This window comes from Canis lupus, chromosome 36, assembly GCF_011100685.1.
Source record: "Canis lupus familiaris isolate Mischka breed German Shepherd chromosome 36, alternate assembly UU_Cfam_GSD_1.0, whole genome shotgun sequence".
NCBI lineage: Eukaryota > Metazoa > Chordata > Mammalia > Carnivora > Canidae > Canis > Canis lupus.
Window position 1 is genome coordinate 22364145 of NC_049257.1, and position 406019 is coordinate 22770163.

Below are 406019 nucleotides of genomic sequence, written 5' to 3' on the forward strand. Positions count from 1 at the left end.
TTCCATACTGAAGAAAAGCTCAGGTATGCCTAGATGGAAAGGCGTTGGCCTGGGGAAGATGGAGGTAGGCTCACTAGAAGCAAGATAGCGTGCGTGCTTAGCTTGGGAAGTAGATTTGGCTTTCTCTGGTCCTGAGTTGGAAACTGAGACAAATATGGGGAAGCTGGAGCCATTGACTAAGTCCTGATGGTTCTGGGCCAATTGGGCCAATGGCTGCAGAGGTTCTAGGTGAGAGTTCTATTTTCATATGCAGTCTGGCTAATGTCTGTTTGTACATTCAGTCTTTCAATAGAGAAAGCCAGAATATTAAAAATAAAAATGACAAAACAAAACAAAACCCCAGAAGGTTCAAATCTGCTGAAGAGCCGTCAGCATATACTTGAAAAGTTAGTTGTTATTTTAAGAACATTCATTGTGCCTGAAGATCACGACTTAACACACAGCTGAGCAGAAAGTGCATTTTCATATTACTCTGCGAAACATAACTTTTCATTCAGGTCACACGTCTCTGCTTCTAAATTACTTTTACTCATTGTGAGTCCAAGTTTCTGTGTGCATGCTCACGTGAAGCAATAGCTGTTAGTGTGTGCGTTGGCCTCGTTTAGCAATGACAATTTTATACCAGGGTCATAAGAGGCTGCAAGTAGAAAATCAATCGAAATAATTCCAAAAGCAGTTCAATGTTTTCATACAATTCATGTGATTGAAGTTAAGCCTTTAGGAGTTAATTATGTCAAAAGTGAAATACCTGACCCCCATTTTTTGTGAATGTCACTATAAATTCAGTTTTAAAACTCCATTTTCCTTTGAAAATGAAAATATTGGGCATTACAGTATTGTGATGACAAAATTGTTCTTAATAAGCTAAGAAATCTCCAGAGTACAGATAAGCCAAGAATTGGCTATCGTACAAATAGTTCATAATTGTGTTCAAACACATTGAGAAATTTTACCAATAAAAGAGTTGTCAAGTGGGGCACCTGGGTGGTTCAGTGGTTGAGTGTCTGCCTTCGGCCCAGGTCATGATCCCAGAGTCCTGGGATTGAGTCCCATATTGGGCTCCCTGCAGGGAACCTGCTTCTCCCTCTGCCTGTGTCTCTGCCTCTCTCTGTGTGTCTCTCATGAATAAATAAATAAAATCTTTTAAAAAAAAGAGCTGTTAAGTTTAACAAATATATATATATATATATATATATATATATATATATATATATATATGTAGAGAGAGAGAGAGAGAGAGGGAGAGAGAGAGTGTGTTAAGGTAACTGAATTACAAAATTAATGTGACAAAACTGATGTTGAATTTTTTTAAAAATCCAGTTTTCAGCATGGTTATATGCCATTTACTATCTGTCATCAGTGGAATTTTAAAATGTCTGAGTGGTACTTTGAAGCACTACTTTGCAACTCATTGTAAGTATCCTACAATGTATTGAACATTTTTGTAACGAGTTCTTTAAATTTTGGTTGCACTATGCTCAAAATAAGTTGGAAATTGTTCCTATAAATAGTCAATGAGTAGAGTACCAAAAACTTCAGCTTTTGAAGTTTTTAGTGAATTGCAATTATTAAAAACAAAATTTCCAAACAGAAGACACTGGATTTCATCCCTTCAAGCACAAGGTAGGAACTTAACAAATTTAATGATGAGAACTCAAACAATGTAGGTGGAATTCTTAAATTCTCTGAGCATTTGAATACCTAGACTTGAGTCTTTTGTCGGAATTCCTATTTTTAATTGGATAAATGTATATTCTTTACCCGAATGGAAGGAACAAAAATACCCAATGGTTTTGCAGCATCTAAATTTGGCAAAACTTTCCACATAATCATAAATAGAGATGGTTTATTTGAGACATTTTGTCTTGTAAAACTTTTTCATAGGGGGGCCTGGGTGGCTGGCTCGGTCAGTTGGGCATTCGACTCCTGATTTTGGCTCAGGTCATGAGCTCAGGGATGTGAGATAGAGTCCTGGGCTCTACGCTGGGCATGGAGCCTGCTTAGGATTCTCTCATTCCTCTGCCAACATCCCCTCCCACAACCACTCTCACACACGTGTTCTCCCTTTCTAAAAAATAAACCAAACAAAAACAAACAAACAAAAAAATCCACCACCTTTTTGTTGCTTGTGGCACTCAGATATCTGGTGCCAAATGGACAATAGCAGCCAAAATATTTGGGCCGAAATTTTAAACATTTCACAACAAAGAAGTATTCAATCTTAGAATATCCTTCACATAACAAAATCTACTCCAAATCTACCAAGTTCCTCAGCACTTAGAAAAAAGTTTCTCAGTTAAAAATATGGTCTATCAAGAAGAAGCAATTGAAGATTTCTATATAATCGTAAATAACCTACGACTTCAAAGAATACTGCAGGCAATTTTAAGAAAAAAAGAAAAAGAATTAGACCATACTAAAAAATACACACTTCAGAAAATGCCAGTGACTCAGTATTAGAACGAGAGATCTTTAAGAAACTGATTACTGTACACAAGTATATGCCAAAAATCATGGGTTTTATATGTGTACATAACCAATTTGAAGACATTTTAAAATATTTTTATTTAAAAGTACTTAGATACATATTTTGTAGGAAGAATGTGTAAAATTTTCTAGATTCTTATATTTTTAAAAAGAATCTTATTTTGAATTAAAATTTTAAAATTTTTTACAAGTTTTAATATCATAGAAAATACCATTTATGGTAAGGTAAAAAAGCTGAATATAATTATATACATAGAATCAAATCACAAATATGATTTAAAAATTGAAAAGAGACATCCTGGAAGTAAGTGAAGAAAAATATCAATTATGATTTTCTTGAGGTGGAAGATTATTTGTTTTTAAACTGTTTTTGAGTTGGGGCACCTGGTGGCTCAGTTAAGCATCAGACTCTTGATTTCAGCTCAGGTCACGATCTCAGGGTCTTGAGATCAAACCCCATGACAGGCTCTGCTCTCAGTGTAGAGTCTGCTGGGGATTCTCTCTCTCTGCTCCTCCTCCAGCACTCACACGTGGACATGCGCTCTCTCCCTCTCTAAAAATAATCTTTTAAAAAATTGTTTTTGAGCAGAAGTATTTTATAGGTCCACCAATACAATAAAATAAATTTGTTGGTCAATAAACATTTCAAAAAACATATAATTGTAATTACTTTTAGCACTCCCTTCTCAAATATACCCTGGTTTGGACAATAAATTATACAGTTATCCTATACAACTGTATCCCCCACTCTTTCCAAAATTAGGATCCTTGAAGCCCTTTCTTTCTGCTGGCCTTTGGTTTTTTTGAGGGTGTAGGCCTAAAATAGAGGACTTTTACAAGATAAGAAGAAAACTTACAACTCAATAACAAAAACACAAACAACCTGATTAAAAAATGAGCAAAGGAAAAAATAAAAATAAAAAATAAATAAATAAATAAATTTTAAAAAATGAGCAAAGGACTTGAATTGACATTTCTCCCAAAAAACTATACAAATGGCCAACAAGCATATTAAAACATGCTTAGCATCACTAACTAGGGAAATGCAAATCGAAACCACAACAAGATGCCATACATACTTACTAGGATGGCTATTCTTAAAACAAAAAATAAAAACAAAATAGCAAGTGTTGACAAGGATATAGAGAAATTAGAACCCTCGTACACTGCTGGTAGGAATGTAAAATGATGTAGCTTATATGGAAAGTAGTATGGCAACTCCTAAAAAAAATTAAAATTGAATTACCACATGATCCAGCAAATTCTACTTCTGAGTATACACCTTTAAAAGTTTGCTATGGCTGCCATAATGAAATGCCACAGACTGGGTGTTTTAAACAACAGAAACTTATTTTCTTATAGCTCTTGAAGCTAGAGGTCGAAGATCAAGGCATAGGTGAGTTTGGCTTCTTCTGAAGCCTCTCTTCTTGGCTACAGATGGTCACCCTCTTGCTTCCTCTGCACATGTTTATCTTTCTGTTGTATAGGCATGCCCCTGTGGTGTTTCTCAGTGTGTCCAAATTTCCTTTTTAAAAGGAAGCCAGTCAGATTGGCTCAGGGCTCATCCTAATGGCTTCATTCTGAGTTAGTCACCTGTTAAAAGGCTTTCTCTTCAAACACAGTCACACTCTGAGATACTGGGGATTAGAATTTCAATATATGAATTTGAGGGGGACAAAATTAAGCCCCTAACAATACCCCAAATAATCGAAATCAGGGTCTCAAAGAGATATTTATGCATCCATGTTCATAGCATTATTCACAATAGTTGAAAGGTAGAAGCAATACAAACGTTCATCAATAAATTAATTGATCAACAAAATGTGGTATACACATACAGTGGAATATTATTCAGCCTTAAAAAAGAAAGAAATTCTGATAAATGCTACAACATGGATAAAACTTGGGGATATCATGCTAAGTGAATTAAAGCAATCACAAAAAAAGACAAATACTGTATTCTACTTCTATGTGGCACCTGTAAAATTCATAGACATAGAAAGTACTAGGGTGATTGCCGGACATTGAGAAGAAGGAAGAATAAAGAGTTGATGTTTATCGGAATAGAGTTTCAGTTTTGCAGGATGAAATAGTTCCAGAGATTGGTTGCACAACAACATGAATGTACTAAACACTACTGAATTGTACACCTAAAAATGATGAAGATGATACATTTTATGTTATGTACCTCTTACCACAAATAAAATTTTTAAAAAAAAATAAAATGTCAGAGATGTATACACACATTGTGCCATTGTTAAATTTCCTTGATTTGATATGGTGCAATCATTACGTAAGATGTAACCTTCTAGGGACATGGGGTGAAAGCTACTGGGAACCGCTCTGTACCACTTACTGTCTTTGCAACTTCCCATAAATCCCCAATCAACTCCAAAGAAAAGGTTTGTTTTTTTTTTTTTTTTTTATTGCACTCTTGTGTTTACAAAGAGGGAAGTTAGAGATTGCCAGTTCAATCTCTTGGACCAGCATAACAGAACTTCACAGAGACAGAGATTAAAGAGCCTATTTAACCACAGCTTGCCTCTGAGGATAACTTTGATCGGAAAGAAGCTCACAAGCTGGGACTCAGCAGGACCAAGTAACCCATGTAATGATTATTACAAGTTATTAGCTGTCAAGGAAAGGCGAATTAACACACTGTCTCTTTGGCATTGGGACCTTGGTAATGGCTTCCTACTGAGAAGATTCCCCAACAATAATTCTGCATGTCGAATGCCTTGTTTACCCAACAGTAAACCATGAACTATAGCCCAGATTCTCTTCATGCACATCACTCAATATCACACTGTGAGGGCACGATCGGTACGTTGTTTCTAGCCGAGGCCGAAATGCAGTGGCAGGTTTTCCCCTCCAAACTCAGACACTAGATTTACTTCTTCCCTTGGAAAAAAAAAAAAAAGTTAGTCTCCCTTCCCCTAAACTGGAGTCCAGAAATGTCTTAAACTTATGGGGGCAATCTGTCTCAACACTTTCTTAATTGGAGCAGTCCCAACTTATTAATGACAGGATTGGAGGTGTTATCTAGGACTTGATCTCGTTCTCTCACCTATGATTCAATTCTCAAATTCTGCAGTGTAATGACTGCCTCTAGAAGAAGTATTCCTGATTGCCTGGCTCTGAAAAGAACTCTCTCATAAGGCTAGTTATAAAGAAAACTAAAAAGTTATAAAGAAAACCTTCTTTCAAGGCCAAGAAACCAGGTTTGTTTCAAAGGCATAGGAAAGAGAAACATACCTACCTCCCCATCCACCACAAAAAACATCCCCATAAAGGGCTCAATGCCAGGGCTTAACAAAGAAAAATAGATGACCCATCATTTTTTTTTTTTAGGTTTTTTTTTTTTGTTTTTTTGTTTTTTGAGAGAGAGGCAGAGACACAGGCAGAGGCAGAAGCAGGCTCCCATACAGGGAGCACAATGTGGGACCCGATCCCGAGGCTCCAGGATCACGCCCTGAGCCAAAGACAGACACTCAACTGCTGAGCCACCCAGGCGTCCCGAGATGACCCATCTTGGGTGATCTTACAGTGCCATAGACTGAATGTTTGTGCCTTCCCCCACCCAAAATTCACGTTTGTTACGGTTGAGAGAGTCTGCATTGTGTGAATGGAGGTCTCAGTCCTTGGATTCCCCATGAGATTTTATGGGGATCCGTGCTCAGAATAAGTGGACCATGGGACGCCTGTGTGGCTCAAAAGCAGGGAGCCTGCTTCTCCCTCTGCCTGTGTCTCTGTATCTCTCTGTGTCTCTCATGAATAAATAAATAAAATATTTAAAAAAAAAGGAATAGTGAACCAGGTGGAACCAGCCCCTAGGTTGTTTGGAGATCTGATATCTCTGGAAGGAGCTGTGACCTACAGTGGGGTGGTCTCTAATGGAGGCTGTTTCCAATCATTTGGTAAACTCCTCCCACAGGTTGGGTGGAGGGGGTTTGACCCTACAAGATTTGCACCAAAGCATTATGGCAGCCTTTCTCCATAGGAGGGGAGGGTTGCAAAAGCATTATAAAGAGTCTAGGTGTTACCGTGGGGCAGAAGTGAATGAGAAGAAGGCTTGTTAGGCATCTGTGGCTCTTGATCTGTCAGGCTCAGGTCTTGGAAGGCACAAGGTCAGGAGGTTGTGTCCTGGGGCTTTTAGTGTATAGTGTATTTATCACGGCTCCTGCCTCCAGCTCCTGTCTCTATCATTCCCCTTCAATGACTTGGGACTCCGCCTCGGGGTATTCCTTCCTGCTTGTTCCTAGCTCCTACCTAACCCGTTGAAACCGAATCTCCAAAGTGCTGGGATGTAGGGGTGGGAGGTGATTAGGTCACGAGAGTGGAGCCCTCACTGATGCCCTTAAAATGAAGCGGGCTCTCTCACCAGCACCTGGATCTTGGACTTTCCAAACCTCTTGGACTTGAAAATTAAATGTCTATTGTTTATAGGCCACTCAGCCTAGAGTACTTTGTTACAGAGTGGCCCAAACTGGCTTAGACATGTAGCACACCCGCCCCCCGAAAATTAAGCAATAATACCTGGACTCTAATCACAAAGTTAAAACTAATCTTTGTGTAAGTGTTCAAAATAAACACTGAAAATTCTTCTTCTTTTTTTTTTTTCTGAAAATTCTTCTAAAGCCACTTTAGGGCCTGCCACAATAATGTGAATTAGGCTTCCTTATCTTTCCGTCTTCCAAACTATGGCCCCCCCACTCCTGGCGTTCAATATTTATAAAATAATAATAACGATTATTAAAAACCTCTGCACCAGGTACTTCAAAGCATTATCTCTAATGCTCCCACAATCCCACAACAGACATGGGAGGGATCATTAAAGTTATGGAAACTGAGGCTCAAAGAATTAAGTCATTTGCCCAAGTTCAAAAGTAGAAGAAAATTCAACAAGCAAACAAGTATGGGCAGTAGCAAAGGAAAATAGATTTTTTTTAAAGATTTTATTTATTTACTTGAGAGAGCAAGCGAGAGCTGTGTTGAAGGGCACGGGGGAGGGAGAGGCTGACTTCCTGCCGAGCAGGGAGCCCCATTCAGGGCTCCATCCCAAGACTCTGAGATCATGATGTGAGCTGAAAGCAGACACTTCACCGACTGAGCCACCCAGGTGCCCAGGGAAAAAAAAAAGATTTTTTAAAATGATGTGTATGAATGTGGTTGCAACAAAAAGAAGGAAAACTGTAGATATAAAAGGAGACTAAAATTTTAAGTGCAAACAGCGGCAATTAGGAAAGGGTTTTTTGTTTTCCATTGCTGCTATATTAAAAAAAAAATGCCACAAAAGTAGTGGCTTAAAACAACACGCCTGTGTTATCTCACAGCTTCGCAGATGCGAGTCCCAGGTGTTCTCACTGTGCTACATCCACTTCTCAGCAGGGCCCATCCCTTCCAGGAGCCCCTGGGCGGGATCCATTTCCAGGTGCTGGAGGCCCCTTTCCTTGGCTCGGGGCCCTCTTCCACCGTCAGCCTGTGACGTTAAACCAAATCCTTTCCTTTTAAAAGTCAGTTGACTGGCAGCCTGCATCCCATCTGTGAGCTTGCGTCCCCTCGGGCTGCCAGCATTCTGCCCAGACAGGGAGGCCTGGAGCCCCCCGATGGGCCTGGATGGGCCTGGATGGGGCTGGATGGGCCTAGGGATTTCGTCTCCAGCCGCCACTATTGAGGGTGCCTTCCAAGACATCGGGAGCCATTCTAGGCGTGAAACCACTCACCAAACTGAAGGGTCAGCAGGACTAATATGTGCAGCTGCAACGTTTTACTCAGGCCCTTCCTCTTCTGCCCTTGGAACACCTGGCTGCATGGCTATGGGTGCCTTTCACGCAGGGCTCCCCCGGGGGTCGTGTCCTATCAGAGCTGCCTGAGGGAGTCATGGCAAGGTAAGATCCAGGGCGCCTGGGGGGCTCCGTGGTGGAGCGTCTGCCTTTGGCTCTGGGTGGGATCCTGGGGTCCCGGGATCCAGTCCCACCATCGGGCTCGGGAGGGAGGTGGTGGGATTAGTGCATGGAGCCTGCTTCTCCCTCTGCCTGGGTCTCTGCCTCTCTATGTGTGTGTCTCCTGAATAAATAAATAAAATATTAAAAAAAAAAAAAAAAGGAAAGGAAAGGTAAGATCGGAGCTTTGGAAAGAGAGGAAGTAGGATGAGCAAAATCAGCACATCCCTGACTCTCCCCCTGCGGGGAGGCTGGCGCTCCTTCTCCTTGTCAGGCAGCCTCTCAAATAAACACGTCCCTTGCTGCAAACTCTGTGTCTCTGGACTTGGCTTTGCTCAATGGGGAGTCAACAAACTTGGGTCAGTTACTGGTGCTGCAGACAAAATAGACCGGGGGGGGGGGGGGGGGGGGGGGGGCAGGTTGTTCTGTTTTCACTGGGTCTGCAGTAGAGTGCCCGAGCACTTGCAGTACAGCTTTAAAAACCTCTCTGTGAAAAGGAAACAGCATAGCCGCATAAATGACTTTTACTGAAAAACTTTAGCTCCCTGGGTTCAGAAGAAAAACTGCCTACAACTACCCTGACCTGATCTGACTTGGTTTCAAGGTTACTTAATAGTAGTTGCCCCAGGATGGTAGTTGAATAGTTTTCATTCCCTCTATTTTCTGGAATGATTCTTATAAAATAGCAATGATTTGTTCTTTGAAAATTTGATTGAGCTCATCTCTGAAATTGTTCAGCCCTAGGTTTTTGTTTTGTTGAGGTTTTCATTCCCAATTCAATTTCTCCAGTGGTTATTAGTCTGTTCAGGTTTCTGAGATTTTGTTCTGGATATTTGTCAATTTCATCTAGGTTTTGAAAGTTATTGCTGCACCATTGCTCGTAATACTGGTTTATTCTTAAAATTTGCTGTGTCTGTAATTACTTCCCCCTTTTTATTATTCATTTTGTTTCTGTGCATTTTTCGCTTTCCTGGTTGGCTTTTTTTCTTTTTTTTCTTACATTCTGCCAGAGGTCTATTAGGGTTGTCTTTGGTTTCATAAATAATCCCCAATGTTCTGGTTTGACTAATGAATTGCCTCGGCCTTATGTTTATTATTTCCCTCCTTGTTTTCGTTGCTCTATTGTTTGGTCTTTTGTAATCTCTTATTCCCTAAGCTTATTTCTCGTGTTTTCAATCAAATATACTTAGAGCTGTACATTGCTCTTTAGGTACTGTTTATTGTGTTACACAGATTTTCACACACACTACTTTCATGTCATCTGCTCTAAATATTTTGGGATTATTCTCCTAATTATGTTTTTAAACCAAATACTATATTTTTAAACTTCTGGATTTGTGAGATTTAGCTCTCAACCTACTGTTGATTTCTAATTCTTCTTCATTATGGTCACAAAGAACAGTTTGTGTGATGCTGATTCTTTGGAATTTACTGAGGTGGTGTGTGTGTGTGTGTGTGTGTGTGTGTGTGTGTGTGTGTGTAATCATAGAAGTTTTCTGTGAATGTCCCGCATGTAATAAAAGAGTGTGTATTCCCTAAAGGAGCTGGAGAAAGAACAGCAAATAAAGCCTAAACCTAGCAGGAGAAGAGAAATAATAAAGATTAGAGCAAGATCAATGAAATAGAAACCAAAAGAACAGTAGATCAATGAAACTAAGAGCTGATTCTTAGAAAGAATTAATAAAATTGATATACCCCTGGCCAGACTTATCAAAAAGAAAAGAGAAAGGACCAAAATAAATAAAACCACGAATGAAAGAGGAAGGATTACAACCAAAACCAAAGGAATACAAACAAAAGAACATATTATGAGTAACTATATCCCAACAAATTAAGCAATCTGGAAGAAATAGATGCCTTCCTAAAGATGTGTAAACTACCAAAACTGAAACAGGAAGAAATAGAACACCTGAACAGACCCATAACCAGCAAGGAAATTGAAGCAGTAATTGAAAATCTCCCAACAAACAAGAGTCCAGAGCCAGATGGCTTCCCAGGGGAATTCTCACCAAACGTTTAAAGAATTAATACCTATTCTTCTGAAGCTGTTTCAAAAAATAGAAATGGGAGGAAAACTTCCAAATACTATGAGGCCAGTATTACCTTGATCCCCAAACCAGACAAAGATCCCACTGAAAAGGAAAATTACAGACCAATATCTCTGATGAACATGGATGCCACAATTTTCACCGAAATACTAGCCAATAGAATCCAGCAGTACATTAAAAGGATTATTCATCACAACCAAGTGGGATTTATTCCTGGACTTGCAAGAATGGTTCTACATCTGCAAATCAATCAGTGTGATATATACTACATTAATAAAAGAAAGGACAAGAACCATATGATCCTCTCAGTACATGCAGAATAAGCATTTGACAGAGTACAGCATCCTTTCTTGATTAAAACTTTCACAGTGTAAAAAAAAAAAAAAAAAAAAAAAAAACAACTTTCACAGTGTAGGAATAGAGGGAATATACCTCAATATCATGAAAGCCATATATGAAAAGCCCACAGCGAATATTATTCTCAATGGGGAAAACCTGAGAGCTTTTCCCCGAAGGTCAGGAACATGGAGGGATGTCCACTCTCACCACAGCTGTTCAACAAAGCACTAGAAGCCCTAGCCTCAGCAATCAGACAACATAAAGAAATAGAAGGCATCTGAATCAGCAAAGAAGTCAAACTCACTCTTTGCAAATCTCATGATACTCTATATGGAAAACTCAAAAGACTCCACCTCAAAATTGCTAGAACTCCTACAGGAACTCACCAAAGTGACAGGATATATAATCAATGCACAGAAAACAGCTGCGTTTCTATACACTAACAATGAGACAGAAAGAGAAATTAAGGAGTCAATCCTACTTACAACTGCACCCAAAACCATAAGATACCTAGAAATAAACCTAACCAAAGAGGCAAAGGATCTGTACTTAAAACTATAGAACACTCATGAAAGAAATTGAAGAAGACACAAATAGAAAAATGTTCCATGCTCATGGATTGGAAGAACAAAAATCTTTAAAATGTCTATGCTAAAAAAAAATGTCCATGCTACCTAGAGCAATCTATACATCCAATGCAAACCCTATCAAAATACCATCAACTTATTTCACAGAGCTGGAACAAATAATCCCCAAATTTGTATGGAACCAGAAAAGACCCTGAATAGCCAGCCAAAGGAATGTTGATAAAGAAAACCCAAACCGGTGTCATCACAATTCCAGACTTCAAGCTGTATTACAAAGCTGTGATCATCAAGACAGTGTGGTACCAGCACAAAGTCACACACATAGATTAATGGAACAGAATAGAGAACCCAGAAATGGACCCTCAACTCTATGGTCAATTCATCTTCGACAAAGCAGGAAAGAATATCCAATGGAAAAATGAGTCTCTTTAACAAACGGTATTGGGAAAATTGGACAGCCACATACAGAAGAAGGAAACCAGACCATTTCCTTACACCATACACAGTTTTCTTATGAGGAATTTTCCAGAAAGAATTACCTTCGCTGTGAAATAAGTACAGTAAATATCAATATTGTCCTGATAATCGCAGATAACTATAAAGTCTAGTATCCATAGTGGTTTTCCTGCAGCTTATAGGACACTATATAAAGGGCCAACACCAATCCTTCGATGGGAAATTGCTTCACAAAGGTACTTGTGTGTGGTTGTTGATTGATATAGTAAAGTATATTACGTTGCCTCACCTAACTTGGCTGGTGTTGACCCTCTCTGGCAGGGCTTGCCTCGGCTTGCCTTAGGGTCAAAGACTCATAATAACTATCCTTAAAAGATGAAGGTCTGACATAAAGAAAGATGAGACTTGTTCTTGGATTCATAGAGCATACAGGAATGATCAGTGAGAAGATATACAGATTTTTTACTCAACTATAAGAAAGGATTTACCATTTTAAAAATTCATTCAATTACACTGAAGGAAAGACTGACTTCTCTTTCTATTCTGTTTACAGAAAATATTACAAAACTGTGGTCATTCAATGGGTTGTTTCTGTGAAGGTTCAAAGTGAGTTTGAGAGATTATTAGATGGGGTGTGGTAAAGTGGAACCCAAACATTAGAGGGGAATTGCACCTGATAACCTCTAAGTTAATAATTTAAGAGTGCTGGCTCAGAAATAAAACATACTTGGTCCAAATACCAGCTCTGCCATTTTCTGTCATGTGTAGTTTTAAGTAGTCTTCACTCTGAAAGTTAGAGACTGCACATGTGTTGCCACTCTCATTTTAATTATGGTGTTTAATCATTTATATTTAATACAAGTATCGATATGGTTGGATTTAGTTCTACACTTTTATTCTGTTTTTTGTTCCATCTGTTTTTTTTTTGTTTGTTTTTGTTTTGTTTTGTTTTTTGTTTTGTTTTGTTTTTTTGTCCTCTGTTCTTTTTTGCCTTATTTTGGGTTAATTAAACATTTGGCTAAATACTAAGCTTCATATGTGCGAAGTGAAACTCTGCTAGGTCTAGCAGGGAACAAACAGCTGCTGGGGAGCAGTAGCTGAACAGAGATTCCAGAGGTCCCCCAGTGCTAGGAGACCTAGGCATTTGGACCAGCCAGGATGGAGAGAACTCACAAAACACCAGGCATTTACTTGCCATCTTGGAGGAACTATACTTTAGGAGTAGAGCTACTCTAGGATTTAGAAAAGAGCTATTTTAGGCCCATGTTAACAAATCTTTATAACAGCCTCAAAAGAATCAAGATGATCCATTAGTAAACTAACTGCATTCCAGAAAAATAAAAAGCATTACTCTCAAAATGAAGACAATAAAATCCAGATTCAATGCAGAATCATCCAAGTCCAGTGAGAACTGCAAAATCTTGACATGGACAATTTCATCCAAACACTCGTCCCCCTTTACTGAGAGACCTGATCAATGTACAATTGTCCATCCTTTCCCTGTCCCATTGAGATGTATATGAATCTGCCAAACCCCAGAGTTGTCCTTTTCAAGGCCCTGAGAGCCTTCCTTGGAAATGTAGTCATCCACTGAGGGGGCCACTTGACAGGATGAGCACTGGGTGTTATTCTGTTTGTTGGCAAATTGAACACCAATAAAAAAATAAATTTATTATTTAAAAAAAAAAAAAAAGGAAATGTAGTCATCAAGAGGGATAGGGCCCCTGTCTCCCAGGCCTTGTGCCAGGGTAGGGGCATATGTCAATAGACACAGATGGCCTAATCACATCCTTTAACCCCCTTCATGCTTTTCCTTTCAGCTTACTCCAGTGTTTAAAAGCCTTTTGCTTTTTGTTTCAGATGAGTAGAGCTCAGGTCATAGTGGGGTCTCCCTGCTATTACAGTAGTACTAAATAAAATCTGTCTAACAGCCTTTAACTAGTGTTTGAGACACTAGTTTAGCAGCTAGCTTTGTTTCTCCTTGACAGCAGCATACTCTAGATTAAAAAAATTATGAGAGGTTAAAAAAAAAAAAAAGAAAGCAGGAAATTGTGATACCTTCTGAATATGTGTCACATATGCAAGACAATATTGATCACCGATGGCTATGCTTCCCAGCACATGAAGGCATTTGAAATCACTGTTCTCTGCTGGGCCTCATAGCATCTTACCCTGCACATGGATGCGTTGGTGTTTGGGTCCCCGTGCGAGATTTAGAGGCTTCTTTCTACAGCTTCCTTCCCTGATACCTGGCCCTACAAACTCTCACCAACTCAGCCTCTCTTAAGTCTCCCAGACTCGACTTTTCCACACTGCTGTCTGGAATGTGCTCTCGGGCAAAGAGCTAGAGCAGCTGGGGCTTACCTCATGCATTTACCCTCTCTCTGGTTAACAATCTGTGCTGTTATCTATCCAATGTCTGAAAGCAGCCTTGGGTTTCCGTGCAGTTTTATAGTTGCTTCAGTGGGAAGGCCAGCCCAGAATCTGTTGTCACCATGTTGGAAGCAAAAATCGATTACTCTTAGAGTAGAGATGAGAAAACCGGGGAATGGTAAGGTTAAGCACCTTATTCAAAATCACACAGCAGTTTAAGTCCTGGAGCTGGAATTCAAACCTGGGCAATCTAACCTCAGGGCTGTTCACATAATTGCTGAATGAAAAATGGCCTTATATATACATGTAAGATGTTCGCTTCAGTATCAGGAAGCACAGCATGTCCTTAGTAAACTCTAGCTGTATTATTCTTAAAAACCCTAAATCTCAATATGAACTTACATCAAGCCCAGAGCTTCAAAGCGGAAGTTGGTCAATAGGACATTAGTACCACCACATGAGTTGTATTCTTGATTAACACTAATCTTTATTGCTATCCTACCATTAGTAAATGAAAAGAGGGCATTTGCTTAAATCCTTTATTGCTTAAGTCCTGTTTATTTGCATGAACAAAATACTAAATCCTTAGTCTGCTTTCTTTTGCCATTAAATTCTACCTTTGTTCATTAGAAATATAAGGCAAAACAAATAAAGCAATCCAAGCAATCAGGCATGGATGGGAACTCCTTTCAATTTCTGAATTTCAAGTCACTAAATACTGTGCAGTACCACCCCCATCTGGCCATAAAGGAGATTGCAGCAGAAGGAAGGTACAAGCCCCTGAATAGGAATACGGATACTGGTAATAAAACCTGCTCTTAATCTACCATCTAATTCTTAATCTACCACCGAAATGAATTCTAATTTTCCATTTTATACAAAAGTTATAATTCTTTAAGCCCATGCCTTTCCTTGGTTTTAGCCCATATACTTGAAAGCGGTTTGCAGAAGACACGAACAGACATTTCTCCAAAGAAGACGTACACATGGCCAACAGACACATGAAAAGATGCTCAACCTCCCTCAGCTTCAGGGAGATACAAATAAAAACCATAATGAAATATCATCCCATGCCAGTCAGAGTGCCTAAAATTAACAAGTCAGGAAATAACAGATGTTGGTGAGGATGCAGAGAAAGGGGAACCCTCTTACACTGTTGGTGGGAATGCCAGCTGGGACAGGTACTCTGGAAAACAGTGTGGAGGCTCCTCGAAAAGTTGAAAATAGAGCTACCCTATGACCCAGCAACTGCACTACTAGGTGTTCACCCAAAGGAAACAAACGTGGTGATCTGAAGTGACACCTGAGCCCCAATGTCTATAGCAGCAATGTCCACAATAGCCAAACTATGTTAAGAGCCCAGCTGTCCATCGACAGATGAATGGATAAAGAAGATGTGGGGGAGATATGTAATGGCATATTACTCAGCCATCAAAAAAAAAAAAAGGAATTTTACCATCTGCAACGATGTGGATGGAACTAGAGGGTATTATGCTAAGCAAAATAAGTCAATCAGGGAAAGACAATTACCATATGGTATCAGTCATATGTGGAATTTAAGAAACGAAACAGAGGTTCATAGGGGAAGAGGGGAAAATAAGATGAAATCAAAGAGGGACACAAACCATAAAAGATTCTTAACTACAGGAAACAAACTAAGGATTGCTGGAGGGGGAGGTGGTGGGTAGGGGGATGGGGTAACCGGGTGATAGGCATTAATGATGGCACTTGATGTAATGAGCACTGGGTGTTGTATGCAACTGATGAATCACTAAATTCTGCCTCTGAAACTAATAACATACTCTGTTAATTAATTGAATTTAAATTAAAAACAGCTTGCCTCTGTCTTCTGCCTCTTTTTTCTAAATGTCAGTTATATCTACTAGCACAAAATGCAATAGACGTGTTGCAGTTGTGTACTCAGTCTGATTAACCTAGGAAGGAGAACTACCCTGTTCAGGTCATCTTTCTACCCATTCTTGCCCCAGACCAAAAACAAAACAAAACAAAACAACTCAGACAAGCAAAACAAAACAAAACAACTCAGACAAGCAAAACAAAACAACTCAGACAAGCAAATGAGGTCCATTCTATTGACCCTGGCCTCTCTGATGTTCAGATTTACTAAGTAGCAGCGGTCCAACCACTGCACATGTTCTCTGCAAATGTCCCTTTTGATAAATCTTAACCTTAAAACAATGGAAAGGGAAATGAAGAAATCAGGAAACGGTAAATTTAATATATTAAATCAAGACTTGCTTTATTGTTATCTTCCAACGAGCCCAAACTTCCTTTTCTTTCGTTCCTTTGCTCATTTAAAAAATTGGGGTATAATCAACATATATTGTTATATGCATTTCAAAGTATAGCATAAAAATGTGGTATTTGTATATGTTGCAAAATTATCACAATACATCTAATTAATAATATTCACCATTACAATTACACATTTTTTCCTGTGATAACTCTTGTCTTAAAAAAAAAAATCTCTCTTAGCAACTTTCAAATATAGGCAACAGTATTCCTAACTATAGCCAGCATGTTTTATATTACATTCCCATGACTTATTTATTTTCTAACTGAAAGTTTATAACTTTTGACTCCTTCATGAACTTCACCCACACCCACCCCCCACCTCTGACAACCACCAATCTGCTCTATGTATCCATGGGTTCAACCGAACTTCCCTTTTTTGAAATCAACTTTACCTGGGGGCACAAAGCCACCATGATTGCCTACCTGTGAATAATTCTGAATATGCGGTCAAGCTAATAAAATGTTCAGAGTGGACCACATCTTCAATAATTTCCACAAGTTTGCAATTTTTCAGGTAAAGCTATACTTTAATGCATCTGGATAGATTCATTTTTCTCTCAATCTATAAGAGCTACTTCTTTGTTCTACTAATACTCAGATGCGTTCAGGCTGGGAATCTATACTTTTTAGAACTCCTATTACAGCATGGGTGCTTTCATGATTTTTTAAAACTCTTCTCTGGCCGTTGAAGTACATTATTCTCAATTTAGGCTTACGTGGTGGGCTTTGTCCTCAAATTAGGATCATTTCTATTTCATTTCCTACATATCCTTTTAGATGGCAAGAGGAATCTTTTCCAAATGCATATATGCCTCGCCATGGGAGCATATCCACAGACCACCCACAGAAACCCACAAAAGAAAAAAACTGCCTCCAAATTCATAATCAGCCCTTTTGTAGAAATTTTAATCAAAGGCAAAAAATATATCTAAAGAGAAACTAGAGTAGTTCAGAATTGTAATTTTGTGTGATTTGTAAATTACATGATTGATCTGACTTTTTTCTATTTGTATCTTTTCTCACTAAGCTATACTCTCTTTAGTGGGGCTCCTGAGTGGGTGGACTCTGAGAAGGAGACAGTAGGGCTGGAGCAGGAGGAGGTTTATTTAGGAAATGTTTTGGGGATCACCATCCCTGGAAAGAACGGGAGGAAACGGAGGTGGGGCAGAGGAGTTGGCTTGTGATACCGTCTCCACCAAATTCTCAGCTGATCCCATGAAAAACTCCGAAGCTAAACGGCCCCTCAGAATTGTCCCAAATTAGAGCAGGAGGGTCAGATCTTTGCCCATCATTGGATTCAGCCTCCCAAAAGAAGGTGATGGGACTAACCTTGAATGAAGTGACTCTTGACAACTTCTGAATTACTGCCAGGGCTGACAGCCAGGGCCCGCGCCTTCGTGGATGTGTGACTTGTGTAGTTAGAAAGGAATCTGTGCTTACCAAGGCCTCACACTCTGTTTAATACTCTGCTGCTTCTGTCTTAAAATTTTTAATATTTTTCTATCCAGTAGGCCCCATATTTTCATTTTGCACTGGGCCCTACGAATTATGTCATTGGTCCTATGCAGACCTCTTCTTCTTGGTGACCCAGACTCTCCTTTTAGTCAATGGGTCTGGGCCCAACAAGTGGCTTAGGTCTGGAAACTGGGCAAGAGATGATGTACAATGACCATCATTCTTGTACTATTTTTATAACATTGCCTTCATCTATCTACTATCTGTTCTATCCATGTCTTTATTGACATAGACTCTTAAGTACTTTTATTTAGAAAGGAATATTCTAATCATTATCATAAAATGGAAAACACAAATCACTTGTCATAAATAGAAAATGATCTTAAAAATAAATACGATGAGGGGCACCTGGGTGGCTCAGCCATTGAGCGTCTACCTTCAGCTCAGGGTGTGATCCTGGAGACCTGGGATCGAGTCCCACGTGGGGCTCCCCGCAGGAAGCCTGCTTCTCCCTCTGCCCGTGTCTCTGCCTCTCTCTCTATGTCTCTCATGTATGTATGTATGTATGTATGTATGTACGTATTTATTTATCTGTATATATATATTTATTTATGTATATATTTATGTATAAATATGTATATATTTAAATACATAAATAATATATTTGTATTAATATATTGTATAAACAATATATTTATGTATTTAAATATAAATACATAGATGTAAAATACATTTTATACATAAATATTTATTACTTAAATATGTGTATACATTATGTATATACACAAATAAATACATACATACACAAGTACATAAATAATGAAAACAAAGTGATGTTATCAAATCCTAATTAGATTTCCCTCCCTTGCCCAAGGCTCAGAACCTGAGGTTCCCTTCCCCTCTGTTACAAAAAAGATTAACAACTGTATGGAGGCACTAAAAACTAGGATCAAAAATGAAAGCATTCTCTTCAATGCAATCAGAATTGAAAGGGAGTCAAAAGGGGAATAATTTTCTCATTTCTTTTTTTTTTTTTTTTTGCCTGTGATTTTAGTAGTTTTCTTTTTCTTTTTTTTTTAATTTATTTTTTATTGGTGTTCAATTTACTAACATACAGAATAACCCCCAGTGCCCGTCACCCATTCACTCCCACCCCCCGCCCTCCTCTCCTTCTACCACCCCTAGTTCGTTTCCCAGAGTTAGCAGTCTTTACGTTCTGTCTCCCTTTCTGATATTTCCCACACATTTCTTCTCCCTTCCCTTATATTCCCTTTCACTATTATTTATATTCCCCAAATGAATGAGAACATATAATGTTTGTCCTTCTCCGACTGACTTACTTCACTCAGCATAATACCCTCCAGTTCCATCCACATTGAAGCAAATGGTGGGTATTTGTCATTTCTAATAGCTGAGTAATATTCCATTGTGTACATAAACCACATCTTCTTTATCCATCATCTTTCATTGGACACCGAGGCTCCTTCCACAGTTTGGCTATTGGGGACATTGCTGCTATAAACATCGGGGTGCAAGTGTCCCTGCGTTTCATTGCATTTGTATCTTTGGGGTAAATCCCCAACAGTGCAATTGCTGGGTCGTAGGGCAGGTCTATTTTTAACTCTGAGGAACCTCCACACAGTTTTCCAGAGTGGCTGCACCAGTTCACATTCCCACCAACAGTGTAAGAGGGTTCCCTTTTCTCCACATCCTCTCCAACATTTGTTGTTTCCTGCCTTGTTAATTTGCCCCATTCTCACTGGTGTGAGGTGGTATCTCATTGTGGTTTTGATTTGTATTTCCCTGATGGCAAGTGATGCAGAGCATTTTCTCATATGCATGTTGGCCATGTCTATGTCTTCCTCTGTGAGATTTCTGTTCATGTCTTTTGCCCATTTCATGATTGGATTGTTTGTTTCTTTGGTGTTGAGTTTAATAAGTCCTTTATAAATCTTGGAAACTAGCCCTTTATCTGATATGTCATTTGCAAATATCTTCTCCCATTCTGTAGGTTGTCTTTGAGTTTTGTTGACTGTATCCTTTGCTGTGCAAAAGCTTCTTATCTTGATGAAGTCCCAATAGTTCATTTTTGCTTTTGTTTCTTTTGCCTTCGTGGATGTATCTTGCAAGAAGTTACTGTGGCTGAGTTCAAAAAGGGTGTTGCCTTTGTTCTCTTCTAGGATTTTGATGGAGTCTTGTCTCACATTTAGATCCTTCATCCATTTTGAGTTTATCTTTGTGTCTGGTGAAAGAGAGTGGTCTAGTTTCATTCTTCTGCATGTGGATGTCCAATTTTCCCAGCACCATTTATTGAAGAGACTGTCTTTCTTCCAATGGATAGTCTTTCCTCCTTTATCGAATATTAGTTGACCATAAAGTTCAGGGTCCACTTCTGGGTTCTCTATTCTGTTCCATTGATCTATGTGTCTGTTTTTGTGCCAGTACCACACTGTCTTGATGACCACAGCTTTGTAGTACAACCTGAAATCTGGCATTGTGATGCCCCCAGATATGGTTTTCTTTTTTAAAATTCCCCTGGCTATTCGGGGTCTTTTCTGATTCCACACAAATCTTAAAATAATTTGTTCTAACTCTCTGAAGAAAGTCCATGGTATTTTGATAGGGATTGCATTAAACGTGTATATTGCCCTGGGTAACATTGACATTTTCACAATATTAATTCTGCCAATCCATGAGCATGGAATATTTTTCCATCTCTTTGTGTCTTCCTCAATTTCTTTCAGAAGTGTTCTATAGTTTTGAGGGTATAGATCCTTTACATCTTTGGTTAGGTTTATTCCTAGGTATCTTATGCTTTTGGGTGCAATTGTAAATGGGATTGACTCCTTAATTTCTCTTTCTTCAGTCTCATTGTTAGTGTATAGAAATGCCACTGATTTCTGGGCATTGATTTTGTATCCTGCCACGCTACCGAATTGCTGTATGAGTTCTAGCAATCTTGGGGTGGAGACTTTTGGGTTTTCTATGTAGAGTATCATGTCATCGGCGAAGAGGGAGAGTTTGACTTCTTCTTTGCCAATTTGAATGCCTTTAATGTCTTTTTGTTGTCTGATTGCTGAGGCTAGGACTTCCAGTACTATGTTGAATAGCAGTGGTGAGAGTGGACATCCCTGTCTTGTTCCTGATCTTAGGGGAAAGGCTCCCAGTGCTTCCCCATTGAGAATGATATTTGCTGTGGGCTTTTCGTAGATGGCTTTTAAGATGTTGAGGAATGTTCCCTCTATCCCTACACTCTGAAGAGTTTTGATCAGGAATGGATGCTGTATTTTGTCAAATGCTTTCTCTGCATCCAATGAGAGGATCATATGGTTCTTGGTTTTTCTCTTGCTGATATGATGAATCACATTGATTGTTTTACGGGTGTTGAACCAGCCTTGTGTCCCAGGGATAAATCCTACTTGGTCATGGTGAATAATTTTCTTAATGTACTGTTGGATCCTATTGGCCAGTATCTTGTTGAGAATTTTTGCATCCATGTTCATCAGGGATATTGGTCTGAAATTCTCCTTTTTGGTGGGGTCTCTGTCTGGTTTTGGAATTAAGGTGATGCTGGCCTCATAGAACGAATTTGGAAGTACTCCATCTCTTTCTATCTTTCCAAACAGCTTTAGGAGAATAGGTATGGTTTCTTCTTTAAACGTTTGATAAAATTCCCCTGGGAAGCCATCTGGCCCTGGACTCTTGTGTCTTGGGAGGTTTTTGATGACTGCTTCAATTTCCTCCCTGGTTATTGGCCTGTTAAGGTTTTCTATTTCTTCCTGTTCCAGTTTTGGTAGTTTGTGGCTTTCCAGGAATGCGTCCATTTCTCCTAGATTGCCTAATTTATTGGCGTATAGCTGTTCATAATATGTTTTTAAAATCGTTTGTATTTCCTTGGTGTTGGTAGTGATCTCTCCTTTCTCATTCATGATTTTATTAATTTGAGTCTTCTCTCTCTTCTATTTATTTATTTTTTTAATTTTTATTTATTTATGATAGTCACAGAGAGAGAAAGAGAGAGAGGCAGAGACATAGGCAGAGGGAGAAGCAGGCTCCATGCACCGGGAGCCTGATGTGGGATTCGATCCCGGGTCTCCAGGATCGCGCCCTGGGCCAAAGGCAGGCGCCAAACCGCTGCGCCACCCAGGGATCCCTCTTCTCTCTCTTCTTTTTAATAAGGCTGGCTAATGGTTTATCTATCTTATTAATTCTTTCAATGAACCAACTCCTGGTTCTGTTGATCTGTTCCACAGTTCTTCTGGTCTCGATTTCGTTGAGTTCTGCTCGAATCTTTATTAACTCCCTTCTTCTCCTGGATGTAGGATCTATTTGCTGTTTTTTCTCTAGCTCCTTTATGTGTAAGGTTAGCTTTTGTATTTGAGTTCTTTCCAGTTTTTGAATGGATGCTTGTATTGCGATGTATTTCCCCCTTAGGACTGCTTTTGCTGCATCCCAAAGATTTTGAACGGTTGTATCTTCATTCTCATTAGTTTCCATGAATCTTTTTAATTCTTCCTTAATTTCCTGGCTGACCCTTTCATCTTTTAGCAGGATGGTCCTTAACCTCCACGTGTTTGAGGTCCTTCCAAACTTCTTGTTGTGATTTAGTTCTAATTTCAAGGCATTATGGTCTGAGAATATGCAGGGGACGATCCCAATCTTTTGGTATTGGTTCAGACCCAATTTGTGACCCAATATGTGGTCTATTCTGGAGAAAGTTCCATGTGCACTTGAGAAGAATGTGTATTCAGTTGAGTTTGGATGTAAAGTTCTGTAGATATCTGTGAAATCCATCTGGTCCAGTGTATCATTTAAAGCTCTCGTTTCTTTGGAGATGTTGTGCTTAGAAGACCTATCGAGTATAGAAAGAGCTAGATTGAAGTCACCAAGTATAAGAGTATTATTATCTAAGTATTTCTTCACTTTGGTTAATAATTGATTTATATATTTGGCAGCTCCCACATTCGGGGCATATATATTGAGGATTGTTAAGTCCTCTTGTTGGATAGATCCTTTAAGAATGATATAGTGTCCCTCTTCATCTCTCACTACAGTCTTCGGGGTAAATTTTAGTTTATCTGATATAAGGATGGCTACTCCTGCTTTCGTTTGAGGACCATTCGAATGGTAAATGGTTCTCCAACCTTTTATTTTCAGGCTGCAGGTGTCCTTCTGTCTAAAATGAGTCTCTTGTAGACAGCAAATAGATGGGTCCTGCTTTTTTATCCAGTCTGAAACCCTGCGCCTTTTGATGGGGTCATTAAGCCCGTTCACGTTCAGAGTTACTATTGAGAGATATGAGTTTAGTGTCATCATGATATCTATTCAGTCCTTGTTTTTGTGGACTGTTCCACTGAACTTCTTCTTAAAGGGGAATTTTAAGAGTCCCCCTTAAAATTTCTTGCAGAGCTGGTTTGGAGGTCACATATTCTTTTAGTTGCTGCCTGTCTTGGAAGCTCTTTATCTCTCCTTCCATTTTGAATGAGAGCCTTGCTGGATAAAGCATTCTTGGTTGCATGTTCTTCTCCTTTAGGACCCTGAATATATCCTGCCAGCCCTTTCTGGCCTGCCAGGTCTCTGTGGAGAGGTCTGCTGTTACCCTAATACTCCTCCCCATAAAAGTCAGGGATTTCTTGTCTCTTGCTGCTTTAAGGATCTTCTCTTTATCTTTGGAATTTGCAAGCTTCACTATTAAATGTCGAGGTGTTGAACGGTTTTTATTGATTTTAGGGGGGGATCTCTCTATTTCCTGGATCTGAATGCCTGTTTCCCTTCCCAGATTAGGAAAGTTTTCAGCTAGAATTTGTTCAAATACATATTCTGGCCCTCTGTCCCTTTCGGCACCCTCGGGAACCCCAATTAAACGTAAGTTTTTCTTCCTCAGGCTGTCGTTTATTTCCCTTAATATGTCTTCATGGTCTTTTAATTGTCTCTTTTTTCCTCAGTTTCCCTCTTTGCTATCAACTTGTCTTCTATGTCACTCACTCGTTCTTCCACCTCGTTAACCCTCGTCGTTAGGACTTCTAGTTTGGATTGCATCTCATTCAATTGATTTTTAATTTCTGCCTGATTAGCTCTAAATTCTGCAGTCATGAAGTCTCTTGAGTCCTTTATGCTTTTTTCTAGAGCCACCAGTAGCTGTATAATAGTGCTTCTGAATTGGCTTTCTGACATTGAATTGTAATCCAGATTTTGTAACTCTGTGGGAGAGAGGACTGTTTCTGATTCTTTCTTTTGAGGTGAGGTTTTCCTTCTAGTCATTTTGCTCAGTGCAGAGTGGCAAAAAACAAGTTGTATTGGGAAAAGGAGAAAAAGAGAGAGAGAGAAGGAAAGAAAAGAGAAAAAGGAAAAAGGAAGAAAAAAGAAAAAAAGAAGAAAAAGAGAAAGAAAAAGAAAGGAAAGGCTGGGGGAAGGAAACAACAAAAAAAAAAAACACGGGAGTATATTCTGATTATACTTGATTCTGGAACTTGTCCGTCTAGTTGGTCTTCTGGGGGAGGGGCCTGCTGTGCTGATTTTCAGGTATTAGCACTTGGGGGAGCTGCTCTGCCCCCTGCCTGGTGCAGGGCTCAGTGGGGGTTGTTTACCCCGTGAGGCCCCAGGAGGAACAACCGCAGTGGTGGGGCCAGCTCCAGAGCCCTAGAGTCAGCTCCCGCAGTAACTTCGGAGCTCTCCGTCTGCAGGGCCTGGAGGCTCCGGGCGGGGCCGCTGATCTGCTCAGCTCTGGGCCCTCCCGGCCTCTGCCTGTCCCGGGGGAGGCCGGATCCTGGGCTGTGTCCCGGCGCCCTGTGCTCCTGGGCCTGCGCTGGTGGATTTGCGCTCCCGCCCCGCAGCCCCCTCCGCGGAGCCGCCGCCCGAGCCCCTTCAGCTGCTCCGGGTCCCGCCGTGCGCGCTGCAGCCCTTAGGGAGCTCGGCGCACTCTCCTGGGCGCGCAGTTGCTGTTACTGTCCCCGGGAGCCCGAGGGCATCCCCGCCCTCCTGGGTCCTGCTCCACCTCCCTGGAGCCCCTTTCCGCCCGGGAAGGTCGGTGCAGCTCCTGCTCCTCCGGGACGGGGCTCTCCTGTCCTGGGGACACTCGCCCCGGCCTCAGCCCGGCTCCTCGCGGGGCCCCTCCCCCTTGGAGGCCTTTGTTTCTTTATTTCTTTTTCCCCGTCTTCCTACCTGGATAGATGCGCGAACTCTTCTCACTGTAGCATTCCAGCTGGTCTCTCTTTAATTCTCAGGCCGAATTCATAGATTTTCAGGATGATTGGAAGGTTTTCTAGGTAATTTGGTGGAGGACAGGTGATTTGGGGACCCTACTCTTCCGCCGTCTTGCCCCTCCTCCTTCTCATTTCTGACTAAATATTATGTAAAGCAAAAAAAAAAAAAAGAATTTTTTCTTGAGGTGAGTGCCTTCGGCCTCCTGCCCGGTCATCCTGATTTGCCTTGATTGTACCGACTGAGCAGTCCCTTGCTCACTGAGCGCGTGTCACCACGTCCTGTCACCACGTTCTGTCTCGTCTCCGTCTCTTCAGGCTGGCGGGCCGGGCGGGCCTCTGGCTACTGCTGTGCGCCCTCCACTACGTGGGCTTCCATCATGTCTGTTGCTCTCGGGGGGCCCAAGTCTCTGATGAGTCTCTCCTCCTCGTTCCTGACCTACCACTTCCTGGGGCCCCTCTTGCTTGGGGGGGTGGAGTATCTCCGGGCTCCCCAGTGGTTTGCAGCCATGGGGGGGTTCCCAGCCCTACAGTGTACTCACTCCCCCTGGTTCTGGCATTTCCGCGTCGCCTCGTGTGGGACTGTTTCTTCTAGAAGCCAACCTAAGTGCAGGCTTGCACCACCACCCTGATTCTTGCCAGAAGATTAAATCCAAATAGTTAAAGGTCTCCCTTTCTCCAACCTGATATTTTGACTTTACCACCAACTTTAGCAATCTTACCTGATGTTTAGATATTACCACCACTCGGGCCTGCCACCCCGTCGTCCCTACCCTCACCCCCTCCCCTGGCCCCCGCTGGTACGTGTCAGCGACGTCCTACAGCTCTTTTGGGGGGTATATTACTTTTTTCCTCCCTTACCAGGTCTACATGTCTCTGGTTGGGTTGACTGAATCCTTTTTATTGGCTTAGTTGTCAAGAGAGAAGGTGGAGGTACATCCTAAGGCGTGCATTCGTTGTCCCGGGGGAGAGAGCTGTTTACTTTCAAAGAAGCGACATATTAGCCCTTATTAGGGAAGAAGGCACTTTTGTAGCCTTAGAAGGTTCAGGAGAACTGAGGAGAACTGACGATTCAAGGTTTTCCAGTGCATTGACCCAGACAGTCCCATCCCATGGGAACTCTTTCCTTTGGGCACCGTAGAGCTGCTCACGTCGAATTTTAACTTCTTTGGAGTTCTGCTGTGAATAGCAGGCCTGAGCTTGGTCCCCAGCTTTCTCTGCTCCCTGGCTTCGGAGGGGAGCCTCATACATGCTACCTCGCGGGCCTTACACTTAGTTTTTAAATGCCAATTAATCACTTTCTTCTGTTATCTTTTTCCAAGACTTCAGTGGAGCTTAGCAGGAACAATCAATGCTACTGTCCTCAGTTACTGTTTCACTTCGTATTTCCCAACTATCTGATACATTGTGCCCACCAGTGCTTTCTGGTCCGCTGGCATCTTGTCCCAGTTCACTGCTGGTGATGCTGTTGTTAACTGCACTGTCATGTGTGCAAGGGGATATCTGTGTCCGGGGGAGTGGGGTGGTTGTCTCACCCTGTAAGCCAAGTGGCAGAAGATCCAGCTCCAAAATCCGGCTCTAATATCTGCTTTCCTGTATCACTTCTGGTACAAACGTCACAGGTTGGGTTCCCTGGAAAGCAGACTCTGGGATGGAGAGTTTATTGGGGGAGTACTCTTGGGATTGTCACATGTGAAAGGAGAGGAACTCCACTGGGCAGGGGAAGAACATGGGTTAGGATGTAATCTCAGGAAGGCCTCAGCTGACCCTGTGGGATGGGTCTCTGAAGCTGGACAACCTTTTAGATCATCCCCAAAGGGGCGAGGGGACCATTCTTGAATGCAGGCTGCTGGAAAGGGAGTGTGACACCGGGAAGGTTTGCCAGCAGCCCTCCCAGAGCCGGGAAACAAGCCCAGTACTACATGGGAACCTGTGTGGCAGCTCACAGCACTCCCAGAGAGCAGGGCAGTGGGTCCTTTTTACATAACGTGGGTCAACACTGAATCTCAGAGGCCTGGTGTAGTGCCGGGCACATTACTGTTCATAATTTATTGAATTCGTATTATCATCATATTGGGCTATTGCGATCGTTATCATGTTTTCATCGCTTGGTGCCTATCACAGGTTAGAACTGATGCCACAAGGATGGTTGTGGCAGGGTTGCCCGTTCAAAGCCTATTTCGAAAATTTTTTTTAAAAGATTTTATTTATTTATTCATGAGACACACACACACACACACACATACAGAGAGAGAGAGAGAGAGAGAGGCAGAGGGAGAAGCAGGCTCCATGCAAGGAGCCTGATGTGGGACTTGATCCCGGGTCCCCAGGATCACACCTGGGCTGCAGGAGGCACTAAACCGCTGCACCACTGGGACTGCCCCTATTTCGAAAATTGACCTAATGGGGTGAGCAGGTTAAGACCGACTCAATGGGCTAAGAGTCTTACCAACGGGGTAACCAAAGTGCTATCAAGGATCACCTGATGGTGCAGCCAATGCCCTAGAAAGTTCCAACAGAGGTGATATTTGAACAGTATCTTTAAAAATGTATGTTTCCTCCAGAGCCAGAAGCAGGGAAAACCTAGGCAGCTGGAAAGTAGGACTTCTGGGCGCCTTATACTCAGATCCCATTGCATCAGTACTGTTTAGAACTGAATTATAGTCTCCTTTCCCCCACTTGGCTCTCTCCTTCTTCTAATGCTTTATGAACTCTTTCCTCAATGTACTCTCTCCAAAGTCAGCATTGGGCTGCAGAAGACGTTCATCTCTAGCTCACTGTGCCCTTCCTACATTCCAGAGCGGTCATAAAACTCTAGTCCAATCTCAGTGACCCACAAGCTCCTGTTCATGCCTATCTTTGTTTCCAGTCTGTGTAGTCCTTAACCACATCAAAAATAGTACCTAAAATTTCATGACTTAATTGACATAGGTAGCTGATAATGTGAAACTAAGCACTCTTTAGAGTGTTAAGTAAGTTACAGTGCATTGGTTTTATCATGTTATGCTTCTCAAAGGATTCCACTCAGGTAGGATTCTTTTTTCCAGGCAGAAAAATACCTGTCACATACTTCCTGCTGGATTAACACTTGAGATTGTCAAGACCTACCTTTACTATTCAGAGCTCTCTCGCTCTCTGAAGCTTTCCCCGAGTTCTGAAAACAGGCCTGAAACTTCCATCTAATCTACAAAGTAGTGTCCCCGGACACTGGCAGATAGAGGTCTGGAAGCGTTACAAGATGAAATATGGCAACATAAAAGGCAAACCTAAAATTTGCTCATGAGGCTGCTCTCCTTTCACTCACTCATTGCTTTGCTTGAAACATTCCTGTAACTGAACTGAATGCCCTGGAAGTTTTGTTTTTGTAATTTTTTAAAAAATATTTTATTTATTCATGAGAGAGAGAGAGAGACAGAAACACAGGCGGAGAAACAGGCTCCATGCAGGAAGCCTGATGTGGGACTCGATCCTGGGTCTCCAGGATCACACCCTGGACTGAAGGCGGAGCTAAACCACTGAGCCACCCAGGCTACCCTGTTTTTGTAATTTTTCTAATGCTTTTTCAACTGCTAACTCATTTAGGAGCGATGAAAGAAAAAGAAAAAGACAACACTGCATTTGCTTAGAGAAAATATGGAAGTGATTCATCCCATGTATTGGTAGATTTTTGTGTAGGCCGTGGTTTTTTTTTTTTCCCCAACTCTGACTTTCAGAAGTACACTAGAGATAGGGAAGTCACAGAGCACCCGTATCACATCATGTCACTCCCAGAATGGCTAAAAAGAAGGGGCGAGTCAGGTCAGTACACTTCAATTAAACGAGCAGAACCCGTTACAACAGCAGCTCTTTATTACATGGATTCAAAAGCACAGCAGACTAATCATGTTCCCTGAAATTCAACAATCACATTCAATGAACGCCTGTTCGTGCGTTCCTCAAAACTCTAATTCTAAAGGGCTCCCTTCGAATTCCCTTTACAAAGATTTGCGCAAAGAAGAGGTTAAGCACCAGTAAGAACAACTGTTGCTAGCAGTAGTTCTGTTTCTTCGCCATCTTCCTCCTCCTCCTCAACATACATGCAATTTCTTCCCTCTGTGTACACGGCATTGTAACATGGGGGCTACACTCTGCCTATGGTACAAAGTTTATAAATACAATATACCAGTACAAAGTTGAAGCCATTAAAAAGAGCTTAGTAACTATTAGGAGATCCTTAAATCTGGAGTGTTGATGGAATCTAGGAAGAGATTTAGAAACAACACACAAACTCGAACAGTAAACATTTTACTTGGGAAGAGGTGAAAGGGGAACTTCTTATGTGCTACCAAGGGCTTTCGGAGTTGCTTCAGGCTCACTTTCTTTCTGCTATTATCTTCAAATACTGCAGGGCGTTGTGAGCGGCATCACTCTGTGCATTGCCACAGGAGATCCCGGAGCCATGGCAGACGGTGATGGGGCTGGTGGAGAGTTCAGCGAGACACTGATACTGTCCATTGGCGCTCAGCTCTTCTGTAATGATATATTCAAACATGAGAGTTAATGCCAAGTGTGTAGAAAGCGGATCCTTCACGAAAACAAGTCTTTACTGCAGTCTTCCTCTATAAATCTCAGGTCTACTACTCCACTTCCTCATCACCTTTATCATTCTACAAACAAAAACCCAAACTGAAAAAAAAAAAAAAAAAAAAAAAAAAAAAACCCAAACTGCTCAACTATGGTAGTTCTCAAACCCAGCCCTGCTCCCTAATCATTTGAGGGAATTTAAGAGAAATGCAGGTGCCTCGGCCTCACTCCAGCTTGCTCAATTAGAAACCCAACTCCCACAATCTGGGAATAGCCAGATTCTTGCATTTTCTTCTTAAAGCTCCCACGGTGATTCTAATGTGGCCAGTTGAGCGGTGTTTGCAAACTGAACCACAACCAACTTTGCTGGAGAGGAAAAGACCATTTGCTAGAGAACCAGAGAGATTGTGTTTTTCACAACAAAGCCCAGGGGTTTTTTGTTTGTTTGTTTTTCAGGAGACCTCTGAACCAGGAAATACATGGCTCAGGGGCAAGACCTCTCTGCCTTCATGTTCTTTCATTCTACATCTATGCATACGGTGTACGGGTTAGGGTGTTTCAAAAGCAATACCTAAACCCAGGAAACAAATGTTCTTCTCATTAACTGATGAACCACTGTCACTTAAGATGGTTAGAGGACACAGGGGAAAGAGGTAGAAACAGGTGAGTTACAATTTGTTAAAAGTGATCACGATTCAATGTTATTTCAGCTAGAGTCAATGTAATAGGAAACATCCAGATACAGTGCAAGTGTTTTAATGTGTGAAGAGGCTTTCTAGTTCTAGCCTTGAGGCTTTTTTCTCTTTTAAATTGAGTCAAAGTTCACATGACATAATATTAACCATGTTATACCATGTAGCATTTAGTACAGTCACAATGTTGTGCAACCGCCACCTCTACCTAGTTACAAAACATTCTCATCCTTTCATTTTCCCAAGAAGAAATACCATACAAGTCAAGAAGTTGATCCCTATCTCCTCTTCTCCAAAGCCTCTGGCAACCATCAATCTACGGATTAAACTATTTTGGTTATTTCATTTAAACGGTATCATAGAGCACTGAGGAAGGCACTTGATGGGATGAGCACTGGGTGTTATACTCTATGTTGGCAAACTGAATTTAAATAAAATATTAAAATATTAAAAAAATAAATGGTATCATACGATATGCCCTTTTTGTGTCTTTTCACCTAGTATGTTTTTGAGGTAAATCCATGTTGTAGCATTATCAGAACTTCACTTCTTTTCACAGCTAAATATTTAAATTGCACACATATACCACAACTGACTTATTCATCCATCTGCTGATGCACATTTGGCCTGTTTCCACGTCTTGCCTATTGTGAATAGTACTACTGTGACTATGTACGTACAGGACTTGTTTGAATAGCAGTTCACAGTTCTTTTGGGTACATACCTAGCAGTACAGTTGCTAGGTCATGTGGTAACTCATCTGAAGAGCTATAAAACTCCTGTTTTCCACAGTAGCTGAGCCATTTTGCATTCCCACCAGCAGTATAGAGAGGCTACAATTTCTCTACGTCTTTGCCAAGACTTGTTATCTTCTATTTTCTTCATCATAGTCATCCCAGTGGGTATGAGCTGGTACCTCACTGTGGTTTTGATCTGCATTTCCCTGATGACTAATAATACTGAGCGTCTATTTATGTGCTTGTTGGCCATTTGTCTTTCTTTTCTGGAGAATGTCTGGGTTCTTTTGAAGGTAATTGCATAGAATTTAGCCAAACTGGCTGATTGTGGTTTTTAGACTGCTGTTCTATATTTACAAGAACTACTTAGTTCTTAAAATTGGTGAGATGCATTTCAAAGGTGTCATTAATTCCATAATCTCAAAAGCCATCTCAAGTTCCCTTCTTTTCCTAGATTCAACCATCCATAGCCCTATTCATGACATGGCTTATTCATCTGTGCATTTTAAACACCCAACAAAGTATAGATACTTAATATTTATTGAATGAATGGTCTCCCATCAGCCACCTCCTGTGACCATGTGTCTGTGCTAAATTCCCACATTCTGCATCATTCTCAGTAGGTTAAGACATTGCACCTGACCCATCATTCAATCCTAAAGCAGCAGAGAAAATCAGAAGTTCTCTAAGCACCTAAAGGCCAATGCTGGCAGCTCCTTCAAGCTGGGTCCCCACAGCCCACTGAGGATGGAACAAGGGATATCAAATTCTTCACAAATTACACTGATGTTAAATCAAGGCACCAACCATGCACGCACACACACACACACACACACACACACACACACACACCAGCTTTATAAAGCAAATTAAAATCCAAAGTGACTTGCTTTCTAATCTAGCCACATTGGTCTATCTACATGATTAAGGGTTAGAGGAAATATAGAAGAGGATAGCTGGGACGGAATAAAGCTATAAGTACTTGTCCCCACTGACATCCTTGAATTGGCCAACGGTGACAAAGTGGAGAGAAGGGGTCTGACTCCCACAAACTTAGTGCTTGTTCTAGAAATGTGGGTGCCTTTTTATTTGTCAAGCTCTCCATCAGGGCTAGTCTAATAGACACTGTATCTGCAGGGACTCTTCCCCCGACCTGACTCTACCTGACTCTGTTTCTAAACCTCTCTGTGCTTTACTTTCTTTCCTTACATGTAAGGATAACAGACCTACTTCACAGGCTTAGTTTGAGAATTCAGTAAGTTGAAATATGTAATATCCTTAAAACAGGGCCTATAGTAAAAACTATAAATATTAGCTACTGTTTTTATTATTATAACTGCATAGATGTCAGCTATTATTATCTATAAGAATGGGATATATCAGTGCTAAATATTACCACTCTGCTAATTTTATATAAATATATAAATATTCTATATAGACATTATATATACATATATGTCTGAGGTGTATTATTTATATACATCATACATATACATATATGACATATATATACACACATGCCATTTCAGTATCCCTGGTCAACTAAATCAACTGTAATACAGGCTTTGTTTCTGAAATACATTTTAAAAAGAAACTAGTTTTGAGGTAAGTCAGAGGAAAAAAAATCATACCTATATCCAAATATGTTATATTAAAACCTTGTTCCTTGGCGATTTCACTAAGCAGCTGGATGTAATCTGTATTTGGAATACTGAGGAGGCTCCTTTTCAGTAAGTTGATCTTTTCACCAGGAGAATTCCGCAAGGAATGCCAAGTACATCCTAAAGAATGTCCTACTACATTTGTCTGAAAAACAGAGATAAAGATTAAGACTCTTAACTCAGATTGAGTTCTAATGCTATAATTCAAAGTATTTATTAGGCACTCACATTTAATACTCCATAAAGCATGGTTATTTTTTAAAAAGATTTTATTTATTTGGCAGAGAGCAAGAGAGCAGAAGCAGGGAAAGGGAGAAGCAGGCTCCCCACTGAAAAGGGAGCGCGATGCAGGGCTCCATCCCAGGACCTTGGGATCATGACCTGAGCTGAAGGCACACGCTTAACCAACTGAGCCACCCAGGTGCCCCTAAAGAGCATGTTAAAACGGATACCATTTGGTTAACTTTCCCATTTTAAATGAGATAACACTAATAAGCACACATTTAACAAACATCACGACGTCAGAGAATAAAGAAGCACATGTGATAATACACCGGAACTATTTAAAAATACTTTTGAATGGGACAAAGGTCTCTCAGCCAAATTTTCTGATGGCCACAGTAAGATGTAGAAGATATTTAAGAGCAGTAGAAACCAACCTGCAAATAACTGAATCTGCCTAATGGAGTAATTTACAAATTAAAATACAAAACGATTTTGTCTTTATGATTTCTTTTTTTTTTTTTTTAATTTTTATTTATTTATGATAGTCACACAGAGAGAGAGGCAGAGACATAGGCAGAGGGAGAAGCAGGCTCTATGCACCGGGAGCCGGATGTGGGATTCGATCCCGGGTCTCCAGGATCACGCCCTGGGCCAAAGGCAGGCGCTAAACCACTGCGCCAATATCAACCAATCACTCTGACAGCTGTGAAGCAGAAACAAACTGCAGAAAAGGTGCAACGTACAAGTTAGGCTTGAGAAGAACAAGTCATTCAAATGAATGGTGGGAGGTCATAAAGTTCTCATCAGACTTTGCCCACAACCCAATTGAGCTTACTGTTTTCATTTTCTTTCTCCTTTTCCTCTTTTCTTTATTCTCCCTTATATCCTTCCCTTCCCACCTCTGTTCTTAGAATACTTTACATTTCCACATTATTTTTCTCAAATTGCCTTCATATGTTATGCCAAAACCCCACAAAAACAAACAAACCCCACTCCTGTCCTCTGAAGTAGAGCAACCCATTCGTAGTTTTATTTATTAATGAGCCTGGCAGCGGTTAAGGGATTTTCAAAAAAGATCACAAGGATGGCCGGTATATAGAATTAATAACCTGCAAAATTTGCTAAATAGAATTTTGTATTCCTTGGTTGGAACTTTAAAAATTTTTGGTTTTTAAAAACTGTAATGCATTGATAGAGTAACTGCAATAAGAACAAATATATAATGAATAGTCTCTTTTCCTTACCACTCCTTCCCAGAAGACTTGTTTTACCCCCCAAAAATACCATTAAAACATTTCTTCAATATCCTTCTATAAGTCTAAATTCAAGCACACACACATAATCTTTTTATTTTTTTACTTTTCCTTCCTTCCTTCTTTCTTCCTACCCGCCCTCTTTCTTTTAGCTGCACACAGAAACCTGGGGCTTGAACTCAGAACTCTGAGATCAAGTCACACTCTCTACTGATGGAGTCAGCCAGGCGCCACCATAATCTTCTTAAACAAAAATGATAGCTTACTCTTCTAGATCTTGCTTCTTTTTCTCGTATCAATGCACATATAGGCACTATATTTATCTTACCAGTTTTCATTTATGGCTTTTGGGTTATTTCTGATTTCTTGCTTTTACTAATAATGTTACAAAAAACTCTTGCACTCAGATGACTTTATTTGTAGAATAATTTCTGGATGAACTGAGTCAAATAACATGTATACTTTTAATTTTGATAAATACTTCCAGACTGATTTTTAAACCAATTTAAACAACCATCAACAGTCTTGGAGGGTGCTTGTTTTCTGATATTCTCACCAACAGCAGGTACTATCAAGCTTTGTAGGTTTCATCAGTCTAAAAGGTGAAACTAGGGATCCCTGGGTGGCGCAGCGGTTTGGCGCCTGCCTTTGGCCCAGGGCGCGATCCTGGAGACCCGGGATCGAATCCCACATCGGGCTCCCGGTGCATGGAGCCTGCTTCTCCCTCTGCCTGTGTCTCTGCCTCTCTCTCTCTCTGTGTGACTATCATAAATAAATAAGGATTTAAAAAAAAAATAAAAATAAAAAAATAAAAAAATAAAAAATAAAAGGTGAAACTAGTCTCATTTCCATGAATGAAGCTGATCATTTTTTTTAACCCTCTGTACCACTTCTACAAGGCTATCTGTTTATTGGTGTGTAAGAACGTTTTATGTGATACTGTGAACAGTATCTGTTACAGACTGTTAAAAAATAGTCCATTTGCAGACCTTCTTGTTTTTATTCTTTGTCTTATTTATAGATTTTTCTTTTTTTTACTGTGTAATAGGTTTTATATAGTCAAATTTAACTGTCTTTTATTAGTTTACATCTTCTAGGTTTTAAACTATGCCAAAAAGATTTTCCCTGTTTAAAAAGGAAAGCTCTTCCATGGTTTCTCATATTTGGTTTCAATTCTTATGTTCAAATTTGTGACCCTATCTGAAACTTATTTTGCTTTTTAATTTTTTTAAAGATTTTATTAATTTATTCATCAGAGACACAGAGAAAATGCAGAGACATAGGCAAAGGGAGAAGCAGGCTCCTCGCAGAGAGCCTGATGTGGGACTTGATCCTGGAACTCCGGATCATGCCCTGAACCTAAGGCAGATGCTCAACCACTGAGCTACCCAGGCGTCCCTGAAATTTATTTTGATATAAGGAATAAGGGAGTAATCTAAATACGTCACACATTTCACTCCCCCAGAAATGTGGCTGTAAGTTGTTTCTACATCATTTACTGAATAATCCATCCTTCTGCCCTTTGAAGTCTCACTATTGTTATATACTATGCTCCTATGTGGATTATTGTCTATACCGATCCTCTGTCTATACCTGTACCAGTACATGTGTTAATACTGTCAATTTATAGTATGTTTCATTCTCTGGTAGCTATAATCCTGCCTCCTGCCCTCTTTTCAGTTTTCTTGGCTCTTCTTGAGAATTTATTTTTCTGGATAAACTTAGTAAAGCTGTATTGAGGATCCAAAATGAATTCTGGTAGATTTTGAGTGAAACTACATTACCTTTTTATATTTCACAATATTGAGTCTTCCTATTGAAAATAGATAGCTTTACATTTATTCAATTTCTGTTAAATCCCTCAGTAGAGTTTTAAAGTTTTTTTCACATGGGTCTTGCACATTTTAAGTTTATTCCCCAACATATTATCTCTTTTCTATTATTGAAAATGAAGTCTTTTTCATCCCACCTCTTAATATTTGTAAACAGAAAAATTGATTTTTTTCTAGTATACTTTTTTAGAGCAGATTTCTATTTTGCTATGAAATGATCAATGTTACCAAGCTTCATAAGTTTTGTTAATACAACACATACCACAAAAAGTCAGAGGACAGAATATAAAACAACAATCCTGAGCCTCATTCCATCCCTACCTTCAGTCCTCTTTCCAGAAAGCAATTTTTAACTTTCTTCAATTTTTCTAGTGGTTACCTTCATAATTCTAAATATGAAAAGCTATTGATTTTATATATTAATTTTATGATCAGTTACCTTGATGAATTCTCTTCTAGTAGTTTTTCTTTTACAGGGCTTTACAGGGATACAATCTTAGTTATTTGTAGTTAATGATCATTTATATCTCTTCTGTTTAAATTTTCAACCTGTTATTGTTTTTTTCCTAATTATATTAGTTGGTACTTCTAAAACAAGATTTTAAAAATGGCATCAGTGGATATCCTTGTCTTTTCCCTGAAATTAATGGGAAGGGATGTAGTATGTAAACATGTAACTATGATTCTGATCTTTTTTGCAGTGTAGGTCTTGAGTCACAATAAGGATATTTTATTTTTTTAATTCTTTACTGAAACTCAATTTAGTTAACATATACTGTACTATCAGTTTTAGGGACAGAATTGAATGATTCATCAATTGCATATAACACCCAGCGCTCATCTCCTTAATGCCCGTCACCCAGTTACCCCATCCCTTCACCTATCTCCCCTCCAGCAACCCACAGCTTCCTAGAATTAAGCATCTCTTACGGCTTGCTTCCCTATTTTCATCTGATTTTACTTTTCCTTCCCTTCCCCTATGTTCACCTGTTCTGTTTCTCAAAACAACAGTTATTTTAAAAATGTTTACCAATGATTGCCAAATATCTTTTTGGTATCCATTGGCTATTTTCTCCTTTCACCCATTAATGTGATTAATTATGGTTACAGATTTACAGAACCTATCCTTGTATTCCCAATTTGTTATTCAAATAAGCCCAATTTGTCTGTGCCATACTATTCTTTTACTGTTCTACTGGATATTTTATTAAGGTGTTTCACTATAAGGGAGATTAATCCATAATTTTTTCCATTGGGATTTGCTATTGTTTGGTTTTAGGGTTAGTGTTATATTGGTTTTGAAAAATAAATTTAGAAGCTTCCCTTATGTTTGATACTGCCTGGAAGAGTTTAAATAGCATTGGAAATTATCTCTCCCTTGAAGATTTAAAGGAATTCACCTATAAAACCACTTATAAATCTATCTGTGCTTTGTGATTTTGGTGTCATCTCTGATCCAATTTTGTAAGAAGTGAATGCACTGTTTTCTTTTTCTATTAAGGTAAAACCAAAATTGTATTACTTTGTGTACAGTCTTTGATTTTTTTTTCCTACAGAATGAGCCCTTATTAAAAGGCTCATTAAAATAAACTAGGTCACTGCTATAGTCATTTTTCATTCACCACCTAGTAAATGCTCAGATAACATACCATGAGACATACCTAACTATGAATATCATAATCTCAAATAATAATGTCAGGTGTAGCTCGGTCTCATAAGCTCTGTTTGCCTAGCTGCCTACTCAGTACCTTTAGTTAACATATTCTATATCAGATCCAATATATCCTACATTTAACTCCTTATCTTTTTTCCCTCAATCCCACTCATCTTCTGTGTTTCCCATATTAGCTTAGTACAGGCCACCATCATTTCTCATCCATCTTCTGTAACAACATTCTACAGGTGTCTGACTCTAAGACTCATTTACTCACTACAGTGCAGCCAATGATTCCCTTCTAATCCTGTCCTTCGTTGACTAAAATCCTTCTTTGTTTGTATTAACAACCAAAGGACTCTGCTCTACCCTCAGGATAAAGTTGAATCTCTTGACTACAGAAGTCCTTTCCAGATTGAATCCCTTTGTCCTTCTGGCCTCATTATTTGAGAAACCCTTCTCCAACCGTATGCTCTAGCCACACCAAACTATTTCGGGTTCCCAGATGGCATATACTATTTTACTCCTGGTCTTTGTAGGTGCTCTTTTTTCTTTGAAATTCTTGTCCTCTGCTCTCATCCTGCAGGTCTTGGCTTAGATATTGCCCCCTCCAAGAAGTCTTCCTTAAACTGCCAGTCTTGGTTGGACCTTCTTCTATGTTCCCAAGCCCTCTCTGTTAGGACCAGCCTATTGGGTTCTTTTCTCTTTCAGGAGGCTACAGACTCCCTCATGGCAGACACTGTCTTATTCAGTGTGCACAGAACCTGGCACAAAGTTTGGCAGACAGTATGAGCTCACTAAATGTTTAATGAGTGGATAAATGAATGAAGGCATTGTCAATTTGAAGGCAAAAATGGCACTACTGGCCTGTCATCTTTAGATCACATGATGTGATTCTGAATTTGACTGTGTCTCCCAAGCCCTCTTACCTGGTCACCCTTGTGACAGCTAAAATTAGGTCATGTACATCTGGACAGTGAAGGGACATTTTAAAAATTGCAACTCTACAGTGTCTGTACAACAAGGAATCCAGGGACGTTTCCTACAGCATGAGATGCTTAATCATATTGACATCATAGGTGTTTTGATCATTACTCACTAAAGAAATGTGGTTCTCTGGAGAAATATTACTGAATTTGGCAAGAAATTTCTCAGCAGCGTTCCTCTTGGCCTGTTTTTTTGATGCCCCCTTTCCTAAATTAAAAAAAAAAGAAAAAGAAATGGTAGGTTTAGAAAAGTAATTAGTATCCACAGAGAGTAATCAGATATATAAGGTATTATTTCTGCTCAGAGAATAACTTCATGATCTTTATATGCTCATCTTTGCTTATTGTGCTTCAAACAATGATTTTTTAAAATATTTATGTATTTTAGACAGAATACATACATGAGTGTGGGGGGAGAAGGGCAGAGAGAGAGAGAGTCCCAAGGAGACTCTAGGCTGAGTGCAGAGCCCAATGTAGGGCTCACAACCCTGAAACCACGAACTGAGCTGACACCAAGAGTCAGGTGCTTAACCTATTGTGCCACTCAGGTGCCCCAATACAACTATTAATTCTATTAATTCTTACATTTATGAAGGCACTTTTGACAGTTTATCTTTAATAGTTATACTTTTTGTTTTTTAACAGGCATATTTCCTTATGCCTAGCTATAATGAATCATATTTGGTTTAATTCTAAGTATTCAAATCTATTAAGGTACTTTTGAATCAATCACAACTCTTTCCTTCTTGATGTCTATTTCTTGCTTAAAATCTTCTATAAACTGACAACTATGTGGAATTCTTCTTTAACATGAGTAAGAAGGCATAGGAGATCTGCAATTAAAAGACAAAGTATTATCTACTTCCATGCTTTTTGTTTTACAGATTTAAAAACTGAGGCCTAGAGAGATGAAGTAATTTGCCTACCTTTGCAAACCAAGGGCTGCATCAAGAATGGAAGCTAGGTGGGGTGCCTGGGTGTCTCAGTCGGTTAAGCATCTGCCTTCAGTTCAGGTCAAGATCCCAGCATGCTGGGATGGAGCCCTGCATCAGGCTCCCTGCTCAGAGGGGGGTCTGCTTCTCCCTCTCCTTCTGCCCCTCCCCCCATTCATACTCTTCTCTCTCAAATAAATAAATAAAATCTTAAAAAAAATAGAAGTTGGGGTTCAGTGCTTTCTATATTGACCTGCACTGCCTCTCAAGGGGCTTGCTGATTACTTGCTTGATTACCTGAAACAGATAGCCAATTCCATTTGGTGCCATTTTAAGAATGCTAGAAACACGCTAGAGAAGCTACAATAGGAACCCTCACTAGTACTCTATTAAGTGACTTTTTTCTCAGTTTCTAGTCCTTACAACATGGAAGTTGCTATCATTATAAAGGATAATTTCTACTTTATTTTTATCTAACACTATTTTTTGCCATCTAGCCTCTTATTAATCATCTTGTTTTCAAATGTGATCTTCTAGTCTTCCAATCTTCTAGAACAGCTGTTGAAACTTCCAAGATATTTGCTATTGCTTTTTTCTAAAATAATTTTTAAGCCACTAACACATCAATGCAGACTATGTAAAGTCAATTATTTACTTTGTTGTTACCAAGCTTTTCCATGATTTTTAAAACTATCAAATTAAGCCTAAGTATTCTTAAGCCAAATATATTTTTAAGCCAAATATTTATACTTAAATTCTACTGCAGAAAGAGATAGTAGAATAAGAGTGCATCAAATTTTTCCCCACAGAAATATTTGAAAGGAAACCATAACAGAAATTTCTAGGGTCATTCATCATCTGAAAATATTTCAAACGCCTTCAGTTGTATGAGTAAAAAGAGTAACTACCAGTTTCCATAAATGACTCTAGCCTGCAAATTGTGGTATATTCTCTCTTATGAGCAGGTCCTCCCTCTTGGGAAAGGGTATATTCAGGAAGTCTCCAGCCATGATGAATAGCCAACTCCTAGAAAATGGAGATGAGGCTTCAGTAGTAATTTTTACTATGCAACAGCTTCATCACATAAATGATAGTCTTTCATGATTTCTATCCTATTTCTATTTCTATGTTTGAAAAGAATAATGATATTCTGCAATAGAAAAATGGGAGAAGACCCTGTATTTCCCACAAATATTCCTGCATTTTGTATCTTGCAAGCCCACAATACCGAAACTGAAGCAGTTTACTGCTAGGATGGGAATGGTGTTCTTTCATTAAGCCACAGCGAGCAAATATCAAAGAGCTCAAAGAGAAAGACGAGCTACTATCGCCCTTTTGGGGAACATCGACAGGTCTCACTGTCATCAGTTCCTAATGCCTCTCCCTCCTAGCTACAGACTTCCTGCCCTCAGCTGGCTAACTACTGCACTAGAACACGAGCAGATGAGCAAAGGCAGCAAATATACAGACTTGGACAATCAGGAAAGATCAGGGGAAGAAAACTATAGAAAAGACAGCAAGAAAGGGACCAAAGGCCTGGCTGGGTAACAGGGAGGAGAGTTGTCCAACAGAGCACATAGATAATCTGCAAGAAAGATATTCTGCATGCAGAACTTCAAAGCTGATTTTTTTTTTTTTTGGTAGAATAAGCAAATAGATGACTTCCCCTTTTTTTGAGGTAGGTTACCCAATTTGGGTTTTTATTTATTTGTATTTTTATTTTTTTATAATAAATTTATTTTTTATTGGTGTTCAATTTGCCAACTTACAGAGTAACACCCAGTGCTCATCCCGTCAAGTGCCGGCACTGAGGGGGGCCAATTTGGGTTTTTAATAAAATCTTCTGTCTTAACAGAAGTGGAAAGAAGTTTGTCACAAGAGTGGCAAGAAATATTCTTAAAGTATAAAACACTCTACCCATGTGCACTGGGGTCCTGCTGATCTCAAATGAGAATTCCACAAACCAAAGGCAGATACTGTATATGGAAGAAAATCCAAAACATAAATAAACAGGAGAATAATTTCAAGTTAGTGCTGTAATATCCAATGATCATAACTGGGAAAACAGAATATTATACATCTTATCTTTAAACTATCTATTCCTTGTTTCAGCCCTTGTGATATTATTACTTTATGACATCTTTCTTCAATAGACAAAATGTTACAGAAGGAAAAACCATGTGACTTACCTGTAATGAACCAATAGGATTAAGCTGGTTCTTTGGTTGCTTAGAAGGGTCAGGCATTAAGGGGTCAGGAACTGCAAAGCTGAACATTTTTTTAAAATGTTATAAAACAAAATAATTTTCTCCAAACTATTAAATAAATGAATGCATTTCTTATCTAATCTTCTATGCCTTTGCTCTTCTCCACAGAATGCCTTTCTCTCCCACCTCTCCTATGGAAATATGATCTGTCCATTATCCAAGATGTGTCTCAAATGCCACTTCCTCTAAGAAACCTATCCTGTTACTTGGAACATAATTTCCCACTCCTCTGAACCATTATTTACATTTAGGTTGACCCTTTCCTAGGCAAATTATTTTACCATTAAGTTATATGCTCTTACAAATACAGTAATTTGTCCATCCCTCACATCCGTCCTGTGTTCAGACTGTAAAATCCTTGACGGCAAAGCCTATGTATTACTTACCTTCATAAGCTTTATAGTACTGTGCATATAATAGGTGCTCAATAAAAATGTATTTAAATAAAGCATACTACTGTTACAACTACACAAAAAGGGAAGACTAACAATTAGTCAGGAAATTTAGTCTGGTAATGTGAATGATACAGGCCACAAAGTTGTTTTTTCACTTAGACAATTATGGAAGAAAAATCTGTTTGACCTATCATCCGTTCCATGCTGGAAAAATCCTCCTAAGATTTATATGTATCCTGCATAAAATAGATGGCCTGCATGAGCCTGGTTCCAGGATGTGGGGATTATGATCAGGGAGAAAGAGAACAAGCTCTTTGAACTAGTTTGAAATTACTAATTAGTTGGGCGATGAGTGTCTCACCCTGAGTAAAGCTATGTTCAAGGTCTTGAACCTAGGCGACAGAAGGGTCATTTCTTCCATGACAAAATAGGTTCAGTTATTGCCACTTCTTCAGGTTGCTTTTCCACCTGCTAGAATTTCAAGCTTTACATAGGCTGATGAGATATGAATATTCACTTACAATGTTGCACGCCGAAGCTACCCAAATAATTGTGATGGAGAAGTGAGAAAGTCTCTGTATTAAATCAGGCCACTTTAGGCCTGATTACAGCTTAGTAATTCCCATCTTATCTGTCAAGAAGCACAAATATATAGTAAAGTTTGTTAGCCTTTTTTGCTGACAAAGCGAAGTGCCCGTGTGCAGAAAGGACACTCCGTACACTCATTTCTACAAATCTACTCAACACTTTGGGTTGAACTTTGGGCTGCACAGAAATAGCATGGTCATCACCAGCGAGGGGAGGAGCCACTACCTGCCATGCCATTTGGCGCGTCTACAAAGCCAGCATAAATCAACTATTAATGTATGACCTCAAAGAATCAAGCATCACTTTGTGAGATCCAAAGCTTGTCAACGCTTCGTTCTAAACTACTGAAACGGTTTGGAAGGGCTTAGAGAGGGAAGAAGCAATGCAGGAGAACCTAAGCATACGCCAGATGAAAAGTTTTGAAGCTGGAGAAAAACCTGTCCTAAGTTGCCATGGGGCTCTGCTGTCAGCTATGAGCAGATAAACCAGACTGTACTCCAGAATAACTGAGTGCATGGAAAGAGAAGAATTTAAACGCTCAGCATGATCCAGAGTGTGTCCATTAGAAAGCAAAGGACATCACTCCAGATACATGAGCTGCTCCAGGACCAATACTCTCCAAAAGCACCTAAAGTGACAACAAATTTAATTTGGAAAAATTCCACCAGGATTTTTAACACTCCACGTAACATCTTCTTGTAGTTGGTGTACATTCTATAACAAAAGGAAATCTCTCTGTCTCCTTCCAAATTAGAATTTTCCAAAGGGTATTTTCCATTTATCTTTTTCCACTTCATAACTTATTTTATGTGGTGTAGAAGTTATTACAATCTTCACACAGTAGAATATTTGCCGGAAAAACTGGGATTTTCTATTGGTGCATCCCACTGAGGCGGGGGAAATGCCTAGTTTGTGAGAGCTTTCATTTAACAGTTAATTGCTGGACTGAATTTCTTAAGGATAAAGCGGTCTTTAATGGAGGACAGTTTTTTCACAAGGAAACAAGAATTTTGGAGCTAGATACTAGCAACTGTTCACTTTGTTGCTTTTGTGAGCACGTTCAAACTTTTAATCTTACCTCAGCCATGATATTTTTGAGCTGCAGAATACAAAGAAATTTAGCTCACCAAATACTTGCATTGGCTTTCAAAATGTTTATGGCAGCCTCTGCAGCTCTATGTTTCGCCAGCTTCTTACTTGTACCTTCACCTGAATTAAGGTTAAGAAAAAATGTCTTTACATGCTGTGAAAATGTGAGGCTTGCATAGATGTTTGCATAATACAAAACAAAAGCACTACAGTTTATATATATATACACACACACTCACACAAAGGTAATACAAATATATACTACGTTCTGTAACAAAATATTCACCACATAAAATTCATAGTTTTATGTATAACTCCATGCATACCTACATTAAAAATCCTTGCTTACGTTATATACGTTTATTATATAAAATGGTAATAAAGTAGACCATGTCACACTTTCTGAAAAAAAATGCAACTTAGTATTTTACTCTTCCTTATTCCTAGAGGAAGAGGAAATTCCTCTGTAGCAAGAAGTTCCTTTAAGGGAGCCACTTATACCAACACTGACAGCAAACTGCACAGTTTTATTCTAATAGTTCATCCTATGCTGCACTAAACCCCTATTTGGCTAAGCACTCATGGCTACACGTTGGCTACAGTGGGAGAAGGTTTATATGGGGAACTTGAGAGATTGTTACGTGTCTTCCATACAATCTGTATCCCTTACCTAAGTAGCTAACAGGGTGGTAGGGGATAGGCCCGACTAACCACTGAGACTGAAGCCTAATTTCAGTAAGCCATCACACCTGTTAAATGGTAACTCCAATCTTTTTCCTTTTGAGTTCAAGCTAGGTGTTGAGAACCCTTCAAAAGTGGAACCAGTGGGTAGCCCTGGTGGCGCGGCGGTTTAGCGCCGCCTGCAGCCCAGGGTGTGATCCTGGAGACCCGGGATCGAGTCCCACATCGGGCTTCCTGCATGGAGCCTGCTTTTCCCTCTGCCTGTGTCTCTGCCTCTCTCTCGCTCTCTCTGAATGAATAAATAAATAAATCTTTAAAAAAAAAAAAAAAAGTGGAACCAGAGTGCTGATGTCCATTTCTCTGGTGTGGAGGATAGAAAGAGGATACGGAATAAATTTCAACTGTGACCCCCACCCTCAAATGTCAGAGGACATACAAATCATCCGCCTTTATCCACTAACCTAGGTATTAGGGATACAGGAGAGTATGAAACAGAATCCCTGCCCTTAAAGAGCACACAGCCTAGTGCGGGATTTTGTCTGGAAAGGTCCATCTGAAATATAGTTATGTGTTACAACAAGCCTAAGTGCAGGCTGTAGGGGAGGCACACAAAAGGGGTCGCTCCCCTCCTCTTGGTAAGGATTGGGAAAGGTTTCACGAGGGAAGAGATAACTGAAGGAAGACATAAAAGATTAGTAAAAGCTAGTAAGGCGGGTTAGGAAGAACATTCCAGGCAGAGAAAATCAGCACCTGTTAGGGCTTAGAGGCAACACAGAGCCCCAAGAGCCCCAAGCAGCTGGGTAGGTAGGAGTTTAAGGATACGAGCTCTGAGATAAAAGGCTACAGGGTTGGGAGGGTAGGAAGAGAGGTCAAAGAACCGCCTTCTAAACCTGTGCTTCTCAAATTTTAATGTGCATAGGAATTGCCTGGGAATTTTGTTAAAATGCATACTCTGATCCCACAGGTCTGGCATGGGGCCGGATATTCTAGAGCAGTTGCATCAAGTGCCCAGGTGATATTAATGCTGCTGATCACATTTTGAGAGGCAAGCCTGTCAAGTCATATTAAGACGCCTGTATTTATGCAGAGGATGATGGGCAAACCACCGGATGCATTTAAAGAGCAAGAAACACATGAGCAGATTTGACTGCCAGCATCGAAAGGGGAATGGCCAGCCCAAGCCTAGAAGCTGAGAGAGCAGCAGCAAGGTGGCAGCTATGGTTTCAGTGTGAGATACCAATGGCCCAGACAACAGCAAGGGGAAGACAAGGGAAGCTGCTTAAGAAGTAAGACTTGGTGGGAGAGTGGGCAAGGGGCAGAGGGAGAGGAAGGGGTCACCGAAATGACAGCCAGCATTCTACTGTGGGCAAATGGGTGACGGTGGTACCTTTAGGGAGCTAGGAAATGCAGGGGCAACAGACTTGAGGGAAGAGAGATGGAGTCAGTCTGGGACAATGAGAGACCGAGGTGGCTTTGGATCATCCAAGTGAAGATGCCCGGCAAGCACAGGTTGACAGACTGTTCTAGAACCGGGCCTGGGTGGAAGACAGATTTCAGGATTAGCAGCCTTTAGATGGCATTTGAAGCTGTGGAGGTACATAAACTTGCTAGGAAGACAGGACAGCGTGAGGGGAGAAGGGGATCCAAGCAGAATAGGTGGCTGCCACGGGCTGTTAATTCCTAGTCTAAAACACCTTGAAGGAAAAAAGACTATATTTCTTTTCTTAAATTTTCACTGAATATTTAAAAATAGACCTGTTCAATGAGTAATGCAATGATTCTATGGTTCATTATGAGGAAACTTCCAGCTAGCACCTACAATCCACCTGCTTCATATAGATTGAAAAAGCCTCAAAATGTCCTTAAAGAGATTTCAAAGAACATAGTGGACTCCCGATTTTCAGGGACCTAAACAAATGTTGCCTTTAGATTACCAGATGGTGCAACTCTAGCCTTCTTGTCGAATTGTTTTCTTGGCATTCTTCCAAATTAAATTTAGTTATTCATTATTTTCTGTTTGCAATTAAATAGATACATAAGGCATAAAATGCCTACATGTGCAAATAGCCAACTTCAGTTATCATTTGTTCAAGCTCACAGACCACAATATGGGGAGTCTGAACTCTGAAACTTCATTGTTATGTGACTTTGGGTATGTTAACTGATAATCTCTCTGACCCTGTTTCCTCATGTGTAAAAAAGGGAGATGACATCTTAAAACCAGTACAGTCAGGAACTAGAAGGTGCTATGAATTATGACATTTGAGCCATCTTTCTCATTTTGTTTGGGTATAAAATCAAGTGTGGTACGATGGGCCCCAAGTGCCAGATGAGCCCATACAAAAAGCATAGAGGCTCAGAAAATTTTGGGGTTATGTCTCCCAGCATCTTCTAAAATCTATGAAACTTGTCAGCACCTACTGATCCCGCTATGGTTCCTCCAAGAACCTTCCCTGCTTCTCCTTCATTCTTGGAAGAACCCTAGGAGGATCCTAGGGCATGTTTCTGAGCTTCTCTTGGTATCTGGAGAAGAGAAAATTAGGGAGAGAATCAGATGAAGTTGGAAAGTCCCCATGACCTGAGATGGGAGGTCTCAGTTTCAAGAGCCTGCTCCTCATGGCTGTCCCTGGGTGGGAAGAAAAGAAAAAAAAAAAAAAAAAAAAAGGGCACTTTTCCGGACTGAAAAGCAATACCACAAGTCTTGCCGGCCCACCCACATGACCACGGGGCGAACCGTGCATACAGACCTGTGCAGGTTATGTCCCCAACGGTTACTCTGAAGGTGAAAGTGGGTACGTGTATTTGCACATCCGATCTTTCACATTCATAAACCGGGATGTTCTTGGTCTTCATGCCGTATTCGTGTAATACCTGAATTGGTGTTTTCCCTGGCTTAGCTGTAATCATCTTCCCCAAACTGCAAAAACCAGAAAAGGGTGTGCTTTGCATGCCGAGGCGGGGAGGGAAGCAGGAGCAAACAGAGGCGAGCGGGGACTGACCCCGACGCCGGTGCGGGGGGCGCCGAGATGGCGAAGCGCCCCAGGGCCCCGGCCCCGCTGCGAGGGCTCCGCGGAGGGGACGTGGGCGCGCGCCGGGGGGGGGGGCTGCCGGGGGGCTCCCTGGGGTCCCGGCGCCGCGGCCGCTCAGGACCCCGCCCGCAGGACCCGGTCCCCCCGAGAGGGGCGGCCGCGCGCCCCCCCCGCGCCCCCCGCCCGCCCCCCCCCCGCGCAGCCCGCGGCCCGGGAGGGGCGGGGCCAGGCTTGCAGCCCGGGGCCCGCGCGCCGCCGAGACGGCGAGAGCCGCGGAGGGGGCTTTACCCAGAATGCCGCCGCACGGCGCTCCCCCGCCCCGCCCCGCCCGGCCCGCCCCGCCCGGCCCCGCCGCTCCCGCCGCTCCCGGCCCTGCCCGCCTCGGCCGCGGCGGTCCGGGCGCTGACCTGAAGGTCCCGCTGTCCTCGCGCTCCAGCGGCGGGGCCGCGGCGCGATGCCTGCTCTGGGACATGGCGAGAGGGGCGGCTTGGCGGAAGAGCGCTGCGGAGCGACGTCCTCGCCCCCCGGGCCGGCCGGTCCCCGACAGGAGCGCCCCAGCGCCGCCGCCGCCTCCCTCTCCTCCCGGCGTGCGTCCCTCGGGCGGCGGGGCCGGGCGGGGGCGGAGCCTCGGGGCGGCGGCGGCGCCGGCCCCGCCCCCTTCAGGCCCCGCCCCCTCCGAGGCCACGCCCCCTTCCCATTCCCGCTTCCCCGCGTATCCCCCCGCGCTCCAACCCCGGGCCTCGGCGTGGCCGCAGTTCTCGGTCCTAAAAAGGAGGCGGCTTCCGGCCGCGGGGGGCAGCCCGTTGGGCTCCCAGCCTCCCGCTGTGTGAGGCCTGCCGCTCTGCTTCTGTTTCGGTGGCTGGGGTCGGGGAGCTGAAGGGGGTTAGGGATCCGGGCTGCATCCCTTTAAGAAAAAGACTTCAGAATCCTAAATGCAGGATCGCTGCGGAAGGTCCCGGGGCTCGGCCCCGGAGCTTGCGAGTCGCGGTGCGTCGGCCCCCGGGGCTGGCGCGGGCTCCCCTGGGCTGGGCCCTGCGTGGGGGGGTGCGCTCGCGGGGATGCCCGGGGATGCCCGGGGGCTGCACCCCCGCCCCTCCCCCAGCTTCTCCCGCCCCGCGGCCCCCATTGTCTCCATCTAGGCGTTCGCCGCGACAGGAACGCTGGGCCGGCGCATCCGAGCATCCCTTAGGGGAGGGAAAACGACTGCTTTTCCGTGGGCTCCCATTAAATGCTGTCTCTGCACACCTGTGTTGTTAGTCGCTGTTGCCTTCGCCTGGGATGCACCCACCCCCTTCGGGGGGAGCCGACTGCGACGGTAGATGTGTCGCCCAGGGGTTTGCTAGCCACTTGCAGAAACGATGCCCCGTGCTTTCTCTGCGTCGTGGAAGGTGGCACAGTGCTGTCCACACAAAGGGACGTTATTAAAAACTTTTTTTGGGGGGGGGGTTGGGGTTTGCTTTTGGGGGGGTTACATGAGAGCTTGGTTGTATGACACCTTGGATCCTTGCAAGCAAATGAAAACAGCATCCAGAATCTAATCAAGGTGATTTATATTATTTGGGACTTGGGCCTATTCTATCTTCCACCCACTGTCCCCTCTGTGTATGTATCGAGTTTACTACCTGCTGTTAAGCTCTAAGGAGTATCCAACTATAAGTGCACATAGCTATTAAAAGATATATATATATATATAAACCTCTACATAACTATGGTAATGCAATATTTCAGCTCTCAGCTTGGTCTCTAAAATTTATTTTTTTGCCACGATATCTTAAAGACAAGCCCAAACTTCATATAGCTCCCTTTATTTTTTTAAATTTTTTAAAAAAATTTTGAGTATATAGCTCTCTTTAAAGGTTGAGCAACGGAGATAATGATGAAACAAGACAAGCCCAAACTTCATATAGCTCTCTTTATTTTTTTTAATTAAAAAAATTTTTTTGAGTATATAGCCCTCTTTAAAGGTTGAGCAATGGAGATAATGATGAAACAAAATAAATACAGCGCTATTTCAAAGAGTTGTCTGTGTGCCAGCTTTAGAATAAGAAAACCCCAAAGTCATAGTTATTTATGTATGTTATTAGTCTTATACAGTTATCTGTCTACGTGTTTATATGTGTAATATGGCTTTTATTTGTTATTTCATAAAAATCTGCATACAATTGTTTCTCTATATTCTGTGAATTTATATTTTGTATTAATCATGAATAATTAATGTTTTACATTAATACAAGAAGGAAAGCATACAAGAAGGAAAATGAATGAACTGTATAGTATAAGGATTCAAAATAGCACTTGACTGTTGCCACAATTGGCATGATGAAGTTGTGAAGGAATTCTCTTTGGACCATGTCCACTGTAGATGATATCCAGGGCCAATGTTAGTGTCTAAATTGCATTATTGCCATAGGGCTACAGGTGTCCTTAAAGCTGGCAAACTACTTTCAACAGTAACCCTCATCAAGGACGTTGGTCATGTTTTAAAATTAATAGTTTTCTGTATATGTTTTAGTGCTTATGGATGGCAAATCCAAATTGACTTGCTTTCAGTATATCATTTTACACTGTTGATCTATAATTCATTACCTGAGCACACCAGGGGAGGCAGTGCTGTGAATTGTACACTGGCAAGCTACTTGGTGAAACCATGCTTTGTATTTTTAATGTGTTTAATTATATTTAAAATCAAGCAGGGCTGAGGGTTGTGTCTGGTTTTCTGTGAAAGTATGGATTGTTTTCTGAGGGTTGCAGTTGATGACGTTTTGATACCATATTAATATGTTTGCTGCTGCTACCAAGAGTTTTGTCAAGCAAGTTGGAGATGGAGGGAGATTAGTTCCTGTTCCAAGCCTCAGTGAGGCTGACAAATACCAACCTCTAAGTCTGGTGGTAAAAAAGAAGCGATGCTTTCTCTTTCCTAGATATAAATTTACCTCAACACCTTTTACGCTGAAAGATATCCTTCTAGGAGACAGAGAAATTTCAGCTGGTAAGTTTAAATATCTGTTTGGGAGTGACTACTCATTCAGCTATAGTATTGACAGTCTAAACATAGGTTGTATATGCTAATATGTGTAATATTTACACATTGATAAAAGCAAACTTTTATGATAGTAGAAATAATATTAGGATTAATATATAACATTTGCATAGTATCAAATCTCTTATTGGTTGAATAATTTTCCAACCTATTTGGTGAAATTATTGTATAATTTTATTGCAATTGCTTTATAGATTGTTTTAACTGAAACAACTTAGAATAGGACAAAATAATATATTTCTTCATCTATAAGATGGGATATTACCCTTTCCTATCTTACAGGGTCAAATGAAAGTAATTGACATTTATTTCTTATGACTCAGTTATTGCAACTGGTAAACTGAAATGTATTTTACAGGCTAGATTAGAAAACATTGATATTTTGACAAATTATTTGTTATAAACACTTGTTTTTCTTTCAACCACTCAGTGGATCTTATAGCTTTGAGAATTCTTTTGGTGGAACAAAAGAACTTGAATTCTCTTTTTAAGTACTCTATTTTTTGTTGTTATTTGAGTTGCTATTTTAAGTCTTGGCATGAAGTGTCACCTTTCTCAACATCTGTGTAACGGAATCCTCAATAGTAAATTAATACATTATTATATGTAATCTATATTAGATGAATTTGAGACATTTAAAAAAATATTGATTTCAGGGCACCTTGTGTGGTTCAATGGTTGAGCGTCTGTCTGCCTTTGGCCCAGGTTGTAATTCTGGCATTCTGGGATCGAGTCCCACATCAGGCTCCCCTCCTTCTGCCTATGTCTCTGTGTCTCTGTGTTTCTCATGAATAAATTAATAAAATATTTTTAAAAATAAGTAAAAAATATTGATTTCCTTCATAAAGGTATTTCATCTTATCAGTTACTGAATTATGAAGATGAATCAGATGTTTCCCTTTATGGAAGGCGAGGCAACCATATTGTGAATGACGTTGGGATTAACGTCACTGGATCAGATTCTGTTGCAGTAAAAGCTTCATTTGGTGTAGTGACCAAACACGAAGTGGAAGTATCAACATTGCTCAAGGAAATTACTACACGGTCAGTAGAATAATACTTAATGTACTTAAATGTGTTCATTAAATATTTTGATTGTATGGACTTTGTTACAAGGAATTATGAAAACATTCAGGTGATGTATATCGTCTAATGTAATTTATTTGTTTTATTTGTTTGGAATACTTCAAATTAGCAATATATCCAGACTTTAGATAAGGGTAGATATCCAAAATCATTTGGCTTAAACAGAATTTTTAGGTGTTCCACAAAATTGCTTTGATCAGGTACACATTTGCTAAATTATTAGATTAAAAGAATACACTGGGGTGCCTGCGTGGCTCAGTTGGTTAAGCGGCCAACTCTTGATTTCAGCTCAGGTCGTGATCTCAGAGTCCTGAGATTGAGCCCTGTGTTAGGCTCTGTGCTTGGCAAGGAGTCTGCTTGAGGATTCTCTCTCTCCCTCTCCCTCTGCCCCTCCCTCTGCTTGCACATGTGCTTCTCTCTCTCCAAAATAAAAATAAATAAATCCGTAAAAAAAAAAAGAATATGCTAATCTGCTTGTAATAAATATCCTAAGGGAGTCTCTTCCAACAGACTCCTATAATAAGCATGTTTTAAGAGAAAGAAGAGCCAGATTATTAATGGCTTTTGAACAGACTTTCTGATTTGTAGTAGACCTGCTTTGATTTACTTTTAGTTACAGTGCACTGTGAGTTACACAGGACAGCAAAAAAATGTACTCGATTGTATGTAACTGGGTGTGACAGATTCTTGTGAATATCTCTATTCTTTATTTTAGAAAAATTAATTTTGACCACAGCTTGATACGTCAGACAAGGAGCAACAGAAAGGCAGTATTGTGTGTGGTCATGGAAAGCATTCGGACCACGAGGCAGTGCTCGCTGTCTGTGCATGCTGGAATTCGCGGGGAAGCCATGCGGGTAAACCACACTCATTAGGTTTCTCTTACTAAAAAGGTGCATTGGGAATTTTTTAAAAGTTCTCAATTTCTAATGAGATGTGTGCATTTTGTCAGATGTTGAGATTAAAGAACTACCAGTGCATATAGGATTTTGCACAGTAATGGTTTTGTTTTAGAATTAAAAAAAAAAAACTGAGAAAACTTTGATCCTAAGTGTATAATATAATGCAAACAAAACATGAATCCTAATGAAGTAATGCATACTGGAGTCCTTCTATTACTATTTAAATGAAATGATGTTGGAAGAATAAAAGTTGAATGCTTATGTTGAATTCTTGATTGTAAGTAATGTGCTTTATACTTGAATTTTTAGAAGTTGACTTTATATTATTTTAATTTTCCTAAAGTAAGACCATAATGGCCAAATGTGCTTCATCCAATGTTAAATACTTTTAGAAAACTCTTGGAAATTATTCGTGTTTAGTTCTCTGGCTCAGTATTATTTGTCTTTGTTAATCACATAGTAATGACACATAATCGTCATGGTTTTATTAAAATCAGTTGTTAAAAAAATAAAATAAAATCAGTTGTTAGAGTTCAATGAAAAACTTTTTGAATCTTTGCAAATAAAAGTTCTGTTCAGTGGCTACATTTAGCTGTCCAGTGAGTTGTTTAATGGATTATTTTGGGGGCACAAACAAACATTTATTTAATGGTTGGAGATTATTTTGGTAAATAAGTTGATGATTGCTTTGGAAAACTACTGAAAACTCTGGGGGCTTTGGAATAATAGACATAGTAGGCTAAAAACAACTGTAGCACTTAAACAGATGGTTTGTGGTTGAAAAAAAAAAAGGTGTCTGTGTCGGAGAGCATTACTGTTGTGGTAGCACTAATCATTGGCCCTAGTGCCAGTGTTCTGAGAAAGTGGTGACCCGTTCCTAGATTGTGAGACCTCCTTGACCTGTTTAGACTTCTGGTCTAAACAGTTAAATTCAATGGGATAATTTGTTTTTGTTTTAATAGTAAGATTGTATGAAATGTTTTGTTTCTCTAAAAAGCTATCCTTACATGTTATGGTCCTTAATAATATCATTTACTTATTTACTATAGTTTCATTTTATGGATGAACAGAATCCCAAGGGAAGGGACAAAGCTATTGTTTTTCCGGCACACACAACCATAGCTTTCAGTATTTTTGAACTCTTCATTTACTTGGATGGTGCCTTTGGTAAGTGAATGATTTGCATGAAACACTGAGATTATATTTTTAAGAAGAATTTCATGGGAAACAAACACACTATGTAATTGTAGGAGAATGATACTGTCAGCACTGTCAATCTTATGCTTGGGTAAAGTAGCTGAGAAAGACCATCTGGTCCCTACTACTTACCCACTACCTCTTTTCTCCTTTTTTTTTTTTTAAATATATATTTTTTAAATTTATTCATGAGCGACACAAAGAAAGAGGCAGAGACATAGGCAGAGGGAGAAGCAGGGAGGTGGATGTGGGACTGGATCCCAGGACCCCAGGATCACGACCTGAGCAAGAGGCACATGCTCGACCACTGAGCCACCCAGGTGCCCCAGGAAGTCTATTCAAGAAACATAACAGTGGTGATCTCTGGAATGGAAAACTGAGGCTGGGGTCCAGGATAGACAGGAGACTTGTTACTGTATCCCCTGCTTGTAGTCTGGATTTTGTACCTTGTGACTATTAGCTTCTCCAAAGATACATAAAATTTAACTTAATGCAGCGAATGACATAGACCAGAATTTTCCAACCATAACTAAAACTCCCAATAAAATATGAGTTGTTCATGTTATAACATCTTCTAAAAATTTTTTTTATAGACCTTTGTGTCACTTCAGTGTCAAAAGGAGGATTTGAGAGGGAAGAAACCGCAACGTTTGCACTGCTCTACAGATTGAGGAATATACTATTTGAGAGAAGTATGTCCATTGAAGAGTATTTCAAATGTGTGTGTGTGTGTGTGTGTTTTCTCCTTGGATTAACATTTGAGTTTATCTAGTCGGTACTCCTTCTGTTAAGGAGGAATTTAAATCTAAAAGCCAAATGATTTCATGACCAATGGTTTAGATTCATGTACTTACAATGCGGTTTGGTTCTATGTTACTTATTTGACTTCTAACACACTTCTCTGTTTGTGCTTTTAGATAGAAGAGTGATGGATGCCATTTCTCGTTCACAGCTTTACTTAGATGATCTTTTTTCTGACTATTATGACAAACCTCTCAGCATGACGGATATTTCTCTCAAAGAAGGGACTCATATCCGAGTTAACCTGCTTAATCACAACATTCCAAAAGGACCTTGCATACTCTGCGGAATGGGGAACTTTAAAAGGGAGACGGTTTATGGATGCTTTCAGTGCTCTGTCGATGGGCAGAAGTATGTGAGACTTCATGCAGTTCCATGTTTTGATGTTTGGCACAAGAGGATGAAATAAAATGGAAAATGAATGTAGTGTGTTTAGGTGCAACTGTGCCACACACCTTTCCAAAATCACCTAGATATGCTTTGGTGAATTGTGGCAAATTAAAGAGGGAAAGAGAAATTCATCTGCCTGGGCATCATTTTCTTCATCCATAAGCATGGAGATGATAATGGTGGCTGCCCTATAAATTGTCATAAAGATTATATTGTTTATGTGAGGGATGCCTGGGTGGCTCAGTGGTTGAACATCTGCCTTCGACTCAGGGTCCTGGGATTGAGTCCCACATCGGGCTCCCTGCGTGGAGTCTGTGTCTCCCTCTGCCTGTGTCTCTGCCTCTTTCTTTCCCTCTCATGAATAAATAAAATCTTAAAAAAAAAAATATATATATATATAGTTTATGTGAAAACAGGTTTATATATAAATTTTAAAATATAAATGCTCCTCCATGAAATCTACCAGTTACTTTAGAATTATATTTGGGATTAGGCTATCATTTTAGATAATTTTACATGCTGATTTTTCCAGGTATCAATTGTATTTTTAATTGACTTTTAATTCAACATTAAGAATGACAAGAGGTTAAAAGTGGTGACTTTATGGTACTTTAACCATTGCCTTAGATCTGGTAAAATGAGAAAAATGTGTTAATAATTTAATGTAATCCTAAATGTTTAATTGTGGTATCAAATGAAAAGCACATTGAGCACAGCGTGGGGTTTTGTGTACAGTTAACAGGGTGATTCATAGTATGCCATCCTGTAATATACACATGCTCACTGGTTTTGTCTTTATAAAAACCTACTACTGTCATTTTAAAGGTAAGGCAGCTAGGACACCTTTATCTTTCTCCTTTGAAAATGCTTAAAATTGGGGGATGCCTGGGTGGCTCAGGGGTTTAGCGCCTGCCTTTGGCCCAGGAAGTGATCCTGGAGTCCCGGGATCAAGTCCCGCTTTGGGCTCCCTGCATGGAGCCTGCCTCTCTCTCTCTCTCTCTGTGTGTCTCTCATGAATAAATAAAATCTTAAAAAAAAAGAAAATGCTTAAAATACTTAACATATTTAGTTCTGAGAGTCCTTTTTCATCTACTCTGTAAGACATCTGTCATTTTTCATACACAACCTCAATTATTAATTCATTATACACCCTTATTAAAATAATTGCAAAAGTAATGAAAATTCTAGAACTCAAAATGCAGTGACAGCACTCACTACTAGGTATATATGCCTGTGAAAGCATAAAGCAAAAAAAAAAAAGCATAAAGCAATTGTGTAAATACAAAATACCTGATTATGAATGTAGAATGATTAAAATTTTATTTAAATGTGATTTGAGTTTTAGAATCAGTCTCCATTTAACATCATCCATGATTTTTAAAAACATAACTTTAAAAGCACTTTGAAAACAATGGGACAGAAAGGATAGAATTATGAACAGTTTGTATTATGGCATGATTTCCATGTATACCTTCTTCCACCGTACTTTTGAGCAGAATATGTAAGTCAAATGCAAGTCTGAGTATACTGATTGCAAAATGCTCTAGTGACTTTTTTTTTTAATGTAGAGGGTGGGGGCAGTTTCCAAACCAAAACATATTATTGAGTCACCAACTTAGTTCAATTCAGTGGAGGTTTTCCTGAGCGAAGTCAAGGAACAAGAACTGAGCAAGTGAGGAGGAGTTACAAAAGTGGGTACAGGCATGAAGCACTATTGGGAGGAAAGAAGAGAGTGAAGGGTTTGGTTTTATGAAGTGTCAAACTCTGTGCTATGCATACGTGATATCCGTTAATCTGGTGGTTTTTGCATTACCCACCCCTGCACTTTTTAGATAATAGAATTTCTGGCAGGTTCACTAAACAGGTTAAAAGATGAACACTGAACAATGATTTGGAAAGAGCAAGTTTCAGAAAATGGAAAAGCTTTGCTTTGAACTCATTTTGAGCAGAGCTATTTAGTGCCTGACCATACCTTCCTACATCCGCAGGGGGTAAAACTGTACATGTTCCAGTAAATAACATGCACTATCTATGGCACAGTAGGATCTTCTACAGCATCTCTTACCTCCTGTTCTCAACAGGTTGGATGTCATGATTTGCTCATGACACAAAATTGCCATGGGGGCGTAGATCCCCGTTTGTATCCTCATCTGATATCCTCACGTGTAAATTCTGCACGTTTCCAAAAATGTGATGGTGTACCAGTGTAATGCTCATTCGTGATCAATAACAAGAACATCATGAAATGTAGTGACTTCAGATAGAGGTACGTAGGGAAAGGGAACTAGAAACTAAGAAATACCATGGCATGAATTTAAGACGATGAAGACAAAAAGTTAGGGATGGTGGATCTACAGGCCTACAAGAAGGAAGAGGAGATAGCACATGTATAATGATGTCTGAAGGAGTACAGACTCCAAGTAGTATAGATTTTATGTCTTGCTTTACATGAGGAACAAAGTCTTTGGTCTGAGCAAAGTATCTTTAAACATTCCCCACTGGAATAATGACCAGAGGCCAGAGCTTGCACCAAAAATTACAGAGACTGTGTTAAGACTCACTGTGGGACACAGCTATGCAATATTTTCCTATATGTATGCAAAAGAAAGATTTGTTTAGTTCTCTGTGATTTTTATATCCTATTTGTAATGCTATGAAATATATAAACAAATGAAATGCTAATTCCTGGGTCCTCTTGAATAATTTTAAGATACGGGGCATTTAACAATTAAGATGTTAAAAATTGGTTATTTACATACTTATACATGTTGTTAAGGTTAGAGGTGGGAAGAACTTGTAGATTTTGACATAGGTGTCCTATCTCTGGAAGGGGGAGAACTGCCCACTGAGACACAGAGATCTATTTTCGTGGTGCTGCAATTCGTGTTCACAGAATAAAGCAATAGGGAAACACAATGATACTTTTCCTGAAGGTTAAATTTGCAAAATAACACACATTTATTATGCCAAATTACATGTATTGAGGATATTAAAATATGTTCTCGTGGGAGGAAAACAGAAAATACAAGTTCTAGAGAAGGGACTTTGTTTTATATATAAAGTACAGTAAGTAGCTAAGAAAACTTAGAAATAAAAATATACTATAGTTCATCATGTTGATATACATTGTATTCCTTGGAAGAGATGAAGCCATCACCATCATGGTCATTCTTCTTGAAAATATCTTCTAAAACTGCATTCTGATATGACTTGTCACGTGGCTTCTCATCTTTTTCAAATTCCCTTTTCAGGTAGTGATTTATCTAGAGGGCCAAAATAATGTCTTTAATACAGAGGGACCACAGTAAATTTTCAGTAACTTTAAGGAAATGTTTACATGAGGAAACTCTAAGCCTGCTTATAATAAGTGGTATAAAATCTTTAAAAACCATTTGAGGTTTTATTCTTTTAACCTTTGAAGCAATTTTCTGAAAAGAAACATCTTCAAATTAGCTTCCCCTGAGGTTATAGATGGTTACTGGTACATACTCAAAGATTAACATAGGAATTGAATTTTGTTGAAACTAATTGTCTTTCAATAATCTATACTGTCTACATTATGAAAGGAAAATCATTCTTAAGGATTTCTACTAGTAAATAAACTCCAAATTGGCATTTTTTTGGTAATCTCTAAAATTAATGCATATTAATGTATTATCAACAAAACTCAACCATAGGCTAGGTTTCAAAAAAAAATTCAATTAATCTTTCTACATTTCTATAACTCTCCTTCAAATCTACATAACTATGACAACCTCTATAATAATAATGTCAAATAAAGCACAGGTATTAAGTATTCTTTCTCTGTGTAATATGACATTTCTACTAGCCACATGGGGACTCTCAGCACTTGAAACTGGCTCGATCAGATAGAGACATGCTACTCTAAGGGTTAAATATACAACAAATTTTGAAGACAATAAAAAATATTGATAATTTTTACATTGATTTCATGTTGAAAGGGAGGTATTATAGATATACTGAGTTAGGCAAAACATAGTACTAAAATTCATTTCACCAGTTTCTTTTCGCTTTTTAAGATGTGGCTACTAAAGTTTGTAAGTTACGTATGTGACTCAACTATATTTCCATTGGAAAGTGCTAATATATGATAACTAAAAAAAGCAACATACAATAATCTGGAGATAATATTCCGCCAGGCTGGGCACCTTAAAGGCATGAGTATTTTTGAAAGTTAAAGTTGAATTCTGAGAGGTTTTTAGCAGTATGTATCCCAACTCAGTCCAACACGACTAGACTTTATTTTAGAAAGATCAACTGTTCGCAAGTGGGACTTCAGTCCTATCAAGGAAGATACATTTTTCTTCCAGTTGAGCTTTAGCAATCCTATGTAGGTGAAAAGAGTTTTAAAGAACCTCAAATATTCCTCAGTTGCTAAGTAAATATATTTTCATAACCACTATTACCGACTCTCAAGATGTACTTTTCTAGTACACTGTGATGGAGAGGTACAAAGAGACAGTGGGTAAGAACATAACCTTAATTTTGCTGGTGCTAAGTTTCATACTGTCTCTACTTCCTAATTTAATAAAAATACTGTGTTCCTCTCCTCTCCCATCTTACACTAAAGAAATAATTGACTCAATCTTTCTGACAATGAAGGGAAGTAGTTTCTTTTAGTTCATGTTTCAAATCTAGGCTTTGTCTTGCACTCGTTGTGTGGTCTTGGACAAATAATTTAGCCTCTCTGGATCTCAATTTTGTCCTGTTTAATAGGGGGGAAACAGTATCTAGATCGTAGTAATGATGTGAAGATTACTGTAACATTTATAGATGTCAATAAAAGATAGCTATTATTATTCACACATGTGGAAGTCACTCTTACCATCTGGTGATTATGCAGCTGATACCCAAGAGACATTTGGGCAGACTGCTGCTAAGCAGGTCACTGTTTTTGGACTTTCTCTACTTTTATTTTCCAGAAAGAACTACAGAGCCCATAAGGTTGGTCTACTGAAGAGTATTCATGCTGCAGAACATGCCTCTTTGCATTTGATAAGGGATGGTCTGTGTGCACAGGCTGAGCTCTTGGGTGCTACGTATTCATCTGCTGCTGGTCACTCTAAATAAAACTCATAAGGAGTCAACATAAAGTAAGTCCTGGGATGAATATGCCAACCCTCTAATTGTCCTTCTTAAGGAATGGGGGATGTTTTCATTCACATATCCCTCTTCCACTGCTGAGCAACAAAGGAACTGCAGGGGACCATCCTTACTAATATCCTGCAGGAGGAAGTGGAATCAGGGTGGAGGAAGGACTGCAGAGAGAGAGAGGAAAAAGAAACAGAACAAGGGGGCTTATTTGTCTCTTGAAATCAACGACTCAGGTGACTCAGGTACCATCTATATTACTTGGGTGATAGAGTCATGCATATTAAACTGTCTCCAAACAAGAGGGGGGATAGCTGGTCACTCAATGTAAGCAAAAAGGGTATAGTCAGTGGGTTTAAGGAAGGCACCAGTCTTCAACAGTACAAACACTCGCCCTGAAACATATATTCTGGAAATTCCCCAAAAGCAGAAGGGAAGGCCACGGTTAAGAGCACAGTAGTAGGGCAGCCTGGGTGGCTCAGCGGTTTAGCGCCGCCTTTGGCCCAGGGCCTGGTCCTGGAGACCTGGGATCAAATCCCATGTTGGGCTCCCTGCATGGAGTCTGCTTCTCCCTCTGCCTGTGTCTCTGCCTCTCTCTCATGAATAAATAAGTCTTAAAAAAAAAAAAAAAAAGCACAGTAGTAGAGCCAGACTGCCAGGGTGTGGTCTGATTTTGCTACTTAGCGTGGTGTGACTTTAGGCCAGTTACCTAACCTGTCTGGGCATCATTTCTCCCCCTTCTGTAACATAGAGATAATGACAAGTGTCTATCTCATAAACTGTCATAAAGATTAAATGACAGGCTGAGGTGCTTATAGTAGTACCCGGTACTGAGAAAGTATGAAAGAATTTATTATTGCTCTTTGACATCTTTATTAATCCCTCAATTCATACACAAGGCTAACTGGAATGCAGAAGCTGGTTAGTGAACTCCTGGCTCCCACTTACTAAGTTTCTAATGCACACAATTCAAATTCTTGCTAGCTCTTTTCATAATCCCATGTAATCCCCACAATCCTGTGAGGTAGAAATTACTGGCACTGTTATAAATTCCTACTTGAACGAGATCGGTTCTTGTAGTCTAGAAGCTGGAAATGCCCTGTACAGATTAGCTTGGTATTTTAATGACCCTCTGGCAGGGAGGAAGGCAACTGAACAGGATGACTCAGTTACAAAGTTTTATATTAAAAAAGCAATTTTCTTTCTTCCTGAAGCTCAGATTTTTTTTAGCAACCAGCTCTATAAAAGCAAAGTAATCAGCCCATGCTCAGTAGAGCTAAAAAAAATAACAGATGTAACATAGACGTGATGAAAAATTAGGCCTTACGCATTGAATTTGTTTGAATTACCTCAGTTTTAGAGAGTTGCCGGTCATTGTCCGTGTCTATCTGTTTAAATGTTTCAATGCTTCGTGGTCCTTTGGTCACCGCATAAAGTTCAATCTCAAAAATCAATGTTGCATCGGGTGGAATCTTGCCTTCTGCTAAAGGTATAATTTTTAAGTTTAATTTACATGAAGAAAATGTTCAAATATGCATTCATGAATAGCCATTATAGCATTATGATTGTTATTTCCTGTTTATAAAAACCGCTTACTAAACACTTTTAAGGAAAAATTTTCAGTGTTTTTAAACCAAATCAGCTTTAAGAACCTAGTGGGCCATTACTTCCTAATTGAATTAAAATAGACACAACTCGTGTATTTTTTATTAATATACCCTGTCATTATACAGAGCTAGTGCAACGAAGAAATTCATGGGCAGAAAAATTTCAAAGTGTAAATCAGTAATCTTTTAAAAAATGATACTGTAGAGTTACTTGGAAGCATAAAGAAAACATCTATTTCAATACACTTGTTTATCCAATCCTTTACAGACATTAAAAAAAATGAGTGCAATGACAGTAACACTTTTATGAAATCTCTAATCACATAAAAAGTGTTAAGTATTAAGTTGAATAGTCCTCCTGAATAAAGTTAACCTATTCACTGATGTCACAGATGATCTTAGCAAGCTATGGGCTATTTCAGATGACCATTTCATGAAAATAATCTGCAGAAATGACTCGCTAAGAGGCAGGGTTTAGCTTGTGTCCCAATATTGCCTAGAGTTTCATCCATTACAGGCACTCAGATATTTGTTGAATGAATGCCCCTGTGGTTTATTTTTTAAATGGCTGTTTGTTCTTTGAAGGAAATAGGAACTTCTTTAGTGAAACAGTGGAGAATTCTTGCTAAAGTATTCCTATAACCCAAAAAGAAAAGAGCTTGAAAGCTGTAACCGAAAGGAGAAATGATCAGTCATCTCCGAAGCCAGGACATAGAAAAATCTGCCCATGCATCCTCTGACTAATGGAGTTCCAAGCAATGTACCACCTATTACCTAACTTTAGAGTAAAAGAGGCAGAGATTAATTCAATGATCATTTTTACAAAATCCATTCCTATTCTGTCCAATGACAATCTCCTTATGACAGGGAAATAACTAATGACAATAAAGACAACCTAAAAACACAAATTTCTTAAGAAAAAATAGTACAAGTACATACAAGTTTCCCAATAACTCTACTATACACACAGAAAATACTGCCAATCAGCTTTTGTCTTACAGAGAAATTAGAGCACAGGAAAGAGAAAAAAGGTGAATTTGCTATAGAATTACCTGTATTTAGAGAAGCAGATCAAAGGCGTGGGAGTTAATGTAAAGAATCTATACATACCAGGTGTACTGTTAATTAAGCACTAAAAGTCACATGCATTTCAAGACATGCAGGGGTGCTTGTCACGTGAAGCAAGGATATTGCACAGAGGAAAGCCTTCTTCAAGTACCACCTAAAATAAAGTCATGCTTGACGTTAGGTCTCAATAACATCTTATTTAAAAAAGCTTATTCGATCAAGAAGCAGTTTGTTAAGCAGTTACCCAGGGTCTCCCCACTCAACTTTTTCGTAATCTAATCCTACCTATTGTAATGCAGATAAGCCAGCAGTTAAGTATGTTCCAAAGAACAAGCTTTTGTTGGGCCTCAGTTTCCTTATGTGTAAAACAAAAGTGCTGGTGGTGTTACTAATGAGATTCAACTTTTTATGTTTATGAGCAACACCTCAAATTGAATATGAACTAACTTCCTCAGAGTTAAACGAGTACATCTCTGTAGCAAGTAAGTATCTGGTTTATTAATAGCTTAGGCAGTTTATTAATAGCTTAATTAGCTTAGATTACCTTAGCCTGGGCAATCATTCATAGCTAAGCATAAGCTAGTTTACAAAAAGGATAACAAAGTGGTCATTTGCTACAGGGAAGGGGGCCCAAGAGGATGGATGAGCACCTACTGATGACACAGGATGTAGTTAAAATGAGCCTAAAAGGCAAACTTTGCCTGTATCATCTTGCCTAGGATCGGCCTCAACCTATGACAATATTTTTGGGCAAGAATTGCATTCAACTTAATTTATCTTTAATTTTTTTCTCTCCTTCTCCCAGATTCCTCAACAACTAAAAATAGGATAGATAAATTATGGTTCCATGGGAGCTATTTTGATTGGACCAAATGATTGGCTGAAAGCCTTGAGAATGAAGCTGTAGTTACCTGGAGCTGTCTCCCTCCATAGGAGTTTTTGGTCTGATTGGGTCTGTTTTGTGCCACTAGCTTCCCTGCAATCCAATTTGGGGCAGCAATCCCCTCCTCTTACTCGAAAGAACAGGTAAGAGAATCACTACTATTAATAAGTTAACCAAATATTTTCAAAGATGGTGTGACCTTTCTGACGAAATATTTGGGAATAATGACAATATCTCTTCGTAGAAAACTAATCCTTAACGACTTTAATTATATACGAAATATTTCAAATAAGTGGAGATAGCAAGGGTTCTAAATAGGTGAGGAGGGAATAATTCTTTAGTTTTCACAAAGCAATAGAGAGCAAGAACCTAAATGAGAATGCAAAGTAAAAACCAACCCTCTGCCAGGCTGACCATTTCCCCCCCTTTAAACACTTTCCCTCTTTATTCAGCTCCACTTTTAATGTTAGCAATTAAAAAAATTTTTAATTTTGGAAAAAAATTTTTTTAAAGATTTTATTTATTCATTAGGGACACACAGAGAGAAGCAGAGACACAGGCAGAGGGAGAAGCAGTCTCCCTGCGGGGAGCCCGATGTGGGACTCTATCCCAGGGTCACGCCCTGAGCTAAAGGCAGATGCTCAACCGCTGAGCCACCCAGGTGCCCCTAATTTTGGAAGAATTGATACATGTGCATGGCAAAAAAATTTAAACAGTACAAAATATTAGAGAGTAAGACATCTCCTTACCCTCACCCTCAGGCTTCCTTCTCAGGAACACTTAATGTCATCAGATGACTGTGTATCCTTCCACATATAAATATGGAGAGGAGATTCATGATGCATATGTGAAATCCTGCCCCTCCCATGTAAGATCTTTGAGGATAGGAAGTTGTTTCTTCTTTGTACACGGTTTTATGCTCAAGGCCTGGGACAGGGCTTGGCACTGATGCTCAATAAATACTCCTTGCATGAATACACTCTATCCCATTTCATTTTATTATTATATTTAAGATTTTATTTATTAGAGAGAGAGTGTGTGTGTGCATGAGTGGGGGAGGTGGGAAGGAGCAGAGGGGGAGGGAGAAGCAAACTCCCACCTGCTAAGCAGGGAGCCCAATGGGGGGCTTGATCCCAGGACCCTGAGATGATAACTTGAGCCAAAGGCAGAGGCTAAACTGACTGAGCCACCCAGGCACCCTATCCTATTTTTCTTTTAATATATTAATATATATGGCTCTGTGGCATTCTTTTTATTGGCAGCACCATAATCCATTGTACCAATATAGCATAATTTAACTAATTCCCTATTGTTTTTTTTTTTTTCTTGTTGAAGATTTTATTTATTTATTCATGAAACACACACAGAGAGAGGCAGAGACACAGGCAGAGGGAGAAGCAGGCTCCATGCAGGGAGCCCGACATGGGACTCATCCTCCTCCTCTGACCCCAGGATCACGCACTGAGCTGAAGACAGAAGCTCTACTGCAGAGCTACCCAGGGGTCCCTTAACAAATTCCCTATTGATGGATACTCAGGTAGTTTCCGGTTTTTTGCTACCAAATAAAAGCCTGATGAATGTCTTTTATATATACCTTTGTGTAACATTCCTGTAAATGGAACTATTGGGTCAGAGGGTATGTGCTTTTAAATCTTGATAAAAATTGCTAGAAAGATCGAGTGATTTACATTCCCAGCAATAATGCATGAGACTGCTACTTTTCTATACCTGTGCCAACTTTTCTGCCTTTGAGAATCTGATCAGTGAAAATGGTGTCTCATTTTGTTTTCTCTTTCTTTAATTATTAAGGCAACTAAGTATTCCCATAGATTTAAAGGTCATTTGTATTTTTTTGCTAGTGGGCTGCCTGCCTATTTTTAGGACTAGATCATTTTTATTACTGGTAAGTGTCTTCATCGTAGTTGGAAAAAATTTCCCCATTTATCTGCTCTACTTAGGTTCTCAGATCTTATAGTGGGATTTTAAAAATAGGAAAGATATTGAAAGAAGCAGTTCATTTTTTCCACATTTCAAGGCTGCTCCTGAATTTGGGTAATAGTGACTGGCAGCTTTTTTATATTTAGGTGTTTTTTTTTTACTACATTTCTGTGCTGTCCTTTTACTCTAAAATCTTATGTTTCAGTTTCCTGAATTTTATGAATTTGACTTTGGTTCTGCTTAGCTAAGGTATATGCTATAGACATTTATGTAATGATAAAATAACATGGACTAAAACAAGTAAAAATGACTAAGGTAGAGCTTTTAAAATATACAGGATCTTTATGAGTACTGCCACTACGTGAGGGAAAGAACTCTGGCCAGAGATCTGTCTTCCAACAATGCCTTATTTTCTTTATTTGTAAAAAGTGGGGACCATGGTGGACTGGACTAGAAACAGCTTAAGTTTATAGCTCTGTAACTATTTCTCTGTGATTTTAAAAATATTTTTTATTTTTTTTAGTGAGTCAAAAATTTTTTTTAATCGTGGGGAATACATGTAATGTAAAATTTACTACTGGAACCATTTTAACCATACAGTTCAGTACAGTTTCCTACATTCACATTGCTGTGCAACCAATCTTCAGAACTATTTCACCTTGCAAAGCCTCTACTCCACCCTCTCCCAGCGCCTTGGCAACCACTTTTCTTCGAATTTGACTATCCCGCATACGGCGTACAAATGAAACCATACGGTGTTTTTTTTTTGTGATTGACTTATTTCATTTAATATAATGTACTCAAGGTTCATCTGTGTTGTAACACGTAGAATGAATGATATTCTATTTTATGTGTATACATGTTGTTTTTCCATTTATTGGTCAATGGACACTGGGGTGATTTCCACTTTTTGGCTATTGTGAATGGTGCTGCTATGAACAAGAGTTTACAAATATCTCTTTGAGACCCTGCTTTTACTCTTTTGGATATATACCCAAAGCTATGATTTATTTTTAAATATAACTTAGAAATAATAATATTAAAACACCTTACCATAGCCTTCCTTTCCATATGCAAATGAAGGGGGTATAATCACTTTCCGTTTCTCTCCAGGGCACATATCCATCATCGCTATGTCTAGGCCTTTTATGACTTGCCCAACACCAAGAACAAACCATTTGGGGTGGCCTTCGTTTTGTGTCCGGCTATAATAAAAAACAACACTTAGGTAAGCTGATTTTAAGAAAAATAAAAATTAGGGACACCCGGGTGGTTCAGTGGTTAAGTGTCTGCCTTTGGCTCAGGGCGTGATCCTGGGGTCCTGGGATCATCCTGGGTCAGGTTCCCTGCAGGGAGCCCACTTCTCTCTCTGCCTATGTCTCTGCCTCTCTCTCTCTTTCATGAATAAATAATCAAAATCCTTAAAAAAACAGAAAAAGAAAAATTAAACTTTAAAATACACGGGAGGGGCACCTGGGTGGCTCAGTTGGTTAAGCTCTGCCTTCTGCTCAGGTCATGATCTCAGGGAACTTGGCTGGGGCCCTGCATTGGCTCCCAGTTCAGCCAGGAGTCTGCTTCTGCCTCTCCCTCTGCCACTTCCCCTGCTCATGCTTGTTCTCTCCCCCAACCCCATCAAATAAATAACATCTTTAAAAATATATATATATACCTTGGACATTTAGTTACAATTTAAAATTGGGAGTCCTCTCTTTTCCCATATTAACATTCATTCTGAACCCCCTGGCGGGATGTTTGGCTCAAACTTCTTTCATAAAGCCAGAAAGAAGTATGATTTGCCCAAAGCTAGTCATTAGTCATGTCATTATCTTTTTAATTGCCATCTTCACAAATACTATTCAGTAGTTCCCTTTTTTTTAAAGTTTTTTTATTTTTTATTTTTTTTTTTAAATTTATGATAGTCACAGAGAGAGAGAGGCAGAGAGAGAAGCAGGCTCCATGCACCGGGAGCCCGATGTGGGATTTGATCCTGGGTCTCCAGGATCGCGCCCTGGGCCAAAGGCAGGCGCCAAACCGCTGCGCCACCCAGGGATCCCCAGTAGTTCCCTTTTTAATAGATCTCGGGCCTCCAACTAGCTGCATGGCTTTGTACAAAGAACTCCTTTAACCTTTCTGGGTTTGTTCTAAAAAAAATGATGGTGCAGGTTTAGCCTCAAAAAGTCATTTGAACAATTAACATTTGTAAAAATAATAATAATAATAATAATTAAAATTTGTAGCTTTTATTACATATATCTATTTTCTTCCAAATGTGAAAACTAACTCTCCCAATCCTATCTTTATGAGGCAATGGTACAGATGAAGAAAAGCCATTCTTCCTCTGAGTAACAAACGATCAATTAAATCAGAGCAGGCAGTGATTGAGATTGGGGGGGGGGGGGGGCGGAGAGATGGGAAAACACAGGACCCATAAGACACCAGGGGGCAAGTTATTGGTGTTCTGGTTTTTGGATACAGCTGGAAAGTGGCCCTGAGCCTGTAAATACCGTGCTTCTGAAGGCTAAATAAAATCTCTCAAACTTTTTCTACATAAATCTTTATAAAGTGATTCCAACAGGGCAGCCTGGGGGGGCTCAGCGGTTTAGCGCTGCCTTCAGCCCAGGGCGTGATCCTAGAGGCCCAGGATGGAGTCCCACATCCGGCTCCCCGCATGGGGCCTGCTTCTCCCTCTGCCTGTGTCTCTGCCTCTCTCTCTCTGTGTCTCTCATGAATGAATAAATAAAATCTTTAAAATAAATAAAGTGACTCCAACATACGGCAAAAAAAAAAAAAAAAAAAAAAAAAGTTGAGAACAGCCTTGCAGACAATACCTTGACTTCTATAGATCCCAAAGGGGGTGGTGGTGGAGGTGGTCTGGGTGTGTGTGGTTGTACTGATTTCCGATGATCTCTTGGGCCAACATGTTCAATAGTTGAAAAAGTAACCGTTCAGTAGGGGACTGCATATCGTAGGAGTCCACTTCTCCCCCCGGGGTGCGATAACAAGAACAAGCCCCGCACCAACCACTGAGGCTTCTGGTCGGTACAGGGGAGCCTGGGTTCCATGCACCAGCTGCGCGCAGGAGCAGTTCACAGCATTGCCTACCTGCAGTAGAATTTCGAGCCGTCGCTCGCCAGGTAGCCGTCGTAATGCGCATTTAGCAGGTCTCCCTTCTTGCTGCTCTTGGAACAGTTTTCTGGACGATGCAAAACTTCGATTTTCACTGCCTCTGTGCTCCCCTCTTCCTTTTGTCCCTGAGCAGTAATAATGCCCCCTACATAAAAGAAAATGAGGAATCTGAGTGGAAATGGCATGATTCCCGAAGCTGACCCCCCCCCGATGACCACGGCGTCCCCCACGCGTGTCACTCGCGCTCAGCTGCAGCGGCCAGGGAGGGCAGCCGAGTTCCGACGCGTGGCAGGCATTGTTCTACGTCACAGAGGGCTGGGGGCGGGGCCACGAGGGGGCGGGGCCTCAATGGGGGCGGGGCGACCAGGGGCCACGCCCCCTCCGGGCTGCGCGCTCCGCCTCGGAATCCCCGCGCCTCGGATGGTTGTCACCGGTCTTGAAGGCTCTTGCACCACTCCTCGGAAAATCCACGTATTTTACGGACTGTTTCCTCGGGCTTCGGTGGTCACGATCGCGTTTCCTAAAATGAAACCGGCCGGAGACATACACACACAGCCTGGGACTGGGATGTTGTAGTCAGAGAATACGGCTGTCATTTCTGGGCGTAAAAGGTTTGTCTTCAACCCCCCCCCCCCCCCCTATAGGGAACGAGCCGGCCATCGGGGGAGGCTCTCTGCTGCTGGGGGGGAGTGTCCTTGAAAGCACCTCCTCGGGGTGGAGTCACGCATTACGAGGTTCCAGGCTAAGCCACACACTATCTTTTTTTTTTTTTTTTTATGATAGTCAGAGAGAGAGAGAGAGAGAGGGGCAGAGACACAGGCAGAGGGAGAAGCAGGCTCCATGGACCGGGAGCCCGACGTGGGACTCGATCCCGGGTCTCCAGGATCGCGCCCTGGGCCAAAGGCAGGCGCCAAACCGCTGCGCCACCCAGGGATCCCAGCCACACACTATCTGACGCCACCTGGTCGCCAGTAAACAGCAGGTGCTGCAGCTCCTCGCCCCGTCAAAGGCGTTTCCCACCAGCCAGCTCCAGCGATGTGGGACCTGCAGCTGGTTTGCATTTCTTTCCCCTCCTCTCCACTCGGGGCCGCCCTTCATTTGAGGGCTCGTGGGAGATTGGGGGAAAACTTGACGGTGTCCTTTCTCTTACCAGCTCTGCGAGCCTGGTGACCATCCACTGTACACGGATGAGAAAATGAAGTAATTGGAGTCTTCGGCCCTTTTGTTCCAATCTCACAGCTAATATGCAGCCGGGGTTTGGCCGAGTTTGAACACAAAGCCAGTCTTAACCCCGCGCAACATTTTATTTAGTATGAAAAACTTCCAAATATACAGAAAAATTGAATTTTATTACCCCCATCACCGCGGCCTTCTAGCCACCCCACGGATTGTCTGTCTCAGCAACTGTAACTATATTCATGACACAGCCATCCATCCTCTATCGGTCTCCCTGCCCTTTCACCGAGTCACCTGGTTTCCAACTGAACACCCCAACACTTTCTACAGACCAAATCAGAAAAGCTTCAGCGCAGGCCTAGATCAGGCTCTGGAAAGAGAGGTGCCGTTCTAGCTGGCTCGGGGATGCGAGGCAAAACCGCAGCACTGAGCCGGCTTGGCTCAACGCTTGCAGCATTTCATAAGTCTGAATTATTGTCATTATTTTTTTAAAAGATTTTATTTATTTATTTATGAGAGAGAGAGAGAGAGAGAGAGAGAGAGGCAGAGACACAGGCAGAGGGAGAAGCAGGCTCCCTGCAGGAAGCCGGGTGCGGGACTCGATCCCAGGACCCCGGGGTCACGCCCCCAGCCCAAGGAGATGCTCAACCGCTGAGCCCCCCAGGCGCCCCCTGAATTATTGTCATTATGTAAGATGATCATTTCTTAAAATGAAAGCTAGGAGAAAGCCATGTCTAGAATGAAATAAATCCCAAAGTCTGGTTCCCTGTTTCATATTCTTTTTGTTTTTTATTTTAAAATGTCCCCCCTGTTTTATATTCTAAATGAAGCAGAGGCCATCTGAGGTTAGTTGTCGGCGTGGGGACCGTCCCCTGGGGCGGCGCCTTCCCGGGGGACCCTCAGCGCACACTGCCCTCCCAGGAGATCATTTCCTGGGCCCCCCGAGTGTGAGGAGGCAAGGAGCGAACCACAAATGCGTGGTCTTTGACGTTCCTGGAACGACCACCCGCCACCGCCGGCGGGGGGGAGGGGGAAGCCCGAGAGGCCCGCGCCTCCTGCGGGACGTGCGCGCGGGCGGCGGGTGCTCGGGGTTCCCCGGGGCTGAGCGCGCCGCGGGCTGCAGGCCTCCGCCCGCCGGCTCGGGCCTCTCCCGGGGGTGGGGGTGCGGGTGGGTGGGGGTAGGGGGGTGGACGGGGGCTGGGAGACCCGGGGCTGGGGGGGGGGGCGGCGGAGGAGGAGTCCTTGGCCCCGCGGGAGGCCTGGGCTGCACCCCGTCTCCCGGCCCCCTCCCCACGGGGTGCAGGCCTCCGCCCGCCGGCTCCGGGCCTCTCCCGGGCAGGGGCGGGGGACGAGGGCGGGGAGACCCAGGGCGGGGGTGGGGGGGGAGGAGGGGGAGGAGGAGGAGGCCCGGGCTGCACCCCCCGCCCCCCGGCCCCCTCCCCGCGGGGTGCAGGCCTCCGCCCGCCGGCTCCGGGCCTCTGGGGGGGTAAGAGGGGAAGACCTGGGGCGGGAGTGGGGGGGCGGCGGCGGAGGAGGCCCGGGCTGCACCCCCCGACCCCCTCCCCGCGGGCTGCAGGCCTCTGCCCGGCAGCTCCGAGCCTCTCCCGGGCACGGGGGGGGACGAGGGCGGGGAGACCCGGGGCGGGGTGGGGGGGGGAGGAGGAGGAGGAGGAGGAGGCCCGGGCTGCACCCGCCCCCCCCCCGCCCCCTGGCGCCCGGCCCCCTCCCGCGGGGCTGCAGGCCGCGCCCGCTCCTCCGGCCCCGCCGCCGGGGAGGGGTTTCCCGGGACGAGCCGGCCCCTTTCATCCAGGAAGTGAAAGCGACGTCGGGGTCAATGAAAGCAAGCGGGGAGCCCGGGGCGGGGGGGGAGGGCGCAGCCGGGGCGCGGGAGGGCGCAGCCGCGGGCTGGCAGCGCGAGCCGGAGCCGGGGGCGCTGGTGCCTGAGCCTGTGCCGGTGCCGCCGCCGCCGCCGCCCGGGGATGCGAGAGCCCGCGCGGGGCGGCCCCCGAGCTGCACGCGGCGGCCGCCGCCCCGGCCTCTAGGGGCCGCCACGTCCCGGCGGCGCGGGCTGAGCGCCGGGGGAGTCGGGCCGGGAGCGGCTGCCCACGCTCCGCGCCCACCCAGCAGCGCGGCGGGCGCCCGGCCGGAGGATGCGCGGCGCGGGGCCCTGAAGCATGGAGGGGGTTCTGTACAAGTGGACCAACTACCTGACAGGTCGGAGCGCGGGGCCCCGGGGGGCGGCGGGACAGGCCCGGGCCTGGGCGGCGGGGGCGGGGGCGGGGGCGGGGGCGGGGGCGGGGGGTGCACCTGGCCCGCGGCGACCCTCGCCGAGCCCCGCGCCCGGTGCTGCGGGCTGACCCGGCGCCCGGCCCCCGCCCTAGGAGCGGGCTCTGCGGGGCTGGCCTCCAGGCCGCGCGCCCTCCCGGGCCCTCGGGTCCCCGCGTCACCCTCCCGGTTTCCTCCCGTAGCTTCCGGGACAGTTTCCAGCCCCGCCGCCCGGGTGGTCGCCGCCTCCGCCCACCGCACCCTTCCCTCGGCGCCCGTGGCCCACGGAGTCGTCCGCCCTGGGGCCGGGGTGGCTCCTCTCAGATCCAGATTCAGTGTTAAGAAATCTCTCCTCTGTTTCTTTTTCTTTCTTTTTATTTTTTTTTAGCACGGTCATTTAAAAAGTTCCCTGTGGGGAGTTGTTAAACTGTTCCCAGATCACGTTCTCTTTTAGGAGTTGGTTGTCGGATACACCTTTAGGTTTTGGAATCCAGGTAAGTGTGTGAGAAATGGTTGGAGGCCAAGTGCAAATACGCACAAGTGGACCAAGTCAGGTCCGTGTCACCCGGGAAGTGGGTCGGAAGGAAAAATCTCTGGACTTTGGAGTTTTGCAGAAATGAGAGACCAGCAGGGCCGTGACACCAACAGCCTTGCTCATTAAAAGAGCCTTAATTCCGAGTCTTAGGCTCATCTCTGCCGATGAGCCATCAACCGACACTGAAGACCAGACACTTACCGTCTAAAGATCTCAGTCTGTGAAGCACAGGATGAGCAGTTCGTTTATCTTGAAGGTCCAGGATTCTGTGATCTCGCCACATTACGGGAAAGGAAATGGGTTTAAAATAAGGTTACGTAGCAAACAGATTTCTTGTTCCAGTATAACAGGCGTCTTGACTTGATACCCACTTTCTTACTCTGCCTGGAGTGTTGAACCCCTTTGTAACTGCATAGTGCACTCAACTTGTGCAAAATCTGCACATAAATACCCTGACCTTGTGCAAAATCTGCACATAAATACTTTAAAGCATAAGCTTGAGCTACAGTTGCCCTTCCTTCCTCCCTTCCTTCCTTCCTTCCTTCCTTCCTTCCTTCCTTCCTTCCTTCCTTCCTTCCATCACTCTCTCTTTCCAATTAATTGGAATGCTAAAGCCTGATTTGTAGCAGCAAATGCTTTGGCATTTATGATACCTGCATGTTTTGTTTTGCTCAACCATAAAACGTAAAACACTTTGTTTCTAGAAATAACACGTTTTAGTGGGAAATGTTTAGAAAACGAGGTATTTTTTCCTTAAGCATTTTCCTTTGGGCAGTTGTGAGAACAGTTATGCTGTTTAGTTGAGATACAGTATTAAGTTTAAAGATAGTGGTTTCCATGCTTTGAAATGCAAATGATTGTCTCACTGTAAATATTCATAAGCATAGTGTCTACAGTGTCTTGGGAGGAGCCGCTTATGCCTAGCCTAGAGCAATGGGTGATTACTGAGATGAGTCATAATTTATTCCTGGAGCCAAATGTCTTGGTGGCCATCTTTCTCATCTGGGGCACTGAACACCAGCTGGTTGAGCTTTTAACCACATGTGCTTAAGCTTTTAGTCTTTGCAGAGCATTTAAGCAAACTGCTAGTATGCATTGTAGAAGCTTGCTGAAATGAAATCTTTGGTTTGAAAGAATTCCACTTTAAAAATATAAATTTGACTCAGTGGCATGCCGATTATTAATTTTAGTTCATCTTAGGTCAGAAGAATGAGCAGCTCTTCATAATGAATGATCCTGAAGGAACCTTTCAGTTTCATGACACTGTTCTTTGAGAATCCTTTGTAGAGAATAAGGATTTCAGTAACATTGAAGATAAAAAGACAGTGTTCTTTTTTTTTTTTTAAAGAATGCCTATGAATCTTTCTCATATAGCCCTCTATTATCTACCTGTATGAATCATTTAGATTGTTTTAATTAAATATGTCTTTGAAAAGGTGTGCAGAGATAACAGTCTTAATTATTTTAATATGTTTCACCATGGTCACCTTTCAAGTTGCTACAAATTCTAAATGAGTCATTTTGCTCGTTATTTGTTTTAAAGCAATGTTGAATCACAATAATGAAGGTTTACAAAATCATAATTTGTCTTATAGGCACACTACATCTGGGGTGGAGTGTACTTTTACCACTCTGCTTATAATTTGTTTGCCGGTGGTGAATTAGTGTTTGGAAAGATAATGTTTTCATCGTTTCTCTGTGTGCTCCATATTACGATACACTTTCATGGAATATACAGCATATCTTTACTCTCATGAATAACATGCATTATCTCATTTTTCTGGTATTTAATCACTCATTTAATTGAGATATATACATTTTTTTTTTTAGCGCCTGTTATGTACCAGGCACCATTCTAGGTGCTGGGAATGCAACGACAGACCAGATAAAGCTCCTGTACCGAAAGAACTTGCCTTTTAATTTGATAGGCCTCATTAAGGGTTATAGTGTTTCATAGTAAGATTTTTCCAAGTGTTTGAAACGTATTTTAATTATTTTAGATGCCCATCTTTCTGAACTATATTATGACCTTCCCTCTTGTGAAATTTAACCTCTTTATGATGACTCGATGCTGTCATTTCAAGTGTTACAGGAAAAGCCAGTTGGGGAGATAAGTCCTGGGTCTGTATTAGGATGTAAGAATGAATCTCCCATCTGCCACTGTCTTGCTACTATTTGGCCCTGGAGAAACTGAATTAAGCATATCGCAGGCCATGTCTAATGTGAGCAGGCCAAATTGTGATTTAATAGTTACAGAAAGAACAAGGACAGTCACCCTGTGGGAAGAGTCCACTGTGTTATTAATCAATGAAGTGTTGTAAGTTAGTAGCATGCGTGTTAAGATTTTAGGTAACATTTGAGTTTGGCTTGCAAGAGTGGCAGTTGAACTCTGGGGAAAGCCATCAACCTCATCCTCAGGTTTGCTTTAGAGCCAAGTCTATGACAGTTGTGTAATCTAGTCCCTGAATAAACACAACTGAAATGAATGATCGCAGTTTCTAGCATTTGTGCCTGAGCTGTGGAGCAGCAGGGCAAGGAGAGAGGGATTGTGGGGAGTCCATGTTCTCACACAGAGTATGCATCTTCCGTGGAAGAGGCTGGAATTCATTCAGCACTTGCTTGTGCACGGCAGTTTGCTTAGGCAACGTGGAAGAGAGGGGTCACATTGCAGAATTAAAGGTCTGGGTCGCTGGCACCTGAGAGGTCATCTTGTTCAATCTGCTCATTACGGAGACTGAGAATTTTTGCTATTTGTTGAAATAAAAAGATTTGTTTCAGCTTATCTAACTAAAGAGTGAGACTAGAGCTGGGGCTAGAATCTGCGTTTCTGTTGCCTTTTCCATTACATTGAAACACAACTCTGTTCCCTTCAGGAAAAGGGGCTTAGTCATGTTTTACCCTGTGTAGGGTTATTACTGAGGATGGGTCTCATGGGTTGTTAATGAGAAGGTTGTGAGCCAGAATAAAGGTATTACTCCCTATATTTTTGCTGATCTATAGATTTCTGTAGAAGTGGGATTAAGGCAAGAACATTTTGGGTGAGCGTTGGCCATTAAAATTTCATTGTCAGAATGTTACTTTTAGAGCCAAGAAAACATGGGTGGCAAATTTTGAAACCATAGTTTTGTATGTGATTAAAGTCATTTCTTAGTAATCTTTTGTTATTTATAATCTTTGTAGGTTGGCAGCCTCGTTGGTTTGTTTTAGATAATGGAATCCTTTCCTACTATGATTCACAAGATGATGTTTGCAAAGGGAGCAAAGGAAGTATAAAGATGGCAGTTTGTGAAATTAAAGGTAAGCGAATACGTGGAATTAGAGAAATTTGAAGTTAGGTAAGTAAAATGTTCTTCATTGTAATCCAAAAAGAGGGAAAAAAGGATTTCTAGTCCAGTAGGGATCTTCTAATACCATTTATTTCCTTAGTAATTAAGAGTGGCACTTAGCATTGTTAAGCACAGTTTTTTTTTTTTGCATTTCTCCTTTTATACATGTACTTTGAGTTGAAATTGAAAATCTTGGTGTTAGTCTTCCAATTTGGACCTGAAAAACAGTTTCTTGTGGATGCTTCTTCATTGTCCATACTGAGTTCTCAAGTGTAGTCTTACATTCTCATTATAAAGGTGCTGTGAAGATTAGAAAGCTGAACTCTAAAGATGATGAGGCAGGGCGCCTGGCTGGCTCAGTCGGGAGAGCATGCAACTCTTGATCCTGGGGTCAGGAGTTCAGGCCCCATGTTAGGCATAGAGCTTATTTAAAAAAAGAAAAAAGAAAGTGGAAGATAATGAGGCAAGCTCTGTAGGGTTTTGATAAAACATGAAGTCAGAGTCATAAACTCTGGTTCTTTGCTGAATTGGAGATAAGCTTTTCTGGGTGATGTCGATATTTTCCTTTTCTTGCAAAGGAGAAGAGATAAAGCAGTAGGTCATGCTATAATTTTCGTGATGGAAGTTTTCATGGACCATTGATTCTTTTGTATGTGTGGTTGGGTTGTGTGGAGTGGAGGTAGGTAGGAGAGATCAGATAAGATGGTAATGGAAAGTATTGAATTCTTCAGGGCATTGAAGGAAAAAGCACTAGAGGAGTGACTATCAAACACCAACAGGCCTTTTTTTGTTTTTCCTCTGTAGCTTGACTACTTGTCCTTCCTGAAGGGTACTTCCTTTGACGTGGTGAGCTCTTGGTCAGAGCTATCAAATACTTCAGATTAACCTTACCGCTCTGTGCATTTTCTTATTTATGTTAAGCCAAAGCAGCAACTAATGCGTTAATGTACATTTTCTAGGGCCGGATTGCTAAATTTCTATGGTTTTGTGATAGTTCTTAGTATGATTTAGCCATGGAGACAAAATAGAATTTTCTTGCTTGCTACACATCTGGCTCTTCACATTCATGCAAGACTTGTTAACTAGTGGGGCTCTTTCACCAGCAGTGATTCATAGCTCAGGGTAGATCAGTGTCTCCAGGGTGCTTTCTCCAAGATGCACACGTCTGCCAAGTGATTGTAACACGCTCATGTTAGTTGAGAATTACTTCTTTTCTAATAGAAGGAAGTCATGGCTATCTAAGATCTAGAAACACTTCAGCCTAGTGTATTGTTATTGTGTCTTCCCTGAAATATATGCGGTAGAGTTTTGTTGTTTATTTTTATTTTTATTTCCTTATTTATTTTATTTTTTTAAAAGATTTTATTTTTTCATGAGAGACACACAGAGAGAGACAGACAGACAGACAGACAGACACAGGCAGAGGGAGAAGAAGCAGGCTCCACGCAGGGAGCCCGATGCAGGACTTGATTCCAGGTCTCCAGGGTCAGGCCCGGGGCCGAAGGTGGTGCTAAAGGGCACCTGGGCTGTCCTTGTTGTTTATTTTTTAACAAATATACCAAAATGTGTGCCAGTAAGTGATGGCTTTCCAGGTACTCATTTTTGATGTGCTTATTTTTAATTGCACCACCATCACCCGTAACACTTTAGAGGCCCTCTTAGAATTGCCTTATGAACCAGTCGATAAATCCCACAGGAAAAGCACAAAGTATGAGTTTTTATTTATTTTTTAATGGTTTTATCTCGTTTTATACCCCAGGTTTGATTCCAAATGATACTTGATTAGAATCAAAAAATCAAACTACAAAGTTCAAAGATTTGCCACTCTTGCGGATATTTAAAAGATTTAGTGGCAGAAGCCTAAGGCAATTCTAAAATGTTTCAAGCTATGGGAGCATTTTTACTTTTGTTGTTTGTTTCAAATAATCATTCTATTCAAGAATAACATACAGGAAAAAAAAAAGAATAACATACCGAAAGCGGAACATATCTTAATATTCAGCTTGAAAAATGTTTACAAAGCACACACACTTGTGTGACCAGCAATCCGATTAAGAATTAGAATATAATCAGCATCCCAGATGCTGGGATATTATCATGTCTCCTCAGCCACTAATCCCTCTAAAAAGTAACTATTAATCTGACTTGTATCACCATCGATAAATATTGTCTATTTTGAACATTTTATAAATGGTATAAATCAGTATTTTTGGGTGTGTGTTGGCTTCTTTCAGCAACATTGTGATGTTCACCCATGTTTTCTGTGTAATAGAAATTCAGTCATTGTTACTGATTTGTAGTATTTCTGCTATGAATATCCTACAATTTAGCTGTCCATTCTAGTATTGATGTATATATATTTTTTCCCATGTGGGATTATGAGTAAAGCTGCCACTAAGATTTTTTTTCTTTTAAGAGTTTATTTATTCATTCATGATAGACACACAGAGAGAGAGAGAGAGAGAGAGAGAGGCAGAGACACAGGCAGAGGGAGAAGCAGGCTCCACGCAGGGAGCCCGACGTGGGACTTGATCCTGGGACTCCAAGGATCACACCCCCGGCTGAAGGCAGCACTAAACCGCTGGGCCACTGGGGCTGCCCTGCCACTAAAATTCTTATGTATTTCTTTTGTTGAACACGTGTATGCTGTTTCTCTTCAGTATATGTCTGGCAGTGAAGTGGGATTGCTGAGGCCATTGGGTATTCCTACGTTAGGTTTAGCAGAATTAAGGAGAAAATGATTCTTGACGCCTGTTAGTAAGGCTGACTTTATTCAAGTCTCTCACGATAGGTATAGGGACTACTGCAGTGGGGTTTTGTAGTGGGGGAGAGAGATTGGGTTCAACTCCAAATACGATAAGGAAAAGTGGGAATTTGTAACTAAGGAGCCAAGTGGAGGGATCAGTGGATGGAAAATTGCTAAAAGGACACATCAGGGATTGGGGGGCATTCTGGTGTAACTGACCCCCAGGATTCTTGCTGACAGCAGGCAGGGTGATCACACATTACCCGGGGGATGTTGGTGGTAGAGGAGTTTGTTCAGACATGAGGCTAATCAGATACTGACGGTAGAGGATTCTGGCTAGATAGACTTAGGAGAATTCTTGCTAACATTGGGCTTTACAGGGATAGAGATGGAAGTCCAAGGTCGGGCCTAGTCAAGCAGAGGGCTCCAAGGAACCTGACTGAGGTTCGATCAGGAAGAGAATCTTCCTCACAGATGATGTCAAATTGTTTACTAAAGTGGTTGTACCAATTTATTCTTGAACTAGCAGAGTATGAAAGTTCCAGTTGCTTTGCGTCCTTGCCAAAATTTGCATTATCAATTTGAAGATTTTGAATATTTCTAGTGTGTATAGTAGTATCTATCTCATGGTGGTCTTAACTTGTATGTCTTCAATAACTACTGATCGTTTTTTTTTTTTTTTCTGGATATTAATTAGCCATATGAACATTCTTCTCTTTTGGAGTCCCTAGTCAGGTCTTTGACTTAATTTCTAAATTGGGCTTTCATGTTGATTTGTAGGAGTTCTTTATATAGTCCAAATGACTCTCTGTGTTGTATCTTCTTCCAATTTAGTATTTTCTTTCTATTAAAGGTATCTTTTGATAAACAGAAGTTCTTAATTTTAATAAAGTCCAGTTTTTCAGTTTTTTAAATTAGAACTTTTTATGTCCTTCTTAGGAAATCTTTTTTCTTCTTGAAGGCTTATTGTTTTACCTTGTATACTTAAGTCCTTGATACTTAAGACTTTTTTTTTTTAATAGAGACTTAGAGAGAGAGAGAGAGAGAAACAGGCAGAGGGAGAGGCAGGCTCCATGCAGGGAGTCGGACGTGGGACTCGATCCCGGGTCTCCAGGATCACGCCCTGGGTGGAAGGCGGCACTAAACTGCTGAGCCACCGGAGCTGCCCTGTGATTGACTTAAAATTTACTTTTATATACAGTATCAGCACGGGGTTAAGATTAATATATTTTTTAAGATTTTTATTTATTTATTCATGAGAGACAGAAAGAGAGAGAGAAAGAGGCAGAGACACAGGCAGAGGGAGAAGCAGGCTCCATGCAGGGAGCCCAATGCGGGACTTGATCCTGGGGCCTCCAGGATCATGCCCTGGGCCGAAGGCAGATGCTAAACTGCTGAGCTACCCAGGGGTCCCCAAGATTTTTTTTTTTTAGAGGGATATTCAGTTGACTGAGCATCAATTATGGACAACAGCAGCCTTTCACCTAATGCACTGTAGGAACATCTTTGTCACAGAGTGAGCGACTGTGCATTAGGCCATTTTCTGGACTGTTTTTTGTTCCAAGGGCCTACTTTTCCATCCTTTTGCCGATATCACAGTCTTAATTTGTTTAGTTCTATACTTCTTAGTATCTGATAGTCTAAGTCTTCTAACTTTGTTCTTTTTCAGATTGTCTTGGCTATTATTGATCGACTCTTTGCATTTCCTTAACACATATTAGAATCTACTTGTAAATTTCCATAAATGTCTGCTGGACTTCTGACTGGAATTGTATTGAATCTATACATTAATTTGGGAAGAATTATGTTCTTGACAATATTAAGTCTTATAATCTATTAACATGGTATATTCCTGTATTTAATGGGGTTTTAAATTTCAGTATTTTACAGTTTTGCATATAGAGGTCTTGTCCATTTTATGCTAAGAACTTGATGTTTTGGGAGCCTTGTTCTCAAGTTTATTGTCTTCTCAGATGACAACTGTGAATGGGATATCCTTAGATTAGTACACCAATTTTGGTATATTTAAAAAGGAGTCATCTTCAAGTGCCTGGATGGCTAAGTTGGTGGAGCGTGTGACTCTTGATCTCAGGGTTGTGAGTTCAAGCCCCACGCTGGGCATAGAGCCTACTTAAAAAAAAAAAGAGGAGTTATCTTATTTTCATTTGTAGCAATAATCATTAGAAATCAGAGCTTTGTTTTCTTTTGAGGTAACTATTGGTGCTTTCACTGGTATTAACAAGTAGCCAAACGAGGGTTACTCTTGGAGCCTGGGGATTTCAGTAGTTCTGTCCTAGCTTGGAAATCTTTTGCACCCATCACTGATTGTTGCATATTTATAGATTTCATTATCTACATCCAAGGTTGGCCTTTATAAGTAGAATAATAAGCTAGCAAAGCTTTTGTGGCACTATTTGCCATAGGACATCTGGTCAATATTTTCAGTAATTAATCATATAAATTAGGACTTGTACCAGACTTTCAGGGCCCCTGAAGATTTGGCTCAACTCAGCTTGTCCATTGATGAATATCATTACCATGTTGTCTTCTTGGTACATGTTATGTTTATTTCCTCATCTAGGCCTTTTTTAATGCAGTTTTTCTCTTACCTAAATCGTACTATTGTCAAATCCTTCTTCCTGAAGCCTTAGTTCCTACCTCTTCTTACTTTCATTTTACTTACACATGATGTCTCTGTACTAAAGAGTTTATCATTTAGTTATTTTGATTACTTTTGGTGTGTTAGTTTGTTTCCCTGGCTAAATTGTCAGGTCTGTTAGAGCAAAGACTCCTTTCTTTCTTCTCTCCTCTCTTCTCCTTCTACCAGGCACTCCTCTGAGCTGAGTAAATGCTTGTTGATTAAGGACAATGTAACACAAATTTAGTGTTACAACAAAGATTGAGGATGGCTCAGTATAATTCTTGATTAGTTCTCTTTTGTCAGAGTATTGGGGCAGGGGGTAGTCTAGGAGAGGAGGAGGAGGAGAACGCTCCAAAATACTCTCTTATGATGTGCCCCTTAGTTGAGGACTACTGTGCTAATGGTGGCCATAGGTACCATTTATTGTGCTGCTTCTGAATGTCAGGCACTGTCCTAGGCTTGGGGGATACTGAAATGCAGACTTTGCTTTCAAAGAAATCAGTAAGAAATTTGTGATAAGGGGCATCTGGGTGGCTCAGTTGGTTAAGCGTCTGGCTTTGGCTCAGGTCATGATCTCAGGGTCCTGGGATTGAGCCCCATGTCAGGCTCCCTGCTCAGTGGGGAGTCTGCTTCTCCCTCTCCCTCTATCCCTCCCCTCTGCTTGTACTCTCTCTCAAATAAATAAGTAAATTATATATATATATGTGTGTGTGTGTATATATGAAGTGTGATAAGTGTGACGATATCTGTGTATTTAAAGTAGTACAGACAGCCCCAAGAGTGGGAGCGTTTGGTTTTCATTGCTGTTTTCTTTTTCTCTTGCCACCACCGCTTTGGCACCACTGTTATATGTAAGAATGTGGTTTTGAAGGTGCCACTCAATAGCGCCTTAGGGAGAGGCAATGCCTGCATCCTAAAGCTCAACTTCTTGTTTTAGGTGTCTGAAACCTCTAATACTGTAAGAGTGATTGTTTGATTTGCCCCAAATTACTTAAGTTTGTGACTGTATTTCTCCTGTGTTCATCATCATAGTCCATTCAGCAGACAACACCAGAATGGAATTAATCATTCCTGGAGAGCAGCATTTCTACATGAAGGCAGTGAACGCGGCTGAAAGACAGAGGTGGCTGGTTGCTCTGGGGAGCTCCAAGGCCTGTTTGACTGATACTAGGACTAAAAAAGAAAAAGGTAAATGGAATTTTTTCTTTGTGACAAGAATATATATATATTTTAGAATATTTTCTTAGACACATTGTAAATTGTCCTGTCCACTACTTTTAACAATCTATCCTAAAGAGATAATTAGAAATGTGGAAGATAATATACATGCATAGATATTCATCATAGTAAACAAATTTGTAAACATTGCAAAGGTTTCAATTTAGGGGAATGGTTCAATAAACTATAGGTTGAATATAAGCTGATATGTAGCCAGTTAAATGTTTACAAGGAATTTTAATAATGTGAAAAAATGCCCGACATTAAATGATAATTGCAAAAAAGCAGGATTCAAAATTACCTATCCATTCATTTGGCCAGCTCAGGAAAGATACATAAAATTGGTCAAGTTGTTACCTTTGGAAGGGTAATTTGTGGGAAGGAGACTTACTTTTCACTATATATACCCTTTGGTACCTTTGACTTTATCATGTTCATATATATTTGCCAATTCAAATGGATTGAATACAAATCAAAAGCAAAGCAAATAATTTATGGTATTGGTTCAGTCATATGCAGATATAATGTGAAAATATTACAGTATTTATAGGGGTGCCTAAATGGCTCCATTGGTTAAGCGTCTGCCTTCTGCTCAGGTCATGATTCCAGGGTCCTGGGATGAGCCTTGCATTGAGCTCCCTGTTCAGCAGTCTCCTTCTCCCTTTCTCTCTGCCCCTGCTCCCACTCATGTGCTCTCTCCACCCCACCTCTCTTTCTCAGGTAAATAAATGAAATCTTAAAAAAAAAAATTATATTTTGGTAGTGAGTTTACAGTTATTTGATTTTTCTTTTTTATATTTTTTTGATTTTCCAAAAATTTTCATTGAGAATATATTACTTTTATAAATAAAAGCTAGTAGAAGTTAGATTACTGAAAACAACTAAATTATGGATATTGAAAAATGAAGGCCCCGAACTAAATTTAGAATCATTTAAAAATATATGAAAGAACATCATGGGTAGTGTGTGGCTAAGGGTAGGATAAAAAGGAATGGAAATTCACAATAGTCAAAAGGTGGAAATAACCCAAATGTCCATAGACAAAGAGATAAACAAAATGTAGTATTATATATACAATGGAATATTATTCAGCCTTTGAAAGGAAGGAAATTCAGACACATGCTACCAAATGGGTGGATCTTGAAAGCTAAGTGAAATAAGCTGGTCACAAAAGGACAAATATTACATGATTGCGCTTCCTGGGATACCTAGAATAGTCAGATTTATAGAGACAGAAGGTACAGTAATGGTTGACAGGGGCCAGGGGGAAGGGGAGATGGGGCTTTATTGTTGAATGGGTGTCAAGTTTTACTTTGGAAAGATGAAAAGGTTCTGGAGGTGGATGATGGTAATGGTTGTAGGACATTGTGAATGTACTTAATGTCCCTCAACTATCTACTTAAAAATGGTTAAAACAGTAGATTTTATTATGTGTATTGTACTACAATTGAAAAAAAAGAAGGAATGGACTTAAATTTGAGTAGAAGTTAATTTAGGTTAGGTCAAGTAGGCAGATAAAGCTTGTTTGGTCCACTGTGGCTAGAGCGACCTAGTGGCTGGTATCATGAAGCAGTGCCACTGATCCATGGTATATGGAGAAATGCCAGGATCTACTATGTGTATTTTCCCCTGCTTCCTCTGCTGTTTTTACTGCTAGTTTAGAAGGTACTGGTCAGCGAATGGCTGAGATTAGGGCTGGATTTTTTAAAAAATTATTTATTTATTCATGAGAGACACAGAGAGAGAGAGAGGCAGAGACACAGGCAGAGGGAGAAGCAGGCTCCATGCAGGGAGCCCAGTGTGGGACTCGATCCCGGGACTCCAGGATCACGCCCTGGGCTGAAGGGGGCGCTAAACCGCTGAGCCACCCGGGCTGCCCAAGGGCTGGATGTTTAGTGTGCCTGGACATATTAAGGAAAAGAAGGTAAACTCTTAACAAACCAATTCTGAAAATAATAAAATGTGAAAACAAAGTTATGAGAGGAACAGAAGAAAATAGATGTTTATATACAGTGGTTTTATCTACGTAAAAATTGGAAAACTTCTACATGTCAAAATGCACAATAAAGCAAACCGAAAGAGAGCAGATAGATCTGGAAAAGCACTAGCAGTATATAGGACAGGGGAAGGATTGCTCTCTTCAATGTGTAAGAACTTTTCTAAATTATTAATTTGCATATTATTAAAATCGAACATCAGAACTGGAAAAATATGTAAAGGACAGAGAGAAGACAATTTACAATAAAAGAAATATAAGCACTTTTAAAATGAAAGATGAGTGATGGAATGGGAATATCCTATATAAAACATCCAGTTTTGGGGGCACCTGTGTGGCTCAGTTGGTTAAGTGACTGACTCCCAATTTCAGCTCAGGTAATGATCTCAGGGTTGTGAGATGGAGCCCCGTCATGTCAGACTCCATGCTCAGCGTAGAGTCTACTTGGGATTCTCTCTCCCTCTGTCTCTCCCCCCACTTGTGTGTTCACTTGCTCTCTCTCTCTCTCTCAAAATAAATAAAATCTTAAAAAAAAAATCCAGTAGTCATCACCCTGCCTCTGGAAATTAATCTACCTAAACCTCATGCCAGACATATGACTCCTATTTTTTTTCCTCAATTATTTGAAGAGAAGGTATTTCTTCAAGGCCCTTATGACCTACTTCCAAGGGCTCCCACCTCTTAAGCTTTAGGTATTTTTATCCATTGCCTTAGTTTTTAAATGATTCTGTTTTGTTTTATTGCTCAAAAAATATGAAAGCAATCTCTAACTGAATGTTTATATATGTTCCTTTCAGAAATAAGTGAAACCAGTGAATCTCTGAAAACCAAAATGTCTGAACTTCGCCTCTACTGTGATCTCCTAATGCAGCAAGTTCATACTATCCAAGAATTTGTTCACCATGATGAGAATCATTCATCGCCCAGCGTAGAGGTATACAAAGATGATCCCTTCATGTCCGGTTATGCTTTGTAACACACTGGAGGCTGAGGTTCTTCCCATAGGGTGATAGAGAAGTGGTTTCAAAATGAGCTGTTTTTTAGCTCTTCTGGCCTGTCCCTACTACAGATTCTGGATATCTGTAGGATCTTCTAGATGGTATCTGTGCAACCAGTGTAAAGCTGGAAGCAGCACACTTCTCCAGGGAATCAAGGCTTATTTTTGTAGCCACTCTGATGATTTGGAGGTTGGGGTGGGGAAGAAGCGTTCTAGGCTTGCTTTCTGGGCTAGCTGCAGGAATCCTTGGACAACTGCCCCTCTCCTTCTAAGGTCCCAGTTTCAGTACTGAGAGTTGATAATTTAGCTTTTATCAAATAACTTTTAAAAAAAGTACTCAGGACAGTAATACAGGAATCAAGTGTCAGATTTGTGGGCCTGGCTATGATATAGGCTCACACTTTCGGATAAAGGAGGATCAGTGGGCCCTGCTGTTCTCTGGTTGAGAGGTTGGCATGGTTCCCAGTCCCCTTTTACCTAACTTGGGAGAAATGGGACAAGAAATCTTCCTACCTCTCCTGTGGCCTTCTCCTGGTGGGAGCAATCTTCTGTGAGGTCACCTTTAGTTGCAGGCACATTAAACCCTAAGGCCATTTCCTGTTTCATCACAAGCTCTTCAGAGGTAGGTGTCCTCACATTTGCTCCTGCTGCTCAGTGACAGTATCAAGGACCTGGGCTTGTTCTGTCCTTCCACTCTGCCATTCTTGGTGTATTTGATTTTTCCCTTTATGCCCAAGGTGTTGGGGTGAAGACCAAGGTCACACAGATACAGGAGGCAGTTAGAGGTAACCGAGGTGGAAAGAGATCTTCTCAACTTGCTGTCCTGGGTTTTATCCAGTAACAAAAAGTCTCAGCAACTCCTCGGCAGACTTCACATCTCTTTTGTATGGGTCAAAGGAAACTAAGATACCAATATTTGACCAAGGGTCATGGAATAGCCATGACTGGCTTAGACCAGTCTGTATTCATCCCCCAGGGTCAGGAGACATTACTGTCATTAAAAAAAAAAAAAAAGAGTGGGGTTTGTATCTTACCAAGGAAGGGGTAGATATGAATTGTGCCTGCCTCTAAGTAACTCTCAGGGTGTTCCACTGCTGTGACCACCTTCAGAATTTTGATACTTAGAAAATTACTGTTTGGGTTAGGTCATGTACATTGTTATACATAGTTTTTCAATATGATTCATATTTGGTTTAAATGCAAAAACTTCATTTTTCTTGGAAATGAATTTCATACATTGCTTGATAGACATTTCTTCTTCATGTATTGCTTTAATTTTCTGAGGTAGTTTAAGTAGATTTGCACTAACCTAGTAAGGTGTCTGTTGGAGATAATGTTTAGTCACTTGATTGTAACGTGGTGCGTGGCTGCATATAGCTGTGTGTGGGTCTGTTTAACTCACTGTGTAATTTTTCAGAACATGAATGAAGCCTCTTCTCTGCTTAGTGCCACATGTAATACATTCATCACAACCCTTGAGGAATGTGTGAAGATAGCGAATGCCAAGTTTAAACCTGAGATGTTTCAGCTGTCCCATCCGGATCCCTTGGTTTCTCCTGTGTCACCTTCTCCTGTTCAAATGGTTGGAACTTGTTTTTCTTCCAGTAATGTTGCATGTTTGTTTTTGGTTTTGTTTTTGTTTTTAAGGGAGGAAAGTAGCAATGGGAGGGAAATAATCAACAGATGGAACTTTTTTTTTTTTTTTTAAAGATTTTATTTATTTATTCATGAGAGACATAGAGGCATACAGGTAGAGGGAGAAGCAGGCTCCATGCAGGGAGCCCGATGTGGGACTCGATCCCAGGACTCCAGGATCACACCCCGGGCGGAAGGCAGGGGCCAAACCGCTGAGCCACCCAGGGATCCCCCAACAGATGGAACTTTTTGAAGGTTGTACTCATGTTCTTTTTGGAGGCTTTCCACTTTTTGGACTCAGCATGTGCCGCGGTTCTGATCGCCTCCACTTGGAGGACTGTGCCGTTTACCCCAGTGTGCCAGGAAAATATTATGCTCTGTGGGTATTGTGACATGGAAAAAGTTGGGGGCACTGCTCTACTTGGAAAACATCACAGAGGGGTGGTGTTTTACCCACAAAACGATAAAATTAGGCAAGTCATAAAGGAGTTGTAGGGGGTTTGAAGCAACATGTTATAGGGAAAACAGTATTTTGTAGTCTGGATTTGAGCCCTCTGAGTAGGCAAGTTACTGAATCTTTCTGGACCCCATTTTCATCTGTAAAATAAAGTCTTTTCCAATGCAAAAGGGCTGACCAATTTAACACAGGTGCTTTGTGTTAGTTTCTTTCCTTCTGATTGCCCTGAACAACAAGTACCCTTTGCTGGGGGCAGTGGACTAGTTGTCCTTCCCAAGCTAATAAACTTGCTCAAACTGTGCAGAACTGTAGGTGAGACGGAGTTCGATGAGACTTTACATTTTTTTCATCTAAGTGTTTTCAGGAGCCCTTTTATAAAAGGAAGAATGCTACCTGGATACTATTTTTAGCGATTACTTGAAGGCTTATTTGTTAGAAGAAACAATAGGGTACAACTTATTCCTAGGTGCTTGTATCCACCCCAACCGATTTAAGCTATTTGAGATTAAGTAAAAATCATCACCTTAATTAATTAACTGATTTAAAAAAATTTTTTTATTAGAACAGGGAACATGAGTGGGAGGGGGGCCAGAGGGAGAGGCAGACGTGGGGCTCCATCCCAGGAAGGCAGACGCTTAATCAAGTGGTCCATCCAGGTGTCTCTATCCTACAAAGCATTTGTAACAGAAGGCATTTTCCTTAGAAATTCAATACAAAAATGAGGTAGCTTTGAGGTGGTTTTATTGCATTACATTCTATAAAGTCAACTATAGTGTTTGTAGTAAAGTCTGTACTTGACACCTAAAAAACAGTGTAGCCCTTATATATCAACCTCAGGAACATAACACTCCCAACACACATCTAGGGCCATAACATCCTGAATATGCCCAATGTAGGAACATAACACCATATATATACATCCGTCTCAAAAGATCTTTTCTTATTCAACCATATAGGTTATTCCCTAATCCTAACCCTATTTAACAGTATAACATATCTACAATTATTTTATAAATAATTGTCAAATTGTTCTACTGAACACTACGTTCCTGCGAGATGTTATTAAAAATATGCAAGAAGGGTTGTCAAATAAGTTTTAAAAACAATGCACAGCACTTCTCCTTTTCAAAGATTCATGATATATGTTAGTATAAAAGAGGTTGTAAGAAGGCCTATGACAGAGAAACCCAATTCATTTAAGTTAACCTAGCACTTCCCAAACTAATAAAACCCATTTTCATACTGCGCTTGGCCCATCATACATTGGTTAGAAAACAGTGATCTCTGTGCTTGTTCTCTCTCTCTCTCTCTCTCTCTCAAATAAATAAAAAAGTAAAAAATCTTTAACAAACACTCTGTAGTTCAGAGTTCATATATGTATTTTATGTATAAGAAACTGTAATAATTGTCTCTTTTAAACCAAAACCTTTATCACTAGCAACATTACAGGAAAGTCCAATAAGCCAATCTGAAAAAGATCAGTTAGAGGTTGCTTATTTTTACTTATTTTGCCATTTTGCTTCATATATAAAGCTAAAATTGTGGCTTATGATAATTAGTTCTGGAGACACAGTATGGAAAAAAGGTCAGACAGTCTTTTTGGGAAATTTTTTTTAATAATATGAGTATGAGTAAATTTTTTTAATAATATGAATATATGAGTATATGAGAATTCTAAAACTATTTTATTTAAGCTGATTTTTGAACTACTTTATGTAGTTAATCTCACTGTGTACACCTTAAAATAAATTTGCATTTTTTTTTCAAATCATAACGAAAATTCAAACAATTGTCATTTTGTTCCACAGGTTGAGTGATAATTGTAGAGGGGATATAATGTAATTTAGATGGGTGAATAATCCCAAAGGAAGTGACTTCTGTTAAAGGAGATGTTAATGTCCATTTGTATCTTAATGTCAATCATGTAGATGTTCCTGGAATGCAAATTGGCTTGGTTATATCTGTTATCATTTCAGCTGGGATTTCTCAGAGCAACTGGTGGCTCATGTTTGTAAACACAGCAGGCATTTACATAACACAGACGTTAGACTTGGACTTATGAGACCTTTGAGCCCCTGCATATAAAAACAACTATCCTTAGCCCTAGTATAAACTTTGCTTTTCTGCTCCCTTGCTAAACATTGAAATAATCTGTTTTAATTGGGGGCCTCCTTCTATTTTTTTAGTGGAATAGTTGATCTTTTAAATTACATTTAGGGGCAGCCCGGGTGGCTCAGCGGTTTAGCGCCGCCTTCAGCCCAGGGCCTGATCCTGGAGACCCGGGATCGAGTCCCACATCGGGCTCCCTGCGTGGAGCCTGCTTCTCCCTCTGCCTGTGTCTCTCTGCCTCTCCTTCTCTCTGTGTCCCTCATGAATAAATAAATAAAATCTTAAAAAAAAATTATATTTAGTATTTGTCATATTTATTAATGCCTTTTTTTATTAATGCTTTTTTTAAAAAAAGATTTTATTTATTGAGACAGAGAGGAGAGAGAGAGAGGCAGAGACACAGGCAGAGGGAGAAGCAGGCTCCATGCAGGGAACCGGACTGGGACTCAATCCTGGGTTTCCAGGATCACACCCTGGGCGGCAGGAGTCGCTGAGTCGCTAAGCCGCTGAGCCACCCACGCTGCCCCTTTATTAATGCTTTTAATCAGTTTTTAAAACTTTAAAAAAATATGTTTTAGAGACCTATTTGAGACTTGGTTCTTCTTTCTTTAAAGACTCAAATTATTAATGCCATCTTCCATGAAAACCATACGTTAGGACGTCTGTGTAACACCTACTGAATAATGGATTGTAAAGAGAAGCTTTACTACCAAAGACTCTTTTCTTGGTCTTTAAAAAAAAAGACAGGGAGAGATATTTATTAGAATATTTTCTGACTTGCTAGATACTCCTTTAAATAGTTTTTTAGATGGGTTATATACATTTTTTTCATATTTCTATATATGTGCACATACATATATATGATACATGTAAAATATGAAATTTGGTTTTTATTATTGAGAAAAGAACCTAGCATGTTTTTGATATGCATTGAGAAAGATTCCAACGAATGGTTATTAGGGACAAAGCTTGACATTGTGCTGATAGTGTTGCTCGAGTCTGTAAGAAATAAATTTTTTGGCCAGTCATCTTTTCCTCTGAGCAGATTTCTGTTAATTATGATAGTGATAATAAATTAGAGCTGCATTATTCTACTTGACATATGGATCATGCTCATTTTCTTTTTAATTTCTAGATGAAGCGTTCTGTTAGCCATCCTGGTTCCTGCAGTTCAGAGAGGTAAAATAATCTTTCCTTTTAACCAAGTTCTCTCAAAATCATACCTACTTAGGGCGATTTGGGGGCCTTCAACATCAAGTGGTGTGAGATGGAAACTTTCTGAGCAGGGCCTGGTTCTGATTTGCTTAGCATTCTACCGAAGTGTAGGGCCTGGCCCCAGTAGGTCATCAGTGAAGATAAAAAAAGTGAATAAATTAACCAGCAAGGTAAGCGCCTTTCCAACTATTGTACTTTTTATTGGTGTTTGATATTATATCAAATTATGGTTAGTATAATCCATTTTTGAGGTATTAAGGGTCCAAAGTTTAGGCTCACTTTACAACAGGTTTTTTTTTTTTTTTTAAGATATTTTATTTATTTATTAATGACAGACACACAGAGAGAGGCAGAGACATAGGCAGAGGGAGAAGCAGCTCCATACAGGGAGCCCGATCACGCCCTGAGCATGAAGGCAGACGCTCAACTGCTGAGCCACCCAGGTGCCCTACAACAGCTTTTTTATTGTTATATTCATCCTAATCCGTTGTTTTATGAGGAATTAAAGATCTTACTGCAAAGAGAGAAAAACCAATTGATGTTTTAAAGTATATATTCATATCAGCACATTTGAGACATTTACCTTCTAGTAGATCTTGCTAACATCCCAGGCTACTAAAGTGTTCTTTATCTCGGTAGGTAATAGTCTTTTCAGTTGCTCTGATTGTCTTATTTGGTTCTTTGGAAAGTGATGAAATTGTAGTGACATATGCTTTTATTTCTCTACATTAAGAAGAAGTGCTGACTGAGCCTTTACTATTGTCATTCTCCCCTGCACCCCACCATGATTATGTAATCTCTGAATTATCATGTGCTCAGAGGAGCCCAGTGATGTATATATATCCAGTCCTGTCAGGGAATGAAAAGTTTCATTGGTTGAATTTTCTAGAAAAGTAGAAGCTTGATCCCTTTTATGAACTTTTATTTTTATGATAGAAATTTTTCTGAACTGTATTTTATCCTTTCTGCCTTATCAAATAAAATACAATTAGAATTTTTTAAAAAAATTACTTATTTGAGAGAGAGAATGAGAGCCCGAGTGTGCAGGGGGGAAGCACAGAGAGAAAGGGAGAAATAGTTTTATCTTAAGTGGACTCTGTGCTGAGCACAGATCCCGATGGGAGGCTTGATCTTACAACCCTGAGATCAGAACCTGAGCTGAAACCAAGAGTCGGACACTTAACCAACTGTGCCACCCAGGTGCCTCAAATATAATTAGAATTTTAATATTACTTTTTTTCCTTGATGAATCAAGATTGTCATTACGAACAGAAATGTTGGGCTTTCCATACAGTGGTAGCTCTGGTCCTTTGAGTGGTTATGATTTGGTTCTACATTGGATATTTTATTTTTTATTTTATTTTAAAAGATTTTATTTATTCATGAGAGATGGGGAGAGAGAGAGAGAGAGGCAGAGGGAGAAGAAGGCTCTATGCAGGGAGCCTGACGTGGGACTCGATTCTGGGTCTCCAGGATCACACCATGGGCCGAAGGCAGGTGCTCAACCGCTGAGCCACTGGGGCTGCCCTACACTGGATATTTTAGATGGATTTTTTAGTTTTCTGGTTTCTACGACTTCTTATTCATGTTTTTACTGTTTTACTGATTAATTTATTTGAGAGAGGTGAGAAAATGCAAGCAGGGGGAGGAGCAGAGGGAGAGGGACAAGCAGACTCAGTGCGGAGTGCAGAGCCCGACTGGAGCTCAGTTTCACCACCACCCTGAGATCAGGATCTGAGCTGAAATTGAGAGTGGACGCTTACCTGACTGAGCCCCCCAGGTGCCCCACTGCTTTTACACCAGTGTCTGTAGCCTCCATTTAGCCATTTGCTGGTGTCAGTGAGTTGACCTCTAGCATGTTCCTAACCTGCTTGCCCATCCTCTTCTTTCTGTCATTTTTGATAAGATACAGATTGACACTAGATGTACAGATTGACACTAGATGTACACACTTGTGAAGTCATGACTTAGTTTTCAAACATTTGTTAACAATCCCATACATCTACTGTCTTGCTGGACCTTCTCTATAAAAGAAGTTGCTTTATTGTATCCCCTTTCCATGTAGTTTGGCTCAGAGGTCATATTCTTCAGGTTACTGAAGCTGGATTCAAAATGATTTGACTTGCCTGTGGCCTGACGTCTGAAGGAGTAGAATGTTGCTAACATAGAGCTTTGGGAATAAAAATAGTTCCTCTTTCATTTGAAGAAGTCATTTAATACATCAGTTAATGGGCACTTGGGTGGCTCAGTCGGTTACGCGTCGGAGTCTTGATTTCGACTCAGGACGTGTTCTCAGGGTCATGAAGGTTGACGTCACGTTTGTGCTGCGTGTAGAGCCTACTGAAGGTTCTCTCTCCCTCTTGGTCTGCCCCTCCCAGCCTAACCCCAGCCCCGACTCATGTGCAGGCAAGGGCACGCTCTCTTAAAAACAAACAAACAAACCCCACTCCAGTTAAATTAAGGGTATTATTTGCTTAAGGCCTTACAATGTAATGCTTTTTATTTAATTTGTAGGAGTAGCCACTCTGTAAAAGAACCAGTGTCTACACTTCACCGACTCTCCCAGCGACGCCGAAGAACCTACTCAGATACAGACTCTTGTAATGATAATCCTCTTGAAGACCCAGATAGTAAGTTGAATGGGGCTCTGTCTCTTTCTTTGGCTTAATCTCCAGAATTGTTGACATAAATGAAAGAAACTGAGAGCGAACACTGTACTTCGCCCTTGGAATCATTCCTTAATTTAGACCCAGGCAGACAGCACACAATCAACAACAGATCCTATTTCCTTTTACAGACACCTTTGTTATTAAGAAGCGGTGAATACCTCCACGTAAATGCCGTATCTTTCATTTATGTATATAACATCAAAATGTTACATTTTAGTAGCGTCTTAGTAATGTTCTACTCCCACTATATTTACATTTAAAAAACATTTTAGAAGAAAGCATGAGTTGTGGGTAGGATTCTAGGGGAAAATGAAGGCAACTTCTAAGTTCAGAGGAAAAAATAAATCAGCATTGTTAGTTAAATCATTTGAAATGGCCAAGGAAAAGAATTTTTTCTAGTGGTGGTGGTGAATTATAGTAGCATTTATTCATGTACCTTTTTTCTCCCATTTTCTTTAAAGAGGAGGCAGACCATGATTGAATACTTTAGGAAAGGTTTTGTGTTTGATGTTCAAATTTAGTTATTTTTCTCTTCAGAGAAAAGGCTCTGAAAGTATGTCAGACTATCTAGTTAGATGGTAGTGACCGCGATTTCCAGTAAACATAAATAGAGTCTTACTATTACAACTCCATTAGGAGACTTTTGCTTTCAGAGGCTTTACTGTTGCCCACGAAGCGTGTGTGATAGAAATTACTTAAAGTTCCTAGTTAGGGGACAGGTTGCATTCCAAGAATTTGTAAGTCTCTTTGTTTGGAACAAATAAGACTTTTATTTCTCTTCTGGAAATGACATGATAAATGGTGTTTAGATTTCTTTAGGTGGTTTAGAAGAGCTCAGCTAATTCACATTGATTAAGATAGAGTTTTACTGAACCAGAAGGTTAAACAGGTTTAATGAGAGGAGAACATAGAGTTCATGAAAAAGGGGACTGCTGGCCATTTTCAGATTTTTCAAAGGTGAGGGCATCTTTTTGTTGTCCATTTTTCTTACAGAACTATTTATTGATAGAGAGCACTACTTGATGCTCATCCCTATTTTTTAATTTAAGTTGGGACGGTGGGTAAAAAAAGAAAGGAAACGGGATGAGGGTGGGAAGGGGAAGGGAGAAAGAAACTTCCTGGGCCAATTTAGTACAGCTTGGAAGAGATAAGAGGAAGAGGGTTAGAGAGAGGTTAGGGGTGGGAAGGAAAGTTACTAGAGGCAGGTATTGTAATTCTGATTTACCTTCTTCCTTCTGCTTGTTTATATGACCCTTTGAATCTAGAACCCATGAAGGAGTTCCCGATGCCACCTTTATACTTTTCTCTAGATGCTACTTCTTTTTACTTTGAGAGGATCATTTACATTAGTGATGGCGAAAATAATTTTTAAAAAAATCCGGCCATTTTCCTTCACTCTCTTTTAAGCACCGTGGTTTTGAATCTTTTTTTTTTAAGATTTTATTTATTTATTTATTCATGAGAGATACAGAGGGAGAGCAGGCTCCTCACAGGGAGCCCGACGTGGGACTCGATCCCCAGACTCAGGATCACACCCTGAGCCAAAGGCAGACGCTCAACCACTGAGGCACCCAGGCGTCCCTGGTTTTGAATTTTTGAAAACAATTTTCATAGGCTTTCGGTGTACATGCCTTACTCCATTTCGCCTTCCCATGTTTGGCTGTTAAAGAGTGTAACAGAACTAGTCATAAATACCTGCACAAACACATGCATACTAGCATACATATTATATACACACAGTATATCCCAGTTCTCTAGAATGTTCTTTAAGTTGGGAAGTGTAGCTAGGTTAGAATTTTTATCCTTAAGTTTCCTTCTGTTTATCCTAAAGTTTAGTATCTCAGTTGACAAAGCAGAGATTGAATTAGTGCTCTTCAGTGCTCTTCTTTAGAAACTACATGTTTTGTGGGGCACCTGGGTGGTTCAGTAGTTGAGCATCTGCTTTGGCTCAGGTTGTGATCCCAGGGTCCTGGGAATTGAGTCCCACATCGGGGTCTGCACAGGGACCCTGCTTCTCCCTCTGCCTCTATCTCTGCCTCTCTCCTCTGTGTCTCTCATGAGATATTCAACCACTGAGCCACCCAGGTACCCCAAAACTACTTCTGCTTTTTAATAACTAGATTTTAAAAATTATGAAGGTAGTAAGTATAAATTTACTAAATTGATAAATTGAAATAATATGTACACATAAAAGTGTACTTGTTTTGGAAGGGGGCCGTGCCAGCGTGTTTAGCGGTGTTGTTGGAGCTGCAGTGGTAGTTCTGTGAGTTGCATTCCAACTGGAAATAAGAGAACTTTCAGCGTGAGGTATCTTGTCAGCTTTGCTCAGAAAGTCTTCTGATGAAAAGAGCAAGACCTGAGTTAGTCTTAGCTCCATTGCCAATTTGTGTGATCTTGGGTTAGACACATAACCTTTTTGGGGTCTTGTCTTTTTTTTTTTTTTTCCCCCTACAAAAAAAGGAGGATTCTAACAGCATTAAAAGCATCAGGCTGAAAAAGCAGTAGTTAACTAAAATTACATTCAGTTCAGCGTATATTTATTGACTGCCCATTATGTGCCAAACCTGGTTGTAGCAGTGAACAGAACAAGTATCTCTCCTTCTGATAGCTTCATAATTTATTTCATTAATGATGAAGTTTCTCCTTGTGACTGCCAATAGTAGGAAAGTTAGATTTTTCTCTATTTTTTTTTAAAAAATTATTTATTTATTCATGAGAGACACAGAGAGAGAGAGGGGCAGAGACACAGGCAGAGGGAGAAGCAGGCTCCATGCAGGGAGCCCAACATGGGACTCGATCCCGGGACTCCAGGATCATACCCTGGGTCGAAGGCAGGTGCTCAACCGCTGAGCCACTCAAGTGTCCCCTCTTTTTTTTTTTTAATTAGATTTTTCTCTATTAAGCAAACAACCAAAACATTAATAGGAAGCCAAAGGAATTGGATGTCCCTAAATAGGAAATTTAAAATGGTTTTTCATAAAGAACTGGAGTTAATATTGGTAGGATATTAATAAATAATAAATAAATATTAATTTTAATTAATTTCTTAATAGGACCTGTTCACTGTTCAAGAAATACACTTAATGGAGATTTGGCATCAGCAACCATTCCTGAAGAAAGCAGACTTATGGCCAAAAAAAAATCAGACTCTGAAGATCCTCTTCCATCCTTCTCTTCCTGAGGAAACGGAAGTGTCCAACTTCCTCTAAGTATTGCTATGCAAAAGCTGCTGTAATTAAATTAGGTTATAGGGAGTAGTTTTTCCCTTAGGATTTCTCTGCACTTTATAGAATACTGTAAAACAAACAAACAAAAAACAACCCACATACCTTTGAAGTGTATTTTATCTTTATATAGTTTATTTGCAAGAGTATTTTCCTAATAACTTCACAGTATGAATGTGCATTTTTTTTTAAATAAATGATGGTGTAACATTTTGACCTCCATAAGGACAAATGTAGATATTTTTCTAAAAAAACTGTGAGGGACTGACAGGTAGTCAGTGTGTATTGTAGTTTATAAACATGAAATCTTATAAGGTTTCAGTTTGACAGAAGTGTGATATATGTAACTTGTGCCATGGACCAAATGGTCACTTTACCCCAGCTAAAAATGAGTTACGATAGCAGCTTGATGGTGATTCTATTGTATTCCTTTGAGCAAAAAGGAGACATTTAATATTCTAAATATTTTTATCCCAAATACCATGACATGATGAGGATTTTTTAAAAACCAGACTGTGCTGTCCTTCATATGTGAAGTTGACACTACTGATTTGTCAATACCAAATGTTGGATGAAATTATTTAACTTGTATTTATTTATTTTTCTGTCGCAGCAAAAAATGATTACATCCTAACTTTTATGACCTACCAAATTTAAGATATGTATACATTGTTATTTACATTGTTCTAGAAAAGAGGTTAATGTTGTAGTGACATTGCTCACTTACACCAGAGAAATAAACGCCTTTCAATGGAAGAGGATTTTAGTGCTTTTTTCCTGAAATAGACATTAAGCTGCTGTTGTAAGGTATTAATGTTTGCAGCTCTTTAGACTATCTAGAGACATTTTTTATTTATGACTATTTATATACAAAAAAAGAATTCTGTCAAGATGATTGCTCTACATCACTTGAGAATGGCATTATTTAATTAAAGAACAAATAGCATTTTTTGGTAGTGCCTGTCCATACCTATTGTCAGTGTTTGCCTTGTAAACTGTTTTTTTTTTTTTTTTTTTTTTTTTAATTCACTTTGAAGTGATGGTTTTGTCCAAGGTCTTGGATGAGGAGCACTTTAAAACAAACTGGTTTGGTGTTTTTAAGTTAATCACATGTTTAATAAATATATGGTTTTTGCATTCAAACTCATCATATAATACATTGTATTTTTTACATTGTTGATAGTCTGTCAATTTATCAAGTGCTATTAGTGTTCTTTATTGCTTTGATTTTGTTTGTGTATTTGGACCTCCTAGTGAGTACACAAAGGAGGCATATATTTAGTTTTGTGGCCTATGAGCTTAGACCAGTGCAGCCTATTTCACTTTAAATTTCTCTTATAGGTTTATGTGGGAAATTTTTTTAGAGACTTAATATTTGGTATTTACTTCACTAAAATAAATCTGTAATTGTAAGTTTAAAATGGACATAAATAATCTAAATACATTAATATGCATTTAGATTAACTGTATGCTACTTAAAAGTCTTTGTGATTTTAAATAGCACACAGGTCATTAGATTATATGAAGTGGAGTATTTTTTCTACTCCTATGTTGTACTTCATATGTTTAATTTGAGAAAAGTTTAATAATGCAGTAAGTTTCATGTTGAGTGAGTAATCAAAATTTTTTTGCCTTTTTTTTGTGGTAGTAAGAATTTGTGTAATGATTAGATCATGAAAGTCAAGGTGCTACTGATAGGGAGTTTTTCAGCTAGGTTTTTTTTTTTTTTTTTTTTTTTTTTTGAACCAGTAGGTTTATAAAGAACTATAATAGGCTTTTGAACTCATAGGAAATAAATCCATTTTTTATTGCTTTATTCAAAAAGATGAGTTCCTGAACAGTTTTCTGTAAATATTTTTTAAAATAAAATACTGTCATTTCTGGGTTGTATCATTTTTTCCCCCTTGAAACAGGTGCTTTGAACAGGTGTGCCATATTCCTAAGTATGGCTTTTATTGTCACTGGGACCTGCTTTTTTCTCTTTGGGAACCAACACATTTGTGAAATCATTTGAGGGGGGAGCTATAAATGTATCCTGAATTACATCTAGGTTTTGATGAGTGAATTAATTGATAGCATGAAGCAACTAGTAGGCTTCAGTGAACTTTGCACTTTGAGGAGTCCCATGTATGTTCAGGTATGGCCTGACTTTTCTGAATTTTAAGAAAAAGCTAAACCAAGTAATAATAAGCCTGTAAGAATTTGAGCTTGTCAGAATTCTCTGTAATATATAGGTATTTGTTATTCCTTTTTTGCTTTGTCTAGGCCTTGGGCTTATCGAGAAATCTATGTATCATTGATCTAAGCAAAGCCAGTGCTTACTTTTCAAGTGCCTGGTTTCTGTTGTGTGGGAACCCAGGCCTCTGTGGTGAAAGTGACTTTGATGCAAATTCTTTTATAAGTGGACTACATCTGAATTCTGTTATATTACATTGAATTATTGTGTTATTTTCAATCAGGACAAGTTGAATTTAAGTTCTCCTGCTGGGGGTAAAGTATCTTCACCTCCGCAGTCACCATGAAACCTTTGACCCTGAATTACAGTTGTTCACTATACGTTATTACACTTAGTATTTAGCACTCACCTTTAAGAGCTCAGGAAATACATCTTTGCAATATATGCCTGGTATACTGCTGTTAATACTAATTCCACGTACATTATTATATCATTAGTTTGGATTTTATCAGTTCTTTGCTTTTTTTATTAAATGAAGTGCCTCCAAGTCTGTCCTTTGAGCCTTGCTGTTGTCACTTGGAATAGAGGGAGTGTCCTGGCCTGAAAGAAAGCCTGGCTAGGCTGCTGGGGCTCCTTCTAGGAGGTCTCCTGCAGTAGCCCAGGTCGGGTAGAGAGGTTGTAGCTGGTAGATCGGGTTTCCTCTTCATGTCTTTCCAGTTCCCCAGTTCTCCTTTCTTTGAATTCATATTAAATTTGTCAGTGAAAAACATTAAAAAAAATTTTTTTAGCTCTTTTTATTACAGTAATCATGCACAGTTTATCATGAAAAAAAAGTGTACCCCCTCTCTCCAGCATAGCACCCCAGAGATCAGTACTCTCAACGCTTAGTGGTTCCCATTTAAAAATGAATTGTGTTCCTTCTTCTTGATTGATCCATTTCAGAAATGCGTTCTTGAGTTTCTCTCAGGGCAGGCAGTTTACTTTTCTTATATCCCTGCCTCCCCCATATTTCTTCCCCATCTCTTCCAATCTCCTAGTGTAGGTGAAAATCCATAGCTATACAGTAGTTGCCCGTTCTCAGCTGTTTTACTCCGGTGGCTTTGCTTTCTCTGGCTTCAGTTACCCACAGTGAGTCGCGGTCTGGAAGCAGGTGATCATCCTTATGTCATCAGGTCAGTAGTAGCCTCACGTTTCATCACAATGCCTGCATCAGTCACCTCCCTTTCACCTCATCATGTAGGCACTTTATCATCTCCTGTCATCACAAGAAGAAGGGTGAGTACAGTACAATAAGATATTAGTGGGACTACGGTCACGTAACTTATATTGCAGTATATTGTTATGATTGTTCTATTTTATTATTTATTGGTTGTTAATCTGTTACTGTGCCTAATTTATAAGTTGAGCTTTATCATATGTATATATTCATAGGGAGAAACAGTATATATTGGGTTCAGAGCTATCTGCAGTTTCAGGCATCCACTGGGGGTCTTGGAACAGGTCTCCTGGGGATAAAGGGAGGGAGGACTACTATAAATGTTGGTCACTAATGAACCCCATGGTGATCTATCATTATTTCTTCTCTACTAGTACCTTATTTTCCCCAGAATTCATAACTGCTGGATTTTAAAATGTGCTTAGTTTTTTAGGTACCTATCACAAAGATTATCCAAAGATATTTTTGTACAGATTTTATTTATTTATTCATGAGAGACACAGAGAGAGAGGCAGAGACACAGGCAGAGGGAGAAGTAGGCTCCCTGCAGGGAGCCCGACGTGGGACTTGATCCCGGGACTCCAGGATTACGACCTGGGCTGAAGGCAGGTGCTAAACTGCTGAGCCACCCAGGGATCCTTAATCCAAACACTTTGAGTGCTCAAAACATAGAATGTATTAGTTCCTTTTTTATTTTTTTGACCTTTGGAGACCTTTCTTCCACAATCCTTTGTCTTGTGCTATCTGGACTGTTGCTTTCCAGGCCTGTGCATGTCTCGGCAGTCATTCTGGAACTCATTTTGTTTTTCAGTCTTAGGTTGGATTTTCTGCTGTTTATTGGATCTTATGACTTCCTCTTGATTTACTACCCCTTTTTTGCTAAAGTATATTGACCGCTGAAAACTTCCTAGGAAAAGGTACATGAGAGGTAAAGATTTTGAGGCTTTATAGGTCTGAAAATGTCTCTACTCTTGATTGATTGGTAGTTTGGAGTATATGTTGAAAATAATTTTTACTGAGAAATTTATTATTTTTTAAAGATTTTATTTATTTATTCACGAGAGACACACAGAGAGAGAGAGAGAGAGAGAGAGAGAGAGAGAGGCAGAGACACAGGCAGAGGGAGAAGCAGGCTCCATGCAGGGAGCCCGACGTGGGACTCGATCCCAGGACCCCAGGATCACGCCCTGGCCGAAGGCAGGTGCTAAACCGCTGAGCCACCCGGGGATCCCCTTTGAGAAATTTAAAGGCAGTACTGCATTGTCTTTTTACATTCATTATTTTTGTGAGAATTCTGATACAATTTTTTACATAGACCTGCTTTTACACTCTGGAAGCTTTTAGCAGCTCCTCCTTACCCCTGACATTTCATGATGTTTTGCAGGTTTTTATTTTATTTTATTTTATTTTATTTTATTTTATTTTATTTTATTTATTTATTTATTTATTTATTTATTTATTTATTTATTTATTTATTTAATTTACGATAGTCACACAGAGAGAGAGAGGCAAAGACACAGGCAGAGGGAGAAGCAGGCTCCATGCACCGGGAGCCCGACGTGGGACTTGATCCCGGGTCTCCAGGATCGCGCCCTGGGCCAAAGGCAAGCGCCAAACCACTGCGCCACCCAGGGATCCCCTGCGGGTCTTTATTTATTCATGTTGGTGTGTAGTCTACTTGGAGTCTTGTCTACTTTCAATTTGTACACTTGTCTACTTCAGTTCTGGGAATATTTTTGTGTTGTCTTTTTGACAATTTTCTCTCCTCCATTTTCTCCATCTTATTTTTTCTAGAATTTCTGTTATTTGAATGTGGGAGCTCCAGATTGATACTCTAATTTTAAAGAATCTTTCCTCTTCGATTGCTCATTGAGTTGTATTATGTGATATCTTCCAGCTCCCTTGAAATTTTTTTAGCTAATTTATTTATTTTAGAGAAAATGAGAGGGGGGGAGGGGGAGGGCCAGCAGGAGAGGGAGAGAGAGAGAGAATCTCAAGCAGACTCCCTGGTGAATGCAAGCCTGACATGGGGCTTGATCTCACAACCCTGAGACTATGACCTGGGCTGAAATCAAGAGTCAGACGCTTAACTGACTAAGCCACCCGGGCGCCCCTGTATTTTAATTTCTCAGATTTTTTTTTTCTCTCCATTCCTTTGTATAATATCCTGTTACATTTCAGTGGAGATCTTTTCTTTGGAGCGAGTTTCCCTGGATTCTTGGGTCAGTTGGTACTAGGGGAGAAAAAGAGGGCTGAGGACCCCACAGTTTATGTGGTGACTTTTACTTAATATCTTTCTTTCAGCCTCCCCATGCACTGTCCCACCCCACCCCAGTCTTCTTCTGTGGTTGGTGACACTCAAGTTCAGTTTCTCTTGTGGATGGAGGTTGGGGGTGGGTCGGTTGGCTGCCTGGAGACAGGACCTGGGGGTCCTGTTGCTTTTTATAGATACTTCTAGTCCTATATTCAGTCCATACTTCACCCCTTTTTTCTGTAATACCTGGTACTTTACTTTTTTTAAAAATTATTTTTATTTTTATTATTTATTTATTTTTTATTTATGATAGTCCCACATAGAGAGAGAGAGAGAGAGAGAGAGGCAGAGACACAGGCAGAGGGAGAAGCAGGCTCCATGCACCGGGAGCCTGATGTGGGACTCAATCCCGGGTCTCCAGGATCGCGCCCTGGGCCAAAGGCAGGCGCCAAACCGCTGCGCCACCCAGGGATCCCTTACCTGGTACTTTCAAGTCCTGAACTTGTTAGGTGCTTGGTAGGATGTATTTATTGGCTTCTCTCTTCTGGATAGTAAGGCTTTAACTTCCTCCACTCTTCTAGGTTAGTCATTACACCTTCTCCTGGTTTTTATTTGTATAAACTTTGTTAAAATCTCATGGCTGTGTAGTCTGTTTTTTGTTTTTTTTGTTTTTTTTGTCTTTATGGATTAGTACCATTATATTCCTTTCATGTCTTTGGTGGGGTTTGGAGGTAGAGAAAATAAATACAAGTGGTCAGTCTACCATATTTAACTGGAAGCCTAGGTTTGAATTCAAATAGCATGTCAAAAATAAAATTCCTTGAGTATTATTTTATAATTCATTGTTTACACTCTCTAATGATTTTTAGTTACTATGACTGATTTTACTGTACCACCTACCTCATAGGGTGCTGTGAGGATTAGAAGAGTCAATGCATTTAGAACAGTGTCTACCTGGCACACGGTATGTGATAAGTCAGCGTTAGCTATTGTTAATATTGTTGTCATTATTACTTTTACGACTATCATGCTTAATTCAGTAATCCACTTGGACTTGGATTAAGAGGTTTTCATCATAGGAAGAATTATTGATATATGGGAAAATCTAATGTTTGATGATATTGACCCTGCATTCAACTAGACTTCACATGAAATGTTCAGGTATTAAAGGTTATCTTTCGAAGACATATTAAAGCCTTAAAAATCCAATCAGTAATAATTACTGTGTAAGTTTTTAAAAGCAGATAATAACAATTGTGGTATGTTTTAAAGCTTTATTGGTATTACATTTTGGTCATCTAAGTGTGAAGTATAGAAAATAAGCTTATGGAGATGATTGTCTATTATGCCTTACCTACAGCCAGTAGTTGTAATACTCTGAATATATACAGTATAGAAATAGAGAAATGATGGACTCCGGTCCCTGGATCTATGACCTTGTGAGTGGTTGTATAGTTTTCAGAAAATGTGAATTTATACATGAAAATGTCTATATTTGCTCAATCTCCTTTGTATCTAGATTGAGTATATGGTAACACTGAATTCTAATTCTTAGAGGTGAAGTGGGATTAGATGCTCACACTTGTCTGTATGCATAGCGGGCTGCATACTTTGGAGAAGGATTTTTGTTTATAAGGAGATTTGAATTCTCTCTCACTAGAGTCCCATGGTTGTGACAAATGGCCGTAAATATTAATACCACTAGAGATGAGGAATTTTTCTATAAAAGAAATGGCCAGTTTCTTAGTGTGAATAAACTTCTTTGCAGATTATCAGGTTAGCTTTGGTAGTACAGATGAAACAGGGAGACGTGGCCGGGGTTGCAGCAATGCCGGCAATATTAGCTTGCTGCTGGCATTTCTTCCTTCCCTAGATGTGAATATTATTATGCCCCTTTATTATTTGCTTTGATATTTCATCTCTGAAGCTTTGATGTCTGTAGCTTTAGAGCCCTTATGCTGCCTTTTCTCCAAATGCAGTAACTAATCTAGTATATTTTCATAGGATAGAATTCTTCCTTTCTGTCCCATAACATGCTTTCCCCCCAAAAGTCTTTTGTTGGTCTCTTTGATAATAAAACATTTGTAATGCTCACTATGGGCCGGTTCCTTTACCTCGTTATACCCTTGTAACAAAGATATTAAAGTACAGGCATACAAAAACATCCAAAATAGGCAGAACCAGGATTAACTCGTCCATGACTGATCAGCATGACGAATATTTTGTGACGATACCCTGAAATTCTAAGTGTTCACGTTATCTGTTTATTTAGTGTTTTTAGTTCATATGCTTCTGGACTAGTTTTAGTTCCTGAATAACCCACAAAAGCCAGGATTTATAGCAGGACGGATTAGATTTTTATTAATTGTGATGAATAAAACAGATGAATTAATTACAAAGATACTAACAAATTTAGCAGTTCCTCTGACATCATCAAAGGATTAGTTTCATATGGGTCATGTATTCAGAATGTCAACGATGAATAAAACATATCTAATGAATTCCTCCTTAGTTTTATTCCGTCAGCGTGAGAGGAGGATGCTATTGATGTTCACAAAGACGGTTTTACCCACTGAACTCTCAATATAAAGTATATTACCCGGTCTGGTAGCAGGGGCACAGTTAGGAACAGAGGAAAGAGAATAGTGTCACAAAGGGGGCCCTAGCCACCATGAGCTGTACCCACACACTCTTTTCTTTCCCGGCCTCTTTGGCATTAGCAGGCAGAGGTGGTCATTTTGGATGAGATCAGCAATTTGGGCATAAAGACTAACAAGTTCTGTGCAATGAAAAGGAGGCTTTCCAGGGAGACTTGTCAGCCCCACCCAGTGCCAGTGAACTTTCTTCCAGGACTCAGGACTTCAGTTTCTGAGAAAGCTGGATGATTTCCCATCCTTTCTCTTATTTTTTTTTTTAAGTGGCACCTGAATATTTTCTCTTTATTAAATTATCATTTAGACAATATGAATAAAGTGAAATTTTGCCTCGACATCCCTCTTCCCTCTGAGATCACTCTTTTTTGGGTGTGTTCCCTTACGGACCGTTGCCCTACGCATTACCTTGTATTTTGTGTAGGTGTATATGTGGTGGTTCAGATTAGCCATTCATCAGCAAGGTGGCACATCTATATGCTACAGCTGGTAATATAGAAGGAGGTAACTCTGTATATCTTCACAAGTATTTTTTTTGTGTGACAGGAGAATAATTCTAGCCTCTGCCGTTGACCAACTGGCATTTCAGCTCTTTTATTTTCTCTTTAATCTCCCTATGCAAGGGACTATGAATTGACTGCTTTTTTTTCTAGGCAGCTAGAATGAGGCCATTTTCTTTGGAAAGATAATCCTAGAATTCCTAGTGCTTTTCTTTATTTTTAAAAAGATTTTATTTATTCATGAGAGACAAAGAGAGAGAGGCAGAGACACAGGCAGAGGGAGAAGCAGGCTCCATGCAGGGAGCCTGACGTGGGACTTGATCTCTGGACTCCAGGATCATGCCCAGAGCTGAAGGCAGGTGCTCAACCGCTGAGCCACCTGGGAGTCCCTCTAGTGCTTTTCTTTAGTTGTGTGCATCTCTGTCTGGAAGTATGGCTTCTTGGTTGTGAACAATGACACCTTGAATTGTTTTTTTTTATTTTGAGATAAACTTTACGTTTAGTTTCACAATTGATTTTACAAGTTTAGCTACAAAGGATAAAACAAGTTTGCTGGAGAAATCACCACGACTCAGTCAAGACAGAATTGTGTTTTTTATTCGTTTGTCAGTAATCCAAAGTGTGGCCCAGAGACAGTGTTAAGTATCCAGATTTCTGTTTTGGAATGTATATGTGTCCGCGTGATTAAAACCAATTTTATTTGACAAATTTATATGGTAAATGAGCATACAATAAATAACTTTTAAGTCTTATCACTGAATCAGACTGTACTTGAGTTAAATAGGAAATTTCTGTACCATGCCCCTTTCTGTGGTATTGGTGACTGCTAGGAGTTGCTAGGCTCCCCAGGTACTTCAGCAGGCCTTCGGAGGTAGCACGCCCAAAAGACTGTCTAGAGTCCCTTGCTATGATGCCTCATTTTGGGTGAGGCCTTACCGTACAAGTGATATGTATAACTGGTATTTGGCTTATTATTTTTTGTTGGTTTGTTTTCTGGTTTTGCAGTGGTCGGCCAGAGAAAAGTGTGCGGCAATAAATCCCTGTGGTTTAGCATTGTGACCACGGATGACATACTGTCTCCCCCCACCCCACCCCACCTTCTGTGCCAACTCAGATCAGTTAGCTGTAGCTTCCGGGGTTCTGAGTTGGGGGCTGCGATCAACAGAGAGTAACCCACCTCCTTGATTAATGATGGGTGCTGTGGGGTTGGTGGGAGGGTGTGGGGAATGGTGGCAAGTTATCCAGAATATAGGGCTATGATTATGGTTGACTCTGCAGAACTTTGCTAGGTTCCATTTTTTTAAGCGCTCGCAATCAACAAAGGCGAACAACTCGTAATCGATTCCTTGTTTTCAGTTTACACTATCACACCAGGATGAACTTAACCATATGTATATATTTTAAATGGAAACAAAACCAGTCCAGCACCTATTCAGGCCAAGTGTGTATGTGTGCATAAGTAACACACACCATTCACTTACTGGCGGTGCCTTTGCGAATTCGAAGACCTTTGCAACCTTGATGGGGTGCTCAGTCAGGAAAAAGACCCCACACCATGCCATACTTCTAAAAAGCTTTAGAAAGTCTGAGGTTAGCAAGTGAAATTCAGTAGTCTACTAGGGCTTTATATAAGTCACCTTTTGTGTTTTAATTGCCCTCAGTCATCACTTGAGGAAAGGGTTTTAGTTCGTCTGCAGTTTTATGTAAGTAGCAGCCCTCCTTAGGTTGTCCCTTCTCCTTGCTGTGTTTTTATTTTTATTTTTTTTTAAAGATTTTATTTATTCATTCATTCATAGAGACACAGAGAGAGAGGCAGAGACACAGGCAGAGGGAGAAGGCAGGCTCCACGCAAGGAGCCCGACCTGGGACTCGATCCAGGGTCTCCAGGATCACGCCCTGGGCTGCAGGTGGCGCTAAACCGCTGCGCCACCGGGACTGCCCCTTGCTGTGTTTTTAGAATAGAGGCTGTGGTTTTTGATGGTGGGCAGGGAGAGGGGGCATTTGTAGATTGAAACTTCTTTCTTGCTTTTGTGAATTGGGCCACATTGGCCAGTGTCCTTGAATGTGGCTTGGGTCATGAAGCCTAGCAAAATGCACCAGTGACATTTTTTGGCCTCATAACAGTATATTTCGAGGGCACGTAGCTTCCTTTACTATAATTTTTGTCACTTTCCAATTCAACTCCCGTAGAGGTTTTTTCTTTCTTTTGGGAGAATGTGAAGTGACTAAGGGAGTGGATATAGTTTTAGATGAGGTTTTTGATAGCTGAGATTAATTACTACCCTGCTCTAGAGAAAATAAAAGACTCATTATGTGATTTCTCCCCACCCTTTGGTTTTCAAAATTCTCTGTTATCTCAACTTTTCCTTTTTGCCAGCTCTGAAGAAATCATGGTTGTATGCTATGTTATAAAAATCATGGTTGAATGTAAAAAGTAAGTTTCTAAGCTTTCCAATATTATCTAGCCAAAGAGAAAGTCATAGGAATTTTCCCATTCTGCTTTTCCTTTTTAAATATTCTTTTGTTCACCTTATCTGTTTCTCCATTTTTAAATGGCTCAAACAAAATAGAAGTTTTTCGAAAATTGAGATATAATTGACATATAACATTATATTAGTTTCAAGTGTTTAATGTAATGATTCGATATTTGTAACTTTTCTCCATGTTCGATTAATGATATAGAGTCCTCCCAAAAGAGCCTCCTCAGTATCCGCGTTTTTTGGTGGACTGTTTTGAAAAACAAAAGAATCACTTGGGAAGGGTGGTGAATTCAAAGGACACTTAAATTTAGGATAGTTTACATGTGTATTCAACTTAAAATTTGTTCAGTCAATATTCATTGTCTACTGACAATTTTGTTAGCATTCCTCTTTACTTTGTAATTTTGAGTGCACTTAAAACTCACTGCTTTATTTTCAATAGCTTCAATAAATTGACATCTTAACCATAATCAGCTGTCCTAAATTTTCACCTTTTTTAGTTAACTAGATAAATAGTATTTATTATTCACATTTGTACAATTCTTATTTTACCTCAACATAGATAAGCAAGCACTGCAAAATATCATGGTTGTTTTAAAATCGCTTTTTATGTGTATAAATATTATTAAAAACATAAGCACATGATTTTTTTTTGCCTTTGAAATGTTTTTATTTTGGGTTAGTCATAACTAATACACATAATGGTTCTTGCAACGAGAGTTTGTGGGTCTTTAATGAACAGTTTGAAACTCTAAGTTAAATGACTTGGAAATATTGAAATTGATAGAAAGACTAGTCTCTAAATAAAACTTAATAACCTTATAGCAAATTTGGCTTTAGATTGATAGAACTAAGCACTTTAGTCTTGAAACATTCTTAGAATAGGATTTTTGTTCCCAGGAGAAAGATAAACATTTTAAAGTATATGTATACTTACTTTGTGAGTATTCTTTTTTCTCTTCCAAATGCCAAAAGGTGTACTCTATATTTTTGATATGAAAACTCTGCTTGTTTAAAGTATTGTAGCAAATTTTGTAAATCAATAAAACTGAGCCATGTCAACAGTGTGGGGGAAGCTTTAATAAATTTGCTACGTCACTAAGAAAAATTTAAGGACAGCATGTACTGAAAGTTTAAGGAAGGGTAACCCTTTGCTTTTAAAAGAATATGACAGCTGGTTTGCTGCACCGTTAAATGTAAAAACCGGATTGGCTAAATTTAAGAGAGTGCTGTGATGTGAGAAAAGATAGTAGGAGGAGATTTAATAGTTAACCTTTAAGTGAGAACATTTAATAGATCACCTAATTTGGCTAGATCAGGGGTTCTCCACCTCAACTGTACATTAGAAACTCCCAGGAGCATTTAAACTTGCCGATGGTTGGCCCAGACCTAGAACAGCAGGATCCCTAGGCATGGGGCCCAGTTAGTGGTGTTTTTTAAAGCTCCCCTGCAATTCCAATGAGTAGCCAAGGCTGAGAACCACTGAGCTAAGCGGAAGCTCTCAAATGATTGTCACATTTAAGAGATATAGTAGATAATGCTAAAGTTTGGGGCCATCAACTAACACCCAGAAAGGCCAGTTTTCCAGGGCCCTAGTAGCATGGCCTGAAGATTAGCAGCATCAGCTTCACCTGGACGCTCATTGGAATCGTGAAATGTCAGGCCCCCACCTCAGATCAGCTGATCCCCAGGTTATTCTAATGCACTTTAAAGCTTGAGACACACTGTTGGAGGTGGTCTTAGGGTAAGTGTAGCTCTTGATGCATCCCGCCTTCTGCTGCTTTCTCTGGTTTGCTGTCCTAAGTAAGTCGTGATATTTTCATACAGGGTTGGAAAATGAAACTAGTACTGTGTGCTCGCGTCAGCAGGTTATAAGCTAGGGAAGATTTTTCTGATCTGGAACATGTGGGAAGGAAACGACACCCGCGATCACCATCACCACCGAGCCCCAGTCTCCCCAAGAAGTGGAAAGAGGCACTTGAGAGTGGTCCCTGGGCTGAAGGCTGTGCTCTTTCAATCCCCGCACGCAGCTTTCTTACGTATTCAGGAAAAGAAGTTGTCCTTGCAAGGATACGTCCTCATACACATCTTTACTTTGATAGTTCTTCTTGGAAGGAGAAATTTCCCTTTAAGTAACAAATGTGCTCATCTCAGTCTCCAATGGAAATGAAGAAAATCAAATCCTCCAAGTGTTCTGGAATAATGCCTGCCCGGCGCCCAGCTCTCGAAAGCCTCTCTCACCATAGCTGGGGTCCTCTACCTTAAATACTCCGGAGCTCTCTGTTGGCTTCCCTCCTTGAAAGCACCCACTGAGAACCTTGAAGGTTGGAAAGGTTCCTTTCTGTGACTCCTTTAGAGCCCATAACATGGTTTACAGAGAACTTTCTGCTCTCTCACCCGTCTGTTCACATGACGTGTTGTGGGGTCAGATGGGCACCCTATTTCCAGGCTATATTGCAGATGCCAGTGGAGGGTTCTAAGCTTTCTCAGAAGAGGAATTGGCTACACTGGAACCGAGGAGCCTTTTCACGAGGAGTGGCCTGAGGGCATCGTGCTGTCCACCCTGTCCTGGAGCCATAGTGACCCTGAACGTAGAGCAGGCCCCCTTTCTGCCCTCTCACCCGCCAGCAGGTTTGAATTTTGGTGTTGTGAGGGGGTGGTAAGAGCACGTGGGTCAACGGGAACCTGGCTTTTAGTTCTAGCTCTGCTACTCTGCGGCTTTGGGCACGTTATTCTCAGACCCTGGGTCTCAGTTCTCCCCCTTGTGTCTTTCTCGTGGGTATGGCCCCATTTCCTTCCCCGTAGTGGTCCTTCCGTTCATCAGACAGGGCCTCCCGTCTGCTCTCGGCCTGATGGCCCTGGTCGCGCCCCTTCTGTGCACCTTCCTCAGGCGGCCGTAGGCAGGGACGGGGGAGGAGGACAGCCGGCCTCCCTGGAGATGCGGGCGAGGCTGGCAGCAGTGGGGGCGGGGGGTACCTGCGTGCCTCACCTGACCGCTGTTCTCAGACCAAAGTGGCAGCTGTCGACAGAGTTGATTTCACTCCTGTGTTGCAGCTGCAGCGAGGGCTCGTGCCCTCACGTTCCTCTCCGAGGCTGAGAGACGCTGCCGGCCTTCTCTCTACACCCTTAGACGCTTCCCCCGTCACTCAGGAAGTTTTTGTGCCTCTTCCGTCCTTCGCGGGAAGCACCTGTCCTGGAGGCTCTGCTGGTTTGGGGGGGCCCTCACGGAGGTTCTCGTCCTCCCCGGAAGGAAGCAATCCCGAGCGCCCAAGATGCGGGGCATCGCTGCCCCTGCATGGGAGCCAGCTGCGGGGATTTCCCAGATGCCTTCGCATCTATCTGCCTGTTCCCTTTGAAACATGTAGGGCGGTCTTTCTTTTCTTTTCTTTTTTTTTTTATTGCAGTTCGATGTGCCAACATCTAGCATAACACCCAGTGCTCTTCCCGTCAGGTGCCCCCCACAATGCCCGTCACCCAGTCGCCCCATCCCCCCGCCCGCCTCCCCTTCCACTACTCCTTGTTCGTTTCCCAGACTCCTCTCCGGCCCCACGGCCAGGTCCAGGGCAGCGGTCGCGGTCACCGGGAAGGCTGCGCAGGAAGGCGCCCTCTCCTCCACAACTTCTTTCCCACACCTCTTGGGTGCCCACAGAATCTACCAGCCTGACTTTATCGTTGTCTTCCTGAGACCCCCAGACACCCTTAAGAGGGGCCTTTCCACGAAGTTCAGCCCCGGAGGTGCAGCTCCAGGGCCACGGCAGCCTAGAAATTGGGTGGTAGGTGAATAGGGTCCCCGAGGAGGATGAGCTCTTCGATACAGAACGGCAAATAGCATCATAGCTACCTCCGAGTAGCTCAGGACTTTGTAAAGATAAAAAGTTTGATCGAGCAGCTCCTTTGCTTCAATCTCCTTCAAGTTTCTCTTTGCCTCTTAGGGAAAAGCCCAAACTCTGGAATGTGGCTTATGAGGCCTTGTGCGACCCTACCCTGCCTCTTGCCCCCCAGCTCCCCAGAGGCTATTGTATCAGCCTTACTGGTTTTTTTTTTTTTTTTTCTACTTTTTTGAAAGCCGTGTGCTGCCCCCCACCCCAGGCCTCTGCAGGTGCACGGCTCCTCCTCGGCCTGGAAAGCCCTGCCCCTCGTCCCTACTTCAGGTCCAAGCTTTGACCAGGGACCTTCCCCTAACCTGATAGTTCTGCGTTTCTGACCGGGTCAGAGGCCCCAGCACTGGGCTTGCAAGCACTTTGGATTATTATTTTTATCTTTAACCCTAGCACTTACTTTCATTTCTTAGGTGATACTCAGTTCCTCCTGCGAAGGTGTAATTCTGTTCACACCTTCCGTGTTTCCACTTGCCATAGCCCAGCCCGGCACAGCCCTTGAAAACTGGCCCTTCCATCATCCATCAATCCAATTTGGAGAGCACCGTCTCACCTCTCGGGGAATCACAACCCTTCTAGTTCATCAAAGACGGAGAAGTCAGCAACACCGAGGACACAGACCCAAGTCCCGGGTTTATTTGGCCATAGGAACGCTTTTTTCATGACATCTGCCAACATCCCCCAGGAAAAGGATTTGGGAAATACTCATCCAGAGACATCCTAAGGCATGGAGTTCAACACTAAGCCTTCACTTTTTGTAGTCTTAGGCTAAGAATTGACGGGCCAATCTTATTTTTAAAAAATTCTTCTATCTATCTAGCACTCTTTTTGCCTATTACAAGGAAACTGGACTTTGAATTTTTCCAGGTGCTATTTGGGGCAGAGTCAACAAATAACAAATTCCTTTCTCTCTTTGGAGCACAATCCTAAAACATTACTCTTGAATCGGTCTCCACAGACACTGCCAATTGAATTTGCTGTTTTACCAGTTGTTTGGGATTTCCGTCCCCCCCTACGTGGTTCATCTATATAATCAGCTACTATTGAAGGCTGGTAATAAGATCCCGTGGCCGCCCGGCTGCCTGCCTGGGCCACAGGCTTCTGCTAAGGCATGAAGAGAGGGCAGACCTGGCCCCCGGCTGTGGCTGCCCTTGACTGTTGCCCCTGCCCCCCTCTCCCTCCCAGGCCCAGGCTGGCTGGGAGCCGCTGAACACTTTGGGCTTTAGCCTTCTCGTGAGCATGGACTGTGTCTCAGCCACGGATGAGACCCGTGAGAATATTAGCATGTCGGGGCTGGGAATCGTCCTCAGGAATCACCCAGCAAGCTCGGGCCTCATTTTCAGGTAAGGATAAGCTTATTCAAATGGTGACATAATGTAGTAGATGCCGTTGGTACCACCCAGGTCACGCAGGGTGGGTGCCCCTGACCAGGTTTCTTGAGTGGTGGCTGTTTACCTGCCTGAGGCTGCAGAGACTGCTCTGGCCAACAGGTACCCCTCTTTGTCTGGGAGGCTATTTCCCGATGATCCTCCCTCTGCCCCCCAAGCTCACAGCCTGTAGCCACTGGCTGGCTGATATGGGGGTATGAGAGGCCAGCCCCCTTGTTCCAAGGTGAAGCCAACTGTGGCACAGATGATGTTCCCTGTGGGCTGGGCCTGATGTCTGCAGTGAGGTGCCACATTAGCCTTCTTCCTCTGTTCTGCCTCCCTCCATTTCCCTGATACCAGCCCCACAGAAAACCACTTATACAAGAATCCTTGTCTTGGGCTCTGTGTCTAGGGAATCTGACTTGAGACAGAACAGTTGCTGGCTAAGTTAATAAAGTCTCACAATTTTTGTTTTGAAGAATAAAAGTTGATAGTATAGTACATGTGCTTGGCTTTAGCCACTCATATTTAGGAAGTAATTCTACTTGTATTTATATTTCAGAGGTAATATGTTAGTCCAATAATCAATTTTATTGGATTACGATTAGGATTATCCAATGGAGTGGATAAATACAGATTTTTCTGTCACTAGATATTTTATTAAGCATAGAATAATTGTTTAAAAACACGGTAGGAGTGCACCGCTTAAAACATGTATTTTAGTTCTAGAACCTTTATTCTGTCTCAGTTTGGAGCTGCAGTAGGCAATGTGGCTTCAGTTGCTCAACTGATGAATTCCCCTGAAGCTGTCATTTTCTCTTCACTACGTTCCTTTAGGGATAGGGCCTATCTTATCTTGTTGATCTTTGCCTTGTTCCCAATGGTGTCTAACACAAAAAATTGTGAATTGTAGACGTTCAATATTTTTGATGGATTTAGTTGAATCAGTCCCCCTAAAAAATATTTTTCTTGATGGGTTTAAAAGATTTTAAGCTGTGATTTTGGGGGATTTTTGTTCACTTTTGAGAATAAATTTATCCATGAGAATCAAACCCGTGCTTTAAAAAAACTGTTGAATATAGTCAACACAATACAAATATGTGCTTTAAAGAATGTATTGATACGGGCCATTTTGAACTCGATTAACTTTACCTTATCTGTGATCATTTCCGTGATTTGTGAAGTCCTATTCCCCAACCCCAGAATGTCACAAAAAACAACCAACCACACGTTTTTGAGGTGCAGATAGCTTGCTTTATTTTGTTGTTACTATTTCTCAAGGAGGTCCAACAATTGTAACTAACAATTGAATTTATACCTGCATGAAAGGAACTATATCAAATTGACATTTTGGGCAGTTAGTAATGGTGTAGTTGTTTTAAATTTAACGACAGCTTTATTTTGTTGTTGTTCTTTATTTTTGTGCTGTGGCTCAATGCTTAGTTGCCCCAGTTTCTTAGGTTTAAATTTAGAGCTACCACACGAAGGCGTTGGCTGCACCCCAGAACCTCCAAGAGTTGACACTGCTCTGGCATAGGAATACTTGAATAGCCTGGTGAAATAAAGGGATGGCCAGGCGATGTTACTTTTCCAAGCTATTCCCGCACTCTCTATGGTCAGAGACAGTGTAGAATGAGCGAACAAAGTGTTGGCCGTTACACTCTGCTCTGGTAATATTTAAGTCATGATAATTTTGAATGTGACATCATCAGAGAAAATGTAAGACGTTAAAGTGTTGCTTACAGGAGGGTAAATGCAAACATCACCAATGCCTTACATTTCTGATTCAATAGGTTATCAGTGCACATGTCTGGTTATGTGCATGGCATCATCTCTTAGGTGGATAGGACATCTTCAATGGGGAATTTCTCAACCCATTGAGGCATACTTAGACATCAACATTATGTTGAGGCACAAAGATTGGTTAAGTGTTGAGCAGGGTATTCATTCCATAAGAAATTTTCTCCTACCAACAGTTTCAAAAGTTACATTGTAAAATGTCATAAAATAAATGGTACAAAACTTTATAACCGTTAATCCGGCTATATACAGTATGTACATGTCACTAGAAAATGTATAATATTCTTAGGTCAACAATTATGAAAGATTGAAATGCATAATTTTGAACTTTGACTCATTTAGGTTGATACACAACTACTTTTTTTTTTTTAATATTTACAGATCAGAAAGATTAGTCCATGTGAATCATTTGTGAAAGGTTAAGAATGAGTATGGATATGAGGAGCACAGGCCCTCTTAAATGGATCTAATGTTTATGTTCACAGTGGCAGAGTCAGACCCAAATTCATTCCCTAAACTCAGGGTATAAAGTCCACCATCTTGTTTCTGTACGTCCATGATGATCAGAGTTGTCAGGTCATCTGTGTTTTCAATGTGGAATCTCCCGTGTTGTTCTTGGTTTTGAATTTTTCTTCCAGCACGGGACCATGTTATCTCCGGGGTAGGCTCCCCCGTAAAAGCACAGGCTACTGTTAGAACTTTGCCCTCATCGATGCTGATGTCAGAGGGAAGAGCTTCAATTTTAGGTGGAATTCCTTTATGGGACAACAACAGAAATGTTTTAGGATCACTGAAAACATGATTTGCTTTCTACTAAATTATGTGAACTAAAGACTATACCGTGCTACTAGACTTAATCTACCTCTACCGTAATTTTTATTGCTCACCTCTTATGCCTGCTTTAAGCATTCTACTAGTTGAGCTTTCCAGTTGTGTCCTACTAGATTTTCCCATAAAACTGCTGGAACTCATTTCTACAAAGGACTCTTGCATGGAGGACATGCTTTGGGCAGACATGCTTGCAAATTTCATTTCAGTCATGCTGCTAGCACTGCTGCTGCTGAAACTGCTGAAGGAGGCCTCCTGCTTAGAGGCAGACATTTGGACTGACTGAGACGAGAAGCTTCCTTGCAAGCTTGTGTCACCACTTGTCCTCAATACTACCTCTCTGGGAGGTTCTTCAACTAGAGCTGTGGAGCATAGCAGATACACAGTGAACAATAATGACATCTGGTTAATCGGTGACATCTGACATTGACTTGCAGAAATGGAAAACTTACACACACACACACACAAACACACACACACACATGAACATAACCCAAACAATTTGCTGTGAAAGCATAAGCAAATACATACATTTGTCAAGAGCTAGCTCAATGTCTCCAAGAAACGAATCTTTATATTTCTATCATTACATGACATGCAGGTGCTAGAATGACTAGGAGAAAAATGATTAGTCATATAGAAAATCACATAGATATTGTGCATTCTGAAAATAAATGCAACAGGGCACTTGGTGGCTTGGCTTTGAAAGTTATTTTATCCACATATCTGTTTAGCTGCGAAGAAACTTTGGCCATAAAGATGAAATCACATGGGAGGCTCCTCAGAGTTGGCCGTGCTCAGAAGACAAATGCCAAAAAAAAAAAACAAACAAAAAAAAAAAACCAAAAAATGTAAAGGCCTTAAACAAGTGAGGAAAATGGGGAAGATATACTTACGAAGGACTGTTAAGGAAGCAGTAGCTGAACACTGGCCACGGAAATTTTTGGCCTTCACTGTGTACTTCCCACTGTCGCTTACTGATGCATTTCGGATTTCGAGAGAATAGACGTTTCTGGAGCGACTTACACTGATATTTGAAGAAACAGAAATCTAAAATGAAAGGGGGGGGGGAAGAAGTGTTTCTTTGAGCTCTTCAGGAATAGATGTGGCATTTTCAATTTTCTTCGGTGATATATTCATAATTAAACTTACCGGCAAGTTGTTTTTAAACCATTCGATTTCCGGGGATGGCTCACCACTGATTTCACAAGAAAAGACAGCATTTTGCCCTTCGTTAATATTTTGAGATCTGGGCTGTGAGATGAAGGCTGGAGCATTGGAGAGTTCTTTGCTCAGGCTCAGATCGTACTGACATTTGATGATCCCTTGGCTGGTTTTGCCTATGCAGGTGAGGATCCCTTCATCTTTGTGACCCGCCTGCTTGATGGTTAGGGTCTGATCGCTGCCCGAGACACCGTATCTGTACTCCTCAGAGTTAGTGAGCTCCACGCCATTCAGAACCCATTTCACATCAGTGGCACCAGCAATGTTGGCTTTTAAGGTCACTTTCTGACCATCGGTTATGCTCATCTGAGTAGAAGATGCTTTAATCTCGGCATGCCTTTGTATTTCTTCCGACGCCTGTGATGTTTTAGTGATTTCCTCATGGACGATAGATTTTTCCAGAGAGATTGCTTCTGATTTCTTGACTTTTTCAGAAATCTGAACCTTTGAAGCTTCCTCCTTGAGGGCTAACTTTTCTTGAGATTTCACCTCTGAGATTTTCATTTCTTCAGAAATTAGGGCTTTTTGGGAAATTTCCTCTTGGACAGTGGCCTTCTTTTGTGACACAATTTCAGAGGTCTTTTGTGTAGATATTTTCTGTGCCTCAGTGTCTTTTACAGCTAAAAAAAAAAAAACCTCTGTAAGGCAAACTTAACTGGAAAGAGGCCCCACCCTCTACTCTTTTGTAGATTCTGCAAGTAAGACCCAAAGAATGTTGCCTTTTGTATGCAGTGCAGGTACTGTTTAATTCTTTCTCAGTCCTAGTCTTGGAAAGTTGTCATGTATGACTTTTGAGATCAGTATAATGATTCTTTAAATTAAAGATGATTCTTGGGACTTGGAAAAAAAAGTCTTGAAAAGAATAGTCAAAATATTTAGGATCTGTGTGGATTTAGGAAATCTTGAATAATAATAAAAATTACGTTTTAGAAGTCTGAACGAAAGCAACCTAATTTTAATTGGTAAAGTAATATAGCTCTTTTACTAACTGTACTGCTTGGGAAAATGAGCAAGAGTGAAGGTTTCTGGAAGCACTACCATTTTGTATGTTAAACTGACTTCGTTCCTAAATATTCCTGGGAGCAGGGGCTGCCTTTTGGAATCTTATATACCACCGTGTATAATTGGGCACTTGATAAATTCTTTTTCTGCTAATATTACGCTTCCTTTAGCTGTGTGTATTTCTACATTTGTGTATAAATGGCATTTTGGAATTTGGAAGAGTTTTACTTTGTGTGTCTGTGAGTGTGTGTAAGGGAAGAATGTTTAGAAAACTTTCCTTAATATCATGTTCTGAAAAATACAGGTAAGAACAAAAGCCAACCTACCTTTTATAGTTAATTTGCAGCTAGAGGACACAGATCCAGCTGAATTTGTCACTGTGCATGTATAAAGCCCGCTGTCGGAAGTATCAGTCTTCAGAACTTCTAAGAGGAAAACTCCTTTGTCTTCAGAGAGTTTATATTTACTTCCTTGTGTAACAGCCTATAGAATGCAAGTGATTTAGAATTTTATTTTTTAAAGATTTTATTTATTTATTCATGAGAGATACACACAGAGAGAGAGAGAGAGAGAGAGGCAGAGACCCAGGCAGAGGGAGAAGCAGGCTCCATGCAGGAGCCCGACGTGGGACTTGATCCCGGGTCTCCAGGATCACGCCCTGGGCTGTAGGCAGCGCTAAACTGCTGAGCCACCAGGGCTGCCCTGATGTAGAATTTTAAAAGTAGGTTGAGTTTAAACATTTTTGGGGAGATGAAGGGGAGGAGGGAAGATGTTAGCTTTTTAGGAGACAAAATTGAGAGACCTTTAAGAACTGGCTACCTTTCCATCCTTGGTCCAGGTGACAGTCGGCCGGGGTTCTCCGGTAGCTTTAACTGCAAATTTAGCGACACCGTCTGAAGAAGCGGTTGTATCCTGCAGCCCAGTGACAATGACTGGTTTTGAGGAAACTGGTTCAGGAGCTTTTGGTTCTATTTTCTTGGTTTCTGTTGACTCAGCGGTCTTCTGAGCCGCTTTCTTAGTTTCGGATATCCTTGACACCTGCTCATGGACACTCTTAAAGGCTTGTCCCATAAACTGGAAGCTCGTTTTAGAAGTGCCACCTTCACTCGCTATCTCACAAATGTATTCTCCACTGTCAGATTCCGTGAGGTTATGGATTTTGAGTTCATAGATACCATCTGCTGAGTAATGAAACTGGAAATGCCCATTTTCCTTCAGTTTCTTGCCATCTTTATACCAGGTGACCTCCTTTGCGCATAATACGCTACTCTCCACCGCACAGGTCAACTTTGCCACGTCTTTGGAAGCTTCCGCCTTCAGCGACTGAGTTATCTTGGGTGGGACGGAGACTGGTAGCTGCTGAACTTTCTCTGTTGGTGTGGGTTTTGTCTCGGGGGGGGATACGGCTTTTGGGTGAGAAGTGGCTGGTTCCGGGGATTTCACCCGTTTTGGAGACTTCACGGCTTCTGGAGATTTCACTCGAGGCTCTGGGGATTTGACTCTCGGTGGTGATGTCACGGCCTTTTCGGTTACCCTGGCCTTTTGAATAGTCAGAGTGAACTGCGCTTCTTGCCTCCCTTCGCTGTTTTCGACCACCACGCTGTAGTTGCCCTCATCGGAGGCCTGGACTGAAGAGATCTCAAAGGTGGATTTGTACTTGGCCGTGGTCACTTGGTGGCGGGCGGAGGTACTCACCACTTGTCCTCCTCGCAGCCAGGTCACGGTGGGGACCGGCTCGCCATCCGTGTCGCAAGAGAACCTTGCGGACTCGCCTTCGTACACGGTTATGGACCTTGGCTTCGTTAGAATCCTTGCTGCCAGCGTCGTCTTGATCTTCCTGTGTGTGGACTTTTCCTCCAGCGCCATCTGTTCCACGGCAGCGCTCCTCGTTTCTGCAGATGCGTGGTGCTCGTAGGCTGAGATGCTTTCCCTTGTCTCCGTCACCTGCGACTTCATCTCCCTGACGGCGGAAGAAGCTTCCATCTCAGCCGTTCTCTTAAACGACGAAACAGCATATTCCTCTGTTCTCGTCAGCTCGGGGAAGACCGAGGGGGGCACCTGCTCGTCTCTGCGCCGGGAGGCGTAGGTAGTGTAATCCCCGCCCGTTACGTCCAAGGTCGCGTAGTCCGAGGCCTCACCTTTGTAGTTGGTGCACACGGCGCGGTAGGTGCCACTGTCCTCAGCCTGACAGTCCAGAATCTCGAGGGTCAGCACCCCGCTCATGTTGGTGTAACGAATCTTACTGCTTTCTTGGAGTTCGACGCCGTTGTGGTACCACTTCACCTCGGCAGTTGGCTTGGACTGGACGTTCAAGATAAAATGTGTATTTTGGCCAACGGGCACCCTGTGGGAGCGCATTCGCAGCGTGACCCGGGGGGCATGGTCCAGCGTAAAAGGCTGCTGACTCAAAACTTCGTACATCCTTTCCGACGTCTTCTGAGTTTTCAGAGCAGCTTTCATGGACTCGTACCTGGAAAAGATATCAAATCTTGCAGACCTCTCAAATCTGGAGAGTGACCTCTCGCTGGACACGGGGCTGGGGGACCGTGGGCGAGTTCTCTCTGGAGTAGGGGACCTCCTTTCGGTGTCCTCTTCGTATTCGTCCTCTGGAGGGATCCGACGGGGCCGGATCAGCTCGGACACCGGCCTCATTAGCTCAATGTAGGTGGGCGACAGGGACCGCCGCCGCCTCAGGAGCCTGGACACGGAGGAGGACTCGGACTCGGATGCTCTCTGGGCGTGCACGGAGGCCTCTCGCTGAGCGTGCTTGGAGATCTCGTACTCTTCCTCGATTTCGGTTATTTCTGTCACCTCTCTCTGTCGCCTCGATTTCCTTCTAGACTTGTCCTCCCTTGACATGTGGTCCAGCTGGCTTTTGTACTCGGAGAGCCGCTGGCTGGTGGCGACCGGGCGCAGCAGCTCCTCGTCCTCCCTGTCGGCCAGCATCCTCTGCCGCTGCCCGGGCGGCCTGTGCGAGGCCCGCGCGTGGCGCTCCCGCAGGGCCGCGTAGCTCGTGCTCGTGTCCGCCCGGGTGGGGACGTGGTAGGTGGAGGAGCTGAAGTCTCGCCGCGTCTCCTCCACGCTGACGGGAGCTCGCAGACTCGAGAGCTCGAAGCGCGGGGGGCTCCGGCTCGGCGGGGACGCGGAGAAGCCCAGCTCGAGCTCCTCTTCCAGCCGCAGCCTCTCTTCCTCTGTCCTCTTCATGGCCAGGTAGTCGTCAATGGGGAGGAGCAGTTCTTCATCCGACATGTCGCCGAGAGAGCGTCTCCTGGGTCTGTAATAGAAGTGGTAGTCGTAGTCGTAGTCGGGGGAGGGGGTGCGGCGGCGGGCCGGCCTCACCATTTCCAGGTCGTCCTGGGACAGCTTGGGGAGACGCCATCGGGGCCGGTACTGATCCGTGATGCGGGGAAGGGGCATCACGTAGAACTGCTCCCATCTCGACAGGCGGATGCGCTTGGGCCTCTTCTGGACGATCCTGTCGATCTTCCCGGGCATTTCAAATTGGTCGCGTATCTTTTTGTACCATTTCATGTCGGACATAGGCACGAACTGCTTGATGCGCTGGTCCTCTTCCACGCTGCTCTGCTTGTACCTGCGCGGCTCGGGGACCTCGTAGGGCATCCGGAGTCTCCTCTCTTCCTTCTTCTCTTCGGTCTCCAGGCGGAACTCCCCCTTCACGGTCTTGGTGCTCACAGCCGGCTTGTAGAGGACGGCGGCTTCCCTCAGGGCCTCTTGGGCCACCTGGGTCAGGGACACCGTCTCGGTGCCAGACAGGATTTCGGCCATTCTCAGCGTCTTGTCAATTTGCCTCTGCACGTGGCGCTCTCGCTCCTCCTGACTCTTGAATTCCTGTTTGACGTACCGCAGGCGTTCCACCTGGAGGTGAGCCTGGCAGCTGGTGGATCCAGCTGTGTTCGTGGCTGTGACCCTGTAGTAGCCTGTGTCTTCAGGCAGAGTGTCCCTGATGTGCAGGGCGTAATAATCCAGGCCCTCGTGGATAATTTCGATGTTCGGCCCGAGGGACAGTGGCTGGCCGTCTTTCTCCCATTTTAATGTTGGTGGGGGGATGCCAGACACTCTGATCTCAAAGCAGACGCTTTGGCCTTCCTGGCATTCTGCGTTCGCCAGCAGCCGTTTGAACATGGGTCTTAGGGTCGTGTCTGTTGGCGGTGGGTGTGGGGTTACGGTCAGTTTCGCTTTACAGCTGTCCTCGCCGTACTTGTTCCTGGCCACGACGGTGTACTCGGCGTCATCATCTATAGTTACGTTGCTGATTGTTAACTGGTAAAGACCCTTGTCAGACTCGAATGTGTACTTCCCGTCGTCGTCGCCTGGTTTGATTTTCTGACCTGATTTGTACCATGTTACACGAGGCTCTGGGTGGACAGTTATAGTTACTCCAAACCGGACATTTTCACCCACGTAAGCCGTCTTGTTATAGAGAGGCAAGGTAAATTCTGGTGGCCTTTCCAGGAGTCTCATCGTATCAGTTCTGCGCTTGATTTTCTTCATGGTTCTCCGGCAGTAATAGTCATAAGTTTCTCTCACGCCCTTAACAAATAGCTCTGCGTAAGAACTATCTTCACCGTAGTCATTGACCACTTTGCATCTGTAGGTGCCATCATCGAATCTGGTAATGTCTTTGACATACATGGTGGCTACTCCATCTTGATAGGTGATTTCATATTTCTCACTGTTCTCCAGCTGTCTGACTCCAAAGTACCAGGTCACTTGGGTAGACTGATCATAATTTTCAATTTTGCATACATATTTGGCATATCCTCCTTCTTCGCCAACCGCGTGCATTATCTGCCCAGAAACTGGGCCAATTTCAATGGATGCTACCTTAACTTTAGCAACACTGACACCCTTCTGAGATCGAATTGCACCACCACAAGAGATTCGGGCCGCTGACACAACCATATTGAGGTCTTTCTTGATCAGGGTGTGGTAGTAACGCCGGTGTTTTAATGTTCTGATAACTTTAGTGCTGACTCTTTCTATCTTCTGCTTCAGCCATGGATGCTGGAGTGCCTCAGATGCTGTCATGCGAGATTTTCTCTCTTTCACTAACAGCCGGTCAACAAAATCCATGGCTTCGAGGCTAATCTCTTTGAATGCTTCTTCATCGAAAGTATATTCGGCGTTCATGATGTTCTCAATCATCTGCTGGTTAGTTTCAGCCAGGAATGGATTGATACCGCTTAACAGCACGTACACTAGTGTTCCAAGGGACCACATGTCTGTGGCGGTGCTGACAACGTCATGCTGGTGGACCTCAGGTGCATAGTACTCAGGGGCAGTGAACAGAAGCCTAAAGTTGTCCCCTGGCTTCAGCTGACGAGCTTGACCAAATTCTATGATTTTAATGATGGAGCTCCTTCTTGTTTGGTAAATGATATTTTCCGGTCTAATGTCAAAATGTCCAATATTATGACTATGTAAGAACTCAAGTGCTTCGCAGACCTGGCGAACGTAACTGACGATTTCTCTTTCGTTAAGTTCAAAAGCACTTGTGTTAATGCGCTCAAATATGTCGAGTCCTGATATGAACTCAAAGATCATGACTAACTCTTCCATGCTCTCAAATGATTCATGGAGGTATAAGATGTTTCTGTGCCTAGCAATGTTTAGAATGGAGATTTCTTTCTTTACCAAAACCTGATCAGTCCCCTTGACTTTAACAAATTTGGCCATGTAAGTCTTCTTTGAGGATGTTTCAACGCAGCGGTGGACAATTCCAAACTGACCGCGCCCAAGATCCTCAGCAATCATATATTTCTCGTAGAGTTCCTTAGTCGAGGAGTGAGAGGCTTTAGTCATGGAAACTTCCCTGGTTTCATCTACCTCTTCATCGTAGTTCATGGCTCTGGTCTTGTCTTCTTTGGTTATGGTTGGTTCTGAAGGCTCCGAAGGCTTGCTCAGGCCAAATTTATTTTCGGCTATTACACGGAACTGGTAGCTTGTTTTTCCAAATAAGTTGATCACAGTGTAACGTGTTTCTCGGGCCTGTCCTACACGAAGCCATCTCTCTGCAGTAGTTGCACATTTTTCAATGATGTAGTTGGTGATTTTGCTGCCACCATCAGAAGCTGGCTCCGTCCATGTCAAGTTGACAGAATCTCGTGAGACGTCGCTAACTTTGACTCCTCTGGGTGGGTCAGGAACATCCGCCACATCCAGTTCGACGGTCTTCTGATCAATTCCAAATCTGTTCTTAGCACAGACCACATAGAAACCAGCATCTTTTCTCTCTACTCCATTGGGGAAAACAAGTGATGTGAAGGATCTTGTGACAATAACTTGGTAGTGGCCATTATTGTCGATAAGATCTTGTCCTTTCTGCCAGGTGATCACAGGATCTGGTTTGCCACTGAAAGGGATCTTGATGCTGACCACCTCACCTCGGAGAGCATGAACTGCTCCCATGCCTTCGAGAGTTTTAGGCAAGTGTATCTTAGCCGGAACTGTATCAGAATAAAAGAAGAAAGAATATAATTTAGTGAACTATTTAAGCGCAACAACTCCCCCCAACCCTAATTAACAATATGTCACCTAGCACCAAACTGATTTTTATAGATTTGAGATATTTACCTTCTACTTCCAGGGAAGCAGTGCCGGACACAGATCCCCCTTGGTTGGTAGCTCTGACTTGGTAAACTGTGGCATCATCATCTGTGACACTTGCAATGATGAGCTGGTGGTAGCCACCCTTAAACTCTTGAATCCGGTACTTTAAGCCATCTGCAATGATTTCTTTGCCTTGTCTGTACCATTTCACAATGGGTTTCGGATGACCAGTCACTTTGCAGACCAAAGTAGCATTGCTCTGATATCTGACATTTAGATTTCTCAGTTCCTCTTTAAAGTGTGGTGCCTGAATTGGGACATCAGATTTGGGAGTGGCAGGTTCTGATATTTCACTCCATTCACTTTCCCCACCCAGATTTTCACATTTCACACGGAACTCATATTCGAGACCTTCAATAAGGTTTTGCACTGAAAAGACAGTTTCTCGAATTTCTTCTGTTGTCACAGCAATCCATTTATTCTGCTTCTTCTCACGTTTCTCAAGGTAGTAATTTCTAATCTTTGCACCTCCATCACTGGCAGGTGGCTTCCAAGCCACGACACAGGAATCTTTTGTGAGTGCAGTGATAGTTGGTTTGCCAGGAGCACCTGGCTTTTCTGTTTCAAAGAAACAACAAAAAAAAGATTTGAGTCATGAGGTAAAACAAGCAGCATTATTAAGAGTTTATTAGTTTTTAAAACCTAAATCTTACAAACCCAAAGTTCTAAGAATAGCTGTTTCAGAAAAATGAAATGGATCTCTTTATGCTAAGAAACTTACCAAAACACAAAGTTGTTTTTTGAAGAATAGGGTTTATAGTTGTAAATGTGCAAAAAATTCAATTTAAGTGATATCAAAGGCACTTGTGCTTTATCTGAATCTTTGGCTATTCCCTTTCAAAAGTTATTTCTGTTAGTAGGAGTTTTATGTAAGGATAGAATTTTGCATATGGAGATCATAGAGGTTGTTTGTTCAAGAGGTTGTACTCACCAAATGGGCTTTTAATGATCACAACTGAGGCAACCTCTAGAGGTTCACTGATGCCAAAAGTGTTCTGAGCTGAAACCCGGAAGTAATAGCCAGCATTTTCTGTGAGGTTTACAATTCTGCAGGTTGTCACTGAGATGGCTGAAGACACCAATTGCCATTCAGCCCCTTCCTTGGCCTCACATTTCTCCACCACATAGTTGGTGATCCAGGAGCCTCCATCGTCTGCAGGCGGTTTCCAGCTGATCACCACAGAGTTCTTCAATAGAGCTTCTATCACAAGTGGCCCAGTAGGTTTGTCTGGTTTATCTGTTGAGAGAAAATACAATTGTAGGGTTTTCTGGTAGTAGGTCTCCCAAGATCTATTTTTTTTCTTGAAAAATTAAAAAACAATCCCACTAAAAGCTAAAATAAAATACCTTGTATTTCCACATCAAGGATGGAATCAACTGTTCCAAAAATATTGCTGAGCTGAACTTTGTATTTTCCAGCATGAGTCTTACGTTGGACATTCTTCATGACAAGATGAGTATAGTGCTCAGTGTTTTCAATAGTAATGTTTTCTGAGTTTTGCAAAAGTTTCTGGCCATAGAACCAAGTGATAGAAGGTACTGGACGACCAATGTACATAACGTGAAGTCGAAGTGTCGAACCCACGGCACCATAATATTTTTCTTTCAGTGGGTAACCAGGGTGGAATTGTGGTGTTGCTTGCAGGAGAAGCTTACTACTAGTTTCTACTTCTCCAACCTCATTAGTAGCTATGCAGGTATAAACACCTTCATCTTCTTGTTCCTCTGTCATTACTGTTAGCGTATGTGTGCGTCCGTCTGAAGACATTTTATACTTCCGGCTTTGTACCAGCTCCTTGCCAAATCGGTACCATTTAATGTCAGGCAGGGGCCTTCCAACAATCTGGCATGACAACTGAGCAGCTTCGCCCAACTTGGTGGTCACATCCTTCATTTCTTTGCGCACTCCTGGCGCCTCTCCAGCTGAATGATATGAAAGATATTAATGCGTTATTATTACCACAGAATCTGTAATCCTCTGTCCTTGCCTATCAGGAATGAATCTCTCCTTTTGACTAACATTTTATTAGATACCATGATTTACACATGAGTTTAGTTCTTAAAAATGCTCTAGTGCTTTTCCTGGGGTCTTGTGGAAAATAGGAATTCCATGAGCATATCATCACATTATTATGTAGTAGAGTGACATTCTCTTTATAACTGGGAGACATCAACAATGTATAGGGGCTTGGGGAAACATGAATCCTCTCTATAAATCTGTAGTATCTTTGTCTTACTTAGGTTCCCCTAAGTGCAGTACATTTGTTGACCCTCAAGTCTTATTAGGAAGCAAAAGAAACAAAACCAAAAACCTAACCATTGCATTTGAAGGAGAAATTGCTCAAGAATGTGCTCAGGTCACTGCACCTAAATCTACTGAGGTTACGTGCTTGGAATGACTTCCTCTAGAGCGTAGCAGCTATTTGTGTGTGTGTGTGTGTGTGTGTGTGTGTGTGTGTGTATGCCAAAGTGAGTGATTCTTCCCAAACCCTTGCTCTGCAATAAGGTTTTCTGGACATCTACTTAATATAGAAGAAGAATTAGCCATAACTTAGTTGCTTAAGTTTGTGGGTCATAAGCAGAGAACTAATAGCTACTTACATGTTAGTTTAGTCCTTATAGACATAGCAGTTCTTCGAGGTCTGCTAAGCCCAGTCTCATTCTCAGCAAAAACCCTGAATTCATATTCAGTGGATTCCAGCAAACCCCCTATTGTGAATTGCCTGTCCTTGATGCGGTCCTTATTGCTCTTCTTCCAGGCGCTGTCTCCAGACTGCCTGTATTCAACCCAGTATCCAAGGATTTCTTTGCCACCATCACATTCAGGTTTCTCCCATTGTAGAGTGACACTGTCTTTGGATATTGAAAGAATCTCAAGTTCCCCAGGTTGGCTTGGCTTATCTGAAATATTTTAAAACAATTGAAAAGGGAATCAGCTTTCCTGCTGAAGTAAAAGGAAAACAAAAAAAACAAAGATGGCTTGCCTCTTTGGTTTGAACCCCTTTAGAAACTCTCTCCTTACCAAATGGATCTTTGCAAACAACCGGTTCAGAAGCCGGGCTGGTCTCACTTAGCCCAACATCATTCTGTGCGATGATGCGGAACTGATACTCAGCATCAGGAACAAGCCCCGTGACAGTGTACATTGTGGTCGTTATCTGAGTCTTGTTGTGTCTGACCCACTTGTCAGTTGATGTCTCCTTGCGTTCAATGTAGTAGCCTGTGACCCGAGAACCACCATCGTCTTTGGGCCGGGACCAAGACAGGCTGACAGAACTCTTGGTCACATCGAGTACCTCTGGAGGATTGCTTGGAGGCTCTGGAGGATCTGTGGGTATAAAGTAGAAAACACGTGTTAAGAGTACGGTCCCGTAGCTTGTAAGCTGATGACTTTCACTGCAAAATGAAAGCGTACTGAAAGAGTTTTTGCAGCGTTGTAGTTGGAAGAGTACTTACTCAGCGGTGTTTTTGGTATGACTGGTTCTTCAGATTTCAGGGATTTGCTTATGCCAAACTGGTTTTCAGCTGAAACACGGAAATGGTATTCCACGTTCTCTTTGAGGCCCTTTACCACCAGGGATGTACCTCGGACTCTGGAATCAATTGTATACCAGGCGGCTTTAGACACTTCCCGCCTCTCGAGAATATAGCCTAAGATGTCAGCGCCACCGTCATCGGCGGGGGGTCTCCAACTGACCCTTACGGAGCGAGCTTGTATGTCATCATATTCAAGTGGCCCTTCAGGAGGGTTGGGATTTCCTATCACCCTGACTTTGATGTAGACAGTCTTCTTGCCACACTTGTTTTCCAGAACCAGGTCATAAGTGCCAGAATCATCCCTGTCTGCTTCTTTGATGACAAGCTCAGTGTGTGTTTCAGAGGTTGCAATCATGGCACGCTTACTGACATCTTGGCCTTCCTTGGTCCATTTACATATTGGGAATGGTTTTCCTTTGATTGGTATGGTAAGTCTGATGACTCCACCTTGTCTTACAAAGATACCTTCTTGGTATCTTTCATCAAGTTCATAATCAGGATATTCTAGGAAAAAAGATCCAGTTACAATTAGCATTTTTTAAAGCGGGGGGCATGGTAAGAAAGGAATCTTAAGGCAATTATAGCAGAAAGTAAATGATCCTATGTCTTACCAAGCATTTCAGTGACTTTGACTGTTCCTGGTACCTCAGCGGGCTCCCCAGGTCCACCAGCGTTACAAGCTAGGACACGGAATCTGTATTCAGCGCCCTGAGGTAGATGTGTTAGGGTATACTCCCGAATCTTGGTTGGAGTGGTGTTACATTTGGTCCATTCATGTTGATCTACTTTTTGCATTTCAATCAGGTAGCCTGTGACTTTAGATCCTCCTTCATCTTCTGGAACACTCCAGGCCAGGGAGACTGATGTCCTTGTCGTATCAGTAACTCTTGGGTTTTGCGGCTTTCCTGGAGGAGCTGGGGATAAGAATAAGACAGCAAGATATTGTTAAAGTTGCTGCAAAGCTGAAAACCAGCTGTGCCACCTAACATTCAATGAATTGTGTATATACAGGCTGTTAGCATTAGAATATATATACATTTTTTTGATTAAAATGTTATTCATTTTTATCAGTTAAGAATACTTAAAGCTCTTGCTTTTTTCCTTTGTCTTAAATGTGCTTTATTTATGATCACTACTACCATCTTACATTTATCATCAGCTTTTATTTATTTATTTTTATCATCAGCTTTTAAAGAAATATTGTTCAAAAAAGGTAAAGACTGATCTAGAGCATATAAGTCCCACTTTAAAGCATGGGGAATAGATTCGAGAGGAGAATATAAAAAGTTACTTGCCCAAAGCTGCTAGGGCCTGGGGTGGGGCGGGGCACCACAGTGAACTTTTTGGGCTGATGAAAAAATTCTGTTATTTTGACTGCGCTGGTGGTTATACACAACAGGACCTTTTCAAAACTTAGAATTATATATTTCAGAAGGATACATTTTCCTACCTTTAAATCCTACCTCAATAAATTGACTTATACAAAAATGTATTTACCAATTGGATCCATGGCAACGATGGGTTTGGAAGGACGACTTGGTTTTCCCGTCCCTCTCACGTTAATGGCTGTGACACGGTGTTCATATTCTAAGCCTTCAATAAGGCCAGTGGAACGGTACCGCGTCATCGTCACTGGTACTTTATTTACACGGACCCATCGATCTGCTCTCACTTCTTTGCGCTCTATAATATATCCAGTCACTTGGGAGCCGCCGTCGTTTTCTGGTGGATACCACGTCAGTGTCATGCCATCACGGGAGACATCAAATATCTGTAATGTTTCTGGAGGCCCAGGGATACCTGCAGTGAGACAGAGGTAAACACATTATGGCAATGTGAATAAATTAAAGACTCCTACATTTCCATAAGTGTGCCTTAGCTTTTCAAATACTATGGAAGACTTGTGACTATTTTTCCAATGTTTTATTTTTATACTTTTCTTGAGGTTCCTCATTCTCTTCAATTTCATAAACATTTATCAAACACGCATTCTGTATTTTTTTTCCTCACTATAACCTGGCCAGTCCCCCCTGCCTCCCTTGCTCCCTCCTTTTCTCCTTCCTCTTTTTCATTAAAAAAAAAAAAATTAACCTCCAGGAAAATTTAGAAACCTTGGAAAGATCCTGGGGTTAATTTTGGGACCTCCATTCACTTAGGACATAGTGAAACCAAACTCCTTTCTGTTAACATTGAGAATCGGGTGGGGGAAACGGTGGCTTGAAGGGCCCGAGGACTTACTGATGCTGCTGCGACATTCTATGACCTCCGACTGCAGGTAAGAGCCGATCCCAAAGCGGTTGGTTGCAGCCACACGGAACACGTACTCGTTTCCTTCAGTGAGTCTGGTAAACTTAAATGTCTGTCTGGTCACTGATTCGGACACAGGCAGCCACCCTGGACGGTGGGCATCACGCTGTTCTACTACATAGCCGCTCAGCGGCGCGCCACCATCCAATTCAGGTGGTTCCCAGGAAATGGTAATCGAAGTAGCATCAATTTCATCAATCTTGATAGGCCCAGTCGGAGGACCAGGCTTATCTAGGAGAGAGAAAGAAATCCAGGAAATTAATTTTCACTGCAAATCACAATTGGGCAGCTAAACATCAACAACTTGCATGTGCCTTTGTCACACATCCTTACCGAGAATGATAACTTTAATGGTCTCTGAAGTAGTTCCAGTTACGTTCTTCAATTCGAGGGTGTATTCTCCAGTATCTCTGATAGTGGTTTCACGGATGGTTAGCTTAGCTACTTTAGTATGAGTCTCAACTGTGACGCGCTCTGATTCTCTTAGTTTAGAACCGGCAAAGAACCAGGAAGCAGCAGGAGGTGGGCGACCAGCGATCGGTATCACAAGCTCTACTGGTCTGCCAGCTGGGACATGGATGGTCTTCTGAGGCATTGTAGAAAGATCGATTGTTGGCAACACTAGGAAAAAGAAAGTAGGCATTAATTCCTAAGCATTATTTCTCATGACAAAACATCATGAATTCTGTTTTCTTTACTTCACTATTCCTGATGTTTTTTGGTGATTTGGTACATACCTCTGAGGTCTCGTACAGTCACAGCTGTGACGATCTCTCTTGGTTCCGACACACCTTTCTCATTTTGTGCCCGTACTCTAAATAGGTACTGTTCGCCTTCGTTTAGGGAAATAACAGTGTGCTCTAGGACCGTGGGTTTTAAGGTGACAACCTTCATCCATCTCTCGGTGCCAGCTCTGCAGGCCTCAAGAACGTATCCAGTGAGTCGGCTACCACCATCATAGAGTGGTTTTTCCCAAGCGAGAGTGACAGTTGATTTGGTAACATCGACCACTTCTAGCTTTGTAGGCACCAGAGGTACTTCTGAGACCAGAACCGCATCAGATGTTTCACAGGGTTCCCCAATGCCATAAATGTTTTCTGGCAACACTCTGAAATAGTACATGGTTCCTTCTACGAGTCCAGAAATTCGGTAGAGTGTCTTGCTGCATTTGGTAGTTACTGTTTTGAATGCTCTCATGGCAGCTTCACGCTTCTCAATAATGTAATTGTTGACAGGAGCGCCACCATCAATTGTGGGAATTTCCCAGGTAATGGTCACAGAATCTCTTGATACTTCTTTGACTTTCACCGAAGGACAGGGACCAGGAGTATCTAAAAAAAAAAAAAGATGTAAGAGCCATACTTATTTGCCTGATTGGTTGATAGTTTTTTGCTTTGCGTTTTGCAGGAACCTGTATTCAACATAGTTTCCCTCTAGAGAGGTGACCAATCCTAGGTCAAGGTGTATTTTTTCTAAGAAATCTACTCACAGCATAGTTGATTTTAAGACAAAGACTTACCATATACTTTAACAAGGACTGTTGCTGATTTCTTGCCAGATTGATTTTCGGCTTCAATAGTGTATTTTCCAGCATCGTACCGGTTAACTTTGTCCACTATAAGTAAAGAGTAGCTGTCAGTGGTGTCAATAATTGCCCGGTTTGCAAGGTCAATGCCCTTCTTAGTCCATGTGATGACGGGAGGTGGTCTTCCAGATACAGACACCATCAGGCGCAATGAGGCCCCGGCTCTGATGGTCACAGTCTTCTTCAAGTCATCTGCAAGCTCTAGGTCTGGTATTTCTGGAAAGTAAATGTCAAAACTTAATTTATGAACAGTTGTGACGAGAAAAATAATTCACCTAAAAGCATATATTATTAAATACCTAGTCTTTCCACGGGCTCAATTTCAGCAGTTGACTCGCTGTATTCACTCATACCCTTCACATTCACAGCAGCAACCCTGAAGGAGTATTTCTGGCCCATTTTGAGGTCTGGCACGGTGAATTCATTATTTCTTATTGTGGCCTTGGTATGCACTCGGTACCACTGATCCGTATCCTTCTCTCGCATTTCAAGAACATATCCCGTGATGTCAGTGCCACCATCATACAAGGGCTTGGTCCATGCCAAACTAATGCTGTACTTGGTGGTATCCACAACTCTTGGAGCAGAAGGTGGTCCAGGGGTATCTACGGAATTTAAGAAGGGGGGATTCAGACATCATACAAATAAGGAAGTTTGAGGTTTGTATTTTTGGTTTTCAAGATTCACAAAGGCATTATTGTTCTTTCTGTGCCCCTCCCCCAGTATTTCAAAAGGTCTTTTAATAAGATTTAGGGGGAAAAAACCCTGTGATTTATTAAACTCAGGTATTTTAATTAATTAATTTATTTATTTATAAAATATTTTATTTATTTATTCATGAGAGAGACAGACAGAGGCAGGCAGAGACACAGGCGGAGAGAGAGGCAGGCTCCATGCAGGGAGCCCGATGTGGGACTCGATCCCAGGACTCTAGGATCATGCCCTGGCCTGAAGGCAGGTGCTCAACCACTGAGCCACCCAGGTGTCTCTAAACTCAATATTTTAAAAGGTCTTTTTATAGTGTAGTAAAGGATTAAAATTTTAAAAAAGAAGAATTCATTGAAGATGTATCCTTACTGGCCATAAGAAATACCTTATGATCTCAACCCACAAGTATGCAGTCACCTTCCCCTCTGATCCTTCTACCCCCAGAAGAGTAAGGCATTACTCTTTGTCACACTCACTGAGATAATCTGTGTAACCAGGCTCTTCTAATCTTATAGGATAGCACTGTATGCTATATCATTTCCAACATCATTATTATTTTATTTTAAAAATTTCACTTCTTTAGAAAGGTAGATGGTTTTTTCCTGCAACTTTGGCTAGCTGTTCTGGGTTCTTCTAGCTCAGCTCAGCTCATTGCTTAAAATACCTGTTCTCTGGGACTTTTCCTTAGTTGCTCAGCTTTCACAGGGTTAATCTCTTGTTACCTCTACATTTCTAATGAGTATAGGAAGTGGTTTCTTCTTCCTCTATTCCGTCACAATGGTTTCTTCCTTTTAGTACTTGGGCTCAAACTCTGCACAAGGATTTGCCACTTATTCTTGAAGCTCTTGTAACAATAATTTTGTTAGGTACTTATTAGAATACTAACGTTTTGCTCTTTCTAAAATACTTTTTTTAAAAGTATTTTTCCCATTCTTAGGAATACTTATAAAATATATCTGTTTCATACTGGGAGTAAAATAATTTATTTTTTTTTTCACAGACTGGAAAGTACTGTGATAATTTTCAGCAATGTAACTGCTATCTTATCAACAGAAATTGTAGTTAAAATGTTCTGGCTTAGCTATATTTAAGACCCTTCTAATAAACATATGCTTTTCTAGATCATTCATAAATTCTACAAGTTCTTGGAAATGGTACATGGAAAAATTCTTTGTAATTTGGTTTTGACGGGCATTAGGTTTATGTGTGATTCTTGGAACTCACATGATGGTTCTCTGCATGCGATAAAGTTGGAAGCTTCGCTGGGTTCGCTGTTACCAGCAGCGTTCACCGCAGTGACCCGGAACTGGTAATCACAACCTTCCATGAGGCCAGTCACCTTCAGCCTGGTGTCATATATCACATAGTCTTTGTTGACACGTGTCCAGCGCAAGCTCTTTTTCTCACGTTTGTCTACTAGGTAGTTCTTGATCTCATTGCCACCATCAGATTCAGGTTTCGTCCACTGAATGATGATATGCTCTTTGCCAGCCCCAACTTCTTCGGGTATGCCAGGTTGTGATGGGATAGCTGTTTATATTTTTACGAAAATGAGAATGGTCAGAATCACACAAATCACTGCTGATATGGTTGTTTCCCTCTCCCCTGAGCCCGGTATATTTAACTACCAAGTTGTTTAAATGTGTTAATACTCACTGAATGAGTTTCTGGCTACAATTGGTTCTGATTCGACAGGCACACCAGGGCCATACTTGTTTACTGCCCGTACTCGGAATATGTATTCGTTGTTCTTGATGAGTCTGGTTACTACATAGGATAGGGTCGGGCATTCGGCTTCAACAATCACCCAGTTGAGCCTGCTTGTCTCCCGTCTTTCCACGATATAGTGAGTTATTTCTGCTCCTCCATCTTCCTGAGGAAGGCTCCAGGCCAATGTGCACTTCTCCTCCGTTATTCTGCTGACAGTGAGCTTTCCACATGGGCCGGGGGAATCTGAAACAGGTGTAAATGGCGAGCAACGATTAAGATTTTTTTTTTCCCTACCCACATTTAAAAATGCTATAAAAAATAAATGAACATTTGAGATGCCTACCAAGAACTTTGACCAAGACAGACACAGACTTGGTCCCACTGGCATTCTTCACTGTTAAGGTGTATTTTCCACTGTCACTTCTGTCACAGAACTTGATCACAGCGGTTGCTCGTTTGCCTGTATACTGCAAGGAGACTTTTTCACAGAGATCTAGTTCCTTGTCCCCTTTGGTCCAGATGATTTTGGGTTCAGGTTTGCCACCAACTGCAGCATCAAGGACCAGATCCGAGCCTGCTCTGATGGTAACCAGGTCACCCTGCAGTCTGGCATCCAGTTCAGCTTTGGGCGGAGCTGTCATAGACAAAATGGATATGAGTAGATACATGACAGTTTATTTTCACATAAGTTGTGATAATTTAAAGGGAGAACTTTTTTTTTTTTCTTACCGTATTCATCTCTGCAAGTGACAGGGCCTGTAGATTCTGATCCTTTGCTAATTACTCCTGCTGCATTCTTAGCCAACACACGGAATTCGTAAGTGTCTCCTTCACTGAGCGCAGTCACAGTGAAGAAATTGTCGGATACAATGGTATAATTGCACTTTAGCCAGCGACCATCTCCAACTTCACTGACTGGCTTACGCTCTATGATGTAGCCCACAACCTTGCTGCCACCATCATATACTGGGGCAGACCAAATCAGGGACACTGTTGATCTTGTGACATCTGTCACCTCCGGTCTTCCTGGTGCATCTGGAAGGGATGCAAAGATAAAGTTGGAAAAAAACAAAAAAACAAAAACACAACTCTGAATTCTAGTATCAATAACGACGATGATGATAATGAACAAATGTACCCATTAAATTTTGCTACATACCGACTGGGTTTTGAGCCATCATAGGTCTTGAAGCCTCACTGGCTTTGCTAACACCTGCGGCGTTGAGCGCGTATGTTCTGAACTGATACTCTAGTCCTTCCACCAAACCAGTCACTTTGTAGTTGCACTCTAAGCATGGCACTTTGTTTTCTTTCACCCAAAGAATGGTGTTACGTTCTTTCTTCTCAACCCAGTAGCCAATGACTTTACTGCCACCATCGTGGTAGGGTTCTTCCCAACGAATAGACATGGCATTGGCAGACACGTAGTAGACTTCAGGTCTGGTAGGAGCACTTGGTGGGACTATAAATATAAACAAAGGTATCGAATATGAATATAATTTTATAAAATTCAGGAGAAAAATATTTAAAAATGGAGTTTGAGATATTTTAATTTTCCTTACCGAATGGATGCTCAGCAATGATTGGTGCTGATTCTAGAGGCTTGCTGACACCAAATCTGTTCTCTGAACTGACTCGGAAAGAATATTCCATGTATTTTGTGAGATGAGTGACTTTAATCTGAGTGCGCTTGACACTGGAGTTGATAAGCTGCCAAGCTGTTGTACCCGATTCACGCTTTTCAACTATGTAATTAGTAATGTCAGTGCCTCCATCATCTTTAGGTTCAGCCCAGGACAGGACACATGATTCAGCTGAGATAGATGAGACCTCAATGGGGCCAGTTACTGGACCTGGCCTTCCGATGACCACAACCGTGATGGTAAATGTTTTAACACCAGCTGTATTTTCCAGGGTCAAGAAGTATCTTCCAGAGTCACCTCTCATGCTATCCTTCACAGACAGGGTGGTTCTGTCTTTTGTTGTTGTGATACTCACTCGATCTGTCTCCTTAAGTCTCATTTCTTCAAGCTTCCATGTTACTTTGGGAGCAGGACGACCAGTGATCGGGACATCAATGGTAAATGTGCTTCCCGCTTTGCAAGTTATGAGCTGATTAGTAATTCCAGTGAGGTCAGCAGTGGGCTCGATTTGAGGCTCCTTGATGATGACGGAAGAGAAGGCTTCCCTGGGTTCACTGTAGCCAGCATCATTCTTGGCCTTCACTCGGAATTCATATTCAGTGTTCTCAACCAGGCGCTCCACTGTGAAAGTCAGCTGTTTCGTGTGACCAGCCTCGACCCAGAAGTCAGATCCCTTTTGTCTCATTTCAAGAAGGTAGCCAGTGATCCGGCTGCCTCCATCGTGGTCAGGTTTAAGCCAAGCTAAGACTGCAGAGGATTTGCTTGTGTCAATGACATCAAGTCTCTTAGGTGGAGCAGGCTGTTCTGTGGCTACAATTGGTTCTGGCATTTCATAGGGTTCACCAACACCATACTCATTTTCTGCAGAAACACGGAAATAGTATGGAACACCTTCTGCTAGGTCGCTGACCTTAAGGATCTGACGAGTGCATTTTTCACTGATCACCTGCCAGCTACGACGACTCGCTTCTCGTTTTTCTACCACATAGTGATGGATTCGGGCACCACCATCAAGGATAGGAGCATCCCACATGAGCGTAACAGATCCACGGGTCACATCCTTGAAAGTGATTGGGCCAGGTGGGCCTGGAGTATCTAGCACCTTTACAGTGAAAGTGATTGACTTACTACCGCTGTTGTTTTCTACGGTAAAGGTGTATTTCCCTGCATCATTTCTGTTGCAGTTTTCCACAGTGAGGGTGCTGAAGGAGTCTGTTGTATGGATATCAGCCCGAATGCTAAGGTTGGAGTCAGGTTTGGTCCACACAGCCGTAGGAGTAGGTCTACCCTGGTAGGCGATGAAGAGGCGAATACTGGCTCCAGCTCTGACAACATGAGTCTGCTTGAAGTTTGCATCGATATCTAACTCAGGAGCTGCTAATCGGTCAACTGCTTTAATTGCGCCGGTCGCTTCACTGCTCTCTCCTTTTCCAGCACCATTGATAGCACTAACCCGGAATTTGTATTCTTCGCCCGCTTGTAGATCAGTGACTGTATACCTTGTTTTCACACATGCCTCTGCATTCACCTTGTGCCAGTCTCCTAAGTCAGCTTTGCACATTTCAATAATATATCCAATTATTTCCATGCCGCCATCAAACACTGGCTTAGACCATTCTAGGCTCACAGTTGTCTTGGATGTGTCTGTCACTTTGACCACAGTGGGAGCACTTGGTGGGCTGACTGGCTCTCTACATTTGATTAGTCTTGAGATACCACTTGGAGGCCCTATTCCTGCAGCATTTTCAGCCATGACATGGAATTCATACTCATTACCCTCTATCAGACCAGTGACTTTGAATCTCGTCTCGGAGATTGGTCGTTTGCTGATCACTTTTACCCATCGTGTGCTCTTCTTTTCTCTCCTTTCCAGGATATACTGTTGAATTTCATTGCCACCGTCTGATTCTGGCCTTGCCCATGTCAGGGTAATGCTATTGCCTGTTACATTACTAGGTTCTGGAGTGCCAGGGGCATCGGGAATAGCTGTAAAATGAAAACAAATTAGTCTTGTCGGTTGCAAGTTAATCTTACGACATAGTACCACTTAGTAAAAACGGATACTTACTGTATTGTATTTGTGCAACCACTGGGTCAGAATCAAGTGGCCGCCCAACACCAAACTTGTTAACCGCAGAAACACGGAACTGGTATTCATTGCCGGTTATTAGTTTAGTGGCAGTATAGCTGTGGGCTTGACAATTGTCCTCAATTAGTGCCCAAGCAAGTCTGCTGGTTTCCCGTTTTTCAATGATGTAGTGAGTGATGGGAGCACAGCCATCATTGAGTGGAGCGTCCCACCACAGGGTCATCTTCTCGCCAGTAATATTGGTGAATCTTATTGGCCCAACTACTTTTCCTGGTGTATCTATAAGAAAAAGGTTCCAGAGTTAGTTTATTTTTCCTTGTCCGTTGAGGTGCAATCAGGCATGTCTCTAACCCAAGTCCTGTAAATGGTAAGATGAAGAAGCTATTGGAGGTACCTTGTACTTTCACGGTAATTTCTGCTTTTGAGGAGCCAGATGCATTTTTGGCTTCCACGCGGTATACACCACGGTGTTCCCGGGTAGCATCTCTCACGAAAAGGCTGGTGGATCCTAGAACATCAGTTATTTCCATGTTCATCTTCTTTTCAATTTCTACTCCATCTCTGAACCAAGTTACGCGAGGTACTGGCCGTCCCTGCACCAAAGCTTTAATTCTGAGGCTCTCTCCAGACTTAATAATGATACCGTCAAAATACTCTGGGCCAAACTCTACCGTTGGTGGAACTATAAAGGAAATAGAAATAATATGTATTAGTTTGGCTTAATAAAAACAAACATCTTTTTCATTAGTACCACATCTTAAAGCCTGGAAGAGGAATGTTTATCCTGTGTTACCAAAGGCTACTATGAAAGCAGGATTGATAAGTGAGACTTTAGATTGTGGGGCTGAACATCTGCATGCTATTAGCTTATCCCCTTTTATGTCTGTCATGTTATTAATCTTGCATTGCCATTTGTAAAAAGAAAAACACTTATAGACCTTTACTTCCTGATGCTGCTGTATATTCAAATTCCTGTAAGGGGTCATCAGTGGCACTCAAGCAAGGTGAGGACTGTACCATTGGGTGTACGTTGTATTTTAGTAACTTTAGTAAAGCTGGACAATTATTTTTGGGAGTGTTTTTCTTTATTATAAATGATTACAAAACTAAAAACCCATTCCCATTTGCATGCTATTTATATGGGAACAGAGTGAAACAACAGTCATGGTAAAAAAGAATTGATGCCAATTACATTATTTTTTTTTTTTCTTCTCTTCATCTGAAAGGTAGAAAATCTAATTTATCCACATAACAACCCTGGGTAATCTGTATGAAATGATGTTCCTGTTCCACTTTTACAGACCAGGGGCCAAAAGTATATTTAAAAAATGTGAATGTCTTAAATCATATTTGGAGATCATTTGTAAATGCTTACCATTTTCATCTCTTGTCATGATGATGCCAGAAGACTGTGAGGGAGGACTTATAGTACCAACGGCATTTCTTGCAATTATTCTGAACTCATATCGATCCCCAGGACTAAGTCCTGTGACTGTGTACTGACATTCGCTGACATCAGTAAAGTTGCATCTGACCCAACGATCGCTCCCTTGCCGTTTCTCAATGCTGTAGGCCACAATCTTACTGCCTCCATCTCGCAATGGAGGGTTCCATTTAAGTGTGATGGTTTCCCGGGTGACATCGATGTAGTCAGGAGTGCCAGGCGGGTCTAAAAAGTTATATGGAAATTAACTGTATCATGTCTGTAATCAACTTCTGTTACCAGTTCATTCATAATGGAAGAAAAAATGAATAAATCCCCCAAGCTCATTTTAATTTCAATTGTCTTTGTAGTTAAACTTTAAAAGGAACTTTAAATTACTGTAGTAAACTGACTTAAAATTATCCCCTTTGCTTTGCCTGACCAGCTCTCTAGTGACCAGAAGATACATGAGAAGGTGATATGTGGAAGAAAAGCAGTGTTTGATTTATTTGTTAGTAACCGTATTCAGTTGCTGAATTAAATATATTTGAATAATACTCAGTTACTTACCTACTGGAGAAACAGCTAAAGTAAATTTGCTTGGGTCACTGGGTGAGCTTAGGCCAGCAGAATTTTCAGCATATACACGGAACTGGTAATCTAGGCCTTCCATTAGGCCGGTGGCTCTATATTCTCTTCCAGATATTGGCGATGTGTTAACTCTTTGCCAGAGGATGCTGTTTCTTTCTTTCTTTTCAACATGGAATCCAGTAACTTCTGAACCACCATCATAAACTGGAGCATCCCAAGTTAGTGACATGCCATCAGAAGTCACATTGTATACAACGGGCTTTCCTGGGGGGCCAGGAATCCTGAACTGGTGTTTTGCCACAATGGTGTTCGAGACGAGGGGCTGGCTGACTCCATATCTATTTTCCGCCCTAACCCTAAACTGATATTCAGCATCTTTGACTAGATTAGGAACTTTGAAGGTTGTCCTGGCAACACTTGAACACACCATCTTCCAATTAGTTTGTGAAGCTTCCCTCTTCTCAATGCTGTAACAAGTAATTTCTCCTCCTCCGTCATCTTCAGGCACGTCCCATGACATGATGACACTGTCAGCCTTGATTTCATCAAATCGAATAGGCCCTTTGGGCTTTGATGGCGGGCCAAGTGTGATGATTGTAATGGGAATTGAGGTTCTACAAACTGCATTATCAAGAATAACGGTGTATTTCCCTCCATTCTCCTTCTTGACATTCTTAATACTCAAAGTAATCTTGTTTTCAGTTTTACTGAAACGAACATACTCGCTTTCTTTCAATGGCAAACCATCTTTCAGCCAACTGATAGATGGTTTGGGTTTTCCTTTATAAGGTAATTCGAGGTGCACATTATGCCCAATTCTCACAGCGACTTGTGCCCCAGGGATATCTGACAGGTCAACGTCAGGTGTAATCACAAGTTCTTTCACTGTAATTGGCCCAATAGTGACAGGATCACTCAGTCCTTTATCGTTTTTGGCAAACACTCTGAATTCCAGGAGTGACTGTTCCTTAAGTTGGCCAACTTCAATTTCACAGGTCTTACTTATGCCAGCATGTGACCACATTTGTTCACCTTTACCTTTCCTTTCCACAACATATTCTGTGATGACGCTACCACCATCAAAGTCAGGCTTGGTCCAACTTAGGGTAACAGATGTCTTTGTTGAGTCTTTCATTGAGAGATCACGTATAGGAGCTGGGACTTCAGCAGCCTTCACTGGTTCTGTAGTTTCACAAGGTTCCCCAATTCCAATTTCATTTTCTGCAAGAACTCTGAAGAAGAATGGTGTTTTCTCTGACAAATCTGTTATCTTAAAGGATGTACTGGTACATTTGTGTGACACTGAAGACCATGTTCTCTTGGTGGCATCTCTCTTTTCAATGACATAATTAATTATGGGAGATCCTCCATCAATGAGAGGAGGATCCCAGAACAAAGTGACTGTGCCTCGAGAAACATGTTTAACCTGTAGTTTCTGGCAGGCGGCTGGTGTATCAAGCACTTTAACGCTCACGGTTGAAGACTTGGGTTGACCAACGCCATTTTCTATTGTGAGAATGTATTTTCCTGTATCATTGCGAGTGACTTGAGGAATAATGAGTAACGAAGAAGAATCGGTGTTTTGGATGTTGTATCTGGCATCACTGCCAAGATTCTTCTCATCTTTTCTCCATGTGACAGTAGGTGGAGGTCTGCCTTTAAAGGGAATCAACACTTGTACATCTTCACCAGCTTTAGCTATAACAGAGGTTCTGAGAGCCACATCTAGGTCGATCTCTGGTTCCTCTGTAGACATAAAATGGACATATATTTTGAGTTTTAAAGCAAGAAAATGTTTTCCTAGAAGCACTCTAATAAAAACAAAACAAAACACAGCCATACCCATAGGTACATACCAAGTATATCTTTAGCTTGTACAGGTTCAGTCATTTCTATAGGTTCTCCTTGTCCAGCACAGTTTATGGCAGATACCTGGAAGTAGTAGTTGACTCCAGGTTTCAGATTAGATACCACATATTCTGTAGTTCTGACCTCTCCCTTGGTAGAGACAACAGTCCATTCCTCTTCCTCTCCTTGTCTCATCGCGACAACATATCCAGTAACAGCACTGCCTCCATCATAGACGGGTTTACTCCAGCCAAGAGTGATGGATGATTTGGTTGAATCTGCAACTCTTATCTTAGCTGGTGGGCCTGGAGGGTCTGGAATGGCCATTCGTAATATAGTCATTACATAGTCATGCACAATTTGGTGACACAAAAGAGACACAGGTGAAGATGCTGCATTATGACCACTTACCAATAGGATCAGCAGCTTTGTAGAAGTCAGATGGTTCAGAAAATGGACCCTGACCAGCAGCATTGACAGCACAAACTCGGTATTGGTAGTCACTGTTTTCCGTGAGTCCTGTCACTTTCTCTCTGGTGTCACGGATAGTCTCCTTTAAGACTTTAAACCATCCGAGACTCTTCTTGTCTCTTTTCTCAAGGTAATAGCCGCTTACTTCACTACCACCATCCGCAACTGGTCTGCTCCAGACAACGGTCATTGAATTCTTGGTGATCTTTGTCACCTCTGGTATGCCCGGGGGCCCAGGAGTAACTGTTCAGAAAGGAAAAGGAAAATGAGTTTGAAGGATCAATATCATGGATCAATTCTACCTTTCAATCTTCAGATCCTATGCAAGAATATTGCTTTCGCTGATTGATACTTTCCCTTGTGACAAGGATGACAATGAGGAGAGATGTGAAACAAAAGAAAACCAAAATCATTCTAAGAAAACATGCAAGCTAGCAGAATAGTTTATTTGTAAAATTCTCAAGCATTTGAGTTCAGTTTCCTAATGAAATCATGTCTCACCAAAGGCATTCTTTGCCACCACTGGCTCGGATTCCAGTGGATCACCAATTCCATATTTGTTCACGGCTCGAACTCGGAAGACGTATTCATTTCCTTTGATGATTTTGGTGGTTTTGATGATGCACTCTTCCAAATTTTCAGACACCATAGACCACACTACGCGGCTTGTCTCGCGTTTTTCCACAATGTAGTGAGTGATTTTTGCACCACCGTCATCCGCTGGAGGGCGCCAGAGAAGAGTTATTTTTTCAGCAGTGACCGTCTTAAATTCAATTGGACCACCCGGAGGTCCTGGTTTGTCTGTTAATGAAAGAAGAAGACAGTATGTCAGTTCTTTTTAAAAGGCTACTGATTTAAAATTGCCAAGTTTTCAACAAACAAAATACGATGCTGGCCTATAGACGGCACCTACCAAGGATCTGTACTCTGATGGTGGCTGAGGCCGAGCCCATGGCGTTCCTCAGTTTTAATTCGTAGCTTCCACTATTAAGGCGATTTGCATCTTTGATGAGTACAGATGCAAGGTCGGTGGTATTTTCAATGCATACCAGGGCGTTGGTTTGTAACTCTTTATCATCTTTATACCACTCAATTGTAGGCTCAGGTTTGCCGGAAATGCCGGCTCTGAGCTTCACAGATGTACCGGCTCTGTATTTGACAACTTCTGTGTATTCTAGAGGCAAATCAATTACAGGTCCACCTGTGGGGAAAACACATGAAATATTTAAAAGCTCAGAAGGATGGAAAAAATAATTGCTACTTCAAAGTGGGGTTGTTGGCTTTTCTGAAGTCATATGTGCATATATGGTGGTTCTAATTTTATGTACCTATTATTTTAAACATTCAAATTTTGCAAGCCACGCTTCTATCCCAGACGGGGAAGAAAGGTGGTGAGGAAGCTCAGTCCTCCAGGGACGCTGCACTAATGGCACAGGGACTTCAATGCCTTTGAGATGTATATGAATGTCTATCAGGTATTTAATTCCAGGGACAAAATGGAATATGGTAGTGAGAACATCCCCGGAGAAGCTGAATTATACATTTTTTTTTTCATTCTAGGTCCTCCTTTCTTCTGACTACCTCCTATTCTTGTTATTTTCCCTTCCCAGTTCACTGACATCCAAGTATGGGCTGTTCATGTCTGACTCTCAAAGTCTGAATTCTTTACTTCTAGAACTCTACATTTCACTAGACAGATTTTTCTGCCAGGCTGCTTAGAACTTTTGAGAAACAGAACTAAATTTGTTGACTTGCTTCGCAGCCTCACAGCAAAGCCTGATTCATAAAGAGTAGCCCTGAGATTCTGAGCATGGGGACAGGAGTGGAGACTTTTACTCAGATACCAGAGAGACTCTTTAGATAGGGGGTACTTTTTGAAAAAGTGTCACAGGGTACCTAACCCTCATGAAATTTTAGTTTTGAATCCATTGTTGAGTTGAATGTGTTTGTGATTTTCCAGAATGGCCAACTATGTGTATTTTGGAATGACTGCAAAGCAGAGAGAGTTCTGGAGTCTCTTTGAATTTCCACTGTACACTAATGAGCTGCTCCCTGTTGAAGGTTGAAGTTGGAAAGGACTTTCGATATCCTGTAGTCCAAATCTCACATTTTACAGTTAAGAGAGCAGGAAGGATTAAAGAATTTTCCTGTGACTCCCAGCTAGTTCACATAATTTCTTCCAAATACCTAATTGAGATGCATAGTAAAAGATATATTCTATAGACTAGGACCAGAACAAGTATGGAGAAATATTGGGTTAAATTGCTACTGGGACTTGAAGTTCTAAAAATGCTTACCATAAGAATCAATGCATGTAATGGGGCCTACAACCTCGGATGGATTGCTGACCGAACCAACGGCATTTCTAGCAAAGACCCGGAATTCATACTGGGAATTCTGAGTCAAGCCAGAGACAATGAATTGAGTCTCGATAACATTGGTGAAGCTGGCCTTGGTCCATCTGCCATCTGGAAGATCTCGCCTCTCAACAATATAGCCTGTAATCTTGCTTCCTCCATCGAAAGCTGGCTGTAGCCATGAAAGGCTGACAGAGTTCTTTGAAATATCAGTGATACGGACATTTCTTGGAGGTTCTGTGGTAATAAGAGAAAGCAGATCAGTGGAACTTGCAGCAACATTATTTTGCTTTGCAGAAATAAGATGTGCATTTGTAAGTAGTCAAAACCCTCCTCCTCAAGAAAAATACATACCACAGGCGTCAATGGCTAGAACTGGTTCGGAAGGATGGCTGGGTTTTCCAATACCAGCAGCATTTTCTGCATATACCCTGAATTCATAAATAAGTCCAGCACTGATTGTTGTGACTTTGAAGTGAGTTGTGCGGATAACCAATTTGTTGGCTTTTTGCCATAAAATACTGTTTCTGTCTTTCATTTCCAGGTGATAGCCTATAACTGCGCTGCCTCCATTGGACACTGGTTCATGCCAGGCCACGGTGATGCTTTCTCGAGTAACATTAGTGACCCATGGTGTAGATGGTGGTCCAGGTGTTGCTACAAAAGAGAGAAATCCCTTAGGTTAGCACAGACCTTTAAAACATTTATGTGAATGAAAACCTGGGATCTTTGAAACGTTTGGCAACTTACTGTATGGAAGTTTGACAGTCACACACGCTGAATCTATGTGATCACTGATGCCAAAGCGGTTTTCTGCCTTGATGCGGAACTGGTATTCTTCTCCTGTGGTCAGTTTCATGACTTTAATCGTGGTTCTTGCAACTGTTGTAGACACCTCAGTCCATACTGTAGTACTTGTCTCTCTCTTGAGTACGATGTAATTAGTAACTTGACTTCCACCATCATACTTAGGTGGCTCCCATTTGAGAGTCACGCTTTCTTCTGTTATGTCACTGATAACAACAGGGCCAGTTGGGGGACCAGGCCTGTCCAGTACAATGATGTTAATGAAAGCTTTGGTTGTCCCACTGGAGTTGGCAGCAGTGATCTCATATCTTCCAGCATCAGTGGTAACACTTTCTTTGAGATTGATGGTCAGGTTCTCAGCGGTAACTTCAGTATTAAATCTCATGGTTGCTTTCAGGGGCACACCATCTCTTGACAAGGTCACTTTGGGCAGCGGTTTACCAGAAATTGGAATGTCAACTTTAAGGTTTGAGCCAGCTCTAACATATACAGTATGACTTGGGAAGTTCTTCATATCAATGTCAGGTGGTTCTAAAAAAAAAAAAAAAAAGAAAAGAGTACAGCAGATGAAGGTGAAAAAAGAGTTTCTAAAAATTAAATCAATACAAACCATCTCAAATTTGGCTTCTATAGAAAAGCAGACATACCTAGTTGTTCCTTAATAAGAACGGGAAGCAGGAGCTCTCTTGGGTCACTCAGACCAGCTTGATTTTCAGCAAACACCCGGAAAAAGTATTCAGAATTCTCCCTCAGACCAGAAACAATGTGATGGGTTGACTTCACCACTGCACATCTAACCCAGTTTTTCTGTCCCTTTTCTACTGCTTCAACGATATAGTGTACAATTCTGCTTCCACCATCGTGTTCTGGCTTCAGCCAGGTCAGGGAAACACTGTCTTTGGATACACCTGTTACTCCAAGTTTTTCAGGTGGGCTTGGCTTTTCTAAGAAAGTAAAACATCAAAAAGAAAGAGATTAGTACATTTTTTCCCCATGTGTGTTCCTTCCGCATCATCAAAGAAAAATTTTAAATGAAGGCCACATACTTCCTTTCCTTTGAGTCTCCTCCTTTTTACATAACCAGTTTGACTTCTGAGCCAAGCAAAGCTTCCCTAAGCTTTGTCATTACATGTCATAGGATGTCATAGCATTCATATTCAAATTAAGTGTCAAGTGACTAGATTAAAGGGTAAAATTTATCCCAAATTTGTCATGGGTATAAAAGGAATAAGATGAACAGTTTTATAAGAAACTTCATACAATTTCTGCACACACACTCTATCTGCAGTCATATTCAGTTATACTTAAATTCAACTCCAGCTATGTAAATTTCTACATTTTTTTTAATTAACAAAGAACTTTCTCTCTTAGAGATTTTGTGTTGTGCTATAGTATGAACTATCTGAGGTATGAACCAAAAGCCTTTAAAATTAAGTGAGATTTTTAGGTAATTCACAGTCAGACACCATTACCAGATGAGTCTTGTGTAAATAAATAATGACTTCAACTCAAAAAAAATAAAATAAAATTAAGTGAGAGTAAATAAAATGATACATATATTCTAGGAAAATTAATATGGGTATATAGATGTTCTTTGTTCTTAGAACATACCTGTTATTTTTACTCCTTCCTTTGTTTCAGCTGGCACACCAACACCAAACTCATTCTCTCCAGAGACCCGGAAGTAGTAGATGGCCCCTTCTTGTAGGTTGGTGACTTTGTAGGAGAGGCGGTTACAGTTGTTGGTCACAGAGACCCATGATTTCTTACTGGCCTCACGTTTTTCTATGTGGTAATTCTTCACTGGAGCTCCACCGTCGTTTTCAGGAACATCCCAGGATAACACAGCAGATTCTTTGGTTATATCATGTACGGTAATATTGGCTGGAGGACCAGGAGAATCTAAAACTTTGACAACTAAGGTCAGTGAAGCAGCATTCAAAATATTCTGAATTGTTAGTGTATATTTTCCAGAATCATTTCGGTTGGCATTTTCAATAGTAAGTGACGTACGAGAGTCTGTGGAATCAATATAAGCTCTGGTGCGGAGGTCAGTGTCTGGCTTACTCCACGAGACACTAGGCACTGGTCTTCCCCGGAAAGGTACGGTCATGGTAAATGAGGAACCGGCCTTGACAATCAAGGTCTTCTTCATTTCACTGTCAAGATCAAATACAGGTTCTTCTTCTCTTTCTTTTGCGATCTGGGGATCCGAGCTATCACTGGGATCACTAGCACCGATCTTATTGACAGATCTTACTCTGAAAACATATTCGGCTCCTGTAGTTAGTCCACCTATAGTATATTCTGTGCCTCTTAAGTTCTGAATTGCAGTTTCCCACTCAGTTTCATCAGATTTTTTGTATTCTACGGTGTATCCAGTTACTGGGGCCCCACCATCAAACAAGGGCTTAACCCAGCTGATAGTTATATTTGTCTTGCCCGAGTCCACAATCTTGGGTTTGGATGGAGGAGATGGCAAGAACACCGGGTCTTCTGCCCGAATCAAGGGAGAGGTTTCACTTGGAAGGCTCAGGCCAGCAGCGTTTTCTGCATAAACCCGGTACTCATATTCACATCCTTCCCGAAGTCCGGTTGATTTCACTCTCAGGTCATAAACTGGTTTTTTGTTTACCCGCACCCATCGTAGGCTGTTTTTCTCTCGCCTCTCAATTATATATCCAGAGATTTCACTGCCTCCATCACTCTCAGGTCTCGACCAGCAAAGGGTCATGAACTCTTTGGTCACAGATGTAATTTCCAAAGATGTGGGTGGACTTGGAACCGTAAATGGATTTAGTGCCTTTACTGCCGTGCTCTCCAGGGACTCACCAACACCATATTTATTAACACCTGTTACTCTAAAGATGTATTCATTGCCTTTGAGTAGCTTGGTTACTTTACAGGATGTTGTCCTTAACTCTCCTTCACATATTGTCCACGCGAGGCGGCTTGTTTCACGTTTTTCTACGATGTAATAGTCGATATCTGCACCACCATTTTCTTGGGGTGGTCCCCAGGAAAGGGAGCATTTCTCAGCCGTGAGGCCACTTATTTCAAGTGGTCCTGCAGGTGGGCCAGGCTTATCAAGTACCTTGCAATTAACTGCCATAGACCGAGTTCCTGCAACATTCTTCAGGGTTAGTATATACTGCCCAGTGTCTCGTCGGACACAGTCCTTCACCGTTAGCACAGTGTTATAGTCTGTTGAGACAATTTCTGTTCTTGCTCTTTCTTCAATTTCGACCCCATCCTTGGCCCAGGAAATTACCGGCAGAGGTCGCCCTGCAATGTCCGCGTTTATCTTCAGGACCTCTCCAGCTTTGACAACAATAACGTCTCGGAACTTGACATCCATCATGATTCTTGGAGCCTCGACATCGTCTTTCACTGTAATCGGCCCCGTGGATTCAGATGGCTCGCTAATGGAGTCAGCCGCATTCTTTGCAAAAACACGGAATTCATAACGCTGGTCTTCAGTAAGTTCAGTCACTTCAAAGTATGTTTCTTGTACGTTAGTAAAATTGCACTTCAGCCACCGGCCATCTGGTAGCTCTCTACGTTCGATAATGTAGCCTGTGATCTTAGCTCCACCGTCATAATGTGGTTTGGACCACTTAAGCGACACTGATTTTCTTGTGATATTTGTGACTTCAGGTTGTCCGGGAGGATCACAAGGATCCCTTGCAGGGACCGGTTCGCAGGATTTACTGCATTTGCCGATTCCAGCGATGTTCTCGGCGTACACACGATACTCATACATCAGTCCTTCGTCGAGGCCGGAGACTTTCATTTGCGTATCGGCGATGAGGATTTTATTTGCTTTGGACCAAAGAATGCTGCTTCTCTCTTTATATTCAAGGTGATAGCCAATTACTTGACTTCCTCCATCATTAACTGGCACTTGCCAGCTTACAATCATGGTCGATTTTGTGGCATGCACGACTTTAGGAGTACCAGGAGGGCCCGGGGGGCTGAATGGATACTCTGCAACAACAGGTGCAGACTCGCTGTAGGAGCTCCTGCCAAAGCGGTTTTCTGCACACACCCGGAACTGGTACTCACTTCCTGTGGTCAGACGAACTATTTTAATGGATGTTCTTGCCACTGCTTGTGAAACCACGTGCCATGTGGTAGAAGTGGTTTCTCTCTTTTCAACGATGTAATTGCTGATTTGGCAGCCGCCATCGTATTCTGGAGGATTCCAAGAAATGGTTACATTGTCACAACTGACCTCATCGATGTGAACAGGTCCTGGAGGCCCTGGTTTGTCAAGGACGATCACAGTAATAGGAACGGTTATGGCCCCGGCACTGTTTGAAACACACAATTCATAAGTTCCGACATCTTCCCTTGAAGCTTCCTTAATGGAGAGTGATGTTACGGTCTTTGAAGAAGAGACGTTGACCCGTGTCGTTTCCTTAAGAATCTGACCGTCCTTTTTCCAGCTTACGGTCGCTTGAGGTCTTCCTTTAAATGGAACATCAATCTTCAGTTGGTCTCTAGCCTTTACATTGAAAGTATTGAAAGGAAGCTCAACTGAGGGCTTTATTTCAATGTCCCGTGCAATTACCGGCACTCCAAGTTGTCTCGGGTCACCTCTTCCTTTTTCATTCACTGCAGCTACCCTGAAGGTGTACTCTTCTCCTGCAGTTAGGCCAGATATAGTCGCCTCCAGAGTCTTAACTTGTGTGCAAGTGCTCCATTTTTCACTCCCTTTAGTCTGCATTTCAACTACATAACCAGTAATTTTGCTGCCACCGTCACTTTCTGGTTTCTCCCACTTAATTGTAGCTGTATTGCGGGTCACGTCGACAAGGGTCACTCTTCCGGGTGGGAGGGGTGGTTCAGAAACTTTAACGGGTTCAGTTGTTTCAGCTGGCAAACCGATCCCATATTCATTGGAAGCCAAGACTCGGAAGTAGTAAGAACATCCTTCTTGTAGATTTTCAATTTTAAATGTATTCTTGGTGCAGTTGTTTGTAACCGTAGCATATGCTTTTCTTGTAGTTTCTCGTTTTTCGACAATGTAGTTTGTAATCTTCGCTCCACCATCGATAAGTGGTGGCTCCCAAGACAAGATCACCGAGTCTTTCTTTACTTCTCTTACATTCAAATTCACAGGGGCGCTTGGCGAGTCAAGAACTCTGACGTTAACAAAAGCTGTCTTAGAACCGCTGTTATTTTCTAGCGTCAGGTTATACCGACCGCTATCAAATCTGGTGACGTTGTCAATGACTAACATTGTGTATGAGCTGGTCACCTCGATCTGGGCCCTCTCAGTGAGAATGCCTTCGGCCTTCTCCCATTTAACCTCAGGTTCCGGTCGACCTTTGATGGTGACAAATAAGCGTAAAGTAGCACTTGCCCGCAGAACGACTACCTTTCTCAGGTCAGCATCGAGTTCTATTTCTGGTGGCTCCAGCCTCTCTTTCGCCACAACTGAGCCAGGTATAGTTGCAGGTTCACCCACACCTTCAGAATTGATGGCACAGATACGGAAGTTATACTCAGTGTTCTCTTTAAGCTTGGTCACTGTGAATTGCTTTCCTTGTAATCCTGTTGGTGGAGTGCAAGTTGTCCATTCATCCGCAGAAGCTTCTTTGACCTCAACGACATAGCCCTTAACGGGTGCACCGCCATCATAAATAGGCTTACTCCACGCCAGGGAGACAGAAGATCTGGAAGTATCCGTCACTTTTGGATTACTTGGTGGACCTGGTGGATACAGAGCATCACAGGCACGGTAGAAAACAGATGGCTCGCTTGGTTCACCCACGCCAGCTGCGTTTTCGGCAGCAACTCTGAACTCGTAGGAATGACCTTCGGTAAGGCCAGTTACCCTGAACCGGAGATCTGTTAGAGTTTTCTTGTTGCACTTGGTCCATCTAATGCCTTCCTTATCTCGTTTTTCAAGAATGTAGCCCTCAATTTCGGCACCTCCGTCATCCACTGGGCGTGCCCATGTTACCACCATAGAATCTTTGGTGATTGCTGAGGCTTCGGGTGGTGAAGGGGGACCTGGTGGTTTATAAGGATTACGGGCTATCACAGGCTCGGATTCCAAGGGCTCTCCAATTCCGTATTTATTGACAGCCATGACACGGAAAATGTACTCATTACCAGGAAGCAGTTTAGTGACTTTGTAGTTGAGGGCCTGGACCTCAGTGGAAACCTGGGTCCAGGAGAGTCTGCTTGTTTCTCTCTTTTCAATGATGTAATGTGAGATATTAGCACCACCGTCCTGTAAAGGCGGGTTCCACGCCAGGTAACATTTCTCAGCAGTAACTCCAGAAACTTTCAGAGGTCCTTCTGGGGGCCCTGGCCTGTCAAGTACCTTTACAGTGATTGGTATGGACTTTGTACCACCAACGTTGCTGAGTTTCAGAATATACTGTCCTCCATCAGTACGTATACAGTCTTTGACAACAAGAGTGGTTTTCTGAATAGTAGATCTAATTTCCATCCTCGCAGCTGTTTCTTCAAGCTCTTTTCCATCTTTTGACCAAACGATATCGGGTATGGGCTTGCCGCGGATGTCAGCTTCAAGGACAAAAGTCTCTCCTGCGTGAACAACGATTACGTCTTTATATTTGGGATCCAGTGAGGCGTTCGGTGCATCAATTTCATCTCGTGCAGTAATGGCACCAGTGCTTTCAGACGGTTCACTAAAGTTGCCAGCTGCATTTCTTGCAATTACTCTAAATTCATATCGCTGGTCTTCTACAAGTCCACTCACTGTAAATTCAGTCTCTAACACGTTGGTGAAGCTGGCTTTCATCCAGCGGCCATCGGGTAGATCCTTCTTTTCTACGATATAACCTGTTATTTTGCTACCACCATCATAAGCAGGTTTCTTCCATTTCAGTGTGACATTGTTCCTTGTGATAACAATGGCTTCAGGGCGGCCAGGTGGGTCACATGGATCACGAGCGACAAAGCATTCTGACACTTTGCTAGGCTTGCCGATGCCAACGATATTTTCAGCAGAAACTTTGAACTCATACTCAAGTCCTTCATCAAGTCCGGTTGTTTTGAATTTGGTGTCTTGAATGGGAATCTTATTTAATTTGACCCATAAAATGCTGTTCTTTTCTTTCTGTTCAAGATGGTAGCCGATAACTTTGCTCCCACCATCGTTAACTGGCTCATGCCACTGCACAATCATTTGATCTTTTGAAATTGATGTCACAAAAGGAGTTCCAGGCGGTCCAGGTTCTTTAAATGGATATTGTACAACAACTGGTTTAGAATCGAGAGGGGCACTCTTTCCATACCTGTTTTCTGCAAAAATTCTAAACTGGTACTCTGTGCCTGTTTTCAGTTTGGTTACTTTAATCGTTGTTCTCGCAACTGTTGCTGATACCATCTGCCAAGTGGTGGTAGTTGTATCTCGCTTCTCTACAATGTAGTTGCTTATTTGGCAGCCACCAGTATAGGCTGGAGGTTCCCAAGATATGACCACAAAGTCTGCGCTAACTTCATCGAACCGAACTGGTCCAGTTGGAGGTCCGGGCTTTTCCAAAACAATAATGCTGAGATTTTCTGTGGCGGTACCTGCACTATTTGTTGCTGTTATAGTGTATTTTCCAAAGTCATCTTTGTTACTTTCTTTAATGTGCAAAATAGTTGAAGTAGCTGTTTCCTCAACATTTACTCTTGTTGTTTGTTTAAAAGGCTCACCATCTTTGACCCATGAAATTTCAGGTCTTGGTCGGCCGATAACTGGGATTTCGATTTTAAGATCCTCTCCAGCCTGGACGGTATATGTGTTAAATGGCAACTTAAAACTAGGCTGTATGGTCAAGTCCTTGGCTATGACAGGAACACCGAGCACTCTTGGATCGCTTTTCCCTTTCTCGTTATAAGCCTTGACCCGGAACTGATATTCTTGTCCAGAACTCAAACCAGTAATGACTGCACTACAGACTTTGGATTCGGCAACAGTACTCCATTTTTCGGTTCCTTTGGGCTGCATTTCAACAACATAACCCAAGACTCTGCTACCACCATCATGTTCAGGTTTCTCCCACATCAGTGATGCACTGGTCTGGGACACATCCGTGAGTGTCACTTTTCCTGGCGGGGAAGGAGGTTCAGCAGCTTTCACAGCATCAACAGTTTCCACTGGAACACCAACTCCAAATTCATTTTCAGCCATGACTCTAAAGTAATAAATGGCTCCCTCTGTAAGATTCTCAACTTTAAAGCTTGTTTTACCGCATTTACTACTCACATTAGCGTATGCTTTTCTGGTTGACTCACGTTTGTCAATAACATAGTTCTTCACCTTTGCACCCCCATCAATGATGGGTGGTTCCCATACCAGAAGGACAGAATCCTTTTTAACCTCTTTGACTGTCAAATTCTGTGGAGGTCCTGGGGTGTCCAAAACTTTCACAGTCACAAAAGCGGATTTAGATCCACTGCTGTTTTCCAGCTTGAGAATGTATTTTCCGGCATCATTTCTATCACAGTTGTCTATTGATAGTTGGGTATAGTTTACCCCCTTTTCAATTTGGACCTTATCTGTGAATTCACCTTCCTCTCGAGACCAAGTGATCTCTGGTGTTGGGCGACCCTTGAATGGAATGTGAATTCTGGCCGACCCACCAGCTCTGACAACTATTCCTTTCCTTAATTCAGAGTCAAGGTCAAGTTCAGGTGCTTCAAGTTTATCTTCTGGTTTCACAGTACCAGGAACCGACGTAGCCTCACCTAAGCCAACTTTATTGAGGGCAGAGACTCGTATTTTATATTCTTGGTGCTCAATGAGTTTTGAAATTTCAAATCGAGTGGCTCTCAGGCCAGTCTGTGGAGTAACTATTTGCCATTCTTCTTCGTCTGCTTTACAGAGTTCTACTACGTAGCCTATGATCTCACTGCCACCATCATAGATGGGCTTACCCCAAGCGAGTGTAATTGAATTTTTAGTGGTGTCCACAATGTGTGCGTTGGTGGGTGGACCAGGTTTGAATATAGGATCACAAGCCTTATAATAAACCGTAGCTGGACTTGGTTCTCCCACTCCAGCAGCATTTTCTGCAGAGACTCTGAATTCGTATTCATGATCTTCTGTTAATCCTGTTACCCTCAGACGCAAATCTGTAATGCGGCGTTTACTACATTTTATCCACCTGATGCCACTTCTGTCTCTCTTCTCTACAATGTAGCCGATAATCTCACTTCCACCGTCACTATCTGGACGGTTCCAACAGACGGTCATGGAGTCCTTGGCAATGTTGGTGACTTCCAAGCTTTTTGGTGGTCCGGGAGGCACAAATGGATTTTTCATCAGTACTGGTGCAGATTCCAAAGGCTCCCCAACACCGTATTTGTTGACAGCCATTATGCGGAAAATATATTCATTCCCTTCTAAGAGTTTGGTAATTTTCAGAGAATTGGTCACAACTTCTGAAGCAACCACAGTCCAGGCAAGTCGACTTGTTTCTCTCTTTTCAACGACATAGTGAGAAATGTCACTGCCACCATCTTGAAGTGGTGGAGACCATGTCAAAGAGCATTTTTCAGAAGTGACTCCAGTAACCTGGACTGGCCCTTCTGGAGGTCCTGGCCTGTCCAATACTTTTACATTTACTGGGAAAGACTTAGAACCTGCAACATTGGAAGCTCTTAAAATATACTGTCCACCATCAATTCTAATGGCATCCTTCACAATAAGTAAAGCCTTAAAATCTGTGTTCTTTATCTCACATCTGGCAGATTCTTCAATTTCCTTATCTCCTCGTAACCACTCAATGGTAGGAAGGGGCTTTCCGTGGACATCAGCCTCAAGCCTGAATGTTTCACCAGCATTCACCACAATTGTGTCTCTGAATTTTGGATCCATTGAAATTCTTGGAAGTTCAACCTCATCCCTGGCAGTTATTGGTCCAGTACTGTCAGAGGGTTTACTTATTACACCAGCTGCATTCTTCGCAATGACTCTAAACTCATATCTTTGATCTTCAGTAAGGCCTGACACGGTAAATTGAGTCTCGATGACATTTGTGAAGCTGGCTTTCATCCAGCGACCCTCAGGCAAATCACGTTTCTCTATGATGTAACCTGTAATCATACTTCCGCCATCATATTCAGGTTTGGTCCACTGTAAAGTGATTTCATTTCTTTTAACCATTATTGCTTCTGGGGTTCCTGGCGGGTCACAGGGATCTCTGGCTACGTAGCATTCGGAATTCTTGCTTGCTTTACCTACACCAACAATATTTTCAGCATAAACTCTGAACTCATATTCAATGCCCTCTTCAAGATTGAGTGCTTTAAACTGAGTGTCATGAATAATAGTTTTGTTGACTTTTGTCCACAAAATGCTATTTCTTTCCTTCCTCTCAAGGTGGTAACCTATGACGGGGCTTCCGCCGTTATTGATTGGTTCATGCCACTGAACGACCATGGCGTCTTTGGAAATGGCTGTGACAAATGGTGTGCCTGGAGGGCCTGGTTCTTTGTAGGGATATTGAGCTACAATTGGCTCCGACTCCAGGGCAAAGCTTTGTCCGTACCTGTTTTCAGCAAATATTCTGAATTGGTATTCTGTACCAGTTTTCAGTTTGGTCACTTTGAGTGTGGTTCTGGCAACAGTAGCAGAAACCGTGTCCCATACCGTGGTGGTTGTGTCTCTTTTCTGAACAATGTAGTTGGTGATTTGGCAGCCCCCTGTGTATGTTGGGGGGTTCCAAGATAGTGTAATACTTTCAGCACTGACTTCATCAAATTTAACAGGTCCTTTTGGAGGATCAGGTTTATCTAGAGTTATAACTTCAATGGATGCTGTTTTCTGACCCACAACATTAGCAACTGTGATTCCATAGTGTCCACCGTCATCCTTATGCGTTTCTTTAATGCTGAGTACGGTGAGGTCAGGGGAATCAGTAACGTTGACTCTTGTGGTCTGCTTCAGTGGAAGACCATCTTTAGTCCAGGTAATGGTTGGCTTAGGACGTCCAGAAATTGGCACTTCTATTTTCAAATCTTGGCCAACCTGTACACTGTAGTTGCTGAATGCAGGTCTCACATCTGGCTCGATGACCAGATCTTTCGCAACTACTGGAACAGCAAGGGACCTGGGATCACTTCTTCCCTTTTCATTTACGGCCACAACTCTAAAGAGGTATTCTTCTCCCTGAGTCAGGTTAGTAATTACCGCTTCGAGGGACTTGACTCGAGCACACTCTGACCATTTCTCGCTGTGCTTAGCTTGCATTTCCACAATATACTGAATGATTTTACTGCCACCATCATGTTCGGGCTTTGTCCAACTCAAGGAAACACTGTTTCTGGTGACATCATCCACAGTTATCTTTCCTGGAGGTTGTGGGACTTCTGCAACCTTAATAGGATCAGCAGTGTGGGCAGGAAGGCCAATACCGTACTCGTTCTCAGCTGTGACTCTGAAGTAATAACTGCAGCCTTCCTGGAGTTGTTCAATCTTCCAAGAATTCTTATGGCAGTTTGTTACAACTGCAGCATATGATTTTCTTGTGGCCTCACGTTTCTCAACAATGTAATTTTTAATCTTGGATCCCCCATCCAGCAGAGGCGGTTCCCATGTAATTGATACTGAGTCTTTAGTGATTTCTGTGACTTTCAGGTTAACAGGTGGACTTGGTGTGTCCAGGACTCTCACAGTAACAAAGGCAGACTTTGTTCCACTGCTGTTTTCTAATGTGAGAGTGTATTTTCCACTATCGTATCGGTTGACATTGTCAAGAACGAGAGAGGTGAAACTGCTAGTGACATCAATTATAGCTGCATCTCGGATTTCACCATCCATCTTCCCCCATTTAACTTCTGGTGTAGGACGACCTTTGATGGGAACAAATAGCCTTAAGGAGCCACCTGCCCTTATGTTAATAATTTTCCTTAGTTCTAGGTCAAGTTCAATGTCTGGTGCTTCTAATTTTTCTTCAACTATAACAGGTCCTGGGACATCCGCATGTTCTCCAACTCCAGCTTTATTGACAGCACAGATACGGAAATTGTACTCATGCTTCTCCAATAGCTTTTCTACTTCTATATTTGTTTTATTGATTCCAGTTGGTGGAGTGCACATGGTCCATTCGCCAACACTCACATCACATTTTTCGACAATGTAGCCTTGGATTTCACAGCCACCGTCATATATTGGTTTGCTCCAAGAAAGGAAGACAGAAGATCTGGTAATATCTATGACTTTGGGATTGTTTGGAGGTCCTGGTTTATAAATAGGATCACAAGCCTTTTGGTAAGCAGAAGGTAGGCTTGGTTCACTGAGTCCAGCAGCATTCTCGGCTGAGACTCTGAACTCATAATTGTGATTTTCTAGGAGTCCAGTTACTCTCAAGCGCAATTCCCCAATCAGGCGTTTGTGGCATCTTGTCCATCGAATGCCTTCCTTATCCCGTTTTTCAAGAACATATCCAAGAATTTCACTGCCACCATCAGATGCCGGTCTTTCCCATACAACAACCATTGAGTCCTTGGTCACTGTGGTGATTTCTGGAGCCTTTGGTGCATCTGGCACTACAAACGGATTCTTGGCAATTACTGGCTCAGATTCAAGCGGTTCACCAACACCATATTTGTTTACAGCCATTATACGGAAGATATATTCATTGCCTTCGAGAAGCTTAGTAACCTTGTAGCTGAGAGTCTGCACATTGGCATCAACCAGAGTCCAAACTAAGCGGCTGGTTTCTCTCCTTTCCACAATATAATTTATGATATCACTCCCACCATCCTGTAGTGGGGGTTTCCAAGCTAGTGTGCATTTTTCCGCTGTCACTCCTGATACCACAACAGGTCCTTCAGGGGGCCCTGGTCTATCGAGGACCTTGACATTTACAGTAACTGATCTCTCCCCTGCGACATTTTTGGCCTTCAGTATGTAATTGCCACTGTCAATGCGTACTGCATCCTTTACGCTGAGACTGGTGGCAAAGTCCGTGCTCTTTATTTCTAATCGAGCTGTATTTGAAAGCTCCTGATCACCTTTTACCCACTGAATGGTTGGTATTGGTTTGCCGTGAATATCTGCGTCAATCTTGAATGACTCACCAGCGTGAAGCACAATTGTGTCTTTGTATTTTGGATCCATACTTATTCGTGGTGGATCTACCTCGTCTCTTGCTGTTATTGCTCCCGTGCTTTCTGAAGGCTCACTAAACACTCCTGCAGCATTTCGAGCTATCACCCGGAACTCATACCTCTGATCTTCAACTAGGCCAGTTACTTCAAACTGAGTGTCAATGACATTCGTAAAACTGGCTTTCATCCAGCGGCCATCAGGCAATTCTTTCTTCTCTACAATGTAGCCGGTGATCTTGCTTCCACCATCATAAGTGGGTTTCTTCCACTGGAGCGTCACAGAGTTTCGTGTGACAATAATTGCCTCTGGCCGTCCAGGCGGATCGCACGGGTCACGCGCCATGTAGCATTCTGACACCTTACTTGGCTTGCCGATGCCCACGATGTTCTCTGCAGAGACTCTAAATTCATATTCAATGCCTTCATCGAGGCCAGTGGTCTTAAACTTGGTTTGAGGAATGGGCGTTTTATTCAACTTCACCCAGAGGATACTATTTCTTTCCTTGCGCTCTAGATGATAGCCGATGACTCTGCTACCTCCGTCACTCACTGGCTCATTCCACTGTACTTCCATGCTGTCCTTGGAGAAGAGCGTTACAAATGGCGTGCCAGGAGGGCCGGGGACTTTGAATGGATACTGGGCTATGACAGGCTCTGAATTCAGGTATGTGCTCTTGCCGTATCTGTTTTCAGCTGCGATCCTAAACTGGTATTCACATCCGGTCTTTAATCTACAGGCCTTGATTGTTGTCCTTGCAACAGTAGCTGATACAATTTGCCAGGTGGTTGTGGAAGTGTCCCGTTTTTCTACGATGTAATTATTGATAGAACTCCCACCGTCGTACTTAGGGGGGCCCCAGGAAAGAGTAATACTGTCAGCTGTCACTTCATCCATTTTAACGGGTCCGGTTGGAGGCCCTGGTTTGTCAAGAACAATAACATTAAGGGTTTCGGTAGCTTCGCCAGCCGAGTTAGTCAGTTTAACTGTGTAATGTCCAACATCTTCTCGGCAGGCTTCCTTTATTGTCAGTAGTGAATTATTTTCTGTGCTCTCCGCATTTACTCTAGTGGTCTGCTTCAGTGGCACGTCGTCTTTATGCCAGGTTACAGCAGGCGTAGGGCGTCCAATGAATGGAACGTCAACTTTTAGGTCTTCACCGGCCAGTACAGTGAAAGTGGTGAACAGGAGTTTGAAGGCTGGTGGGATGACAAGGTCTTTGGCAATTACTGGCACGCTCAGTTGCCTGGGATCGCTGATGCCCTTTTCGTTCTGAGCGGACACACGGAAAGAGTATTCTTCACCCTGAATTAATCCGGTTATGGTGGCTTCGGTGACTTTGACTGTGGCACATGTGGCCCACTTGTCGCTACCTTTGCTCTGCATCTCCACAATGTAGCCTAGAATTCGACTGCCTCCGTCGTGCTCTGGTTTTTCCCAAGAGAGTGACACGCTGTTTCTGGTGACATCCACCAAAGTTATTTTTCCTGGTGGAAGGGGTCGTTCTGAGGCTTTCACAGATTCCGCAGTTTCGGCAGGCAGCCCGATGCCATATTCGTTCTCAGCAAGAACCCTGAAATAGTAACTACACCCTTCCTGAAGCTGGTCTACCTTCCAGGACGTCTTGTGGCAATTTGTTGCAACAGTTGAATATGCTTTTCTGGTTGATTCCCTCTTTTCAACAATATAGTTCTTTATTTTCGAACCGCCATCAAGGAGAGGAGGCTCCCACGTCAACGTGACAGATGTCTTAGTGACCTCCTTCACCTTGAGGTCCTGCGGGGGGCCTGGGGTGTCTAGGACTCTAACATTGACAAACGCAGACTTGCTGCCCGAGCTGTTTTCTACCGTGAGTATGTATTTGCCGCTGTCGAATCTGTTTACGTTTCCGACGATGAGCAGGGTGTAAGAGCTCGTGGATTCGATGCTGGCTTTATCTAAGGACTCTCCGTGTTCCCGGGTCCACTTCACCTCAGGGGCTGGCCTGCCTTTGATGGGGACAAACAGTCTCAGGGTGCAACAAGCTCTTATGGTGACAACTTTGCGCAGGTCAGCGTCCAGCTCAATCTCTGGAGGCAGCATCCTCTCTTCAGCCTTCGGGGTCCCAGGAACCAGCGCAGGCTCTCCCATCCCTTCGGAGTTCATGGCATAGATGCGGATTTTATATTCCTGATTCTCTACGAGGTTGGTGATGGTGTAAGAAGTTGCCTTGAGCCCAGCTGGTGGAGTGACAATCTGCCACTCATCTTCCTCGGGCCGGGCAATCTCGACAATGTACCCAGTGATTTCTGAGCCACCATCGTAGATCGGTTTATTCCAAGCAATTGAAATGGATGATCTGCTTGTATCTAGAACGCGTGGGTTCCCTGGTGGGCCGGGTTTAAACACAGCGTCACAAGCTTTATAAAACGGACTCGTGGAACTCGGTGCGCTAATTCCAGCGGCGTTTTCAGCCATGATCCTGAACTCATACTCATGCCCTTCTGTTAGTCCAGACACCTTGTATCTCAAATCAGTAAGAGTCTTTTTGTTGCATTTCACCCAGCGTTGCCCAGCTTTATCACGCCGTTCTACGATATAATTGATGATTTCACTTCCACCGTCGGAGTCAGGATGTCCCCAGCAGACAACCATCGAGTCTTTAGTGATGGCTGTAACTTCGGGGTTTTTGGGTGGATCAGGGGGTCTGAACGGATTTACGGCAAGCACAGGCTCTGATTCCAGTGGCTCTCCAACTCCGTATTTATTTACAGCCATGACACGGAATATGTATTCATTGCCTTTCAAAAGCTTAGTGACCTTCAGCTTTGTCACTTGGACTTCTGAGGCGACATTTGTCCACGCCAATCTGCTGGTCTCACGTTTCTGAACTATGTAATGTTCAATCTTGGCACCTCCGTCGTCCAGTGGAGGCAACCACGACAGTACACATTTTTCTGCTGTCACTTCAGATACAGCTAAAGGTCCTTCAGGTGGGCCTGGTCTATCGAGGACTCTGACGTTGAAAATGTGTTTAGCAAACCCACCAGGATTAGTTGCTGTGAGGATATACGCGCCGCTGTCCCTTCTTGTTGAATCTTTGTTTATCAGATAAGTAGAGAAATCTGCAATTCTTATTTCTAGCTTTGCTGTGCCTTCAAGCTCCTTTCCATCTTTGGTCCATTCCATCGTTGGAAGTGGGCGACCTGAAACGTCAGCTTCTAGCTTGAATGCTTCTCCTGCTTTTAATATTATTGTGTCTTTAAACTTAACGTCCACCATTATCTTTGGTGCTTCAATGTCATCCCTGCACGTGATAGCATCTGATGGCTCAGACGGTGGACTAACAGCACCAGCGGCGTTTTTGGCAATCACTCGGAATTCGTAGGCAGCATCTTCTGTTAGGCCGCTGACTGTAAATTCATTCTCCAGAATATTGCTGAAGTTGGCCTTTAGCCACCGTCCATTGGGAAGGTCTCTCTTTTCAACTATATAACTGGTAATTTTAAAGCCTCCAGTGTATTCAGGCTTAGCCCATTTAAGTGTCACTGTGTGTCTAGTAATATTCAGAGGAACCGGTTTCCCAGGTGGGTCAATGGGATCTAAAGCAAGCATAGGTTCAGATGGCTTGCTTGGCTTGCTTTTGCCTGCCAGGTTTTCTGCAATCACTCGGAATTCATAAGCAATACCATCTGTAAGTCCACTAGATTTGAAAATGTTGCCTGGCACCAATGCTTTGCTCACGGTCTGCCAGAGAATACCATTTCGTTCTTTTCTTTCAATGTGATATCCTAAAATGGGGCTTCCACCATCAGAAAGAGGCTCATGCCAGCTAATTGTCATAGAATCTTTGGTAACTGCAGTCACCTGAGGGGTTCCAGGAGGCCCAGGAACCTTAAATGGATAGTTGGCAACTATAGGTGTTGATGTGATGCCTGGTCCAACTCCATATCTATTTTGTGCTTTTACCCGGAATTGATACTCCACTCCAGTAGTGAGGCGAGTGGCTTTATAGGTAGTGCGTATGACGGTGGTTGCTAGTTCAACCCATGTAGTGCTGTCAGTCTGCCGCATTTCTACTATGTAGTTGCTTATTGGTACACCTCCATCGTTCTCGGGCGGGTCCCAAGAGAAGGTTACAAAATCAGATGAGACTTCATCAAATCGGATTGGTCCAGTGGGTGGCCCTGGGATATCGTGGACTTGAATGGTGATGACATCACCAACCTCTCCTACAATGTTCCTTGCTGTCAATGGATAGGGCCCGCTATCACTTCTTACACACTCGTTGATATTTAAGATGGTTGAAGTTGCTGTATTTTCAAAATTAACTCTCTGTGTCTGTTTAAGAATCTGGTCTCCTTTTTTCCACGTGACTGTGGGCTTTGGCCGACCAAGCACTGGAATTTCAACTTTGATGTTGTCACCAGCTTTGGCAATGACCAATTTCTGATAAATGCCACGCAGATCCAATTCTGGAAGCATTGTCTGCTCCTTGACAATGACAGGTCTGCTTTCTCTAGGGGCACTTCTTCCTGCACTGTTCACAGCCATCACTTGGAAGGTATATTCCTCTCCTTCTGTTAGATTCTTCACCACACATTCTAGCCCTTTCACGGTTGTGATGTGAGTCCACTGGTCAGAGCCCTTTCTCTGGGCTTCAATTACATAGCCAGTGATCTTACTGCCACCATCGTGCTTTGGTTTAGGCCACGCCAGGCTGACTGTGCTCTTAGTTATGTCCATAATGTTCAGACTATCTGGTGGTGATGGTGCCTCAGAGGCTTTCACGGGTTCTGTTGTTTCTGCTGGCTCACCAATTCCATATTCGTTTTCTGCCATCACTCTGAAGAAGTATTCACAACCTTCCGACAAGCCAGTAACTTTATATGTGCATTTGTGGCACTTCGTGCTGACTGTGGAGTAAGATTTCCGTGTTGCTTCTCGTTTCTCCACGATGTAGTTTGTTATACGTGAGCCCCCATCTATCAGAGGAAGGTCCCAGTGCAGGGTGACACTGTCCTTTGTGATGTCAGTAGGCCTCAGGTTAAGGACAGGTCCTGGGGTATCCAAGACTCTGACATTAACAAAGCCACTTTTCTTCCCAGCAGCGTTTTCGATGGTCATGACAAATTTACCAGTGTCATATCTGTTACATTCTGGTATAATGAGAAGAGTAAATGATTCCGTATTCTCAATGTTAGCTCGGTTTTTCAGGTTGATGTCGTCTTTGGTCCACGTCACTTCAGGAGCAGGACGACCTTTAATTGGCACGAATATTCTAATACTGAGTCCTGCTCTAACAACCAGTGTTCTTCGAAGCTCAGCATCTAGTTCAAAATCAGGAGCCATTTCCCGTTCCACAATTTCAACGTCTGGAATCACTGCTGGCTCCCCGATACCTGCATCATTGATGGCTCTGATTCTAAAATTATATTTTTCTTTGGTCTGCAGATCAGGGACAACAAATTGAGTGATTCGGAGAGCAGTTCCTGTTGTATCTTTTATCCAGGCCTCATCTCCTACTTTTTGATGCTCTACAATATAGCCAGTGATTTCAAGTCCTCCGTCATAATGAGGCTTGCCCCATGCTAAAGAAGCAGATTTTTTGGTAGTGTCGGTGACACGTGCATTTGAAGGTGGGCCTGGGGGATCTGAAACAGAAGCAAAGACACCAAAGTGTATATTAGGAGTTTGGCTTTTGGATAACTTGGCTGAGATATTGGCACTTCCAAATGAGTGGTGTGGAAAAAAAAAAAAATACTAACATGCTACGTCTTTCATCAGGACAGGATTTGAGGCTTCGCTAGGTGGACCAATTCCGGCTTTGTTTTCCGCGCTGACCCGGAATTCGTAGGTGTTTCCTTCTTGCAGTCCTGTTACTTTGCATCTGAGATCCGAAACTGGCATCTTTGTTGCTCTCACCCACCGTAAGCTTTTCTTTTCTCTCCTTTCGATGTGATATCCTGTGATTTCACTACCACCGTCATCCACTGGTCTTTTCCAACTGACAGTGGCAGTGTTTTTAGTGACATTTGATACCTCTGGTTTTCCAGGAGGGCCAGGGGGACCTGAAAAGGAAGCATATTTATGAGAAATCCATGCTTTCATAAACGGTGCTGCAAATGTTAACGTGTCCGCTCCCTCATGTGCTCTACATACCGAATCTGTCCACCATTTTGACAGGTTCCGACTGTACAGGTTCTCCTTTCCCATACTGGTTGACAGCTGAGACCCGGAAGACGTACTCATTCCCTTGGATAAGTTTGGTTGCCACATGCCTGCAAGACTGAATGTCTTCAGCAACCACTGTCCACAAAAGTCGACTGGTTTCTCTCTTTTCAAGGACATAGGACTTAATTGGTGAGCCGCCATCCTCCAATGGCGGTGTCCACGTAAGCGTTGCTTTTTCAGCAGAAACGTTACTGATTTCAATGGGACCGGGGGGACCAGGTACATCGAGGACTGTTACCTTCACGTGTTCCTCCTTTGTGCCAAAAGGATTGGTAGCAGTAATGGTATATTCACCTGCATCTTTTCTAGTGGCATACTTGACAGTAAGCATGGAAGATGTTGGGGTCGAAGATATCTGAACGATATCTGATGGTCTAATGTCTTTTCCTGCCCTAGACCAACTCGACTTTGGAAGGGGCTTGCCATGAATGCTAATGGCACTCAAAACAATGGTATCTCCTGCTTTAATTGTCAGCCCGTCTTTTATTGTGGGATCAAGGACAATGGTCGGTGCCTCTGCAAAGAAAAAAATACATTTTAATCAGAAAAGGAAGGAGGCTTAATTTTCTATTTTTTTACGTACATGAAAAGTAAAGTAGACTCACCGTATTCATCCTTGCAAATAACGGTTCCTGTACTTTCTGAGGGAGCACTGATAGCACCTGCTGTATTCTTTGCTCTAATTCTGAATTCATATTTTCCACCTTCAACAAGGTCAGTGACAGTAAAGGCACAATCTGGGACATTAACATGGTTGGCTTTCGTCCAAGATTTAGAGGGTAGATCCCGCTTCTCCACTATATATCCAGTCAGCTTATGACCACCGTCATATTTGGGTTCAGTCCAAATGAGGGTCACTGAATTCCTTGTTACATTAATAACCTCAGGTTTGCCAGGAGGATCTAAAATGAAGCAAAAAGCCAGTCAAATACCAGCGTTTTTTTTTTTTTTTTTTTATGCAGAACACACACATGGGCCTTTCTTTGTGTAATGACTTACCAATCGGATCAAGTGCCACAACTGGCTCTGACGGCAGGCTTGGCTTGCCTACTCCTGCTAAATTGATTGCCATAACTCGGAATTCGTATTCAAGACCTTCAGTTAATCCTGTCACTTTGAAGTCTTTCATCCTGATAGGAGTCTTGTTAGCTCTCTTCCACATTAGGCTGTTTCTTTCCTTGAATTCAATATGATACCCTACAAAATAGAGCCGGTGAATTTGTCAATTCAGGTAGGAAACACAAATGCCAACCTGATTCTTGAATACATGTTTTTGCCCAGATAGTTCCACATAATATGGAAGAAATAGTCATTCTTGATAGCATCTACACTTTTTTAGCTAAGGACTATTTTCTTTTCTCTTGGAATCTATGCATTTATTCCACCTTCTGTTGAAAAATTCTAACTTACAAAAATAGATGTTCACTCAGAAAGACTTTTCTTATTAACTATTAGGAGATTTTCATTGAAATCAAGTATGAGCTTAATTCATGCTTGATGTACTGAAAGGCAAAAACGTTACCATCTGTGTGGGTAGTGCTATAAATTAAGAGCATACATTCAGCGTCTTTTCAGGGAGGAAGATTTAGAAGAAACACTAATGTAGAAGCTATAGGATTAGAGCAAATTAAATACCTGTAATTGGGGAGCCACCGGTTTTCCTGGGGTCAGTCCAAGTTAGAGATACCGAATCATGTCTGACTTCCACGATATTAGGAGGTGGGGGAGCATCAGGCACATCTGGGAAAGAGTAAATGATGCAAGATTTAGGAGTAGGGCACTTCCTCAAAAACATATTTCGCTTTGTGTTTTCTGACTCTGGGATACTTACCAAATGGATGTTTAGCAACAACTGGGTCTGATTTCAGGCCTTCTCCTACACCATATTTATTTTCGGCACTGACCCTGAAGGTATATTCCATGCCCTCGTGAAGTCTGGTTACTCTGAAGGTGGTTTTCTGGACAGCTGAGGCACACGTCACCCACTTGTTGTTTACAGAATCTCTCTTCTCTAGGATATAGTTGGTGATCTCAGAACCTCCATCATCCTTTGGAGGACCCCACTTTAAGGTTATGGCTTCTGCTGTGACTTCTTCAAATTTGATCGGTCCTGTGGGGATGCCAGGCTTGCCAACAACTTTTATAGAGAGAGTTCCTTCCTTGGTGCCGGCAACATTCTTCAGCGTGATTGTGTATTTCCCAGCATCAGATTTTTGGCAGTCGTGTACCACAAGAGTTGTGTTAACGGCAGTGGACTCGACACTGACTCTTGTGTCAGTTGCTAGAGGATCTTCCCCTTTCTTCCAGGATACTGATGGAGCTGGCTTGCCCTTTATGGGGATCTTAAGACGGAAGTTGCTGTTTTCTTTAGCCAAGTAGCACAAATCAGGTATGTCCTTTAAGTCAAGGTCAGGAGCCACTGTTAAATAGCACAGATGAATTATTCTCATTTTTCAGACCAGATAATCAATTTCTTTAGATCATTAAAATTTTTAAAAGGATTTCTTTAAAATAGAAGCCAGTGAGTGGGCTCAAGAGTGCATTTTTGATGACAATAAAAGGAAATTTATAAAGATGCGTGGCTAACGACTTACCAATATCATCCTTTGCCACAGCAGTGATTTCACTTGGGGTTCCTTCTCCATTTTCATTCTCAGCACTCACTCTGAAGGTATATTCCTTGCCTTCAGTCAAATCTTTTGCGGAGTACTGTAAGCTTAATGATTTCATAACACGTTGCCACTTATTATCCTCAGTCAGGAAATCCACTACATATCCAATAATTCGACTTCCACCATCACTGCGAGGCTTTTTCCAGCCAATGTTACAGGACGACTTAGTTACGGATATCACTTTCAGGTCCACAACTGGTCCAGGAGTTTCTAAAGCAAAGGAGAAATGGTAAGTGTAAGCCTCAGAAAACCAAGGTAAGAGGTCACTCAAAATGATGGGGTAGTAGCTCATTTGCTTACCGGAAGCTTTGACGGCATCACGTGTTTCACCAGGATCACCAATGCCATACTCATTTTCAGCAAACACCCTGAAGAAGTAGGATTTTCCCTCCTCCAAGTTGGACACTCTGAAGCTTGTTTTTGAGCACTCAGTTGTCACCGTAGACCAGGACTTCCTCTCTGCATCACGTTTTTCTACCACATAGTTTATGATGGGACTTCCGCCATCAATAATGGGAGGATCCCAGGTAACATAAGCAGAGTCTTTGGATATTTCCTTAACAGTGACATTGACAGGTGGCCCAGGAGTATCTGGACAAATCGTGGGTAAATGAGAAATGAATATATAAAAAATACACAGACCTACATTTTTAACATACGATTGTTTTCTTCAAATAGACTTACCAAGCACTTTCACTACGATGGTGTATTCCTTTTTACCACAGCTGTTCTCCAGAGTCAAGATATATTTTCCTGCATCATATTTGTTCACATTTTCACAGCGCAAGAAAGTGTCAAAGTCTGTTGATTTTATGTCAAGTCCAATCCTTTCTCTTAGATTGACATTTGGCTTAGACCAAGTTATCTTTGGAGGTGGACGTCCTTTTACTGGTACATACAGTCTCATTGTAACTCCGGCACGTAGTATGAGTGTTTTCCTCAAATCAGCATCGAGTTCTCCCTCAGGTGGAACTGTTCAAAGTTAATAATTTAATGGTCAGGTGTATTTCCAAGGACTAGCCTCATCACTCCTGAAGTAAGGTTCTTTTCCAGAACTGATTTCTTGGTCTTTAAAAAATTCTTAGTATGATCCTCAAAACTTTTGTCAACTATTTCAGTACTCTATCCATCTTCCAACATTCTACTTCTCCTACAGGCTAGAACAACTTTTCCCTGAAGGATCTGTACCTCCTCTCTTCCTCTTCTCACGAACCTTCCACACTCTCAAACTCTGTATGTTAAATGTAGATAATTGATTCTTGGCTCTCTTTCATTCTTGTTTTTCTTTTCTAGATCCAGTAAAGACTCTCTGCTCTATATTCTCTCTTTCTTTATTTCATCATGGGAAGAATAATACATAGGGGGTGAAGTATAATACCAAATAATTCAAAATAAAAGAAGAAATGGTTATGGGAAATAAGCAAATAGAAGAAATGATGAGAAGGGAAATTAGGATGGAGAGCCTACAATTACATACTTATGAAGAGAGGGGTGGATTAGAAGAGGAAAAAAAAAACCCATTAGAATGCCAAGTAGCTCACTACGTTAGTTTAAAAAAAAAACAAAACCTCTTTATTTTCAGACTTAAATTCCTATATTCCATATTCTTTTGAAGACACGAGTTCTCATGCAAGCATGAAAGGCTTTTCAGAGCCGCAGATAAGCCTGCATTCCATTTGGTCCGTATACAATACCTTAAAGTACCAACCCAGCTCTCCTACAATGTACTCTGAGAGCTGCCAACTCTAATGCTCATAAATAAACAAATCTACATAAGGGACTTCTGTCCTGCCTTTTATTATATGACCAATGAGAAAAACTCTATTTCTCGTGGTCATAGACACTTACTTAAGATGTCCTTGGGACAGTGTTTGTCTGGCACATCACTGGGGTCGCTGTATCCAATCTTATTAACAGCATACACACGGAACTGATATTCTGTGTTTTCCATTAGGCCAGTAACCTCGAAGCGGGTTTTCTGTAGCTTCTGTGGTAAATTGCACCTCACCCAGTTATCAGAGTCAGCTCGTTTTACTTCGACAAGGTAACCAATGATAGGGCTACCACCGTCATAGGCTGGCTTGCCCCACGATAGACTCACAGAGCTGCGGGTGGTATCGTATACTTTGGGAAAAGCTGGTGGGCCAGGAGGATCTGAGGAGAAGTAACCGAAAAATGTCATTAAAATCTCATTGGTGGTTGTTCAGGGTTGATTATTACATAAGAAATGGGACTCTTTCACGAAAACTTACACAGAGGGTCCTGGGCATAAGCAGCTTTGGATGCATCACTGGGTTTCCCTGGTCCAGCCTTATTTATAGCTGTAACTCGGAACTCGTATTCGGTGCCTTCTTGGAGACCTGTTGCTTTTATTGTTCTTTCTATAACAGGTTTCCTGTTGACTTTAGTCCAGTTAACTGCATGGGTTTCTCTCTTTTCTACCAAGTAGCCAGTGATAGGTGAGCCGCCATCATCTGCTGGTGGTTTCCAGCTGACTGTCATGTGATCTTTGGTTATGTTGCTAATAACAGGAGGATCGCAGCGCCCGGGTGGGTCTGCAGAGATTGATCGAAAAGTTAATATGCCCTTCTAACAGGTAACCTTTAAAAAAAATAAAATGAAAAACTAGAGGAAAACATTCCTACCATATGGGTTCTTAGCAACTGCTGGTTCCGTGAAGATTGGATCCCCCACTCCATATTTATTCTCAGCACAAATTCGGAACTGATACTCATGGCCCTCTATAAGTTTCTCCACGCTGCAGCTGGTGATGGGCACAGTCGCCGAGACCTGTGCCCAGTTGGGTCTGCTTGTTTCACGTTTGTCAATAATATAGTTGGTGATTTCTGAGCCTCCGTCTTCAAGAGGAGGTTCCCAAGAAAGCATTGCACGATCTGCATACATTTTGTTGATTTTAACAGATGCTGGAGGACCTGGTTTATCTGAGAGAGAATAAGAAAGGCAAGTGAAGTCTTTCACTAACACATGTGAAATGGGGAATGAGTAGATTGGAGGTCTGGAGACCTGGCTGCAGTCTTTCTATTATCATTAAGTTCCTATATGACCTTCAAAGGTACATAGTTTTTCAGAGTCTTAATTTCCTTATATGTAAGCTTTGTAACTGGACTTCTAATGCTCTTTTCAGCTCTAAAATGCCATTGCCCTGTGATGAGAATAAGTCTCTCATTACAAAAGATACATCAGGGTATGTATCTTTTCTCACATAGGATTTTGTAAATTCTATTACATCACATTAACCAAAGTAGAACATCAAATTCTAAATAAGCACTTTAGTTACCTAACACTTTAAGCTTAATTGTGGCTGATTTGGAGCCGCTTGAATTTTCGGCAGTAATGGTATAGTCGCCTGAGTCCTTTCTGTTCACGCTGAACAGCTCCAGGGTGCACAGGTTCCGCTGCATGGCCATCTTTATGCCTTCTGATGGTTTCAGGAGTGTGCCCTCCTTCTTCCAAGAGACTGTTGGCATTGGTTTACCAAAAACAGTAGCATCCAGGCAAACATTAGTCCCAGCTTTCACGGTAAGCAAAGATTTCATAGCCACACTCAGGTCTATCCTGGGAGGAACTGGAAAGAGAGAAGATAAGGATTTTAATTTAAGCAAAGCGACATTGTATCATTCTTATTAATAAAAGTAGGAAATTCATAATGCTCAGTCTCTTTCAAGATGAGATTTTTACAAATAACATTTATTATAAAATAATATATTTAGGGGTGCCTGGGTGATTTTAGTCAGTTAAGCAGCTGACTCTTGATTTCAGCTCAGGTTGTGATCTTGGGGTCATGACATCAAGCACAGCATCAGGCTCCATGCTCAGGGAGGAGCCTGCTTGAGATTCTCTCTCTCTCTCCCCTTCCCCCACTTGTGCTCTTCCTCTCTCTCTTTCTCAATAAATAAAATCTTAAAATAATATAGGTTTAATGTAGAAGTTTGATAATGCTAAAAATATAAAGAAAAAATAAATATCTTCTGTAATTCCAACATCCTTAAATTTTCACTATTATCATTTGCTACATTTCCTTGTCACCTCTCTGTGCCCATGTATAGTTGAAATTATATAGTCCTCTTAGTTTTTGTGCCTATTTTTTTAGTTTAACATGTCAGTAAGATTCTCCATAATCATAATCTTTAGTTGTCTGTATACAAAGTACCTATCGTTTGACTTGGTTACCACTCCCCCCACCCCCGTGATGTATATTTAAATTAGGAAGAAGGGATCCCTGGGTGGCGCAGCGGTTTAGCGCCTGTCTTTGGCCCAGGGCGCGATCCTGGAGACCCGGGATCGAATCCCACATCAGGCTCCCGGTGCATGGAGCCTGCTTCTCCCTCTGCCTGTGTCTCTGCCTCTCTCTCTCTCTCTCTGTGACTATCATAAATAAATAAAAATTAAAAAAAAATTAAATTAGGAAGAATATACATTATAAGTACTTTCCACCTTTGCTTATAAGACTCAACAGAATCTTACCATTTTCTGCCTGGATGGTCACTGGATCAGAAGGTTCAGAGGGCTGGCTAATGTTTACTGCGGTCTTGGCAATTGCTCTAAACTGATACTGAGCATTTTCCTCTAAGCCAGTGACTGTGTACTCCTCCTGGGGAATCTGGTGAGGTGAGGTGTTGCACCGTACCCACTTATCACCAGGAAGTTTGCAAGCTTCTACAAAATAGCCAATAATTTTGCTGCCTCCATCGTGTTTTGGACGAGCCCAGATGAGGGACACAGTATTCTTGGAAATATCGATAACTTCAGGCTTTCCAGGAGGATCTAAAACCAGAAGAGGTATTTTCAGCATTTATCTTAACAGCAGAAGGTACGAACTTCCATATTTCACATTATAACCCAGAAATATTTAGAATAATCTTCAAAGACTCTAAGATTTAAATATGCTCCCATAACAAGCGCTAACACAAATTACTTACCAACTGGCATTCTTGCGGTTACGTATTCTGTTGGCTTGCTGGGTGGGCTGGATCCAGCTTTGTTTAGTGCATAGATTCTGAATGAATACTCAAGACCTTCTACAAGGCCGGCACAAGGATATTCCAGTGACCGGACAGGAGTATCATTAGCTTTCACCCAGAGCAAACTGTTTCTTTCTTTGCGTTCAATCAGATAACCGGTAATGGGACTCCCTCCATCGCTGTCTGGTCTGTCCCATGCCACAAATATGCAGTCTTTGTTGACTTTAGTGACTCGTGCATTCTTTGGTTCACTAGGAACACCTGGGGAGGAAGTCAAAGGAAATGTCAGGTGTTTTTCGTAAGTAACAGACTGGAAAGAAAACAATTTTTTTTTTCTCCCTGAAAGAAACCTTACCAAATGGGAACTTAGCTAGCATCTTTGGAGATGTGAGAGGCTCTGAAATGCCAAATCGATTTTCAGCACGGACTCGGAAGATATACTCCTGGCCTGGGATCAGTTTTCCAATCCTGCAGGAAGTTTTTGTCACCGAAGCTAGAGCTGTCACCCAATCACCTCGGCTCACGTCACATTTCTCTACTATGTAATTGGTGATGTTACTGCCTCCATCCTCCAGAGGGATGTGCCATGACAGGGAGCAAGCATCAGCGTCTATGTCAGAAATGTCAAATGGAGGCTGAGGGGGCCCAGGAGCATCTGCATAAACCAAGAGAAAGAAACATAAGAACAGGGATTTGAGAGGAAAAAATGCTTCTGATCTTCATATTTAGATAGCCATTTGTCTAATGTTTAACCTACCCATGACGATAATTTTGATTTTTTGAGTGTCTGTCCCGGAACTGTTCTCTGCAGTGAGGCTGTAGTAACCACTATCTTTCCTAGTAACATCTTTAATGATCAGGATTGAAGAAGTGTCTGCTTTGTGCACTGCCAGGTGGCTGGAAGTGACGACGTCATCTTCTCCTTTTTTCCATTTACAGACTGGATGGGGCTTTCCATACACGTGGGCTTCAACTCGGAGTTTCTTCCCAGCCTTAATAGTAATTTGCTCTGGCATAAGGATCTTTGGAGGCACTAAAAGCAAAATGAAAATTCATTACGTTTGAGGGGAGGTGAAATTTCCTCTGGTGGAGACCTATACTAGTGTTTCTTAAACGGTAGGTGGCAACCCATCAGTAGGTTGGAATTAATCTTTGCATTACAGCTAATATTTTTTTTTAAAGAGTAAGATTGAACCAAATAGAGAATATGAGTGTTCAGTCTCTATGTCAAAAGAAAAACTTTTATCACGTGTTACAATGAGACAGTGGCCACTTACACAGCTGTTCTTTGGCCTCATATACTCCTTCAGCTTCTCTTGGCAAACTGACTCCAACAGCATTTCTGGCCGCTACTCTAAATTTATACTTCTTTCCTTCCTTTAGGCCAGTGACGACCAGGCTGAGATCTTTTACCACTGAGTACTCTGTCCAGCGATCTGCAGGCTGTTCCTCTTCTCTGTAACTTATGATGTAGCCATCGATTTTAGCACCTCCATCACGCAGGGGAGGTAACCAGGCTAACGTAGCACTGTTCTTTGTCATTTCAGTAACTTCTAGTTTCCTTGGAGGATCCGGCTCACCTAGAAGAAAAATGTGATTTTGAAGAACTGTCCAGGTAAACTAATCAAATCCCTTTGTTACTACACCAAAATGTTTGAGTATGCCACTTGCTTTGAAGCATGTGGAAACTGTAGCTCAGTGTGGTGAAAGTGAATAGTAACAGGATGGGGCAGATTTAAAAAGTCTTTAATGAGTCAGTTAGATATTCATTTGTACTGTTTGGGTCTCTACAAATTAAAGCCCTTTTGGTGTGGTAGATTAAAATGTGTCCGTATCTTGACCTTGCTAAAGTAGGAGACTGGAGTTAAGAGGAGGAAAACGGATAGAACTTACACAGAGGATCTGATGCAAGCACTGGTTTGGGGACATCTGCTGGCACACCAGGGCCATACTCATTGACAGCAGTTACTCTGAAGTAGTACTCGTTCCCAGGGACGAGATTGGTGACTTGGCAGCTCGTTTTCTTGACTTCTGGGTTAACGGTCGACCACGTCTTTCTCTCTGCTTCACGCTTCTCCACGATATAATGTGTCACTTGGCTCCCACCATCATTCTCAGGAGGGGCCCAGGAAATGTGGCATGAGGTTTTTGTGACATCCGAAACTTTTAAATCAGTCACAGGTCCAGGAGTATCTGTGAAGAGCCACACCATCAGATACATGTGTCTCCTTGGCCTTATTATTAACTAATGTGTTTTTGAAGGAGAAGAAGGAACTCATTAGTCACCCACCTAATACTCTGACATTCACAAACACGGCCTTTTCTCCTGCTGGGTTCACAAGCGTCAAGGAATATTTTCCTGAGTCATCACGGGTAGAATTGGGGATGACAAGGAAGGCCATGGTGTCAACCAGATCAACTTGTCCTTTTCTGACCACGTTGTCAATACCCACTCTTCGCCATGTGACTTTAGGAGCTGGTCGTCCTCTCACTATGGCAAATAGTCGAATAGGGCATCCTGCTCTCACTGTGACCAGTTTCCTCATGCTGGCATCCAAATCAATCTCAGGAGGTTCTGCAAATGACATGAAAACCATTAGTTGACTTTTCAGAACATGAGAGAGTCATGTGAGAAGTGTAGAGTGAATGAGTCCCATGATAAAATAGGGTCTCACCTAGGATTTCTTTAGGTTTAATAGCATCCTTTAGTTCTGCAGGGCGCCCAATGCCAGCTTGGTTTTGGGCACACACCCTGAACTCATATTCCTGGTTTTCATCCAAGCTGGTAACAGTGAACTCCATGCGAACAAGTTGTGCTGCAGCATTACACCTTTTCCAGCCTTCGTCAGGTGATGTATCTTCTCGTTTTGGTCTCATTTCCACAACATAACCAATTATTGGTGCACCTCCATCATACACTGGTTTTCCCCATCCAAGAGTTATGGAACTTTTGGTTGTGTCAACCACTTTGAGATTGGTTGGTGGACCAGGTGGTTCTGAAAATAAATTACGTAAGAATGAATTTACCGGTCGTTAACTCCTACTAGTGATATTCCAATGTGTAGTTTTATGTAGTCCACTCTCAGTTAATCAAAGATAGGACATTCAATTTCTCCATCACTGAATCCTTATTTTCCTTCATAAAATTAGAATCTACCATTGTTTGTACATCTTAGGTGATTTGGTAAAAGATCTATGTAGAAAAATACCTGCTAAGGTAAAGTTTCAATGTCATGGATTTAACTTATTTATCTAATACCTCTGTTTTTGAGATTAAGATTTGGTGTGATATCAGAAAAAGCAAGAACATCATACCTATGGGGTCTTTTGCCACCACTGGCCTTGAGGGCAAGCTTGGTTCTCCGATTCCAATTTCATTTTCTGCCTTGACACGGAACTGATATTCATGTCCTGGGAGGAGGTTCTGTACTTTGAGACGTCTCTCAGGGATCGCACTCTTGTTAACAGGGACCCATCGTGTTGAATGCCTTTCCTTTTTCTCCAAAAAGTATCCTGTGATGGATTTTCCACCATCATATTCAGGTGGATTCCAAACCACAGTCATCTCTTCTTTGCTTACTTTGGTGACTTCTGGAGGATCCGGGCGACCAGGTCTGTCATATTTGGTTTTTGCAATGACCGGTTTACTTTCTGTTGGAGGCCCTGTGCCTATTTTATTTTCTGCACGGACTCTGAAAATATATTCATTTCCTTCTATGAGACGTGTTACTGTAGTACCAGGAGTTAAGACATTAGCAGAATAGGTGGACCAAACCATTCTCTTACTCTCACATTTCTCTAGAATATAATTTTGGATTTCACAGCCACCATCATCCTCTGGTGGATCCCAGCGAATAGTACACCGATCACTGGACACATCTGTAATTTTCAGATTTCTTACAGGACCAGGCTTATCTAAAACATTGACAGTGGCATAGGCCACAAAACTGCCAGCCGTGTTAGTCGCTGTAATCACGTATTTACCACCATCGCTTCGCTTTGCTTTAGTAAGAGAGAATTTGGATGAATCAGCGCTGGTATCAATCTTGACCCTTGGTGATCTTGTTAAGTCTGTCGCGTCTTTGTCTTTGGTCCATAAAACTTCTGGGAATGGTTTGCCTCTAACACCTGCCTCCAGTCTAATGGTGTCCCCTGCTTTGACTGTTAGCACACCGCTTAACTTCAGATCAAGTACTGGTTTCTGTAGGTCTTCCTTCACAACAACTTCCTCTGTCTTCACCCAGTCACTTTCCCCACCTTCATTCTTTGTTTGCACTCTGAACTCATAAATCTGGTTTTCAACACATTTGTCAACCATGTAATGGGTTTCTTTAATGCTTCCTTTATGCACTCTTTCCCAGTCATCAGAGCCCTTCAGCCTCCTCTCAACATGATAGGACAGATTTGGGCTACCACCATCATAATCGGGCCGCCGCCACTTGAGATAGACAAACGTCTTTCCTTTATCCGCGATGTGAAGGTTTTCAGGCTCACCTGGCCTATCAATAGGGTTAATGGCCAGGAATTGGAGTTTTCGTTTCAATGGTTGGTCCAACACCTACTTTATTCTCTGCACAAACTCGGAAATAGTATTCATTGTTGGCTAAGAGGTTGGCCTTAATTAATCGCTTAGTGGCATCTGAGGCAACAATTGACCAGCCTTTCTGGTTTGGTTTGCGATATTCCACTATGAAATTTGTTATTTCTGAGCCACCATTATCTAGTGGGTTTTCCCAAGAAATTGTGCAGTTCTCTTTGGTAACATTGCTAACCCTTAAGTTCTGGCAAGGCCCAGGTCTGTCAAGAACATTAACAATGGTGAAACCTTGGGCATGCCCACTGCTATTCTTAGCTGAGATAATATATTTGCCATGATCAGCTCTAACAGCTTCTTTAATTTGTAACTCAACACGAGGTAGGTCTTGAATTATGTCAACCCGCTTTTCTCGGACCAATACTTTGCCTTCCTTGGACCAAGTTATGTCTGGATCAGGTCTGCCTCTGACTCGAGCAAGAATGCGGATAGTTTGGCCCACCCTAACGGTAATAACATCACGACAAGTAACATCAAGTTCTACTTCTGGAGGATGAAGGATGTCTTTTGCAATCACAGATTCTGCTAGTTCTCTTGGCTCTCCCTCCCCCACAATATTAGCTGCTTTTATACGGAATCTGTACTCATTTCCTTCAATTAGTCCAGGTACCCTAAAGGCACACTGCCTAATGAGTTCATCTTTATTAATCCTATTCCACTGTGTGGTACCAGGCTTCTGACATTCCACTACGTAGCCTAGAATGGGGCTGCCACCATCACTGAGAGGCTTTGTCCACACCAAGTCAGCTGTTTCTTTGGTCTTGTCTTTCAGTTTAGGATTAATAGGTGGTCCGGGTGGTTTGATGGGCCGGCAAGCTTTTATTGGGTCAGAACTTGGGGATGGATTGCTTAGTCCTGCAAGATTTTCAGCAAAAACCCTAAATTCATATGTGTTTCCCTCATACAGTCCAGTCACTCTAAACTTCAGGTCAGCAATAGGTGTTTTGTTGACTCTCACCCATTTGCCAGTTATTTCTCGACGCTCCACATAGTAACCAGTTATTGGACTGCCACCATCAGACTTTGGCAGAGTCCAAGACACCGTTGCAGCGTTTTCAGTAATGTCAGTAACTACCGGCTTCCCAGGAGGAGATGGAGGACTGAACTTATGTTTAGCAACAGTAGGCGTGGAGTCAAGGGGAGGACCAACACCCATCTTATTCTCTGCTCTGACTCGGAAAATATATTCGCAGCCTTTTTGCAGATGTGGAATTTTCAGCTTTGTCTTACTGCTTCCTGATGAAACAACACCCCATGTGTCTTTCCTTGTGTCTTGTTTCTCAACAATATAATTTATCACAGGGCTTCCCCCGTCATCCTTAGGTGGCTGCCACGAGATAGTCATGTACTCAGGGGTAACATCCAGAATATTAATAGGGCCTGTTGGTGGACCAGGAACATCAAGAACAGTAAGATGTACCGCTACTGTTTTGCTGCCAGCTGCATTGGAAACTGTGATTTGATATTCCCCAGTATCTCTCCGTAAGCAGTTCTTAATGGTAAGCACTGATGAGAAGCTGTCCGTTTCAACTGTGTAGTGTTCATCTGTTTTAATCTCAGTGCCATCAGTTGTCCACTTTGCAGTGGGAACGGGTACACCTCTTATGATGGCAGGGAACCTGACAGTGGTTCCAGCTTTTACCACGAGGCCTTCAATCAATTTCACATCCAGCTCCACAGACGGAGGCACTGGAAAGTGAACATGAGATAAAATTAGATTTTTGGTTTTCCACAATCTGAACATTCCCAACATGACTTTAAAAAAGGAATAAAAACGCCAGTCCAAAAGTTACCTAGCTTTTCTTGACATTCTATTGGGATAGTTGTGTCAGGGAGACCAAGACCCACAATATTTTCAGCTTTTACACGGAATCTATAGGTCTTTCCTTGTTGCAGTCCAGTAACAACACACTCTAAGTTTGTCACAGTCTTGAACTTAATCCAGTCTTCGGTGCCCTCTTCTTGGTATTCCACCAAATAGCCAGTGATCGGGGAGCCACCATCACGATCGGGCTTATTCCAAACAAGGGAGACTTCAGTCTTGTCGACATCTACATGGTGTAAGTCTTTGGGTGGCCCTGGGGGATCTTTTCAAAAGAAGAAGTTATGATAAATGAATAATATTCTCAAAGACTGTCAGAGAAAACTTTTGTATCCAGAGAAAGCAACTTACGTAGAGGATCCAGAGCCTTGATGGGTTTGGGTGTTTCAACAAAAGGACCACGTCCGTACTGGTTTTCGGCAGCTACTCGGAAGAGATATTGATTGCCTTCATTAAGGTGTTTAGCTAAGTGACTCTTTTTCTTCGAAGTAGTTGAAAGAGGTGACCACTGGGCACTGGCAACATCTCTCCTCTCAACCACATAATTTGTAATAACAGAACCACCATCATCTAGTGGTTCCTTCCAAGTAAGGTAACAAGAATCTTTCCTAATTTCACTGACTTCCAGATCTCTAGGTGGCCCCGGCTTATCTGAAAGTGTTAAATAATGAAGTTATAATAAGTCATTTAATCCAGGTAACAGCTCAAAATGTATCAAAACTTATGTATTTCATGTAATAACATATTAAAAATAAGTATGAAAGTTTGTACCTAGCACGAGTACTTTCACTGAGACAGTTTTCGAGCCAGCTGGATTCTCCACAGTTAAAGAATAAATTCCACCATCTTCATGGGCAGCATTACGAATTTCAAGCTTGCTACCAACCGGAGTAACATCAATTCTTGCTTTAGTTGGAGCCTCTCTGTCTCCTTTTTTCCAAGTTACTTTCGGGAATGGCACGCCTTTGATGACGGCACTAAGTCTTAGAGTGTCACCAACCCTTATGTGTTGTTCTCTTGCCATGTTGGCATCAAGAATCAACTCAGGGGGTTCTAGAATAAAGCAAATAGTGCTTTCAGATTTGATTTGTTAATGTATTTTACAATGTAGCTTACACAATGAGACACCTATCTTTTTCGCTATTACAGCTGAGAAGATTTTACTCACCAAGTCTGTCTTTTACGAGCACTGGCTCGGGAACATGAGCTGGATCCGATTCACCCGCTTCGTTGACTGCCATTACTCTGAACTTATAGGTCTGACCATCCCGAAGGCCAGTGACTTTATATTTAGTTTCAGGACATGACTCGGGAGTGTGATTGGCTCTCTTCCACTCTTCATCTCCAACTTTCTGGTACTCAACAATATAACCCAGAATCTTGCTCCCACCATCATGACGTGGTGGCTGCCAAGTTAGATCAACTGAATTACATGTTGTATCAATTGCTTCAGGATTGACGGGTGGACTTGGTTTAGCTATGTAATAAAAGAAGAAACAAAAAGGAGTTAGAATATAGCCGAAAATAAAGTTGGATAATGTGAAAACTGAATGAATGCTTTAATATTTTACCAATTGGATCTTTAGCAAAGACTGGCTTGGATGGAGGGCTGGGATCTCCAATACCGATTTCATTTTCTGCAGAAACCCGGAATTCATATTGACACCCTTCTAGAAGATCAGGAACCCTGAACTTAGTGTATGGATGGATGGGCTCTCTGGTAACTCTAGCCCATCGTTTAGACATAGTTTCCCTCTTTTCCAGGATGTAGTTTGTGATGGGCTTTCCTCCATCATTTGGTTTGTTCCAGGTTACTAATGCAGAGTCTTTGGTAACTTCGGTAACAATTGGCTGGTCAGGTGCATCAGGAACCCCTACAACAAACATTAGTAGAGTGTGTTAGAAATGTAATTTTTCCTATGAACGACATTAAACACTGAATCACTAAAAAGAAATGTAATGCATACTGAAACGATCTCTCGCTTTCATTGAATCAGACACCAGAGGATCACTTATTCCATACAGATTTTCAGCATGGATCCGGAAAATATAATCCTTTCCTTCAAGAAGTTTAGAAACTTTGCATGTTGTTTTAGCACTTGCAGATGTCACAGGCATCCAAATGTCTTTGCCCACCTCCTTCTTCTCAATAATGTAATTGGTAATTTCACTGCCTCCATCATCTAAAGGTGGCTTCCAAGAGATAACCATGTAATCTTTGGTCACTTCATCAAAAATAACCGGTCCTACTGGTGGTCCAGGACGGTCTGCAGAAAAAAAAAAAAAAAAAAATCACAGCCCAAGATGTTATTTCCACTTCTGCTTTGGAAAGAACGGAGTATCTATTCTTTTTGCTAAATGATACTTACCAACAACATTGACTTGACAGAAACCTTTCCTAGAGCCTGTAGTGTTCTCCACAACCACACAGTATTTGCCAGAATCTGAACGTTTGGCCTTGATCTTCTCCAGGGCAAGTGTCGTTGGAGTGGTCTTTATGTGAGTGCGATCATCTTCTAGCACGTCAGCTTCATCTTTGAACCAAGAAACTTTTGGTTTTGGTTTGCCTGAGTAACGGCCAGTGAGGGCAAAAGCTTCACCAACCCGAATCGTGATCTTGTCTCTGAAGTCGAGGTCAAGCGTTGGAGGAGCTAAAATTTTAATTATAAAGGCAAGTCAGTTTTACTCGTGTCTTATGGTAAATCTATAAGCGTACAAGTTTTCAAAGTATGAATTGCATCAGCCACATACCCAGGTCATCCTTGCAAGTGATTGGCTTGGTACAAAACGATGGTTTGCCTTGTCCAACAATATTCACGGCGCTGACACGGTACTCATAGGTATCACCTTCTTTCAAGCCTTTAACAGTGTATTTCCTGCTAAGCAAGTTGTCCTTTGTAACTTTGTGGAACTTCTCAGTTCCAATGAGACGGCTTTCTAGGACATAGTTAATAATTTCTGATCCACCATCATATTTAGGAGGGTTCCAAGTCAAAGTAACGGAATCTTTAGTAACTTCTTTGACTTCCAGGTCTTCAGGACGCTCTGGTACAGCTGCAAGTAAAATACAGAATTACAATGAAAAAAGTATCATGTTAAAAAGTAGTACATGATAATAAATAGTGAATGATACTTTTTGAAGATTGCACTTAAACATTAAATTATTTGCTTTGATAAGTAGTAGAAGGCTCTCATCATAGAACTTAGTCTAATTTCTGATAGATAAGCAAATAGAGGTTCGTTGAGGCCAAATAATTTAAGTTCTCCAGAGTTAGTAGTTTTAGAGTTAGGAAAATATGTCATATTTATGCCATTGAGTGGGAACTTAAAAATGTGTAGTATATATGGAAGGATTTGAAAAATCCTATATTCCCATAATGTCTTTCACAATCACATTCAAATACTACCAACATCAGGTATTGAGCATTTGTCTACTGAATGCTTGTCAAAGGAATGAAACGTTTGGCATCTATGCACCTATTTTGTCACCATACTCTTTTATTAAATGATGAAATTGTTTCAACTTGCACTTACTTATTGGATCTCTGATTACGAGTGCAGTTGGTGTCTCAGTAAATGGGCCTATGCCAACACTATTTTCTGCTGCAATTCGGAAAAAGTAGGCTTTCCCTTGAATGAGACCCTGGACAGTAGCATTTTGTCGGGTAACTGTATATGTCACAGGGGTCCATGCTCTGCGGTCAGATTCGCGCTTTTCAATGACATAATTGGTGATTGGAGAGCCTCCATCATCTTCTGGAGAAAACCATGTCAGTTTGCAGGAGTCATTGGTTAGGTTGTGAGCCTGGAATGGTATTCCAACAGGACCTGGCACATCTGGAAATAAGAAGAAACAATTTCTAGTTGTTTGTTTTCAATGAATAACAGGGCTCAATATTTGTTACCCTCTGTTTTTAAAAATGAGACAAAAATATAAGATTTTGTGTCTGTTTTTTTCTCCCCATCGTCATCTATATTCAACCATGTTTTTAAATGAAGTATGTTTATAATAATTACTGTTTGCCACTGCTTTAGTAGAAGCTAAAGGAGTAGTAATGTGTGTATGTATAATTAACGTGTATATTTATACATTTACGTATATAGGTGGTTTTTTTTTTTTTTGTAATTTGTAAATCAGATAGGAGGGGGCTGCTGGAAGGAGGAGACAGGACAAGGGGTGAGGGGTGGCATGGCTACTTTTTGTGTCTAGTTTACTCTCCAGAAGGGACAGGGGGAGAGAGTTTTTCTAGGTGACTAGCGAATCAATAAGCAGCACAGGGGTTCCCAAATCTCAGAGGGAACTTTGGGAGGGTTAGCATTTAACCTTGAAAGTGTACCGATTCTTAAGTTAAAACAAAGTGTGTTTAGAAGCTTGAAAGTAGGGATCCCTGGGTGGCGCAGCGGTTTGGCGCCTGCCTTTGGCCCGGGGCACGATCCTGGAGACCCGGGATCGAATCCCACGTCGGGCTCCCAGTGCATGGAGCCTGCTTCTCCCTCTGCCTGTGTCTCTGCCTCTCTCTCTCTCTCTGTGACTATCATAAATAAATAAAAGTTAAAAAAAAAAAATTAAAAAAAAAAAAAAAAAAAAAAGAAGCTTGAAAGTAACCTAAAAGCTTGTGGGACTGTTGGCTCAATGAGATCTTTTTCCTCATGCCATTTTCATTTTAATGAAAACATAACAAATTTATATAGCATTATAGTTATGTTCAATAGAGAACCAGTTATTTTCACATAACAACTCCTTGTTTGGAGTATGGTTGGGCTTAGAGATGTGCTGAGAGAAAAATCTGAGTGGGCTGGCTTTACTTTTTGAGCAAATCACTGGAATAGAGCAGCCATCAAGAGGCATGAAAAAGCCTTGCAGAGTTTACCTCTGTATTCAGTGACTAGAAATGCAATATTTATAACTGAATGTGACTATTTCAATTAGAATACTGAAACCCTTCACAGAGATTTTTGCCTTATTATGAAAATTAGCAAATAAGAATTGATCAATCTTAGCAAATGATTAGGTATTCACGTACATTTGCAGGAAAGTTTCAAGAAAACTATATAAAACATAGTAAGTGCTTATGGTGGCATGTTATATAAAAGGCAATATAAAAACTTGTTATAAAGAACTGTTTTTATATAGCATAAAAACATGACTTTTTAATGTCATATAAAAAGGCAACATAAAAAAACTGTATAGGAGTACAACAATATAAAATATGTATAGGACAAAAAACCCAGGAGGAAATATTTTTAAATGCAAATAGTGGTCAGTGGGATTGTGGATGATTTTTCTTATTTTCCAAAATATTTGTAATAGTTTTATTATAACATAGCTTTGCTTGTAGATGAAGTAAAAATGTTATTTTTAAAAGCTGCATGGACAAATTAAAGGTATTTACCTAATACATCAACGATAATTGTCTTCTTTCTTTCTCCTCCTGCATTCTTGGCGAGAAGAGAATAGACCCCTTGGTGGCTCCTCTGGCAATTCTTGATGACCATGGAGGAGCTAATGGCTGTGGTCTCAATGGTAGCTTCCTGAGGTAAAGCTCTCTCATTCATGTTCCAGGTGACAGTTGGAGGAGGTTTTCCGGACACATAGGCGATGATCCGGATCACCCCTCCAGCATGGACCACAATTCTGTCTCTGACACTGGCATCTAGCTGAAGGTCAGGTGACACTGGAACACAATTGAAAATTACAGATGTGATTTTCACGGCCAATCCAAAACACAAATGTTGATAAAATAATAGAAGTGTAAATAATTACCAATTCTGTCCTTCATTTCAATGACATCTGTCACTTCTCCAGGTTCTCCAATGCCAGCAATGTTGACTGCTCTAACTCTGAATTTGTAGAAAGCTCCTTCTTTTAACCCTGTCACAACAAGCTTTGTTCCTCTCACTTCTTTATCTTTACCCTAGAGAAGGATCACATGCATTCAGTTCTTTGTAGCTTCTTATTTTAATGGCTTTCTGAAGTATAGCCAACAGCATATTTAACTACTTCGGGAAAATTGTTGCCAATTTAAGTTTTGGGGATCAGATATTACAGGGAAACCCTGAATGAAATGTCTTGCCAGGAACTGTATTTTACTAATGACAATATAACTTTTGATTAAATTTCTGCTTTTTTCTCATTTCTTAATAAAAAATACAAATAGAAATTAATGGGATTCAGAATAACTGCTACACTTTTAGTTTATTCATAATATATTTCCAGAATGCCAAGTGTTAGTCACCTGTTCCCATTCTTCTTTTCCTTCTTCTTTATATTCAACAATGTATCCAGTTACTTTGGATCCACCATCTTTCAGTGGCGGAGACCACTCTAAATCCACAGATGATTTAGTCCAGTCCGTGACTTTGGGAATTGGAGGACCAGGAGGGGCTGGAAAGAACCAGTATATATTAGTATTCTTGACTTCTCCATGGCACTTTGGGGGGTGGGGAAGAAATGGTTTCATGGCTTACCAATTGGATCCCTAGCAGTCACTGGGTCTGATGGCAGACTTGCTGGACCCACACCAGCAGCGTTGATTGCATACACACGGAATTGATAATCAGAGCCTTCAATAAGACCCGTCACCTTATAAGAAACACCCAAAGTCATGGCTTTGATAGGATCTCGGTTAACTCTCTTCCATCTCTTTGAAGTGGTGTCTTTCATTTCTAGCCAGTATCCTGTTACAGGAGAGCCTCCATCATATTCTGGCTCTTCCCAGTTGACAGTCATGGAGTTGCGAGTCACACTGCTAACTGTGGGTTTATCTGGTGGTCCAGGGACAGCTATGAAAAAGAAATCATGTTGATTTATAAGAAATTATGAAAAACAACAGATAAGAGTGATTTTATACGTAAAACACGCCCTACTTACAGAATAGGTTTCTTGCTGTTTCAGGTTCACTGTCAAGAGGCTCCCCAACACCAAATTTATTCTGGGCCATGATTCGGAATACATATTCATGGCCTTCTAGCAATTTGGGAATTGTGTACGTGCACTCTTTAGGTTCACTGGAGACATGCACCCATGTCTTCCTGTTAGCTTCTCTCTTCTCAATTACATAGTTTGTAATCTTAGACCCACCATCATCTAGAGGTGGAAGCCAAGATAATGTCATTTGATCTGCTGAAATATTTTCAAACTTTATTGGTCCCACTGGAGGGCCAGGACGACCTAAAATGGTTGAAGAAAGGGAAAAAAAATTAGAAGGATGATTTTAAAGCCAAATAGTATATTTAGGAACAGAGAGACATGTAGTTTTAGAAAGCCATGCTGTGTTTACCGAGGACATTCAGTCTCATCTCCTTCGATGCCGTTCCCAGATTATTCACAGCTGTGATGGTATATAAGCCAGTGTCACTCCTGCGAGACTGTGGAATAACTAACGTGCAGGTATCATCCACTACCAGTTTGTTGACGTGGGTGTCATAGACAACAGGTTCTTTCTTATCAGGCTTCCTTGGAGGCGCTTTAAACCAGGTGAGTGTCGGGAATGGCATACCCTTAATTTTGGCCACAATGTTAACATCTGTTCCTTCTTCAACCTCCATGAATTCTTTTAGCTCAATTGAAGGTGGGCCTAGATTATTAAAAAAAAATGGTGGTCACTAGGGACAGAAAGTAGAATTTATAGCACCTACAAAGCTATTTGCATCTCCTATAGGCAGGCTGTGTAGCCCAATATGAAGAATGGATTTGACTTCAACTGATTTATACCAGCTTGGAGAGCAGGTACATGTAGTCATCATGCTTTAGTGGACCTACACGTGGCTATGTATCAGCTATTGCCTCTCTCTCACCTGGTGTTACTATGAGTGTAGATCCTGAAAAGGGGGCAGAGAGAAGTGGAGATTATAGTAGCTTAGGCTTAGGAATTCTTTCATGATAGTCCCTTTAATATGTATGCATATTCCCTTAAATATGCAGAGTTATGAGAGGACTTACTATTTTTATTCTGAGAGGGACTCCCTTTTTTAAGAAATATAACTGCTAGTAGAGGCAAAGCAATTTTCCATGAATCTAGTAGAAGAATATGCAAAGAGGGTAGTGATTACAACCCCCTCCAGATTTTAGAAGAACGATCCGAACACACACACAGCAGTAGGGATGGTAACAATCACGGAGGAAGAATTATTACCATATTTGCCTATTCATGTTTATCTATTAAAACGGATGTATCTTTTCCTTAAATAGAGAAAAGGAAACTTGATTGTGAAGATAAATGGGTCTCAGCAGTTGCTGAGCAAATAACTGTTTACTCTCTTCCCCTTTCTGAGGATCATGCGGAAAATTACAGTGAGGAAATTCCAAACAGCATCTCTTCCAAATAAGGGAAAGGTCACATGTAAGGAAATGTGTTAATTCTGCAGAAGTTGAAGGAATGAGTGGTTAATATGCTCAACTCACAGTAGCCTCCTGACATACAGATATTTCTCTTTTTATTTTGGGCTAATATTAAATTTGTACGAAGGCACTCATAAAGGGGACCATCTCTGTTAATATGTTGGTACTTACACGTCTGGTCTTTGACAGTCACGGGGCCAACAGTGGCTGAAGGTTTGCTGACTCCTGCAGCATTGACAGCCTTGACCCTGAATTCGTATTCCCCACCCTCTATGAGGTCTTCAACAGTAAATTCCAGTTCTTCTACGTCACGCTTGTTGCACTGTTTCCACGCTTCTTTCTTTGTCCCAGTCGGGTCCCATGCAAGGCACTCAACAATATAGTGGGTGACAGGGGAGCCCCCATCATTCTTTGGGGGTTTCCATGATAGGTGTACTGTGTTCTTTGTTATGAGACCGATCTTGAGTTTAATAGGGGGGTCAGGAGGATCTTTAAAAATAGGAAAAGAAGTATTAGGTATTGTTTAAAATTATATAGTTCAAATTTGAGAAACTATTTTAATCTCAGATGAAGACACTTACATATTGGATCTCTGGCCGTGGTCCTCTGAATGGTTTCTACGGGTGGACCAATACCAAAACGGTTTTCTGCACGCACCCGGAAGAAATATTGCTGTTCAGAGATGAGATCAGGAACCACAAATGAGGTGCTTCCACAGTTTGGATTGACTTTAGTCCAGGCTTTTCCATCAATAGTCTTTTTCTCTATAACATAGCCCTTGATCCTGTCTCCTCCATCATCATCTGGCATCTTCCATGTGAGTCTGCAACTACCCCTTGTGATGTCACTGACTTTCAGATCTTTGGGCGGCCCTGGTACATCTGTTGGATGCAAATCACAATATAAGGAATGTCACTTTGTTTAAAGTAATTGGTTCTTATTCTATGGTCACTTTTATTTTATTTTATTTTTTAAAGATTTGTTTATTTATTTGTGATAGAGAGAGGGAGGAGGGAGAAGCAGGCTCCATGCGGGGAGCCCCACGTAGGACTTGATCCCGGGACTCCAGCATCACGCCCTGGACCAAAGGTAGGCACCAAACTGCTGAGCCACCCAGGGATCCCCTCTATGGTCACTTTTAAAGTTTTTCTTACCCATGACTTTAACTCTACAATTCGCTGTCTTCTGTCCTGCTTTATTCTTGGCTGTGATGCTGTATTTGCCTGAATGAGATCGTTTGCATTCCGGAATAATAATGACCGATGAGTTTTCAGCAGTCTCCACCTATACAAAGAAAATAGTAGTCATACATCAGATGAAATAAAAGCAGTACTGCAGTCCACTATATCTAAATTGCTTTCTTCTTACCTGTGCATCCTCAGGTACATCATGAACTCCATCCTGTTAGAAAAGAAGATAGTTGCATTGTAAATATACCTTAGAGTGATTCAGTGGGAGACACAGAAAATTAAATATATATATTTTTTTACCTTCACTGCCTTCTTTGCCTTTCCATCAAATTCCCAAGATGATTTTGGTGTTGGGCGTCCCTTGATGACAGCAGGAATCCTAATTTGGGAGCCAGCTTGACAAACCAGAGAGTCTTGTGCTCCAATGTCAATAAAAACTTCTGGTGGCTCTGTAATACCATGAATAACATAACAGGATTTAGCTTACCTTTTTCAAAAAAGTAATTGACATATCTTCAGCAAGTTACTTACGTAATCAGATCAACTGAACACAAATGCAATGAAGGACTACTACCTTGAATATCAGTGGCAAGAATCTCTCCAGTTGTATCACTTGGTTCAGATTCACCAGCTTCATTGACAGCTTTCACTCTGAATCTGTACTTCCTGAGTTCTTTCAGGTTTGGCACCACACATTCACAGGTAGTCAGTAGTTTGTCGGGCTCATTTACTTTTTTCCAGTCAGTACTACCTTCTTCTTGCATTTCTACAATGTATCCTTTGATTGGACTGCCACCATCTTTGGCTGGAGGTTTCCATGCCAGTGAGATGCTGGACTTTGTTTTATCTTTGACCTCTGGGCAAGAGGGTGGCCCAGGTGGATCTAATAAGAAAAAAAAAAAAAAAGTATATCAAATTGTGAAGCCAATGGAATGCTAGATTTAATCTACTAAATACTAAAATAGGGACTCCAAAATAACAAATTACCTTCTAGAGAAGAGAATATAAGAAATAATCTCTTTTTATTTAGCATTAACGTGAAAAGAAAGCAAGCAACTAACTGGGATTAAAAAGACTACAAAATCTTTAGATCTGTATTCTGTTATACACAATTGGTGAAAAGCTATTTTAATTTTAAGATCCCTTTGAAGAGACTGCAAAATTTAATTTACTTTAAAATAAAAAAAATTATTTCATCATTGGTTGGTAAACGTCTGAACACAAAATAATTGTATGCCCTGTAGGGACGAGGTTGATGTCTATAATAATTACTTAACAATCTTTTACATTTCTGACAGTGCTTCACAATTATAGAAAGTCTTTTTAACCCTGGCTCTTCCTCTCTAGTGCGTAGTACTATTCCTTGTACATAGCACATGTTCAATACTAGCTTGCTGAATGAATGAATATTGCATTTTATATATATGCTCCATATAAAGAACTTAGATTATTTTAAATCTTCTTCTTAACAAATAGCTGAATTTTTTTTCCTACAGAGAATCTCTATCAGATATATAGCAAATATAATTAATCATTAAGGCCCTGGTATTTTATTTTTTGAATTGATCTGTTAAATAGATCTTTCAGAAGAATTTTCTTTCTTTTCTTTGACCTCATGGACTGTGCTTTAGAATCTTGTATCTTTGATCAATATATATTATTGAAAAGTTAACATTTTACTTTTGGTTGAACTCCAGCTACAGGGTCTGTTTAGAGATGGAGATAATTTCCATTGTGTCTAATGGGATAGGAGTTTATTTAAGGTATGGGAGCAGAGAGGAGCTTATAGTCCAGGGTCTTTATCATGAGTAATCATAAGTGATTACTCATAAATACTAGGCTTAAATCAACAACTTAAAAACTATATGCTTTTATGTATGTGTGTGTAGTATATATATGTATATATATGTATATGCACATAAATGTACTTCTGATACTTTAAGTATGGAATTTTTACTTTAATAAGTAATTTGGCATAGAAAAATACAAGAAATCTAAGAGCAGAATTATCCCTTTAGTGGTTTTGCTCTTTGTAAACTCCAGAAATGGGAGTGTACTTACAGATAGGATCTCCTGCAACAGCTGGATCTGATGGTTCACTGGGAGGGCCAACTCCTGCGGCATTTATTGCCATTGCTCTGAACTGGTATTTAACACCTTCAGTCAAGCGGGGAACGTTAAATTCCACGCCTTTCAATCCCACTTTGGTTATCGGTGCTCGGCTAACACGTGACCAGTAGGCACCTCCCTCTTCTCTCTTCTCCAGCCAGTAGCCAGTAATTGGAGAACCGCCGTTGTCCAGAGGAGGAGTCCAGCTCACTAGCATCGACCCTTTTGTGCGCTCCAGAACTTTTGGTTTTCCTGGAGGTCCAGGAGGGCGGAAGGGATCTTGAATGACCACTTTATCTGATTTGCACTCATCACTGATTCCATATTTATTCACTGCCCTAACTCGGAACTCGTACTGACCATTGGGGATAAGTTTCCAGACCTAGAAATCAGATGAATAATGATTTCTTAAAAACAACATACTTAATGTTGATTTTACTATTTTAAAATTCAAGTTATTTTGGTAAGCAAGATTATGAAAATCTATAAAATCAAGTAAATATATAGTTTGAAAATACATAGACTCAAATGTGAAGAAAGCATTTAAAAATAAGAATATGTGTCTCTTGTACCTAGTAGTGGATCTCTCAAATAAAAGAGAATTGGCTTACCAAATAGTATTTACTGAGTGGCCTAATGTGCATGGTGCTAAAAATTACAATAAATCTTTTCATGTGCAGTTTTGAGTTTAATCATTAAATTCTAAGGTTTTGCCAGAAGGGTGTTAATTTAGGGTCATGTCTTTTTAATGGGTACAAGAAAATATTTAGTTTACCCCATATCTCTTCTCTACAGCAGTGTTGGTGACTTCCTCCCATTCACTTTTCTTCCTGCTTGCATCACGTTTGTCAATGATATAATGGGTGATTTCACTGCCACCGTTGTCTAGAGGGGCATCCCATGTCAAGTAGCAGGATTCAGCTTTAATGTCAGTAACAGCAAGATTTCTTGGTGGTGATGGACGATCTGGAAAGGAACCAAGAGAGGAGAATGGGAATGAGAAGACAATTCTTAAAGAATTCTTAAAATTCTCTTAAATGAGAAGACAATTCAAAAGAAGACCTTGGGCTTCATTTTGATCTGAGAAAACAGGTCCCTTACCATATACTTCCACATGAACGTTTCGGAACACTGAGCCCAGGCGATTGGAAGCAGTAACCGTGTAAGTGCCTTTGTCTTCCCGCACTGCTTTGGGAATGATAAGCTCCGTCTTTGCCTCACTCCGGGATACTTCTTCCTTAGTTATCTTAAGTGCATCGGTGGGCTTTTCGATCACAGTTTCATTCTTGGACCACTCAATCTTAGGCATTGGAAGGCCTGTCACATCTGCAGGGATGTTAACGGGCTCTCCCGCCTTAACTTTGATAGTGTCTCCTCGAACAGACAGGCGCAACTTAATAGTTGGAGGCACTGCAATAAGAAGGGAAAGGAAGAGAAAAACAAAAAAACCATAAGGGATGTTTGCTCAACCTCTAAGATAAAGGCAGCACATCAAGTGCCCTAAAATCATGCTCAGATTGCACACCTTCATCATCTTGTATGACCACATTCAGAGGCAGGGATGGTTCACTTTCGCCAATTTCGTTGACAGCTTTGACACGGAATTCATACATTTGGTGCTCATCAAGATCTTCAACCAGAAAAGATGTGGTTGGGCAGAGTCGTTTGTTAACTCTTTCAAAGTCAGGTTTGTCGTGACGCCGTTTTTCAATGATATAGCCTTGGATGGGGCTGCCACCGTTACTGCGGGGCTCTTTCCAGTCAAGGGTAATAGTGGACTTCGTCCTCTCTGTGTATGTGAGCCTCTCAGGAGACGTGGGAGGACCTTTAACCAGAGGCAAATTGAAATGACAAGCATCAAGTTAAATATTCGCATAAGAAATAGTATTTCACTTTAAATTAATTATGTGAAAATCAGGTTTCTGTTTGGCATAATAACCTTACATCCATCTTTAAAATCCTTCTAAAAATATATCAGTTACCTGAACTATAGGCATTCATAATAGGCAGACTTTCTTAGCAAACTTTACAGCCTAAATTGTTGATTAAAAATAAATTGAAGGGCAATATGCTTTTGTTATCTTCAGCATTTTCTGTCTTTTACACATCTGTCACTGGGAAAGTTTCTAATCCTGATGAAGTGGAAGAGACAGTCTGTGGAGTTTTGCTTTGGATGACCAGCTGAGATCAAAGTGTTTCCATTATTAACAGACAGCAGATATGTCTACTGAACACGCTTTGAACCAAGTTGCCTCCAAGTGTGGGTTTAAAATGGAGTGGAAAGAGAATTTACGTAATGCTGCTGTAGTTTTGTGCCCCAAAGGACAAAACAAAGAATACATCTGAATGCTCAAACAACACCTAATTCTTTCCTGTTGACTATTATTGCAACCAGAAGCAGAGCTTTGTGGTGGAAGCTCAGCTCTCTTCTAATACCTCTGGTACAACTTGAGCTCCAGTGGACATTTTTGAGATGAGCTATCATAGTGAAGATAGAATTTTCTTTTTTTGGTTGGTAGGGAGGTGGTGGTGGAAGACGAATAGCGCCTCTGTCTTTTGGTGAAATGGGTCATCCTCATAGATTTTTGCTTTCTTGGATGGGATGTTAGTATGCATTTATAAGGGTGTGCAGTTTGAGGGTTTCACATTTGTTCATTTTGCTTATGGAGATTTCCTTTGGTTGGATTTCTGTTCTTTTGAGAGCTAAAGGAAGACTGAGGCATTTATCATAAGGCTGTCATCTATTCTGTAATCTTTTAAAAATAATGAACTCCATTTAATTACTTCGGTATTAAATGAATTACTCCAGTGTATTCTATTGCAGAGAGATTCAGGTTTTTCAGTACACAAAACCATACATGGATTTGTGCAAAAATTACATTGAAATGATAGCAAATATGGTACTCTTATTAAAGTTGCTAGTAGTTATTTGTTTTACTTTTCTTATCACTCTCTAGCTATAGATCATTGGACTGTTGGGAGTTTGAAGCCATAAGGCTCAATAAATAAATGACAGAGCTAGAAGCAAACAATGAAAACCGCTTTTACCTAGTGGATCAACTGCAAGAATTGGTCCTATTTCAACAGGAGGGCCACAGCCAAACTTGTTCTTGGCAATCACCCGGAACATATACTCTTGTCCCTCAAGGAGACCTGTGATATCACATTTAGATCGCTCGGTCTCTATTGGTTGTCTCCAGGTATGCATCTTCGCATCTTTTCTTTCAATAATGAATCCTGTGATTTCACTTCCTCCATCATCTGCTGGATCAGACCAGTTAAGCAAACACATCTTCCTATTTGTTACAACAGGTTTTAAGTCAAGAACTGGTCCAGGAACATCTGAAAAATTAAAAAAAAAAAGAAACAAACATAAAAATCAATGCGATCAATTGCATCACTTCCGAAAACCCCATGAAAATCCATGTAACATTCCTTACCAAAGACTTCTACTCTGGCTGCTGCAAATTTGGACCCACAGCTGTTGGTAGCTGTAATCACGTATCTTCCATGATCTTTTCTCAAGGCATTCTTGATAATGAGCTCAGATTTTGTTCCAACATTCTCTATTACAACACGGTCTTTATCCAGCTCCCCTTCTTCTATGGTCCATACTTTGGTAGGCACTGGGCGACCAGTTACCACAGCTGGAATTCTAAGAGTCTTTCCAGCCATTATTTGTATTCCAGCCTTGACAGAAACATCCAGTTCCACAGTTGGAGGCTCTGTTATAAAGAGAACAGTAATATATTAAGCCCAAGAAAGGGGTGGGGGAATCCCATACTAGGAAAATATCCATAATCTTATTCATGTAACTTTTAAGTTACCTTGTGGTTCAGCCACAGTCACAGGTCCTGTCTCCCCTGGTGGTCCTTCACCTGCAGCATTGACAGCACTCACTCGGAGTTTATAATCGGCACCCTCTCGGATTTCTTTGACAGTGTACTGACGGACCTTGATCATCTTCTCCGTGCAGCGTGACCATTCATTTGTGCCAACCAGCTGCTTATCAACATAGTAGCCAACAATTTCCCCACCACCATTGAAAGCTGGGGGTTCCCATTCTAGATCAATAGTTGTAGAGCTTGTGTCAGTGACTCTTGGGACAGGTGGCCCAGGTGGAGCTAGAATAAATGTGGATACACAAATCAAAACTCACTGAAGATTTTAAAATGAACAATACCTTACTCTATCCACCTTATTTCCAAAATGCATCGCCTATAATATGGGTAAGTACTGTTTTATGAAACTTTTAACTTATATATACTGATGTTTAAAATTTTTTATTGTAATCTTAATATGCATCTGTAGTCATTGTTAGTATTTTGCTTGATTTTTTGGGCAAGTTTAAGGTATACAACATGATGATTTGATACATATATTGCAAGATGATTACTACAATGTTAGTTTATACCTCCACTCCCTTGCACAATTACCATTTTTTTGGCAGCTATAACATTCAAGATCTACTCTCTTAACAACTTTCAAGCATACAACATAGTACTTAATTAAGTAACTTAATTATAGCACTGTGCTGCACCCTACTCTCTTTGTAAGAAATTACTTACAGATTGGATCACGTGCTGTTTTGGGATCTGAAGGAGGACTGAACTTTCCAGGTCCAGCTGCATTTTCGGCACATACTCTGAAGACATAGGTGAGTCCTTCTAATAGGCCTTCTACATTGGTCTTCAAAGAATTCAGAAGGCTTCTGTTGACACGAGACCAATGTGTGCTATTAACCTCCCGTTTTTCAAGCCAGTAACCCAAGATGGGACTTCCATTATCTTTTGGTTCATTCCATTTCACTAGCATACTGTTGCTGGTAACATCTTCCACAATGGGCTTATCAGGTGCATCAGGTGGTTCTGATAAGAAAAAAATGCATATTTGAATGAATTCTCCAGTATGATATAAAAATTCAAGGTTATAAGCTATGATAATGTATATACCCATGCATACAATAAAAAGGCAAAATGTAGATGCTAAAAGAACCTTACCAAATGGATCTTTAGCTATAAGTGGCTTTGAAACACACGGTGGTCCAGGCCCAAACCTATTTTCAGCTCTTACTCGAAAGAGGTACTCTTTTCCTTCAATTAGTTTTGTCACTGAATATTTGCAGTGTCTAAGTGTTGCAGTGATGATAATCCACTCTGAGTCAGGTTTTGTCTTGTCTTTCTTTTCCAAAGTATAGTTTATAATTTCACTGCCACCATCATCGAGGGGTGGTTCCCATTTACAGAGGACGGAGTTCTTTCTAATATCTTCAAATACAAAGTTGATTGGTGGTCCTGGTGTATCTAATATTTTGAAAGACAGCAGTGATTAAAAATTTGCATAGAAATGGTTGCAATGGAAAATGTAAATGTTAGCATGCACCTTTAACATAAACTTCTGCTTTTCCTACATCTGTCTTTGTATCACATTAGCTAACAAATAATAAGTTTGGTTGATTTCGTTTAGATAGCTGGGAGGAAAAAATGGGACTGAGGAAACCTTGCTGAAGCTATTTCCTACTTCTCTCCCCTGGCCCGGCCCAAACTCCATTTTTATGTTTTACTAAAACTCTTCTATAGACTTTCTTCCATTGAGAAGTATAGTTTTACCTACTTACCTAGCACACTGACAGTACAGGGAGCTTTAGCAATACCATGGTCATTTTCAGCTTTGATCATAAACAGGCCATGGTCAGGTCGGATTGAATCTCGGACACGTAGCTGAGACTCTCCTTTTTTACTGTTGTCAATACTCAAACGTTCTGTCAGAGGCAGGACAAATGGTTCTTCTTCTTGAACTTCACCCCTCTTCCTCCTAACTGTGGGTGCTACTCGCTTCTTAATTTCTTCTGGTATAATGACTTTTTCATCCTTTAGCCATGTAATAGTCGGGTAAGGTGACCCAGAGATGGTTGCATCAAGTGCTATTTCATCACCACGTTTCACTTCGAGGCTTGTTCTCATAATGACCTTCGGGGCATCTGTAATGAATAAAAACAATAATTGTTTTCAATTCTGATTAAAAAATCTGACAAAACATTATTCTCTTTTATTGTACATTGGTAAAACAGCAAGCCCATTAAACAAAACTCACCAATAGGATCTACAGCTTTGGTTGGAGGAGTGGCCCGAGAAGGTTCACTAATGCCGGCAGCATTTTCTGCTCGCACTCGGAATTGGTATTCCTTTCCCTCTTCAAGTCCTTTGGCTGTGTAGGTCAGGACTGGTACTAGGTGTTCATTACACCTCTTCCATTTGTCTTCACCCTTAGCAATCTTTTCTATGATGTAACCCATTATTTTGCTTCCTCCATCGTACAAAGGTGGCTTCCATGTAATAGTCATTGCGTTAGCTGTAGGATTATGAACCTCAACATCTACAGGTGGATCAGGGGGCTCTGGAGAATAAGAAAAAAAAAACCTGTTAATATGTAGCTGAATAATATAAACTCATCTTTTTAAAATAAAAAATTGCATAGTAATTCCCAGCTATACTATATCCATGCCCAAACTTACGCTTTGGATCTTGAGCAATGACTGGATTTTTCAGTTCAATATATTCGCCTCCACCAATCTTGTTGACAGCTTTAACACGGAAGAAGTATTCACCATTTGGTATGAGATCTTTTACAGTCCAAGACAGTTTGTTTTCACCAGACATGACTGGTATATATGTCCTCCTCCCAGCCTCTCTGCGTTCCAGGACATAATGAAGGATTGGGCTTCCACCATCATATTCTGGAGGTTCCCAGGTTAATTTACAAGAACTCTTGGTCACATCACTTGCTTTAATATCTTTGCATGGTCCAGGTAGGCCTATTAGAAATAAAATGATAATTTTTATTGTAAGATGAAAAGTCAGCATGTTATAGTACACTCTTTTTTTAAATGGGACCATCCACATTTTGGGTGGGATAATCTTTGATGTGCTGGAGTATCCCCCCTTTACACTGCAGGCCATTTAGCACCTTTGGCCCCCAATTACTAACGGTCAGTAGGTTCCCCCTCCCATCAAATTGCCCCCTCCTCAGATTCTGCATGGGACAGGGCATAAAATGTTACTGATTCTGGTGAAAACACTGGGGAAAAAATGCCAATACAATTAATAAATGAATACTGGCAATTTAAGCATTCTTTGGGTATACTATATTTTTTATTTAGTACTTCATGTGCCAGTTATTACAACAGAAGTAAATTAGTTTAATCAGAATTTTACTAGCAATTTCACATCTATAATTGCATCGTTTCTCATATGGAAAGAAATCATATGGAAGGACACTTAGTTTACAAATGGTCAACTCATGAAGCCATTTACATGAACACTGCAAGGTGAACTAGTTTCCTCAACACGTGAAGAATATCTGGTATTTCATCAAAGAATGATTACCTATGACTTTGACATTAATTGAGCCAGTTGCTGAGCCGAGCTTATTCTCCAGCGTAATGGTATAAATTCCAGCATCTGCATGGACACTCTTGGGAACTTCAAGGTGTGCAGAGATGTGATCATTTTTCATTGTTAATCTATCACTTGCTTTGACTTCTTTGCCATCTTTATGCCAACTAACAGTTGGAACTGGGACAGCTCGGAAGGGGACAGGAATGCTTAACTTTTCACCTTCGATAACAACAATGTCATGAGTCTCCATATCAATTGTTGGCTGGCCTGTAAGATATCCAAAAGAGAATAAAAGATATGTCAAAATAAAATGTGTAAGCAAGGTGTGTTTTAGTAATTATAAAAGAAACTGTGTTCTTACAGTCTGGGTCTTTGGCAACCACATTTTCGGAGATTTCAGATGGCTCACTGACACCCACAGCATTGACAGCTCTTACTCTCAGGACGTACTCCTTGTCAGGAACAACGCCTTCTTCAACTTTGAATTTCAAGTCTTTTATCGGGCGAGAATTAACTCGCATCCATTTCTCAGTGCCTACTGGACACATTTCAACATGGTATCCTATAATAGGACTTCCACCATTTTTCTCTGGAGGCTTCCAGGCAATGGCAATGTGCTTTCTCCCAGCGTCAGTCACATGCAAGTCAAGAGGAGGTGAAGGAGGACCTGAAAGAAGAGCGAAATGTCCACATCCACGATCTCATCATCAAGCTCTAGACAATATCTTTTGTATAATCGATACTACTTTACCTTTTGGATCTTCAATTGACAGGAGTTCTGTGGGTTCACTTGGGTGACCAACTCCAGCTTCATTTTCTGCCCGAACCTGAAATTGGACCTCTGTTCCTTCAATGACATCAGTTACTCTGAAGTTACAGTCAGGGCCTGCAGTCTTTCCAGCTTTCACCCAACGGGTACCTAACTTCTCTTTCTTCTCAATGATATATCTATTGAAATACAGCATTTCATTAGGATTCATAGGGAAAACAAGGTTAAGAATTTTCAACTGAATATAAATTATTCTTCGTGAATTAATTAAAATTTTACCTCTGTATTGGTCTTCCACCATCATTTTTAGGTGGTTCCCACTTCAGGTCAACATGTCTCTTGGTTACATCAACCACTGCCAGAGCGTAGGGTGGACCAGGGGTGGCTAGAAGCAGAATATTCAATGGTTAGAAAAACTAGAGGGAAAAGTGATAATCCACCAACAATGGTATTACAAAGATGAAGTTAGCATACTGAAGGTGTCTTTGGCCAGGACAGAGTCCTCAATTTCACAGTAGTCACTTTGTCCGATGGCATTTTCTGCAGCAACTCGGAACACGTATAAAGAGCCCTCTGTCAGTGGAGTTACTGTGCACTTGGTGTCCTTGACAGTTGTGTCCACTGTTTGCCAGCCTTTTCGCCTAACATCTCTCTTTTCCACAATGTAGTTGGTGATAGGGGACCCTCCATCTTTCTCAGGAACTGTCCACTTTAGGTCTGCTGTATTTTTTGTGATATTAATAACTTCAAGCCAGCGAGGTGGTGATGGAGGATCTAAAGGAGAAAAAGAGAATTCGATTTTTTTTATTGTCCAATATTTAATCTTCACTGAATTCTCTCATAGTCACTAGGAAATCACATGGCAAGCATGAAATGATCTAGTTGAGTTTTTCATATTTTCGCCTATTGTAGTTCTCAGATGTGTTTCAAAGAATTTACACACCGTAAACATCAAGAGTGACTTACATAGTTTTTCCCTACAAAGCACAGGGTCGCTGGGTTCGCTGGGCTTCGCTTTCCCCAGCCTTGTTCACAGCTCTAACTCGGAAGGAGTATTCTTGCCCTTCCATGAGACCAGTAAGCAAATGCTGAGTGGTGGGAACACCTTCAGCCACTCGGACCCAGTCCTCTGTTCCGGTCTTTAGCATTTCAATGATATAAGACTCAATCTTTGCCCCTCCGTCATGTTCTGGCTTTGTCCAATTCAACATCAGTGATGTTTTGCCTACATCTTTCACAGTTGGTTTTCCAGGAGGCCATGGAGGATCTGCAAACCAATGAAATGAAACCATTTATTTAGGTTTGTCAAAAAAGGAATCAAGAGAAGCTTCAAAATAACCACAGAAAGATATGTAAATAATACCTATGGGATCCTTTATTAAGATTGGTTCAGTTGATCTACTTGGTTTTCCAGGTCCAGCGAGATTTTCAGCCAACACACGGAATCTGTATTTTTTCTTATTGGTGAGACCTTTCACTCTGAATTAGGGACGAAGTATGAATTAGATACCAAGATAACAGAAACCTCTGTGTATTTTACATAGAAAGGACTAATTTATTTAAATTGTAAAAAAACCGATATTGAAATTTAACTGAAGATATTTCAACATAAATTTAGATTTGGTCAAGTGTACCAGTGTAATTATAGTATCTATAATAATGGTCATTACCATAATATATTGAAACACCACTTTGTAACTTAAAGTCAATATTTTATAGTAAAGAAACTAAGAGATGTGTCCTTGAGTGGAATTTGTATAATCAAAAGGAAAGCTAAAGAATGAAAAATAGTATATACTGCTATCTTAACATTTTGGTGGAGATATTGGACATACCTATATGTTGTATCCTTCACGGGCATCTTATTGCACCTGACCCATTTATCAGTGTCAGGATCTAATCTTTCCACCCAGTATCCAGTGATTGGGCTGCCACCATCATCGTCTGGCTCACACCATGTGAGAGTAACTGCATCTTTAGTGATATCAGAAGGTTCTAGGCGAGTTGGAGGTCCAGGTGGATCTATAGGTAGTATGATGATTGATATAAATGTTAAATGTCCCATATATAGTTATGACACCCAAATTCAAGTTTGACACAAGAATCTTTTATTTTTATTTTTTATTTTTTATTTTTTATTTTTTTACAAGAATCTCTTAAAAGAACTTTTTGGCCAACTATTAATGAGAAACTTACCAAACTGATATTTAGCTGTTATTGGAGAGGCCTGAACCGGTTCACCAACACCATACATGTTTTCTGCAGCGACTCTGAAGATGTATTCTTTATTGGGTGTTAATTTGGTTGCCTTGTAGTTTGTATCCTTGACAGTTGATGAGAGCTTGTGCCACACTTCACTGTCAGTTGCCCGTCTCTCCACAACATAGTTTGTGATTTTAGATCCACCATCATCACGTGGTGGGTTCCATGTTAGAAGGCATGATTCATTGGTCACTTCTGTGACATCAAAAGCAGCTGGTGGTCCGGGTTTATCTGTGAATGAATGACATTATACACTCAGGAAAAAAAAGCATTTTTAAATCATGTTCTATTTTAAAAAGTACCTGAAGTGAATTTGCCCATTTTTTAAATGGCAGCCTCTCTCACCTAAGACATTCACTTCGACCACAGCAGTGGCCCGACCACAGACATTTACGGCCTCGATGATGTATGTGCCAGTGTCGCTTCTCTTACTATCGAGGATGGTCACTGTGGATTTTTTAGGAACGTTTTCAATGGTGATTCTTTTGTCCTGCTTCAGAAGCATATCAGCCTTTGTCCAAGTTATTGTAGGTTCGGGTTTTCCAGTTACAGTGGCAGGAAGTTCGATCTTAGTTCCTGCTTTTACAGTGAGACCAGCAAGGAGCTTCACATCGAGGAAAATTTCTGGAGCCTCTAAAATTGGAAAAGATTATTTACGACATTAGTAGGTTCAAACAGAATTAAAGGTGGAGGCCTGGTTAAGGATACAAAAATCAAAAGTAAATACCCTGTGTATCCACAGCTTGGATTTCATCCGTGGGTTTGCTTGGTTTGCTAGCACCTTGCCGGTTCAAGGCCTTCACACGGTAGGCATACCATTGGCCTTCTTCAAGACCTGTCACTTCCATTCTATCAGAAAACAAAATAGAATATTTTACTATAATGTACATAACCTATTGTATTCATGATCTTTCTAAAGGTTATACCTACTCTTGATACAATGGTACTATTCCTTAAATTAATTCTGGATTGCTTCAGTATTATAACTAGTGAGAGCCTTCAAGAGGGGATATGTTCAGCAACACTTTTTGTTTTTTTTTAGCAACACTTTTTAAAACTGGATAGGCACACCACAGGAATTCTCAGTAAAAACAAAACAAATAGACTTTCTAAAAGAAAAACCCTCATTTTCTCAAGATGAAATATATCCTCTTTGCCACATAGTTCTAAAAACTCACTTTGTGTCTGCAACTGGTTCTCCACAGGCAACCCATCGATCAGAACCACGTGGACATTTTTCAACTATATAGCCTTTGATGCGTGAACCACCATCATATTTAGGTGGATCCCATGTTAGGAAGATACTGTTGGCTGTTCGATCTCTCCATTTAACATTCTCTGGTGGGTCAGGTACGGCTATAAACATTTTAAAGATGGTCAGTCTTAGGTCATCCATGAAATCTCCATATTGCCAACCTGTGCGTTTCCCCCATAACTTCAACCCCTGGACTAAAGAAAAAGCATCTAAGAGGCTAGATAAGAAAGCATCAAGAATGTACTCACTTGCAGGAGCTGACATATTTACAGGTTCATCAACATATGCAGGTTCTCCAGGACCACACTTGTTACAAGCACAGACTTTAAATAAATACTCTTTTCCTTGAACAAGATCAGGAACTGTGAATTCTAGGTCAGTCACCAAGTCTATAACCTGGGACAAAGAAATACAATTACTTGTTTCCCAAAAACCCTTTCTCCAAGTCAAACAGATTTTTACTGAGCAGGGATACACACAGAAATAGTTTTTGAATGATAAGGATTATTTATTACATATTAGGGAGAAAGTTGCAGAATAAGACACAATATTTGAAACTTAATATATTAAGGTAAAGCTTTCATAGTCTATACACATTGAAAATGTGGCAAGTATTGATCCTTTCCACCAGATTGGTTTTTAGAAATATGATTTAAAGATTTTTTTTAACTTATTAGGGAGAGAGGAAAAGGCAGGCTCCCCGCTGAGCAGGGAGCCCAACACAGGGGATCCCAGGACCCTGGGATTATGACCTGAGCCAAAGACAGATGTTTAATCGACTGAGCCACTCAGGCTCCCCTAGAAATATTACTCATTATTGCTTTTTTACCTTGACTTAAAATGATAAGTAAATAATAGTAATAAACTGAGGAGAAAAAAATTGGGCTAATTAAGATAATCTAGTGGAATGAGAAGTCTGATCACCAGGGGGTCAGGTACTCAGTGTTCTTAGGATGGCTTATAGCTCAATAGGCCATATTAGGTACTTATCAGGTACCAAATGAATAGGTTAAGTTTTATTTTTTTGTAAATTTAGTAGAAAATTTGGTAAGGCAACAAAATAAGGCAGTTATACCAAATCTTGGCTGAACTACCTCAGGAGGCATTAGCATCAGAGCATTTTAAAAGGTTTTTGGTTCTTTTTCAGCAAGGCAAAGTTAAACCATATAAACTTTGCTGGGCTTTCCCCCACTCTTTTTTCTGAAATTGGTGTGTTGCTGCTTAAAACTCACTTTAGTCCATGTTTTCCGGCTGACTTCTCGCTTTTGAACAACATATCCAGTTAATGGACTTCCTCCATCATCATCTGGTGGTTCCCAAGTCAAATGTACCGAGTCTCTGGTTATCTCACCAAATTTTAGTTCTTTGGGTGCACTTGGGCGAGCTGAAAAAAAAAATGCAGTCAGAAATCAATATTGGTAACAGCTTGAACCAATATTTGTTAATACTGTCAAATCACCTTATGTAACAAAAATTTAGTTCCTTACCAATTACATTGACGTCAATCTCTCCAGAAATTGCTTTCACAGGATTTTCTAATTTTAGTGTATAAATGCCCTTATCTGGACGTTCACTTGGAGAAATGACAAGTTCAGCGTAGGCAGATATGGTTTTCATTTTCACACGGTCCCCTGCTTCTAGTACTTTATCTCCAAAAGACCAGGTTGCATGTGGCCTTGGATAGCCTGTACTTGGAACCAGGATCTTGATCGGATTCGGGACAATAACTTCCAGACCATCTTTAAATGCACTTAAGTCCATTGTTGGTTCAACTATCAAGAAGAAAAATTAATGAGTTTCCAGTACCATATTTAAGGCCCTGGTACCATGAAGTAGCTATGTGTTCTTCTCAAATCTAAAAATAAAATATTCACTTACCAAACGCATCATCAGCAGTCAGAGGACCAAGAATTTCAGATGGATCTGAAACACCAGCTTCATTTTCTGCAGATACTCGATATAAATATTTGTTTCCTTTTTGTAATCCAGTAACCTAAAGTCATGAATCAACATTTGTAAACAAACATTTCTTGTTTGTTTGGACAAAATACATTTAAGTCCATGATCATACATTGAATATTATTGTAGATGCAATTCCCTACCTTGTAGGTCAGTTCAGGGACTAGTTTCTTATTGCAACGAATCCAATTATCTTTCCCTTCTTCACATCGTTCAATTATATATCCCAATATTGGGCTTCCTCCATCTTTCAGAGGAGGCTCCCACGTGAGCTGAACTGATGACTGAGTCTGATCTGAAGAACTTAGGTTCACAGGAGGACTTGGTCTCTCTGGAATGGAACAAAGGGTTGGAGCACACCACTGAATTCAGTGACAATTTATTAAAATAATGTATGATCAATTCTATCATCTCCATTATCTCCGGTTTATTGAATTCATTAAAAAGTAGGCACGGTCTGGATTTCTGTGATTTTGTTCACATCTTTTCTGATGTCCTACCTTTTCATTAACTTCATTTTAATAACTAACAGGCCTGATTTCTAGATTTCATGAAGTAATTAGTTCCCTCCCCTTTTTTGATGGGCTTACCAATTGGATCAGCAACTTTGACAAAGGGTGTGGCTGCACTTGGTTTTCCAACTCCAATTCGGTTTTGGGCTCTGACCCGGAAACTATACTCTTGTCCTTCCACCACATCAGTCACAGTTGCAGAGAGGTCTTCAGCTCTCACTGTCATAGCAGTGTCCCATCGGATAGAAGTCTTATCTCTTAATTCGATAACATAGTTTGTGATCTCAGCTCCTCCATCATACTCTGGTGGCTCCCATGTCAGGGAGACCCCAAATCTGTTTATATCAGTGATGGCGACGTTCAAAGGAGGGCCTGGGACATCTGGATTTCATCACAGAAGGAAACACGGCTTTGGTTAAATCAGGGGTAAAAGCAAAGATCAGCTAGCTTGTAACTTACTGGAATACTTCTTACCATATTTACTCCTTGCTTCCACCGGGTTGTCAGTCTCTACTGGCTCACCAGTGCCGACTCTGTTCCTCGCACTGACCCGGAAGAGGTACTCGACTCCGCCTTTTTGAAGTCCAGTGACAGTAAACTCACAACTGTCTGCACGGTCCGTGGCCAGAACCCACGTCTTCCTTTTGATGTCACGTCTTTCAACGACATAACCGATGATTTTGCTCCCACCATCTGTTAATGGTTCTTCCCACCCGAGGCTTACTTCACCATCAAATGTTTCTGTCACTTCTAAGTTACGTACAGGCCCAGGGACATCTGAAATTTGTGTACAGAATATTTTTTTAGTGTGTTACCATGCTTTTAATTGTGCTTTGCCAATCAAGTCCAAGTGATTCAAGGGCTTACCAATAACTCTTAAATTGATGAACGCTTCTGCTTTTCCATGTTTGTTCTGAAGCACAATTTTATACCTCCCTTTGTCTCCTTTCTTAGCTTCTAAAATTCTGAAAGAAGTTTGTTCAGCTGTAGTATCAACGGTTTTTGAAGACAGAGGTTCATTTTCTTTAAACCACTCAGCTTCTGCTTTAGGGTAGGCGTCATAGGGCACCACCATCGTCAGAGGCTGGCCAACATCAACCACAAGATCTTGATCACCTGTCTTGATTTTAGGTGCAGCTAGAGAGAAAAAGGACATATGAGTGCTTTTGAGTTATGTCATACAGCCCAGCTATACCATGGCTCCTTTACTATGCATTTGTTAGCAAATGTTGATTACATATTGAAAGTCTATCACAATAACTTGAGAGCAGAGAACACTAACCGGCTTAAAGTTCTCATAGCTTCTTTTGCAAATCGTCAGACTTGAGAACAGAGGATTAAGGTGATATAAAACCATAAAATCTGCATTCATTGCCAAAAATAATAATAGAGAACTAAATATAGTGCAAAACACATTTGTTTTTTAAAGTAGGCACATCATACTTAGAGATAAACCAGGCAAAGTTTTGAGGTACAGAGGGAACAGTAATGGCTTTTTCATAATCACACCTCATAAAATGCCTTGCAAGCTTGAGTGAGGATGAGAACAGACCTAAGAGCCCCACAGGGGTTTGGAAAATAGCAGAGACTAGAGCTTTCTCTAGGTCTGAGTTTTTTGGGGATGACTTCCAGGGCAATATGTTAATTCTAGGAACTAACGAACAAGCCACCATGTGCCAGCACCTGCTCAAGGTTGTAGCATGGAAAGAGGAATGCTATCAATTACCCATTACTTGGGACACTTTGTGATATAAGAGACGTTAGAATAGTTACATGCGGACAGTGCCCGACAGAAATAAAAGTCTTTCACAAGCATCATCTCCTTAATTGTGGAATCTGAAACTCACAGAGTATCTGTGATATTGTGAGGATATTTGAAAATAAAAGAAAGGGATTTACCTGCGAGTTCAAGCTTAGCTCTGGCTTCTTTGTCTTTGGCAATAAATCTATATTCACCCTGGTCACGAGGTTGAATATTACAAATCTGTAGCCTGTGGATCTTTCCTTCACTCATCATCTGGTGTTTGTCGCCCTGAACAACCACCATGTTATTTCTTAGCCACTGAACTTCCACCTTATCTTTGTTGAGCTCAGCCAAAAAGACAACGTCGGTACCAGGGGCTTCCAGAATATCTTGGGGAGGCCTGATGATCTCAACGGGGATTTCTGAAGAGAAGAGGTAAAATGAATACAAACATGTTCATAGTTGGGTTAACAGCCTTGAAACACTGGTAGTAACATTAGAACTTGTCCTCTCAGTCAGTACGTACCTTCCACGAAAAGTCTGGCTCGAGATTTTCTGTCTTCTACTCCACAAGCATATTCACATTCATCATCCAGGCGGCAGTCTTTTATAATGAGTCTATGTGTACTTCCTTCTTTTTCAAATTTGTATCTAAGAGAAGAGGTCGAATTATTGGTTAGCTTGCAGTAATGATCACTACATTGTCAAACATACGCAGATGGCTACAGAGATAGAAATTAAGAGGCTTTCACTTACTTTTTGCCTTCTTTGATTTCTCTCCCATTTCTGTACCATTTCACATTAGCCTTCTCTCTGGAGAGCTGACAGGAGAAGACCGCATCATCGAACTCAGTGACTGTCTGGTCTTCTAAGTGTTCGATGAATTCCGTAGGGGCTTCTATGATCAGAAGCTCAGCAACAGATTTATCTTGTCCAGCAGTGACAACGTATTCACCCTCATCCGGGAAGCCACAGTCTTTAATAATGAGAGAGTGCTTGTATTTATCAATTCTGTATGTGACACGGTTGTCAAAGGCCACCTCTTCTCCATTTCGGGTCCACTTCAGTGTTACATTGAGACGATTGACCTTGCACCAGAAGGTGACAGTTTTCTTCTCCATTGTTTCAATATCTTTAAGAGGCTCGATAATCCTAAGGTCTTCCTCTGTTGGAAAGGAGAATAATTCTGTTGATTTCAACTGTTTCCACAATAGGTACTGACTTAAAAATTCCTGTTAATTCCATATAAGTGACTTACCTTCTACTATTAGATTAGCAGCGCTCTTAACATTTTCACCTCTGTGATTGGTCAGAGACACACTATAATTGGCTTGATCATCTAACCGAGCATCTCTAATTCTTAGAGTGTAGACCAGGTCTTTTTGGAGAATAATGTATTTTGAACTATCAAATATGGCCTCTTCATTTCTGAACCATTTGGCTTTTGCACCTTCCGTATTGACTTCGCAGTTGAAAACGACTTCTTGTTGTTCCTTTACACGGGTGTCCTTAAGAGGAACTATGATCCTGAGTTTTTCTGAAAGCAACCAACAATTCTTATAGCATGAAGAAGGACCAAAGTAGAGACAACTGTAAGTAAACCCAAGAGGGAAAAACAAACTTACCAATCACTGTCAAGTGTGCTGCTGCTCTGGCGGCCCCAACCATGACTACATAGGTGCCCATATCTTGTAATGTGGCATCTTTCACGACCAAGATCCTCTTTTTGCCATCAGCAATAATGTCATATTTGTCTCCAGGTTCAAGTGTCTTATCATCCCTCTTCCACTGGACTTCGAAGTTCTCCTTTGATATGGAGCAGACGAATTCAGCCTTTTCTCCTTCAAGTACTTCAAGGTTTTGAGGCTTTGAGATAAATTCGGCAGCAAGTTCTGGAAAGAAGCAGTTGCATGGTATTAAAAACTTCAGCATTTGTACCGTAAGTGCATCAAGTATGAATTCTGAAAATATTATTTATTATAGTTTCCATACCATGTACTTTGACTTTGCCATCAGTTCGAGAACTTGGGAGTCGGCAGTTGTAGTTGCCAGCATCCTCAAGATGAGCATTCTGAATGATCAGGATTCTCTTTCGCCCATCGGTAAGTATTTCATATCTTCCTGTTTCGATTATCTCCTCATCTCCTTTGTACCAAGTCACTTCTGCTCCAGGCTTGGAGACTTCACAAACCAGTTTTATGGTGTCTGTTTCACTAACTTCAATGTTGCCAAGATTTTTTGTAAAGACAGCTTCTTCTGCTGCAAGAATAGTAACAAGAACAACATTGAGTCAAACTGAAAAAAAAAATTTTTTTTCCTGGAACATATACTTCTGCAGAGAAAGACTTCACTCTTACCCAGGACGGTGAGCATGCCAGAAGTTCTTGCTGTCTTTACTTCACAGGAATATTCTGCTTCATCATCCAGGAGACATTTGTTGATGACAAGAATGCGTACTGCTCCCTTAGAGATGATGTCATATTTTTTGCCCTTTTTAATTTCGGCTCCATCTTTAAACCACTGGACCTATATTGAGATACACAGATGCTTTATTAATTTTCTTATTGCTCCTTCATGTAGGTGTCCTTAAGAGGAACTAGGATCCTGAGTGCTTCTTAAAACTACCACCAGGACTATGTCATGAAGATGAACCAAAGTGGTAAATACAAGTACAACCTAAACCCCACAGGGCAGGGACAAACTTCTTCAGTTATTGTTAAGTGAGCTGTTGTGGTTCTGATATCAGTTATTAAAGATAATGGGATCATGTAAGTTGAGAGCCATAGAGGGCTTTAGATATCATGCAGACTAAGTCCTTTGTTTTCCCAATTTGTAAAGGGAGACTCAAAGTTGACTTGCTATGGTAGTTAATGAGACATATGAAATTGCAGATATTTGTTCTTAGCCTAAGAAAATAGCAATTTCATATGGCCCAATCCAATAATATCTAAATCTCCTGATTGTGAGTCCATTGTTCTTCAAGTAGTAGTAAATGAATAATACAACAAAGAAAACGATGAAATCAAGTATATATCTCACACCAAAGTAATAATCTTTAATCTAAAGGCAAAGTGATAATCAGAGGTAGGTTTGATTCACTTTCTTTTTTTTCCCCTGTTTTGTCTAGGCCAAAAGTAGACAATGTAACTGGCAACACAAGAGAGCAACCACACAAGTCACAGACCTTAGCATTTTCTCGGGAAATTTCACACTCAAACCGAGCCATTTCTTTTTCTTTAACTTGAAGATCAGTGAGTGGTCTTAAGAATTCCACATGAGGAGCTGTAAGAGAAGGTCATCAGAATTCAAAATGAGGTTTCTGGCAATTTACTCTGACATTACTGTGGTATATATTAAGAAAAAGTCTTTTGCAGGGCTTTTCCATCTTAGTAGGCTACAGCGGACTTTGAAAGCACTTGGAGCTGCCATTCATGTATGTATGTTACTTTGCTCTTGTATTTTGCATATCTCTGTAGGTTTCATAAAATTATGTGGATACTGTATGTCCAACTGATTATATCTGTATATCTATTACCTATCAATCGCTAACAAGGTTTTCCTGAATGATGGCTAAAAGAAAAATTCTCATTGATACTTCTTCAGCATTGAAAGCTGATATTGTCAAAGGAAATACCAGTAGCAAAGAAACATTATTTTAAGGCAGGCTATACAATCTTTGAGAAATTAGCAGAATTCAATGATAACGCAGCTTGAAGTGCTATAACCAGTCTTGCCTATGGCTAAGAGGCATGAGTCTACAATTGAAATCACACACACTTAACCTTTTTCTTTTCTTTTCTTTTTAAAATCAGTTTCAAAGATATCACACGTGAGTCAGGCATCTATTAGTGCAACAAAGCAATGTGTTCGTATGGGTGGGTGATTTTCAGGATTAAGTCAGCAGATGCATAGGATCAGAGAGCCGCCCCCTTGCCCCTCCTTTTAGGGCTTCTGGTGAGTCCTTCCCAGGATGATCATTCTTGATCAGTGAAATTCTGGGACACAAATGCTGGTCAATAGGCTTGAAGATGTGTTCATTGTGGCTGAGCCTTCTTGGAGTGGTGACAAAGTAGATGACAAAGGGATCAAGGAGACCCAAGAAGCTACTCTGTCATAAGCTAAAAGCAGAGCGACCACAAAGACAAAAGAATAAAACACAAGAAGCATGGAAGCACAATCAAAGCCACTATTTTGTAGCTGTTGACAGATGGGAAGCAACTAAACCAAACAGCAGCTATAGCACAAAAATACACACTGATAAAATGTTATCACTGGACAAACGAATGAAAAAATGAGTTAATGTGACATTTAGAAAAAAGATGTATTTTTCACCAAAGGAAGAAGTAATACTAAAAACCATTAGAGTTCTCTTCATTCACAGGACTCCAAGAATCCAGGCTTCGCTCCATCTTATTATCCTTTCTTATTTTCAGAGATAGCATTGTGTAAGCGGGCTTTATCATATTGCAGCAGACTTTAGCGTGATCCTATTCGAACTGAAATTTCATGCTCATTTTCTAGTTGTTCCTGACACCTGAGAATTCATTTCTTTCCAAGTGGAAATTGCTTTCTTTCCTTCTTTCCTTTTTTTTTTTTTTTTAAATAAAAATGAAATCATGACTCCTTTCTTGTCTCTTTCATCCAATTTGTCCTTATCTGTCAGGATATTCCTATAGTAGGGTTACACCCATAGACAAAGAGTACCTCTGCCCACTAGTCAGAAACATGGTAAAAGTGATCAATATGTCCTTATCAGACCAGATGGAGTAGAATGATTTTTCTTTTCTTTCCTTTTTTTTTTAAACACAAAAGATCAGGTTATGTCAGTATTGATACTATAAGTTGCTAAGAGATGCAGTTAGGCCAAGAAGGGCATGCAAAACGTGGCAGGGCTTTTTTTGTTGTTGTTGTTATCAAAGAGTTGCAAATGAAAAGTCCTGTGTAAGAAGAATACTTACGCACGACGTTCAGGTTACAGGAAGTCTTAAAATCCTTAGCATCACAAGTGTATGTTTTAATATCCTCTGGAGTACAGCCGTGTATAATAAGTTTTCTGACCCTGCCATCAGCAACAATTTCATACTTCTTGCTTTTGAGAATTTCTGTCCCATTTTTGAACCATTTCACCTTAGCATTTTCTCTGGATACTTCACACTCCAATACTGCAGTGGCTTCTTCTTCGACCGTCTGGTCCTCAAGGGGCTTAGTGAACTCAACGGGGGGTTCTGAAAGAATCACACTAATTAGCCAAGGTATTTTTCCTTTCCTTCTCCAAGACTTTGAGCACCTCCTCAACTTTCTTCTGATATCGCCAGGCCTTTTTCTGTTTTTAAATTTCATTTGTAAGTTTTGATTCCACTTGGATGCTTTCCTCTAATAATGATGTTTCATCATTATTTATACATACAGAGGAAAGGTGTTGTTTTAAAAAATATGAAACATCAAGGACAAAGTAGCCAAGTCTTGGTTAATAAAGTGGTAGATACCCAGTTTGATAATAATTCTTCCTCCAGCCATTTATTGAAAGCCAACATAAATGGTGGGGATAGAAAGAGGAAGTAAGACATATTTGAGTCCATTTTGACTCTCTCTCTCTCTCTTTTAAATAGTCTGTGAACTCTTTTGTTAAGGCAAAAAGTAAAATTTGGATATTTGGTGGATTTTAATGATCTATGGTACTCATCATTGAGAGTTGACATCATTTCTGAAATGTCTACATTGTATGTGTTTAAAAATAAACCTTGTAATCACCTTTCACAAAGAGGTTGGCATGAGTTTTGAAATCTTTTGCTCGTAGTTGGACTTCTCCAGCATCTTCTAATTTTACATCCCTCAGTGTAAGGGTATGAACTTTTCCTTCTGAACGTGGGACCACCTAGTTTTTTTTTTTTTTGAAAAAGAAAAAAAAAGGTGCAGTTTAAGACTCTATGAAACAGCAACTCAATACAGACACAGGCACATTTAATTCTCTTAGGTCAATAATTTGAAATAGTGCTTTCTAAGTTGTTTTGTAATCATATATGGAATGCATATGCCTTTGAAAATGATTTTAACTAGTAGTTTGGAATCTTTTAGGGATGCCTTAGGCTTTCCTAGTTCCCTTACATAATTACTAGGTGGCTTTTTATGTTGAAATGCCCAGGCAAATTTCTGTTTATACTTATGTATATCTATTTATATAGATAGATATTTTCTTCCATTCTGCTGAGTTTATATATATATATATATATATATATATATATATATATATATGAAAGAACTTTAAAAAGCTAAAATATGAAAGGAAGGAAAAAAACTACTGCATATAGTAGGCTGTAATTCCATGATCTTAGAATATTGAGACAAAGGCTGCCCAACTGTTAATATCTGGATGAGAAATTCTTGTTCTAAATGCAACCTTAGGTGGTTTGAAGAGGCTGTCTGTAGGAAAATGCCTTGTCCAAAAGAATACACCACATTCATATGGGCTATCATTAGGTCCCATAGTTGTGGCTTGTACAACTGAAAATCAGCCTACAGATACAGGGCCATCTTCACAGTAATAATGCTAAGCTCATCGGAGCTTCCTCTAGTTCTACCCTGGGAAAGTCTTCAAGCTGCTGTGCCCTGTCACTGAGATCGATTTTGCGCTACTTAAGAGAGTTCATTTAGAGTTAAGAATAATGTGAAAGTTTTTACCAGTTAAACGATTTATTACGCTCGTGTGAAAGAGGAGGTCAGGAATAAAGTTTCATATGAAGATTTTCCTTCATTAAGGGCATGGCTATTAATATAACTACCTTAATAATTGAGAAAGGTCAAAAATGCAATAAGGGAATACAACCAGGAGGAGGTGATTAAGATATGTCCTAGCCTCATAGCTACTTATTCAGCATGGTGCTTGAATGGGAAAAAAAATTATTTTTGTAGTGATGTTTCAAAATAAATTTGGTACTCTAAGGCTATTTTAAAGTATTTCAGATTCAACACATCCACAGATATAGTTTGCTGGTTTACACATTGTTTTATCATTTAAATTTCTCTGAGGCTGCTCTAGACTACTCTGTTACCAAGAATTTGTCTCAGAACACAGTGGTTCTCAATAAATAGCTCATATCCAATGTACCTTGATTATGTTAAAAAAACTAAACTGAATTTTATGGTAGTTTATGTTTGTAAAAATAATGTTAAGGGGTTATCCTTTTAAAATATTGTTGACCTATCATGGATGCGTATTTCCATCCTAGGCATTATGACCGTGACCAAGCTGTTGAAGTTTAAATTCTTTTTTTTTTTTTTTAAGATTTTATTTATTTATCCGTGAGAGACACAGAGAGAGAGAGGAAGAGACACAGGCAGAGGGGAAGCAGGCTCCATGCAGGGAGCCCAATGTGGGACTCGATCCCGGGTCTCCAGGATCATGCCCTGGGCTGAAGGTGGCGCTAAACCACTGAACCACTGGGGCTGCCCTGAAGTTTAAATTCTTAATTATTAATGGCCATTTAGGACTTAGCAGTGTTTTCTCCGACTGATGGTCAAAGAGGGGGAGAAAAACCCTAATTTTCTCTAAAATTTTCTGTTTTGATTTCCTATTCCAATCACCTGTATTTGTCTGATTGGTGTAGTTTTAGAAGCTAAACATTTTGCAAAATGAAGTTGAGAGGCCTGAATTAAATTGGTATTAGGAAGTTTGCTATGACAGATTTAATTTAAACAAAAATTGCAAAATGTAATGCCTAGGCAAATTGTAAATGTAATAAAATTGCAAAATGTAATAAAATGACTATTACTCCACAGTTATATTTAAGTTTTCTTTTTTTAAAAGATTTTCTTTATTTGGGAGAGAGAACATGAGCAGAGGGAGTGGGGCAGAAGGAGAGGGAGAAGCAGACTCTCTACTGATCAGGGAGCCCAGGGGGCTTGATCCCAGGAACCTGAGATCCTGACCTCAGCCAAAGGCAGATGCTTAACCGATTGAGCCACCCAGGTGCCCCTATTTAAGTTCTTTTGAAAAAAGATGACATACAAGAGCAAGTTCATAAACGACTGAAGTATTTTGGATGGCCAAAGTAAAGAATTAAAATTCCTATGCCAAGAGAGACACAAGGAGGCCCCAGAAAATTTTAGTAAGATGATCTTTTTTGTTCTCAAAGAGAAGTTTAGTGACTACATATATACATATTTTTAAAATGTGGATAAATTTTTTCTTAGGAATCTATATTTCAAATTAAAATAGTTTTTTACATTAGAACTAATGAGACTGATCTCTTAATTAAAAAACTCTTAATTTGACCAAAAGATACTTAGTAGCAAAAGAATAATATTGTCTTTAAGCAGTATTCTGTATTGAAATCATGAGTTTACAAATGTCCAAAGGATCTTGAAAAGTCAACCAGTTCTCTGTGTTTGGACATGAAAGCAACGAAAACACACTTCATAGATCAATGCACGTTTAGAAAAAAAAAAGTGCAAACTTAAAGATGGAGATGTCTAACACGCAGTCTTTAGAAGACCTCACTGCAGGGAAAGGGTCCTCACATGTAGCTTAATTCTCATGCTGCCATTTGAATGCACAGTGGCTTTTTCAGTCCTTCGTTAAAAAAAAAAAAGAAAAAAAAAAGACTGATTGGCTGCCACTGTCTGTGTAATGGGCAAGCTTTGTCCTCCTGATGACTGTTAACTGCATTCCTCTTTAATTGTTCTGATAGAATATGGAATTTTTTTGTTTGTTTTACTACAATTGTTCAAAGACATTTGCCTTCTTATTACTTACTTCACTCAACTTTGTGGCTCTTTGTTACCTGAATCCCTCTTAAATTATATTCCTTCACATCTTAGAAGTTTGATTTGTATTAAAGCATTGGTGCCATCCTTGATATTATTTAAGTATTGAGAAAAATAATGTCCTACAATAACGTACTCCCCTGTGCTTTATTTCCAAACTATGCTGGACATTCTCTGTAGGTTTTAGTTCAAGAATTCAAAATTAATGGAGAATTATCAAGATGATTTAAGCACACAGACTGTTGTGGGGGTCAGTACAGATAACAGCTCAGTTTGGGTAAACTGTATTTTGAGTCTATCTGAATGGCCATCTGAGTTTTTACTTACGGCTAAAATTTGGGGCCTAGAAGAGTTAACACCGAGAGCTAGTTATTTCCTCAAACTTAATGTATATTTGCTCACACATGCGGATAACCTCAGAGCCCTCCTTCTTGTCACAACTGTCAGCTGCACTGTAAATAGTCCACTTGGCATTCCAGAATTTGCACAGCTCAAAGCACTTGAGGGTTAAAAATAGCTTTGGAGAAATGCTTGAAGAGCAAATCTGCCCAGAAGTTATCTCAACTACTTGATCAACTGCCTGAAATGGAATTTCCATCTTCTCTTCTTAATCCCCTTATATGCAGAACACTAGAGAGCGCGGAGAGAATTAGTCACAAAACTTAATGTGGGCTGTTGTTACAGGGCATTTGATCAGAAGGCCTTTGTGATCCCCTCCGGTCTTCCAGTTAATCAATCACTGATAGCTACTGAGGGTTTGCCTTTTCCTCAAAAAATGGAAAGCCTTATTGTACTTAAAATTTTTATTTCCAAGGATGCCTGGGTGGCTCGGGGGTTGAGCATCTGCCTTCCACTCAGGGCATGATCCTGGGTCCTGGGATCGAGTCCTACCTACATCGGGGGGGGGGGGGTGCTGCTTCTGCCTATGTCTCTGCCTCTCTCTCCCTCTCTGTGTGTCTCTCATGAATAAATAAATTAAAATCTTTAAACAAAATTTTTATTTCCATGTTGATTAAAATTCCATCAGTTTAAATCCAACAAAAGTATGACAAATCTGATTTACAATTTCAACAGAAATCGGGCTAGAGTAGGGAAGAGGAAGGGAAAGGATGGGGAAGGGATATTACAAAGAGCAAAGGACAAGGAATGTGCAGGTGAAGAAGGAGATCATGCGAGGAAAAGGAAGAGCTGGCCGTGGCAACTGCACGCCTGCCTTTTACCTTCTCGCTGGGCTCGAGTTTCTTCCCTTTGAGATACCATTCCACCGGGATATCCTCGTAGGAGAGCTCGCAGTCGAAGGTGGCTGTCTCCCCTGCGGTCACCGTGACATCCTTCAGAGGCCTCAGGAGACCAATTACTCGTGCTTTGCGAGAAGAGGGGAACAGCTCAGGGTCACTCATTTTGTAATTCCAAGAGAGTAAATACACTTAGTTAGTAATCTTCATGGCTGCTTTCTTCAAGAAGGAAAGAGCTGCCGGACTGGCCACTGTCCTAGCTCTCATGTGAGCGTGGCCCCTCGGTGCCGAGAAGGGGAGAGCTGGTGGCCAGAGAGCGGGTATTTGTAGGGGCCCTTTTGGGGTGATATACGAGGTCAGCAAGAAATCTGCGCTGCATCTGTCTCTCCGCCAGGCATCAGGTTCCTCTTGCTACATGTTGGTATGTGACTTCCAAAATAACTAAGACCGTGATTGGGAGAGGACGGGGCCCCACCATCACATAGCCTGTCCATATCCATCAAACACTTTGCACCTTCCAAAAATGTTAGCCCACACACCCCGCCTCCCTTCTTGAGTCTGAAATGCCCACACAGCCCAGTTCTGCTGTGGTGCGATCGCTGCACAGACGTCGAGGGATGTGGTCTTTAGGAGTGCTGAGTTACATCCTCATTGTGTGCCTGACTACCGTGAACGGGAGGAGTGCACAGGAGCAAAATAGGACCTAACTTTCTTTTGCTCCAAGGGCAAGCAAGGTCAGGGAAATTTCCAAGACTTTGGAATTTGAACCTTGGGTATATTGGGATGTCAAAGAGGTAAATACAAGAAAGCCAGTTTCCGTACTTTAATAATGTTTTCTAACTAACTAAATCATTCCAATTAATTTTACATTAATTTTCTGCAAAACTACATCCTTTCTTCTCACCAGAAACACATCCTACTTACGTTTCACCCGGAGGTGAGCGCTAGATTTCACGTTGGCAGCCTGGAAATCCACCCCGCCGGTCTGGTCCAGGCGGCAGTTGTGCAAAATAAGGAAGTGCATTTTGCCTTCTTCCTTGATCTCACAATCCTGTGCCAAAAGAGAAAAAAAGGTTTCGTAGGAGACGATGTTTGGCACTTTTTCCGGAGGCCACCAGAGCTTAATTAAAGGAATGTTACAAATAACTAGTGAGGAGATTGGATATAATTTTGAGCTCTTTTTTTTTTTTTTGTGAAATGCAGTTTGAAGGTACCATCAAGAAAGCAAGACAAATTCTCTCCATACAATTCAGAACCAACCGGCAGCCTCACAGAACATCTACAACCCTAGACCTTTTTTTTTCTTATATCAGTAGTTTGCCATTAATAGTTTCTATATATGTTAGACTTCATATGTAATCTGCTTGATTACATCTAAAGTCTAAAGGGCCAATAAAAACAATGACTTTTAGTAATGTAACTTCTGTGTTTCCTCTTATTTTTTAGAAGTTTGAAAACACTTTTCTGAAAAAATTCTGATAAAGCGAGGAGATGAGAAGTATTATGTCCCTATTTTACAACGCTGGGTCAAAAAGGAGGCAGGTGTGCCCGTGCCCACTTGTACATTCTGGTATCTCTCTTTGGCGTGAGGTCTGATGGAGAACCTGATACCATGTTTTAAATGCCCTGCACGCACTCTGACTCTCCGCCTGGCCTTTTTTATTTCACACAGCTCCTCTAGATGTTGACAAGTTCAGAAATAGCCTCACAGGTGTTTGGAGTAGTGCCTCTCCCTTGAGTTTCCAGTTGGCATGGATATCCTCTTCGGAGATTTCGGTTTCAAAGCGGGCCGTCTCAGTCTCCATCACCTCCACACTATGCAGGGGCCGGACCAGTTTGATTTCCCGATCTAGAAAAGTGAAGCGGCAACAGGTGTCATTTTGGCCTCTGGCAGAAATAACCCCAACGGCGCCAAGAGTGGACCTCACGGCGATCTCCTTACCTTCAATGTTAAGCTTCCCTGAGGTCTTGTCTGTCCCACAGTCACAGGTATACTGTCCAATGTCTGATTTCAAGGCTTTCTTTAGGATGAGTATGCGCTTCTTGCCATCCGCCTTAATAACAACATTTTTAGATGGTTTTATTTCCTCCCCGTCCTTAAACCATTTCACCGGGGCATCTGCTTTGCTAATTTCACACTGTAGGATCACTTCATCTTTCTCTACGCCCGTGTAATCCTGAAGCTTTCCGGTGAAGTATGGATCTCCCTCTGCAAGGCAAGTATAAGTGAACACATTTCGTTAACCACCAAGGACATGTGATCCCTTGGAAAGTTCAAGGGGCAGCTCGCAGATTTCTGGGCATATTTTAAAACTGTACCAAGCTTTCACTTATTTAACATGTTTATGTTCAGAAGTTCTCTATGTGTTAGAAAGGGAATCACTGCATGCAATTTATTAAGAACTAATCCATTTATCTTATATTTTGAAGTACGTTATTGAGAGTAAAGACGCTATGAAATTTAGCTTCAAACATAATTACGTGTTCCTTCATTACTCAGCTAAATTTCTAATTTCTTAGCAAATCATTATGCCCACCTTTAAGCTTTCAGATTCACATTATGAATTTTTCTTATATCAGTAGTTTGCCATTAATAGTTTCTATATATGTTAGACTTCATATGTAATCTGCTTGATTACATCTAAAGTCTAAAGGGCCAATAAAAACAATGACTTTTAGTAATGTAACTTCTGTGTTTCCTCTTATTTTTTAGAAGTTTGAAAACACTTTTCTGAAAAAATTCTGATAAAGCGAGGAGATGAGAAGTATTATGTCCCTATTTTAAACATGACACAGCTCAATAATTAAGAGTTTTATTTCTGATTTGAACTGGCTGTTTTGTGAGCTGAGTCTTCATTATTTCAAAGTCCTCATATTTTCAGGTACAAATATTTTAAAAAGATGCCTGATAACATGTGATAGTTCCTTAAGGACAGGGCCCGCTTTCATGCAATATAACCTATTTTATATGAAACTCCACAAACTTCTGAATTTCATGGAAAAGATAGAAAAAAAAATAGCACCTACCAAGCACAGTGAGTTTAGCTTCTGAACTTAGCCCCATGGCTTCTACTTTAATTTGAGAGGTGTCATCAATGGAGAGGTCTCTGAACGTGATGGAATGAGTCTTCCCTTCATCATCCATCCAGACAGACCTGCTGGTGTGCAGGCGCTGGTCGTTCTTGAACCACTTAACTCGGATGTTATCGTGGGACAGCTCCACCGTGAACACAGCACTTTCCCTCTCTTTGGCTGTTACATCCTTGAGTGGAGTGAGGAATTTGAGTCGGATTCCTATCAAGGAAAGCAAACCTCATTAATTCCAGCACTTCCAGAGGAACTATAACACTAAAAGCAAGCCAAATAGTTAAATGTGGTCTGTTTAATAAAGAATATATTTACCTTCAATGATCAGTTTGCCACTTGTGTGTTTGTCTTCGGCTTCAAATATGTATTTTCCTTCATCTTCAAAAGCAGCTGACTTGATCACCAAGGAATGCTTAGTGCCATCCTTTATAAGCTCAACTTTATCATCACCTGTGATTTCCTGGGTTCCTTTCAGCCAACGGAACGTTTTGGGCTCCCTGGACACTTCACACTCAAACTTAGCCTCATCTTTCTCAAAGACTTTAACATCACTGAGAGGTGTGATGAAGATGAGTGGCAGTTCTGCAAAGAGAGGACGGTGTGGATGAAGCCAGATGATGCTTCGGTTCATGACCCCTAATCAGTTCGGGGCCTTGAAGTCTTGCAAAGAAAATAACGAAAGGGTGGCTGAGAGCCAGAGCATACCTTTCACTTTCAGATTGGCTGCAGATTTAGCGTTGGCGGCCTGGAAGGAAACCTCCCCTGTCATATCCAGCTGGCAGTTATAAAGGACCAGAATATGTTTCTTCCCATCTTCGATGATTTCACAGTCCTATTCAGAGTGAGAGGGAGAAGGAAAAAGGAATAAGAATTGCATTTTCATAACTGGCTATTCCTACCAATCATCAAAACATTTGAGACCAGAAGTCCATCTTTCTTCACCCCCAACAACCAAGCAAACCCCTGGCTGGGTGTTGGGCTGATCTTGACTTACAGGGGAAGCAGTTAAAGGCTCTCCTTTTAACTTCCACTGGCCGTGAACGTCTGGTTCAGAAAGTTCTATTTCAAAGCGAGCTGTTTCCCCGACAAACAATTCTACTCCGTACAGAGGTTTCTCCACTTTTATTAGTCGAGCTGGAATTACACAAAGGTTGGTTAGAACGACAGAACAAATATGCTGCGTGCTCAGACAGCGCGAGCTGAAACACCTTAAGCAACTCACCCTCAACAGTAACGTTTGCTTTTGTCTGGTCGGTGCCACAGTCACACATATATTCGCCTTTATCTTTAAGTTCTGCCTTTTTGATTTTTAGGATGCGGCGCAGGCCATCCGTCTTGATAGAGTATTTGGCTGAAGGTACAATCTCTTCACCATCCTTGAACCATTTCACTGGGACATCTTTGCTCACTTCGCACTTCAGAATAATCTCATCCTTCTCAACTCCAGTTTTGTCGTGTAATTTCACAGTGAAGTAGGGATCAGCCTCTGTAAAAGCAGATCATCAGGAGAATGTGAGAATTAAAGTGTACTGGAATTACAAGTGGCAACGTATTTAATGACCACCCACTGTCGCCATCCCTAAACAGGCTATCTGGTTATAGTTGGTCACGTTTACCTAAGACCTTCAGGTTTGCGGTGGAGCTCAGGTCCTTAACTTGAGCTCTTATCTGGGATATATCATCCAGGGTCACTTCTCTTATTTCCAGTTTGTGAGTCTTGCCCTCAGATGAGATGAGTACGGTTCTGCTTGTGTGGAGTTTGGCATCATTTTTGAACCAGACGACATGCATTTTTTCATGAGAAAGCTCACAAACAAAAGTTGCTGTTTGGCCTTCTTTCACGGTTTGGTCTTCGAGAGGCGATATGAACTTCAACCTTATACCTGCAGTGTAAGCATGGAGAATGTGCTTAGAAACACACTCTACCTTCAGAAACATTCCATTCAAATATGTCAAGGTCAAAAGGATCCATTTCACAGAGTATTTATTTATTCGCCTTTTCAAATGGATCTATCCTCCATTAAAACAAAGGTGGGGGGGAGGGTTCTTTTGATGATGACCTGACAGTGTAGTTGGGGTGCCAATTGTCACTTAGCCCTATTAGAACTTGGTGTTTGGGGCATGAGCTTTCAGAGTTGATTTGACTTTTTGTAATGCCAGTACCTGACTTAAGCTTTGACTGCTAAGCATCCACGTCAGAGATGCCAGCCACAGGCCTAGATAAGGTGCCAGGCTGGGCCTCTCCCCACCCCACCGTGCTCCTCAGGCTCCTCTGGTTTTGAGAACTTGGCCACTTGGGCAGCTTGCTTTTTTTTTTTTTCTTCCCTCATTTTAACTTCCTGGTTTTAGGTCTTAAATTCCCCAACAAAGAGTGAGCCCATAAAATCATAGACCCCCACCCTCAACCTCAATAAAAGCATATCCAAGCCCACTCTCTATCCCTCACATCCTCCTCCAAAACAAAACAAAACCCCAAACCAAAAAAAACTCTGGCTCTGTGACCCTAGGGGTGCTATGCAATTTCCAGGTCCTGTGAGTAATAAACCTTGTCTCTTTCAATGTTTCCTGATGGTTGCTGCTGAGAACATCTTGCAATCATAATAAGAACCACAAGGGCTGGTCCAGCCACCACATTGGTTCTTGATAGGCTGAGCATGGCACAAACAGCACTCTGTCTTTAAAGCATATATTTGTGTGCTTAAAATGTGGGATATTAGAGCCAGATCTCATCAGCTCTTACCTGTAACAAATAATCGTGCTGAGCTCTTCTTGCCCTCTACTTCAGCAGTATAGACCCCTTCGTCATCAAAATGAGAATCATTGATAACGAGAATGTGTTTCTTTCCATCAGCAATGATATCAAACTTGTCAGATGCCTTGATTATATCAGGTCCTTTCGACCATATCACATTTGCTTCTCGAGTGAGGACACATTCAAATCGAGCTTGTCGCCTTTCTGGAACAGTGACATCCTTCAGGGGCACAGCAAAGTCAAGTTCGATTTCTGAAAAACCAAACATTAAGAATGAGGTTTCTGGAATGCTCGGGGCTGTGAAATGAAGTCAAGCCCACCCCATATGTTCAAAAGGCCAGACCTTTTACTGTCAGGATGGCAGTTGTAAATGCATTAAGCGCCTGGTAAAGGACTTCCCCGGCTTGGTCCAGTTTGACTTTGTGCAAAGTCAAGAAGCGTTTTCCACCTTCTGCTTTGATTTCACAGGTCTGAAAAACAACAATCTTGGTTAGCATTTGAAAGAGGGAAGTTCCCGCAAGGAGAGATGTTTCAGATACAGATGCCTAGACATGTTTCACAAATTACTACTAACTTAAGTAAAAATGTTTAGTCATAAATTATTTAAAAATTGCCACAAAGCTGGCACAAATCGTGCATCCAAGTTCTTCCCCTCTCTGAGACTTTAGAATCCTGAAAGAGTTCCATTGTTATTGAACCAAATCTGAATGTCAAACCTGAATATAGAACGTGGATATTTTACGTGATTGACAACTTAAATGGGAAACGACTCACAGGTGAGGGCCGAAGAAGTTCTCCCTTCAGTTTCCACTGTCCAGGAATGTCTGCCTCTGAGATTTCTGCATCAAAGCTTGCGCTTTCCTTCTCATAAATGGTAACATCCTCGATTGGCTTAAGCAATTCAACTTCACGCTCTGTATTGGTCAAGGACAAAAAAAAAAAATCATAATGCTTTAAACAATCTCACAATGCTTTCTTCCCTTTTGTGTGAGTGTATGTGTGTGTTATTTTGCCTTATTCACATTCAAAACTTATCTTTTAGAATAAAAGGAAAGACTTTTATACCTCCTAGTGTCAGCTTTGCGGGGTATCTTTTCCCTTCAATTTCCACCGCGTATTCATCAATATCTTCCGGTGTGGCATTCTTAACTTTGAGGAAGAGATGATTTCCTTCTCTTACTATCTCAGTCTTATCATTAGGTTCCAGGGGGATTTCATCATATCCTTTGAACCATTTGATGTTTGGAGTATCCTTTGCTATCACACAGGTAAAAACAGCCGTGCCCTTTGGTTTCACGTGCTGATCCCGTATAGGCTTCACCAGCCAGTCTCTGATGACTTCTGCATGAAAATGAGGTCAGAAAAAAATAGTCATGACCTGAACAAGTAACGTAAATAGCCCCCGTGGTAAATTTCAGAGGTAGAAAAAAAATTCAAAAGTGGATATAATTCATCTGCTGTGATGTGTTGATGTTCCCTTATTTAGAGAAGGTACAAGGCTGGGAAATAAAATGCTCTCTTCCATTTCGCTAATGCAACAAGCATTAGCATAATAGTAATATTAGTAATATTACTAATAATATTAGTAATATACTAATAGTAATATTAGCATAATAGTAATACTATTATAGTAATAGTAGTATTACTAGCATAGTAATAGTAAGCATAATCAGCAGGACCCAATCTCCCGGCCAAGTACGAACCTACTACTTTGACGCAGGATGAACATTCCAGGTTGTTGGCGTTTTCCACGGTAACTGTGTATGTTCCAGCATCCTGGTCATCTGCATCGTTGATGGTCAGGGCTCGCAACAAGCCGATTACACCGGGCACAATTTTGCCAGGTTTCTCCACCACAATCTTCCCATCCTTCCTCCAGACCACGTCGCGCTCCTTGTTTAGCTCACAGCTCAAGTACAGCGGCTGTCCTTTGACCACGGTGACTTCCTCCTCGAGTGTCTTTACGAAACGCACAGGAAGTTCTGTGGAGAATTTCATTATTAAAAATCTGCAAAGACTTTTCAATATACACGCAATATTTTCAATGATATAAGACTTGGAAATAAGCGGTTTTGTCTAAAGTTACAATAAAAATTGTGACTGCGGTTGGTTGTGTTAAAGTTTAGCAAGGACCATATTCAGCAGACTGGAAATTACCTTCCACAACAAGTTTGGCCGTGGAGGTCTTCTCCTTATTTCCCAAGCGTAAGACACAGGTGTATTCGCCGGCATCAGAAAGCTGGACATCCATGATATGCAGCTTTCTGTCTTTACCATCTGCGATGAATCTGTGCTTTGGGCTCTCACGGATATTGCTACCGTCTTTCATCCAGCTTGTAATTGCAGTGGAGGGGGAGACCAGACATTCAAAGATCGCAGAAGACCCAACGGACTCTGCTTCGGTCAAGACAATGTCTTTGATCTCTTTCACAAACTTCAGTGGTACAGCCTTTAGCTGGTAGGTGAAAGGGGCCTCATCGGGAGGTTTCTCTCCACCACTTCCTGGTCTTAACTTTTTCCTTTCAACTTCTATTGGTGAAGGAGTCTTTTTGGGGATACCTAATTCAAAATAAAGTTAAAAGTTGACTTAGCATTTTCATAAGGGTCAGAAGTGCATACTTAGCCAAGTATGAATAAAACCAGCGGTGGAGCAACCTGAAGACAAGAACAGAAAAGTAAAGTCTAGGCAATTGAAAGGCCAAATGAATTTTTACTGCCTTCTTTCAGATAGGAGAACGGGATGGCATAAGGAATCCACAAATAAGAAATGTTCTTCATTTTCTCAAGTTTTAAACCCAAATATAAAATGTCCTGATTAAGGTCTAATTATTTCATTGTGCCATATAAATATCATGTAGATGAAGAATGAAGCTGAGAATTTATAGAGTTCGTTATGCTAAAATACAGTTCGTATAGACAATACTCATTTGAATAATATTAGAGGTATGTTACTTGAGATATCAGAAGACATATTAGTTTTATCAGAATCAATTATGAATAATAAAGATTTTTAGAATTTTTGAAACTTTCTCCCCCTTGAATGTAAAGTTTCCCAGAACGAAAAGGTTATAATTTAGGTGCAGGGAAATGAATCTTACCTTTGATGGGACCTTTCGGCTTGGCAGCCTCCTCTTTAGGTGCTTTGGCTTCTGAAATAAAAAGGAAAACTCAGCATTTAAACAATTTTCAGACCTATTTTATGCTTAGTAGTAACCCATGCAGGGTGAGTCATGTTATTATAAATATTAATGCATGAAGAGAAATTGGCTTTATGTATATGACTTCCATGGAGAATACTTTGATATTTCCAAGAAGGCATGTTTTGATCAGTATCATTCTGGTCAATAATGTGACCACCCTAAGCGACCAACATATTTAGGATTAAAAAATTACTTTCAGCAGGTGCCTTATTCTCCTCCCATTTCTGGGAGAAAGCGTACTGTTGCCTAATGAGAAGTTTAACTCTTGCTCAGCTGTGCAAAGGATTCTATATATTTATGTATGTGTTGGTTAAGTGAACCTAGGAAAGAAGGTTCTGTCAACAAGGAGTTGATGTAGGAAAAAGGGAAATGGCCTATTTTACCAAAAATATTACCAAAAGCCTATTTTTTTTTTAACTGAGCAGACAAATCTAGTAAAGATTAGGGAAAAGAGAAGGGGTCTATATGCTACATACATATGGATTCCTTTGAAGATTTCTCTTAGACAACGAACTAAGGCAAAAAAGCAAGTCAGTTCCTACGTTTAGAGTTTAATGAAATTACTAATGGGGGGCAGTACAAACTGTAGAACCAGCTCTCTAGCTTCAACCCCTGGGAATGTGAGAAAAGCTTTATTTTTACATGTACTTAATTAGGTCAATGACGATTATTATCCTTTTCTGAACTAACAAAAAGTATCATATTGAAATTGTAAAAGTTGAACAGAATAATGTCCCAATCATAAATACCAGTGACAAAATATATCATAAAGATTAAAGTTGAACTACAGCCCAAAGAATATAGCATGTTGTCTATGCCATTAGACATAATAAAAATTTAAATATCTCCATAGTGCTTACTATGCCCCAAGCACTGTGCAGTTTTACCTTTATTTAATCCTTATAATAATCTTATGAGGCAGATATAATTATTCATCAGATTTTACAGACTAGTAAATTAAAACTTAAAGAGATAAAATAACTAGCTAAGGGTCAAATAATTAGGATATGTATTGATCATTGATCAAATTGATCAAATCATTTTTGGTTTTGATCAAATCATTTTTGGTTTTGAGATTATCATTGACGTGATGAACTAATAGTTCATATACAACTAATAAGTACCATAAATTTATACCTGAGATAGTCAATACCACTGAGTTAGTACATTTAAAAGAATTATTATTGACCTAGATTATTATATAGATTTAAATGCTGAAATATGAAGTCTCTCCCTTTTTTATTGTGGTAAAAAAAAAAACTAACAAAATTCACCATTTTAAAGTATACAATTCAGTTGCGTTAAGTATATTCACAATTTGCAATCATCAACACTATCCATTTCCAGAATCTTTTCATTTTGTTAATATGCAGTCTTTAAAAAAAAAAAAAAGGACAAATGAGGGTAAGTGGAAAATTTGAATATCCAAGGGCTGCCTATATGTAAGGCTCTCTCCTTAGTTTTCATCAGCCTTGAACATATTCATTACTTAATTTGAAAAGCACATAAAGCAATGATGCTTTGAAGGAACGAATATTCTGAATCAAAATACAATATGTACCCATGGGTGAGAGATTAGGTTAGGAAAGGACATCTGATGAGGAAACTTTAATCAAGAATTTATTAGCCTCCCCCCAAGTTGATGATGCCTATGTCTCAACAAGAGAGGGCCTGAAGTATGAATACTTTTATTAAGCTGCCCAAAAAACAAACAAAAAGAAAACTACAGAATAATTACCTGCTTTCTTTCCAACCACAGGCACCGTTACCGGGGCGGCGATGGGGGTCGGTGCAGGCTCCACAGGAGGTGGTTTGATTACTTTCACTTCTGTAGAGAGATGTCCATTGCATTAATGCATTCATTTGTCTCTTCCTAAAATCTCACTTGGAGGCCTATTTGCCTTTTCTAACTTTGACATTTTCAAATCACTAGTTTTACAGAGAAAATATATTCTAATTATAGCATGAACTATACTATATACAGTATGATGTAGTAATATATCCCAATATGTTTAATTATATTGGGTAAAAAATAATATAATCTAAAAATATATTGGGACATTTATAAGTCATCTGATGCATGCTGACTTTTATTTCCTTTTAAAAAAAAAACAACCCTACATTTTTGCTAAAAAACACACACAGACTCAAAATGGTATCACTTAGACCGAGTCCCCAAAATGAGACTTAATACCCAGTCTAATTGCAGTTTCAACCTTCCCCGCAGAAATGTGGTTTTAACTGGTCAGCCAGCATATTTTCTTTTCCATCAGCGCCAACGAGTCTGTTGGGTCCTCTCCATCCCCCAAAGAATGAAATAATCTGCATGATAAAACCCCCCTGCTTTTTCCTCTAGCAGACAACCTCCTCTGCCACAACCTTTTTTTTTTCTTTTTTTTTTGCTCATGACTTTCATGTCCTCATCCTCAGTCTATAAAAACCTTCCCTCTTGTATAGCTCCTTGGAGTCCCTCTCTATTTGCTAGACAAGGTGCTGCTCATTCATGAATTGTTTAGTAAATCCTATTAGATCTTCACATTTGCTTGGTTGAATTCTGTTATTTGACACATGGTGAGAAGCACGCAGGAATAGGCTGCTGACACTGAGGAGAGGCTTACTTACCTGGTTCAGGCTTTGGTTTAGGTTCAGGTCCAGGGAGAGGTATTGCTGGCTTAATTTCAGGCACTAAAAGAATTCACAGTTGTAAGCAGGTTATCACAGTATTTTTGAAGTTTTTCACAAAATCAGACCAAATATTGGTAGACATAATTTATCTTGGGAGATATTAGAATTTAAACCCATATAGTCACCAAATCAAGTGTTTGACCTAAAGTTTATTTTGCAGTTGAGACAAAATATTTGGAAAACATAATAAAGCATTTTATAGGTTCTAATGTTGTTTTTCGTCTCATTATCCATTTTTTACCTAGTGCTTATAACATATTAAATTTAACAAATGGGTGGTCATTAGCCAAGTGCACCTAAGAGTGAAATTAAAGCCATGTGTGATGAGTAGATTAAGGTCATGTGTTCAAATCTTAATGCCAGGGTGACAGTTTTTTAAATGATGCATATTCACATTTTTTTTTTTTTGAGACAACTAAGAAAGTGCTTTTAAGTTTGTACCTTTTACTGGTTCAGGAATTTTCCTTTCCCTTTTTGTAACCGGAGCTGGAGGTACTTCAGCCTCTTCAACAGCTTTTGGAGGTGGCTCTGGTACTTTAAGATAATAAAATTATTTTCTAGTGTTAATTGAATACTTAGAAATCAACTGACCTGAAATAACCAGATCAGACTATTTTTCAAAGTTCTATTACTGGCTTTTAACGAAACTTTACGCCATATCAATTAATTTCTATTTTGTCTCCTTGACTGTGCCTCAATTTATTTTACTTTCTCTTATTCCATCCCCTTGCATCCCAACTCTGTTAGCTCTCCCTTTCTAGATCACTTCCATCTAATAAACACACCCTTTGAGAATAGGCTAATGATAACAACCCACCACCCACTTAAAAGCACCCCCAGGTCTGTGCCCCATTTGCTGAACCCTCCCATGAAGTTATTTTGCAGCCAACCTGATTAATTCCCAGTCACTTCTACCAGAAGAACAAGTGGCAAAGTAATCACAGTAATGAAGTGCAGGAACATATATGAATGGATTTGGAAATTACTATAAAGATATTTAAACAGAAAGCAGACAATGGAAAGCACGAGACTATCTCACAGACGAAATGTGAAGCTATGTCTATATTTAACTCCAGAAATGTTTACACGATAAACCTTTTGTTAAACGTCCATTTCGTTAAAAGATAATTGTTGCTGAGATTCCTACCTGGTTTTTTAATTTTTTCTAGTTTTTTAGGTTCTACTTTAGGTTCTTCTTCTTCAGGTCTCTTTCTTAGAACTTAAAAGACAAAAAGGTTTATATGTAAACTAAGACAAACAAACTAATGAAGATGTTGAACACACTGGACAAATGCAAATAATGTACAAAGCAAGGAAAATGAAAAGCATGCAACCTACTACACTGGCAAATCAGGCTTTATGCTAGAAGTGCTTGTTTTTGTTTTTGTTTTTTAATTAAAGGTAGTTATATTAATTAGAATAACACTGGGAGTCACTTTATATCCATGTACAAAGACAATCTGTTGTTCGGAGACAACTCTGTTGCAAGATGACCAAAACACAAAACGAATAATTTGAATAGCAACAAATTCAAATCCTAATTCAACGTTGTAATATGAAGAGTATTTAAATAAGTATAAAGTTTACTTCAGTGGAGACAGCCAAAGAATTTTGTCTAGACACCTGTAATTCTGTGTGAAAAAAATGTTAGATTTCCATTCCTCATCTGAGTATCCTGCTTACCAATTCTTTAAGATTTTTATTAGTAGAAAGAAATGCTCAGTTTTTTAAAAGAAATGTTATTTATTAGTTGTGATGATCCTGTATCACACTTTAAAACTGAATACTGAAAAAAAAATAAATAAATAAATAAATAAATAAAAAAAAAAAATAAAACTGAATACTGAATTTAGGCTTAAGTAGTTTGCTCTAATTTAGAGTATTTAATAGGTTTAGTGTATTTTAACTATATAATTTGATTATGAACATGACAACTGTGGTCATTATTATTAGCTGAGAGTATGATCAGTTTAGTTACGTCTATGCATGTAAACTTCAAAACTGTGAATGCTCACAAAATTTCTGCCTTCTTTTTAAAAAAGCTATGGAAATGATAGCCTTCCCAATATTCAGTGCAACTATAAATGAATTTTGATAAGTAGGTAATTTGATTAAAAGATAACCAAAAGACAGAAACATTTTGTAAGCTTTCAAGTCTTTTTTTTTTTTTTTTTTTTTTTTTTTTCCAAATTTAAAGCTAACAAAACAGTTGAAAAATACTATACCGCTTTTGAGAACAACTTCTTCCTTTGGTTGAGGTTTAGGTTCAGGAAGTAATTTGCGAACTTTCTTTTCAGCTCCAGGCACTTAAAAGAATATGATTTCAAATTTTGAAGTAAATTCATATAAAAGGTAAATTCAATAAGAAAAAGATGTCTTTCAAAACTAGTTAACTACAGTCATAAAATTTTTGTTGCATATAAATATCACAGAATTTAAAAGCAATTAATACACTTTGATACATTTTTTTTTTTGCAAACATCTATATGGCCTTGTGACAAATTCCGTTGCATTTATCGCAAGCAAATACAGTTATCTTGTGTGAGGGTAGATGATATTCTATATCGATTTTATGAATCTTTGATCATATACAGGGCTCTTGACAGCATCTTTTTTTTTTCTTGTTTTTTTTTTTTTCTTGACAGCATCTTTGCCGCAATCTAAAATTGTAGATCATTCAAATCTACATTGGTATCTCCCCAACTCTTAATTACATTAAAATGGTAAGTGTTAGTGTCATTATTCAATCTCCACAGGCAGGAGAAGAAAGCCTAGGGATCTGGCTGATGACCTTGGTATTGGGGAAAGACCACTCTCATTTTCTTAACAGAAAGGAAATATCATTTCTTAAGATCTCCTTTTTGAAATAATACTAACCTAAAATTATAAAACTACAGAATTTGAGAGCCTGTGTTGGAGTACATTTTTAATGAATCAGAAAAGGTTCTCAAATTTAGACTAAAAGGGACCCAAGGAATTCTAAGTTCATTCTGTCCTGCATCTTTAGTGACTTCTAAATAGATAATATTATCTAGAGCAGCCTCCTCCCTTCTCTTACAACCCTCATGGATTTGAGTGGAAAAAAAGAGAAACACTGGGTGATTGCTGGATCCCCTTACCTCTCTACCGATGTTAATGAAAACCAGTTTAAAGGATTATTTATTTGTATCACTTAACATCCTTTTTATTTACTCATAAATCTGAGTTTTTAGATATTTCTATAAAATTTTCCATTTGGTGCTTTAGGCAAGATATTTGCAACTCATTAAGTAGGTTTTTTGTTTTGTTTTTTGTTTTTTAAGTAGGCACCACACACAGCGTGGAACCCAACACAGGACTTGAACTCGTGACCTTGAGATCAAGACCTGAGCTGAAATCAAGGGTCAGATGCTTAATTGACTGAACCACCGAGGTGACCCTAAATAGGTTTTTATTTTTAATGTGGTAAAGATAACTTTGCATAACCTAAAATTTAAATATATAAAAGGTAAATATTTCATTTTAAATAATGATTTTTTTCTGTCAGGTATTTTAAGTAAAATTCCACACTCAAACATTAAATTTTTTTATCCATGTTAGATTGTGCTGGCTTTCAATACTATTTTAGCATTACCAATATTCTCAAGGTATAACTATTTTCATTGATCAAACCTGGAAAGACAACCATGCATCTAATTAATGTGGAATGGCATAGATCTTTCACTTATACAATGGAAATAGTGGAAATGCATCTTTGCATTTGTTTTTCTGTATTATCATTTTGTTTTTAAAGTCTTATTGACATTTGGGATTCAGGCACAGAACACATCATTGCAGCTATTATTTTTAAAGTTCTTATAATGTCAATCCATGTCATTTTAATGTTTAGGTGGGTTTCCCTCCATTACTAGCTAACTTCCATAGTAATATTATTTTGTAATCTCCACTTTACAAGTCAGGAAATGTATATTTAGATGGGTGATTTTTCTAAAATTCCAGAGTGAATCAAGAACAGATTCAATTTCTGGATATGGATGTGTTGATTACTTAAACATAAGGCTACCACCTATTTTACTTATTAGAAAAATTAATAATCTTATTTTTAACAGAAATTTTTCTAAAGCGTATGATCCATTTATTTTTATTTGGGGGTCTAGGTTTAGATGGGGAAAATACAGTGTAAAGAGGAATGAATTTTGAGAAAGAAACTTCAGTGATCAGGAATGCTCCCTTAAACTCCCAGTGAGATCTGCACACCTGAAAGAACGTCTTGGAGTCAGTGACAAGAGAGTGACAGGAAAGCCACAAGGAAATCCTTATAAGTCACCTCAATAGTATGGAAGGAGGACATGACTTGTATGTAGCGCTTCTAACACTGTCTAAAATACTCTGTTCAGGTGAAATTCAAAAGCTTTCTACTATTAACTCTCTGCATTTTAGCCTAAGATGTGTCCTGATACTAACTTCAGCTAACCAGCAAAATTTGATATTTTCAAGTTAAGGAAAATACAAGAAGACGTATGTAGATGAAACAAAGATAAACAATATCTATCCACAATGTATGAATTTGATGGGAGACAAAGGCAGCAACACTTATGAGCCAGGGCCATAAAAATTACAAAAATACAAGAAATAAATGAGACTACTCTGATTATGAAAGAAAGAAAGGAAGAAAAAAAAGAAAGACAGAACATTCTAGAAGACAGGAAGAGCAAGGAACCCGATGAAGGGATACTGCATAGAAATATATTTTGCAGACTGTGAAATACCTTTCAGAGGCTTAAGCTCCACTTTTTCTGGGACTTCAGGTTTTTCAGGAACTTTCTTCTTTGAAACAGCTTTAAAGAATATGATCTTAATGTTATTATTTGTATATTCAGACTAATCTGAAGTAAATTATTAAATATCTGCTCCAAGAGCAAAACCAAGCTTTGCCTTACAGCCTAATAGCATTGATAACAGCCAAGAGCAGCCACCAAAGAACACACAAGGAGCGCGTAAACCATGAAAACATTGCCCTTTTACTCTGACAGTGAGTAGTGAGATTAAGTCTGGTAGAGAAAGAAGATAATTTTTGTTCTTTACAGGAAGAAGAAATTTTCCTTTACGTGTACATTTGTATTACATATAAATTTGTATTAAATATGTATCTTTATGGACTATGAATCAATAGATGGGTAGCCTTTGAAGAGGTGCCCATTTTCTGTCTGACTTGGAATGCCAGAAGTTACCCCTGCTGGCCAGGAAGGGTAACGAGGGGGCAAGAATCATGAGAACTCAGTAGTTTACTCTGAAAGATACTGGCTTTGTACATGTGTAGGTGACTATGGGAAAAGTGCTCGTCTAAGATTATATGTAGATATTTTAGATTGAGAAATCTCATGACACTACAAATAAGACAACATTGTATTACCATGAGAAGAATAATAGGCGTTTGCCAGTTTATTTCAGATGTCATTTTAAGAATTAAGTAACATTGCATCAATTCAAAGAAATATCTAAATACCAAAAGAATGAAGGGAAATTTAATAATGAGAAGAGATGCTGGATATCAAATGTATTCATAATCACTCTTTCTGGTTATGCCAAAGACCACATAGAACACAATATGGGTTTTTAAGTTTCAAAAGAAAAAAAAATGGGGGGAGCAGCGGCAGGTCATTCGTATGCTTTCCTTTGATGGTATATGAGAACGTATTAGCTATCGATGCCATAAGTTTATTACTTATAGCATATTTCAGAACACATGAAATTCTTTAAGAACAAAGCTTTGGCTTTTGTATAAATTTGTTACTGCAACATTCAAAGTTTCATGCAGGGTTTTCTCATATATTCCAGTGCACACGATCCCAAAGATATGCATGACAATCACACTCTGAAATCAGAAAACCCTTTCTCCATAAGAAGGTTAGTTGGGCCTCCCTGCATCCTTATGTCCAGGATGAAGCTAGCGATGAGCAATGATGCCCTTTCTTTGAGGCATGACCAGACAAAGCACCCTGAGGCAGCAAAAAACGCAGGTCTCTAAAGCAACTCTCACGGCTCGATCATGTTTGAAAGCGCACACTTTAAAAAATAATACATTTCTTGCAAGCACCATTTCAGATGACTGAATAGAAGTGTGAAGCAGGTTAATAAAGCTTTGGAGTAGCATTTTTATACCTTTAAGTTGGAACATTTTCTCCTTCACATCTTCCTTCGGTGGAGCCGGAGGAGGTGCGGCAGGCTTTGGTTTGAGTTTTGGTTTCTCAACAACCTTCTTTTCAGGTTCAGGTTCAGGTTCTTGAAAGAGTATTTCAGGAGTGTTAGTACACGTGTATGCTAATTCACATGTGCATATATAGTACATTCAGTAGAAATTTAAGCATATACGTAAAGCATATAGTTTGCTTTTTACATTCACATTAGGGTCCAACATAAAACAGTATCCAACATAAAACACAAAAATATCAACACTGTACACCGATGATGAGAAATATGGCAAAGGCACTAATAAAAACAAAGGAAGTATTCATATAAGCCCCACTGACATGAGATCGATAGCACAAATGACACGGATACGTAAGAGTGAAATGCACATTTACAACAGAGGATCTTACACACAGATGCAGAGAGACACAAGGAACAACATTAAACATACACACATATATATGTATGTGAAGATGAAGAATATGATGATAAAGAGCTAAGTCCAAGTAACTGAATACCTTGTATTGGTATTTCTTCTGGCTGTGGTTCAGGTTCAGGTTCTTCAGGCTCGATATACTTTTGAATTTCACGTTCTTTAAAGAATGTTGACAGAGGATATGAGATTGAAAAGTTCTTCACAAAGACTCATACAAATTTCACACCGATATAAAGATTGTAGTCACAGAAACAAAAACATACACTTCATACAAAGTCACTTATATAGAAAAGGAGGTAAGATTTCTATTAAACATTCTATTAACTATTTGATGTAGGTTGATGATGAATGAGATGACTTTTAAAACTTGACAAGGGGTATAAAAATAAAATAAAATAAAATAAAATAAAATAAAATAAAATAAAATAAAATAAAATAAAATTTGACAAGGGGTGATTGAGAATCCAATGCAATTATTCCAGTTTTGCCTTGTAAACTGAATTATTAATTACTATCAAGAATAATCAAATTAAAGATTCTACCTTAAAAGAAGTATAACTATTTGAAAAGTGAAGCAAGCAGATGTTGGAATGCTTCTGTATAGAATTTCAAGAAAGAACGTCACCCTATGCATAGTTTTTTTTTTTTTTTAATTTGTAGCAGGAGTCTTTAAGAGATTAAAAAAGTTTATGTTTATACCTTCAACAGGGGGAGTCACTTTTCTACCAATGGTTATGGATGCTTTTTCTTCATACATTATTTCCTCGGGAGGCTCTTCAACTTAAAAAACACAGTATCATATTTTAGACTGTATTCACAATAGAATCTTTCAACTGCTAAGTTGCAACATACCAACTTAGTTATACTCTCTAACATCTTCTTCAGATGGCCCCAAAATATCAACAATTTTACTACATAAGACCGACAACAGACAAATACTAAGACCCATCTACAACCAAAGCAAGATGATGAAGACAACTGTCATCTTTCCAAGATTTATAGAGCAGCTGTGTACCTTGAACAGGTGGGGCTTCTGGCTCTTCAGTAATAGGAACGGACACTTTCTTTTCTGGGATGATTTCCTTGGGCACTTGAGGCACTTTAAAGATATTGATTTTGTTTACTATTAAGAATTTAGAAGATGTACAAGATTCTGCAAACAGCAGGCAAAGAATACAGTAGAAAGAACTTTATCTTACAAGACTTCATGGGGGAATATTGGCTTTGGAGGCATCGCATCCTTTGGGACATTCCAATTTTATAAATGAGTTTTCTCGGCCTTCTTCATTCACTTCTCTTCCTCTGAGTACCCTTAAATGTCAGTCTTCTCCACTGGCCTAACTCTGAAGCTTTAAAATCTGACTCTACCTTCTGTGAGCAATCACTCTTGCACTCTCAACTCTTATTTCTCTGTGGACGACTTCTACATCGACACCTCCAGCTCTGATCTCTTTCCTAAACTCTAGATGCAGATTCCCAGCTTCTACATTTGAAAGGTGAAAAAACCACTTTCTTCTTTCTAATATTAGTTAGGGACCCAATAAACCATTCTCACTGATACCTAGCTACAACCTCTGTGATCATCTTGGGCTCCTCTATATCGCTACTTGTTTCCATAATAGTCACCAATTCGATCTCCCATCTCTTTCTTCTTCCATTTCTACTACCATTGGTCTTGTCCAACTCTTAAATAATTGCAGTGGCTCTTGACTATTATCACTGTCTTTGAGTAGCTGGAACTATTGCTAGTCATCTTTCTGAAGCCCGACCATTTTCTCAATTGCTATACAACATAAAAATCGGTCGAAACTTAAATTTTTATTTCTTTCATACAGTTTTCCCTGATGCCTCTGCCTGAAATTTATCTTCCCTTGCTCTGTGTTTCTGTAGCCCTTTATACTCTTGTAGGTGTGATTGCTTCCTGTCTCTATTAGAGTTGTGCTGTGCTTTCTTCACACCATCTTTAAGTTGGTTGAAGACAGGACAGGATCTTTTTTTTCTAGGACACTGTTTGGTTAGTGGTAGGACATTCAGCAAAATATGCTGAGTTGAGTTGTTCTACTTCTTGAATCAGAGGAGGTCCTTTGCTACCCCCATGGAACCATGTCATAGCACAGCTGAATCTCATTTTTTTCCCTCCTGCTCATCTGTCTCATTTTTTTCTCTTTGCCCTCATGATCTTACCCTTTTTATCTGTGAAATGTGGTTTTGCATAAGAACTATTATGAAATTGCTCAGATAGCATTCAGAGAAATATATATATATTTTTCTTCATGGTAGGTACCTTTTTTGGGCAGGACTTCTTCTTTTTTGGCAACAGGCACAGTTTCCTTCTTTACTGGAACAAGTTTCTTGGGCACCTCAGGCACTTTGAAGATATTAGTTTTATTTTAGAAAAGAGTATTTAGAAACATCTTAAATGTTAAGAATAAAGAATCTGTAATTAATGGAGCAGTATTAAAATTGTTGGAAATGAAGTAAGGACATTTTTGTCCATAGTTATGCAACAACAAATACAGATAACAGATTACTTTAAAAACGAATGATACTAATGATATCAATGATTGACGTGAATACCTTCAGCTGCAGGTATTTCTGGCTTCTTAACCGTTGGTACTTTCTTCACTGGGACAACTTTCTTTGCCATCTCAGGTACTTTAAAGATATTAGTAGCATTTAATAATATAAAATCGCAAGATACACCATGTACACATTAATTTGACAACAACATTTAGGTAACAGTTACGCACATAAATACGACACAATACATAATACAGAGAGTGTCAGATTTTAGACAGCACACAAAAATGAAGAATGATTTATGTTACTGTAAGTACCTTTAGGAGGTGGAGCTTCTGGCTTCTTGATAACAGGAACTTTCTTTTCTGGAACAATCTTCTTGGGTTCTTCAGGCACTTGAAAGATAGGAATTTCTTTCAGTCAAATGATTACAATGAAAAGCTTTGACACTAATGAAGGAAAAGAGAAGATCACACCCATTCCTTTGGTAGCCACACTGGAAAATTCCACAGCTTTGTGTGTGCAAATGACTTCTGTTCTTGCCAGTGAAGTCAAATTTCAAGTAAGAGGATAGAAGACTAACATTTTTACCTTAAAGAAGATCTATAATAGTTATAAAAGTCAAATGATGTATTTTCCCGTGTAGTACAGGATCCCGCCATGTACCTGCTGGTGGTGGGGCTTCTGGTTCCTCCTCCTCTGCGACAGGAACTGGCTCTTCCTCTTCAGGAGCAATTTCCTCAGGTTCTTCATATACTTTAAAGATATAGTTAATTTTAATTCCACGTATCGAACAATATTTGGAGATGCACAAAACACTGAACATAAAAACGAGTAACCTTGACTTCCTCCCTTGTTTTAATTAATACCTTCTCTTATTTTTGTGAAGATGAAATCTACCTTATTCGTGCGGACTTCTGTTTCTATTGATTTGAATGCTTAGAAAGCCTTTTTGGTGTTTAATGTCATTTATAGTCACTAGTCCTGCCCTACTTTTTGTGTGCATTAGAGAAACTTTATGATGTGTAGATGTCGCTGATTGAGAACCCAAATCAGCACTAATTAAGAATGTTTAAGACAAGTAATTACAGGATAGAAAGTGACCAAGAGACACTGAATAAGAAAAAAAGAGGAACAAGGCTTAAATTAGCAATTGTCATGAGCGGCAAGCCCGTTAATGGTCTTATATGTACCTTCTGGAGGAGGAGACTCTGCTTTCTCGGGAACAGGAATGGCTGGTTCCTCTTCAAAGACAGGTTTCTTTGGCACCTCTGGCACTTTAAAGATATTAGTTAGTTTTACTTCTGGGTAGTAGAGAAGGACATGAAATTTATACCACCTCTAGTTCACATCTAGGTCAAATAACCCAGAGATAAATCCAAGAATAAAATTCACAAGGCCAGTAATCTGTTCTGAGACCCACACAGCAGGGAGGGAAATGTGGCCTACGAAGATTAACAGAACCTTGTTAGTCCACTTTTTGATGCTCATAATAGATGCATCAGTTTCTTGTTTGTCTTTAAACCAATGATGTTATTTAAAAACATGTAAACCCTAAAAATCCAGAACGGCAGGTTTGTGATTGTGAATATAAGAGGTTTGACAAACAACAGGGTTTCCTATAATGAGTAACTTTTGAAACCAAGGGGGAGTGCTTTCCCGAAGAATCTCATTAGCGACACATACCTTTAGGTGGCGGGACTTCGGGCTTCTTGGGCACCGTTACTTTCTTCTCTGCAACAACTTCTTTTGGAACTTCAGGCACTTTAAAGATATTAGTATTTGAACATTATGAAGAGCCGCTGGTAAACATTCATCACATTTACATAGAACAAAATACTTTTTAAGAGTTGGAGACTTTATCCTCCATCACACAGTAGTCAGCTGTATGTACCTTTAGCAGGTGGGACTTCTGGTTTTTTGGGAACCACTGGAGGCACCTTCTTTTCAGGGACAACTTCCTTGGGTACCTCAGGCACTTTAAAAGATAATGAGTTGTTCTTAGCTCATATTTTCCATGACATGAAAATCATTAGGTATAGCCGTGGAACCCCACCAACACTTTAAATAAAGACACATTTTTCTGTAGGAGGTTAGTGGCGGTGGGAGATACCTTTCACTGGTGGTGGTTCAGGCTTTTTGGCAACAATAGCAGGTGGTTTCTTTTCTGGGACAGGTTTCTTGGGTGGCACCGCCACTAAAGATATTAGAATTTATTTTTTTAGAATCCGTGAAGATGAATGAAAAATAAGGCAAAAGTTCAAAACGTCCAGAATTTTCAGGGCAAGAGGGGAGGAACGTTTCCTAAGGTGACCTAGCAACTGGCCAAGTACCTTTTGGAGGAGGAGCAGGCTCTGGCTCTTCCACAGCTTCGGCGGGGGGCTCTTCCCAGGCAACTTCTTCAGGCTCCTCATGCACTTAAAAGAGACAAGCTCATTTTAATGCTAGAGTTGCCTAAAGCATTGGACATATTTTACAAAAAGATTTTTACAACACTAAGAAGAGAGTTCTCTTTTAAAACACAATAGTTTTGTGAGTTTGATTATTACCTGCAGGGGGAGGACTTTCTGGTTTGGGAGGAATCACTTCAGGCACCTTCTTTTCTGGAACAGCTGCCTTGGGCACCTCCGGCACTTTAGAGATATTAGATATGTCATGGTTAGACGGAGGGGAGGCAAAGGGACAGTATCAAACCCGGTGACGGTGGTGGGGGTGAGGGTGGGGGTCGGGGTGGGGGGAGTGACTACCTTTGGCTGGTGGGACTTCAGGCTTTTTGGGAGGCGCCGTAGGCACTTTCTTTTCAGGGACAACTTCTTTGGGAGCCTCGGGCACTTGAAAGATATTAGTAAAATTACATTTAGGAATCATGAAGACCCCTGGAACAAGACATTTTCAAGAGCAGAAAAATTATGCTTTTTTAAGCCTAACATTGGTGACAAGTACCTGTAACAGGTGGGACTTCTGGCTTTTTAGGAGGCGGCACACGTACTTTCTTTTCAGGGACAACTTCTTTGGGAGCCTCAGGCACTTAAAAGATATTAGTAAAATTACATTTAGGAATTATAAAGACCCCTGGAACAAGATATTTTTAAGAGCAGAGTTATCTTTTTCAGCCTAAGGTCGGTGACAAGTACCTTTAACAGGTGGGACTTCTGGCTTTTTAGGAGGTGCCACATGCACTTTCTTTTCAGGGACAACTTCCTTGGGAGCCTCGGGCACTTAAAAGATATTAGTAAAATTACATTTAGGAATTACAAAGACCCCTGGAACAAGATATTTTCAAGAGCCGAGTTATCTTTTTCAGCCTAAGGTTGGTGACAAATACCTGTAACAGGTGGAACTTCTGGCTTTTTAGGAGGCGGCACACGCACTTTCTTTTCAGGGACAACTTCTTCGGGAGCCTCAGGCACTTAAAAGATATTAGTAAAATTATGCTTAGGAATTACGAAGACCCCTGGAACAAGATATTTTCTTTTTTTTTTTTTTAACAAGATATTTTCAGGAGGAGAGATACTTTTCAGCCTAAGATTGGTGACAAGTACCTGTAACAGGTGGAACTTCTGGCTTTTTAGGAGGCGGCACACGCACTTTCTTTTCAGGGACAACTTCTTCGGGAGCCTCGGGCACTTAGAAGATATTAGTAAAATTACACTTAGGGGTTATGAGAGTTCTAGAACAAAACATTTTTAAGTGCAGAAGGATTATATTCCTAAGTCGAAGGTGAGTGACAAGTACCTGTAACAGGTGGGACTTCAGGTTCTTTAGGAAGCACCACAGGCACTTCCATTTCAGGGACAACTTCTTTGGGAGCCTCGGGCACTTAAAAGATATTAGTGAAGTTACACTTAAGGGTTATGAGAACTAGAACAAAACATTTTCAAGCACAGAAGGGTTATATCTTAAGTCTATGTTGAGTGACAAGTACCTGTAACAGGTGGGACTTCCAGCTTTTTAGGAGGTGGCACACGCACTTTCTTTTCAGGGACAACTTCTTTGGGAGCCTCGGGCACTTAGAAGATATTAGTAAAATTACACTTAAGGGTTATGAGACTCTTAGAACAAAATATTTTCAAGCACAGAAGGGTTATATCTTCTTAAGTCTAAAGTGAGTGACAAGTACCTGTAACAGGTGGGACTTTGGGCTTTTTAGGAGGTGCCACAGACACTTTCTTTTCAGGGACAACTTCTTTGGGAGCTTCAGGCACTTAAAAGATATTAGTAAAATTACACTTAGGAGTTATGAAGACCACTGGAACAAGACATTTTCAAGAGCAGAAGTTGTGTCTTTTTAAACTTAAGGTGAGTGACAAATACCTGTAACAGGTGGGACTTCCGGCTTTTTAGGAGGTGGCACACGCACTTTCTTTTCAGGGACAACTTCTTTGGGAGCCTCGGGCACTTAGAAGATATTAGTAGAATTACACTTAAGGGTTACGAGACTGCTAGAAAGAAATGTTTTTAAGCGCAGAAGGCTTGTATCTTCTTAAGTCTATGGTGAGAGACAAGTACCTGTAACAGGTGGGGCTTCAGGCTTTTTAGGAGGTGCCACTGCTGCTTTCTTTTCAGGGACAATTTCTTGAGGAACTTCAGGCACTTAAAAGATATTAGTAGTTTTACATTTAGATTAATGGGGTCAATGGACTAAAAATATTTCCAAGAGCAGAGGAGGTATTTCTTCTTTCTGTAAGGACTTGAGTGAATAATACCTGAAATTGGTTGGGCTTCTGGTGTTTTGGGTGGTGCCCTGGGAAATTTCTGTTCTGGGACAACTTCTTGAGCAACTTCAGGTACTTGAAAGATATTAGTAGTTTTAAAGTTAAGTTAATGAAGAGCAATGAGCTAAAATTATTCTGAAGAAAAGAAGATATTTCTTCAAACTGAGGTCAGGGCTAACATGTACCTGTAACAGGAGGAGCATCTAGTTTTTTGGGTGGTGCCTTGGGAATGATCTCTTCGGGGACAGCTTCTTGAGGAACTTCAGGCACTTGAAAGATATTAGTATTTTTAGAGTTTATGAGTGGCGAAGGTACGTATTACAACGATGGTGAAGAGTACAAGATGATATTCTTTTCTTCTTAATAGGACAGTGTGAATAAATACCTTTAGCAGGTGGGACTTCTGGCTTTTTGGGCACAACCACAGGCATTTTCTTTTCGGGGACAACTTCTTTAGGAGCTTCAAGAACTTTGAAGATATTAGTATCTTTTAGTTAGAGATTATAAAGGGGTTTTATTGCCAACACATTTACCCAAGCAAATGCAATTTATGAGACTGGCGGACACTCCTGTGACACTTCTCCCAGGCCCCCTGAAATAGGTGACCAACAACACAGAAGGATAAATACCTTTAGCAGGTGGAGCTTCTGGCTTTTTGGGAGGAGCCACCGGTACTCTCTTCTCAGGGATGACTTCCTTGGGTGGTTCCTCAGGCACTTCAAAGATATTGGTAATTTGTGTTTAGAAACGGTGGAAAAAAATTGGTGACTGTAACGTAATTATGCATTAAGATACTGTGGTTAACTTCTGACTTTCTTTATAATTCTATCACGTTTATATGGTCGTATTCATATACATAATTTTCTAGCTAAAATAACAGTTTTCGCCCTAGGATGTATGACACGGACATTACCTGCAGGGGGAGGACTTTCCGGTTTGGGAGGAATCACTTCAGGCACCTTCTTTTCTGGAACAGCTGCCTTGGGCACCTCCGGCACTTTAGAGATATTAGTAATGTCATGGTTAGACGGAGGGGAGGCAAAGGGACAGTATCAAACCCAGTGACGGTGGTGGGGGTGAGGGTGGGGGTCGGGGTGGGGGGGTGACTACCTTTGGCTGGTGGGACTTCAGGCTTTTTGGGAGGCGCCGCAGGCACTTTCTTTTCAGGGACAACTTCTTTGGGAGCCTCGGGCACTTGAAAAATATTAGTAAAATTACATTTAGGAGATATGAAGACCCCTAGAACGAGACATTTTCAAGAGCAGAAGAATTATGCTTTTTTAAGCCTAACATTGGTGACAAGTACCTGTAACAGGTGGGACTTCTGGCTTTTTAGGAGGCGGCACACGTACTTTCTTTTCAGGGACAACTTCTTTGGGAGCCTCAGGCACTTAAAAGATATTAGTAAAATTACATTTAGGAATTATAAAGACCCCTGGAACAAGATATTTTTAAGAGCAGAGTTATCTTTTTCAGCCTAAGGTCGGTGACAAGTACCTGTAACAGGTGGAACTTCTGGCTTTTTAGGAGGCGGCACATGCACTTTCTTTTCAGGGACAACTTCTTCGGGAGCCTCGGGCACTTAAAAGATATTAGTAAAATTACATTTAGGAAATATGAAGATCCCTGGAACAAGATATTTTCAAGAGCCGAGTTATCTTTCTCAGCCTAAGGTTGATGACAAATACCTGTAACAGATGGGACTTCTGGCTTTTTAGGAGGCGGCACACGCACTTTCTTTTCAGGGACAACTTCTTTGGGAGCCTCGGGCACTTAAAAGATATTAGTAAAATTATACTTAGGGGTTTTGAAGACAAGTGAAAAAAAATATTTTCAAGCACAGAAGGGTTATGTCTTCTTAAGTCTATGGTGAATGACAAGTACCTGTAACAGGTGGGACTTCTGGCCTTTTAGGAGGTGCCACAGGCACTTTCTTTTCAGGGACAACTTCTTCAGGAGCCTTGGGCACTTAAAAGATATTAGTAAATTATACTTAGGGGTTATTAGACGCCTAGAACAAAATATTTTCAAGAGCAGGAGAATTCTGTCTTTTTCAGCCTAAGGTTGGTGACAAGTACCTGTAACAGGTGGGACTTCTGGCTTTTTAGGAGGCGCCACAAGTACTTTCTTTTCAGGGACAACTTCTTTGGGAGCCTCGGGCACTTAAAAGATATTAGTAAAATTACAATTAAAAAAGGTGAGGTCACTAGAGCAAAATATTTTCAAGAGCAGAAGAGTTATATCTTCTTAAACCTAAGGCTAGTGACAAATACCTGTAACAGGTGGGACTTCTGGCCTTTTACGAGGCACCACAAGCACTTTCTTTTCAGGGACAACCTCTCTGGGAGCTTCAGGCACTTTGAAGATATTAGTAAATTTGCTTTTAAGTCACAAGGATCAACACAGACAAGAACTGCATTTATACATCAAAAGAACTTTCAAGTCTAGCCTGGTGGTCCTTCCTATTGCCCTCCTACCCCACCTTAAGGAAAGGGTGGTCCAGAATGTACCTTTGGCAGGTACGACTTCAGGCTTTTGGGGAGGAGGCACTTTCTTTTCTGGGACAACTTCTCTGGGCACTTCTGGCACTTTAAAGATATTAATATTTTCACATTGAGAAGTTATAAGACTCCAAACACACAGGAAGCACATTCATACCAGCAAAGACATTTCCCCAAATCGCTAAGCTTCCAAGAACATATACCTTCATCAGGAACAACTTCAGCCTTTTTGTGACGAATCACATATGTTTTCTTTTCAGAGACAATTCCTTGGGGAGCTTCCGGCACTTTAAGAAATTAGTATTTTAACATTTAGTGTCATGGAGATCACGAGGCACAGCAAAAAATTTTTAAGACAACAAGAGCTATCTCTTCTTTAGCTTGAGGGCATGGCCACTTGTACCTTCAATTGAAGGAGGTTCTCTTTTTTTGGAAGGAACTCTCTTGGCAGGAAAAACTTCTTGAGGAGCTTCCGGCACTTTAAAGATATTAGTATTTCACATTTAAGATTTAAAATGATTAGTGAAACCAGTAACCACAAAAAGTTAGCTGTAGTTTTCTAGAAGTCTCTTTTCTTCCTGTCTATTCTCCCCTTGCTCCACCAATCAACTAAGTCTTAGGGGTTAGTAGGATCCTCAAGAAGAAGGGCTCACCCTCCGCCAGCACCTGGCTTAGTTCCTGTGACACCGTAGACCCTCCCTACTAAGTATTGGTTGAATGAGTACTTTTAATAGAAGGAGTTTCTGTCTTCATAGGAACACCCACAAATATTTTCTCTTGAGAGGTTAACTTCTTGTGCAGCTTCAGGTGCTTTAAAGATATTAGTATGCTTACATTTGGGTGTTACGAAGAACATTAGTAAAGCATAGTTCTTAACATCACAGGACGTATCATTTCTTCTTCAGTCTCTGTTCACAGGTATCGACATACCTTCTATAGGCAGAGGTTCTGGTTCTTTAGGAACATCTTCAGATACTTGCACTTCAGGAGCCAATTCTTTCACAACTTCTGGTGCTTTGAAGATATTAGTATCATGCTTAGAGGTTAAGGCATCAGTGAAGACGTTAGTTATTAATTAAACCACAATGGTATTTCTGGATACAAGAGTGCTTCTTCTAAAAATTTGGATGATGTATAAAGTTTGGAAGAAGGGAATCAAGTCTTAATTTTCCATGTTTATGGTTCCCCAGCTCCCTAGCACCACACACATAATTGGCATTGATTAAACAAATGAAGGCAGGAAGGATAGAATGAATGATACCTTTACTGGAAGGTGTTTCAATCTCAGGGGGAGCAGCCATGGGGCTTTTCTTTACAGGGACAGTTTCTTGAGGTGATTCAGGCACTTTAAAGATATTAAATGCACTGTACTTGGGAGTGATGAAGCGTTTTAGTCCTAACTCCGCCTACAGGAACGCCCCAGAATGGGAGACAGACCTCCCTGTTCCTTATAGCTGATTCTTTAGGAACAGATGAGTGCTTGATTATCAGGAGCTATTTTCTTGGTCAACTCAGGTACTATCAATATTAGTAATTTTATTCCTTGGAATGGTAGTTATATAGAAAATTAGATCATGGAAAATTAGCTTCAAGTGAAAAAAATTGATTTTTTAATAATTAATGATGTGCTTTTAGCTATTAATTTGAGGAGAATAAAACAGCTTCTTTCTCATCTGGATAGGCTTCATTTTGTACCCTTGCCTTAGGCACTTTAGAAAGGGATTTGTTTTTCAAGTATTAGAGGAGAATGACCCAAAGATTCTAGACTGAAAAAATCATGTCAGTGTTTGGATATTCTTTCTTTCTTTATTTTTTTGGATATTCTTTAAATCACAGAATATTATGGATATCGTAAAGAAATTATTATTCTGGGTGTTTTAAAACTTTCTCTTCTTTTGATTTATCTAAAAATATTCAAAATGGACAATAAAAGGTGATGAGAAGGAATAATTAAGTACTCAGCACAGAATTCCAACTTTAACTAGTTTTAACTGCCTTAGTTTTAGAAGGCTCTCAGGTGGAGACCATAGCACAAAAAAGAACTGCTCAAAGTTGAATTTAATCTCTTATTGTCTTTATGTCATGTTTTTCTGAGAATATTTCTATATTTAAGTCCTATGGGAAAATAATTATTTCAAATGTATATGCTTGTGCTTAGTAATAAGTTTATTTTCATCGAAAAGCAATTCTAATAGGCAGTTATATTATCTCTTGAAATTTCAACCCCAGGGAGCATTGAATTACCAATTTATAGTCTGCAGCCAGGCACCTCTGCCATTTGATGGTACTGATTTCTGCTTTAAATGGGAATGAAACCAATCCAATTGAGTTTCAGGGATATAAATGTTATAAGTGGTCTTGTGTACATTTTTTTTTTCTAGCTAACTTTTCTTCTTTCTTTGGAAACAGTAATAGCTATTTCTTATTGAAGAATCAATCCATCTGGGTCATAGCTACACATTATGTATCTTCATGTAATCCTTGGAGGCCTCATAAAGTTTATAGCCCAAGCATCTTCCATTTAAATAAGTTAAAGATTTTTTTTCCCTCTATTTTCTTTTGAATAACTCATGGGAACATGTATATACCCAGCTGAGCTTCTGCTTTGGGGGACCCGCTTCTCTGGAATGACTTCCTTAGTAGCAACTGGGGCTTTCAAGATATTAGTATATTTACATATGTTAAGGACAACTACAATCCTGAGATATGGAAGCTGGCTTTCTTCTGGCTTGTACCTTTGGGTGGTGGTAGCGTTCTTCTTTTAGCAACGGGAACTTGCCGCTCTGGAAGACCTTCCGTGGAGACTTCCAACTCTTTAAAGATATTAGTATTTTTTAGTTGAGAAAAGGCAAAGACATGAAGACACAGGATATATAAAAAGTTAGGTATATTAACAGGTATTGTAGCTTTAAATTAGAAATTTAATTTTTGTTCTAATTGTTTATCCTTGTACATGGTATGAGTGGCACTTGTTTTGGAGGGGGAGGCAAGCATAGAAAGTTTCTTGTCTTGGGTACACTGGGGGCCTTCAAGATATTAGTATTTTAGTGTTAGAGGTTCTGAGAACCTACACAAAACACAATGTATTTTGCGGACCAAAGAAGAAAGATTCTCTTTAGATTTTCATAACTAAGAATTATACCTTCAGTTGGAGGATGCTCTGGAATTTGGGGAACAGCTTCAGGTAACTCCACTTCTGGAAAGACTTCTCTGGTTGTATCAGGCGCTTTAAAGATATTAGTAGGTTTACACTTAGAGCTTGTAAAAACAGTAAATTATATAACACGCAATTTTTGAGTCTTGAATCCAAAGATGTTCATCTAAGTTTGATGTTGTTGAAATGTACCTTTGGTTGCTGGTGTTTCTCTCTTTTTAGGAATGGTCACATATATTTTGTCCTCTGGAACGACTTTCTTGGATGGCTCAGGTGCTTAAAAGATATGAGTATAATTATATTTATAAACAGCGAAGGAAAAGATAGAGCTTTTAAAAGAGCCAACAATAAATTTTCTTCAGACTAGATCATAGGTGTTATATACCTTTTGCTATTTTGACTTTTGTCTTTTGAGGATGAGTCACAAGAACTTTTTCTTCTGAGGTAGATTCTTCATATACTTCATAAACTTTAAAGATATTAGTATGTATACAAGTGAGGGCATTTCAAGGCAGTGGCAAAGAGTATTAAGAAAACATAATACGTAACACACATTCATCACCCAGATTACCTGTAGTAATAGACACAAACTAGTGACAATAACACATTGGCTAAGAGAAAGCGTCATTCCCAGGTCTATCATAAGAACTCCCAATTATGATAATAATAAAATTGAGGAATTCACTAACAAGGGACTATATAATTCTACTTTGTCTGCAGAAAGTTACTGGCAAAATTGTCCTTTGCTCTTAGTTTTGTTCATAAAGAACAGGGTTGATACTGAGTTGCACATTGAGAATTCTCCTACATTTGAGCTACTGGAAATTCATGTAAGTCCTTCCCTTTTCCAGGAACCTAATTGGCCATAATTTCAAACCATATCTGGTTTATGGCTGTGTAGTTTAACAACCACTTAGGGACTGGAAGCAGGAAAAAGAAAAATAGTTAAATCTTTGAAAATAAGGCAAATGAAGAAAATAAAGATTTCCTTGGCTTTTAGAAAGGAAGACTGGCTGGTGACAATAACCAAACTAAAACATGGAAAGGATACTTAATGGAGCGAGTCATCACATATTTTTATCCCAGCCTACTATTACAGACAAAAAAAAATGGGCTTACACAGGGAATTTTTTAGGTTAAAATAAATGGAAGAAAATCTTGACTACTGGCATTTTTACTATTCAGATTATTGAATATTCAGAATATTTTATTATTCAGATTATTTTGTTCTTCAAATTGTTTAATCATAATTTTACATACAAACAAATAAAAAATGATTTGAGAATTCTTTTGATGCTGTAATGGCCTTATAAATCTATGGTCATTTGAGCAACATTGCCAAATGTTTCCAATGATGGCTGTGAAGAGTAAAAAAATAAGGGGGCATTTTGATTCTATAAAATCCAATTAAAACATTATGATGAAGTTAAAGTTACTTCAAGGCCTAAGAAAAGAAGTTGCTTCAAAGCAGAAGATATTTGCATACAGAACAGGTTAACAAGACAAGACAATGACAAATTCAAAAAGCCAAATGATTTTTCTAAAATTAGACAATGTTATAAGTACAGGGCTATTTATTTTTTTAAAATGGTGAGGAGACATACCTTGTTTAAGGCAAAGAACCATTCAGATAATTTAATTTTAGCCAAATATTTTTTGGCATGTTGGGCTTTTATAAGATATTAGTATATTTATTTTTAAAAGCTATGAAGACAAACACAAACACAAATGAAACCGAAAAGCACCACCAATTTTTCCACACTCACTGTACATCGCTGTGTCTTCAGAAAGAGCTTTAGATGATCTTTCTTCTTGAATACCTTTCTTAAGCACCTCAGGAACTTTAAAGATATTAGTATATTAATTGTTATAAATAACAAATATACTAAGGATATACAGCAAAATAAAAGAATTTAACATCACACACATTGACTTTAAACCACGGATAACTAAACAAAGAGTCATTTTGTGTCATGATTAGTATCAGTGTATACCTTTAGCTGGTGGAACTTCAGGCTTTTTAGGAAGAGCTTCACGAATCTTTTCTTCTGGAACAATTTTCTTGGGTACTTCAGGTGCTTTAAAGATATTTGTTTATTTTATTTTTAAAAATATCATAATTGGGTATAAAGCATCAGGACAAAAAGAGGATCTAACAAGAAGAATGCCAAGAATTCCAAAATCATAAGCCAGCTAAACACAGTCAATGCATCTCTCTAGATTGCCTTGTTGATGAGTTCTTGATTTTAATATGACATTTTAATATGACAATATTAAAAATACTTTGTCTTTGGAGTAAAGCATCATTTTCTATTGTCATTTGGAATGTTTATTTGTTTTCAGAGCTCCTTGACAGTAGCTTCCAAAAAAGAAAAGAAGTTGAGGGTCAAAAATGTTTAATTATTGCTTAAGAAGAGGATCAACAAAAACAGTAACAGCCTTTAGGCTGATGCCTTTGTTTCTGGAGGGTCATCACAAAAGAGAGGATTATGTTATAGAACATAAACTGAAGTTTGCATAATTCAGCTATATTGTGGCATTGAGGGGAGAAGGATCTCTCTCTCTCACTTTCTCTCTCTGTTTCATAGTAAGTGAATAAAAGAGGGGTTTATAATAGTGGCAAATCACCAAAGGCAGGTACCTTTAGCTGGTGGAAATGTGGGCTCTTCAGGAACACGTACTTTTTCTTCTACCACAATTTTCTTGGGCGCTTCAGGTACTTTAAAGATAGTAGTGATAATTTCTTTTACTTTTAAACATTCATAAAGGTTTGCAACAAGCACAACATAAATGTAAACACAACACATGACATAGTCACAAAATAAAACAGAGTTATCACTTTGTCAGACATATTACAGTATTAAAATGAGTCAAATTGTGACAACAAACATGACAGAAATCCAGAAAAATTTCCCGTGTTAGAATCGTAAGAGTTTGACAAGAAAAATTAACAAGACATCTTCAGCTGGTGATACTTCTGCTTGTTTTGGTGGAATGGTTGATACATTCTCTTCAGTGATAATGTTTTTAAATGATTCAAGCACTTTAAAGATATAAGTACATACTATTTATTAGATGTTTTTTATTTCTATTGGAAAATTCAAGAGGTTCCCAAAAATGTACAAAGCAGGAATAGTCATGATGTATGTATTATTACTAAATGATTAAAATGAATAAAATAGGAAAACATGGATTTATCAATAAGCATATTAGTGAATATCCAATATCGAACAGTATCAAAGAAGGAAACCTAGGTGCACTATTTCGTTAATAAAGATACTTGCTTTGGGTATTTTAGGTGTAACTACAGTGACTTTCTATTTTGGTAGAACTTCCTTTGGCCCCTCAACCTTTTTAAAGATATTAGTTTGTTTAGAAATTCCAAAAACACTAGACACAGAAGAAAAACATCAAGAATGCGAACTCGTAATATAATCAAGGTGCTTCTGTACATACAATAAGGTAAGTAGGTTTTCACCAATGAAATACCTTTAGCTGGTGGCTCTTTTCGAGGAACAACTTTAGTGGGTGGTTTTTTTGGAGGGATGACTTTCTCAGATATTTCAGGCCCTTCAAAGATATTAGTATTTCGATTTAGAATGAGTTCTTTAGGTAATTGGGAGCACTACTAATAAAGTTAGTCCAGTGAGGGCTCATAAATGCTTTACCTAATTATATTTTTTGAATTTACATCACACTTCCAAGACAGACATGATTTTGCTAAATTTCATCTATATTGTAGACTTACTATGAATAATAAGCACACATGCACACACATATTCCTTCATATTACACACATATTAATTTGTGCAAGATTTGGAATGGTACCGAAGAGAATTTATTTGTATCATGGTTTATCCTCAAAAAAAAAAAAAAAAAAAAAAAAAAAAAAAAAAAAACTAGAATGCAAGTGGTGTTACCAATGCTTCATTTGCTTCCTTACTGTTATTTTGCTAATGAAAATGTCAGAAAGTGGCGGAAGCTTTCGGTAAGCAATGATCAGTTTGTGAACAGCTGGCTCATGTTAACAAAGCAATGGCTGTTTTGCCTGAACATGTAAACTCCTCAGTTAACTGAGGAGCTTCTATGTCACTCAACCGACTACACTGGTCAGATATTTTGATACCCGTAACAATCCTGTAACAATCATTCCTAGCTGGCTTCAAAAAAGAGTCCACAAATTCATACAGTGAGCTCCTTAGATAAGTAGATATCAAATACTATTATCTTGTCTGCTAAAATTATATGCTGTATGGTTAATCTCTACTCCACATTAATCTGTGCATCAAATAGTTGCAGCTCATGCTTAAAGCATGCCATAATTTGAACTTGGAAAGTAAGTGGGTTTCTAGTATTCCAAACTGGACATGAAATGCACTTAAAAAAAGTGAGTTAGAGCAAGAGTATAACAATTTGCAATAGCAACAGAATTCCCCTATACCTTTAGGTGGAGCTTTGGGTTTTTCATATACTTCCACTTCTTCTGTCTCTAAAAATTCTATTACCCTATGGACCTCTTCAGCTCTGTGTACTTCTTCCATTCTAGGTTTTTCGACTCTGATGAATTCTTCTACTTCATGGAACTCTTCTTCTTCAAAATATTCTTGAACTTCGTGGAACTCTTCTTCCTCAAGAACTTCCACTGGTGTTTCCACTACTTCTAATTCTGTTCTTTCTCTTACTACCTCCTCTTTGTGGAAGGCAACTGATACTTTTTCTTCATAGACAGTCCTCCCTGAAAGAGCAGCTATTTTAATAATTTTTTTAAAAAACACAAAGGAATGAAGATATAAATTCAAAATACAGAATGAAAACAACTGAAAGAAGAAAAGGCTTTCATGCAACAACACATGAAGGTACAGAAAAGGTCTTTCCAAAAATACCTTTAGCTGGGGGAACAGCTTCCTTTTTAGGCACAGGGACTTTCTTTTCTGCGATTTTCTTTTCTGGGACTTTCTTTTCTGGCACTTTAAAGATATAGTTTTAATATTTAGGACTATCAAAAGCAAATTATTATACACAAAAGACATCAAAACAGTCAAGACACAGTCAAGACAAAACAAACTTTTAAAAAATTTTTAACTTTTAAAAAAATTTTTATTTTTAAGTAAGCTCCATGCCCAACAGGGGGCTTGAACTCATGACCTATGATCAATAGTCACATGTTCTACTGACTAAGCCAGCCAGGTATCCCAAACATAAATATGTTAATGAAAAAATATTAACAGGAAGTTCAGGTTTAAAACAGAATATGTACCTTTGGCTGGAGGTGGCTCTTTTTTCTGAACAGGAACAGGTACTTTTTCCTCGGGAACCTTCTTTGGCACTTTAAAGATATTAGGCATTTCAGTTAGTTGACAATACTAAGTCACGAACATAAATAAATGTGGCAAAAACATCTTTATACTAATCAAAGCGTAAGAAGTCACTCTGTACTACTGGACACCAATTTTACAGATAATAAAGATACTTTTCCGAATCATTTATTTTTGCTAACTAAACCTTAGAAGAAGACACATCTGCAAGAACCTGTGCTGTTCTATATGTTTTAAATAGCAGGGATTACCAATATTGGACCTACTTCTACTACTTTTAATTTGATGAGGACTTTTTTGAAGTGAATATCATAGGAGAGTACTTGAGCCTTGACACAGGCATCCTGTTCCACCTAGTACTATTTTATCTGCTGGGGATGCCTACTGTGATAGCGACAGGGCATAAGCTTATCTGTTAAGAGCACTTCTGAAGCGTTAGCCTAATTAGGAAGCAATGAGAAGGAGACATTTTGTAATAACCTTAAATGCTTAGGCCAAATATTAGAAAGGACATGAGGCTCTTTAAAATAGTTATTATCCCAGCATTAGAACAGATGTAACATAGTATACATAATTATAATAACATGAGAAAACTCTATACAATGGAATAAATTTATGTATGAAATGTGGTGAAGAAGGATCTATTGTTATGTATATAAGTATAGAGAGATGTACTAATTAACATTTAAAATGAGAAATTTCTGGAGTAATTTATATACACACAGCTATCTATTAACATAATTACCCATTAACATTCCCAAAAAGGCTAAAGATATGAAATGGGTTATGTTTTTTTACTGGTCCATAATCAATTTCATAAATTTGCTACTTAAATGACTTTAAGAAAACCATCAAAGAAGAAATGTCTGTTTTTGTTTTTGTTTTTTAAAGAACGTTAATTGGAATTTAAAGATATTGAGATTTGCTATACCTTTAGCTGGTGGTGCCTCCACTTTTTTAGGAACAGGAGTAGGTACTTCAGGTACTGCTTTCTTAACCACTTCAGGCACTTAAAAAATATCATACGGACATTTTGAAAAATGACATGCAGTGAACCGAACATCCATAAATGCAAAAAATAACACAAAATGTTGACTGGTTTTTAAAAGATATTAGCAAACTAAGTGGTAATTATACATTTGAGTAGTGTCTCTAAAGGTAGAAGGCTATTACTTCCTCCTCCTATTAGCAAATGTAGTTATCAGTTATGCAAAAGCTTGTCATAGTCTTCGGGAAAAATAGGCTAAGAATTAGTCTAAAAAGTAAACCACACAGAAATAGATTTCCCCCACTTTAATACTGCATAAAAACTAAAAACAAAGAACCAGGAGAAAGTGTTATAATAGGGTCTGGCTAGAAAAAATTAAAGTGCCAATAATACAAGAATTATAATACAGTAGAAAAGTTGGGGGGGGGGGCATTTCAGGTACCACTAATTATTGATCTTCAATTTATCATTGATAAGACAAGAGAAAAGTATACTGAGGAATATTATATTTAGACTTATTCTGAGAAAGATCTGGACCACAATAGATTTTAAATTTCCAAGGCCTAAAAGCAGCTGTACCTCTAGGTGGAACAACCTCCTCAAACTCTTCTATGCTAGGTGGTTCTTCAGGGATCTCTTCTTCTGGAATAGGCTCTTCGGGCTCCTCATACACTTTAAAAAGATTATTATTTTGTAGATTAGAATTCTTTTGAATATTAGACTACAAGGATATACCTGAAGAGAGAGGTTGTCATAAACAGGTAATCCGTAGCTTAGCCTTTGCATTGCGTGTGTAAACTCCCTAGTCCTTGAAAAAAAAAAAATCTACTGAGCCTTCAAAATACTTTAGGTCCTTCCCAGAATTTCAGAATTAGGAAGGACTGTCAGAGAGAATTTAGTTGAAATTGTTATTATTATTTTTAATGGGACTGGATTTGTTTCACTTGGGGTAGATGTCAGATTTTCTGTATCAACTACTCAGGCTTAACTGGAATTTCCTTTGAGCAGATTTATCCCATTATTATCAACCAAGTTATCTGATGAAAAATTCCCCATGGCAAATAGTTTCCTTTCAAAGACTGTCATTAAAATTAAACAGGCAAACAAACAAACAAATTGGCTAAGCATGTAAGAAAGGAGAGTCAGTTGATTTCAATTTCCCTGCTTAATTTCTATTAGGTAAATAATGATTTCTTTTAGAGTCTGAATATGTTTATTTTCTGAAGCAAAAGGTGCATTTGTCTCCTTCAATATTAGACAATGATAAGACAATGATGACTTGGAAAATCTATTTTCTTAGCAAGACATCTACCTTCAACCAGTGGAACTTCCTCTTCTTCAGGGAGAATGATTCGTGTTTCTTCCACTCTCTTAGGTACCTCAGGAACTTAAAAGATATTGATCGTTTTAGGCACTTAAAATGCAAGAACCGGCGAAGAGTGCATAAAGACCAAGTTTCCCATTTTTCAACACAAAGGAGTAAGTATCAAAATACACATGCATAAGATGAAACACTGAGATTTTGCAGAATCAATTAATGAAACAAAAATAAAGAGGTTTGTGATTTAAGACCAAGAGCCCATTTAAAGAGACAGTCTGCTTCTTACTGCTGGAGTCTCTACTTTTTTTTAGGAAGAGCAAGGGGTACTTCAGGCACTGGCTTCTTAGTTACTTTGGGCTCTTTAAAGATGTATCAGGTTAGTGTTTCTATTTTTTTAGGAAGTAACATACATAGAGAATCAACGTAAAACACACGAACACAAAGTGGAAAAACTGACACAGCACAAACATGGGTGCGACAGAGTCACAAACGGTGAATGGAAGTGACAGACCGACAAGACAAGACAAACGTTTATGTTGAACATCCTGTGTGGACAGCATCACAGTTCAACATGGGGTACAGCAAACACATCCCCGTTTGGGGGTGATGTACCTTTGGCAGGAGGAGGCACTGCTTTCTTAAGACCAGGAGGAGGCACTTTCTTTTCTGGTTCAGGTTTCTTAAGCACCACAGGCACTTTAAAGATATTATTTTATCATTTAAGTTGCATGAACACGGAGACCACGGACATAGCAATGATACAAGTTAGCCTAACAAATGCTGGAAGAGGACACTTTGACTTTTACAGGTGATAGAAAGAAATGGCAGTGTCTAGTTCGCTTGGGAAGAGCAGTACCTGTGGCAGGAGGCGCCTCCTCTTTCTTATGAATGATCACTTTCTTCTCTGGCACTTTCTTCTTAACCTCAGGCACTTTAAAGACATCATTTCATGATAAGAATTTATTGTGAGGGACCAAAAAGAACGAATGCAAGAAGTTCACACACAGAAAGACCACATGCAACAGGTTGGAGACGTGGGGCAGGTCGGAACCCCGTGTTAGGGTGTAGTTTTGGAGAGTGAGGGACCTTCCACCTACTCGAATATCAGAGGGCAGAGTCATTTCATCCACTTAAATTTCCCTAGTGGTTTATTAAATCATCACCTGTAAAGTATTTCTGAAGTCTAATAAAGGATCGGCTTCACCATTTCACTGATTATATGACTCTTTCGCTCGGTGGAAATGTTATTCTCATTTTAAGTAGCGATGCCATGACCTTTGGCAGAAAATACTGAACCTGAAGGTCTAAATATACAGCCTTTGACCGGTCTTATGAACTGATCTGGATAATTCACTCCGTGATAGGTCACTTCCGCACACCTTACTTTATTCTATCCTCACAATAATATCTGAGCCCACTAGGACTGATATTAGTCTCCCCATTTTATAGGAGACAAATCTGAGGCCCAATTGGATAAAAAACTTGCTCAGAATAAGACAGCAGGGAATAAGGCCAAGGCTAAAGTCAAAACCCGCTGGGCTACCACTTATACGTATGTATCAGAAGACATAAGCTACTACTGAGCGTTTTGATAAATATTTCCATCCTTTTTTTTCTTTCCATCCTGGTGTTATAAAAGCACCTCATATAAATTGCGGAAGGATAAAATTTAGGAAAGTTTATTCATGCTGATTTTTTCAGGTATCTTTTTGTGTAGATAATTTAGCTTTGCAGTGTATCTATTTGAAAATTTCAAAGTTTACTCAGACTACAGGCAACCAGGTAGAGCTTCTGTGGCGATTTGGAGGACAATACTCCCTTTTATCTTTGTTCTTGAGTACTGCTTTGTAGCTAAGGAAAAGTGGGGGTCAGTGTTCCTGAACATTTGTAGAAATAAAGACGTAACTGTCTATCTTATACATACAACTTTTCCTAAGGCCAGTTGCACCATAATTTTTCTGGTGAAGCTATGGGTGAAGAATGTGTATTCACTTTGGGGAGGTATACCTTTGGATGGTGGAGGTTCCACTTTTTTAGGAGCCGGCACAGGGACTTTCTTCTGTGGTACAGGTTTCTTTGGCACTTCAGGCACTTAAAAACATTCATTTTAAGACGTTAAAAATCACATGCACAGTATCACATGTCTAACAAAAAGACAAACGAGAAGACCACAAACAATAAAACAGCATTTCACACCATGAAATCTGAACAGACCTTCAAATCATTTACAATGTCAGACACACATGGCAGACATGGTAACAAAGGCACGCACGTCTGGGACGCTTTCCAAGATTTAGAGGGTGGATGACGTAAAGAGTGAAGTATTAGAGATAAACTGGGGATGAAGAGAAAAAGATAGAAAGGCAGAAAACACAAAAGAGGCCTTGGTGACTCCAAGAAGAGTTGCCGTACCTCGTGCAGGTACTGGCTTCTTAGGTTTGATTTCTGGAAGGACTTGCTCTTCTTCAGGTTCAACTTCTTCTTCAGGAGGAACTTCCTCCTCCTCAGGTGGAACTTCCTCCTCCTCAGGTGGAACTTCTTCCTCCTCAGGTGGAACTTCCTCCTCCTCAGGTAGAACTTCCTCCTCCTCAGGTGGAACTTCCTCCTCCTCAGGTGGAACTTCCTCCTCCTCAGGTAGAACTTCCTCCTCCTCAGGTAGAACTTCCTCTTCAGGAGCAATTTCTTCTTCAAATGGAACTTCTTCTTCCCGAAGTAGAGCTACAGGAACTGGAACTGGCTCGCGTTTCTTCGGCACTTTAAAGATATTTATTCAATTGTTCAAGTGTCACTGTTAAGTACACTATTCATAACAATGGGACAACATGAAAAGCAGCTATTCTGTGATCACAGAGGCATCAACCGTCATCAAATTCAATGTCATGAAGTATCAGTTGTGATTAGCAAGGCTGACTAATACCAGTTAGTTTTCCTTTTGGGCCTGGTGCTGTTAGAGATTAATGTACCTTTGGGTGGTGGAGCTTCTGCTTTTTTCGGAACAGGTGTTGGTTTCTTTTCCTCTGGGATGACCTTCTTGGGCACCTCTGGCACTTTAAAAATATCATTTGTCTTTAAGAATGTGTTCTTTTTATATGTTTCAGAGCAATATGTATGAAAATAAACACTAAATATTTGTAATAAGACTTTTTTTTTTTAAACAAACCAACAATGGAATGTAAGGGGGGAATTTGCTGTGAATATACGTAACCGAAAGTTTTTCTCCCCCCATGTACTTAAATGATGAAGGATGTACCTTTTGCAGGTGGAGCCTCTACTTTCTTAGGAACAGGAACTGGCACTTTCTTCTCAGGCACAGGCTTCTTGGGCACTTCTGGCACTTTAAAGAAATGATTTAGAGAAAAATGTTATATGACATAAAATTTTGAGCTTAAGCATAGTCTCAAAAAAGATTAAGATATGGTAATAAAAGTATGACCAACGCAAATTTCAAGAAGCATTTTATCTTTAAAATAGAATCTTTCCCTTTCCATAAAGAAATATGAAAGAGTTGTATCCCCAGAGTACAGAATTGAAGCAGTTTAATTTTTACTTATTGCAAATGTGAAGTAAAACGTTTTTGTGAGTTCATGTACCTTTGGCGGGTGGTGCTTCCACCTTTTTAGGAACCGGTACTGGTACTTTCTCCTCTGGTACAGGTTTCTTGGGTACTTCAGGAACTTTAAAGATATCAAGTGGGATTAGTGACACATTTTTCACCCATAAAAAAGAATCCAACAATTTTAGGACTTCACTGAAGCATCATACAATTATACTTTAAGATTGATAAGAATAATAGCCACAATACAAAGGCCAGGCGATGCACAAAAATTTAAATAGAGAACACTGAGAAAACATAGACTGGTGATAAGGACAACACACAATGCCTGGTGAATAGTGATTTGGTCCATTTTGGAATTATAATAAGAATTTACTTTAAATGAAGAACTTTCCACTAAAGAGGGAGAGCCAAGCACTGAGCATCTTTGTGGTTCGATGGCAAAATTCAGAGATGAATACATGGTAAACTATTCCTATAACCAGTTGGGTGGTCCCTGTCTTGTTAATATTGTCACGGAGAAAGAAATGATATGGCTCATCAAGTTCTACTAATGAGTAAATTATTACATTATCCCACTGATGGATTATAAAGAGATGTACCTTTAGCTGGTGGAGGCTTCTCTTTTTTAGGAACGGGCACAGGAACTTTCTCCTCTGGCTTCTTAGGAACCTCAGGCACTTTAAAGATATTGTTTATTGGTAAGTTCTAACTACTAGTGACAACACATCTGTATAAAGCACAATTCCCATTTCTAACAACAGAGAGCAACACACACAAGCTTGTGAATTCAGAAGATAGCTAACAATTTCTGTGCAGATTAAGGCTTTTTTTATATGCCCATGTTTGCAAATGGTGGTTATACCTTTTGCTGGTGGGGCTTCCTTCTTTTTGGGAACAGGAACAGGTTTCTTCTCTTCTGGTACAGGTTTCTTGGGTATCTCGGGCACTTTAAAGATATTATTAAGAATTTTGGAAATTTGCACACAAGATAAAAATGTGAAAGGCAACTGCAGAAATCATACTTCAGCACCAAAAGTGTCTGGTTCTAAAATAAGCAGAATTGGTCACTGGTGCTTAAAAAAAAAAAAAAAAAAAAAAAAAAAACCAGAATCTGACCCATTAAACACCCAGACTCTAAAGATGCTGCTAGGTAGGTATCTCTTTGTAGGAGACATAATCTACCTTTGACTGGTATCACTGGTACGACTTCTTCTTCAGTTATGAATTCCTCTTCTTCATGAATGTATTCTTCTTCTTCTTCTTCTTCTTCTTCAAAATATTCTTCTACTTGGGTTACAACTTCCTCTTCATAGACAATCTCTTCTGGTTCTTGTCTTTTTGGTACTTCTGGCACTTTAAAGAGATTATCTTTAGGTTCGACATTTACCAATGACTCAGCGAAATTAAGACCCATTAGGAACACAGCCATTTGTAACAGAAGAAAGAACAGGCTTTATCCTTCCCAGAGGAAAAAAAAATCTTCACACAAAGAACTGAACATGAATTTTACAGCAATGAAGACAGACAACACATTAAAAAGAGTGGTATTATGTACCTGTAACAGGTGCTGTTACTTCTTTTTTAGGAACAAGCACTTTTTCTTCTGTGACAACTCTCTTGGGCATCACGGGCACTTGAAATTTAAGTATAAGGATATTTTATTGTCAGAAACAGGCCACCCAGGCAATGCTTGCTTTGTCATATGTTAAGCAGACAGAAGAATTCTGCAAGCACCTCTCATGCGATAGATATACAACTGTTTGCCTATAAGAAACTTTATATGTTCCATGAAAAGGATTTTGAACCTCACTGGGATGAAAATATACAAAAATACTCAAGTAAGTTTGAAGTAGCAGAGCCCAAATGTGAAATGATGTTTAGTATTCAGGTATCTCTGCTTGTAGGAAATATCCTTTACTGAAAAGCTGAATTCTCTTATGAATATATATATACTTCCTGAAAGTGCAGGAAGTTACTTTATAGTTAAAAAAAAAATGACTAGTCACTGAGGTTTTTTTTTTTTGTTTGTTTGTTTTTTGTTTTTTTTGGTAGCCTTTAAAATAACTTTAGAAAGGATAAACAGTTATGAGCTGTGGTCAACATTGTTCTATCATTACATGAATTTAGAGGAGTCAGGAATGTGCCAAATAGCCACCAATTTTAAATCCAAACATTATGTTTTATGTGTATTGTAGCCACAGCTATTGTATAATAAGCTATGCATATATTTCAAAATAACTTTTTTAAGGTAGCATTACCTTCTTTCCCTATGTTGACAGATTTTTAAGTCCAGTAAATCCTAATGAATGACTTAAAAGACATATATAACAACAAAACAAAGCAAAACATAGCTACCTTAATTTTAAAAGAGACATTATAAAAGACCATGGTTTTGGAAGGAAATTATTATACCTTTAACAGCTGGCTCAGCCACCTGCTCTTTTTCACGTTTGGTAATTGAAATGTGTATTTTTTCCTCAACAAGTTTCTTTGATTCTTCAGTCACTTTAAAGATATTAATTATTGAAGAGCATTAAAACCAACTACACAAGCACAACATACACAAAAATACACAAAAAAAACTGTGAAATGTAAGAATCCAGACCACAATACATTCGGTAAAAACAAGAAAAAACAGCAGACAAGGTAGAAAGACACATTTATAGAACATGAGGAACAAAGATGTTTCTCGTAGTTCTCACTCTGCAATGTACCTTTGGGTGGTGGAGGTTTGAGTTTCTTGGGAATGGGCACTGGGACTTTTTCTTCAGGGACGACTTTCTTCGGCACTTTAAAATATCAACATTAACAGATTTAAAACCCTGAGCCAGATTTCTCAAGAGTAGTAAGAACACAAAGTTAAGAAGTCTGATGCACAACATCACATCCCCACCCCACACACAGCTTGAGTGTTGCCACTTCAACATGTGTTTACGGTATGACAGACATGGAGGGCACATGGATCTCTCAGAAGCGATAAGGTTTTTTGCTCACTCTACCTTTAGCTGGTGGAGCCTTTGGCTTTCTGGGAACCGGTTCTTCTTGGACAGGCTTTACTGGGAGAGGCTTCTTGGGTTCTTCTAAAGAGTACATACAAGGTATTTAATGTTAGACTTTGGGACATACATTAAAAAAATGCTATTTCTTAAATGGACTCAAAGAATTAAATAATATATCTGTTATCTACAGTGTAGTCATAGTCCTTAGAGGTGAGTTAGAATCACAGGTCCAAGTAAAATCGGGACTAAAAGCCCCTAACCCTCCTGGCTTTTTGATTCAATTAGGTCATTGTAACTCTCTCTTACATATGCAACAGTCTCATTTCACTTCAGGTAGAAAAAAATCGTGGTTCAAACTTCTTTCTATATAATATACGTTTTTAATGCTATCTGTACAACCACATAAAATGTTCTCAAAGTGAAGCTATGAAACATCAGAAAATGGGCAAGGGAAACAATATTGCTTCATTTCAAAATTCCAGGAGGGACTTATCAAATAAAATAAATGAATCACGTGGAACCAAAATTATACACCTACAAATTTGATCGTCATGAGATATAACGTAATTGCTCGTGTTAGCTTTTTTCTCTGTCTACTTTGGAAGCAGGCTATGTCAAGTTTTCATGACGGGAACCCTGAGGGAATGTAGTTTTCTATCATCCTTGATAATAAGCTTTAGACTAAGAGATGTTCAGCCATTTTTGGTCATGTATTAGAATGATCATGGGCACCTACAGATGAACTCCCAACCCTTTTGGGAAAAGAACTTTGGGACACTTGCTATTTTGTGTCTAAGCAAAAATGAGGCAGGAAATAGATCATTCCCAGAACCAAAGTCTAATAGTAACCTTAAGATTCATAGAGACTTTTTTCCCCCTGGAGGTTATCTAAGAAAAAAAATTGTGAATTTGTCAAAATAAAATTCTTTGTAAATTTCTTTGGGCATCTAACTGTTTATCCTGCTCTAATGGAATCTGCATGTGGTGTCAGGTTTGCAGTTTTGCTCATACCTGTGACATATTCTTCATGCTCTTTATACTCTTCATAATGTTCAAATTCACGTTCCTCATATTCTTCATATTGGTCATATTCTTCTGTTGGTTCATACTCCTCAGATTCTTTATATTCATATTCCTCGATTTCATCATATTCCTCTTCCCGTTCTACTGAAACAGTTTCTTCTTCATGGACGTAAGACCATTCTTTCTCTTCAGTTACAGTTACTTCTAGAAAGATATTGAAAACAGGCAGTATGTTACTTGAAGCCCATTTAGGAGTGATAGTGACAATGCACTTTGATTTCATTCTTATGTGATGGATTCATGCACTGGTTATAGGAGACCCTGCCTGTCCTTCTCTGGTCAAGGTCTGGTGTACATTTGCTACTTATGACTTCAAATGTTAGATTTCCTGCCTTTAGTTAACAATCGACCAATAAAGGGTGGGAGTCAAATTAGGAAAAGTAGCAGACAAAAAGCTGTGTAGTTTTATGCTTCAGTTTATTATTTAGTGAGAGCATAATGTACCTTTCACGGGAGGAGCTTTTCTTTTTGGAACTTCAATGGATACCTTTTCTTCTTTAACAGCTCTTTTTCTGATTTCAGTGACTTTAAAAAGAGTAATTATTAAAAGTGCATTACAAGATTTTGAATACATATGTGATCAGAGATACTGTGTACAAACAGTCCACAGACAAAGGCAACCATCACCATGCCCATCATTCACATTTTTCATCTACATGGCAAGAAAAAGCAATGGACTTGGAAATAAACATGGTCTAATATACATAGAAATACTTTTTTTTCTAACTTCCTTAATCCTTCAGAGATACTGAATAACTTCAGGAAGATCAAGTAGTATTTATAAGAGAGTTCAAAAAGACAACCAGACAGCATCATCAGTGACTACCAAACAAGCATTGGACAGAAACTTGAGCCCCATAAATCATGTCTTCATCTGAATTCTATTGTATTTTCAAGAAGCTCCACTGGCACAATATAGAAAACCCAGGATTTAAAAAATCTTAAATTTTATCAAAGATTGCCACACAAAACAATCCTTTGGGCAGATGAGTTTAGTATACAGACAATAACATATTAGTAGACAAGTACATTTTAAGGGGAAGTGCACATCTGGGGGAGCTCCACACTTTTGTGGAAAAGAAAGAAGAGAGAGTACTTTCTGGCATCTGAAATGTTGAGCTTTGAAGTGATAGGACATAGCGTGTGCATATTACTTATTTCATAATGTATTGGAGTCATTTTTCTCTAAAGATCCCAATTCCACTAGATTAGTTTTAAGACCTACATGCTTATTTTGCTTTTTGAAAAAGTTAGTATACCTTTTGCTGGTGGTTCTTCCTCTCTCTTAGGTTTGAGTTTAGGAATTTTTTCTTCTGGAACAGCTCTCTTGGGTTCTTCAGGCACTTTAAAGACAGATTTCACTTTTTAAGAACCGTTTCCCTCATTCTGATCACAAAAGTCAGTCGTATAACAGTAACTCAAACATAAAGGACTGGACATTTTCATTATTTCAAACACAGAAAACAACTATAGCAACAAAAACAATAACAACAGACACCCATAACCACTATGTTTGGTAAAGAGAACAGGGTAAATACAATATTCCATGTATTGAAAGGTCACATGTACCTCTTGCTCTCGGAGGCTCCTCTTTTTTAGTTACAGCAACGTGAACTTTTTCTTCTTGGGTAATTTGCATGTGCCTCTCAGCCACTTGAAAGATAATTTCAGGATTAGGGAGTTCAGTTACTTAAAGTGGAAATTTTTTTTTTTTTTGGTATTGGCCAGAAAGTACTGTGATATTAGACTACAGCAATTCACAACATACACACAAACTTCACAACAACTAATACGCACGAATAGAATACACCATAGCCTCCAACATACACCAATAACCTCCATATAAAAGGTGTGACCCAAGGACAGCAGTGAGAAGATCAAAGACGAGGTATGTTTCTGGTTTTTGCGCCAGAGGGTTTCATTTACCTTTGGTGGGGGGAGGCTCTTCTTCCTTAACCACTTTTGGAGGAACCCTTTTTTCTGGAACTGGCTTCTTTGGCTCTTCTGGCACTTAAAAGATATCAAGCAACACAGTCAAGCACACAATATGAAATACGTTAAACACAGGCACGCTACTTTCTTGTTTATGTCATAAAAATTTGAAGAATGTACCAATTTAAGATGAAAAAGACAGATATTATTCAAGAATAAAGTAAAGCCCAGTATACCTGGTGGCACCTTTTCCTTTTTGGGAACTGCAGCAGGGACTTTCTTTTCTGGCACAATTTTCTTAGGTGCTTCAGGAACTTTAGAAAAATTACGTGTAAGAATATTAGTTTGCATTACAGAAGAAGTGACACTTGGGGCTTAGAATTAATCTTTTGACCGATCATACGTACACACAAACATTAACGACTATATTCAGCAAAAATGTTTATACATATGTGCTCACAAAACTCAGGCAGCATCCAAACTGAAGGCATTGATATAGCTATTAAGACGAAGGTCATCATATTTGTTTTTTGATAGAGAACTATACCTTTGGCTGGTGGGGGCTCCTCTATTTTAGCAGGAATTTTCGGTTTCATTACAATCTTCTTCTCATGCTTCTCAAGCACTTGAAAAGATTATAAAACACACTTGTCGAAATGCCCAGATTTCTTTTCAATAACAATGTAAGAAATCTGTTTACTTAGACACGATAGTCATCAATTTGCAATATAAGTGATAAAACTGAAGAAAACATAAAGAATGGGACAAGCCAAACACACATAGGGCTAAAGTTAATTTAAGACTTGGTATACCTTCAGCTGGTTCAGCTTCCACTCTCTTAGAAATAAAGTGCGTCTTTTCTTCCACAACATATTCCTCCGGCTCTTCCATCACTTTAAAGACATCAGTTTTAAAGAAAAGTTGTAGTGCCTTTCATGTTTAATTTCAGCTATAATTTATTACTTCAAAGAGTAATTAAAATGATAAAAAATTTAACACTTGCCGAATCCCCAATTGTTCCCATTTAACTGCCCCCACCCCCACAAAGTGCATTTTAATCAAAGCGTATGCCATAATAAAGAATTTGGGAAATAAGTGTCAGTAATTTAATTTTCAAGTGTATCATAAAGATCATAATGCTTGTGTTTGCAGGAAGAACAGGACAAGTACAAGACATAAAAACAATCCTAGTGGCTAAATTAATAAGAGCACAAGCATCCAAAGAGGAGTTTCAAAAATAACAGAGCACTCTAGATCTGAAGACTTAAGGGCAGAAACATACACTTGAGAAAACAACAATTGGGTTATAAAAAAGAAAAGACTTATATTACATGTGAAAAACCTACTGAAGACTTGGAAACGAGCCCCCCCCCCCCAGTTTTGTTGAGGGCAAGTATGAAAGAAGAGGCAGGTATCTTCACATGATTTTTGAGCCTATATGTATAAAGTTAATTATAGAATAGGAAGATCTAGTTACAGACACATCTCTTTACACTAGAAGTAAACTTAACGGGCTCCACCCATCTCTTCCCTAGATCTTTTAGGCTTAATGAAAACAAAGGGTTTCATAGAATGGCTCTGCTTTTAGCTATAGTTCTGAAAAAGCTTTATAGTGCATACTGTCAAAAACAGAAGCCAGATTCACGCAATGAGAACTTCCCTTGTGTCCGTGTTATGTTTGGTTTCCCAAACACGTCTAGAAGGGATGAGGCCCTCTCTGACCGCTCAGGTGCCTCACTTGTGCCTAACACCTTGGCCTTTCCCAGGCAGCACAACAGAACCAGTGCTTGGGAGTCGTGCCCACCTTGCCCTGTTCCAAGCCTTTCCATGAAGACCACACATCAGGACTTTACATGGGATGTTCTTTCATGTGGAGAAGAAGTGGGGCGTCTTTTATTAACCAGAAATGCGCTCAAGGGCATCCACATATAGAATTCTATCCATCATTTTATTAGAAAGAGAGTTAATTTGTACACAACTTTATTGATTTTTCTGTGATGCGGAGCTACATTGGAATGTTCTTAGGAAAGTTCTTTCAGATATACAGCTTTAGCCAGAGTGCTGGACTTTAGCTGCAAACCTGGCGGTGTCTTAATTCATCACAAAGGACTGAAATAAAGCTCATTGCTCAATCCTTAAGAAATCATAGAGAGCTAGCCTAATGGGTATAGGAACGTCTAAACGACAAGCTAATTCAATCCAAGATCTTACATGATTATTTCCCCACAGGTGAGATATAAGAAAGACCCATGTGGTCAGTGCTCCACTCTCAAACATGGCCTTGACTTCTGGGATGTAATTAGGTAACAGAACTTCTTATTCATTTAAAAACTGTGAGTCAGGACACATTAGTGAGTTGTGCCCTCAACACTGCTTTTATGTTACCCGTGTTCTAGACATTGGACTGCGGGGTGAAGTTTATGCCGGCCTGCCAGGCCGAAACCAAGCCCTGCCTACTGAAAGGATAAGTACAGATGGAGATGTCTGTACCATTAATTACCTATAAATATGAGGCCTCCCCTCCCCATACAGACAAGTAAGAGAGGATAGACAAGCAGTACATTGAATTCGTGCTCTAATGGTCCTGAATCTTGTGTTTTGACCAAAAGATAACTCTAATGAGGCCTTCAGATATTCACTGAATTTATGTCCACTTTCATTAATCTGATAGACAACCTGTGAAAGAAAAAGAGCCCACCAAGACTCCAGGTCACCTCCAGCTCTTTGGCATCATTTACCTTCATATTCAGTAATCTCTACTTCTTCTTCCTCCTCCTCTCTTTCCTCTTCTCTATAGACTGAAAAGGACACTCTTTCCTCTTCTTCTGAATAACTCCACTCCTCCTCTGTGGATATTTTAAAAAATAATATTTAATTTAAATCCAGCCCCCTGAAGTGCTGGTAAATAGCCATGTGTTCTCTACAGATGGAAAATGGTTCTTAAGAAGTGACTGCCGAGTAGTGCTTCCTCCTTACGTGGAAGAGAGAGCTGATTTAAGATCAGGGGGCAGTACCGCCCAAGATGGAGAAGAGTATGCAAGTGATGCCCAAAGTGTGGCCACGTTGACAACTAGCACGTTTTCAGCACCCCAGGCACTGTCTTGAAGTGATCTAAGACCACCGTAGACACGAAAGACTGTGTCAGAAGGCCACGGCAAGTAGACACTGATAAGGACAACTTATGAGGTGAACAGTCACAACCAGAAAGAAAGACTTGGAGGAAACACGCACGCCCATTTCTCCTCTCACTTCTGACTATTATACCTTCGTGTCGCATGAGTTCCACTCTCTGAGGAACCGCCACAGACAGTTTTTCTTCGGCAGCGAATCTTTTTTCTTCTACCACAGTTTTCTTAGAAACTTCAGCTTTAAAAGAGCATTAAAGTTGAAGTTTAAAAATCAAGAATCGTCACAATCCTCTTTCCCTAAGCATGTGGGGAAGGTAGGCCACGTACGCCACTCCCACAACGCAATGGGAGAACCAGTGAGGCAACAAACACCACAAGGGGACACACACACACACACACACACACACACACACACACACTAATTCTATCAGAATCTATCAGAAGAGCAGACGGAAGGTCACACATGGGGACACCTGAGAGAAGAAAGCAAGAACTCCCAGGCCAACAAGACTTTCGTCAAAGGCCTGAGACAAATCCTACCTCGGGGAGGAGGAGCTTTCTTAGCGACAGGAACTGGTACAGGAACTTTCTCTTCAGGGACGGGTTTCTTACGCAGAACTGGCATTTTAGAAACAGGCACTTTTAGAACTCCAGACTCATCTCACTGAAGCCCAGCCCCAACCACAGATATATTCCTGTCACCAAGCTAACAGCGTGTTCAGATCACAAAGCCAACAAAAACCATCATTTGCCTTCTTACATGGTATTATACAAAGAAGGTTCTTGGAAAGACAGAAAGACGATACCTTTTGGTGGTGGAGCTTCTTCCTCTATATGAGGAACGGGTCTTTTTTCTTCTGGGACTTTCTTCTTTGGTATTTCTGGCACTTAAAGAATAGCATTTGATTTTAAGATTCTCAGAAAGGCAACATAAATGAGCAACACAGGACTGGCATGCCCCTTAGAGACGGCATGCAGTTAAAGGAGGTTGAAGGCAAGACAGGTTATTTATGAAGATGGAATTAAGTACCTGCTGGTGGTGGAGATTCCTCTCTTTCAGTGACAATGGTTATTTTTTCTTCTGTGACAACCCTCTTCTGTACTTCAGGAACTTGAAAAGACATTAATTTTTAGAAATGACTTTCTGTATTTTCCAAGGCAGCGAATTCACAGCCATTTTGTAAGAAAGTAGGCAGGTGGACAGACACTTCTGTTGAATTATTACTCACACCATAAAACACTCGTTCTGAATTAAACTAACGCAACAGATAATTAAACACAAAAGTGTTTTGTACTCCAGACATAAAAATAGGGCTTCATTACCAAGCAAAGCACCGTACCTTTAGCTGGTGGAGCTTCCTTTTTCTTTGCAACAGGAACAGGAATCTTTTCTTCAGGGACAGGTTTCTTTGGCACTTCTGGGACTTAAAGTTTTTACAACGCAACATTAGTTCAGATGTACACCACTTTTATGAATGGACGTAGGCACACACACCAATCTTTAGTAGTTCATTAATGTTGTTATAGGGTTTCTATGCATTGGCAAAATAATGCAGAAAATTAAACTGTAATGTGAAAAAGGTCACAATGTAACAAATATCACAAGTAATGTTATAGAGGCATTCAGGCAAATAAAAATGAGCTATATACACAAAAACGTATGTATAAAATTCCATCTTTCTGTATTGGTTTGCTTTTGATAAAAACTTGGTCAGTGACTACACAAGCAATATAGAGTGTAGATATAGAATATAGCAAAGTGTTGTTAGGTTTTGTAGTAAGAAATGGAATCCATGCTAGCAATGGATTTAATTTATCTAAGCCTATCTTAGACTAAGACATGTTTAGAATCATTATATGTATATGTTACTACTTTTTTTCCATTTCTCTTCTGATTTTATTTGTTTTTGGGGGTACAAGTGTAAAACTCGGGAGCGCTCCTTCTAGAGTAGCCTTCTCAGTCTGATATCCACGTGTCAATGACTTTGGGGAGTTCTGTGCGTGAATTTTGTGAGCATATGCATATATGCTTTTCTCTAAGAGGCTCCATAGTTTTCAGCAGGATCTCTGACCCGAAAAGGTTTACAATGGCTTAGTTTATCTATCCTAAGTGTTGATGATGTGGAATTTTTAACTGGCAGATGTATTCTAATAGTATGCATTACTGGCAATAATTGTTTCCATTTTAAGTAAGATAGCAGTTTTTGTGAACTCCTGCACCTGTATACTTGCATTTGTAATATTCTGATGTAATTATACAGATATATCTGTTTATATCTGTATAAATTATCTCTACAGGGATGTTTATGCATATACATATGTTACTATGTATATGTGATTTTAATGGTAAGTGAGATATGGCCCTGTGTCTCCTTGAGGAGTGATCAAGTGGCTTGGTATTAGTAATGTGACCTTTCATCTATCTTATTTTCACATAACCATATTTTAATGATTCGATAATCAGAAATCATTTTTTTAAAGACCCAGAATTTTGAAAGAGTCAAGAATTTGAGAAAGAGAGAAACAGATTTGATTCAGGAAGAAAATGGAAAATGGGAAGTCAGGCAAAATGGGAACCAGCAAGTCTGGTTCCTACTAAATTGGATGATCTTGAATTCTTACTGAATCTCTCCGTAACAGACCAGATGTATGCAGTTTATAGCTTTGTTGCATCCATAAAGTAGTATCTTTTATATAAACACCACCACCCCGAAAAAGGAACAAACCAAATTCAAGAACCAAAATAAAGGATTAGCACATTTGAATCCAAATATACCTATATGAAAGGTCCCCTGGCTAGTTAATTAGATAATTGCAACACTTATGGCAAATATTGACATTCAATTAATGTCAAGAAACGTGGTGAAAGTAAATGTAAAAAATCAATGTTTCCAACTACTCTAGGCTTCCACTATTGAGTTTTGGGAAGAGTGGCAGTTACCAGTAGCAGTGTATGAATCTTTATCTAGTTGACATTCGGTTCGGTCACTTTCCAGTTGTTACTCTTTTTAAACTCATCATAATTCATGGAAGTATTTTTTATTAAGAAAAATCTGATAGATGAGGAGTAAAAGAGCTTTTCTAGAAACGTGCCTGTATAAAATGAGTTTCACAAATACCTCTTCTTTCTCTAACAGGGGAAAGATAGTAAAAATTTAAGATAGCAGTTTGACACGGTTACTTCTTTTAATAACCCTTTCTTGGTGGCGTCTTTGGAATGTTCAGTGTCACAAAAAATGTGTGTCAAGAGCGTGGCCCTGGAAGGTGACAAACAAATGAAAACCACCAGGGGCATCTAGAAGACACAAAATAGTAAGACAGCACAGCACACATATGAAGACCAAGTAAAGCAAAAGATGCGTTGGGCGCAAAGAGTTCTGGTGTACCTTTTGGGGGAGCAGCAGGTTCCTTTTTGGGGACAGGAACAGGCTTTTTCTCCTCTGGCACAGGTTTCTTGGGAACTTCAGGAACTTTAAAGATATCATTGTTGAAACAATGTTGAGAATTCTAGTTTTCCCTCTGAGACTATTTAAGATCACACGAAAGCATAACTCCTCAGTAAGAGCGTAAGAGTTTAGGAAGTAATTAAACACGCTCTACTTGTGGTAGAAACGTATGCAAAAGAAACCAATACCACAGAGACGTTACACACGTCCCATGAAGCAAACACCCCAGTTAACATGGTCTAAAGTTACTGATACTTGTTTAAGTACCACCACTAATGAAGTCAACATACACAGAACACATTACAAATCGTTTACAGATGCTATTTCGTTAACACAAGGATCCCATAGAAAAAGATACAAAAAAGACAGACACTAGGAATTTTTTTTTTCAAAAATATTATTCTACCTTTGGCTGGTGGGGGCTCCACCTTTTTAGGAATGGGAACAGCAACCACTTCTTCAGGGACCGGTTTCTTAGGTGGCTCAGGGACTTTAAAAAAAAAAGTGCCATTTTTGAGAAATCATGTATTTTTACAACAAGGCGTATGTTGTTGCAGGACAGAATTACAATAAAGAGCAGTCATCTGTCTTTTATCCCAAATGAAGGCAAGAAACTTCCACGCTAGAAACAGGAGGAAAGGGAATCGGAGGAAAGACTAATCAGAGAAAGTCGGGGTTGTTATGGGCCTTCATCTCCAGAAGCCTCCACTTTCCTGGAGCAAGTAGGAGCTGCCCTTCCTTGGACAGGCCAGCACCTCAGACACCAGCTTTAGAAACTTCACATTTATAAAGCAACTGCATTATAGCAATTGCGTTAGATTATCTTCAGTATTTTTTGTATCCCACATGTTTAAGGATTTGGGTGGGGTGTGCTGGGGAGAGGGAGCTTGCATTTGCAGCAGCTGCTAGCTTCCAGTTTCTGCGGTGGTGCAAACACTCCCACCCTGGGGAACACACGAGACCTTGTCGTCACAAGGTTGGGAATATGCTCAGTAGCCCACTGTGTACTAGTACTTCCACCGCGTAGGCATGGTCAACATAAACAACCTCAGAAACAGAGATAATAAAATGCAGCAAAAGAAGTAATGAGGTTCGACTCTTATCACAGATTTTTCTATAATTTAATTGTGAGTTTACGTAGCTTGACTTTTAATCATGGGGGTGTTAAACACTGGGTAGCCAAATTCCTGAAAACTTAACCATCAGCTCTGGTGAGTCGGCGTGAGCCGGCTCTAGGACATCAAATTCCTATTTCCAAAGAGCTGGTCACTAGATTGTGAGGTCCCTGAAGCAGGGGCCAAGCCTCCATTGCCTTTCATTCCTCTCCCCTGTGTGCTCCTCATGGTCTTCCCATCCCCCCAACCCCCGTAATGTCCATCGTACATAGTGGCTGTAGGCCTGCTGACCTTGTGGCGAGATGCATTACGCAATATGAACATATCTGGATGCTTAATGTGGAACTTTGAAAAGATTCTAAACTTAGGAGGATCCATTAATACCTTTAGGTGGAGGCTCAGTCTTTTTGGAGACAGCAACATGAATTTTCTCTTCGGTAACAGTTTTCTTTTGTACCTCGGGGACTTTGAAAAAAATGTATATTTTAATTACTGGTAGGCCATAGTACGGGTGGTAAGTATAATTCACAAAGAATACTGAACTACAAATTACAACACAGACAAGCGTGCAATGAAACGCCGACAGAGAGCTACAAGGAGACAGAGATGCCTACATAATCACAAATTAGGTATGAAGAAGGAGGATACAAATTCATCTAAAGCCCTTCCGGCTGAGCCCCCAAATTCAAATGTGCCTTATACCTGTGACTGACACCTCCTCCTCTGTGTGAGAAGCAAAGAACATCTTCTCTTCTGAAATAACCATCTTCTTTGTATGCACGGCTGGTACTTTAAAGAGAGTATTTCACATTTAGTAATTCTTTTTCTAGGTCAACGTACCTACTCAAATACATCGATTGCACATCACGTGTAAGTCTCTAGACACAGAATGATCGGGTTAGTATGAGTAGCTTGAGGATACATTTAGTATTGACAAGAATACAAACCATGTTTTGATATATAGGGACAAACGGCCCATGCAGCCTTTACCAAACATGATTAAACGGGAATCAAATAGACACAACTTCTTCACACGTAATGTGATGCTTTTCCGAATCCATTAGGGTTTACTCATAGAAACGAGAGGATAGGGAATATCATCCTATGCGACGGAATGCCTCGCATAGTTAAGTTAGAGGACTAGTGATTAAACCAAACCTTCCCTACATTAAAAAATAATTATGTGATTTTAAAGCAGAACTAGAAACAAAGGGGATGTTATCATTTCCTTCAATTATACAGATGTGCAACTCAACGTAAGATATATACTGTACAAGAAGGTCTGTATTTTGGTAGCTTCAGATTTGTGAATTGTTTAGTAATATTTGTACACATATACAGAGACATGAGTAAAAATGTTTAAAACTTGTAGCTCGAAAGACAAAGATGGATACCTTTCACTTCAATAACTTCTTCCTGCACTGGAGTCCGAGAAGGTTTTTGTGGAACCATCTTCTTTGAAACTTCGGGTACTTAAAAAATATGTACAAATATATTTGTATTGTGAAGAATATCGCTTTGCACAAAATCTAAAAATAACTTAGTTTAGATGAGGCTATATGATAACGCGGGGATATACATCAGGAAATAGATGACGTGTGTACATGGTACTAGAAATGTTTTAAATCAGAATACCTTTGGTGACTTGAACTTTCTCTTCCTCCATTCTTCGAGAGGTCTTTTCAATTTTTTCAACTACTGGCTTCTTTACAACTGCAAGCATTTTAAAGAGATTGCAGTACTTTTAGAATTTCTGTTAAAATTCTCTTTCTCCCTACATGTCTAAGATTCTATATATGTATAAATATAAATATATATGTATACGTGCATATATACATATATATAACTTTTCAGAAAGAAACAAGTTTGGTACTTTGAACTTTACAAATTTCTGTACTTCAAATATTTTAGTTATTTCAAAAGATATTTATCATTACCATCTTTTTATCATCTTTTTAAATTTTTTGCATTAAATGAGATATTCTTAGGAAAATAAAATTCATTGATACAATAAAGCTTAGAGAAGAAGTTGTGCCTATTGGATTGGACTGGTGGTATATACATCTTTGCCAGACAAGCCATGATAATGATGTGGAAGTTCTGATCTATTTCAATAATTCCAATTACATACCTTTTGGAGGTGGCACTGCTTTCTTTTCAGGCACTTTGGCTGGAATTCTTCTCTCATGTGATTCTTTAACAAAAACAGAGGAATAAGAAAGGATGCTGAAATAGGTAAGTTCTGGTAGGTTGTACTAACTGCAAAGGAAGTAAGAGTGTATATGTGTGCAAAGTATCTAAAAAAAAAAAAAAAGGGACCCAGCAGAGATGCAGCAAGGTGGTGGAAGTAAACCTTGAATTTCTGCGTGAGAAAGCAGCTCTTGGAATTTAGTGTTAGGACTAAATGACTCAATTTATAATGGCAAAGCCTGAAAGTGACTGCAGAAACTTAGAGATGACCTTTCTAACAAAGGTCTAAGCTTCAAAGATCTAAATGGTCCTTTGGATGCTTTCTGTATCTATCACAGATCAGATTAATAGCATGAAAATATAAGGAACCGAGGAAAAGGGGAAAAGAAGCGGCCCAGTGATACGCACCTTCGTAAACCTCCTTTTGCACTTGGATGACTTCTCTCTCTTTGTAAGTTTCTTCCCACTCTTCCTCCCCTTCATCATAACCTTCTTCCCTTTCATAGTACTCCTGGCCTTCCTCGAAATCTTCCTCCCATTCCTCGTGGACTTCCCTTTTAGCTTCGACCTTGGTCTCCTCGTAGTCCTCATCCGGCTCTTCATAGTAAGGTTCTTCGAATGGCTCCGCGTACTGTTCCACTTCCAGTTCATCATAAGGTTCTTCCAAAGATTCGATGAAAAGTTTCTTTTCCTCGTAGACAGCACGCTTTTTCTCATACACAGCTTCTTTTTCTTTTTGAACCTCTTTCTTTCTGGTTATTGTCGTTATTTTTACTTCTTCAGCCTTGGAGGATATATCGATAATTTCAGGAGCTGAAATAAATGAATGAATGAATAAATAAATAAACAGACAGATGGAAAATATTAGCACACTAGTGGCATCCATAGCATTACTTCATAAACCAATATCTATGTTGTCAAACAGTATCAGTATCTTAGGTCTCAGTATTATGTTGATGATTTGTTCTGCGTATCAGTTCTGTTGACATTTTTGTTGGCTAGAGCATCAAGATGCACTGACTCTTGAGGATTTTTCTACTGTGAACAAAACGGCATTCCGCAAATATCAAATGGACACAGCTTCCATTGTCCAATGGGAATTCCAGTTTACAAAGCCCCTGGTGCTCGTGGGATATGTGAGCATTTGATCATTTAGTGGAATTCATGTGCCATGTTAACCTCTATTTAAGTTTCCAACTAGTCTTTCAGCAACATTTCTAATTTTAAAGATATTTCTTTGATAGTTGAATGTGACTCACCAGTTTAATAAAGATAATATTTAGAATTATGTAACAAAATGAAATCGATTAGTTGCTTTTGTAACAACTTTTTAAAAAAATAATTAAGGCTAACATTGGTTATATGATCCTTAGTGCCTGTATTAGAGACACCTGAAATAATAAGGATCACTCCTCCCTTTCCACCCCTCGCCACTGCTTTCCCTGTGTCCAGAGCCACTAAGGCCTGCATAAGCATCAGCCTGCGTTTCCCTTCCGGGGCTTGGAGCAATATGAAGTGGACATTTCTTAGTGCAAATTGTAATAGGAGATGTCGTAACTTTACAATGCATTAGAAGCTTTCTTTTTTTTTTTTTTTTAAGCTTTCTATTTAAAAACAAGATTACAAAGCAGAGATGCAAATCTCAGGAATAAATAAAAATATCCAACAATATCTCTTCATTTACCTTCAGCTGGAATCAAGGCAGTTGGACGCAGGGGCTTCTTGGCAACCTCTGGGATTTTAAAAATAGAACACATGTTTATTTTTAGATTATGCATTGTTTAATGTTTACTCATCCTGTGCACCTTTGCTAGTTATTTGTATAATCTGTGGCTATTGCTAACATGCCAAACGCCTTTATAAATTCTAAATTTAGCTCACCAGAATTGCTCTGCGATTTATTAGCAAAAATGGGGAAAAGCTGCTCTGATTGATTTAAAACAATTCCAAACACAAAATATGAAGAGACTATTCAATAAGCCTAGAGCTAACCAATTAGGGCATGTTTAATTTCTTCAGTGGTTACTGTGAAGTTGAGGAGATATCCATGCTTCATGAGCTCCCTCTTCTACCATAATGTCTCACAAGTGACCACTCTGGGAAACGGTGACTTGTGCTCCTGGATCCTCCTCCTTCCAGGAGCACTTCCTTACTCTGATCTTAAACAGGTAACACCATTTGCTTTAATTTAGTTATCTAGTCTTTCCTCTTAAAACTCTCCCAGGATTTAGGGGGAAAAATGGAATTTTTTCCCCCATTTTTCCAGTAATTGAACTGATCCTCTTTCAAAACATGTTTTGTTTTTCTGCAGGGACTGACAGCTCAGTGAGCCAGGGAGGTTCTGGGTTGGGCTGGAGCAGCCACTGGAAATTAGCATCAATCCTTGGCCTCCTCTGGGCAGGACAGGATCCAGTGCGGCTGCGGTGCCGTCCAGAGATAACCAGAAGCTCTCTGGGGTTGACACTGCCTGCCATGGGCAGATAGATGACAGGCACAGAGGGATGGGGAGGAAAAAAAAAGGGGAGAGCTGATGAAGAGAAAGTGAAGGCCGAGTTCAAGGAGAGGGTGAGAATGAGCAAAGGGAGAGGCTTCATTTTGGGAATGCAAACTTTTTCCTTCCTCCACCCTCTACTACTTGGGGCTTAAAACTGTTAACTAGAAGAGCAGTAAGACTCAATTTTCAGTAATTCATTCGTACCTTGAGGTGGCTCTTCTTTGGGCTTCGCAACAACTTTTTTGGCATCTTTTTTCACAGCTTTTTTGGTCACTAAAAAAATAAGATGTCAGATATAAACAAAAACGGTTTCAGGAAATGAAGAGGTTTATTCAAATGCGCTATTTTTTGCATATGGTTTGATGGTAATGAGGCTCTTGCAACATTATTTCAAGATACCTGGTTTCAGAAAGGTCTTGTGCTAGAATGCAGAAGCTGTTTTTTGGATGGAGGTAGAATGTGTGGGGTGAGTCTACATCTTCACTGGTTTTATGCCAGCCTACAGTTTTCAAAACTTGGAGAACATGAACCCGAGTGATGCCATAAACAGAAAAGGTATGCACTTTCACCCTGTTTCACTTAATAAGAACACTTTAAATTCGTCAGGGTGAAGAATAACAAGTGAACTAGCAAAATTAAAAGTCCTGTCTATGATACCGTGGAAGCTTCCCTTTAGGTAGTCAAATTTCTCCACGTTGACAGTAGCACTCCAAGACTAAATCATTCATTAAGATGAATGATTAGTCCTGACAACAAATATAAAAGGAAATTTATGATTTTTGAATCTTGTTCCCTTTCTGCTATCAAAAGTAGATGAAATATATTTAACTATTCACATAAATTATAAAATGCTCTAGTTTGCTATTGAGATGCACTAGTCACAAAACTGGAGGTCTTTTTTTGTTTGTTTTCACTGAGTGCTACTGTCAATAAGGCTAAATTCAACTCTGCACTGGGAAACTTGGGAAATTAAATCATATTCAAAAAATTAAAAACAGTGTTATTTACTCATGAATGTTAAGAGCCATAATTCAAGTTATAGGTAGGGGCCATGATCAAGGTATAAGGTCAGCAACCAGAAAGAAAGCGTTTTTCACTGAATTTTCCCTGAGGCTGGCTGAAAACTGGCTCAAGTTCTTGACACCAAAGGTAGCAGATATTGGGGTACTAGGGTGCCAAACCCTGGAAACCGCTATGGAAAAAAAATCTGACTATGGAAAAAAATCTGACTTTGACATGCAGAATTGTTTCCTGATGCAAGGAGAATTCTGACAGTAATTCTCAACTACTCAGAACTCTAGAAAGTCCAGGTAGCCCTGAGTGAGTCGAGGGGGGGACAAATAGTATGATTTGTCTATTGGAATATTCAAAAAAGGAAATTCCTTGACACACTCAAGAGCTCCTTATTGGTGAGCTCATCCCTTAGCTAAAGAAAAAAAAATATCAAACATATCAAAGATATCGTAAATCACATTTTTGTAACACAACAGCAAACTTAAAAAAAAAAGTGTAATACAACATTATAACTGAGGAAAAAAATGCCACAATTTGCAACGTGGCTATAAACGACTATGGTTTATTTCCAGAAGCTTCACTAGAAGTTAATTCTATTATTTTGTTTTATATATATGGTTATATAAATATAGCTAACATATATAAAATATGGAACATGAAATCAATTTTACATTAACGTTTCACTGATTACATTAAGATAAAATATTTTAATATTAAGCAGTACCTTTGGTTTGATGATTTTCAGAGTTTTAATCACAAGCCTTACACATTTAGAGCAAATAATTTACATTTTGAAAGGCAATTCCACCTGTTGGACACTAGAGGGCCAACACGTTCGCATTAGGCCATATTTTCCAGGGCTGCGACTGTCAATTACGTATTTTGACATTTAGGTAGGTAACATAAAATACCTTCAATGCGTTTTGCTGGTGGTTTCTTTTCTTCAGGTGATGGCAGCAACAGAGGAATAGGAGGAACAACCATCGCAGGGATTTCTGAAGAAAAGAGATGCCCTCATCACCGTTTGGGTTCTTACTTTGTGTGAAAGATAATGAAAAGCCCTATGCATTTCTTTCAGTAAACAAAGGTGTTATGATATCAATTCATCAATCAGGGAAAATAAAAATTGCGTATATTTATAGTTGTTACTACTCTTTGCTTTGATTTGTTAATCACACAGTGAGGAATATGACATGCGGGGATGTATCCTGGCTCTCCTACGGTTTGGAGAGCTAATTTCCTCGTGGCACAATATTGTTGCTGCAAGCCCAGGGGGTCATGGTGCTGGGTCTCACCTTCCGGAGGTACTGCTCGGATAGGCATGGTTGGGATCGGGACTCTGGAATCAGGAATATCTGAAAAGGAACCATTAATGGTAAGCATAGAGGGGCTGAAACCATAGATATTTATTAGACCACTAAGGTGTTGTCAGGCATTTCCAACCTCAGAATCAAATACAGACACAGAGATACTAGGAATCTTTTGTATGCAACCACATAGGCATGTTCATTCCCTGTGAAAATTGGGTTTGTTCCGTGGCCACACAATTTTGGCATGATCCTGACTATCAGCTGAATGAGACCTTATTATCTCGAATTCCCCAAGCTCACAAAGCCTAACATTTATATTATTTCCTGAAGACTATTTTACTGAAAAAACTAAATAGTACTTTTAGACATTTCAGTTTGGCTTCTATCATTTATAAAATCCCATTGGACATATTGTGAGTAAGGGTTGATTTTTTTTTTTTTTAACTTACCGGGAGGCGTCATCTCAAGCTTGATTTCTGCAAAAGAAAAAAAAATGACATTTTTGTTTTTAGAATCATCCAGGCACGATTGTTTGTTTCAAAGATTGCAATGTGGCTTTAATGTGGTGTTTTAGTTGGTACCTTTAGTTGTTAAGTACAGCTCTGCTGTGCTTCTTGCTTCACCTCTTGGTTCCAGTCGAGCAATTACTGAGTAGACACCTAAGGAGAAGAATCATCAAATTTTTGTTTTCTGACATGTTTGTAAATAACACTTCTTTATTTAAGTGCAGTGTGTATTTATTTATAATTCTCTTTCTTAAAAAAGCATTCTCTATAGAATCACAGTGTGAGTGTAAACTAGGATAGAAATATGTAAAACAGACAAGATTTAAGTTATATATCCGCAGGTAGTTGCTGTCAACTACCTTACCTTCGTCATCTGGGGTCACATTGTGGATGGTCATGTAATGGCAGCGACCATCATTCCTAAAGTTGTACTTCTGGCTTTCAGTCAGTTCTGTTGGGCCTTTGTACCATGTCACTATGGCATCATCAAAAGACACTTCGCATTCGAAGGTGGCAGACTGATGCTCACTCACCACGATGTTCTGTATGCGCTTCGTAAACTGAATTGGTTCAGCTGTTTAAGGACAAAGAAGTCTCAGAGTTAGATTGCTTAGGGAGGGATTTTTTTCACTGTGCTCTCTCCTCAGATATTTAAAGACTCCACCTAGGTATCCAACTGGAAAAACACCAAAGGCTGAAAATACAAAACAAAAAGAAAGTGCTCTTCTTTTTTTTTGCTTTAGTAACAAGAAATTATTCCAATACTTAAGTGTATTGCTTCAGGACCAATGTAGGAGAGTGAAAAGAAATCCCTGGGGGTCCTTAAAATATTTGCATAAAGGCAACAGTCAAAGGGGCTTATGACCCAAAAGTCAAATTAAGCTTTAAAAATGTTAGTGAAATTGGGGATTCAAACTAAAGGGAACATAGACTTAATTTTACTCTGTAATTTGTTCTCCTTTGAAATTCTTTCCTCTGTAAAATAATTTTTGCTATTCAGGACCCAGAATTGTTTATCATCTACTATGTTATAACTTTCCTTGTGAAATAATTTTGAACTCAATAGGAAGTCTGAACTTCCAAGTTTCAGATGATTCATTTTTAGGAGTTCTGAAACCTGCTTTGTAAGCACCTGTGGACATGCACGAAGCAATCGAACCACTGGGGGTGAATGGTAGGGTCGTATTTCGTAGGAGACTGGGCTGCAGTAGAGGGTCCTTCTGCAAAATTTTATCTGGAATTCAGTGTATGACAGTATCGAGAACATCTTAGACATCATGAGTACTCTGGTGAGCCTTTTTTTTGAAGGTTCATATGAGAATGCAATTATTTAAAAATTGTTTTTTAAAAAGTGGTTTCGGCTGGATCCTTTAAATTGAAACCTACTAAAAATGTTTGAACTTCAAAATACAATCAGACATTGTCATCCACTTACAGCAAGTCAGAGAAGTTAAAATGTCTGTGTAAATAAGTCATATAGTTGCATTTCAACAACTACAAATGAGCACCAACTGGATGTAGATGCTACCATTAGAGCTAAAATGTTGCTCAGCACAGCCCAAGGGTGTCTTCAGACACTGCAGATAGATGATCAAGGGATTAGGAAATAAATATTATTTGCTCCTAAATCCTGAGAGTTCCCTTTATTTCAGAGAGTTAAAAGATTGGACTAGAATCCTCACGTGAAATAATTATTTTTGGAAAATAGCTGCTAATCACACACGACGCATGTAGTTACCTTTACCTATTAAGTTTCAGATAAGCAGATTCCAACTGATTTCTATAAACGAAATCGATTTTTTAGGTCTATTACATATAGCCAAGCTCTTGTAGCTATGGCTATGAAATCTGGTCATTTCCAAGATCTCTGTCTTAGAAGGAGAATCATAGATGCGAGACCTACAGAATTTCGTAAAATTGTAAAGGATGATCGAAGTTAGCACAATTATGGAGTTTAAGTAACTGTTAGAAAGTCCTGTCTTAGTTTAGGCCGCAAGCTGCCTTTGGTCAGAGAGAACCACGCAAAAGAACCGGCCCTCACGTGGCTGCTTGACTTTGATCCCGAGCACCTCTTGGGCCGTGAGTGGCCGCGGTGCACGCGGGTCCAGAGTAAGGACCTGGAGCACATCAGTCAACGCCCGGTGGCCCGGTGGCAGGGGGGTCCCACACGACCTTCGCCAGTGGCCCGGGTAGAAATCACCCCATCAGGGCCCCTCGCCCACCTTCAATTCTGAGCTCTGCCGACGTCTCCAGGTCTTCATATTTGCAGGTGTACCGTCCCTGGTCTTCTGCTCGAACATCTGCGATGGTCAGTTTGTGGACCTTGTGCTCCACTGCTGTCTGATGCCTGCCCTGGGGCTTCAGGAGTCTGCCATTTCTGAACCATGAAGATTTTACGTTTGGCACTGAAAACTGGCAGGTCATGGTGCACGTCTGGCCTTCTTTCAAAGTCACATCCTGAAGATGCCGTTCCCAAGCAGGCTCTGTTGGTATGACACGCACAAAACCATTTTGTCTCCTAGCACACACAGGTGTGCTCAACAGCAAACTAACCTCACAACTTTCAATAAGATGCTTCTTACTTACCGATCACGGTTAGTTTGGCACTAGCGATGTGGGGACCACACACCAATCTATAATTGCCCTGATCTTTGAGTTGACAGTCTTTGACTCTGAGTGTGTGTCGGTCACCATCAATACTTATTTCAAATTTATCACTGGGTTCCAGTTTTTCAGTCCCTTTGTACCATGAAAGCTTGATCTCTGGATAATTGATCTTGATGTCAATTTCGAACACGGCTTCGTCATCTTTCAAAACTGTCTGATTCTCAATATCCTTGATCAGAGTGACAGGCTAGGAGAATGAAGAATTAACACACATTAGTCACTCCTTTCATTATAATTCCCAATAACCATCTGTTGCTGTATCATCTTCACGATTCACTTTACCTCTGTCTGTGACAGCCTTTGCTGAATAAATGATACAAGTTCCTCAAATTCCTTTTCGTCCTTCTCTGACTTCTCTATTTCCTCAATTTCCTGAGGAGGAAAGAGCATAAGTATTACATATGGGGAAAAAAACCTGAATTACAAGACACATGATTAGATTCAGCTTCCATTATTGATGCTGCTTAGGTTACACTAAATGAGCTCATAGAGTATGGGGTACTGAGAATTTGAACATAAATTTTTAAGATGATGCTCTACACAAAAGATCTTACCAATCTATGTGTCTCCTCTTCTTGACTTTGCTTTAACATTTCAAACGCTTGAAGAAGACCTCGGAAGTCAGTGATTCCATACATGCGGGCATATTTTTCATATTCTTTAGGATCAACATTTTTGAGAAGTTCCATAATATCGATTTCCTCCTCTTCTCCAGTTCCCTTCTTTAAGACTGGAGTTCTAAATGAAATCAGAAATAAACATAAATCACCTATCTTCTACTTATTTTGAATTGCTTATCATCATTTAAAGATCATAAATATCATTACGGGTTTTTCCCCTCATAAAGTCATAGTGCTATATCCTTTATTCAAGAAATATTAGTTTTACCACATTAACTGTGAAACGATAAAAAAAATGTGGGTTTAGTGATGAGGTGGATCAAGACTGGACCGTTGTTATAAAGTACAGAAATTTAATCAAAGAATTGAAGGAAGGATAACAGGAATATATTTGTAAACTTTACAACCAAGAGTCTAATGAAATTTTGAAAAGGAATAGCAACATGAGCAATGGAAAGTATTAAAAAGGGAAAAATATCATACATCATGGGAAAGATGTGTGGAAAGCAAATGTTAATTTAATAATCAATTATGTTGAAACATTATTTATGTTGAAAGTATTGGTAATTATGGGAAATGTTTAAAGTGTTGATCTAGAAAAGAATTCAGAATATGACAAGTAATACAGAGAAACAAAAACTTCGTAATGAGACACATACAAATTTCTCCACAGGCTGTTTCCCTTTTTTTTTTTTTTAATTTTAACTAAAAAAATTCACCTCATTCTCAAAACTTTCTCATGATTGTCCAGAAACCGATCCTCATGAAATGCTAACTTTTGCTCCAACATTGGATGCTTGCTTAAATGTTTTTGTGAGAATGTCTGTGTGCTTATGTCCTTTCTCTGTCAGAATCTTGGAGGAGATGTTCCCTGCCTCTTGAGACATCTCTTTTGTGAATGGAAAACGATCGTGTGTGTGTGTGTGTATGTGTGCATGTGTGCGTTTTAATCGAACTTACTTTTTCAGCATTGCTCTAAGATCTCCTTCAATCTTCTCTTGTTTCTTCCTTTCATCCACCTGCAGGTTAACATTACTTTCAATTTCACCGTGTTTATTAAATGCGACACACCGATACAATCCAGAATCGGTTTTTGTGGTGTCTCTAATCTCCAGCTTTGCTTCATCGCCTTTCTGGTGGATATGAATGCGACCCCCCTGGTTCAGTTGCCTCCATTTCCCTTTTGTCCATTTAACATTTGGGATTGGATCACCTCCAACTTTTGCAATGAATGTTGCAGTGGTTTCTAAGGAAGAACAAAAGCAAATAAATAATAATTTTTAAAAAACCCCTTAATTTTCCCAAATCAGGTTCTTCCAACATTAAATCAGCAGTAAAATGTACTGGGTAGAGGTAGAGGTACTGTTCGTGAAGGACTTACTTTCTACGACTCTGATACTCTGAGGTTCTGACACGAAGAAGAGTCTCCCGTCGACTGCTGCTTTCTTAGCTGCTGGGACTGCGGCTGGTTTGTCTAAAAGACACATTTACATGTTTTGTTACCACAATCGCCTTAAAATTGGAGTAACTAATTCCTTCGTGAAGTGAGCTTTGGGAATTTGGCAGTGTCAAAGACACCATTCACTCTAGGACTCGCTATGTAGGAGGGGGGATTATGGAAGATAAAGCAGTTTTATAGGCTTCTGTAACTGGTTGTAGCTCTCACGTGCAAGCTGAACTATAATCCCAAAAGCAGTATCAAATTTATATTTCCATGCCTGGCTTTATTCTATGGATTTCCTCTAGGACAATGGCATCAGATTCCCTCATGTTGCATTTACTACAGCATTGTTTTTGGGGCTTAATTACACCTTCTTGGATATGGTGGAAAGTGGTGCAAGAAATAGGATGGTGGACACAGGGTAATGTCAGACAATTTGCATTGACATTATTTCTGTGAAATTATCTGGCCCTTCAATTGTAATAAGGAGGCTATAAATTGCAAACGAGCAATAATCGATGTTTCTAAAAACGGAATTCCATTCTTATTTAAGTTGTAATAAGCCAATAAGTGGACCCGTCATTGGCTTCATTGGAGAATGCCTTTGACGTATCTGTACCTTTAATGGTCACTTTTGATTTTGAAGTGTCACTTCCAGCCGCATTTGAAGCTTTGCACACGTAATCTCCCGAATCGGCTTTAGCCACGTCCTTCAGTTCCAGCACGGCGGTCCCGTTGGCAAAGCTGAAGCTGCACCTGTCTGAAGGCTTTATTTCCCTTCCAGCCTTCAACCACTGGATCCTGATGGGCTCCGATCCCTGCACGTGGCAGCTGAGCTGCACAAATTCTCCTTCACTTACTGTTACTGGAGTGAGGTGCTGATCAAACACAGGCGCCTTCTTAGGTTCTGGAATTAAAAAGATATTTTTAACCATGAAAGGACCACAAAGGCAAAAAAAGTACTAAATTCCAGAAAGGAAACAAGTTTTGCCTCTAACAGGCGGTACCTGTTGCTGTAGCACACCTGAGTCAGTAACTGATTCAAGGTTGATTCCTCTCTGAAGGCAATAGTAACATTTGTTGGATTTTTTTTTTTAAAGAAAATAAAGTTCTCGAAACAAGCAAAGAGCAGATTGCCCATAAATCATGCGAGCATCTGTGTCCTGATCAAGCACTGCAAATGTTGCAATGGCCAGTTCCTATAAACTTGGGTACCATGTAGCACAGTATGGATTCTCTAGAACCTGCCTGTAGCTGCATTTTTGCTGCCTCCTACAATCTAAGGGCCTACTGGGAATTCTGCTCCCCTGGAGCAGCAGGTCTTGCTGCCCTCTGGGAGAGAAAGCCAACATTTGAATAATCCATGAGCCCGCATCATAATATGTGATTTTCTCTTGATATTCATCTTTAGCTATTAAATGTAGCTACAGTAGCATTTAAAATCTAATCTTTGCCCAAAGGAAACAGTAGTTGAAGCTCAGTGTTCAACTGAAAACCAATGAAGAATATACAGGTAACGTAGTAGGAAGGCCATGTTATATAACGGTTTTATTCAATGATTCTGAGAACTAGATATAAACATAAGGCCATATTCATGATTGTAGTGATTAAAACTTGCAATGTTTACTTTGAAAAGAACAATCTACAGAGACATAGCCGCAGGATGCTAGAGAAAGTACTTACCTATTCAATAGCAAAACCACCAGGGATATGAATCATGAACACAAGCCACTTCCTAAGGTTATAGTTTTTGTCTTATTAAACATATTTTAAAACTAAAGGCACTTAAGTACTATTAAATAAGTATCTTTTAAGACAATGGAATAATATTAGCCTATTAGTGGTATTAACCTATTTTCTATCTATTACACATGTGCCCTGGAATGGCCAACTATACCACATCAGAATTGGTCATCAAACTCCACGCAGCTCGAGAAAGTTGGCTTATAAAGTGACTGTGATGAATCTGCATCATAATCATCTGGATGAAGCCATTATATGGTCAGAGGATCAGAAAAAAAAAATATCTCCTTAAATGATAGTCTGTTTCTTTGCCTCAAGCTAGGACTGTATATTTAAATATGTCTTTCCATAATAACATGGAGCATCTTTCCTCTCATCTTTTTTTTTTTCCTTTTGAGCAAATTTTACTTTTTTGTCTGGGATTAATATTCATTTATAGGCTAAAAAGCTTTGGGCAATCTACGTCAAACAATAATCCTTTAGAAATAGAAAAGAATGTTTCAGAATGTGCTATAACTTATAAGAAGCAAAGCTAATACAGTTTTCCATGATGAAAATTTAAGAATTTTTCAAAATAAACGTGCTTCATAAAAATTCATATATTACTGAGGTGTGAATTTCCAAGTAGACCTCTAATGGCCTGAGAGAATTTTGGGATCTGATTTACAAGCTACAATTCGCGTCCATTTATTATACAACACCTACTTTGCTGGCCTTGTAAGTCAATTGCAAATAGTATGCATTTCAAGTAAATATATGTGGAATTATGGCAAGCCAGTTACATAACGTATATTTACAGTTAGTCCTTAAACAACACAGGTTCGAACAGTATGGGTCCACTTACACAGGGATGTATACTTTTCTCTAGCTCACTGTATGGTAAGAATGTATAACTGACTATTCATGTTATTGGTAAGGCTTCTAGTCAATAGTACACTATTTGCAAAGTTTTGGAGGAGTCAGAAGTGACACGGGGATTTGTTGGCGCTCCCAGCCTACAGTTGGCCAACAGTCAACTGTTTATCTACCATAACTTGTCTGGCTGACAGAGTTAAAGAAGAAATGCACACATCAAGAGAAACGCACAGGGCCATCTAACAGATGAGAAGAACACAAGAGGTTGGGGACCACGAAGATCACTGACCTTTGATGACAATTGAAGATGTACACAGAGCAGAGCCCGCGTCATTGGACACTTTGCATGTGTACAAGCCAGCGTCGCCCATGCCTGCCTTCTTGACGTGCAGCAGGAGGGTGTTGTTCTTGAATGTAATTTCGCAGTTAGAAGTTGGGTGAATCTCTATATTATTTTTGTACCATGCAACCGTTATAGGCTGAGAACCGGCAACACGGCCCTCAAGGCGGAACGAATTCCCTTCTGTTTCTTCAACTGTCTCGGAGAGTTTTTTAGTGAAACTTGGTGGAATTAGCCGTTCTGCAAGAAATCGCGAGGACAAATAAAATGGAAGTCAGAAGTAGGTTATTGATAGAAACCTTTCAAGAAAAAGAAGTCCTATTTTACATTAAAAGGTGATGCTAACTAAATACAGTGAATCGGTGTATGTTTCTAAACATCTCAGCCTTCCTCCACAAGCTTATTCTCTGATTTATGGGACAAATGACAAAAAGAACTTATGGCCATTTACAGAACCGCATATTTGTAAAACACAAACAAGCAAACCAATAAATAAATACCATGACCCTACACCATCGAATCATGTAGATACGAAAATAAGGGGGGGAGGCAAAGTGTTTGTTCAACGTCACAGTTAATTAAAAACCACTAATAGTTAGGAGCACTTATTTTGCACCAGGCACTGAACTAATAGTTTTACATGATTTTACATTGATCCTTTCAAAGACCCAGTGAGGGGGCACTGTTACAACCCTCTTATTTCTCACTGAAATAAGAGGAGGGTGGTCTTAGGGTTAAGTAGGATATATACAGTTTCAGAAAAATGTGAATTTAAACAGATCACCTGTTCTCTAGAGAAACTTATTTCTTCTTAAACATTTTTATGTCATTTGTTTAAAAGTGTCCTAAATTTCACTGTCCTAGTGGAAATTGAACCTTTAGGACAGAACGGAAAATTATTATGTTTTGTTGGACCAACATGCGAAATAAATGATACCTTTTATATTAAGTTGAGCTGTGCAGGAGTCCTTTCCCACTTCATTCACAGCATAGCAGGTATACTGTCCAGAGTCTCCCTTGTCTACTTTCAGTATCGTCAGGTGGGCGCTGTTTTCCAGGTAACTAATCTGGTAGTTTCCGCCACTTCGTATCTCTCTGTTGTCCTTGGCCCAGGTGACCTTTATTGGTTGTGTCCCAGTAACGTGGCACTCGAAGTCTGCACTCTCCCCGACCACAGCATCCACAGGGGCCACGGGGATGTCAAAGAAGGGCGGGTTCTTCCCCTCTAAGAGCAGAGCAGAAGGACAAGGTTTCAGGCCCCATATCCACCCCATTTTATGGAAATCGTGGCCTTTTCCCCTTAATTTCAGGAATAGAAATTTCATTTACAGAAACAGAAAGATGTTGAAGAAGCCACAAACCTGTGAGGATGAGTCTGGCGCTGGAGGAAGCAGACCCTATAGGATTCGTAGCTGTGCAAGAATACTGGCCTGCAAGGCTCCGATCTGTTTTAAAAATATTGAGAGTGGCCACGTTATCTAAAAATGACGTCTGTACATTTGGGCCATCTTTCAATGGCTTGCCGTCTTTGTACCAAGACACTGAGATAGGCTCTGATCCATTTATGGTACATTCAAAGACAACGGGCAGTCCAACCGTTTCTTGAACATCTCGCAGTTGACGAGAAAATGATGGTGGAAGTTTTTGCTCTGTAAGAACAGAATTAAGATAATGAGAATTTCTGGATGTTTTTAATTTGCTGAATGTTCTTCTCACAATTATGGCGGTAGAGGCAATAGTAGGTCTATGACAACATCAGGAGGTATTACTATCTCTTGAATTAGCTTGGACGTGAAGAAAAACATATGAACTTTTGGAGCAACATTTTCACCCTGTGGTCACCTTAATTCACAGTGGGTTCAAAAATATGTAAGCCCAAAGACAGATCGGTTGGCTTAAGGTACAGCTCAAGGCAGGCAGCAAATTCTCCTAACTTTTTAAGACTGCCCTGTGGTAATTTGAATGGGACACTCATGAAGTGAAATTTTTAAAATATGGTTACGTGTTTTTTCCTAAAGATTTAATTATAGAGACAAGTGATTGCATGATCCTTCCAACCAAAGGTTTAGTCTTCTGATCTCTCCTGGCTACAGTAAAGGACAAGCCACTAACTATAGATAGGATGTCTTAAGAAGAACATCTTGCATCGGGCAAGATTTTCCTCAATAAGAAGGTCTTTGCCAGATATTTTAAATCTTGTTCAAGAGCAACACAAATTCATTCACTTTTAAAATATTGCAGTCACCTTGCACACTAAGGAAAGTTGATGAAGAAACTTCCCCCACACTGTTTTCAGCTCTGCAGATATATTCTCCGCTGTCATTACTATCAACCTGGTTGAAAACCAGTGTAGCCACGTTGTTCCTAAAATGCATTTTGTAGGTGGCAGTAGGTCTTAATTTTGTGTCTCCTTTGTACCAGGACACCCCAATTTCAGGGGTCCCAGCAATTTGGCATTGCAAAGAGGCAGAGTCTCCAACGGTCACTTTAACAGGCTCCAGCTGCTTGACAAAATACGGTGGTTCTGGAGGCAAGAGAGGTTAGTTAGTCAGGAAGAGACATGTCAGAATGGTTAACTTATATACGATGATATGGATGCAGGGTCAGAACAAACCTAGTATCAGTATTTGTGCCGAGCAGGAATCTTTTCCAGAAGCATTTTCAATGTAGCAATTGTATTGTCCCGCATCCTCTACCGTGCTACTTGGAATTTCCAGGATTGCAGATTTTTCAGTTGTGGTTATATTACACCTCTGGGAAGGAGTTATGTTTATGCCATTTTTCTTCCATGTAACTGAAATGGGAGGAGTTCCAGTGTAGGTGCCCTCGAGAATCAGGGGCTTTCCTTTCTCTATGCTGTAATCATTGAGCCTCTTCACAAATTTGGCTGGGGCTATAGTAAACAAATGGAAAATACGAAATCAAACACATGTACCTTTAGGTAGAGCCCGATCTATTACTCCACGTATGTTAGGCTGTAAAAACGCAGATTAGCAGTCAAACAAACCTTTTACATAGAGGTGTGTTGTACAGGAAGCTTTGCCAGCTTCATTACTAACTATGCAGGTATAGTCTCCGCTTTGTGTTGTGTCTACACCAAACAACTCCAGCTCAGCAACGCAATCCTCCAGAGATACGTTACACCTGTCGCCTGGGGCTAGTTCACTGCTACCCTTGAACCAGCTGACAGTGAAAGGAGGTGTTCCTTTTATGATGCTTGTGAAAGTTACATTGGCTCCGGTTAAGACATCCATGGCCTCAGGTTTCTGAACAAAAGATGGTGGTTCTAAACAACAACAACAAAAAAATCACATATCAAAAGCTGTTTAATATTTTTGAATTTTGATGATGAAAATGCTCATAACCACATTAAGAAATGCATTTCTATTTTACTGTATTTTGGACTGACCTCTCACAGTCAGAGGAGCACTGCATTCATCAGAACCGGCTACATTAGTAGCTATACACGTGTAGTCGCCGGCATCGGACTCTTCTAGCATGTTCACAGTTAAAGCACAAGTGTTATCTGTCAGGGTGGTCTGGTATTTCCTTCCACTGCTGACCTCGTTTCCTTCGTGGAACCAGGAGACAGAGATTGGGGGTGACCCATAGACTTTGCACTCCATTACCACTGAGGAACCAGACAGACCATGCGTCTCTTTCAATTTTCTCGTGAATGAAGGAGGAACAATTCGGTCTGAATGTGGTGAAAATCAAACAAATAAAGGACATCAGTTATAAAATGATTTGAAAAGAGAATTATTGTCTTTTTGGTGGACTATCCCTAGATCCACTTGGCTCTTTTGCAAGAGTATCAAAAAATTCCCCCTGGCTTCACACAGTGGAAAGCCTTGAGAATCCATGGGCAAGATGTGCTAGTTGAAGAGTTGGGGGTTTTGGTCTCTTGTCACTGTAAACCATGACATGCTGAATTATTTCAGCATAGGTGATAGTTAAAGACAACTTTATCCTTCTCTAGGGATTGAGTCTTACTCCTACTGCTCTGAATTGTGGAAATTTCTCCATGAAAAAGGGATAAAACTTTTTTTAAAAAAATATTTTATTTATTTGGGTGAGAAAGAAAGGCCACACCAGAGAGAGAGGCAGAGAGAGGGGGAGACACAGGCTCTCCACTGAGCAGGAAACCCAACGTGGGGCTCGATCCGTGGACCCCAGGATCATGACCTGAGCCAAAGGTAGATGCTCAACAAACTGAGCCACCAGGCACCCCAGGATATAACTTTTGGACTTCATTTTCTTCCAACCCTATGGGTACGTTACCACTGATTTTGCTGATGCAGAGGGTGTCAGACTCATGTCACACTGTAGAAGATGGAACTTCCCATACACGTATATGTAAATCAGGAACTACATCACAATAACATTAAGATAAAAGTCCAACCAACCAACCTGAAACTTGTACTGAGGCTGTACAGCTGTCTTTGCCAACAGGGTTTTGCACCTCGAAACTGTATACCCCACTGTCACTGGGTGCCACGTTGATAATCTTAAGGCCAGATACTTTGTTGAAGAAACTTATTTTGTATTTGCTGTCACTCGTCAGCTCTTTTCCATCCTTAAACCACTTAGTACTGAGTTCAGGTGTGCCAGTGACTGTGCATTCCAAGGTACAGGTATCTCCTGTGGTAACTCTTATGGATTCTGGCTTTTCCACAATTGCCGCAGGTTCTGGAACGGGATATAATAAATTACATTCAAACTTTACGATCAAACTGCAAAGCTAAAGACAACACAGATACAGCGTGTGCTTTGTATTCATGGTAATGTTCTATCTGGACTAACCAAGAACGGAGAGCGTGGCGAAGCACTCTTGCATTCCAGCGTCGTTTTTGATCTGACAGGTGTACTTTCCGGCGTTGGCTGTTTCTGCTCTTGCAAACTGCAGGGTTGCAACATTTTCTGAATAAGACACCCATATGTTGTCACTCTCTCTAACAATTTCCCCCTTATCTTTGAACCACACCACTGATATTGGCTCAGGCCCTTCGATAGTGGTCTGCAGCTGAACTTCTTCACCAACGATGGTAGAAATATCGCTGAGCTTCTTCACAAACCTTGGTGGTGCTGATGAGAAAAAGACAAATCGTTTAAAATCTGTGGGGCCAGTAGTACCTCCCCCCAGTCGTGCAATGCAATGCGAGGAATTACACTAGTGAGAATACGTTGTTTCCACTTCTTAAATAAGAGGTATTTTTGGTGAGTGGGAGCAGCGACGTGTCAGTTTATATTAAGCCAAAAGAGTCAGATGTCTTGCTTTCTCCAGCTTTCTGAGTTCAATGAAATCTACTGGAAAAACTGGCTAAAATGATATTTGGTAGGATTCAGATATGGGATGCACACTAAACATAAAAGGATTTGGCAGAGAAAAAAGGGTAAGTAGGAGACACAACTAGTGATAAAGGGCTGGGCGATCGCTAAGAAGCCAAGAGAGCATTAAAATTAGAGGGGGGAGAAATCAGAAGGGGAATAGTAGACAGAAAAGAATGAGGCCACTCTAACCTTTCAGAGTGATAGAAGCAACACAAGTGTCGCTGCCCACATCATTGGTGGCTTTGCACTGGTACTCCCCTATGTCTGCAGCATCGACACCCAGGATGTGAATGCTCGTCAGGAAGTTCTCGGACATTATCTTGTACTTCTTGCCACTCCTAAGTTCTCTCTTATCTTTATGCCAAGAAACTTGAAAAGGAGGAGTCCCCTGAAGCTCACATTCAAGATGAACATCAGCTCCCTTCAGTGTCTCAACAGGATGAGGCTTTTTGCGGAAAATGGGTGGTTCTGCAATTGGAAGGTAATTGAGTTAGAGAAAAAAAAAATGAAAGAAAAGGAAAATCAGGCTGTATTCTGTTAGTATATAGGTTCAAGTAAGGATCAGTTTCCCATTCCGTCGCAGAGACAGAACACATGACTTTCGATTTTTGATCATTAGGCTTTAAAAATGTTAAAACATTGCTGCGGAGTCACTGTGGGGGACTGAGAGGACAACCAGAGAGGAGTCCAAGGTGAGCAACGCAAAGGAAGAGTAAGCTCTGACCTTTAACTTTTAAGGAAGTGCTGCTGCTCGCACTGCCTGCTGCGTTGCGGGCCTCACACGTGTAGTCTCCGCTGTCCTCGACACTGAGGTTGTGCATTTCCAACACCGCCACCGAGTCAAGGAATGACATTCTGAATTTACTGCTCTCTTGAATTTCAGTCTCATCTTTGTACCACAAAACCTTGATTTCTGGAGACCCTCCGATTTTGCATTCGTATCTTGTGTATTCATCCTGTTTCACAATTCTTGAAGGTTCTAGCTTCTTAATGAACCTGGGTGGTTCTATGGAACCAAGAAGAAAAGACAAGGTAAGGGATGGAAAAGACACGTATAACTCAAGATAAAGTGAAGAATGGAATCCCTCTGTCAGAGAGGTCTTTAACTCCGGAAAGCATATTTATTTATTTGACGTGGTTCAAGGAACAATGGTTAATAATTAGTAAAGAATGGTTAAGTTCAACCAAAGTAGAAAATTCTTAAAATGCCTGTACTTCTGCAAGCAACCACATCAAATGCTATTGTAAACGGAAGGAGGAAAATACATTAATTCATATTGTGTGATCCTCCTCTCGGCAAAAGATTCATTTCTTTAGCCCAAGATCAGAGGCAGGGCTGTGTCTGTTGTTGGAAGAACTCTGAAGTTCGCAAGGAATAAGACAGTTTGACTACCTTCCTGTATGTGAACTAGTGGAGGTGTATCTCCTCCTATGGCTACAAAGATATCAGATATGTACCATGAGGAATGAGAATAACAAAACTGGGTGAGATATTTTAATATTTATGACAATTGCTCTTAAAGACCTTAAATAGATATTTCTTCAACACTCATAATTTCCCTTCAACTGGGGAGAACAAGGCTTTCTTCATTGCTGAATCAAAAAATTCAAGCTCAGAGAAATAAAAATGATTAGGAGTATGTCATAGAGCAAATGGGCTGCTAAATACAATTCTATTTTAATTTCAAGAGATCTAGAAACCATCACCACAAAAATCCTAAAAAATTCTCTAATGGGTTAGATCAGAAGCTCATTGAGTTAAGTATTTAATCTCTGACAATGGCAGCCATGAACTTGCTACTGAAAGAAACGGTTGCCTTCCACAATGTCGGATATTAATGTTCACCCTAGCCCTCTGGCTTCCACTATTACTTAACTGGGACTAGAGGAGGGAGAGAGGTTAGCACAAGCTGACTCTTCTTGAAGGGCTTATTTGGGATCTGCTATCCCCTGGAGCGACAAAATCCATTAATTTACAAACGACTGGGGAAAATAAGTCTTTTGAGATAACTTCCTTTTTTTTTGGTCTTAAGCTGATTTCTTTCAAATTTGGATTTTCTTGCAATCCTGTGAAAAACTGTTGTTCACTCTTTCCCTAGTCTTTATCTTTAGCCTTTAAAAATCGATGTACAGTCTGTGTTTTATCAGTTTTATATTTTTTAATAAAAAATTTTAAAACTTGATCCCGTCTGGAAGGCCCTAGATCCATCTGATCTCTCCTAATTACTAGACCATGGTCCTACACATAACTTTCAAGCACACCCTTCCTCCTGTATTTCAAGATATTGAAAATGTAAAAGAGATGTTGCTACGTGACTGGAACAGGTACCTTGTACACCCAGGTGAGCAGAACAAGAGTCTTTTCCAGCGACGTTGCTTGCGTAGCAGGTGTACTGCCCAGCATCGCCTTTGCTTACTTTGAGAACGGTCAGAGTGGCAGTATTTTCAACCAAAGTCATCTTGTAGTTGCCTCCGGGGCGAATCTCTCGGTTATCTTTGGCCCAAGTGATTTTGATGGGTGCAGTTCCAGTTACATGACATTTAAGAGAACCACTTTCTCCAAGAGCAAGATCTACTGATACGGGCTTTAGATCAAAGAAAGGAGGCACTTCATGCTCTGAAAAGGATGAAGACCAACATGGTGACTTCAGTTTTCATGCTCCCAGACATGGAGCAGAAACTAAGAGGCACCAGTCCTTTGGTGGCCCACAGCAGTGAACCTTTTATAATGAAGAGGGTAGCGCGATGAGCTACTCACCTGAGAGAATGAGCTTGGCGCTAGATGAAGCAGTTCCAAGAGGATTGGAAGCTGAACAATTGTACTGACCAACGTGGCTCTGGTCAGTTTGCAAAATCTGAAGGGTTGCTACGTTATGAACAAAAGAGGTTTGCAAATTAGCATCGTCTTTCAAAAGTACCCCATCCTTGTACCAAGACACTTGAAGAGGTTCTGAGCCATTGATGCGACATTCAAATGCGACTGGGAAGCCAAGGGTCTCGTGAACATCCTTCAGCTTTCTTGCAAAGGAAGGTGGAAGTTTGCGCTCTGTAAAGAAGTTACAGATAATCCTCATTCACAAGAGAGAAAACATCCAGGACGCATTTCAATCCATTAACATTGTGATGTTTTTAAGCAAATGGGTCTGTTCAGCACACAGCAAGCCTTGGGAAACAAAACCATCATCACCTTTGATAATGAGCACGGCCGAAGAAGCGACTGCCCCCACACTGTTCTCTGCCTTGCAGGTGTACTCTCCTATGTCACTGTGATCCACTTTGTTGATAACTAAGGAGGCGACGTTATTTTTAAATTGCATTTTGTACGCAGGAGCTGAGCGCAGCTTTGTGTGTTCTTTATACCAAGCAATTCTAATTTCTGGGGTTCCATCTACTTTACATTGTAAAGTCGTGGGTTCTCCAATGACTGCTTCTACGTGTTGCAGAGGCTCAATGAAATAAGGCGGTTCTAGGGTACAAAGGATGGCAATCAATCAATCATGCTGCCTTAAAGAAGATGTTGTAAGAGAAGGAGAAGACAGCAATAAGAAGGGGGGGTAACTGATTGACACACCTAAGACAGACACCAGCGCGTCACAAATGTCTTGACCGGCCTCATTTTCTATCAGGCAACTGTACTGTGCATAATCCTCTATGGTGCTCTCAGTAATTTCCAGTATCGTGGATTTTTCCTGTCGTGGTAATGCTGCAATTCTGTGACTGGGACAGCGGGGACTCATTCTTCATCCAGCTCACGGAGATGGGAGGTGTGCCCGAATAGGTGGCCTCGAGCACTATGGGGCTTCCCGTCTCCACGCTGAAGTCAGCCAACCTTTTCACAAAGGTGGCTGGTTCTGTGCGGACAAAACAGGAGGGTCAAATCGGCATCTTCAAGCCAAGACGTGGAAAGACACGGCAAAGACACACGAGTTGGAGAAAAGAGCAAACCTTTCACAAAAAGGTGCGCGGTACAGGAGGCACTGCCCGCCTCATTGGTGACGAGGCAGGAGTAGTCCCCGCTCTGCGACGGCTCCACCTCCAGCAGCTCCAGCTCGGTCACGTCATCCTCCAGGGAGATGGTGCAGGACTCCCCCGACACCAGTTCCCTGCTGCCTTTAAACCACTTGACCTTGAATGGAGGGGTGCCTCTGATGACACAGGTGAATATGAGGCTTATTCCAGGCAGCACTTCCACGGAGTCGGGGACCTGTTCGAAGGACGGGGGTTCTGGATACCGCAGGGGAGGGAGAGAGCGAGAGGAAACAAAGAGATCCAGGTGAGATGCGCTTTTTGGCCCTTGAAGGAAAGGGAACTAAGGCTTCAAAGGAGACACGACAAAAGCTCCCACGCGCGGCAGGTGCCAAGTGGCGCCGGGCAGCCGCGGCCTGACCCGCACACTGACCTTGCACGGTCAGCAGTGCCGAGCACTCGTCAGAACCGGCCACGTTGGCGGCCACGCACGTGTATGTGCCTGTGTCGGAGGGCTCCAGTAAGCTCAGGCTCAAAGTACAGACGTTTTCCGAAAAGCTGGACTGGCATTTAGGCCCGCTGACGACCTCATTCCCGTCCTGAAACCAGCCGACCGAAATGGGGGCCGAGCCGGACACCCGGCACTCCAGAACCGCCGAGGCCCCCAGGATGGCGTTGGTGTCCTTCAGCTTGCGGATGAAGGAGGGGGGCACGACTCGATCTATGTGGGAGAAGGGTGATTCTCTGTTTAAAGAGAAGCTTGCTTGCTTTTTTTCTTTCTTTCTTTTTTTTTTTCCTCCAGGAAAACTGATAGATCCATTAAAACCTCATACTACTCACCCGAGACATGGACGGACACAGAGCAGGTGCTTTTACCAACACTGTTCTTCACTTCGAAGCTGTATAACCCCTTGTCACTCATTTCTGCGCAAGGGATTTTAACCGAAGCCACTTTGTTGATGAACGTAATGTGATGTTTGCTGTCTGCAGACAATTCTCTCCCATCTTTGAACCACTTGACTGAAAGCTCTGGTGTTCCAGCCACCACACATTCTAATGCAAAAGGATTCCCAGTAGTGACCGTCATGGGTTCTGGCTTCTCTACGATTCTGGCTGGTTCTAAAAGAAGAAGTATAATGTGTTGAAGATAAAGTCACCTCCCAGACTGAGAGTGTAATCAATACACTGGGATAAGATTATACAATGGGATAAGATTAGTATTTGTGGAAGACGATCATGGGGCCAGTCGTTCTGATTTTTTATCCAGGTTGTCCGTTGTTACTAACCTAGGACTGTCAAGACCGCCGAACATTCTCGCGTCCCGGCATCGTTCTTGATCTGGCACACATATTTTCCAGAATCAGATGCTTTTGGGCTCCCAAGTTGGAGGGTTGCGATGTTATCGATGAACGAAATCCTAGTGTTTTCACTCTCTCTGATGACTTCACCTTTATCTTTCAGCCAGACCACAGAAATTGGCTGGAAGCCTTCCACCACAGCCCGTAACTCAACAGCATCCCCAACAAGGGTTGAGGTGTCGCTTAGCTTTTTCACAAATCGTGGAGGTTCTAATGAAAGAAATTTGTGGTTAGGGGAAGAAAGGGAATCACAGCCACCTAAATTATTAGCTAAGCAAGAAAAGATGAAAGGAAGAGACATCTATTTTTGTGCCCAGGTGTACAAACCTTTGAACTTGACAGAGCAAACACACGTGTCGCTTCCCACCTCGTTAGTGGCTTTGCAGTGATACTCTCCTACATCGGAAGCTTCGAGATTAAGGATATGAAGACTTGTATCAAAATTTTTTGACGTGATTTTAAATTTCTTGCTGCTTCGAACTTGCTTTCGGTCTTTAACCCACACCACCTCAAACGGGGGGGTTCCCGAAATTTCACATTGGAAGATTACGTCAGAACCTTTAAGAGCTCCTACTGGAGAAGGCTTCTGGGTGAAAACAGGAGGTGCTACCGGGGAAAAAGAAGACAAATGATGAGAACATTTGCTTACTGAAAAGGAAAAAAAAAAACATATTTTAGAATCCAGAATCACTAGGAGCAATTGGTGTGACCATAGGCCAGTAGGCTAATGCAAAAAATAACAATTCCTGCAAGCTAGTTAAGAATTGCTCCCGTGGTGAGCCTTTTTATCTTGGAGCTCATCACGTTGCCGAGAAAGACTCAAACCAGAGGAGAAGAAAGCAAGCAGCTTAGCGTGTCTAACCTTTCACGGTCAGGGCTGTGCTACAGCTGGCATCACCAACACCATTATGAGCTTCACAGATATAGTCTCCGCTGTCCTCAGCGCTGGCTTCATTGATGGTAAGCAAGGCCACAGAATTAATGAATGACATGTTGTATTTCCAGCTTTCGTGAAGTTCGCTGTCGTTTCGGAACCACTGAACTTTGATTTCCGGGGAACCACTTATTTTACATTCCAGCTGGATGGATTCTCCATGCTTTGCAACTTGAGAAGCTTCTAGTTTCTTAACGAACTTGGGAGGTTCTAGTAAATCAAAGGAAAAAATAGCTTGTGTTTGTGGCTGAAGATCCCGTAAATACGTAACTTAAACGTGCTTATTAAGAATATACTTTCTGATTATTTTGTGATGAAATGTTGTGTTTGCCATCAAATAAGCTCCTAATGGAGAATTTAATTGGTAATTTTAACTTTTGCAGTTTGGATAGGTAAGCCAAAACATATAAGTTAGTTTATTATAGAGGTATTTGGTCAAAATTTAGTAATGATAAATCAGAATGCCACATAACAGAAAATAATATGAGACTGGATAGTTGAAACAATACTTCACAAATTTCAATTAGACCACACTATCTGATAGGATCACACTTAGAGTTAACACTAGAGAACAATATAAAGACAAAACAGATCTTCGATTAATGCTTTCAACACTAAAGTACAAATTCTAACATGACCCACTTAGCTTGTCCCAAACACTTAAACACTAAAGGAACTTTTAGAAGACCGTTACGTAAATGTGGGAAAGAACAAATATCAGTAGATGCCGCGTAATGATACCTTTTACACTGAGTTGAGCTGAGCACATGTCCTTGCCAACATCATTGGTTGCCTGGCAAGTGTATTGACCAGAGTCTCCTTTGCCTACTTTAAGAATTCTCAAATGGGGAGTGTTTCCCACACATGTGATAGTATAATTTCCTCCAGGACGTATCTCCTTGTTATCTTTTGACCAAGTGATTCGCATTGGTTGAGCACCAGTGACATGACACTCAAAGTCAGCACTTTCCCCAGCAATGACATCTATAGATACAGGCTTGATGTCAAAGAAGGGAGACTTCTTAGGCTCTGGAAAATGAAAAGAAAAGGCAATGTGTGTTTTGTTTGTTTGACTTTTGTCACTGGCTGTTTCTACTCTGACAGTGAGTAAGAAGTCACGGTTTCGTTTTTTGTGAAGAGAAAGATTAACATGGGAACAAACCTCTCACTGCCAGTCTAGCACTAGAAGATGCTGTTCCAAGTGGGTTAGAGGCTGAGCAGGAGTACTGGCCAGAGTGACTCAAGTCAGTTTGCAAGATTTTTAAAGTTGCCACATTGTCTACAAATGACATCTGTAGATTTTCGTCGTCTCGTAAAAGTACCCCATCTCTATACCAGCACACCTGGATGGGTGCGGAGCCATTTAATCGACAAGTGAGTGTAACTGGCAACCCAACCGTCTGTTCGATGTCTTTCAATTGTCTTGCAAAGGAAGGTGGGAGTTGGCGCTCTGTAGGAAGACAAGCAATACTGAGTCATTAGTCCATGAGGAGAAAATTTCTCCCCAAAGATAAAAGGATTAATTTAAAAACACTTCTTAATTTCTAAAATAATATAATCACCTTGAATTCTGAAGACAGTCTTCGAAGCAGCAGTTCCTATACTGTTTTCTGCTTTACATGTGTACTCTCCACTGTCATTAATATTCACTTTATTAAAAACAAGTGTGGCCACATTGTTTGTAAAATAGGTCCTGTATTCAGGAGTTGGCCGTAACTTGGTGTCTCCTTTGTACCAAGACACTGTAATTTCTGGTGTCCCAGCAACCTGGCATTGTAAAGACACCGAATCTCCAACCGATGCCTCCAGAGGTTCTAGCTCCGTAACAAAATAAGGTGGTTCTAAAGAAGAAAGGATCACATTCAGCAACTGGAATTAAAGAACACCAAACAGACCATGCTTTGTCTTACAGGAATGCCGACCATTGAGGAGAGAATAAGACAACACACCTAATGTAGATACCAGAGCTTTGCAGACATCCTTGCCTGCCTCATTTTCAATTTCACAGGAGTACTGTCCTGCATCTTTTTTTGTGCTATTCAGGATTTCTAAGATGCACGTTTTCTCTGTTGTGACTATGCTGCATCTTTCAGACTGACTTATGTTGAAACCATCCTTTTTCCAGGTAACTGCAATCGGAAGTGTTCCGGTGTAGGTGCTCTCCAGAATTATGGACTTCCCTGGTTCCACGGAGTGATCACTTAGCTTCTTCACAAATGTAGCCGGTTCTGGTGAGTGACAAAGCACGGCAATTAAACCCAGGAAAAGCACATAGATGGCCGCATACAGAAAATCAGAAGAGCAAATGCACGCGAGCAAACCTTTCACAAAGAGACGAGTAGTGCAGGATGTTTGGCCAGCATTGTTAGAAACCACACAAGTGTATTCCCCACTCTGAGAGATGTCAACATTAAATAATTCCAGCTCTGCCACAGTGTCTTCAAAGTAGATGTTGCACTGGTCTCCTCTCACGAGTTCTCTGGCACCTCTGAACCAGCCGACCTTGAATGGAGGGGTTCCTCTAATGACGCTTGTGAAAGTGACATTTTTGCCTGGTAGTATTTCCAGAGGTTCAGGCTCCTTCACAAAAGAGGGTGGTTCTACATGGACATGGAGGACAGTGAAAAGAACCTGTAAGTTTCTAATTTGGTTGCAACTCTGAATCTAAAAATGAAGAGCCCTTTGGAATGTGTGTCAGGTGGGTACCATGATGTGCACCCAAAGAAGAATTTGTACAAAATGGCTTGTGTGTATAACACTGACCTTGTACAGCCAACGCTGCACGACATTCATCAGACCCAGCGGCATTAGCAGCCACGCATGTGTAACTGCCCATATCCGACGAGTCCAGAGAATTCAGCTGCAACGTGCAGACGTTATCTGAGAATGTGGTCTGGTACTTTGCTCCGCTGACAATCTTCGTTTTCTCATGAAACCAGGCAACAGAGATAGGTGACGATCCAGCTACTTTGCACTCCAAGATGCAAGAAGTACCCAGCACCCCAACAGTATCTCTCAGTCTTCGTGTGAAAGAGGGAGGGACCATTCGGTCTGTGTAAGGAAAGTCAAGAGATCACCATGATTTGAAAGAGCAGAAGGGCCGTGAGAGAAAGCAACTGCTGAAGGAATCCGCAGAAGCAATGGGGGGTGGCGGGGATAGAGCGGAACTAACCTGAAACATCAACCACAGCTGTGCAGCTGCTTTTTCCGACGTTGTTTTGAACCTGGAAAGTGTATGTGCCTGCGTCTTGCCTTTCAACAGAGAGTATCTTTAAGGTAGAGATTTTGTTGTAGAAGCTGAATTTGTGTTTTTGGCTGCTGGTCAACAGCTTCCCATCTTTGTACCATTCAACCGAGAGTTCGGGAGTGCCGGCCACCTTACACTCCAGGGTGCACGTTTCTCCCACAGTCACTGTCATTGGCCCTGCTTTCTCAACAATGACTGCAGGCTCTGAAATAAAATGTGATAGCCATCTGTCAAAGTCCATTACCTTTAGCATGATTCTACTCTCAAATTCACTAAGATTGGTTCTTCCAATGGTTTGGTTACGTTAGGGCTCTCTCTCTCTCTCTCTCTCTCTCTCTCTCTCTCTGGAGTGATGATTCCACAATTACATGTTGTCATGAATTTATGGGGGGTTATTATTAAGCCATATATTTCTGCACTAGTTGGCTTTTTCAAAACAATTCAGACAATGTATATTAGACAGTGTGTACTGATTTGCACTTGACCCTCTCTAGAGCAAAGGATTCATGTTTTGAACTACTTGATCTCTTTGCTTTATTTTAAGGGGCTAAAGCCAGTATTTTTCCAAGCTGTTATCCAAACAATCACTAAATTAAAATGTCCAAAGATGCAAGTGTAAGTCTTTCCTATCTAACTTTGATCTTGGGAGTTCTTGTCAACACGAACAGCTAGTACTTCGGAAACAAAATTTCCTTGTGGCATATGCTGGCTTCCAATAGTTTTCATGCTTAAATAAAAGAAATCATGATTCTATCTGCTAATCCATCAAGAAAAGTAGTAAGTAAACAATGAAACAGATGGCTAACTTTTGTTAGGATCACAGAAACAGGAAAGAGTGTTTGAAAGATCGATTAGGGAAAAAAAAGATTGATTAGGTCTTTTCTCTTTTTTTCCTTTTTTCTTTTTGTTCTTAAAGATTTTATTTATTTATTTAAGAGAGAGAGAGAGAGAGAGTGCTCAAGAGCACAAGCAGGGAGAGGGACAGAGGGAGAGGGAGAAGCAGGCTCCCCGCTGAGCAGGGAGCTGGACACGGGGCTGGCTCAATCCTAGGACCCTGGGATCATGACCTGAGCCAAAGGCGGCTGCTTAACCAACTGAGCCACCCAGGCTCCCCTCTCCTAAACCTTTCAAACAGGTATGGACTAATATCATTCCAGAAGAAATTCAGAACTGGAGATTCTACTAGTGACTCATCTCAGTGGTTGGTGCCACCTTCTATCAGGGGTTCATTGTACTATATTGTACCAACCTAAAACAGTCAATGTGGCCATGTTCTCTCTCATTCCGCCATCATTCTTGATTTGGCAGATATACTTCCCAGCATTAGCTGGTTCTGCTTTTGCAAACTGCAGAGTTGCAACATTTTCTACAAATGTAATTCTGATGTTTTCACTTTCTCTGATCACTTCTTCTTTCTCTTTAAGCCACTGAACAAAAATAGGCTGGGCTCCTTCTATGTATGCTTGTAACTCAGCGGGCTCGCCAGCTACAACGGTGAGGCTGTTCAGTTTGGAGACAAATCTTGGTGGTTCTGAACAAGGAAAGATGAGCGGAGATTGTTGAAAATATTGTCCGTATAATGGAAGAGAAAGAAAAAAACAGATGTCTTGCACATTCCTGCCATTTCTGCCATGTGCAGGAAATATGCTTACCTTTTAATTTTACGGTACAAATGCAAGTATCACTTCCCACTTCATTCTGTGCTTTGCAGTGGTATTCACCAATGTCTGAAGTTTCAACATTGAGAATATGAATACTTGCATGGAAGTTTTTGGATGCAATCTTGTATTTCTTGCTACTTCGGAGTTGCCGCTTGTCTTTGTACCATATCACCTCAAATGGTGGTGTTCCCGAAAGTTCACACTCAAGACTAACTTCAGTATTTTTAAGGGTTTCTACTACAGGAGGGAAGCTGCTAAAAACGGGTGGTTCTGTAAAAAAACAAGAATTTCTAATGAGTTGGGCTATTTAATTTCATAGAATGTTTTTATTTCTTTGTTGTTAAAATTGGAAGAGTCAAGATACTATAATGTGGAAACAGTGTCCAGAACTATCACTTCATTGTTGAGGAATAACAGCTTTGGAGAAGCCATTAGCCTTGACAGAATCACTCGCTTCCCTGGCAGAGAGCCCAAACTAGACCCCTAGATGTCCTTGCTGAGGACTTCAACTTTCTATCTACCTTACCTTACTAGTTTTTCTCAGATAATAAAGACTGATGCGAAAGTTGTAAAACAAAAACCAAACCCAAGTACATTTAATTAAGATGATTTGCATGAGGTATCAAATCCTAACTTCAGGGATGAAATTTTTTATATATGCTCTATAATGGAAATACTTAGAAGCCATGATGACACCTGTGATTTAAGTCTTCCATGTCACCAACTTTTACTGAAATAATTGCTTCACACCATGACAACCTTGGACTTTGTGATAAAAATACTGGAAAGTGGCTACAGAAAATATTGGTATTAATTGCACCAAGGCATAGTGATATAACTTTTAAAAAATAGGAAGCAATTCTTGAGAGAGAAAAAAATATGTATATTGTCCTTTTTTTCATATATATATGTATATTTTTTTTTAAGTAGGCATCACCTGAGTGGAGCCTAACTCGGGCTTGAGCTCATGAGCCTGAGATTAAGACCTGAAATCAAGAGTTGGACACTTAACTGACCAAGCCACCCAGGCACACCTATCCTGTTTTACATGTAAGGTTAAAATCTGTATTGTTTGCACCATATATATGTATATATACAGATATATACACATATATAGTAAATATTCTTTGTTATTAATGCTAAAGATTATAGTGAAAGAGATGATATATTCATAAGTTGGCTAAAGGTAAAAATGGATTTTAAAATGAATCAATCCTTCCTTCCTTCCTTCCTTCCTTCCTTCCTTCCTTCCTTCCTTCCTTCCTTCCTTCCTTCCGGTATGTTTGTAAACATCAGATTTACACTGCTTGGTCAACGTATTGAGGTGATCAGAATTATGACATTGGAATAACAAGAAAAATACCCCAGAATGATTGGCTACATGTAAGAAAATCTTAAGAAATAACAAAAAAAGATAAATAATACTAGTTGGGGAAAATATTCTATGATCTCAAATGGAAGCTAAAATGATGGCAAAAGAATAAATAGCTGTGATACCCCAGAGAAGAAGGTGGGCGTCAGGTAATGAAGAACAGAAGAAAGAGATTTCTACCTTTTACGATAACCTTGGTACTGCAGCTTGTGCTGCCAGCAGGATTCTGAGCCTCACAAATGAAATCCCCACTGTCCTCAGTACCGAGATTGTTCATCTGTAGGACGGCCACTGAGTCAATGAAAGTCATTCTGTATTTATCACTGGCTTGGAGTTCATGTTCATTTCTGTACCACACAACTCTGATTTCGGGGGATCCAGTTATCTTGCATTCAAGTCGTGCTGAGTCACCTGCTTTCACTATTTTAGATGCTTCTAATTTCTTTACAAACTTGGGTGGTTCTAGAGAGTGAAAGAAAGGGGAGATTATGAGGGAACAGATAAATATAACAAAAGCAAATTAAGTAGTATCCAGGAAAGAGGAAGAGATGAACAGTGCCTGGCAAATCCAGTGTACTGTTCGAGAGAAGCGTACTTTCTTGGTTGGGTGGATGCATGGTATAGAAGGGAGCCACAGGTCAGACAGAAACATAAAACAGTGTAAAACAATCAAACGTGCACACCTGTCACAAGCAACATTGTAGTACAAGAGTCGCTACCAACGTCATTGGTAACTTGGCAGGTATATTGTCCAGTCTTGGAAGCATCCACTGAATAGAGATTTAAGAAGCTAGTTGACCCTTCCAAGCCAATGAAACAGGTAGGTCCAGAGGCAAGTTCCACATCATCTTTAAACCACTTTATTTTAAATGGTGGTGTTCCTTTCAGTACTGCTTTAAATTCTACTGTGGAATCCGGTATGGCTTGCTGTCGCTCGGGTTTCACTAGGAAGCTTGGTGGTTCTATAGATGTTAAGAGAAATACTTAATGAGACTCCTCCTAGTTAAGCTGTGTTGACAGTCTTACAGACACGTAAGAAAACACTCTGAAAAGAGGTAATGACTGTGTATTTCTTGAACTCAATAAATATATATCTAAAGAAACAGAATTATTGAAACTCTTAGATCTAAAGAGTACAAGGTAAGAGTGGCACATTTAATAAGCAATCACACAAAGAATGAAGAAGAGGAAAAGAAGTTCTAACCTTTAACAGTTAGGATGCCACTGCATGCGTCATCCCCGGCTACATTGGAGACCTTGCATGTATAATTCGCAGTGTCTTCCAATTCCAGATTATTAACTTCCAGTGACACCGTGTTCTCGTGACAGACAAGTCTGTATTTTGCACTTGTAGATACTTCTTTTCCATCCTTAAACCACTGAGCACTAATAGGGAGTGAGCCTGAAACCTTGCACTCCATACGAATAGAAGAGCCCAAAATTTTATCCATTTTGGTCAATTTTTTGGTGAAAGATGGAGGAATATCTTGATCTATCCAATGCAAACAGCAAAACACACCCATCAATATGTTGCCATTTGTTTACAAAGGATATAGGTAAAGAAATAAGGGAAGCCCACTCGGGCCCAAATACAAACCTAGCACTCTCAGGTAGGCATCACAGCTACTGCTTCCAAAGTCATTTTCCACCTTGAAAGTGTACTGACCACTGTCTTGCTTCATTACTGACTGAATCCTAAAACTGGCCACGTTATTTTCAAAACTCATTGAAAAATATCTACTGGGCACAATTTGCTTTCCATCTTTAAGCCATTTCACTTTGAGTTCTGGTGTTCCAGCCACAACACACTCCAGAGTCACTGGGTCTTTCTCAGTAACATCAACAGATTTAGCTTTCTCCAGGATTTGAGCAGGTTCTGCGGTAAGAATTAAAATGCAAATCAGTTGTGTGGCTAATTCCACCAGAAATAAGGTGGGCCTATGGAATCATCCCCACAGGCTAAGGCCTCGACGGAAAAGCCTACAAACCTTGTACTAAGAGGAAAGCATAACACCTCTCAACTCCTGACTCGTTCTTGGCTTGACATGTGTATCTCCCGCTGTGTCCATTGTCCACAGCTCTGATCTGAAGTGTGGCCACGTTGTTCACAAACGAAATATGAACATTATCATCTTCCTCAAGAATGTGGTCATCCTTTAGCCAGGTGATAGAAATGGGGGGCGAGCCCGCCACGGTGCTCTGGAAGGTGCCAGAACTTTTCAGAACGGTCGTGACGTTTTCGATCTTCTTAATGAATGATGGTGGTTCTGCGATTAAATTAGATTGTGTGAAAAGAAGAGGCATATTTGAGCTTCTTGTAATCACAAAATTAAAGAGCATGACCAAATTTTTAGGCCGTAGCCTGCTTCCTCTGGGTACAACTGACCTTTCAGTGAGACCTTAGTACTGCTAGAGCAGCTGCCACCTTCATTGGACACAATGCACTGGTAGTCACCAGTGTCTGAAGGGTCACACTTGGTTATATGGAGGCTAAACACTGACACTCTGTCAGTGAGGGTATATTTTTTGCTGCTTCGAATTTCCTTGTTGTTCCTCAGCCACGTGACTTCAAATGGAGCTGTTCCTGCAACTTCACACTCCAGCTGCACGTCACTATCCTTTACAACCTCCACGGGCTTCAGCTCCCTGATGAAGGTGGGAGGCTCTAAAGATGCAAAAGGAAGACAGAGGCTAGCTTACTCGAGGGACGACCAGAGGCCTGGCCAGCAGCACAGCCCAAACATGCAAAAACAGAGCCAGCAACGAACCTTTCACTTTTAATTCAATGCTGCAGCTTGCCGTGCCCGCGTCATTACGGGCTTCACAGACGTAAGTCCCACTATTTTCTACCCTGGCACCAGAGATTTGGAAAGTGGCTAGGCCATCGATGAAGGAAATGCCATGTTTCTTAATGGCTGTTATTTCATTCCCGTCCAGATACCAAGAAACTCTGATTTCAGGGGTGCCTGTGATTTGGCATTCGAATGTCGTAGATTGTCCATTTCTCAGCACTAATACCGGGCTGGGCTTCTTAATAAATTGAGGAGGTTCTAAAGATGGGGAAGAAAGGGTCACGTTGAACATTTGTTTTTTTTTTTAAAACAAAGGCTGAAATAGCTTTCTTAAGCCTCTTCCTCCCCCCACCCCCAACCCAAGAAAATCTAAGACAAGCAAGCAAGAGAGGTGAACGTAGAGATCAGACCTTTCACAAAGAGAGTGGCTTTACTGGTTGCTGTGCCGACATCATTGCTTAGTTGGCAGATGTAGGTCCCAGAGTCGGCAGATTTGGCTGAAAAGAGCTCCAGTATGGTGGAGGTGTCATCCTTCCAAACGGAGCGAGCTGCTCCCGAGTGCAACTCTTTGTTATCTTTGAACCACTTTATTGTCATGGGTGCAGTGCCACCCACAAGTGCCTTTAGCTGAACCCTTGTACTGGGATTGACATCTTGTGACTGTGGCTTTTCCACGAAGTAAGGGGGTTCTGGGATGAAAGAAGAAGAAGCAAAACGAGAAAGCAAGGTTTACTTAGGAATGGAGCAATGAGGGTGAGAATTAAGAAACGAGAGAGCAGACGAGTCCTTGACAAGTATAGATTAAAAACAAATGCCGACCTTTGACCGTGAGATGGCCACTGCACTGGTTGTGTCCTGCCTTATTAGTGGCGGAACAAGTGTACGTCCCACTGTCTGAACCTTCCAGGTGACTGATTTCCAAGAAGGCAGTATTGTCATGAAAAGAGAATTTGTATTTTTCACTAGCTGATATTTCTTGGTCATCTTTGAACCACTGGATGCTTATGGGATGTGACCCAGCCACTATACATTCTAAGTCAATAGAAGACCCTTTAATGCTGTCCATTTTCTTCAGTCTCTTGGTGAATGAGGGAGGTATGATAAGATCTATGCAATAAAAACAAAAACAAAAACAAGAAACCATGAGAAAAAGTTAGGTCTGCAGCAATTTGTATTTTCTGTAAAACTGGGGGACATGGGCATAGAGGTGCCCGGTTTCAATACCAACCTAATACATTAATGCTAGCCTTGCAGCTGCTTCTTCCAACATCATTTTGGACCTCAAAAGTATATTCTCCACTATCTCTCTTTTCTGTAGAAATAATCTTCAGTATAGAGACCGTGTCGGTGACACTGATTTTGTATTTTTGGCCCAGGGTCAGTTCTTGGCCATCTTTAAACCATCGGGCTGTAATCTCCTTAGTCCCTGAAAATTTAACCTGCAAGGTGGCTGGGTCCCCTTGGGTGACATCTATAGACACAGCCTCCTCGGTGATTGTTGCAGGTTCTGTAGAGAACAAAGGGACAGGTGTGGGTTGCGAGTCATTCCGCTAGAAGGCCTACATCTGCACTCTTTCTTAAAACCCATGGCAAACTTCCCGAACCAACCTTTAACTGAGAGCAATGCCGAACACCTCTGTATTCCTGCATCATTTTTGGCCTGACAGACGTATTTCCCATCGTGCTTGACTTCGATGCCACTGAGGTACAGACTAGCCACGTTGTTCTCAAAGGTCATTCTTATATTGTCATCCTCAGTGATTTCATCGTTGTCTTTCAACCAAGTCACGGTGATGGGCAGGGAGCCCTTCAGGGTGGCCTGGAAGGCAGCCGTGCCTCCTCGAAGGGAGCTGGTACTCTCGATCTTTTTTACGAAGCTTGGCGGTTCTAGCAGAAGAGGAATTCTCAATCAATGTCAGCTTTCTAGCAAGACTGGATTTTTTTTTTTTTTTTAAAGAGCTCATCCTACAGAAGAGCCGGGGCATCCTTTGGACCGACACTAACCTCTTAGGGTCACCCTGGCACTGCAGGTGCTGCTGCCCACCTCGTTGGTCACCCGACACTGGTATTCGCCAGCATCTGTGGCCACAAACTTGAGGATCTGCAGGCTAACCAGCTGGTCCTGAATGAAGGTCTTATACTTCCTACCGCTTCTCAGCGTCGTGTTGTCTTTGAACCAAGTGATGTCAAAGGGAGGCGTGCCCGCCACCTCGGCCAGCAGCATGACGTCATACTCCTTCAACACTTCAACTGGCTTAAACTCCTTGGTAAAGTAAGGCGACTCTACAGTGGGGGAGGAATTACCCTGCGTTAGCAAGCGAGGAACGTGTGCCACGGGCCGCAGTGCTGGTGACACCGGGGGCAACGTGGCCACAAACCTTTGACTATTAAGATGCTCCCGCAGTGGTCGCTGCCGGCCTCGTTTTGAGCCTCGCACATGTACTCGCCACTGTCCTCGGTGGTCACCTCTGTAAGGCTCAGGACCGCGGTGGACTCCACAAAGGACATCCTGTGCCTGCCGCCCTCCTTAAGCTCTCTGTCGTTGGCAAACCACGTTATCTTAATCGGGGGGGTACCGGCCACCTTGCAGGCCAGCTGCGTGCTGTCGCCCTTCTTGAGCAGCTGCGAGGGCTCTAACTTTTCAATAAACGTGGCCGGCTCTGCGGGAGGAAGGCGGCGTTAAGGAACATCGAGGGGAGGACGGACTGCGGGGTGGGGGGCGCAAAGATGTCAAGAAAACGAGGCCAACCTTTCACAAATAAGTTTGCACTGCACTCCACGCTGCCCGCGGCGTTGCCGACCTGACAGGTGTACGTGCCCGAATCGGAGGTCTTGACCACGTACAGTTCCAGGGAACTTTCCGAGGCTTCTTTGGTGATATAGCAGCTTCCCCCGGAGACCAGCTCCCGGCCGCCCTTCAGCCACCTGACGGTGAAAGGGCCGGAGCCCCGGAAGGTGCTCTTCAGGCACACGGCCGAGCCGGGCAGGACGTCCTTTGAGGCCGGCTTGGTCACAAAGCTGGGTGGCTCTGGGGGGGAGGGGGGAGAAAGGACGTGCAAGAGTTAAGAGGCGCGGCCCAAGGGACGGGGCCCGGGTTCCAACACCGTCCCTAAGGGAGGGAGACGCCAGGTCTCCAGCCAACCTTGCACCACCAGGGCCCCGCTGCTGTCTTTGCTGCCCACGGAGTTGGTGGCTCGGCAAGTGAAGGTGCCCGCGTCGCTCAGGTCCACGCCGTGGATCTCCAAGGAGGCCGTGCCTTCCACAAACGCCGCCCTGTACTTGTCCCCGGAAGCCAGCTCCCTGCCGTCCTTGAACCAGGCCACCCGCATCGGGAGGGAGCCCGCGATCCTGCAGTCCAGCCTGCAGGCGCTGCCCACGACGCTGGCCACGTTGCGCAGGGGCTTCGTGAAAAACGGGGCGATGTCCCGATCTGTTAGTGGCACGGGAAGGGAAGAGGGGTCAGCACGGGGCAGGGCGCCGGGCGCTTTGGGCCTTGCTCACCGGTTGGCCGGGGTCCTGAAGATACTGACCTAGTACAGTGAACGTGGTCTCGCAGGAGCTGCTGCCCACCTCGTTGGAAACCTCAAATGTGTACTGGCCGCTATCATGCAGCTCGGCCGAATAAAACTTGAGTTGGGCGACGTTGTTTTTGAAACTTATTCGGTACTTTTTACTGGCAACCAAAGGCCTACCATCTTTGTACCACTTGGGCTTGAGTTCTGGGGTGCCTGTGACTGTGTACTCCAGCGTGGCTGGGTCTCCTGCTGTCACCTGGACCAGTTCGGCTCTCTCAACAATTTTGGCAGGTTCTAGAAGGGTATCAAACAGTTAGCGTGACCAAGTGTGCCTTGTGGTTTCACCTTGAAATGGAAACAGCGACTCTTAAGTTAAAATGTTCCTACACGAACCTTTAACTATTAATTCCCCAACAGACGTTTGGCTTCCGGCCTCGTTTTCAGCCAGGCACGTGTACTTGTCACCATGACTGATCTGAACATCAGGGATTATCAGGGTCGCGACCCCATTAGAAAAGCTCGTTTTGATTTTTCCATCTTCTTTGAGGATCTCTTGTCCTTTCATCCATGTGACCGAAATGGGTTCTGACCCTCTCACGGCAGCTTGTAAGGTAACGGTTTGACCTGCTAGCGCGGTAAAATCATCTACTTTCTTAACAAAAGTTGGTGGTTCTAATTAAAGAGAACAGACAAGACCCGTCAATTCCCAAACACTTTCAACACCAAACCCATGTAAGCGTTTTACCTAGACTACATCGCTCTGGTCTAATACTGCCCTTCCGTAGCGTCAGTTGATAAGAATAAATTAAAATTTAAGAAGAAATACACCTCCATCCAACAGAAAGAAGCACAAAAGATACGCGGTTGTCAGCCGACCAAATGGTCGTAAAAGATTATTACATGACCCACTTTTGGTATCGGAGATTGAGTATTTACAGTGACCTCAGATTAAAGACCCGATGAAGGGCACCCACCGGCTTTGTCCCCAAGGTCCCAGGTTGAAGCAAAAGTAAAACATATTTTCACAGGTTAGGAGGAGAAGAAAGAGGGCCCGCTTTCCTTCCCTGGGTTAAGAAAGCTATTTTGACAATTTGTTAGCGAGGCATCGTTCCGTTCGAGCACTGACCTTTTAATAAGTGTGTTGCACTGCAGCCACACTTCCCAACTTCATTAGCAACAACACATTCATATTCACCAACGTCTGCACTATTGAAAGAGAAGATCTCCAGAGACACAAGAGACTTCTGAGAAAACAGCCTGTACTTTTTACTACTTCGAATTTGCTTCTTGTCTTTGAACCAGCTAATTTCGAATGGTCCAGTGCCCGAGATTTCACACTGAAGGAGGGCATTTGTTCCTCTCACTATATCTGCAGGCTCAAGAGTTTTGATGAAAGAAGGAGGTTCTACAAAAGCACGAAAGCAGTGTGTCAGTAAGGTGTCACAAGCAATGAAAAAGAAAACCTTTTCTCAGAAAACCAATGGACTCGGAGTAAACAAACCTTTGACAACTATTTCAGCACTGCAAGTGTCACTGCCGACGTCATTCACCGCTTCGCACGAGTAACTGCCACTGTCTGTGACTTTGACATCCGTCAGATCAAGCACAGCCTCAGAATTGACAAAAGACATTCGAATGGTATTACTCTCATTAAGTTCTTTGTTATCTTTAAACCAAGTGACCTGGATCACAGGTGAGCCCTTCAGCTTGCAATGGAGGCGCGCTGATTCACCTGGCAGCATTAAGTAAGAGGGGTCCACCTTCTTCACGAAGGATGGTGGCTCTACAGGAAGTCAACAACAACAACAACAAAAAAAAAAAAAAAAGGAAGAAAGAAAAAGAAAAAGGAAAGAGAACTGATGCATCAACTCCACCAAAGAAAAGTAGACATGTGCCACAGAAAGACACAACACACATAAAATATCTCAATGAGATTTCTGAAAGGGTTGTGGTGTACTCGATAGTTCTCCAGTTTTCCCGGTGGGATTTTAAAATGCTTTCCCAGTCTCTCAACTTCAAACAAACAAACAAACAAACAACACAAAACAAACTCTTGCCTTACACAAAAAGCAAGCTCCCTGTCTTACACACACACATAAAATTGTATGAGAGCAGATAGTCTAGCATTGCCTAGACACGTGAAAATCTTTTTTTTTTTTTTTTACATGAAATTCTTAGAAGAAATTTTAAGCTTGTTAATGGCAGACAGTTTTTAAAAGAACAGAGCGGCTTCTGAAGAAGATTGAAAATAAAATAAAAAAAATCAAACGATGTCAAGATTTCCCCCAAACCAAAACACATTCACTTGGATGAAATCACTTTAATAATAAAATGTACAGACTGCACTGTCAACAGCTGTTCTCCAGCGGCATCCTTAAAGAGAAAAACAACACTCACACAAGTCTTACCTCTGATAGTAACTGTTGCTGAAGACGAGCTGCTCCCAGCCTCATTGGAAGCTGTACAAACATAGGTTCCTGAATCTTTTAGTTTGGCCAGAGGGATCTCAAGTGATGCTATTTTATCTTCAAAATAGATCTTATGATCTTTCCCAGGGGGGAGTTTTTGCCCATCTTTATTCCATGTTACTGTAACTTTTCTGTCTTCATCTACTTGGCACTCCAGGCGGATCTTCTTATTGATAGCGGATTGCACGGGTTCTAATTCTTTGATGAAATGCGGCTTGTCGATTATGATTAACTCAGCTTGGCAGATGTCAGCTCCAAACTTGTTCGACGCTTTGCAAGAATAAACTCCTCTATCTTGAATTGTAAGATTTGAGAGTTCTAAACTGTGTTTATTTTCTGCCTCTGAAATCTTGCGGTTAGGGGAGGGTGAGAGTGCAGCACCATCTTTCTGCCAAATGGTTTCAATGACGGGGGTGCCTAGTACTGTGCAGAGGAACTTGGCTGTCTTACCCACAAAAGTTGTAACGGACTTAGGTCTGGAGTAAAATGTTGGTGGATACGCCTCTGCAAAAGAAATTTTTTCAACATTATATTTTGACCCACAGGAGCTCTTGCCAGGATTATATATTCTAAGAAAGAGAAAAGATGAGTTGTATCTTTAGAGAGACATGGGACACTATGTGAAATAGGATAGTTAATTAATTAGATGAAAAGATTTGCCAGAGGAAAGGGATGAGAGCGTTCTTTACAGAGGAGCGAGACAGCCCTTTCAATGTCTCTAATAAGGAAAGAACAAATGCGGCTTTGTCTGGCAACATTAACTTATTATTGTTAAAGATTCGTCCGCTTTAGTAGCGGATTAGTCATCTGAACTACTTGATAAGTAATTCAGCTGCTCCTTTAGTTCGGTGAATGAGAAGACTGTGTAAAGACGATAAAGAAAATACACTTGACTCTTCTGAAGAGCAGGGACATTAAGTGAAAAGATCGAGTAGTTTTGTGAAGTCTCTCTAACCTTCACATCAACCATCAGCAAATCCTTCAATGGCCCAACTTTGAATCAGTCCCCTAAGTCGTTTCAAACTTGTAAAAATACTGAGAGTGGTAATTTCCCATTTCCATTCTGCATTTTGAAGCGGGCCTTTGGGAATCTCTTCCCAATTTAAAAAGAATTCTCCTCCTCCTCCTTTCCCTCTTGTTATTTGTAAGCTCAGGTATTGATCCCTTCAAGGAACTGGCCCAATTTGGATGAAGAGGTTTCCAAAAGTGTCTTAAGAATACTGCTGTGCAGCTGGTTACGTGGAGACTCTGATCACAAAGTGAAACCACTAGAGGGGTTACCAAGGGCCTGGGTTTCAGATTTTTTGATATATAAAAGAGTGTGGGGGTACGGGAGGAAGGCACAGGGAACCCTGACTCTTCCAAGTCAAAAAGCTGTGCTGTGTTTGCCTTTTCCCTTCATGCTTCTATTGGAAAAGACCAAGGGCCTGTCCCACCCGGATATTTAGTGCATGGCTTCTCTCAACAACACAGGTAATTGCTACCCCAGAGTTTATATTTACACTTTCCCTGGGAAGAAGAAAGCCAAAGAGACAGAGACAGACAAAGAAAAGGAAAGTGCTTCTGATTTTTTTTTTTTTTTTTTTTTGCTAATGAGGGAATTCAAACACCTGATGGGTATGGGCTGCTCAGAAGTCATCCTATTTGTCGGTTGGGAAATTGAGAACAGAATATTTATGTAGTTGCCCCCTATTTTTAAATTAGTCATAATGTCTAGGGTAAGAATCCTAGCTTTTAGTCCTGTGTAGCTCCCTGCCTTGTATTAGGATATTAGGATTTAACTGTAGTCTTATGCTCTTTTTTTTTTTTTTTTTTGGTTTGTAATTCTGTTCTTAACTGGTTAACTGACTCCAAATGACTAAATACATTGGGATGTTATTCATTTTTAAGGAGCAACAAGTGGTCCTGAAATGTTATCATATTAAGTGCCACGCCAGGCCATGAGGAGTTATCCAAGATATTTCCCCCAGGCTCATCATTTTAAAGAGAGAGGGAGAGAACAAAACAAAACCAACAACAACAACAAAAAAACAAACCGCAAACCAAACTTTCAGGTGCCACTGTTCATCTGATTCCTTGACATTGTTTTCGAAATAATGAGCTATTTTTATTTTTTCTTTAGCTGCTCTTAGAAATACGACTGTAAAGAACGATTGCTTGTCCCACATAGACCCTGCAATACCTAGCCATCATGTCACAGCTCGGCTATTGGTCTCTCCACCTGGTAGGCACCTGTACGAAAAGCAAAAAAGGCAATAGTATGAAATGGGCCAACCACCTCGACGTATGGCATTACCTGTCACAGTCAGTGTAGCTGTACAGCTGACGCTGCCATACTCATTGGAGGCTTTGCAGGTATACTCGCCGCAGTCAACAACCTGGGTTCTCAGGATTTCCAGGGTGGAGACATACTTTGAAGATCGAATAGAACACTTGTCACTTTCATAAATTTCTCGGCCAGCTTTGAACCACTGGAACCGGACATTGGGGGCAATTTGGACCTCACAGGTGAATTTGGCGAGGTGGCCCAGAGCTACTTCCAGGGGCTCGATTCTCCTTTTGATCACTGGGGCAGCTGCAAAGGGAAGCAGAGTTCGTCAGTATGCCTCCTTGTCACGCACCCCACAGTTTTTCTTTTTCTTCTAACTTTTGCTGCTGTTAATGAAGACAGTTGAAATTGGTGAGATGGATTGCAGCAGTTTAAGACAAGTGACTGGAAAATGAGAACAATCACTGAAGGTAAAAGGAGACAATGAGTAGCTTTTAACATATTCAATCGTTACTTTGTGGTGGATTGTGAAAAAAAACGTGATTAAAACGGGATGCTGTGGGCTTACATGCATAACAACATGATATAATCTTTAACTATATACCATGCTGACTAAGAACACTGTGCACAGCACTTTAAAAAGTGATCTGCTAAATACAGTGATGAAGTGAAACATCAAAAAAGAAATACAAGTAAGAACCACAAGTGGACAATTAATCATGGTTATTCTGAATTTAGGGATGAAACTGGCAATTTCAGACAGCCAGGCATCCACTGACGGCTTTTATTACATATCATTATTTTCAAATAAACATAAGCTAAAAACATATCGGTATTACGGGACATCCAAAAACAATGTTTTACTTTAAAAATAACTAGTACCGTAGACGTGAAAATGTACTACCCCATAAGGCAGTGAGGACAAAGGAGGAGGATTAATAACCATGACCATGTCTGTGGTTTCACGCTCACTCTCCACACATCGCAGTCTGGCAGAGGCAGGTAAGTGAAAACTCAGTGACGGAAACTAAATCATTAACGACCCAGTGAACGTTAGCGCTCGATGCCCCTCATCTGAGAAATCCAACCTCTTTTGACTACAGTGAGTTTGGCCGAAGTTGATGCATTTCCCTTGGCGTTCAAGGCCTCACAGGTATACGCTCCTTGATGCTCTTCTGTATTGACTCCGTGGATAACTAGCGTATATGTATTTTGATCTTGTAAACACTTGAACTTTTCATCTGAATGCACCAGTTTGCCCTCAAAATACCAATTCACCTCTTTGGCATTTGTTATGGATGACGTGAGGTTTACAACGTCACCTTCCTCCGCAGTAGTGTCCACCAGGGGCGTGAGCATGACAGGGCCATCCTCTCCGACCGCGCTGCCCTCAGCTTCCTGTGCCTCTCCCACGCCACCCTCCCCGGCACCACCTCCAGGGAGCTTCTCTTTTTCCTCTGATGGCTTTGGTATCTCAGCCTGTTTCTCATCAGGGCTCACAGCTGGAGTGACCCCATCAGGGACGCCCGTGGTATCCCCAACTTTGACCTGACTTTCCACATGGAAACAGCTGACCTCTTCCACCGAGACAAGATATTTAGATTCAGCTTCCGGTTCCCAGATGGCCTCAACCTTCTGTGACTCTGAGGAAGGACCCATTTCTTCCGGCAGGCCTGTTGTGGCTCCTTTCTGGATTCTGGGATCCTCGGCTGTTAAGATGTTTATTTCCTCACATATAACAGAGCACAGGGCATCCTTCAGTTCAGTTGTCAAGTCAGCCATTTGAGGGTCAATGCCTTCAATGGCAATGGTTAGTTCTTCCGTTAGAGTGTTCACTGAGGTAATGAGGTAGGTACACATAACGCGTTTGGGCTCCTGGGTGAAGTGGATGGCCTTCACCTCCACCTTTTCAACGTTCCTTAACCATTCAGAGAAAAGACTTGGTTGCTCACTGGCCACCGCTGCCTGCAAAGCCCTGCGGATCTGAGTTTTTAGGTTTAATCGTTGTTCTTCTGGAATTCCAGAAAGCAAACTTTCCTTAGAAAGAGTGTCACTTGCCTGCACCTCTGGCACACCATTTATCACCATGGGCTCTTTTTTATACTCACTGGTTTGGTTCAGGGGCACTGCCAAGTTGTCAGAATGCTCTTCCTTGAGCAGTACCTGCTTTTCCTCATACGCTAGTGGAAACCTTAAGGACTTGCCTTCCTCAGTCCTGGCTGCAAAATCTTGCCCTGCGCTTTCCAGTTCATCTGCACTTTCCATCACAATTTCATCTTCTGTGCACGTGTGTTCTGAAGGGACCTGGGGTTCACAGTGGACCTCAGAGATGATGACATCAGCACCCTTTAAACTTTCCATGTTCCCCTCAGCTAAGCTCTGACTCAAGATGGGAGCACTTTGTGCCTCTTGCTTTGGAGGGGGCAGGCTTTGCTCTTTGTCCATTGCAGACACTGTCTTTTCTTTTGATAAAAGTACTTCCTCAGCAACAGAGGTTGAATATGAAGGGGCTGGAGCTTCTTCTATTGAAGACTGTGGATAACTCCCTTCAGGTTCAGCTAGGAAAGTTTTCATAGACTCCACCGTTAATGAACTAATTTCTTCTACGGACATGGCACTTGGGAAGATTTTTTCAGTTTCTGATAGGATCACCTGGGACTCGGGTTCTTGAAGCATTAGGACATCTTCCTTGGGGAGGGTTTTCTGGGACTGGATAACCTGCAGCTGTAAATTGGGAGATGGTTCCTTGATGGGCTGAACATGAATAGTGCCATTGATGGAAAGACGTGCCCTGGTGCTTTCTGCATCGGGCATATTCTGCTCCAACGTGACTGTGGATTGCAATTGCTCAGCCACTAAAGTTACTTGACTACTCAGTTCACTGGTTTGAACAATATGCTCATGAGAAAGCTGCTGGCTTTCTTCTGCGACTGAAGCAGCTTTCAAAATGGTGCTGTTTACAAAAGCTGCAATTTCCTGCTCTGAGTCAGATGCCTCAACTGCAGGACCCTTTAATGACATCTCTGGAAAATCCTTAGTAGCCTCTGGTGTGGGTTTTGCTTTGCAGAGAGCATCCGTCATGTCTGTATCTTCTAGAAGCACAAGCAGCTCTGCAGTGCAGGTGGACTCACCCCACATATTCTCTGCTCTACAGACATAGAGGCCACTATCTTCCCTCTGGGGGTCATTAACAATGAATGTTCCAGAACCATCAGGATTATGAATGATAGTGTGATACACATTGGTGCAAAGCTGTTTGCTTTCTTTGAACCACGTAACAGTGGGTGCAGGCTCTCCAAGTACCACGTACTCAAAGACAGCTGGGAGCCCCCGAGCGCAGTGAATTGGTTTAAACTCCTTAAGGAAGTAAGGGGGACAAGGACCTTCAAACTTCTCCAGAAATGTTTCCACTGGTTCTGCTTCTGTCTCTTTTTGGCCCTCTCCTTTGGAACTTATTTTTAGAGAGGCACTGCACACGGCCTGTCCGTATTCATTACTGGCAACACATGTATACTCTCCCTCATCCTCAAATTTGGTGAACAGAATGATCAAACTATGATCATTGCCGTCAAAAACAAATTTGTAGTCAGCAGAAGGAGTTAACATCACTCCTTTAAAGAACCACTGAATTTTAGGCTTGGGAATGCCAGTGACAGTAACAGACAGTTTAGCCACATCCCCTATGCTTATTTCAGCATTTGACACTTCTTTGATGAAAACTGGAACATGGCCTTCCTTTTTGGACTCAAATGTAGTTGAATGAATTGAAGGTGCAGACAAAAGTTCAAGTGTTTCATTTCCATTAGATAACTGATGGCCAGAGCTATAGGTTTGAAATCCTTCTTCCTCAGCAGACAGAAGAGAACTAGAAAACTCTGTATGGAGAAAAGTGATTATTATTTTACAACAACAAAAACATAGAAGTCAACGAACAATGCACCAACCGATGGCCTTCTTCTGCTTTATTCCTAGAAGCATTAGATTATCTTGAGATTTATAAAAAAAAAAGAGCACATTTCTAAATTTTTAATCTTAGCTCATTATAGCATATTATAGAACCATAAATACTGTACTCATGCAACTTTCAATCCACTTCAAAAATGCATGTAATTTTAAATCTGTTCTAGTAGTTTTCTTTTTGATATAAACCCAATTCTAAAGTTCAAAAAACTGCTGCCTATATATTTGTAATAAAAGAATCCAGGATTATTTAAATCAATTTCTAAAAAGATTCAGAATTGCTGTTTATGTTTAAAATTTTCTTGAGTTAAGAATGATAGCCTTTGCCAAATTGAAGACTGATGATTTCCAAAATAAAACATTTATGTTTCAGTTATTATTTATAAAGTCTTTATTAAAAAGAGACTATAGGAAATACTTCATTTGAATTTGTAAGAGAACCATCTTTTTTTTTTTTTTTTCAGTTACTAGAAATTGGGGCCTCCTTTGGCCATGTAAATCGCCATATTATGCCAACAAAGCTTTTATAATAAGACTTTTGTTAAGTCAAGAAAATGAAGGATCAGGAATGAAAGAAGATAACTCCAACATTAAAAATTGGATTGTACTTTATTGTGTGAGAAATAACTATACAGCATTACTGAACAGAAAAACAAAAGAGTGAATAACAGATATTCTTTAAATAGTATCATGGATGACTGGCATAATACGATATGAAAGAACTAGATTTTTCATTAAGTCTGGTGGGAATGTAGAATAGCTCTCTTAATAATAGTTTTATTACCTTCCCCCAAAGAAATATTATTTTATTAATTCACTCCCCTTGCATCACATGGAATAGTCATGCCTTAATTCCTCTTCTAAAGCATAGAAGCTTTAGAAGGCACAACTCTAGTTTCTATTGCCTATGAATGTACTGGCAAAATTTATCTATGGCATGTAGAATATATACTCAGTTATTTACTATTTCAATTAGTAAGCCACAAAACCACTGGTTAATTTCACATATTAATGGTGACCACTTAATTTTACATTTAGTACCCATGTCCACTCTCCCTTCACTTGAACTCCCAAAACATCTGGAAAGGGAATGAACATGAATATTTAAAATACCCCAACTCACTAATTCATTAAAATATTTTCAGTTGTTTTCCTTTACTTCCAACACGGCATATTGACCATAAAAAAATACAGTAAATAAAATTCAAATGCACTGAAACATGAAAGGTATAGTTAAAAATGCATGTAGTAGAAGCGGCTAATAATTATGTCTAAACTCCACTACATATAATACAATGAATTCTTTATCCAGCAACAGATAAATTAATATTTCAGGCATTTAAGTTATGTGCCATTGAATCAGAAAAAAATTCCATTTAATTATCTACAACAATAAGTAAGCCAAGTAAGGCAAGGCTTGTTTTTCCTTTTTCAGTCATTTTTATTCCAAATATCCTCAATTCAATGCATTTGAGACTAAATGAATTCTAATGAGCAAATTCAAACTCTTCCTTCTTGCAAATTCATTTTCATCAAAGGCATTTCAACGTTTTCCCCTCCCCTCCCCTCTTTCCTTCTTTCCTTCCTTCCTTTCCTGAAACAGGTTTTGAACTGTTACTGTATCAGCTATTGTCATGTTTGTCATGACCAGAATCTCTAATTCATTGAAACATCCATTTTGTTACTAGGAGTAGAATAAATCCCTAAGTCCTTAAACTAGAGAATCAGTTTTATTTCAGGGATTTATGATGAGCTATATTACATTATACCTATACTGCTTATCACAGATATTGTGTGCTCCCTGGTTGAAACAGAAATGATTGTTCCACAACAGTATATCTATCTGGATGAGTAATGATGACTTAAAACAGGTAGAACAGATGTTTGGGGGAGGAGGGGTAGTGGGAAGGAGTGTAAGCCTGTCTGCTCTGTCCGTATCCTGCACATTCTCTCAATTATTCCTTCAATTTGGAAGGCTTGAAGGGAATCCTATTGTGGGAATAAAAAGCTGATAGGTGAAAGAAACGAACTTTGAATATATGAATTCTCATGAAAATTAAATTTAAATTGTTTAATTTTTTAGAATCGAGAACAACATGTTTAATATGAGCATGGTATATAAAAGTTGCCCGATGCAGGGGAAAAATCCAGCTATTAGGTAATAGTGAGTAATTTAGAGGTGGAGGGAGTAAAGACTCCTATTTCCATTACTATATTCTATTAAATTCTCATCATTTGTTACAAAACTAAAATTTATCCTAAGTTATATTAAGAAAAGTTACCACTGGGACAATACCGAATCATAGAATTAAGCAATCACCTCTGAGGTCTTTTGGCCCAACCCCTCATTTTCTAATACAAAAACTGATTTTTTAATATTTATTACATCTTTTGTGAGAAGATTCAGGTTCACAGTGATACACAGATACATTGTTAAGAATTTTATAAATTGATTAAGAATTATAATTTTGGAAAACGAAGTCACTTTAGAGACATATATATCTTAAATTTGAATGTTTCTTAATTTCTAATTAGTTTTAAAAATTTCTAATTTGTTTAAAAATGACAGGAAGGCTTACTATCCTCTTATTTGCATATAATCTGAAATTTCATAATCTGAAATACAAATGACCATATTGCTCAATACTAAAAATGTCCCACTTTCTATTTCCTAGTGCTAAAGATTCTGAAATTGGACTATGGTTTAAAAATCTCTGGGTGACGGGCACTAAGGTGGGCACTTGACGGGATGAGCACTGGGTGTTATTCTCTATGTTGGCAAATTGAACACCAATGAAAAATAAATTTATAAAAAAATAAAAGAAAAAAATAAAAATCTCTCTATAAATGTAATATTGTAATATTCTCTCCTCTTCAGGCCAATATCAAATGAATGCTGCATTTAACACCTGATGATATTTTAACAATCGAGAAAATGGGGAATTCTCAGAAGTGGAAAGATCTTTCTTTGCATATTTTGCAAATGTCCAAACATCTAGCTGAACTTCACCCACAAAGAAAGCACCATTGGTCCCTTCAAAGCCAACGAGAGTTATAAACACTTAAGAAGAGGGATATTCATAATGAAAATATTTTTTGAAGAGCAGAACAAATATATTAAGGTTGCAAGGTAAAACACATCATAGAGTTAGTGATCAGTTGGGTGAGGCTGGTTTCTGCCGTTTGTCTGTTCTAAGTCCAAGTCAGTGAGCCTGGATTTGGATACCAAGGGGCGACAATTTCAAAAATGACTTCTACTCAGAGCAGAGAGGAGATTTACCTTACCGATTTGTCAGCGTGGTCATCTGACCCGGGCTTCCATCCTATGTGTTACTTTACTGAGTTTATCTGCTAAAAGAGAATGCATTCTACTGAAACTCTTTCGTGGAAGGCGAACGAGGGTAAAGCAGTGGGACAGACAGGTAGGTAGCCACGGAGATTTTTAATCGTGCTCAATGATTCACAGCAGAGGTGACACAGTGATGGTTGCACAGTTGGGATCACAGGATATTTACATGGGCTACAAACAGGAGAGTTCTACACAGAGAAAGTATTTTCCCAGGGATTTTCCAGGTATCAGATTCGGGTCGAGTGGGCCTATTTGGAAATTCATTGGATCTACATACTTTGGAAAATCTGGAAGCGCTCAGATGGGTTTAATAATTACTGAGGCAGTGACACGTTGCACTAGAAACTAAGTCAGGGTGAGGGCCGCACAGGTCTCCGCCATCCCTGACTTGTTCGTGGCCACGCACCTGTACTCCCCTTCGTCATCCTTCCCCAAGCTCGTTATGAACAGGTTGTGGAACCCTATGCCACTTTCCTCGGCACTGAACCGTGCTCCTTGCACCAACCTCCCATCTTTGTACCAGTAAACCGTGGGTCTCGGAGAGCCCCGGACCAAACACTGGAAATAAGCTGCTGTGCCTAACGGTGCGTAACAGTCAGAAATCCCTTTGATAAACCTGGGAGGCCCTTCCACCACCTGAAATTCAAAAAAGCTATCTGAATATTTGCTCTTTAAGACCAGTTCTTCCTTCAAGCTGCTTAAGGTCACTTTGCTCTTCTTGGTCGTCAGAGCAAACCTTTCAGAATCTCCCATGGTGAGGAATCCCCGGCAGATGGCCTCCCCTGCACAATTCACAGCCCTGCACCTATAGGTCGCGCTGTCAGATGGACAGAAGTTGCGAATTTTGAGGGTGTGACTTCCAGCCTCCTCGCTGATCTCATATTTGACGTTATCGGGTTCAATGCACATGTATTCCTTATACCATCTCACTTCTGGGCTAGGGATGCCTATGACCGAACATCGGAACACAGCGTCTGAATTTTCGGGAATTTTAAAGTCACAAATGGGCATTATAAAGCGAGGAGGCATTTCAAATACTTCTAAATCAATTTTTAAATCTCTGTCTTCTTCCTCCCTTGAAGCCATACTTGGATCTGCTAAATTCAACGGTAGAACATCCAGACTCACAATCATGCTTTTATGATCGGGAGTAAATTCAGGGACTGTGACGATTTTCACTTGCTTCTCAAATTCTTTAACATCTTTTTCACTTAATTCCACTTCCAGGACAATCTCTTGAGGGGACGGCGTTCTTGACGATGGCGTGTTTTCCAAATCAAACTGCATGACGTGCTGATGTGTGACTGGAGGCGGGAGCGCCACCGCTCTCTCTTTCTGGGGCACGACGTCTACTTTTGCAAAGCTCTTGGCTTCCCCTATGATGTTCACAGCATGGCACATGTACTCTCCGCCCTCGCCTTTGCGAAGGTTGGAAATTTCCAAAGAACACACATTGCCCACCCTTTCTATTTTGATTCTTTCATCTGGCTCCAGCAGAGACTTATTTCGATACCATTTCACACCAGGAACTGGAATGCCCTCAACTTCAACAATGAAGCCCAGCGTTGTGTTCTCGTAGATCTTCCTTCTGGTCAGAGGTTCGATGAACGACGGGGGCATTTCATTGTCTTTTGGTTCGATGGCTTCACTGGGGGTGCCGAATGAATCGGAGCGCCCCAGTTCGTTAGCGGAGCTCCTCTCTCCTGTGGGAGTATGGAAATGTTCATTTGGTGTACTGTCCTCCCTTTCTATTTTTGATGGATACCTTTTAAGGTTTCCAGTGGGATTTGGTCCTCCAGTAGGAATAGGATGTCCTTCAACTGTTTCTCCTAATGGTGTGGAATATCTCTCCAGGGCCTCCCCTGGGGGTGTAGTATATCTCTCCAGGGCCTCCCCTGGGGGTGTAGTATATCTCTCCAGGGCCTCCCCTGGGGGTGTAGCATATCTCTCCAGGGCCTCCCCTGGGGGTGTGCAATATCTCTCTGCTACCTCGCCTTCGGAAGGTGTGGAGTACCTCTCGCCAGCTTCCTCTAAGGGTGTGGCTCTTTTCATGGTCTCACCCCCTGAATTCGTTGTGGACTGTTTGGTTGTGTCTGAAGGAGTAAAATACAAATCAGGAGCCTTTGGGGTCTCAAAATGTTCAACAGAGGATGGTGGCGTATAAAACTGATCTAACTCTGAGATTTCTTCACTGCTTATACTTCCCACGTCAATCGAAATGTCAGATTCAGGAGAAAACGGGCGGCCTAATGAGTCCTGTTGTTGGCTGTAGTATTCATACACGGTGTGGAAAGTTACTTCTTCAACCTCCATTGACGTGACTGACTCACGCTGGACAGGCCTTGCCTTGGGTTTGGGGTCTTTAGTTTCAGGAACTTGGTGCTTTCCAGCAGCAAGTAAATATTGTGCTAGAGAGGCCTCGGGGTCTATTGCTTCTGTTGTATGTGCCTCATCTGGTTTGGGAAGATTTTCAGAAAAACCAGTTTCTATCTTCTCTCCTGCAGTAGTGGACAGAGAAATTTCTTTCCGAACTTGAACTTCTTCGTAACATTTTTCCTGCCCAAAGGCATCAAATTTTGCCCTTATTTGTTCATTTGGATTCTGCTGTTGCTCATGAACATCACCTTCGTCGTCTCCCAAAGTTCCAGTGACATACCCCTGTGTCGCTCCATCCTGGTCCTGAAACGACGCCAGCTCGGGTGCCACAGTGTGCTCTTCCTTCTCGTGGACCTCTAAGAGATTTTCCTCACTTGCTGCTTTTTTCAAATGTGAAATGAAACTTTGACCTCCGTTTTCCAGAGAAATTTTTCCCTCAGAAACAGACGTCTCTCCCACATCAGCAGAGGAGGTTTGACGTAGGGCATGTGGTTCACCGTGGGTTTCTCCAGAAAAGGATTTAAGGGGAATATCAGGATTTAAAATTTCTAAGTTATGTTCCTCTATGTGTTTTTCCAAATAAAGGGTATTTTCATCAAAATGACTTTTCTCTATCGCAGTCCTATCTGAAAACTCCTGACCGGAAGACATTTCGGGGGTGGGAAGTGTGTCATTTAGCACACTTTCAGAGGTATCTTGTGTTTCAGGTTGTAATGCTTCTGTGCCAGAGATTTCTTTTTTATAAGGTGTCTCCTGTTGCCTGGTCTCTGGCCCTTGGAACTCCATAGCTGCATCTCCTAGGTGAGAATACATTTGTTTTAGATCAAATACAATGTTCCCAGTATCAGCTGCTTCAGAAACAGGATGTTGGATTTTAGAAGAAGCTGCTCCTGGTTGGCCACCAGCTGAAGCTTGGAATTCTAGATCTGCACTTTCTACTTGAGAGTAGAACTGCTTCAAGTCAAATGTAATAGCTGCTTCGTGGTCAGTCCTTCCAGAAATTGCAGACTGATCTGTAAGACCTAGTTCTTTTTCTTGTTCCCTTTCTTCTACTTCATATTCCTTCCAAGTCTGAGAAGAAAGCAGCTTTAAATTCATTACAACGTCAGATGAATCGGGTTGGGCGTTGGGAGACCTTGTGTCTGCTGGATACATATTTGCATTTAGGTTACTGGATCCTGATTCTCTTCCCGGTAATGGCAAGTTCCTGTCACCAAGCTTCCTCTGAGGGGGACTGACAAATGATTTCCTGGTAAGTGTTTTTTCTAGAACTCCTTTTTCTACATGTTGTAACTTTTCAAATGCAATGATTCTATGCTTCACCTTTTTCCCTAGGTAGTGTCTCTCTTCACCAAGGGGTTCTTCATACTCGAGAGATGAAGCTGTTGGATTGTAACTATCAGGAGTTCTCTCAGACTGGCTATGTCGTAAAGAGTCACTTTGGGCATATTCTTGTACATTTTCCCTTTCTGCTTCACCAGGTTTTCTGAAATCGTTTTTTACCTCTTGCCTAATTTTTTCAACTTCGCTGAAATCATCGACAAATGGATAAACAGTACCTTCTGCTTGGTACAGCTTGGATTTTTCATTTCTGCGTCCCTCTTTCCCCTCACTCTGACCCTGTATGAGTTTGGCTCTGACAGGCTTGTTGAGTTTTATGGCTCCAGCAGCACCTTGCATAAATCTGGGTAGTTTTTCTCTAGAATATGTGCAATGAACCTGGCCTTTCTGGTCTATCTGTTCAACTGTCTCCAGGCTTTGAAAATATTCCATTACAGAATGTTCTTGTATCCTGGACTGGGGAATAAAAGGACCAGGTGGATGATCATAAAAATGTGCCCTTACAGATTTTCCATGAATTTGCTGATCTTTGGAATATTTTGCATAAATCCCACCAATGTTTTCTAATTGACTATACTCCCTATGAGTGACAGGTTCCACTGTCAGATTCGAAACACTCTCAACGGTTCCTGAACTGTTTTCAGCAACACATTTATATTTTCCAGAATCTTGAGAATTGATCTCATTAATATATAGCCTGTAGCTAAAATTAATTTCTTCAAACTGAAACTTCTGGTCCTGCTTTAAAAGGAGTCCGTTTTGAAACCACGTTACAACTGGTTTGGGCTCACCAGACAATAAACATTCGAATACGATGGAATCCCCTTCTCTACATCTGGTATGCTTTGGCATTTCCTGTAACATTTTTGGTGGCTCATTAGTGATATCAGCTGAAAATATAAATTTGTGTTTTGGTGACTGAGGGGCCTCATCTTGAGGTGTTGCTTTAGTTTCCAATTCCTCAGCATGAAACAATTCTCTTGACTCTTTCTCGTGCTCTGGGGTAGGAGTAGCTGCTGTTACCTGAATTTCTACGGGGAAGGAAAGCAATTCTGTGTCTGCAGAGGGAGGAACTGGGGGTTTGGTTTGTAACATCTGGAGATGTTTTTTGCGCTTTTGTCTCCAAGGCGGTTGGATGTCTTTTGTTTGGTCAAACACCATTGCCAACTCTTCTTCCACATCCGTATACTCGTGCAACACTGGTACCGAATGTGCTTCGACACCATGCCCTCGCTTTGCCATCACTCTAAGTATACCCGTTGTTTTTACTGTTCCATATTGGTTAAACAGCACGCAGGTAATAGAACCTTCATTTTGAGGATGAACAGAAGAAAAAGTTAATATTGAGTAGTTTTCTGAGGTCTGCGTCAATAAAGCCTCTGTTGCGTGGGATTGGTATATCATTGTTATACCACGTCACTATGGGTGGAGGGTATCCTTGAAAGTGACACACAAATTTACAACTGTCACCTTCATAAACTTCTTGAGATTCGATTTCTTGAAGAAATGAAGGTGGGCAACGTTGCGGATGCCTTTGGAACGAGCTTTCCAAAACTCTTGTGGTTTTTCCTTCTTGCGCAGTTTGGAATTCATCGGTTTCCTGTGGAAACAGAGTGCTGCAATTCGCTCAAGTCATCCTCTCTTATTCTCTCACTATCCAGTTCCACATTTTCTTTAATATTCATAACTGCCCCAAAAGCTTCACTGGCATGTGGCATAATAACTTGGGACACCTCTTCAGGTGTCTCATATAGTTCCTCGTTCTTATTTATAGCAGTGATATATCTAGATGACGCTCCAATTTCAGTTTTGGTCATAATTCCTTCAAATTGTTCTTCTGCTTGGGTTTCCTCGCTTACCAGAATCCTACCATAAAAATGGTCTTCTTGGGGACTTTCTCTTAAAAATAGCTCTTGGCTCATTCTTGTTTCTGTCTGGAGGATTTCTTCATCAACAGTGGTTTGAAAGCTTATGGGAGGCTCTCCAGATTCTACATCTTGGTCCATTTGATTAGGAAGGACCTGTGGATTTTGGACAATCCCCTCACATGAATGATCCACCCTATCCCTATTTTCGGCTAGATCAGATACAAACCTGCCTTCTATCTCCTCTCTAGAGCACAGAACGTCTTTATCACTAGCTTCACTTCTCAGAGTTCTTGAGCTTATTTCAGATGGCATATCTGAAAGAGGTAACTTCTTTTTCTCCATTAACATTTTTCTAGCCTCCCGTAAACGTTGCAACTTTATTTTGGTCTCCTCGTCCAGGAAGCTTGCCCCTACATTCAGCCATTCCCTTATGTCAGATTTACTTTCTAAATATTCTTCATCACACAGAAAGTCAGTTTTCTTGCCTGGACTTACTGTCTTAAAGTGTATAGTTCGCACCATTCCCATCTGTTCTACATCCTGTTTTTTGTTAAAGGGAGAACCAGTAAACCTCAGGCCAACTTTTATCCTCTCTTCTCTCCTTTCAGCTAATGCCTCCATATTTCCATGTGTCTGTTCTGCCCTCTTTAGAAATTCTAAACATTTCTCATCTTGCCCTTTTTGCATAACAAGCAATGAGGCTGTTGATTCAGCAGAGCCTTCACTATTAATTGCTAACAATCTATAACTTCCCGAATCTCTGTTTTGGACGCTTTTAACCTCTAAGCTGGATGAGTGATGATGTAAGTCACTCTCAGTTTTTATAACCCGTCGAAGACCCGTTGGAATAGGTCGATTGTTATGAAACCAAGTTATTTCCGGAGTTGGACAAGCAATTAATTTACATGTAAAAACAACGGGATCACCCTCCAGAACATACTGAAACACAAGTTTTTGGGTAAAAGAAGGCTTGAAATATTCAGGCCAGGAGCTTGTAGAGGATATTCGACTTGCATATCTTTTAGCCGCCATGGAGCTATGGCCCACGTCTTCAGAATCTGAAAAGGCATCGCGTGTATCTCTTTCTGAATGTTCAGATTCCCCCTCGGAGAACAACTCTGGAAAAAAAGTAAATTATAAAGCATTTTACTATTTTCCATAGTCCTTGAAAAAGTTGAAAATAAATGAAATTGCAAAATAGGAAATGAAATAAAATGCATGCTACAGATTCTCACAAATCCATAAAAAGTTCACTCACCATATTTGTTCGAATAAACGCAACACCATGCTCTGTTTAAAAGATTCTGACACGAAAATCGTTCGTTGTCTGGTCTTTTCTTCAAACTGTTGAAATTTCTTCTTGAACAAGCAAAAATGCATTTCAAAATAACATGTTCCTGTGCATGTTTGTTTGGGGAGCAGGAAAACTTAGTTCTTTTGATGGCTAAGAGGAAAATCTTACCTGACTTGCAGAGAGTGGAATAAACGCCCTTTCTGATCCTTTTGATTATAGAGTAAATTATTATATTTTTGAGAATTAACTATTTAAAAAATATCTACAAGAACTATAACCATAAGTAATTAGCTAAAATAAAATGAGAAGGCGTTTATTCGAACTAATACAGCCATAAAGTCACAATGTTATGCAAAGAAAAGCAGGCAATAAGGATCACGTAAGGCAGCTATCTGCAAGCCAGTGTAAGAGACATATCAATGTTAAGATGATGTATGTGCATGAAGTGTCCACCAGAATGGGAATATAACATTTTCACACACCCTAAATAAAGTCGCATTTCAATCATAATTCATTCGTGACATTGCATTCTGAGAATGACAGCTAGGTTATTGCCTATTGTTCAATTTAATTCACCCTGATTTCGAAAACAAACTTTTACTTCTTGATTTCATGCATTAAGATGACAACTTTTTCTAATACGCGCTTTTGAAAATGGCTGCAAACATGAAGTGGAATATGGCTGATAAATTTTAAATACAAGACTTTAAATTACCATCAAACAAATTACTGTGAAATGCATGTAACCATCAGCATACTAAACCAGGCATGCGACATAGTAATATATACTCTAAGAGATATATTTGTACATCTATGTCATTTTTCTCAATATTACTAAGGGGAAATAGGCAGCTCAAGGATTCTATTAATCCTTCAGAATTTCTACTTAAATCTCACATCCAATATAACAATACCTTTCATCTCCACCTCAATCTGCTCTTCAATCCTCCCGTGCAAAATTGATTCTGGGGCTAAAATGGAAAAACACATATGGAGATTTTAATGATTAATGCCATAGACTTTCTGCCTCGATTCATATATTCATACAATTACAATTTTCTCTTTATTCTGGTAATGGAAAACTACATCCTCCAAATGCACCCCCAAAATCCATGCCAAACAAATCAATGAACTGATAGAGTACATGACAATGTTGGCAGAGAGATTTTAAAACATTTTTATTTTAGGTTCTCTGTGAAATTACCACTTTTAGTTCTATAATTCCCCATGCCTTTACATGCATTCAAAAAAGCAATCCACAAACTACAGGAATATTCTTTTTTTTTTTTTTAAATGTCCTATCAACTGAACATTTGCTAAGAGATGGAGTCACACAGAGAAGGAACATGCATTTTCTAACTTGCCACTTTTTGCCGAGGGCTAGTCTTAGGTGTTCCTGCAGAATAAAGTGTTTCCTGCTAGTAAATACTCCTTTGATTTGGGACATGTTTAAAAGTTTAAACTACACAAAGTCTGATTACATGTTAAGGAGTAAAACAAAGAGTCTTCAACTCAAAAAATGGCTTTTATTAGATAGGGAAAAGGCACAGGCTTTAGACACAATCATCTCTGGGGCAGCTTCTTGAGCAGGGCAGGTGCCCTGGTGTCCGTCAGTCTTCCGTCCACCTGTGAGGCACCACGCACAGGCTCCCCGGCTTCTCCTTTCCTTGTGGGCTTTGGCATGAAGTGAACGACAAACTTGATGTTTTCTTTGATGATTCTCTCTTTACTTCGTGGGTTGTTTTAATTTGTGACGCTTTGAGTGTTTTAATACTTTTAATGTCTGAACCATGGGCAATTTTTGTAACTGCTCTGGTTTGCGATTCTTTTGCTAGGTGAGAATAAAGTTAGGAAAAGGAATACATTAGCTGTGTTTGAAGAGTAAATCACATGCTGAATTTAGAGAAGGTGACATGTCATTAGGATGAGAAGGAAAGCAGCATGTTAGTCCCCAAACTAATATAGGATATACCTAGGCTTATTATGCACAGAATAACCCTACTTGAACAGACTTACAGGGTTTTACATTCCTACTTGATCGTAGATAACTGTGCAGCCTACATCAAGTTATAAGGCCAAAGTTAAAAGAGGAACATATAAGGACTGGTCTCATGTTCAATAATTAGACAACTGTGCCCGATCCTTCAGTCTTCAAACACTTAAATGGCGTATCTTTCAACTCTCTTAAGTACAAGAGAGGCAGTCTGGACTTTCCAAGAGAAAAATGCTCATGTGCCAAGAACACTTTAATAATGTAATTAATTAGGACCGAGTGAACTGGCCACCCTGTGGCAAAAATGTCTAGCTCAAATCCACTCTGGCAACATGACGATCAAGCATGTACTGTGGTCCTAGATTCCTTAGGAAGCAAGTTGAAAGACCTACATTACTCCTACTTCCACAACACAGCCAACCCCCAATTATATGGCTGCAGAAACTGTCACAATTGGCACCCGGGTCACCTCCAGATAAGTTGTCACTCTGTGTGATTATTGCAGTAGCCAGCAGCTATGGTGACAGTGAGGGTCAGCTCTCTGGATGGTAGAGTTTTCCAATTAATTTGCATAACTAGGCCTCAGTTCTTGAGATATTGGAGGACACAAATATTACCAGAAATAGCTACAGAGCAAAATGTCAGATTAAGAAGGAAGAAAGACTCCCGTGGGTGAGTGAGGATTACAGATATATTAAATGATGCATGAACCTGTTACAAAATTCAGAGCCAAGATGGCTGTCACCTGGCAGGGTACTTATCCCCTGCTCATCTCTAACATCTCAAAAATGGTATGGACAGATCAGGAAAGACCTTGAGGCCACAGTTCGCCATGGACCTCTAGAGATGCTGGAGCATCTTCCATCAGCTTCCTTCCATGGGACTCAGTGAAGATCCTTCACCTTGCCGACATACAGCATGGGGTTTTAGCCCCTGAAGAATAACTTTCCCATTCCATTAGTATCTAAGAGGAAGTCCATGGATAAAAGGAAGAACTTGTCTTTTCCAAGACAAATTGATTCATGCCCTTTCAGACATGGTGGCAAATCAAGTGCGATAGCAACAAAAAATAATAATCTTGCCTTGAGATAACTCTACAATTCCAGGGGGACCTGAGACTGTAAAGCAGTATCATCTCTACCGAGAAATAGCTACAGACTACTAATCTTGGTCCAGACAGGGCCCTGGTATTTTCAGTGCCCAATTTGCTATTTTCATAACATCTTTGTAAACATCTAGAACTTCCAGATCTGCAAACAAAGGGCAGATGGGACTTTTTGAGCCTCCTCATGTTAAAATAATTAAATTTAAACTCAGCACAGTATCAGGCACAACGATCAATAATTAATACTCGATGAACGATAACATCTTGACCTTCTTCAGTATACTTCGTAGGCAGCACGTTTGGTAACTATTAGGAAAAGCAGCACATGTGAGAAATAAACTCTAACCTTCTGAAATGAGATTTGAAAGTTAAACTTCCTTGAGTCTAGACTGGAAAGTAACTGTTCGTCACAAGCCTGGCCACCAGTGACCAGGCCACTTATCCACAGAGTGCTAAGCTAGGGCTGTGCTAATGAACATATTCATTGACTTTATTTGCATGGCAGAAAAGCTGCGTAAAGCGATGAGGATGAGATGAAGCAAGTCATAGCTAAACAGCAAAGAAGCACCTTCTATGCTTAGTCGGGCCGACGAGGTCTCCCAGCCGTAGTCGTTGCGGACCAGGCAGCTGTACAGCCCTTGGTCCGCCCGCTGAACGTCGCTGATGGTAAGAAGCTGAATCTTCCCACTTTGGGACGGCCTCACTCTTCCAGAGGCCTCGATCTTTACGCCTTGGTGGGTCCACGTGACCTCAACAGAAGCTTCGTCTTTTAAAACACAGAGGAATCGAGCAGTGTCGCCGCATCTCACGGACAGATCCTGCAGGTGCCGGAGAATCTGCGGGGCCTCGCCCGCCGCCCCCTGGGCCTGGTTCCCGGGGCGTGCAAGGGATGCTCGGCGGCGCAGCGCTACACCGTGCACCGATGCCACTGTGTGGGTGGGGCTCTGAGACAGACTCTCAAAGACCTGGGATTCGTATTCATATTCGAATGATGATCCTTGACATGACTTAATTTCGCTTTGGGACATTTTGCTCTCCTGCTTTGTGAAAGCGCAATCTGCCACTGCCTGGCACTTGGTGGGCTCTCTTACATCTTTCCCAGAACTCTGCCTACCTAGGGCTCGCACTGTATGATCAGGTGACAAGAAAGAGAAAAGAATATTAAGATCTAAGCGGTGGTACGTGGCTAGGTTAGTAACATGAAACGGCATGGAAGATGAGGATGAAAGATGTCATTGTCGCTTGGAAGCAGCATGCCAGATGCAGTGCACTCCGGATGTCAGGTCACACGAAAGAAAGTCCCTTCCCAGTGATCCAGTGATGAATGGATGATGAAGCCTCATGCGGCCGCCATAGGGAATCTGGGTCCTTCTTTCGGTTGTCACTGCAGCTAACCGTGACACAGTCTCTCTTTCTTTCCCACCCCTCTCCCCCCTCCCCCCCCCCGAATACCATTTATCCCCTTTCTTCCATATACTGTATAAACATCATACAGCAAATGGATCATTAATGATCCAACAGGTGAGATGTTGTTTAGAAAAGTAAACACATCGAGCAAAGTTGATGCCTAAAAAAAATACTAAGGTAATGCACAGAATACATAACTTCAGAGAGATTTAAACTGTATAGGTTAACCTATCATTGAGAACGCAGGAGGGCTTGCTGGGTGTTACTAGATTAGTAAATTATGGACTGACCACAATATGCGGTGAGACAAACAGCAGAGACTCTCATTAGTAACAGTGGGAGTAGGAGGCATGAAGCAAACCCAAGTCTTTAAAAAGCAAGATGAGCTTTACCTTTTGGAGTCACTGTGAGTGTAGCTGCACAAGAGGCTTCCCCCGCACTATTGGTGGCTTTGCAAGAGTACTGGCCAGCATGCTCTGAGTAAGCATCAACTATAAGCATTAAAGCCATGCCTGTGGACTCCTCAAAATGGAAAACTACATCTTTTGTTGGTAGAATTGGGTGCTGGTTATGAAACCACTGGATTTCCGGCCTGGGAATGCCAAAAACCCTTGCGTGAAATCTGACTGTCTCCCCGCTGTGCACCCTGAGGCTTGATAGAGGCTGGATGAAGATGGGCTTTTGGCCAAGGGACTCCTTCTTAAATGAAACTGATGAAGAGACATGCCATTGGGAGTTTGATGTAACTTCTTCAAATTTGCTAAATCCTGAAAAGAAGCATGCCAACCTTTAATGTCTTACTCTGCATTGAAACCGGAGCTCATTTGGAGTTGTCTACAGATCTGCTGCAAATTTCTATGATGGACTAGAATCCAGCCCAATCCTAATTATCTTGTCAACATATGTCACTATGGTTCCAAGTCACACACGTTCACTTCCACTTTCCAGGCAAAGAAGCCAAGACATAAATAATCTAAGAAAGTTCACTATATTGTTTGTGAAGGCAGTCGTGAAGTACACAATTTGGTTCAGGTATTCCTATTCTCTGTTTTTATTTTTTTTCCCCCCTCTGGTTGTAAAATTACATTTTCTATTTTGCAAACCACTTTCAATTGATTGTTAAGAAAATATATGATTATTATAGTGTTTAAAATGAAGAGAAAACCCCAATTTCCCTTAATCCTGATGTATTTGTACATGATTCATAATACATAGATTAAGTTAGCCCAGCAAAAATAGTTTGTATAAAAGTAGTGTTATCTTGTTTTGAATCAAAGTGCCCTCCACTACCAGGGAAGTGTTTCTGATTGCTTTTAAGCCCCATCAGAAATGCTAAACCATCTTAGGACTGGGCGCCTCAACCTTCAGGCATTCTCTGACTGACAGTGAATACACCTAGCTGGTGTACAGACCTGAGGTCATCCTCTGCAGCCTCTGTGAAATCAGAATAGTGTCAGGACAATGGGGGGATAGTAACGCTTACATTATACATTTAAAAAAATTTTTCATCCTAGCTAAATGAGAAAACAAATCTACCTTTTTCTTTAGCATGTTTCTCTCCAGTCTGATACATGCTGATCAGAAAGCATGAAAGCTGGTAAGGAGAGCAATACGTTACAAAACATCATAAAGACAAAGCAGGGCAAAATAAGGAATGATGGTTTGTGATTCATAATAAGATGGGATAAATGGAAAGTGAGAATGTAGCATATAACATGGAAACAATTAGTTGCATTAAAAGAATTGTAGGGCCGGCGATGGTTTACATGGAGTCTTTAGTGACTGTTACTGACGTTGTAAGATTAGATCCATATTTAAATATGGTTCTTAAGGTTGTTTACTGTACCTGCCAGTCTCAAGTTGGCTGTGCTTGATACTTGACCCATAGCATTATTAGCAACAAAAGTGTAAGTTCCTTCATCTTCTGGATAAGCTTCAGCGATTTCCAGCTGGTAAGTGTCTTCAAATTGAGTCATTCTAAAGAACCTGGATGGCTTGATTTTCTTGTCTTTGCTGTACCAAGACACTTTTAGATCTGCATCACAAAAGGAATAAAAAAGACATTTAAAACACAAAAAGTGGTGGATATTTTTACCTGCAAACACAGTATTGATTGTATTGGTGACTATATTTCATATTCATCTTAATGGCTTCATATTTCTCTTCTGGGGCATGCCACATCTATTCTTACAAGATTTCTTCTCATCTTTAAGAAAGAAACATGATTTTAGAAAAATCCAGCTTATAAGCTGGTTGTAATGTTTGAAATTTTACAATTTTAGTTATATTCTTTTTAACCACTTGCAGGTCATGCTGTGGAAACAGGGACAAGGTTTTGATATAGTTAGAGACCTCAAGAAAAAGATAGTCATCATGATGTCATCATGATGGGTTTGATCTAGGATTGTGGTCACCTACTAGGACATGAAGTAAGGCAACCTGCGTTTCTGGTGGGCACAAAGATCAACTAAAAACAGAGCTGAGAAGGTCAGCATTCCCAGAAGTCTAAAACAGACACCCTATAGGCTGAAGGAAAAATTTCTATATTTTCATTACCAATGAGCAAATCTTGAAAGGTCTTAGCACGGCAAAAATGATTTTTAAAACTGAAAGAAAGAGTAATGAATTTGGGCATGTTAGATATCATTGGCTTTTTTCATCGTAGCAGTAATAATAAATAATAATAAAACTAGCTCTTTTCACACAAAGAGTTGAATCATCTTAAAATGGTGGAACATAACCCAAAAGCAAAGATAAAATAATATTTTGTTGTTACAGCTTAAGGTCTTGAGAACTTAAAAAAATATTATACGTCCGTTGAAACAATCACCCTATAAGTCAAGAGGGGATTTACATTTATTTAGTCACTAGTTCTTAAAAGCCACAACCCAAGGCTTCTTGCTTTTGGAGTATGATTACTGTGTCACTTCCTTATCTCAATACCACCCATGGGGGGATTCTCTAGTAGTCCAGTCATCTAGCATTTGTTTGCATTTTAGCACAGATACTGGTTTGTGAAGGCCCATGAGGGTAGTTGTTTATAAACTACAGGTTCTCCTTTTAAAAACACAAATCTCTTCACTTTCTTAGGTAGCAAGGTAAGGAAGAAAATGGAATCCCGATACCACAGTTTCCCAGCTGTGTGATCTTAGACCCATCATTTAATCTCTCTGGACCAATTTTCCCATTTGTAAACTGAGATGCATAATAATTCATGAGCTCTTCATTGCAAAAGCACTGCTGTGTGATTTAAATGACTTACACACAGGAAGGGCTTTATAAACTACCGGCACAAGTCAGGCATTAAGCAAGAATGTCTAACCCCGTCCCCAAGGGATCAGCAGTGCCTTCAATAATTTGCCCCAAGACAGGGCCATGGAACATAATAGAGAACTCCATCACATGGAATTTAACAATCATTCTACATTTAGTTTGTCTGTTAAACCCCAATTGAAATGAAATGATGAAGAGTTGGTCCATCTCCTTACGGGGTTCTCCACATATTCCTACAACAAACCCTTCGGTGAACTGAATGAAGCCCTAGGACAGGCATGCATTGCCAACAATAAATGAACTAAAAGGTGAGACCTCTTTCAGTAATGGTTTTGGTGCTTCTGACTGGGCTGCCACTATCTATGTTGGTCACTGGCCTCTTTTGGCTTCTGTGAGGCCACCCCACTGCCACTGCTCCCCATTCCATCACTCCATTGTATATGGTCTTTAAATTCTGTTCATTCTACTTCTTTAATTCTCCCACAATCTACACCCTTCTTTCTCCTGACTCCTCTAGTTGAGGGCCTTGTCAGCACTCTCCAAACCTATTAGGATGACCTCTCCCTTGGTCCTCACCTGATCTCACCTCCCACATCTGTCCATTCCTCTTTTCATTACCACAGCATTGTCCCTGAAGAGCAAACCTGATCATGTTACTCAGAGGCTTACAAATCCTTCAGTCGCTCCTCAGTGTAAAGACGACAAAATCTAAAATCCTAAGCAGAGAATACCAAACCCCTTAGGATCTGGCCCTTGCCCTCTTTTCTGGCTTTCTCCTTCACTTATTACATAACTTTCCAACCATACTTAAACCACTGGTCGTTTCCAGCACATGGAGTGCTCTTGTAGGCCTTTCTGACTTGTAAATGTCATTCTCTGCCTAGAACACCATTGTGGTCAATGATCCTGTTGACTTGTCAATGCCCAGTCCATGCATCTCTCTCTGTCTTGCAAACAGACAGTACTGAGTACATGGGTTGTTACAGCACTTACAATCTTGGGATCTAATCTCCTCACCCACATGCTGAGCTCCAGGAAGGCAAACTCGGGTCCTGGCAGCCCTAGCAGCTAAAGTGATGTTTCAATAGCAAGAACGCTGACATTGGTAGAATAAAACTGAAGAGCTACTTAAATGAACAATGAGCATCCATCATTGCTAGACTAATTATTTATCATTTTATTTAGCTAGCTGTTGCTCGGTAAGCCTCCAAATGATACTGACTGATAACATGTAAAATAAATATTACTTAGCAAAAAACTAGCTTTATTACAAGTTTTAAAATTCTACTTTTCCAAATTGCTTTTGCATCAGTAGGTGGCACCAGAGACCTTCAACAGGCAAAACTTTCTCATAAAGGTACCACCAGATTGCTCAAGGTCAATCAAGTTTCACGCTTAAGTGAGTATTGAGTTCCAAAAAGATATGACTGAGATTTCTGAAGACTCCTAATTTTTTTCCAGTTTGTAGAAGGTAGGGGTGAATTTACTCTCCTAGGGTAATACCTGGTCAGAGGAAGTTGTGTAAATATTTTCAGTCCCAGGGGCATGAAAGTGTATCATTTGGTAAGCTTTTAAAAGGACATTTTACTATGAACTTAATTTTTGCCATATAGAAAATACATTTGCAAGAGGATGCTGAAGCCTCTATGTGTGTTATAAATAGCACCATAAATAGTAATCCACAAATTTATAAAGTCCATTTAAACAATTAAAGATGTCAGTCATATAGAAAAGATTTTTTCTTTCTACCCCAATTGGAGTCTTATAAAGGCTTTGAACATATTTTTGCAATACTTTAAAGGCAAAAATATAATGTTATTTATAAACAAAAAAACACTATGTAAAGATGTGCTTTAGACAATCCATATATGTGTATATGGATTTGAAAACTTGCCTCTCAAAATGCAAAGAAAGGATAAATTTAGTGAGTTTGATATTAAAACCCCATTTTTTATTATGTTAGTAGGATATTATCAAATAAATCTCTATTTCTTGATATTTAGTACTTCTCAAACTTTGTGTTTTGAGTCACCAAGTCTATGGGGTTTGTTCATGTTGGTTACTGAATACTAGACTTTTATGTTTGTATAATTCCCCTCTACAGCTATAATAAAATTAATGTACTGAGCACCAGTCACTTACCAGCCATGCCTATAGGTACTTTACATATATAATATCTTTTAATTATGTCATAAAAATCAAATAGGTCCATTTGGTTTCTAGATCAGCATCTCCATCTCAGAAGGGGAAATCATCAGGTCATAGAACGTCAATTGAAATACTAACTTGTTCAGGAAAATGGCTCATGGCAGTGCAGAGATTGAGTCATAAACTAATGGTAGAAGCATGATGATGATGATGATGATGATAATAATAATAATAATAACAACCCCACAGTTATTAGGAATGCTGTGAGAAGCCCAAGCTCTAAGGCTTTCCCTTTGGTGATCATACATAAAGGCCAAGCAAATGAGAGTGATTTTCATTTGGGATAAACTTGATTTACCTTTTCCTTATGTAAGGTAAATCTACAATCGTTATCAGCTTGAAATGGCTGCAGACATTTTGTTCCATTCTACCAAGACCGGACTCCTGGGGTTGGGGGAGGGGCGGGGATATCTGGGAAGCATGCCCCTATTAAAGAGTATAATAGCTAACCCACAGGCGGGTTACTACGTGATAAACACTGGGCCATGAGCTGGTGTGTGTTATCTAGCACAATCCTGATTGGTGTTAGTCATTTGACAATCACTCTTTTGTCCAATTAACAGTTACTCATTGAATATACACTATATATGAAGCTACTCTAAGACAAGGACCCACCCTTGCTGCCAAGGATCCTACTTTCCAGTAGCTACTGCCTTTTTAGGCAATATGTTCTAGGTACTAAGACAGACTCCCTGCCCTTGTGAAATGTATGTTCTACGATTAAACACAATGCTATCCTTACTTTATTCATGAAGGAAAGAGTAGCATAGAAATCTCATCTTTGCCTAAGGTCACACAGGGGAGCCAGGATTCAAATCCAACCTCTGATTCCTATTTTTTATATTATAGGCTACTGCCTTCCAAAGGAATATACCTTTTCACACAAGCACTGTCAATAGACTGAATAATGCCTTACATATAAATAGACTCTTCTTTTGAAATATATGTAGGTACTATTATGATTAATAGAATAATAATTGTAGTTTTTGTTGTATTTTTTCAAGAGATAACAAAAGTTATCTAAGGGAACATGACATATTTTGAACATCAGAAAACACCAATCAAGTTCTTTTTTTCATTGTGGTTAAAAAAAAAAACAAAACCACATAATATAAAATTTACCACCTTAACCATTCTTAGATATACATTCAGTGGTAGAAAACATGGCCTATTCCTTTATTCAGTAATTCATGTGAGTCTTCTGCAAGATTCCCATTAAAATCAAATTATGCATGAGAGATGTTTGTGATGGAGGGAAAGGCGAGAAAACTTTCCTCAGATAGTTCTTTGTAAATATTAGCAATGAAACCTTTGCTCATAAACCTACCTGTTCCAGAAACTCTGCATTGAAAACGGGCTGGCTGTCCCTCAGAAGTGACAGTGTCCTGAAGCGGGGTGATGATGGCAGGAGGATAAACTGGCATTTCCTGATCTGGAGACACGACCTCTGGAACTAAGAAAGGGACCACAGGATTTGTTATGATTAAGCCACAGTCCCCAGCAGAATGGAGAATGCTGATTTATCTTAATTCACCTGGCAGCGGGGCACCTTCTAAAAGTTGGGGAGCAACCTGCTTTTATGAGCTCTAAATTGTATTTACAAACACAGAGAACACAAAGGCGGGTTTCTTAAGGTTTCATATTAGGCTGAGAGGTAGCCAAGGCATTTCTACCTTCCACTGAGAGTGAGGCTGAGGTTGTGGCAACTCCATAGTCATTCTTGGCTTCACAGGTATAAACAGCCGCATCCTCTGGGAAGGCTTCAATGAGCAGAAGTGTGTACTCTTGCCCATCGTGAAGAAATTTGCACTTGAATCCAGTGGAAAGCAGCTGCTCTTCCTTGTACCAGGAAATCTTGGGCTGTGGTCTGCCGGATATCACAGCACAGAAGCGGGCAGGCTTGCCAGACTGCACAGTTGCAGGCTGGAGCTCCTGCAGAATCTGGGGCGGTTCTGGTGCTGGGGGTGAATGAAAACAAACAGCTGGTGAAACAGTGTGACAACACGGGAGAACGTGTGAAAGTCTATGTTCATCCGTGGCCAGTCGTGATGTGTTCAGAAACAAAACTTTGGAATTGTGAGATCTTTACTTGTGTCAGAGTATTAGAACATTCTTGGTGCTAAGAGGGAAGAAAACATTTGGAATGTTGCCCTCAAAGAGAGAGAAAAACTTTTTTTTTTTTGGTATTTTTTTTTATTGGAGTTCAATTTGCCAACATATATAACACCCAGAGCTCATCCAGTCAAGTGCCCCCCTCAGTGCCCATCACCCAGTCACCCCATCCTCCCCCACCCACCTCCCTTTCCACTACCCTTGTTAGTTTCCCAGATAGAACAACTTTAGAAAAAGATGTTTCTGGTATCCGAGGTCTGGTAAGGGGGTGTTGTTCAGAGTGTTAAGCTTGTCAACATAATATAATCACCCCTTTCCTTACTGGGGTCTGGGTGGGGGTGGAGATGGGCGGTAGTCTCAAGAATGTTAGAACAACTGCCACATGCTACCTGTTTTACATCATTTGGGCAAACCATGTGGCTCATCACATCCAGGATTGTTTGTTCTGCAAGTATTTGTGTATATGTGAGTCATTTCTTTATGTACAGATGCTAATGAGGTACAATCAGTAAGTATGAAACAAAGAAGTGTTATTCCAGATCTAGTTCAAGGCAATTAAGTAGACTTAAAAAAAAAAAAAAACCCTCACTTTCCCGCTATGCTAATTAAAGCATCTTCTCAGTGTTGGGATGAGGGAGGGGAACTGGGTATTTCATGGAATACAGAAATGGGGAGAAAGGACTTCTGTGAGGCTAGTTTCTGACCTTTACTTTTTTTGTGCCTCAGCCTCTCCTCTATTAATATAGAAATAATAAGAACTGGATGCCATGATGATTTGGTCTTCCTTCTAGGGATGATGGGAAGTTTGGCAATATGGCTCATTTTTATTAACTTGAGATGCTTGCCACTGTTCTTTCATCTGCTTCTGGGGCATTTGTTCAGGGACGACTCAAGGTTAAAATAAGGATGGGCAGTCCTTTTTCTTCTGTATTTAGGTTAGTCTCACTTCTAGGTCAACCTCAGATTCAGCTCTAAGTTTTCTAAAGAGAAAAGTGGATGGTTTAATGGCACTCCTCTGAGGACTTGGAATCCCCCTTAAAAGTAAGAGCCTCTGGTCCCAGGGTGTGGGGCAGAGAAAACCTGGCTCCATATTGCCTGTGGCTCTCTAGGCCCCCTGGGGTCTCAAAGAAGACTTCTGGATTTTCCCACTACACAGGAGAGGCTGGAAATGCCCCTGGGGCTTGGTAGCATTACTAGTCCTTAAGCAGCTGGGGCGAAGGGCAGACCAGCTGAAAGCTGTATCTGGAAAACCCACTGAGGGTCTATTAAAATTGATATACTGGGGGATCCCTGGATGGCTCAGTGGTTTAGTGCCTGCCTTCAGCCCAGGGCGTGGTCCTAGAGACCTGGGATCGAGTCCTACATCAGGCTCCCTGCGTGGAGCCTGGTTCTCTCTTTGCCTATGTCTCTGCCTCTCTCTGTGTGTCTCTCATGAATAAATAAGTAAAATCTTAAAAAAATTGATATACCATGGAGATTCAACTATGTTGACCAACTAATCCACTAGGCACTTTCTAGAAATGACATCTTTACAGTTTTTAATAGCAGCTGTCCCTTTACCATAATGTGAAAGTAAATGTGGCTGCAAACATATGAGTATCATGGCTTCTTTAGAAATTGCCTTAGAAACCATTGGAACTTTAGGAATTTAAAGGGGAGGATTATTCCAGAAGGATCCACAAAATATGTTAATATCTCTACCTACCATTGACGTAGAGAGTAACAGAACTCCTGTTCCTTCCTGCCACGAAGGTGTATTCACCAGCATCGCTATGCCTGGTCTCAGAGATAAACATCCGGTGGATTCTTCTCTCCACCACATATTGGTGTCGTTCTTGAATTTGGAAATTGATTTCAATGCCATCTTTATACCAGTGGGCATCAACATCGTCTTCATTGACTTCAAACTCAACGACAGCACGTTGTTTCTCAATAACCTTTGATGGAGCAACATAAAAAGAGAATTGAAGCCTTGCTTTCCTTTCAGTTTTAACCTGTCTCTAAACCCGCTCATTGCAAGAGCGGTGCTGAACCTATACGTTATGATATAAAAAGTTGTCTGGGGGTAGCACATTCTAATTTGTCCTGCATGACCTTAGACAAATGGCGCCCTAACTTCTTCTGTAGAGGATCATGCTTACACCTGCACTGAAGAGAGACGATTTGAATCCTTAAATGTTAGCTTCCTAACTAATAATAACTGAAATAATGACACCTTCCATCTGTGGGCTTGTTATTTTTGTAAAAGCTCTTCTACTCTTCAATTTGATTTCATGCGGTCTGAACAATAGCCTCCCGGGGTAGGCAGAAACTATTAGCCTCTTTTTTAAAAGTGAGGAAATCGAGGTTCAGGATTGGACAGTAAAGGATAGAAGACATATTCAGGTCGTCTGCATCCTCACCGAAGGCTTTGGCATCACCACGGCCCTAAGGCCTGTCACGCCTGCTTCTGCTTCACGCCTGCTTTTGGCATCACCACGGCCCTAAGGCCTGTCACGCCTGTCACGAGCAATATGATAAATCTAAATTCAAATGATATTTCTCTTAACATGTCATCGCCATGACCGCATTTGGGAAGACAGGCACTCGTGAGAACAGGCTCTGCACGTGTGGAAGAGCGAAGGGATCCGGCTCGGCACCCTTGCTAGGAGTCCAGCTTTGTTCAAACAGGCCCTCTTGGACCTCCGGAGTGTTCCAGGCCAAGGGCCTACGTACCTGCCTCTCCACAGTAGAGGCCCCCGAGGAGGTGCCACCTCATCCTACATTCCCTCAATTCTACTTGCTGTGTCAGCACCACAACTTCAATTTTAGTTCTCTGCTGGTTTGTGAGGCTTGGCAGGTGGCCATTTATTAGACAGTGAAGTTTCTACAGCTGCTTTAATTAAAGTATCTCGACAGCTGCTGAGGACACACTATTTCCCTAAGTGAGGGGAAAACTGTGACTGAGCGGATGTCGGATTAAGAGTCTAAGCCAGCTGGGATCAGCTGTTTTCATTCTTTAGAAGACTGGGGTTAGAAAACTTTAAAGTCAAAAAATTAAAATATCAAACTATGGAGTCTGAGCTATTGATGACATGTCCCCAAATTCAGCATGTAGACAATACCTGAACCTCCCTTTTAAGACTTCGGATGCGAACGTCTCTGCCCTCTACATAGAGGTTAGCAGTGGACATGTTGCCTCCCGCCACCACTGCGTACTGCCCGGCGTCAGACATCCGGGTGGATGGGATGAAGAGGCGGTGGACGTATTTCTCTTTCTGTATCTTTATTCTAGGAATGAAATGGAAATTGAAGTTTAATATATGGTCATTCAAAGCAAAGTGGGAATTACTAGAACGTAGCAAAGCCAAACGACCGACCTATCCACGCTTGGCAGTTCTTGGCCGTCTTTCATCCACTGGACGGTGATGTCAGGTTCAGAAACTTCACATTCAAACATGGCACGCTTCTTCTCAAGAACCTTAATGTCCTTAATGTGTTTCCTAAATTCTATATGACGAGCTGGAACACAGTATGTACAAAAATGAACCTTTCTAATAGTTTTAAGACATAACTCACAGAGTGCATAATCCACCCATGCAAAGCACTCAATTCAGGGCCTTTCAGTGTAGGCAGAGTTGTGCACTACCCCCGAAAGACCACACACCCCTTAGCCATCACCCTCTAACCATCACCTCAATCAAGGTTAGAATATTCTCATTACTCCCGAAAGACCATCCACCCCTTAGCCACCACCCTCCAGATCCCTCTTATGGTCTCCCCTCAGATTTAGGCCCCAATCTACATCTCTACAGATTTGTGTATTCCGACATTTCCTATAAATGGAATCATACCATATGTGGTCCTTTGGGACTGGCTTCTTTCACTTAGCATAAAGTTTTTAAGGTTCATCCACGTTGTGGCATTATCAGCACTTGCTTTTTATTGCTAACAATATTTCATTAAACATACACCACATTTTATTCATTAATGAATGCACTACTTAGTATTTTATATAGTGCGTCTGACATTTATTTTTATGGATAAGACATTTGTGAAACCATACCTTCCACATAAAGGGTGGCTGTTGATGTAGCTTTTCCAGCCACAAAGGTGTACTCAGCTGCATCCCCAAAGTGAACGTTCCTGATGTTCAGTGAGTGCGTAAGCTTCTTGGTTCGCATCTGACACCTGTCAGTTGATTTGATTTCCACGCCATTCTTTAACCATTTGTAAGAGATGCCTTCATAGTTCACTGTTACCTCAAAGGTAATGGTGTCTTTCTCTTCAGCATTGATGTCCTTCAGCATGGACGTAATCATGATTGCTGCAAAGGGGGAAGGAAATACACCCCAGGAGGCTTTGTGTCAATACGATGGGAGTTATAACAAGCACAGGGTGCCAACTAGGAATGTGTTCAGTATGTCTGTCAAGGTGATTAGAGCTCAGGGAGGTGGGCTATGACATCTTCCATATCTTCCAGGGACCCCTCTACAGGACAATATCAGTGACAGAGGAACAGAAAGAGCTAGCAATAGATCCTAGAGCCTCTTTTACAAGTAGCCTTTCAAGGCTACTCTAACCAGAAAATTTTATCCAGGTGGAGATGCAGGTGCCTAACTTAGGGTGAACACACGGTAGATGTTTCAATCAAGGATTTTAGGAATGGATTAACTGGCCAGGAAGGAATCGTGTAGGATATGGAGTAACAATGAGGTTACCAAGTATTTTATATCATTTTTTTTTTTGTTCGTTTACTTACGGGTCACTTTCAGGGTGGCGCTGACTTGGTCATTGCCACAGACAAATGTATATTCCGCTGCGTCCTCAGTGCTGGTGTTCATGATGATCAGCTGGTGGAGTTTCCCTTGCACGACTATCTTGAACTTTTCACTCATCTCGATCTCCACGCCATTCTTTAGCCACATGGAAGGCACATTGAAGTGGGATACCTCACACTCGAAGGAGGCAGTTTTGGTCTCAGGTACCTCAATGTTTTTCATGGTTTTTGTAATATGTAATGCTTGGGAAAATCAAAAGCACTTCAGTTAATATATTTTATTTTAAAAAATGGGTAAAACCAACCAACCAGCCAACCAACCAAGGAGCACATGGGGATCATCCAGGGAAATGCCATAGGGGGCCATCTAATACTTACTCTCCACAAAAAGTTTAGCTTTGCATTCCAATTGCCCCACCACAGCTGTATATTCCCCAGCGTCCGCGGGGGAAATATGCTGCAGCATCAGCTTGTGGACCTTCCTTTCTGAGACCAGTCTGTGCTTGTCACTTGGCTTAATCTCCACATTCTTGTGGAACCATTTTACTGGAACTGTGTCATGGGAAACACTAACTTCAAAGGCAACGGTGGCATTTTCCAGGGCGGTCACATCTTTTGGCTTTTTAATGATCTTGACAGCTGATGAGGAAAATTAAACCAGTTCAGTTACACGGTTAACTTAGCAGTAACCATATATTGGCTACTTGTAAAATGTGTCCAAACCAACTTACTCTCAACGTGCAGCCTGGCACTGGCTCCTAACTTTCCAAGCTTGAAGCCGTATACAGATTCATCCACAACAGCACAGTTTTTAATCCTGAGAGTGTAAACTGTTCCTTTGACTGAGATGTCGTACTTGTCATTGGATTGCAGCACAACCCCATTTTTGATCCACTGGACGCCTTTTACATTAGGATGAGTAAGCTCAACAGTGAAAACAGCATCCTGCGTCTCTGTCACTGTGAGGTTCTTCAGAGTCTTCTTAATTTTGACAGCTGAAGACAAATTTATGATTCGTTTAGGAAATAAAGATGGTATGATCAAGTAAAAGAAGTGCTGGAATAAGATCATTAGCTGGTCATGTTGCAAAAGAACGATTATCAAAAATTTTGCAGTCATGCAGCACCTCTATTTTAAAAGACACCTTGAAATTATTTAGGAAAACCTGAGACCCAGTTTGAAATGTACACTGCACAATGATTTTTCTACATTTGAATGAGATGAAGTTTGCATAGCCAGATACTAATAGCTTAATAGACTGGGGGAAGAGCAAAAGAGGGATAGAGAATGAGAGTGTCTAATTAGGCATTCCTCTGAGCTAATTAGGCTGTTCCTCTGAAATGGCTTCTTCACAGAAACACATCTCAAAAGCAATGTTACACCTTGTGGTACATGGCTCAGGAAGTTTTGAGAGTTTATAATGATTTCGTGAAGTTAAGATTTTTGGCATCCCGAATGGTTATACCATTGACTTTTAAAACGATAACTGTCAAGAATGATGCAGAATGAATACATCTGTTATATCACTAACCTTCAACTTTGAGTTTGGCAGATGTTTTGGAGGTGGCCACCTTGTAGGTGTATTCTCCGATGTCATCTAATTTGGTGGCAGCAATGATAAGTCTCCTTTTGTGGCCATCAGATTCACTTCTGATGTTGTTACTCAGTGGTAGGTGTTTGCCATCCTTCAGCCATTCGCCTTCGGAATCTGGGTTGGCAACTTCACATTCAAACACAGCTTCCTGCGATTCAGCCACAGTCTGATCTGTGAGTGGCTTGGAAATGGCGCCCCCTTTGGAACAAGAGAAGTACAAATGTGAGTCCTTTAAAAAATATTTAATACACAAAGATACCTTTGCACAATTAAATATAAAGTATCACATTTTAAAACATGATTTTGAATATCATGAAAGGTCTACTAGAATTATTTTTGCTCATATTGAGATGATATCACAAAACCCTATTCTACTGAGCATGATTGGTAACCAGGGAAAATACTGGAATCAGGAAGGTTCTGCAAAGGGAAAGCAACTGCTAATATAGAATTTTGAGAACCGTACCACCTGGGTGGCCTCTAACTCAATGTCTCCTTCAAAAGTATTCTACTTAGTTTTCTAACTATTGTTTGCTGCAAATATGTCTAATATTTGATTGAGAAAAGAAGTGCTAAGCAAAGTGTTCAGACATTAATATTTCTTCGTTTAGACTCTAAGATTCGATCCTTACATACTAAAAATCATTGTTATTTTTCAAGATTTAATTATTTACTTGAGAGAGAGGAGGGAGAGGGGAAGAGAGAGGAAATGAGAGAGGGGGAGTGGGGAAGAGAGGGAGGGAGGGAGGGAGGGAGAGAGAGAGAGAGAGAAAGCGCACACACAAGCAAGCCATGGTAAAGGGAGGAATCTTCAAGCAGACTCCACACTGAGCACACAGAGTGATGTGGGGCTTGATCCCAGGACCCTGAGATCATGACCTGAGCTAAAATCAAGAGTTGGCTGCTCAACTGAACCACCCAGGCACACCTGCAAAATCACTGTTTTGACATGTGTTATCTCTTTTGTGAAGCTTCCTTCCCCTATTGCCTCCATGGCCATTATCCACTGGCAGAAAAAAAATTACTCCTTCAGCAAGTTAGTTGCTGATGTATCTGTCCCTTTTTAAATTGTGAATTCCTCAAGATAAAAATATCCTACTTATTCATTCTTGTGTCCCATGTTTCTAGTAGTGTCTTGCCTGTGGTAGGTCCTTAAAAAAAAATGTTGAGTAAAATCATATAGAGGCTCATAGTTTTTCCTTGTTTGTAACACATTTAAAAACATGCAATCAATATTAGACACGTCAAAGTGCAGGATCTAAAATTTTGAATCGGAAGTTTTTTCCATGGTCAAATATCTGAGGAAATACTATAATGTAATGAAGTATAAGCCATGAAACTTTCACATAAAGTAGGACACACAATTCCCATATGGACTTTACAATTTAATCCTGATGTCATAGCTCAACTCCTCAAGAGTTAAATTGTAATGAACCAAACAAATTAATGATGACTTCTAGTTTTTCTTGACAATTGATTTACGCTTTTGGTTTTTCATTTTGAAGCAAGGGATTTCTGCTGAATGAGAATGGTTTACTTCATGTCATAAGAAAGAGATACACAGAGTTACATTTTAAAATATTCATTGGGTTCATAAAACAAATATGAAGGGAAGAAAGGAAACAAAAGTTAGAAACAAGAGTGATTTTTTAAAAAAGACATACACCTTTAGAGTAGGAAATTTTAAATAAATCTCAGCTCAACAAATGATTATTGATCATCTATCATGTGCAATATGTTAGAGAACACAGATGAGAAAGAAGCAATTCCAGATTTGGGGAGCTTATACTCTGATGTGAGAAGATACGGCAATAACCCAAGTATGTGATAAGGGCTACGGAAGAGACACACACAAAATAATCCTGAGGTTGGAGCAGTAAGATCTTACTCAAATGGGAAGATTAAAGAAGTCTTCACAAGAAGATGGCATTTGAGGTAGGTCTGCCCAAAAGAACATGGTGGGGACAGTGTTGAGGTAACTATTGGCTTCGAGAACAGCAGAAGCATGGAAGTACAAATTGATGGGAATTTGAAAGGAAATAGGCCACAATTTCTTAAATTAAAACAACTGTCCCAAAAAAAAAAAAAAAAAAAATAAAACAACTGTCCCAGATAAGAACTTAGATTAAATGATAAATGTACCAACCTGCCACAGTAAGTTTTCCAGATGTCATATTTTCTCCGGCAAAAAATGTGTATTCTCCTTCATCATCTTTCATCATATTTAGAACTGTCAACTTATATATTTTTCCATGAGCTTCGATCTTATATTTGGAACTGGGTTTGATTTCCTTGCCCTTAAAATTCCACAAAACATCAATTCCTGAGTGGGACAGCTCCACTTCTAAGACCACGTTTTGGGTTTCTGTACAGGTAAGGTCACGAAGACCTCTGATAATTTTAATTTCTGGGGGGGAAAAAAGAAGATAATCACTTGGTGACTATTACACTGGGAAAACAGAAGGCTTAAAACACTGATAAATTAAACGGAAGAATCCTTACTTTCCACAGAGACATCACAGCTCGTTTCAACCCTGCCAACCATCAGCTTGTAAGGTCCTTCATCGGAAGCGTGGGTCCGGTTAATCACTAGTCGCTGCTTAGTGCCTTTGACAATGGCTTGTACGCGATCATCAGGTTTGATTTGTTCATCATTTAAGTACCATTTAACAGAGGTCACGTCAGGGACCGAGACCTTACATTCGAGCACAGCCCTGGTACCCTCAAGCACATTAACATCCTTTAGGGGTGTTATCACATCAACACCTGCAAAACCACACACACAAATAAAAGATTTGTGAATGTGAATTTTATTTTAAATGCCTGCTTATTAAAGTTTTCCACCTAACACATAAAATATGTAAGCTGCGCTCACTGTAGACAGAGACGCGCCCACTGGTTGATAGTCCGAGGGATGGAATGGTGAAGGAGTAATTTCCAGCATCCTCCTTGGTCATGTCTTCAATAAGCAGCATGTGTGACTGTTTGTCTATCACAATGTGAACCCTGTCGCTGGGCTGCACTTCTTGGCCATCTTTCATCCAGACACCTTCCACGTTCTCTAAGGAGACCTTCACTTCAAGCTGAACGATGTCACCTTCACAGACTTTTTGATCACTAAGTCCTTGTAGGATAGCAATGGGGCGGGCTGTGAAATATGGGGAGAAAAAAGAAGCACGTGATGATCACTTCTTTATCAATAAGCCTTAATGATACTCAGCGAAGGCCAAGAGGAACAGGGAGGCTTACGTTTCATCTTGAGTTTACAGGTTGTCTTTTTCCCATCGACAACAAAGCTATACTCCCCCTGGTCCTCTTTGGTCACATCCTTAACCGTGAGGTTCTGGCGTCCACGGCGAGATGTAATTGTGTATTTGCCATTGGATTTCAGCTCCACGCCATTATGATACCATTTGCCTTCTATATTTTCTGGGGATATGACGCACTCTAACTCTCCTGAAAATGATTCCGGAACTTCGATGTCCTGAAGTTCTTTCACAAACTCAACCACTGCACCTGAGGCATAAGATAAAGGGAAGTTAATTTCTCTGGAGAGCTAGGCATCTAGACTCAGGGTTGAAAACATTCCTTGTAAATCTCTTAAGTCCCCCCACCCCATGCTATCAGGAATATTCTTAAATATCTAACCACTGATAGGCTGAGAAATATATTTTGAAGAAAAATAAGCTATTTTGATTTTTAATTATCTTTTGTTTATTTTTAAAAGATTTTGTTCATTTGAGAGTGAGACAGCGAGAGCGAGAGAGAGAGAGAGAGAGAGAGCAGGAGAAGGGCAAAGGGAGAGATCCCAGGACCCTGGGATCATGATCTGAGCTAAAGGCAGATGCTTAACGGACTGAGCCAGCCAGGTGCCCCTAAATTATTTTTTGAAGCACAGAATTTTATTTCGATATGAACATTTAAAAAACGAGACATCAAAATAACCTTGGTTTTTAAAAATTCAAATTGTCAATATTCTTAATTACTGGTATAAGTTCAGGAATCCTGCCATGGAGCTTATATCCAATTCCCAAATAATTCCTTTTATGAGAGGAAACCTGCAAAGCTACCTTCATCCCATACTAAGGGTGACTTTAGAACTTAAATAAATAGTGAAATTATTATTTATTACCTTCGACAATAAGTTTCGCTGTTGTTTTTACGTTTTCATCTTCCACGAGGACGCAGCTGTAGTCTTCGGCGTCGGCCGTGTCAATCGTCAGTATGGAGAGGAAGTGAACCTTCCTGTCAGAGTGCATCCTGTACTTATCTCCCGCATGAACCTCCACACCATCTTTATACCACTTCACTTTGACAAATGGCTCTGAAGTTTCACATTCAAAGGTTGCCATGGTGTCCTTTTCCTTAGCAACCACATCTTGTAATTCCTGCGTGAAAATGATCGATTGCTTGGCTACAAGGAAAGGGGGGGAGAGAAAGACATCACATTAAATTAAACCCACAATTTGAATAATGGGAAAAGAAAATCAAAAGAAATGCACTAATGGATATTCACGGATAAATAGAGACAGATCCATCAAACCAAAGACATTCAAATTACCTTGGACAAGTAAGAACGCATGGCTTGAGGTTTCGCCAGCTATGTTGATGGCTTTCACCATGATGCTGGCCGAGTCCTCAGGAGTCACATCTCTTATGACCAGTTCACAAACGTTGTCTTCAGGCCAGTACCAGTAGATTCGGTCAGAGCGTTCGATCTTGACACCATTTTTGTACCATTCACATTCAGGATCTGGTTTCCCCACCACTCTGACCCGGAAGTGTGCATCAGATCCTTGGCCCACTGTTTGGCTTTGGATTCTTTCAAAGATTTTCGGTGCCTCCATGCTAGGACTCAGTTCAATTTTATCAGGTTTAAATGTCGGGATAGTGATCTTGCCTTCTTCCATGAGGGCTTTCTTCTCCTCTTCAGTTAATTCTTTGGTCCAGTGGAGAAGCTCATCTTTTGTCTTCCTGAGGAGCTCTTCATAGGACTCATCCTTCTTCCGAGACTTGAGCTCCACCGCAGTGATGGCTTCATAATATCCCTCCTCGGTTCTGCGCTTGAACTTACTGCGCAGCTCTTCTGACTCTTCAGATACTTTTTCGTGGGTAATTCTTTCAGCCCTTTTCAATTTCACAACTTCCTTGGCTTCGGTGGTATCAACAGGCCTATCTACTTTTTGTACTTCAAACTGAAGTTTTCCAGGTTCGTGTACGTGGAACTCGGGCTTTGGTTCCGGGGCTCGCCTGAGAACAGACCTAAAATCTTCCCTCTGCTGGATCTCAAGTTTCACCTTATGCTCTATTACACCTTCGGGATTTTCGGCGGTGACCTTGACTTCCCCCGTATCGTATGATTTGCAGTCCACAATGTCCAAATAATGAATGCCATCGTAGCGAACTCTGAACCTTTTGCTTTTGCGGATCAGCTGTCCATTGAGGTACCAGTTGACTTTGGGTTGAGGGTAACCTGTCACCCGGCATCGGAATCTAGCGGTCTCCCCTTCCAGTACTCTTACTGGCTCTGGGAACAAGACGATGTCTGGTTTTTGCTTCTCTTTCTGATCTGTCGTTACACCTGTCAGCGCACCTTCGTGAGCCATCCTCTCTAATTCTTCAATTCTCTGTAGGCCTTTCCTCCCCTCAGGCAACTGAGATTCTTCCACAAGACTCTTTTCATCTTTAACGATAAGTGTGGCAGATGTGTGATCCTGTTCCATATTTGTTAGTAGCTCTGCAGGTAATGATACCACTGTCTCTGGAATATGCAACTCCATAATCAAGGCTGCAATACCCAAACTCATTGATCATACGGAGCCTGTTGGCTGCTTCAAGTGGCTTTCCATCGTGGAGCCATTCCACCACCATCGTTGGGTCACCAATGGGTGTTAGCCTACACTCAAAGTGGGCAGGCCCAAAGCGCTTGAGTCTCAAGGAAGTGAGTTTTTTCTTGAAAAATGGTTTTTGTTGTTTCTCTTTATCATAGAGGTCACCCTCTTCCCATTGCTCCTGACCATATCGCAGATGGAGGGGCTCCAGTTCTGGGGCTGCAATCTCCTTTGCTCTGTACGTCCCTCGCGGGATGATCAATTTTCTCTCGGGTTCAGGCTCTGCAAACTCGACCTCAACATTCACTTTGCATCTCGTGGTGTCTCGGCCAGCCTTATTAATGGCAGTTGCAGTATACCAGGCTGAATCCTGGCTGACGGTGGAATCAATTTTAAGGGCGGCTTCTCCCTTGGTGCCTTCAATTCTGCAAAAGGTGAAAAGGAAATCAATACAGAAGTAGTGATTGCTTCCTTGGCTATTGGATTTGTATAATGAGCTTAGTTTTTATTATTTTCAAGTAAACTCACCTGATTTTGGGATATTTATGAGGTACAATGATGTCACTGTTTTTCAGCCATACAATATCAGGGTTGGGATTACCCGTAGCTCTGACCTTCATTTCAAGTCGAGAACCTTCCTTTATATTGACATTTTTAAGCTTTTCTACGAACATCGGTTTTACCTGATGTTCCACAGCTGGAAGAGAAAGGTTATGATACAGAGTAAGTAGGACTGAAATACCTGTTTATGGCCCAAGTGATAAGGTAGTTTCTTTTTTTAAGAGCAAATACCTTCCACAGTTAAAATCACTGAAATTGAAGATTTGCCTGCCCTGTTTTGGGCAACCACAGTCCATTCCCCAGAATCACTGGGCGTTGCAGGGACAATAATCAGCGATTGGGTACCATCTTCTTTAATGACTACTTTATGGGTATAATCATTGACAATTTGCTGGCCTGTAAAAAATTAAGTAAAAAGGAAAACACATATCAAAATAATTGTTTTTAAAGTGTTGCACACATCTACAAACTTAATTTTGCATTTAATGATCTACAAGTAAAAACTCATCATACTTACCATCATGAAACCAGAAGGTCTCTGGCATAGGTCTACCAACAACTTTTAAGTCAAATCTGGCAGTCTGCCCTTCTAAACATTTGAAAGAAGCAGGCTTTAACACAAAGACCGGCTTATACAGTCTCTCAAGTTGTGACTCATCGGTTTCCTCCAGCCTACGTCCAGGCGACATCCTTGCAGGGGACATCCGTGCAGGGGACATCCTTGCAGGGGACATCCGTGCAGGAGACATGCGTATAGGAGATCTACTCACTGAACGTGGAGAGATAGATCTGAAAAACAAAGGCAAAACAGAATATTTTCATGAGGCATAGAGAAAACACAGCAAAACAAACCTGTTTAACATTATTTTAGAATTGACTTCATGTCCATTTTGGAAGGCACTTCAAAATCATTGGGACCCAAAACAGAATATATTATTATTGCCCCCAAATCTATGTTTTTCATAGATCCTCAATTACAGTCAGTAATTCTTCAACCATAGCCAGGTACCCAGCCTTAAAATCTTGGAGCAATTCTTCCATAGTTTTTCCCCTCCCCCCCCATTTAATTAGTCACCAAACCCTTTGGATTCATCTGCCAAAACATCTCAATAAATATCAGTTGGTTAAATAAGCCAGTGAATACATTTATAGAAAAAGAAAAATAGAATTTTTTAGCCTAGAGAAGGGAAAATGTAGAAATTGTATTTGAAGAAAACCCAAACCCTACTTGCACATCACAGTCAGACTGGCTTGGATTGAATTTCAAGTGTTGGCACCACCACTTACAGGGCAACTGTAAGACAATTTTCATAGGCTCATAGAGACCAAATGCTCCCACTTCTAAAGTAGTAATACTAATACCTACATTGCAGAGTTGTATAAATTAGTGATAACTTATATAAAATTAGGGGCTTAGTAAACCTTTACAGTTTTCTTTTTTATGAAAGATTTTATTTGTTTATGAGAGAAAGAGAGAACACGAGCATAAGCGAGGGGAAGAGAGGGAGAAGCAGACTCCCTACTGAGCAGAGAGCCTGACTCGGGGCTGGATCCCAGAACCCTGAGACCATGACCTGAGCTGAAGGCAGCCGCTAAATTGACTGAGCCACCCAGGTGCCCCAACCTATATAGTTTTTAGAGTATTAGTTACAGTGCTGGCAAAATGGATAGCATGCTACACTAATGAAAATGCCTTGCTCACCTTACACAGGGGCAAGAAATAACAATACATAGCAATCATCTGTATTGCTAATGGCAAATTTCTGTGCTTTCTGAGCCTTATTATTATTATTATTATTATTATTATTTATTATCTCTGACACAATAGCAATTTGCTACTGGGATATTTGGGGTTTTAAACAATTTAAATCTTAACCCAAATTATTCTAAGTATTACCTGATTCTGCTCACTGGCTCTGGTGTGGGTATGTAAGTCGGAGCACCAAGAGGCGCAGCAGGCTCTACATACAATTTCCCTGAGCAAATTGCATTTCCTTTCATATTGCTGGCAAATGCAGTATAGATGCCTTCATCTTCTGGAAGAACAACTGGTATGCGCAGACTAGCTCTGCCATCTTGCAGGAATTCCATTTGGTATCTCTCTCCATGCTTGATGCGCTTGCCATCTTTGTACCATGCAATCTGCAAATAATATCATGTATAGTTGAAAAAATTAGATCAAATTGTTATTGTAACCAATCTGTATTTTATTGTAGTGTGAGGTATGACGTTTATATTTTACCTTGGGTAATGGATATCCAGACATCTTGCAATGAAAAGTGACACCCATCCCCTCAAGAATTCTATAATTCTTGATTCTTAAGTCAAATCCTGCTTCAATAGCTTCAGATTCAGAAATGTCAACTGCCATCTTTTCTTCTCCATCTTCTTCAAGAAGTTCTTCTAAGGTAGTCTTTATTATTCTGTATTCAATTTCTTTGATAAGCCTCTCTTCAAAGGAAGAAATATGGAATTCCTATATAGTAAAAAAAAATGACAGTTGGTTAAAAAATATATATCCTGACTGACAGAAATAATCTTTAGGACTATTAGTTTCAAAGATAAGGACTGGTTATGGTTTTTGACTGGGAGAAAATTCTAGAAGGCTTTTTGGTTTTGCTTTTGTGTGTGTGTGTGTGTGTGTGTGTGTGTGTGTGTGTGTTTTCCTGGTTCTGGTTTTTAGAGAGAATTAGATGAGTCACTCTTTTGTTTTTTAATCTACATTATCATCATTTTTCCCAGTTCATGTTGGGGAATCTTGGGACAAAGATATTCTCAGGGCACAGGTTACATTTGGGATGTTCACATCCTACAGATGAAAGGATCTGGGCAATAGTGAATTTGGTCATCCTAAGATTTGTCTTTTTCTACATATATGGAATCCCTGTTTCTAAAGCCACATTGTGCAACATTTCATGAAGATTAAGGAAACTCATCAGCATTGAACTTGGACACACTAATTGTAGTCTAACCTTGACCCCATTCCTGGAAAATGAAAATATTAAAAAGAGGGGCATTGTGGACGGTAAGTATAATTTATGAACTGAATTACTTGGTCATTCTTCTACTCACCTGTTCTTCTACAAAAGTTCTGACCATTACAGTATCTTTGGCCATTTTTTTCCTAATTAAGGCCTGTTCCTTTTCATACTCTTTTTCATAATCAGAGTATAAAAATCCAGGTGCCATTTCTCCAACTTTGGGTTCTTGCACAAATGCAGTCATTTGTGTCTGGTAAAGCATTTCTTGCTGGGACTTCATCAGTGACTCATATTCAGCTAGGAGTTAGGAACACCAGTTAGTTTTTTTTTTTTAAAGTTTTCATTTAAATTCCAGTTAGTTAATATACAGTGTAATAGGAGTTTCAGGCGTGCAGTACAGTGATTCAACACTTCCATACATCACCTGGTGCTCATCACAGTGGATCCCTTAATTCCCATCACCTATTTCACCCATCCTCCTGCCCACTTCCCTTCTGGTAACTTTCTGTTTGTTCTCTATAGTTAAGAGTCTGTTTTTTAGTGTGTTCTCTTCTCTCTCTCTCTCTCTCTCTCTCTGTCTCTCTCTCTCCCATTTTGCTCATTTGTCTTAAGAATATGAGTTAATTTTAATGTTCTTATGAATAAGTGTTCATGCTGCTTCATTCAAGCAAACCCAACACTAGGGAAAATTGATAACCAAAAGCTGGATTTTCCACTGCACTTATTAAAGTGCTCAACCTACGTTAGATTGAATTTCAAAACCAAATTTTCATTAACAAGTCAAAGTAGCACTACTATTGTATTAAAAAAAAAAAAAAACCTTTATTAGCAGTCAGTTCTTTAGGATCTATCCTGGTAGTCTTCCTAATTTGCTGTGTGGTTTTTGGCAACTCATTAATCTTCCTGGGTCTTGAGTGTTCTATCTGCTAAATGAGGAGAATATCCTAACTTTCTCAAGCGGGTCTTATGCAGATCAAATGAGACAGAACATGGGATGTCCGCTGTAAATGTGAACAATTAAGCAAAATTAAATGTGACCCACAGATATATTTTGTTTGGCCTGAATGCCATTATACTTTTTGTCATATTACCTTGAATACAGACCAGTCTTGATTTCCAGGTTTTCTTTTTAAGATTTTATTTATTTGGGAGAGAGTGAGCTCATGAGAGAGAGCACACATGAGCAGGGAGGAGGAGAAGCAGACTCCCCTGCTGAGCAGGGAACCTGACATGGGGCTTGATCTTAGGACCCTGGGGTCATGACCTGAGCCAAAGGCAGACACTTAACTGACTGAGCCACTCAGGGGCCCCTCTTTGTGTGTGTGTGTGTGTGTGTTTTAAAATATTTACTTATTTATTTCAAAGAGAGAGAGAGTGCCTGCATGCACGAGCAGGGGAGGGGCACAAGGAAAGGGAAAGAACTTCAGGCAGACCCTTCGCTGAGCATAGAGCCTGATGTGGGGCTTGATCTCACAATCCTGAGATTGTGACCTGAGCCAAAATCAAGAGTCGGATCCTCAAACAACTGAGCCAGGTTTCCTTTAAAATTATCAGAAACTCTAGAAACGTTGAGCCTGGCATGTGTGTGCCTGGCAACAACACAGTGGAGGTAGGGAGCTACTAGACCCTTCATAGTTTCCAGTTTGCCACTGTCTTCATTGCACTCACTAACACTATCTGCCTGGATCTTGAAGGCAACTGGATTTGGAATCCCTGCGTCTTCAAAACATGCCTGCGCCAGAGAGAAAGTAAGGGCTAGAATCTTGAAGTTTAGCACCAGTATGGCTTTTGAGGCCATGTGGTCTAAAACATTTCCCTTACAGTGAAGGCCAAAAGGGGGCAGCGACGTGAGACAGAGCCAGGATCAGAACGGGGATATTTTAACAGGCCTTTTGACAAACACACAGCACTGCTACTTCTCCATATTTCATTCCTATCAGGCCCACAGAAACTACTCAGGGCTGCATTTACCTTCTTCAAGCAGGGAGGCAGATGCAGAAGTCTCGCCATGCTTATTACGAATAACAATAGTATATTCTCCAGCATCATCGGCAAAAGTCATCGAAATCACCAGTCTGCACTCCCCAGTTTGCTTGTTGTAACTCACTTTGTATCTAGAAATGAACATACATAAAATTCAGTCACAAATAACGCTGTGTGAATAACCCTCATGTCGATCCGTGGTATGAAATTCAATGATCTTAAATATGTGACTAAGCTCCATATAGAAAATAAGATTGCTGATAATTGAGGAAAATGCACGGACATGAGTAATGAGGGTGAAACAACTTAAAATTTTCATTGTAAATAAGGTTCATATATTCTTTGAAATTAAAAAATGAATATAATGCTACTAGAATCAGCCATTTGGGAAGGGCTTTGGTGCTTAATGTTAGCAAATGATGAAGTCAGTTAAACACTTGGATATTCCTCTTTGTTCATTATTTTGCTCCCATGTGAAGATCAAATGAATAATCAAAATAATAAGTTCCTTTAAACACTTCAATAGTAAGCCTCTGGTATGCTATATTTTTTTTCTTACTAAGATAGAACAGCTACAGTTTTTTATTTGTTATTAAGTTGCAGAAAATTCAAAGCTAAATTTTACATCCAATTATAGCAAATTTATTAGCATAGATGTTCATACATAACTCACTTCCTTCTTCACTACAGGACTCTTATTCTTTTATCTTTTAGTGACTTAATTATTATACATTTTTATTGAACGCTGTCTTGGGTACTTTCTAGAACACATGTGCGTAAACATCCACATTTTCTCTATTTCACCAGCACTCTACACGAATCAAACTAGAATCCAGAAAACAGTATATCTTTATCCATTTTTAGCACATAGCTTTGTTTCTCAGTAAGACTTTGTGCAAAAATGTAAAAATCCCTCAAAATATCCTCTGAAGTTTCCATAATGAGGGCGCTTACATTGGGGGTTGGGGGTTAAGCCTATTTCTCTGTAGGCTTCATATACATATCATACAAATCACAAGAACTGCCAGTCGGCCATCAAAATACCTGTATCCCGTGGTTAGAGGGACACCAGATTTTTTCCAGTAGACGTGGGGCTTTGGATTGCCTCCAACTTGACATTCAAACACAATGCTCCCACCTTCCACCAGTTTCTGGACCACTGGTTTTGTAATAAAGAAAGGAGCGGCAGGTTCTCCGGGCTCTGCTTGTTCCTCTGTGATGCTAGTATCCGTCATTACCACATCTCTTGACTCTACAAAGCTGGAAAAAGAATTCCCTTCATATTAGCTTCTGGGGTTGCAATCTGCCAACGGGACAGGAAAAAAAATTCAAAACTGTACTAGAACAAAAGCCAAAGAATGTTTTACCGTTTCTCTTCGGTGGTCAATTTCTCAGTCACGGTTGTTTCCTTTTCAAATTCTTCTGATGCTAGAAGAACAAACAAGTTTCTCATCTAAGTCAGGCATTTAGTCCATTTTGTTAGTGACCTCTGCTTAGCACGATAGTTAAGTTGGCCCCCTAGTCTCCCCCCACTTCCCAAAGGCGCCACCGTTACAAGGTGTGCAGAAACCGTCCCGTGCAAGGAAGTGTCAGCTGAGAGCGATGGCACGTACGCGAGGGCAGTTGGGAGTGTCGCCACCAACCTTGCACAGCTAGATAGCAGGATGTGCTGACGGTCCCAGCCTCGTTCACAGCACTGCAGGTAAATCGTCCACTGTCTTCCGCGAAGGCTTCGCGAATCATAAGACGAGCAATTCCACTCTGGAAGGTTATCTGGAAATCAATGGAACTTTCTATTTGGTAGTCTTCTCTGTACCATGTCACTTTGGGGGATGGGTATCCAGAGATGTGGCACTCCAAGGTGACGGATTCACCTTCTATAACAGTCACATTTTTTAAGCCCTGAAGAGAGAAGAAAAAGGAAATACAGATAAAATGTGGATAGCCATTAATCATCTCTATGGGTTTTGAGAAGCAGAGGGGTTTGAATTTGCACATTCTTATGGCCATGAAATATCCTTTTAAAGGTCAAGACTCTAGAAATATTAGTAAAGGGACTCCTTGGAAATTGAATATTCCTAAGTCGAAATAAATGTCAAAGGCTTCCAAGTTCCTAAGGCAGAACCGTATTAACACCATATGATGGGGCAACTTTGTACCTATTGTCACATAGTTAAACCCTAACAGAACTTGAAGGCTCAGAAGCAAATGTTGCCACTTCAACAAAGCTTTCCCTTGGGGCAGCCCGGGTGGCTCAGTGATTTAGCGCCGCCTTCAGCCCAGGGCGTGATCCTGGAGACCTGGGACAGAGCCCCACATCGGGCTCCCTGCATGGAGCCTGCCTCTCCCTCTGCCTGTGTGTGTGTGTGTCTCTCATGAATGAATAAATGAATGAATAAATGAATAAATGAATAAAATACAAAAGCTTTCCCTGTTATTCCCAAGTAGAAGTGCTCTCTCCTTCCCCTGCTGAGGTCCTTATCACCTTCCATATGCTTATCGCCTTCTGTCTGAATGCTTTTCTCTGAAGCTAAGGCTAAGCTATCAAAGAGGGTTAGATTGGTCGTTAGAGCTCCATCACTCTCCCAATAAGGCCTTAAACCTCATCGAAACTCCTTAAGTCCACTGACGGTCGCCACACACAGTTCCCCTTTTCCTCGCCAGTTAGTGTATTGTCCTACAACCAGCATTTGTGAACCCACTGAGGCCATTCGAGACACTGATCCTTGCGTACATTAAAGCTACGTGACCAGACAGGCGGCAACTTCGTTACTCACCGAGACCAAGGTTGGTGGAGTAACCGGGATTTCAACGGGCGCAGGTACTCTCGCCGTTTCTGTTACCTGCAGGGTTTACAGAGGACGTTACGAAATGCCCGTGGAGTGAGGGGCAATCTCATCAACTCGTAGCACATGCAACATTACAAAAATAACTCGAGGAAAAAGAGCTCTGATCCCCGCCAGACTCAAAAGAATGAAGTCTGAACGTGGTAAAGGAGAGGCAGGAGGCCCGGCCGAGCACGTCTGTGGCAGAAAGCGGCCGTGGGCCGGGCCCTGCTCGACAGCAATGCATCAAGGAACAACGAGCCATGCGGTGACTGACCTTGGCTTCGTGCTCGCGGCGTACTGTGAAGCGCTCTTCGTGGACGGTGGCACCGGTGATGCTCACCCCCACCTCCTTTTTCACTTCAATGCCAGCTTGGCTCTTGTAAGTGTCCGGCGTGTCGGCGAAGGGGAACTGCGGGGAAGGGGTGGCTTCTGCTCTCACTCGAGCCTCAGCAGGCTTCACCGTAGGTGCCTTCACCGACTTGGTGATCTTCTGAGCAGAAGATGCTGCTGACAACTCTTTCTGTAACGTGGCGATAGCACTACCGGCTATGGATGCCTGAATGCAAACGAGGCAGTCTGGGTCAGGCTTCAGAAGCGCCCCCACCATCATTCGCTCCGTGGTGGGTCTGAGTCTGTTTCTAGATGGTCTGTCCTCCTAGGCCCTCACTACCACTCTCAGGATTAGGGAAGAGTCCGTTAGAGACAAACCACTCACAAAGTTCACGGTCATTCCCACCAGTTTGCAAAAGACTTTTTTTTTTTTTTTGCAAAATGCATTTGAAAATGCCTGTCTTCAAGAGTTGTAGTTAGAGCTCCTTATTTTATGCCCTTATCAGAAAGGGATGCAGGGTCTTCTAAAGCTCAGTCATGACTTTTCACTTAACCATCCGAAAAATAACTACTGTGGGAATTTCAAAATCAAGAAATTATGAAAACATTTGGGAAATTTCTAAGAACTATTTAAAAATAGCGTGGTAAAGTTTCAGCCTCAAATCTGTGCGGAAGGTAAAAATGGAGACATTCAGAAAAATATTTTGAAGACTTTCCCACTCTTTTTATTCTGCCATTGTCTATGGTTATTTATTTATTTATTTTTTGTCTATGGTTATTCGATTTCAATCGTAATTTGGGACTATTCCAAATATAGGTATTAAATGTACTTTTCACTTCTTTGAAGGCACACAGGATTTGCACTCTTTGTCTTAGATGTGTATAAGAAGGACAGCGTCCAATCTGAAGGGTTATTATGTGCTGTCAACTTGCTAATGTTTAATGTATTAACTTGCCCCTGACCACATAGCTAATAAGAGGCAGAGCTAGGACACTCACCCAGCCTGTGTGACTCCACCATCCAACCCAACTACCACATGTACTATCTCTCCACCTTGTTGTACTGAGTATATCGTTATATGATTTTTCCATGTCTGACTTATCATTGATACATAGTCACAGCCTGAAAAGTCTCACAGCAGAAGGAAAACTAAACCGTGCAATACACCATCTTTTTACAAAATGTGAAACAGAGAGAAAGCTGTATGGAGCTGTGTCTTCTCAGAGGTGTACGACAACCACTAGCCTGCTGGGCAAATTTCAGAAGCCAGACTCCTGGGGCTTCAGAGTCCACCCTGAATGCGAACAGACATCACCAGAGAGAGGCCCACACTGGCCTACACCGAAGACACTGTGTACACCACACATTAGGTACTTATTTTCTTCGAGCCAGATGTCTCTTTGTCAGGCTCTTTAACTGCTTACCTCATATCCATGTTCTGTCTTAGGGACGGAAATTTTTGAAACAGTAAAGTGAGGGCTTGCTGTGCGGGGGCGTTTATCCACATGGACTAATCTTTCAGTTGTTATATCTGTAGTTTTCTTGATCTGCAATGAAAAGAGACTCAGTGATGCCACTGTTCACTGGATGACCGCCAACAGCTAAGCTTGTTTGCCCCATGGATAGGGTGAAATCCAGCGGGTAGAGACCCACCTGTGATGAAATGTGCATTCCCATTTGATCAGTAGTTGTGATATGAGTCTCAGAAGGAGCCTGGATCACTCTAGGCTTGACTGCTTTAGGGACAACGTGGGGTTCTGAGGCTGGACGCTGGGGATGCTCAGCTACCTTTGTGGCAGAAATGTGCTCCTTGTAGCCATACTCCAAAGTGGTCTGCTGAGCGTATGATTCTCTAGGAGGCCCGGGCTCCCTGGGTTCTCTGACACGGGCCTGGTCTACTGCAGCGACAACTGTTGCTACAGCTTCTGCCTTTTTCCCAACGTCCACCTGGAGATAAGGTTTCCAGAATTAACACACAGCAATGTCAAAGTCAAGCTGAGACATCTCCTCCGCGGATAGTCACCAAGAACAGACAAATGCCTAAAGGTGTCGTAGGCAGATGGCACCCGTGTTATATGGCTCTGTTAATGTCTCCAGAAATGTGGCTCACAAGACGCATTTAGGAACTTAATATTTCATTGATGATTATAATGTAATGGACAGCTAGTTAGATACACTCTCTATATACCTGCTTAATTAGACTAGACATTAAATCACACACACACACACCACATGGGACAACACAGTACATACATAAAATAGGAAGGAGATTTTGAGTTTTTCTAGGATTTTGTCGAGGCAGTTAATTAGCACTCGGGAAATCAGAACCCTGGGGCTGTTTATCTTCATTGATTATTTTTATTATCCTGTCAATCACTTAGTCTAGTGTTGCTGCAATGACAGCAATGATAAAAAATATACTCAAAACCATCCTAGACCTATCCAGAAAAATCAGCTGCTACAGAGTTGTACAGTTACATGCAAATCTGAGATAATGTGGAAGCTCATGAAATCATAGTGAGCATATTAATTTTATGATTATCTAGGGATAAGAATTTTTAATCTATTAGAAAGTATCTTTCTTACAAAACCTGAATGAAGAGATTCTGATTAAAATGAAAGTGTTAATCATATTTGGAGTCAAGAGAACAACCTTCCACAGCGAAGTTCAATTTACTTTCGTTATTACTGGGAGGTAAAGCAAAGGAAAAAGCAGAAATGTTGTTTTCTCATTTCCATGAATCTGATTAACATAAATGAAAACACAGTCTGCAAAGGTGTTTCTCTTTTAAAGAAAGCAAACTAGCTGATGTGGCTTCCAAATTATGAGTCTATGCAAGACTTGGAAATAGCACATCCTAAAAAATCACATCACCATGTCCATCGGTGCTCTTTAAAAGTAATGCTGGAATATTTTATTAATGCCCAGTTTTCTCTTCTGCTGCTGTGAATGGAACCTAGATCATATCTGAAATGCCTTTCAAGGATGCTACCTATATATCTGTTAAAATTGTCCTCTGAATCATTTAAGATACGAATGAGGGTTTTTTCTGAGATGAAATTGGGCTTCAATTCAGTGCTTCCTTCCAGTAAGCCACAAACAATCTAATCTTCCTTGAGGGATTGCAAATGCCGATTTCACTTTACCATTCATCTTAGAAGAAACTATAAAATATACATGAGGCTTAATTAAGTTTGTTCATCTGTTTTTCTTTTTTAAAAACATATAGGCTATTAGTTGATTTGAATTTTACAGATATTTTAAAATGTTACCCATCTTTACAGATAACACAAATATATATGTTTAATGCATACTATATGTATTTAATGTAGACCAAAGATTCAAATGAGATGTAATGTAAATGCAATCATTCAACAAGCCAAATAATATGAATTAAGTATACATAGACTTTTAATATATATGTAAAGGCTGATATACCGTTCTCTCTCTTTCTATATATATACATATATGTGCATATGTATATTAATACATATTACTTTGCTTGTAGAATGATTGTATGACATTATATCTCATTTGAATCTTTCAACCAGCCTGTGAGTTAAGCAGGTTGAGCTTTAAGTTTTATTTACCTTAACAATGAGAAAACCTAGGCCCACAGAAATTAGTTGCCAACTAAAATGTACAAATATACAAATCTTGTTCTTAATTTAGAACTTATGTAAAAAAAAGTATTTTAATCATGGGTAGAATATTTCAAACTGAAGAAGCATCTATGTATTTTTTCCTGAGTTAATACATATCAAGTTCCTATCCATATGCCATTTGGTGGACAGCCACAGGTACGTCCTCTTGGCTGGCACCATTTTTTATTTTTTTATTTCTTAGTGGATTCACATCTCTCAGTTTTAGAACCTGGATCAGCAGGAAGAAGAATTGGAGAAGGAGAACCCAATTCAGACCAGTTAAATGCTGAGAATTAATTTAGGAGATGCAAACGAGAGGGTTATTTAATCTGGCTTTTCATGACTAGAAACACTAACAGTTGCACTGGAGGAGTTGGATGGGGTCTCATCGCTAATGCTTGTTGTCTACTTCCACAATTACATGGAACTCTAGAGCACAATGACTCATGCTGGATAAAAAGTTATGGGTGCTGATGATGAAATGGGATGAAGCCATGCTTTTCACCTTCACGGCATCAGTTTTCATCTCCTCATGAGAAAGATGGATCTGTTCCTGCTTAATAGCAAGTTCTTCTCTAGTCCTTGGCAGTATGGCTAGGTCAGTAGATTTTGCGGTGGTAACTACTACTTTGGGTGCAGATATTTTCTCAGCTTCCATTCTTAGCTAATTTTTAACAACAAAAATAAGACAGTCAAACTGATGTGATTCAGAACACACAGCAACCATTTAAATATAATCACTGATGAAGTATGGTACATGTTGGAATTTCTGTCACCAAAGAGATTTCAGAAAGGCTGATGTGCCATTCAATATCAGACTTGCGTAAAGGCTTAGAAAGTTGATCTTAAATCCCGCCTTAGGAAAAAAACCCAAAGATGCAGAGATAGAAAACAACACTAAGAAAAATACAGACAGGACTCAGCCACGACGCTAAAGAAATTTAGTTGCTAATTTCCAAATACTCTATTGACAGTAAGGAATAAAATTAGGTTAATAGCTTATTTGGGGTAAATAACAGAGTCACAGTAAGTTGGTTAAACCATGGAGATTTCATAACTATAAGCAGATGCTACAAATAAACTTTTTCATGGCTTATGTATATCCTGGTTGGGTGGTTTCTTCTCTAGATTTTAATACTGCTCCTTGTGTAGCTGTAGCAGAAGTTATTATGGCGGGCACTGTAATTTTCTCATTTAGTTTTTATAGAATGAACAAAAGAAAGATAAACTTTCACTTGAAAAGAATTATGAGTAATTTCCTGAAATAAGTCCACACTTTGTGATGTAACATATTAAATTTATGACCCCTCAAAGCATACATCATTGTGACAGTAAGATTCATCATTTACTTTTACTTTTTTTCTTGAATCTTTATGGAATATCTTAAAATCAGCCTGCATGCAATTTCAATCATCAACTCCCAGAGAACTTCTAGATGTTAATAATTTTTTTTAAAAAGGAAAATAGTGAAGAAATCAGTGGGGAGAGGCACATGTAGTTATATTAACAATAATACTTGGTTTTTTAGTTTCTAATCATTTAATTATCTAAAAAAGAAATGAGGTTAATAGTGTCTCATACATAAGAAATTCTGAGATTGGGATTAATGTATTATACAAGAGGGGGACTGCACACTTGGAATAGCGAGCATCACCTTTCCATGAGTAACTTGAATTTGTTCTTGTCTAGTAGCCATTCCTTCTCTAGTTCTCAATATTGTTTCTTGTTCTTGGGCTTTAGCAGTAGCAACTGCTATTGTAGACAAGGCAGTTTTCTCAGCTTCCTTTCTCATCTGATTATTACAGTAAAATCAAAGTTGAAGTTGCACAGGGCTTTACACACATGGCATAACCCCTCCCACCCTCCTAGTATGGATGCAGGATGAAGTTATTCCGGGTTAACTATACAAAAGAAGTTACTTGGCACTGTCGGCATATACTGAGTGGGAATTACAAAACTTAGAAAGGTTAACTTAAAAAAAGAAAGAAAGAAAAAAAAAAAACTCCAGATGATTCCATGTATTACTTTTTAAAAATCAGGCTAACAATGCTCATCTTCATGCAAAGAATAATGGTGGGCTAAAATGAATCACAAACATTACAGATGGATGAAAATCAAATGTGGAGATAAAATTAATGGTAAGCAGTCACACATTCACCATTTTCGTTTTAGTCTGGGATTCAAAAAGGAAAATACAGACTAATAATTCATAGCACATCATAGTTAATGGTTTACTAGAAATTAGTTTAAAGATGAACTTTCGAAAAAAAAAAGATGAACTTTCACATCTCAAATATGTGTATTCACCTTTTCATGAGTTATTTGAACTTGCTCTCTTTTGGTAGTGATGCCTTCTCTAGTTCTTGATACTAAATCTTGTTCTTTGACTTTGGGAGTGGCAACTATGACTTTAGGGACCACTGTTTTTCTAGTTTCTTTCATCATCTGGTCATATGATAAAAAGAAAGGTGAGAAAATGGTCATTAAATTTCATACAGCCTCCAATAAAAGAAACTTAAGTCAAAACTGAGAAAGGAAGCAAATTTCTTTCTGTTCATGGACACTTTAATCACACTTAAACATATCATATGAGTTGCTTTGATCGTCTGTACTGTTTCATTGTTAACAGTATCAGAATCAGTGCAATCTAAGAGAAAAATGTGGAATCAGCCACATAAGAATAAAGGATGCACTTCTCTTTCTCACATTATTATTATAATCCATGGGAAATTCCAGCACAGCCATAATCAACAAATACTTTTGCATTTTATCAATTGACTCGACAACTGGAGTCTACTGCAATAGGAAGATATTAAAGTGAAGTATGATACCACGTTAGTAACAATCCAAAGAAAGTTTGAAAGTTAGGAATGAAAAGTGGCAGTGAAAGCTGGAGAGGTGGCAAAGGGTTCGTGAGAGATTTTGAGGGAGTTTTCTATTTGAGTTATAAAAAGAAGAGGTGAAAAAGTGATGAGTGAGACCCATGATGAATGTGTAGGCAGCTTGCAAATGACACGATGAAGAGTGAATTGCACAGCAGCAGGAAATCATCACCTTTTCCTGAGTTACGTGCATTTGATCATGTGTGGCAATTTCTTCTTGAGCTCCCAGCATTGTTTCTAGTTTTGTGGGCTCTGCAGTGGCAGCTACCACCACGGACGCAGCAGCTATCACAGCTTTCTGTATTATCTGATTTTCAGAGTAAAATAAAGGTTTGAGATTCAAAAAGGCACAAAAGAAATGGCAAGATACCCTTGCAACATTCAGAAGAATGCAATGTTCAGTGGTCAGTGAGAAAGTAGCACGCTTCTATTTCATGGGCCAACGCTTTATGTTTAAAACATAGACTTGGGTTTTCCTGAGGAATAGGCTTCATTTCTGTCCACCTGCTCCTTAGTCAATTGTCCTAGAAACTGAAAAATCTCATCTTTGAGACACGTTGATATATGAGGACACCCGGGGAGTGGCCACTGGCTGGCAAATGGCTGGAAAACTCTAGTCGGGCTGAACTTGCCAGTAGCTGGCATTGCCATGGCCACAGGGTTTCTATGCCCTTATCAGGCCAAGTAGGGTACGCGGACATTCAAGGTCTCTCACTCACTCTGAGGAGAAGGGAATTCATTCACTAGCCCGTGGCCAGCCTTCACAGAGTGCATAGTGTTCTCAGCTAGACCTTTTAATAAAGTACCTCCAGGATCAGCAGAGAACAGGAGGTCAAGATAGGTAAGTGCAGGCACTCTCCCGAACAAGAAAAAGTTAGAAAATAGATGCCTCTCGCCTGACACTTCAAGACTGGGTGTCACACATGGAAGACAAGGGGATTTTGGTGACACCGAGATTGGTCGCATGTGGCTCTACAGCACAAAAGCAGCAAACACTTCTAGGTCACTGTTTGTCAATCAGGAATTAGGACATTTTCTTGAAGTACTGGTGTTTCCTATAATGTCCAGCATTTCCTCACTTTCCCATGATATCTACTTGGAGTGTTCACGGCTGGTGTGTGTGTGTGTGTGTGTGTGTGTGTGTGTGTGTGTGTGCATTTGTCTTACAACCTAAATGACTGAGGGCTCAGCCTATGCATTAAAAAACTGTACTGGAGGAAATATCTTATCTACCCAATTGAATGGGCTGATATCTATCTTCCAATTAAATATGCTCTAGAAACATCATAGATGTGCCCCCAAAGCATTCCGATACACAATCTCCCCAAAACTGATCAGCTGAGTGAAAAATTGTGCAATGAACACAATGAACACAGAATTTCCACCGTGAAAGAGTTTCAGAGGAACAACGAAACAGAAACAACAGATAGACACAAAAGTCTCCTGCACGTAAAGGTTCTGGTAACAGGGTACACACAGCTGGCTAGAGGGTGTTCTGTGTCAACGAACTACAGCATATTTACAAAATTGGACTTACTGTTTCTTGAGTTACTTGTTTTTGTTCTTGTTTTGTAGTAATTTGTCCAGAAACTCTAGTTTCTTGCTCTTTGGCTTTAGCTGCAGAAATTATTACTTTTGGTACAAATGCTTTTTCAGTTTCTTTTCTTATCTGAAATCAATGATAAGAACAAACTCTTATTGTCTCCTGATCTCTAGTGGAAGTGACATAATGTTTATTAAATATAACCAAGTCAGAATTTGAAGAAAGAAGTAAAATCTTTTTTTTTTCTGGCAATATCACTAAATAAATCATCTCATTTTCCTTAATAGAACCATGCTCTTTCTCTGTCTAAACCATAATTCATGCAGCTCAGGGAAAAAGAAAAGTTGGGTTCAACACTATTTAATTGAACTGGAGTATTGCCATCTTCTTTGGAAAGACTTCCAATTTTCATAAATGGATAGATGGACAACACTATTCTACGCCACTCCTGTCATCTAAAGGTGATCTTAGAGAATAGGATATTAGAATGGAAGACCTTAGAAGTAATTTGTCTGACCCTTTACTTTTATGTAAGAGAAATCAAGTATGGCCAATTTACAATCTGCACTTATATGATATTTTTGCTTCGGAAATTTTCCTAATGATGATGGCTTGGAATATCAAGACTTACTTTACTAAAATTGAGACATTATGAGGAGGAAAGTTTTGTGCCCATCCCAGGCAAAATGTTTCTCAAATCCTTAACTCTCTGAAGGAGGCTGTTTGGATCTGGATGCCTAAGGTGTATGTGTGTGTGTGTCGGGGGGAATGGAGCGGGGAGCAGTTTTCCCCCATTTGCCTCTTTCCCGTTCTCAGACGTCATCTCTGACATTAAGGATCTTGAGCTTTAAAAGAAGACTTGAAAGTTCATCTTCTCAAACCACCCAGCTGATTGGCTCCACTGGCCAAAAGCCTTACCAACTGGCCTTATCTAATTTGTCCCTGAATGCCTCCAATCATGATTGTCCTCTTGACTTTTTGGGGGGTCATATGACCTACAAAACCCCACTGCTGTCCGTTCCACTTCTATATTCAGAGGTTCTCCAAAGGGCTCAGGGAGCTGTTGTCACGTAATCTTCAAAGCTGTGTGTGCCCACTGTCCTCCTCTGTTCCTCCTCTACAGCTACTTTTCCTGGTTTTACCTCACTTGGGGTCACATATTTAGTTAGCGCACCTTCACAGCAACAGAGATGAAACCCGCTGTTTGTGTTCAGAGAGGTCCCCCTTTGTCTACACAAGCAAAGCACTCGGGGACTCTAAGGGACCTTGGAATCTGGTACCCAAGAATGAACACACAGATCCAAGGGGATTTTAATAGTGTGATAATAGTGTGATTTTGCCCCAGAAACAAAACCCTTCATGGTAAACACGGATTACATGTGCTCACACCGGGAAACAACAGAAGTAATTTCACGTCAAAACCCATTTTCACCTGTTCATGAGTTACGTGCACCTGCTCTTGTTTTGTTGTAATTACTTCTCTGGTTCTGGATTTTAATTCTTGTTCCTTGGTTTTGTCGGCGGCCACTACTACTTTAGTTACAGCCGTCTTCTTCTCTGCCTCTTTTTTAATCTAAAATTTCAGAGGGGAAAGGAAGGAAATCGTTTCATGCACCTTATATAAAAGTTCCAATAATAAATCAGGATGAAGACATAAATGTCACACGAGAGAGGATCAGGAGGAAAGCCGGAGTGATTCTAAACTATATAAAAAAAAAATCTTTTCAAAAATGAGGTGGGAAATTATCTTGGATTTATAACACTCCTCAGCCATGAATCAAGTGTCACATTTGTTTTGAGGAAAGTAAAAGCAAAGGTCTTTGGGGGAAGCTTGGAGAAAGGTAATGTCTGCCCTGCAATCACGGGCCCCCACCGACACCCCCGGCTCTCGGAGCAGCTGAGCTCTGGACTGAGCTGGAACCGCGAGGAATGCACGTGCAACCTCTTGCACAGCCGACTCTCCTGGCCGCCCTTTGCACACACACCCCGCCCTGACCCAGGACCGCTGTGACACACACACCCACACCCGCCCCAGGACCACGGTGGTACTTGAACTCCTCTGACCTCCTGTGTCTACTTTCTCAAGCTTAACTCTTGCCTGTCGACCTGTCTGACCCAGATGGGACCCTCGGGTCCTCCGGATCTCCCACCGCCTTGGGACCTCGGGACACTTAGGCTCGGAAGGCCTCAGAAGCCTGGGCCCTGTGGCGCGCACCTGTTCCTGAGCAGGTTGGACGTGCACAGCAGTCGTGGTTGTCCTCTGGGCAGCCTGCTCTACAGCGCTGGTGACCGGTTCTCGCACTCTGGCCATGTCCACAGCAGCAACGACGGTCGCGACAGCTGCGCTTTTGTCAGTTTCTTGTCTCACCTGGATTGGAGAGGCCGAGTCCTCACAGCCGCCCGGCAGCCTGGGGACAGCGCGCGGCCTCGGGCACCGCCAAAGCCTTCCTCCCCGGGCAGGAGGGTCTCGCGGGGCGGGACCAAGATCTGACCCCCGGTTCGCGCAGCACCCACCCCACGGCACCCACTGCGCTGCACAGATGCCGCGGCACCCACCTCGCAGCACCCAGGACCCCGCAGCACCCACCCCGTGGCACTCACCCCGCGGCCCCAACTCCGCAGCACTGAGGACCCCGCAGCATCCACCTCGCTGCACAGACGCCGCAGCACCCACCTTGCAGCACCCAGGACCCCGCAGCACCCACCCCACTGCACGGACTCCGCAGCACCCATCCCGTAGCCCCCACCCACAGCACCCAGGACCCCACAGCCCCCACCCCGCAGCCCCCGGGACCCCGCAGCCTCTGGAACCCCACAGCCCCCAGGACCCCGCAGCCCCAACCCCGCAGCACCCACCTTGCTGCACAGACACTGCAGCACCCACGTCTCAGCACCCAGGACCCCACAGCACCCGCCCTGCGGCACCAACCCCACAGCACCCAGGACTCCGCAGCCCCCACCTCACGGCACCCACCTCGCAGCACCCAGGACCCCTGCAGTCCCCACCTCACAGCACCCAGGACCCCACAGCACCCACGCTGCGGCACCAACCCCGCAGCACCCAGGACCCCGCAGCACCCACCTTGCTGCACAGACGCTGAAGCACCCATGTCTCAGCACCCAGGACCCCACAGTCCCCACCTCACAGCACCCAGGACCCCACAGCACCCACCCTGCGGCGCCGACCCCGTAGCGCCCAGGACCCCGCAGCCCCCACCCCGCGGCACCCGGGACCCCGCGGCACCCACCCCCTAGCACCGAGGACCCTGCAGCCCCGACCCCGGCACCGACCCCGCAGCCCCGACCCCGCAGCCCCCGTACCTCCACGGCCCCTGCGGCCCCCGCGGCGCGGCTCACGGTCACTTGCTCCTGCACCCCGAACCTCCCTTCCCATCTCTCCTCCGTCCGGATCTGGGTGGTGCTCGTCACCGTGGTCTCTCTCATCTCGGCCTCCGACGAGGCCACAAAGCCCTCCTGCTTCCAAGGCGGAGGCACCTCGGGCCCCGGGGTCACGCCGGGCGCCTGGGTCTTGCGGACCAGCAGCGGGGACTTGACGGACCTGATGGGGGACGTGGAGATCCTCCCCGCCGGGGACACGGATCTGAAAACCAGACGGCAGAGGTCACGGGGGAGAAGCACCTGGGACTCCTGTGCAGGGGGTCGGCGGCTGAAGGCCGCAGGGGGCATCTGGAGGCCCCGGAGGCAGAGCTTCCAACCCTGTGCCCCGGATCGTGGAAAGGAACTTGCTGTAAATCTTTTTTTTTTTTTTTTTTATTTATTCATGAGACACAGAGAGAGAGAGAGAGGCAGAGACCCAGGGAGAGGGAGAAGCAGGCTCCATGCTGGGAGCCCGACGTGGGCCTCGATCCCGGGACCCCAGGACCAGGCCCTGGGCTGAAGGCAGGTGCTAACCCCACCGGGCGGCCCTCTAAATCTTGGTCTAACCTGCTGTCACTGCAGGAGACTCGGCCTGAATCCTAAGCTGAATTTTGTGCCCTGCCCCACCTTCCACCAATTAAAAAAGTCAAGACAGTAAGAAGGTCTTAAAAGACAGCAACAGAGCCCAATGGCCAGCGCCTAGTCAGAGCTGGAGACGTCTGGCAGGGAGGGCGCGAGACCTTCCTTGGAATCCAAGGGCCTGTGCAACTCCGGGCTAAGGAAGGGACACGATTCTCCTTTTCCTGGAGGCCCTCACAGCTTTCCCCAGGCCCCCAGGCCCTGGGAACCCCCGGCCGCAGGAAGCTTTCCTGGGCCTCTCGCAGAGCTTGTTTGGGGGTGTGGGCTGTGCCCTGGTCATCATGTTGGGAACTGCTCTTTTTAATTTCCTCTGTGATTACCCTCACCCTCATTATGTTGTACTCTGGACTTCTTTTAATAGCCATACAGTTACTATGGCAACTGGCTATTTTGAAATCCAAGCATTCCACAGTTTTCCTATTAAATTGATAAAGCGCTTCATCTAAAATAGTTTTCATTGCTTTTCGTGTGTATCCCAAGCGCCACAGCATCATCTGAAGACTCTGGGTGCTAAATCCTAACATTTATGGCAAAAAAAAAAAAAAAAGAAAAAAGACAGTCCCTGATCTACACCAATAATTCTAGGAGTTGGCCGATTATTTTAAGTGAACAATTTCCCTGATTTCATTCTTGATCAGTTCGTAATCAATTTTCCCCTCTAGATGGCAGTATTGCCTTATCCCTGAGTGAAACTGCTGCCTATGGGAAAACTGTGATAAATGTAGTAGCGTTAACTTAGGCTGATCATAAATGAAAGGACTCTTCTAATTAAGGTTCAAGGTACCACTGGTATCTGCTCTAAACGACAGAGTAACTTAATAATACGCTCCACCGTAGCCAGCTTCATGAAGAAACGTTTGTGTTCTTGAAGAAGGGGTTTTGGGTGAAAAAAAAAAATCAATTTACATTTTATAAATGGAGTCGTAATCAAGTGAAGGGAAATCTAGGGGAACATGCCTCTATTTTAAAAAGGGGCTGCCTTAGAAATATAACAAAGAAATAGAACATTATTCTAAATCTAGGTAGGGTCTACACCAACTGAGGAAAAGCAGGGTGACGTGTACTTCCAAGTTGCAACCTGTGCCTTACTACTCTTGCTGTTCATCATAAAGTGGGTTTATCTCAAAAAGAGTTAAAGACATGATTAGCATGACATGAGTGATTAGCAGCAGGCTGCAGGTAAGCCCATAACTGTGAAAAATCAATGTAATTTGAGTCATTAGAGGAAAGTGCTTATTTTTGCTCTTACAATAAAGCATAATCACCTGGGCACAGCTAGATCCATGTACCTTATTCAAAAAAATGTGTTTGCCTTACCCTATGACTAAAATCAAGATTAAACCATTAGACATTTCAGGAAGTAGTCTATCTTGGATAGCCATTATTTTCTCCACAAATTGCTATTTTTATTTCTTATTTTAAAGCAAATTTCAGGGACTAAGTAATGGGGATTGTTATTAATGAACTGCCAGCACTGCTAAGACGGTCAAAATGCTCCACAGAATCAGGGAAGCTCTATAATTTTAAATGACCCTTAGGCTTGGATTAAAAATACAGTGGGGTTGTTATCTCCCCAGAAATCACATTTGGCCCGTCTGGTGATTTCATGGTGTGCAAACTTGGAGCTAGTCTAAGAACACTTTGTTTGATAGATAGACATGTTTTTAAAACAGAACTTTTGGGTTCAAGTCTTCCTTCCTATTACTGTTTGCCGGTACCTTTAATTTTCATAGTGGTCAATATAATAAAAATTAGAAAATATCAAGCATGTTTTGTATATTTATTGGACATTTCCTTACATTGCCTCTTGTGTGAAATGCTTGTCTTCTGTTCCTTTTTCCCCCCATTTGTGTTGCTTATCTTTTTCTTTAAAAATTTGTGAAATAAAAATAAAAATAAAAATTAATTTGTGGAAGTTTTTTAAAATACATTTGCTACTTAGTTCTTTGTTATAAATGTTGGCAAACATTTCCCCCCAGACCTACTGTTTGCATTTGCTTCTTTATGGGGTCTTATGGAACATCCGTGAATACAGTCGGGGAAGCTATGCAGTGTTTTTAGGCTTCTACCATTCATATTGTAGCCATCGTATATTTGATATAATACTTTTATGGCAGGAGTAATGAAATATCTTGAGGAAGAAGCGCTTTTAAAATCTTTTTACAAATGCACTGTTTGATTTAGCCATGACCTTATTTTCGCCATATAGATTTTTTTATTTTTATGTAGTTGAATCTCTAAATCTATTTTGAAAAGCTCTCCCTACAAGTGTTTTCCCAAGTATTCTCATTTTTTTTTTTTAGTTTTTTCTTTTTAATTTAGCTTTTTTAGTCAGGATGAGATTTATTTTGTAAATGGAGGTAGAGGTTTATATTTGGTTTCTTCCAAAAGGATAGCTAATTGGGCCAGTATTCTTTGTCGAGTAAAATAATCTTTCTCCCACTGAACTGAAAGGTCATTTTGATTAAAAATGGAATCTACTGGATACTTGAATCTATTTCTAGATGCCCTGTTCTGCTTCTCTAATGTATTTTTTTTTAAGATCTTATTTATTTATTCATGAGAGATGGAGCGGGGCAGAGACACAGGCAGAGGGAGAAGCAGGCTCCCTGCGGGAAGCCCGATGTGAAACTCGATCCCAGGACCCCAAGATCTCTACTCAAGCCAAAGGCAGACACTCAACCACTGAGCCACCCAGGCGTCCCTCTAATGTATTTTCTATCCACTTACTAATATGACAGTGTTTTAATTTCAGTAAACTTAAATTTGAATTTTTTTTTAGGTCAACTCTCTGCTTATTATTCTCCTCTCAAAATTTTTCTTGGCAGGGGAACTTTCCCTACACTAAAAACAATCACATAAATTGATTAGGAAACACTATTCTTGTATACTCCAAATTTTGTACATTTTTCAGTTCATCATATTATAAACCTCAGCAGGTTAAGCCACATTCCAAAGTTTCAAATTTGCTATAGGTGATTTATACTTGGTTATAGAATTTCTGAGCCCTGATGATAGACACTCACTTTCTAAAATATAAAATACCTGCATATTAACTAAGCATGGAAACCCATTTTAGGGGCACCTGGGTGGCTCAGTGGTTGAGTGTCTCCCTTCAGTTCAGATTGTGATCCCAGGGGAGTCCCGCATTGGGCTCCCCGCAGGGAGCCTGCTCCTCCCTCTGCCTGTGTATCTGCCTCTCTCTCTCTCTCTCTCTCTCTCTCTCTCTCAAATAAATAAAATCTTAAAAAAAACCACTCATTTTATTTTCTATGGAAAATGATATAAGGATATGCAAAACATGTAGAAGGTTTTACTTCTTATCAGAAAATAATTATACAAATGCTCTTATGCTCCATTTACAAAGCATCTTCAACTGATTATCTCACTGAATCCTCACAACACACCCTGGGGTCATTCTTATGGTGATTTTCTTTAATGTACAAATGGTATGACGGAGACCCTAGGCAAATTATTTACCTCCTTTAGCTCCACTCACCTATCTCTAAAATTGGGGATGATAATTCTTAAAGGTTGCTGTGACTGTTTAAGGAGGTAATATACGTAGAATGCCAATCCGATGTCTAAGACAAAGCGATCAATACAGGATAGCGTCTATTTTATCGTCACAATTATTTCCCTAAGTCTCACTGTGAGCAAATGGTCCAGCTGATGGGACATAAGGCTTCCAACGCTAAATTCTCTTCTATTTCACTGCTTTCTGTTGGCCCCTAAGGCAGACATTTGTTAAACGAAATGCAGAGAGGAATTCAGAAGTAGAGTTTATGAACATCCTCCGATTTACCTGTAGACAGTGAGGATTTGTGAAAAATCATACTCAGGGCCCTTTGGCTTTACTGCATTTATCATGTGCTATGTTTTTTATTGCTCCCTTCTATTTTTCTTACTGGATGAAACCTAACTTAAGAATGCAAAGTGGCAAAAAAAAATTAAATTAAAATTAAAATTAAAAAAAAAAAAGAATGCAAAGCAGCTTGCTCTCCTTGCAAAAGGCTTTTTACCTGACTGGAGAAGGGGTCGGGGCCCGCACGTGGCGGACGGGCGACGGGGAGTGTCGTATGGGCGATGGGGACTGCTGGCGGGCCAGCTGTGCTTTGGCCGCGGCCGACGGCGGCGTCGGGGACCTGGACTTGGGCTTGGGAGGTATCCTGGGAGGGGTCTTATGTGGCAGCTGTTGCCCAGTGGCACCATCCAGGACCATCTCAACTGTTGCGATTGATCTGGCATCAAAGTGGGCTTCAATCTTCTGGAAAAGACGAAAACAAGGCCCATGTGGAGGAGGAGAAGCTGGTGAAGCAACGATCTGAAGGGTCGGAAAACCAAGTACAGCAAAATACCTTTTCAATTCGGGTTTGTCTTGTTTCTGAAATCTGAGCAGTCGAAACAATGGTTTTTGTCTTCTTAGCGGGTACGACGTCCTCACCTGTGGGAAGGGGGGCCGGGTGTTTGGGGGAGGCGGGGTGGGCCCACTTCTAGAGAGACCATGTCAGTTCTGACCACAAAGCTGATAACATTTTCTAGCTGTCCCGGTGGAGGAAAATGCAAAAAGTTTTCGATTATGTGTTCAGTTAAATTAGGTTCTAAGAGAGAGTATGTTCATTATGGGATAAGATTCACCTAGAACCATTTTTTTTTTTAATCCATTATTGGCCAATAATTTGAAAACAGAGTTGGCTTTTTTCTTAGAGGACTCCATTGAAATACTTTCCAGTTTCTAATGGGCTAAGAAGCACCGAGGTCTTCAGTGCTCCTGAGCTCCTGCCTGGAACCCCAGACCCTTTGCTCTTTCAGGGAGTTGGCGAGCCAGCTTCGGTCCCAGCCCCCGGCATCCCCGAGGTCTCCGAGGGAGGCAGCAGGACCTCGGCACCCGCTCTGTCCCCCTCAGTAGCCTCTCCTGGTCTCCCAGCTGCACCTTGAACCCGCACGTACCTTGAACCAGCAATTCGGCCGTTGAAGTAGCTCTTCCCACGCTATTGGTGGCATTTACCGAATAGGTCCCGGAGTCTTCGGGGTATGCTTCTGCAATCACTAGGCTGTAGAGGTCGCCTTCTTGGGAAATTTGAAAATCAAGGGAGCTCTGGATTTCTGCTCCGTCCCGGTAGAACTTCACCACAGGTGTAGGGATTCCGGTCACTCTCACTTGGAGTCGAACTTGGCTTCCTTGTCTCACGGTCATGCTCTGCAGTCGTTGTACAAAGTTGGGTGGTGCGGTCTCTGCTGCAGGGGGGATGGCAGGCAAGTCAGAACTGCCACCCTGGGTACTCCCCAAGGGGTATTTCTAAACAATCCCAAGCTCTGTTTCCCAAATGAGGCGATGACTCCTGGAACCAACCACCCTTGACTGTCCTTGAGGCCCGTTCATGTGTGATAGCAAGAAAGGAGCCAGAAGATGGCAGCAGGCCATCCTGTCACTACCTTTATTTTATTTGCTTAGTTTGGTTTGGTGATTGTAGGCCATCACCTTTTTTTTTTTTTTTTTTTTTTAAGAAAAAGCCTAGATCTGCTTATAACATTTTTAGAGAATCCTTCAGACATTTCCTCCCAACCTCACATCTAGAACCATCTTAACCTGGGAAAATAATTTGGCATGTATTCAGTAAGTTGAATTAAAACGAATTCTGACGGTTGGTTGATAAGTGGACCCGTGACTTACAGAATCATTATTAACTCTTAGTGTTAAAAACCCTAAACAGTCTCCAAACTGATCAGTGGTCAAATAACCCAAATATTTACTTGCATTTAAAATCAAAACACTGACATGGTTTAATGTTAGTTATGCTACAGAAAGGGGACTTCTTTGGTTCATTATGCTGAAAGAAACTTTTTAGGAATGTGAAGAGACAATGGGATTAATTTTGACATGTTTTCGAGTAATAACCCGTCACCCCTGTGAGTTTTCCATGTCTGAATTTTCTGGACATATGTTCAAGTTCACACGTGATGCTCCCAGATGCATCCACAACAGCCCTATCCTTGAACAGTGCTGGTGGCGGAGTGTATTGGCTAGTCATACATCGGCTCACGTAGCTCGATATGCAGGCACTGGTTGTCACGTGGCAAGTACCACAATGTTCTGTGGATCAACGTCTTACCAGGGAGTGAAGGATGGAAGGAAACGGCAGAGATTGGTGGCGACTTCTCGGAGGAAGTGGTCATGGATTTGCCTTTGTCTGTGTATGTCCATGGTGTAGTATTTTTAGAAATGGAGAGTAAGTAAAAAGAGTGATTGAACGATACAGGTAAGAGCAGTGTTTCTTAAATGGGTGGTCTGTGGGGCACTGACATCGGAATCACCCAGGAGCTTGTTAAGGTGCAAGTTCCTGGTGATGCACCTGTCTCCTTGTAGGGCTTTATTGACAAGGCCCCAAGCCTTTCCACTTGCTCAGAAGCAGGGTTTTTAATATTCCCTTAATATAATCCCTTAATATACTTTTGAGTGTTTACGATGTGTATAGAGGAAACATTCTCAGCCCCTTTTGTGCTGTATTTTGAGAGGAGAATTAAATTTTACATGGCAAACAACTTTGCTACCAGTTCAGCCTCCGGGAGGCCCGTCTCTAGATTTCAGCCTCATCTACTCTTTCCTCAGTAGCTCTTCCTGGACCTTCTTGCCCAGGGGCTGCAGAGGCCTGGGGCAGAGGACGGGCAGGTCCCCCCCAGCCTACCTGTCACGAGAAGCTCAGCAGTACTAGTCGCTTGTCCAGATCCATTGGTGGCTCTCAGGGAGTATCGTCCACTGTTGGCTTGAGTCACGGCGGGGATCGTCAGTCTAGCGCGGCCTTCGCTAAAGGAGATCTGCACGCCGGGCAGAGTGGACGTGGAAATTGCCTGGCCATCCCTAAACCAGCTCACCTCAGGAACTGGGAAACCTGGAGCACAAACACAATCCATCTTTATGGCGGAATGGGGCACTGCTAAATCCCCCACTCTGTCCCACCAGGTCCACTGCCTTGTCCTGACCCCGAGTGGAAGGCCATCCAAGGCTAAGGAAAACGGGACGGCCACATGACAAGGGGTCCACCGGCCGACACCTAGGGAGTGGGTGGGTCAGTGGGTTCGGGTGGAGGCCAACACTTTCATTTAATAGGAAACAGGCCAGAGGGGGCTCGGTGACTCTCCAAGGCTCCTCTGCTAGCCGGGCACACGAAGACTAGAATTTCTACCTCCTGCCTTCCTGTCCCAGGTTCTCCTTGATGCAATTTAACAGACATGGTTAAAATCATAGAAGGGATTTAGAAAAGCATAGAATGCCAAAGAAACTTCGAAATAAAAAGCGACCACTGTCCTCTTCAAAAACAAGAGCCAAAGTGGCCAAGGATTAAGAGTGCTGCCCAGCAAGCCCAAGAGGACACCCATCTGCATCCCTCCTCTGTGGCTGCAGGGACACCGTGTCTTTGAACTCGCCTGCCTTTCAAATGTGTACTCAGTAGAAATGCCACTGAGCAGAGAGAGAAGCGGGTTCTCCCAGAACAAGACACAAGCCAGACCTCGTTTTACAGAGCAACTTGTAGAGCTGGAGTTGCAGGTAGAAAAGGCTAATTCTCTTCAATCACCATAAATTATGGAGCTAAGGGGACTCCTGGGTGGCTCAGCAGTTGAGCACCTGCCTTCGGCTCAGGGCGTGATCCCAGGGTCCCAGGATCGAGTCCCCACATGGGACTCCCTGCAGGGAGCCTGCTTCTCCCTCTGCCTGTGTCTCTGCCTCTCTCTGTGTATCTCTCATGAATAAGTAAATAAAATCTTTTAAAAAAAATCATGGAGCTAAGAACTACATGTACGTGGTTTGATATTTTAAGTATATTAAAATTCTGTACATTGAGAAGGCTTGAAGCAAATTCAGAACAGGGTTTATTTTATATTAAAACTGAGGAAGTAAAGAGAACCAAGAGAATACTTATTTTCTTGTCCTTACATTAACCCACCTCCCACCATGGCCAAGTAAAGAGTTTGAGTAATTCATGAATGTCAGATATTTTCAGTGGTGTTTTCTTAAGACTTTATAGGCACATAATGTGAAGGAACAAGAAGCTACGAAGAAGCAAGGCTCCAGGACTCTGCAAATAGGCCAAACTCCCACTGAAGCCAACTGTGTTCTGCACAGTTCAAAAGTTACCGAGCATCACAAGATACTTAAGTGTATTATTGAAAAGTCAACGTCTCTCATGTGTGAAAAGAATGGAATCGGTCTCTACCTGCATATACAATAGACAACGAAGAATGATTATATGATATCTGTGCAATGTGAAGGTCTTATCCAGTTAGGAATAAGATGGGCACATAAAATAAAAAATGAAAGGAGAAAGGAAGAAGAAATCTTATTTTACATCTTTATTAGAAGCCAAAAACTTTTAAAAAGTTACAGTGCAAAAAAAAAAAAAAAAAGGCGGGGGGGGGGGTGGACAGTGCACCATGGAGGTGCTAGCTTGATGTTCAATTAACCTATGCCAATTTAAATGACAGTTGTAATACTGCAGGTGGAGACAATATGGATTAAATAATTTAGAGATTATTTACAATATAGTTTGTAGCTTATCCCCATTTTTAGTAAGTCTTAGAAATCATGCATTTTTTTTTGAGCCGCTTCTAAACTGAGTTATGAAGAAGGGGAAAAAAACCCAGAACTTTCTTCTAAATAAAAATCTAAGATCAATATTTGTTTCTCTTTAATAAAGACCAGGGTGGCATATATTATTTTTTGTTGTCATTTCCAAAGATTGGAAAATCTTCTAATTCACTAGAACCACTTAATAAAGATTGAAAATACAAGAATAAAATAATTGGGAGTTAGTGCAATGCTGACAGTTTTCTGCTTCGTAAAAAAGTCCCTGATTTTGTTATTTCCCATTCTCGGGCACGGGGAGCAGTCAGCCCCGGCCTCCTTGTCCCGCGGCAGCGTGTCTGACCCCTACTGGGCTTGGGTTCTTGGCTTCCAGTCTGGCTCTGCAGCTGAACCCAAATATAGAATGACCAAATTTGGTCGTACTTAGCTGCTGGATTCTGACAGCAATTTTAATCCAATGCTAATTATTTTGCTTTGTGGAATTATAAATATGAATAAAACATTTCCAAGCCATTACATTGTCAGACTTTGTCAGTACTGTGAACGGTATACCCTTACGATGGCCCTTCCATCCAGCTGGACCCATTTTAACAAAGTGGAAGCAGGGCTTACACCCGGTGTCAAGCCCCACAGCTAAGTTAACACACTGGGGAGGGGACGAAGAGCAGGGACGTGTGCAAGGGTGAGCTTACCACTAATGTGAGCCTCAAAGGTTGCGGTACTACCCTCCAGTACCACAACACTTTGTAACGGCTGCTTAAACGTCGGTGCTTGAGTTGTCATCTTTTCAGGCACTCTGAAAAGGAAGAGAAAAATAAGTTAGCGGGTCCCAGCTAAGGGCCACTCCGGAGCTACTCTGTAGATGGCAGAGACACTTTTTCAGAACAGATTGCTCTTTAGATCATCTGTGGGCCTTCTCCTCCGTGGCTTCAGTTTGAACATGGGCCTCTGAATTGACTTGAAGCCTAACAGAGTAGCAAGTGTAAACGGAAATGGGGGGAAAAAAGAAAATTTTAGGAAATTAGAGCAAGGAATGTCCTCTAGTGGTCGAGGAGGGAAATTCAGTCTTCCCAACTATGGGACACCTGAGTGAGAGATGGAAAGAGGAAAGCTGAAATAAGTGGGAGTCGAGAAGAACAATAAAAGATGTGTGGAAAGAATAGAATGAATCTAGGGGCACGCGGGTGGCTCAGTCGGTTGTGAGTCGGCCTTTGGCTCAGGTCATGATCTCGGGGTCCTGGGATCGATCCCCGCATTGGGCGCTCTGCTCAGCAGGGAGCCCGCTTCTTCCTCTCCCTCTGTCCCTCCATGCTGCTTGTGCTCTCTCTAATTAATAAAATATATTTCTCAAAAAAAGGAAAAGAATAAATCTGTGCATCTTCTGTTCAATGGTTGAAAGATAATTATTAAAGATTTCCTTCCTCCCAAGATTTTTCATTCACTCTATATTTTTTTTCCACTCTGTATTTTTAAAGTTGGTATAGATTTGGGTATTACTTGTATTACTTTAAGCAATCCAGGTGGCTGCTTAAAATTGTCACCGAAAGTAAAAAATTTTAACTTTTCGATTTCTTTCCTTACTTGGAAAGTTCTTATTGACTGTGCAAGCCTTTTATAGACTGTATGCTGTCTTCTTATGAATATTTTGAATATTTCTTCATATTGTAACTGCTCAATAAATAGTGCTACTGCTCTAGTTAATAGGAAATTTTAAACTTACATGAGTAGGCCAACTGTTATCATAGAGCTGAAAGAAAAATACTGACTTGAGTACTAGGGACCAAGGTTCAAACCTGACAAAGGGAACACTGGTGTGAAATGTGAAAGAAATGAAAAGCCCTGTGCTTTTTCAATACAGATATTCAAAAATCAAAGAAAAGAATATGAAATTTGCAGTGAAGTCCTTTTAAGTGGAAGAAAGTACTCTGTCCATCAGTTCCAGGGAGATGATGGGAACAATTTTCTGATGCACCTTATTATTTAATGCAACCAACCCACTATTCTGATATAAAGAACAGATTCTCAATTGTCGGTTACTTCATGACTGCTTTTCACAAAATCCTCTGTTCACTAAAAATGTATGGAATGCTAGTTTTTCTACTGATAATTCTGTACCATGTTGTAACTTTTTACTTAGTTAAAAAGAAAATGAGGGATCCCTGGGTGGCTCAGTGGGTTAGTGTCTGCCTTTGGCTCAGGGCATGATCCTGGAGTTCCAGAATCGAGTCCCACATCGGGCTCCCTGCATGGAGCCTGCTTCTCCCTCTGCCTGTGTCTTTGCCTCTCTCTCTCTGTCTCTCATGAATAAATAAATAAAATATAAAAAAAAAGGAAAAAAAAAGAAAACCAGAATTCCAAGACAATAAAATTTATATTTGGAAAATTCAAAAAGTACCAAAAGTTTTTGTGAGTCTTTTGTCAAGAACTCCATAGAGCATGTTCTATTTGGGACAAATAATTTTTTGTCTCTAACCCTCCCTGTTTACCACCTAGTTCACTTTCTAAAAATAGTTGTATTCTTTGACATCATTTATGTACTATATACCAATGCATTTACAGGCATATGTGATTAGTAATCTAAATCCAGGAAGATGGAAAGTCAAAGGGTATTAAAAGTTAATAGATATTAAAAGTCTCAAAAATTAAAAAAAAATTTAAAAAGTCTCAATAATACTTTCTTACCCTTAATACCAACGTTTAGCTCATATCATATCATTTGCTTACGAGTTGAAATAAATAATGAGATGCTGAGTATTTTATAAAACAATTACACATTTCCCCTCCCAATTCCTAAACATATCACAATCCACTTGTCTGAACTGGTCATTTATTCCTACTGGATAGGCCAATCTTGTTGCTTGAGCACTTGCTCTTGAAAGGCCTTTGTGCAATTAGGGCCCAAGGTATGCATCTAAAATGTCATGCTCCCAAAATAAACTTTCCACTGTTGACTGACAGCAGGCAAGTGTTCTCTCACTGTCCCGCAACTGATACCTCAGCAGTTGATTCCCTTAAAAAGTCATCAGGACACCCTGATACCACATGCCTTTTATCAGAGCTATTCTTGGTGTGTCTCACTTTTTCACTGAGTAACATAACCTTGAACGTTCTCAGCAGACAGAAAGAGTCTGTAACAGAAGCAAGCATTTCTCTTACCATTTCTGACCTCGACTTCAACACTTTTAGCCCATGAGGTGGAGTCACACGATTGGAAACGTTGACTGTGCTGACCTGCTAAAGCACCCAACTTTTTAAAGGAGATGGAACGAGCAGATTGAAGTAATGGATCCGCAACAGCAACGAGTAGTTACACAAACACCTGTGCCCAGGCGCATCGCACATGTTGGAATAAGAAGTTCTAACTGGGAACTAGAAATCAATCAATAAGGAAGAGAATCTATTATTAAAAAAAAAAAAAAAAAAGGAAAGATGCCACTCACCTGATTTCTCAAGAGTGCCCAAAAAGGGTGGGACAAAGCCCCACGTTGCTTCCGAAACGACGTCCTATCCGGAGCTGGTTTTGTCCACCATCTCCGACATGAATCGGTGAGCCTCTAAACTTAAAAAACAAAACTACACAGTCGGGACTGTGTAGTTTTGCTTTTCTATGCAATCCCTACACCCGAGGCGAGGCTGGGAATGCACGACTGCTCGAGAGCCAGGGCTGGGCTCTGGCCTTTTATTTGCCAGATCTGCTGACAGCCCCACATCCCTGGGCAGGGCCCCGGCTGATTGGCTGCCTCGGGAAGCTTGATGGGAGACGGATCTGTTTGGTGGTGTCACACACCACCTGTTCTCCTGATTGGCAGTGCTAAATTTAGCACCTCACAAGAGGCTTTACCAAGGAAATGGAACCGTATTTAAAGAATAACTGTATGGAGGCTCAGAGAAGAGCACTGTTGCCCATGGTTAGCATCCGCAAGCACTGGGCTGAGGACACTTTGCCACAGTAGAAGGTATTGGTGGGTGGTTATATGGAACAGCCTTTCCACCTGAGGGCCCTGCCCTGGAGTCAGGCCCCACTCCTCTTCCCTTCCCCCATGCGACCAACCAAATGCACCTGTCAATCATGACGGCAGATGAGGGAATTTATCTGGGGCCTAAGACTTCACTTTCTTTGAAGAATGAGTGCCTCTAACCTTTAGCGTTGAGAGAAGCGCATTTATATTACCTACGTTCTCCTGAATCTACTTGTACTTTAGGGAGAATTAAGTCAATGTTAATGAGCTAAGGGTTTATGCAGCCCTGCAAGAAATAATGTTGAAAGACAAAATCTGAACTCTGCTGAGATTTAATCCATACAGTACAATGATTTTGCTTTTTGCAGATTTTCTTTCTTTCTGGCTTTCATACTTACAAATGTGCATGCACCCTTTCTTAACAAGTAGCCAACTCTTATGTTTTAAATCATCCATAGGGTTCTTTTTCCAGACACATGAATGCTGCTTTACTTATCTCTGAAGTTTGCTCTTACTAATGGGAAGTGGTTAGGAGATGATATAGTTGCTATTTTAAGACTGAATTTAATTTCAAGCAAGAGATATTTCAAATACAAAAGAGTATACCAGAAGATCTTTATAATGGTTCAGCCGAGAGATTTGTAAACCTTCACTAAGAGGGAAGAAAATTGTCTTGTTGATACTGGAAAGAGACTTTTCTTAATAAAATAGCCTAAACTGTTAAGACTTAAGTTCAATTTATTTGTGTCTATAATAAAAATCTTCTGGGTTGTGGAAGAACTTGGCCATGCATCAGATTTTTTCACTTCTTGAATATTTCAGACTTTGTGATTATTTAGGTAGTGATTTACGAACACTGAACAGAGCTAAACTATACTGCACAACTGATGTAGTACAATCATATAGACAAGCTGACACCATGTATTTACTTAAACATCGTCTCCGAGATGATACCGTATTGGTGGCATCATCATTTTCCCCTCTGTTGACTCTCTCTTCCTTGATCCTGTTTGATTGATGGATTCAGAAACAACTAGCTTCATGTCATACGTCTTAAAAAATATTTCCAATTAGAGACTCATGTTACAGGCAAGTGCCAGTCATAAAGCAAAGTAAGACTAGAAATGTGTGAACCTTCTGATTCGGGGTGTTCACCAATTGGCTATCTACTTAAACTGTGTTTGTGCATGTGTGTGTGTGTGTGTGTGTGTGTGTGTGTGATGTACTGTGTGTGCATGTATGTATATTTTTGGATTTGACCTAATGTGAAGCATGTTAATGTCTTGTTATGTTTGTTGGAACCAAAGTCAAAGCACTTTATTTCTTATGGGAACTGGAGGGAATGAGTGAGTAGAACCTTCTAATGCAAGCTGGTGCAATATAGAGAGCCCAAGAGTCGGGAAGATGGACCATATATCATAAACATAAGGCCAAGTGTCTGGCTCCAAGCTGCTTGTCTGTTCACTGTTCTTGAACATAAACTTTGCAGTATTATCAAGATCCTTGCCTTTTGACATTTCCATCCTTCTATGCCAGAGTTAAGAAAGACAGGAAGGAAAGAAGAAATTAGGAAAGGACTAGTTAATAAATAACATACTACTCTAGAAAGAAGCCATATCATTGGATTAGTGAACCGTAGTGGACTGCACAGGATATCATGGTAAGCATTAGTTTTAAAATTAAGTATGCCGTAGTTGGAATATAGTAAGCTTGCCCAGTGGAAACCAAATACTACTCAGATTTGGGGAGTTTGCTGATGCAGTAAAATCTTAATTTACCACCCTAAGAGTGGGGCTGAGTCCCACAGATAATCCCAAACAGCTGATAATTCAAATATAATGCCTACTTAGTTTTGAAATGCCTGGTGTGATCCTCTTTTTCGACATCAGTCAAGGCAATTCATTAAACGTTTGTTAAGCACATGCTCAGTACTGAATACTGTGCTAAATGATAATTCTAGATTTTGTCATCCCTTAGTGACTCAAAAGAAAGCTACTGAGTGGTAACTTTGTGTCAGGCATTTTGCTAGACGATGGGCCAGACTGCCGTGACCAAGAAGATAGCTGTGGTTTCTGTACCCTTGGGGATTGCAGCCTAATAAATTCTAATAAGTTCTCAGTATCTGTGACTGAGACCTACACTACGATATGCATCAACTTGTGCAGTCACTCCATCCGCACAGTTGTTGGTAGTGGCCGACTTTATTTTTTTTTAAAGATTTTATTTATTTGAGAGAGAGAGAGAGAACATGTGAACATGTGGGAGGAGGGGCAGAGGGAGCGAGAACCCCAAGCAGACTCCATGCTGAGCAGGGAGCCTGACCTAGGGCTTGATCTTGGAATCCAGAGACCATGACCTGAGCTGAAACCAAGAGTTGGACGCTCAACAGATTGAGCCACCCAGGAGCCCCTGTGGCAGACTTTATTTATACTGCTTAGAACCGCTTACCAAAGGAAGTACTCACTGGGGACTGAGAAATCGGTAGTTTTTAAAGCTAGTGTAAGAGTGCTTTCTCAAAAGAGTAAACTTAAGGTATTTATAATCCATTAAATTTTTTGGTGTGTGGGCTCTTTATCAAATCCAGTTCAGGCACTGGGATTATAAGCAATGTGTACAGCAGACAAGAATCTCTGCCCTCAAGGAGTTTGCATTTTAGTAAGAACAGTAGTATCTGGTAATATTAGATCTATAAAGTCTACAGATTTATCTATTCTCATAAAGTATTTCAAAGCTGAAATATAAGCTCATCACTGAGCTATTAATACACAAGAAAGTAGTAAAGCAAATTCAGGAAGTGCACAGGGAAGAGCTTGTCACCCAAACAACCCGTTTTAATGTACTCGTGCGTGTGTCCTGTGAGTTAGAACGGGAGGCAGAGTCACACTGGGGATATGCGAGGCAAGAGAGTGCTCGTTAAAATTCAAGAGAAGACCTCCCCATTCCTCTTTTACTAGCTCCAGTTACAATTGCTTTAGTAGCAAGATCGAGTTGATTGATTTCCAGTTATTTATAGGTACACTAATAGCCACTAACACAGTTAATGCCACATGAAGTGCAAAAGGATTGTTTTACACACATACATCTACCAAAATAAGAAAGATCAAAAAATTTAGCTTCACATTTCTCAGTACCACTCACTCCAGGGGCACGTTGAATTTCACTCCCACCCTACGTGGGTTTTAGGCGACTCACTTGAATCCCTGAGTGTCAGATCTGTCTGTTGTAAACTAGGGCTTATAATACCCACTTCAAAGGGTCATGAATGTGACCGTGCCTTGGACAGTCAGCACTGGATACATGGTGGGCATTTTGTTTGTTTGCTACTGCCAACTGGGATGCGAAAGATCATCATTTTTGTGCTTAGTAATATTTCTTTGATCTATTATCTAACTACCTGGATAAATATCCAGGATAGTGTTTTCTAAGAAATCTTTGAAACGTCCAAAGTGAACTCACAGAAACATATGCCATGTTCCTTCTCTGAGGAACCTCAGAAGGTGGCATGATATTTACACATGCAATCAAATTACTGGAAACTTTTTAAAAATATTTTATTTATTTGAGATAGAAAGAGAGAGAGAGCATGAGTGGGGCTGGGGGGCAGTGGGAGATGGAGCAGCAGGCTCCCCCCTGAGCAGGGAGCCCGATGCGGGGCCCGATCTCAGGACCCGTGGATCATGACCTGAGCTGAAGGCAGATGCTTAACTAACCAAGCCTCCCATATATTTTAATAAGCTTGATATGTTAAGAGGTGGATCCTCCAAAAGCAAAAGAGCCCGTGTGAGACAAAAATCTAAAAATGAAGGCAGCTCTATTGTATCAAAAAGTTGAACTTTGGAATATCTGAAAGACCCTTTGAGCGTTAAGTGATGGCTTGTGTTCATTCTGAAGATTTTGTGTGTCTCCCAGGCTTCTTACTTCTGTGTTTTACCCCATCTAATTCAAATAACCCTCCACTCCATTTCCATCCATAATTACAAATATAGAATCCTTCTGAAATAAGCCCTTACTGTGAGAGCAAAGTGTGGGTGCTGGATGTTCTCTGCTTGCCCTTCTAGATACGACCTACACTCTTCCATCCTATCCTGTGCCCCTAAGATCGGAACCCTAGAGGGGTCCTCCCTTGCCTCTGGCTTCTGGCACTGGGATTAGAGCAGCCAATGGGAAATGCTGGCAGGAGAGTTTAGGGTATGAATTCCCTAGGATGTCTCCTTGCCTGGCTGTGGTTTGGCCATGGCCTTCATTTGCTGTGGCTCCGGTCAGGGACCCCTTTCCTTCAGGTACTTTCTCGTACCTGCTCCTTTCTCATGTTTCTAACTAGGGCTTTGTGCTGTTGCCATTCCCAAAGCTCTTTGCCGTCCCTAGTGTTCATGAACCTGCCTACACCTTGTAAGGGTCCTTCCCCAAACCCTCTGCCTTGACGCTATTGAGTTGCATGTGCTTCCTGCCCTACGACCTGACCTTGTATAGAGACAATAATAAACACTTCTCTCTTTCTTAAGGTAAACCAACCTGAGCATTTATCTTCATTGCTAGATAATTGCCCCAATTCCCAATAGACTTCTTCCTCATCCCCTTTTCAGACAGCTCATATTTTTAACATTAAGTTCAGACTTCCATTCCTCTCCCCTTCCCATCCTCCCTTCTTCTTTCCTTCCTTTCTTTCCTTCTCAAGTGATTTTCAAGTGTCTTCCATGTACCAAGAGCTATGGGGGTTACCTGAAAATGTGATGTTTTTCACTTAGATGTTAGTTGGGAAGACAAGAGAGCTATGTAACAATGCAAGGAGACACAATGAAAGGAAAGGGTCAAAATGGTTGCTAGAGACACTAAGTTCTCAGAAACACAGCAATGGAGGAGGGCAGGACAGGGTATAACAAAAGTAGAAATTCTCATGGAGAGGGTAACTTGGGCTGGTGTTTTTATTTCAAAAGAATTGAATTATTTCATCAAAAGCAAATAAAGTAGATAAAAGAGAAATGGAAACAAAGAATACCTTTTGGAGAAAATAGGAACAAAGTAGAAAACAAAAACCATATTGAAGAACAACATAATTTGCAAAGCACGATGGTCATGATTTGTGCTGTACTTGATCTTCAGGTAGGAAGGGGAATTTCCTGGAAGTTAATTAAAGAAAAGACACCTGGGTGGCTCAGTCAGGTAAGCATCTGCCTTCAGCTCAGGTCATGATCTCAGGGTCCTGAGATCGAGCCCCATGTCAGGCTCCCTGCTCAGTGGGGAGTCTGCTTCTCCCTCTCCTTCTGCCCCTTCCCCCTGCTTGTGTGCTCTCTCTCTCTCTCTCTCTCTTGCTCTCTATCTCAAATAAATAAATAAAATCTATAAAAAAATAAAGAGAGAAGCATAATTCTCGATATAGAGAAGGAAGCATACCAATTTTGTGAGGAAGTGCAATTTTTCTAACACTGAATTTTAAGGATAAGTCACATACAACTTTACAAGAGGGGGCACTGAACCATACGCAGAACATACACATTTAACGATATATTTAGAGCAGATGCACTGAATTTATATGTGGATATTTTTGGTGAAAGCTTTTAACAAAGTCCAGGGCAAAACACTAAAAGGCAATTCACTAAACACAACTGAATGAGGAACTAAGGAAATATAGTCCGAGTTTTAAAAAATAAGAACGGGAGTGGGGCTCTAGCCCCTGATTCATGGGTATGATTTACAAAATCCCAAAGATCATGGGTAACTCTCCCCTCTCTCAAGTGTTGCTCTGATAGGAATTGAAACTGAAAGCCAAGGGGACTCTGGCTAGGACCCTGGTGTTGTGCGTGGTTGATGGGCAAGTGATTGTTATCTTAAAGAGTGTTTAACAAAGATCACATTCCCTGTTGTAATGTAAAGGTTTCCACAGTTTCTGGCTGGCATTAACAACAATCACTACTTTACACTTACCAAGTAATTTATGTATTTGTAAATAAATCCACTTCCGGTTTGATGCTTATGGCCTTGGAGTGTAGAATATGACTTTAGAATGGTCCTTAGAAATATTGAGTCGATCTTCTCTTTGTAAATGTGTAAGAGGCAAGCAAACACCCTGGGGAAGGTCAACACGAAGTGCAAACACACCTGTCCCAATGTCAGAACCCGCTGCTCCATGAGAAGGCTGAAAGGCACTTGCTACACGTTTTTCAGGAATCCATGACACGAATTGGCTTTGAAGATGAAGCCATGTCATGTGTCAGTGTTAGAACCAGCCTGGTTCAAGATGACTGCCTCAAACCCCTGTTTCTAAGACTTGTTTAAAGACGTTAGGGGCTGGGGCACCTGGTGGCTCAGTGGTTGAGCATCTACCATTGGCTCAGGTCATGATCCTGAGGTCCAGGAATCAAGTCCCCCCTCCCCCCCCCCCCCCGGGGGAGCCTGCTTCTCCCTCTGCCTGTGTCTCTGCCTCTCTCTCTCTGTCTTTCATGAATAATAAATAATTTTAAAAAAAGACATTAGGGGATAGAATATGGCAGTAGGTATGAGCAGAAATTACCACTAGAGAAAAGAAACTCAAGGGATTTGTCAATTTAAGCATTTGATCTTTAAAGTTCTGAGGGTCAAAAGGCTGTGCCCATCCATAGAATAAATCCGTAGGGTGCCAATTGTTTACATAAGTAGGTTCTAGACATCAAGAGATTTGACATTTGTGAGTTTGACACAGTGTAAGTATATTCACACTGTTGGAGTCATGGATGTTAATTGTGGGGAAATGTGAATTTGAATCATGTGTATACTACCACTGTGTACCAGAGCGTCACTTGCTAATAAGTGAGCCTATAGCAGATCAGAGACACATTAATGTGTGGCTTTTGTTCTCTACTTGTGTTACATAAATTATATTACATGCTAAAAAACACTTGTTCTAGGAATTTGTAGTAGAAAATATTCACTGAAAACAACTTCTATGTCGGCCAGTGGGGAGTATTTATACTGATATAATAGACCATTTGGCAATTCATAGAAAACAAGAATAATGGTAAAAGGGAACTTGCCTTACCAGAAATTACAACATACTATAAAACTATAGCAACCAAACTGCAAGGTATTGACACAGTAATTTAAAAGTGAATTATTAAGTAGAGTGTCCAGAAACAGGTCTAAGCAAATCTGAAGAATTAATCTATGATGGTTTTGTTCATAAAGGTGATGTCACTGGATATTTATTGGGAAGAAAGCACCTCACACCATGTAAAATAAATCTTAAATGGATTAAATATCTAAAAGTAAAAAGTAAGTAATAAAATATAATAACAACTTATAGGAAAATATCTGTGGAAACGGACAGGCTGGGGAAACCATTGTAAGCAACACCGGAAACTCAGATGCCTTAAGGAAAAGACTAAGCCCTGCACCAAGAAAATAATTTTGTAAGGCATAATCTATCTTAGTCAAATCTTAAAGATTGAGGGAATAATTGCATGTCTATGTCAGTAGAAGGTCGAGTGCCACAAAACACAGAGCTATAAGCATAAAAAATGGTTTTCTAGCATTGTTTGAAGTGAACAAATTTTGGAAAGAATCTGAATGTCCGTCAACAGAGAATGACTGAATGATTTATGGTATAACCATGGTAAGTCTATTAGCCAGCAATTAAAGATGAGTTAGACCCACATACTGGCCCAGAATGATGGCCGTGACCGTAGGTGAAGAGCGAGTTGCACACTGATACACAAATGCACATCATTCCAGGTCACGCAATCTGTTTCAGTCATCTGATTTGTTTGTTGTTGTTTGTATGTTTTGCTATTTTCTTGATTATTGCCTGATCCTCTCACTGGGCTGTAAATTCTCTAAATTTTTTAAGAAACAAAAATCAGTGTAGTTGGCCTTGGTACTCTTGGTACAAGACAGAAGGATGATCATTACATAAATGTTTAGTGAAAAGTCATAGGGAACTTCCTAGAATGATGCAGAAAAACTGTTAGGAGTGATTTTCTTTAGAGAATTGGGCCTACTTGTTTTAAGGCAAGGGTGAAAACCTTTTATTTTTTACCTTATACCTGTCTGAAGCATTTGAGTTTTCGCCCATAAGCATGTATTACTTTCATTTAAAGAGGCTAATTATTAGGGCAACATATCCAAAACCAGCCGTGAAATTAAAAAATAAAATTAAAACTTAAACAAATCTAGTTTATGAGAACAGATAACAAACAAAAAGTCTTCTCCATGAAAGACACCCCCCTGAATGGCTCTTCTGTGGCTAAAAGTGACTAAAGGCTGAACCCAAATCTAAACAAGAGAAACCATAATCATGAAGGGAAAAATGACTGGAAGGGAGGCCTCATATACTCAAGTGTTAGATAGGTTAATTGGGTGCATGAATTACTTTTATAAAGAGCAAAAAAAAAAAAAATTCAAGCACTGACAAAAGGCAGTCACAACTGTCAGCAACATAAATAAGACAGTTGCAGAAAATGAGTCTTCTGGAAAAATCTTTCTTTGCTGTAGGTGCTATGTCTGCTTTTCTTGAACCTGACCTTACCTTCCCCAGGCCCTCTGGAAACTCCATGCTGCTGTAAACAATTATTTTATTAAAGTTTTCATTTAATTTTATAATTTTACATCTGTTTTCAATACATAACATAATGATTAGTCTTTGCTTTTTCATAGGACAGTATGTTAAATGTTCAATGTGGAAGCTGCTGAGAGATGTTACCTGCACGGCCTTTTCTACACCTTAGCCATACCGTTCCTGTCTTACAGGTCTTCGATGACATTCTCTCCCACTCCAACAATGCTTTGCATCTTGTCCTCTCCAGGTCTCTTCCCGGGGTTGCTTTTCTTCATCAACAGACTAGTTGAAGCCACATCTCCTATAATCACCATTATCAGGGGCAAAGCTAAACATGCATTCTCTACCCATATATAAACTTATCTTTTTTCCTCCAGTCCCACAGGAAATGGGTCTATTCCTCTTCAAGGTCGGACCAATATTCTGGATCCTTCTTCTCTTGTCCCTGCCAAGAGTTACACTATTGCATTTAACCTTCCCTTTCTAGAAGCTTCTGCCCCTTACCTCTTGAATATATCATAGTCTTATTTGTCTTAAAAACCAAAAATAATAAAAGATACAACTTTCTCATGACTCGGCATTGCCCTCTGGGTTCCACACTCTCTCTCTTCTTCCAATAACCACTCCAACTATGAGAGCAATCTGCATTAATTGAAGACCTGTCCCTATTGTGTGCCAGCCACCATAGCTGATACACCATATATGTTTTCTCATTTGATTTATTGCTTCATTTCCTACTCACTTCATTCCCTCATTTAGCTTCTCTTCTCATCATTCTTCTCATGCTACTCTCATTAAATATACCAATGTCTTATTTCTAAGCCCAGTGGGATTTTTTTTTCTTTTTTTGCTGCATTTTTGGTTGTCACTTGATACTAATTCCTGATGCATCTCTAGCATGTTCCAATGGGTCCTTTAAAAAATATTTTTAGAATGTATAATAGTATATGATGTACTAGAGAACTTCAAATAAAATTTGCTAAAGGAAAACTATATTGAGCAACTGAGAAGTCGGTGAGTTCACAGCACTGAACATGAACTACTCCAAGACTGAGTCTTCCTTTGGCTTCTGATCCTTTAATAAGACATTTTATCTATGAACACGTATGTTTTCCTGCATTCCATAACCTCACCACCGCATCCACTAACTTTTACACTTCCTCTTCTGAGAGCTTTCTCCAAACTCAAATCCCATGATATCAGTGTCTCTGGAGACACTCCTGGTTCATTCGTGAGCAACTCTTCTTCCTGCCTCTCCTTAAGTATTGGTTTTTCTCAGGTTTTGCCTCTTCTTACTCTGTGTTTTCCTTGTGTTAGCTCATCTACCTTCAAGGCTTCAACTACATCTTGATGACTTCGGAACACTATCTCTGGCCTTCTCAACTCTTACGAGCTCTAGAATCACTTTTCACTGTCTACTTGGTATCTCCAAGAGAATCCTAAACTCAAAATACCTGGATTGGGCTCCTTATGAATCTGTTTCTCTTGATTTTTCTATCTGAGTTAGTAATGTCACAATCTACCCAATCACCCAAGTTAGAGCACTGGGAGTTTTTCTCGCCCTCTCATAACTGCTTCTGAGATGTCAATAACTTGTTTTAGTTCTGCCACCTAAATATATCCTGAATCTTTGTGGTTCTATTGCCATTGCCACCCTCAGGTCTTTATTTCTCACATGTCTGATTGGATTTAGTTCTTAACTGTTCTTGGCCACCTCCAATCTAAATTCCACACCAAAACCCAAATAAGCACTCCGAAATACAAGTTTCTATCACTTCCCTGATTTAAATATTCAGCAACTCTTGGGAACTCTGCATCGCTTGAAGCACTGACTAAATCCGTTTTCCCCCACTTATGACCTTCTGGCCCCCGCGTTTTGACTTTGCCCAGCTCATTGTCAGGTGCCGCACTGCCATAACAGTGATTGGCATGCAGTCAGTGCTTGTTACGGGCTGAATTGTGTCCCCCTCCCCCTCCACAGTTCATATGCTGAAATCCTAACCACTAGTAGTACCTCAGGATGTCACTGTCTTTGGACATGAGACTTTAAAGAGGTAATTAAGTTAAGATGAGGTTATAAGGGTGGGTCCTTATCCAATATGACTGGTGTCTTTATAAGAAGAGTTTAGGATACAGACATACACGGAGGAAAGACCAGGTGACGACATGGGAAGAAGATGGTGATCTACAAGCCAAGGAGTGAAGCCTCAGAAGAAACCAACCCAGCTGACACCTTGATCTTGAATTTGTAGCCTCCAAGACTGTGAGAAAATAAGTTGCTGCTGTTTAAGCCACCCAATCTGTGGTACTTTGCTAGAGCAGCCCTCACAAACTTCTATATGCTCAATGAAATATTTCTGGAAGAAATGAACAATTTTATTAGAGAAAAATGTTGATGACTATTTGGGGACTGACTTGCTCTGAAGCTCTGAAGCTTGCTTTAAGGGAATGAGGGCAGCAAGCTGGAGCAGATGGGCCTTTCCACCTGCCAATTATAATATTCCAGTAGCAAAAGACAGCCCAGCTTTTGGCCCTCACTTTGGTCTAAGTGTTAAATGTTTACTCTCCCATTTAAAAAGCTGAAGCATTAGCAGTAAAGTTCTACCTTTAGCAAACTCTTTTCATCTTAAGAGTGAAGAAACACTTCGCACCTGCATGTGTGGTAATAGAGTGTGGTGTTGGCTGGGGATGCTGTAGAGGCTCAGAGGAAGAAAATTATTATTCACCCTACAATATCTACACTCATTAGAGGTCAGTGGAGTCACAGGTATAAGGTCTAATGTAGGCTTAGAAACCTGCTAAGCTTTGAGAAAATAAAATAAAAAGCAGTCCTGACATCCGGGAACTCACAGCTAGGTCTTTCTGTTGAACATAAACAACTTCACGGAACAGCAGCCAAAAAACCCAACTCTGGAACCATGATGGGTCAAGACACGGATAAAACTGCTCCATCATTTTGCCTGAACACAAACACGAACATTGCCTAAGCCACAAAAATGACCCAGCAATCCCCTCGTCTGGCTCAGGTGACTGACTGGTGCTTCTTGCTGGTTTATAGCTCTTACCTCTATCCAATCTTCCTGTCCTACAGATAAAATGTAGTAAGATACTGAAACATGGACTTACCCCCTACGTCCAATCCACAGCAGTGTCTTAAACACTCTCCAAAGTCACCTAATGCAAAGCCTAAGTCTGATCATAAATTGTCTCTGTTCCAGTTACCAAGGCGCTCTGTGGTTCCTTTTTTGCGACAAGCAATACCCCAAAATGTTTAACCTGGTGGTCTGTGGCTGAGAGGCATAGATGTTTTATGTTTACAAGTATGTGTGTGTGTTGTGTTCACAACATAAAGCCTGGAAATATGAAGAACATGCTAGTAGTTCTGTCTCTGGGTGGTAGATTACAGGTTAATTTGATATTCTTATTTTTTGCCTATCTATATATACTCTGATTTTCTACAAGGAAGATTATTGTTGTGTATAATAAGAGGAAGAAGCTGTGTAAAATAGAAATGTGACATGCAAGAGTAGAATGGAAAGACTATTTTAATAAGTCATGAACATTTTGTTCAGAAATGGAGTGCAGAAAAAGGAGTTCCCAAAGCAGGGGTTGGCTCTTCTCAGCCCTTCTAGCACCTTCTGAAAGGAGGCAGGCACAGCAAACTCTGAAAGGCCCATGTCCACTGAACCCCCATCGTATTAGTAGGATAAGCACATCAGGCCATCTGAGCCTAATGATAATGAATTCAAACACATCCTGGCTCGGTGCTCACAGAGTCCCCTTTTGAGTGGTAATTCGGCTCCACTGGTAGCTTGCTATATGGGCAACTGATGAATAACTGAACTCTACATCTGAAACTAATGATGTACTATATGTTGGCTAATTGAATTTAAATTAAAAAAAAACCCATAGTCACATTTTAAAGCAGTGATTAGTTTCAGCAACATATCATCTGTCACATTAATGAATGCTGATAGATATATTTTTATTGCTTTTGTTTCCTCTTTGGAATTTTTGGTTTCCTAATTTTGTAAAAATAAAAGGCTTATTTACAAATTTAAATAATAAAGTGTTAACGGCAGTGTAAAAAAATTCTTGGGACCTGCAACATATTTTTCCTTTAAAATAGATTTATTATTAAAGCCTTGAGAAATGATGTCACAACTGAAAAATCTAAGTGATGCTTAAAACAATGACTCCATTTATGTTTAAGAACCATAATTTGATAGGCCTCACATTTTTCTCACTTTGAAAATTAGCTAGTTTTAGAGCACTTTAAAAAACTAATAATAGATTTTATTTTTTAGAGAAGTTTTAAGTTTACAGCAATATTGAGGAGAAAGTTTTGAGAGCTCCCATGTATTCTCTTTCCACGCCTACAATTTTCCTTATTATGAACATCTTGCATTAGCATAGTGCATTGATCCCAATTGATAAGCCAGTATTCCAGATACTGCGGTGTGGAATCATATGTCTTTCCTGGAGGTGGGCAGGTTCAAAGCATTCCAGGAATGTTGGAATTCTGTCTAGTACTAAAAAAGAAAAATACATTTGAAATTGCTGATAAAAGGCACACATGTGCAATATTTAAAATGTGTTCACTTTCAGAAGCATTTATGAACAACGTCAATTTTCTTTTACTGCAATCTCACAATCTTCTAACATCTACCAACACCAACAGTTTCCTGAACTAAAACAAAACAAAACAAAACAAAACAAAACAAAAACAAAAGCAAAAGTAAAGCCCAAACCCATTAAGCTGAATTTATCTGAAGAATGAAGTCATCTTGTTATACTCTACTTTCCTCACATATAAGGGGGAGAGAAGGACCTGACAGGAGGGGGACCTTTTTCTTAAGCTACTAAATTTCTATGTTCTCTGGGGGATCAATCAGCAAAGGGTTTCCAGAGTAAAAAGCCACATTCTTGGAGAATACACCATAGATACAAATTTCAACAGAATTGATATTGATGATATTTAGAACCAAGTAAATAACCTTTGATTGCAAGATGGATCCAGATTTTCCATCTTTATTTTCCCATAAAATATCAGGAGAATGTAGACTCCAATCAGATGAATTTGTGGGCTTCTATTTGATATATTTGATTAAGCATTATCATTATCATTAAACTGGGAGGTGATATGTCAGAAATTTAGCTCTCATAACAAATTTTTTAGACTAAAACAATGTAGTAATCTACCTAGGATAGGAGCAATCCATTTAAGAAAAAAACTGATAAAGGATAAGGCTAAATAATGAAGTAACATTTTGTGAAGTCCACATTAATTGGTGGATTTTATTTTCCAAAGCGCCAGTGTTTGATCCTGACCAAGGCCAGGCTAACTTGTATTTTTAGAACAGTGATGTCCAACCAGAGATGATTTTATGCTGGGGATATTTGGCAATAGCTGGAGGCATTTTTGATGGTCACATCTGAGGTGGGGCATGCTAACAGCGGCTGGTGGCTGGGGGCCAGCAATGCTGCTAAACATCCTGAGATGCACGGGACAGCCACCCTCAAGTGTTTATAGTGCCAGGATTGAGAAACTCTGCCTTGGAGGAATATACCAGGAAAACCACATTTTTCTTTCTCACTAACTTCAGTAAGTATATAGATACCCTATGGAAGGCTCTTCTCAAAACCCAAGCAAAATGGAATGCTCACATAGAACTTTCTGGTCAATGTGCACATCAGCTGGAAACATGCTATTACAGTAAAAAGCATAAGTGGAATATATTTATTGCATATGTTGAGTAAACATATCGGTAAGTATATTTCCCAAGTAAAGCACACCAGCGATACCCCCTTGCTCATCTGATACGTCATAGGACACTAAGACATGATTTACTGCGGTTGATAGTCTATCACAGGGTAGCTGTTTAGAAAGATGTAGTGACTTCCTTTTGAAACTATAGCTGCTGCTCTGCCCTCTGGCTCACTTTGAAAATTGGTGGTTCTGAAAGCTTAAGATACTATTTTTACGCTTTTTATTTGGCCAGGACTTGTGCAACTAGGTTCCTGCTTCTCATTTTCCTTGGCTTGGTCACACTGGTGGAGAATGAATGTGTGTGTGTGTAATGTGTTTAGGACAAGGGGAGGGGTTGTATTTTCCTCAGACAAGGCTCGGATAATTTCTTTCAGGATTAGCTTCACTCTGAAAACCAGGATTTATAATTTCACAAAATCAGATTTTCCTTTCAGGTATGTATTCTTAATTAAACATACAACAACCTCTTCCTTTAAACAGCTGAAGAAGAAGGAAGGTGATATTTGAATATGAGGGGCACTAAAAAATATCTAGGCCTAGTTCAATTTAGAAGAAAATTATGAAGTGCTCTATTTATAATTAGTCTAGACGCAATAAGAAGATATCATTTTAAAAAGTGACTTAGGGCACCTGGGTGGCTCGGTGGTTGAGCAACTGCCTTCGGCTCAGGTTGTAATCCCAGGGTCCTGGGATTGAGTTCCGCATCGGGCTCCCCACAGGGAGCCTGCTTCTCCCTCTGGCTGTGTCTCTGCTTCTCTCTCTCTGAGTCTCTCATGAATAAATAAATAAAATCTTAAAAAGTGACTTAAACACAGTTGTCTCTTCCTGAAAATGAGAGCTGAAGTTGATCAAAGTGAAACTAAACAATATATCTTAGAGAAAACATGAATTTATACGAACCATGCAGAAGCAAGCATTAGAATATGTGAAAGCTTATTTCAAAGACATGACAATAGAAAAATAATTTGACTTCATTTCAATATAATGAAGATTAAAATTTTTAATTTGCCTGAGCCTGGTACTGAGCTTTTCTTTAGGGAACATATTTCTTTAGGGAAGAAAAGATAGGAACGGGCATGTTGATAACACTGTTTAGGGTGCTACAGTCCTGAGGTCATCCATGTATGAAGTGCTTCAAGATTCCACACGCTAAACATGTTGAAATGAATTTTTAGGTTCTATTGTGCCACTATGCATATTTATACACATTCTACACAAGAAGAATGTTCAAGATGTCATAGGATGTCACAATGTCATAGAATGACAAAATGTATGCCAACTTCCTCTTTTCTAATACAGAGATATTTTTTCATCAAGTACTATGTGTGATATTGTTGTTTTATCATTCAAACGAGTTATCATGCCTGCAGTAAAGGGCTTTGACACTGGGACTTTTGGAGGTTGAATAAGAGCCTGAAAGGTTTCAGTTTTTAGCTGACTCTATTCAGAGTCCTACAGCTCCGTATATTTTTTCTTCTCTGGTGAATAAAGAGAACATTTTATGACCGCCAAGGAGCGTACTATTCCCACCAAAGAAAGCTCTTATCTGCCTATTGCTTCCCAGGGAATTTTCTTTAAATTTTATCCTAAAATTTAGCTGGCCTCTTGATCACTTGGCTCCCAAAATACTGAGTCCTTGGTAGTATCATCTGCCGGTTCTAATGAGAAAATCAAGAATGTACTTGTGTGCTTAACACCCCTTAGAGATCAGTGAGTGCTGGAGGCACTTTCAGAGATGGTGTAATTTATACCATTATTCACAGGCAAGGAACACGAGGGTCAGAGCTTTTAGTTGCTTAAGTCCTCAGAGCCGTTCTGTAACAGAGCTAGGATTAGAATTTAGGTCTTCAGCTCTTTAAAAGAGTAACATTTAAGAGGAGTAATATGAAATAGCCTGTACCTTTAAAACAAGTGTTCATTTTTATATAAATGCAAGATGATTAAAATAGGCTGAAATGCATAATGTGTTTTATAAAATCAGTGTTCCACTATTTTAACAAGCATTATTTAAGGATTTCAATTAAATGTAAAAATGTACATGACAACCTCAACAAAAAAGCCTATGTTTATCCAATTTAAAAAAGATTCAGATGCCTGTAGGTTTCTCGGAGCAGCATTAATAGAGGGGCTGAGTTTCATTTACTTTATCTCCAAATGACAATTCTAGATTAGACATGTAAAGTCATATCTATCATTAAAAAAAAATGTAAGGGAACCTTGGTTCTAATTTATTTCTGATAATGTACACAGCCAATGTCAATGTCATATAATTTAAGTACCAATAATACTCATTTTAAATATGTGTCAATGTTGTTAAAATAGACATATGAATTTTATATTGCATATGGAGTCATTATGCTAATAACATGAATAACAAAGTTTCCTTGGTAATCTCTATTTACATGAATGGCAGTGGTAGATAGTAGCCTTCTAAAAATTAGATTATTTACTTATATTGCACAGTATTTAAGTGAGCACACTGTCACTCAAGTTTTTAGGTCATTTGAAATAGTATACCCTGGGAACTCAGGTTAAACTTTCCATAGAACATTTAATGTTGGCATGGGCTTGTTGGCTATTTATGCTCATTGGTGGGACATAGAAGTCTGAGTCTAAC

At 40.8% G+C, this 406019-nt stretch overlaps 6 protein-coding genes and 1 long non-coding RNA gene across 17 annotated transcripts; 3 read left to right on the top strand and 4 right to left on the bottom strand.

The window, feature by feature from the left end:
* Positions 1-29029: 29029 nt before the first annotated feature.
* Positions 29030-48391, bottom strand: PRKRA (protein activator of interferon induced protein kinase EIF2AK2). 3 transcript variants are annotated; one of them, XM_038584967.1, is made up of 8 exons: positions 48194-48391; positions 47505-47674; positions 44115-44196; positions 41927-42005; positions 40646-40763; positions 38919-39013; positions 32826-33000; positions 29030-29711 (listed from the first exon to the last, which is right to left on the bottom strand). In XM_038584967.1, exons 1-8 carry the CDS (start codon positions 48256-48258, stop codon positions 29554-29556), a joined length of 942 nt encoding a protein of 313 aa, XP_038440895.1. In that variant the 5' UTR covers positions 48259-48391; the 3' UTR covers positions 29030-29553. The 3 variants fall into 3 exon arrangements, with proteins under 3 accessions (XP_038440895.1, XP_038440896.1, XP_038440897.1); XM_038584968.1 differs by lacking the exon at positions 48194-48391 and adding an exon at positions 42921-43030 and having other exon boundaries at positions 47505-47565; XM_038584969.1 differs by lacking the exons at positions 44115-44196; positions 47505-47674; positions 48194-48391 and adding an exon at positions 42761-42902.
* Positions 48392-48843: 452 nt separating this feature from the next.
* PJVK (pejvakin) lies at positions 48844-56181 on the top strand. Of its 2 annotated transcripts, XM_038584517.1 has the most exons (7): positions 48844-49329; positions 50708-50775; positions 51692-51870; positions 52628-52769; positions 53864-53981; positions 54605-54703; positions 54929-56181. In XM_038584517.1, exons 4-7 carry the CDS (start codon positions 52698-52700, stop codon positions 55219-55221), a joined length of 582 nt encoding a protein of 193 aa, XP_038440445.1. In that variant the 5' UTR covers positions 48844-49329; positions 50708-50775; positions 51692-51870; positions 52628-52697; the 3' UTR covers positions 55222-56181. The 2 variants fall into 2 exon arrangements, with proteins under 2 accessions (XP_038440445.1, XP_038440444.1); XM_038584516.1 differs by lacking the exon at positions 48844-49329 and having other exon boundaries at positions 49536-50775; positions 51675-51870.
* Positions 56182-58136: 1955 nt separating this feature from the next.
* Positions 58137-69254, bottom strand: FKBP7 (FKBP prolyl isomerase 7). Of its 2 annotated transcripts, none has more exons than XM_038584978.1 (4): positions 68913-69228; positions 66864-67015; positions 61664-61797; positions 58137-58465 (listed from the first exon to the last, which is right to left on the bottom strand). In XM_038584978.1, exons 1-4 carry the CDS (start codon positions 69119-69121, stop codon positions 58304-58306), a joined length of 657 nt encoding a protein of 218 aa, XP_038440906.1. In that variant the 5' UTR covers positions 69122-69228; the 3' UTR covers positions 58137-58303. The 2 variants fall into 2 exon arrangements, with proteins under 2 accessions (XP_038440906.1, XP_038440907.1); XM_038584979.1 differs by having other exon boundaries at positions 58304-58465; positions 61664-61794; positions 68913-69254.
* Positions 69255-69306: 52 nt separating this feature from the next.
* On the top strand, positions 69307-99026 carry PLEKHA3 (pleckstrin homology domain containing A3). 3 transcript variants are annotated; one of them, XM_038584976.1, is made up of 8 exons: positions 69307-69547; positions 76093-76209; positions 82658-82813; positions 85637-85773; positions 87254-87418; positions 91173-91216; positions 93767-93882; positions 96975-99026. In XM_038584976.1, the coding sequence occupies exons 2-8, from the start codon at positions 76188-76190 to the stop codon at positions 97100-97102; spliced, it is 768 nt and encodes a 255-aa protein (XP_038440904.1). In that variant the 5' UTR covers positions 69307-69547; positions 76093-76187; the 3' UTR covers positions 97103-99026. The 3 variants fall into 3 exon arrangements, with proteins under 3 accessions (XP_038440904.1, XP_038440903.1, XP_038440905.1); XM_038584975.1 differs by lacking the exon at positions 69307-69547 and adding an exon at positions 72191-72326; XM_038584977.1 differs by lacking the exon at positions 69307-69547 and adding an exon at positions 72766-72871.
* A 15872-nt stretch (positions 99027-114898) lies between these two features.
* Positions 114899-388796, bottom strand: TTN (titin). The gene is given in 351 exon segments (XM_038584970.1): positions 114899-116222; positions 116355-116657; positions 117192-117345; positions 117448-118139; positions 118848-119004; positions 119341-124988; positions 125116-125709; positions 126083-126388; positions 126499-127074; positions 127753-128052; positions 128174-128479; positions 128608-129192; positions 129300-129602; positions 130186-130488; positions 130927-131226; positions 131329-131616; positions 131733-132326; positions 132515-132796; positions 132880-133185; positions 134513-134818; positions 134945-135241; positions 135342-135632; positions 135728-136033; positions 136158-136460; positions 136561-138627; positions 138710-139009; positions 139125-139412; positions 140106-140399; positions 140724-142490; positions 142601-142906; positions 143004-143306; positions 143565-143864; positions 143977-144264; positions 145361-145657; positions 145775-146077; positions 146171-146758; positions 146875-147171; positions 147839-164944; positions 165059-165361; positions 165453-166040; positions 166130-166426; positions 166524-166721; positions 167160-167264; positions 167356-167943; positions 168119-168406; positions 168497-168787; positions 168881-169168; positions 170045-170350; positions 170449-170751; positions 170842-171138; positions 171495-171782; positions 172682-172981; positions 173137-173439; positions 173534-173833; positions 173936-174211; positions 174456-174758; positions 175072-175371; positions 175469-175753; positions 175854-176174; positions 176494-177700; positions 177702-179461; positions 179566-179859; positions 179946-180245; positions 180366-180647; positions 180763-181071; positions 181166-181468; positions 181562-181861; positions 181964-182245; positions 182346-182648; positions 183129-183431; positions 184988-185269; positions 185359-185509; positions 185831-185979; positions 186063-186377; positions 186466-186765; positions 186875-187171; positions 188107-188424; positions 188517-188816; positions 189090-189219; positions 189304-189336; positions 189426-189574; positions 189700-190008; positions 191187-191616; positions 192010-192200; positions 192336-192644; positions 192760-193059; positions 194283-194576; positions 194675-194959; positions 195062-195358; positions 195803-196102; positions 196235-196537; positions 196852-197214; positions 197328-197630; positions 197749-198048; positions 198620-198898; positions 198993-199298; positions 199383-199579; positions 199680-199785; positions 199875-200174; positions 200367-200409; positions 200411-200667; positions 200764-200879; positions 201236-201422; positions 201597-201893; positions 202008-202295; positions 202390-202511; positions 202841-203018; positions 203166-203313; positions 204150-204301; positions 204405-204689; positions 204796-204910; positions 205020-205207; positions 205467-205769; positions 205863-206165; positions 206256-206525; positions 207288-207554; positions 207659-207783; positions 207889-208297; positions 208391-208669; positions 208758-209024; positions 209125-209391; positions 209490-209658; positions 210317-210414; positions 212091-212357; positions 212884-213007; positions 217116-217258; positions 218055-218181; positions 218840-218979; positions 219073-219339; positions 220158-220424; positions 220533-220799; positions 220923-221049; positions 221212-221351; positions 221440-221703; positions 221834-222100; positions 222958-223221; positions 223313-223439; positions 223744-223883; positions 224035-224310; positions 224673-224951; positions 225127-225528; positions 226068-226118; positions 227908-227997; positions 228792-228854; positions 229296-229388; positions 230002-230073; positions 231080-231160; positions 233603-233671; positions 234996-235115; positions 235541-235615; positions 236158-236238; positions 236474-236557; positions 237743-237826; positions 238036-238113; positions 238296-238373; positions 238645-238734; positions 239172-239255; positions 239665-239742; positions 239873-239956; positions 240092-240175; positions 240312-240395; positions 240528-240611; positions 240726-240809; positions 240922-241005; positions 241113-241196; positions 241304-241387; positions 241521-241604; positions 241714-241797; positions 241904-241987; positions 242099-242182; positions 242293-242376; positions 242488-242571; positions 242685-242768; positions 242879-242962; positions 243079-243162; positions 243323-243409; positions 243607-243690; positions 243804-243887; positions 244000-244083; positions 244191-244274; positions 244382-244465; positions 244578-244661; positions 244772-244855; positions 244967-245050; positions 245204-245281; positions 245398-245481; positions 245598-245672; positions 246125-246208; positions 247930-248007; positions 248337-248420; positions 248541-248624; positions 248734-248817; positions 250115-250189; positions 250343-250426; positions 250990-251067; positions 251838-251918; positions 252790-253083; positions 253232-253315; positions 253606-253674; positions 254595-254672; positions 255231-255323; positions 255964-256038; positions 256585-256668; positions 256829-256903; positions 257980-258063; positions 258385-258726; positions 258936-259019; positions 259223-259306; positions 259563-259646; positions 260128-260205; positions 260391-260474; positions 260711-260881; positions 261084-261161; positions 261941-262033; positions 262243-262317; positions 262528-262608; positions 263539-263754; positions 264055-264135; positions 264870-264953; positions 265180-265263; positions 265537-265620; positions 265779-265856; positions 266090-266167; positions 266355-266435; positions 268281-268388; positions 268807-268908; positions 269211-269288; positions 269477-269557; positions 269701-269781; positions 270011-270094; positions 272057-272140; positions 272523-272606; positions 273616-273696; positions 273934-274020; positions 274626-274703; positions 274867-274944; positions 275363-275425; positions 275830-276234; positions 277106-277153; positions 278120-278188; positions 279841-279924; positions 280225-280284; positions 280689-280715; positions 280821-280898; positions 281110-281319; positions 282968-283228; positions 283332-283599; positions 283695-283784; positions 283967-284150; positions 284993-285278; positions 285414-285506; positions 286093-286380; positions 288361-288651; positions 289349-289636; positions 289773-290060; positions 290657-290935; positions 291026-291304; positions 291419-291697; positions 291821-292108; positions 292822-293100; positions 293215-293496; positions 293932-294210; positions 294467-294748; positions 296072-296359; positions 296501-296788; positions 296930-297208; positions 297314-297431; positions 297433-297593; positions 297688-297966; positions 298142-298429; positions 298549-298827; positions 298995-299276; positions 299394-299672; positions 299929-300210; positions 300742-301029; positions 301163-301450; positions 301563-301841; positions 301950-302228; positions 302322-302600; positions 302764-303051; positions 303173-303451; positions 304497-304778; positions 304900-305178; positions 306461-306742; positions 306964-307242; positions 307485-307772; positions 307878-308156; positions 308269-308547; positions 308667-308945; positions 309049-309330; positions 309483-309761; positions 309892-310179; positions 310301-310579; positions 310681-310959; positions 311077-311355; positions 311451-311732; positions 311822-312100; positions 312215-312502; positions 312603-312881; positions 312981-313259; positions 313714-313992; positions 314089-314370; positions 314996-315559; positions 317352-317630; positions 318413-321199; positions 332427-332483; positions 337864-338052; positions 342826-342951; positions 343172-343456; positions 345316-345547; positions 346715-346880; positions 346970-347111; positions 347656-347916; positions 348352-348612; positions 348748-349008; positions 349101-349364; positions 349901-350161; positions 352110-352370; positions 352466-352729; positions 352839-353111; positions 353213-353479; positions 354096-354377; positions 354525-355677; positions 355679-356219; positions 356323-356491; positions 356587-356751; positions 356873-357144; positions 358253-358497; positions 358598-358831; positions 359428-359633; positions 361308-361450; positions 362364-362579; positions 362687-362747; positions 362963-363221; positions 364097-364162; positions 364422-364703; positions 365903-366025; positions 366132-366425; positions 369778-369915; positions 370431-370568; positions 371178-371312; positions 372543-372674; positions 373981-374121; positions 374764-374916; positions 375870-376149; positions 380588-380832; positions 380924-381009; positions 381516-381803; positions 383252-383455; positions 385839-385942; positions 388587-388796. Coding segments are annotated over 350 exon segments (105894 nt in total). The 5' UTR covers positions 385930-385942; positions 388587-388796; the 3' UTR covers positions 114899-115923.
* Positions 188969-212998, top strand: LOC119867846. 2 transcript variants are annotated; one of them, XR_005384793.1, is made up of 6 exons: positions 192002-192396; positions 194192-194434; positions 195176-195463; positions 195792-195891; positions 202868-203012; positions 208893-212998. It is a non-coding gene; the product is annotated as an uncharacterized LOC119867846 (long non-coding RNA). The 2 variants fall into 2 exon arrangements; XR_005384794.1 differs by lacking the exons at positions 192002-192396; positions 194192-194434 and adding an exon at positions 188969-189024.
* Positions 324708-329870, bottom strand: LOC119877901 (muscle M-line assembly protein unc-89-like). 4 transcript variants are annotated; one of them, XM_038584974.1, is made up of 2 exons: positions 326590-329870; positions 324708-326556 (listed from the first exon to the last, which is right to left on the bottom strand). In XM_038584974.1, the coding sequence occupies exons 1-2, from the start codon at positions 329752-329754 to the stop codon at positions 324979-324981; spliced, it is 4743 nt and encodes a 1580-aa protein (XP_038440902.1). In that variant the 5' UTR covers positions 329755-329870; the 3' UTR covers positions 324708-324978. The 4 variants fall into 4 exon arrangements, with proteins under 4 accessions (XP_038440902.1, XP_038440901.1, XP_038440900.1 ...); XM_038584973.1 differs by having other exon boundaries at positions 324708-326523; positions 326557-329870; XM_038584972.1 differs by having other exon boundaries at positions 324708-326490; positions 326524-329870.
* Positions 388797-406019: the final 17223 nt, after the last annotated feature.

Excerpts from the sequence above, each read along its gene's own strand:
- LOC119877901 (XM_038584971.1), bottom strand. The coding sequence starts at position 329,754 with ATGATATACCAATCCCACGCAACAGAGGCTTTATTGACGCAGACCTCA.
- FKBP7 (XM_038584978.1), bottom strand. The coding sequence starts at position 69,121 with ATGCCATTTCCACTCAGATTCCTCATTTTCTTTTATGTAGGGGGCATT. Across the intron at positions 61,798-66,863 it reads ATATGGAAAGGAAGGCTATG|CAGAAGGCAAGATTCCACCC; the intron begins GTAAGGTGTTTT and ends TTATACCTTTAG. Across the intron at positions 58,466-61,663 it reads GGCAACTCTCTAAAACTGAG|ATAAATCACTACCTGAAAAG; the intron begins GTAATTCAAACA and ends TTGGCCCTCTAG.
- PJVK (XM_038584516.1), top strand. The coding sequence starts at position 50,565 with ATGTTTGCTGCTGCTACCAAGAGTTTTGTCAAGCAAGTTGGAGATGGA. Across the intron at positions 51,871-52,627 it reads CTCAAGGAAATTACTACACG|AAAAATTAATTTTGACCACA; the intron begins GTCAGTAGAATA and ends TCTTTATTTTAG. Across the intron at positions 53,982-54,604 it reads TTACTTGGATGGTGCCTTTG|ACCTTTGTGTCACTTCAGTG; the intron begins GTAAGTGAATGA and ends TTTTTTTTATAG.
- PRKRA (XM_038584967.1), bottom strand. The coding sequence starts at position 48,258 with ATGTCCCAGAGCAGGCATCGCGCCGCGGCCCCGCCGCTGGAGCGCGAG. Across the intron at positions 42,006-44,114 it reads AAAGCCAATGCAAGTATTTG|CTTTGCAGTTCCTGACCCCT; the intron begins GTGAGCTAAATT and ends AAAAATGTTCAG. Across the intron at positions 40,764-41,926 it reads ATCCTATTGGTTCATTACAG|GAGTTGGCTATTCATCATGG; the intron begins GTAAGTCACATG and ends TCCATTTTCTAG.
- PLEKHA3 (XM_038584975.1), top strand. The coding sequence starts at position 72,287 with ATGGAGGGGGTTCTGTACAAGTGGACCAACTACCTGACAG. Across the intron at positions 91,217-93,766 it reads GGTTCCTGCAGTTCAGAGAG|GAGTAGCCACTCTGTAAAAG; the intron begins GTAAAATAATCT and ends TTTAATTTGTAG. Across the intron at positions 93,883-96,974 it reads TCCTCTTGAAGACCCAGATA|GACCTGTTCACTGTTCAAGA; the intron begins GTAAGTTGAATG and ends ATTTCTTAATAG.